Source organism: Lissotriton vulgaris, unplaced genomic scaffold (assembly GCF_964263255.1).
Source record: "Lissotriton vulgaris unplaced genomic scaffold, aLisVul1.2 SCAFFOLD_423, whole genome shotgun sequence".
In the NCBI taxonomy this organism is placed as follows: Eukaryota; Metazoa; Chordata; class Amphibia; order Caudata; family Salamandridae; genus Lissotriton; species Lissotriton vulgaris.
The window spans coordinates 30,313-549,274 of NW_028247221.1; the positions used below are offsets into that span (position 1 = coordinate 30,313).

Consider the following 518,962-nt stretch of genomic DNA (forward strand, 5'->3'; position numbering starts at 1 on the left):
TTTCTCGGTCTCTTATAAAAAAGATAGAAAAAAAAATAAAGTGTATTGTGGACTGCATAGACTATCAAAAGGACAAGAACACAATTTCACATTCCAAGCCCCTTTTATGGAAAAGGTATTAAGAATTGAACAATGTTAAATCGAAATGTTCTCAATAAAATATGTGGTAAACATTAGATACACAACTGATATAAGGGCCAATCAGATTTGTTGTGATATGAGGGACAAATTCACCAACAGTGAATCACCATCAGTTACTATCTGGTATAGTTCTTCACATGTTTCTACAGTGATTTCTATAGATTTCAAGGCTTCTTGAGGCTGATGGACAACGTGTGCCTTTCCTTGACTTAAATTCGCAGGTGGAAGCAGAGTATATGGTAAGTTTGATTGTCTCAGTTTTCATTTCATCTCTTCAAATGTCTTTCTTTTCTTCTATGTCGCAACCCCATAATCGGGACCTATAGACATTCAGATCATATTGTAGTCCATGCGTCCTTGCTGCCTGGCAAGTGCGAGGAAACAGGTTTTATCCTGGTACCGCTACACTGCTGCTGCCAAAATCATCCTAGGTGGAGCTGCAGGTGGTGGTTCACGTTCTGGTGTTCTATGTGCCCTTTCAATTTGTATCTTCTCTGTTTGTTTTAAAGCCTTTGAGGACCATGTGCAGCAGGTTCTACATTTTTTTTTCATTGGCTCTTTTAATGGGTCCTCCAGTAGCCCCAGGATTCATGCATTATTCCAGAGGAACCAGTTTTAAAAAGTTGGCCAATTTTCTGCGTGCCATTTTAGGCTCACTCCAAAGCCTGCGTTCAGCTGCCAAATCCTCAGAAGTGCTTCAACTTCTTGTCTGTGTTTCTGCAACCTTTCCCATGTCCTGTCGCAGTAGGGCCAATGTGATGGTGACACTTTCAATTTTCTCTATAATTGCCATATATCCCTCTAAGATCAGTTGCTTTAAGTTCATGTTGAAATATGGAGCTGCCTCTGATGTGTTGTCCTGGGCTTAATCCCTAGCTGAGTAGCTCTGCACCATCATGGCCAGCCCCTCCTCTATTGGTTGCTTGCTCTGCGCCTTTAGCTCATCTCAACATTCAGCTTTGCTTATTTCCATGGGGTGGTCCCATGCAGGTGTCTCCCCAACATGTTCCATTATTGGAAACGCTTCAGCCAGGGCGGGAGAGCCGCTCTTGCCTTTTTATTCCCTTTCGGCAGTTTATGTCTGCGTGATTCTTAGGGAACCTGCCATTTGGAACTGTTTACAGTATCCGTCAGGTACATCATTGTGGTACTGATGCTTGCACTGGTGCTTGCATAGCATTTCCTTTCAAATAGAAATGCAGTGTCCTGGGGGGAGGATCAATGGCAGGAATGTGGCATCTTCAATGTGCAGCAGGAGGACAGGTACCCAAAATGAACAAGGCTCAATATGTAACAATTGCTGTCTGGGTGTGTTTAATATTTAGTTTTCTTTTCTCTTGGACCCATTCATTGATCTGAGCTCGGTCACAATTGCCCCCGGCATCCCACTGCTGTTGAGCATCTCGGGGGGGGCCCAGGAGCTTCTTCTCACCTCACCCAGCAGGACTGTTATGTGCACGTACTACTCCCTGCATGCCCGATCCTGCTCTAACCCCCAGTGGCCTGGGTCCTGCGTAACGGCCCTAATATCTGCAGGCCCCATAGAGTGGTAAGTGCTTCCCAGCTAAGCTGGTCGGTGGAGATACATGACCTCACCCCCTCCTCTATTGGTTGGTTGCTTGCTCGCTCTGCGCCTTTAGCCCATTTCAACATTCAGCTTTGCCTAATTCCATGGGGTGGTCCCATGCAGGTGTCTCCCCAACATGTTCCATTATTGGAAACGCTTCAGCCGGGGCGGTAGAGCCGCTCTTGCCTCTTTATTCCCTTTTGGCAGTTTATGTCTCTATGATTCTTAGGGAACCTGCCATTTGGAACTGTTTACAGTATCTGTCAGGATACTGTAGGTGTCTCATCTGACCTACTGCGAATTATCCATCACTCCACCCATTAACACTGGTCCTCGCCGTAGAGCCATTCCACTCGTGGGACACAACAAACCTATTCCTCTGTACCTAAGTAAGTTGGCTCGTGCTCCTGGAAATTACCACACTTCAGGGAGCTAGCTCTCCATTTACCACCGCTTATGAGCCCGAATTGTGAGCCTTAATTGTGCAGAAGGGGGTGAATATTTGGTGGCGCCACTACGAGCTACACAGGGCTGTGTCTGCCCAGGCGCCCATCTTGGGTTCTACCACATATGTATCTAATATTTAAACTTGTTACATGCCAATGAAGTAGGACTTTTTTTGTTTAAAAGCACCTCATTATTACCTGAAGGGATATATTTTGGGGAAACTAAAACATTCCCTTAAACGCCTCTGGTGAGTTGACAGTGCCAGCAGTGTTGAGTTTGGCTTGATTGTGCTTTGTATAAACAAAGTGATTTTCATGATGATCTATGTAGAAAGAAGTGAAGTAATTTATTTGTACCTTGTTGGTTTAGACACTTGAAGAAATTCAGGTCATCCTTGCCTTCACACATTGTGGTCCTTTCTTGTGGAAATTCCCCATTCCATTTTTTTCATAGATCAGCGATGTTCGGAGATTCATTTTCAGCATGCATCACATAATAAAAACTAGTAGTTATACAAGTCTTTTTCTACGTTTCATCATTCTCAGAGGTCAGTGTGACAGTGACCAGGGGTTTGACATATAGCTAAGATTATACATGTATCCCTTTAACGATCACATATTGATAAGAGTGAGTATTGATTAAGCCAAATTTATCATCTAATTAAGTTTTACCGTATCCCCTGTTTTTAATACCCATTCACTTGCACTCTAATTTGGAAAACCCACCGCTCTTTGCGGGTCCTTTTCCTTTTCCTTGCCTTCCTGATTCCGACTTCGGCGGCCATATTGGGGGTAAGCGGCACGCCATTCCTCACACAGTCTAGTCGTCACAAGGACGCTAGACCTCCTACAAAAGGCGGCCATGCAAACGTGCAGCGGGTCCGCCGTCATTCCGCCGGAGCTACCCCAGAGTTCAGCCCGTCTGTGCCCGTCCGGGCCCAGACGGGCTTAGGGCTGGACACGCTGGCTTCTTCCCCTAAGGTCGGTATAACATATACTAGAAATGATTTGATATCATTACGACTTTCGGATGAGGTGCCCTGCAATGTTATCCATGAAAGTGATTTACCTTTTATTACGATGCAGGCGACTCATCAAGGGCCAGAGAGCCAAGGGAAATAAGCCACTACTAATGGTTCTGCTGAATTGTAGGTCCCTTCCTAGTCATTCAATGGAAATCAATTCCCTCGTACAAGATCATGAGTTGGATATCTTGTTTTTATCAGAAACCTGGACCACGTCTAGTTCTGGGCCAGATATGGTGCAAGCACTCCCCCCTGGCTATCTAATATACCATCTAGATAGGCCTATTGGACGAGGAGGTGGTATTGCTATCATTTATAGGGATACGCTGGTCTGCAGAGCCCAAGACGGGGGGTGCGCGATTGTGAGAGCTGTCAATTCTCACTACGGATGTCATCCACGACCTCCATATCAGGCCTCCTAGTGTATCGTCCACCGGGGTGTGTAGGAAATTTCGCTAGTTCATTTATGGAAACTGTTACGCTATTGGCATCGTCGACTACCAATTTTGTGGCACTCGGAGATTTTAACCTTCATTTTGACAACCCTGCTGATACACTTGCTGTTGACCTGCAGGGCGATTTGAAAGCCTTTGATATGAGGCTAATCAACTCAGGGGCCACGCATTGTAAAGGTCACCTACTGGATCCAGGTTTCTCGAATATGGACCGTATTGAAGCCTTGACTCCCTTGGCTTTAACGTGGTCAGACCATTTTTTGGTTCCCTTCAATTGGCAGTACGATTTAATGGATGTAACTACTCCTAGGACCTACTTGGTTGACAGGGCTTGGTCCAGGTTACCGGTAGAGCGCTGGACTGCTAACCTGGATGCTACCTGTCCACGCCCGGTGTCGGATCCACTAATTGCTGATGTGAACCTGGAAAATTGGCTAACCAGGTCCCTGGACGCCATTCTCCCTAAAAAGAGAATGCCGAAGAGGGAGAAGAGAGTGGGTTCAGCCCCTTGGTACACTCAGATGTTAAGAACTCTTAGGAAAGGCTGCAAGAGGCTAGAGAGGATTTGGAGAAAGGATTGGGGAGAGGCAACCCGGAAAGAGTATCGTACGGCAATCAGAGGATATAAAGCCGCTCTCCGGGGCGCCAAAGCCAAGTTCTATGAGGAGAGAATTGGCAACTCGGCTAACTCCTCCAGAGAGTCCTTCAAGGTCTTTAGAGACCTCTTAAAAACTCCTGAACCGCCAGTGAGCCATGAGAGTCCTCAAAAGAAATGTAAGGAACTGGCCAACTACTTTCACATGAAAGTAGAAAACATCGTAAGTTCCTTACCACGACCAGCCCAGGAATTAGATATAGGCCAACAGCAAGGCGATGTTCAAATCAAGCTTGACGTCTTCAGTCCAGTGACCACTAACGAAGTTCTCAAGGTTCTAGGGGCCATGAAGAGTGGTTCGCCTAGGGATCCTGTCCCGATGAGATACCTCAAGCAGATAGCAACTACTATTGCCGCACCAGTAACAGATCTTATCAACGGATCTTTTGCGCAGGGAGTGGTTCCACCTAGTTGGAAAAAAGCGGTAGTAAAGGCCCTTCTGAAAAAGCCTGGTCTAGATCCATCGGACCTGGCTAACTTCAGACCGATTTCCTTGCTGCCCGGGTTCGGTAAGATCGCGGAGAGACTGGTGAACAGGCGACTGTCACAGTTCCTGGAGTCCAATGGCTTGTTGCGGAATTCCCAAACGGGATTCAGGCCGGGCCAAGGCACTAATACTGCCCTTCTGGCAGTCGTGGAAGAAGCCAGGAGCATTTTGGACTCAGAAGGATCGGTGGCAGTGATCCTCCTGGACCTTAGTGCGGCTTTTGACACCGTAAACCATCAGGTGTTGCTCCAACGACTGTCAGAGGTAGGCCTGTCTGGAAATGCCTTAAAGTGGCTCGCGTCTTTTCTGAACCAACAAACCTACCAAGTCTGGGAAGGTAGTGCACAATCAGCCCCCATCCCCCTTCAATGTGGTGTGCCTCAGGGCTCCTCCCTGAGCCCCACATTGTTTAATGTCTATATGGCACCGTTGGAGGATGTGGTGGCACCACTGGGTATCAAAATTATCAGCTACGCTGATGATACCCAGTTGGTGGTGGCCCTCTCCCAATTGGTGAATCATCCGGACCTGCTGCACTCCTGCTTGTCCAAGGTGTATACATGGATGGGCAATTCAGCATTAAAACTGAACAGCTCTAAAACAGAGATGATGTTGCTGGGACATGCGGGGCTTTCTCTGCCGCCAGGCAGCTGGCCGAGTTGTCTTGGCGATCCTCCAAGCCCCAAAAAGGAGATCAAAAGCCTGGGTATGTGGCTGGAACAAGACCTGTCTTTTAAGACCCATGCAAAAAAAAAACGCCGGAGTCTGTTTTGCTCTGCTCCGAACAGCCCGTAAGATCTTACCCCTTCTCCCTCCGACCTCTAGGAAACTTCTTATCCAGGGGCTGATTGTCTCGAGGTTGGATTATAGCAATGCAATTTTTTGGGGCGCGCCGGAAGCAACGCTCAATAAACTCCAACAAGTGCAGAACGCAGCAGCAAGGCTGCTGATGAATATTCCAAGGAGACAGTCAGCAAAACCGGCATTAAAAGCGTTGCATTGGCTTCCGGTACGGGAGAGGATAACATTTAAATCTCTCTGTACGGCTCATAAAATCCTGCGGGGGAAGGGACCTCCCATCTTGGGTAATATGGTGCTCCCTTACAAGGCTGCTAGAGCCCTGCGCTCTGACCACAGATTTTTGTTACAAGTGGCCAGAGTGAAAAGAGCCCAGACGGGTGGTAGAAGATTCTCGGTGAACGCAGCCAAGTTATGGAATGCGCTGCCTTTGAATCTACGGATAGAGACTGGTACTATTCGGTTCCGAAAGCTACTCAAGACCTACTTGTTTCCCGCTTAATGCTGTCTTCTTAGCTCCACACCCTTGAGTCCTGAACGAGCGCTGGGATGCCCGAGGGTAACCGCCTGCTATACAAGATTCCAAATAATAATAATAATAATAAATATTTGACTTTAAAATACCCTGGGTCTGATGTGACATGCAAGTTTATCAAATCCATACATCGGGATTAATTCATAATTTCCTTAGAGTGCCAAATGGAGGTAGATTTTATAAAATTTCAAGGGGTTTCAATAAATGTCCTATTTTTAAATACTTAATTTGGTGTTTTATATTGTGTCACTGTCTCATTTCCTTTGAGGAATTGAGGATTTGACGGTACTCAATTTTCTGAGAGAAAAAAGTTTAACTAATGCCTCTTCCATAATTTGACAATGCAATTTCTCATCTTTTGATTGGAATTAAAACCACAGCTGTTACAGTTTCAGTACAAAAGCATCAGTCAGGACCAATTTCGGTTTTTAGTTCAGATAGTGATATTGTCTCTTTGTAATTGTTCTATAAGAACGTCGTCAACAAACAGTACACATTTCCATGTGCTTTGCGAGGAATAGCAGCTTGGAACATAGATAACTCGTGTAATACTAAAGGCAAGCCCAATCTTTTTTATCATGTCAACACATGCCACCTTAACATATTTAGCAAATCTCAAAGTATCTGTCCTAAATGTTGAGGTTTCTGCAATACCCTTCCAGTCTTACAGTAATGTTCAAGGTATGCTTTCTGCTGAAAGCAAATACATTAAATATTCTAAATTACGGAGATACTCGGGTTGGATGATAAAGATGATTGGATCTTCTTCTGTGCAAGCTCGGCTCGTAATGCTCGTAAATCTGATGCCGCCTGCCTTCTCATCTGTAAATAAACACATCCAAATATTAGTACTGGAGTCCACTCTTCAACCCGAACAGCACACATTTTGTCAACGTGGTCCTTTTTGTCTGGCACGTACATGTATTGTTGATAGTGGTGTTTTTAGAAGCATCATAAATATTACATGTATACAATCACAGTTCACATTATGTGCTCATTTTACACACCTGTAATGCTTGTTATTTTGACAGTTTGTCTGTATTTATCTTCCAGCTGTGAAGGTCTCCAATCCCCCATGAACGTCTAAATACCCATGCGATTGTCATACTGAACTATTGGCAACTACACCCCCATTTATAACATGCACATCCAAAACGAACGAATGGAAATAACCATCTTTTACATGGGTTTCCCCCCAGATTTTTTCCATCTGTAGCTGAACATGTTATTGTTACTCATAGGACTCTGTGCACTTACATCAAAGTACTTGTGCTCTCCCCTCTAAACCTGATAAAATGATCAAATACCTAATTGGCACATGTAATATATTTGTAAGTAGAACATGTACCCAGGGCCTGTAAATTAAAAGCTACTAGTGGACTACATCACTCACTGTTTCAGCTGCTAAAGGACCACCGTGAAACATGTCTACAGGTCTGAAATTGCATCCTTGGTGGGCAGTTTACAACTGCCATGCAACCTTGCAAAAGAAACCTTTTGCCAGCTTGAACCTTCCTTTTTAATACTTATAAGTCACCCTTATGGTAGGCCCTAAATTCTCTTAGCGCAGAGTGCAGGGTGTTTGACGTGTTAATTATGTATATTATGTTTTATGTGTCCTAACAGTGAAAAACCTCAAAAGTCGTTTTTCACTGTAGCAAGGCTAGCTCTCCCATAGGGAAACACACGGTCACATTATAACAACTTCAGGAGCAGCTAGAACCATGATTCAAATATGCATTTTAATAATAATTTAAAATCCAACTTAATGATCAGGTCAGATTTTCTATTACTATTTTGAAAATGACACTTTTAAAAAGTTGAAATTTTTCTGGCAATCTATAACCCTTTTGTTAGGAATATCCAGGAGTTTTCCCCGCCCACAGACTGCCACAGGGCATAAAAGATGCCTCCACAGTACCTCTTTCAGACTACTACTGGACCTGTAATAGCGATGGTTCAGCACTCAAAATGTAACAGTTATAAAAGCATTTGTATTTCAACATGTATCTTTGGCCTTTGCACAGCATAAGTATTCTTATACACTGAATATCATGCATATAACACACGTGGACATCGGTGGTTCTTCAAAATGTTATTGCATAACAAAGAACAAGGATTTTGTCATCCAGTAAAAAGTATCAATGTTGGAGTATATATGCTCCATGATGAGAGGTATGTGTGACATCTGCTTTATTCTGAAGCTCCAGAAAGCGGAATATGTCTGAAGGTAGAAACTTGAACAGGCGAAGGCCCGAAGATTTTCTAGCCAGTGAGGGACCTTTTCTAACAGTGAAATGCTAATTTCTTTCGTTCTGACCTATTCCGCCAAAAGTCCACCATGGCCTTGTCCAGCAGCTATCCAACAACATGGAACCCTCTTTGGCACTTACCCTGTTGCCTCCCCCCCCTGAGGATTTTTTACTTCCATTCCAGAGACTAAGTCGGATTAACGTGGTTGGCGCTTACCACTTTTTGGCACTAACTGGAGCCTTAAACTTTAAAAATTCATTAACTCAAGTTCTTCCTATTGGATTTTTGTAGTTTTTTGTGTCATTTTATTTACTAAAATATTCTCTATTTTATTTTTCTAAATTGGTTTGGGATTGTGCTTGTGTTATCTTTCCATGCTATTACTGTTTGAGCGCTGCTGAAGTAATTTAGATATTGCCTCTAAGTTAAGCCTGACTGCTTTGTGCCAGGCTACCAGAGGACCAAGCACAGGTTTAATTAGTGATGGTAGTGTTTCCCAGTGATAAGGATTGTGAATATTCTTTAAAGTGGTTACGCAACCCTTTCATCAAATAATCCAATTTCTTAACATGCATCAATGAAGAAAGAGAGTTATAGCATCACAATTATGCTGCTAAATTAAATTTCAACTGCACAATGTGTTTTCCATATTTTTCTTACATTTTTATTTTTCCAATTTTGTTTTACTTTTGTTGTGGTCTGGGGTATATGGACCACAGCCACAGCTACTCTGCTGAAATTGCATGCAGTTTGTCTGACGGTCAAATCAATGCCACAGTAGAACTGCCTAATGCCTGACAGAGCATCAGTCTGATATTGGTAAATGCTAAAATATTCATAACAGTAACCATACATTTCATCCTGCCTATTTAGTTTGGGTCAATTATAGAACTGTGACACAATACTTTTCCCCACAATTCAAAATGGCATGCCCTGCAACTTAGAAAGCTTTACTTAGCCTTATTGGCTTGGAAGTATGAATATAAATTGAACCTTAATTAAGCCTGGGCGGGAAAGTTCGCTCCGTTCATGGAGTTTGCTGAGATTTCGCGCTCGCGAACATTAAGTTGGCGAGCACGAGTGAGGAAAATCCAATGCTAAACCACCTCCCAGTGAGATTTCTCAACTCGGAGTTGGGGATGGTCACGACAGCTCTTGTTGAGAAACCATCCGTTCGGGTTGAGGAAGCTGCCGCTTGAGTATAAAATATACTCGAGCAGCAGAAAAAAGCTGCGCCCTCTGGTGCTGCAGATGGTGTCGTTCTCTCTGAATTTCTAGCGTGAAACAAAAACCTGTCGATAAAAATCATCGCAAGCAGCGCAACCTAAAACATTACACTGTTTGCGGAACCCAGCGCAGCAGATTTTTTGGGTCACTACGCGGAGCTCCGCGAACTCCCCTCAGTTCTAACCTTAATATAAACCTCAGGAATCGCAGCAGCAGATCTTATCCATGTATATCCTGCAGGTAATGTATCTAAAAAAGATAAACTTTAAAGCTACCCGTTTAGTACTTATGAGAAGTAGACGGGTAAAGTGAATTAATAAGGTAATTATTCATATCACTGGAAAAGGTCTCATTGCTCAATTACTGAGCCTAAAATCTAAAACACCAGAGCTTCATAACCTACACACAAGAGCCAGGCATGAGTAAGTGATTGATCCAGCCTTACTAAATAGCTCTATATTCACCTTGCTCTTTTAGTAATCATGTTTCACAAAGAGTGAGAACCCAAATATACCCTTGAGGGCTTGGGTAATTAAATGAAAAGGTAGGGGGGGCCTTCAAGGGATTTGATTTAGAGTAAAAGTTTGTGGTTAAGTTGACTCTGAGGTTAAAATTAAATAACCCAATGTATGAATCGTGTAATTAAATACATTCAATAAATTCATAAAACACATAAAAACATATAAACATATAAACAACAGAACACAAAGGTGTATCAAAAAAGAACTTTATCCAAAATTCATTAAGTCAGCAAAAAATTAAAGAAGCAGGTAAGGAAATGCTGGTATGAAGAGCTTGATAGCAAATAATCAATAATGCAGCAAAACCAAGAAAAAACATCTATCTCAACCAAGGAAGTGAATAAAACACTGTGGAGATAAGATGAAAGTCGACGTTTCGGTCTCTCTACAACAGAATTATCGAGACCATCTTCAGGACTGTTGTCATTCAAACACTGCTATATAATGTGCTGAGATCAAAATATGGAACCACACGGTTGGTCTTGCGGCAAAAGTCACGCTTGGGAAGCCTGGAAAGGAGTCCTATGTGAGAGAGCGCAGTTATCCCACAGAAGGAGGTGTCTCAAATGCCTAGCTTAGTTAGTCTGGAAATGAATGGCTCAAACCTTGATGGAGCTTATACAATCTCTTAATAACGTGGCTTGGTAGAATAAGGACCGTAGGTTAACACACGGTATTTAGGTCAATAAATGCGAAATCTTAGGGGTTGGAACTGTGGTCCAAACGAGGGTAGATAGCGCACTTGTCAGCTTCACTTCAATTTTAACTTTAAACAAGAAAAGTCGGGTCGAAATCAATCAGACTGCATACACGGTGAGGGAAAAACCGAGTAGCGTGAATGCAGTTATCCTCGCTATTTGAGGATTTGTTTGGAACGCGAGATAGGACTAAGCGCGCGCGTCATAGAGAGTCCGAATGCGGCGCCCATTTTTTCGGACTCTCTATGACGCGCGCGCTTAGTCCTATCTCGCGTTCCAAACAAATCCTCAAATAGCGAGGATAACTGCATTCACGCTACTCGGTTTTTCCCTCACCGTGTATGCAGTCTGATTGATTTCGACCCGACTTTTCTTGTTTAAAGTTAAAATTGAAGTGAAGCTGACAAGTGCGCTATCTACCCTCGTTTGGACCACAGTTCCAACCCCTAAGATTTCGCATTTATTGACCTAAATACCGTGTGTTAACCTACGGTCCTTATTCTACCAAGCCACGTTATTAAGAGATTGTATAAGCTCCATCAAGGTTTGAGCCATTCATTTCCAGACTAACTAAGCTAGGCATTTGAGACACCTCCTTCTGTGGGATAACTGCGCTCTCTCACATAGGACTCCTTTCCAGGCTTCCCAAGCGTGACTTTTGCCGCAAGACCAACCGTGTGGTTCCATATTTTGATCTCAGCACATTATATAGCAGTGTTTGAATGACAACAGTCCTGAAGATGGTCTCGATAATTCTGTTGTAGAGAGACCGAAACGTCGACTTTCATCTTATCTCCACAGTGTTTTATTCACTTCCTTGGTTGAGATAGATGTTTTTTCTTGGTTTTGCTGCATTATTGATTATTTGCTATCAAGCTCTTCATACCAGCATTTCCTTACCTGCTTCTTTAATTTTTTGCTGACTTAATGAATTTTGGATAAAGTTCTTTTTTGATACACCTTTGTGTTCTGTTGTTTATATGTTTATATGTTTTTATGTGTTTTATGAATTTATTGAATGTATTTAATTACACGATTCATACATTGGGTTATTTAATTTTAACCTCAGAGTCAACTTAACCACAAACTTTTACTCTAAATCAAATCCCTTGAAGGCCCCCCCTACCTTTTCTTTTAGTAATCAGGCTGCTCCAGACCCATTTATGTCTCAGCTTTTTTGGACATTCTAACGGAGTGTTAGTAAAAGGTACAGAAATGCTTTTAAAATAGACTCGTCTAAAGTGGCCGATTTGGAAGAGATGTTAGGGCACAATAGTAATAAGGCTATTCTCAGTCATGTAGGATTCAAATGCAGACAATTCTGTGATATTTTATCACTAAGTACTCTCCCAAAACAGGGACTACATCATACTTTCGTGAAATGAGAGAATAGAGAAGAATTTCAGGATTGATTTAGAACTGCCAGCCAGTGGCATGCCTGTTCTCGTTTTAAAAATCCATGCTTGGCCCATAGGCATTTAAAGAAAAAAGCTAAAATAAACTTTGCATGCCTGCCAGTGGAATAATATGTGTTTCTACACTTATCGTACTGTTTGTTCTTTAAGAAAGGCTTCCAAGAATTGGGAGGGACAGTTTCATGACCGGTTCCACAATTAATTTGGACCAAACGTGTTGGTGACAACTGCTTGTGATCTAGGGAAATTTGCCTCTAAAAATATTGAAGTTCTTGAAGACTAAAAAGGTCATGAATCTAACGAGGTTGCTGATAATTTCTCAGCCTTCTAGATCAATGGAGTCAGAAGAACATCTGTAATAGATGTAGAGGCACATCTTGCCTTAGGGGAATGGGGACCCCGAGACAAATTTTTTTTAAAGTTATTCAGACAGTCCATTTTCCATGGAGAAAGTAATTTTCGACAACTTAAGGTTGGTTTTGAGGACACAAACATCATTAATGATAATTTTAAGAGACCCTAAATTTAGTTTGCACCTTCATCCTATTTACATCTTACCCGTATGTTGAGAGTTTGTGGCTCAAACGACCCACATATTTTCTGGGTAGAATTACTGGTTACTCAACCGAGGCTCCCAAAGGTCAGACAATGGGCTTGTTGTGTGAACTCTGCAAAATCTTCTGTTTAGGCAATGTGGGAGCTCAGTAAGAGCTTGCATCAACACTGTGGTGTCTCTACCCTATACAGTCTAAAATGTACTGATAGAGTTTTAATAACTTATATAGACAGATCTTTTTATATTACTCAATTAAGACAATTTATTAGACTTATGGCTTGCAGTTGGCTGACCTAAGAAAGGGACTCCTACAGTAGAGAGCCTATCAGCTCATAGCTTGCGGTGTCTGTTTGAATGCACAACCCAAAGCCTTTTAGCAATTAAATCAGAATCACTTTATTGCACTGTTACTCATATACTCAGCATTGCATGGTGTGCGGCTCATTACATGATATATTATGCTAGGATGTCAAGTACCAGGAAACAGCAACAGTGCTACGTTCCTCATCAGAAGGCAAACTGATCATCCCAGAATGAAGACTAACATGACTTGGGAAGGAAAATCCTGAAAATGGCTCCAGGAAAACAATGAAACGACCTTCTCATATAAATCAGGTCGCTCTATGTCTTCACATTATTCAAAAACTCCCTGAAACAGCTGCCAGTCACAAGACCATAATTACACATTGTCTTCTTTAGAAAGCCGAATAACTCTAACTAGATATCCTGCATCATTTCTTACACTCTTGTATCCATGAGATCTCTATTGCATGACCATGCGTTAGCTCCAACTTCCCACTACAAAATGTCTTTTGGTAGATCAAGATCTTGTACTCCTCCGAGAATGGAAAGCGGGGATGGACATGTATATTTCAGTCGAAAGGGTCACTTATAAGGCGAGGGGGTGCCCAAAGAAATTCCACAGGGTGTGGAGAAAATATTATGGCTTTGATGTTGTAGTGGGAGATGATTAATTGGATCCCAGAGGAATGTTCCTCTCAGGCTCAATGACAGGTAAAGGGCCCCTTGCATCTAAGGGAAAGAGAAGCCCTGCGGAATTACAATAAAATTATGTGGGCTTTTTAATGTCAATCTCTCAAAAGCCCCGCCGTGGCTATAAAGATGTACAGTCTGATGTATGGATTGCTAATGTATGACACTGCATGACTGTAACCGATCTTGTTATGGTTTGTTTTTCTTTTGTTTGCAAAAATGTAATACATTTTTTTTTAAAGATTCTCTTGTATTCACCTCTCTACTCTGCATATCCAAATGCCGCTTTAATTCTCTATCTGAATTCCCCACTTACCTCCTCTGCCCACGTACTCCCCTCTTTTACACAGATCACGAATCTGATAGGTTTTCCTATTTATCCATGCTCTCCTCTTCTTTAAACCGACTGCTGCTATGATACTTGTATTGTTTACTGTTGTCAATTTTCAACTTGCTGTCATACAAAACTGATCTGCCTGTCCGATCTATGTGCTGCATCTGGAACTGCACACCTGGCATTTGCGGCACATTTAAAATGTTAGTAAATGAAGTGTTATACACTCTTTCAGTAAAGGTATCGGTCATTTAATGCAACGATTTTGCAAAGATTTATTTTTTAGTCACTAAGCAGTGTTGTTTCTGCCTTTAAATAGGTGAAGGTACATTCTGAAAATTGACACTTGGTGTTTGTGAAAATAAGACAAATAGGGCGGGGCAGTGTTGGGGGGCACTTAAGGAATCAACCACATGACGTGAAGATTGTGCGTCCTCCTCAGAGTACCAAACATTGCCAACCCTTCAGTCTGGAAAGAAATCATTTCAATTTGAACCTTCTACTAACCTTCAGGAGGCTACTTAAGACATGGCTATTTGAGCAGTAGCAGCACCTAAAGCGCCTTGAGACCCTCACGGGTAAGTAGTGCGCTTTACAAATTCTCTGATTGATTGATTGAGTTGAAGCTTGGAGCATCTAGTTGTTGTAATACATGCAAGAAATGTAGTTATGTGCTTCCTTCTACATTATGACACATTCATATTCTCTGAAATATCCAATACAGATAGACGCCACACTCCTTTCACTCATTACTTCTCTCGCTCATTTGATGAGACATTATATCTGTGCTACTTAACCCTCCTAAAAAACTCTTCTCACTTGCTCACTTTCAGCAGGCCTCAGCCATATGAGACATTAATGTCCAGAAAAAAGGCAGGTCTAATCAAGCAGATGTAAAGTTCCTTTATGTTCATGGCCTGTTCCTTTATGTTTATGTCCTGTTGCCTTTTTAGCAATACGGAATAACTGGATCAAACTTAAAAGTTAATGTAAAGTACAGGCATATATAAATAAAGTCTTCCACAAGGGGAGAAGATGCAGTGTAGTGCCTAAGCTGCTGACATTGGAGCTTGTGGAAGTGGTTTCTCATCCTTGCTTTCAAACATGAATGAAAATCATCTGATTCTGGGCATATCACTTAGGGCATCATTTAGAGTTTGTTAAAGTGAGAGCCCCTCCATATACCTTCTACTCTGCAAAAGGTGTGCCCTCCCCACTCTTTTAGGGCTGGGGAAGTACCATGGGTACCCCATTAAAGCCTCAGCACAGGCCAGTAGAGCCAAATCTTCCTCTGCCATTGTAACCCTCTTGACCTTGCGGCCCATCACACACTGGCCACCGTGCCATGACAAGAACTGCCCCAACACCGGCATATGCCAATATCTTTATGGGAGAATATGATGAACGGTACATTTTTTCATGCGAAACTTGGCAACAGAACATCAAAATGCTGGTAAGATTTATAGATGACATTTTCATCGTATGGAAAGGCACAGAGCAACAATTACAAGGGGCACTAACCATATTGAACACACAAGACGATCGTATTCAATTGACGTGGGAAATCTCCAAACAGAAAGTCACCTTCTTGGATGTGGAAGTGACACAAGGACCAGATGGTTTTACAACAGACATATACCGGAAACCCACAGACCGAAACAATATGTTACATCATTCAAGTTTTCATCAAATATCACTGAAAGATCACCTTCCATTTTCCCAAATGGCCAGAGTGAAACGCATCACCTCGGATCCTCGAAAAGCAGAATTAAGGATAAAGGAAGTGGGGGAACGATTCAAAGATAGAGGATATCCACATAAGACAATAGAGAAGGCTGAGGAACGCATAAAAATGAAAACTAGAGAAGAACTACTAATCTCAATGGTGAAAACAGACAAACAAAGAATTGTAGCGGTATCGAGATTCTCTACCTCAAGCACACGGTTCAAAAGAATCATAGTTCTCTCACAATTCACTCACATTTCCCACTCACGTCTACACTACAAGGCCCCTTACCCACGCTGCACTTTACAGCTTGGGAATAAAAGATCTCCAAGAAAGAGACCCTCATAGGGTGCCCGTCTGACAAGAAGCATGCCCTATGATGAAGCATGACACCCAGCCGGATGTGTGAGGGTCCTAATTCCCAAAGTGGGAGACACATTGTCTCCACCCCTGGGAAAATTTGCAATACCAACCAGGCCTCTATCTCTACTTTTCCTCAAGTAACTGAATACTGAGATTGATAGTGTGATTACTCTGGGGAGTGTATGCTGGACCTACAAGCGCCCCTAATCTCTCCCTTTTTTTTATATATGTTGACAGTCACCCAGCCTTTTTAGGGAGAGGTGACTGTCATTAGATTCACTGCCAGGGTCCACCTTAAGAGGCATGGTGGTCCAGCAAAAAGAAATCAAACAATGATACTAACGTACATGAAGGAAACTCGATGGTCATCTGGGTCAATATATTTTTTTGTTTTATGGAGCAAACTTGTGCTTTGGAAGTTGTTTTTTCTTGGAAGAAAAGCTTCTGCATAGAGGGCACCACAGACATAGTGGACACTTATCAAAAGAACAGTGCCTTCAATGCATCTGCTGCCCTGGTGCAGAGACCGAGATCCCCACCTGCCTTGTGGAGATATTCAATTTTGACAGGTGGTCCTCCTTCACATTAGTGGAAACCGAAGCCTCCTCTGACCCAGCAGGCTTACCATTAGGGTCTAATTGACCCTGTTTTTCTCCCTGTCTCTAAAATTTCAAACAATATGTGGATTGTAATGTTTTTGACCATTTCCAATGTATAGATCCACAATTGAATTACATGATCTTATATCTTCTTCCAGTCACCCTACTGTGTCCCCATTAATGTGCCTCACTCTTTTGATACCTGGCTAGGTTAGATAGCAGGTGGGCGGGGGAAAAGAGGCAACCAAGCCTTTGATGAGAAAACTAAATCTCCCAAATGCGGAGCCACTGCGGCTGACATAGTGTTCTGACCGGGTTTTTTGTTCTATTTCTGAGTAATGGTGACTTTAGCCTACTATCATTCTAATAGAGGGATTAGAGCCTTAGATTTGGCCTATTTGCAAGATGAATCCATTGATCTTGACATAATTTCCTATTCTTTTCTCTATTTTAGGGCCTATAAGCTTATGTTAGTGGATAGATTCCTTAGTATTGGTATTATATCATCCTTTTGTAAGGTTATTAGTATATTTCTGATAGAGTTATTCATCTTTCTGCTTACTTCGGGCCTTGTAGGCCTCGAACGGGAGAGACTCCATCTTTCTTTCAGCCTCGGCTGCTTGAGATGCTTGTAGGTCAAATGTGATGTTTTAGTTATAAGGTGTTGTTCGCTTGGAGAGAACCGGCTTGAGCTGGCCCTTATCGAATGACTGTATTTTTCTTCGTGTTGAAGACGCAACATCAGGCCATCCGGCTGAGAACGTGTCCTTGGCACGGGGTGGTACAAGAATTTGGTGGGCGGCAGGTTACTGGCTGGAAATTTCCATGCATGAAGAGGGTTCTATATTAGCGAAAGTACAGAGAGGAGGAGCAGTCATTGAGTCAGTTAGTAGACGGCAGCTAGTCGTTAGCATTATGCAGTTAATCAACTTGGAGCAGACAGTCGCCATTTTGAAGTCTGAATAGACCGAAGGCTGATGATCTCTCAGAAAGATTGAATTTACTTTAATTGGAGCAATTGGTGAGCTTTGATACTGAGATCAGAGCATGCAGAGTGAAGAAGTTAGTGGAGCGGACGAATACTAGAGCGGCAGAAACTGAATTATAAGATCGAAGTTGGAAGGTGAAGATGGTCCGTGACAGAGAGGAGAGCGGAGTAGTGCAGAACGACGAGAGTGAATCAGACGAAACAGAGAACAAGAGAGAGGTTCCAGTGACTTGGAAGGGAGCAGAGGAGACAGAGCATAGCGGTGCAGACGTGTGTCCGTGATTGCAGGGGTGATCCTAAGATGAGCCAAGGCACAGACGAGAGGGGAACCCAGATGACAACTGAGTCCAGACTTCGTACTCATAAGGTGACGTCGACCCTTTCTTATTAGCGCGCACATACATATCTTATTTCTTTCCTTTGCTTTTCAGGCTATATGTTATATTGCAGTGTTATATCGTTATTATAATGTGCTATTGTGTAATAAAAGGACCCCAGTTCTTAGTGAACCACTGTGCAGGTGTTGTTTTTCATGATAAGACTAACCTTTCTTCTAGCCAGATGCTGTTATGTGGACTGATGTGTTTCCCGTCCGGGTAAGTGGTAACTGATCAAGGGAGCAAGGAGCGCCTAAATCAGAGAATAACCTTTGCATGTTGTAATTTGGCCATTCTTGTGTGAGAGGATTGAACTGCCTATCTGCCACATAAAGGATAATATTGTGTATGAGACATACCCAGTAGATATTCGATATATAGAGAAATTTCCCAACAGAGAGAGAGAGAGGGAGTTGAAGGTATCAATAGGACAGTGATCGCCGTTGTGTAGCGGCGTTAGTGAGAGCACCGGAGGGATATGGTGTGTATCGTCACACGATTGTGGCGGCAGCGCGAGCACCGGGAGGATACGGTGTTTAACGCCACCTGATTGTGGCAGTAGTGAGAGCATCGGGAGGAAACGATGTGTATACCCGCAGGATTGCGGCTTGCGTGAGCACTGATTGAGGTCGGTGTGTAATGGTAAGTGATCAGAACTGCCCCTTCACTATGAGGAGGAGGGTAGCATAGTCTGGGCCTGAGTTGCCGCGAGACTATAAGGTATGAGTGTGGTGTAGAATTTGGAATTCTATAGCCATTAGTGATTGTTTCTAGTAATCCCTATAGATTTAGGGGTGTTGTTAATAGTATAAGCTTGTATATTGCTAATTCCACATCCCCAGAGAAGGTATCTAGGTACCGAGGTAAGTAGGTCCTGAGGAGAGATGGTGGTTACGTTTCGGCCGGGTTGGTGGTGTCTTGGTGAGGTGATCCTATCTGGTCCGAAAATCCGGTCGTTACATCTGGCGTCACGAACCGCTTACGTAAGCCTGGTAGCGCGGTTTTGTTTTTATCTTGTTGGTTTGCGCTCGGCGCGTGCGGAGTACATTCTGTATATTATTTGTTTATAGTTGTACATATCTTATTGTTTTTGGCACAATGTCAAAATCTACTTTTAAATTGCCCGTTGAAATTCCAGGATGGGAATCAACGCCGTACGAGGCATTGGCTCATATGTGGGCTGATTGTACTGGTTTGAGTGAGAATTGGAGTTCTTGTTAGGAAGCGGCGGATCCGGCTCATGTGATTGCTTGCTTGCAGAAGGCATCGATTGTGAAGGGTGAGGAGCTTCCTTTATTAGGACGCAGAAGTTGGATTGGATTGTATGCGTACAGGATTGTACATGAGAAATTTCTGAAAGTGCAACGTCAATGTACTGATCTTGAAGAAAAGTTTGTTGAAGTGCAAAATGCTCACACTCTTTTGAGATGTCAAAACAAATTGCTTGCCGACAAACTGGAAACTTATCAAACTATTGCTGAAAGAGCTGCTGTTCGTATTTCTAAATACAAATATAAGAATCGTCGTGGTCGAGATTCGCAAACGAAAAGTGCGTCTGGTAGTGGCGAAAGCCGGACTGGACTGGAACCCTGATGAGTGCGACAGTAATATCTGGGACTCGAATGATTCTGGCTCCTCGGCTGAGGAGTCTGACAGACGCGAGTGTTCTCGCAATGGACGTGACTGTAAAATTAATACTTCTGACAAATGTGATGATTCCGGCGAGCGTGGTCGGTATTATAAATCTGACGACCTTTCTCGATTTGACTATATCTCTAAATCTGTTGATCGAGTTCCTTGTGATCCTCGTACTGAGGTTTCGGCGCATCCGTTTTTTCGACGAAAGTTACAGCAGGTCCTGGTAATCCAAATGGTATTCCTTTGGATAACTTAGAAGACTTTACACAACAAGAAGTTAGTGATATTTTGGAACGATTTCGACAACGGCCCGGTGAGGCTTTGCTTATGTGGATGGTGCGCCTCTTTGAATTGGGTGCTGCTGGCATCATGTTGGATATGGGAGATCGTTGAAGTTTTGTTCTTTGAGTTCTGATTCTACTGTACAGGATCACTTCCGAAACTATAATGGCAATGGTCAAATTAGTTTGCTTCAATTAGCGACTGATGGCTGTAATCACAAGTACCCTACTGAATCTGACTGGCCTCTGAATGACCAGCTATGGTATACTTTGCGAGATGCGGCACAAAGACTGAAAGAGGAGGTGATGAAGACTGCGATTTTTCGGAGTACATCTGACAGATTATTGGATGGTTTGTTGACGTCTTCTGTGCGGAACCGCATTATCCGTTCTTCCCCTGTTGCATATAAACAAGTTATGATGACATTGTTGATCAATCAAACTGGTAACCCTTTGTCTTTAGTGCTTGAATCTGTACGGCAGCTTGGTGAATTGGGCGAATGGCTTAAACATGAAAGACCATCCAGACCTGAGGGTCGTACTGGTGGGAATTATCAGTTTACTAGACGCGATATGTTTCTTGCCCTGTTGGATGATGGCGTGAAGAGAGAAGAGATTGATGGTGAACCTAATAATCGTTTGTGGGCTATGTTTCGCAAACGTGGTTTGGACAGAAAGGAGGGTGCTAGACGTGTACGAAAGAATGACTGTGATCGTGAATATTCTGACAGTGGGGATGACAGACGTCGTGATGATTCAGATCGGCGTGATAGACGACGGAATGAGAGAGATGTGTCCCCTCGCCGTGAGAGAGAGCGGGGGAGAGAGGGAAAGAGAGAGAGGGGGAGAGATGAGCGTGTTGAAAACAGATACAGGGATGAAAGGGATCAGTCCCCCGAAATAAGGAGAAGAGAGGAACAACACAGGTTTACTGAATGTAATTCACAATACAATGTAGATGACAAAAACCCGTTTCGTGACGGGAAAGGGTACGAACAAGAAGTTACATTGTCTAAAAAATTTGAGAGTCTTTACCCTGATCAGTCTTGGTTGTCAGAACGCAATAAAAATGACTAGGAAATAGGTCAAGCTCCAGTACGCAGTTGGGCTCACAAAGACAATAGACCCTATGTAGATATTGAAATTTTTTGGAGACATCGTAACATACGGAGGGCCCGAGCATTGGTAGATACAGGAGCGGAGGCCACTTTAATTTATGGAAACCCAAAGAAATTCAAAGGACAATTTTTCACAATTACTGGTTTAGGTGGAAAGGAAACCCCTGCAGTACAAACAAATGTTGAAATGAAAATAGGTAGAATTCCCCGAAAAGAATACTCTGTTTTGGTTGTACCACTCTTAGAATACATAACTGGAATTGATATCTTAAAAGGTATGACTCTATATTTAGATGATGGATGTTATCAATTTGGAAATAGAAGTTATATATCATCCAGACCTGTACGAGTTGGCCGTTTGAGAATGCCTCCTATAAAAATTCCCCAGGCTACAAAAGTTATTTCCCAAAAATAGTATCGTATTCCAAGTGGGCCTGAAGAAATTAGTGCTACTATTCAGGGCCTAGTGAATGCAGGAGTTAAAAAATCCGGTTACTTCTGCTTGGAATAATCCAGTTTGGCCGGTACGTAAAAGTGACAATTCTTGGCGCATGACTGTTAATTACCGCGAATTGAATAAACATACACCCCCTTTGACTGTTGCAGTACCGGACATTATTACCTTAATTGAAAGAATTCAAAAACACCCAGGAATGTGGTATGCTTCTATTGACATTGCCAATGCTTTCTTTTCAATTCCAATTGCCCCTGAGTGTCAGGAACAGTTCAGTTTTACATGGAATGGACGTCAAATTACATTCAGAAGTCTTCCCCAAGGCTATGTACACAGTCCTACAATCTGTCACCGGCTGGTGGTGGAACATTTAGCTGAAATACCCATAAATCCACAGATACAGATGTGTCATAATATTGATGACATTTTGATTCAAGGTGAAACACAGGATCAAGTTCAGACTCAGTTAGACCAGGTTATCAATCATTTGCGAGATAAAGGTTGGGAGATTAATCCGGACAAATTACAAGGTCCGGCACAAAGTGTAAAATTTTTGGGCATTAATTGGCATAAAGGAAACAGAGAAGTAATTCCACAAGTAAAACAGAAAATTATCGATTTTGCAGTTCCCCGGAACAGAAAAGAAGCCCAGAGATTCATTGGTTTATTTGGTTTTTGGCATCAACATATTCCACATTTGAGTCAGATATTAGCCCCTCTGTACAGAGTCACTCGTAAAAAGAATGCGTTTGAATGGAATAAACCGCAGCAAGATGCGTTTGATTTGGCGAAAGAAGCGATCCAGTATGCTTTGGATCTGTGGCCTGTACGTGATGGTGATGTGGATCTGAATGTGTCTGTGCAAGGTCCTTACGCGAATTGGAGTTTGTGGCAAAAACAAGGCAGAAATAAAGTACCGCAAGGTTTCTGGACTAAAAAGTTACCCGACGCTGGTGAGTGTTACACACCCTTTGAAAAACAGTTACTTGCATGTTATTGGGCTCTGGTGGATACCGAGCAATTGACTTTGGGACATGATGTGATTTTGAGACCTGAAATTTCTATTATGCAATGGGTTCTGAGTTCGCCGAAAACTCATCGAATTGGACATGCTCAAGAGGCGAGTGTGATTAAGTGGAAATGGTACATACAAGACAGAGCACGTGTGGGACCGAAAGGTGTTGCGACGTTACATGAGCAAGTGGCGCTGGCGCCATCGAAAGAGACCAAGAGTGATTGCTCCGTACCTATAGTACAGGAATCCCCTGTTAAGTGGGGTAAGCCATTTAATGATTTGTCCGCGGAGGACAGAAACCATGTGTGGTTTACGGATGGTTCAGCGAGGTACATAAGAGAGAAGAGGCATTGGAAGACAGTGTCCTATAATCCTGTCACACAAAAATTGCTGAGTACAACTGGTGAAGGAAAAAGTAGTCAATTTGCTGAATTGTATGCTGTTTACCAAGTTTTAAAACTGGAACTGCCTGGTACGTGTCACATTTTTACTGACTCCTGGTCCACTGCTAATGGATTGGCAGTCTGGTTACCCACATGGTATGCTTGCAATTGGGAATTACATTCTAAAGAACTTTGGGGTAAAGAATTATGGCAAGAAATTTGGGAATTGCTTCCGCAAAGTACAGTTACCATCTTTCATGTGGATGCCCATACACCAATAGACTCCCTTGACAAATTCTTTCACAATATTGCAGATGAGAAATCTAAAATTGCTGAGGCAGTGGTGGACATGCAGAATTCTGATTTGGCGGGATTGGCGAAATGGGCCCATCAGAAAGCAGGACATTTTGGAGAAAGAGCCACTAGCAGGTGGGCTGCTGACCGAGGAATTTATATTCCTCTAAATTTAATTAAAGATACTATAATGCATTGTCCTGTCTGTCAACATTTTAGACAACGAAAAGTACCCCAAATTGTTAGAGGACAATTATATCGAGGTAAATTACCCGCCCAAATTTGGCAGATTGATTATATCGGTCCACTTCCCATGAGTAAAAATTGTCAATACATATGCACCATTGTAGACACTTATAGTGGTCTTTTAGTGGCCTTTCCCTGTAAACGAACTACTCAAGTAAATACCATCAAAACATTGGAATTAATTATGCTGTATTATGGTGTCCCATTTCAAATACAATCTGACAATGCATCCCATTTTAAAGGAAGATTGGTACAGGAATTTTGTGTGGAAAACAACATTGAATGGGTGTTTCACATACCGTACTACCTTGTGGAGAGAATGAATGGTTTGCTAAAAGATCAATTGCGTAAATTATCTGATGACAAATCTAAGAATTGGAGAGATCCTTTGTTACATGCACTGTTGATTTTGAATAATCGCCCCTATTTAAATGCTGACTCCCCATTAATGCGTTTATTTCCTCCAGCTGTTGATGCTAGACCAAACACAGTTAAGAACATTGTAATGTATTGGGAAATTTCCCCTGGAGCCCTAGCTCCATGCAGAGCAACCCCAGGTTCCGCAGGCTTAGACATGCATGCCATGAATGACATTGCTTTAAAAGGAAGAGATCGATCTGCCATTGAAACTGGCATTGGTGTCAGAATACCGACAGGAAGTTTTGGAATAATTGCCCCGAGATCGGGCCTGGCCTTAAAAGGCATCCAAGTGCTTGGAGGTGTAATTGACAGTGATTATCAGGGAGAGATTAAGGTACTCTTGCTGAATAGCAGTGATTTTGATTTACCAATTCATAAGACAGACCGAGTTGCTCAATTGCTAATCATGCCTGTTTTCAGTGGCGAGATTCAGAAAGGCACCGCCCCAACTCTATTAACTGTTCGAGGACAAAAAGGTTTTGGCTCCACCGATAATCCAGGAGCGAGAGTATGGCTGCAGTTGCCTAAAAATCCCCCTGAGAAAGCTGAAATTATTGCAACCGGTCATGATAATACGGTACTTGTCATGAGACCAGGGAAAGATAGCTGGGAAGCAATCCCAGCTGATAAATGTTACTTACGAGAATGAATAATGCCTGTATTTGATTTTATTTTCAGATCATTTTCTGGACTGCTGTTGTAGGATGTGCCGGCGCTGGACTCCTTTTGGCCTGCTACGCCGGGAGAGGAAAGAACCCCCGACTCTTGGGTTGATTTACTAACCAGGAGACATCGTTCCTTTGCTGCGTGGGATTCATCATCTAACTTTTGGACAACCCTAGCACGGAGAGTGACAAACTCCCCACATTTCTTTTTGACACTGATGCGTTCGGTAACGGACATATTAGCGACCTGTTTGGTTGCCGTTCCAGCTTCCTTGGAGACCCTTGCCCATATTTTCAATATATCAAATGCCCGTCCTAACATTATTCTAGGTGACTTTGCAACCCATGAGTACTGTCCTTTATGTACGGTGCTGTCTGACCCAGTACCACCAATTCATTCCCAGATAACTACATATAATATCACATAGGGTGATCTATGTTTCTTCCTCACATGTGATCCAAGTGCCATAACTGAAGGTGTTCGTCTAAAATTGAAAGGTGCCACTTTATTTACAGATCACGAAAAAACGTTATGTTCTCAAAGACTACCCAAATTCTGTACTTCAGTCAAGAATAATATGACCTGCAAAAGTCTTGTAGTCACCCCTAGCCACTATTGTACAATGTTATTACTTTCTGGATGGCTTTTCTCTTGTGGCAATACATCTTGGCCCTATATTCCTGCAAATATTACTGGAGGACCCTGTGCTATTACTAGATTAAGCTTGCTAATGTTTTCTTCACATCCTAATGCGAATTCCCGAATAGCCCATGATGCTGTGATATTGGACGACAATTGTCACTCTTCACTACATTTATTTTCTGAATCTGAATATCTTAGTTTGGCTTTCTCTATTGTAGGTGTTCCTGCCTTGTCAGTGTATAATGCTAAATCTATTGGAAAAATGGCCTGCTGGATGGTTAAATCCATCAATCACACTTCCATGGTTCTATCTGACTTGCTATTAGATGCCCAAGGTGAGCGTAGGGCAATTCTACAAAATAGAGTTGCTATAGATTACCTTTTACTCAAACATGGTCATGACTGTTCTGACTTTGAGGGCCTTTGCTGTTTCAATCTATCAGACCACACTAGGTCGATTCAAGTTCACATTGACAAACTCCACGATTTGACCAAAGAAGTTAGAAAACACATAGACCAAGGTTGGTTTGACTGGCTTTTTAGTTGGTTACCAGATTTACATTCTTTACGTCAAATATTAGGGGGTACCCTACTTGCTATTTGTATCTTAGTTGCTATTTGTTGTTGCATTCAGTGTATTCCTTCTTTAATTCAAACTTGCAGATTGCGAACTAGATCCAGATCTGTCAGCTTTGTTTCATATTATTCTTAAACAGACGTTAGTTCCATTTAGCGAATATTAGTAGCCTAAAGTCAAGAGTGAAATGTTCTGACCGGGTTTTTTGTTCTATTTTTGAGTGATGGTGACTTTAGCCTACTAATAGAGGGATTAGAGCCTTAGATTTGGCCTATTTACAAGATAAATCCATTGATCTTGACATAATTTCCTATTCTTTTCTCTATTTTAGGGCCTATAAGCTTATGTTAGGGGATAGATTCCTTAGTATTGGTATTATATCGTCCTTTTGTAAAGTTATTAGTATATTTCTGATAGAGTTATTCATCTTTCAGCTTACTTCGGGCCTTGTAGGCCTCGAACGGGAGAGACTCCATCTTTCTTTCTGCCTCGGCTGCTTGAGATGCTTGTAGGTCAAATGTGATGTTTTAGTTATAAGGTGTTGTTCGCTTGGAGAAAACCGGCTTGAGCTGGCCCTTATCGAATGACTGTATTTTTCTTCGTGTCGAAGACGCAACATCAGGCCGGCCGGCTGAGAACGTGTCCTTGGCATGGGGTGGTACAAGAATTTGGTGGGCGGCAGGTTACTGGCTGGAAATTTCCATGCATGAAGAGGGTTATATATTAGCGAAAGTACAGAGAGGAGGAGCAGTCATTCAGTCAGTTAGTAGACGGCAGCTAGTCGTTAGCATTTTGCAGTTAATCAACTTGGAGCAGACAGTCGCCATTTTGAAGTCTGAAAAGACCGAAGGCTGATGATCTCTCAGAAAGATTGAAGTTACTTTAATTGGAGCAGTTGGTGAGCTTTAATACTGAGATCAGAGCATGCAGAGTGAAGAAGTTAGTGGAGCGGACGAATACTAGAGCGGCAGAAACTGAATTATAAGATCGAAGTTGGAAGGTGAAGATGGTCTGTGACAGAGAGGAGAGCGGAGTAGTGCAGAACGACGAGAGTGAAACAGACGAAACAGAGAACAAGAGAGAGGTTCCAGTGACTTGGAAGGGAGCAGAGGAGACAGAGCATAGCGGTGCAGACGTGTGTCCGTGATTGCAGGGGTGATCCTAAGATGAGCCAAGGCACAGACGAGAGGGGAACCCAGATGACAACTGAGTCCAGACTTCGTACTCATAAGGTGACGTCGACCCTTTCTTATTAGCGCGCACATACATATCTTATTTCTTTCCTTTGCTTTTCAGGCTATATGTTATATTGCAGTGTTATATCGTTATTTTAATTTGCTATTGTGTAATAAAGGGACCCCAGTTCTTAGTGAACCACTGTGCAGGTGTTGTTTTTCACGATAAGACTAACCTTTCTTCTAGCCAGATGCTGTTATGTGGATGGATGTGTTTCCCGTCCGGGTAAGTGGTAACTGATCAAGGGAGCAAGGAGCGCCTAAATCAGAGAATAACCTTTGCATGTTGTAATTTGGCCATTCTTGTGTGAGAGGATTGAACTGCCTATCTGCCACATAAAGGATATTATTGTGTATGAGACATCCCCAGTAGATATTAGATATATAGAGAAACTTCCCAACAGAGAGAGAGAGAGTTGAAGGTATCAATAGGACAGTGATCGCCGTTGTGTTGCGGCGTTAGTGAAAGCACCGGAGGGATACGGTGTGTATCGTCACACGATTGTGGCAGCAGCGCGAGCACCGGGAGGATACGGTGTTTAACGCCACCTGATTGTGGCAGTAGTGAGAGCATCGGGAGGAAACGATGTGTATACCCGCAGGATTGGGGCTTGCGTGAGCACTGATTGAGGTCAGTGTGTAATGGTAAGTGATCAGAACTGCCCCCTTCACTATGAGGAGGAGGGTAGCATAGTCTGGGCCTGAATTGCCGTGAGACTATAAGGTATGAGTGTGGTGTAGAATTTGGAATTCCATAGCCATTAGTGATTGTTTCTAGTAATCCTTATGGATTTAGGGATGTTGTTATTAGTATAAGTTTATTGCAATTCCCCATCCCCAGAGAAGGTATCTAGGTACCGAGGTAAGTAGGTCCTGAGGAGGGAGGTGGTTACGTTTCGGCCGGGTTGTTGGTGTCTTGGTGAGCTGATCCTATCTGGTCCGAAAATCCGGTTGTTACACATAGTACACATGTTCACTACTTGCCTGTCGATCTGGGCATTCTGGGAGGATATTAGCCACGTTTGTGGAGACAGACTGGGTCTAAAATTAAGATTCACTATACAGGAGATAATGATGGGTTTTAAGATCGATCCTAGCCCTGCAAGGCTCACCATAGCCAGGGCTTGGATATCCTCCAAACCCAGTAGCTCGGTAGAATGGTGGATCATGTTGGTTGAAATCTGTGAAAGGAAAAGAGCTCTGGCAAAAACAGAGGTATACGTGTTAATTGGAAATGTCAAACTCTTTGGCATAAGGTACTTAAGGATTGATAATCTAAATATGATTTTCCAGTTTTATATGTCCTTGATGTACTAATTTGGTTTATGAACATTATGCAATTTGGTTGCCACCCTTTTTTTCGGGGTTTTTCCTTTTATTTGTATATACTGTGATGTTCTCCCTTTGCATCAATAATGAAAAAATAAAAAACAAACATACCAAAAAAAAGATACCTTGCTAGGTCTGTGCTAGGCAAATAAAAAGATATATAAATGCATGCTGAATAATGCAGCTGTCTAAAGCAGGATTATAAAGAGGACAGTAGGATAGGATTCATGCTCATGATGTTGTGCTCTAAGGATTAATAGGTTGAGATTGTCATTTTTTATGAGAGTTTCCAATATTATTAACCAGCACAGATCTCTACAGAACCTATGCATTTGTGGGTTTTCTAGATCTCAGAACACCTTTCTCTTCCTCTATGGGCCAAGCTCCACTCCTAGTCTAGCCAACCTCACTTTTAACTTGGCAAAACCAGCATGGGGCAGGACTTGGTAGGGAAAGGTCAGAGATTGCTCATCTCTGCCTGTTGAAAGTAGGAAATTGCTTAGTTTCTTGAAGCAATTAAAACTGGAAGTTTAGCCTTCCAAGCACAGACCCATTTTTAGATAGGAAAACTAAGACCCATCCTTAACCCTTTTAGAAGGGCAGCCTGAAATTAACCCAATTCGACCATGTCCATGAATCAGAAAGCATTCTATCTTCCAAACAAACCTCTGGCCTACTCAACAACAGCCTAAGGAATAGGTGTCTGCTATGTCTCAAGGTGACAACTAGAAGTTTCAGGACCAACAAAATCAAATAATTGGTCTGGAAATTCTATATAGGCACATTTTTCCCTCTAGTCTAACTCAAGTAACCAGAGAGTACCTATAGTGCTCGCTTCCATACAGTTCCTAAACTATTGTTGAAACATTTCCTGCTCCCATCTCTTCCCCAGGAGGTTATGGCACAATTTCTTCCTAACAGTACCAATCCAATCTCCTCCCATTGCTTCTAACCTCCCAGCACTACTCAGTTTCTCCCTTCTCTCTGCATTCTACAGCTGCCCATGGCTTCTGCACCTTACACTCTCATTTTTCTCAGCACCACATGCTTTCTCCTATTGGCATTCCTTTTGTAGTCCATGCCCACTGGCTTGCTCTCATTTCCTCTTTTATTGATGTGTTGTCTTCAGCTTTACTCCCGCTTTCCTAGAATCATTCTGTGCATGGAAAAAACACACATACTCTCAATAGGACCCAAAAGATAGAACATAGCACACACATGCAGCACACTATAGATTGCCAAATAAGGCTTCATTAATGTGTGGGTGCTATTTCGGCACCCAGAGTTAATGATACAGGGGGTTTATTTAACTCTGAGTGTGCAGCATTACCCCCAGGTCCCTCCATCCTCAACACCTTCATAAACATAGTGAGATAATCCATCTCACTGACAGAAAAAAAGACGAAGGAATGCTGGACCTACCCTCCCCCTCCCGCCGGGAGTACATAAGCGTACAGGTCCCAGCATTCCCTCTGTTCTTTTTTTCTGTCATTCTGACAGCGTTCTTGACGTGGCAGGAGCATGTGAGCTCCTGTGGAATACAGACTTACGTTTGGGGCTGATGTTCGGTCCCTTGACGTTTCGCCTCTCCCTCCCTGCCGGGCTTGGGGGGAGTGGCACGGGCCGCCTGGAGGATTCCCTGAGCCGCGCAGCGGTTGCAATACCGCGTGGGCCCCATATGTGCCTGTTGGCCGCCCCTCCTGATCTGCCGGGCTTACTGGGGGGCGCGGCCTCTCCCTGTGTTCCCGGATTGGCTGCTGGTGATGACGCCTTCTGGATTTTCGGGTGCCTGGCGTCCGTCCTGGGAGTGTGTCAGGTCCCTCGGTCCCGGCGGTTTTTCCTGCATTTAAAAACCGGGCTGGTGGGGTGAGTACCGGATAGCGTTTTTTTCACTGACTGCTTGCTGGGGAGTTTGTTGCATTGATGTTTAATTCTCCAGCTGTTATTTTAGATGGGGAAATGTTCGAGGAAACGGCGTCATCGTGACCGGTCTTCCTCTTCCTCGTCTGAGTGTTCCCGGTCTCCATCTCCTGCCCGGTCCAGGTGCCGTGGTGGGGGAAGGATGCGCATCTTAAGCGCTTGATCAGGGAGAATTTGTCGGAGTTGGGTGATGTTGGGGCCAGACGCAGGGGCCCGGCTCCATTGTCCACCTGGTCCGACCCACTGAGGCGTCGGAAGACCCCATTATTGGAAGGCAGGCGGGAACTCTTCACAAGGTATTTACCCGTCCTTATATTGACACGCTGCAGTCCCTCTGCCCCCGCGTTATGCCGCCCGCACCGAGGCTTCATCCCTTTAATGCCCTGTCCAATACCTTTGGCTCTTAGATCATCACAATATGGATACCTCCCTGGATGCACCATGCCGATAGAAGTACCCGACCTACAGACCCCACCATAGAAACACTCGACGGATTGCTCTAACAGATATCCTTACTTTTTAACCTGCAACCTCGCCCTACGAAACCCCTATCATTGATAATTGCGGCGGACCATTGGTACAGAAACACTCCAAAACGAATCGTTTTTTGGACCATCGTGATCTGAGTTTCTAAAAGACATCGCACCTCCCAGAACAAGGTTCACTTGGAAATTTCATGGCTTCCTGATGAAGGCCCTCAGCCGAAACGCGCGTAGTTGTTACATTTAGCCATGTTTTTAGATTGCAACTATCAGCTTTTTTAGCACCTTAAATACAGTCTCCAAATAATGAAATGTTATGAAATGTACTGAACATTGTAATGAGCGAAATTGTACAGCATATTGTATATGTAGATTGACCATCACATGTACAGAGGAGACACACACACAAAAAAACGTTTGCTTTTTAACTGTAAAGAACACTTTCAATAAAATAAAATCTATATTTTTGTACCATGCACGTTGTTTAAACATAGTCATTACTGTCTGATGTCAGGTCTTGTCCACTAGTTAAAATTGTTCCTAATTACCTGTTTTTTCATCCATTGTCTTCTGAGTCTTCTGGCGATGAGTCTGCCTGGGCTGGGGACGCTGATCTGAAGGGCAAATATATTGATAAGGACGCACTGCCTAGCATTTTGAAGCATGTGAAGGAGAACATGGGGTTCCCGGATGAGGCTGTTCCAAGTACCTTTAAGGGACCTTTGTTGCGTCAGTTCCAAAGTTCGGTCACAGTCGATGTGCCGGTGCATCCCTTCATCAAGGATGTCCTGAAGAGGGAGTGGTCTGATCCTGATCGCATTTTGGTTCCTAGGTTTATGGCTCTCTGTATCCTCTGCAAGATATGGCTACTGAACTCCCGGATTCCATCCCTATTGACTCCTTTGTGGCTAGTTTGGTGGGTCGCACTTCCTTGGCTGAGGACGCTGTGCTGAAGGATCCGGTATATAAGAAAGCGGATGTTGCCCTCCGGAAGGTTTATTCCGGTTCCCACCTGGCCTTGCGGCTGGTGTTTATGGCACTTATATTTCGCAGTCTCTGCTGTCTGACATTAAGTCTCTCCATCAGTCGATGGACGATGCCACTGACTGTTCCAGTCTTCTTGAGCACATTGAGCATCAGGTAGAGCTTCTGTCGGATGACTCTTTTGATGTTGTGCGTGCGGCTGCACTGTCCGGTGGGGCTTGTGTGGCGGATCGTCGCAGTCTTGTCCTCAAGGACTGGAAAACGGACTCTGCTCAGAAGGCTTGTGCTTTGCGTTTGCACTTCCAGGGTTTTATGCTGTTTGGGGGGGAGTTGGAGTCCAAATTGCATAAACTCTTGAACGGAAAAGAAACACTTTTCTTCTTTTAAGGGTTCTTCTGCTGCTCCTGCCCCTTCTAAGCCTTTCTTTCGTCCTTCCTATCGTAGGGAGTTTGGGAAGGGCCAGGGGAAGTTTGCTTCTGACCGGGGTCGGGATCGTAAGGCTAGGTCACATCCTCCTGCTAAGCCGCATTCCTGACTCTTTGGCTGTGGTTCCTGGGTTGCTGGTAGGAGGGCGGCTGCACTTCTTCCTGGATGCGTGGGTTCAGTCATGTTCCGACGAATGGGTGCTAGATGTCCTTCGAGTGGGTTATGTGGTGGAGTTCCCTGTTCCCCCTCCGGATTCCGGCATTCGCCCGACTCCCTGGCCTGATTGCTGGTCCAAAAAGGCTCATCTCTCTCAGGGGGTGGAGGCTCTTCTTCTGAAGGGTGCCGTTCAGGAGGTTCCTCCTTCGGAGGTGGGGTCAGGCTTCTATTCCCTGATCTTTCTGGTGCCCAAAGTTACGGGGTGTTTCCGCCTGGTTCTGGATTTAAAGGTGATGAACCGGTGGGTGTTGCGGGTTCCCTTTCGTATGGAGACTTTGCAGAGGGTGATTCCTTTGGTGCTTCCGGGTCACTTCATGTATACCCTGGATCTTCAGGACGCATACTACCTTGTCCCGGTGAATCCTCGGTCCCGTTGCTTCCTTCAGTTTTGTGTTCAGGGGCGTCACTTCCAGATCCGGGTTTTACCCATCGGCCTTCGGTCTGACCCAAGGGTCTTTACGAAGGTGGTGACTCCCTTGGTCGCCTGGCTTCATCTTCAGGGGGTGATGGTGAATTCATACCTAGACGACTAGTTGATCCATGCTCCATCTCGGGTCCTGTTGTTGGAGGCCAGGGAGTTGGTGTGTTCTGCGTTGAGTCAGCACAGGTTTCTGATCAACTTGCCCAAGTGCCAGCTGACTCCGTCTCAGGACCTGGTGTTCATTGGGGCTCAGTTTCATACAGATCTCAACCGTGTGTTCCTGCCTGATCCTCAGGTTGTGACTCTGGTGTCCCTTGCTCAGCGATTCTGGGCGTGGGGTTCCTTTCCGGTGCGCCTCTGGTTGCGTCTTATGGGTCTGATGGCAGCAACTGTCTTTACGGTGGCCTGGGCTAGTTTTTGCCTGCGCCCCCTGTGGGAGTATCTTCTGTCCCACTGGAATCCGTTGTCCCGCGATTTGGAGTTTCTTCTACCGGTGTCTCCTGTGGTTCTCCAGACTCTTCTTTGGTGGTCGGCGCGGTTCCATCTGTCTCGAGGTCTCCCTTTGCAGCCTTCTCCTTCACTGGTCTTGTCAACGGATACCAGCTCCTTGGGGTGGGGGGCGACCTTGGGGTCCCGGTCCCTTCAGGGTCGTTGGTCCGTCCTGGAAAGTCACCGGTCTTCCAACTGGAGGGAGTTGTCGGCTGTGTCCCGTGCTGTGATGGGGTTTCGGGCCGGTTGCTCAGACGGAACGTTCTGGTGAGGTCAGACAATATGGTGGCTGTGGCCTATCTCTATCATCAGGGGGGGGGGTCAGTTCGGCCTCTCTGAACGCGGTGGTAATTCTCCTGTTCTGTTGGGCGTAGGGTAGGGTCATCTGCTGTCTCTGACTGCGATTCATATCAGGGGAGTGGACAACTGTGTGGCGGATGTCCTGAGTCGTTGCTTTCCGGGTACTCTGGAGTTGTCTCTCACCCGGGTTGCGTTTCGGCTTGTGTGCGGGAGGTTTGGGCGTCCCTTTCTAGACCTCTTTGCCTCCCGGCACAATGCACAGCTTCCCCGCTTCTGCTCCCGGTTTCTGCATGAGGGTTATTGGGGGGTGGATGCCCTGTTGAATCCTTGGCCATCCCACCTGCTTTATGCCTTTCCTCCTCTGGCGTTGATTCCCCGGTTTCTGTCCCGCCTGTGTCTGGAAGATCGGGAGGTGGTTGTGGTCCTGCCATTTTGGCCTCGGAGGTCTTGGTTTCTGACAGTTCGTCTTTTGGCGGTGCGGGCCCTTGGTTTCTCCCCTTATCCCCGTCTCCCCTGAGGTCATCCCCGTCCCTGTCTCTTCTCTGGTTGCGGCTGTCGGTGTGGAGGTTGAGAGGCAGGGATGGTGGCGGCGACGTTTCCTGGAACATTTAGCGGTGGCTCTTCAGGGCTCGAGTCGGCCTTCTACCCTCAGGTCTTAGGATCGGCATTGGGGTAATTTCAGTCGTTGGTGTTCGGCGTTGGGCCTTTCCCCTTTGCACTGTTCTTTGCAGGCTTTGCTTAAGTTTTTGTGGGAAGGTTTTGAAAAGGGTTGGGCTGTGTCCACTTTGCTTGCTCAGTGGGCGGCTGTTCGGGAGTTTTGTTCCCCGTGGGGTAACCTTTCTGATGGTGAGGACTTGGTTTCTCGTCTGCTCCGCAGCTTTTTACTTTCTCGTCCCGTGTCCCGGACTTCCTTTCCCCTGTGGGATTTGCCCTTGGTCCTTCCGGCTTTGATTGGCCCTCCTTTTGAACCCTTGTCGGAGGTGGACTTGAAGTTCGTTACTTTCAAGGTTGTATTTCTGGTGGCCATCACCTCTGCTCGTCGCCTTGGCGAGTTGGGGGCTTTGATGGCGCGTGAGCCTTTCTTGTCCTTTTTGATGGGTGGGGTGGTGCTTCGCCTTGATTCTTCTTTTGTGCCGAAGGTGTCTTCTCAGTTTCACAGGTGCCAGGAGTTGGTCTTGCCGGCGTTGGGTTCTGTTCTGGATTCCCCTGGTGGTCCCTGTTGGTCCTTATTGGATGTGTGTCGGGCTTTGCGCCTTTATCTTGAGCGCATGACGGCCTTTCGTGTGGCTGATTCCCTTTTTGTCTCCTTTGGGGCTGCTTCCCGTGGGCATAAGGCTTCCTCTGTGTCTATCGGTCGTTGGCTGAAGCAGGTTATTTCCTTGACCTACTCTCTGTCTGGGTTCCCTCCTCCCGTGGGTGTTCAGGGTCGTTCTACGAGGGGGGTGGCGGCCTCTTGGGCTAAGGTCCGGGGTGTTCCTCTCTCTGAGATTTGTAGGGCGGCCACTTGGGCTTCTTCCAATACTTTCATCAGACATTACCGCCTTCTCAACTTGTTGGGTGATGAGGGCGGTTTTGCTTTGGGGGTGTTGGGTTGTGTTCGCCCATGATTCTTCTGTTTCTCAATAAACCTCGGGGTTTCTGTTTGCTGTCATGATGGTTTGTTGTGTTTTTTTCTGGATGAATGCCGGGGTCTGCTTAGGTATTTCTCACTATGTTTATGAAGGTGTCGAGGATGGAAGGACCTGGGGGTAATGTCCTATTACTTACCGGTAATCTTCATTACTCCGGGTCCCGTAGTCCTCGACACCTTCATGGATTCCTTCCCTCCCTCCCAATCTGCCGGCCTTTATCCTTGGCTTGGTATTTCAGAGGGAATGCTGGGACCTGTACGCTTATGTACTCCCGGCGGGAGGGGGAGGGTAGGTCCAGCATTCCTTCGTCTTTTTTTCTGTCAGTGAGATGGATTATCTCACTATGTTTATGAAGGTGTCGAGGACTACGAGACCAGGAGTAATGAAAATTACCGGTAAGTAATAGGACATTACCAGGCATTCAGGGTTGAACTCTGGGAATCACCTTTGGAATCTGGAAATACTGATTCCTCCGGTATTTTCTCAATTCTATTATTTCAGACAATGCCTCATGCTATTTTTTAAGCCTGGAATAATCGGTTCAAGATTTCCCACATCCAGTAAAACTGGTCATAATCAAGCAGAATGAAATTAACACATAAGCGCCCATTAATTTCTCTGCCTAACTTGCAATCAGGGTCTAAGGGCTCAATTCACAAAGATTTTTTCTTTAAGGATTTATTACTCCTAGAAATTCATGAGATAAGGCACACTTGCATCTAGAATAAGACAAGACAACAGCTTCGAGAAAAAGCTATACATTAGATCCTCTCACACCCTAAATACACCACATAAACTACAAACTATAACATTAAATAAAAGGTTATTTGCAAACCATCAGGAAGCTGCTTGGAAACTTTCAATATTTCGATGGAATGATCTATGTGAATAGTGAAGTGTCAATCATTTACCTACTGAGCTGACAATAACTACAGTACATACCATGCTCTAACAGTCTAACAATGCTGCCACCTTCAGAGTACTGCATCGACAGTACAACTAAGGGGGGGAACAGGATTAGCTCAGCAGACATATCATTTCTATCAATATCATTACTAGCTAACATTATGTGAACAGTAAGATCCCTTTGGAATAAGAATGGATATATATCTAATTGTGGTTTTGCTTTTAATCAGATTAGTTACCTCATTGTCAACACAATGTCCAAACCATTGACAGGGAAGAGGGGTATTCCCTGTCCTGCTTCATTCAATTCCATCTGCTTTGATCTCCAGTAAGCTTTAAGAAGCACTATTTGGGACAGCATTTGCTAGAAATGTATTAGAGAGCACCACTAAAACCCAAAGGAATATGGTCTTTAACTCTGATCCAGTTGCATCCTCAGTAATGGAGCCAGTATGCTTAACAAACCAACACTTGCCAAAAGGTTTCATCGAAATTCCTTTGAGGGAAAGCCTAAGCAAAGGTAGTCTGACCCCTTTTTGCTTTAATAGATTCTCTTTGCCACATTAATTAGGAATTAATGGAAGGAAAGAAAGGCAAATGAGCAATGTTCTAAGTATCTGAAATATTCTGTAAACATCATAAACAATTGGAACAGACAAACACGAAGTAATTCAAATCATTAATGGCAGTCTGTAATTCAGACGCCAATTAAAAAGGTGCTTCTCATAGACCATATCAAAGTTTTCATTTGACTTCATATTGCATTCAAATCTTGCAAAATGTTGTGAACTGCAGAGAGAAATCCTAATTGATATGTACCTCTTAGGACTCATTAGAGACAGCACCATTTTGGGATTGTTGAGGAATGCCACTCCTACCAATATGAAACCAGTTAATCCTTTAAATTCTGTAGTAAAAGGGAAACATTTGCATGTTTAGATCAGTTGATTGAACCGTTTTGTGTTATTTGCACATTTTGTGCGGTGGAAAAGCACACATGTTGATAGTCTAATGTCTCTTCCTCAGAGGTTTTTACTCTGTGGTAAAAATGTAATCTTTCTTTAAGTACGAAATTGTAATTTAAACAAATTAATACACTTTTGAATTTCAAATAAAGACGATCCAAATTAACCTTTATTACAATATATTTCCTGGCGAGTTATAGAATTAATATAATCATTACAAAATCCTTAGTGCAGAATTATGGTTGAAGGAAATGATAAATTTTGTTTTCCATTCGACCCACAGTTGTCTATAAAAAATTGTATAATGTAACAATACTGTTAAAATAACCTGAAACAACATCTCCACAGGCAGTTATGACACATAATAACAAGGAAGAATGTATGTACTTTTCCTTCCCTTGTTCTCATAATTAATCTATCAATACATGATACAAATTATGCTGTGTATTCAATAAAGAGGCCACATGTACTCCACTATGTAAGATTAACAAGAATTAAAGCAAAAATAGAACAAACACAAATCCGATATAAGAAATTTAACTATTTCATTTCTTGTAGAGCTATTAAGATCCAGACAAAGGTGAAGTGAACTGTAAAACACGTGCCCTAACATAAAGATATTTCACCAATGCCTATCAAATAACTAAGTAATAGCACGGCAGTTCACTCTGTATTTGGTAGATTTAAAACATTAATTGCTAGCGAGTGGTCATTAGGAAGCCCAGGATTGCAAGCAGGAGCATGTGGATAGCAATTGCCACCGTTCGCAGTCACTAATTAACATCCATGAACATGTATCTTAGATAAAGGTGATCTCTTCTTGAAGCACAACTAAACCAATTGTTTTTTTTTTAAACACCGAAAAACAGTCACCTTGAGAAACCCGCCTACATCTGTGAAACAACAGTCATATTGGACTTATGTTTTACCTAACTCCCAACTGACACCAGCTGTTCTCTAATCGTGGGTGTACACGTTTCTTCTTCACATGTAAACCACTAAAATCACTCAGTAAATTAAGGTCTGGACTTTATTTGCCATAACCTGATTTCTATGGCAGTGGCTGCTCATCTATATGTCTGTCCTAAAATAATAAACATTAAATGAATACATGGCAAAGGTAAATCAGCATTACCTTAATTTCTACAACTAGCCTCATTTTGGTATTGTCCAGTTTTCTTCTCAGTTGGTCAATTTCCTGTTGTTTTGTGGTGACTTGGATAATCAACGTATTCTAGAAAGGAAGAAAAGGAAGATGGCTGCTTTATACGGTGTACACAACTACGTTTTCAATTTTAAATCAGATATTAAAGACATGTTTTAATTCCCTTACAAGGTGTTTTGGATAATTAAATATATTAGATTAATTTATCTTTATAACACACATTCCCTTTTTTGATATATATGAGGTTGGTGACAGATGTTTACGATATTTCAAGACCATTATTTCAGACTTCCCTTTTCACACTATTTTATGAGCAATTTTGTGACCCAACGTCCCCATGTCTTCCATCACATTTGCTCTGCCCTTGTGGCAGAGCTTCTTCCTATTGTCTTCCATTGGCTTCAGCGAAGTCTGCACACAGGCTTTTCACTGTGTGCATTACAGCTATCCAATGACAATAATGTTTAGATATTGGAGATCTATTTCTACTTATTTGCAGTGAAGACAGGCAGCTTGGTGCTCAGCGCTGGGCCCCTACTTCCAACTGTCTTCCTTTGAGGAGAGCTTCCTGTATGCCATCAATGAAGGCCCGCCATGTAACCATCACAATTTATGATGGCCAGTCTTTGAAACTCCCAAATAAATTCTTGAATTACTAGTATTTTTTAATCACCTGTGTAAAATATGTGCCATTTTCACTCTGCTGCTTGCATATTGGGTCGCACATGCCCTTCTAGGGGTTAACTAGCCTTGCTAATTGCATTGAACTATGATACTCAAGTGAAGCTGCAAAAACTGGTTTATTACCTCTGCAGGCTAAAGGTGTAGTGTAGTTCCTATATTCCCAATAGGCTCTGCGCATTGGAATAGTATATCCTATAGATATGACGTAGGACTTAAGTCATCAGGTCTTTATTGAATATACTAAACTTAATTGTGAGTGCCAGCTAGCACAGAGATCACTAGAAACTTTCTCGAATTCACAAGAAGGGATTCGTTTCGACAATCGCATAAACATGACAACTTTGTTTCCCTAGGACTGGAATAACTATCTTCAGCGTCGTGGAAAAAATAGATAAGTATTTCACTCTGTGAATCGTGCATGCTTCAATATACAGAGTTGCAATATGAAATAATACTGTAAGAGCATTGTATGGTTTCTAAGCCATATAAAAATACATACATAAATAACACAGGCTAAAATACTCAACTGGTGTTTCTAAAATACGCCTACCCCAATGTACCTAACCTAAGTCTAGTACGAGAGAAGAAGTAAGTATGGTCTTTAGCATAAGTTTAGTTTTGCCAAGAATTTGCCAAAGGTTTCTCTGGGTTCTAATCAGCTCCATACCTTAGAATGAAGGAGGTCTGGTATCTCTGTCTCGGGCTCGATTTCCCAATACCCCGTAAGGGGAGTTAGAAACACTAGAGCTGGATTTCTCGGCAGAGGAGGGCAGCTTCCTGATCAGTGCGTCAGCCGGAGAGTCGGCTTCCTTCTGCACTTGCTGTGGCGAGCTGCGTCGGGCAAGTAGGTCATCGAACTGCACCGAACCGCCATGCCTTGCTATAGCAAGTGAAGGTAGATTTATACCTTGAAGGAGTTTAGGAATGCATGTTTGACATGGAGTTTGGCATATGAACGTCATGAATGAACCCCTAGGGAATAGTTGTTCATTGTAAAGTAACTGAGTTCTCGGAGAAATCAATATTCAAGCAAGAGGAAGTCCCTAACGGTTTAAGCTGGTTTTCCAAGAAATCTTTGTGATGTTTGGTGAATGGATGGAAGTAGCCATGCCTGTATTTGGGTAGCATGGGTTATGCCTAAATAAGGGCTTGATTTCTATGCCTATATAAGGGCAACGTGAATTGTACCTATATAAGGGAATGAATCGAGAAAATTCATTCTGAATCTAAAACGCCATACAACACCCACTCCACTTTCTCATGTACAACTTCTATTAAATACTAAGTTCTAAACATGTATAAACGTATCTAAAAAACTATCTTTACTACAAGTGTTAAAAACCCACCCAAAATGCATAAAAAATGCTTCGGTAGTGGTTGTACACAAACGAGCATTGGTGCTGTACGCATTCAAAGCAATGTTTCATTCAAAGCAAATAGTTGACATTCGAAAATGCTATCTGAATGAATCACGAAATTGCATTTATGAAATAGTTCGGAAATACAGAAAAGAGAAGGTGCTTAAACCATTTTAGGTCATATTACATTTAACTGTTGGTATGAGGACAAGGTCAAATATTGTCCCTGGAAGTTTTTCAAAGAATTCTTGTTCTCTATGAATAGTTCTACTTTAAGCAGATTACTTGTGCCAAAAAAGGAAATACAAATTTGAAAGAAAAAAAATCCATCATAGGAAAAAGAGTCCCAAAGTTAAAACTTTGTTTTGAAAAAAGGAAGGTCAAATTTAAAGTCTCTCAGAACACTGTGTGCTAAATCAAAAGTCAGTGTTATTGTTTGGAGAAAACATTAAGGGCAATATGTATGAAGGAACCGATTTGCGATTCTTTATTTGCGATTTTTACCAAATCGCAAAATCAGAATCACAAATCGGTATGTATGAAACAAATTGCAAATTAATAGCGATTTCTTAAAAATCGCGATATATTTGCGAAACCCCCAAATGCGATTCCTTAACCTCAAGAAATCGGAATTTTCGCGATTTCTGAACGGAAAAAATCGCAATTTTGCGAATTTCGCAAAACTGCTAATCAGGAACTCAGGTGCAGCATGATGACATCACAACCAGGAAATGACTGACTACCCATGCTGCACCTGAGTTGCTGAGTCAGAGGCAGAGTGAAGGTGTGTTTGAGAGAGTGAACTGTGCTCCTGAAACAACATGGCAGAAAGTGGAGACACGCCCAGGCAGGAATCCCAGCAGCAGGAGAGATAATGCTCCAGGAAAAGGAAGCAACATTTTTCAGAGGCTGAACTGGAGGCTTTGATAGAACAAATGGTGACAAACAATGAAATATTGTTTGGGAAAAAATCTCTAAAGGTGCCAGAGAGCCGTAAAAGGCGAATTTGGGAGGACATCCAGCGTAAGGTGAATGCTGTGGGGGTGACAGTCCGGAGTGTGGAGGACCTCAGAAAGCGCTGGTATGACCTGCGCCAGCGCTCAAAAGAGAAGCTAGCTGCCAGGCTGGAGCGGTCTAAGCAGACCGGTGGTGGGACCTCTTCTGTGTCGGACTCTACACCTCTTGAGGAACTGGTGGAGGAGACCCTGCAACCAGAGAGTGTGGGAGGAGTGGTTGATCTGGACAGCTCTGATCAACCAGCATCTGGATAAGGTAAAAAGCATGCCCTCACACCCCTTACACCCCCCAACACCCCCAGCAGTGACCTAGGTGCAGGAAAAAAGATATGTAGTCCACAGCAGGTACACAGGCAGACACAGAAATGCATTATGGGAGATGTAGTCACATGAAATTCAAAGTTGTGCATTTTCAGTCAAACAAGTCAAATATAGAATCTGGAGGTCAGGAAAGGGAAACAATTAGCCAATGTAATCCCAAACGGTGAAATTATTTTTATTTACACAGTGCTAGTGAGTACAGTTAATTAATTTGTGCTGTTCTGTCCACAGCACCATCTTCAGCACAGCCTACAGGCAGTGGACCAGTCAATGAAGGTGCCGACTCAGGAGATGCCGGGCATGATGAGCACACTGATGGGGAGGACAGCCCTGTGACCACTCACAAGAAAAAGAGGAGACACATAGTGAGACCACTACCACCAATGGAGGATGAGACAGATGATAGTGGTGAAAATTTGCTAACTGATACCACACAGCCACGGCAAGAGGTCCGTGCACCAGACCATCCATTGCCACAAAGTACAGCCAGGAGCAGACGTCGCACGACTAACAATGATGAAGGTCGAGGGGAAGAATCAGTGTTTGACGGCCTGGAACTCAACATGTTGCAGGTGCAGCGCCTGCAAGCCGAAAACATGAAACTGGTACAAAGAGAGGTGAGGGCAGGCTTCAGGGGATTGAGGAGTGACCTGAGGGATGCCATGAATTGCAAGCAGAGCGTTCTGCTAGACGCAGAGCTGCAGCGCCAAGATCGTTATACAGGGGCCATTAACCGCTTGGCCTCTGCCACAAGCATCCAGGGCAGGCGCAGCATAGAGATGCAGCGTCAGTTTACACATGCTAGCCAGGATATTGCAAATGTACTTTTGCAAGTTACCACTGCTGTTGACGAGCTGCGGGCAGTACGCACTACAGGGCCTGGAGTACTAACTCCCAGTGAAGAGGACGTGCAGTCAGGTTGGAGCAGCACCACCTCACCACCCATCCTGGATAGGCACCGTAGTGGCAGGAACAATAGGCCTACACCATCCAATTAGCATCACGCTGTGCAACATCTAACTTTACACTCACTCCTGCTTTCTTAATAGCACGGTGACTAAAACATGTGCTTGACAAATGGAGTGTGAATAGTTTGCATGAAGGTTGTGTGTCAATATTTTTCCTGCAAGTAAGGAATAAATACACATTCACACACACAAGATTTGGCATTGTGTCGTTTTTTCTTGCCTAAAAATAGTTGCGCCCAATTTCATCACGCCTCTGGCGCCCAGCTGTTGCAACAGCTACAGAAGCTAGCATGTGTCCTTGTCCAGGCCCCTCCACGTCAGAGGATCCTGAGTCACTCAGCTCCACTGGTGTGCCTTTTCTTGTGGCAATGTTGTGCAGCATGGCACATGCTATCACTATTTTGCAACACGTATTGGGGCTGTATTGGAGTGCACGTCCACTTTTGTGGAGGCACCTGAATCTGCTTTTCAGGATCCCAAAGGTCCGTTCGATGGTGCCTCTGGTTGCGATGTGTGCCCTGTTGTATCTGCATTCTCTAGCATTGGTTGGATTAAGGTAGGGAGTCAAGATGAAATCCCGGACTGCATATGCAGTGCCACCTGTGGGTTGAAATGTAAATGTTTAGTCAGTGAAATGCACATGGTAGTTAGTACAAATGTACCCTATGTTTAAATGTATTTACCAAGTAGGTATCCCTCGCCAAACTCCCCTCTTGAGAGTCTACGGTATAGCCCACTGTGACGGAAGATGAATGTGTATTGTGAGCTGCCAGGATACTTTGCCACAATGTCAGTTATGATGTGTTTGGCATCACACACCACCTGGATGTTTAGTGAGTGTTAGCATTTCCGGTTCCTGAAGATGTACTCATTGCTTGAGGGGGGGGATATAGCAACATGTGTGCCATCTATGCATCCTATCACGTGTGGGAACTGAGAGATTTGGTAAAAGTCCTGCTTTGTCTGGGCTAGTGCCTGTGGGGTGCTGGGGAAGTAAATGTGATGTTGCATCCTCTGAACCATGGCATCTAGAAAGGCATGGAAGAATCGCGACAGGGCACTTTGTGAAACCCCTCCTACTGAGGCAATCACCCCCTGAAAACTTCCTGAGGCCAACAGGTGTATTGAACACAGGACCTGGTCCTGCGTGTGGGGTGTTCAAGTTAGGGTCTGAGTTCTTCAATTAAACCATTAATGCTGTCTTCATCCAGCCTGTATTGGGTGTAGAGGTCCTCCTCAAGGCGCTGGGAGATGGTGACGCGCAAACGGAATATCCTCTCCTGGCGTCTCCTCCTCTGTGCAGCAGCTCTCAGTCGCATCCTCCTGGCTATCAGGTAAAGCCCCGCCATTGTGGAAAAAAGTCTGTTGAATTATGTTGCTGCTTATATAGTTTGCACCTGGTGACCACCTGCTCCTACTTGGTAGTAATTGCGATTCTGTAAATTGCGAATTTCCGAAATTCGCTAATTGCGATTTTCTTCATACATACCATTGCGATTCCTTAATTTGCGAGAATGGCCAATCTGCGATTTTTCTGCGATTACCTACTTTTGCGATTTTCCGTTTGCGAAATTTGCAAACTGTGAACTCGCAAAAGTAGGTAATCACAGGAAAATCGCAGATTGGCCATTCTCGCAAATTAAGGAATCGCATTTTTTGCGAATCCTTGCTTTGCTCTAATTTTGCATACATACATATCATTTTGCAAATTCGCATTCTCAAAGGCCGGAATTCTGCGAATTTCGGCCTTTGCGAATACAAATTTCAATGATACATATGGCCCCAAATCTTCTAAGTCTGTAAAAAATGTGTCTAGCATTCTAGGTGAAAGTTGGATTACCTCGTTACAAAGATCAACCGCACATAGATGTGAAGCATCGCCGTCAGCATTGGTCGCATTAGCAATGTTCAAATCAGAAGGTACCTGTGTGCTTGTCGTTTCTCGTACCTCAACAGTAGCATTTTGCGTCTGTGAGATCTCAACGAATGCCGTCATCAGAATTGGTAGCCGCTGAGGACAACACAGTGCATGGGCCGTTACTGGTTCAAGCAAAGTATCATAATGCGTTGGCATGACTGATGGGAGTGTAGACATGAGTACAACGCGCATTCTTCTCCGCATAGCATGCAGCGTAGAACAGGTAAGATGCAATCTTGACAATTGGTCTGAATGACAGAAACCATGTGGTATTTAATTCTCTTAAACGAGTTAGTCCCATAGTTTAGAGGATGCGCTCACAACACTTCATCGCCAGTAGAGTGGTCTCCACAGTGAACTGGGTGTCGCTGGTGAATTGCCTTGCCATATTGCAGCAATAGGAGCAAAAATAGTATCCCTGCAGCGAGTCCCAAAATGAGAGGCAATCCGCCAAACACAGAGTGCACAAAGTTTGGAAATATTCCTAGGGCTGCTTCAAAAGGTGCTAACAGTCTAGAAAATACTGTCTTAAATACATGTACAATACCACTCCTATCAGACATGTTTACGATACGACTTAACATTTCCGAGAAATGTATAGGGCAATTTGTAGTTAAGAGGGGATGTATCTTTGCAGAAGTCCTTGAGACTTGCAAATCATTGATTTCTTTGGCCAAGGTCAGTGGCACAGTTTTTTTGCTAAAGAATGGCTTGCATTCTGCTTAAAGTATCAATTCGTATAGAAGAGATGTTCAGTGAAGACCATAAAGGCGACCCCCGGTCTGTCTTCGTTTTAGGAAATAATACTTGCATACAGCAAGTGACCCTGGCTGACACAGTTACTAGATATGGTATTTCTGGCAACATGCCACAGCAGCTGTGATCGTTCAACATAATGTAACTTCCATTTGAAAGTTGTCCAAAAAGTGGATCAATCACCGCAGCTGGAGAACCTTGCAGGTGGCAGGATAAGTTGTTAGAGGAACCATTGCAGGCCCCGTGTAGGCTTATACCCTGACAAAGGAGGGAACCGCTTAGTGCGTTTTCACAGTTCTTCCTGCTAAGAAACACTTCACGACCCCACTAAGTCTATGGTGATTCCCAGGGTGTCTTGATGTATTCTTTACCCAACCTTTCATATGTGCCTGCTGGTATGTGTTTTAGGCAATAATGAAAATTGAAAATTGTAACAGGCAGAGTGATTGTTCCGTGTATAATCCATTCTGTAGTTGGCTTTTCAGCGACAGTAAATGGCAATCTTTCCAGTTTTCCAATGCTGAGCACCGTATTGTCTGCTCCCCTGTGTGCCAATTTGATCTGTTTCTCAGTGAGAATAAATTCTGAAAACAGTGACTTAGTATTGATTAAACGCCAAGGCACATAGCCTGAATGAAGATTTTGCAACGTTCAGCCTAATAGCATGATAGAACGTAATTGTGACTGACCATGTTGCAACATGACCAAGTCCTGTTCCATGATGTCTATGGCAGAAGATACTATGCTGTCCAAAGAATATATCCTGGACGACAGAGTTGTTAAGCCTTTGTCAACTACAGAGAGAGTTTTCTCTAAATTAATACAATCAATTTCTCGTATTCGTTCTGCAGTCTCTGCTTGCATAATCTTCCATGCTTCATTATAAGCAGCATGAATACCGGCATATATAAAACGTTTATGACGCAGTGTTCTTGGTCCTAGCAAGAATTCCCTAACATCAGCCCCATCTTTAAGTAAAGATAAGTGTTGTTTTACATACTTAAGTGTAGATCTATGTAGCCATTCAAGGCACAGTTTTCCTACACTGTATGTTGTTACTATTCCTGGATGCTGTCTCTGAACATATCTTGGATCTGACATAGTGAATGTGAACCCATGTGTCTTATTTAGGAATCTATCTTGACAGATGTTTGTGTCTGTGGGCCAGATGAACAATTTTTTCCAATCTGGATCTGTTCTGTTGTGAATCAAAATAGTATGTACGTCGACCTCCCCCTCTGAAGTGTCATCACTATCAGGTGCAGGTGTAGGTAGGGACGGATTGTTCAGGTCTTTTATCTTGGCTAACCCTAGACAAGACGTCTGTTGAACAGTGTCATTCAAAAACATAATTTGTTCAGGGATGATGCAGGCTCTAAATAAAGCTTCTATCCCCTGCACTTGCCAATCTTGTGTGCCCCAGAGAGTTTTTGTCTCAATGTTGTCTTTCTGAAAGTCGAAACCTAGTGTAGACAGCTGAGCATAAAAGGCTGCAGAATAAATTTGTTTGGTATTTGTCAACATACTTTTCAATCCTGTCTTGTTAACATTTTTAAAGTAAAATGATTCTGGATTGGATACATTAAAACCTAAAAAGTATGGACATTTTCCATTGAATGTTTTTGAGCTACCCTTTGGTGACGTAGGACAGTGTTCCCATTGGGTATGCATAAATACATTTCTAGGGTTTGCAGATTTGTGCTAGGAATGATGACCATAGTGATTATAACAATACATTTATTCATAATCTGATGAACCTTCTAAGTATTCATGCTTTGTTAAAACAGCAATAGTGGGTTGTGCAGGTGCACACCTAAGTGAAAATATTTTTATTCTAAATTTCTGATGGTGTATAAGGTATTTTTAGAGTGTATAAGGAGGTTGCGTGCTATTCCCTGTGTGGTAAACGACCCTAGTTTCCCATTTATAAGTGCAAAGAGGACTGTGGGAGAACCCACAGTTAAGGGAGTGCACAGCTTAAGGACTTAATGTCTCAAGACAGGTTTATCATAAATCAACTCAAACAATAATGAGGAATGCTCAAAGGCACCAAAGTTCATTTGAAATCATCAGATTTAGTTAGTATTTCATCAAACAAATTATATACAAAAACGTCATTGGCATCATTTGTAAGACATTTTTCATGAATATAAATAAAACAGTCTGTTTTAGAATGCTCCTAAATAAACACAGAAATATATACGTAAACATGTAGCTCCATGTTGATATAATTCTTTTTCAAAAGTCCCAATGCATTTCGGGTTTATTTAAAAACCCATCGTCAGGGGGATCAGGCTTCTGGTAAGCCTGCCTCAGCAATTGTTTACTTTCTCATACGTACTTTTTAAACATGCATTTCTCACTAGAGCAACTTTATTTTTGGCAGATTGGCATAAAACTTAACTCTGAGCTGGAAGTTACTTATTGCTGTACACGACGATTCTGTGGAGTGTTCAGGCAAGCTTCTTCTCTTGTGTTTAACCTTGCTCCTTTGGGCTTTTCGGGACCTCAATCACTCATCTCTATACATCACTTAAACGCGCTTTTTTTCAGTATTACTATGGGTCTTGGTTGTTACCTTGAAGTTGAGCACATTCTTTTCTACTTCTCCTAAAACATAGCACATCTCGGGGTGCAAATCCTACATGTATAGCAGTATTGCAGCAAGCTGCCAGCGCCATCCTAAAATAGTTACAAAGTTAGCTTCAACAGGAAGCACAGGAAGCACAGGAAGCACTAATAGATAAAATAAAGCAGGTGCTCGGGCACCTGCTTCATTTTATCTATTAGTGAAGCTAATTTAGTAACTATTATAGGATGGCGCTGGCAGCTTGCCGGGGCCATCCTAAAATAGTTACAGGAAGATGATGGATGGACAGGTCACTCAAGGGACCCCTGCGTACATCGGTGCGATTGCATAGTAATACACACATGGTCGCTGGAACTAGTTGAAGCTCAAATTCAGTGACTCATTCATCAGCCCAAAAACAATTGTGAGCGTCGTCGAGGCTGGGCAGGTGTGCCTTCTTCCCAAATCTACCGTCGAAAATCAGCTGTGATGCTGGATAGAGGCCTTTGCATCCTTGACTTTCACGAGCGCAATCCTCGTGCTGTTCCTGTGACCAGGAGCTTCTTTCTCTTGATCTGCTGCTCTGATCGGTCTCTGACCTTTTATACAAACAAGAGGCATGTGAACTCGCATGGAAGCCCCGCCCGTTTGGCCCCGCTCACACACTCGCGGTGTGCACCGTCTTCCCGCCATTTTCCACTATGATGGACAGCTCACTCAAGGGACCCCTGCGCCCTTCGGGGCGATTGCATAGTAACACACACATGGTCGCTGGAACAGGTTGAAGCTCAAATTCAGTGACTCATTCATCAGCCCAAAAACAATCGTGAGCGTCGTCGAGGCTGGGCAGTTGTGCCTTCTTCCCAAATCTACAGTCGAAAATCAGCTGTGATGCTGGATAGAGGCCTTTGTATCCTTGACATTCACGAGCGCAATCCTCGTGCTGTTCCTGTGACCAGGAGCTTCTTTCCCTTCATCTGCTGCTCTGATTGGTCTCTGACCATTTATACACACAAGAGGCACTTGAACTCACACAGAAGACCCCCCCCCCCATTAAAAAAATCCGCCGAATCCGCAAATTCGCGGACTTGGCGGATCCGCGAATCCGCAATACCGCAAATTCCCGGATCGTGGATCCGCGAAATCCGCCCATGCTAATTGTTTACCCCCCCCCCCCCCGTAGCGGGTTGACCTGATCCGTCAGTATAAAGTATACATTCATACTGTTCTAGAGGCAGAATTTCAGTTGGCAGAGGACATTCTTGTTCGTATTGTAGAAATGCTTGTGTTTTCAAATATGGGTCAAAAACGTATTCAAAGTCTGTTGCAGCAAGAGAATTAACCCATTATTTTCATCTTAGATGTAAAGCTTTAGAATTAGGAATGCTCGCTTTTGTGACTGCCTCTAAAGTGGGTACAGGTGTAACGACCATAATGCACTTAGCCTGTGCGAGGGCTCTCTCTTTTGCTACTGCATTTTGAACCGCTGTCAGAATTGTTTTTTCTTAAAGTGAATTTCATTTCTGCTTGTGTGTACAAGTGTGATTTGTAAGCTGTTGGTACTTTCTCACCTTCGTTAAAAGTTAAGTACGTGAATCTGTATTGTCCTGCAATGATTCGGATCACTAAGTTGCGTATGTTTACGTGTGTTTGCAAATGCTTTGTTGCTAACATGTCTGTTTGGAATGAACGCAAAATTTCAGTGTGTTTTTGGGTCCAATTAACTGTTTTAACTGTTGAGAGGTTTAACCTTTTCTCCGTCATTTAGAATGCATGTTCTTTCGAAATTTAGAAAACCTAGAATCTACTGTGAGTTTTTCAGTGTTTTTGGAGGTTGGAGCAGCGCACACTTTTCTAGAAAGTTTGCTGCCTGGCTTTTGCCTTCACTTGATAATTCATATCCTAGGAAAAGGACATTGAGGTGGGCAATTCTCAATTTCTTATAATTGAATTCATACCCTTCGGCTGTGAATCCCAATATAATTGTATTCACCCGGTTCAAGTGTCTATCCAAGTCATCGTCTGTCAGATAGATGTCATCGACATATGACAATGCTTCATCATCATAAATTCGTAGTAACTCTGTTACCCTTGCTGAAAATAACCCAGAACTATTCTTGAATCCCTGAGGGAGACGACAGTAGTGACTCTGTGTCCCCATAATTCAGAAAGCGATTAAATACCTACTTTCTGGTGCAATGTTATGACAGAAGAAACCATTAGAAATATCTAATGTGGTTTTATATTTTTTATGCACAATGTTATTCATCAATGCTGCACGATGTGCATTTTGTTCTGCAAAAGTTTTGCAGTAAGAATTTAAGTGTCTGTAATCCAATACTAGACAATATATATTGTCTGGTTTTGGACACAGGAAACAAAGGATTGTTCATGGACGAGGTGCATGTTTCAATCACCCCTTGATATTCAAGCTGATCTAATGTCTCCCTGACCAGTTTTTTAGCTCCTTGCTTAACTGGATACTGCCTTTGTGCAGTTGGTTGATTTTTTAACTGGATCTTATGGTGAGGAGAATTCTCATCCCATCCTACCTGATTTTTATATAATGCAGGAGCTTGGGCAACTGCCCATTTCCTGGCATAGGTGTATTTTTTTTTTTTTTAAATTCTTTATTGTCAGGAATTCAGAAGAGATAGCAGTACGTCATCATGGTTTTACAGTAACACATCAGTAGCTCGGTCCCCAAGTGGGGACAGTACGTAACATAGAATACAATAACAGTTACCGTATATATGCAGGGCCTAGTAGGTGAGGTTAAGAAACAAATATATGTAGCACAAGGCCCAGTGTTTCCCCTTCCTCGAGACCCCATCCCGCCCACATGATTCCAGGGCAGAAGGCTGAGTATTCTCTTACAGCGCAGGAGCGGGGACTCATAAGTATAAAGAAAACCAAACAAAAAACCCAAACAATCGTCATCTTGATATCAGAGTCTGTGTACAATCTTCTATACCTTCTCACATGCTTACAAAATCAGTATTGCGTTTAGAGTGTTGGGGCGTGCATTACTCCTCCCGGCCCCTCCCCTGTGCACAGTGGTCCTCCATGGCCACTAATCATCCTCCTCCTCCGAGTCTGAGTCCTCACCCTCCGGCAAAGCTTCACAAGGGTCACCTCTATATGCGTTCCATTTCATCCACACCCGGTTCCATTTGCGGGGACAGGCCCTCAATACATACACTGCTCTTTCCTTAACCATAAGAAGGTCCATATTTCTTGTCCACCCCGCCACCGTTGGTAGCTCCGGAGCCCCCCATCTCTGTGCAATGTCGCGTTTGGCCACCGTCACTGCTAGGGTGACCCACAATTGTTCATACCTGTTTAGGTCCGTTGGTTCCCAAATGTTCAGCAGGCACCTGCGAGGTTCCGGGAGCACAGACACATTCATGGCTTGAGAGACTGTTCGCATAATTTGTCGCCATAGTTCCCTTATTTGTGGACATTCCCAAAATGTGTGTAGGAGAGTCCCCTCCTCCCCGCATCCCCTAAGGCAGTACGGGTGCTGCGCCCTATGTATTCTGTGGAGTAGTGTGCGTGTGTAGTAGGTGCGGTGTAGCACCTTGAGCTGTATCAGGCGGAACCTGGCTGAAATGCCCACCTCCCTTGGGGAGGCTAATGCCTCATTCCACTCCGTTTCATCCATATCGTTTAGCTCGGCCACCCATTTCTCTTTCAGCTTGTGTGTGGGATCTGGCATGTTATTAATTAATTTCTTATATGTGAGCGAGGTTGCTTTTTGCTCCATGTATTCGGTAAGCAGTCTATCCTCAAGGGGCGAGGACTCTGGGAGTGTCGTGTCTGGTGGGATGGCGCGCAGAAGTGCATGTCGAATCTGTACATAGCGGTATGTTTCATTGGGCCCTAGGCCGTATTGTTGCTGAAGGTGTTGGAAGGGAACGATCGTGTCCTTGTCCCAGAGGTCCCCAACCACCGAGATCCCTATGTCGTCCCATCTCGCAAAGCCTTTACAGGCCCTAAGGGAGCCCAGTGCCTTGGTATCCCAAAGGGGCGTCAGCCTAGTGATCTTCCCCTTCCATCCCAGGCGTGCCTGCGCCGTCTGCCAGAGTGTTGCTGTGTGGAATGTTGGGCCTAGCAGGGTCTTGACCTCCGCGTAATTATACAGTACTGAGAGCATGCCCTCAGTCCCCAGTTGCGACCAGTCTGCCTTGTATGCGGGGTCTTCTCTGGAAACGTGAATCCAGTGATTAATTACCTTAAGCTGTGACGCCCAGTAATACAACTGGAGGTTGGGTAGTGCGATACCTCCCTCGTACCAACTCTTCACCAGTTTTGCCTGTGCTATACGTGCCGGTCCGTTACTCCACAACAGGTTGGAGACCAACGCTGCCACTCGTCGGAAATACTGCGGGCTAACCAAATAGGGGGAGTTCTCCAGGACATACAGAAACCTCGGGAGAGCCATCATTTTGTAAAGAGCTGCGCGCCCTAGGAGGGTCAGTGGCAGCGAGGCCCAGTATTGGACATCTGCACGCAATCGCTGCAGAGGCGGCTGCAAGTTTTCGTCATAGAACTGTTTAGCATCTCTTGTTACATAAATACCCAAGTACTTGAAAGAGGAGGCGGTCACTTTAAGAGGGCAGGTAGCCGGCAATACCGGATCCGGGCCGGCAAGTACATATAGCGTCGACTTGGTCCAGTTCAGGGTATACCCGGACGCTTTACCATGTTCATCGCAGATCGCCAATAGGGCAGGTACCCCTTCAGTCGGGTCAGTCATGTACACCAGCATGTCGTCGGCGTAGAGGGAGACCTTGTCTTCCCACCCGTCGTTCCATGCGATTCCTCTAAATAACGGCGTCTCACGTAGCAGGATTGCCAGCGGCTCCAGCACTATCGCAAACAACAGGGGCGATAGCGGGCACCCTTGTCTCGTTCCCCTCCCTAGTGGAAAGGTTGAGGATATACGCCCGTTCGCAACCACCTGCGCCATCGGCCTGGTGTAGAGCAGCCGCACCCATGCCAAATACAGGGGCCCGAAGCCCATGCGGGTTAGTACAGCAAAGAGGTATTCCCACTCAACCAAATCAAATGCCATTTTAGCATCTAAGGAAAGTATCACAGCCTGTTCCTGTAGTAGATGCGCCTTTGCCAACACCCCGTGGACCCTCCTCAGATTAAGTGCTGTGCTTCTATGTGGCATAAAGCCCGATTGGTCAGGGTGGATTAGGGTAGTGAGATGTTTGGTGAGGCGGCTGGCCAGTAATTTCGCCAAGACCTTCGCTTCTGTGTTAAGCAGTGATATGGGTCGGTACGAGGTACAGTCGGTTGGTGGCTTAGACGGTTTCGGGATAGCCACAATGGTGGCCGTGCGTTGATCAAGTGGGAGCAGCGCCTTTTGTAGGCTATCATTGAACATGTCAAGGAGGGGTTTGGCCAGGATTGAGTCCATCGCCTTGTACCACTCCACAGGAATCCCGTTCGGGCCTAAGGCTTTGCCGGACTGTAACGCCTGTATAGCCAACTGTACCTCTCCCACCGTGAGGTCTGCCTCAAGTTCCAGCTGCGCTTCTGGTGAGAGCACAGGGACATGGATGTTGCTAAGGGAGGCTATGGCTTCCCGCTCAGTGACTGGTCGTGTCGGCGTGTAGATGTTCTGGAAGTGGCAAGCTAGAGTTTGAATTATGTGTTCTGGGTGAGTTTGCAGTGTGCCGTTCGTATCGTAGAGGCCATGAATCCCTTTGTTGCTGCCACCCCGCTTGTCGAGCCACGCTAGCATCTTCCCGGCCTTATCGCCCACATCATAGATTCTGTGTGCTGTACTCGCAAGGTGCCCTTTAGTGATCACGGTAAGGTGTGCCTGATGTTGCTGCTGGCGGAGCTGCAGTTCATGGAGCGTCTCAGGAGTGGGGTCTGTCATATGTGCAGTGTTTGCCGTGTGCAAGGCTACTTCCAAATTGGCCAGTGTGGCCCTCGATTCTCTCTTATGCCCAGTAATGGCTGATATGGAAGCCCCTCTGAGGACCGTCTTATACGCCTCCCACAGAGTTGAGGGTGAGGCGACCGACCCCGTGTTCTCCGTGAAGTAGTGTGTTGTGGTTAATTTGAGCTTCTTCTTGACGCCAGGGACCTGCAAATAGTTGGGATAGATCGGGTATAGCCTACCCCGCTTGCAATCCTTGGTGGAAATATGAAGGGAGACCGGGGAGTGATCAGAAATTCCTCGCGGCAGAATGTCAATACTATCTACTGAGCTCAGTCCAACCCCCAGAGTGAAAAAGTAGTCGATTCGGGAGAGGGTGTTATGGGGTGCGGAGTAGTGCGTGTATTGCTGCGCAGCAGGGTGTAGGAGACGCCAAATATCCGTGAGGCCCATAGCAGATAAAAAGCCCGGGAGTGCTGCGGCTCCTCTCGGGCGAGCTCGCTGGGGAAAAGTATCCAGTAATGGGTCAGTGATGGCATTGAAATCGCCCCCCATGATTACATCTCCTTCGGGGAGATCAATAAGGAATCGGCTAAGCGCCGGTAGGGCTATAGCGTGTAGTGCGGGGGGGATGTAGACAGACACCACATTCACGGCCCTCCCCTCCCACTGGCCTGAGAGTGCTGCAAACCGGCCCTGGTCATCAGTTTTGTGGCTAGTGACCAGGAAGGGGGAGTTGTTTCTGAGGAGTATCCCTGTGCCCCTGGAGCCCGAGGTAAATTCGGAGTGTACTGCCATGGTGTACCCACGCCTGTTCAGGGCCTTACAGGTGGTCCCCGCCAAATGCGTTTCCTGCAGCAGTACTAGGTCAGACCGAGCACGCTTAACAGTTTGCAGCACCAAACCCCTTTTTATTTTATCTCCCAACCCTCTGACATTCCAGGTGAGGAGCTTCAGTGGGGGCACTATCGTCGTTACAGGGGTACCCATCGCTGGTGTAGTTTGATCATGCTGTGCCATGTGTTGTTACGAATCGTGTTCCCCATTATCAAGCGGAGAAGGGTGTCGGGTTGTGGAGGCGGTGCACGCCGCCCACAGAGTGCAGTGCATTCATGCCCTGTGAGATTGCAATAAAGATGACGATGACCATGAAACTTAACTTTAACTTGAACTTCGTAACTCCCATCCCTCCACCCCCTCCCTGCTCCCCTGCTCCACGGACGAGTTCCCGCCCGCATCCCCAACTTGGCAGAGTGCTTGTTTCCCCCCCCTATCTGGTCTTACTTGCTTGTGGGGTTGGTGAGTCCCCTACAGGCACCGGCCATAACCCGCCCTACTCAGTTCCATCGGCCCAAGGTCCCAAGTGTAGAGTTCAGCGTTCGATGCGTCCAGCGTTATCATTCACCCCCTGCTAGGTTGACCTGAATCAAGGGGATCCCTTTCAAGATCGGAGTCCAGGCCCCCGGCCGCGCCCTGTTCAGTGGCCGGGCTGGGCTCGCGGCGCTCCGGCGTTTTCTCCTTGCGGTGATCCTGGCGGTCCTTGCGCGGGCGTTGAGGCTTGCCTGCCGGTCTCCAGCCATCCAGCCATTCTCGTGCTACTTCAGGATTGTCGAAGAACCACGTCCTTCCCTCGGCCACAATCCGCAGTTTGGCGGGGAAGAGCATCGAGTAGGGTAGTTCCCTGTCTCGCAAAGTCTTTTTGACCGCATTGAAGGATTTTCGACGCCTTGCTACCTCGGCCGTATAGTCCGGGAAGAACGCCAGCGTGGAGTTCAGGATCTTCACCGGCGGCGCCACCCTGGCCGCCTGCAAAATGGCGTCCCTGTCTCTATAGTTAAAGAGTCTGGCCAGCACTGGTCGCGGTGCGGCCCCTGGTTGGGGCGTACCCCCGGGGACTCGATGAGCCCTTTCAACGGAGAAGAAGGTTGAAAGTCCCTTAGGTTGCAATTTTGTCTTGATAAGATCCTCTATGTACAGGTCCATGGCACCTTTTCCCTCCGATTCCGGTAGGCCCAGAATACGGACGTTATTCCTTCTCGAGCGTCCTTCCTGGTCGTCCAGCTTTTCTTGCAGTAGTTTGGTTGTCTTTTCTAGCCGTTCCATCGCCACCTGAAGGTCAGAAGTGTCCTCGATAAGGGATTTCGTGACCACCTCTACTTGCGACACCCTCTCCGACATTTTTTTGAAATCTGCTCGCATCAGGTTCACCTCCGTGGAGATTGTGCCAACCGTTGCCTGGACGTCTGTGAGAGTTCTCATGATGGCCTCCAGTGTGACTTTCCCAGTCCCGTTGGTGTCAGAGGAAGCTCCGGTTGAGTGCCGACCTGGACCTTGTGAGTGGTTGTTATGGGCATAAGCAAACTTATCAAGTTTTGATTGCGTCGCCGTCATGCTCCTCGTGTTCTTGCCCGTCATGATGGCGTGCTTGTATTCAGCAGAGAGGTCGTCGCTGTGTCGATGGCGGCGTGCACAGGTCCCGGACTCCGTACAAGTTGTCTCCTCCACGTGGGCCGTAGCGCCGCGCGTTATGGTCGCCGTAGCCGCCGGGCCGCCGGGGACCGGTGCCACCACGGTGAAGGCTGCCTGCCTCTCCAACGGCAGTTCGGAGTAATGGTCAGTGCTGTGGTGGGACCGCGCCAAACCAGGCGTCGTCTGTCTAGTTGCGCCGTAGTGGAGCTCAGCGCCAGGCAAGGAGGAGCAATGCCGATTCCTCCCGGCCGGAGAAGGTGCGCTTCCGGTCGGTACGCCCCCGAACTCAGGGCCGGGGCTGCCGAGTCGTTGTAGGCCTCGTCTCACTATCGATGGATGGAGCACTTCCCGGCGTCGGATTTTCGCTGGAAGCGGCTCGTTATGTGCCGCTCGGTCCCCGGGGCCGATTTCACCCCTTCAGGCAGGTTAGTATACGGATGTGCATGCGGATTATTGTGCGGGCCGGATTGCCTCGCGGAGCTCCCGGGTTAAGCTGCCGCCATGTTCGGCAGTTGGCCACGCCCCCGGCATAGGTGTATTTTAAAGGAATTGGAATGTGTTTGGAGAAGGCTGGCATAATGATGTCTTCACCATGTGGGCACTCGGCGACAAATTCTGGTGGCCAGTCTTGTTCAGCTAGAAGAATGTCATAACCCTTAGAAAGTCGCTCCCAAAAGAGTGCTCTCACTTTTCTTGGTATGTATCCCTCCATCCTGAGTGTTACTTCATATAACTAATGTGGAGAACTAACCCTGGTATCTGCAGTTTCAACTTGAATGAATTCATTCAAGTCCACTGTCTCCAAATGATCCTTCAAGTTCTTGCGAGCAATGGTGACTTCTGCTGCACTGTCCAACATTGTCTGAGCCCATTCCCCGTTCTTGAGTTGTGTCCTCAAGATCCTCGGCATGTCTGATTTTTAGACCTGCTACCTTCTTCTTGGTGAATTGAGGTTTCTTGCTTTTTTGAACGTGTTGATCGTCTTCGGACTTCACACGTTCTTCCTTGTGTTCTGACCGTCCTCTTCTTTCGGATTTCAGTGACGAAGTCTGAAAGGTACGAGAGGAAGGTGTATCAGTATCTTGATATCTATCAGGTTTTTTCAAATTATCCCTATTCCTGAGTTTATACCTCCTTTCAGAGGGCTCCTTTTGAGGAGACCTACCTCTGGAATGAGAACGTTGTCTTTAGAAGTTTGTTTAGTGTTTTCTCACTTCTTTGTAGAAGGAGTAGGAGCGTTTTTAGTAATGACCTTTTCAGGACTTTCCGATAGTTGTGGTTTCACTGGTTTCCCACCCAAACTGTCTCTGCCTAATTCTTCATAGTATTTCAATTATTCTGGACAGTTCTTATGGTTGCTCAGTTACATCAAATTCTCTTAACTTTTGGCAGATCGCCACGGATGCTGATTCACCTGTAATATTAGCTAATATTGTTGTTGAGACCTGTTTGAAACCTTTCAGTAATTTCATACCTAGATTTAAAGCAGTCTCTGCCCCGTATTAATTTTTAATCTGTTTCAGAACATCTGGTATTACCGCCATAGACAGAACACTGTGTGTTTTAGTGTAGATTGCAGCAAAGACTGTACCCCAAGTGTCACAGTCCTCCAGATGTGGTGTGATCCCCATTGGTAAACAGATTGTTAAAATTCTGTGTTTCTCATGAGGCGTAGTATTAGGAAATACTACTTTTGAGTGATTTTTTTGAGCTATCCAGAATGGAATTTGTTCCCGTTTTGCGGGTAATTTACCAACGACTGAATGTAAAGTCTGTGGTGTAATTTTATTTGTATTCCACTGGTGAGGGGGAAGATGTGGAATCATTCTTGCAGGTTGGACTGTACAAGTCTGCATGGCATATTGAACCAATTTTCTATAGATTTGTATTAGCTCTTTCAGTTGAGCTAATAGTGCCACATCTGTCATTTCAGGATGTGGTGTATAGCTTGCTAAGACTGGCCATATTGCTCCTGGTCTACCTAGTGGACCGAGCCTGGTAATGTGATTTATATGTTTTAGGGCGCCTTTAAACCAGAGCGCATGCTCCTGGTATGTTAGTGGAATTTCAATGTCCTCGAAGGGAATGTAATCCGTTGGTGGTTCATCTTCCTTGTAGAAGTGAAACCCATTTGTTCTTGGATCTGCTTCAGGGAAGATTATCCATGAGTAAAATACCTCTGTCTGGGGATATTCATGTGCCTCTATCACAAAAACTCCCCCAGCACCTGTTGATGTTAGGCCATTTTTTATACGTTTTATAGTCTATAAAACGTATATAATTTAAAGCCTTATGCTATATGTTCAGAATAAAGATTGGCTCTGCCCCCAAATATTTACGAGAACTGGTTCATGAGTATCACCCCTGTCGCCTGCTGCGTTTGTCATCAGGAGAACTGTTTGAAATCCCAAGGTTTAAACTGTTGAGAATGGGAGGTCGCTCCTTTTCTCTTCTTGGGCCAACCTTATGGATTTCCTTACCTGATGCGATGAGGAGGGAGAAGCTGTTTCCTGTCTTTCGGAAACAATTAAAAACCTGTTTTTTTAACCTACATTGCTAATTCCGACATTCTTCTAGCTTCTGTTATGGCCTGCCCTGGGAAACCCTTGTTGGGTAGCTGTGCGCATTACAAAATAAAATAACATAACATAACATAACATATAGTGATGGCTCTCCTTAAATTTTGAGGAATGATTATAGCATCATTGTCGGTTTCTTGGAAACCTGAATAGTCTAAAGCTTGAACGGCTGGATCAGCCGCAGCTCCACTGGCCCGGGAAGTACATCTTTGGCCATTTTGTTGACTGAAATAGTGAGATTGACATTTTCAATAAAAGGTTTATTGAACAGTCTTCTTTCTCATGCAAGAGAGGTGAACTGCTACAATAGTTAGGCAGAATGCAAAGTATAATGTGTACAAAGTAAACAGTAATATGAAATATTACTGTAAGAGCATTGTATGGTTTCTAAGCCATATAAAAATACATACATAAATAACACAAACTAAAATACTCAACTGGTGCTTCTAAAATAGGCCTACCCCAACGTACCTAACCTAGGTCTAGTACGAGGGAAGAAGTAAGTATGGTCTTTAGCATAAGTTTAGTTTTGCCATTCATTTGCCAAAGATTTCTCTAGGTTCTAATCAGCTCCATACCTTAGAATGAAGGAGGTCTGGCATCTCTGTCTCGGGACTAGATTTCCCAACACCCCGCAAGGGGAGTAAGAAACACTGGAGCTTGATTTCTCGGCAGAGGAAGGCAGCTTCCTGATCAGTGAGTCAGCTGGAGAGTTGGCCTTCTTCGGCACTTGCTGTAGCGAGCTGCGTTAGTCAAGTAGGTCAACGAACTGCACCGAACAACCGTGCTTGCTATAGCATGTGAAGGTATATTTATACCTTGAAGGTGTTTAGGAATGCCATGTTTGGCGTAGAGTCGGGCATATGAATATCATGAATGAACCCCTAGGGAATAGTTGTTCATTGTAAAGTAACTGAGTTCTTGCAGAAATCAATATTCAAGCAAGGGGCAGTCCCTAACCGCTTAAGCTGGTTTTCCAAGAAATCGTTGCGACGTTTGGTGAACGGATGGAAGTAACCATGCCTGTATTTGGGTAGCATGGGCTATGCCTAAATAAGGGCTTGATTTCTATGCCTCTATAAGGGCAACGTGAATTGTACCTATATAAGGGCATGAATCAGGAAAATTCATTTGGAATCTAAAACGCCATACAACAAAGGGACACACAGTCACAGGGGTGACAGTTCCAGAACAAAGGCACTTTGAAACTGTTGCACCTCTCAATTATGGTTCCGCTCTACTGACTTTTGCATTCTGACTATGCAATCCTTGAGAATCCTTTTTCAGCTTAGTGTACGAATCTTGCAGAATACAAGGTGCATTATTTATATTCCAACAGTGACTTCTCGTTGCCTCTTATAACAAAACAAACCGGACATCACAATGAACGAGATGTAGATCTGCAACTGCAATACCAGAGACAAAATTGTTATTATTAGAAGATTTATAAAGCACACTCTTACCCAGAAAAGGACTTTGTGGCTTTAAGGGATTTAGGACACCACTGACCAGAAGATTAGGTCAACTGAATGAGCCACATTTTATCTTTTTCCTGAAGGCAGTTAAGAATGTTGTCTGTCTGATACTGGTAGATAAAGTTACCACAATTTGGTAGATAAAAAAAGAGAAGGATTGGCTGCCCATCCTAGTTCTGTTAACCAAAGGAAATTGCTGGAAGTTTGCATTACTCAATCGTAGAACCCGGGTGGGAAGATATTTTACCACTATATGTGTGAGATAGGTGGTTCTTCACTTGTAACAAGCTGTGTGTGATATACATAATGCTTTGAACATAGAACACTTTCAGACAGGGAGCCAGTGCAGCTCTTAGAGTCGGAGGACATAGAGTGGCAGTTTTAAGATTTCCTGAGCCATGACATTTTAGAACACTTGTAGGCAGCTAGTAAAACTTTCTGGGAGACCTAGATTAAAGGAGTTTCTATAGTTTAAGCAAGAGATAACGAGAGACCGCATAATCCTTTTACGAGTGGATTCCCACAGCAGGGAAATAACCTTCCTTAACGTGTTGAGCAGCACAATGCATCAGATTGATCTGAGTGTCAATGGAAAAATTGCAGTTGAAGAATACACTGAGGATTTTAGCATGGTTGGTCTGGAGGGACTAGTGGCTAGTTTCGTGGGCCACAACACATTCAACAATGTTGAAGATTGCCTGCAAATAGGAGAACATCTGTTTTATCACTATTGAGTTTTAGACATTTGGCTTTCATCCAGGATGCTATTGCTGGTCTAAAGGCACAAAATTGTGCATGGCTTAAGTTTAGTTGTCCGCAAAGGTGATCACAATTTGAGTATCATCTTCTTAGAGCATGATATTGAAACAAAAGGATCTTATTAGTGCTAAGAGGGTGGCAATATAAATGTTAAATTACATGGAACTCAATGAGGACCCCTGTAGAACTCTGCATTTATTGGGTGTCTCAGTTGAGTAAAAGGCATTAAACAGGTTAGATTGAGACTAAGTGCATAGGTAAGACATTAGCCTGCTAAGGGCATAGAGTCAAAATCCATTTTCAAACACAATTAAAAAGGAAGGCATATGAGACTATGTCAAACGAAGCAGAGAGATTAACTAATACCAGGACAGCAGAGCCACCTTGGTCGAATAACCTATTTCTTAGTCTACATCACATAAGAAGCATTTGCTCCATGGATACTCGTCCATCAGATGCCTTGATCTGTATTTCCGCCCATGCTCTCCCAATGTTTATTGCTATTTACAAAGCCCTTGGTAGTTCCTAATTTGCAGTTCCAGTGCAATACATAAAAGTATAGAGGTCAAGACTCAGATCAGTTACTTCAGTTGACAGTCCGACACCTGGAAGTCTAGAACTAATACTCTAACAAAAAAGAATAAAAGAAAGGAAATGTCCTGTTTCATGCCCTAGCATCCAAAATAAATGTGTGGTGTTGTAGCTTTTCCCTTAAGGTGCTCTTAGCTCAGTTTTATTCGGCTGACAGCCTGATTTTGAAATGATCTCCCTTTATTCAGAAATGTGAAGAATCTACCCAACATGTCCAGCCATTGACAGGTGTCTAAACCAAAGAAGTTTAGGTCTCTCTTGGAGCTGCTAAATAGGAATGTTGCTCTTCTTATCCATACAGTCACTTTTCAATCTATTTTTGTAGAGTAGACGAACCTCAAGTTTAATGCAATTGATCTAAAGGTGAAGGAGTTTTTAGATGCTCTCATGATTGGGTTTTAAGGTTTACCCATTTTCACACTGATCTAGCAAAGGCAGGCTACTTCATGAATAATTTGGCCAATATTGGCTCGCAATGGTCTATGTAATGAGGTACAAATAATTATTCAAGTTTTGATAACTTTGCTACATTTTTAGATTAATTTGGCCAATTTTAATGAATGCCTTATTGTTCTGAAGCTGATGCCTCTGGAGAAGACAGGTAGTGCCATCTCTAAGCGGCACTAATGGATGGCCTGCCTTACTTAACTTGACTAAAATATCTAGCCAACAAGACTGTTTGGATTGAGATAACACTAATGTATACTGATTCCCCAAATTGACCCTGAAAACAGACAGTACTAGTGAGAATTGTTCTGAGGCAAGAAGTGCTCATACAATCTCTATCAAGTTGTGCATAGAATGCACTAGCAGGGACATAATGTCCCGAGGAGAGCTAGAGCGAACTTTTTTGAGGATGGAGAAGAAAACCTCCTGAGTGATCAAAGGGAAGTGAGCGATGAGGGAGGGGTTGGAGGGAGCGTAACCAGGAACAGATTAAGAGGCGACCTTGGGGATTTTATCGATAAAGTAAGTGTTAAGAGAATAACAGAGGGATTGTGATGGCAAGGGTTTGACAGTGACACGGTTGGGTTTCACAAGTTCGTCCACAATGGAGAAGATGTCTTTGACTTTACTTGTAGATTCCAAGATCTTTGAGGAGAAGTATTCAGTTTTAGCTGTAAGAATGGCAGTTTTGTAGTTTTTTAAGGCTAAGATAAAAATGGATTTTTTAAGGGGACAATAATTGAGTCTCCAATTGTGCTCGGTTTGGCGCAAGGCAAGTTTCCTATCCTTGAGGTCCTTATAGAACCAATGCTGGGCGTCGTGGGGCCTCTTCTTTTTGAGTTTTTTCAGGGGAGCGAACCTGTCTCTTGCCAGGACCAACCAGTCGTTGAGGTCTTCAGCCTGAGTGTGTGGTGAGACCCGGGGTTCGGTGGGCTGAGAAGTGCAAGGCATAGAGGTGGATAGAAATGTACAAAGAGTTGGTATATTGACCTGACTCCAGTTCCTGGTCAAGGGAGGATCAGGGGTGGGGGCTTTAGTGATAGAGGAGATAGGAATGGAGAAGGCAATAAAAAAGTGGTCAGACCAGGTACAGGGTGAGATCTGGAAGTCGGTGATGTCGAGGTTAGAAGTCCAGACCTAGTCAAGGGTTTGTCCCTTTATATGGGGGGCTACTTTGATATGCTGGGTGAAGTTCATGCCATTTAGTAAATCAGAGAAATCTTTCGAACAGGGGCTTTCACGCGGGTCGTGTGGCCAGTAATTAAATTCCCCTATGATCAAGATTCTGGCATGATTGATCGCCAGCTCTGCTGCCAGGGTGTCGAATAGTTGGAGGAAATTAGGCATGTGGGAAGGAGGTCTGTATAATAGGACACATGTAAAAGGAGAACCTTTGGATTCAAGCTTAAACAAAAGGATATCAACAGAGGGGATTTTTGAGGTGGTAAGGGAAGTGAATTCATGAGATTGGGAAATAATGGCCGCAACCCACCCCCCCCCTCCTTGCCCTCAGGCCCATTGGCCTGGAGTACATAGTAGTTGTCTGGGATAGCGGCCAGAATGTCCGGAGTGGATTCGGTTGTTAGCCATGTTTCCACAAAGAGCAGTATGTCTGGCTTGATGGAGTCAAGAAAATAGAAGAACTCTAGTTGGTTCTTGATCATAGAGCGAGGGTTGAGATACCATATAGACAGATGGTCTTGAGTGAGCCTCGTGGAGGGAGGTGAAGTTTTAGGGAGGGTAACCCTTAGGCTAGTGGGTAGCGTGGCGTGCGGGCAGGAAGGTGGGGGTGGTGCAGTAAGTAGTATTTTTTGGGGACAGAATCTCAAGAGTATTTAGTGTTCTGCCGGTATCTGGGTAGATGGGCCATACTCTCTGAAGGGATTTAAGCTCCATTGAAGAGTAGCAAAGAGAAGCACGGACATGGTGCATGCCCCCTGGCCCTGGTCGGCCGCGGACGGGCTCAGACGGGCTTGCCTTTTGTCCGCCTTTGGCGGCCAGCAGCGCCCCCGCTGCGCGTGTCCGCTGCGCGATGGGAAGCACATTGACAGATGTTATGTTATGTTAATAAGCACTTGTAAAGCGCGCGTACACCCTTCGGTTTCATGGCGCTGGATACTGGAGACTATTGCAGCCGAGTTACTAGGCATAGGCTTGCTCGAATAGCCATGTTTTTAAAGCCTTTCTGAAACTGTATAGGTTATTACAGCTTCTGAGTGCCAAGGGAAGGGAGTTCAAGAGTCTGGGGGCCAGGTGAGAGAAGCGGCAGCCTCCCTGACATTTCCGTCTGAAGGACGAATTGGTGAGCAGGAAGTGATGGGCTGAGCGGACACTAGGCCGTGGAGTATATTTGGTGATCATGCTGCTGATGAATCTGGGGCATTTGCCGTGTAGAGCCTTGAAGGCTAAGCAGCCGGTCTTGAAGGCTACTCGTTGGGCTATCGGGAGCCAGTGGAGTTGTGCCAGACCAGGTCTGGCTGATAACCAATTGCGTTGTTTATGAATCAGTCTTGCTGCCTGATTCGGGATCATTTGAAGTCTTTTTTGCAGACGGATAGGTAGACCAAGGTAGATAGAATTTGAAAAGTCGAGCAGTGAGGGTATTAGTGCATGCACTACCTGAATTAAAGCTGAATAAGTCAGCAGGTGTGCGATTTTCCTAATTTTCCGTAGTTGGTGGACACTGGAGGAAATCCCGGCGCCCACCTGTCCACGAAGCGAGAGGCCAGCATTGATGGTGACCCCTAGGCTTTTCACGGAGGGAGAAGTGGTGGGGGGAGGCCCGAGTTCTGTCGGCCAGAAATGTGTGCCCCAGCTATTCTTGCTATTCCCAGGCAGGACCAGCTCTGTCTTGCCCGGGTTGAGTTTCAGGTGGTTCACGTCCATCCAACGTTGATTGGAACTCGTTTACAGCATTGGGGGAGCCAAGAGGGAATACGATCTTCAGATCGTCTCCGTAGTTGAAGACAGTGATGTTTCTGTTTTTTAGTGAGTGAATCAGCGGTCTCAAAATATAGATTGAAGAGCAGCGGGGACAGAGAGGAACCCTGTGGGACCCCACAAGTGGAGGTAAGCTTGGGGGCAGTGAAATTCCCAAGCCTGACTGCTTGAGTGCGGTAGTCAAGGAAGGATTCGATCCATACAAGTGTGGGGCAGCGCAGGCCTGCTTGCTCGACACGGTTCAACAAGATGGTATGGTCGACCGTGTCGAACGCTGCTGACAAATCCAGGAGCACCAGAGCTTGATGGTCTTCCCCTTCTACATTTGCTCTAAGGGTGTCCAGGACTGCGAGGATCACCGCCTCCGTAGAATGCCCCGGACGGAAACCAGCTTGGTTTGGCTCTAAATAGCCAGAGCATTCAATGAATCTAGACACACAGCTGCTGGCTACATGGGCCTCTAGTATTTTTGCCAGAATGGGGAGAAAGGAGATAAAGCGGTAGTTGACAGGGTTGCTGGGGTCCGCCCCTGGTTTTTTTTATAAGGGGACTACCGTTGCATGCTTGAAGGCGCTAGGGACCTTGCCTTGGGCGAGGGATTCATTGAGAAAAGGAGGCACGCTCTGAGGCAGGGCGGTTAATATCTCTTTTGAAACGTGCGGAGGACAGCAGTCATCAGGTGATCCTGATTTGACACAGATCATAAGTTCTGATAGTGTTTTAGGAAAGATGGGTTGGAGGGTGTCCAGTATGCTATGATTTCTTGAGATATCTTCAAGTGTTTCCCAGTTGGTAGTATTGGGGAGGCTAGCTATAATGGCAGAGATTTTATCCAGAAAGAAACAGTTCAAGGAATTGCAGAGTTCTTGAGTGGGGTCTGAATTGGCTAGGTTCTAATGTCGTTACATAAATCATTCACGATTTTGAAAATTTCTTTGGATTTGTTGTGAGCATTAAGTAATTTTGTGGAGAAATAAGACGTTTTAGTGGTCAGGATGGCTTTTTTGTATTCTCTACGGGAGGTGAGAAATTGTTCCCTGTCTTCGATTGAGTATCTTAATCTCCATTTTCTCTACATTTGGCGCAGCTCGAGTCTTTGTTTTTTAAGGTCAATGGTACACCATTTATGCGCCTCAGAGTGGCGGGCACAGGAAAATTTGACGATAGGGGTGTGAGTATTGCTGGCTGATAATAGCCACTCTGTGACTTTTCTCTCCATGGAGTTCACATCCAGACAGAAGGTGGGTGCAGAGTTCTCCAGAGTTTAATGAAATCCGATTTGTTTAAGGAATTCCACTTTCTAGTTGCACCCCCCACCAATGGAGTGGGCTTTTTGAAGCCACTGGAAGTAGTTGTGAATTGTATCAGGTGGTGATCTGACCAAATACAAGGGGAGATTTGTGGTATGGAGAGTGAGATTTTATGGGTCTAGATGTGATCCAAAATATGTCCCTTTTCGTGAGTGGGATTGTGTACATGTTGGACTAACTTCAGATTGGATAGGAGTTCGGATAGTTCGGCTACATGAAGACCCCTTGAGACGTCGTTGAACCAATAATTCAGGTCCCCAACCAGGAGCACCTTTGCACAGTTTATCACTAGCGTGGCCATTTGTTCACTTAAGGACGTGGGAAAGGTAGGCATTGCCTCAGGGGAGCGGTAGATCAGGACCAACACCAAGGAACCTGTATCCGTGTCTAGTTTTATGACCATGTTCTCTGCCTCCGGAAGTGTGAGAGGGGTCATGGTGGTAAATTTGAAGTTTTTGTTGATTATGGCAGCGACTCCTCCTCCCGCCTTCCCAGATACCCGATTTACCGGGTATAGGCAGAGAAACGGCACTAATCGGGGTGCTCCGCCCCCAACTGCCAGCGAGAAAAGACTGCCTGCATGCGTGAGCCTGCACCCTCCACAACAATCGGGAGAGCCCCGTGGTGGACCGGAGTACAGGCGGAAAGTGCAGGAAGAGGCAAAGTAAGTGGGAAGATGGTTTAAAAATAGGCTGTGTGCAAATGAGCAATTGTAGTTAAAAATGAGTATACAGCGAGGTGCAAGCAGTATTCTATTGTGACTGCTGGGCATATTAACCACCGAGCCTTACATTCCAAACAACGTTCCCACTGCATTCAGTCAGTGCGTGTCCACAGCGCGAAGGAAAAGCATATTGACAGATATAGGCAGAGAAACAGCGCTAATCGCGGTGCTCCGCCCCCAACTGCCAGCGAGGAAAGACTGCCTGCATGCGTGAGCCTGCACCCTCCACAACAATCGGGAGAGCCCCATGGTGGACCGGAGTGCAGGCGGAAAGTGCAGGAAGAGGCAAAGTAAGTGGGGAGATGGTTTAAAAATAGGCAGTGTGCAAATGAGCAATTGCAGTTAAACAAGACAGAGTATACAGCGAGGTGCGAGCGGTATTCTATTGTGACTGCTGGACATATTAATCACTGAGCCTTACATTCCAAACAACGTTCCCACTGCATTCAGTCAGTGCGTATCCACCGCGCTGGGGAGGAGGTTGAGGGGGGAGTGCAGGTCCAGGATGTTCAAGGAGATCTGTCAAAGAGCCAGTTCTTGAGGTCCTACGTGAATTTGGAGAGTTTTGGTGTTTGGCTGAGGTGGAGCAGGAGGGTGTTCCATGCCTGGGCCACGAGGAAGGAGAAGGAACGTCCTCCTGTTCTTGTCTCCTTGAAGCGAGGCACTGTAGCAAGGGAGAGCTGGGCTGTTCAGAGGGATCTTTGGGGTGCGTGAAATGTGAGGCAGTGATATATGTATGCAGGTCCGGTGCTGTGGAGGGCTTTGTGGGCGTGGGTGATAAGCTTGAAGTTGATTCTCTGCTCGATGGGGAACCAATGTAGTGTACGCAGGTATTGGGTGATATGGCAGTGGCGCGGTAGTTTGAGGACTAGTCTGACGGAGGTGTTCTGAACATTCTGGAGTTTACGGGTGAGGTTCTTGTTGATTCCGGCGTAGAGAATGTTGCTGTAGTCATGTATGCTGCTGATGATGGCATGGGTGACGGTCTTTCTGTGTTCGAGGGAGATCCATTTAAAGGTCTTTGGTAGGAGTCGAATGGAGTGGAAACAGGAGGATAAGACAGTGTTGATTTGGCGGACCATCTTGAGTTCGGAGTCCGGGATGATTTTGAGGTTGCGTGTGTGGTCCGTGTGGGTGGTTGGGTTCCTGGGGGCAGGGGGGTCACCAGGTGTCAGTCCAGGCATTGGGGTGTGGGCCCATGATGAGTACTTTGGTTTTATCTTTGTTGAGTTGTAGGCAACTGTTCTTCATCCACTTGGCAACTGCTTCCATTCCTTCTTGAAAGTTATGTTTAGATATGTTGGGTTTGTTGGATAGGAAGAGGATGAGTTGAGTGTCGTCTGCGTAGGATACAATTTTGAGTCTGTGGGATGTGACGATGGGACGAGCGCGGCCATGTAGATGTTGAACAGGGTGGGGCTGATAGAGGATCCTTGTGGAACTCCACAGGTGATCGATGTGGGATCCAAGAGGGAGGGTGCGTTCTACCGGAGAAGGAGTGGATCCAGTCGAGGGCCTCGTCCTTGATTCCTGCATTGTAGAGTCTGCTTGATAGGGTGCTGTGCGGGACTGTGTCGAAGGCTGTGAAGAGGTCCTGCACAATGGGCTGCCATACGCCAACGCAGGCACCTTTGCACCATGGAGCAAGCGTGTCTGCGTTGTAGGACACCTTCCTGCACAAAAACAATCATGAGAGGTGTTTCCTCTTTCTATGTGTGCTGAAGAACACATCACACATAGAAAGAGGAACAAGCATTGGAAATGCAATAGGGCTCGCATTTGTTGGAGTTGGAGCTATTGTCAAGAACAAAAAAGATGCCCAGACCCTCCTATCTTGATATAGAGCTCAATCAATAGAAACCAAGTGCAACTTTATGAAACCTGGTAAGGTACTTTTATTTATGTAAATGTAATGTAAATGTATTTGAGCTTATATAGCGCACAGCTACCCGCAGTGGGTTTCCCGGCGCTTGCTTAGGGAACCCGTCCTGGTATACCCCTGTGAGATAACCCCGGCAGGGTATCCACAAGGTGAAAGTCAGGCATCCCGCCGCAAGGGGCCGTTGTGGAGATTAAGCAAGCTATTGCCCAGAGTCGCAGAGTGTGAACCCGTGAGTCGAAAAGGCACCGGAGCGAGAATTATCGAGTCAGTGGAATTTTTGAGCCCAAGACCCGCCGAGGCGGGGAATTGAACCCTGGTCCAGGGCCGATCTTAGCTTCCGGGTCTGCCGCCTCTAACCCCTGAGCCACACTTCTCCACTTATACCTATTACTCCCGTCTTTTTGAATTATTTTTTTATAAGAACTTTTATTTTTTGGCAAAAATAGATACACATTAACACACTGTTCTACAATTAAACAATTTTTCAAAGGGAAAACAAATTTAAAACGATATCGCAGTAACACAGAACAATAGACATTACAAACAAACAATTCATAAGTTTTTTCAAAATGAATTCATACTTGTAGACAAAACAAAGCAAAGTGCAAACAAGAGCAAAGACAAAGTGTATAAATCTCAGTAAATCACTCAATGATACTACTAGCTCTTGTGGGTGTGCCGACGCGTTTCAGGTTCGAATGGCACGTTTTCGAACCCTCATCAGGGCTTTGTTATTTGTCTGTGTGGGACACAAAAATAATAAAGTTTTATTGGGAATCTGATTGCCTCAGTTTATACCATCTCATATTCGTGAAAATGATAGGGAAAGTACCTGTATCTTTCAGGCAGTGCGTATTTAGTTACGTAAACCTGGGGGACGATGCTTCAAACTTCAGATCTAAAATGGATGAAGCATAAGTTATGTCAAAACTTTACACTCGTTTTGCTGGAAGAATGTAAAGTGATTTGGGTAAAAATCCCTTGAATCCACCTACCTCACTGCGCATCATCAGACGCCTTGTGAAGGGAGGAGGTTGTGGTCATAAAATGAATCGACCTAGTCAAACAGAAATTAAAATTGTTGCACGGCCATATAGATGTGGCACAAGCGTTATGAATGAGCCCCATACCCTGTTTCTCTATTTCTGAAGAAATACGATCTCCTGCTGGTGCTGGCGCTAAGTTTCAGTGGGAAGACCTATTTGAAAGAATAATAACACAACCTAATCATCAGACAAACGGCCGGGTGAGTCCAGCGCTTGTTGTCGGTATATGTGACCAAGTCATGTGGTAGGCTAGAACGTAACTGTGATCCGAACTGGATTCAGGTACACGTTTGTACAACCCACGAGATGTCCGTATATTTCTTTAAATTCACGGCACACTGCAAGTTAAAAACGGGTACCTGTGAGTTTACGAGGAATTATGTGTACTAACACCGTGATAACACTGGCTGGTTTTAAACGAACTAACCTGAATGTGTGTACCTCCAGGGATCACTTGCTGTCTTCATTCAAAAGGCTCCCACTCACATGAATAGCAGAGAGCGGTTGCCATCTTGGTCATTAAAAAGGGGTAGTGACTTCCTTGTCCCTAGGCATTGTGGGACATGTAGTCCCAAATCATTATTATGCACGGATGGACCCTATTAGTTCAAACCCGATATTTATTCCTCTCACTATGTCATCTCTGGTGAAGAAATAATTACCAAGCACCTTTATTGATATTAGAACCCGGGGCAAAGAATCATCTTACACATCATGCTTTATATTGCCACTGCAAATTACAAGACCATCACAGTCTAGATAGTTCAGACATGGTATTCAAACCTGTCAATGTACTATTAAATTTCAAGATTAAGTAGGCTTCTTTTTGAAGTAACACCCTGTCGACCTCCGTCGGGCGCTGCATTGTGCTTATTGTGAAGAGTACTGTCCATTTGAACTCATGTTCAGAGTGAGATTTTTCCATAAAGTGCTCTACCATAGGCGCAGTTTGAATCTTCTTCTTGATCCGGGACCTATGCTGGCTGATGCGTAGATTTACTTGTTGATTTGTTTTGCCAATGTAAATTTTATGGCACGGGCACATTATCACGTATACAACGTTCTTGGTCTTACAGTTGGAAAACCCTGTATGTTTCCACTTGACTCCCTGGTGTTCAAATTCTTTCCCCTCAATTGTGCTAGAGCACGCCACACAATTGCCGCATCTATGATGGCCTTCGATCGGCTTCATATTCCAGCAGCTCAGAATGTCATGTTTAGGTTTGGGCTGTGTCAGATTCGCTCTCACGATTTGCTGTCCAATGCTTCTATTCTTTTTGTAACCAAGATCGGTCGAGGAAACGGGCATTCCAATCCTTCTAACACATGCCAATTCTTCAAGATCGTTTGTCTCATTCTGTGTGTGTCAGGGCTGAAGGTGGTCACACACACCAGACGGTCGAGTTCTTTCTTTTCCTTTGCCTCTAGTAAGCATTCACGTGGAGTGTATCATGCTCTTTTGTAGGAGTGTTTTAGGAGTTTCTTTGGGTACCCTCTATGGATCATCTCCTGACAAAATGTCTCTGCATGATGGTCATAGTCGCTAATTTCAGTGCAGTTTCTGCGTATCCGCAGTAGTTGCCCGTAAGGTAAGTTGGCTTTTAAGTTCCTGGGGTGGTAGCTCCTGTGGTGCAAGATGGTATTCTTATCAGTCTTTTTCTTGTACAATGAGGTTTTAAGAACCCCATCCTTACAAGTTACCTCCACAATGCCTAGGGACAAGGAAGTCTCTACCCCTTTTTAATGACCATATGTGCGTGGGAGCCTTTTGAATGAAGACAGCAAGTGATCCCTGGAGGTACACACATTCAGGTTAGTTCGTTTAAAACCAGCCAGTGTTATCACGGTGTTAGTACACATAATTCCTCGTAAACTCACAGGTACCCGTTTTTAACTTGCAGTGTGCCGTGAATGTAAAGAAATATACGGACATCTCGTGGGTTGTACAAACGTGTACCTGAATCCAGTTCGGATCACAGGTACGTTCTAGCCTACCACATGACTTGGAAAAATTGTTTAATTGTAGGACAGTGTGTTAATGTGTATCTATTTTTGCCAAAAAACAAAAGTTCTTATAAAAAAATAATTCAAAAAGACGAGAGTAATAGGTATAAATAAAAGTACCTTACCAGGTTTCATAAAGTTGCACTTGGTTTCTATTGATTGAGCTCCATATCAAGATAAGAGGGTGTGGGCATCTTTATTGTTCTTGACAGTTTACATGGTCTAGCCCCATCCCTCAGTCCCATCAAGGACCTAACTCCTTTGCTTCCACACGGAGTTGGAGCTATTGGCGTTATAAATGCAACAGATATTCCCTTTCTACCTTAATAAAAAAAGAACACCATTTGTTTTTATGTAGTGCACCTGCAATGGTGCAGTAGCGCAGGAAATGAACATGGCAGTTCCGATGCCACGTTAAAACGAGAAGTGTTGTGAGGGTGCAGTACCATAGGCTGTCACTAGGTGCCCATTGGGACCACTTTTAGGCATGTCTGTTGTCAGGCTCAAAATCCTGTGATAATGGGTTGATTGTTTGATTTTCCTCCAGCCCATGGCTAGGTGTGCTATGTAAATAAAAGCAGTTTGTATAGTAACAAAAAAAACAAGCACAACAGCAGTGGCCTCATGGAGGCCTGCCAGCAGTGTTGTAGGAGTGGTGTGAGGGAGGCACGGGGAGATTAAGGGATATGATTTAAATAGAAGCAGCGTTGTTGGAGGGGCGAGGGGGAGGCCCAGGAGATAAAGCAGGGCAAGGTAATGATGAGATAGTAGTTTCACTACACAAGTAAACAAAACAATTAATAGTAAAGAGGCAGGGAAACACGGAGCAGCTGCTTCAAAACTGCACTGTATTTCACTTGAATGCGCTGCCCCGGGGCAGCACGACTTCACGGCTGCCCTGAAAGCAGCACATTCAATATAATTTGAGGCGCTCTCCTTGTTAGAGCCGGGCGCAGCTTTTGAAAAGTGCGCCCGGTGTTAACAAGGAAAATGCAGCGCATTGCATAATACGGCTCCTGATGTTTGTTGTGATTAAGGGAGCATTAGGTGTCTAATGACAGTCATGCAAAGAAGGGAATACCTTGCATTGGTAGTGATATACAGGAATGGCAGGGACCTTAAAGCACACCCTCAACATAGCTACATGTTGAACATCACAGAGCTCAGCTCCCTCTGGGATGGTTATCCTCTGGTTGGAGTTTTTTACTGCAGAAGGTCAGTCTCATATACATAAAGGTGTCTGGAAGTGTAACTAACACCAGGCAATAAACTTCAACAAGAAGGGCAATGATATATTGGAGTGGCAATGAGTACTGCAGGCAAAGGTACACCTCACAGTCTCCACATTGTAAAACTGTGGTCTGTCAATTAACTAAGGTCCTCATTTATGAAACCTAGCAGCCCTTTTGCACCGCCATAGCATCACTTTTGTGACGCTCCAGAGGTGCAATGTGTCGCAGCATATTTACAAGGCCACACAAGGCCAAAGCCACTTTATGTGGCTTTACATGGCCTTGTAAATATGTGCCCCTTTCATGCAGAGCACTGCGTGAAAGGGACGTTCCATGGGTGTTGCTGTGGGTGTTCCCACACAACTCCCATGGAATCTGAAGTATTTCCAGATTTACGAGGAATCATAAACCTGGCAATGTGTCAGATTATAACGCTACCCCACGGGTGGCGTTAGGAAGGCGCAACATGGAGAAATATCCTTATTTCTAGTAGTTTTTTAGGTCTTGCCTAAGCAGTGCTTGCACTGTCTCTTCGAGATATGCTGTAGCTAGGCTATGGGCTTGAAAAACATAAATTTTGTCATTGGTTCCTGATGCTGTCCTTTAAAAATGCTGGCATTTCATTGGTGAATACACTTAGTAGTCCCTTCTTTTGTAATTTTGCATCCTCCCGTGAGGACTGCCCCTTTTACATGTGTTCTTACTATTCAGGTTGAGATAGAACTCTTTTTTAGTTGGCCTGCCTCTTTACTATTAATTGTTCTGTTTACTTGTGTAGTGAAACTTCTATCTCATCATTACCGTGCACTGCTTTATCTCCCGGGCCTCCCCATTGTCCCTCCCACAACAATGCTTTCATTTGCTTCATATCCCTTAATCTCCCCATGCCTCCCTCACACCCCTTCTACAACACTGCTGGCAGGCCGCCACCACTCATGAGGCCACTGCTGGTTTGCTAATTTTTTTGTTCCTTTACAAACTGCTTTTATTTACATAGCACACCTAGCCATGGGCTGGAGGAAAAAAATACAATCAGCCCATTATCACACGATGTTTTGCCTGACAACATATGTGCCTAAAAGAGGTCCCAAGGGGCACCTAGTGACAGCCTATGGTACTGCACCCTCACAACACTTCTCGTTTTAATGTGGCGTCGGAACTTCCATTTTCACTCCCTGCGCTACTGCACCATTGCAGGTGTACTACATAAAAACAAATGGTGTTCTTTTTTTTATTAAGGTAGAGAGGGCATATCTATTGCATTTATAACGCCAACAGCTCCAACTCCAACAAATGCGAGCCCTATTGCATTTCCAATGCTTGTTCCGCTTTCTATGTGTCCTGTGTTCTTCAGCACACATAGAAAGAGGAAACACCTCCTATGATTGTTTTTGTGCAAGAAGGTGTCCTACAACGCAGACACACTTGCTCCTTGTGCAAAGGTGCCCATTGTGCAGGATCTCTTCACAGCCTTCGACACAGTCTCGCACCGCACCCTATCAAGCAGACTCTACTATGCAGGGATCAAGGACAAAGCCCTCAACTGGATCCACTCCTTCTTCTCCGGTATAACGCACTGCACCCTCCCTCTTGGATCCCACACCGATCACCTGCGGAGTTCCCCAAGGATCCTCCATCAGCCCCACCCTGTTCAACATCTACATGGTCCCGCTCGCCCCAATCGTCACATCCCACAGATTCAACATTGTATCCTACGCAGACAACACTCAACTCATCCTCTTCCTATCCAATGAACCCAACTTATCCAAACATAGCTTTCAAGAAGGAATGGAAGCAGTTGCCAAGTGGATAAAGACCAGTTGCCTACAACTCAACACAGATAAAACCAAAGTACTCATCATGGGCCCACACCCCAATGCCTGGAACGACACCTGGTGGCCCCCCTGCCCCCAGGAACCCACCCACCCACACGGACCTCGCACGCAACCTCAAAATCATCCCGGACTCCGAACTCAAGATGGACCGCCAAATCAACACTGTCTCATCCTCCTGTTTCCACACCCTCCGACTCCTACGAAAGACCTTTAAATGGATCTCCCTCGAACACAGAAAGACCGTCACCCATGCCATCATCAGCAGCATACATGACTACGGCAACATTCTCTACGCCAGAATCAACAAGAACCTCACCCGAAAACTCCAGAATTTTCAGACCACCTCCGTCAGACTAGTCCTCAACCTACCGCGCCACTGCCATATAACCCAACACCTGCGTACACTACATTGGCTCCCCATCGAGCAGAGAATCAACTTCAAGCTTCTCACCCACGCCCACAAAGCCCTCCTCAGCACCGGACCTGCATACATAAATCATTGCCTCACATTTCAAGCACCCCAAAGATCCCTCTGAACAGCCCAGCTCTCCCTTGCTACAGTGCCTCGCGTCAAGGAGACAAGAACAGGAGGACGTTTCTTCTCCTTCCTCGTGGCCCAGGCATGGAACACCCTCCCGCTCCACCTCAGCCAAACACCAAAACTCTCCAAGTTCACGTAGGACCTCAAGAACTGGCTCTTTGACGGATCTCCTTGAACATCCTGGACCTGCACTCCCCCCTCAACCTCCTCCCCAGCGCCTTGAAACCCACCCGGGTGAATAGCTGCGCTTTACAAACCCATGATTGACTGACTGATTGTGCACCAGCGCTGGGGGAAAAGACAGGAATGCACAGTATCTCATGGATACAGTGCCTTCCTGCCCTTTTCTTTTGACGCAGGCAACGCAGTAAGATTCCTTGTTCCAAGGTACCTTTCTTAATAAATGTGTAACACACATTTATCCGATTAAACTGTCAGGTTTCATATTTTTTTTGCTTGTGTTCTTTATTAGTGTGCAGGCATTTATTCGTGCTATTCAATGCGTGACAGCGCTACGAGGAACGAGGCCTGGGTGATTTTAACACAGTGTGCTCAGGGCAACCTGCTAAATGCAATTTAAAAAAAATAACTATGTTGTAACCAATACATTCGGTTTGAGCTTGTTATTTATTTATTTAACAAATCGGAGGCCTCAAAAATTGGCAGACTTCCTTTGGGTTACTCTGGCGCCTCAAACAAACTGAAAAACAAAAACAAATGAAGCAAGGTCGGAAAATCGGCTGCTATGAATCAGCAACCACAGGAAACCACATGCTCATTCTCAACACAGAAGTTGTTCATCCTGGGCGTGTGTTTGGAAATCGTGGCCTTTGCACATAGGGAGTAAAGGGCAAGCTCTAGAGGCAGGAAGACAGCGTACCTTGGATTTCAGAGCCAGGGTCGGGTGCTTTGACCGCTCTCTGGTATCTCTGGCTTCCAGCTGCGTCAGCAGTTTCTGGTAGTACAGTTCCAGTTCTTGCCGCAGTTTGTTTACCTTTTCTTCCAGGAATGCGGTCATTTTCTTTGTTTCAAAGTATTTCTTTTTCCAAGCGTCACGAGCTAAGAGGGAAAAAAACACATCTTTGCTACTGATAAAGGGGAGGATGTCTTAGTAAATACATTAGTCCATTTAAAAAGTGTACAGAATAAGTAAAACATGTTTCAGTGATAGAATGCGAGCTACACCCCCCGAATGGCAATAGGAAATAATTATCAATCTATCCAAATGCTAATCCGAGTGGTCCCTGATATATCGGCATTTCTCCATGTGCGACCTGCCTAATCTCCTCAAAATGAGAGCAATTAGAAACGACTTGCAACCCACAGTATTTAGTAACATAAAAGACCCTCACATTTACTTAAAATATTAGGGGGAGTATTACATGCTGCAACAGAAGTGGCCTTAAAAAAGAATCATAGCTTCTGTGCACGTTACCATCTGGAATAGTGAACCTACTGTGATTAAAACATATAGTGCCCCTAAAGCTAAGTTGGTGCAATGAATATTTTATTTCAAAAGGTGAAAAGCCCAAAGGGCTGCCTTCAAGCAGTTGTGAATGCTGCAGAACAAGTGGCAGCACCACATCACAGCAGACAAACCACCTTGCATACACCAAATATAGCACAGATATGCAGTAGTTTTCCAGCACTGAGCTCACAATAGTACTTGCCACTTGAGAAACCACACACCAACATTCCAAAAAGACATTGAGGCGTATTTACAAGGAAATGAGGGAGCGCAGCGCTGCACCAAATTTAGCAGGGCCACGCTTTGCCATCTACGAAATGCGGGGATGCACCATATTTACAACAATATGGTGCACCACTGTGCTTTCACTAGCGCTGGCGCTAAAAATAGCAGCATAGTGCTAACGCAGGCACCCTTGCCTGCGTTGTAGTTAATGATTGTATATGTGCAGGAAGGTGTCCCTACCTTCACATAAAAAAACATTAATGGCAGAATGCAGCACACATAGAAAAAGCAAAAACAAGGTGGAATAAGTATTGCTCTTCCTTGCACCATTCTAGCACCTGTTATTGCTTGGCATTCGTTTTTGGCTGTACCTCATATTAGCACATCCTTGTAAATCTGGGGCAACATAAAAAAGCAATGGGTGTTGCAGTGGAACGCCCACAGAAAGACCGATTGCATGCCCCTTTCACCCAAAGTGATGCATGCAAAGGGGCTGTATTTACAAGGCTGAGTTAAGCCACTCAAAGTGCCTTAGTGCCGCTTTGTAAACATGAAGAAGGGCATAGCTCCACCAGAACATCGCTAAAAGTGATGTTCTGGTGTCACTATCCCCTTGTAAATATACCCCATTGTATGCATGGAATGTGGCCTTGTACTCCATACATCCAAAAGAGCACATTGCTTGCATTGATAAGCTCTATGTAGACAAGCGTTGCTGTACCTACCAGCCTTCATCCCTTTCACCCAGCAACAGTTTTCAAATCACACTCATAATTCTCCTTTGGCAAATAGAACTCTTGACAGTTTCATGAGTACACTACAGCAACAGCACCACCCCCTTTCCAAATTCTAGATGTATTCACATCTAATATTCATGGATAGTGATGTTTTTTCAATATTGTAGCACAGCACCAGCCCACTAATATTTCTACAAATAATCTCTGTGACACCTCCCATTTCTCATATGTAAGGTCCTGTTTTGATCTAGAAGAAGCGTTTTTTATGGAAGTTGCAGGAGACAAACACAAGGCCCTGATTAACATAGTTAAACTAAGAAGTTTGGTTTACGACTTTGGGAATTTACAAAGGGCATTTACGAATACTATCTTTATGTCCACACTCAGGGGGAGATCTGCCCTGAGTGTGGACATAAATAAACCACTTGTGAATGCCATTTGGGAAGAAACTACTTGTAAATGCCATTTGTGAATTCCCAAACTCATAAATTTTGACGTTTGGTCTTAGATTACCTTTGTGATTCGGGCCCAACATTTGTCTGGAAAATGTCTATAATAGAGTTTCTCACATTACCTACTTTAAAAATAAATTAAAGGAAAACGATATTTACAACAATCAGTTTAGGAACTATTCAAAGTCATCAGGGCGAGGCACTCTGCAGAAAAAAGCTGTCTCTATCACACAACCCTCCTCAGCCTCCCCCACAAGGCTGGGGCCCACGGCCAGAGCCCTTGTTGCCCATGCCTTAAAACATCTCTATTAATGATACGCAGCTAAGCACAGCCAAAGACCGTTGCACACAACCAATGAATGGAAATTCCACACCGCACAAAAAGGTGGCCCAGATTAAGAAAGCTTGTGTTTCCGTCACTGTCCTGAATTTCCATAAAGTGCTTCTCAGAAATATGTTTCTATTGACCAAACCAGCTCTTCTAGCTCCAAGTATTCTGTTTGTTTAGTTTGTGCTGTGCAATGTAAAAGAGACACAATGGAAGAGACCCACAAATGCAAATACCAGAGAGAGAACGAGGAAGTCAATACAAAAGCAACATCCTGCAAATGTCGTTCACTTACACAAGCTCATGACTTTAAAAGCAAAGCGCATCCTCTGGTGAGGAACAAGTAAATATAGTGATAATGGAAGGAATGTTTAAATAGGTAAATATATGAAAAGATGTGTCTAATTCAAATGATTCAACATGGTAAGTGTGTGTGTTCGCAAATAGCACATCCTTGTACAATACAGAAAGGGTACAGAACTGACCAATGCACATGGATTGAAGGTGTGTGCTGAATGTATGTGTGTTTGTAGTGGCACAATAAATGGGGATAACAGTACTAGGGAGCATGTGTGCGGTGAAAGTACTCTGGAAGTAAAGTGTGCCTGCAATGGTACGTTACATGGAGGACTCTGGGTTCCACTTTGGGAAGCCCAGGCTTACCTGGTGAAGATATGAGGAGTAGACTAATCTCCCCAGACAGATTTGTGGAGTGATGTATTCCAGTGAGCTGGCTGGGGCACACACTATAGGAAGGGAGGAATAGACTTTCCCTTTACACTAAAAAAGGTTGCTCTTTGATTCAGTGATTGATCACAAGGAATGGCCTGGACACATCTCAGTAGGGAGATGGGGCTGATAAAGGAATCATAAAGAGAAGGGATGAGAGTCCAGGATTAACCTACTGATGCACGTATCACTGTGGTCGGATGAAAGTTTGTGCTGTGACTGGGGGGTTGTGGGGAGCGCAGGGTCCGGTCTGAACATCAAGGTTTGCCCCTGAATGAACCCCCGAGGACCACAAAGGACACCACATGAGTCATCACACCCTCAATGGGCTCCAGTCAGAAGCCAGAGGATTGAATCTACCGATCCTCCCGGGAGGGGAAGAGTGACGTACCATATCTTTGAGAAGCAGGAGTAGCTCTGATCGCTGTGGAAAGCCAGCAGTGCAGCTCGAAGGAGAGAGCCTGTGCCTGCCAGTTGCTGCAGCGGTTATCCCCGGTCAGCGGACTTTGCTGAACAGGATCCAGATGTGTCAGCACCCACGGAGAGGGCACTGACTGCACCGCTTAAAGTTTCCATACAGACGGAATGGGTAAGACTAGATATGGGCCTATGGAGCCCTAGTGGACTCTCTGCAAACAGTGCTGTGGCACCATAGGCATTTTGACTAATTCCTGAAGAGTAGAAGGGCAAATCTTGAGTACAGCCTATTAGTGAGCATCCCCTGGATACAGTTATTAGTAAATGGGGAATAACCCTGACCACATTATAAGGTAGAAGGTGGGACACAGAATTGCCTTACAACTACTAGAGCCTCGACTACAAGGGAATTGAATTATTGCTCTTGGATGTTATTTTTCCTTTGCATGTGTAACGTTAGAAATGGAATGCTTCTTTTTCTTATACTTATGAGTTGTGTTTACTTAACTTTATCTACACTTCCCGCCCCGAGGGAGCAGCCAAGTGCAGAAGGGGTACATGGCCCAGTTGCAGGATCCATAGTAGGTCGGGCCATGGGACATCAGGAGTAAAAGCCCTCAACAACCACGGTTGGGTCCCTTGCGTAACCCGTGGCCTTTGAAAGAGCGCCTGACCCCTCCACTCCACAAGATGGAGTAATTTGTACCCATCAGTGACATTCCAGATGAAAAGCAGGAAGAGGGTAATCATGCAATCACCAATGATGTGTTTTCGTCCTGCGAGCCTGGGCAGTTGTTTTCAGATTCCCTATTGTGCTGTTTTTCTACAAGCATATCGTCTTGCACTACCGTAATATCATGTGCTTTGGATTGTAGCTCATCCAGTATACAGAGCTAAACGAATTCCATTATATAAACTACATTTCGCCATACCAGGATTCCAAAATAGAGGGCACTTTTAATTCTGAATTTGAACACAATTGGAAAAAAAACATAAATCGGCACCATATCATGGTGACACCTTTCTCTAACACAGGATACATACAACAGTGATGTCCTTTAAGTAGACCTAGCCACATGCTCAGAGCTCCGCTTTTACGCCAAACTACAGTTCAGTCTCCTGTACCCTAAATTTTTATACATCTGCAATCGGAATACCTACATATCACAGTGCGCAGTCTGAAATGACATCCTCTAATGGGTGTTACAGTACACTAAGACGGTGACCTGATGAAGGCGACCTCGCCGAAACACGCGTAGTCTCACTACCGCCTTGCCATCATCATTTGTGTCTCATGTTTTTACTCTGTACTGTCTATAATGATCATCATGACCATGAATTAATACATGTCTATATTACATTGTTAAAAGTATTTTCCATTTTTGATATATCTAATAACAACAATAATACATTTTCTAAAAAATAATGGAAATTATGATTCATTATAAATATATTTTTTAGGCCATATCCTTGTAAAGAAATATAACCTTAGGTTTCACAGCCTTGACTAAGCTATAGACCTTTTTCAACTAATCACCAATGATGTGCCCTGGTCTAGCATCCCGAAATCCAATAAAGAGCTGACCTCTAGCCCTAGTGAAATGCCAACTGCAGGTCTAGACAGATGGTGATTGGGGCTTTAGGGGTCATGGTAGCTCACTGCTTCAGTGATTTTCCTAGATGAAAAAAAACGGAGGAATCATTTTCTCTCTACAGAAATCCGTCGGAAGCCGTTATAAGATAGTATGAGTGAGTCAGCCTTGGATGTCGATATTCAGACCTAGCATCCTTGGTGTGGTTTTATCCCTGATGTTCAGCCCTCCTGTTTGCTGACTTCGTATTTTCTGTCTTTAGGACTGCTCAGCAGTTTAAAGTGCTTGTGCTCTCTTCCTAAGAAAAAACATTGTGGAATTGGCTTACACCCAATTGGTATATTGAATTTACTTGTAAGTCCCTAGTAAAGTAGCACTACCTGTACCAGGACCGGTAAATAAAATGCTACTAGTGGGGCTGTAGCACTGATTGTGCCACCCAGTTAAGTGGTATGTTAAAACATCTCTCAAGTCTGCCGTTGCAGCCTGGCTGTGCAGTTTTAAACTACCATTGAGACCTGGCAAAGGAAACTTTTTGCCAGGCCCAGAGCTTACTTTCTAATGCATATGAGTTAAGAGGGGCCTGTCACCAGCCACAAAAGCTGGTCAGGGGACTGCGTGGTGGTAAATTTTTAATAATCCTGGGATCGTGGCACTATCTTCTTTGGCGTTTTATGATCTTGCAGTGGCTGATTGTATCTGCCCCAGGAGTGTCTCCTATTCTGTTGGTAACATTTATAATACTAGAAGAGGATCTGATGGGGCCTCTAGTCTTCAATGCTTGAGCTCCTCTCTGATCTCATGGAGCGAATTGGCTGGAGGGGCGGGTAAAGAGGTGATAGTGATAGCAGGGGATTTTAATTGTAATCTCTGTGAGTGTCCTTAATTGACTGATGCCACCAAGCCCAGATGTATGGTGACAGAGGGGCTCCACTTTGTTCATTCCAAGGAAGGCTCTGAGCTCAGAATGTTTTTGGAAGCTCATAATTTGATCCTTGATCTTGAGAAGTTGGTGGACTCACCTAACCCTAGTATTGTCCCAACCCTCTAATATTAATGTTATCTTTGTTTCTGCACCCCTGTTTTGTGTATCGCTGACTTTAATATTATCCTCAGCCCACTTAGTGACCATAACCCCTAGTCCATGGAACATGAAGGATTCATTGGCATCACTTGCTCATGTGGGGGTGACCCTAGTGGGCTCCTCTTTGGTGACCAAGGTAGGCAACTAAACTGGACCCAGGTAGACCCAGTGGCCTTTAAAGCTACTCTTTGATGCAGAGGCCCTCGAGAAGGTTATTGTGCTAGCTTTCGAGGGTATCACGAGTAAAGCAAAGGAATTATTGACTTCACCCTTAATCCATGTGGGCAGTCAACATCTGAAATGATTTGATAGGGCCTGTTCGAAGTGCCTTCAGCAGCAGAAGATAGACATAAAACGGGACCCTAGAGACAAGAGACTTGTGGCAGCCAAAGGCAGGCTTACAAGCAGACAGTAGTCAAATGCAAATATTCCCTTCAAGAACTAGCCTGGGATGAGTTAGTCCATGCAAGCAAAACAGGAGATAGTTCTCTTTTCTGAAGAGTAGTGAATAGACCCTTTTTAGGTCTCGCCTAGACGAAAGCAAAAGCGAAGCTTTTGCTGTCTATGCGAGACAACTTATGTTGCCACTTTTCTGGGAATATTGTGGACATCAGACTGTTACGAGCTTTTTCTGCTGTAGTCAGGCTGTCACGAGCTTCTCCTTTGGAGATTTGACCTCGTGAGCGCGCCTTGACTGCATCTAATGGGCCGTGTGCTTCCTTTAGTCAGTTTCACTTTGTTTCATTTCACTTTGAAAGTGCAGGCGTCAATGTGTCTGGTAGTTGTTCATGTGGAGTGCCTTCTGACCTCGTGAGCGCGCCTTGACTGCATCTAATGTGTGTGGCTTTTTTTTTCAACGTGGCCCTGGTGCTTGCTTCAGTCAGTTTCACTTTTAAGGTGCAGGCGTCAATGGGTCTGGTACTTGTTTTATTTCCATTTAATGCTCTTTGGAACAACAATTTTATATTACTTGTGTGTATTACCACTGGCCAGAATTTCAAAGACTTATATTCACGCAGGTGAAATAATACTATTGTGATTAGGGCCGATTTTTGGAGTCTGACCGTTCAGAGTGCAGAGTGGAGCTTCAGAGTGGAGCTTCAGAGTGGAGCTTCAGAGTGGAGCTTCAGAGTGCAGAGTGGAGCTTCAGAGTGGAGCTTCAGAGTGGAGCTTCAGAGTGGAGCTTCAGAGTGGAGCTTCAGAGTGGAGCTTCAGAGTGCAGAGTGGAGCTTCAGAGTGGAGCTTCAGAGTGGAGCTTCAGAGTGGAGCTTCAGAGTGGAGAGTGGAGCTTCAGAGTGCAGAGTGGAGCTTCAGAGTGGAGCTTCAGAGTGGAGCTTCAGAGTGGAGCTTCAGAGTGCAGAGTGGAGCTTCAGAGTGCAGAGTGGAGCTCCAGAGTGGAGCTTCAGAGTGCAGAGTGGAGCTTCAGAGTGCAGAGTGGAGCTTCAGAGTGGAGCTTCAGAGTGCAGAGTGGAGCTTCAGAGTGGAGCTTCACAGTGCAGAGTGGAGCTTCCGAGTGGAGCTTCAGAGTGCAGAGTGGAGCTTCAGAGTGCAGAGTGGAGCTTCCGAGTGGAGCTTCAGAGTGGAGCTTCAGAGTGGAGCTTCAGAGTGCAGAGTGGAGCTTCAGAGTAGAGCTTCAGAGTGCAGAGTGGAGCTTCAGAGTAGAGCTTCAGAGTGGAGCTTCAGAGTGCAGAGTGGACCTTCAGAGTGGAGCTTCAGAGTGCAGAGTGGAGCTTCAGAGTAGAGCTTCAGAGTGCAGAGTGGAGCTTCAGAGTGGAGCTTCAGAGTGGAGCTTCAGAGTGCAGAGTGGAGCTTCAGAGTGGAGCTTCAGAGTGCAGAGTAGAGCTTCAGAGTGGAGCTTCAGAGTGGAGCTTCCGAGTGGAGCTTCCGAGTGGAGCTTCCGAGTGGAGCTTCCGAGTGGAGCTTCCGAGTGGAGCTTCAGAGTGCAGAGTGGAGCTTCAGAGTGGAGCTTCAGAGTGGAGCTTCAGAGTGGAGCTTCAGAGTGCAGAGTAGAGCTTCAGAGTAGAGCTTCAGAGTGGAGCTTCAGAGTGGAGCTTCAGAGTGGAGCTTCAGAGTGCAGAGTAGAGCTTCAGAGTGGAGCTTCAGAGTGCAGAGTGGAGCTTCAGAGTGGAGCTTCAGAGTGGAGCTTCAGAGTGGAGCTTCAGAGTGGAGCTTCAGAGTGGAGCTTCAGAGTGCAGCTTCAGAGTGCAGCTTCAGAGTGGAGCTTCAGAGTGCAGCTTCAGAGTGGAGCTTCAGAGTGCAGAGTGGCGCTTCAGAGTGGAGCTTCAGAGTGCAGAGTGGAGCTTCAGAGTAGAGCTTCAGAGTGGAGCTTCAGAGTGCAGAGTGGAGCTTCAGAGTGGAGCTTCAGAGTGCAGAGTGGAGCTTCAGAGTAGAGCTTCAGAGTGCAGAGTGGAGCTTCAGAGTGGAGCTTCAGAGTGGAGCTTCAGAGTGGAGCTTCAGAGTGGAGCTTCAGAGTGCAGAGTGGAGCTTCAGAGTGGAGCTTCAGAGTGGAGCTTCAGAGTGGAGCTTCAGAGTAGAGCTTCAGAGTAGAGCTTCAGAGTAGAGCTTCAGAGTGGAGCTTCAGAGTGGAGCTTCAGAGTGGAGCTTCAGAGTGGAGCTTCAGAGTGGAGCTTCAGAGTGGAGCTTCAGAGTGGAGCTTCAGAGTGCAGAGTAGAGCTTCAGAGTGGAGCTTCAGAGTGGAGCTTCAGAGTGGAGCTTCAGAGTGCAGAGTGGAGCTTCAGAGTGGAGCTTCAGAGTGGAGCTTCAGAGTGGAGCTTCAGAGTGCAGCTTCAGAGTGCAGCTTCAGAGTGCAGCTTCAGAGTGGAGCTTCAGAGTGGAGCTTCAGAGTGGAGCTTCAGAGTGGAGCTTCAGAGTGGAGCTTCAGAGTGGAGCTTCAGAGTGCAGAGTGGAGCTTCAGAGTGGAGCTTCAGAGTGGAGCTTCAGAGTGGAGCTTCAGAGTGGAGCTTCAGAGTGCAGATTCAGAGTGGAGCTTCAGAGTGGAGCTTCAGAGTGCAGAGTGGAGCTTCAGAGTGGAGCTTCAGAGTGCAGAGTGGAGCTTCAGAGTGGAGCTTCAGAGTGCAGAGTGGAGCTTCAGAGTGGAGCTTCAGAGTGGAGCTTCAGAGTGGAGCTTCAGAGTGGAGCTTCAGAGTGCAGAGTGGAGCTTCAGAGTGGAGCTTCAGAGTGGAGCTTCAGAGTGCAGAGTGGAGCTTCAGAGTGCAGAGTGGAGCTTCAGATTTGAGCTTCAGAGTAGAGCTTCAGAGTGCAGAGTGGAGCTTCAGAGTAGAGCTTCAGAGTGGAGCTTCAGAGTGCAGAGTGGACCTTCAGAGTGGAGCTTCAGAGTGCAGAGTGGAGCTTCAGAGTAGAGCTTCAGAGTGCAGAGTGGAGCTTCAGAGTGGAGCTTCAGAGTGGAGCTTCAGAGTGGAGCTTCAGAGTGCAGAGTGGAGCTTCAGAGTGGAACTTCAGAGTGGAACTTCAGAGTGGAGCTTCAGAGTGGAGCTTCAGAGTGGAGCTTCAGAGTGCAGAGTAGAGCTTCAGAGTGGAGCTTCAGAGTGGAGCTTCAGAGTGGAGCTTCAGAGTGGAGCTTCAGAGTGCAGAGTGGAGCTTCCGAGTGGAGCTTCCGAGTGGAGCTTCCGAGTGGAGCTTCCGAGTGGAGCTTCAGAGTGGAGCTTCAGAGTGCAGAGTGGAGCTTCAGAGTGGAGCTTCAGAGTGGAGCTTCAGAGTGGAGCTTCAGAGTGGAGCTTCAGAGTGCAGAGTGGAGCTTCAGAGTGGAGCTTCAGAGTGGAGCTTCAGAGTGCAGAGTAGAGCTTCAGAGTGGAGCTTCAGAGTGGAGCTTCAGAGTGGAGCTTCAGAGTGGAGCTTCAGAGTGGAGCTTCAGAGTGGAGAGTGGAGCTTCAGAGTGGAGCTTCAGAGTGCAGCTTCAGAGTGCAGCTTCAGAGTGCAGCTTCAGAGTGCAGCTTCAGAGTGCAGCTTCAGAGTGCAGCTTCAGAGTGGAGCTTCAGAGTGGAGCTTCAGAGTGGAGCTTCAGAGTGCAGAGTGGCGCTTCAGAGTGGAGCTTCAGAGTGCAGAGTGGAGCTTCAGAGTAGAGCTTCAGAGTGGAGCTTCAGAGTGCAGAGTGGATCTTCAGAGTGGAGCTTCAGAGTGCAGAGTGGAGCTTCAGAGTAGAGCTTCAGAGTGCAGAGTGGAGCTTCAGAGTGGAGCTTCAGAGTGGAGCTTCAGAGTGGAGCTTCAGAGTGGAGCTTCAGAGTGCAGAGTGGAGCTTCAGAGTGGAGCTTCAGAGTGGAGCTTCAGAGTGGAGCTTCAGAGTGCAGAGTAGAGCTTCAGAGTGGAGCTTCAGAGTGGAGCTTCAGAGTGGAGCTTCAGAGTGGAGCTTCAGAGTGGAGCTTCAGAGTGGAGCTTCAGAGTGGAGCTTCAGAATGGAGCTTCAGAATGGAGCTTCAGAATGGAGCTTCAGAGTGCAGAGTGGAGCTTCAGAGTGGAGCTTCAGAGTGGAGCTTCAGAGTGGAGCTTCAGAGTGCAGAGTGGAGCTTCAGAATGGAGCTTCAGAGTGGAGCTTCAGAGTGGAGCTTCAGAGTGGAGCTTCAGAGTGGAGCTTCAGAGTTCAGAGTGGAGCTTCAGAGTGGAGCTTCAGAGTGCAGCTTCAGAGTGGAGCTTCAGAGTGGAGCTTCAGAGTGGAGCTTCAGAGTGCAGAGTGGAGCTTCAGAGTGGAGCTTCAGAGTGGAGCTTCAGAGTGCAGAGTGGAGCTTCAGAGTGCAGAGTGGAGCTTCAGAGTGCAGAGTGGAGCTTCAGAGTGCAGAGTGGAGCTTCAGAGTGGAGCTTCAGAGTGGAGCTTCAGAGTGCAGCTTCAGAGTGGAGCTTCAGAGTGCAGCTTCAGAGTGGAGCTTCAGAGTGGAGCTTCAGAGTGGAGCTTCAGAGTGGAGCTTCAGAGTGGAGCTTCAGAGTGCAGAGTGGAGCTTCCGAGTGGAGCTTCCGAGTGGAGCTTCAGAGTGGAGCTTCAGAGTGCAGAGTGGAGCTTCAGAGTGGAGCTTCAGAGTGGAGCTTCAGAGTGGAGCTTCAGAGTGGAGCTTCAGAGTGGAGCTTCAGAGTGCAGAGTAGAGCTTCAGAGTGGAGCTTCAGAGTGGAGCTTCAGAGTGGAGCTTCAGAGTGCAGAGTGGAGCTTCAGAGTGGAGCTTCAGAGTGGAGCTTCAGAGTGGAGCTTCAGAGTGCAGCTTCCGAGTGGAGCTTCCGAGTGGAGCTTCCGAGTGGAGCTTCCGAGTGGAGCTTCAGAATGGAGCTTCAGAATGGAGCTTCAGAATGGAGCTTCAGAATGGAGCTTCAGAGAGCAGAGTGGAGCTTCAGAGTGGAGCTTCAGAGTGGAGCTTCAGAGTGGAGCTTCAGAGTGCAGAGTGGAGCTTCAGAGTGGAGCTTCAGAGTGGAGCTTCAGAGTGGAGCTTCAGAGTGGAGCTTCAGAGTGGAGCTTCAGAGTGCAGAGTGGAGCTTCAGAGTGGAGCTTCAGAGTGGAGCTTCAGAGTGCAGCTTCAGAGTGCAGCTTCAGAGTGCAGCTTCAGAGTGCAGCTTCAGAGTGGAGCTTCAGAGTGGAGCTTCAGAGTGCAGAGTGGAGCTTCAGAGTGGAGCTTCAGAGTGGAGCTTCAGAGTGGAGCTTCAGAGTGCAGAGTGGAGCTTCAGAGTGCAGAGTGGAGCTTCAGAGTGGAGCTTCAGAGTGCAGAGTGGAGCTTCAGAGTGGAGCTTCAGAGTGGAGCTTCAGAGTGGAGCTTCAGAGTGCAGCTTCAGAGTGCAGCTTCAGAGTGGAGCTTCAGAGTGGAGCTTCAGAGTGAAGCTTCAGAGTGGAGCTTCAGAGTGGAGCTTCAGAGTGGAGCTTCAGAGTGCAGAGTGGAGCTTCCGAGTGGAGCTTCCGAGTGGAGCTTCCGAGTGGAGCTTCAGAGTGGAGCTTCAGAGTGCAGAGTGGAGCTTCAGAGTGGAGCTTCAGAGTGGAGCTTCAGAGTGGAGCTTCAGAGTGGAGCTTCAGAGTGGAGCTTCAGAGTGGAGCTTCAGAGTGCAGAGTAGAGCTTCAGAGTGGAGCTTCAGAGTGGAGCTTCAGAGTGGAGCTTCAGAGTGGAGCTTCAGAGTGGAGCTTCAGAGTGGAGCTTCAGAGTGGAGCTTCAGAATGGAGCTTCAGAATGGAGCTTCAGAATGGAGCTTCAGAATGGAGCTTCAGAGTGCAGCTTCAGAGTGGAGCTTCAGAGTGGAGCTTCAGAGTGGGGCTTCAGAGTGGAGCTTCAGAGTGCAGAGTGGAGCTTCAGAGTGGAGCTTCAGAGTGGAGCTTCAGAGTGGAGCTTCAGAGTGGAGCTTCAGAGTGGAGCTTCAGAGTGGAGCTTCAGAGTGCAGAGTGGAGCTTCAGAGTGGAGCTTCAGAGTGCAGCTTCAGAGTGGAGCTTCAGAGTGGAGCTTCAGAGTGGAGCTTCAGAGTGGAGCTTCAGAGTGGAGCTTCAGAGTGCAGAGTGGAGCTTCAGAGTGGAGCTTCAGAGTGGAGCTTCAGAGTGCAGAGTGGAGCTTCAGAGTGCAGAGTGGAGCTTCAGAGTGGAGCTTCAGAGTGCAGAGTGGAGCTTCAGAGTGGAGCTTCAGAGTGGAGCTTCAGAGTGGAGCTTCAGAGTGGAGCTTCAGAGTGCAGCTTCAGAGTGGAGCTTCAGAGTGGAGCTTCAGAGTGGAGCTTCAGAGTGGAGCTTCAGAGTGCAGAGTGGAGCTTCCGAGTGGAGCTTCCGAGTGGAGCTTCAGAGTGGAGCTTCAGAGTGCAGAGTGGAGCTTCAGAGTGGAGCTTCAGAGTGGAGCTTCAGAGTGGAGCTTCAGAGTGGAGCTTCAGAGTGGAGCTTCAGAATGCAGAGTAGAGCTTCAGAGTGGAGCTTCAGAGTGGAGCTTCAGAGTGGAGCTTCAGAGTGCAGAGTGGAGCTTCAGAGTGGAGCTTCAGAGTGGAGCTTCAGAGTGGAGCTTCAGAGTGCAGCTTCCGAGTGGAGCTTCCGAGTGGAGCTTCCGAGTGGAGCTTCAGAATGGAGCTTCAGAATGGAGCTTCAGAATGGAGCTTCAGAATGGAGCTTCAGAGTGCAGAGTGGAGCTTCAGAGTGGAGCTTCAGAGTGGAGCTTCAGAGTGGAGCTTCAGAGTGCAGAGTGGAGCTTCAGAGTGGAGCTTCAGAGTGGAGCTTCAGAGTGGAGCTTCAGAGTGGAGCTTCAGAGTGCAGAGTGGAGCTTCAGAGTGGAGCTTCAGAGTGGAGCTTCAGAGTGCAGCTTCAGAGTGCAGCTTCAGAGTGCAGCTTCAGAGTTCAGCTTCAGAGTGGAGCTTCAGAGTGGAGCTTCAGAGTGGAGCTTCAGAGTGCAGAGTGGAGCTTCAGAGTGGAGCTTCAGAGTGGAGCTTCAGAGTGCAGAGTGGAGCTTCAGAGTGCAGAGTGGAGCTTCAGAGTGGAGCTTCAGAGTGCAGAGTGGAGCTTCAGAGTGGAGCTTCAGAGTGGAGCTTCAGAGTGGAGCTTCAGAGTGCAGCTTCAGAGTGCAGCTTCAGAGTGGAGCTTCAGAGTGGAGCTTCAGAGTGGAGCTTCAGAGTGGAGCTTCAGAGTGCAGAGTGGAGCTTCCGAGTGGAGCTTCCGAGTGGAGCTTCCGAGTGGAGCTTCCGAGTGGAGCTTCAGAGTGCAGAGGGGAGCTTCAGAGTGGAGCTTCAGAGTGGAGCTTCAGAGTGGAGCTTCAGAGTGGAGCTTCAGAGTGGAGCTTCAGAGTGGAGCTTCAGAGTGGAGCTTCAGAGTGGAGCTTCAGAGTGGAGCTTCAGAGTAGAGCTTCAGAGTAGAGCTTCAGAGTGGAGTTTCAGAGTGCAGAGTAGAGCTTCAGAGTGGAGCTTCAGAGTGGAGCTTCAGAGTGGAGCTTCAGAGTGCAGAGTGGAGCTTCAGAGTGCAGAGTGGAGCTTCAGAGTGGAGCTTCAGAGTGCAGCTTCAGAGTGCAGCTTCAGAGTGCAGCTTCAGAGTGCAGCTTCAGAGTGCAGCTTCAGAGTGCAGCTTCAGAGTGGAGCTTCAGAGTGGAGCTTCAGAGTGGAGCTTCAGAGTGGAGCTTCAGAGTGCAGAGTGGAGCTTCAGAGTGGAGCTTCAGAGTGGAGCTTCAGAGTGGAGCTTCAGGGTGGAGCTTCAGAGTGGAGCTTCAGAGTGGAGCTTCAGAGTGGAGCTTCAGAGTGGAGCTTCAGAGTGCAGAGTGGAGCTTCAGAGTGGAGCTTCAGAGTGCAGAGTGAGCTTCAGAGTGGAGCTTCAGAGTGGAGCTTCAGAGTGGAGCTTCAGAGTGGAGCTTCAGAGTGGAGCTTCAGAGTGCAGAGTGGAGCTTCAGAGTGGAGCTTCAGAGTGGAGCTTCAGAGTGGAGCTTCAGAGTGGAGCTTCAGAGTGCAGAGTGGAGCTTCAGAGTGGAGCTTCAGAGTGGAGCTTCAGAGTGGAGCTTCAGAGTGGAGCTTCAGAGTGGAGCTTCAGAGTGGAGCTTCAGAGTGGAGCTTCAGAGTGGAGCTTCATAGTGCAGAGTGGAGCTTCAGAGTGGAGCTTCAGAGTGGAGCTTCAGAGTGGAGCTTCAGAGTGGAGCTTCAGAGTGGAGCTTCAGAGTGGAGCTTCAGAGTGCAGAGTAGAGCTTCAGAGTGGAGCTTCAGAGTGGAGCTTCAGAGTGGAGCTTCAGAGTGGAGCTTCAGAGTGCAGCTTCAGAGTGCAGCTTCAGAGTGCAGCTTCAGAGTGCAGCTTCAGAGTGCAGCTTCAGAGTGCAGCTTCAGAGTGCAGCTTCAGAGTGCAGCTTCAGAGTGCAGCTTCAGAGTGGAGCTTCAGAGTGGAGCTTCAGAGTGGAGCTTCAGAGTGGAGCTTCAGAGTGGAGCTTCAGAGTGGAGCTTCAGAGTGCAGAGTGGAGCTTCAGAGTGGAGCTTCAGAGTGCAGAGTGGAGCTTCAGAGTGGAGCTTCAGAGTGGAGCTTCAGAGTGGAGCTTCAGAGTGCAGATTCAGAGTGGAGCTTCAGAGTGCAGATTCAGAGTGGAGCTTCAGAGTGCAGAGTGGAGCTTCAGAGTGGAGCTTCAGAGTGGAGCTTCAGAGTGGAGCTTTAGAGTGCAGAGTGGAGCTTCAGAGTGGAGCTTCAGAGTGCAGAGTGGAGCTTCAGAGTGGAGAGTGGAGCTTCAGAGTGGAGCTTCAGAGTGGAGCTTCAGAGTGGAGCTTCAGAGTGCAGAGTGGAGCTTCAGAGTGGAGCTTCAGAGTGGAGCTTCAGAGTGGAGCTTCAGAGTGCAGCTTCAGAGTGCAGCTTCAGAGTGCAGCTTCAGATTGCAGCTTCAGAGTGGAGCTTCAGAGTGGAGCTTCAGAGTGGAGCTTCAGAGTGGAGCTTCAGAGTGGAGCTTCAGAGTGGAGCTTCAGAATGCAGAGTGGAGCTTCAGAGTGCAGATTCAGAGTGGAGCTTCAGAGTGCAGAGTGGAGCTTCAGAGTGCAGATTCAAAGTGGAGCTTCAGAGTGCAGAGTGGAGCTTCAGAGTGCAGATTCAGAGTGGAGCTTTAGAGCTTCAGAGTGGAGCTTCAGAGTGCAGAGTGGAGCTTCAGAGTGCAGAGTGGAGCTTCAGAGTGCAGAGTGGAGCTTCAGAGTGCAGAGTGGAGCTTCAGAATGCAGAGTGGAGCTTCAGAATGCAGAGTGGAGCTTCAGAGTGTCAAGAGCAATGCCAATAGCTCTAACTTTAACAAAGGCAAAACCATTGCATTGTAAATGCTTGTTATTTTACCGAATCACATGCTCATGCTGCTGCCTGGTTTGTCTACATGCACACAGGCAGAATCACTCGGTACAAAATGGCTCCTGTTCACTCGTCAGTACGGTCTTGCGCCGCCCCACCTTCCCCCTGCCAAATACATTCATTCCAAATACTGCTTATTTTCATATCAGACTGACTTCTCACATCTGGGATAGCAGGGGCACCTTCCACAGTGATTAGTGCTTCACAAAAAATAATTCTCGGCTAGCGCTCAGAAGCCTTGAAGCTTTGATTGAATGACACTGCAGTTTGATGCCCCGCTCGTTTTTTGATGCTATGCGTTCCAGACACTGATTTTATTAAGACTCACTTGGAGCTCTAAACTGTCACTTGATCTTTCTTTGGGTCATTTCGTTTGCCCGGAAGGACTAACATATCTGTGAAACCCTCTTCTTTTATAGTTTGAGCATCGTCTTCGTTTAGCAGGATAACATTATACATTTGAAAATACAAATATCCGGGAAGAGCAGAGAGCAAATCTCCGCGATGTTGGGCATTCTCCTATCATAAAGGAAGCGTGTTGGTGGGACCTGTGGCATCTAACGCATCATTTAACCCTATATGCGTGGGCACCTACCACAATAATGTATAGGATGAGTTTGTTCCGTTCCCGTTTTTAATTTGATGTAAAACTCAAATCACTGCACACTCTCTACTACACACTCTCTACTACACACTCTCTACTACAGTCACTACTCTCTACTACACACTCCCTACTACAGTCACTACTCTCTACTACACATTCTGCTACACACTCTCTACTACAGTCACTACTCTCTGCTACGCACTCTACTCTCTACTACACACTCTACTACACACTCTCTACTACACACTCTACTACACACTCTCTACTACAGTCGCTACTCTCTACTACACACTGTACTACACACTCTACTACAGTCACTACTCTCTACTACACACTACTACACACTCTCTACTACAGTCACTACTCTCTACTACACACTCACTACACACTCTCTACTACAGTCACTACTCTCTGCTACGCACTCTACTCTCTACTACACACTCTCTACTACACACTCTACTACACACTCTACTACACACTCTACTACACACTCTACTACACACTCTCTACTACAGTCGCTACTCTCTACTACACACTGTACTACACACTCTACTACAGTCACTACTCTCTACTACACACTACTACACACTCTCTACTACAGTCACTACTCTCTACTACACACTCACTACACACTCACTACTACAGCCACTACTCTCTTCGACACACTCTATACTAGACACTCTCTACTACACACTATCTACTACAGTCACTACTCTCTACTACACACTGTACTACACACTCTACTACAGTCACTACTCTCTATTACACACTACTACACACTCTCTACTACAGTCACTACTCTCTACTACACACTCTACTACACACTCACTACACACTCACTACTACAGCCACTACTCTCTTCGACACACTCTATACTAGACACTCTCTACTACACACTATCTACTACAGTCACTACTTACTACACTCTCTACTACACACTCTACATAACACACTCTACATTACACACTCTACATTACACACTCTACATTACACACTCTACATTACACACTCTACATTACACACTCTACATTACACACTCTACATTACACACTCTACATTACACACTCTCTACTACACACTCTCTACTACACACTCTCTACTACACACTCTACACTACACACTCTACTACACTCTACTATACACTCTGCTACACACACGCTCTACTACACACTCTACTACACACCCTCTACTACTCTACTACACATTCTCTACTACTCTACTACACACTCACTACTTTCTACTACACTCTACTACAGACTCTCCACTCTCTACTTCAATCTCTCTACTTCAATCTCTCTACCTCAATCTCTCTAATTCAATCTCTCTACCTCAATCTCTCTACCTCAATCTCTCTACTTCAATCTCTCTACCTCAATCTCTCTACTTCAATCTCTCTACTTCAATCTCTCTACTTCAATCTCTCTACTTCACATTCTGTATTACACATTCTCTACTACACACTCACTACTCTCTACTACACACTCTCTACTACACACTCTACTACACTCCCTCCTACACACTCTACTACACACTCTACTACACACTCACCACTCTACTACACACTTACCACTCTACTACACACTCACTAGTCTCTACTGCTCACTCTCTACTACACACTCTCTACTACACACTCTCTACTACACACTCTCTACTACACACTCTCTACTACACACTCTACTACACACTCTCTACTACACACTCACTACTCTCTACTACACACTCACTACTCTCTACTACACACTCACTACTCTCTACTACACACTCTACTACTCACGTACTACTCTCTACTCACTCTCTACTACTCACTACTACTCTCTCTACTACTCACTACTACTCTCTCTACTACTCTCTCTACTACTCACTCTCTACTACTCACTCTCTACTGCTCATGACAATGCCATTTATTTATCTGTTTCCAAAACCAACACATAAATAAAACATTTGTCATTTACAATGCCAAAAGCGCTAACTTTTGCAAAGGCGAGACCGTTGCATTGTAAATGCTTGTTTTCAGATGAGACAGGCCCACATTTTGTACCCAAGTACCTGAGCAACAGTGCGTAGATAATTTTGAAGGAGTTTACAATTTTGGTGAGGTGGTAGAAGACAAGGTTGAGAAAGTCCTTCCCCTGGAGGTAGTAACCAGGAGTATAAATGATTTCACTAGGAAGAAGGCCCTAGGTCCTAATGGAATTATGCCAGATTTTTTAAGGATGGATATTGAGTTATGGGGCCCTTTCTGACAAGGTTTTGAAGGCAGCTGGATGCTGTGGGGTCCCGACTTTGTGGTCAATGGTGTTGATTGTACCAGTGTTCAAGAAGGGAGACAAGGACAAACCCCAATGCTTCCGACCCACTTCATTGATCAATGCTTTAGTTAAGGTCCTTGGGAGAGTAATACTAAACAGGCTGTTGGCCTGGTCTGACCCCAGTGATATTCTCATAGACGTCTAATACAGCTTTAGGCTAGGGAGGTCTACATCAGACCAATGCTTGAACACCTATCTAATTACAAATAAGTACACTGTTGCCCAGCTTGAATCCCTCCACTTGTCTTTTATGGACCTTAAGTATGCATTCAATAGGGTAAATCGTGACAAGTTGTGCGCTCTGTTGCTTGACCTAGGGGTAGAGACTAACGTGATGGCTTTTTTGGCACACCTGCATTCGCACACCTCTGCATCTGTGTAATATTCACATGGCGATGCTTGAACTCGGTCTTTTCCAACTAGAAGGGGAGTGAGGCAGGGGTGCATCCTTGCACAGTTTTTGTTCACCCTATATGTTAATAAGCTTGAGCAGGCCCTTCTCTCGGCTCAGGCCGACTGCCCCAGGGAGTGTCTGAGGTTGCTCCCTATATTTGTATATGCCTATGACGCTGTTCTAATGGCCCGCACAGTGAGAGGGATGCAGCTTTTTCTTGATAAATTTGTTGCCTTTATGGATAGCCTTGACCTAGCAGTGAATTTTACGAAATCAAATCCCATGTTATGGTCATAGGTCCATGGTCTACCAGTTCTAAAACCTTCAAGGTGGGCCAGGTAAGCTCAGTCTCGTACTTTCCAGATCTAGGGCTGCTATATGACGTCAAGAATAATTGGCAGACCTTGTTGGAGAGTAAAAGAGTGGAATTCATTATAATCATAGGGGCTGTAGCCTGTTTTGCTTGTAAGTTGGGCTCATGGTCTCCTTAAGCATTGCATGTATAATGCAAAGTGTGTGTCCCAGGTCTATAACAGCAGTGAAATTTGGGGGTATGTGAAGACTGATATAATACAAACAGCAGAAAACAAATTCGTAAGGCGAATGGTTCAGGTCCGACAATCTACAGCTGCCTTGGTAGTACACGCTGAACTTGGAATTAGTTTTCTTGCCGACTTACTGGCCTTTAGTCCTCTGCTTTGCTGGGTAACAGTCTGGATATGGGAGGATCTTAAGCTTATTAGATTGATCCTCTCTGATTGCTTGTCCCTAGACTGTGCACACAGAATTCCCTGGTTAGCCTACATTAAGACTGAATTTAGGGCACTAGGGAAAGCAGATTCTTATTTGACACCGCAATCTCTGTTGCACTTCAGTAGGCATCATCAATAAGAGAAGGGGATGAAATGATGAAACCCCTAGTGAGGGAACATATGCCATTAAAGTCTGCTTAGGGAATTATTTAGTGCATATTCCTAACAGGCAAGACATGTTTCTTTTGGCCAGGTTCGATTTCACCAGTTACATCACATACTGACCACACCCCGTGGTTGGGCCTTCGTCTGCAACAGGTCACCCTACGGCTGCAACAGTAAGTTTCCTCAGGGAACCTTACACTTCATCATGCTTTGTGAGTAATATAGTTGGCCCAGAAACAGGTTCCTACTACCCCTGTTGAGGACATTGAATTTAACGCAAGAATGCCCTACTCCTATCCATATACAATTACTGCCTAACTAACATGTTTTATTTCCCTTTGTGAGTTTTCTATGTGCAATTCTGGCATTTAAGCGCTCTCGATCTGACCAAATTTTATCTGTATGACTATAGCGCCCTGTCTTTTATCTTGTTTTACCGCATTTTTATGATGTTTTCAATGTATATGTGTCTTAACCACATGATTTTATATTCCCACGATCCGGATATTGCTGCTGTGGGATCGACCCTCTGCATCTTCATCCTGTCTGTCAGTTTGGTGAGTTTTTTCTCCAGCACCTTTATACAGGCGGTGGTGTATGTTACCGTGGGTCTAATCTGCTCCAGGGTGGATTCCACGTTTAAGACTGTTCTTTTTGGTGGTCCTCCCTTTCCAGAAAGGGGTCTGGCAGGTTTGGACTGGACCTTGGGCACTCCTCTGCAGTCTTCCTCCACTGTTCCCACCCTATTGTCTGGCCCCGGCGTGCTGTGGTAGTAAGTCCATCTCCTTAGTGGTCTGCAGCACCCTGAACCGCCATGGTTTTCCTATCAAGGGCTGCCACTGACACTTCGCTCCAGTCCTTGGGTAGGGAGATCCTCTCACCTGCTGCTTGGGTTACTTCTACCACTATACCTTGGGCACAAGCACCCTCTGTGGTACCTTCCCTTCCCCTAGTAAGGCCGGGCAGGAGTTCCCACTTAGTCAGGAGGGATCTGTGATACTATGCCACCTTCACCAGAGTGTGGCCTCCTCCAGGGTTTCCCCCGCAGCTATGTATAGTTGTGGGTACTGTGTGTATAATATAGGCCTTCTTGATTACAGGGCATCACAGCAGCTTACAACTCACACTGCCATTGGTCCCCATGAGTACACTCAGAAAGGGTGGCGAAAATGCTTACTTAAGGGTAAGTTCCACATGCTCTGCTCCTGTATGGTTCCACCTGTACCCTCAGCCCCCACCCTCATCAGTTGTGACCTAGAGTAGTGTCGTCCCAATGTGGCCACCAAAAATCTATAGAGAGCGGGGGAGGGGTGCATTTGATGCTCCCTTCTGATGGCCCTACCCCATCCCCAAGCATCTGCTCACAGTTTCTTTATGTAGAGTTTTAAGTGGGGAGGCCAAGGGTTGGTGTACCCCCTCTCTTGGCTCCATGGAGACCGAAAATGTCCCGGCCTCTCCACCGCAGTCCATGCAGCCCTTCTGGGCAATGTGTGACCTCCGTAGATGGCGGGCGTTATTCCTTTCCCTCCTGGCGGCTGGTCGCCAGTCCCTGATTGTCAAATATTTGTTGGAGGGGGATTGATGTGGTGTTCCCCATTCCTGTGGGTCCAGGCAACGTCGTCTGGTTCCACTCTCTTGGTCTTGGCCGGCACGTCGATCCGGGGCTCAGCACACCTTCGCAAGATGGAGGGCGCTTCTATTTACTGTGGCTTGGCACTCGCGGCTCCACACTCCAGCAGCTGTTCTGGCAGTCTTCCCAGCTGGCCTGCACCACCATGGTTCCCTAAATGCCTGGCCCCCATTCAATGACGGCTGGGACCTCTGGCAGGGGTAGGATATTAAACTCTCATGGGCCTTCCAGCGTAGTTCGGCAATCAAACAGCCGTCTTCATACCACTCAAGTCACTCCCCCAAATAAAGTAGGGGTTGGTTCTCATTTATCAAGTGTTAGACCTGGCATCCTTGGCGTGGTTTCCCCCAATCTTTACACCTCTACCTCCTGTATTTTTGATGCTGTGCTGGATTTCGTTTTTGCTGGTTTAGATGCTTAGGACACTCTGCCACCGCTGATCAGTGTCAGAGTGTAAGTGCTCCCTGTGTAAATTGCTATTGTGATTGGATATAAATGATTGGCATATTTGTCACACAAAGAAGTCCTAGTAAAGTGCACTGGGTATGCCAGGGCTGGTGATAACAAATGCTACTAGTGGGCCTGCAGCACTGATTGTGCAACCCACATGAGTAGCCCTAAAATGGTGTCTCAGGCCTGCCACCGCAGTGCCTGTGTGCAGTCTGTGATCTGCCATGTCCTCCTGGTCAGTGTCCCCACTGACCAGGCCTAACCCTTCCCGTTCTGTGCACATTGGTCACCCCTATGGAAGGCCCAGGGTACGCCCCCTGGGCAGGGTGCAATGTATGTGAAAGGTAGAGCATGTACTAGTGCAGGTGACATGCTCTGGTAGTGAATGGCAGCCATTTTCGTGTTTCACTATAGTAAGGCTACCTTGCCCATAGGCTATCATGGGGAATGCTGGCTACCAGCATATATTCCCATAGGAGCAAGGTAGGACATAAGTCTGGTATCCCTGAACTCAGAATTTAATAACACATATTTTAGGAAAAGTGGTTTTTAACTCCTGTGTTTGAGAACAGCACTTTTAGAAAGTTGCTGTTCTCTTGTCTGACCTTTCTGTGTGCCTTGGCCTGTTTGTGAATTGACTGTCTTGTTTGAGAGTGACAGAGGCTGGTGAGCCCCTAGGAGGCTGGCTGGGTCAGCCCCGGGCTGAATGACTGCATTTGCAACTTGAGTGTTGGGAGGAGATAGCGCCTGGGCCTGAAAAGGCTGTGCCTGCCTTCCGCAATGCTGGCTCCACCTCCTGCTGGGCGGCTGACAACCCTGCCCCTCACTCTGAAAGGAAAGGAGAAGCAAGGAAAACAAAGTGTTCAAGGAACACCCAGAACTGCTTCAGACCGGGCTCAGGGCCCACTTGCACAAAGAAAACAAAGACTTTTAGGGTTATAAGTACTGGACCCCTGACAACAGAAAATTAGATCATCCCGGAATCAAGAAGGAACCTCTGCCAAGGAGAAAGCTGAAACTGAAGAAGGAAGCCTGTCCTGCTTTTGCTCTGCTGGACTGACCTGCTGTTGCTTTACTGCCAAGGAGTGGGGAATGACTTTGCTTTGTGCTGTGTCCCCTTGCTTGAAGGAATCTCCAAGGACCTGAGAAGAGCTGGCTCCCTGGTATGAAGCCCCAGGAACAAAAGGACTTTAGCCCCAGCTTTCCTGAACTCTATTGAGAGAGTTCTGTCCTTCCTGGAGTGCGTGGCCCATGTGTGGTGCCTCTGGAAGTTGTATCTGTGCTGGGAAGCTGGAAACCAAGCTTTTAAAGACTTTCTGCAAGTTTTGTTGCATCGCTCGCTTGAGGAGCGCATCCCTGACAGTGCGAGGAAATTCCTGCCGCTACATAGGTCGGGATCTTCGCAGCGCCTGTTGACGAGCCAGAGTGTCGCATCCTTCGTTTGCGGGATGCACCAGACTGGTGCGGGAAGATTACCATCGCTGTGATTGTTGTCGCAGAGCCTGTCGTCGCTGGGTGAGATCGCCGTACCGCTTGCTTGCGGAACGCATCACGTCGCTGCGAGTGTCATCGCAGAAGCCATCGCATCGAGGAGCTGCGAGAGAGAGATCACTGCTGGTTTGTGCATCGTCGCCCCGGAGATCGTCGCAACTCCAAAGATCATCGCATCATGCCTGTGCGAGAGAAAACTTCCTACGGAACCTACGCACCGGAATCCATACAAGTCCGCCTCCCTCCCCATACAGACCGGATTCGTCGCAACACGCCCGCTGCTGCAGCGGGGTTGTCGCATCGCCTCCCCAGGGTCTCAGGAGCAACGCATCGCTTGTTTTCCACCGCACCAGCTTCTGCTTTGGAACTTTGTCGCTTTTAAAAGGTACTGTTGGCAAAACGTGACGCAACTGTGAACTTTTCACGCAACCGTGGATTCTTTTATCGCAACATTAAGAACTCTTTTGCAACCATATTTTTGAATTGTGTATGTTGGATTTTTGTCATTTTGGTCTTGTTTAGTTTAGATTAAATACCTTTTTTTTCTAAACTGTTGTGGAGTCAGTTTGTGGTCTTTTCACTGTGTTACTGTGATTGTTGGTACAAATACTTTACACATTGCTTTTGGATAAGCCTGACTGCTTGTGCCAAGCTACCAAGGGGGTGAGCAGAGGTTATCTAAAGAGTATTTCCTCCTTACCCTGACTAGAAGCAAGGGTCCCTATTTGGACAGTGGTCCAACTAGAGACCCCCAGTTCTAACATTAAGGAAAATCAAAACAACGCAAGGCCTAAAGCAGGGATACTTTTTGGACCCATCCTTATTTAATCTGTTTCTGACTGATCGTACACCTTTACTAAATGTAGTAAACTCTCACTCGCCCAAATTGGGGGATTTCCAGCTATTGAATGTATTGTGTGTGGATGACCTAGTTCTTATAAGTAGAACCAAGGTCAGCTTACAGCGTCTCCTTGATGCAACTCTTGCCTAATCAGCAAGAGATGGGCTGACTATTAATAGGGAAAGAACAAAAATACTAATAGTGCAAGAAAAAAGGGCACAGAAGCACACTTGGTCTATTGTACGTGAAGAAATTGAATCAGTAGAAAGTACCTTGGAATTTACTTAAATGGGAATGGAGATTATATTGACCAACTCGAAGAAATAAGGAAGAAAGTTAATGCATTGGCTTTTGGCCTGAAGTCTCTATACAGCAAACTAAATGGCCCTACGCTCACATCTATTTTGCAAGTGGCTCAAGCTAAGACCCTCCCCACACTGACCTATTGGAGCAAGGCAGTCAGTGGTCAGGATTGTGCCAAATGATACCTAAAATATACAAGACAATCTTCCAACTACCACCGAACAAATCGCATGTATAAATTAGGCTGGTGTTTCCACAGTCCACCAAAAGACCCTTCACCTGCCGACACTGCCACTTCTGCGACGCAACATATGAAAGATTACGCATCCCTCCTGCTACAAGAGCAAGAATACCCTGTGTTAGATCTGGGGGTCTCTAGTTGGCAATGGTTATCACCTTTGTCCAAATAGGGACCCTTACTTCTAAGTCAGGAATAGGGGATTACACTCCTTAATAACCCCTGCTCACCCCCTTGGTAGCGTGGCACGAGCAGACAGGCTTATCTCAGAGGCAGTGTGTTAAGCATTTGTGCATATACACAGTAATACAGTGAAAACACTACAGATGGACACAACACAGGTTTTATAAAAATAAGTATTCTTTATATAGACTTAAACACAAGACCACAAACGACAAAAATCCACAATTCTACACTGAAGATTGTTAAAAGATGATTCAGGTTGCTTAGTTCAAGTTGATGATAAATGCAGCAAAGTTCTCAACAGAGTACCTGAATGCGTGAAGCAAAGTAAACAAAAGGCTTGCAAAAGGGGAGATGCGTCGGTTCCGTGATCCGGGGGAGATGATGCGTCGTGCCTCAATGCTTGCGCAGAGTAGGGGATGCATCGAGCTTCTTACCTGTGCAGAGGTGATGCATAGATTCTCGGCCTGCGGGTCCGTTGCGGTGCGCAAGATTGCGCCTTGATGCGATGCGACGATCCAGTTGCGATGTGAGAAGTGCTCCCTTGATGCTGCGATGCGATGACGATGCGATGATGCACTGGCAGCCTTGCGACGACTCTGTATTTGGAGCCGCGACAGGCCCTGCGACGCGCTTCTCCGGTGATGCGATGACGGCTCTCTCGATGCGTCGCGCTTCTCCGGCGATGCGACAGCAGACAGCTTCGATGGACACACGATTCCAGGGAGAAGCGACGAAATCTTGCTTCTCTGGCGTTGCGAAGATTTCAGCTGCGGCGGTGACAAGCTTCTTCTGGATGCGTCGAGCTTCCAGCTCCCAGCGGCACGAAAGTGACTGGAGTCAGAATTCCCAGCAAGAAAATTCAGGAGGGAGCTGGAGGTGAAGTCTTTTGGCCTTGAGACTTCAGCAGAAGGCAAGCACAATTCAAGCCATTGGAGAATTTTCTGTAGATAAATGAAAGTCCTTAAAAGTTTCTTCTCCTTTCCCTTGGTAATGAAGCAACCACTGCAGACCAACCCAGCAAACAACACACTGGCAGAGGGGCAGTCCAAACTCCTGCAGCTTCCTTGGTTCTTCTCCTTCGCAAAAAGGTTTCTTGTTCCAGAAGTGATCTGAAGTCTGTGGGACTGGGTCCCAATATTTATACCCCAAAATCCTTTGCTCTCTGAAGGCAGAGAGGCCTCTGCATAGTTCAAACCAGTTCCTGAGCACTTTGTTTACAGGACTCTTCTCTTCCTTTCACTGTGCAGGGCAGAAACATCAGACGCCCCACAGGAGGTGGAGCCAACACAGGGGAGGGAAGATACAGCTCTGGAGCACTCTGTTGACATGATTCCCCTTCTCCTTTCCCAGTGCAGGGCAGAGACATCAGACAAGCCACAGGAGGTGGAGTCAGCATTGTGGAGGGAAGGTCTAGCCCTATTCAGGTCCCAGGTGCACACCTCCCTCACATCTAGGTGCTGATCTCTCTATTCACCACTGGGCTGCCCCAGCCTGTCTCCTGGAATTTCTCCAGCCCTGTCACACACAAACCCAGACAAGGAATACACAAGTCAGCAGAGGCGGGCTCAAATGGTTAGGCAAGCAAATACTAACTTTCTAAAAGTGGTATTTGCAAACACAGGATATTAAAATAAACTTTACTAAAAGATGTATTTTATTATTCTGAGTTCAGGCATACTAAATTCGAATGTCTACCATGTTCCCTGAGTCAGTTAGGATTGTAGGAATGTAACAATCTTAACTGCCCATTCTGGCCTATGAGAACAGGTAGCTTCAATAGTGAAAAACGAAAATGGCTGTAATTCACTATTAGGACATGCTACACACATCAGAGCATGTCCTACCTTATACTTACAATGCACCCTGCCCTTGGGCCTACCATAGGGGTGTCTAATATGAAGCAAAGGGAAGGTTTAGGGAGTCGAAAGGGGGTGCCCTTGGCCAAGTCGACATGGTAGTCACAGACTACCCATAGGCCTTGCAATGGCAGGCCTGAGACACAGTTTACAAGCTGCTTCTGTGGGTGGCACAACCAGTGCTGCAAGACCACCAGCTAGTACAAAATGCAGGAGTGTGACCCATATACCTAATCAGGACTGGGTAAGGAAGATGCAGTCAAAAACAATGTCCCAATAGGTAGGAATAAACAGTCAATTAAGTATGCATGCACATCGCATTGCTAGCAAGGAAAAAGGAGAACACTCTTTAAGTTTAAGACAAGGTAGTAAATCATCTTGTTTTATAATATAAACTCATGGTCGGTATTATACAGTTATAACCAGCACTGCATAAACTCAATTAGATGACAAGCATTGAAAAACTTGGTGCTCTACAAAAGTGACTGTCGTGAAAGTGGCGACGCAAGTGAGGGAGTGAACAGCAAGGACGGCGCACTGTGAACAAGGTGCAAGTAATCTACAGTGGGTGGCTCAGATCATGTGACAGAGTGATACATATCACAGATAAAAGAAGCTGACCAGTTATACTTAATCAATGCCCTCATTTGTAATTACAGTACCCTCGTGCAGGTTGAAATTCATTTTCTGACAATCACCTCTGATCGCCCCAATCCAAGCTCCTTTCCAGGTAAACATTACCCCTTAATTTCATGGCCCCCACCTCCCTAATCTCCAGTACACCGCCCCTGATACATTCTCTTTCCCTTGCAGCACGCCCTAAGCAAGACACCCCAGTCCTGATGACGATCCTTACTAACGTGGATCGAAACGCCGTCGACTTTACAGCTTATTAATAGGCGTACTTTTCTAATGTGGTTCAAATAATGGAAAGAAAATCTTTTATTGAGTTTATGCAGTTCTGCTTATAACTGTATAATACAGACCATGAGTTTATATTATAAAACAAGAGGATTTACTACCTTGTCTTACACTTAAAGAGTGTTCTCCTTTTTCCTTGCTAGCAATGCGATGTGCATGCATACTTAATTGACTGTTTATTCTTACCTATCGGGACATTGTTTTTTGACTGCAGCAAGCCCACCAGCAGCATCTGATCCACAAGCCCTGGGCACACATGGTGGACTGTACTAGGGGCTGACAGTAGCTCAAATAAGCCAATCATGGAATAACCAATTAGTACATCAATTACTTGCACTGTAGCACTTGATTAGCAGTGGCACAGTGCCCAAAGCATAAATCCAGCAAAAACATATCAAAACAGAGGAGGCAATATGTCAAAAATGGAAGGGAACCTCACACCAATGATGTCAGGTCTAACACCCTGCAACCACTCTACTGTTTCCTGCCCAATACTTGCTCCCTCTGCAAACATGCCACGGAAATCTTGGACACCATCAGCACCCGCTCTAAGGAGGTTGCCTTCATCACTGAAATGTGGCTCAACCTCTCCTCGAACCCCAACATCACCACCAACACTCCAGAAGGCTACAAGATGATCACACCAAAAAACAAGGTGGAGGCATCAACATCATCTTCAAGGAAATCATCAGATGCACCATCACTAATGAAAACCCCATGCCTCTCATGGAACATCTCAACTTTCTACTACAAACTGATGTGAAGACCACTATAAGAGGCACCCTCACCTACAGACCCCGGGGACCCAACTAACATTTTGTGATGCCATGCCCAACTTCATCGCCCCCCCTAGCAATTGACTCTCACCACTATGACCTTCTCGGTGACCTCAACTTCCACATCAACGACTCCAACAACGCCGTCTCCATCACCCTCCTGGAGAACGTGAACAACATCGGCATCACCCAACTGGTCACTGAATCCACGCACAAAGCCGAACAAAAACTTTTCATCTCCAGCGACAGAATAAAATTTAGCCACACCACAGAACTCACCTGGACTGACCACACCATTGTACACTTCACCATCACCGACACCCAGCACACCATCACCAGGCGTCAGATCCCCCCCCCCCCCCCGCTGGAGCAAGGTCACCGAAACTCAGTAGTCACAGGCCCTCACCACCTCCCAACCTGAGGCTTCAGCAGACCTCGACCAGGCCGTCTAGAACTTTGTTGCCTGGATCACTGACAACACCAACAGTCGCCCTCACTGAAACCTAAAAAATCAAACAAGACCTCCATACATGCCAGCTGGTACACCCCCTGAACTCAGGACCAATCAGGCGCAACTGCCACTAAGATCCCCGCCGACAGAGCAGCTAAAAAAACAGCCCTCAGGAAATATCACCAACACATCAAGGAGGGGAGGAAAGCATCCATCATGACCCGCATCAACTCTCACGACCAACCACACAAAGGAACTCTTTAAAATAGTCAAAGCAAGATCACCAACACCTACAACAATTTCAATCTCCAACCCGCCACCCTCAACCAACCAGCAAACATCAGCTTAACCATAAGCACCATCACCACCTGGGCTCCACTCACAGGCCTGACCACCTTAGCCATCATGTCATCCATCCTTTCTAGGGAGCCCATCGGCACCTGCCCCCGCCACCTCTACAACTTCACAACAAAACAAATGAGCACACAACTCACCAGCAACCTTAACACCTCCATCTTCACAGAAACCTCTGCGAACAGATGGAAAAACGCAGAGGTCAGTCCCCTCCTAAAAAAAGCCACTGCCAACCCCAGCGATCTAAACAATTATCGCCCCATCTCCCTGCTCCCCTACCCGGAAAGCCCACAACCAGCAGCTCGCTTAATTCCTGGAACAAAACCGCCTACTGGACACCTCACAATCAGGTTTCCGTGCCAACCACCGCACTGAGACTGCACTGATTGCTGCCACGAATGACATCAGAGGACTCCCTGACCATGGAGAAACTGTGGCCTTGATCCTCCTTGATCTCTCTGCGGTGTTCGACACCATCTCCAACAACACCCTCATCAACAGATTCTACAACATAGGCATATAGCAAGACCCCTTAAGTGGATCGCCTTCTTCCTTATAGGACGCACACAGAGCATCTGACTGCCTCCCTTCACCTCTGCACCCAAAGACATCATATGTGGCATACCACAAGGATCATCCCTCAGCTCCATCCTGTTCAACATTTACACAGCACTAAAATGATCCTCTCGCTCACAGAGGACCCCTCCAATGCCAAAATCAACTTCTGCAATGCCATAATCAATGTAAATAGATGCATGAGAGACAACTGCTTCCAACTCAGCTCTGACAAAACTGAAGTACTGATCTTTGGGAAGATCACCTCCACATGGGGTGGCAGCTGGTGGACTGCAGTACTTGAACCTACACCCACATCGACCGACCATGCCCTCAACCTCAGCATCATCCTCGTCACCCAGCTGACCATGAAATGACAAGTCAAAGCAGTCACCTCCTCCTACTTCCACACACTTTGCATGCTCTGCAGAATCTTCAGAAAGATCCCAACCCACACCAGAAAGATCGCCACTCAGGCCCTAATCCCCAGCCGCCTTGACTACAGCAACGCCTTCTATGCCAGCATCTGCACCCAGCTCCTCAGAAGACTCCAGATAACACAGAACGCTGCAGCCAGACTCGTCCTGGACCTCCTCAAACAAACCCACATCGCCCCCCACCTGAGAGACCTCCATTGGCTCCCCACCCAGAAGAGATGCCAGTTCAAGATCCTTTCACATGCCTACAAAGCCCTCCACGACTTAGGACCTGCCTACATCAACCATCGATTGAACTTCCACCAACCCTCTAGACACCTGCACTCCTCTCCTCTCACACACATCCCCTGCATCCGTCACATTGGTGGCCGCTCCTTCTCCTACATCGCTGTCAACACCTGGAATGACCTTCCTCTCCAGTTCCGTTCAGCCCCTTCATTAGCAGACTTCAGAAATAGACTCAAGACCTGGCTATTCGACAGAGACACAGCGCCCAGATACCCCTAGGGGTGACAGTGTTGCACTTTACAAATGCTGCTTCTTTGATTAAAAGTCTCTGGCTCTGAAGGCAGCTGTCCCAATTTGTTGTCCAAGACTAAGGATGGCACCGGTGGGGTCCTTGAGCTGTTATCTTTGGCATAAACTGGAATTTAGTCCCAGCTCCCCGGCACAGGCAAACTTATATCAGGCCTTGTGTTCTCTCAGCCAAATCAGTGCTTAGGACTCATTTTTAGGCCACATGGAGTCAGTGGTGTCTCGCCGAGGGAGTGCTGGGCGGGGCAGGGTGGGGGGTAGTAAACTCTGGCATATGGCATAACTCTGCGATGCAGCGCGTGCAATGTAAATTGTTTTATTTATTTACTTAACTCCACTACACCGTATGCCGGAGTTTACTACCCCCCACCCTGCCCCTCCCCCTACCATGCCCCGCCCACCATCCACAGTACTCACTCGGCACACCGCCACTGCCTGGAGTTTTAAAAAGTAACCAAATCCAGCACAGAGTTGCTACCAATGCTTGAGGATAAAGACAGACTGTCCAAGCTCAGTCATCAGTAGATGACACCTCAAAATTACACCATGCTGAAAGCATATGGCTAGCTAAGCAAAACATAAAGCAAACAGGCCAAGGCACACTTCCAGAAATATAGGCTGGGACTTTTACCCCTATTAAGATATCATACCCCATGGAAAAGGACGCCAGGGCACGACACCTGTCGGCTATGCAAACAAAAGCTGGAGATCATTGTTCATGTCTTATGCCTGTGCTGCTCTGTCCAGGAAGTGGAGAGATTGGGCATTAGTCATGTAGGAAGGCAGTGTTGGCCTGTTTTGAACCAATGGACATTGGTCTGAACTACAAAGTGGTCAAGTTCTTATAGAGATTTTTTTTTCCGTAAATCTTTTTATTCGTTTCAAAATAAAGAAAAAAATAGACATATCGGGTGCCTTACATTCAGACATAATAAGAAGGCGGACAGATGTTGATACAGGATGGATACTAAGCAGTAAAGAAACGGCTGAGATGCCTACGCCAATGTATGAGAAACAGGATGTGCCACAGTACAATATACAATTCACATTAAGCGCAACTCTCAGAGTCCGCCCACCCATAAAATCAGGATAATAGGAGAAGCATGAGCACCAGATACTGGAATACCAACAAAGTCAGGATGGTCCACCAACTATACTTGTAAAAGGAAAGTGAAAGAGAGTGTGAAGAAAAGAAACCATAAAAACAAAAATGAAGACAAAACAATAAACCCATCCCCCCACCCTGCACCCCTGCATATGGCTATCGCCTAACCCCAACTACCAGTGTGCCTGTCGCCCCAACTAACTAAATACTAAAAGTAGAAAAAGGAGGAGGGCATCTTCATACATGCCCCTGGTCTCCGCTCCCCCCGCAAAGCCAAGAATCCCAAGACTAAGGTCTCGAAATCTATTAAGCTGCAAATACGTAGCGCAACAGGGGAAACTCCAAACACCGCCCAACCTCCAGAACGCATCGTGGTTGCAAACCCTGTGTCCAGTAATACCCGATGGCAAACTCAATCACACAGCCTCATCCTTGACCCTTCTGATCAAACATGTGCGCCCCTTCCGGACAACTGTCGCTTCCGCAGGATAATCAATGCACAAAAAAGCTGTAGCAAAGTTCAATCCGAGACAAAGCAGAGATGAAAGTGTTGAGAACTACGCTAAGTTCAAAGACTCCCCACACCGTCATGGATTCCCAAAGTTGTTTCGTCCGCCATTTTAGCGGTGCCGATGTATAGGGGAGTGACGCAGTTTCAAACCAACAACAGTTCCCATCAAAAGTTTCTGGAAAGGGGGCATCAGGTAGTCCATCAGGTATTCCATCCATAGTCGGCAATGATCTTAGGCCTGACAATCCAATTGCGGCATTGAGCTTGCTCTCAGCACCCAAAACACTGGTCAAATGCTCCAACCTCTCCCATAGTACGGGGTCTGCTTCCTCCATCGAAGTGGCCATCTCGGGTCGTTTTGTTTCTTGTAGTGGACCAGGGTCCGGTCCCATCCGCCCAGTTCCAGACAGAAACACTATCATTTTATGGATGCGGGCTTCAATGCAAACATGAAGTGACCCTATGGCTGCCAACACCGTTCGTAGTGACGGATCACTCTCAGTCCGCTCCACAACATCTTGCTCAGTTTCGGTCATATTCGTGTCCCTAGAGAGCCCGGTCTCCCCGGGGGGAATGGGTGGATGCGGAACAAACGATTTCAGAGGGGGACTTATCATTGGGGACAATAACAATCCGAATTCAGCCACCGCCGGCGGAGATCCCAACCCAGCGAACACCGGTGGGGCCCTAACCGGGCCACCGGGCCAGGGACTCCCGTCCGCGCTCCAATTGTGCGTTGTCACCCCTCCTTTAATATTCACCAATTTAGCCAACCATCGTCAACTTCGGTCAAAGAAAAAAGTTTTCCACCTCGGTAGACCGGACCCTGTTACACAATTACAGCCGATGTTGTTCAACTGAAACCCGGCAGGGCCAGTACTCGAGACCCCGGCTTCCAGGCTGGTCTAGGCCGCAAACTGTCACACGACGTATCTTTGTCTACTAAACTGGTAGAAATCTCGGGATTGCACCGCTAAGTTCCAGTCCGGTTCACACACACGGAGGCAGGGCGCAAAAACAGGATAAATAACAGGATCTTCTGGCAGGAGTCGGAGGTCGGCGGAGCCGGGAGCTTACACGGCCATCTTGTTTGCTGGCATGGCTCCTCCCTTATTGAGATTTTTGTAACAAGTATGCAATCAAGGATATGCGGGTAGGCGGGAATTGTTTTGAGAAGATAGCATTGTTCCTGATTTTCTTATGTGCATCCACACCTCAAATCTCCTCAAACCTCCTCAATTGCTCACTGCACCCAATTGCCACACTCATGTCTAAATTCCATAATGTCCATCGTGCAGGTTCCTAAGGAGGAAGCACTCACACTTTAACTTTAAGAATTCACCGTCTCAGACCTCTTAACAAGCACTTTGGACTTTCTTTTCTATAATGGTTGCTTCTCCCAAACCCAGCACTCCCCCTAGATTTTACGATAAGTATCTGCACACTAAATTTTATAAAACTAGATTTTATAAATTAACACTAGCATCTTAAGTCTCATAATAAGCTCAAATAAGTATTTGTTCTTTCACCGTAAAATGGACTCTGCTTTTATTGTCGCACTGCTTTCTTAAAATGTATCTTTCTTTGATCTTAAAATAAGCACTCGCATTTTTTTCAACTAAGCAGGGTACTGATCCCTTAAGGCTTACTCTATCTGTCCCTGCACCTGCCCTCTAAAATAAACATCCACACTTTTACCCTTACTATGCAGCACTTTTTTACGCAGTAATAAGTGCCAGCCTCAGCTGCTGCAGGTTAGAGTGTGAGGCTGAGGGGCAGGTGAGGGGGGATTTTGAGAGACGACCACTAGAGAAAATGAATTATTTATTTAATTTTTTTCTCGTGGTCATCTTTTGAAATCCCCCCTCACCTGGCCCACCGCTCTTACATGCAGTGGCCACGGCTGGTAGGTGCATTGGGAAAGAGCTCCCTAGGCCAGAGGCTCGGGTTTTGATTGATTTTATTGGCAAAAAATCAAAAGGGGGGAATGGATCACATGTACCCGAATAACCAGGGTTCAGTATGAGCCAAAACCGCACCAACCTCGGCTGTAACAATACCCAGCCTTTACTTTACTTTTTTAGGTCCTGAAGAAAGCCCCCTGACCTATTTGGGCAATTCCATGGGGTTGAAACATGTCGACCGTTTATCTGGACATACCTGTGCGTTAGACTAGTAATCGTCTTCCTACGCACAACACAGACTTTGTTTCCCTCCATTCTGACCTGAATGAAAGTATGGTTCAGGTAATGCGAGGTCCTTTCAACTCACTTCACCAGAGTACTTTCCACTTTTTAATCACTGATCACTACTGAAATAACCAGTGGTTTCTCCTCCGGGTGGAGGATGGCATAAAAGAAACCCAATGATGATGCTGTCACGTTATCAAAAAGGCGGAGAATCAAGATATACCACCTAACGGCTTGTATACATGAATGAGGGTTTTTTAATACGGCAAAGATACTGAACACTGGTTACTCGGGTACAAGTGATCCCCCCCTTTTTATTTTTGTATTAAAACAAGGAAACTGAATGGATGATAGTTTCTTCTTTCTCCCTCCTTCTTGATTAGATATATGATTTTGTAGCCACACATTTATGATGACGGTTTGACTGTATATGTTACTGTGTTGGTGTTTATCATGGATTACATTGCAACGGTTTTTATTCATCAATCAATTAAGAGTTACTTACTCACTTCCTCGAATCATCACAATTTCGCTCCGGAAACTGAAATGATCAAATTCTACTGAGCCATTCAGTGTCAGTACCTCTCAGAAGGAAACAGACAGTCAGAGGCCACACACCATCGCAGCCGAGAAGTTGAACACGTTTTAGCAACACAATGGTACCATGTCCATGGTTATGGCAGCAACAGCTACAAGGCATTGTGCACTTGCCATTTGGATTCACATAGGCCCATATCGCTAAGGAACAACATTAAAAACAGTACACATATGTTTCATACAACCAAAATGGTTGTCTGAGTGCTCTGAGATCCTCCCATAATATTCTTGACATTCATATTTCTCCATTCTGATACCAAATGTCATAGCAGACCAGAATAGCTCTGATCCAATACTTTTTATTTTATATATTCTTAATTCTCGCATTATTTAACTAAATCAAGGCAATGCAAATGTACTAATGCACGTTCTACACACGGTAGCCCTGATGCGAAGGTAGGTTTCACTTTACGCTGTTCACATATGCACACACCTATAACCTACTAAACATACACAGTCCATATTCTACTGCACATGGGGTGAAGGCTGAAGCAAGGTCAAGGCAGTGATATGTCAGGAAGTACACGAATCCGCTGCATGTAACAAGTCATTTTATCTCTCTCTCTGCCAAGTCAAGCAATCACAATAATTTATTTGTGCTCTGCAGATGTGCTGTTGGTTGGACACAGGAACAGTTCTGCATGATACAAAATCGCATTCAGCAATTCCTCACTCAACCTGTAATTAAAATTGCCTGCTTGTGGCTTGTGTTTTTTCTGTTAAAATATCAGCGACACCATTTCACAGCCCAGGCACCTCACAAATTACAATCTTAAATCTACAAACATATGTTACTGATTAAGTTCAATGGGCGCTGCACTTAGGATAAAGTCGTATTCCATCAATAAACAATCAGCGCACTAAGATGGATGACAAAGAGCATACATTTAACCTGAAGTAGGCCAAAGTTGAGCAACCCAATCCCGAATCTCCAATAAAAAACAAATCAGACATCAATAGTATGATGGAAACTATACTCAAATAGCTCTCAGACATCGTGAATTTAACTCAAATCTTAAAAGTCAACAGCAACATCATGTTTAACTTTCTAGCAAACTGGATACCAAAAACAGCTGGTCTCATCTTTGCTGAAGAACTTGAACTGAGGAGAGTGCATCATGCCCCAACATTTAAAAAGGCAAACATGGCAAGCAACATGCCTCCTATACCAATTGTATGCAAACGTCTGAGATATCAACAGGTGGAGATGATTATAGATTTCATCCAATGTCGCAGATTCATCATATGGGAAGGAGAAAAAAATCAGCATCTCACAGGATCACTCAAAAGGCACAGTTATTACAAGACAAGGTTCTCTTGCACTAAGACTGTTAGTACATAGCATGAGCATCCTCCTTTGCAAGCCGTGCCAAATTCTGGATCACGAACAAAGGGAAAATTCAAGTCATTCAAGATCATAATGTTCTAGCGTCCTTCTTTAAAAAGACAAAGGACCATCAAATGGACATGTTAGCACCTAAACCCCCATGTTATATTAGTTGGCCAGCTGTCAGCTGGCTGGATACTCAACAGGTCCGCTTTTTTATCTATCACTTATGTTATGTTCTGTTATGTTATGATGACCTTGTTTGTAAAGCACACCATCACTTGGGAGGGTAGCCTGGTGCTGAGCAGATGTGAGACTTGCCGCAGTTGAAAGGAACTAACTAGAAAGCTAGCATTTCAGCATCATGAAGAACTCAAGAAGAGAGGTGGAGGCTTTGATGTATAAAGGCAGGTGATTCCACACTTTGGTAGTGAAGTGGAAGAAAGTCCAACCAACAGATTAAGTTCTGTGTATGTGAGGGATATGTGCAAGAAGTAATCCGACCGAGTGGAGATGTCTTGAGGGATTGTGAAACGAGATACAGATATTAAGATAGACTGGGCCAGTGTTCTGTATTTCCTTGAAGGTGTAAGTGAGGAGTTTGAACTTTGCAATTTTGTGCACAGTGAGCCAATGGAGCTCCTTGAGATGGAGTGTGATGTGAGTGCGGAGAGTCAAACTGATACAAGCTGCCAATTTCTGAACAGTTTGTAGGCGTCTGATGGTTTTTTCCTGCCCCCGGCATAGAGGATATTCTTGTAGTCTAACTTTCTAGTGATGAATGTTTGAGTAGTGGTTTTTCGGGGACTGGCCAGGTGCCATTTGAAGATTTTCCTCAGCATATTCACGGTGTGGAAGAAGAGTCTGTGATGGCGTTGACTTGGATAGTCATGTAGAGTTTGTTGTCGATGATGATCTCGAGGTTCCTGGCGTGGGTGGTGGGTGTTTGGTAGTTCTTACTTAATGTTCGTTACACGGACTGCTACCAATATATTTGCCAGTTTTTGCACCTACTTTTGTCCTTAATCTGCCTAACGTTACTGTGTATGCTCCTTCCAACTAACCGTACCATAATATACTCAAGAGTTACTAAGTCACACTACCCTTAACTATTGTAATCAGAGTAGTTCTTGAGTATTTTATATTATAGTTAGTTCATATCACATATATTTGTATCAGAAAAAAACAGAATAAAGAACCAAGCAATTAATTGAATAAGCTAGAAGATGAAATCATAATCTTAGAAATAAAGCACATAAACTCCAATACTTTAACAGAGCTTCTCAATAAAAAAGACAAATGAGTACAATGAGATTATAAACTCTATAGCAAAGCAATGGATTGCCAAACAACACTCATCACCTAAATGATGGCAACAAACCTGGATACATTCTTGGCAGATACCTAAAATACAGCCAAAGCAACATAGTATCCTAGGAATCAAGGACAGATCAGTCAAAACACACACAAACTGACAAACATCATCAAAATATGTTAATCCTACTACAAAGACAATCCATTCATTAGTATAGACTGCATAAACATAATTCCAAATGTATTGGCAAAACCTACTGAGAACTAAATGAACAAGAAGTTGGCGAACCAATCGAAAATCTCAACGCTGGGAAGGCTCAGGGGCCAAACAGGTTGATAGCTCAATTTTACAAGATATTTTAGTAAAACCTCAAAAACTCCAACCTGATCTACATCTCTTACATGAGGGATCAGGCAAAATAAAGGGTTCCACTGCTCAAGCCATTAATACTGTGACCCCTAAAGAAGGGAAGGACTCAAGCCTACCATAATATTATACACCAATATCTCTGATACATCTGAAATGTAAGGTCTGTGCTAAGATCCTAACAAGAAGACTAGAGAGCCTCCTACTATCCATGACTGGACCACACCAGGAAGGTTTTATGAAAGGGATATTTTCAAAAGACAACATTATACTTTTCTGCCAAGTTGTAGAAGCTGCAAAACTGAAGCACTCTCCAGTAGTAGCAGTGGTCTGGGCTGCCAAAAAAGCCATTGATAAAGTAACATGGCCCTTTCTCAAGTTAGTCCCATCGAAGTTGAATATAGGCACTAACATTAAAATGACTATGGCATTATACTCTAATTCATCTGCTAGAGTTAATGCTGCTGGTCTGTCTCTGTCACATTCCCTTTGAAACAGAGGACAAGACAGGATTTTCCACTTTTACCAGCACTCTTCCTTTTTGCTATAGACCCACTTTTTAAATCACTCATAATGCATCTCAATATCGCAGTTGTCACTTTCAATAATTTAAATTTCAAAACTGCTGTATATGTGGATGACATACTCATCTTCACTGACAATATGAAATCATCCATTCAATCACTAATGGAAAGCATAGACCAATTCATCAAAGTCTCAGGCTACTCAATAGAAATAAATCGATAGTAAGACCCCTCAACATCCTCTGTAACAATGGCATGATAAAGGACTTTGGCCTAAGCTGGCAACCAAACGTCTTAAAATTCTTGGTTTTGAAGATCAATGATGAACTAGCAGAATCCATGGCACATAATACAATTTTAACCATCAACAAAATATCCGTCATTTCAGATAGTTGGTCCACAAAGTTCTTAACATGTTGGGGAAGGTTATAAGCTTTAAAAATGATCATTACTCCTATTGTCAACTGTCTCACTAGTGCGGAACTCATCACACTGTCAGAAGATTTCTTTAGGAGAGTGGACAATATACTAAACAAATTCCTCTGGAATGTGAAAATCTGTGAATATCTCTAAAAGAACTGAGACTTCCAAAGGGCTGGGGTCAGTAAATAGGACTAATTTTAAACATTACCAATCTTCTTATTCAATCAAGGAACATTTTGGTTAAGAGACAGGAATACCCAGCAACCTCCTTGGATATGTCTAGAAAAGGACTTACTGGGCAACCTCTCCTTATGCTCAATCCTCACCACTTCGAAACTATAGGTTGTCCACTCCATTGTGATATTCTGAAACTCCAAAGAGGCAAAAGGTTAATGAGTAAACATAAAAATGTCAATAGATGCTCTCTGAGGCTAAATAACAAATTCAAAATAAAAGGAATCTCTTTGCTGACTTAGGCGCAAGAGATCATGTTCTCTCCTTTGCCACACCATAAAACACATTCAAACTGAACAACACAGAATATTATAATTTCTTTAAATAAAAGTGGGCTTCTCAAAAACTGGGATTTGCAACACTCTGCTGCCTCATTTTGTCAAATTCCCCGAAAATGGACAAATAGTTTCCAAATGTCATTCACTACTAAAACCAGTAGAATCTAGTCTACTGACTACCACACAAAAGAAATGGCCATCTGAATGGTCCAATATCCACCCCACACAGACCTCACAGATTATATGCTAAACGTTTGGAAATTCTCATTCACCAAAACAATTATGCCAAACCTTTCCCATACAAAACTGTTCATTTGCCATAGAAGCTTTTTCACATCTAACAGTCTTTACAAACATGTGATCAAAGACAATAACAAAGGAAGAAGCTGTCGCTCTTGGATTACGACCATGCCCATATGTGCATTGACTGCTCCTCCCAGAAAGTAGATATTTCTCTGCACTTACTGCTCTGTGTGCTTTAAAGCCTGTCTTCAATACAAGTCTGTGGTGGGTGACAGCTACACTTTGTGCATTTCCCCCAGACAGTCACAACACAGGAAGGATAGGTTTGTCTGAGTACCTATCTCCATATATCTTCATTCTTATGGTCATGCCTGAGCAGGCGGGAAGGGAGGGGCTAACACTTTACTTGAATAGGCAGTGTCCTGTCCCCACACAATGGGCTGATTATCCCCCACAGGTACTGTGACAGACAGGACTGGGTTGAACAGGATACTTGTGCACTTCAGAGAGCTGCTTTGAAGTCACCCCCACATCAAAGGCACTTTTGGTATATGTACTGGGTCTCTGAAGCCCTAAAATCAAACACTACTAGACTTGTAACTGAAGGTCTGCCAGAAGAACTGCTGTGCTGCTTAAAGAACTCATCAACTGGATGGCTGATCGGGAAGGCCTGCTTTTCTGTGTGTTGCCCTGCTGCTCTCTAACTCTGCTGAAGGAGAGCTAGACTCTGCCTTCACTCCAAATGATCTCCAAGGGCTTGCTGGCTTGCCTACTGTTGCTTGAGACTCAAGGAAATCAAAGTCTCTACCCCTGCTCCTGTGCCTAACTCACTGAAAGTGGCCCAGATCCTTGCAAAATGGATTTCAATGCATCTCCTGTCTGTCTGTAGCAGAAACAGCAGATCGACTCGGTTGCTTGAGAACAAGAGGTGCATCCCATCGGAACCAGCATGTTGTCTGCCGAGACTGATGCATTGGTCAACGTATCGTCACCACCCCAGATTGGTGAGCTTGACGCATCTCCTCGACTGCGTGTCAGAATCTGGCACATTGCATGACGCCTCTCGACTTCTTTACCTGTCTTCGGATCTGAAGCATCGCCTTCACTGGTTGGAGAAGTTTAACAAATCTCACTGTTTGCAACCAGGGCTTGAGGGGGTCCTGCACCCGGCTGGTACTCCATAACAGCCGGGTGAACTTTGATTTTGTCGTGGTCCAGCGTGACCTAAAGTAACCTTTTGAGCACTACCTGCTTCCAACCGCTTTACTGCAATTATTCTTTTAAAATTCAATATTTCAACTTCTGTGCATTGGATTTTTTTCTTTTGTTTTGTTTATAAGATAGCAACATATACTTATGAACCTGTGTCGAGTCTTTTTGTGGTGTATTCATTTTTTTACTGAGTGTGTGTGTTGCACAAATACTTTACACACTGCCTCTTTAGATAAGCCTGACTGGTTTGTACCAAGCTACCAGGTGATGAGTCCAGTTTCTTTTATTTATTTATTTTTGAGTTTTATATAGCACTAGTTAGACCCAAAATATATCACAGGGCTTTAGAGGTTAGGAGAATAAAGTTTACTAGAAATACATGTGGGGATATGTATGGATCAAAAAGAGTTGGGGGAGTAAAAGTTCTAGAACAATACAATAGGAGGTGGCTAAAATAGTCACAAAAGTATATAACAATTCAGCATTAAGGTAATGGCATTGGAGACTGATTAGAGTGTGAAAGAGTCAAGCAACCGTCTTGATGGATCCTATTGATGTGGTTTGGATTTGTGGGAGATTTAGATCAGCTTGTGCGTTTGTTGAAGTAATGATTGAGCTGTAGAGTTCTGAGGTCACGTTTGAAGTAAAAAAGGGGTTGCAGCGGAGGTCCTTAGGGAGTGAGTTCTGAAACTTAGGAGCTTTTCCTGAGTAGGAGTGTGCCAGGGTTGATTTCTTATTGTGATTAGGAGGTATGAAAAGAAGAGAGTTGGGGCTTCTCAGTGTCAGGACTCTTCCTGCTCTCGAAGGTTTGGTTTCAAGGTATTTGGTGTTGTTGGTATGAAGGACTTTGTGGGTGATACAAGCTGTAACGCTACCATTAATGTCACCACTTTCATAATACACAATAGAATACAGTACTAAAAGTGATCATTCGCATAAACTGCATTCAATTTAAAGTAACTTTTCCAAGACACTAAGAAATAGCTATAATGGCTGGTAGCACAAACACAGTCAACTTAAGGCGGCATAAACGGACAAATGATTCCCTAGAAGAATTGCATCATATAGTAAAAGAACAAATATTGGCGACCCGCACTAAGCCACAAAATAAAATGGATGATAGATGAAATTCACCTCAAATCTAATAACTTTGATGCCAACTGTACAAAACAAAACTAAAAAAAACCCAGATAAAATAATGCCCGTCCCCTTAAGTCCCTGGAACAAGAACTAAAGAAAGTGGTAAGGAAGTTAAAACCTATAACTCGTGATGAACTGGCATGGGAAAATGTCAGGCTATTGTGAAAATAATACACAACAAATTATGGGCTGAAAAAGAAAGAAAGGAGAAATATTTTGGCTCAATCTACTGTATAGTGCAAAGCAAGTCATTTCAAGTAAATTTTGGAATACAATAAACAAGCTGAATAGACCAAAGAATGTGCTGTCCTCTAACGTCCAGGAACATTATTGGGTAAATTTTCTGACTAAGAGGTTTATGGGGGAAGCCTTATCCATCTGCCATGTGGCCAGCACAACAGTTTACAAGCAGGGGACAGGATTGGATACAATCATTATTTCAAGTGATGGACAAGATGCTGTGGGTTTAATTTCACCACATGTCATAAACTGTCAAACATCCAGGTCAATGTTATAACCAATAAAAAAGGGAAGGGCAGAAAGGAAGGAGAGCCAGGACCTAATGGCATCCCACAGGTGATCTTCACACACGACCTGGCGTTTTGGCGTAACCAACTATTCGCTCTGTATAAAGAAATAGAGCTATTAAACTAAATACCACCAAGCTGGCAAGGCTCAATCATCTACCCAATCTATAAAGGAGGCGAAAGAACAAACCCAGCCAACTATAGGCTTATACCACTTCAAGACGTGGAAGCAAAGTACTATGCCTCACTGATCCTGGTCCGAGTCTAACAATATGATCCCGGCTAACCAAACAGGATTCAGAAAAGGGATCAAAACTATCACAAACATCCTAGCACTATCGCTAGTCACAGAAAAAAGCAAATGTAATAAGCAAAAACGATATCCTTGCTTTATCAACCTGAATAGCATGGATCGTAGTAGTCTCTGGAGAAAACCCAGAACATCCCAGACACAATTCTGAAAGGAATATTGTTATTTTACTCAAACACATGCATTAGAGTTAAGCTGGAATATGGCTCCAGACTGTCAAGAGAACCGATCACAAACGAAGACCTCAAACAGGAATGCATCTATCAATCAATCAATCAATCACAGACATTTATATAGCGCACTACTTACCCGGAGGGTCTCAAGGCGCTAGGGGGGGGGGAGTGCTGCTACTGCTCGAACAGCCAGGTCTTGAGCTTCTTCCTGAAGGAGAGGTGGCCTTGGGTCAGGCGCAGGTTGGTCGGAAGGGAGTTCCAAGTCTTGGCGGCCAGGTAGGAGAAGGACCTTCCTCCTGCTGTCGTTCTCCGGATGCGGGGGACGGCGGCGAGGGCGTGGCTGGCTGATCGGAGACGTCGTTTGGGAACGTGGAAGTTGATGCGGTTGTTGAGGTAGCTGGGGCCTTGATCGTGTAGGGCTTTGTGTGCGTGGGTGAGGAGGCGGGAGGTGATTCTTTTGTTGACGGGGAGCCAGTGCAGGTCTCTCAGATGTCCGGAGATGTGGCTGTGTCGTGGGATGTCGAGGATGAGTCTGGCTGAGGCGTTCTGGATTCGCTGGAGTCTCTTCTGGAGCTTGGCGGTGATTCCGGCGTAGAGAGCGTTGCCGTAGTCCAGTCGGCTGGTGACGAGGGCCTGGGTGGCCGTCTTCCTTGTCTCGGTGGGGATCCACCGGAAGATCTTCCGTAGCATGCGCAGGATGTTGAAGCATGACGAGGAGACGGCGTTGACTTGTCTGGTCATGGTGAGGGAGGAGTCCAGGATGAAGCCCAGGTTGCGTGCGTGGTCTGTCGGTTTGGGTGCGCTGCCCAGGGCGGGGGGCCACCAGGAGTCGTCCCAGGCGGAGGGCGAGGAACCCAGGATGAGGACTTCCGTCTTGTCTGAGTTCAGTTTCAGGCGGCTGGTCGTCATCCACTCGGCTACGTCTTTCATCCCTTCGTGAAGGTTGGCTCTGGCGGCGGCGGGGTCGTTGGTCAGGGAGAGGATCAGCTGGGTGTCGTCAGCGTAGGAGATGATGTTGAGGTTGTGTTGGCGTGCGATGGCCGCGAGGGGGCTCATGTAGACGTTGAAGAGGGTGGGGCTCAGGGAGGATCCTTGAGGGACGCCGCAGATGACTTCGGTGGCCTCTGACTTGTACGGTGGTAGGCGGACTCTCTGTGTTCTTCCGTCGAGGAAGGAGATGATCCATTCCAGTGCTTTCTCCTGGATTCCGACATTGCTGAGGCGTCGCACTAGGGTGCGGTGGCAGACAGTGTCGAAAGCCGCGGAGAGGTCTAGGAGGATGAGGGCCGCTGTTTCTCCGTTGTCCATCAGGGCCCGGATGTCATCGGTGCCAGCGATGAGGGCGGTCTCGGTGCTGTGGTTGGCTCGGAAGCCAGACTGTGAGGGGTCCAGGGATCCATTTGTCTCGAGGAAGGCGGCCAGCTGCTTGTTGACGGTCTTCTCGATGACTTTGGCTGGGAACGGGAGGAGCGAGATGGGGCGGTAATTCTTGAGTTCGGTGGGGTCCGCCGTAGGTTTCTTTAGTAGGGCGCTGAGTTCGGTGTGCTTCCAGCTTTCCGGGAAGGTGGCGGTGTCGAAGGAGGTGTTGATGATGTCCCGCAGGTGGGGTGCGATGACCGCGTCGGCCTTGTTGAAGACGTGGTGAGGGCAGGGGTCGGTCGGAGATCCGGAGTGGATGGAGTTCATCATGTGGATGGTGTCTTCGGTGCTGATCGGTGTCCAGGTGCGGAGGGTGGTGGTGGGGGGCGGTGGTTCGGTTGTGGCGTGCGTCGGTTGAGTGCTGAAGCTGTTGTGTATGTCCGCGATCTTGTTGTGGAAGTAGGAGGCGAGGGAGTTGCAGAGGTCTTGCGATGGGGTGATGTCGTTGTTTCCGGCGTTGGGGTTGGAGAGCTCTTTCACGATGTTGAAGAGTTCCTTGCTGTTGTGTGCGTTGTTGTCCAGCCGGTCCTTGAATGCAGTTTTCTTAGTGGCGCAGATGAGTTGGTGGTGCTTCCGGGTGGCAAGCTTGAGGGCGGTCATGTTGTCCGGTGTTGGTTCCCTTCTCCAGGCTTTCTTGAGGGCTCGGCAGTTCTTCTTGGAGCTCTTGAGTTCGTCGGTGAACCAAGGGGCCTTCTTGCTGCCGGGTCTGCTAGGCGGGGTCCTCAGTGGGGCGAGTTCGTCCGCGCAGTTGATGATCCACTTCGTGAGGTTGTCGGCGGCCTGGCTGGGGTTCGCTGAGCTGGCGGGGGGGTGCTGGCTCAGGGACGCAGCGAGCTGGTCGGCTGTGATCTTGTTCCACCTTCTTCGAGCAACCGGTTGCTGGTGGTGGTGGTTCGTCGTTCTTCTGAAGGTGAAGTGGACGCAGCTGTGGTCCGTCCAGTGGAGTCCAGTGACCTGACACCTCGACTTGCCCAGATTAACTCCCACTTGTCGCACTTGGGAAATCTAACATTATCCCATTTGTTGTATGCAGATGACATAGTATTGATGAGCCAAACAAAAGTTGGACTTCAGTGGTCGCTGAATAAACTGCACATGTATGTCACAGCCTATAGCCTAGAAATTAACACATCAAAAACGAAAACTATGAAGATTTGTAATTGTCCAACAACCCCCCCCCTCCCACATACACACACACTGATTATCTGGCTAAACAGGAAGGCATTGTAAGAAGTGACCAGTTACAAGTACTTAGGAGCTTACATCTACAGAAGACACACATCAAGTTAAAAAAAATTACATGTCGCAAAAATCAAGGACACTATGGTTCACATTTACCTCACTTGCAAAAAAAAACTAAATGGCCCATCATACAAACCACTGCGTGTGGTTTTAGCGGCAACATTGTTACCTATATTATCCTATGCGAGTGTCATCCAGTATGGAAAAGATTCAGCACTAATAAAAAAACTGCTGGTTACAACGTATAAATGTATTTTCCAACTGCCTAAGTCTGCTTCACCATCGCAGGTACGTCTAGAATTCAGCCTGACTAATGAAGCTGTAGGTAGATTGTACTGAACAATAAAGTGCTGGTATAAAATAAAACAAAATTTGTTCCATAGTCTAATCAACGAGGATCTATGGGAAGAGTTAGAAAAAAGTTAAAAATCGACATATAATCAGAATCTGTTTAAAGCATTAGCATTAACCAACTCTTTACAGCTCTGGGATAAGAACCTTTCCTTTCATATTTTTAAATGTATGCTAAATAAAGTTGTGAAACTTTATTTGCTACTACTTGATAAGAATACTTTCAGTTCTAGATCACATAGTTGGATGGTGATTAAATATTATAAAACTTTTCCACCGGCAGCATATCTAGGTCTCAGCTTTTCAACAAGAATAAAAAAAAATCTCATGGCAATCAGCGTTGGTCAACTACCATCACTTGCCAAGAAACCAACTTAATACAATAGCAGGCCCATAGTATGTAGACTCTGTGGTGGAACCAAAGAGGACTTTATTTATCTAATCTGCAATTGCCCATACTTACAGAAAGCAGGTCACTTTATCGATAAAAGTTTTTTAGCAAAAGGGCCAGCTCTTGTGAAGCAGAAATTATCCAAGCTTTGGACCTGTCAGATTCGCAGCTGAATTGCAAACTGAGTAAAAATTTAAAATGTAATGATCTCATGGTAAGAACAACACACCAGAAAACACATCAAGAAAGAAAGGCGAAGACCCACTCCAGAACGAAGAAACACAACAAAAGCATTCTGGACTATAAGAACATTTAATATTTCAGTGATATAGTAGGAGGATGTTCGAGGACACTTGCTAAAAAAAAAGGTCTGCCCCTAGGTACAAAAATGTTAACCCGACCACCTATATATAAAGCTTATTTGCACCTTTATTATCGATCTTAGAAGATAAATTGATTCATTATATCTTTTTTTTGTTGATAATTTAAAAAAAAGTGTTTTATTCAGAGGTGTTATTAATTGTACTATAGGGTAACAGTGCTTAAATTGTTACGTTTTTATATAACTAAACAATAAAATGCATTTACTTACTTAATGCTTACTTCCAGTAAGGAGCCTAGCAGCCACGTTGAGAACTGCTCTTAGGGGCACTGGGTAACATTTTGGAGTTTCTTTGAGGTTGGCATTGTCACTGTCTAGTTTTGGAGGACTAGTGATTGCACTACCATTTTAAGATCATTAATGGAAATAAAATGTTTGATTCTCTTGAGATGCTTTTATTTTAATTTCTTAATTTATTATATCGTGCTGGACTCAATCCCGTAAGGGTATCTCCGCGCTTTGCCAGCCAGAACATTAACAGAGTCAATGAGATAGATTAGTGGGACTGAGATGCTTCCTGGAAGAGGAGAGTTTTTAATGCCTTTCTAAAGGACAGATGGTTGGTGGTCATTCTCACATCTGTTGGAAGTTTATTCCATAAAGCAGGGCCAACAGAGGAGAATGCTCGGTCTCCCTGTCTGGATTTTTTTGTTGCAGGGGGTTTTAGGAGAGCTTGGTTACTTGAGCGGAGTGACCGGCTGGGTTGATACAGCTCAAGTGATTGAGAAAGGTATTTAGGACTATCCCCATATAAGCATTTGTGGACCGTACAGCATATCTTGAAACTGATGCGCTGCCGTATAGGGAGCCAATGCAGCTCATTCAACAAGGGATTAGAGGGAGTCCTAGCCGGTACACTCATGACCAGTCTGGCCGCAGTATTCTGGACCACCTGCAAGCGGCCTACTGCATCTGCATTTGCTAACATTAGCAGGCCGTTGCAGTAGTCCAGGCGGCTAGTAACCAGGGCCTGTACGAGTGTCTTCCTATAGGTGTCAGGAAGATACGGGAAGACTCGTCTTAGAAGGCCAATGGTGTGGAAGCACAATCCTGCGATGTGGTTGGTGTGTTCCTTAAGGGTCAATTTTTGATCAATTTTTACCCCTAGATATTTAACGTGTGGCTTTGATGTTGGAACTGGACCCAGATCCAGCGGCCACTAATCTGGAGACCAGAGAAGACTTGCTTTGCCGAAGAGCATAACCTCTGTTTTTGCAACGTTACATCGGAGGCAGTTTGCGGCCATCCAATGTGACACTGCCCTCATACCTTCAGCAAAGTTTTCCTTGACTTTAGGGCCAAGGGAGCTGAAAGGGTAGAGGAGCTGGGTGTCATCAGCGTAGGAAACCGGTGTGAACCCATACTTCCGCACAATCTCAGCAAGGGGGGCCACATATACATTAAACAATGTAGGGCTAAGGCATGAGCCCTGTGGCACCCCCTTCGTGAGCACCTTCCAGGTGGAACGGTAGGGGCCCAGGCTAATAGATTGCGGCCTCCCGGAAAGGAAGCTCTCCAGCCAGGATAATGCTAAGCCTCCGATCCCCACTCCCTGCAAACGGCTGAGGAGGATGTTATGAGACACGGTATCAAAGGCCGCGGACAGGTCCAACAGCACTAGAATCATGGAGCCCCCTCTATCCTGTGACATTTTGATCTTATCAGTCACCGAGAGGAGGGCCGATTCAGTGCTGTGGTTGGGCCTGAACCTAGATTGTGATTGGTCCAGGCCCCCTGTCGCCTCGATGAAGCTGGAAATGATGGTGTTGACGTGTTTCTCAGCCAGTTTGCTAAAAAAAGGGAGGAGGGAAATAGGGCGGAGGTTGGAGAGCTCTGACCAAGGTAGGGGGGTGTTTTTGCGTATGGGGTTCACTACCGCTTCTTTCCAGGGTTGTGGGAGTTGTCCTTCGGCAAAGGAGAGATTCAATAGTTTTTGAATAGTGGGGCCTAGAGATTCCGTCAGGGGGGAAATCATTTTAGCAGGAATCAAATCAGTGGGGGAGCCGGTCTTCATTTTGCTAATAGTGTGGTCAGATCTTTTAGAGTTATTTCTGGGATTACATGAAGGGTATTCCCAAGGGTCACCTTTGGGGAAATTTCAGAGGCCTCAGTGTCTAAGGGACCTGAGACTTTCATGATTTTCTTATATATCCCCTCAATTTTATCTTCGAAAAACTGGGAAATTTTATTGCAGAGATCTTGGGTAAAGATATCCGGGCTCTTACAAATTACTGGGTTAGTGAAGGCCTGTATGATTTTAAATAGCTCTCGGGTAGAATTGCCTGCCTCTGTTATTTGGGAGGTGAGACTGATTTTCCTCGCTTTTTTAATGTTTTTATAATAAGTGGTCATAGCTACCAAATATCGGTCCTTGTCTTCCCCCTTACGTGTCCGTCTCCAACGTTTCTCCAACTTCCTACACCCCTGATTTTCTGCTTTGAGGGCCTCAGTGTACCATGTTTCCCTCTTAGCTATGGATGGCTGTTTAATAGTTTTCTGAGGAGCCAGTGTGTTAATGGCTGTCATCAGTGTGGAGTTAAATTTGGAGAGGGATGTCTCGATGTCATCCGAGTTTAAAAGTACTGGCTGCTTCCAGACTTGTGTGAACCTGGCAGGAGTGACTTTATGCCATGGTCTGCGTTTGATGGGCTGCGTGATAGGGTGATTAGTAGGTTCGGGTAGATGCAGAAAAGAAAAGTCTAGCATTTTATGATCAGACCAGTAGATGTATTTAGGGGGATGACAATAAACGTTAGGGAGGGTAGTAAAAATTAAGTCCAAGGTGTGGCCACTTGTATGGGTGGGACCATTATTACGAAGGTGAAGGCCTAGCAGAGCAAGATCTGTCAGAAGTGCTTTTGTATCAGGGTGGTCTGCAGCATCAATATGAAAGTTAAAATCTCCAAGTAGGATAAAGTTTTCGTTAGTTTTCATGTAAGGAGCTAAAAGTTCAGTCAAGGCTAGGGAGAACCCAGCATTAGGTCCGGGTGGGCGGTATGCTAGTGCCCCTTTCCAGTGTACCTTAGGGCTAGCTTGTAGGTGAAAGATCACTACTTCCATGGTGGGTAGCATTACTTGTTCTAGAACCCTAATATTCAGAGTGTCTTTATATATAATGGCGATCCCGCCTCCTACTTTCTCAGGCCGGTTCTGGCGAAGAATTTTATACCCCATAGGTATTCCTAAGGTGATAGTGGGGATAGTGTGGGGTTTAAGCCAGGTTTCAGTTATGAAACAAATCTCAGGTTTGATGCTGTGTATAGAGTCCCAAAGTTATATATGATGTTTTGGGAGGGACCTTACATTTAATAGAAAACTTTTCCGGCCTTTTGGAATGTCTGAATTATCGCTGGGGCACCCAACTATAATGTTGGAGTGGGTAGCTTGAAACCCGCATGAAATGCAGGAAAATGGCCCTTCGGGGCATACTGACAGTCTGTTGGTGCATCTGTGTTTGCCCTGGGGTTGTAGGGCAAGGAGGGCATGTGATGAGTACCTGATACAAGGGGCGGTTGTGGAACCGTCCATGATACGAAGGGGCAGAGTGGCGGGCCCCTGGCCCCTTCCTGTCGCGGACGGGCGCAGACGGGCAGCTCTTTGGTGGGTCTTCGGCGGGGCTGCGCGCGATCGCTGCGCGCTCAAAGAGGTGCGAGGGCTAAATAGCCCTGCGTGCAGCCACTACAGCGCTAACCGCTCCTAGTGGGACCGGAAGTGGTGTGAATGCCTACCACCCCCTTGCTAGAACGGGAGGTGGGAGGCAGCTACCAGCGCTTCTACCACGAAAAGGAGTGTGTTCTGAAGCGAGTGTTGTTGCGGTGAGGTGCGGGGAAATGCGGACTTTCGATTTCAATTTTAAAAATAAGGCACAATGTTAAATCACACACAATTTTAAAATAGTTGTAAAACGAACTATCGCAATGTCATCTAGTCACATTAGACTAGGAGCAAGTCTGACCAGCAAGCGGTATGGAGACACTGCCACCGTCTCCTCCCGCAGCGTGCTCCTCCGGTGCTCCGCCTAAATAGCCCTGCGTGCAGCCACTAGACCGCTAACCGCTCCTAGTGGGACCGGAAGTGGTGTGAATGCCTACCACCCCCTTGCTAGAATGGGAGGTGGGAGGCAGCTACCAGCGCTTCTACCACGAAAAGGAGTGTGTTCTGAAGCGAGTGTTGTTGCGGTGTGTAGAGAGCTCCTTTAGTGTGTTTCTAGCTTGCCCTCACTTGGAATGTGGCTTCTGCTTGAACAGGGTGCATACCTTTGCCAACCAGAAGCCCAATTTCTAACAGTTATAATTCTGTTTCAAATTATCTTCTCCTAAACTGCTTGTATTTGGCCAGAAGAATGTCACCAGGCTCAACAAAGTAAACCTTATGCGATAGTGTATACATTACCAAATATATACAAAAAAATAACCCTTTTACTCACCCATCAACTTCAAAAGTCACTGTTTTTACCAAGGGGTATCTTTCTATGTAGATGGAATTGGTGATACCTACCTTTGGAAATCGAGTAAATGTGCCCAAAACATTTGAAATACATATTTCACTACCCTCTAAAGCATACAGAGTATAGAGATGAAAACAATACATCATCTCTGAATGAACCTCAAGTTTAGTGCTAATCTACATGGTTAAATGCTAGCTCACAAATGTAGCCCTTCAGCTTTGGCGCTCTATTTATAAAAACACATTTGCTACCAATGCACGGTAACTATGCATATGCACTGTCAGTCTGTCAAATCTGCTCTGAGTGAAAAATAGTTATGCAGTTACAAAAGCTGCCCATAAACCCATGAGGCCTGGGAGTAAGCGCTCAATTTAAGCAATTGCAATCATAGGTATCATTCAAACATCAATGCAATGTGAAAAACAACTACCGCTAATGCTATTTGCATATATGTTTATTTCGGACTACCATACTGATTTTAGCAAAACTTGTATCATCCTGATTCAGAAGGGTATTAAATACAGAACATTTTTCACCATATTGATTTCAATAAAAATATGTGCACAGTGGCCCCAGTGAATAAAGAACCTCAAAACAAATCAATAAAGAAAGAAAATGCAGTCTGGTTGCTGTTGGCCGCATCTTCTAGAATGGAACCGCCAGAAGCGATCCCTTTCAGCTCGTTTAACCTTCATACACATATTCTCAAGGGGTTTACCTCAAACTTCTATACCATTGAGATATTCTATATAAACTGCGGTGGTCTGATATCTCACAGTGATAGGTCACTTTTTTAAACAATCCACGTTAGTCGTTTACGTTCTGGGTGCAAGATGGCTACTCCATCCTTTTTGTTCTGATGAGACCTGGCAATCCTTCTAAGTTGAAACATCATTGACGCATATAACAAACAAACAAAAACAACTGATAGCCCTGATAGGGCAAATGGACTACTTTTAGGATTCAATGTTGCCGGTTAAAAGTAACATACATGCATTTTTCTTTCTTTAGGTCTCGCCTAGCATTGTAGCGGATGCGCTGCTTGCTCAGCAAGATTTATTGTTAAGGAGGACTTTCAGAAGAGGGCTTGAAGCCCGCCCCTCATTTCCATTGGTTGGCGTCACTTTTTATGCAAAACGGTGGCCTGCCATTGGAAATTAGAGTTTTTGGTTCACGCCCTTTCGCCTCCGATCCGGACTCGGTGGCCTGCTTTGCTGTTATCGCAGAGCACTTTCTTATCTTTATGGGGCTATGTGTTTCTAATTAGAAACACATGGCCCCATAAAGACAAGAGATCCCCAATGGTCCAGCTGCAGCACGGTCCTCTTTCACTTTCCGCGCTGCGCTTGTTTGTCTGGCAGTTGGACTCATAGTGTTTGTGTGTGTTTTTTGCGTTTACACTTTCTCTTCTCTAGCCACAATAACTTTTTATGGTGTAAGAAAGTAATGAAGCCGCTTTTCCCGAAGACCAGGGATTCCTAGGGACTTCTAATGTAAGCACGTGGAGACACAAACAGCTGCTCTACCAGACCTGGAGGTGATTCCTCCTTGCTTCCGGAGCAGCACTGCCCTCGCCGAGCTCCTACAGAGGCACAGGCCAAGCCCAACTGCATTCGCTGCGGTGTGCACAGAGGCCCATGGGTGGATGACTCAGAGGCGAGGGCTGCCGCCTGGTTTTACTTTCAGATGAGTATTAAAGCAACTGAAGAGTGTCCTTCCAGTGTGATCACGTGGTGCTGTGTAGCGCCAAAGCGACTGTCGTCACTGTTAGCAGGAGTATGACCGGTAATGCAATCCTTCGAGGTTTCAGTGAACAGCAACATGAGCCTTCACTGTTTGTCATGGAGTGCACAATAAGCAAGTGTGTTATTTGTGCAAGGCCTGCATATGGAAACCAGCAGCTGATCTCGTGATAGGTACTGGTGCGTACCTGTATATTTGTGCGTGCAAGTGTGTGTATGTGTGCAAGTGTGTGTGTGCCCATGTGTGTGTGCATCTGTGTGGGTGTGTATGTTTGTTTGTATCTATGTATGGGTGCCCATGTGTGTCTGTGTGCGTGTGTGTGTGTATGTATGTATGTTTGTTTGTCTGTGTGTTACAGTACAGACCTGTGAAATGTTTCTCTCTGCCAACGAGGGACCCAGGCAGGACATCTGCCAATTGGGGAGCGCATTTTGCATCCTATTGCAGCTTCCATCATTCAAGTAAAACACCAAACACAGAAATAGGCAATGAAATTGATAACCTCGAAGTTTGGGGATGTCATGATATCAATTGTAGCCCTCTGTTTTGTCGATGCCTACTTTTACGGTCAAAAACAGAAGCTCTTTTTATGTTTTAGAGAAAAAATCCACCCACAATGGGAGAGATTTCAAACTCCTGCTGGGGTGCGTTCCTGGTTACACGGCTACACACTGTGTCTAAAAGGTCAAAAGGAAAGCAGTGAACTTCATATTCTGCTTTTAAGAGCCGCCTCTCCCTTCAAACTTTGGAGCTCTCCAATCCAGTATCCCGCCGCTACCTTTCTTCACCGTGTGATCTTGGCAAAACGCTTGGCTCCCACGTGCCGGCTGCACTCCAGACAAACGTGGACGCGGTTAGAACGGTCCGAAGGCTAGTATTCACCTTAATTGTGATATATTTGGTAATGCTGAAGAGGTAATTGATCGGTCAAGAGTTCCAATAGGCGCCACATCAGCCTTTCATCTTTCCAAAACGGCACACTGGCCACCATCACCGCGTGTCAACCTGACTCAGGGGTTAGAATCGGTATAGCTCTTCTTTAAACTATTTATTGGCAAAAAATCGAGTTATTCATGGCCACCGATATTTGAGAAATTAAGTCGATTGTTTTTGAAAATAATAAATACAAAAATCACTTATCCAGCTAATCTCCAGATTTGGAGTACACAAGTGAAATTAGGCAAAGGAGGTAAATGTCGTCTTTTACTCTGGATGAATATTTATAAAGGAACTCTAATGTGTGCTTCGCTCCAAAAGGCTTTTTGAAGCATTTTTTGATATATGAAGCTTGCTTGATCTGTTTTCAGGCCTTGTTTTGCGAAGCAAGGGCAGAACTGATAATTTAATCTTGGCACCCCTGCGAGATCCACTATGTAGCTCTTCATAAGTTATGTTCCTCCGGGCCATGTGAAAGTAATGTCTTGGGTTATCTTGCAAGTAAAAAAGAAATGAACTGCAAAATATTTTCTCATGCTATAACATTGCACGTTGACTTCTCTGTGGCCCTTTGTCCTCAGAATTCATCAGTTTTTGGTTTTCCAAGGTAGGCAGGAAAGATGCGTCGGCTGCGATTTACTCCTGATGACCGGGAAGTCGTGCAAATTCCAGTGGGTCGTGTACCGACTATCCCTTCAACATGGGTGGCTTCCCTTCTTCAGACTGCACCTCGGTGCCGACGCCACTCTGCTGAAGAAAGTCTCAAGTGATTGCTTGGCAAAGCTGAGTGGGTTGTGTTCTGGCCTCAATCAACAAGGAGAAACAAGCATTTGCAATGCAATAGGTCTCGCAGTTTCGCTAGTTTAAGCTATTGGCATTGTAAATGACAATGCGTTTTAATTCTGTTTAAAATAACAAAACATAAATAAAAGGCATTGTCATTTAGAATGCCAATAGCTCAAACTCGCGTAAATGTGAGACCTGTTGCATTGCAAATGCTTGTTATTGATTTGTTATGTGGTTCTTTAGTCACTGGGGTCACTGTGCAAATTTTTATTGAAATCGATACTCTAAAAAAATTTCTGTATAATTACCCTTTGGCAGGGTTTTCAGTGGGGGAAAAAACCTGGGGGTGCTCTCAAAGGGGCGTGGCAAATTTCGTAAAGGGGTGTGGCCTATCCGAGTAGGGGCGTGGTCTAAATCAAGATAACTAGCATTGTGTGCTTAAGAAAATCATGAAGTCCCATCCAGTCACAGAATCACCCAAAGTAGTTTTTTCTCATATATCACAACTGTAAAACACTTCTTATTCACTACAAGGGATTAGTTGGGGCAACTAATGTGTAACTAGAAATGGGGTCAGCACAACGTACTTAGGTCTCATCAGAGAGGTATAGCTTGGTTCCTATGACAATTGAGCGTGGTACCCACAACTGGGCGTAACCGCTGCATTTAGAAAGTCAGCCACAAAACCAACAAGGTGATGGGAATAATTCTAACATGAATTGCTGTCAAGTTTCGGACTCATGAATCCACTGAAAGCCTGTGCCATCCCTCAATCTCTGCACTAATGCACAGGATGGAAAGTGCCAACAGGCCCAGTAATCAGGTGAGAAAGAGAATCCCTCTGTCTTTAGAGAACTGTATAGATAATACTGGGCATATAACAAGGAATAGATTCCTTATGAAACAAGCGGAACTGGTTTCAGCAGTGAGTGGTACAACAGTGACCCGGGGGCATGCCAGGAATCTGACTGAAGGACCTGGCGGGCGCACTGCTGCAAACATACTTGTAAGACCCACCAAACAAAGAAGGCAAGAATCAGCACTACAAAGGGGCATGGCAGGAGAGGTGCTAACGGTGACCCAAGAAATAGAGAGGGCGACAATGAGCAACTGCGAGGGCTGCCAACCAGATGTGAACTGAATTATAAACTGGAAAAAGAAGGCAGCTTTTGGGCTAAAATCCAGAAGTCTTGAATATGAATCTCCCCCCAGTGATGTAACAGAGGCCCCCCGCAGCCCCCACGATGCGGGGATCTCCAGAATCCTGAGTGTGGTCAGAGGGGGCCCCCTCCAGGTACTTTGCAAGGGGGCCCCCTCAAGTTTCGTTACGCCACTGACACGTAAGTAGCAACAGGGCGACCTGTAAAGAGAAGGCAGGCCCGCCGGTAGCGCGTGTGATCATAATCTCCCCCCCTGTGCCAACTACGGTTACCGGTTACCTTAGGATGTGAAGGGGGCTCTGCGGTCCGCGCTGATCTCCGGTGAAGCCGCTTTCGCCGGTGGGATGCGCCTCGGCCTCAGGTTCAGGTAGCTCCTTTCCTGAAGGGCAAGGTAACCATTGTTGCAAGGGGACGGCTCACGCCTCTCAAGACGCAACGTAGCTCCACCTGACGAACCTCCACGTTGCTGGGGGAAATCCTCGTTGCTGTGACCAATCCGAGCGCGGCTTGAAAATGACGATCCCGGGCCGGTGGTGGTGAATACTGGCAGGGTGTTTTCAAGGCTCCTTCTCAGAGCGGCGAACCCGGCCTGGAGGAAACAACACAGCTCAAGGGGCGGCGGTGGAGTCAATGCGCACACAGCGATCGGGGGCAAAGCAGGCGCTCCAAAGTTCCTCAGCGGTGCATTAATCTTCACACACAGAGCACGAGGGACTCGATCCTGGGGCAGATCACGTTTGAGGCAGAGCAGGCCTCATGACCATACGCCCCAGCTGTGTGCCGATGAGCACACCGAGACAGATTTCACAGGGGGGCAGCTTCACAAAGGCACAGCGCAGGGACCCACACAGCAGGTGGAAGGATGGGTGCTGGAGAACCTTTGTATCCCTGAGTTCCCAGCTCTTCTTAGGCCCTTGGAGAAAGGCAGGCTTCAGAGGGGCAAAGCACATAGCACAGCTCCTCTTCAAGTTAGGGGGACACAGCACACAGCAGACAGTCCCTTCCTCAGCAATCACAGCAACTGTAGGTAAACATGTCACACAGCATTCCCCAGGTTATCCTATGGGCAAGATAGCCTTTCAACAGTGAAAAACGAAATTGGCAGTATTTCACTATCAAGACATGTTACCCACACTGGTAACACAAACAAAAATCGGGACGTCTGCTCACCCTACCTTTGACCTTTGAGGCCCGAAAATAGAGCCCCTAGAGCCCCCTTTTGAGGCCCCCCCACTTAAAGCCCTGCCCTTTGGAATTAACACGATTAAGGTTTTGCTGAAATCAATATTGTAGTCTGAAATATGAATGTATGCTAATAGCATTAGACGCTGTTGGTTCTTTTACCATGTATATCCTGTATTCATGTTTGAATGATATCTACAAGTCCCATTGTTCAGATCGAGAAATTAATCGGAAACCAGAGCAACTAAAATTTCAAGTATCAAAAGACAAGACAGTAGTACCAAGAAAGTTTTTACTATGACACTTTCTTCTCATGAGGCAGATCACTTTCTGTTTTGCTTCCATAAAACCTTGCTCTCACCAAGAAATGTGCTTTCTGCAGCCTGCACAATTCAAGCCAAGTCTACTTTCAGTCTTTTCAACGATTATCTTGTTCCAAAAACCCCCACTGCTTACTTTACAATATCCAGGTTCTGTCTCTCTCACTCCTGGTCCTTGCGCTGCCATTCTCTCAGAGTATGTTTGCTTTGTGTCTCCCTTTCTGAGTCTTTTTACCACCCCTATGTATGTGCAGATCTGCTTACAGATCTATCAGATGCAATCTCACCTGCAGCACAGATGAAAAGTGAAGGTGTAGTAGTACCTTCAGAGGGCCATGGAAAGTGTATTGAAGGGGGACACAGGAGCTAACTTCAGTTTTCGTTTTGTGGAGGGGGAGCCCGCTCGGCCCGCTGCAAGCTGTGAACCTCGTCAGCGAGCTCCGAGCCTGCCCACAAGCCTGCCATTGAGACTGCCATCGGGTTTTGAGACTGCAGACTGCAGAGCCAGCGCCGGTCCATCAGGAGTGCCTGAGGCGCAAAAATGGCGCAAAACCGGCAGCTGGGACCAGAGCTGAGAGCGGAGCAGAGCAGAACTGCACAGTTTGAGCAAGGTGAGGGGAGGGGAAGCGGGAAAGCAGGAAGCACTGTGGTGTGGTGTGCGAGCGGAGCAATTCAGACATGGTGGTGTTCCCTTGCGCTCCCGCTCCCACCCCCACCCCCACCAATACCCCTGGCCCTACCCCCTAGCTTGCTGTGTTTTTCTATTGCAGACTGTGCAATTCTGACACACACAGTATCTCTGCACCAGCCCCTACCCTCTAGCTGGCTGTGTTGTTCTACCAGGCTGGGTCTGTGTCTGTGTCTGTGGCAATATCTGTGCCACTGGTGTGCCGCTGGAAAGTTTTTACTAGGAAGACGCATTGGCGAGACTGACCTGAGAAATCACAGCCTGTCTTCTCGCTGTGGCCAAAGCTGCTGTCCTATCCTATGCTCACCCCGCAATAGTTGTGACCAGGGCAGATAAACCCAGTCAGTAGTGTCGCAGGGTTTCCGTTCTCTCACAGAACTGTGCACAGAGATCTAGAACCTGGGTGAGTTAGGGTGACCCACAACTCACCTTTGTTTCAGAAATCCCCTTACCTAGCTAGCTACAGTGTCGCATCGGTAGTAAATACTTCCCAATGTCTTAGACAATCCAGAACATGAACTTAGATTACCTCAGGTATCGTGGAACACATGAACACTCTTTCGTTATATTATCATTCCAAACCGAAACTGGGAGGCAAAGAAAACACGTGCTAGTTTGAAATGTTTATTTTTCAATGCAGCATTCTCAAACGCAGTATCTTGTATAATATCAACATACATAATATAAAAATCAGAGTCAGCAGCATATTCACTAATCCATAGTAAGCAAAAGGTGATAACATGTTATGATGCAAAATCTATAGAATTCTGTATCACCTATATTTCGCGCACCCTAATTAGCATACTATATTATATCTAAGAAGGTCTCATCTGGGTTCTTAGCAGGGCGGACCCATACCTCTAATTCTCAGTAGGAGGAGATCACATCAACAGCTACCAGCTCTCAGCATGCTCAGCATCAAGTGTGTTGATTCATTCCCTGTAACTGTATCTTAAACCCACGTAGAGCCAAATGTTGGCACAAACATTATTTGTGTTATGACTAACGTGGTGCGAGGATCAGGCCTACAGCAACCTTGTGTTAGGTTATTCTGAGAGTGTGCAGTTCTCAGTGTGCAGACAGTTTTACCAAGTGTACCAAGCACGACTGATATCAGTGCAATAACATATTATTCTCAAATAAATCACATCTTTCGTCTAGGTTAAAAGCTGCAATAACAATTAGGTGTCGTGTGCAAACCGAAGCAGAAAGAAAATACGGCGTTTAAACATTTAATAAGCACATGCTAACTTAACACAATATATAGAAACGTAGTAACCATATGACACCCCCCCAATGATCCGAGGACGGTTAAAAGAGAAAAATATAAGCCAATACTCTATGAGAGGCAAGACATGAAAGCAGAGTTCAATGATATTGAGCCAAGCTAAATGTATGTAAATGTATGTAAAATTTAAAAACACAAAAATGTATGTATGAATGCCTATAGTGGCCACACAAAATATAAAAAGTCGAACTTGAGGCCTAATTTCAATTAACAGGCCTAGAACATATGAAAAAATCGAATGTTTGTATTGAAAAAGGCACCATTCAGAATTACTAAAAAGTCACGTGCCATAATGATGGAAGTATTCAGAGTCATTCCTCGTTGAATGAATATGCAAAATAGGTAGCTACAGCTTCCAACAAGAAATCACTGCCATCATCCGAAAACAGTTCAGCCATCCAATTAAGCAATGGGAAAGAACATACGTGCTCCTCCAACACTGATTCCTCTAGCAACATCAGAGGACAACTCAGTGGGTTCTCGAGAACGCTCTGTGCCAGAAAGTCATGCGCCGCTGCGAATATGTCCCACTGACCTATTAGTCCATGCATCGCTGCCACAGCCATAACCCTTTCGCCAGAACAGACCAACTCGTGAGCCACTACGGGGTACATCAGCTGATCAAAGTTGACATCAGGAGAAGTCGGTAAACAGAGACACAAATCAATGGCCCAGTCGAAATCACAGCTCAGGCAATGAAACACAGGCTGGACACATGTGAAATAGGAAAATCTGAAGAATAATCCAAAAGCCGTGCTTAAGGTCGCAAGCGGCAAGGAGCCATAGTATTCAAGCATCCGGTTGCGAAACTGCATCAGTAGGGGCTGAGCGTTTCCTTGCGCAGGATGGGCATCCATGTTTTACAAAAGTAAAATATCACCAGAACGCCTGCAGCCAAAGCCAGCAAAACAGGAAATCCGCCAAACAAGCTAGCGAAAATAGAATGAAAGAACGCAGGGATAATACCAAATACTTTTTCAAATGTAGTCACGAGACCACTGCTAACCATTTTAAAAAAATGAGCCAGGCTCGTTGTGGAGGAGGCATTGAAGATTTGATGAACCAGCTCGCAGAAATGAAACGGCAAATCAGTACTTAAAAGTTCCTGTACTTCTGTGCGTGTGTTTGCTTAGTGAAGTGAGGTAGTGTATGCGGAGGGCCGCTAATACATCCCCAAAGAGGCACACCGGTATAGATCACACGAAGTGGTTCAAAGTTCATTTGAAAATGATATTTATTTTCTTCAATTCATTTTTCTCATGTTGTGTTGGTTCTTAATTTGATATCAACAGCATATCAGAAGACAACGTATATTCGTCTGAAGTTATCATATGAACATTTAGCTCCAATGCATTTCGGGCTTAAGAGCCCTTGATCACGGAGAGCTGCAGAGGAAGAGCAAAAACGGGTGTCAGGGAACGGGTAGACTGGGAAGGGATGGGGACGTTTACTCGGGCTAATGGTGTGTGGGCTGGGTAGTTCACAAACATCAATAAACGTGCACGAAGCTAAAGTGAGGTTCTGGGATAGGTGCAAGAAATATTACCGTGTGTGCCACTTTAAACGAGCGTTTTGAAAAGAACATGCGAGCGCTTTTAAACAAGCGCTTTTGGGCTAAATAATAGTGGGAAAGCAAGACTTACTTCATAGTGACTGGTAGCGCAATGCTCCGCTATCCGCCGGTATTCCGCTCATTGTCAACAGTGCTCGTGTGAACGGCTACAGTATATGCAGGCAAACAAGTGACGACGGACTAACGTTAGAGATTGACTCATGTGGATGGGGGTGGTTAGTAAAGGAAATACGGCGGCCATTACAGAGAGGAGGATTAATGGGAGATTGTGTGTGAGGGAAAAGCAAAAGAGTGTAAAGCAAGTGAAAATAAGTAAAAATAGAAATCCATTCCAGTTCTCTCTGTTAGATTTTTCCAATTTCAATCTGATGTTAGATTTATGCTCGTTTAGGCGAGTTTTTATTTTCCGTTCACTCTTACCAACGTAAAGTTTGCCACAAGGACATTTCAGGGCATAAATTAAGTTGGAGGAGTCACAGGTTGCATCGACTTGAAGTTTGATGTTGTGTCCTTTCATCGGATGCTGTATGGTATTACCTTTGATGACGTTATGGCAGTGATTACAGTTCAAACAAGGTTGGGTGCCACGGTGGGGTTTGGGTTCATCGGTGGGCCTGGCAAGGATCTCTTTAATCTAACATTGCCATGCACTTTATTGATGCACGCCACACCATCGCCCAACTAAAATTCATAGTCTTAGAAACTGTATCTAGGAAAGAAGGCATTGACAATACCAAACTGCTATTAAGGAGAGAACTGGAATGGATTTATCTATTGCATACTCTCAAGCCCCATGGGCTCAATGATCGCACTGAATTTGGCTGTTTTCTTTGATAAATTGTTCAGATGTATTCATGACATAGCATAATTATCTGTTTCACCATTCTCCGATTTCTACTTTTACTTATTTTCACTTGCTTTACACTCTTTTGCTTTTCCCTCACACACAATCTCCCATTATTCCTCCTGTCTGTAATGGCCGCCGTATTTCCTTTACTAACCACCCCCATCCACATGAGTCAATCTCTAACGTTAGTCCGTCGTCACTTGTTTGCCTGCATATACTGTAGCCGTTCACACGAGCACTGTTGACAACGAGCGGAATACCGGCGGATAGCGGAGCATTGCGCTACCAGTCACTATGAAGTAAGTCTTGCTTTCCCACTATTATTTAGCCCAAAAGTGCTTGTTTAAAAGCGCTCGCATGTTCTTTTCAAAACGCTCGTTTAAAGTGGCACACGCGGTAATATTTCTTGCACCTATCCCAGAACCTCACTTTAGCTTCGTGCACGTTTATTGATGTTTGTGAACTACCCAGCCCACACACCATTAGCACGAGTAAACGTCCCCATCCCTTCCCAGTCTACCCGTTCCCTGACACCCGTTTTTGCTCTTCCTCTGCAGCTCTCCGTGATCAAGGGCTCTTAAGCCCGAAATGCATTGGAGCTAAATGTTCATATGATAACTTCAGACGAATATACGTTGTCTTCTGATATGCTGTTAATATCAAATTAAGAACCAACACAACATGAGAAAAATGAATTGAAGAAAATAAATATCATTTTCAAATGAACTTTGAACCACTTTGTGTGATCTATACCGGTGTGCCTCTTTGGGGATGTATTAGCGGCCCTCCGCATACACTACCTCACTGATATTCGTAGGTGTTTTGACGGATAACACCACCCATTGAGAGCACCCAGAACTTTTTGACATTTTGCCTTAACGTATCCACCTTCACAGTTGTGCACCCCCCCATCTCTTGTGATTTGCTATGTGAAGGACATAAGTTTCACGGGCAGAGCTCAGGGCCACCTGTTTTTGAGACAAAAGGGCTCTTATACGGCCTAAACCATTGAACTCAGCTCTCAAGGTTGGTATTCTTGGCCAAATTAAAACTTCTGAATTCCCATGCGTGGGCGGATACAACACATTCTTGCAGCAAACCACCCTTTCTGAAACGGTAACCACATAAGCGATACCAGCCTCTAAACCACAACAAAACTCGTTATTCAAAAGTAAATAACTACCGTTGGACAACAAAGTGAACGTGGGAACTATTGCAGGAACTGGTGTCCCTTTCAAAACACAGGCCAAATTAGGTTTGTCCTGATTACAAGAACCATGCAACTGGATGTGTCTGCATATTAGTGAGCGGTCAGGCGACTGTGTACATTCTTCACCATTCAGATTTACTTCATTTCTCTCCTTCAGGCATCTGTAAGTGTATGGTAAAGACCATGTCTCATGGAGGAAAGCGCTGCATAATGGTTCATATCGCCCAATGGCTATATATTTCATACAATTTGTAAATTTATACAAAGCAAAAGGTAATGTTATAACACCATGGATAAGCCATGTAGCAGCAGTCACTTCAGCCACAGAAAATGGCAGGGATTCTAATTTCTCAATATGTAACATAGAAAATGTTGCATCTCTCATTGATAGCATGCGCTGTTTTTCAGTCAGATTAAACGGGGCAAATAATGATGAGACGTTCATAAAAGTCCATGGTACTCGACCAGACTTAAGAGTCTGTAGTGTCCACGCAAATTGCATCACAGAACGCAATTGATTTTGACCATGATATAACACGGACACTTCATCATGTACAATGTCAACAACAGAAGACACGATATTGTTTAACGTGTAAATTCGGGAAGAAAGCGTGTTAATGCTGTTATCAACAACTGCAAGCACCTCTAAATTTGCTTGATCAATAGCTCTCAGGCGTTTAGCAGCCTCAACCTGGGTAACTTTCCAAATTTCATTGTAAATCGCATACAGCCATCGTTTAGATCTACCTTTAGCTGGGCCTTTTATAAAATCGTTCAAATCCACATTATCATTTAATAGAGACAGATGTATTTTAACTGCAGCTAAAGTGGAATGTTGTAACCAATTTTGACACAGCTTCCCCACAGAATAAGTCGTGACAGTATAGTCTTCTTCAAAACGGGGATCGAGTCTGACTTTTGTGAACCCCTTAGCCAAACCCAGAAAACGGCGTTGGCAAGAATCAGCACTCCTATGCCACATCAGCCAACCCTTCGAATCCAAACTGGATATGTTAAAGGACGAATTGTGCATAAGAGTTTGCAACTCATGAATGGACAAATCAGTAAAATTACCCCAACCTGTATATTCCTCTAAATCTGGGATGGTCGGTGTATTCAATTTTTTAGAAGTAGCCAATCCAAAGCATGTTGTTTGGAAAATGGATGAATTTAAAAACAACATGTGATTCGGGATGAGACATGCACGGTGCAAAGCCTCAGTGCCTTGTACCTGCCAATCTTTGGTACCCCAAACCGATTTAAGGTCAATTGTTCCTTTCCAAAACTCGTAGCCATCTACAGCCAACCTGTCTAGAAAGGACTTCGAATACAGCAATTTTGTATCGGTAAGTCTAACTTTGGACATGGACTTTTGTGTCATTTTAAAATAAAATGACTCGGGATTAGATTGATTAAAGTCTGTAAAATAGGTGTATTTTTTCAGAAACGTATTGGAACTGCCCCCAAATGGAGTAGGGCAATGTTCCCATTGTGTATAATTTACAGCAACCCTCCTGGAGTTTTTTTTTTTTTTTTTTTTTAAAACCTTTATTTATAAATACACAATACACAGCGTCTGCCTACAACCCCGCGGGGCCGGCCGCTATGACATAAGCAGGAGAATTAAAAAGTAGATTAGGAGACAGTACGTTGTTAAAGCAATCTCTCGAGTCTACATTATCGGATAGAACATAGCACCATATAAATAGGATAAGAAAGGTTTAATTTTATGTTTTTGTCGAAAAGAACAACAACACACAAACACATGGTATCATAGTGGCAAGGGTTGCTGGCGGTGGGGGGGGAAGGCGAACAAGTAAAGAAGGACGTATGGCGAGGGGGGGGGCGAGTACGAGAGGAGAACAAAGCGTGTGGTGGAAATTGGAGAAGGAACGTAAATCATGGGGAAGAGGGGAGAGGAACCTCATAGTCCAGTGGAGGAGAGCAAATCTCTCCACGATACGAATTCCACTGAGCCCAGACCCGGGACCATTTCTTTGGACGCCCCCGCGCCTCATACACAGTTTTTACCCTAAACATGCACCAGTCCATGTTCTCTTTCCAGGCACTGAGCAATGGTAGTCTAGGGGAGCCCCAAAGCTGCGCTATATCTCTCTTTGCGACCATGTTGCCCAGGGTAACCCAAAGTGTCTGGGCAGCATTACAATCAGACGGTTCCCACACATTTAACAGACAACGTCGTGCTTCAGGAAGGAGTGGGATCCCGGTGACACGACCCATAACATCATGCACTCTAGACCAAAAAGCTGCAATCATCGGGCATTCCCACAGAACATGAAGGAAGGTACCATCCATCCCACACCCCCGCCTACATCGTCCATCCGAAACCAAACCCATTCGCACCAGACGCATTCCAGCCAGATACACACGGTGGAGGATCTTCAACTGGACAAAGCGAAGCCGAGCCGGAATAGCCACCTCCTTAGGGGAGGATACAGCTGACTGCCAGTCCTCGTCGTCTAGTTCAAGTCCGTCAGCCGTCCAGGAAGCGCGAAGCTTCTCAAGTTGGTCAGCCCTGTTGTTGACAAGCTTTTTGTATATCAAGGAGATAGTGCTATCGGGGACATGGCCGTCTAGAACCCGATCCTCCAAAGGGGAGGACTGCGGTATGTCGGTACCAGATGGAAAGACGAAGGACAAGGCATGCCGCACCTGCATGTACCGGAAGTGCTCTCTATCGTCAAGCCGGTATTCCAGTTTCAATAACTCGAAGGATTTGACCGCGCCCCGTGCCCATAGATCCTCCACCGTACTGATCCCAATCATGTCCCACTTCTCAAATCCTTTCGTCTTCCACAGATTGCCCAACCGATCCGAATCATACAATGGCGTCATACGCGTCAGCCTACCACCCCAGCCCGTGGCCACAGTGGCATCCCTCCATGCCCGCACCGCACATTTCGTCGGGCCCGTGAGGAGTCGGAAGGGTGCCTTAGAATACAGAGCCCTCTGAAAGTTGCCTCCGGGTAACAATAATTTATCCAGGGCAAAAGCAGGAGCAGGTTCCGGGGCGTACGTCGCATGGTTGATGGCGCTCAGGTGAGAGGCCCAGTAGTACCGTCGAATATCCGGCAACGCGATACCACCATCATACCATGAGAGAGTGAGCTTGGACAGAGCAATGCGGGCACGGCCATCCCAGATCAATTGCCGCTGCAAACTCTCAACCTCACGGAAGTAGCGAGCAGGGACAGGGTCGAAAAAATTCTGCAGGGCGTAGAGAAATCGGGGAAGCGACATCATTTTGAAGAGTGCTGCTCGGCCCAGTGGGGATAAGGGCAATTCACGCCACCGTCGAACGTCTTGCTTGAGTCTACGGAGCGGAGCATACAAGTTCCGCTCATAGCGGACAGAAGAGGACATGGAGACGTAAATCCCCAAATACTTAAAGCCGTCGGTCGCTACCAGTATGGGAAACCTGCGAGGTAGAGGCGGCAGAGTCCCGGCTATGACGTATACACAGGACTTAGTCCAGTTGATGACTAGTCCCGAGTTCTTTCCGAAAGACGTGAGAACGTCGAAGAGAACGTTAAGCGACTTTTGAGGGGATGTAAGATAAAGAAGGATATCATCCGCGTATAAGGAGACACGATCCTCGAGGTCTGGAGACCATCTGATCCCCTTAATGGAGGGTTCCCACCGAAGCCAGGCGGCAAGGGGCTCGAGCGCCAACGCGAATAGAAGCGGGGAAAGTGGACAGCCCTGGCGCGTACCACGGCCTAAAGGGAAGGGATCAGAGCATCTACCATTTACCACGACCTGAGCCAACGGCTGTTCGTAAAGGAGCTTGACCCACGCAATGAAATTAGGGCCAAAGCCAAATTTAGCGAGGGCCGCCCAAAGATAGGGCCATTCGATAGTGTCAAAAGCCATTGTGGCGTCCAAGGAGGCAACCACAGCCGGCTCGGCGAGAATTGGAGCTCTCGCGAGAACACTGTGGAGCCTACGCAGATTAAGGGCAGTGTTCCTGTGCGGGATGAAACCGGATTGATCCGGGTGGATCAGGTCGCAAATCACCTTAAGCAGCCGATTGGCCAGAACCTTAGCAAGGATTTTGGGTTCCGCGTTAAGGAGAGAGATGGGGCGGTATGAGGCGCAACGGTCACGAGGCTTGCCGTCCTTATAGATGACCACTATGGTGGCAAGGCGCTGCTCGAGGGGGAGGCTGCCAGCCTCAACCGCCTCGAGAAACATGTGGCGCAGGTGGGCGGCCATCTTGTCCGGACAAAGTTTGTAGAATTCAATGGGCAGTCCATTTGGGCCCATAGCCTTTCCCGAGCGCAAGGATCGGATAGCAAGGGCAATCTCATCAACGGTGAAAGGGGCCTCCAAGACAAGGCCATCCTCATCCGAAACAGTAGGCAGGGCAATGTCTCGCAGTAGTAGTCTGGAATCGGCCTCATCCCGATCACTAACGGGCGTATACACCTTCCGGAAGTGGTCCACAAAGCAATCCACAATTTCACCCGGATCAGAGACACTCTCACCAGACTCGCGAACAATGACAGGCACAACACGACTCGCTCGCTCAGCCTTATCCAGCCACGCCAGGAGCTTGCTAGCCTTGTCGCCCACATCATACAGTCGGCCTAATTGATTCGATCGCATCAGTTTAGCAGCATCCGTGACACAAGCTTTATAGTCAGCTTGTTTTAATTCCAGAGTGTGCAACAATGCAGGCATGTCATTCCCACCCAACTCACTTTCAAGCGCAGTAATCTCAGTTTCAAGAGCCAGAACAGCCTCCCTCTTTACCCTACGCTCTGCAGCAATGAGTGATAGGGCAGAACCCCTGATAACCGTCTTGAAGGCCTCCCAAAGGACAGTGGGGGAAGTGACCGAGCCCACATTCTCGTCGAAGTAGCAATCAATTGCCTTAACCAAATCTGAACGGAGCCGGGGGCTTCGGAAATGCCAGGGAGGAATCGGGGGGACCCTGTTACCAAGTAGACCACCCACAGTAATCCTAAGCAGCAAGGGGGAATGGTCCGAAATACCCCGGGGAAGATGTCGTACCTCCCGAACGGTGGACAGAGTGGAGGCTAACATAAAGAAATAATCGATACGGGAGAGGCTGCCATGCGCGCCAGAGTGAAAAGTGTAGTGCTGGAGTGCGGGGTGTAATGAGCGCCAAACATCCACTAAGCCAAAAGTGTCAGCCATATCACTGAGCCACATCTGGGACGGAAGCAGGACCCTAGGGGGAAGTCGATCACATTCACCAGACATTACAGAATTGAAGTCCCCGCCCAGGATTAACAGTCCATCCGGAAGACCAAGGAGAGTCCTGCCAAGATCGGCATAGGTGGTAGCCTGCAGTCCTGGGGGAATATAGACAACAACAAGCACAATCTGTTTACCCTCCCACCTCCCGGAAACAGCAGCGTACCGCCCACGGTCGTCAAGGATAATCTCGTCAATAGCGAGAGCAAGGGAAGACTTCACCATGATACCCACGCCCCGGGACCCAGAAGTGAAACCAGCATGTGCAACCAGGCGATAGCCCCGGCGGTCGAGGGCTTTACAAGCATTTCCAATTAAGTGGGTCTCCTGTAAGAACACAACATCAGGGGCATGGCGCCTCATAAACTGTAGTACAATGCCCCGCTTGATCCTATCACCCAACCCGTTCACGTTCCAAGAAAGAACCTGCAATTCACCCCCCCCATTACGACAACTACATTCCACCCCCCTCCCCCTCCACAACCCCAAGTTCGGAGTGATTGCAGACTGTGAAATACCATGAAAACAGATACATAACAAACTAAACAAAACACAACCAAGTCCCCAAGAACCAACCCCCCAACAGAAACCCGTTGCAACACCCCCCTCCCTGCACCCCTGCTGACTAAAAAGCCACCCCCAACTGCAGTGTGCCTGTCGCCCCATCTTATCTACACAAAGAACCCCCCGAGGAGGAAGGGAGAAATCACCCGTTCCCGCACCGCCACGGGCAGAACCATAAAGCACACAGTTAATTTACTCAGTACAATACGTAGTCTCAGTCCGGACCTCCGGGGCCCCATATTACTCCTGGGCCGTTGCACCACCTTCCGCACCACCAGGGCCTCCGCTCCCAGAGTCATCAGTCGGCAACGAGTCCAACCAGTCGGCAGCACGCTCCGGTTGATCAAAAAAGTATGCACGTTCTCTAAATTCAATCCGTAGTCGGGCTGGAAACAACATGGCGTACTTCAGTCCCCGTTCTCTCAGGCGACGCTTAACCCCAAGGAACCCTGATCGTTGTCGCTGCACTTGGGGAGTGAAATCAGGATAGATGGAGACAGAGTTGTTGTCATACTTCAACGGGCCGTGTTTACGGGCGGCCTGGAGGATAGCGTCTCTGTCTCGATAGTGAAACAGTCTTGCAATGATAGGCCTCGGCGGGCCTCCTGGTTTCACTTGTCCTCCTGGAAAACGATAGGCGCGCTCCACGGCAAAGAACTTACTGAGTCCAACCGGAGCAAGTTTGGCAACGATAAGTTCCTCGACCAATAAGTCGATCGAGGCAGCGCCGTCACATTCCGGCACTCCGACTAGGCGTATGTTGTTCCGCCTGGCCCTGTTGTCATAGTCCTCCATACGCTTGAGCAGCAGATCGTGAGAGGCACGCAGATTCCCAATCTCAGACTGTGCCTCCGCCATGTCCGTCACCAGACTCGACGCCTTAAGATCTAATGCCTTCACCCGCTCATTTGTTTTGGCTAAATCGGCCCGAATAAGAGTAACATCCACCGCCACCGTGTCTATTTTGGACACGATGGCCTCGTATTGCTGACTCATATCGGCCTTAAGTCCAGAGATGGCAGCCAACAGATCCTGAAGCGATACTTCCGACGAAGACGGCATATCCGTTTGAGGTCCTTCAGCGCCCACGCTTGTAACACCGGGGGAGCCTCTCGGCTGGGTGTAGCGTTCGATCATATTGGACTGGATCGACCCCCCCCAGGTTGCAGCCTTCCTGCGTTTTTCGGCCTCAGCTTTTGTCGCCATGTCGCATCCGATGTGGGCCAAGTGGCCAGGCGAAGCTGTGAGACGGAGGAAAAATCCAGAAACTCCGATGTGCAATTCAAAAGGGAGTATCGCGGCTTCCTTGCCAGTCTAATGATGGAAAGTGTGGACCGTGAGGCTGCAGGCGAGGGCAGAGTAGGTGGAGACAAAGACAATGAGGCAGGAAACCGAAAGCGAAAGTAGTACACCTCCGGTGGGCCAGATGCCAGGCAGCCGTTGTTGTTGAGTTGCGAGTCGGCCACAGTGGGTAGCCGAGTCCTCGGTCGCGCCCGTGGGCAGGCCAGAAAGTTGAAGACGACGGAAAAATGGTCCTCAAGGTCCGATTTCGACCAAAAAAGGATATCGTCAGCATCAGTAAGGATAGTGCTTCAAAAGCCCGTCGAAATGATCAGGATAGGTGTAGGATAGATGAAGAAGGGCGGCGCGGGTCTCGGGAGCTCTCTGCTCACGCGACCATCTTGGATGCCCGCGTAGCTCCTCCCTCCTGGAGTTTGTTTTATGTAAAAAATGATTACCATAGTGTTGAAAACAAAACAAATCACCATACTTAATAGAATCTGTGTACAGATCCTCAGCATCGAAGGCAGCATAATACTTTAAATCAGAGAATAATGCTTCTACGGCCTGAATATCCCAATCATCAGAGCGTATATTCTGTTTAATTACATCTCCCATGTTTACTCTAAGCACATTTGGAACATTAATCACTTCAGTAGGCCCATGTATCTGAAACCTAACCGCATCCCACACAATCCCATCAAGGACAGGCCAAGCAGTAATGTTAACTGTATTTAAGTTTCGTTTCAGTCTGTGCGCAGAATGTGAAGAGGAAAGAGGGGCCAATGTTCCATTAAGGTACCGAATTCCTGTTCTTTCTTTAACGTAGTGACCATCAATCAGGCGGAAAAAATAAAACACAAAACCAATTGACATAAAAAGATAGAATGAATATAGGATCAACCAAATGTATGTCCAAGGCGGAATTAAAAAATGCTTTTTGAACAACGTGGCATATCTTGCAATGTTTGTGGGTTTCTTTGAAGTTTCCGAAACAGAGTCAAAAGAGAATCTGGACTGGCCTGCCAAGCGGGTATGTAAATCAGGCATCGATAAATCAGCAGGATAAGTGTAGTTCAGCTCATCAATGTTAGTATCAGGAATAGTATTTAATAAAGGACTGGATATGGCAGGCATCTCGAGGGGCACCTCCTGTTCTGCACCAGATGTAATAGCCAGCACAGAGTGCCTCACCATGGAAGGACAGGATACAGCCGGTGTCATGCTATGAAGAATCGGCCACCCTGTGTGTCTTGACATTGTCAGTAGAAATAAATCTGTTTTCCTTACGACCTGGAAGTGGTGGTAAAATGACTGTTCTTGTGCCCTTCACTCCAAGAACTCGAACCGGTGCTCGATATGAGGGACCAAACTCTTTCTTGTTATCGATCTTCTCTCGAATCAGTTCTCCAACTTGGGGTAGCCAGCCAACTACCGGGATCTGCAGCGCATCATCCGATGTGGAGGGCAAATGTTCCTTTGCAAGACTGTCTCTGGTCTTTTGTAGATTCTGTAAAACATTGCAATGTTCATCTACGTCAAAGGCCGTGGCCTGGGCCTTGCTGTCTAGCCCATCAAGGTCAGGTACATACATCTTGATACCAAAGAGCATTTCGTATGGGGTCCGCCCACCCAGAGACCTTCTAGGGAGATTATTAAGCGCACGCTGCACGCCTATGAGGTGGGCTAACCAGTTTCTGCCAGTGCCTATAACTCGAGCTGTCAAAGATTGCTTTAAGTCGCGGTTCATTCGTTCAACTACACTATTACCCTCAGGTCTGTAGGGACTCGAAAATTTGACTTGGACCCCCATCGAAACCATAGCATCCTTATACGCCTTAGAGGCAAATGCCGGACCCTGATCCGAATGGAAGGTACCACAGGCAAAAATTCCCACAAAGACTCGCAAATCCTTAATGACAGTACGTGAATCAGCGCTCCGATGCGGCCATACCCACACAAAGCGTGTGCATGAATCAACTGCTACTAAGATGTACTTTTATGCAGTATCAGAAGAAAATGGACCGCAGTGATCCAAATAAACACATCCAAGTGGTTTATTCGAGATGTACAACTGTGTCTGAGGCGGACGCGCAGCAGTTGAAGGCTTAATCTGCTGGCAAATGTCACATTGAAGAACATATTCACGCGTCTGTTTGTACAGTCCCCGCCACCAGAATCTCTGTTGTAGCTGAGTTACAGTTGCCGAGACGCCCGCATGCGCAGACGCCACTCCTTCATGAGCCGCTGTAATCAAAGCAGCCCTGCGATCCGAGTTGGGAACTAGACGTTCGCCAACTTCAGGGATTTTCACATAAGGAACCTTATCGGGACTTAAGTGGTATGTGTATTTAGAAGGGAACCCCGCAGGATATTTACTTCCCTTCTGTGTTGCAGCAACTGCTGCCAAGATGTCATCATCTATTTTGCTTTTGGACCTCGTGACTGCTGCAACTAGGTATTTCGATACCGCTGACTTCGCTGTTTCATCAGCAAGCGAGTTGCCAACAGCGTGGACCCCCACGCGCTGATGACCGAGAGTATGAATTACAAAGACAAGTGGCAGCTTCTCTTTAAGTTCCGCCACTCGTACCCAGATCGTCTGGTGTTTTATTGTGCTACCTTTGGAGTCACGAAATTCATTCTGAATCCAAAAGAACAAGTTTTCATTGTAAGACTGGACACAGTAGTAAGAGTCACTTACGATTAAAGTTGTCACACTAGGATCTGCGTACTCTAATGCAAGCATCAGAGCACGAAGCTCTGCTAATTGTGCGGTGCAGTCCCCAAGCGTCTGCATGTGCACGACACTGGACTCGAACTCATCGTTCACCATGGCACCGACCACAATGGCGTAAGCGGAAACGTAGGCGTGTTTAGAGCCATGCGCAACCTGCGCCGAACCATCAGTGTAAATGATGCAATGGAAATCCTCCAGCGGCCGCATTGCTAATGGAGCTAGATGAACAAACTCATACTGTAAATACTCCTGCGACCGTAAAGTGGCGTAAAAAATAAACGTGACATCCTAGGACGTCAAGGATGCAGCCCATTGAATCCACCTAGGGTGCAAAGCTTTGGAATTAGGTACACTGGCTTTCGTAACCGCCTCTAAGGCAGGACACGGGGTAACAACCAACATGCGCTTTCCTTGTGACAGGGCACGTTCCTTAAGAATTGCAATCTGTACAGCCGTTAAAACCTTCTCCACAGTGGAAAATCGCAATTCAGCCGAAGTGTACAAGTGTGACTTGTAAGCAATAGGTACTGTGTCTCCTTCATTAAAAGTCAGGTACGTGAAACCCACCGCCCCAGGGATAATTCTTATCACCAGGTTGGTTTGGTTATCACGAGTCTGTAAATATTCAGAAGCGAGCAAATCAGCCTGCAAAGACTGCAGAATGGCCGAATGCTCAGGCAGCCAGCATGATTTGGAAAAAGATGGTTGTATCAAAGCATACAAAGGCTTGATACGCTGGGCATATTCCGGAATGTATGTCCTCCCGAAATTCAGAAAGCCCAGAAGAGATTGTAATTTTTTCAGTGTTGTCGGAGAGCACAATTGTGCACATTTCTCCAGGAAATGGGGTGCTAAACCCTTCCCCTCGTTGTTAAGCTCGTAACCTAGAAACAACACTGTGTACTCTGCAATGTGTGACTTTGCAAAGTTAAACTTGTAACCCATGTCAGCAAAGTTACAAATTATGCTATTTAATCGACACAGATGCTCCCAAAGATCGTCGTCTGTGAGATAAATGTCATCCACATACGAACAAGCAACTGGGTCGAAGCTCTCCAGCAGAGAGACAATGCGTGCGGAAAATACTCCAGGACTGTTCTTGTAGCCCATTGGGAGTCGTTTAAACATTTTTTGCACACCGGCGCACGTTAAACTGGTCCATTGGGAACTTAGACCGTCTAATCTATGGGCATAAAAACCATTGGAAATGTCAAGCGTGGTTTTGAACCGTTTACGCTCAAGACTATTCACTAACGCAGAGCCATGCGTATTCTGTACTGCACAGTTACGGCAATGCGAGTTCAAATGCCTATAATCCAAAACCAAACGATATGAGCCGTCCGGCTTGTTCACAGTAAAAAGGGGGTTATTCATCGGTGACACACACGTTTCAATTACACCTTGATATTCCAATTGTTCAAGGATAGCTGCGACTGAAGCTTTCGCTTCACGCCGTATGGGATATTGAGGTTGAGGCTGTGGCTGTGACCGTAAAGGAATCTCGTGGCTCAGTGACAATTTATCCCAGCCACACTGATTGCGGTACACAGCCGGCGCAAGCGCCAGAGCCCACTCCTCTGCAAAATGCAGCGCCTCCACCCTCGGCACAGTGTGCGCGAAGCTGGGTAGGATTACCTCCTCCCCTCGCGGAGCTGCGAGAACAAAAGGTGGGGGCCAGTCAGCCTCCGAAAGCAAAATGTCATACGTAGACGAGAGATTTTCCCAAAATACCCCTTTTACAGTTCGCTGCATGTCACCTTCAATTAACAGGACAATTTCAAAAAGTCTTTCAGGGGGAGCAACATGCGTATCAGCAGTTTCAATCACAACATAAGAATCAGTCGCTGTCACCTTCAACAGTGGACGGAGGGCCTCTCTCACTAGGGTAATCTCTGCTGCGCTGTCCAGCAAGGTCAGAGCCCACGTCAGATTCCGAAGCCGCGTTCTCACTATCTGGGGCATAACGATGCGCGGTCAGGGCAGCGACTTTCTTTGTGGCAAACTGTGGTCTCTTGGGCGTAGAGCCTTCCTGCTGCTCTCCACCGTTGCGTGGGCGGGGCTGACCACGTCCTTGCTGGCCACCCCGGCCCCTGCCGCCCCCTCCTCCACCGGTTGACGGAGCCGATGAGTCCTGAAAGGAACGAGGAGAGCGTTGGTCAGAAGCCTGAAATCTCTCAGGCGATTTAATCATCGCGCGGTCGCGCATATCATAAACTCGATCCGACTGCGCAGGCAACGGAGACGCAGGAGCAGAAACCTGTGTTTGTTGTTGTTGTTGCTTACCCTGATTCTGCTTTTTAGGCCAATTTTGCTTTTTGGACTTTTGTTGACCACTAGTTTCCGAAGTCTGACCCTGGGGCTGTTTCTTCTCCTTATCCGGAAAAGTTTTAACCCCCTTCGCATTGCGGCCAACCATTCTGTAAGCAGTCACAATAATCTTTGCCAACTGTCGGGGTCGGTCGGCCTCTTGAACCAACGCCAACGCGTTAGCCACCTGAAAGTTCACTGCATCTCCCTTGACATTCGCAAGGATCAGATCGCAAACCACTTCAAATGAGCCACACAGGCGCATGCCCAATTCAACAGCCGCCTCTGGTCCGTGTTCGTCTTGAACACGTTTAAGGACCCCACCTAGATCGGTCACAGACGGGGAGCCATAGCACCTCGAATAGACCGCTGCAAAAGTTTTTCCCCAGGTCTCACAGTCAGCAAGGTCAGGAGCCAGATCTTTCGGCAAACTTAGTGTAAGAATCCGGTGTTTATCACCCGGACTCGTGTTGGGAAACACAGCTTCCAGCTGGCCGAATTTCTCAGCAAGCCAGAAAGGAAAATCATCCTTCTCTTGGGGCTTCTTACCCATCACGGAATTAACCATGACCGGATTGATTTTCAGACCAGCATGTTCTGTACGAAGCTGTGCGCCCCTAGGGGCCGCGTCCTGAACATTACGGCTAGTGTAATGAACAAGTGCTCTAATCACTTCCACCGCGACTTCATGAAGCCGCCGCAGTTCTCCCACGTTACAAGTGGCACGTCGGGGGTGAGGAGTAAATCCAGCCAAAGCGGGCCACGGAGTGCCCGGAATGGACAATGGACCCAACCTCGGAGCGGTTAAAGCGTGCGGTAGGGCGCCACCAAACCAAACTCCATGCTGCCAAGCGTCAATAGGAACTTCCAGTGCTCTGTACGGAGCGTACGCAGCCGGTACATCTGAAGCAGTGTATGAGTGGAACACACCAGAATTAGCGTCCACCGGCGGAAATGTCACCCACGAATAAAACAGTTCGTACGGGTAAGCATGTTCCGCACTCACCACTAGAACCACAGCCAAGCCCTCTAGAGGAACATCATACATCCGCAAATGGTCACGCACCGCAATGCGACTATGCTGCGGGATGTCCACGGCTTGAGCCATGTCAGCACAGGAACTAGAAAAAAACAAATAATACTTTGTAGCACAACTGGGTAGTAATCCAAAGAAACCGTTTTAGATAGATTCAAGCTTGAAAAAGACCTATTTCAAAAATAGGTAGGTTTTTCCGACACTGCCGTTTTCCGGAAACGGGAATGTAGGCGTTAAGGTTTGAATGATATACTACTCGAGTGTCATGATATAAGGCCAATCAACGTATGGGCGCCATGTCGCAGGGTTTCCGTTCTCTCACAGAACTGTGCACAGAGATCTAGAACCTGGGTGAGTTAGGGTGACCCACAACTCACCTTTGTTTCAGAAATCCCCTTACCTAGCTAGCTACAGTGTCGCATTGGTAGTAAATACTTCCCAATGTCTTAGACAATCCAGAACATGAACTTAGATTACCTCAGGTATCGTGGAACACATGAACACTCTTTCGTTATATTATCATTCCAAACCGAAACTGGGAGGCAAAGAAAACACGTGCAAGTTTGAAATGTTTATTTTTCAATGCAGCATTCTCAAACGCAGTATCTTGTATAATATCAACATACATAATATAAAAATCAGAGTCAGCAGCAGAGTCACTAATCCATAGTAAGCAAAAGGTGATAACATGTTATGATGCAAAATCTATAGAATTCTGTATCACCTATATTTCGCGCACCCTAATTAGCATATTATATTATATCTAAGAAGGTCTCATCTGGGTTCTTAGCAGGGCGGACCCATACCTCTAATTCTCAGTAGGAGGAGATCACATCAACAGCTACCAGCTCTCAGCATGCTCCGCATCAAGTGTGTTGATTCATTCCCTGTACCTGTATCTTAAACCCACGTAGAGCCAAATGTTGGCACAAACATTATTTGTGTTATGACTAACGTGGTGCGAGGATCAGGCCTACAGCAACCTTGTGTTAGGTTATTCTGAGAGTGTGCAGTTCTCAGTGTGCAGACAGTTGTACCAAGTGTACCAAGCACGACTGATATCAGTGCAATAACATATTATTTTCAAATAAATCACATCTTTCGTCTAGGTTAAAAGCTGCAATAACAATTAGGTGTCGTGTGCAAACCGAAGCAGAAAGAAAATATGGCGTTTAAACATTTAATAAGCACATGCTAACTTAACACAATATATAGAAGCGTAGTAACCATATGACAGTAGCAGTTAGCGCACTGCGGGCTCATTGAGAGGACACTGGGAGCTACGACTGAAAGAAAAGTTCCCTGCACGCGGGTTATCGCAGCGCATCCTGTCTCTGGTTCTTCTGTCCGGGGATCTTGGTGAAACTGGACTGCTTTATTTGTTTGTTTGTTATCTATGGTGTATTTATGGGGTAACTTTACGGCTCTATTACCTGGCGGGGGACAAACTCACCCCTTGGTGGGGTAGTGAAGACCACTGAACAGCAGTGAGTAATACAAACACGTACTTCAAACAACACTCGACAACTGTTTCATCCAGCCGACTTCCACCTGTCCGCTTTTAACTATTCACTGCCGTCTAACATTACCTTCTACATCTAGATCATCTTTCAAGAAACCACAGTTACACATTCGAATATATAGCAAAAAATACAGTCAGTTTCCACACAGTTAAATGGCATACAAAAAACTGAGATCACGAACAATCTTTATGAAAAGACTGGGAACGGACAAGCAATAAGAAGCAGTGCCAGGAAGTTGGTCCGACTAGGGAATTCCCTGGTGACCCCTCGTAAAAGTAAATATTTTACAAACCAAAGTACAACTGAGCAGGGGGAAATACAAAGAGAACAACACAACGAGATGAAAATCGATGAGGAAAAGAAACTAGTGGACACAATCGATGTCTTTCAAAATCAAAAGCACTAGAGGTAGGGGCAAATTGTAACTCTAGAATTTTGGAACAACTAACTAGTAACCTTACAATTTTCGAACCAACAAAACCAGTAATACATCAAGTACAGCAAACTCTAGACTACGATGTCACCTGTCCATACATTAAAATCAAGGACTTGGTTTTCTACAAGGATGTACCAAAGGAGTCACTGGTAATCCAGAACAGTACCCCACAAAAAGCATTCGATCCAAAAGGATCCCTTTCTAATTCACCAGACTTTTCACTTTTAAGGACTACGGAAGTCTCAAATATAAATACCCCAGTTTCTAAAGCTCTATTTACCCGACAAAGAATTCTGGAATTAGTTCTTGCCCATCTTGGGAACATCCTGGAAAATTCTGATCAGATGCTGGATATCCAATTAGGAATGTTAAATTACCACCAGCAGAAAAAGGTGAAGAACCAAACGCGGAAAACCTCCTTAAATCAAAAGGCATCCGTTCAATAAACGATCTTACTCCACTAAAGAAAGAAGTAGCAACCCAAACAGGATGGAGTATACCCAAAGTAAAAAAGGGAACACAAGACCTCGATCAGATATATTCCCTTGAAAAACCTTTCAAGGAAAATATTAAGCTGGACACTCATCAACCGGCCATTGCATATTATCCAAATTTCACCAAACAAAAAATAAAAGTATTTCTAAATGTGAATAAAACTCCATTATCCAATCAAAAAGAAACAGAAACTTTTGCAATCCAGTCCCTAGTCTCCACTGGCCTTGAAACATTGGACAACGAAATGAGACAAAATAAAATCAATCAGAAAAGCACAAAAAGAAGGGCTATAAGAAGGTTTGCAGCTCCCAAATCCCTCGGAAAAGACGAAAGACTAGAAATAGTACAAAATCAGGCAGAAAGGGAGCAGAAAGTTCCAATAAAATAACAAAGGGTAAATTTCAATCAACTTAACCCAATGGCCCCAAGTTTCCCAGCAATAGTGTCTGGAACAAAGGTGCCAGCTCAAAAGGATATTCCACTAAGAATTCAATCCCATGAGAAGATACACACTCAGAACAAAATGACTCAACCATGTCACTTGGAAATTACAGATCTATTCCCTTCAGGCGACGTTCGGCTACATCGTGAGAGAATTACAAATTTATTCCAAAAGATACAGCCGTTACATTCTCTTTCACGAAGGGAAATACAATTTGTAACCTTCCCAGAAAAATCAAAACCACAACGATTCTAGAATTTTGGTCTCCAGTGATACCAGGAATAATTTTAAAGGAAAGAAAGATTCTCCATGAATATGGATTAGATCGGTCACCAGTAGAAATGTATTTATTTATTTAACAACTTATATGGCGCAACAAATCATACCCAGGGGGATCTCTCGGCGCTTGGCAGCACATTGCAGGACACTCACCCACTCATTCCCTCTAAAAATCTAGGTCTTTAGACATTTCTTAAAGTGCCCCAAATAGGTGCAGTATTGGATCTCTTCTGGTAGCCTGTTCCAATGAAAGGGGGCAAGATAGGAAAATGCACACCCTCCCATTCTTGATTTATTAATCTTGCACAGGCATAGTAGGTTCTGATTACCTGATCTAAGCTGGGACATGCAGTATTTATGAGACTCAAAACCGGAGAATCCTGAAGAAATCAATAAAACAAAAACTTGCCAATGGATTCAAAGCCAAAGACCAATAACCAATCCTCCAAATTACCTTAAAGAAAATATATCTGTTTCAATAACGAATGGAGAAAGGAGAAGTTGGAGTTAAAACACACCAATGAGGGAAATAACAACAAATGACGACTCATGGGCTTGGATTCCGGAGAATCTGAATAGCAACAAACAGGAAAAGGAAAATAAACGCCTTTTTAACAACGGTTTGACCTTCTTTTCCTTGAATATTGCTGGAAAAACACAGGAGAAATTAGCCCTAGTTACAGAAAATCGACCAGGGATTGTGGCCCAACAAGAAACATGGTCAACAAAAGCGTTTGACCAGCGAGACTATTTTGTATATGATATTCCCGCAGAACAGATTGAACTGGGACATGCGAAAGGTGGGATAGCAATTCTACTTAGCGAAGACTCCAACTGGGACCAAGAAATTATCCCAATAAATTCAAAGACCTTTCAATGTATTAAGGTTAAAATTGGGATTGCTCCATTAGAAACGCTGTAAATCCTCCTCAAATTTAATGTCCATATCCCACTGGGTCAAAAATTGATGTATTAGCTATGGAAATATCAGAGGGAATAGAAAAGGTAGTAGAAGACTGAGACTATCCATCAGTCTTCATAACAGGCGACTTAAATGGAAAAATATCTAATGACCTACTAGAAAAATTGGGTGATTGTGAAAAAGAAGAAACCCTGGCAATTCCAACTCCTCTATTTCCAAAAGGAAGTAAAGCAGACAAAAGAGGGAAAATCCCTCACTTCTAATGCTGAATCGAGTAATATTAAATGGTAATGTAGGAGATATTCCTGTATCATCCATAAGACAAGGTAACTGCAGTTCCTCAACCCTAGACTATATCATCTGTAGTTTGGGTCTGTTAGGTTCAGCCTCATACCTAAAAGCTAACTTCACGCCAGGAAGTGATCACACAATTCTACAATTAACAACAGAGTTGAAACCTTCACCTTCCTGCTATATTATGTATTTTCAAAGTACAGTTCTGATGAACCAGGACCAAGGGTGGCTGCTATGGAATTCAAGGACACTTAGTAAAATCATCAGTACAATTGAGATGGTCCAAACATTACAGATCATGTACTCCGAAAACCTGATAACAAACTTTGAAGAAGTCATTAAAAATTTGGTACAATCCTTACAGGAAAATCTAAAACAATGAGGGCCAATAGCGGAACAAAATAAAAGACGGAACTTTGATACAAAGGCAACGGAATTAAATAAATTAATAAGGTCACAGTTCCTTCAATTCTCTGACACAAAACAACGTAAAATTAACAAATGAAAAAAACTGCGCAGGAGAGAAAAAGAAAAGAAATCGAAAAAATAAATTCAGTACACAAACTGGATGGACATTCCGATAGCTGCTAAATAGAATAACCAACGTGCACTTCATTGACTCTACCAAACCACTAGGTATAACATTGGATAAACAACTGAATATGCAAGACCATATCAGTACAACCACTAGGGAAGCTAACTATAATCTGAGCACACTTAGGAAAACCAAACCCTTCTTGGCACCTGATGACTTTCAGTTAGCAGTCCAATGACTAGCTATTTCAAACTATAGGAGTGTTATTTTTGCAGGATTACCTAAACAAGACTGGCGCCACTTAGGACCACATTGAACTGCGCTGCCAGGCTCATCAGGAGATCCAAAAGACTTGACCCCATTACACCAGACCTAAAACTTTTAAAATGGCTATTGTTTGAAGCACAGATCGAATTGAAGATAGCCAGCAGAGTCACAAGGCCCTTCATCATAACATACCCATCTATTTTGGCTGAGAAACTCAAACTGTGTGGTGGCTGTTGTTTCTAAAGAAATACTAAGGGCCATATGTAGGTAAAACCCAAATACCGTTTCTTAAATACCGACTTTTAACGAATTTTACCAAATCAGTATTTAGAAATCGGTGTTTGGGATGTAGGTAATAATTCGGTAAAAATTACCGAATCGGTAAAATTCGGTAAATAAATACCGAATCCTCAACACTGATCAGTAAATTCTGATTCAGTAAATACCGAATCGGTAAATTCCGAATACCGAATCGGCTATTCCAATTTGGGAAAAACCCAGGATGCAGCCAATCATGTGCAACCACCCCTCCGCCCAACCAGTAAGTGGCCACACCCATGCAGGTGCAAGCAATATGAAGCTGCTGAAGAGGCTGTGAGAGCAGAGCAGAGCCCTTGAGCCACTCGAAAACTTTACTCCTGGTAAATTGAAAAAATGGCAAGCAAAGACACAGAGAGTGAAGTTGCAGAGAGGAAGAGGAAGATTAAATTCAGCACCATGGAGCTGCAGGTCCTGGTGGAGGAGGTTGTCATGGAGCACAATAAATTGTTTGGGAAGCAGTCCCTGCTGGTGGCAGAATCTGCCAGAAGGAAGATTTGGCTGGCAATGCAGTCAAAATAAATGCCATCGCAGTCACCACGCAGGATATTGACGACCTGAAGAAGAGGTGGTACGACCTCCGGAGCTTGACAAAGGGAATGTTGACTGAGCTCCACAAACAGGCAAACCTGACTGGAGGAGGGAAGTCCACCATTGAACCAGACAGCGTCTGTGGAGTGGGAGATGCAGATAGCTCAGCCCGAGCTGCCACCAGAAAGGGTAAGAAGCATGCACAGCAATCACCCCCACCCCATTCCCTTCCCTTTCCCCTTCCCCTATGTGGTAGTGTTAACCCCACTCCTGTACAGGTAGCAACATACACCAGCAATGCATTATGGGAGATGTAGTCAATGAAACATCTACCATGTCAGACAGCACACCAAAGAACAAGGCATGCAACACACATCAGTGATAAGCAAGCTGAGGCAATAGCAACAGTGTTTCAGAGATCAGAAATTAATTGTATAAGCAGGGCTGCAGGACCACAGAACTAATGTACGAATTTCTGTCCACAGGCGAGACATCTCACAGGCGTACCAAGGAGAAGGAAGGCAGTGCACCACAGAGGGAAGACACACAGGAGGCGAGTGTAAGTGCAGGGACAACCACCCAGGAAACTGCTGCACCACCAGCACAGAAAAAAGGTTTCTGTTTCCAGATACCTGAGAGCCTAGCTAGAGGAAAGGACAGCCACTGCTCAATGTGGTTGGCTGTTGGAAGTAGTGTCTAATGTGTAACAAAGGAAAAATTGTTCCTTTTTTAGGTGTCCCCTCACTCACCGGGGTTGCCCCACGGTGACATGCTTCATCATTGGGGCCATCCCAGTCCTCTACGGGCTGGGGCGTGCTACGACTTGCGGAGTTACGTAGGAGCACCTAAATGGACTATGTGTGGTGCATGTGTATTTGTGGGGAGTGGACTATGTGATGAAATTAAAAGTTACCTGCCCAGTAGGTTACTAATAAACTTTATTCTGGCCTCTAGGTGGTAGTATTAAAAACGGGGTAGGGAGATAGGCTATCCTAAACTTAATGTGTCCAGATGTTCCTATCAACTCCTAAGTCGCCATGTTTCGTGCATACCCCAAGCACTTCTTCGGGACTACACAGGGACCAGCCCTGTGTTCGCCACTCCTTACTCTATCAATGAGATATTTGTAAAAAGGTTTTAAACTGCAGCAAACTCTGTTAAGTGCATGCATTTATACCTACGTATTTTGTTCCCAAAAACACGTGGTTCCTGAAAGATAGAAAACAACTTTAAAATTCAAGGGGTGGTTGGCCCCATTAGTTATCACACACAGTTTTTTCCAGAAGTGATGTATTCTGTGAATTTTGAACGCGAACTCATTGGCCGTGTTTTCATGCACAAAAAACGTGATGGATTTCGTGCATTTTCGAACGTGGTTTTTAACATAACACCTATCATAGTGTCACACCCATACATTCAACAATCATACACACTCATACATACTTTCTTTTGAGACCTAACTGGGCCCCATGGAGTCGGAGGGGTATCGGTATCCTCGCAACTCTAATGAGAGAGAAATGGAGTTGTTAAGTTCCCCAGTACTGTTCGCTCCTTAGGCAGTGTCTCCGTTTTGAAAACGGCATTCCTTCGCGCTCTATTCTACTTACTTGTGCTCCGGTTACCTCCTGTTTTCAGGCACCTACTGTTTCTCCCTCCGGTCCGGATGTTATCGGACTGGAGGTTCCGAGTAGTTTAAATGCTGAAGGCAGTCGCGGTAGCCCCACGCTGTCGAGGGAAACGCCCTTTGCGTAAGCTAGAGCGTGTATTTCTCCGCCCGTCTGCGTGGCGGCCATCTTAGGAGTGTCGGTCTTCGTAAATAGTCGAGATTAGGTGTCCAACACGACTGTTACAGCAGTTTGACACTTCTAAATTAATTTATGGTGATCTACAAAGTGCTTGCTATATTATCAGGGTTTTGAACCGCCGATCTTAAAAAGATGGAAATAAAGTTCATAAATTGAACTGATTATTCCGGTTCGTTAACGCCACCCTTCCTAAAGGTATGGAGTGTCACCAACGTCTTATGGTCAGTTTTAGCTGGAAAAAAACAGTATTTTAGAGGGATCTTAACTTTCAGTGGTGGATCATTTATTCATTGATTGTGCAGTTATCGCCCAAAGGTGGTTGATACTATATACATGAGACTTCGTGAATTCCACATCTGCTGGGTCTGGTATTATAATGTTTACATATATTTCTTATGTAAACTGTCCCCAGGGAATGTCATCATTCAATCCCACGATATGGGAGCGAAGCTTAAACACCCAGCGTTGCTCCTTTTCCAATAGTTTCTTTTCCATGTCAGCATGGGGTGGTTGTGTTTCCAGCACCACCCAGCGCATATCGTTGGGTGTGTGTGCTTTTTCCAAAAAGTGTGTTGTCATTTTGGTGTTCGAATGTTTGCACCTAAAGTTACTGCGATGTTCAACCATTCTGGTGTTGACCTTTCTGGTTGTCATTCCAATATAATGCAAATTGCACACACATGTAATCATGTAGACAACTCCTGATGTATTGCAGTTCGAAAACACAACCACCCCATGCTGACATGGAAAAGAAACTATTGGAAAAGGAGCAACGCCCTTCCGATTCACTGCCAGAGATGTCGACAGGTATCCGGCGCTTGGTAGCAATGTTGTGTGGTATAGCACACACAGCCACAATGCGGCAGCAAACTTCAGGACTGTAGTACATGGCCCCACCTGTCTTGTGAAGTATGCGGAATCTGCTCTTCAGTAGCCCAAAAGTTCTCTCAATGCAATTCCTTGTGCGTATGTGTGCTACGTTGTAACGCCGTTGCTGTGGTGTAGCAGGGTTGAGGTATGGGGTGAGGAGGTATTCACGCAGGGCGTAGCCACTGTCACCTGAATGAGAGGAGCAGAGGGTGAGTGCCTGTGCAGCGCAGCTACTTCATCGAAGTGTGACATTGTGGGCAAAGTGTACTTACCAAGTAGGTGTCCTTCCCCGAAGTCTCCCCTGGCCAGTCGTGTGTGGAGGCCGCTGTGCCGGAATATGAATGAGTCATGTGTACTCCCCGGGTACTGTGCCACTATGTCCGTGATGTATGTCTTTGCATTGCAGACCATCTGGATGTTGAGGGAGTGGTAGGACTTGCGATTGCGGTACATGTACTCCGTTGCAGCTGGTGGGCAGATGTGGATGTGGGTACAGTCAATGCATCCTATCACGTGTGGGAAATGCGCAACATTGTAGAATTGAAGCTTGGTCTCATCCAATTCCTGTTGGCTTGTTGGAAATTTGATGTGGTGGTGTAGCTGGGTCAGCATTGCGTCAAGGAAACTCCCTAGGCAGCTGGACATGGTGGGCTGGGATATCCCCCCAGCAGCCGCAACTATCCCCTGGAAGCTCCCGGAGGCCAGGAGGTGCAGGCTACACAATACCTGGACATGTGTTGGCACGGCATTGGTCCGCCTTGTTGGGTGCTGCATCAGGGGGTCAAGGTCCTGAATTAGCTTGATGATTATTGCCCCATTCAGGCGGTACTTTGCGTAAATTTGCTCTCTGGTTTGGCCCAGCAGGGTGACCCGCTGGCAGAAGATCCTGGCCTGGATTCTGCGTCTCCTCCGTGCTGCTCGCTGTAACCTTCGCCGCCTGACCACCATGTACATTCCTGGCATTGTGACGCTCCTTATGCTGATGCTGCTTCTCCTTAAGTGTGTTTGGTCAGGCCAGCACCAGTTGCTGATAGGCCAACGGTTTTTCAAAAAAAATTTTACTATGGATTTGATGGTTACCACCTTTTGGGTTTTTTCGCAAATTGCGATTTTTCATGAATCCCGATTGCGAGGAATTTGGGAAAACGATATTATTTTCGCAGAATCCGTGATTTCTTGCTATTTCTGGATCGCAAATAGTCTACTGCCGGGATTCTGCGAATATTTTAGCGATTTCTCAATTCTGTGTTTGCGAATTCACTTTTTTCATGGTGAATTCCGATTATGGGAATTGCGCTCGCAATAGCATTTTCGCAGCTATTGCGAGCTCAATTTAGCTTCATGAATCAGGCTGATTATCACATGCGCAACAGAACCTACATCTGCAATATCTATCAGGGTGTGTCACAGTGTTTTACGTAGTAGTTAACCTTCTCCGAATTCCCCCGCTGTCAGGCGTGTGTAGATCCCACTGTTTTGAAAGATGTAGGAGTCGTGGGTGCTTCCGGGGAATTTGGCCACAATGTCTGTGATTATGCTGTTGGCATCACAGATTACCTGCACATTTATTGAGTGGGTGGAATTTCTGTTCCTGTAAACGTATTCTGTGGCTGCAGGGGGGCAGATTCGATGTGTGTGCCTACAATGCAGCCGATCACATGTGGGAAGTTTGCCATTTGGTAGAAGTCAGTCTTGGTCTTCAACAGTTCCGCATGTGTGTCAGGGAAGCTGATGTAATGATGCATTCTGTGCATCATGGCCTCCAGGAACTTCCTGAAGAAACGGGACAGGCAGCTCTGGGACACCCCACCTACCACAGCTATCACCTCCTGGTAACTGCCAGATGCAAGCAGGTGAGGCTACAGAGCTCCTGCACATGTGGTGGTATGGCGTACGCCCTTGTTGTTGGGTGCCCCAGGAGTGGGTGCAGGTCCCTTATCAAGTCCAGGATGGTGTGCGGGTGTAGCCTGTACTTTTCATGGATCTCTGCCTCAGTAATTTGAAAGAGTGTGATCCGCTGTCTGTAGACTTGCTCCTCCGGTCTCCAGATCCTCTCTCCTGCTGCCCGTAGCCGTAGCCGCCTTGCTATCAAATAGAATGCCGTCATTCTGGTCACCCTGTTGCATTTTGGGGACTATTTTATGGCCTGCACCTGGTTACCACCTGTTTTCAATCCATGGTAATTACCGACACTTAAATACCAAATTTCATGCAATTCTGTATTTTAGAAGTTACCTACATCTCAAATCTCATCTTTTCTGTTTCTTATTTGGCGAATCGGTAAATAAGTATTGGGTAATTACCGATTCGGTATTTGTGGTTCTGTAAATATGAATCAGTATTTACCGATTCATATTTACTGAATCCTTATTTTTGGTCTCCTACGTCTTGAAGGCCTAAATACCGGTCGGTAATGGCTATTTTACCGAATTTTGGCCGTTACTGACCGGTATTTAGCTACCTACATATGGCCCTAACTTCCTACTGTTGAAAACTAAAAAATTAAATGAAAAGAAAACTTACAATTGCCCCTTCTCCAGTCCAGCCCCAAGAATATGGAATGCACTACCACCTGAAATCAGATCAAACACCTCAACTATTTCCTTAAAAAAATAAGTAAAAATGCTTCTGTTGATCAGATCCCATCAATAGCTGCTTTGAACTTACTTCAGCGTGACTAGTCCATGTGAACACCTCTGGAGCCTGAACCAGCTGGTCAGCTTATTATATAACTCTGTTTTCTTGCCATTCAATCTTGCTCGCATTGTTCCCTTTTATGTTTGATTATTTGATTGTTTTACAGCTCACATTTTTCCCATTCATGTATGACTTGTTTGCTTTTATATACAGTGCTCTTACACCCTTCCAGGTCATGTTTGCCCTATATAAAACTCCTCCATCAAACAAACGGGTGACGGATGTACTCAAGAAGCCAGCAGGAGATCCTCCAATATAGCGGAGGAGCATCGCCCTGATCTGCCAGCATTTAAAAAATTTGAAAAATATAACAACAACAAAACGGGTTTCAAACCTGTTCTATCACAGTTTTATTTTTCCTTGTTCCGAGGCTTAGGGTCGGGCCAGGGTGGTGATAGGCTGGGCGTAGAGTGCTGGAAACTACCTTCACTGGGCATGTGAGTTTGGCCAGCTGTCCCAGATGGGCCAAACCCGCATGCACAGTGAAACTCTCTCTAACCGAGCTTCATTGCTGGGTTGGAGAGAGAGCAGGCACAGACACCCAGTCTGTCCTGTAGCGAATATCCTTGTCGCTCAGGCCAATCCTGAAGCTGCTCTCACATGAGAGCAGCTTCAGGACAGGTCGCAGGGCCGGCTGGGAGTCTGTGACTGCCTGTAGTAAGGAGTAGCACAAGTGTGCAACTCGATGCTGGAGGGCAGCAGGTAAGTTTTGTTTGATCCTTTTTCTGTTTGTCTCCGTCGTACCCCGTCCCCAGCCCCTCCTATTTTCCCTGATATGAGCCGCTCCTGCAAGAAGCTGAAATATTTTGACAATAAAGAGTGAGAAAATGTAAATTCAGGTAACCTCGATTGACTATTTTAGCCTACGAAGTATCAGCAGATGATATATTAGACCGAAAGGCAGTCTGGTGAACACTATTCAAATACTTCTAAGAGCAAGGAAGAGTTGTTGCGGTTCCTATGAATGGCTGAATATTATTCCAATTTTATACAAGGTTTTGCAGAAAACAGTATGAGAATGAGACATGTATTAAACAAAGATGTTGAATTTCTTTGGTATAAAGTACGTGAGCATGAATTTTAGGGACATTAAGATGAAACTTGTGACTACTAAAAAGTGAATGTGACTGCCTTAAAAGGTCCATCCAGTGAATGATGTCACAAACTGTGATTGTTAGAGATGCATGGCTGGGTAAAGATAACCTTTTGTCCCTACACTGGATGGCTCCTTTAATGAAATCATCATAAAAGCACCATTATATTTAAGCCTCATTTGTTTCAGCCATATACTATTAAAGTACCAAAATAGAGGCAAAGAAAAAGTAGCATAAACAATGTAGATAAAAGGAAATTAAGATAATATGATAATGCACAAGCTTAACCTTTAACACAAGCTTTGTCTGGCACGCCCCACTATACCGGTTGACTGCACTGGGATTCAGCATTTTAGGTGACTCACATAGCTCTCAGTGCCCTTTCCATATTCATCGATGTCTGTGAAGATGACTGGCTTAGTTCAGATTATGTGAATGGATTTCTTAATGCAGGTATGCATTGCATCACCCCAAGTATATATAAATAGTATATCATCAGGACTAACATAGAAAAAGCAAAACACAAGTAAATTATACTTTGCTTGCGGCTACGCATGCGGTTGATGCACAGCCTTCCAATAGGTACTGTACACCCAACTAAACATCTTTAAAATGCTTCTTAAAAGAGGCGCGCGGCAGTGGCGCTTCAAGATGGCCGCTTCGTGAGGTGCGCCGCGGCACCGAGATCGGCTCTGAATTGAAGAGTTCCTTTCCAGTATGCGGTTCAGTTTCTTCTACATGGCTCCTTGCTCCAGAAGACACATGGCGCGCTGAGGCAAGTTTTCGGACCAGTTTATGGTCTTCTTGGGTGCCTTTTTTCCTCTGTTAGCCTCACCTCGCTGAGCCCGATTTATATGGCTGCCATCTTGTGCATTTTTGATGATGGAAAATCTTTTCATCTTTTTGTCCACTTCAACAAAGCTTCAACGCGCATATTTTTGAACTTTTTTGCCCAATGCCTTCCATTAAATTATGCGCTTAATAAATAATGACAGAAGACTTTTGAGCATGCCGTCTATCTTCTGGATTGTCTAACCATTAACTGCTGCATAGCTTTACACTACCTTTGCTTTGCTGAGTTATGCGCTTCCATGTCTCCTCTTTCGCTGCAGTACCATTGCAGTCACTTTGCTCCCTCTGTTGACAACCTTGGGGTCTATTGTGAGTTGCTGTGGAACTTCTTTCATCTTTTCTACGTTGGAATTATTTCTCCTCAGAGTCTATATCATATGCGGCAGCCATTTTGTGTGGTTTGGATCCTGAACAAAGGAGAATCATTTTTGGCCTTGTGGAGTACTGTTTATAAACATCTGTCTTTACTTGCTACTGGCTCCTCATCTAGCCATGTTGTTGCCTCACACCTGTTAGGATGTCTAATTATCTCCTATTCATTGGACTGTTGTGAGGCACTTTATATTATTCTCTTTTTCTCTCTACTGAAGAACTGAAGCTACACTACATCTTTATTATAAATTCTGCTAGTGGTTTGTTGACGTTCTCTAAACTTGTGGATACTCGCTGTGACCTTGGCCTTTACTCTTTGACAACATGATTTACTGCTGCGTTGTGCAATCCTCACTGTCACAGATTCCCCACCCTGAGTATTGCCTCAACTGTCTGCACGGAACCCCATTTACGGCTCCAAACTATCGAAGTACACGATCGGGAATTGCCGCCGCTCTACCAGTAAGCATCACTCGCTTCATTCTTTAGAGTTTGTATCCTTTCCTTATCCTAGCTGGAGAGTTCAATATTGGAACCCCAGCTCGTACCGTATGCGAATATAGTCACTGGGTGTACTATCACCCTCGTAGCTTCACCGAGAGACCACGGCTCCTGCCATACTCCTTCAAGCCGTGGTCAATAATGCAATTTTATACAGGCATGAATTAAATGTTCTGAAGATGATCCCTTTATTCTTAAACGGGGATCGAAATGCCTTCAACACTGTACACACTATATGCCAATGATTGTACTATAAAATATGGCGCAATAGTGTGCTTCTACTTTATCAGTCTGCAAGATTTTATTTTACGCAGACCCTACGTGGCCCTTGCCTGAACCCCTCCTCTGTATTTCACTCAGGCAATGTTTTGTTTGATCCCTAAAAAAGACAAAGATCCCCCCCTTTGTAAAAATTATAGGCCCATTTCCCTTATTAACACAGACACGCTAAAATACTTGCCCTCCGCATCAACAAAGTTATCCCTGACCTCATCAATATTTAACAATCAGGGTGTGTCAAAGGTAGATCAATTACTGACAATTCGAGACCTTTCCTTAATATTATTCATTTTGCTTCCAAGAAGGATTCACCAGTGGCTGCCATTACATTGGATGATGAGAAAGAATTTGATAGGGTCAATTGGGATTTTATTTTTGGTGCATTGAGATGGCATGGATCACTGACACAACATCGACGGAAAAAATATCGACCTACACAAAAATCAACGTTGGAATATCGGAAGCAAGAATATCGACAGCCTATCTACAACATGACAAGTACAAAAATATCAAAATAAAAATATCGAAGTTAAAAATATCGTAATTAAAAATATTGTTTTTTTTTAAATAAACAAAAGTGTAAAATAAAGTAAATAATACTTATAAACCAAATAAACAGAGTTAATAATGTTTAAAATTAATAAATAATACACATACAATAATATAACATTAATATATACATAAAAAATATAACATGTACTTACCTAATATGTTTTAATAATTATTGTAATAACTTATAAATTATTAAAAACGAATATAAATTACACATACATCTACACAAATCAAACAATAACATAAATACAAAGTTAATAGTTATATTTAATTAATATAATAAATTAAAAAAATATATATACTTTCAATATTTTTACAAAATATTAATATACTACATTACCCACAATAATATTAAAAATATTAAATAGCTAAATAAATAAAACTACTATTCAAAGTCCCAAAAAAACTACAGTAATGATAACATTAGATAGCGTAACACTTAAAATTACTATTCCAACTTCAGAAAATGCAACAGTGGGGAAAGCGTTGGATAGCGTAGGGATAAAAATTACTATTCCAACTCCAGAGGGTGCTACAGTAGGGAAAGCGTTGGATAGCGTAGGGGTAAAAATTAATATTCCAACTCCAGAGGGCGCTACAGTAGGGAAAGTGTTGGATAGCGTAGGGTAAAAATTACTAATCCAACTCCAGAGGGTGAACAGTAGGGAAAACGTTGGGTAGCGTAGGGGTAAAAATTACTATTCCAACTTCAGAAAATGCAACAGCGGGGAAAGCGTTGGATAGCGTAGGGATAAAAATGGCTATTCCAACTCCAGAGGGGTCAACAGTAGGGAAAGTGATGGATAGCGTAGCGGTAAAAATTACTATTCCAACTCCAGAGGGTGCTACAGTAGGGGAAGCGTTGGATAGCGTACGGGAAACAATTAATATTCCAACTCCAGAGGGCGCTACAGTAGGGAAAGCTTTGGATAGCGTAGGGGTAAAAATTACTATTCCAACTCCAGAGGGGGAAACAGTAGGGAAAGCGTTGGATAGCGTAGGGGTAAAAATTACTATTCCAACTCCAAAGGAGGCAACAGTAGGGAAAGCGTTGGATAGCGTAGAGGTAGAAATTACTATTCCAACTCCAGAGGGTGCAACAGTAGGGAAAGCGTTGGATAGCATAGGGGTAAAAATTAATATTCCAACTCCAGAGGGCGCTACAGTAGGGAAAGCGTTGGATAGCGTAGGGGTAAAAATTACTATTCCAACTCCAGAAGAAGCAACAGTAGGGAAAGCGTTGGATAGCGTAGGGGTAAAAATTTCTATTGCAACTCCAGAGGGTGCTACAGTAGGGGAAGCGTTGGATAGAGTAAGGGTAACAATTAATATTCCAACTCCAGAGGGTGCTAAAGTAGGGAAAGCGTTGGATAGCGTAGGGGTAAAAAATAATATTCCAATTCCAGAGGGCGCTACAGTAGGGAAAGCTTTGGATAACGTAGGGGTAAAAATTACTATTCCAACTCCTGAGGGGGCAATAGTAGGGAAAGTGTTGAATAGCGTAGGGGTAAAAAAAACTATCCCAACTCTAGAGGGTGCAACAGTAGGGAAAATGTTGGATAGCGTAGGGGTAAAAATTACTATTCCAACTCCAAAGGGTGCTACAGTAGGGAAAGCGTTGGATAGCGTAGGGGTAAAAAATAATATTCCAATTCCAGAGGGCGCTACAGTAGGGAAAGCTTTGGATAACGTAGGGGTAAAAATTACTATTCCAACTCCTGAGGGGGCAATAGCAGGGAAAGTGTTGAATAGCGTAGGGGTAAAAAAAACTATCCCAACTCTAGAGGGTGCAACAGTGGGGAAAGCGTTGGATAGCGTAGGGATAAAAATTACTATTCCAACTCCAGAGGGTGCTACAGTAGGGAAAGCGTTGGATAGCGTAGGGGTAAAAATTAATATTCCAACTCCAGAGGGCGCTACAGTAGGGAAAGTGTTGGATAGCGTAGGGTAAAAATTACTAATCCAACTCCAGAGGGTGAACAGTAGGGAAAACGTTGGGTAGCGTAGGGGTAAAAATTACTATTCCAACTTCAGAAAATGCAACAGCGGGGAAAGCGTTGGATAGCGTAGGGATAAAAATGACTATTCCAACTCCAGAGGGGTCAACAGTAGGGAAAGTGATGGATAGCGTAGCGGTAAAAATTACTATTCCAACTCCAGAGGGTGCTACAGTAGGGGAAGCGTTGGATAGCGTACGGGAAACAATTAATATTCCAACTCCAGAGGGCGCTACAGTAGGGAAAGCTTTGGATAGTGTAGGGGTAAAAATTACTATTCCAACTCCAGAGGGGGAAACAGTAGGGAAAGCGTTGGATAGCGTAGGGGTAAAAATTACTATTCCAACTCCAGAGGAGGCAACAGAAGGGAAAGCGTTGGATAGCATAGGGGTAAAAATTAATATTCCAACTCCAGAGGGCGCTACAGTAGGGAAAGCGTTGGATAGCGTAGGGGTAAAAATTACTATTCCAACTCCAGAAGAAGCAACAGTAGGGAAAGCGTTGGATAGCGTAGGGGTAAAAATTTCTATTGCAACTCCAGAGGGTGCTACAGTAGGGGAAGCGTTGGATAGAGTAAGGGTAACAATTAATATTCCAACTCCAGAGGGTGCTAAAGTAGGGAAAGCGTTGGATAGCGTAGGGGTAAAAAATAACATTCCAATTCCAGAGGGCGCTACAGTAGGGAAAGCTTTGGATAACGTAGGGGTAAAAATTACTATTCCATCTCCTGAGGGGGCAATAGTAGGGAAAGTGTTGAATAGCGTAGGGGTAAAAAAAACTATCCCAACTCTAGAGGGTGCAACAGTAGATAAAATGTTGGATAGCGTAGGGGTAAAAATTACTATTCCAACTCCAAAGGGTGCTACAGTAGGGAAAGCATTGCATATCGTAGGGGTTAGAAATAGTATTCCAACTCCACAGAGTGCAACAGTAGGGAAAGCGCTGGATAGCGTCGCGGTAAAAATCACTATTCCAACTCCAGAGAGTGAAACAGTAGGGAAAACATTGGATAGCGTAGAATTTAAATATAACATACTTATAAAAAAATATGTATTTAAAATAATAAATAATTTAATTTTTTAATAACTCTACATCATTTACGAATATCCATTAATAATTATTAAAAACACAATTACAATTGACCAGTGACCAGTGGCCCGGTGGCAGTGGGTTGATTGGTCGGTTACTTGGCGAGTTGCTGCTTCCCTCATCTTCCGCCCCGCTGATTGCGAGCGGAGGCGATACTCTGGTTGAGATTGTTTTTTAAATTGTTATTAACTCACCTTTAAACTTATGCAGGTACTGACATCCTTGGGCTTTTAGGGGTGAGCTGCCGGCTGGGGCTGATCGTATCTTTCACGGGCTCCCAGCGGCAGCGGGCGCCATCTTGGCTTGGGCTTAGCTCTCCACCACAGCCCTGCCACTGCCCCGCCGCTCCGCCCCTATTTAGCGGCGCGTTTCCGTTCTCCCCTCGTGTCTGACCAGTGGCCCGGTGGCAGTGGGTTGATTGGTCGGTTACTTGGCGAGTTGCTGCTTCCCTCATCTTCCGCCCCGCTGATTGCGAGCGGAAGCGATACTCTGGCTGAGATTGTTTTTTAAATTGTTATTAACTCACCTTTAAACTTATGCAGGTACTGACATCCTTGGGCTTTTAGGGGTGAGCTGCCGGCTGGGGCTGATCGTGTCTTTCGCGGGCTCCCAGCGGCAGCGGGCGCCATCTTGGCTTGGGCTTAGCTCTCCACCACAGCCCTGCCACTCCCCCGCCGCTCCACCCCTATTTAGCGGCGCGTTTCCGTTCTCCCCTCGTGTCTGACCAGTGGCCCGGTGGCAGTGGGTTGATTGGTCGGTTACTTGGTGAGTTGCTGCTTCCCTCATCTTCCGCCCCGCTGAATGCGAGCGGAGGCGATACTCTGGCTGAGATTGTTTTTTAAATTGTTATTAACTCACCTTTAAACTTATGCAGGTACTGACATCCTTGGGCTTTTAGGGGTGAGCTGCCGGCTGGGGCTGATCGTGTCTTTCGCGGGCTCCCAGCCGCAGCGGGCGCCATCTTGGCTTGGGCTTAGCTCTCCACCACAGCCCTGCCACTCCCCCGCTGCTCCGCCCCTATTTAGCGGCGCGTTTCCGTTCTCCCCTCGTGTCTGACCAGTGGCCCGGTGGCAGTGGGTTGATTGGTCGGTTACTTGGCGAGTTGCTGCTTCCCTCATCTTCCGCCCCGCTAATTGCGAGCGGAGGCGATACTCTGGCTGAGATTGTTTTTTAAATTGTTATTAACTCACCTTTAAACTTATGCAGGTACTGACATACTTGGGCTTTTAGGGGTGAGCTGCCGGCTGGGGCTGATCGTGTCTTTCGCGGGCTCCCAGCGGCAGCGGGCGCCATCTTGGCTTGGGCTTAGCTCTCCACCACAGCCCTGCCACTCCCCCGCCGCTCCGCCCCTATTTAAACAGGCAACATGAGGCAGCGCAGCGGGCGCGACGGAGGCGCGCCGGAGTTGCGCCTGAGTTAAGCCCGTCTGCGCCCGTCGGCGGCCGGTCGGGGCTAGGGGCACGAGCCGCTGTTGGTTTTATTTCCTATTCTCCGTCTCAGTTATGCCTCTATTGGGCCCCCGGCAGTATTAACCCCTCTATCACTACCTATTTACAACACCTTGGCCTATACAGTCCCCCACCATCTTCCCCCCCTGGGTTAGTATCTCATCTTGCCTCACCAGCCCCCACACCTTCCTCTGTTCTCCCTTCACTCCCAGCTCCCTCTGCCCAGTTGTTTTCTACCACGGTTACCCTCCTAAACACTAGGTCTGCTGTAAACCATCAATACGAGCTATTTTATTATCTCGACTCTAATGAACCAGATCTCCTTTTCTTAACCGAGACCTGGTTCAAGACCGACTCCCTGCCCAATGTGCTTGCCGCCTTACCATCGACATATTCCGCCATTCGTGCGGATCGTCCTGAAGGCAAGCGGGGTGGCGGAGTGGCTTTGATAGCTCGCACCGATTTCAACTTTCAAATCCTTCCCTCCCCTCTTATTACCGATGTTGATCTCCTTGTAGCTCGCTCTACTTCCCACCAAGCCCCCCTCACTTTTGTCCTTATCTACTGTCCTCCCCAGTCCACCCCTTCGTTTCTCCCCGATATTCAGATCCTTCCGGCCACGTTGGTAGTTAACAATTCTTCTGTATTGGTCTTAGGGGATCTCAATTTCTGGCCCAATGACCCAGCCGAAAGCCCCCAATCTAAGGAATTCACCTGCCTCATGAAAAGTTTGAACTTTGTACCGCTCATCCACAGTCCCACCCACTTACATGGCCACATGCTAGATCAAATTTGGACCTTGAATGTTCCATCCACTCCCCCAATCATATCCCCTTGCCCATGGTCAGATCACTCCACCATCACGCTCTCCCTTGCCCTAGCACCCCTGGTCAAACCCCCCATTCCCAAAAACGCCTGGGTTCGGAAATGGGGTAAGGTAGACATGCCCTCGTTCTGTTCAGCCCTGGCCAAGACCTGTCCTGATCTTACCGGTCTGACAGCCGCCCCACAGCTGGCCGCAATTCACAACTGGCTCATGGTGGCAGGTGACGAATTCACCCCCCTCAAGCGGCTCTCAGTTAAACGGGCCCATGCAGCCAATCGTTGGTTTACTTCCGACCTTAAAGAGAAAAAACTTGCTGCTAGGAGGGCCGAACGAGTCTGGAGAAGAACTTACGACCCTGCCCAAAAAACAATCTACTTGGCCGCTCTGCAAACCTACAAAAAGAGCATCCTGGAAGCAAAAACTGAATGTTACACCAACAGGATTATGGTCGCTGAGTCACAATCAAAAGAAATCTTCTCCACTGTCCATGAACTTGCCTCATCCACCAGAGCCACGGCAACCATCCCCCCATCCCAATCCCTCTGTGACTCGCTCAACGAGTTTTTTATAGACAAAGTCGTTAAAATTAAACACAACATCCCTCCGCCCTCCTCCACCTTTGTTGACCCATCCCCTCCCCCCACTACTGTTAAACTGACTAACTTTCCACTCCTAACCATTGACACCCTCCTCCCTCTGCTCCAACGGGTCAAATCTGGCTCTCCCCTGGATTTTGCTCCTGCCTGTACACTCAGGGAAGCTTACTCAGCCTGCCCTATCCCCCCTTTGACCCTCCTTAACGACTCACTTATTCATGGTCATGTTCCCAGTTCACACAAATCGGCGGCTGTCATCCCAATCTTAAAAAAATTGGACGCCGATCCTTCCTCCCCCTCCAATTACCGCCCCATCTCACTCCTCCCTTACCTTGCAAAGGTTCTTGAAACCCACATCACTTCTACCCTGAGTACTCACATTGAGGCAAACCATTGCCTCTCCCCTTGCCAAGCTGGCTTCCGCCCCCTGCATTCTACAGAAAAAGTTGTCATCTCTGTCATGGACAAGCTGCGTGAAGGCATTGACATCAACCTTCCGCAAGCCTTGATTCTCCTAGACCTATCCGCCGCTTTTGACACGGTGGACCATACCATCCTCCTTAACCGTGTCAAGGCGGCGGGCATAGAGGGCTTAGCCTTCTCTTGGCTGGAGTCCTTTCTCGCTGGGAGAACACAAGGAGTCCGTTTGGCTGGCTTTGCGGCGGCCTCTCGCAAGATAGAATGCGGGGTCCCCCAGGGTTCATCACTTTCCCCTCTTTTGTTTAATCTTTATATTTTTCCCCTCATTTTTATGTTACAGCAACTGGAGGTCACCGTGTTCAATTACGCGGATGACCTCCAGTTAATCTTCAACCTGTCCCATTCATCCTCATCCGCTCTGAACGTCCAAACAACCATGACTCTCATTCAAGATTGGATGAACTGCAGCCACCTCAAACTTAATCCGGACAAGACCGAGCTGGTCCTGACCGGAGGTGGCTGCAGCCCTTGGTCCCCTTCCTTCTGGCCCCCCTCCCTTGGTGCCCCTCCACTTCCGGTGTCCAAAGTGAAAACTTTGGGAATCCTTCTTAATCCCCAGCTCACTGTCCACTCGCAAGTCAGTTCCGTGGTTTCCTCATGTTTCTTTTCCCTCAGAGTAATTAGGAAAGTTTCTCGTTTCTTTTCCCCCTCAGCTTTAAAAATCATTATGTTGGCCATGGTACTGTCCCGTATAGACTATGGAAACATAGTCTATAATGGAGCCCCTGCATACATGATCCATCGACTACAACTGGTGCAGAACCAGGCGGCCCGCCTGATCCATGGCCTACCCAGATATCATCGGGTCACTCCATTACTCAAATCACTGCATTGGCTCCCTGTGAGAGAGCGTGCCCTGTTTAAACTCGGCTGCCTCACGTATCAGGCCAGATCGGGCACTGCTCCCGAGTTCATCTGCTCTCTCATTAAGCCATACTGCCCAGGCAGAGAACTTCGCTCGGCCCATTTGGCCCTCCTTACAATCCCCCGCTTTAAAAAGCAGAGGGCGGGCGAAGCGAGATTTGCTGTCCTGGCTCCAACTTTTTGGAATTCCCTCCCGGTTACTCTACGCACCTCACCTTCCTACCTTCTGTTCCGGAAAAATCTTAAAACTTTTCTGTTTACACAAGCCTACCCTTAATCTCTTTGCTGCTGCCATCCACTGATCACCACTAGCGCCATGAAACCGCTGGGTATGCGAGCGCTGTACAAATGTTTTTAAATTAAAAAAAAAAAAAAATCAACTCAATATTAATTAACAATAAATTCTTAATAAATACCAATAAATATTAATTAATAAATATTAGTCCCCAAATAATGAATATTTAACAATAACATATTTTTCATTACAAAAAAAATGTATTTGAAATGAATTCACAATAAGAAAATATTAAACAATACAATTATTTTTCATACCAAATAATACTTTTTATGAAACATTGATTACCAATTAATAAAAAATAATTTCCAATTATTAAAAAATAATTACCAATTAAAAACATTGATTGCCAATTAACAAAATTAATTACCAATTTAAAAAAATGATTACCAATTAAAACAATTATTTACCAATTAAAAACATTAATTACCAATTAAAAATTAATTATCAATTAAAATAATTTATTGCCAAATAATAATAATTAAAATCAAAATATTTACCCTTTCCATTAAATAAAAATAAATCATTAATTAATTATAATTAAATTACTTCCCACCCAATTTCTCTATAAACCCACAACCCGCTACAGAAATAAACACAAACATTAATTAAAATGAATTTATAATGCCTAAAAATGTATAATTAATGTAGTATATTTAAATTACTTTCCACCCTATTCCCCTATAAACCCACAACCCACTCCGGTACTAAAACATAAAATTTAGTTAACAATAACATTATTAATATATCAAAATAATACACATATAATTTAAAACAAGTAAAATACTTAACAAAAAAATATTACACATACATAATAAAATACATAACACTAATACAAATATCGATATTAGTAACTTCGCTATTACTTACATCGATATAAAAAGAAAATCGATATTACTTACCTTAGAGTCGATAATCTGTCCAACGATATTCTAGACCTCAATATTATGTACCTTCGATATTTCCAACACAATATTTTTGTAGGTCGATATTTCAAACTTTAGACTGTGCACCAGATGGCATGGCTTCAGTCCCTCTATTATTAAATACATTCAACTGTTATATTCTGCCCCCCTCTACTTCCATTTGGGTAAACGGCTGCCAATCTAAATACTTTCCACTCCTTAGAGGTACTAGGCAAGGTTGTCCTCTTTCCCTACTTTTATTTATTCTTGCTTTAGAACCCTTCCTACAGAAAATTAGATGTTCTACACATTGTATAGGTCTCCAATTTCAAAAAGTTGACATTACATGAACTGCTTACACAGATGATATTTTATTATATATCTCTAATCCGTCCACTTCCCTGCCTACTCTTTTTTCTTTATTACAAGAATACTCGTTAGTTTCTGGCTACAGATTGAACATTGATAAGTCTGAAGTTTTACCTTTAACACCTTGAATGCTCATGACGAGCTGAGTTTGTCATGAGCCACGGCGCTCCGGTGCTCATGACGAGCTCAGCTCGTCATGACCCGTGGAACGCTCAGGTGCGGGGAGAATTCCCCCGCTGTGCTGAGCGTTCCACGGGAGGCAACACACCTGTGACGAGCTGAGCTTGTCATGAGCACAGGAGCGCCGTAGCTCATGACGAGCTCAGCTCGTCATGAGCATGGGGGCGCTGTGTGCGCCCCCCTCCCCCCAGCACAGTGGGGGATTAACCCCCGCAGCGAAGGGGTTAAGCAAACTCTGTCTTTCTCATATTTTTCACTGTTCTGCTTTTGAACGGAATCCCAAGAGTATCAAATGTTTAGGCATTCTATATGCCAACACCATCAGGGAAACTATTAAAATTAACCTTGTGGAAATACTAAAAAACGTTCTGTCCTTATTGAGAGCTGGTCCCCTCTTTTCTTATGCTGGCGGGGGAGATTTGCCACAATTAAAATGATGCTCCTTCCAAATATACATTTTTATCTCTTAATGCTCCCAGTTTCCCTTTCGCTTACCTTTTTTAGCACCATCAATCACTCCCTAACCAAATTTCTATGGAACAATTGTAAAGCTAGGATCTCACTTTCTCGTCTTCAACAACCCAAAGATTTGGGTGGAGTCAATTTTCCCAATCTCAAACGTTATCATTCTGCTTTCACTTTGAAACAAATATGGACTTTTTTAACCAAATCCCCTCATACTCCTACAACGGCTTGGAGTTCGTTCGAAAAAGCTTAATTTACCCCCTTTTCATTTCTTACACCTACTCTAGACCATTTGTTGAAGGATAAGACCCCTGGGGACTTTTTGGACATTAGTGAATCTTTTGGGATTTCCACCACACATGCTCTGCAGTATCCTTTATTGAAGGCTTCCCTGACTCATCTCCTTTCCCAGGATTGTTCCCCTAATACACCTCACCAGGTTTCCTCCTCCCCTCTTGACTTTTCTACCCCTCTTAAAGCAGCTGTTATTTATAAAATGCTGTCCTGTTCTTTTGATGTTAGAACTAAATCTGAATTGGAACTCTTATGGGAGAAAGATATGGCCCAAGATTTCTCATTTCAAAAATGGGACGCTATCTGGTCCAAAATACAAACTTCTTCATGTTCAGCTAGCACTACAAAGACTATTTTTTTTATAAAATACTTTTTGCACTCCTGATCTGCACACATGTAAGTTACTAGAATCCAAATGATGCTGGTCTTGCTCCTATGAGAACAGTGATTTCCTTCATATGTTTTTCCATTGCCCGCTGGTTAAGTCCTTTTGGTTTTGTATCTGGCCGCAACTAAATGACATTTCATCTACAAATTTTTCTTTTGAAATTGTACATGTATTTTCGGGTAGTTCTTCACCTTTATGGGATGTCCAAAGTAATGTTAGCAAATGTATAAACTTGTATTTGGCCATTTCCTTTCAGATCATCACCACCAACTTGGAAGGACACTTCAACAATTTTGTATCAAGCCTGGTGGAACTTGTTATGTCATTATCACAGGCTTGATCATGCCTTCGCCACTTCATTACCTTTATTAATCAAAAAAGATTTGTTGTGGTCACCATTAACCTCTTTTCTCTCTAGAATTGCTTCCTGATTCCACTTGTTTTTTATTTTCATTGATTTTATAGAAGTTTTTAATATTGTTTACATTTTTGATGTTTTCCCCCTCCCTCTCTCTCTTCCCCCTTCTCTTTTCTTCTCTTCTCTCCCCTCCTTCATTTAAAATGGTAAAATGCATTTCTTCTTATGAACAGTTTTTCCCTCTTAAGGGATTTGATTGCATCGGCGTCATTTATGCAGTTTTTTTTTTTTTACTATTTTCCTTTTTTATGCTATATGACCTTGTAATGATGTTTTACTATGTTTATTATCTCAATAAAGCATTCTAAACTAAAAAGAAAAAAGCTTCTCATAAAACGCCAGTCGCTGCGGCAAAAGGTTTGAATAAGGAATATAAAAAAGAAATTAAATTGAGGCAAATCAATTATTAATTGTCTAGAGTACAGGTAAAATACTATTTGAAAAATGGTGCATTTAGATACAGTTCTTTTAATTCATTCAAGCATTATACACTCCATCTCCAGATCCCACTAGAGCCCTCCCCTGCAGTGCTCGGAAGAACTAAAGCTCACAACCAATGACATGCACTGCTCCTGCTGCTTTCAGATACGCCCCCATTCTGACTCAATAAAGCAACTTTGCATTACCGCCTCGTCAGCCCTCCCCGTCCCAGTCCTAACTACATGAGCATAGCTCCTCCCACCAGAAACTCCCCAGCAACTCAAAACTCATCCCTTCCCTCCAGGCCACACCCTGAGGCATATAGCCATGTGACCCGCCTGCCCACATCCTGTTTGTTTTTTCTGGTGATTACTACCCGAAGCAAGACTTCTTCGTGAGAGGTGCTGATTGAAAATTCCTCTTTTTGGGTAAGTGTGTTACGGTCTGCTGGGCAGCCGTATTGTTCTCCTGTGTGCCTGTCTCTTGACCATGGGTACGTTGGAGTCCCTGCTTTAGCAGGACCATGGGATTGGGGGTACGGACTGCCTGCTGTTTGGTGGTGACTCCCTGCTGTCGCTTCCCCTCTTCCGGGTCCATTCCCTGCTTTAGCGGGAACACCCGGGGAGAGAGGGGAGGTGTTGGGTGCGGCTGGCTTTTTATGCGCGCCTAGGGTGTGGCAGATTAGCTCCTCCTCGGAGGTCTTCTCCGCTGTGGTAGCCTCGGTTGCTTCGGTGTCCGTGCTTCCCCGCTATTACTTTATGGTGTCTCCTACCTCATTGGACCATCAGGGCATTAGAGTGTTGCTGTGGGCTGAGAGAGGAGTCCGGTGTGGGCCCTCTTGTTGGCAGCGGTTCCCCTCTTGATAGGGGAGTTGCGGTAGGTTTGTGTGTACTGCGGGGGTTTCCCGGTTTTCCGGGCTGCGTGCTGCCTATGGCCTTGGGTTTACGATCTCTGTCCCGGGGGGTGGTGTGTTCAGAGCCTGGGGTGTTGGTCAGTCATGTGTTTGTTCCTGAAGTGGTTGGTGTGCCTTACCTGGTGGTGCTCGGTTCAGGTTGTACCGCAGTCATTACGGCTGGGGCCTGCTTCAGTCCGGGGTTTTAAGGCTTGCTACGGGGTCTCTGGTTGGCCAGATTTTGGGGCCGGCCTTCGTTGCAGGATTGGCTATGGGTCATTTGGTTGCCCTGTTATGTTATGTTAAAAGTTTATTTGTAGAGCGCACAGCTACTCAATTGATTGTCCCGGCCCTGATGTGCCCTTGAGGGCTTGGTTGATTGGTCAGTACATTTAATGAGGTTGGAGCTCTGCTTTACTGTGTTCATCATGGAGGTTCGAGGTTCTGGTGTCAGTGGACTCAGATGTGATGAGGAGGGGTGGTGGTTGTGTGGTCCAGTGGCTCCTTCCCTGCCTGAGGTGCAGAAGATGATTGAGTCTGCAGTGGCTGCGGCTTTTTTGGCTTGTGATCCCATGGGGCCTATGAGGCGGAAATTAGGGGCCTCAGCAAACATTAATCCAGATGAGGAGGTGAAGGGGTGTTTTGTCCAGGGAGATGACCTTCACGGTGTTCTGCAACATGCTCAGGACAATTTGGGGTTCCCCTATCATTTGGAGGGTGGAAAGTCGGAAGACTTTTTTGGCAATTACCAGAAGAAGGAGCTTGAAAGCCTCCCTCTTCATAAGTCTGTGAGAAATGTGCTGGAGGGGGAGTGGAAGGATTTTGACAGACATACCTTTCCTCGGGTTTCAGGCAAAGAGGTATCCTTTGCAGGTGTTTCCTGAGGAATTCCCGGCTGTGGTGAAGGTGGATTGCCTGCTGGCTGGTATGGAGTCCCAGAGCCTGGTGGTGTCTGAGGATGCGGGGGACAAGAGGATTGAGGGGGCATTGAAGCGGTCTTTTGCTGCCTCTAATCTTGCTGTTTGGTCTGCGGCTTACACCAGCTACCTGGTTTGGTCGCTTCTCAAGGATTTTAAGGGTATTTCTAGGCAGCTCTTGCAGTATGAGGACCTCTCAGACTGTTTGCCCATGTTGGAGCAGCAGTTGCGTTTCCTGGCTGATTTTTCCTTTGATTCTCTTAGTGCTGCGGCGGCAGCGTCTGGGGCCTCTGTGGCTGCTCGGAGGCAGTTGTGGCTTAAAAGTTGGAAGGCGGAGGGGCCGCATAAGGCTGCAGTGATGAAGCTTCCCTTCATGCGCTCTAAGCTATTTGGGGAGCCATTAGATGCGTTGATTAAAAAACTGTGGAGGACAAGAAATTGTTGGATCCTGTCTGCTCTCAGAAGGGGAAGTTTGCCGGTTATAAGAGGGCCTTTAGGCAGGCTTTACAGTATAAAATGTCTGCCCAGCCATTTTGGGGTAGGGGACGGGGCCAGAGTGTCTCTTCCTTTCACAAATCCCGGGTCAATAGGGTGCTTTCTCTTCTTCCGGTCCCTCCAAGTCGTTACTATGTGAGGAGTTCATTGGGAGTGCCAGTTGGGGGTCGCCTCACGTCTTTTTTTCCTGTTTAGGAGAATTTGTTCGGAATCAGTGGGGCCTGCAGGAGGTCCGGCTGGGCTACAGGTTCGAATTTGGGGTACATCCGGTGGCTGTGTTTAGAACTATCCCTGTTCCCAGATCTTGGGCGAAGTGTCTGGCTCTGTTGGACGGAGTTCAAGACCTGGTTTCCAAAGGGGCTGTAGTGAGGGTGTGTCAGCAGGGTCAGGGGGTTTACTTGATCCTGTTTCTGATCCAAAAGCCGAACGGGGACTACAGTCATGTCCTGGATCTAAAGGATGTGAACTTGTGTATTCCTCATCGGTCTATCAAGATGGTGACTCTACAGTTGATTCTTCCCTTCCTGTCGGTGGGGGATTTCCTGGCTTCTCTGGATCTCCGGGACGCCTACTTTCATGTACTGGCGCACACGGCTTTGCAGAGGTTCCTGCATTTCTTTGTGGGGGTGGATCAATACCAGTTCCAGGTATTGCCGGTGGACTCTCTGCCTCTCCGAGGGTGTTTACTAAAGTGTTGGCACCTTTGGTGGGTTTGTTGCATGGACAATTGGTTGACTTCTTCCTCTTCATTCCTTCACTCTCAGGCCCATACCCAGGAGGTTTGCAGGCTCCTTCAGCAGTTCGGGTGGTTGCTGAACATGGAGAAATCCCATTTTTGCCCCACTCAGTAACAGCTGTTCATTTGGGGGTTTTCAACACCAGGATGGGGAAGGTCTTCCTGTCGGAGCTCCGCAGACTGATGCATGAACTGAGGAAGGTGTTGGAGGCCCCGTCTTCCACGGTTCGCCTGTGGTTGCCTGTTCAGGGGCTGATGTCGGCCACTGTGATGATTGTTCCTTAGGCCCGTTTGCACTTATACACCCTAGTGAATCATGTTCTGGAACATTGGGATCCGGCCTATTTGGTTTACGAGATGTTGATTACGGGGGGAGCATTGCCCGGGAATTGTCCTGGTGGCTGATGGTTTGGAACCTCTTACAGGGCTTGCCCTTTGTGTCCCAGGAGAGGTTGGTCCTGACGACCAATGCTAGCGTACTTGGTTGGGGAGCGGTGTTGGCTCAGAAGTCGGTACAGGGGCTTTAGTCCATGGTGGAGGCAGGAATGTCTTTGAATTGGAGGGAGTTGAAGGTGGTTCAATTGGTCTTGTCTCACTTTCTGCCTTTGGTCCTCCAGAGGGATATGAAGGTGCGGTCGGACAACACTGTGGTGGTGTGTTATGTCAACCGCCAGGGGAGTGTGAGGGTGCCTTCCCTCAACTTGTTGGCTCAGCAATTCTGCCAGTGGGCGGAGTCGCACTTGTTATCTCTCAGGGCTTCACATCTACCGGGGTTTAGAATTTGGAGGCAGATTGCCTGTGCAGGGTGTTTCCCTCCCTGTCTGACATGTGTCTGACGCGAGAGGTGTTTGAATGTCTAATGACTCGGTTTGGGGTCCCGGGGGTGGACCTGTTTGTGGCCCCGGAGAACACCTTGAGGGAGCGATTTTGTTCTCTGGTTCGGTCGGACGTGGTTTGGAGGGTGGATGCCCTGTCCTTCCAGTGGGAGGGGGCCTGATGTATGCTTTCCCCCTTATTGCTCTAATTCCGTGGGTCCTTCTGAAGGTCACGCTGGATCGGGCCTCTGTGATCCTGGTGGCTCCAGTTTGGTCCAGGAGGCCTTGGTTCCCTCTGTTATTGAGTTTGGCGGTGGGACCTTGCTGGATGTTGCCGCTGGTCCCTTGTCCCTTGTCCCCTGTAGTTTCCCTCTCTGTCTTGGGAGTGTCTGGTCTGCCTGCGACAGGCAGGTTGGCTGTTGAGAGGATGAACCTTGTGGCTTTAGGGTGTTCTCCTTCTGTGGCTGAGTTTATTTAGCGGTCCAGGCGCCCTTCGCCTCTTAGGTCCTGTGCCAGGCACTGGGAGTCTTTTCTGTCTTGGTGTACGGCGCGCGGGTGGTCTACTTTGGAGGTGGATCCTGTGCATGTTTTAGACTTTTTGAAGGATGGGTTCGACTTGGGTCTGGCTGTGTCCTCCCTGAGGGCTCAGTGGGCGGCTATTCGGGCCTTTAGTGGTTCGGACTGTGAGCCGGTGGTTCCCCTGGCTGTTGAGTTGTTTCCTCCAGAAGCTTGTTGTTAAGTCCTTTGCACCTAGTTAGGATCTTCCTCTGTTCTTGGGGGCCTTACAGGGGGCTCCCTTGAACCTCTATATGAGGTTTCTTCGCGGTTTTTAATGATCAAGGTGTTTTTTCTTGTCGCTAATACCTCGACTCGGTTGATTAAGTAGTTGGGCGCCTTGCTTGGTTCTGTGCCATTTTTTCCTTTTTTCCTGATAGGGTTGTTCTGTGGCCTGATCCTTCCTTTGCTCCCAAAGTCCCTTCCTCGTTTCATTGCTCAGAGGATCTGGTTTTGTCTGTATTCTGTCCGGGTCCTCTTTCGAAGGTTGAGGTGCGGCTGCACTGTTTGGACGTTCAGCGGGTTCTGGAAGTGTCTGGAAGTGTACTTGCTGCGAACTAAGCCTTTTCGTAAGGTGGATTCCCTCTTTCTGATCTTTGGGCTGGCTTGTCAAGGTCTGAAGCCTTCTGGGGCTCCCCTTACTTGTTGGCAGGGGTGGACTGTGGGGGCTGCGTATGAGGCTTGTGGTGTGTTGGCCCCTGGGTCGGTTTAGAGGAGGTCGACTTGGGGGATGGCTGCTTCCTGAGCTTGTTTTCAAGGGGCTTTCATGGCGAGATCAGCAGGGCTGCTACCTGGAGTTCTCCTTACACCTTTATGTCCCCTTATCATTTGGTAGTGGGTGGGACAGAGTCTGCTGGATTTGGGGTCCCTGTGTTGCTTTCTCCTCCGGTGGTATGACTTTCATTGTATTTTAATAAAGCCTGTTTTTGCTACTGAGTTAAGCCGATTCTTGCATTGGTATCTGCTCATGTAGTTAGGACTGGGATGGGGAGGGCTGATGAGGAGGTAATGTCCGGTTACTTATCGGTAATATTTATTACTCCAAGTCGTAGCCCTCCCTGTCCCAGTACAGGTTCCCATCCCTCCTTCCCAGAATGTGGGCAGGTCGATCACGTGGCTATATGTCTCAGGGTGTGGGTGTGGTCTGGAGGGAAGGGATGGGTTTTGAGTTGCTTGGGAGTTTCTGGTGGGAGGAGCTATGCTCATATAGGTAGGACTGGGACGGAGATGGCTAAGACTCGGAGAAATGAATATTACCGGTAAGTAAATGGAAAGTAACTAACTCCGCCCCCATGCATGGTAAATTTGAAGCCCCATAGCCAATGTACATCTTCTTTTTAAGATGTTACATACAGTTGCTGCAGCTTAACTGCAGACTCAGCTTAAATCTAACTACATTATGAACGATTGCCAGTTCGCATTAGATTTCAGAGGGAGCCAGAAACAGCCATAGCAGATATACATTCATTCATCTTTTCTACAGATGTCGATGGAGGTAGAAATGCTCCGCTGATGTTATCTTAACAAGCAACAGTATTTAACATCCTTAACCGCCCCTCTTCCTGCCCAGACCTGGACATGAAATTTCCGTCCTTTCAGACTCAGTTAACTTGAGGCGTCTTCCAGGGCTCATGGCTCTCCTCTGTCCTATTTAACGTCAATTTGAGCCATTATATCCTGAAATGGAACCTTATTCCATTCAGTATACTGAAACTGATGAATAATACTGGATGAACTTAGATTTTAAGCGATGACTAATGTCAGGTGAAGGCTGTTGGAAAACAGTTCATTAAAGGTGCAAAATATACCCGCAATAATTGTTCTATGCACTGGTTATTTGATTACACACCAGTAAATCTAGTGGTAATGCCCCAATTTGCTAATGATATTAGTGCTGCTGCAGGGCTTGAACATGGTAGTTGCTGGCATAAGTGTGGCTGAATGCTGTTTCGTGGATCTATGATCTCTTTCCTACAGATATCACTGTAAATATTGTTTTTTTCAAATTTTCTTTGCTGTGCTGCAGTTATGTGTTGATTTTATATTGTAAATTATCGGTAATATTGTTAGCATACACTGTTAATTTGCCATTTTTCCACAGTTTATGGATTACTTAAATAAGGAACTGGAGAAATGGCTGTACCGTGATTACGCTTCAGCTTGTTTTGTTCGAGTAATCCTTTGGCTTTTTTTACCAAATCTTCTCTCGTCTTCTCAAGGTGTGTTCTTTCTTTCTTCATTTGTTTCAGCTGCTCAATAAATTCTTCTCCTGTGATTTTAACAGAGAAAATGCATATTATTATGAAGCTTTCTCACATTAGCAGCTTGTATTGTGTCAGATGGGGTGCAGGACTCAGGATATAATGCTAATGAATTTACTGATGCAAATGCACAGTTCATCATTAAATGTACAAAAAAGTAACAAAACAAAATTTGCATTACTCTGATTAATGTATTTAGCAATTCCGTACAAAATATGGCCAGGAATGTATGTTTTCTAAACACTACAGCCAGGAAGCCTGGTGGAATGTATGCCATGAACCACCCAAGCTTTACCGGAGTGTTGGAAAATATCCCTCTGTGAGGGGACTCCCAAACGTTGTGCCTTCATACTTCTCTTTTTCTGTTTGCTTTAGGACTCTGAGCACTTTACCACTGTTAACCAGCGCTAAAGTGCATGCGCTCTCTCCCTAAAACATGGTAACATTGGCTTAACCACAACTTTCCCCACCACTGGCTTGAACAAACTCCTCCCCAAGCGCTACACTAGCCAGCCCCATAGACTGCCCACCTGTAGGTGGGTTGCCCACTTGGGACACTTAGCATCCCCCTTGTAGTGTCCTTTCTGTTGAGACTCATAACACATGGGGTGGGCAGGGGGAGGGGCGTCTTCCAGATTTATTGTCAGGGAACCATTTCTTTTTATTCTGAACAGGGAGATTGGAATCCTGACCCATGGACCTAGTTTGGGGCCCTTTAGAGAACTACTTGATTTGTTTTTGTTCCTTCCCCTTTTCTTTTGGTGAGGACCCTGCCCACCGTTGTGGTGATCCTCCCCAGATACATTCTTACAGACTCGGGTGCTGACCGAGCAGTCTGTCTCCTTAGCAAGCTCCCTTGGGCCAGAGAGCTTACTATCAATCAGTTGCTGGCACAGATCTGTAAAGCAGAGACTAAACATGTGCTTTTTTTGCAATCAAGTTACGCATCCCTTTATCCATATATCCAGTGCCTTGCAAAAAGAATCAACACAATCCACACAGGTCTGCGGGGATAGTTTCTCACTGTCCTTAAACGTCTGCCTATACTTCTCTGGGGTCAAATCTTGTTTCATGATTAGGGCGTCCTTCTTGGAGGGATACATCATCTTGTCACTCCCCTTGGGGGCCATTAGTACGTTTCTCCCCTCAGTAGGGATATGCTTTCACAGACTAGCCCCTCTAGCCTCCGCAGGGAACTTGTGAATCTGCAAAGCAATTTTATAAGCCAAAAACCATCTGTCTATGTCATCTCCCACTCCATAATCAGACACCTGACCCATCGGTTTGTGTACTCTCTTGTCAGAGGATACTGATTAAATGCTGCCACCATCTTGGCTGGACTCAGCCATCCTGGCCTTCATGTCCAGCTCCATCAAGCTCAGCTTCTGAGCCAACACATTTTTCCTTTCCTCTGTGGCCAATCTTTTTTCTTCCAAAGCTTGCTCCTTTTCCAGCTTCAGGTTAGCTAGATCCAATATCAAATTAATTTACTCTCTCCTGGCCTCCAGCTCCTTTGGGGACAGGCCTCTAGAGGATATATTGCTCCCTGCCCTGGGGGATCGGGGGAGCACGGTCCTTGCAGGCTGTTGGACCCCTGCCCCACATGTAGTACCAGATTCTATAGTGAATCCTGGGTCAGCTCCACACCATCCTCAATCTCCTGACCATCCTCTTCTGGGGTCGCACGCCTCCCATTGCGAGCTTCTGCCCAGGCCCTCAGCACCTTTTGAAGTTCCACATTCCTTGTGAAAGCCTTTAGTAGACAGTTCAACCCCTTGCAAAAAGCCTTGAACTGGACCATAGTGTAGGTCTCCAGATTGCCCAGCTCAAAATCCATTTTCGCAGGAGGAGCTGCTGCTTTTCCAGACAGAGACATGATTTGGAGAAAAGAATTGCCAATCAGGGGACATTGAAACAGGCTCAAATGTATCTGAGATATGGATAGTAGTGTACACCAATCACTATATGCACCGCACAATACAAGTCCTATCCTCACCGCTGATCACCAATGTACAAATTGGGTTTGTGGTTGGCAGAGATATGCACCCAGTCCAAGCAAGAATGGCAATCCTAGTCTGGGTAAGTCTGTAACACACTCTCAATTAACCTGTGCTCACCCTCTGGTAGCTTGGCACAGAGCCATCAGGCGATGTGTAAAGTATTTGTGCACACAACATACAGTAACAGAGCGAAAACACTGTAAAAGTACTCCACACCAGCTTAGAAAAATAACCAATATTTCTATGAATAAAACAAGATCAAAAGGACAGAAATCTAATAAGCAGAAGTACAGATATGCATTTTTAAAGAATGATCTGGTTTGTAGTGCTTAGAAACAAATAGCCTCAACCTGGGTCTATCTGGTTATGCTTGACCAGGGCCATATCCAAAAGTTCAGGCTGACAGCGAAGGAGCACGGGTAGGATACAGACACCAGCCTTGGCATGCTGAACAGTAGCTTGGATGTGTCAACATTGAGGATGATGCGAGGAGCAAAGGAGGCAATGCATCACTGTCGATCTTGCAGAGGGAGCAATGCGTAGGTTGCGTTGAGAGTCTAGAAGCGATGAGCATCGAAGGGCTACGTAGTCATTGAACCACTGGCCTGTAGGCTGTGCATGCAGCGCAAAGTGATGCATTGGTGCCAAGCCGCACAAAGTCGAAGATGCATGGGAAATGGGACGATGCATCATGCTGTTGGTTCATGCAGTAGTTGTGATGTGCTGATTTCAAAGAAAAATGCACCAGTTCTGATTGGCGCAATGTCATTGGTGCGTGGAGTTTCTGGGTTGCAGCACTGAAAACTATTTTCCAAGGGCCCAGGACTGGATTGGCACTGCAAGGCAGAGCAGGACTCACAGCAGACAGAGCCCAGGTGCTGTTTGCAGATTGCAGGGTGAGGTCTTTGATATCTCTGAGACTTGAGAAACAGGAGACAAGCTAACAAACCCTTGGAGATACTTTGGCTCTGAGATGTAGAGATGCAGGTCCAGTCATTCTCACTCCCAGGAAAGATGCAGAAGGCAGCAGGATAATACAGTAAAACCTTCAGCAAAGTCGCAATCCCTCCAGCAGCACAGCAGTCCTTCTTCCTGGTAGAATGTCCTCAGCTCCAGAAGAGTTCTGATTTGGTGGTGTCAGAGACCCAGTGTTTAAAGCCAGTTGGGCCTTTGAAGTGCACAAGGCCCTGTCATTCCTGCCCTGGCTCCAGTTTCTATACAGGGGGTATGTAACCCTTTGCGTGACGACAGGGCACAGCCCTTTCAAGTATAAGTGTCAGTTCCACCCTCCCATCCTGCTCAGGATGACCCATCAGCATGTATTTGGCCACTCAGTCACACCTACCCTTCCAGCTGTCACCCACCCCAGGTGGGTGTTCCAGAGGCAGTCCAAAGGCACCAAATGGTTACAGTAAGAAAATGCCAACTTTTTAAAAACAGAAAGAACAGCTGATGGACAATGAAAACATTCACCCCCAGTCAAAGATTTGGGTATAATCCATCAGTTTTTGCTCACCACGCCACCCCAGTATAGACATAGTCATATGCAAATTAGTCTTGGCCGTGCTCCTCACGGGAAAAGTTCAGCCTAAACTGCCAGGCCAGGTCCTCCCTGGACTGGAAACGTTGGTCCCCTGCTCACTGTTCCACGGGATTCATGCTAACCTGGCTGATGAGGTCTGATACCATAAAATCAGTTCCAGAATGCTTGTTTCTAGCCCAGGGAGGACTTGGCTTGGCAGCTCGGGATGGACAGTTTCCACGAGGAGCATGGTCAATACTGATTTGCATATAGCTAGGTTCAAACTGGCGGGGCGTGGTGAGCAAAGAAACAATGGATTAAACCCAGATCCTTGTGACTGGGGGTTAATGTTTGCATTGTTCAGCATTCCGTCAAGCATTTGTTCTTTTTGCCTTTGTCACCCAATTTGGGAAGGGTATGCCTAGACATGGGTCCAATGCTCACTGTCCCACTAGATTCAATCTAGCCTGGCTGATGAGGGGTGTTACCCCAAAAATAGGTCCCAGGATGCCTGTTTTGGATCCAGGAAGGACCTGGTTTGGCAGCTTGGGCTCGACTGTTTCCATGAGGAATAGGGGGAAGACTCCTATGCACATGGCTGGGTCCAAACTGGGGTTGGTTGGTGAGCAAAAAAACAATAGATTAAACCCAGATCCTTATGACTTGGGGTGAGTGTTTGCATTGTCCAGCATTCTGTCCATCATTTGTTCTTTTTGCCTTTGTCGCCATCATTGGTAAGGGTATGCCAAGACGTAGGTCTCATGCTCACTGTGCCCTGGATTCAAGCTAGCCTGACTGATGAGGGGTGATGCCCCCAAAATTGGTCCCAGAATGCTTGTTTCTGGTTCAGGGAGGACCTGGTTGGCAGTTCAGGCTGGACTTATCCCACTTTGGGCAGGGTCAAGACTGATTTGCATATGGCTGGATCCTAAGTCGAGAAGTGTGGCTCACTGGTTAGAGCGGCATACTCTGAAGCAGAGATCAGGCCCGGGACCAGGGTTCAAGTCCCGACGCGGCAGGGTCTTGGGCTCAATGTCCGTGGACTTGATAATTCTCGCCTCAGAGCCTACTTTAATCATGGATCCCACGCTGCAACTCTGGGCAATAGCTTGCTTAATCTCTACAACGGCCCCAACAACACTGGGATGCCTGGCTTCACCTTGGGGGTGCCCAGGAGGGGCATCTCACAGGGAGAGCGAGGAAGGGTTCCACAGCGTCATACAGCGCCGGGACGCCCCATTGCTGGGGCAGCTGTGCGCTTTACAAGTATACTACATTTACATTTACATTCACAGGGGGTGCTTGGTGAGCAAAAAAAGGATGAATTAAGCTCCTTGTGACTGGAGGTGAATCTTTGCATTGTTCAGCATTCCATCTATCATTTGTTCTTTTACCTTTCTAAAAGAAGCATTTTCAGAATCGAAATTTAAAAAACATTTTCACTATAAGTTGTGTTTTTAATTGTGATTCCAGAGTCACCAAATATGGGAGTCCCATATTTTCCCAATTGGAAATTGCACTTATAAATTGTAATAAGGCAATGTCAATGTTATCCTATGCGAGAGATAGAACTTGCAGTAGTGAAAAACAAATGTAAGAGTATTTTGTTGCCAGGGCATGTAAAACTTAAAAGTACATGCCCTACTTTTTATATACACTGCACATCCCATGGGCTTTCCCGTGCCCACCTTAGGGGTGACCTATATGTAATAAAAAGGAAGGTTTGGACCTGAGAAGTAGGTTAACTTGGCAGGTTGACATGGCAATTTAAAACTGAACATACAGGCTCTGCAGAGGCATACCTAAGACATGTGTAAAGAGCTTTTAAAATGGGTGGCACATTCGGTGCTGCAGGTCCGCATTTGATTTACAGGACCTGGGTACATGTAGTGTACTTCACTAGGGACTTAAAAGTAAATCGAATAGACAAATGGTGGATAAACCAATGTTACCATGTTTCAAGTAAAATGCACATTCACTTTAGCTATGGTTAGCAGTAGTAAAGTACCCAGATTCCTAAAGCCAGCAAAACTAGGAGTTCAGAGGGAAAAAAATGGGGAACCACACCAAGGATGCCAGGTCTAACACCACCACTTCAAAGACACTGGGTATAAGTACTGAGTCTCTAACCCTACCACTTCAGTACACTACTGGACCTGTTAAAAACCCTGCCTCCCTGCTGGTCTGCTGCTCCAGAAGAACTGCTGCTCTGCTCCGCTGCCCTGCCCACCTGCTACCCTCTGCCCTGGTAAGGAAGGTCTGGACCCATCTCACTTGAACCCAGAGTAATTCCAAAGCAAAGCTGGCTTGCCCCCTGTTCTAAGTCCCAAAGACATCAAAGACTTTTCAAAAACCTGCAACAGCATCTGGACTTTGTTTGCTGCAAGTGTTGCCCTGCCAAGTGGTGCTAATCTAGTCCTGGGCCTATAAAGTGCTGCTGCTGCTAAGATCCACGCATCAAAGACGTTGCACCGATTGGAACTGGCACATTACCCTCGATGATGACGCATTGCCGCTGCTGCATGGACCGCAGACATTGCATCGCCGACTGCACGACATATTGTCTCCAGTTTCCGATGCATCTCCGACTTTGTGTGGCTCAGCGCGGACGCATCGCCTTCAACTCAGCTGTTTGACAATGATGCTTCACCTCCTTGCTTCCCGTACCTCAGCTCCAGTTCCGATTCATTTCCAACTTTGTGTGGCTCAGCCCCGATACATCACCTTCAATCATACGGTTCATTGATGACCCGTCACCTCTTTGCTTCCCACATCTAGGCTCTGTCGACAACATATCTAAGGTACTTTTTAGTGGGCAAGGATGGTCCCTGTATCTGGCCCGCACTCAATTGCGGTCGGCCTTAACTTTTGCATGTACCCTGGTCTAGAGTGACCAGGTATCACTGGTTGGGGCTTTAAGCTTTTAAGTACTGCATTTTCATGTATTCTTAAAAAAATCATACCTCTGGTTATACTTCTATTTTGGTCGCTTTGGTTTTGTTTTGTTGATAAAAATTACTCTATTTTTCTGACTTGGTGTGGAGCCTTTTTGTGGTGTTTTCACTGTATTACTGTTTGAAGTGTTGCATTAATACTTTACACATTGCCTCTTAAGTTTAGCCTGACTGCTCTGTGCCAAGCTACCAGAGGGTGAGCACAGGTTAATTTAGGGTGTGTATCTGTCTTACTGTGACTAGGATTGGGGTTTCTGCTTGGACAGGGTTAATACCTCTGCCAACCAGAAACCCAATTTCTAATACTGAATATGCTGCGTTCTGCTGGGTATTGACCAGTTATGTGAGACTTCACAGGATTATTTGCTGTTAGTGAGTTTAGAATCTTTTTCACCAAGAATTGACACACACAAGAGTGCAGACTAAGGGTAGGTTTTATGATTTTATTAAAATCAACATTCTATCCTTGTGAATAAAATGTGCATAGTTGTAACAATAAAAAAGAACAAAACAGTGGCAAAGAAAATTAATAATAAACAGGATATCAAATTGAACTGAAATACAGTAATAGTAGTTCAGAATTCAAAATACTCTTGCATGAAACTATTGGATCTATCTCTATTTTCTAACCCCTCCCTCCTTGCCTCTACCAAAACTGTCTTAGTCCATAATGGGCTAATGCGAGTTTCTAAGGTGACGACTCACCTTCATATCTCAGTTGAGTAATAGAAAGTGTTGTCTGTGTGAAATAAGGTAAATGTCTATTTCTGCTCAAAAGCTATGGTGTTCTAGCAAACTGATATGGCAGGGCTGGCCCCAAGATGCCAGCCTATGGCTTTCACAAAGGGTATTAACAGGTTCTGCTTGCTCAATCTGATCTCCTAAGAAGTTGAAGATTTCCTTTCTGCCTTCTACATTTCTGAACCCAGCTTAAAAAACTTTTCTCGTTGTGTTGAATAAGGCACACTCACAGCAAATGATGTCAGATGAAAGAATTAATATATTATTATTGTTGCACCTTCGCTTAAGTTCATAAGACATTTTGATACACGTGAATACATATATGAACGCAGATGGTTGCTATTGTGGCATGAAGAGCCAGTTGTCGTCGGAGCTTTGCAATGGAGGTAGACACAGACTGTTGCTGCTGACACAGACTCTCATGGCTGACATGAAGGCCAGTTAGCACTGGAGATTTGCTATAGTATGCATCGTGGATTCTCATTCATGCAAAGACTCTTTTTCGCGGTCAAGAGGAGCCCAAAACTTCTGGATTTTCACCTTTCATGTAGGAGGAGCTCACTCTGATGCCTGCCAAGGGTCAAGGATCTCAGGGCACCTCTTGCACATCAGTACTCACTCCAGCAGAGGACCGTATCAGGGCTCATGCAGGCCCAGGGAGGTCCAGTAGGTGCTGGTTGGCTGCAGGGAGGCCCCTGAAACTTGTTGTGTCCCTGTAGCTCAAACAGTAGATCGGACAACTGGCTCTTGGAGCCACTTATGGGGATCCTGGGTTCAAGGCAAGCACATCCAGACTTCCTTCTTCAGACAGCAGTGCAGTCCTTCATATGACACTTCCACATGTCCACAAGTGTTTTTATGACAGAATGTGAAGGGGCCACTTTAATCCCCAGTGCACGTCCTTGGATGGGGGATGCCCTTTTCCTGGGTTTGGCTCCAACCCATCTGAAGTAACAAAGGGCAGGCAGGCCGAGGTGGTAGGGCAGGCAGCCCTCAGACTTCCAGAATGGGGTGGGCATAGCTTCGAGGCTAAAGTTTGAAGCTCAGGAAGTCCGAGTACAATGCAAGGACATTCTACTCAGGAGGGGAAAACCCTGACCCACAGCAAGACCCTTTTGTTCTGATGTATGGAGGGAATACAAATAAAACCCACAAAAGAACCTTTCACAGTCATGTGACCCTGGAAACAGGCAAAAAGGCACATTCGATCCATCCTAAAAAAAAACGTTGGCACACCCCTTTGAGCCTAGAAATTACCTACCAATACCTCGTCTTCCTTACCTAGGAAAAACTGGAATCCCTGGTGAACAAACAATTAACAACATATCTGGAAAGCCATCAAATGTTAAACACTTCTCAGTCAGGTTTTAGGACTGGCTTCAGTATGGAAACTTCCTTAGTAGAAGTAGTTGACAAACATAAGACTTGCCCAGGACATTGGGCAATTAGCAATGATGGTCTTACTAGATTTCTCAGCTGCCTTCAACACCATCTCCCACAGAATATTAGAACAACGATCACAGGAGATGGGAGCCGGAGGAATAGCCCTAAACTAGCTAAAAGACCGTACCACCGCCGCACAACTAGGCACTCTAGTCTCTTGTAGTCAGTTGGTAGGAAAGGGAGTCCCCCAAGGATCAATACTTAGTCCCTTGCTTTTCAATCTTTACATGGCTCCTCTGGTTTAAGTAATTAGATCCTATGCGCTGCGGGGGGAAGCTGCCACCAGGGAAGCTAACGCTCTGGGGAGGACCTGCCACACGATCCTGGTGCCGTGAGGGAAACGGCTGTAAACTTACTTGTGCCAGCAACCCAACCGCCGCGAGGGCAAGGGACTACATCCCCCAGATGCCCCGGCGGTCGGGTGACGCCAGCGGAGCGCCCGGAGGCGCGGGACAAAGGCAGGAGAGCCGAGCGCTGTTGGCGAGCGCTGCGGGGGGAAGCTGCCACCAGGGAAGCTAACGCTCTCGGGAGGACCTGCCACACGATCCTGGTGCCGTGAGGGGAACGGCTGTAAACTTACTTGTGCCAGCAACCTGACCGCCGCGAGGGCAAGGGACTAGGGCAAGGGACTACATCCCCCAGGTGCCCTGGCGGGTGACGTCAGCGGAGCGCCCGGAGGCGCGGGACAAAGGCAGGAGAACCTCTCGCACCGGGCTAAGGCTGGGACAAGGGCGGGACCATCTAAGGCCATCATAGGCCAGAGGAGGCCGGGACGGGCCACCCCCCTGGCCATGCAATTAAAATAGGTAAGACATCTTGTGCTAAGTCATTCCCAGTCCCTGTAGGTGCCTGCTGCTACTTACAACATGTCTTCTAAGGGGGCCCCGAAAATTCCTACTGTGACTAGGGACCTGGCCAAGGGGACGATGGTTCACTACTTAATCAAGACAACACCGTCTACTGCCCAACAACCTGTAAGAATAGCACGAGAACGATTGTCTACCGACTGTTCCTATAGTGATATCACTTCCCCTCAGTCTGCCGTCGCATCACCAAATCTATCATTTCTGGAGGAACTTAATAGTTTATGCAAATCCAAGTATGCGGCCGTTAAGTCGACATCAGAGCACATTAATGCCTCCTTTTGTCCTACAGTCATCACAAGCCCCCATCCCATTACATCATCCCCACCCTATGGAAACCTCCTGGGTACTTCCCTCTGCCAACCTGAAACAGGTAACACGAACCCTATAATGTTTTTCCAGGACCTTTCTGGTGAAAGAAAACGATCAGCCGACAAACAAACAGGCACCCAAGCTAAGGAGAATACATTGCTTGCACCCCCAATTTCACCAACCCTCTTGGCCCAGATACAAACTATGTTTAACACCGCAATACACCCTTTAATAGAAAGAATGAACGATCTTGGGGATAGGATCGCGGCAATAGAGGAAATGACCAAGACAAACTCGCTACTCCTAAAAAACATGGCAGACCCCAATCAATTACAGCCTTTACACAATATTGTAAAGCCTTTAACAACTCCACAAAGTAGTGTTCTTCAACTTCGACGGGCAAAACCAGGCATGCTAACTCAATCCAGCGAGAAAGTTCCCACCAAAATAAAAACAACACACAGCTGTTCCTTTAAAACGGGGCTGAACAAAGTAACCACACCACCTAAAGGGCCACTTCCCAAGATAAGGAACATGCAAAGAAAAACAAATCACATCCATTTACCACCGGAGGCTGCCCCGTTCGGGGTGTCCTTTCTGGGGTGCCTGAACTCACAAAGGGAGAAACTGAAAGTGAACAGGAGCTGAGAAATAAGGCACTATTTTGGCTAACAAAGAATAGACCCCTACCCCCTGACATCGACGGTAGAATACAATGTGTTAGAAGGGTGGGATGGTTAGGTCCGCTTCGAAAAGAGAGATCCGGTGATCTGGTGCTGATAAAGTTTATAAACAGCAATGTTGTCCCTTACCTCCAGTCTTGGAAACCACAGATAGGAGATGGACCTATACACACCTGGGGCTATCTGATTTTTATCCCAGAGAATCACTTCACCCCCATACAAGATCATCGAAGAGACTAACTTTTGCTTGGGCCAAAACGGCTCCGGGGTGAGGGGCATTTAATACCCAGACTCTGACTTGATATACTATTGATTTGGTACCTGACCTTTCTTAAAGATTTTATGCTATAATGTTATTTACTGTGATATGATTTGAAATGTAATTGTGTATATATTTTGCAATGTGCTTTTATGATTTTATACCTAAAAATCAAATAAAGCTAAAGTTACTTACTCACTTACTAGATCCTATGGGTTTGATGTGGTGTCTTATGCTGATGACTCTCCGCTGTCAATCACCCTAGGTCCTAATCCAACTGACACCATAATCAGATTAAAAAATCCACTCGTATAAATACCTGGATGCAAACCAACCATCTTCAGCTTAATGTAAAGAAGACAGAGGTGATTTTATTTGTAAAAACACAAGAACTCTGGTATAATGATTGGTGGCCTCTGAGTCTCGGGTCTTGTCCATCTCCCAAGCCCATGGTACACAATCTCAGAGTAAAAATCGACAACAAGTTGTCCATAAAAGACCATCTTAATCATATTCTGATCATCTGCTATGGCACTATGCAAAGTCTACGTAAAATCTTTCAATGGACTCCAGTGGAATCAAGGAAACCACTTGTTTAGGGTCTAATAATTAGTCGTCAGGACTATGAGAACGCTCTGCTGGCCTCCATCGATGAAGAGCTATTTTCCAGACTCCAGGTACTGTTGCACATTGCTGCAAGACTGGTGCTAAATCTACCATCACTGTCTCCATCGGCAACCAGTTTAAAAGCTCTACACTGGCTCCCAGTTAGGAAATTAGTTTGTTTCAAGACCCTCTGCCTGGCACATAAGACCATGTATGGAAACGGGCCAAGCTTAGGTCAGGAACTAAATACCTGCTCACCCTTCTTAGGGTCCGCACTGCCAGAAACTGTGGCAGATCATTTTCTCATTTAGCGCACCTCCACTGGAATCAGCTTCCAATGCAGCTTCATATGATCGCCGATCACAAACAGTTCCTAAAGAAGTTTAAAACCTGGCTCTTTTGATTGTCTTCCTTCCTCTTGGCTGCAGTTAAACCTTAACTTCAGGTGCCTCCGCTATAGCATTTTCATACCCTTTTGGGTGATATGTGCACCTAATAAAACTTTATAACATAACATTTAGGCAGAAAAATGCCTACATTCTAAAAGTTAAAATAAAGGTGGGTGACCCAATAAACCCATGCGAGCTTGGGCTGAAATATGTTTTAGAAAAAGGTGCTAGCAAGGGAATTGTGTTTTATTTAAATTCTTAAACAGGAGGTTGGTCTACGAAAAATGTAGTACCACCTTAATTGATTTTAAACCTGTTTGTGTCTAAATAAGAACTTGCAATTTACAAAAGAGGTAATCACTCATAATAACAATAATCAATATAGAAAATGGAAATCACTCAAAATAGAACAAGCTACACGGGAAGTAGAGTTTATAGAATATCTCTTTATATCAAAATATCATTTCAAAGGGTATCATTTCTTTAAAAACTGTGCAAATACATCAACAGATTACAAGTGGACAAGACATAGATTAGTTGATTCTTGAGAACCACTTGCGTTGCAGACCACTCTTAACTAATCAATCACAGCTAATCTTGATATTTATACAGTGATGATGCTGTGACGACTTGATCAAAAAAAGTGAAAGATGTGGGCTCATGTGTCGACGTTTCGGCCTTATACTAGACAAATCCTCAAGGCCATCCTCAGGACTTACAATCTTATGTAAAAAGTAAACCCTTCCTTGGTCTCCACTTGATCGTTGCCGACCGCGTAGTTCATGTGGGACCCTTGGTTCAAGATTATTCCTGTTATATTGGAATAATTTCTTGACAGGATTGTGGTGGCGTAATTAGTCTGCATCCAAAATCGAAGCTTCCTGATTCAGCAGTGGCTTCAACAGAGTATCGTTCGTCGTGGCGTAGTCTCACGAAATCGTTTAGACCAATCTCCTGTTTAAGCATTTAAATAAAACACAATTCCCTTGCTAGCACCTTTTTCTAAAACATTCTAAAAGTGGCATTTTCAGAATAGTTACTTACAATCTGACATTGCAATTATAAAAGGATTTTAAATTACAAATATTTTTTGTTGAAGAAGCACTTTTCCATATATTCCCAAACTGAAGTTTTCACTTGTTAAGGCTAATAAAATAATCCATTGTTATGCTATAGGCGATGTAGTCTTATAACAGTAAAAAATTACTTCAGTAGGCTTTTACTGTCAGAACATATCAAACATAAGTAGACATGTCCTACCTTTTAAATTATTTGTATCCTGTCCTAGAAGCCTTTAGGGCCTACCTTACGGGTGACTCATGAGTATTACAAAGGAAGGTTTAGGCCTGGAAAAAGGTTTATTTTTCCACTTTTAATTGCAGTTTAAAACAGCACTACAAACTGTAGTGGTAGGCGTGACAATTGTTTTAGAAGTGCTAATTTACTGGTAGTGCAAAGAGAGCACAAACCCATTAGTAGCATTACATTTGGTTTACAGCACATGTAGTACTATTTACCAGAGTCCTAATGCCAACAAAATAAAGTTCAGCAAAAACAGGTGAGTGAAGGCAAACGGTCTGAGGGAATACCCCACTAAGGATTTCAGGTCTAACATGATAACTTTCTGCTTGAGCAGGGGGCTCAATGTTTGAACACGGATAACCTATTACCCTGTATGTATATGTACGTATTTTTAAGTATCTTTCTTTAAGAAAAGAAAAGGTCTTGACATTCGGCGCACATAAAAAAACAAAAAGAATTATAGTGAGAGAGAGAGGCAGAGGTCTTTGTGTTCACCACACCACATAAAGCCATTGCCTTTCCTATATTTTTCTGCCTTGCCATTGCTTTGGCCAACTGTACGTCAAGCCCACGGCTTTCCACTGATGTTTATATTGTCCCACTGAGTTTCCATTAAGGATTTAGGTTTAGGGCATGAACTAGTTCTTGCAGTTGGACATTGGTTGATGAGACAAGCTCCCTCCCCCTTATGCTGCTCTGCTAATGATTCCCTTCCTTCCACAGAATGGCCTCCCTGCTGCATCCAACCTGATGTTGATGCTGCTGGGTGCAGTGACACATGGTTGCTAGGAATACAGATGCTTTTTTCTCTAATGGTAGCTTTAGTTTCCATAGAGGCTGAAAAGAGGCTGCCCTCTGGAATTTAAACAGATATAAGAACAGATAGGTAAGGAAGTACAGGATGTAAATGCATTTGACATGGGTGAAACTGAAGAATAGGCAGAAAGGCTAAAAAGGAGTGATGGGCAGCAACGAAGAGGGAGAAAATATGCTTTTTGTTTCACTGCAGATACTATAACTTCCCAGAAGTCTTCTGTTAGTTAGTGAATTGTCATTTGTTCTGTATTAGATAACTGATAGTGAGGTTCTGAACAGGAGGAGAGGAGGCAACAGAAAGGATGATTCATGGGAAAAACTGCCTAAACCGCAAAATGTGGACAAGGTATCTTTTCAAGGAATTTTGCCTGTGACTCATTGTGAAAATGTGAGAAACTGTGGAGGTTATCTCTTCCAAAGGGCTTATTGAAATCCTATAGGATGCTGTAAATGAAGAAAGTGATACTTGTTTCCATCTACAATATGTTGTGCTTATATTCGTGCGTGTTTTTAGAGTAAGGAGGGTTTCTCTCAATCACATTTTCCGGAGAAACATTCCAAGGCATCTTGAGACCATATTTCACTTCCTGAGAGATCACTTTTATTAGATGTCTGTTGATTTAAAGCTGCCTATGTTGTCAAGCTTGACCCTTTCTTTTATTCGAACTGCAAAGGCTTTATGCTTATACATTTATTCTCTCATCAGAACCTTTTTGAAATTCTTATCTGACACCTTATTCTATTCCAGTCTAATTAAATTTAGAATAGCAAAATTCCCTTATGGAACCTCCTTGATGTATTATTTCCATGTTTTACTGTTATTCATATTAATTTAGCATTTTTCCTTATATTGAAATATTGATTAATAGATTATATTTATTTCTAACGATGATGCTTAAAAGACTGATTCTTATTACATAAAGAATGAAACTAAAGAATTCATGGATAAAACCCCTTAACTCGCACAAATTCTCTCTACTGACTGTACTAAAAGCATATACCAAATATCCACATTCGCCTGCATTTCCTGAACTGCTGATTAACCAGGGAATTCAAGTACTATTGAAGATTAATGTTTCCTACAGTCTCTGCTTCATGTTGTAAGACAATCAGGCGGAGATGCCTCTGAAAAAAGAGAATCAATGTTATCATCATGAAAGTCTTATCTTTGCTTAGTCAGGGTGCTTTGAACAGAATCTACTCAAGTGGTAGACTGCAAAAAAGAAACTTTTTTGTCTATGATTCACAAAAGGCGAACTGCGATCAAATAGATACTAAGGGTCAGAGGGGTACAGCACACTCAATAGCAGATGGGCTGAAGGGTCCTAGCAGCATTTTCAGCCATCAGCTCCTTTAAATATACATGTGCATACTAATTATGAATGCCTAACACAGAAATGGAGACACTCTGGTGCAGGACTTTTTAAAGTTGGCTATTGCCCTTTGCGTGGCATATTTGTTTTTGTCAAGCTGTTGCTACCTTAGCATTTCCTTGAACTCACTCCCTCGTCATTTCAGTCACCCACCCTTTCACTCCCTCACCCATGTCCCCATCAGTCCCCTCGTTAACTCATACATCCATTCGTAGATACATTCATCATCCATTTATCAGTCAATTCATGCACCCAATCAAGTCATGCACCCACCCATTCACCAATCCATGTCAGTGGCGCAGCAAATTTGTCATGGGCCCTGGTTTAAGGAAAGAAATAAACTATGAAATACAGCACTATTCAGGGTGCAGTGGGCCACTCAGGCCTTTGGCTCCAGTGCCACTGCATGTTCTGCACTAATAGAATCTAGGTCCCTGAACCATGCACTCCTTCATTCACCCATTCACCAACCTAAGAACTAATTCTCTTATCAATCCATGCACTCTTTAGTCATTCCATCATCCATGCACCTTTCACTCATTATTGTATTCTCCTGCTCTCCACACACACAAACGCATACACACACTCACACACACACACACAGCTGACCGTAAAGAAGTGTGCATTTAGTATTCTAACTCTACGCATGCTGTGATAGTAGGTTAGGGTATAAAGCAGACTGAGGCAAATATAACTGCACTTTTAGTTTTTTGATACACTCACTCGAAAGTACCTAAACATACTACCTGGAATGGTCCTCCTAGCGCCCCGGTCTTCACAAAGATTGTGTTTCTCTGGGTTTGTCAGGATTTACCCAGGCTATGACGGCCAATACGGTCCTCACAGCATAGGTTATACAAACACACACACACACACACTCTTTCCAACACGCCGTTAATAAAGGAGAACTTCCAATTTAAAAAAACGCAAGTTTAATTGGCTTTGTCAATGTGTGCCAAGGCATGTATGTGGATCAGTTTTAGCCCACTTTGGTTGGTCTTCTCACGTTGTAGTGATTTTTGTAATTTCTTAAATACCTTGGGGACCGTCTCCCTGTGGTTCTTCAATGCATTTTAGAGAATACGAAAATTAAACCTTGACAAGAAAATCTGAAAAAGTAATCATACAACAGCCAATATTGCATGATTTATAATACTATTGTTTGAAGCATTTCCGATTCAAAGCCGGAAATTGGCATATTTTAATCAATGGATACTTACTCTCTGTCTGAAAAGTAGGAACTTGAATTTTAGTTGTAGAAAGTGCCAACAACGGTGGAGTTGGGGGTCCGACATATTGATCTGGGCGTGGTAAAATGTTTGTGTCTTTTCCATACAACTGCAAATTAATAACAAAAACCCTTTGTAAACATTTATTCTTTCAGGAGCAAACTTACGACACCACATGTATGCGCTTTTTATACATTAATAATGTTCCTAAGTTACATTAATTCATTAAACAAAATCAATGCATAATTGTTAAAATGGAAGTTTCTGTTCTAAAGTCTTGTGAAATGAATAAGAATCTCAAAAGAGGCAAACAACCTCAAGAGATCGCATACATAAAGTCAAGTAATTAAAGAGCATCCCTGTTTGTCCTTTCTTTTTGACAATAACCTGTAGCACACAGAATAGACCCTAGAGACACTGGCGTTCTGCTTTTCTCTTTTAAACTGTGTGGGACAAACGCTTTAATACAGGAAAAATAATAACAAATTATAAAGATTGAAACAACAGTGAAATGAGTCCTCCTCTCTGGTACATAATCTGCAAGTTCAAGATTCATGAAGTTGGTGTAGCTTGTGGCTTTTTTCTCAAAAAGAAAACTGGAATATGTATCTCTCGAGAATTACAATTCTATGAACCTTTTAAAACATTCAAGACCCACGTTTCCACTCCAGGACCGCAGCATACTGAATCAATACAAGATTGCCTTTTTAAATCGGATGGTCACCTTTCATGCTCCAGGGCTAATGCATCGGATTCCCTACAATTCTGGCACCCCAAATGCATAGACATCAGGAATTCTCTACCCAGTAGAGGCAGTGTCCAGACAACCACGGCTCTTGAAGATTAATAAACTTTCATCTCTCCTCAGATTTTACTCTAAAATGGTATTAACCACAGAAAACAATTCAAAATTTGCGAACATACGTGACAAGAATTTTCAATTCTATTAAGGACACGGAGGAGAAGATTATGCTTCTCATTTTTTTACTAAAGAAAAACTCAGCAACCAATCAGATTACAGAAAAGAAAATAAACACTACAATACCCATGAACACACTGGGTAACACCTGACAACCATAGAGAATCGGCTATAAAAAGTCTACAAGAGAATACCACATTCTCTTTCTTTGGTGAGTAGAACAGTTAAAGTGAAGAACACAGTCCAACGTCTGTGAAGAACTTGACAACACAAAGCAGCTCGATCATTGAAACAGCAGACCAACTGGCTCGAAACAGAAGACCTGATGAGTGCATCGTTGGAAAAACTGGAACCTGCCGGTATCCACAAGACAGTTCATGGAGACAGGGCAATGCGCCTCACTTAGAATCCGAACCTGAAAGGAGATAGAGTCGTAATATACCATTCCCTCATGGCAGAACAAATTACAGTAACAAGGGGGGAGGGAAAATAAGGAACATATCCATAATACAAATATCCATATGCAGTAAAAGCAGATAATATAAACAGCCATATGAAAACATCCATTTGAGAATAGAAAAAACATGGGTGGGATTATCCTGGCCACCGTGTCCTTAATAGAATTGAACATTCTTTTCACATATCTTCGCAAATTTTGAATTCTATGTCAGGACTGGAGGCTTCGATTATGCTTTTTCAAAGCTGCACCACCATCACAGACGCAATATCCACAATCGGGGTATAATAAAAAGTCTTAAACATAGAATCAGTTGACCAATCAGCTACTTTCATAATTTCTATTAAACTAACTCCCATAGACAATGCTTTGGAACCCAAAGCTCCAAATTTGTAACATCAATTCCTGCCTCACCCGTGAGCCATCTCACCCGTCTTGTCAATGTAGCCAGGGGCAGATTAGTATTTGAAGGCCAAGCCTCCAGGAATCGTAAAACAGTAGAAACATCCCATAACCCAACATATTTAGGGCAAGGCAGTTTTACCAACCTAATACCCTGAGTAACTTGCACACCAAAGGATGTTCACCAGCAGGTTTGTCATTGATTGTAATATGACCAGCAGAAATGGCAGAGCAAAAATTATTAACCGCTCCATAAGCAAGACCGGAAGAAGCAATTGATGCATGAAAATTCACGATTAAAGAGATATCTGCCGGATCCACCTCCCGTTGATCGCACCAACTACGTCATTGTTTTCAGGCTGTGGAATAACGCTTGCGTGTGTTGGGAGACCAAGCCTCACTGATAAACCTGGTAGCGTCTCGCGAAAGGCCTGAGATTTTCCAGCAATCCCCGAAACCCGCCATGCCACTAGAAGGAGTTGACCCGATTGTATCAGTGGATGCGGTTTGTTGAGAGGGTCCAGCAAAGGATTCCAATGATGGGGAAGAAGGAGCAGCACTGCACAAATCATCTCCAGAAGAACCGGGAACCAAGCCTGAGCCCTCTAAAGAGGAGTGATCAGAATCAATTCCGACTGATAATGTTTTGTGCGAGCCAAGACCCTGGGGATCTTCACAAATGAGGGAAAGGCATAGCACAGGTGAGACGGCCAGTCCTGCAGGAATGCATCCATGGCCAGAGCTTCCGGATTCGGACACCAACTGAAAAACATGGGAAGTTGCCTGTTGAGTCGCGAGGCAAACAGATCGATCTGGCACTGACCCCAAACTCGAGTTAGGAACCTGAAAACGCAAGGATGAAGCCTCCAATCGCTGAAATCTCGAAGATGCTGCAATCAGATTGTTGCACCCCAGAAGATATTCTGCAATCACTGTGATGTTCTTCTGAAGACAAAAGTGACAGAAATCCTTGGCGATTTCTGCTAGAATCTTGGACTTCATCCCCCGTAATGTGTTGACATACCGAACCGCTGACACATTGTCCACGCGGAGAAGAATGCAACAATTCGTCATGCGCAGAGAAAGACAATGAATCACAAATGACCCTGCACGGAGCTCCAGACAATTGATATGGAGAGACAACTCCTCCTGGGATCACCGGCCCCCGTAGTAACCTGACTGCAACGGGCTCCCCATCCCCATCAACTGGCGTCGGACTCTATCACCACCTCCGGAGACACTCTGAACAGGGCTTGACCATTCCGAGACTCCATGTGCTCCAACTACCACAACATCTCCCACCTCGCCTCCTCGGAAAGAGGAATGTGATCCGAATATCTGAGGCCTTTCTGGAGATGGCAGATTTTAAATCGCTGAAGTGCTCGGTAGTGGAGAGGGCCTGGGAAAATAGCTTGGATTGAGGAGGCCAGAAGACCGACTATCCGAGCTCCACAGCTCAATAATACAATCTGTTTGTGTAAAATCAATCTCAATTCCCTCTTGATAGATCTGATCTTCTGATTCGGTAAGAGGAGCTGGCAAGTGAGGGAGTTGACCAGAAAACCCAGGAATTCCATCGATTGAGACGGGATGAAAACTAACTTCTGTGGATTCACTAGAAATACGAGTGATTGTAAAAGATCTATTGACCACTCCCAATGAGTCATTAACAGGAGAGCGAAAAGAGCCATTATGAGAATGTCGTCCAAATAAATTATCAGACGAACACCCCGGACTCGGAGATTCTACGACAGGCTTGAGGAGTTTCGTGAAGCACCAAGGTGCTAACGAGAGGCCGAAAGGAAGAACTTTGTACTCGAACCAGACTTCCTGCCACTGGAATTGCAGAAACCGACGATGAGGACCGTAAATGGGAATTGACAGATACGCATCCTTCAGATCTAGACGGACCATCCAGTCGCCTTCCTAAAGAAGATCCCGAAGAAGACCGATGCCCTCCATCTTGAAGTGTTCATAAACAACTCAGCCATTGAAGTCTTTGTGGTTTAGAACTAGCCTGGAACCACCCCCTTTCTTTTGAACCAGAAAGATGTTGCTGGAGAAACCCTGAGGATGACGGGTGGTCCGAACTATGGCCCCTTTTTTCAGAAGAGAGTCTATTTCCGTGGAAATGACAGCTTGATCTTGAAGGGAAAAAACTAGGGGCAAAGGAGGAAGAGTCTGCACGGGAAAACTGAAGAAATCTATCTTGTAACCCTTGACAGTGTCCAACACCCAAGCATCGTTTGTGATCTGTTGCCAATTGGGGAGAAAAAACTGAATCCTGCCCCCCAACAACACTTCTGAAGCTGAGATCAAGCTAACATGCAGCTGAGGAATCATGATGTCCTCCTTGATTTCCATCATAACGTCCCTTCCTGAACTTGTTGCGGGCTCTGCGAGTGGGATAGAAGGAGGAATTAGTGTTATAGCCGGAGTCTTGATAACCTCCACGATGGGACTAAGAACCACGCTGGGTGCCCTGGTTATCTCCGCAGCCGAACGATCATCCCCTATAATGTCCGGCCCGTCCAAATACCAGGCAAAATGCTCGTCGAAGAGAGGACTGAGCTTTATCTAGACCACTGAAAGTGGCAACAAATTTGGTCAATTCTTTGAGAAAAGGTTGCTCCAATATTAACCCCTGAGCCAATGGCCCAGACTCAGAAGAGGACAATTCCGCCAATTTTGGATCCAATTTCAAAAGAATAGAATGCCTGCATTCGCAAGACTTGGCACGATTGGCGTTTCCCAGATGACAAATGGCTCTCTGAGCCCAACCAATCAACTCATTAGTGTCAATGGTGGATGCGTACTCTTTAGCCCGGAAACCCAGTTCCAAGATCTTTGTGAGGGGACCAAGCAAGTCCAACAACTTGTCTTGACAAGAACGCCACGCAATATCAATTCCCGTTTTGGGATCTTTGACGTATTTCTTGAGATAAATTTACAAGGAAAGGTCTCTGTCAGGCGTGTCCGCCAATTTATCAGCAAGTTCAGGCCGAGGACATTCAGAACGCAGACGTGTACGTATCTCCTTGTCTAGAGGCTGGCGAATAATGGACTGGATATAATCCGCTACCACTGCAGAAGTGAGCCAGGAAGATGAATTAGGTTGCACAATATCATTAGGATCAAATGTAAGGAGTTGTGGGTGAGTAGGTGCATCAGCAAAATGCTCTTTACAAGCCTTTTTAGTCGGGGGAGGAGAAACGTCATGATCTGAAGACGTATTAGAAGTAGTGTCCCCATCGTCATGCTGGCGAAAACGTGAGTCTGGAATATCCTTGTAAGAATGACCAAAGGAATGATCACTGGAAAGAGCTTTGGCCAATTTAACAACATCAGATTTATGAGGATTCGCCGTTTTTGCAGAGGATGAGGAAGAACGCCCAGAAGAAGAAGGCAGCCAGCCCTGTTTTACAGCATATGAACACAGATGGCGTTTTAATGGCTCAATAGCGTGGACCAGAGCTTTATTAATAGAGTGTTGGACACCCACATCCAGTGCCTCAACCAACTCCTGTTCCATGGACCCCGAGCCCCTTTATCATAGTAATATCCTTCCTCCTCATAAAAGTCATCCATGATAACACTGAAAGTGTAATTATTGCCCACTGTAGGACGTGAACACTGCAAACCAGTGAATTGCCACAGGCAAAAATAATGGGGGAGTGGAATTACCCCAGGCAAGCCATCAATACAGATACAATGTAACTGTAAAACTACAAATAATTACATGTGGAGGGAGGGCTTGCCAATGACCACTCTAGGCAAAGCCTATGCACAATTGTACAGCTCAAAGCCGTAATTAGGACTTTTGGGGGTAGGGTAGGGCTGTGACAGGCTTGTGGGCAACAGAGCAATAACCAGCGCTGCTCCCGCGCTAAACAAAACCTGCAAAACCGGCAAATACGCAGGATAAACAAAGAAAATGGCTGCCGCGCTTGTGCAGAACAGCCGCCTGTCAACAATAGAAAGAGGACAGGGCGGTAAACATACACACGTCCTCTAGCCCCGTTCTCCCGCTCCACAGTATCAGGAAACAATGCGGGCGCAAAGCGCCAGAGTCAGGGAAGGTGACTACACGCTCCCAACACGAAAGAAACAGCGGAGATGCTGGAGCACCGAGTCAAAGAAGCGCAAAGCGCCGCAGATGCCACGTGGTGAGAAGAATGCTCGAAAGCACGCAAAGCACACCAAAAAGCCACAGCAATAAATCAAATACACATTAGAAAATGTAAGTAAATATGGGAAAGCACTTAACTGGCTGCGGAGCAGCAAAGCAAGAGGATGTGGTATTCTCTTGTGGAATTTTTATAGGGGATTCTTTATGGTTGTCAGGTGATACCTAGTGTGTTCATGGGTATTGTAGTGTTTATTTTCTTTTCTGTAATCTGATTGGCTGCTGAGTTTTTCTTTAGTAAATAAATGAAAAGAATAATCAGAGCCTCTGGTCCTGTCATAGAACTTCAACCTTCTTTTTCTATAAATAATATCTCTCCAGATTCCCCGGCCCCTTGTTGCCCAGAGATGATGGGTGCGAATCACTCCAAGAGAGTTAGGGGGATATGTACTAGGAAGAAGAGGAAAGAGACATTAATCTTCCTGGCTCAACGCCTCTCTCCTCCACTTCTGAAACACAAGGCTGCACCATATTTACAATAATGTGGTACAGCCTTGCGTTTCCCACTGCCATGGCGCTACGTTTAGCAACTTAGCACCAAAATAGGCACCCTTGCACCAGAGTGCAAGGGTGGCTGTGTGAAGTGGAGGATTGTTTATGTGTAGGAAGGTGTCCCTTACTGCACATAAACAATCCTAGAAATGCTATTCTGTTACTTTCATGCGTGCTGCTTCATGCAGCACACATGAAAGTGACAAAATTGCATTTAAAAAAAAGTTTGTTTATGTACAGGAAGGGACACCTGCCGTGACCTTCGATGCTGTTTCCAAAATCAGAATTATCAACAACCAAATGACAACATTGAAAAACAACCCCACCCTCTCCCAACTCCCCCACCACCCTGCACCCCTGCTCGTGGCTTTCGCCCATCCCAAACTGGCAGAGTGCCCGTCGCCCTACACACTCAACTAAGATTAACTAAAGGTAGTTGAGAGGAGGATGCCAACCCCCCACCCCCAGAGCCCGCATCATCTCAAACAGTTTGTCCTTCGGAGTCCCTATTTACTCAGAACAAAGTCATTATAACCCAGAAGAGTGTCTGATGCTATATCTTGGGGCCAATGCCCCTGTACCTGACAATGTTCGGGTAGACCGTGCATGTGAGTGTCCAGTCTTAATCTTGTTCCTGTGCCGCTTGTTCTTCACTTCTGTCCCGTGATCGGGTCCTCCCAGGCCCGCTATCGATCCAGTCAGATGCCACTTCAGGATTGTCGAAGAACCATGTTTTTCCCTCCACTCCCACTCGCAACCGCGTCGTGAAGATCATAGCCTACCGCCAACCTTTGTTCCTGAGTTTCTTCTTAACTGCCAGGAAGTTCCTCCGCTGCTTCTCTACAAACTGTGTGAAGTCAGGAAAGAGAGAGTGGCATTTTCATAACGTAAGGGGGAGTCCTGACGGGCAGCCTGCAGGATAGTGTCTATGGGCCCGATTCACAGATTGAACTTAAGACTCAATCCTAAACTTACTACTATTTTGGTATTCACAGAATGCACTTACTACTTTTGGTATTCACAGAAGTTAGGATTTTGTCTTAAGTCTATCTTAAGTCTGTCTTAAGTCTGTCTTAAGACAAACTTAAGACAAACTTAAGACCAGATCCTAACTTCTGTGAATACCAAAAGTAGTAAGTTCATTCTGTGAATACCAAAATAGTAGTAAGTTTAGGATTGAGTCTTAAGATCATTCTGTGAATCGGGCCCTCTGTCCCTAAAATTCAGAACAGGGTGCACTGGGCCCGGCCGCCCGCCCGGAACTCTGTGTGCCTGTTCAATGGTGAAGAAGTTGCTAAGACCTTTGGGTTTAAGGTGCTTTAGGACCAGTTCTCCACAAACAGATCGAGGGCCGGGCCTTCCGATTTCTCAGGCACTCCCAATATACGGCTATTATTGCGTCTAGCACTCTCTTCATAATTGTCCAGCTTACGCTCAGTTATTTTGTGGGAAGTTTTAAGCGTGCGCACTTCCTGCTGAAGCTGCGCCTCGTCGTCGGTCAGACTGGTCGCCTTAATGTCCAAAGGCTTGACCTTTTTGTTGACTTTGGTGAGGTCCGTACGTATAAGATTCACCTCAATGGAGACCGTATCAATCTTATGTTCCAGTGCCTCCATTTTCTGTCCCAAGGATGACTTGACCCCGTCTATAGCTGCCATGATGTCATGCAGGGTCAGATCCAACGTGGGGCTCACAGATTCTCTCCCCCCCCCCCCCAACCATAGTAGCGTGCCTCGAGTCCCCAGGCGATCCCTTGGGGAGAGTGTATCGATCCAGTTTGTTTGTTTGGACTTGCTGCGAGCTCTTGGATGTCCTGGGCTGGTGTCTCTCAGAGTCCGGTTTAGTTGCTATTTAGGGAACAGCGCAGTACTCAAGCGGGCGGCGCCACCGCGGAAATACTATCGGAGTGGGCAGAGAGCATCGGGAACAATGTGAGCCCCCAGCGCGTCCACGCAGCAGCCGCGGAGATAGAGTCAGCAGCCTCTGGGGGGGCACCACTGAGGCCTCAGTGCTGGCACAGGGGGATTGTATGCCCCATGACCTGTCCAGCGTGTCCGTTACAGACCTGGATATACTGCCGCTGTTGCCTCCCGATTGACCCGCAATAGTCTTCCTCCACAGTTGCGGAAAGGCTCAGATCCAGGGAGGGCAACTCCTCTCCAGGACAGTCCCACAATCCTTCACCAGCAACCCTCCCTTCCGTCCTCCCCCACTCCACTCATTATCGATTCCTCCTAGTCTGCCCGGCGCCGTTCCAGCACGCCACAATCCACACGCAATGCCTGGCCAGGCAGTCAATAACCCCTTTGCTGGAGTCTCACTATTGTGGCAAGTTCTGTTTCTAAATATGAGTCTTAGACTATGATATCGTCAATTTGCCACATCTGAAGCGGTAGAGTAAGTGTGGCAAGTGCACTCCGTTCGATTACCTGATAGTAAACCTATTTAAATCTTTTTAACTTATTGTGCGTGCCCTGTGTGACTCATGTTAGCCTAACATGTAAACAGTAATGAAAGTGGTCAAACCCCGTAAGGCGGTTTGAACTCACACAGGCACAGCTTAAGGGGTTAATACTCACAATTGACCATAGATTCACAATTTCAAATTCTTTTCAAACCAAAATGTTCATTCATATAATTTTAATTTTCTTTACAATTCAATCTAGTGTATTTAAACCCCAATTTTTTTTTTTAAAGCATAACTTTCGTTGAATACAGCATTCGTTATACAATCAATTGTAGTTCAAATGGACATAGTTTGTGACTCAAACATGTAACATAACATTGTAAACAAAGCATAAGAACCATCCGAAATTAAAAGTGCAGCCCGCCCGATGCATTTCGGGACTCCCGTCCCTTTGTCAGGGGACTCAATCTTTTAGTTCATGCTTCCTTTTCTAGGAACAGATTAGCAAAATCCTCTCTTTTCTCAACAATGCTGTTATGAAGGGACACTTGTCAGTCAATAAAGTTCTCCATGAAATACAAAAGGCTTCTGTGTTGACCACCTCTAATGACAGTAGCAGTACATCTCGTGTTTGTGCTTTAATTCAATCGATCGATTCCGCTTACATTCACTGTCGTGGCTAGCCTTTGTAGAGCCTCGAAAACAAACAACCTATTCGGAGCGGATTCTGTCCCCTAACATCCAAACCGCGGATCGCTTCCAATCTGAAGCGGGCCACACCAGTAAACCCTCATGTTTTTCCCCTGAAAGGTAGTAGAAACAATGTCACTTGCTGCCTCACTTCTAAATTCTTGCCGTCTGATTCCCAGCCTGTATATTATTGCTAAAGTAGCTATGTACCCTCCGCCAGTCTTATTGTAGGCTCCAGCATGCAGCCAGGAAGCTGGCTCCAAGCGGCTGAGTTTTGATTCCAGGCTCCCCAGACCCCGCACTCCCCAGCGCGTGACAGTGTAGGGCCGCGTGTCCACCGAGGATGGAACCTCCAGTTGTGACGATGCCAGTCGCGGACTTTAAACAAACTGGCCTCCCCTGAGTATTGTGAGGGGGAGAGTCCCTGGGGGGCAAAGAAGCCGGCAAACACTCACCCCTCACTACGAGGGAACGTCCATTTGCCGACTCAGCTCGAGCCCCGCCGCACTCTTTGCCGCAGTCGCGGCTCCAAGCTCCCGTCTCCGCTCGATACTGCCAGGGAGGGGAAGAGGGGCCCACTGTTGATGGCCACCACCTGTCCGGATCGCCGCCAAACTAAGCCACCAGATCTAGCACGTCGTCCCCCACTATCTGCGGCGGGACCGGCGACTTCCGGTCCCACCCTGCCGCTGTTTTCCAATTCGGGACTGGCCACCCAATCACTCCAGCTCCTGGTCTTGACACCCCGCCAGGCCTCAAAGCACGGAGCTCAGCGCTCCAGTTCACGTCGTCACCAGAGGGCTGGGATGGAATCCGGCAGCTCCGCTTCTATTTCACTTCCTTTTCCCAGGTTCCTGGAGCAGGATAATTGACAGGATGACAGGCTCAGGGGATAGTGGCGGCGGAGCCAAGGTCGCACGCGGCCATCTTGCAACAGCGTTTGGCTCCTCCCTTTCACGCTAACTATAGTGTGAAAGGGGGCAGCGTTAAGCCACATTAAGTGACTTAACGCAGCCTTGTACATAAGGCTCAGCTCCTACCGCCACCACAATGTCACTTTAGGTGATGTTGTGGTGACGATAGGGGCTTGTACATATGCCCCCTAGTTTCATAGAGTACACAGTTCTCACTCTGTTCACTGTCTCTATTCGTCACTTATTGTAGGTAACGGAAGTGATATGTTCTTATCAGATTGTGGGGATACATTAAACTGAAGGTCCTTATCAAGAGACATGGATCCGATAACAGAAACAGAGAAGACCGAAACACCATTGAACCAGTTTATGGGTGATGTATCCATATGTGTATGGATGTCTTTTGTCAGCTTTCCAGTATGAGATTTGCTTGTTCCACCAGGTTAAATCAGCCTTCAAAGGGAATTTATTACCCCAGATTGTGGTTTGATAACCCTTTCTGATGCACTGTACATACAGGGCAAACTGACAAAGATGATCAAGTGTCAAATACAACCGTAGCCAAGGATGACACAGCAAATATTTAGCAACCATTAGCAAAGCCAACAGGTCTTGCCTATACTTGAGCTATTGGCGTTGGCAATGTGTTTTTGCCATGTTGTATACCAGTGTGGCTGTTGTTTAGCATGGCTAAAAGTTAGTGGTGGGGAGTGTCCTAGATTGGAGTGGTGAGAGTAGAGTGTCGTAAACTTGATTTGTTGGAGGAGAGAGTCATAGAGTAGAGTTAGGAGAGTAGAGTGTTGTAGAGCTGAGTAGAGTTCAGTGACAGGGGATACCTTGTTTGCCTGGACTTTGCTGTGGGCTGTTCCCTGCACCCGTGGTGTTTTTCTTCTGCCGCAGTTCCTCGCCGGACCCGCTCCGCGGGTCCCACTTCGCGGTGTGGAGAGAGGCGCCTTGAGTATAGAGGGGCTCTGATCGTGGACACCGGACTCTGGGCTTTGGCAGGCAAGTACAGGGCTGCGAGCGGACCCGCAGGGACTCCAACTTCCAGGAGCCCCTGCGTGAGGTCAACTCACAACACCTGGTCGCTCTCCCTGACTGCCACGCCCCCGCCCTAGCACTTGAAAGCAGCCTCCTTCCTGATCGACGTGGGATACCTTGTTTGCCTGGACTTTGCCGTGGGCTGTTCCCTGCACCCGTGGTGTTTTTCTTCTGCCGCAGCTCCTCGCCGGACCCGCTCCGCGGGTCCCGCTTCGCGGTGTGGAGAGAGGCGCCTTGAGCATAGAGGGGCTCTGATCTTGGACACCGGACTCTGGGCTTTGGCAGGCAAGTACAGGGCTGTGAGCGGACCCGCAGGGACTCCAACTTCCTGGAGCCCCTGCGTGAGGTCAACCCACAACACCTGGGTCGCTCTCCCTGACTGCCACGCCCCCCGCCCTAGCACTTGAAAGCAGCCTCCTTCCTGATCGACGTGGGATACCTTGTTTGCCTGGACTTTGCCGTGGGCTGTTCCCTGCACCCGTGGTGTTTTTCTTCTGCCGCAGTTCCTCGCCGGACCCGCTCCGCGGGTCCCACTTCGCGGTGTGGAGAGAGGCGCCTTGAGTATAGAGGGGCTCTGATCGTGGACACCGGACTCTGGGCTTTGGCAGGCAAGTACAGGGCTGCGAGCGGACCCGCAGGGACTCCAACTTCCAGGAGCCCCTGCGTGAGGTCAACTCACAACACCTGGTCGCTCTCCCTGACTGCCACGCCCCCGCCCTAGCACTTGAAAGCAGCCTCCTTCCTGATCGACGTGGGATACCTTGTTTGCCTGGACTTTGCCGTGGGCTGTTCCCTGCACCCGTGGTGTTTTTCTTCTGCCGCAGCTCCTCGCCGGACCCGCTCCGCGGGCCCCGCTTCGCGGTGTGGAGAGAGGCGCCTTGAGCATAGAGGGGCTCTGATCTTGGACACCGGACTCTGGGCTTTGGCAGGCAAGTACAGGGCTGCGAGCGGACCCGCAGGGACTCCAACTTCCTGGAGCCCCTGCGTGAGGTCAACCCACAACACCTGGGTCGCTCTCCCTGACTGCCACGCCCCCCGCCCTAGCACTTGAAAGCAGCCTCCTTCCTGATCGACGTGGGATACCTTGTTTGCCTGGACTTTGCCGTGGGCTGTTCCCTGCACCGTGGTGTTTTTCTTCTGCCGCAGCTCCTCGCCGGACCCGCTCCGCGGGTCCCGCTTCGCGGTGTGGAGAGAGGCGCCTTGAGCATAGAGGGGCTCTGATCTTGGACACCGGACTCTGGGCTTTGGCAGGCAAATACAGGGCTGCGAGCGGACCCGCAGGGACTCCAACTTCCAGGAGCTCCTGCGTGAGGTCAACCCACAACACCTGGATCGCTCTCCCTGACTGCCACGCCCCCCGCCCTAGCACTTGAAAGCAGCCTCCTTCCTGATCGACGTGGGATACCTTGTTTGCCTGGACTTTGCCGTGGGCTGTTCCCTGCACCCGTGGTGTTTTTCTTCTGCCACAGCTCCTCGCCGGACCCGCTCCGCGGGTCCCGCATCGCGGTGTGGAGAGAAGCGCCTTGAGCATAGAGGGGCTCTGATCTTGGACACCGGACTCTGGGCTTTGGCAGGCAAGTACAGGGCTGCGAGCGGACCCGCAGGGACTCCAACTTCCAGGAGCCCCTGCGTGAGGTCAACCCACAACACCTGGGTCGCTCTCCCTGACTGCCACGCCCCCCGCCCTAGCACTTGAAAGCAGCCTCCTTCCTGATCGACGTGGGATACCTTGTTTGCCTGGACTTTGCCGTGGGCTGTTCCCTGCACCCGTGGTTTTTTTCTTCTGCCGCAGCTCCTCGCCGGACCCGCTCCGCGGGTCCCGCTTCGCGGTGTGGAGAGAGGCGCCTTCAGCATAGAGGGGCTCTGATCTTGGACACCGGACTCTGGGCTTTGGCAGGCAAGTACAGGGCTGCGAGCGGACCCGCAGGGACTCCAACTTCCAGGAGCCCCTGCGTGAGGTCAACCCACAACACCTGGGTCGCTCTCCCTGACTGCCACGCCCCCCGCCCTAGCACTTGAAAGCAGCCTCCTTCCTGATCGACGTGGGATACCTTGTTTGCCTGGACTTTGCCGTGGGCTGTTCCCTGCACCCGTGGTTTTTTTCTTCTGCCGCAGCTCCTCGCCGGACCCGCTCCGCGGGTCCCGCTTCGCGGTGTGGAGGGAGGCGCCTTCAGCATAGAGGGGCTCTGATCTTGGACACCGGACTCTGGGCTTTGGCAGGCAAGTAGGGCTGCGAGCGGACCCGCAGGGACTCCAACTTCCAGGAGCCCCTGCGTGAGGTCAACCCACAACACCTGGGTCGCTCTCCCTGACTGCCACGCCCCCCGCCCTAGCACTTGAAAGCAGCCTCCTTCCTGATCGACGTGGGATACCTTGTTTGCCTGGACTTTGCCGTGGGCTGTTCCCTGCACCCGTGGTGTTTTTCTTCTGCCGCAGCTCCTCGCCGGACCCGCTCCGCGGGTCCCGCTTCGCGGTGTGGAGAGAGGCGCCTTGAGCATAGAGGGGCTCTGATCTTGGACACCGGACTCTGGGCTTTGGCAGGCAAGTACAGGGCTGCGAGCGGACCCGCAGGGACTCCAACTTCCAGGAGCCCCTGCGTGAGGTCAACCCACAACACCTGGGTCGCTCTCCCTGACTGCCACGCCCCCCGCCCCACCTCCTCCTCTTTTATTTTTGCACTAGGATCCCGCTGCGCGGGAGTACGCGGGAGGGCACCCGGAGAAGCCCGGGACAAGGGCGGGACCGTCTAAGGCCGTCATAGGCCGGAGTTGGCCGGGCTGGGCCTACCCTCTTGGGTCGTTCATTCGAACCCTGGCCCTATTTACTGTTACAGCCCCCTGCCGAATATAACCCATCACTTATCATTATGCCGTCCCCGGCAAGGGAGAGTACCCCATTGAAGCCGGGAGGAGTTAAAAACAGGACCCTAGAGAATTATTTCTCCCTGGCGGTGGGGGAGGGGGACAAAGAGTGCAACCTGTCCCGGTTAGGGGCAGAACGGAGACGCTCAATAGATAACTTGAAAAACACCCCCCTTGGAGATCAACCCACCATGCCCAGGGAGGAGTTGTCCCTAATAGATGATGTACCACTCCTGCTGAGGGATTGTACGAACACTTCACCAGTTGCAGCCATGAGTATAGCTCCAGGTACCAGTCCAAGCCCTACTAGGGTGACCATTGATTTAGTCTCCCAACCCCCCCCAGCCCCTAAGGCTAGGAAAGCTAAACCCAAGCCAGCCACCACGCAAGGAGTATTTGGGCCCCCTCCTAATAAACGTAGGAGGAAATCGAAGGGAGCCCAGGGAAGGAGCAAACCCAAATTCTCTCACTCGGATTTTGGGAAGTCTTCAAAACCCCCCGTATTAGCAGCGAAATTACCGGCTGAATCACACCCCAAACCTATTGCCCAGGAGGATCTAGCTCCCGCCCCGATAAAAGATACAGGAACTAATATCGCTAATGTCCCCCTCTCTGTTGTCCCGCTTGGAAACCTGGAATTCTTGCTAAGGTCTCTATTACTACCGATTAGCGAGAGTATAAAAAAGATTGAGATCAGACTAACCATTCTAGAGGCCACACTAGGTAGTCTGAAAATTCCAGCTGGTCATCAGGGAAGGCATCTAGAACCTACTCCCATCACATTAGCCCCTCAACAGCCTGTAAATAGTGCAGCAAACACAGTCCCTTTACAAGCCGCTAACGCGGCGGTCTCGCAACAACCCTTAAGGACCAAGCCTGCACCAACTAAGTCCCTTAACTCCAACACGCCCATTCCTCCTTCAGGCCCTGTTCTTCCGGCACAGCCGGTAGATAGTACCACACTGGCCCCTCTAATGAAGCTTCCCCCGAGACCACGTAGGCCTAACCTACCCCCAGAGACTAATGATTTCACTGTAGTCATGGCGGGTGTCCCCCCACTCGAAGTAGGTGAAACTGAGGATTTTTGTGCCCTGAAAAGTAGGGTAATTAAGTGGTTAAACATAAATAGACCCCTCCCGATACACCTTAATAATGAAATCATAATGGTAAGAAGGGTGCCATGGGTGGGGAGAACACACAAATCCATTATAGGGGACTGCATATTGGTGAGTTTTAGGGACACAGGAACGGTGTCCTACATATGCCAAGGGAAGAACAGATCCAGGGAATCCACTATCCAAACCCTTCGTGTGTCTTTCTTTTTTCCCATTACTCCAGTCCCATTGCAGCCGCCCCAAATTCATGACAACTGGGAGAGGGTTGGCAGGAGGGGGAGACACCAGGACTTTAACCCTAGGCCACTATTTGGCCGACCAGAACCACCCTTTTATACCTATAACCGGTTTAATTGCCTGAACGGTCTAGAGGGGGTAGATTGACAAACGGATAATGCCCCCCAGGGTTATATGGAAAAGGGAGTTTTGGTAGAGGTGCTGGAGGAGCAAAGCTCTCAGGCTTAGCAAACTCTACCGAGTGGTGTTGGGAAATCCGTGTATGCTGAACCGAAGGCTACAGCCATAGAATGTATAGGAGGGGACATGGGCTGGCCATGCAAGGGTCAATACAGGAGATACCATCAAGGCCCCAGGGGGGTTCAGAACGGAGAGGGGAGGGAGTGAGATTGATCTCCTGGAATGTAGGAGGCATAGCGGGCAAATTTAACAATAAGGAATGGGTTGATTTTATTAGAAAATTTCATGTTATATGTGTACAGGAGACATGGGCCTCGGTGAATAATTATCACCTACAGGGGTACAAGTGTTTTTTCGTTCCCGCCCGAAAATCCAGATCAGGGAGAGCAATGGGCGGTTTGTCCATTTACGTAGATTTAGACCTCCCAGGCACCTGGTCTTCCCCAGATTGGAATTCCCATGGGATCCAGGTAGTTCGGTTCCGCGGAAAGGGGTTAAGATTTTCTGTTTTTAACATCTATAACACTGAGATAGCAAACAACCATATCCCGCTACTAGCTGAACTAGACCATAGGCTGGGACAAGAAACAACATTCCAAAATAAGGGGCAGTCTCACGGGCTGCTTATAATGGGAGACTTTAACTGCCATCTCTGTCCGGCACTGCTCAAGGTAAACACAGACTGGTCACAATGCTCAATGGAGAAGGGGCCGCATTTTTCTCATACGCCTACTGGGTCGGCACTCAGTTTGCTTCGGCTTAAGTATGACTTAGAGCATACCATTAATATGATAGACCCACAGTCGGATGGCACACTTCCACCAACTTTCAAGGGCAGGGGTTGCTCATCTATTATAGATTATATTCTGGCTTCGAGATCCCTGATATATAAAATAATCAGTGTAGGGATAGAATGGAGCAGTTTCAGCGACCACAACCCTCTTGTTTTGGTGCTCTCGTATAGGGTGGGTGCTGGAACCAGAGTCCATCGTACAATCGAGGAGAGGGTCACAGACCAAGGCAGGAGACTGAAATGGTCCAAAATAGACGGGGTAAAGTTTTATAAAACTTTGGGTGACAAGGGCCTACCGGCCGTTAACGACTGTCTAGACCTAGAAGTCCAGGGATCAAGGTTACTGGAAGCATTTGACCAGATCGCTAACCTGATCGATGGCCTACTTAAGACCAGTGCTCCCACACGTAACCTGGTAAATCCCCGGTGGTTTGATAAAGACTGTTCTAAAGCACTGAGGGAGTTGAAATGCTGCCTTAAGCTAAAACCAAGGGACCCTCAAAAAATCAAGGTGTGCAGAGAAAAATATAAAAAAGAGACCAAAAGGAGGAAGCTTGCCCTGCAGGTAGAAGCATGGGCAGATTTAAGAGAGGCAGGGGAAAGAAAGGATCTAGCGGGTTTTTGGAGAATCATTAATAAACCGACCTTTCAAGAAAATGATTCCCCGGAGATAGGGGCTAACATCCTCCCGGAGCAGTGGGTCACACACTTTAGGGGTTTATATAACCATGAGCCCGGCAAAACTTAATGCGGATAAAACGGAGGTTATGACCTTTGGTAACATCTCTCCAGAATGGTCCCCGATTTGGTGGCCTACTCAGATGGGTCCTCCTCCGGTCCCAGTGGCAAAGGTCAGGAATCTTGGAGTGATCTTTGATAAACATCTGTCCTTTAAACATCATGTAAATAAGGTTGTTTCAGTTGCCTTTTTTACGTTGAAAAAGATTAAAAAACTGTTACCGTACTTACCAGCATCAGCTGGAAAAACACTAATTACCACCTTGGTGTTTTCCAAGCTTGACTACGGAAATGCCCTCTTTCTCAACACTCATAAATATATTCTGAACAAGCTCCAATCTGTTCAAAATATGGCAGCCAGAATCCTTCTCAACATTTCAAGGCGCCAGTCCATCTCGGCAGCTATACGCCATCTTCATTGGCTAAGAGTGGAGAGCAGGATCAAATTTAAGGCCTTATGTATTGCCTATAAGGCCATTCATCATACTGGCCCGAAGTTTTTAAGAGAGGCATTTCAGCTATACACCCCTACAAGGAACCTAAGATCAGCAGCTAGTTGCCTACTATCTGTTCCCCGAACAAGAACCGCCACCTGGGGAGACAGACGATTCTTGGTAGCAACTCCTAGACTGTGGAACTCTCTCCCCTCACATATCAAAACTGCTCCTACTCTCATTTGTTTTCGTAAGGCATTGAAGACTTGGCTCTTTAACCAATAAGTTCATGTGCTGACCACTGTATCCTAGAGTATCATACTGTGCCTAGACACCCTTGGGTAGTAGCTGCGCATTAAAAATTCCATAAAATAAAAAATAAAAAAATCCCTGTAGAGTCACCAGTAACCCCAAGTCAGGTTCCCCCGGTAGTATTCACTCTTAAGGAGATTACTGCAGGGATGGAGGGTCTGACTAAAAATAAAGCCCCGGGTCCGGATGGAATTCCCCCTGACCTGTTTCTTAGCAATATAGAACTATGGGCCCTCTGATGACCAGGGTCATAAATACTGCTATCACCTGTGGCCTGCCACCATCCTGGTCTAAAGCGATTATTGTGCCAATTTTCAAAAAGGGCAATAGGGACGACCCCAAGTGCTATCGGCCTATTTCCCTGATTGACGTATCGGCCAAACTTTTGGGTAGGGCAATCCTTAACAGACTGTCCGAGTGGACCAAAGAGAATAACACCTTCTCGGACACTCAATACGGGTTCAGGACAGGGAGGTCCACCAGTGACCAATGCCTGAACCTTTCTATGCTGACTGCCAAATATACTCTGGCCAGTGATGAACCCATTTACATGGGATTCATGGATTTGGCAGCAGCATTTGACCACGTCAATAGAGGAAAGCTGTGGGATATGATGTCAAGCATGGGGATTGAGAGTGGTTTAATTACCATATTAAGGGAATTGCACAGCGACACCACGGCCAAGGTCCGATTTAATAGGGAGGGAGGATTGTCTGACTCTTTCCCATGTAAGAGCGGAGTCAGACAAGGCTGCATTCTTGCCCCTTTTCTGTTTTCCCTTTATATTAACAACTTGGAGCAGTTTCTTTTGGGTTTAAAGGCAGGTTCCCCAAGGGTCGGGCCGCGGCATATTCCTGTTCTGCTCTACGCAGATGACGCGGTCTTGCTTGCACGTACACCCCGAAGTTTACAAATCCTGATAGACGGGTTTGTTAAGTTCATGAGGACCCTGGATCTATCTGTCAACCTGGGTAAATCATATGTGCTCCTGGCCGGCAAAAAACCTTCCTCTAAATTTACATATACAATAGGCACCCATATTTTAGAGGAGGTCAAAACGTTCTCTTATCTTGGAGTAACCTTTGACGGCACTCTGCAGTTTAACTCCTTGGTGGCGGAACGTTGTAGCAAAATGATTGCCTCCAATGGGGCAATAGCTGGATATGGCAGGAGGCTAGGTAGATGGAGTCCGGAACAGGTGATGAACTTGTATTGCTCCGTATCATGCTCCAAAGTAATCTATGGGGCAGAAGTATGGGGCTTTGTGAACACCACTAGAATCCAACAGGAAGAAAACAAATATCTGAAATCTATCCTGAGGGCACCACCGAGTACCGCTGGAATCATAGCTCATAGGGAGCTAGGGAGGCCATACTTGGATGACCTGTTAAAACTCAGGCCAATTGTGGCCTGGCTAAAAATATGGGTTAATCCAGATGCGCACCTAAGCAGAGAAATTTTATTGGACTGTTTAGATAGGACCAATTGTATGCGCATCCCCTGGCTTAAATACGTAAAAAACACCCTTGAAGATTTAGGTTTTGGAAACCTCTTCACGAACCCTACAACAATTTCAGCCCAGCACAAGAAACAAGTAGGGGAAATTTTCCTAGAGCGGAAAATCCAATGCAGAGCTGAGGCTGAAGGAGTTAAAAAGACTGTGAGGGCTCATAAGCTGGTGAAGAGTGTGGAGGGTATGGAGCCTTATCTGTACCTCGTGCATAATGCACAGGATAGATTTCTTATGTGCCATTTTAGACTGAATTTACTTCCTTTTATGTTGGCTTCACCAGCAGGTTTCACCACGTCAATTGAGCAGAAGGGACCCTGCGGCTGCGACAACAGGTCTCCGCAGGATTCCCTCCATTTTGTTTTGCTTTGTCCCTATTTTTCTATGCCCAGGCGCAGATTTCTTGTAAATATTTTAAAAAAAGCCCAACAGGAACATGCCAGGGATGCATTAGTCTTTTTGCAAAAAGCCTCTGATCCCCTAACCTTGTGCTGTATTATGAATTTTATCAAGGTTGCGGTCCGATTAAGGATGACTAGGGGAGAGGAATGAAAGATTTTGGATTTTCTATTTTAAATTTATGGACCTGTATGTCAGTATTTCAATTTGTATTAACTTTGTGTATAAGGATCTTGATTAATGGTTAATGACTTTTTATCTATGTATATATACATGTGCTTTTATGGTGTTTTTTAATCACCGAATAAAGATTCTTGAATTGAATTGAGTTCAGTGACAGAGAGAGCTGTAGAGTGCACTGTCATACAGTGCAGTGTCGTAGAGTGGAGTGGTGAAGAGTGGATTGGAGTGGGGTAGAGTGGGGTGAAATAGAGTGGATTGGAGTGGACTGAGGTGGTGGAGTGGATTGGAGTAGATTGTGGTGGATTGGATTGGGGTAGCATGTGGTGTATTGGATTGGGGTAGAGTGTGGTGGATTACATTGGTGTAGTGGAGTGGGAGGAATTGAGTGGGGTGGAATGGATTGGGATGGTATGGAGTGGGGTGGAATGGAGTGGGGAGAATTGGAGTGTGGTGAATTGTATTGACGTGGGTTGGGGTGGACTGGAGTGGAGTAGATTAGATTGCAATGGGGTGGATTGGAGAGAGGTGGATTCTATTGAATGGGGTTGGGCAGATTGTTTTGGATTAGAGTGGGGCAGATTGTTTTAGATCAGGGTGAATTGGATTGGATTGAAGTGGTTTGGCTTGGGGTGGGGTGCACTGGAATAGGGTGGGGTAGGGCGAGTTGGATTGAGGTGGATTGGAGTGGAGTGGGGTAGAGTGAAGTGGGGCAGACTGGATTTGAGTGGGCTTGCTAGGATTTGGCTGGATTGGGTGCATTGGATTGGTGTTGGGTGGTTGGATTGGAGTGGGGTGGATTGGATTGGGGTGAGGTGGGTTAGATTGGGGTGAGGTGGACAGGATTGGAGTAGGGTGGATTGTTTTGGATTGGAGTGGGACAGATGGTTTTGCATTGGAGTGAGACTGATTGGAATGGGGCAAATGGCTTTGAATTCAAGTGGGGTTGATTGGATTGGGGTTCATTGTTTCAGATTGCAGTGGGTCAGATTGTATTGGATTGGACTGGAGCAGATTTTTTTGGATTGGAGTGGGGCAGATTGTTATGGTATGGAGTGGGCCAGATTGTTTTGGATTGAGTGGGGAAGATTGTTTTTGAATGACTGGGCCAGTTTGTTTTGGATTGGAGTGGGGCAGATTGTTTTGGATTGGAGTGGGACCGATTGTGTTGGATTCAGTGGGGCATATTGATTTTGATTGACTGGGGTAGATTGTTTTGTATTGCAGTGGGATGTATTGGGTTGGAGAGGGGAAGATTGTTTGGATTTTTTGGATTAGAGTGGGCTCATTGGAGTAGAGAAATTTGTTTTGGCTTGGAGTGGGACAGATTGTTTTGGGTTAGAGTGGGGCAGATTGGAGTGGGGCGGATTAGATTTTCAGAAATTACATAGAAGAATGAAACAATGTCCCTTTGCAATAAAAGAATCCTCATCTTTTTAGAACAGCCCCATGGGCAAAAAAAAAGAAAACATGAGTGCAAAGTGGTAAATAAAGACTTAGTAAAATGAAAGAAAGTTAACTATAGAAAATAAATCTTTACAATTTTGTTTATCCTGCTGGGCACGATTTTGCCACTCACACACCTTCCGTTTGCAGGGCACTAAAAGTTAAACAGAACAAAATAGCTGCTCAATCAAGTTTGGCGCACCAGACGGGCACCGATTACGTTGAATCAATCAGTGCTTGGTCCCCACTCCACAGAGAAGATCAGAAATTATTTTAGGCCTGCCCTAACAAATTACGAGACTGTAAAGAAGAGCACCACGCCATCAGACAAATGGCGCTCCAAGCCCTTTTTTCATACAAGAGTGTCCCACAACTGTGACGCATGCTCCCCAGGCTCGACCCTAAAAATTATGCTGGTCTAACAATGAACGCAGCGCTTGGGACACAGAACTTTTTCTTTATTGAAGAGTTGGAAACCTGTCTCAAGGAACTCTATTTAAAATTAGACTGAATAACGCATCACACCAAATGTGATTAACCTACCAGATTTATTTGTAAATATATTGCCTAAAAACATAGGCCAGACCCCTATTCATGGGATATGGCCAGCAGCATTTGTTTCAGAGAACACTGGCTGCAATCTTTTTAACCATACTCGCTTCTCTGCACATGAGTTATTAAAGCTTTTTGATAGGCTTTTAGTTGCTGAGAAATTAGCATATTCGTGATCTTGAAATTTAACAAAATGTATCAAATGATATATCTTAGGCGCAAAAGCGCAAACCACATTTTTCAGATTGCAGAACATTTGACTTATTGCTGTATCTCAAGAAAGGGGAATGACGTGCTCTTCTGCATTACACAGGTAGATAAGAATTGAACAAATACGTCCTCCTTTGACAGACAGATAATAAAATGGACTAGTGGCCAATTACACCTCCAGCATTTCACTACAATTCACCACTGCTGGTTCTTTGCTCCAACTTAGCAATGCAAGCCTAATATTACTTAGATGAGAACATACACATTGCCTTGGATTAAAACTATACCCTTATTCATTTCTCAAAATTATTTTGTGGGCCCTTAGGGGTGTGGCTCACCCATAGGTTCAGTCCTTTAGAGATCACAGAGAGCCCTGTCCAGGAGACACAGACACCTAGCATCACTACCCCTACTCTCAGAGCCTTGGCTTAAGTCTATGAGAGACTCAGAAAGCCCTGTTCCTGCCTAAAGACCATCTGGTTTTATTAATCAGAGCATTGATAAAGGGCTGGATCAGTGAACAGAATGTGCCTGGTACACTGAAGAAAATTAGCTTCTATGCCATCGGCTTCCTTTTCATTAAATTCACACTAGGACAATTTCTCAACATACTACAGCACAGTTTGCACCGTTTCTTCAAATTTTGTATGTATTTTTTGCTTTCAAGGAGGTAGGCTCTTTCAGTATTGGTGCTGCTCACTCTGCCTCTTAATCTAAACACTTTGGTGGATATTCTCAAGAAAGTGTGATAATGACCGCAAAATTAGCTTAACGCAACTCTTCACATCGCAGTCTATTGCGGGAAAATAACGCTGTGTTAAGGTTGTTTTCTCAACACAGTGGTACCATGCTTTAGGCTCACGATAACGCGTCAAATGTCAGTGTTAAAGTCAACGCGGTGCTGTAAAAATGTAAAACATGAATGAAAAAAGATGCGATGAGGCCAATCGTGATTCAAAAATCCGCAAAAACCAGCGACAGGCCTGCAATTCACACAGAGGTGGTCGAAACCCATCAAGGACTGTTCTTCACCGTCACTGTCATTGGCAACAAAAAATGGAATATGGCAGTCTATCGTGGACAAGGTGAATGCAGTCGGAGTGCTGAGGAGGACAATGGAAGAGGTCAAGAGGTGCAGGAATGATGTGAAGCGCAAAACCAAGCAAAAACTCACCAACAACCGGAAGGCAGTATTGTAGACTGGAGGTGGGAGTCCTGCGCCACAGGAGAAGCTGGATGATATGGAGGAAATAGTGTCCACAGTTCATCAGTGGGGAGACGGTGTCAGGAGTTGGGGGAGCGGACACTGCTCAACATGACCTGACACAACAGCACCAGGGTGAGTAACGACTGGGGACTGGGGGGACGGGGGACATGGACACAGTAGCACACATGCACAATTAAGTAGAGCATATCTGCAGACAAACCATGCCACAGACCCCCAACTCCCACCAAGAGACCAATGTACCCAAGTATGCAACACCACAGCACTGCATAAGCACAGAAGTCAAAGGCACACCAAATGAAAGGGAGAAGGGGCAGCAAAGTCAGAGCTGCAAGGGCGACTCCCCAAAATGCAGTACACGCACATAACATGCAGAGCGCATCAACATTGACAACGATGTGGTACAAACCGCAACACGTCCACAACAGAACAGAGGACACAACTTGTGCCGCTTGTGTGTAGAAACTGGCCAATCACATTTGGCATTGCAGGGAAATGTGAGTCGACAATTTACAAGTACAAGCACACATCCGTGATGTTGTTGAAATGTCCACTGTCCCACATCAAATAGGCAGCTCCTCCCAAACAGCCACAATGTAGGGTGTCATGCAGTCTGTATATAAACACGTACAATGTGACAACATACATGTGAACACAATGTTAAACTGCATCTCCCCTTCACATTGTAGAGGGAAACCCAACACTTCCTGCAGAGCAGGCCGAACCTCACTTCTCTGATGACAAAGAGGAACACCACATCTACGACGCCGACATCCTCCAAGAGTTCATTGACAGCCTCCGCACCACACCTCCAGGAACAGGGCATCCCAGCTGCCTCGAGGAGAACCCACTCCCTGCACAGACCACACAGCAGGCAGCACCCACCAACACGGCTGCCACCCAGGACCCCACGAAGAACACATGGCCTTCCAACGCCGTGTGTTGGGGTGCCAGGAGAAGCTGGCTGAACAAGTTCGGGTGGGGTTCAACCTCATGGCAGCCAAACTAGATCCATAAGTGGGTGTCTAAGTCCTATCAGGGACCACTCACAGTCTCTAACGGACACCCACAGTCTGCTCCATGCTCTGCAATGGACCATGGCTGAGATCACTGGAGTCTTGACTCAGAGACTAGAACAACTGTTCAGTCAGAGGGGCTCTAGCGATGTCACACAGGAGCTGGGACACATGCAGAAGATAATGGAGACCATGGAGCGGACATAGGCGGAAAGAGCGGCTGCCACAGCTGCACACCAGCGAGAGGTAGCTGGGTTCCTCAATGACCTAAAGACCATCCCCATGGCATTGCAGCCATAAGGCCGGGCGCTGATGTATGCTGCTGCCACTCCATCCACATCACCGCCTCCTGAAGTGTCCGTGCCACACAGTGCGGCAGACATTCCACCTCTGGCCCCTGATGTGTCACTGCCACACAGTGCTGGAGACAGAACACCACCACCCACCCGTGAGGCACATGAAACAGCAGTGGATGAAGATGCAGATGAACCTGCCTTCATGGTAAGAAGGACGCAGGGGGGCGTGGCTAAGCACGCAATGGCGGAGGACGCGTTAGGGTAGAGCTCCGTGCCAAGCTCCCCTTCCCTGAGCCGTTTCTCCGCCAAATTAAATCCTAGCCGCCCGAAACTGCTGGCGGACCCTCCCGGAGCTCTCCTCGGCAATCTGGCCGACTTTCATTTCGGGGCTCCGACGAGGCTGACCCCGACCTATCCTGCGGACCTCCTGCGGGATCCGCTGACACCTGGCCGGCGGGGCAACTGCGGGAGTCCGAGGCTTGGGCCCAGCTCACAGGCCCCAACTGGTAGGCCACGCCACACTGTCCGTGGCCCCCTGGCCGGCTGCTGCCGCGCTGAGAGCAACCTCCGGTGGCCCGGCGATCACCTTGACCTGCAGCAGGACTCCAGCGGAGGGCCCGGACCAAGCGGGAAGTGGGCCCCCAGCCCCCACATCGCGGCCGTCGCGCGACTGCTGCCCTGCTCCTTGGACCTCCGGAGGGCACACCTGGGGCACATCTGGGGCAGGCGAGGCGTGGAGATCTGCCCCGGAGAGGCGCCGGTGACGTGGCGGCCCCGACCAGCGGGGGCCCCTCTACGAGACGCAGAGCAGCCATCGGAGCCACCCGGTGAGTCCCTCCTGCGCCCGCCAGCATAGAGGAGCCCACGCGGAGCGACGGCCCGGGCATTGCGGCCCCAAGACCCGCAGCACAGCAGACCGTCCCTCCCCTCGCCTGGACGCCACACCACTGCCGGAGACAGGCTGACCGCCCCCCCCTGAGGTGGAGACACGCGACGGTGTGCCTCACGCCGGGCCCGCCTGCGGGGCCCCCCCACGGGGACACTCACTGCCTGAGGGTCGGCGAGGCACACGAGAGGCTGTGACCCGGGCCGGAACCGGTGGTCAGACCCGTTCGCGACGCCTGGACCCCTCGGACTCACGCACAGTGCCGGCCCCCCCGGCCCCCACTACAACTGGGGCGGAGTGACTGGGCCACGACCCGCTAGCAATCCGGGGGGCAGTCGGCGCGGCCGCGGACCGCCAGGGACGAGCACGGGCGAAGGAGGGGACAGGGCACCCCCGCCTGCGCCGAGGCCCCGCGCAAGGCCGCCCGCTGGAGGACCCCCCCCCCTAGGGGACAACAATGACGGCCTAACCAAAGGGACCTGCCAGCACTCGCGGGGCCCCAACCCAGGGACGTAGCGCCTCAGGGGACACCGTCACTGGAGCAGCGCCAGGGGCCGACCCCGCAGGACAGGCGCCACCCGCACATGTCCGGGGGAGTGCGGACCCGCACCGGGACCGGAGGGGCCCTGCCGAAGGGGAAGACGGACAAGCGGGCACACAAAATGGCCGCCGAGCAACTGGCTGCGAGGCTTGACAGCGTGCTGGCAGCGGTGGAACGGATGGAGCAGTCACTCCAGCAAACTAGAACCTCCCTGGAGTCCAAAATTGATGGGGTCGCAGTGGACCTGACCCTCCTGCGTGACGACCATAGGAAATTGTCCGACCGAACCAAGACCCTGGAAGGCGCAGTGAAGGAGATCGAGCCCAAGGTCACCCAGACTGACAGACACGTACAGGACCTCCTGAACAGAGTGGAGTTCCTGGAGGACAGGGCTGAGGACGCGGAAGGGAGGGCGAGACGCAACAACATTAGACTTGTGGGGGTTCCGGAGAAATGGGAAGGGAACCGCCCGGCCGAACATGTGGAAGAATGGCTACGGACACTTCTGCCCGAAGGCTCGCTGTCACCGCACTTCGTCGTGGAGCGCGCACATCGGGTGCCAACGAGACCCTACACCACCGGCACCAACCCGAGGCCGCTGCTCTTCAGGATACTGAACTATAGGGACAGAGACACGGTGCTGCGTGAGGCACGGCGACTGGGCGAGGTGCGCATTGATAACGCGTCGATCATGTTCTTCCCCGACTACACCATCCAGGTGCAGCGCCAGAGGCACGACTTCATGGCAGTGAAGAGGAGACTGCGCACCGCGGGCCTCAAGTACTCCCTACTATTCCCTGCCAAGCTGAGAGTGGTGGCGGGAGCTAGCACTTACTTCTTCAACACACCCGAGGAGGCCGACGAGTGGCTGGACGGAGGCACGGACACGGCACCGAAACACTCTCACGGAGGCGAGACGAGGACCAGGCCACGAGCACCACGACGACGCCGCAGGCACAGGACCCAACAGTCCCAACGCGCGGAGGAGGGGGCGGGACTCTCCCCCACACTGGACCAGATGCTCCGAGAACAACGCGATGCACTGCAGAAGGTCTCCCAAATAAGTAACTCATCCTCCCATGAGACGGCCCAGGAGGACGGCCGACAGCCGGTACCCAGCGACGACGACGAGGCCATATACGGGATCCCGAACTCACAGATCTCGATGGAACTGCCCATCGTCACGCCGCAAACCTCAGACCTGATCCACTGACCCTACGGGGGATGTCTGCATTGGCCTTGCCATGACGAGGGAGGGGTTGGCAGTGGTCGCCTGGACGATGGTGCGCAATCGGCGCCCGCCACTGCTGGGGCCGCCCCCCCCCCCCCCCCCCCCCCTGCCAGCTGATCGAACTGTGGACACCTGGAACAGTGAGTAATGCCCTTATGGCACTAGTGGTAGGCTGGGAGGGCGTTGAAGGGGTGGTCCTTTAGCGCGCATCTGCGCCTGGTCGCATACAGGATGGGCGATTTGGAGCATTGGACCGCAGTGGGCGGCCACTATTGTCCTGCATTGTATGGCTCAGGGAAGCGGCCTGCTTCCCCTAAAACTGACTATACATACATCCTGCCGAACTTGTGCTTAGCACACACTGCCCCTTGAACGAAGCGAGACTGTTCCTCTCTCTTGAGAGTATGGACGGTGGCCCGTTCCGCCACTGCCCTTTTGGTATTTTAGTGGGGTTAGCCCGCTGTTGGTTGTTGTTCTTTACTGTTTTTTTTCCCTGTCCTTATGTTTACCCAAACTTTGCTGAGTGTAATGTGGGGGGTGGGAACGGAAGAGCTGGGGGAGCCACTGCTGGGGCCTTTGGTGATGCCGCTGCTATTGGGAGGGTCAGGGGGGAATGTATATTGCTGCACTGTCTGCCATAAAAATATGCACGTGGAACATTAGAGGTATGCACACACCCGCGCGCAGGTACCAAATCTACTCCTACTTGAAGAGGCAGAACGTGCAGGTCGCGCTATTGCAGGAAACACACCTGAGTGGGGCGGAGGTGACAGCGCTGAGGCGGAGATGGAGGGGACAACTGTATGCCACTGAATACTCCTCGTACGCCCGCGGGGCGCTGCTATGGGTAAAGCCGGGAACCCCCTTCGTGATGTCGGACGTACACATAGACGCGGAGGGGAGGTATGTCCTGGTGAAGGGTCGCATAGACGGGCAACCAGTGGTCCTGGCGTCCATTTACGCCCCCAACACGGATCAGGGCACCTTCCTGGCGCATATCTCAGGGAAATTGGCGCCCTGGCACGGCGTCCCATGGATCCTGGGGGGCGACTATAACGCGGTACTAGACCCAGTGCTGGACCGTTCGGTCCCGCCGAGGCCAGAGGCGACACCCCAGGGGGCCACGAGGGCACTCACACAGTGGGCGACCCAGTGGGGTCTGAAAGATGCATGGCGTGCGCACAATCCGAACACTAGGGTGTACTCGTACTTCTCAGGAGCACATGCATTACATGTCCGCCTCGACAGATACATGGTGTCAGCGGACATGTTGCCCCATATCACTGACTCACAATACCTGGGTAGGACACACTCCGACCACAACCCCCATACACTGCACATGGCCTGGGAACGCCCGCGCCCGCCAATCCCCACGTGGCGACTGCAACCTGCATTACTGCTAGACGCCCCCTTCAGAGATTCCCTACAGGCCAGCGTAGCGCAATACTTCGAAGATAACTCAGATACAGCATCCTCCCCGAGAGTAGAGTGGGACGCATTCAAGGTGGTGGTACGGGGACACTGCCTGAGCACTCAGGGGAGCATACGGTGGAAGTTGGAGGAGGACTTGCGCAGGGTGGAGGCGGACCTACTCGGCGGGGAGCAGGAGGCGGTGGAGGGTGCAGGTGACCGGCTGCAGGCGGCCCGGGCGGAGCACGAAACGCTACTGGAACGGCTGCGGCACGTCAACTTTGCGGCCCATTCGGCGCGGGTACACCAGCACGGTGATAAGCCCGGCAGGCTATTGGCCTGGTTAGTCAGGCAGGAGGAACGCACGGAGCCGGTCTCCGTCATCCGCACAGCTGAGGGAGACCTAGTGTACACCCAAAATAGGATACACCAAGCGTTTGTGGGACACTACCGGGCCCTATACAAGTCGCAACTGAGAGTAACTGCGGCCTACATAGCAGAATACCTGTCGGACATCCCGCTGCCCTCCCTTATAGGCTCACAACAGGACGCCCTGGGAGCGCCATTCTCCGCGGATGAAATACGCGAGGCCATCTTCGCACTGTCCAACGGCAAATCACCTGGCCCGGATGGACTGCCCGCCGAATTTTTTAAGGCGTGTTCAGACACGCTGGTTCCGGAGTTGCTCAAGTTGTACAACACAGCAATGGAAGAATCAACACTCCCAGACTCGCTTAACGAGGCAAACTTGGTCTCGCTGCTGAAGCCAGGCAGGGATGGCGCACTCATGGGGTCCTACAGACCGTTGGCCATGCTAAATACCGATTATAAAATTTTCACCTCACTCCTGGCCCGCCGCCTGGCCCTGGAGGCACCTACTCTGATACACGCCGATCAAAATGGCTTCATGCCGGCGCGGAGCACGTCTCGTAATCTACGCCGCCTCTTCCGGATTCAGGAAGCGGCTCTGACGCATTGGCCTAGATCGGGGTGCCTGGTCCTGGACCTGGAGAAGGCCTTCGATTCGGTAGAGTGGCCATACCTGGGAGCCGTGCTGGACAGATTTGAGGTGGGAGATGCATTTGCCGACATGGTCGGTCTGCTCTACCAGAGACCCAGTGTCCGAGTGCGGACGGGAAGGCTGCTGTCGGAGAAGATCGAGGTGCGCAGAGGCACCAGGCAAGGCTGCCCCCTGTCCCCCCTCCTCTTCTCCTTAGCCATCGAACCACTAGCAGCTCTGCTACGGGACAGAGGAGCGGAATGGGGGATCCCATTGGCTGACGGAACGCACATAGTCTCACTCTACGCAGACGACCTGCTGCTTTATGTGCGGGACCTCACCGCGGTGCCAGCCGAGCTATCGGACGTCTTCCAGAACTTCGCAGAGGTCTCGGGCCTCAGGGTCAACTGGGCCAAGTCCGGGGCATACTCGTTTAACCGTGATCAGGAGGAATGCGATGTGCATCTTGGAGGGGCCAGGCTCGCTTGGTACCCGACCACGTTTAAATACCTAGGACTGCACATCTACAGAGACCCACAGGATTTACTAGAGGGCAACCTGGTGCGCGCCATTTCTTCTCTGCGAGCCCAGATGTCCTTCTGGAAAACCCTTCCGCTGAACGTGCCCAGCCGCATCGCTCTTACTAAAATGATAGCGCTCCCTAGGCTGCTATACTACTTCGCGAATATCCCCACGTATGTCCCCACGCGGATATTCCGCGATCTGGAATCAATGCTCCGTGGCTTGATCTGGAACACGGGGCGACCTCGAGTGGCGCTGGCTAAACTGTACTCCCCGACCGCGGAGGGCGGACTGGCTGTCCCCAACATGGAACTGTATTACCTGGCCGCGCAGCTCCAATGGGTGACGTACTGGCTCAGCGATGCACATCTGGACGATACGGCCACTGCGGACTACCAGTGGACACATCCCCAGACCTGCGCCCTGTTTCACCCATTGACCAAGGGACCCCGTCCCCTGCCCATGCATGTGGCCGTGGCCCGCAAATGCTTTCTCCGCAGCCTGAAGCTGACGCACAATACCAGGCCATATGCTCCTGCCCTCCCCCTGCTGGGCACCCCCAGGAGGAGCGGGATGGTTACGCAGCGCAAACTGGACCACTGGGTCACGGCTGGAGTAGAGACCATGGGTGACCTGTATTCTGACGGAGTCCTGCTCTCATTTGCGGAGTTATCTGACACCACGGGACTCCCGGCCGGGCAGTTCCTACTCCATGCATCGGTACTGCGGGCATACACTGACTCCTGGGGTGACATCCAGGATGAACCGCCAATGCACCACCTGGTCCAATATCTACATGTAATGGGCAGAGGCTCGCACATCACGCATTGGTTGGCGCAGGCGCTTCTTATCCACACGCAGAAACCCACGCAGCAGATTAGGGCTAAATGGGCGGCGCACCGTGGGAGGGACTGGACGGACAAGGAGTGGAACCTAGTACTGGCTAGCCCCGTGAACATCCCCCGCAATTCCCGCTTCCGTGTCATCCAACTATACATCTTGCACCAGGCATACCTAACGCCAGACAGAATAAACAGATACTTCGCAGTCGACACTGCTGCTTGTCCCAGATGTGACCTGTTAGGCGCAGACATCCTGCACATGCTTTGGCACTGCCCAACCCTGACCGCGTACTGGGGGGAGGTGACCTCACTCCTGAATCACAGCACGGGCCCGGGCCTGCCGGACACGTGGGAGGCGTGCATCCTCGGCCTCTATAAAAGAACCAAGCTAAACAAAACGCAGGCACGGTTCTGGGATCTGGGCCTCGTTACGGCCAAACGGCTGATTACGCGACACTGGAAGCGACGGGAACCACCCACCCCAAAACACTGGTTCGCATCCTTTACCAACTGGGCCGGGGCGGAAGGCACGGCGCTCCGCCGGGAAGAAATAGCGGGCCTGCGGCAGTTCCCGATAGCTCAGCTCTGGGATGGCATCCTGGGGTCCCTGAAGGGGGAGGGCACTGTCAGAGGGCTCACGTAGACTAGGTGAAGCCGGAGGTGGGTCACAGGGGCTAATGCTGTATCGCAGGAATCATCGCAAGCGGCGCCACCCCCCCCCCACCCTACCCCCCCCCCCTGACGCAGACAAGAAACAGCCAGCGCGTAAACCTCGGATACGACCCAACGCCCACGCAGGCGCCCGTCAGCGGCCATTGCCCAGCAGCGCGCCCCAAGCATAAAACTGCTGACATCGCCCCCGCAAGCACACTCCACCCCCCCCCCACCCACTATCACATATATGTTTACATGTTTGTAGTATCGGACCCCTGCTCACGGACGGTGGCCTCTCTGCCCCCTCGTGTTGAAGTGGGCAGGAGCCGCTGACGGTACTACGGATGGCGACTGCAGGCGTGGACGCTGATAGCCACACCGGCAGCGAGGCTCCTCCACTTGAATGCCACATGCTCCACTAACAAGGCCGGCGACCGATGGCACATCATGGCCCGCAGGGGCTATCCCACTCCAAGTTCAGGCACACTTGCGCGCGCACACCTCTGACCTCCAGTTGCACTGTAACAGCATCGGCAAACAACACACCGTACAGAGGTGGCACCTACTAACACCGTGCCTGTGGGACAGACTTCGAGTGGGGAAGCCGCGATAGGAACATTGGGACGCACCGATACGAACTGTTTTGTTTAGTTTGCCAATTTTATGGCTCAGTTCTAGGAAAAATGAAAAATGAGGCGTCATTTATGGACTTTCCCTTTCTTGACCTAAGAAATTGTGATTATCTTCTCCATGTCCTAGCACACCGGGGACACAAGGGACGCAATGACATGCCCTTTTTGTGATGGCCCACACACCCACGATTTACCGTTCATTTGCAGCCGGCCCGCAGGGTTGTAGGCTTTGCTATGTGTACTGTACCCTTGAACATTAATAAACGTCTTCAAAAAAAAAAAAAAAAAAAAAAAAAAAAAAAAAAAAAATGGTAAGAAGGACGCAGTAGCATTCATCTCCGCCATATGGCCTGTTTCTGCTTGGTTCTGCCCTCTGCATTATCACCTTCCACTGTCCCCCGATAGATTCTGCGACACTCTCCTTGGACCTCGACATAGACTGCCATATTCTGTTTGATCGCCATTGACACAGCATTCAGATTACGCACTGAACGCTTCCTCTTCTTTGGTCTTGTCATTCCCTGAAGGACTCTGGCTGGCCCTCCACAGGCCAACAATGTAAAGTGGGGATTGCATGGCCATGTACTGCTCCAGCCGCAACACTCAACTGAATGAGCATTAAACATTCATATTCACACAGAAGTGTCATGCCTATGATCTTTCAAGTGTGGAAGTATGTATGAATGTAGGGTCAGTGATTACCCCTTACTTCCACTTTGCTCATGTTGTGGGACGTGAGTCACAGTGTGACACATTGACGAATGTGGTCTGGGTGGCGCCAACACTACAACAGAGATACACGCATTAGTTACTTCCTTTTCTAGCTCAGTACCGAACCACGCCCAGATCCCCGGGGTCTTCGTTCACACCCTTACACTGGAGTGGCATATGCCAGGCCAGCCCACTCTGCTTACGCTCACAGGGGGGACGACAACGTTACATGTCCCAGGTCTTCCCTGTAGTGGTCTGCTTCTCACAGGTTAGTTGCAGCATGCCACAGCAACTCCCTCACAGCTAGTTTAGCCCAACACCACATCCATCCAGAACACGCGTCACAGGACATGTGACCCTGCCAATAAAAAGGGCCGGGCGCAGGTGCTCAACGCCATTTTCACTGTCTCTCTGGGTGCATCTGTGTGGTTATTATTTATGCATGAGGGCCTAGTGCCCTGCAACATCACAATCCCCAGGGCTGGAGGTGACATGATGGCGTCCGCACCACGATACTCAATCATAGAGGGGCCATGTCTTGTGGGGCACAGACTTGGTGGCACTGGATACACTGCACCCAACAGAGGCACACCGCCACGGGTCAGTGACTTTCGGTGCACTGAGGTAGGGGCACCTTAAGTGCTGAGCGGGTGTGCAGCCTGTGATGATGCCCTGTCCTGGCGGTCCGGACTGGTGAGGATCATTGTGAGCCCTGCTGGACCGCAATGTAGGCCTGAGCCAGGGGGCAGTGCTGACCTACCGTCATGTGGTGTTGCCTCGTAGGTCACAGAGTCAGTGGCACCTAAAGGTCTGAGTAGTGTGCAGCCTGCGATGATGCTGTGTGCACTGATATAATCTCTGCCATTGTGAAATCAAGACCCAGAATCAAGTGTGAGACCTGGTGGCCCACGGAGCGAGGCTGCATGATGTGGAGGGTGCCATGTACTCAGGCTCAGGGCTTGCACTGGCACATAGTGGGTCCTCTTGGAGACACGCCGGTGGCGGAAGGTGGCCATTATGAAAAATGGGATGACCCAATATGGTCGTGGACCTGGATTAAGTATAGTATCAAAAACAGTGGTCCAAACCTAACAATCAAGGCTCAATTCAATGCGTACTTGTAATCATTATTTATACAACTTAATGAGCCTTCAAACTATTCGGCTCTGTGGTCTCAATCCACTCGGTAGTTTCTCAGAAAAGGAGATAGTGTAACAAACTGACAGGAAACAATAGATGATCAGAAGGAGTTTAATGAATCACTCCATCATTTGTCTCAATTGTATACATTTTTCATCACACATTTTCGGTACAAAGGAGCGTGGTACTTCTAAGAATGTGCAAAGAAGGAAAGCCTGGACCGCGCACAGCGCCAGGACCCCTGGCCCCCACCGACGATGCAAGTCGTCCCGACAGACCTACGAAGCCACCGCCCTCAACGCACTCAATGCCGGCCGGAACCCCGCCTGCTGCCGAGCCGCCCCGAAACGCTTCCACAGACCCTTCACCTGCACAACCTGCAAGTTCACCTGCCTCCGAACATGCACCACGCCCGCAAAGCCAAACCCCAGCAGCGACCTCAAGTGCATCCTGCTCAACACCCGCTCCATCCACAGACACGCCGTCGAACTCTGGAACCTGCTCGACACAACATCACCAGACGTCGCGTTCCTCACTGAAACCTGGATGAATGCCTCCTCAGCCCTCGACATCGCCATCGCCATCCCGGATGGATACAAGATCATCAGGAGGGACCGCGTCAACCAGACCGGAGGAGGCATCGCCATCGTCCACAAGAACACCATCCGCATCATGACCGACTCCAACAACACCTTCGCCGCCGCTGAGCACCTCCACTTCCAGATTCACACCGGCCCAAAGATGACCCTCAGAGGCACCCTCCTCTACAGACCCCCGGGACCATGCACACAATACAGCTAAGACATCACAGACTTCATCAGCCCACACGCCCTCCCCTTCGACGACTACATCCTCCTAGGGGACCTCAACTTCCACCAGGAGAACAACAAGGACCGCAACACCGCCGCCCTGCTGGACAACCTCGCAAACCTCGGACTCAAGCAACTGGTCAACACCCCCACCCACTACGCCGGCCACACGCTTGATCCCGTCTTCTCATCCAGCAAGCACATCGCCTTCAGCCACTCCACCGGACTTCACTGGACCGACCACAGCTGCGTCCACTTCAGATTCAGAAAAACCACAACCCACCACCACCCGCAACAGGTTCCTCACAGAAGCTGGAGCAAGATCACCGCCGACCAGCTCACCACCTCCCTCAGCCAGAATCCACCTGCCAGCACACCGGACCCCAACGAAGCAGCCCGCAACTTCACGCAGTGACTGACAGCCTGCGCCGACGACCTTGTACCACTGAAGAACCCTCCCAGCAAACCCAGAAGCAAGAAGGCCCCCTGGTTCACCGACGAACTCAAGGACTCCAAAAAGACCTGCCCCACCCTCGAGAAAGCCTGGCTCCTCGACCGGACCGCTGACAACATGACCGCCCTCAAACACGCGACCCACAAGCACCACCAGCTCATCCGCACCACCAAGAAGAAATCACTGAAGGATCGACTGGACAACAGCGCCCATGACAGCAAGGAACTCTTCAGCATCGTCAAGGAGTTCTCCAACCCCAGCACCGGCAACAACGACATCACCCCTTCACAAGATCTCTGCGACTCCCTCGCCTCGTTCTTCCACCGCAAGATTGCTGACATCCACAACAGCTTCGGCACACCATCCTTGCACCCAACCGCCGAACCAGCGCACCCCACCACGACCCTCCACACCTGGACCGCAGTGACCACCGAAGACACAGCCCGCACGATGAGCACCATCCACTCCGGATCTCCGACTGACCCCTGCCCCCACCACGTCTTCAACAAAGCCGACTCCACCATCGCACCTCAACTCCGAGACGTCATCAACACCTCCTTCGACACCGCCACCTTCCAGGAGAGTTGGAAGCATGCCGAGCTCAGCGCCCTGCTGAAGAAACCAACAGCGGACCCCACCGACCTCAAAAACTTCCGTCCCATCTCGCTCCTCCCTTTTCCTGCCAAAGTCATCGAGAAGATCACCAACAGACAGCTTGCCACCTTCCTCGAGACAAATGGATCCCTCGACCCCTCGTAGTCCGGTTTCAGAGCCAACCACAGCACCGAGACCGCCCTCATCGCAGCCACCGACGACATCCGAGCCCTTCTCGACAACGGGGACACAGCGGCCCTCATCCTCCTGGACCTCTCCGCAGCATTCAACACCGTCTGCCACCGCACCCTAGTCCAACGCCTCAGCAACACTGGCATCCAAAAGAAGGCATTGAAGTGGATCATCTCGTTCCTTGCGGGAAGAACACAAAGAGTCCGCCTCCCCCCGTTTCGTTCCGAGGCCACCGAAGTCATCTGCGGCGTCCGCAAGGATCATCACTCAGCCCCACCCTCTTCAACGTCTACATGAGACCTCTCGCAGCCATAGCACGCCAACACAACCTCAACATCATCTCATACGCCGACGACACCCAGCTGATCCTCTCCCTCACCAGAGACCCCGACACCGCCAGAACCAGCCTTCACGAAGGGATGAAAGACGTCGCCGAGTGGATGAAGAACAGCCGCTTGAAACTGAACTCAGATAAGACGGAAGTCCTCATCCTTGGACCATCACCCTCTGCCTGGTACGACTACTGGTGGCCCCCAGCCCTGGGCGCCGCCCCCAAGCCGAAAGACCACGCATGCAACCTGGGCTTCATCCTGGACTTCTCCCTCTCCATGACCAGACAAGTCAATGCCGTCTCCTCTTCATGCTTTCACACCCTCCGCATGCTCCGCAAGATCTTCCGGCTGGACTACGGAAACACCCTCTACGGCGGAACCACAGCCAAGCTACAGAAAAGACTTCAGCGCGACCAGAACGCCTCCGCCCGACTTATCCTGGACATCCCTCGACGCAGCCACATCTCCGGCCACCTGAGGAACCTGCACTGGCTCCCCGTCAACAAGAAGATCACGTTCAGGCTCCTCACCCACGCACACAAGTCTCACCACAACCTGGGCCCCAAGTACCTCAACGACCGCCTGACCTTCCACACGCCCACCCGCCAGCTACGGTCTGCCAGCCTCTCCCTCGCCACAGTACCACGCATCCATAGAGCCACTGCCGGAGGCAGATCCTTCCCTACCTGGCGGCCAAGACATGGAACTCCCTCCCCATCCACCTTCGGCTGACCCAGGACCACCTCGCCTTCAGGAGACAGCTCAAGACCTGGCTGTTCGAGCAGTAGCGGCCCCCTTCCCCCAAGCGCCTTGAGACCCTTCCGGGTGAGTAGCGCGCTATACAAGTGTTTTGATTGATTGATTGATTGATTGAATGTGCAGTGAGTAAAGGAAGGGGTGTAAAGCTAATAGAGCTAGGACACAGAAATGTAACAATAAAATTTGAGATAATTATGAAACAGCTGGCTTAAGAGTCCCAGCCCTATGGGCAAAAGGCCACTCCTTGCTGTGTTAATACTTTGGTATTATTGATTTCCATTTATATAGTCCAAAACATGAATTCCAAGATGACATGTATAATGAGATTAGGTAGAAGGTGGTCCAATTGCAAATTTGAGCGACGTCAACGTTTTGACCCGACTAAGGTCTCATGGGTTAGGGGGGCCTCAGCCTGCGGGTCTTCTTCAGGACGAAGGGGGCAGCCTTAGTACCGTGGGTGTGACAGGGTCACATACCCATGAGCGTTCGTGGGCGGCCTGGTTCTGTAAGTGGTGCCTTTTGGGTAAATGCTCTCTCTGGAGTGGAGTCCTTATCCGTGTGTAAAGGGTAGCGCGTTTCTAGATGGTCTTCAAATGACGTTTTCCGATGTGCATAACATGCCGCTGCTCAATATCATTGTAACCGCTGTCAATGGATCGCGCGGCTGGGAATGGTGGCGGAAGGTGAGCAGTTAGACCTGGGTGTGCAGGGGCGGGCAGCCAACGCTGGGCGGCAGGAAGGGCTGGGGTGCAGCCTGGGTGCGCAGGGGCGGGCATGCACTGCTGGGCGGGGGGAGGGACTGGGGTGCAGCAGCCTGGGTACGCAGGGGCGGGCATGGACCGCTGGGTGGTGGGAGGGGCTTGGCTGCAGCAGCCTGGGTGCGCAGGGGCGGACAAGCAATGATGGCATGTGCAATTGTATGTACTCTGCCATTCATAACTGGGGACTCTGTTTCAGATGAGGGACCTGCTGAACTGCAGTGCATACTGGCACGTGGTTGGAGACACACTGGTGCCAGCAGGTGAGTAGTGAGGCCTGGGTGCGCAGTGTCGGCACTCTCTCGCCCTATCCCTCTCTTCTTTTCACTGTCTCTCCCTCTCTCTCTCTCTCTCTCTCTCCCTCTCCCTCTCTTTCTGTCTTTCTCTATCTTTCTCTCTCTCCCTCTCTTTCTCTCTCTCTCTCTCTCTCTTTCTCTCTCCCTCTCTTTCCGTCTCTCTCTCTCCTACTCTTTATCTCTCTCTCTTTCTCTCTCTGTCCCTTGATGGACGCATGTCACACCTTCTTATCTGGATTTTTGTCTTGCAGGCTGTGCCCTACAGATTGTCCTGAGGAGACCCGCCATGAGTCTTCAAAATTGTTGTTTTTTGTTTATTTGAATAAAATGTTTTGCTTGGTAATTCGAAGGTGAATGAGTTATTCTCCTTTTTGTGACAACACATGCATGTTACTTGTTGTAATTGTGCGACATCAGGCAAATTGGTATGTTCATGATTTTGTGAAGTTCATATAACATATCTTTTTCTGGGGGGGTGCTGGGGGGGTCCTGGGGGTGATGGTGGTGGGTTGCTGTGGCCCTGTTGGGGCTCGAGCTGCATGATCAGTAGCTCCATGGCATCTGTTGATCTTCAGGTGTGGCTCTATGCTGGTCTCTTATTTCTGGTGCAGGTTGGCGGCCGACTTTACAGCAGTTCAGATCAGGTGTTAATTTCCTGCTGCTAGCGCGCCTCATTGCCTGTTTTATGATCTTATTGCTGATCTGCCTGGTTGTTGACAATGTTGCGGTGTGGTGTTGTTGTGGCTTTTTGAACGGGAACCTGCTACTCTACATCTCATTTGCCAAAGTTGCCGGGGTCATCTGTGGTGATGGTTTTTGCGGCTGCTATCGCAGGTAAACTGGTGATTTGAGCTGTTAGCACCAGCTTGTGAATGAGGCGATACATTTATCGCCACTTTGGCTGCGATAAAGTGCTGATAACTTGGCGATAAATCATTGAGAATATGCTCCCTTCTGTTCTGATCTCGCTTGAGGAGGCCTATCTCGTGTACAGACACCTCTCTCCTTCCAAAAAGCTGCGTTATTCTGCATTTCACCCAATCCTCAGCCTGCCCTTTTCCACCACATTTCCCCTAGCAGTATTCCCTACTTTCTAACATTTTCACATTGAGATGTCAACTCAAATCAGCTAATAAATGTAGCTTCTATCTGAACTATCGAAGAAGGACAAAATGGCATCTGTCTTACACATCAGTAATTAAGAAATCCGTACTCCATTCTCTCTGTCTATTTTTTTCTCTCTCCCTCCCACTGATAGGAGAAGTGATGGTCAGTGGCCTCTTAATGTACTTTGATATAGTGTTTTTAAAATAGGCCTTTTCCTACACTGGTGCAGCACTGGGGAAGTCCTGATAAATACACGGATGTAGTTCCAAATCCTGGATGCATAGATGGAAAAGGCCTGCTAGCTATTACTCTTTCTCTCCCTCTATTGCTCTCTTTCTCTGTCATTTGCACACTTTCTCTTCCTGTCCTCCCTCCATCTCTGCTTTTCCATATCTCTCTCTCTCTCTCTCTCTCACTCACACAGTTTCTCTCTCTTTATGCTTCTCTGTCTCTGTACAGTAGACACAGCATTGCCCCGTACAGCAAAGCTTTCAGGCCATATGTAGGGGCCTGTGTGTGCAAACTGGCTCTCTATTTTTATTTTGGGCTGTGAATGACTGCCTCTCCCAGCCCATGTCTTCTATCTGTAGAGAACCACGTGTAATTCGCTAAAAACTGGCTGGGAATGACACATATGATATAGGTCCACTTAGCAACATGATGGCTAAATGTCTAAGAGGATCCCTGCTCCTTCTGTTGCATGTTGGGCTATCGTGCGGGCTCTAATGGGTCCAAATATTCCATGCTGTCTCTGACGCCTGTCATGGGTTTCCTGCTCACTAATGTTTAACTAGATTAAGATATTGCTTCTCTATGTATCTTTCAGAATAAGTGAGTTCCCAGAGCTTGAGTCGAGCATATATGCGGGTAGACACTGTCTATGGTAAACTTGCTCTCTTCTGCACATTTTTTACCTCAGATAACTTGTCATTCACAACGTCACTCTTAAGGTAGTAAATTAGCATTCATAAGCACACCGACAACTTGAATTTTACACATAAGGAACCTTAAAACCTGACAACTATGCTACTATATAATGGTGCTGAAGTCTACTGAGTCTCAGTTGTTGTTCCATTGGTTGTTTGGATGTGCAGAAGATAGGGCTGCAAATGTCAGAAGAGGTGTTTTGGCAATTCAGCATTCCAAAATACTGAGAAAAGTTTAAATGCATCACTGATATCCTTTTAAGCCTAATATTCCATAAAGGATTTCGCCCTAGAACCTTGGATTATCTGTTAGTTTTCAGAAGGCATTAGCTCTGAAACTTCAATGAGCAGCAATCCTGCTAATTAGGCTACTGCGTCATGGCTTTGATAGGCTGGAAAATCTGGCAGAAAGAGTACTAAAGGACTTCATGTAGGTCAATTTCCCCATGCAGAGCAGATCTCCATGGCTAGAATTTGTTCTTGTTGAAAAGGACTCATCAGGCTTACCCGTGTGAAATTATTGTAATTATAGCATACATGCAAACTCCATAAAGAGTCAAATTCAGGCTTTTAATCCAGTTCAACAGGCATACATACTACACTAGACAGCGGCATGGATTACAAGCATTAAAAATGCCATAGGTCTCGCCTTTCATTATGTTAAAGCTATTTTCTTTGCTATACAATACCATTAGCAAAGCAAATGGCTTTAATGTAATCAAAGGCGAACTCTAATTAGGCTACTGCGTCATGGCTTTGATAGGCTAGAAAATCTGGCGGAAAGAGTACTAAAGGACTTCATGTAGGTCCATTTCCGCATGCAGAGCAGATCTCCATGGCTAGAATTTGTTCTTGTTGAAGAGGACTCATCAGGCTTACCCGTGTGAAATTATTGTAATTATAGCATACATGCAAATTCCATAAAGAGTCAAATTCAGGCTTTTAATCCAGTTCAACAGCCATACATACTACACTAGACAGCATCATGGATTACAAGCATTAAAAATGACATAGGTCTCGCCTTTCATTATGTTAAAGCTATTTTCTTTGCTATACAATGCCATTAGCAAAGCAAATGGCTTTCATGTAATCAAAGGCGAACCCTATTGCATTTTCAATGCTTGATGGTGGGGGAGAGGTACTCGTGTCAGCATTTCAAGTTGGAAAGAGTGCAGGGTGGAACCGTTTCGCTGGAGGTTAGGGGTGGGGATCAGAGCATTTCAGACCCAAGGGTGGAGTGTTATTACAGCCGGCCCCGCTCTTCACAGTCGGGGCTATTACCTTTTCACTTGGGGCATTGGCGTAGTTGTGGTTGGTACACTCCTGCTCTTTAGGGTGGCAACATCGAAGCACAGAGAATCGGAGGAGTGGCATGGCACGAGGCATCACCGGGAATGCAGGAATGTTACTGCCCAGTACTTAGAGCAGGCGGGTAGTGGGTTGCCAGCCCAGGAATCAAGCATGGGGTGGAGGGTTCGTTGCTGTTGATCTGGTCTTTACCACTGGTGGGACCCGCCGAGTGCTGCCAATGCACTGGTACTATGACATAGCACTTGTTAGCATAGTACACAAGCTGTTACTACAACCCCACATGGCTGGTGATGACCGCTGCCTGACACGGCACCACAGCACAAGAGCCGTCTGCTTCTTCGCTGGTGAATTACCCTGAAATCAGCACCCCACAATGATTCCTACATTTTGTGCTGCCCCCTTAAACAGATGCCTCCTCACCCTGAAACAGTCTCTCAACAGCCCCCCCAAAATATTAGCCCCCCCTTCTAACTTTTCACCTACTCTTCCAAGATTCACCAATCACACAAAGAATTTGCTGCAGCCCTAATAGCAGCCACAAAGGGAAGTACTTCGGGCACCCCCATATTCCATCGAGCTGAGCACCACAGCCCCCTTTTCATAAACACATTCACCTAAGGATAGAATACACCCTGCCACCACCCCCTTTCCAAAGGAACACCCCAGAAATCACACAGGAATCTACAATAAAAACACATCAAGCAGAATAGGAAGGTTCTGTAGGGGCGGAACCAGTTTTTTGAATGATGCTTTTCTGGCCATGCAGCCCTTTAAAGATCGAGGTGGGGAACCACTTTTTGAAAGATGTCTAAGCATTCCTGGGCAGCAGTCCTTAACATATTTTTGGCAAGGTGGGTGCAATAAAAGTATATTTTAATCAGCCCACACTAAAAGAATCAAGCGATGTGGAACTGCAACACAGTATGTCAAATAGAAAACAACAAAAGCTGTACCAAACTGTAGGATCAGCTGTGCCCACTGTTAGTTAAAAAAAAATACAGCAAGTGTACGAGCACTAACCACCATTACACAGAGAAGCCCACAATTAAATGCCTAAGAGAGACTGACCCCGATGGGAGACCTGCGAACACAAGGCACACCCAGTCTCGCGGAAGGGGCAGAGAGCACTTTCTGGGTGTTGCCTCAAGGAGGAACAAGTGAATGTAAATAATATGGTTTACCGGTGCGACGGAGGCTAACGTCTTATTAATATTAAACAGCCGTAGAGGAAAAGAAAACATACGCAAAGATGATCAATTTGTTCTCACAAATATATTTCACACTGGACACGATTGCGATGTTTTAAATATGCACAATAACAACAAGAATGTCACGTTCGTCCTCAAAATACTATCACTGCATGCCTCTGATTTCGATAGGAATTACAATCCGATAAAAAGAATAAACAAGCAGCGCCAGAGAAATGAAACGCACATAAGCCATTGTTGCAGATAAACGAGGCAATAACAAAAAAAAGTGCTTAGCGGCTAATAGGAGACACTGTCTCCCGCCGCAAGTAAAAGATCCAATCGCGGTGGGCGGGGCCAAAAGCAGACAGGGTGGCAACCAGGAGGGATTAAAATGCCTCTGATGGAATCTTTACACTGTGTTTTGCATAATACATGACGCAAAATGACATGCACAAATAAAAAGCGCAGGCGGAGCAGAGACACACCTTCTGGAACCGTATTGATTCCAAGAAGCCCTTGCATGGTGAGAGCAGCACATGCGCGCCGCTAACGCCAGGCGAGACCTAAAAAGAACATATGGGAAACTTTAGAAAGCAATTTGTTGATCCTATAATAGGAAAGGCCTTTCAGAAGCAAAGTAATAACATTTTCGGAAATACACATAAATCTAAAGTTTCAAAATACATGATAAAAGTTGTCCTCACAATCTGGAAGATGGAATAACTTAAAATACACCATAGTTATGTGTTCTGATGTATTAATTATACTTCATAAGAGATATCAAATTGTCCCAGGTCATTTTTAAGCACTTGGTATCCTTTGGCATCATACCTGATCATTGTGTATTTTCGAGTGATCGCTTGTTACAGGCTGTGTTCGTCCTTCCTTCTCTTTACTAATGAGAAAAATAAAACAGTTTGTTGTTAAAAACAAAATGGAATATTTGAAAGGATTTTTAGTGTTGTCTATAAACAGTGTTTTTGATGCAGTCTCTCCAGTGCCACCAAAGAGACAGTCATTAAGGGAAATGGGATTGAACAAGACAAGCTGAAAGATACTTGAAGCAAGATGTATCATAGTATTGCATTGCCCTTGCATCAAGCATGGTGATGCAAGGCCAGCGCAATACTAAAGTCAGAGTTACCAAGTAACGCAAGGGCACCTTGCTTGGCCCTGTGTTGCTTGGTAAATTTAGAATGACATAATGCAGGGCAAGTCCCTGCATTGCTTTATTCTGCCTTCGGAAGGCATTCCATGGGTGGAGCTTGGGTATTCCCACACATCCACACCTCGGTTGTGGCACATTCCCAGATTTAGCACGACTGGTAAACCTGGGAATGCGTCAAAATGCTATGCCTTCCAAGAGGAGATGTAACAAGGATATCTTAATTTCTCCTTGTTGTTACCCCTTTCTAGCTGTGATACATTCTGCAGCACACTTAGAAAGAGGAAAAAGCCTCACCGGATAGTTTTTGTACAGGAAGGTATCCTTTCTTGCACAAAACAATCCTGTCTGCAATGCAGGCACCCTTGCACCATGATTCAAAGGTTCCTGCATTGGCACTAGTTAGCAAACTGTGCACCAGCACAGACAGAGAGCAGGAATGCACCATATATTGGTAAATATGGTGCATTCCTGCCCTCTCCCTTTCATACAGCAAAGCAAGTTGTCTTGCTGTGCTACATTGCGTGAAAGATTGATAGATCTCTTCCTTGGTCCACAAGGCAAAAGGCAACTTCCTCTGTGACTGAAATTCAACGAATCAGAATTTCATTATCACTTTAAGTTATTTTCAACACCACACTATAACATCCACATCCATTTAACAAATTGTCATTATGTTCAATTTGGTATTGACATGAAGCTTTAGGCTAATTTTAGTGCTAGGTGATGTGGGGGGGGGGTGTAAATATATACACGTGTCTAAGAGAACAAGATCACATTATTCATCAACCTGCAACACAGTTAATCAAAGGCAGGTGGATGGTGTCCAATATAAAGCAGATAACCAGGCGGATGGTAACTTCTAAAATGCATGAAAAAGCGAGTATTTGTAAGAGAAAGAAATGGATTGTTGGGACAACTAGAGTATTGATGCTGTAGCCCAAAGCTAATAGCAGGCTCTACCACACAGAGGCAGGACCACACGTCAAACATATATAAGAACCAGAAGTGCATATTAATGCTCCATCACTAATTTGAGGTGGTATACTCTAAAGTACCCCCTAACGGCAACAGTGATAGCCAGGCTGGCGGTGGCTACTGCCAGCCTGGCGGGGTCAATCCGCTTGCCATCCTAATGGGCCCCCTAGTCTCTGAGTGAAAAAAGGAAGCTCTCTGATAAAGGGCTACCTGACTAATATAAGGAACGCACACTATTAGAATTCTACCAAAACTTCGCTAACAACAAAACTTGCATTCACTGTTCACATCAACCAATCATTTTCCAGCAAATTCTGGGAGTAGATATATTCTCTAGTTTCTCACATCTTTACAATGAAGTACAGAAAAATGTCCTTGAATTGTTACATTTATCACATCCTGTGGTTCAGGCAGTACTGCCCAGAGTCACGTTTCCTGCCATCTCCCTTCTACTCCCGGTGAGAACTTCACGATCGGTTGTCTAATTAATAACAAATGTCTATTCAGTAGATAACAGAAGGCTTTCGGGAAATTACAGCATCTGGAGTAGAGAGGGAAAAACATATTGTGCAAACCAACAGTTTAATGTAAAAACAGGCCTCTTGTCCAAAACGCGTAAAGTCAATATTTAATATGGCATCATTAGCTAGGTTAACTTAAGTCATTACATTATGTTATTTCACGTGTGCGCATACAATGCCTAAATGTGATTAGCTACTTCAAAAGTTTTCGTTTATTATGCACGTTTTGCTCAACTTTTAATTAACACTTTTTACTTACACGTGTTTGGTTTATAAAATGAGGAAATTGGCTCCATCCCTTCCAATTTACTTTAAAGCTCCTCCAAGCCTCCCAATTTTTTTAGAAGGCCACGCTGTAACTAACAGACATCAGATACCAGACACACACCACCCAAAACCTCTGTCCAGCACTTCCAAACATTACCTGCTATCCCCTCGACTGAGCCTGAATTCATACCGACCGCTCCAGACTAATAGTGGTGACCAGTTTGCATTATGGAATCCCAATGAAGGCATCAAATCATGCCTACTTTTTTTAACATTCACAGTGGACAATGTGCTGCTCATTTGCCTTCTCTGTTACTAGACATTAAAGACAAATGCAGACGTTGACTCATCTCCAATGGTATTTAAGATTTGAAATCATGCATGATTTGAAATCCACTCAGCAGATCGTCCCAGAGGCCATAACGCTCACGATGGAAGTCCGTAAAACAAGGCAGGGCATGACACTGGCATGCCTCCTCCTCAGTCCCATTATGCTGTCACTTGTGATGCAAATTCAGCTGCACCACAACCGTGATGTACATAGGCAGAGCAAAATGGCCTATCAGAAAGCATCCAAGCGTACAGCAATTTCATGGCATTTCAAATGTTACATGCTGTTATTGCCTTCATTAATTCATGAAAGATCCACACATCTACAAGCATCTCATGCACACACAGGGAAGCGTGTTTAATGCAACGTCATCGATAATGTGTCAAACGCGCACACTTTTCTACTGCTGATGCTAAATAAAGAGCTACATTTAAAACTGCTGTCCCATATTATCGTACAACAAGGACCCACGTAGAACACACCCACCATGAGAGTTGCTAGACAGCTGTGATTATGACCCCGTGCACATAGCGAGCTACTCCACTCGCCTTGCCTCTTGGCACAGCCTACACAAAACATCAGAATCACCATTTCTTCCAAAACTCTACCAACATATTTTGAAACACAACCCTCCTGCCCGTCTCCTTACTCTTAACAACTGCCACCAAAGACGTTTCGACTATTTCTGGTTCCTTAGATATGCCATGGATAAGGTACATTAAGACCTCTTGAGAGCTTGTGGAGCCCCGTGGTGCAGTTAGGCCTACACCTAAGGAATCGCTTAAATCAGTGTATTGGCAAGCCACAGATTTTGCTCAGCTCACTAGGCAGAGCCAAAGTTCTTTGACGGAAACTTTCCACTCTGTTAAAATCTTCTTCAGGAAGGAGAACTTTCTGGACAACATCCAACCGCCACTAGCCAGGTGTCTTTATCTGCAGCTTTGGCATGGATCTTTGCCTATCGGCTCGTTTATAGCTAGTTGGTCCCAAGCAAAGGAAACTAACATCGCCCAGTGCTCAATGGGTGGTGTTTCCACAGAAACGGTTGAATAGGTCTTACTTTTTTGTCCCCTTTATACCCCATGCATGAAAAGAAGGATTATTTCACTGTGTCAAAGACTGTAAGAAAATACAGGCAGGCCATTAGGATGTTCAAATATGATGATAATAATTTAATTTGTTTCGGTGTTAGTAGGTTCATGTTGGGAATGTGGAGACTAAGACAAAGGATGCGTTCCGATTTGGTAGAAAGGGGCATGCAAATCATTAAGTGTATTTTTAATTCTGTATATATGTAAGAGTGATGCATGACTTAGAGGGAATGTTACCATTATTGTATTCAGTTACTCATCCTTGTTAAATCATATGCGCCAGAGACTTGTAGTAATAGTCTATTTTGCACTAGCCGTTTTAAGTGGTAATGTGAATGTATAATTGTTTTACTATTTATTGAAGTAAAGTGTCTTTATATGAGAGAGAGAACATATTTTATCCTAGGATTCAGTGGAAGTAGTATTTAGACTAATGGACTGACTCCTTTATTGTATATCTTGCTGATGATGTTTTACTGTACTATATGTATATTCTGCTTTTATGGCTCTATGCCGAAATAAAGCTATTTTGATTGAACTGCCACCAATGCACTCCACTAAATGCACCCCTCTATATGCCCCCCTCTATCTCCGACTGTCAAAAGCAAGCCCCTTATTCTTTTGAAGGATAGATTAACACATGAACCTGCTCATTATTTTGCCATTGTTTATTTTTAAATGCGAAGCCACAATCAGCAAAGAGATTGAGTAGGTTTTCTGACTGTCACCAATGATTCTATTTGAAAGCTATACATAAGAACATCACGCACTGAAGATTCTACGTTGACATGTAAGAAATGTCATGACCACTCATACTGAATACATGATAGGAGAATATAAAACATATGTTGCCCATAAGTAATTAACAAAAATTACAAACTGATATTCATAAACTAGTAATAAATAAAAGATAAGAAAAATATGAATATGGAACAAAAATAACAATTAAGGAATTCACATATTCTAAACATAAAGACTTAAAAATGCAAGCAAAATAACTGCATGCATGCACATCACCTAAAAATCCTTGAGCTTTACAGATGGCGTGCCAGTCCAAGCTATCAATCTGACACGTTCTGAAACAAAATCATAAGGGCTCTGGTTCTAAGTTATTGGGACCACATCATTACCAAACTCCACTCCAACAGAAGAGTCAGCGTGATTCCCATTGTACTCTCCAATTTCTGTGCTTCTTACCCTCATAAAGAAGTCACAATTGAAGCAATTTGATTCACAGGAGCAGATTTCACCACTCTAAGCACTTTCCATACTTTCCATCCTGGGTCGGCGTACCTGCTGTTGACTGTGAGGAGGGCGAAGCTGTGCTGGAAGAGGCAAGCACCACTGGGGAACAATATTACCCACCTACCCCTGCTGTGAGCCCGAGTGCTCAAAAACGCAGCATGACCTTCGGGAAGACCCTCAAGACCTGACTCTTCGGTTGAACGGAGCAGCATACCACCCCCCCCCCCCCCCCCACGGGTGAGTAGCGCACTTACAGTTCCCTGATTGACTGACTGATTGATTGAGGACTGTGGAGGACTACATTCCCCACCTACTCCTATGGTGTCTTAATAGTCGAGGATGATCCGGATGTCGCTGGAGGCCCCATTGAGGGTGGTTTCTGTGCTATGGTTGCTGCAGAAAACTGTGTGCTGTTGATTAGTTGGTGATGTTCCCGGTCCCCAGACATTTGTTTCTTGATCGCCTTCTTCATGACTTTGGTGGGGAAAGGTAGTTGTGAGATGGGTCAGTAATTGCTGAGTTTGCTCGGGTAGGCTGATGGTTTCTTTAGGAGGGCATTGACTTTTGGTTCATTCCAGTTGACCAGAAAGGCTATTTGATTAACGTTTTGATGATTGATGTGAGCGCGAAGGTGATCGTGAATCCTTCTAAGTTGTATATGTGTTGGGGGCATGGGTCTGTGGGGGCTCCTGAGTGCATGGATTCCGTAACTGTGGTAGTGTCCTCGCAGGTGAGTGGTGTCCAGTCAGTTAGATGATTGTAATCCCTTTTGGTGGTAGGTAGTTGGTCGATAAGGTCTTCTGGATTGGTTAGGGGATTAAATTGCTGTATATCGTTGTGGAAGAAGATGGAGAGGTTGTTGCAGAGTCTGATGGTGTTGGTAGTGGATGCAAGGGTGGAGAATTCTTTGACGATGGTGAAAATCTCTTTGCAGTTGCTGAAGCTGGTTTCTGTCCTCAGTGCCAGGGCTTTTTTTTGTTTTTTTTGTTTCTCTGATTTGGTGGTGGTAGCAAGAGCCCTGCCTTGTAAGAGTTTCTGATACTGGGGTCCCGCCTGGTTCTCCATTACCTTACCGGTTGTTTGCAGTAGTAGTTGGACTCTCTAATGTCGCCAGTGTAGCAGCTGGCTTGCTTGTTGTGTCGCCTCTGAGGAGCTTGAGGAATGCTAGGGCTAGAGATAAGTGAAGAAACGAATACCTGAATCATGCAGAATAACCACCAGCAGAGTGAAGAGGCTTGTAAAAACTTGCATGACAGAAGTCATGCAAAGAGGGGGACTAAAAACTGGTAGTACTGATTTTCCACGGAAAATCTTAGGAACTACTGATGTGGCTGAAGAATCAGAACATCAAGATGTGCATGCCTGGCACATTGCCTGGAAAAAGTGTCAGTGTGGATGGATGGCTCTTTTTTCAAATTAAATGCTGCTAAAACGGAACTGATGTTTCTGGGCAAGTCCTCTACCCTGAAGTTCAGTACATTCTGGCCGAATTGCCTAGGCTCTAAGCCACCCCCCAAAGATCATATTAAAAGTCTTGGAGTATAGTTGGACCACAATCTGAACTTTGGGGAACAGGCGCGCAGGGTGACATGTACCTGCTATGGCATCCTTAAAATGATTAGAAAGATTCTACCCCTCCTGCCCTTCAGCGATAGGAAACTGCTGGTACAAGCCTGCATCCTCTTGCAGCTTGATTACGCCAATGCCATCTATCTAGGTGCCCCTGGCTCTACTATCAAAAAACTTCAAACGGTCCAAAATTGCGCGGCACGACTGCTGATGCAGGCTCATAATCGTGAATCTGCTAAGCCTCACATCACCTTTTTGCATTGGTTGCCAGTGGCCGAAAGAATCCAATTTAAGGTATTGTGTATGGCCCACAAGTCGCTTTCGGATAGCGCTCCACCGATTCTCCGTGCCATCATCCCCCAGTATCTTCCAAAAAGTTCACTACGCTCTGAGAAGAAACATCTCGCAATTGTTCCCAGAGTTAACCGGGTACGGAGTGGTGGCGGCGTTTTTCCGCTATTACAGCGAAATGTTGGAATCAATTACCAGATCTTATTCGGCTTGAACCCAACCACCTATTGTTCCGCAAACAACTGAAGACTCTGCTGTTCCCTTGAATCTGCTGGCATGTCTCAAGTTGGGCTCTGTCTCTAGCGCTGGGAGGCCTTTGGTAGCCATGCGCTTTACACGTGTATATTCATTCATTCATTCATTCATTCATTCATTCATTCATTCATTCATTCAGGGGCCCACTGCAGACTTTTCTGTACATAAAGTAACAAGCTGAGGCTGAGATTTTATGGCAAGACAGGATGCTAGAATTAGGAATTAACATTTTATTCACCACTTCTGAGCAGCAACTATTCAAAGAATCTTAAATGGAGCACTAAATCACAAACAATTAAAAATGGAACTCCACAGTTCAATATAATCCCCATGCCCTCCATCTTCGACCTCTTTTGTTTGCTGCTTCTGAGCAGATAAGTACCAAATTTCCTTAATTTCCATATTGCTTTACTTAAATACTATTAGGCATGGCTGTGTTTGAAAATCTGATCATGACCCAATTTTCAGGTCCACAGAGTAGGTTTAATAATGTATTACCTTAAGCTAAAAATAATAAGGGTTATGATTTAAGTAAATATGAATTCAGTTTCCGCAAAATTGGGTTAAAAGTAAGGAAAAGAGGCTAATAGGCCTTTGAATTTTAGGCGAGAAGTGTTATTTTCTTTGTCACAATTGTGTCATTTTAAAATTAAGGGTAGCACTTATTGTTATTGGGCTCGCGCAGAAAGCAATATTCAAAGAGGGTTCGGTCTGAAGTCTCGCAGGGCCATTATAGGCCAGTCACTCTTGCTTATAAGTCAGCAGACATGTACGTCAGATGCGAAGACATGTGCGTCAGCACCATTTTGAATGGGCTCTAAGCACATTAACCTCTTCGATGCTCATGACAAGGTCAACTCGTCATGGGTTTTACCTGCGCTGTGCTTATGACGAGTTGACCTTGTCATGAAGACTAGGATTTTAGGACTTTCAGCACCCAGCGGGAAAACCCCCTAGCAGCCAAGGTGTTAAACCCATTTTTATTAGCTGACGTGTCAGTCAAACGTGTTGACATGTAAGTAAGCGCCATTTTAAAATGGGCATGAAGTGCATTGAACGCACATTTTATTTACAGAAGATAGGTCATGTTTATAAGCACAATGCAGCTGGCCATGCCCTCTTTCTGTAACTCACTACAGGTGCACCTCCTGGGTCTGCAAAAAGGGACTGCCAAAAAAGGAAGGCCCTTGTAAGGCTGAGGACCGTAGGGGCCACAGAAGCCCTTTTTTAGTTGTAAGAGATCCCACGCTGCTGGGCTGCAGGAAGCGCCATAAGCGCGATGTGGCTGGCCAAACCCTGTATCTCTAAATCACTGCAGGTGTGCCTCGGGGAACAGGGAGTATCAAAAACGGAAGACCTTTGTGATGCTGAGGGTCTGTAGGGGCCACAGAAGCCCATTCGTAATTGTAAAGGATCCCTTGGGGCTGCAGTGAGCGCTATAAGCATAAGATAAATCATTTGGATGGTGTTCCTGAAGAGAGAGGAGTCCCAAGTGGCTCACAAAGAGGTGGTGTCTACAGCAGCACAATTGATGGGCAGGATATCCCTGCATATGATAATGATATGGATGAATACATATTTGATTTAAATTACAAGGATAATGAGTTTGGAGGAAGTATAGCCAATTGAGATGTTGGCAGGATATCGGTAGCTGACCCATTAGAGCAAAGATTATTTGATCCAAAGGATATAGGGCATCCACAAGGATCAGATTGGTGGCCCTTAACTTGCGTAGCAGATTATATTAAGAATTGGTTTAGAAGGTCTTTAGAGAAAGAGGAGCATTACGAGGGCAGTATGTTCCAGCCCAGTCATTGGTGAAAAAGAAACATTGGCCCCAAATTTAGATCTGGAGTTGATTACATATCCATCTCTTCAAATTAGGAATGTATCCTAGAAAACGTTTGCAAAGGTCTTTAAAGCCATGTGAAGACATACTTTTAGACACTTTGGGTCCTCTAGAGAGGATGATTGATGTGATGAAGGAGGCATATTTAAAAGGTGTGGATTTAGACATACATTTGTTGAGAGTTTGGTGTCAACGGATAATGTATTTTTGGGGAAATGAGAAAGCAGGATTGATTGCAGAAAGATGGAAGGCAGTCCTCCTGCATATCAGTCCAACGTTGGGGGAATTAGTCAAAAAGGAATCAAGTGAGTGGTTTGCTGTTTAATGAAGGGATGATTAAATCAATAAGGAAAATATTCTCAAACATTCACAGCTTTGGATAAAGCGCAGTTTTCAATGTCTGAAGTATTTGCAGGTGCAAATAGTTTTTCTGGCAAGTATGGGTGGAGAGGGCAACCACTCGGCTGCAGTTTCTATAAGTCCCATGGATCAGGAAGATGGACCCAGGGAATTTAGTTTTTTACTCATGTCATGTCCCAGGCTACCAGCTCCCTGACCACAATCAAATCTGTCTAAGGCGATTGTGGTTAGGAACTATGTCTTTCCCGAAAACACTTACTTGAGCCTTGCTCTTTTCTTTCTTTATCCTTATAAGTGTTGCCTGGCTGAATTTTACATATCTTTTAATTGATTGCCATATGTTGTGATTGAGGTGTTCCGGGAATTTAACTAAGTGCCAGAGAGACGCGCATAGCGTCATCACGTAACCAAGCACATCGGGGCTGAAGGCGGGGACTATTTAGATACCGCGCTTTGTGACCCTTTCACTTGGTTTTGTTTCCGGATCATGTAACCGGAAAAATTCCTTGCCGCCAGTGTTTTCCAGCTGGTGTACTGAAGCTCTCTCCCAGAGGGGATGATCTACTGCCAGCGTTTCAAGGCTGGTGTTATTCATCTCCCTCCCAGAGACGAATTAACGCCAGTGTTTCCCGGCTGGTGTTCCTTGTCTCTCTCTAGGAGGTCATCTACTGCCAGCATTTCCCGGTTGGTGTTTTCAAGTGTCTCTTGCTCTAGAAAGCGATCCACTGCCAGCAATTCCCTGCTGAAGTTCTGCGTTTCTCTCTCTCTCTCTCCCAGAGTCAATTCCTGTGGATATTGGTGTTGTTCTGCGTTCTCCTCTTTAGTTCATCAAATTCCTAGCGGCATTGGTTCTACGCTCTCTACTCCTCATTCAGATTGTCCCGTTTGGATGGACTTGTGCAATTACTTGGAACCTTGCAACAAGTCTGTTCTCAGATAAGTCAAGAAGACGGATGATATTTTTTTTTGCCACTTTTTGTGTTACCCTGCAACTAAAAGGCTGAGTCACCACAAATCCCTCATATATGAAAAACCATTTAGTGTGTTACGGGATTATGCATGATATGTATTAATTGTATAATTCACTAACCCTTCTTTTTCTTTTCCTTCAAGATATCCACCTCGATATTTCTCCTTTTCTGGCCTCTAAAACGAGGAGTTGCAGATGCATCCATTCCTCTTCACAACACAAATACACTACAGAACAGAATACTTTCCTTGTTTCCCTGTTTCCCTCCTTCCTCTCGGTTCTTTTCCACCCAAAGCTGCTCTTCCCATCAGCGTGGAGGGTTAAGCACTAGGAAGGAGGTTTGACCCTCTCTGCTTACGCAGTACCTAGTATTCAGGTTAGTGGACTTTGAACACACAAGGGAAGAGGGTCCAGAGCGTGACCATCTAGGGGTCGAGGACAAATTAAAATCTCAAGAACAGGTGAGTATGAGGATTACTTCTTGTTCTATCCACAGAAAGGTGGAAGGAAAGTTGAATTTTCATATAGAGTAATGGAATCATATTACAAATGATCATTGGATACTGGATCCTGTATGACGTTACTAAATAGAGTTCAATTCAAACCCTCAAAGTCTGAAGAGCAGAAGGGACTTTTCTTCAACGGAGCATTAGAAAAAGTATTAATGAAATGAAACAGAGTCAATGATAGACAAAGGTGCAGTTGTAAAAGTTAACAACAATCATGCTGGTTATGTAAGCACTCTTTTTCTTATAGATAAGAAAGACAAGGGTAGGTGTCCAGACATAAACTTACGAGAAATGAACTTCTATGTGGTTTACAGACATTTCAAAAAGGAGGGAATATGTCTTGTTACAGATTTATTACTGGAGAAGAATTGGATGTGAAAGATGGATCTAAAAGAAGCATGTTTCACAATTTCAATTGCAGTAGAATGTCAGCAGTTATGGGGATTTATTTTAGACACCATAAAGGTACAGTTTTTGCTTCCAGAGAAGAAGCTAGAGGAAATAAGACAAGAGATGAATTTAGCTCTGAAGAGAGAGGGAAAGTTGAACAACTTAGCTGTGTTATAGGTCTTTTATCATCTTCAATTCAAGCACTGTTCCCAGGTCCATTACATTACAGGGCATTGCAGCATATGAAAACTTCAGGACTTGCAAATGGACTGTGATATGGAGATACTGTTACATGTCAAAGGAGGCAAGGGGGGAATTGGAATGGTGGTTGGAGAACATGGAGGAATGAAATGGTTGAGTTATTTTTTAAACAAAGCCAGAGTTTGTTTTGGAGAAAGATGTACGGGAATAATGGATGGGAAGCAGTGTGTCCGGATCAAGAGACAGGTGGTGTTTGGAGTTTGATGGAGATGGGAGATTGTATACATTGTTTAGAGATTAGAGCAGGAATATTTGCATTGAGCAGTTTCAAATCACAGTTCCAGGGAAATCCAGTCCTCTTGAAGATGGACAATGTCACAGCTGCCATTTACATAAACACGTTAGGAGCCAGAAGATCAAAGAAGTTGGTGGATCTAGAAAAGGAAATTTGGGAGTTTTGCTTGGAACACAAGATTGGGTTGAGGGTCTTGTACTTAACAGGGAAGCAAAATTTAGTGGCAGACTGGAATTCGAGGAATATGATAAATTTCAGCGACTGAAATTTAGAAGAGGACATTTTTCAGTAGATTCAGAATTTTCTAAGACCGTTGAATTTAGCTCTGTTTTCTTCCAGGTTGAGTCATCAGTTACAGGATTACATCAGTTGGAAATGCAGGGGTCATACAGTGGATGTTTTTACACAAGATTGAGCAGAGAGGAGTAGTTATGTGTTCTCGTGTTTTGTAATGATACAGAGAGTGTTGATTCAAGGAAGAAGACACGGTTGTCATTTAGTATTAGTAATTAAGTTCAAAATACTATGATCTGGGAATTTAAGCAAAGTTCCAAAGCCCTGAGGGGGTAGAGAGAGTGTTGTAAATATGTTACGTAGGCAGCAGGACACGTCTTTGGGATATTAAGGTAGGTTTATTAAGTTACACAAGATAAGACAGCAGAGTAGTAAAACCTCACAGCTGACCAGACCAACTGCCAAGGCTGGAATCAACACACACCAGATAGAACACTCTTAGGTTAGAAGATAGAAACACTAAGAAAGGACTACAGACACCAAGTAGCCATATTGAACCAAGTAAGAATATACAACAGAGAGCCTTTGGCCAAGGATGGAGGAATATGTCCTATCTACGTGACTATAAATGACCTGAAAATTTTCCCCTCTGAATTGTCTGAAACCTGTGTCAAACGCCCCACTCATAAGGAGTAGGAAAAGGAAATAATCCTACTTTTTTATATAACCTCACCCACTCTAGTAGTGGTATGCTTCATCATCGGGTTCACCATGGCTCCTATAGGCCAGGGTGGGTTCACCCTTATTCCAAGGAGCTCTTATGTAGAGTTGTAAAAAATGCAGTGTCTTCTGGCTGGTGCCTGGGAACTACAAGACCCCTCAGCCCCTGTTGCTCCATTGCCACAGTCAGGGGAGCCATGCTGAGTAGGTTATTAAGAGGTTTGGGACTCTTGACACAGTAAGTACCCGGTGCTCTTAGAACATAATTATGATTGATGTTGGCATCTTTGTGAAAGATCTCCGAATGATCAAGGTCCCAGTGGACATTTGATTGCACTCTACCTTATCTTGTACAATTTTGTTTTCTCTTTGAGCCTTTTCAGGGTTTGCCTACATTGACCACTCAAGTCCCTGTCCTACACTGACCACTCATGCCACTGTGGAGGTAATTCACTCCACAACCTTGGGTGAATTGGTACTTAACAAGTTTGTTAGCATCTATGGTATGTCGATATGTGCATTTTGCTTCCTTTTTACCTGCAATCGAGTACATAGTATGGTTTTAAAAGGTACTGCTGTATGAACAATTATCTTGGAACTGCACTAATTTGTGTAGTATGTTTGGGTGCCAATTTTGATACTTTTCAGATGTGGGACAGGGATGTCTGTGGAGGTCATATAAGCACAAACCTACACTGAAGAAAGCCCAGGACCATTGAGGTCATTAGTATGGAGCTGAAACATGTCGGTGTTTTAGTGTCAAAGGGCCATATTATCCTTACCATCCCTAAAATAGACTTTTACCGTTCATGTCCACCCTGAGAGAGGATTAGGAAGCTTTAAAGTTTTACTCCCAACTTTCTTTACAAACCTACATAAGAGCTCCCAGAAATAAGGTTGAGCCTACCCTGGCCTTTTATGAGCCAGGATGAACCCAATGATAAAGCATGCCACTACTAGAGTGGGTGAGGGTTATATGCAAAAAATGTTTTTTTTTCCTTTTTCCACACCTTCTGGGTGGAGTGGAGGTTTGACACGGGTTACAGACAATTCAGAGGGGATACATTTCAGGTCATTCATTGTTAGTAAATAAGTACCTTGGTTTGAACGAGTTGACAACTTTATTGTGTGTGATTTATTTTAAAAGAGTTTCAGATGTTAGAGCTCTAGATATTAGTAGTAGATTCTTTCAACCGCAAGGAGTTCTCCCTGAAATTTGGAGGAGAAAAAACTATGTCAGAGACTACTTTTTATCCTAGATTTGACAGTAGTCCGAAATTATGTACAGCCAGATGTTTAACCCCCTGGCTGCGGCCGGAATTCTGCGCCTGTGCAGCACATTCCGATCGCGGGTGTGGTCATGACGGCTCCCGGCTGTCATCAGCACACGCCCACCGTAACTGATGATGAATGGGAGCCGTCATCAGCACCAAAGGGGTTAAAAGAGCATGAATCTAGAGCAGAGGTCTTCAAGCTGAGGGGTAGTGATCTGGGGGGGGGGTCTCTGGCCAAAAGAAATATTATGCTTATAGCTTTCTTTTAAGCTTAAAAAAATTATTGCAGTCAGCCGCTCTGTAATGGGCCATTACGAACATCTTGTGTCATTTAAAACCGGACTGGGAGAAAGTGTCAAAAGGGAAGGGACTCCAAATATTCTTCAAAACACCCAGCCCCATTTCTAATAATCACACTATGGATACTTTACACGGTAGTAAGGCCTGTCTGACCAGAATAGTATGTGTGACAACCATGTATTTGATTGCATTTTTAAAACGATAACAAAACTTAACTGCAATGTTTAAATTGCCAGTTTAAAGGAACAATTGTGTAAGAATTTGAGGGGGGCCCGGTGGTTTTCTTTTTCCACGGGGGGGGGGGGGGGGGGGGGGGGGCGCGGGATTTAATAGTTTGATGACCACTGATCTAGAGTAAAGGCGAATCGGAGAGATGAAGTGGACCAATTGTTGTTAACAGCTAGCAAGATGGGTGAAGCCGGTGATGAAATAAGGCATGAGTAAATGAACCTCAGTTTACAGCACACTCAGTTAGGGGTGCTATGGATAGCAAGGCATACTTTCATGGGGGGAAGACTGGAAGAACTTTTAGAGGCAGTAGACTGAAATAATGTAGAGGTGTTTAGGAAGTTTTGTTTCAAACCAGAAGAACATGTTTCAAACAAGGTGTTGGAAGGCTTTAAACATGAATAATTTTAACCCCCTGTCTTGCAATAAAATTTTGATTGGTTTCACGGCATAGAGGATCGTGTTTTTATTAAAGACAAAGAAGCTAGCATTGTCCCTCCCTCCCTCCCCTCCTCCCTGGGGACACGAAAAAGTAGCAAAGAATTATTTTTTCTTACGAGAGGTTTTATATTAATGTAAACACATAATAACATATGCTAAAGAGGTTTCTGAAAACCCAAAGAAGTAGATGTATGAACAATATTTGTTTTAATTCTCCAGAGAATGAATAACCGAATTTGGTCAAGAATATAAGGAGGATGATGTTTTTGAAAGAAGTGCAACAAAAGACGATGACGATGATGGACAGGGGTCTTATATTGGACTGTGGAGTTCCATTTTCAATTTGTTTGTGGTTTAATGTTCTATATAAGATTCTTTAAAGTGTTGCTGCTCAGAAGTGGCGAATAAAAGGTTAATGCATAATGCTAGATTCCTTGTCTTTAATAAAATCACGAATCTATATGCAGTGAAACCTATGAGAATCGACATTCCCCATGCAGTTCAAAGAAAACATTTAAAACAGGACTAACTTACAAATATACAACAATTAGCCTCGCAGCATTGAAAACCTCAAAACTTTAGATTCAAAGACTAGTACACCAATCAAATATTTCCTTTCTTATTGAGTTTTAAATGTTTGAACAGGTGAACACACGTAGAGGTAAATTCTTAATCGCAACCATCTCTGAAGAAAACAATATTGAGATTAGCAGCAAAGGACTAGAGGGCAGTAGGAAGAAAGGGGAAGTGGTTATTCAGATCAGTTCAGAAGCTGAAAATAAAAGATGTTCTAGCAAGAAGATTTTGGTGCAGGAAGGCTAGGAAGGGGATCAGAGATGCGTGTAGGTAAAAGTGGGGTGAGAAAATTAACATGTTTGGACTTGGCAGAAGGTAAAAGTCCCAATAAAGTTCGAAATACATTTTTTTAATGATTTCACATTTTAAAATGTATTCCGGCCGAATCTGGTTCTGAATCGAAAAGCAGTCAGTAACTGCATTGCAAGGTACGAAACACCAGAATATGGTTTTCCTCCAAAAGAGCACAGGTTTGGTAACATGGAAACCAGAAACGGCCAATTTGGAATTGCAATAACGATTCACAAATACTGATTCAGTAATTATGTTTATGAAGCATTGGCAAGTAGCAAACAAAAAATAACAAAGATATGCAAACTGGAACAAGTGCAGAGAAGGTATCGGGACAATGAAATTAGATCCCATGGAAGGAAGTCCATGATAAGGTTCCCGCTAGAGGATCGAAAGACGATCCAACAGAGTTTCTCAAAATTCGGAACCACAATCGTGTTGGAACTTTAAAATGGGTTTCCATGTAACTTACTTTCAGTTCTCCAGTATTTACTCTGCACTTATACCAGTCTGCTTACCTTTAAATAAAAGGCACTTTTGCAATGGATGCTGATTTTTGTTGTACTGTGCCAATGATATGCTGCAAATCGCCCTGGAAGTACGATTTGTTAACTGAACAAATACACTGTATGCAAATGGTTATCTTCAAGGTCGTGAAAGTATTAACATGAATGCATTTTTCACTGGCATGACGCAAACAAGTTTTAAATAGAATACGTTTTCTGCTGAACAAAGAAACACAAAATAGAACGTGACTTGGTAAAATAAGTAATTCATATTAACAATCATCTGATATAATTCAGGACCAACAAGCTGGCCTATGTAAATGGTACGTTTAATGTTACTCGACTGTTGATTAGGCTGCCCATCAGCAGGTCCCTGAAAGCAGCTACCAATTGCATTGTGCTTAAGTGTTGATTGACTGTGAAACAGCAGCGAACAATGCTAATTGCACTTTGCTCTCAATGAGCCCACATCTTTGGTTCAGGACTATCATGACTGGGTGGCAAATTTATGGCAGTGAACTATTAGGTGTTTGAAGTTTTAGGGTCTGTTGGAAATGGCCCTTTTTGCGGGGTCACCCCAAACGTCCTTCTTTCCTTCTCCTCTTTTTCCTGAAATCTTTTGGTTGACTTTAGAACTCTGAGCACTTTACCTCTGATACCCAGTGCTAAAGCGCATGTGCTTCTCTCCTAAACATGCTGACACTGGTGTATACCAGATTGGCATATTTAGTTTACCTGTAAGTCCCATGTAAACTGGTATACAATATACCCGGGGCCTATAATCTAAATGCTACTAGTAGGCCTGCAACACTTGTTGTGCCACGCACACAAGTAGCCTTTCATACCTGTCTCAGGCCTGCCATTGCAGGGCCTGTGCGCACAGTTTATTGCCACTGAGACTTTGCATTTAAAACCACTTGCCAACCGTCAAATCCCCCTTTTGGTACCCATCAGTCATCCCTTCAGTAGGCCCTAATTGAACCTAAGGGTAGGGTGCTGTGTAACAAAAAGTTAGTACATGTACATTTATGCTTTACATGTTCTGGCACAGACAAACGGCTAATTTCACTTGTCACTGCTGTGAGGCCTACTCCTCTTATTGGCAAGCATTGGGACTTCCTTTATATACTTTTAAATGCCAATTCCTAAACACACAGGAGTGGCTTTATCATATTTATCTTGGTTGAAATAGTAACAATGAATCCTCTTTAATGGTAAAGTTGGATTTAACACTACTATTTTAGAAATGACACTTTTAAAACCAGGACATTTCTCTGGTCTGAACTTCACTCTGGGAGCCTGTAGCCTGCCTCCAATCCACTTCTGGCCTGGGTGACAGCTACACTTTTGTGCATACGCTCTAGACAGCCTCAATACAGGAAGGGCTAGGTGTTACAGGGGAGACACCTGCATTCATATACATACTGATAGCTGGGAGAGGGAGAGGTGGCTCACACTTACATCTGAATAGGTTGTGTCCTGCATTCACACAAAGGGTTGATTCACCTCATACTGTTAGTCTAGAGCCAGTGCTGGGCTGAAAGGGATCCTTGTGCACTCATGAAGGCTCCTTGGAAGTCACCCCTACATCAAAGACGTATTGGGTTATAAGTATTAGGGCTCTGGCACTAACAAACCAGTACATACTAGACCTGGTAGAAACAACACTGCTGTGCTGAAGGATTACTATCTTGCTGTGATTGACTGATCCAAGGGACTGTTACTCTGCCTGATTGAGCTGCCCTGCTCCCTGCTGACCTCTGCCCTGCTGCAAAGAACCAAGAACACCCCAAGAGTTACTCCAAGGGCTTACTGGCTTGACCTCTGTTCTTCCCAAGATCTCAGGGACAGCAAAGATTTCCATCCCCAAAGTTCTGCATTTTTCCTAAACTTCTGCGCTGCCAGATTGCCATTGGATCCGCTCACTGTGGGTTTCCCCCACCAGACCTCGAGGTATTCCCGAAATTGAGACCGTTTTGCACCCCGGGCTCACTGATAACCCAAAGCCGCACTCAATGCAACTGTGGCGACAGAGTGTCGATTTTGCCCCAGCACTCTAGTGCAGAAACCCCTCCCCTACTGGTTGCAAGGATGACGAAATTACAAAGGGCAGCGCTGATGTCATCTTCAACCAAGCTCAGCCGAACGACTGATTGGAATTCCTTTCCCATGGAAGGCGCACCATACTGGAGACTACTCTCCCTGCGGCCATGAGGAAAATTAATGTTATGGGCGATCAGCCCCCACTGTGGTGTGCTCCCTGTGGCTTGGTGCCGGGGATTATCTGGGAGTTCAGTCAGACCCGATCAGTCTTCGTGACCTCATTGTTTTGCAATCACAGCTGATTACACCGGCCCTTTGTAAAAGTGGACCTAAGATGTCTTGAGGAATTTGCTGCACTCCTAGTAGTTGCTTACAACTCTACTTTATCATCGCCATTAACTGGGCCTGGGCGATCCCTATATCTCAGTGCTGAGTTCCATGCAGCCATTTTGCACATACCCTGTTTGCGTTAATTGGACGGAACCCTGAGCGGTACCGATAGTTCTATTCGGTGCTCTTCGTGGTTGGAAGCTACAGACTTTTCAGTGTTTACAACGCAATCCGCAGTGAACCTTATCTGCCCTTAGAGAAGCGCATCATGTTCGGGGCTACAATAGTTAACCTCATGCGCGCTAGCGGAATTCCGCTCGTACGCTGAGATTTTTAAAAGCGCATGTTACGTGACGAGCTGGGCTCGTCATCAGCGTGCGAGGAGGCTACGCCATGACGAGCCCAGCTCGTCATCAGTGTGGAAGGAGTTAATGTATCTTCCAAAATACAGTATAAGCTTTAATAGGAGCCCAGTCGATTTTCTAAAGCACTGCTTTGATATATGTCAACTTGAATAACTCATGACCTACTGATTGGAATTTTGTTGTTTTGGTCTTATTCTATTCCTATACATATCTACTATTTTTCTAAACATGTGTGGAGTCCTTTTGTGGTGTTTTCATTATGTTACTGTGTGTGTGTGTGTTAATATGTGTGTGTTTTTACACTTTGCATCTTAGGATAAGCCTGCCTGTTCTGCGCCAAGCTACCAGAGGGTGAGCACAGGTTATCTTTAGCGTGTATTTGACTTACCCTGAATAGCCAACCAGAAGCCCCACATCTAACAGGGTCCGATTTATTTTGGGGCAGTTGGCCCATCATGCACCAGGAGGATGGAGTATTTCACTACATCACTCTGGTGGCGGTCCTGACTGCTTAATTGTATATGTCTGTTGGTCCAGTGGACATTTAATGCTTTGACGGGTACTTTGACTGTTATCCCATGGGTTTTCATGGTGGAGTGCGGACATACAGGTTAACCTTCGACACTCTTTAACCTGTTGGGCCATTGAAGGGGTCTAACCATGGCAGAGACAGAGTAGTCTCTGCTGCGGGTACACAACCCTTATGGTGGCCGGAACAGTTGTGATGGAGTACCCTTTCTGCCAACATATAAATCGGGCCCTTAATTACGACTGCTTATTTAGACAAATCTGGGAAATGTCTTACTTTATGAAAATTTATGAAATTCTCAAAAGCTTCCCATGACATATGTAGTTTAACTTTACCCATTTCTGTAGTCAGATGTCCCACCCCAACATTAACTGGACATCCCCACTGGTAGAAGAGAAAAGCAATGACCGCTGATTGGCCGTCTCCTCTCCTTTTTCCTCTGCTGGAAGTCCCAAACTAAGGCGACTGCGAGTGGAGAAAGACAACAGAGTGAGGCACTGAAGACATAAAATAAAATCAACTGCTGTTGCTTGCCCTGAGTGGCAGCAGAAACATTCCTGCTGCAGTGCACCGTGTGGTTGAACCCCCAAATTGGTTTTACTATAAATTTCTTCAGATTTGTGAAGCTAGGACTTTTCCAACTTTGTAACTTCTATACCTGCGAAAGAGGGCAGCAGAGAGAATGCCTCTTTTCTATGAAATTCTGATTAAATTCATACAAGTAAAATGTACAATTACCGTTTCCTGTTCTGTGCATAGTCCATATCCCTATCGGCTAATGATTCTGGAATTCCAGAATCCCTGGTACTGTTACGTCCCACGAGCTTCCTGGCATGTTTCCTTTCACCTTGATTTTCTGAAACATTTTCAATGAGGACTTCATCTATGGAGGTACCATACAAAACATAATTTGAAAAATATCAGTAAATGAGATTGAAAAAATACATTTTATTTAGAATTTTAACTTTAAAAAAAACTAGCATCTATCCGAAAACATTTTCATTGTATAATGGTGCATTTTATTTCTCAAAATATGACCCTCTCACCTTCTTTATTCTATATTTACAACTATAACAATTCAGTTATTCTGGTTTAGCGACACAGCTGTGAAACCTTGGTTTCCAATATTGCTTGTAGCAAACAGCACATCAACATTATTGCATACAAGATTACCATGTTCAAACCTTTCGTTAACCTTATTATTTGAACCTTGTGTATTCAGTTTTATTTAGTGAGAAATATCATCAGTTCGTTTTTAACCCAAGATATAAGAAACAAGAGCGACCGAGGTTTCATTTTAAAAATGTATTTGTCGCAACAAAATGCCTCGTCCAGGTAAACTGCAACAAATATAAAGCACGAAGTACTAAAAAGTACACAAACTCAATGGAGTAAGGACCGTTGGAGGTTTTGCTATTTGTCCATCCACTCGAATTAGGGCAGATTACGATGAAGTTAGAAAATGTTCCCGACCGAATCGGTTTGGAAACGGTTTCCGACCCACTTGGATTGGGTGAGTCCGACTAAATACGATGCATCCGGATTCTTCTAGATACGATTTGGTTGGACTCCCATTTACTACAATGGGAGCCTATGTTTCAACCGCATCGTAATCAGGCCCTCGGTTGGAAAGACACGCTCCCGTTCCAATTCGGAAGGAGCGAATGCTGTTAGGAGGCATTCCTAACCGCATTGTAATCGGCCCTTAGAGTCGGCAGACAAATGGCAAGTTTTTGCTATCACCTACCGCCAGGGCATTAAGTAGGCCGGTCTCACCGGTGCTGAGCGCCAGCAGTTTTTTAAAGGGGGCCTCGAAATGGGTCTCTGTCAGGCTGTGTTTTGTGCCCTGGCAGAGGCGGTCCCTATTTTTGGACTGAAATTACATCAGGCACATGGATGTGTGCGTGTTCACACGGCTCACTTCTCACTAGTGGAGAAGTTACGGCATGACATCATGCCAGGTGAGCATTGTAGGGGGAAGGGAAATACCTTCTCTTTTTGAAACTCAGGAGCAGCAACATTGTCGTGGTGTCACCAGGGCTTTATTGTGGAAGCATTTTAATATTATATACAAGCCATAGTTGTTGCTTATATATCTTATGCATCTAACAACCATTGACTAAGCCAATATTCCTGACTTGTTGTAGGTATGATGTTACTTGTTGTATCATATATCTGGATGCAATGATAGAAAGAGCAAAATACAAGAAAGGCGGCACACTATGCTAAGCACATATTTTTAGCTTACGTGTTTTTAAGCCATGCCCTTAATTAATTTGGCCATGCCCGTTTGAGGGACCCCCCAGTTTTTTCATTCAACTTCAAGCCCTGCCTTCCGCTATTCAAAGTGTTTGGGTAAGTGAAAGTAAAAAATCCTGTTTTGCGGTTTTGTTTTTGAAAATAGAAAAAGAACTTGAAAGTGTGCCGTGCAGCGCTGTTGTGTTGATGGAGCTGCAAGGGACACTTTCAATGAATGATGGCGGTTCCTGTAGATGCAGGAGATGTCTTCCCACTCAGAAGCCATCTATTAATTTGGTAAGCAGGTACACCTTCAGGATGCTGGAGTACTTTACTCCTTCGACCGGATGGAGTAAATCCTGTCCACCAAACTCAAAATCAGGCCCAAAGTCTGAGCTGGGTAAAGTAGTTGATGTGCAATCGATGCCCTGGTCTCTTCAAGATGGAAGTCATCTAGTTGAAGCCTATGTCAAAGGAAAATACAGGACCGACTGCTGAGACGAATTGAAGTGAAAGCGAACTATTAAAATATATATTTTCGAACTCACAGGGGGGAAGACAAGCCGTCCTTGTAAGAAACGTTTAAAGAATCCAAACGGTGTCGAAATAGAATATCATAAAGGCCCAAGGATATAGTTCCAGAAGCTAGTTAAACTGGCATCATCATGAGGACACATGTAGGTAGTCTAAACAGTAAAAGAAATTACCCAGAACTACACAACAATGAAAAAGTGCTGGAGGGGGAAAAACTGTGGTTCCAACAAGCAGGAGTGATTCTAATCACATACATGAAAATGCATCCAGCTCATTTGAAACAGATGAAGGTTGCATGCAGACTATAGGATGTAGCCAAGAAGCTTTGCTCACTCCTGCAATCGTGGGCATAGCGAACACCTTTTATTATATTGACACTGCTTCTTTTAAGCTTGGAAAGTACCCCTCCATTACGGTTATTTTTTTAACTAGGGCTTAGTTGGCTCTGGTTATTGTCGCTTGATCTACAAAGAAAAGCCAGTTAAAAAAAAACAGTTTGCGGAAGCAGTTAGGGTCGGGACCAAGGCCCATAATAAAGCTCTTACAAACCAAAGGTACATAATGTGAACTTTAAAATTTCCATCATGCTGTGCAAGGGGGATTGGCCAGCCAGTGACCACGCCTAGAAAGTGTCTGTCAGGGGTAGAAGGTTGGTGAAGCAGCACTCGAGTGGGCAGAGAAGCCCACCTCTAGAACTCGCAAAATCCACTTTTAAATCTCTGGAAAACAGACACACTGAAAGAAGAGGTGGCAGGTCCGACTACTGGTGGACCAACATCTGTCTGGAGTGTAGGGGCACTCTGGACATGCATTTTGCAAGGCCCTGTGGACAAAGTCTTTATGATCACTAGCCTCCCCACTCCTCCTGGCATACAGAGTACGTAGGGACCCTGAAGGAGAGACTTCCCTTGATCTTGATATGGACTGGTCTTGTGGTGAGTACCCGTGGAGGGGAACTCCATGATTTCTGCTAGCTTCACGTGCCCCCTGCAAGTGGCTAGGGGGTGCAGGCAAACAGTGTAATGTGCCAAGAGGGCCACAGCGTGTTTCTGAAAGAAACCTCTTTGCCGAGGATATCATCAGGGGCTCAGACTCAAGAGCAGGACCTGGGGCCTTAGCATCTCCCTACTGCTGGAACAAATCATCTGTATTCTGGAGCTGGAAAATAGCATTTCAAAATCAAGCTACCAGGACCTAAAAGGGTAAGAAGGTAGGTCTCTGATCACTTTCTAACTGGAGGGAAAGCAATTAAAAATAAGGTCCCAGAAATTGCCAAACTTTTAGAAACCAAGAGGAACTAAACTAATACTGGTAGCGAGAGTGTGCCACCAGGAGTAAAACACCCTATAGGCCATGTGAAAAGGCCCAATTGGGCCACAGAAATATATGTTTGTTGAGATAAGGCTGCTTGTGTGTGATCTGCTCGGCAGGTTGCCAAGGCCGTTGGCCTGACCAACGCCTCATCATATCCAGTGGTTCCTTCAGAAACATAACCTACGTAGGGGGAGTGCCCTTGGAACAACCGTTCACAATGAGCACATCAATCTCTACTTTTCCAACACCCCGAGGGTCTTGAGGGATTGACTATACCCACTTCCTGCAACCCTTCTGTGGGATGGGAGTGCAGGATGGCAGCAACTGTCGGGCAGGTGAGAGAAAAAGTAGAGCCATATCTTTTGCTGGCATGAAGAAGCAGTGCCAAGTTGGACCAAAAGGACAATGAGGCCCCCTCATCAATCATTCAGGGTTTATGAAGCGCAGCTACTCATCCGTTAGGGCCTAAAGGTCCTGGGGGGGAGGGGGATGCTGGTACGTCTGAGTGCTGGGGTTCAATTGAAGAGCCAGGTCTTGAGGTCCTTCTGGAAACGGCCAGCGACAGGGATTGTCTGAGGTAGAGAGGAAGGGTGTTCCAGGTCTTGGCGGTGAGGTAGGAGAAGGACCTTCTTCCGGTTCTAGTTTTGTGGATCCGAGGGACGGTGGCTAGGGCCAGCTGGGTGGAGAGGAAGCGTCTGGTGAGTACATGGAATGTGAGGGGCGGTGGTTCAGGTATGCTGGTCCTGCGCCGTGGAGAGCTTCGTCGGCATGTGTGAAGATCTTGAAAGTAATTATTTTGTTGACCCGGAGCCAGTGGAGTTCTCGGAGGTGTTCGGTGATATGGCTGTGGATGTCGAGAACCAGTCTAGCTGCAGCATTTGGATGTTCTGTAGTTTCCTGAGGACCTCATGGCCCCCAGCACCAGTGTGTGTATGCCCTACATGGGCAGGGGCCACCCCCTTGGGCCCAAAAAGAAAAGAATGACAGCAGGCGCTAGTAAAAAAATTGTTTATGAAAAACTGATAGGAAATATTGCCAGTCTCATTGGCACAAACAAAATACCAGTTGAGGAAGTCGTGTCACTGAATCTTCGAGGAGGCCAAGTAAAATTTGTATATTTGGCTTGCGGTGTCCAGGTGCACCATAGGAGCCTTACAGTTGTGTTAGATGTCCACCCAGCAGCAGCAGTGGGAGTGAGCCCCATAAATTCATAAGGAAGTCCATCATATTTTGGTTTGGTTACCCTTAGTCTCCTGGGGTCTTAAAAGAATGATCTGATGAGAGTTTTTTAATTCAGATGAAGCACTCCAGGTTATGGGAATGTTATCAAGAGGAACTGGGGTGCATGGCCGTTTTTTAATAGATACTGTAATTAGTTGGTAATCCTTTGAAAAGTAGAAAAAAGTCTCTGTTGAAAATATCATTAACATGCCCTTTCTATGGTTTAAACCACTGCATATATTTTCTTATGCTAATGAAAGTTGGTGCTACCCTGAGAAGTTTTGAATGTTAGAGTTTGTTCTACATTTGAGTAAGCGGAAACATCTTGACAAAGCCAGTAAGCCTTACCTTTATTTAAAGCTCCTCTCATGCTGGGTTGGGCACATATGAGGAGGCACTGCATTTCAATGAATTCGATCTTGCTGGTGCACAGACTATTAATTGTGCTCTCCTGTGCATGGGATCCGAGGTACATTTAGAGGATTACAAGACGTGTGTGACCTTTAATTAGTGCCTCCCCTGTTGGTTGTGAGACACCTTTAGAGGGTTCCACCACCTGCCATTTTGCAAACATTTGTTATATTGTGTGTAGCATTTTATAGTGTGTTCAATAAAATATTTTTTCTTCTCATAAGAAAAAGCACTGATTAGGCAGCAATTTCTTAAGTGTTGTCATTGTGTTACTACGTTCTAAATATCTAGTCCACAGCACTTGCCCTGAGTAAGCCTGGGAGAGCTCTGCTTTGCTACCCTCAGAGTTAAGTGCTAATAAGAAGTTTGAGGGTCCGCAGTACAGGAGCCCAAGGACACCAATGCTAAAACCCCCTGGTTGTTAAAATGGGGTCCCGGTACCTTCTTACTACTCTGGGACTTTCTGGCCCAGATTTCTTACACTTATCATACACATCTTACAGAACGTCCAGCGCACCAGACTCACAGCAATAAAAGTGCAGAATGGAAGATTATACCCATAACATCAGTGAGCAGTGCACAGCTGAGCACCAGCTTTTTAGGGTAACTTTGTGTATTGAGTTTTAAAAACAACAAACAAAAAAGCATATCTGCCACCATCATACATCATTTCATCTTGGGGAGATAAATACAGCTTAATAAGATACAGTTCCAGGATTCAGTCAAGAAGCAACCTTTCCCCTTGTGAGTAAAATCAAGAAGCAGATAAAGGGTGTGGCCAAATATAACTAAATATTCCTTACCCCCACGTATCCCCTGCCGCGACTAAAGGGCAAAAAATGCAACCCCCCCCCAACCTCCTCCCTACTGCTGGACCCAGAAAATATGAAAATTCAAAATCAGACCACTCAACCTATAGATGTTCCCTTAGATATTTCAAGGTTCAATACAAATAAAAAAGAGGAGTTAGCTTCGATCAAACTTGCCTTCAAGGAGCACCACTGTGGCAGACAAACAGTGCAGTCTATAATATAGAAAGGGCTGTCACTTAGCTTCAAAAAGCAAAATGAGCGACATTCAAATTGGTGGAACGTTGCTCCATGGCGAGGAGGGGTCAAAGTCTTTGGAGCCACTGAGAAAGTAGAGGGGTTTGTGGGTTTTTTCCAGTTGCGTGTTCCATGGCTAGTGTATCCACTCCCAGGCACTGTAAGACCATATAACATTCACTTTTTGACATTGAATCCAGTACCAGGGGCTTTCATCCTAATAGTAACAGAGAATGGCAGTGGGAACTCCAAAACCGCTTACAAAGTGCCTGCCACCTTCTTCCAAAAGAGGCACATATTGGAGCAGTGTCCACTGGATATGAAGCGCATCTCTAAGTGCCCCACACTCCTTCCAACAGCTGGTACTTGTGCTGGGATATGTGTGATTTAGACCTGTAGGAGTATAATGCCACCCAAACCACATTTTGTAATGTAGCTCTGTGCCCTGAATAGACATGGAGGTAGAGTGAATGTTCCTTCCCAACCTTTCCCACTGCTTCTGGGTTGTCTGCACTCCCAGCACATGCTGCCATGTCTGATCATGCTTCCAATACAGCGAGGCCTTTTGAGAAAGAAGACTGCAGTAGAGGTTAGAAATGTTGAGCTGATGTCTGACATTTTCGACTTTGTGGATAGTAGATCTGATATTATTGTGCATCTGGTGTCTCTGTATAAATACACACTGATCTGGATGGACTAGGCAGTAGAGAACCACATTCAGTCAGCTAGCTAATATCTCACTGTAGAGCTTGCCATTAATATTTAGTAAGGCTTAGGCCAATACCATGTGCAAAATCGGGGGTCTTTGCCAGGTTTTCGAAGGAACGTTATGATCACCTCACCTATCAAAGCTGATGTGGCTCAGCTGCTTGCACATGAGTTAAATAAGGATGTATGTTTGGGTGCCAGTTTAGAGGAAAACGTGTTATAAAACTGTATTGTGTAACAGTCTGGGCCTGGGGCTTTATTGGCTTTCATGATCCTAACAGTGTGATTAACCTTTTCTACTTGGATCTATTTGTGAAGCTTGTAAGTTTAGAAAGGTGATAATTATCAAGAAATTCCTGTTGCCTAGCCTGCGGGCTGGGATTTTTAGCATGAAGGTTGGCATATATATTCCCTCTAGATGAGATCAATATACACGTAAGTTGTCGGGTTTCCTGTTAGAATTTGCGCTGGTGATGCCGTTCCGCAGCAACAGCAATAAACCTATCTCATATGTTTGCCTTAAAGGTGTCCCAGGCCCCACGGACCAAAACCTCCCCTCCCTCATTGATTTCAAAATATTCATCAATGTGAATAACTGGTTCTTGCCGCAGGGAGGAAGGAAGCCTCTAGAACATAATACTGGCCCTAATTCAAGGAACATTAGTGTGTGGTCCGAAACTAAAATGACACAAATATCCAATGAGTGCACCGCTGCCATAAGGCTGTTGCTAACCTAGGCATAGCAGAGATGTTTTAAGGCATGGGCAAAGTGGGCTCTGGTAGGGGACCCCACCTTTATAGGGGCCCCATCATTAAGTTTCAAGTTTTCGTTTATTTGATTTAGTTTTCTGCAGAGGACAAATTTCATACAGAACAATTGCTATTAATATTCACATAAAACAATCAATACATATTTAAAAAATACAAATTCATCTGGAGGAGAGTTAAAAAGTGTGATCAGGTTCTGCATAGATACGCTGTTGTATCTAATATGTATTGGTTTTATATAGCGCCTTCTTGCCTCAACCATTATCGGGTTTGGGCATACCGACAATACATGCTTCATATCTTTCACACCACCATTGCAAAGATCACAGTTGCTGGTATCATGTTCTTTGTGAGTCCATTTAGAAGTCAGTGAATTAAAAGAGAGTAGCCCAAACCTCAATAAAAGTATACACTGCCGAATTCCATGCCTTAAGGAAAAACAAATATATTGTTGAGCCTGTTTGTATGTAATGGCTTCTGCATAATGTACGTAGTGGTGTAGTTTGGAACAGTGCGAGATGTCGAGATCGTAACTAATTCATGGCGTCAGATGTTTCAGGAAGAGTTTCATTTGGACAGCAGACCATCATTTCAAAAGTGTGAGTGTGCAATTAGATAATTTAAAAGCAATACTCAAGTTCTGGTTTAGAGTATATTTTGTAGATTTGGTCTCAAATGTCTCTTTTTTTAGTATAATTCTTAAGGTGCCTTGATCTGTGTGTAGAAGATTGTACGCCCATCTTAGTAGATTCGTAATCACACCATCATTAAGGTTTCAGAACAGTTTTAGACAGGGCATAACACAAAAATCGTGGGGCTCCCTGCACAATAGGAAAAGGGGCTCCCAGCTATGGAAGATCTCATACATATTCAAAGGCTTTGCACTGATTGGAGGCCCCTTGAACGACTGGGGTCCCCTTAAAGGTTTAGGGACCAGCAAAGAGTGTTGTGAATGAGTTCAAAATGGATACTAAATTCAGAGTGAATCCGAGCAGGGGGCCACAAATTATGTTTTCCCTGGGGCCCCTAAAATTCTTAAGATGTCCCTGAGGCATAGTCTATACAAAACTGTGTCTAGTGGACAATGGTGTAAAAGGGATACTTGCGGGTGCTTGGCCAAGCTCCCTACAAGCATCTCAAAGGCCTAATTTTCACAGGGATCTCCTTAAGGATTTGGAAATAGCTCTGGCCTCTCCCTTTCAAGAACCTTTTCTATACTTCTGGGGACACCGCATTGCATTAAAGTCCCCAGTAAGCACAATTTCCTCCTGAGCTGACTCCCCTAGACTTTCCATGCATTGGATAAGGAAAGTGTGTTGTGCAGTATTAAGATCATAAACCATAGCTGTAGTAAAAGATCAGCCGTGAGATGTACCTACTAAGATATTATCGGTATCTACTATCTCTATCCCTGAAATGTACCTACTAAGAAACAGCTGCAACACTAAAGGGAAGGTTTTGTAATAAGGATTGCAACACAGTGCTGTTTAGAGGCTGCATAACAGTGGTGAATCATGTGGTAATTGCGGTGATGCAATTTTCCTTGATATTTCTGTAGCAGATGCGTTTCTTGTAGGCATATCCCATCCGGTGTGTCTAATCTAAGACTTTTCCAAATAGACACTCGCTTATGCTGTGAATTCAGATTCAGGGCTCTGGCATTAAAGGTGATGAAACCAACCATAAGCCCACAAGAAAAGATGTGAGCTTACATATAGGGGACAGAAAAGCATGAAAGGGTGTCCAGTGGCAAAACCCGCCCCCAACAAAATCAAGAAGGGGCATGGAATCTCCCTTCCACTGTCTGCCTCTACCATACTGCGGGTGGGTGCTGGCTCCGGGTCCATCCCCAGAACCTGGAAAGCCACCACGGGTTCTCACAGCTTGATTTAGCTGTGAGAGATAAAATGTATATACTATAAGAAAATATCAGCCCCACCGCCAGAGTCAACAATGTCTGAAGGGGCCCTTGCTGCCTACAAACGGGGTCCACAGCCCGACCATGAGCCAACTACTATCAGCAGCAAGACCCGGTGGCTGTTAATCAAGGCAAAGCTGAAATCCAACCATAGGAGTAGCCAAACTTATCTATTCCATCAAGCCGGCTTGTCTCTGGCTGGAGTCATTCTTGATACCCTAGATTCACCCAGGTCTTGGTGCAATCTCTTGGGTGGCTCAAGCTCCAACCATGCTGTCACTTGTTAGGTCCATAAGCCACACTAGTCCAGTCCAGGGTCACTCATTCATGCCAACAGTAAGCACAGGACCCCCCAGGGACTCCAGGCAGAGCAAAGCCAAAGATTGTATGGCCAGGTTGGGAGCTCCAGCAGAAAGCAACAAGCTAGGCCACCATCTTGGTCACACCCCTGGGAACCTGCTTTGCACTTTCTAGTTTTTACACTTAAGTCAGAATTAATCTAAGTTAGCTAGTGCTTATGCTGTAGATGGCAACATCTTTACATCTCCTAAACCCGATGTTTAATCACCCAACAACTCACTTCAAGTCCTAGGAAGCCAATGTTCAAACCCTGTTTTCATAACAGGGGAGGTGGCATTTGGTACTTTCTGGGTTAGGTGCGGATCCTTATTAATTGCTGTGTACCTTGGCTGGCTTGAGAAGTTTTCAATTCAATAAAATTAGTACAGATACGCAATAGAGGTGAGAACTGTGCACAAAGTGATTGTTTAGGCAAAAGAAATATGAATTAAAGCATCCATTATATGTGTTCATTTAAAGAAGTGAACTTGATGTAATTTAAATAATGAGGGCTGTACACTCACACAAACATCACATACATCTTTTTTCAGGGTGCAAAAAGACAGGAACTCCCCATAGGACAGAGTTGAATTCAACAGTCAAAGGCCTAGATGCGTTCAGTAAACAGCTGCAGAGATTCCTTCAACTAAAGGCTGAAGAGATCCATCCAATAGATGGCTGCAGAAATTCCCCGTATAATCAATTTGAGGGGGGAGAGAGAGATCGGATTCTTTCAGACTCCATTTAGTTATTCATAATCACAAAGGGGAAAGGATCACTTGTCCTGCGTAAACCAAGGTCTGCAGGTAGGTAAGTAGGTGCCACCCAATAAAAGACCCTCATACACGCGTTTTTTTTTATATCTCGTAGCGGTATATGATGTGTCCCCACTTTTTTTAAAACATGTGAGTACGTAATCCTTGGGTCGATTTTTTGTGTGCACCCTCCGCCAGGAGGCTTTACCTTTGGTTGAGGCAGTAGTGATCGTGAATTGGTGAGTGAGAAAGTGGTGATATCTTAAAAATTGTCCAAAACAACCAGTGAATCGATTTTTAATAAATCTGGAGTTGGACAAATATAAAATTTAATTTGTGCGGCTAATGAATCGATTATGAATTCTAGCGCACTCCATTAGTGAAATATAAAGGTCGACATGTTTCAGACTTAATTGCCAAATGGGTAGTAGGTTTTCTTCAGGACCAAAAAAAAGGGTGCAGTGAATAAAGGTGAAAAGAATAGGTAAATTTATGACCTGATTCTTCGGGTAGTAGAAGGTCGCATTGTACCTGTAAATAGAAGAGAGACATGCACACGACAACGTATAGGGAAAAGGGGATAGGAGGAGACAACACAGTTGTGTACAAATGTACAGTTTTTTTCTGATTTGTACAAGAAACTAAAAAATGGCAATACTTTTTTGCAGAATCACAGTCATTTCAGGCGTCAACTTAATCATTCTCATGCCATAATGAATAAGAGTGATTTCGCTATAGTGTAGTGCAGTGCCCATAGCTGTAATATTATCGGTGTCAGATAAGACTTCATGGTGCTGACAACTGTGGTGATGACTTTACGTATCTCTTATCAGGTGATGATATAGTGCTCTTTAATTTGGCTTTAAATAAAACACTATTGTGGTTCGAACGGTCTCTCTTTTTAGTTTAACGAGACCTAGTGGAATAACTATGAGGGAAATATGGCTTTAATACTGTATGCAACTGGTTTAAATAATTACGCGCTATGTTGTAATGGTGGAACTAAAGGGCGCATAATGGTCATTATCGAAGCCTACCTCTACGTTTTGCAGAAATAGCTTCTTCGGGTAGAGGGGCATTCAGAGGGAGGTTATACTGTGGGGATAGAGCAATCGTTTGTTTCATTATGAATGCAGAAATTCCCCATCAGACGGCTGCAGAGATCCATCCAGTAGACGATTTCAGAGATTCATCTAGTAGACAACTGCAGAGATTCCACCAATAGACAGCTGTAGACATTTACGCATCAGACAGCTGCAGCAATTCCTCCAACAGACAGCAGCAGAAATCCATTCAATAACGGGCTGCAGTTATTCATCGAGTATACAGCTCCAGACAGCAGCGGCCCATGCAGCTAAAAGCGGTGGGGCCAGGTTGGACAGATAACCATGAGGGAAAATGAAATAAACAATTAATTTTCCCTCGTCGTCGTCTGTCAAAATAACCCCCCACCAAGCTTCACCGCCCCACCTCTCTTACCTGCAGGGGCTGCTACTGGCTGCAGATATTCATCCAAAATGAGCAATGCAGAGCTGTAGATTAATCCAATAGACAGCTGCATTCATTTACCCAACAGACAGCCGCAGAGGTTCATCCAATATATGACTGCAGATATTCAGCTGCAGACTTTCATCTAGTACATGGCTGCAGAGATTTATCTAATAAACAGCTGCATAGATTCATCCAATAGACAGCTGCGAAGATTCATCCAATAGACACCTGCATAGATTCGACCAATAGACAACTGCATAGATTAATCCAACGGACATTTGTGGAGATTTATCCAATAGACAGCTGCAGAGCTTCATCTAATAGACATCTGCAGAAATTCAACCAGTAGATGATGTCATAGAGTCATCCAGTAGATGGCTGCAGAATTTCATCAATTAGACAGCTGGAGAGATTCATGCAGTTGAGAGCTGAGAAGATTCCTCAAATAGCTGGAGAGTTTAGTCCTGCAGAAATGCATTCAATAGGTAGGGCAGAGATAAATGCAAGAGAAAGCTTAAAGGATCAAATTATACTTTCCGCGCCAACACTTTCTTTGACGTCATTGCAATCCAATAATTCATATCTTTCCAGGCCTTTGCAGGAGTCCACCTAGGGAAAAGCGGAGAGCACTACAAACAAAAGATGGTGGGGCGGGTGGGGTCACGGGGTGGGGTTAGAAATACAATATGAAAAGGAAAAAGCCTTACCTTTTGCCGCCGGCCACCTCCAGCGTGGCATCTCGCCACGCCGCCTCTCCTCTGCCTGCCTTGTCCCATTAGCCCCTGAGACAGACTCCCTGTCCAATCCCCATGCTGCAGAGCAGCGCGGGGATTGGTCTGAGCGGGCAGGAAAGACACTCCGCTCAGACCAGGGAGTCTGTGGGGTTTCTCCAGCCCTGCTGCTCAATGCAGCTGGGCTGGAGAAAACCTAAGTGTGCATGTGTGTTTTGGTCAGCCTGAGACGGCCAGCTAAACACACATGAGCATTAATGAGTGGAGTGCATGTAGCACTCCTCCTCCCCACTCCCATGCCTCGGCCCCGCCCCTCCCAACAGCACTGGCTAAGAGCAAAATAAAATGATGCAAGAACATTGTTTTATTTTACATTTGCTGGCTCTGAGTCAGGCAGTGGGGCGACCCTTCTCTGCCATTACAGAGGAGCCGCCACTGATATGGAACATATAACCAGCCACCACTCTTCGAAGCAAGGGCGCATAAAAATGCCTCATAGATTTAATTCTTTCAACAGCATTTGTAAAACATCTGCATTGCACTATTTAACACAGAAGAAAAGCAATGTAACTGGTACCTTTTCTTGCGTGGAGAAAGTCCTTTCTCTCTTTCTTCTTCATGTGCTTTTCTTCTTCATGGATAGTTTTGATTGCTACTGGAATGCTTTCTACTTCGTTGCCAGTCCATTTAAAGGTTTTTTCATCTCTTACATCTGGGAGAATTAATGTTTTCTTATGACTTTCATCTGGTATTGGGGAGTGCACTTTCGCCTTCATCGCAGCATTAAAACCTACTGGTGTCTGGGGAGAGTTTATGGAACCTTCCTTCTGTAGCTGTAGCTCTGGAAACACAGAATTATTTTGTTTATCCCGCACAGGGGCCTCGTGGCGCTTTGCATTCGATGTAACTGAACCCAAGAGATGTATGTCTGGAACAACTTTATCCCGCACAGGAGTCTCGTAGACCCGTGCCGCTGATGGGACTGCATTGTAGAGCTGTATCTCAGGAAACCCTGTGTGGAAGCGCTGACTATCTGAAGGGTAGTGGTGTGTGTCTGTAACCCCTGCATGGGAGCGCTGACTATCCGCAGGGTGGAGCCGTGTGTCTGTAACAACAGGGAGATAGTTCTGGGAATATGGCGTAAGAACACTATCAAGTTGTGGGTGTGGAGACAATGCTGGGATACTGTCCACGTGGTCAACTCCAGGGAGTAGATATAGCTCTGGCTGTGGAGCCTGAAAAATGAAGAAAGGAAACTAAACAACCTGGAAAACATGAACATTCTTATATTTTTGTTTCTTACTGTCTCGTGGAGGTAAATTGCCTCTTCAGTACAGCACATACCTTTTGAAACAAATAACACATTTTTAGGTCCTAGCTAAAAGACAAAGGGCCAGATATAGGTAATCCCAGATTACAGATTCTTAAATACGGAATCATACCGATTCGGTATTTAAGAACTGGCAATCGGGATTTAGGTAAATTTACCGATTTCATTACCGAATCGGTATGATTCAGTAATTACCGAATCAGTATTTACCGATTCGGTAATTGCCATTCATTCCCATGGGCCTGGAGGCCCAAAGGAATGGGAGGCTCGTGACGGAACGGTTCCGTTACGAGCATGGGAAGGGTTAAAAAGCAAAAAAATTGCTTTTTAAAGGGTTTTCATTATTTCCCACCAACTTCTAGTTGGTGGTAAATAACGAATTCTTAAACCCCTGTAGCACTGATTGCAGTGCTACCTACATGTCAAAATACAAAATCGGTAATTTTATCAATTCGGTATTTTACAGAATCGGTAAAATTACAGATTCGGTAAAATCACCGAATCTGTATTTTAACATGCCCCTACATCTCCATCTTCAAATACCGGTCGGTAACGGCCGAAATCGGCCGTTACCGACCGGTATTTGCCTTCCTACGTCTGGCCCAAAGTCCTTAAACCTAGATCGTATTGAGAAGAAATGCAAAGATCCGTATTAGCAGAACTTTTCACAATTTAGAGCTCCCTGTGCTGTCACTAGACGGTTACCTTAAAGGGGAACTTGTCCACCCAATCAAGGTCTAAGCAGGGTCTCTCCTCACACACAAACGTCTTAGGTTTAAGAGCGTTCTCCTTTGCCGATTACCAAAAAAAGTTAACTCACAAACCACTTCTAAGCTCTGAGCTTCATCTTGATATTTTATGAGGTTTACAGCAAAATGACAAACAAGGACACCAATGCATACTATAAACAAGCATTGGCAAAGCCAATATGACTCATCCTTGGGGCCTATTGGTGTTTCCGCTAGTTTTATCAAAAGGTTACTGTATTTGCATTGCATATTCCACGTACGTGAAGACTTTGAATTTGTTAACATCTGTAAACTCTCTTTGCTTTAGTGCAATTTGGCATTGTAATTGGAATTTACTAAGTATTGGTAAAACAAAATGTTCAACACTAAAAGGGTGAGTTATTGGATTTGCCAATTCCGGTATACTACAAGTGAGCCGGGTTGCATTTAGGTATCCAGGTGAGTTCTAGTTGTGAGAGGGTTTTCATAATGGGACATGATTGAGATCTCAGGAGCTGAGGCTGAAGCAATGTGAGTCAGCAGCACATAATGGTGTTCGGATTACCTGGCCATCCAATCCTTGGCCTCCCTCCAGTATGCACCTAGTGATGGTCACATACGTAACATTTGTAATTACCAATTCTAATTATTTACAACTAAATCATTGTTGTTACTCATTTATATCAAATGGCTAACAAGCAATCACAAAGCCAATAGGTCTGTTTTTTAGGCATATGTTTGTTGTTGTCTGACATGGCTGAATGCAATAGCAGAAAACCTACAAGAAGCGCAAAAATGGTGTGAAGCGCAAACATGGTGGTGAGGGAGCATGCTGTGTAGAGCACATGATTGCAGTTTACATGTTTGAAGCCATGCGCTCAATTACTTAGGCCACACTCTTTTTAGAGACCCAGTCCTTCACCTTTTTCATCTCACTTAAAGCACTGTGTTCATACTAAGCTTTTGCTTACAGGAAGAGAAGAACTGTTTCATAGGTGAGACCTACAAATTGTGATATTGTAAAACTATGGAGTCCTTGGAGTGAAATATAAAACTTGTGGCACAGAAATAAACGAACGCTTTGCTCCTCTGCGGCACTCACTCTGCAGCAGCACTTCAGTGAAAGAAAGCAATGGCCTAATCTTCTCCACTGTAACACCCCAGCCTGTTACCACGCCCCTTTAGAAGTTAAGCCGCAGTCTTTGATCATATTTCATCATTTCTAGCACCAGTTACTCTTCCTGGTCGCCAATGAAACAGAAAGGTAGTAAACAGGAACCTAGACTGAAAAGTAACTCTATGGGTGTGTATTCCTATATTTGCAAAGGCCTTTCTATGGACTGCATATTGATTAACTGTCCAGATCCTAAATGACCTGAAGACCCCAGCAGCAGTGCACTTTAAAGGAGCTTATCATATGGGAAAGTTCAATTATTGAATCCTTCACATAGTCCTCATCATGTCAACCTTTAAAGAGTGAGGGTCATATTTATGAGAAGCTTGGTACATGGGTGATGCAAACCTCTAAGTCAGATTTTTGAGGCCACACAAAGCCACTTTGTGTGGCCCTGAATGACTTCAAAATCCTGGAGTAACGCAACGCAGCACAAAACGCTGCCTTGCGTTACTCTACTCTGGGAAGGAGTTTCATCGGTGTTGCATGGGTGATCCCATGCATTCCCATGTATTCTGATGCAACATCAGATTTAAGAACTTGCAAACCTGGGAATGTGGCAACATCTTACACCTTCCCAGGGGAGGCATAACGAGGAGAAATATCTCTGTTTCTCCTTGTTTCTTCCTCTAGAAAGAGGAATGTGCCTCCCAGGATTGTTTTTGTGCAGGAAGGTGCTCTTTCCTGCACAAAAACAATCCTGCATGCAACACAGGCAATCTTGCACCATAGATCAAGAGTGCCTGCATTGGCGCTAGGCTGCAATAAGGGATCCAGCACAAGGGCAAAGACAGAAATTCACTGTATTGCCTTAAATACGACACATTCCTGCCCTTCTCCTGTCACGCAGCGCAGTAAAGTGACTTGCTGCGCTGCACTGGGTCACAATTTCATGAACGAGCCCCTGAATACTAACTTTGCAGAATACAGATTTCTGCAGCAGGAGTATTGCACAAAGGGCCATTTTACCAGTATTGATGGTTAAGGGAAAGAATGTGGCGGATTTGTGGTTTGGCAGATAAGCTTAGAGCTAAAAAGAGGACACGGCCAACACAGGAAATTGCAGTTTCCTGTGTTGGGCATGTGGTATGTGCCTGGACACAATGGGCAAACCACTCGCTGCAGAGACCTCGCCTGCATGATTTAGAGAAGAGGAGGCTGGGTTCAAGGGCAGAAAGGAAGTTCCGCCTCAATGTCTTCCATGAAGGAGCGTGAGAAGACTAATTCCAACTCGTTTGTCTGTCTCATGCCTGCATGCTCCGCCCATCCTACCCTTCGGTACGAGCTCTCACGCTAGCCTGGTGGACAGTGCCTGCCTGGACTCTATCTCAGTGCCTTGCATGTGGGTGTCTCTCTGGCAGGCGGGTGCTGGTCAACTCAAATATGTTGTAGGCTCTTCATGACGGCTTTAGTTGATTGTGGTGTTGCCAGTCTAAGTACATTTAGATCAGAAGGGGCAGTTACGTACAGCAGTACCACCACGCTTGGTAAATCATTGACACTGTCCCAACTTCTTCCTCTCTCAGCCTGAAAGGACAGCCCGCCAGATGAAGAGTTTTTCTAATTCCCAAAGTGTGGTGTCCAGGTCGATCCGCGCACCACTGGCGGGCTCCCAGATCGTCCCAGCACCTCTTCAAGTAGACCATAGCAGGCAGGTCTGCCTCAGTCTGTGTTGCATGGATGGCGTCTTGCTCCCCGGGCTCTGCTTGTTGTTCCAAAACGAACATTTGAAGCTTCAGGACGCCATATATAAACAGCAGAAGACAAGTGTGCAGAGTGAACCAGGATCTGAAGTATACGTTTACGGGCAAAGGCCGATCAAAGCCTGGGAACCAAGCATCATGGCAAGGCTTCAAATGATGTGAAAGACGTAAAGAATCCATGCCTTTACTCCAGCAAAGACGTATTCTACAGTGGAGTACACCACATGCATGCTAAACCTTAGCCAAGCCACAAGCCTCGCACGTGGCCCCACATTAGACCAATAGAAGTATGTTTTAGAACATAATGCTTGAAGGCATGAGTCCGTTCAAAGGGTTACACTATATTTTCACAATCTGGGCGAATCAAACAGCTGTCCTCTAACTTGCACTGTTTTCAAAAAGTGCAAATATTGATCACATGTGATAAGCTCACACTCTTGATTTTCCACCATACTTGGTGTACGTTCATACCTTTTTTGTACTTAAAATGTATGTGCTGCATAACTTATTTTGAACTTAGTATGTGGAAACATGGCTATTCCAATATCGTGTCAAGGACACACATATCTTGAAGTTTTAATCATGGACTAATCTTTAAGCAAGTTTAGACGTTTTGGGGAAACTTCGGGTTTCCTTTAGATCAAGTGAGATTGTAGCAATATTTTAGCAGAGTATTAGGATATGTGCCCTTCCAGGAGATTTATTTGTTGACAGGTTTATCTATTTTATTGATTTCTTTTCCAGAGAAGTCACTTCAATGAAGCCAAAGAGGATAATGTGCCATGTGATGTCAGTTCATGTGATGTCAGTTCCTGTGATGACGGTTCCTGTGATGGTAGGCCATATACAAATTAGTGGGGACTCTCAATTTACCATTGCTGTCCAGAGATGAAGAAAGTCTAGAACTGGCCCCGGTTGCAATTATATCAACTCTGTGTGACCAGGGAAGTGGCACAGGGCTCAGTATAAACTAAGACATTGCTTTACCCAACTTATCAGCATAAACATATCCACTCTTCTGCATATTAGTGGCCAGTTTTCCGCTGTGTATTTAAACTCCAGTTCTGTTATTTTTTTCCCTTCTCACACAGACACTCTTAATTGTTACATTGTGAGGCAGGCGTTCAGAGCCATTTTGGAAATATTTAGGTATTTGCAGATAGCATATTAATAATAAATCTTTATTGCACATTTACTTCACATTGCAATCCTAATAACTAGGGGGCATATTACCAACAACTAGCGATAATTATCGCTATGTTGGTTTAGCGGCGATATTTTTCTCGGTGAGCTGCGGCGATTTTTATCACTTAGGAACCTTGCTATTATCAAGGTTTATCTCCTAAGCGATAAAAATCGGCCGAAATGCATGAATATCACAGAAAAGTCAGCGATATTCATGCATTACCGAGCTAATGCTCTTAGCCATGTTATCCACCTACCATTGGATAACATGGCTAAGAACTGCTATGGGGCAGGTGTTAGCTTTTGGAGATATTCGCGCTTAGCGCGAATATCTTCAAAAGTTGGTAATAGGAGATAGCGATGTTAGCGACTGTTTCCAGTCGCTAACATCTTGGCACGCCCACTTTGCATGTCATTAGTGATAAAGATCACTAACATGCAAAGCGGGGCCCAAGATGGTCGCTATCTCCTATTAGCTGTCGCTAACTGGTGTTAGCGACAGCTAGGTAATAGGGAGATAAGTTTATCACCGCTTTCTTGGCTTTTAAAGCCAAAAAAGCGGAGATAAACCCCCTTGATAATATGCCCCTCGATTATTTGCAGATAGTATTTTCGTTCGGCTGTGGATATCCAGAAGAACAGTGCTTGTGCTGAGCATGAATTAAAATGAGCTCTGTTGGATGTTCTTGGCTTTCTCTACGCCCCCCTCCCCTCTCCTCCAGTGGGGGTCAGTTGCAGCCTGTCCCCGTTTCTCTCTCCTTCTCTATGTGAATATTTTAGACTCTGTGCGTTGTAGGCCTGCAATGAAGCGGTCTCCGCATCATCACAATGCAGTTTTTGGCACACGTGCATCATTAGTCTGCCAAGCTAATGGTGGAGATAGGGTGGAACTGACAATGACAGGAGGGACGCAATGGCAGCTGCTGAGGGGCAGGTTACTTTTGAAGGATTCCGGTACATTATCATTATCATTAGAATCTCCGAGAGAGAATTTAGTATTATTATTATTATTATTATTATTATTATTATTATTATTATTATTATTATTATTAGTAATATTATCCATACTATTATCCTTGTTCTTAATTTCTTCTAAAGCATTCAATGCTATTAAATTCTCTGTGAGCCCTTGTCTTGCCAGGAAAGACTCCGAACAGTATATTTTTTAGTTTGCCTTTGAATCTGTAAAAGTCTTTCTTTTATTGTAGATTCGGTGAAACACCTACTCCATGCCTTAGCTTCAGCAGATTGTTCTTTCATCGTACAATAAACTGGAACAGCACTAGTTTGTGAGGCTTGTTCATTATTGTTTGCTAATACAGCCACGACAGGCTCAGCAAGTCCTTGTTGTCACGGAACAAACTTGCTCGTCGATTATATATTACATCTGTATTTGTTTACTATGGACCAGAATAGCTGCCTCATAAAACAAGTGACTTCAAGGCACAGTTGACTCGACAAGAACATTTCCTAATGATACAAATTGCCCATTATTTCACATAGTATGTATGTGTGTGCCTGTGTGTGAGGGGGGGGAGGGGGTTAGCCAAGCAGGGTGCTTGCCTCCAGGTTGCAGACACATCTCAAAGGGAAAGTTAGGGCTGTGATGAGTAAGTGTATAACTCAGATAAATTAAGATTATTGGCAAGTAACTAGATGACTGAAAGTGCTCTTAATGGCTCACTCCATATTCTGTCAGATCTGATTTGGTGCACTGAACGCTATATCCCTGTCAGGGCACTACAATCTAAGACAGCATCTTGGTAAAGATGAAATTCCTTTATTTTATTTTGTTATTTCTATTCTTCAGTGCTCTTTCACAAGAGTTATAAGTAGCTTCCCTGCAGAGAAGTCCACTGTTGCCCACACAATGTTAGCAACTTCCCTGCAGGGACATATCACAGAAGCGTTCCTCACAGGACTCTCACACCCAGGATGGCTCCCCTTTATTTCCCCTCTCCACGCTAAATACTTTTTTCATTCCCTCTGCTGCCATTTTGACGTCCTTTTTAGGTCGAGAATTCAAGACCTTTGTATATACTTTAGTATATACTTATTATTATATACTTATATGTGTATGTACTTTTGCGGGCTCTGGAGATTAGCCCTAGGAGTTGTCTGCTCCAGTTTAGGAACTTTTTTTCTGTTCACCTGCCTCAATTTAACTGTCTTGATAGAAAACGACCTGCAGAGGAAAGTAAAATATCAGAATTATTTCTGCTGACTGACGATTTTGAAAAAAATGCTCTGTCAACTGCCTCTATTTAACTTTCTTGATAGAAAACTACCAGCAGAGGTCAGTAAAATACCAGAATCACTTTAGCATTCTCTAGATTGCAGTCCATAGAAATTGTCTTCCAAGAGCACCCGTAGACAATAATATTGTTTTCAAATCTTGTATTTTCAGTGATATGGCCACCGAAGGCCCGGATTTTATATTAAAATCAGAGCTTTGGACTATACCATTTCCCACTGGAAGGCACTATTTCTCTCCATGTGTTCCCATACCTATCGTGTCACGCTGTTGGGGCTTACTTTCCCTCCATGTTAAAGAACAGTAGATGTTTCAGCACCCAGGCTAATGTGCTGCATAGCTATATACATATAAGGTCCCAAAGGCGAGACCGATTGCATTGCAAATGCTTGTTTGGTCAAGCAAGGAAAATGGATGTATGCTATAGTCAGAGAGGTAGGCTGTGAGTGACCCATAAACTATGCTGCGATTTGTTCTGGTGGCAGACTGTGCTTTTCCCCCTGCTCAAGTTTTATTTTTCTGATCATATTTCTTTCTTTTTAACAGATCGTGCACCTCATATCCTTAAATTCACCATCTTGCTCTGTATTTTTTTTAGGTCTCGCCTATGCAACGCACATGCGTTGCATAGGACAGAGACCTGTAGCCATCACCACAGCTTTGGGGGCAAAAACGTGCACGCGTTGCACTGCTTGTAATGCAACGCATGCACATCTTGGCGATTTTCCTTTTGGGAGCGCACAGTGCCATATGGTGGCGCCATATGGTCGCACGCTCCCGAAAGGGAATCGCTCATGCCCCATCCCCCTGCTGCCACTTTCACTGCCACGCGGCTGTACTGCCGCGCGGCCAATGCTTGTTAGTTCCAGTTAGAAGAATATAGCTAAGCAACGGCGCACCCTCAAGTGACGGTGTGTCACTCCGTATCCCTGTGCGTCATGCAGGTGATTACTTCTGGTCGTAGGTGACAGGTGCTTGTGATTCCGGGTGGGACTAAAGTAAACACCTGCCGTAGTGTGAGGGGACTTTGAGGGGGTGGGAGGGTAGTGGGGGCAGGTGGACACTGGGTCTATAGTCCAGGACCCCTACCCGCAGCAGCTCCAATGGCCGACTCCAGCACGGAGGACGAGGAACTCTGCCCCGAGCTCATCCCCATACCTGAGGCGCAACCTCAAGGTGCCAGGATCCCCGTCATCACGGGCTACCTGGGCGCGGGCAAGAGCACGCTGCTGCAGCACATCCTGACGGAGCAGCACCACAAGCGCATCGCCGTCATCCTGAATGAGTTCAGCAAGGGCAGCGCTCTGGAGAAGGCGCTGGCCATCAGCCAATCCGGGGAGCTGTACAAGAAGTGGCTGGAGCTGCTCAGCGGCTGCCTCTGCTGTTCCATCAAGGACAGCAGCGTCCAGGCCATCGAGAACCTCATGTGCAAGAAGGGCTGCTTCGACTACATTATGCTGGAGACCACCGGCCTGGCCTTCGTCTTCTGGGTGGACGCCGAGCTGGGAAGCGAGCTGTACCTGGATGGCATCGTGTCTGTCGTGGACGCCAAGTATGGGCTGCGGCAGCGGACCGAGGAGAAGGGCGAAGGCTTGATCAACGAGGCGGCCAGGCAGGTGGCCCTGACCGACCTCCTCCCCATCAATAAAACAGACCTGGTGCTGCAGGAAGAACTGGACTCGTTGAAAGTCGCAGTCAGGTCAATCAATGGGTGTGTCAAGCTCCTGGAGACGCAGAGGTCGAGGGTGGATCTCTCGGATGTACTGGATCTACATTCGTTCCACAAGTTATCAAGCACAAGTTTACAGGAAAAACCTCGGCAGTTGGAGACCACTCATCCGCACTTAGACCTGAACGTTGTCACAGTCACGTTTGAGGTTCCAGGAAGCATCAGTGAAGAACACCTCAATATATTCATTCAGAACCTTATGTGGGAAAAGACCACAAGAGACAGGACGGGTAACCTTTTGGAAGTCATACGATTAAAAGGGCTAGTGTGTTTGAAGGGCAAGATGCTGTAAGTAATAGTCCAAGGTGTACATGAGCTTTACGACCTCAAGGAGACATTGGTGAATTGGGATAAGGATGATGAAAGAACAAAACGAATGCTCTTCATAGATAGAAATTTGGATAAGAACTCTTTACCAGTTCAGTGTCTGAAGGAACAAACAGTTGATGTACACGGATAAAGTTAAAAGTTTGAGTTTACTGTAAATATCTACATTGCCACCAGCCTGACTGTAACTAGAACTTTTTAAAATATTGCCTTTAAAGGCAAATATGTTTCTCCAGTAGTGGTTGTTTCAATAAAGACATCCATATTTTGCAGTCTTTCTTCTAGTATTACAATTAAACGCTTTGTAGAGAGTGAGAACTTACGGGATGTAACATGAAGTTCTATATGTAAGGTTAATTAAGAAAGTAAAATCAAGACTAGTGTCACGAAAGTAGACAACCAGTCCTAAATCTCACTACGTAAACATTACTCCACTTGTCTTGATTTCACTTTCGTCTAATAAAGTTATTTAACTGCCTAGTAGACACAAGGAGAATCGTCAAAAACAATCCTGCTTCATAGGAAATCATGCAGTCCCGGAAAAACAATGCAGTCAAAGCGCCCCCTGTTGTGGTTTTATAACCTCCTGTAATGTACACTATATGTTGATGCTGTTTTGGATACACCATATATTAGTCATGTGAAAGCGTGAAATGAACAGACTATTCCAGAGTAGCTGCATTTCATTGGAGCCAGTGCTCTCCTAATGAAAGTATTCACCACACAGAGAAGTGCTGACACACTCTCCCTTTTAATGAAAGGAAGCCCTGGTATGCAAATACTGAGAGTATATACAGATTTAAATTGCTATCCACGTGTTCTGCCAAACTTGAGAAACAGATGCACTTTTTCCTCTATGATCCATTGGGATGTGCATGGGCACAATAAGCAGTGCTAAGCTGAAATCCACATTGCAGCTCACCACGTCATGGCAGGCAATTGTAAGATGGGTGGGTATTTGATCGCTTTCCAATACACATTCACCAAGTTACTTAGGGGCTCATTTATGACCCCTTGCGTCACTTTTGCATCACTGGTGCGTCACTTTTTGTGACGTACCAGCAGTGTAAAAAATGTGCCTCGTTGCGCCATGTTTACAAAGTGACGCATCTAGGTAGATGCGTCACTTTGTAAACCTCTGCGCTACATTATACCTGCACCAGGTATAATGTATGCAGGGGGGGTGTTCCCACGCAAGAAAGGGTCATAGAAGTGATGCAGGGAAATCTACCACTTCTAGGACTCAAATGCGTCAAAATCTTACGCCTGCCTCACAGCAGGCATAAGACTGACGCAAGCCCTTTCACATGGTGCTTGCCCCATGTGAAAGGACATATTGCTGGAGTTGCGTCACTTTAGTGACACACTCCAGCAATGCGTCACTTTTGCGCCATACAGATACGTCAGAAATACTGTAACTCCTTGCGACATGATGCATCATACAGTAAATATGACGCATCAATCATGTCGCAAGGAGGGCGCACTGGGAAGAGAAGCATCGCTGCTTTCACGCAGCGATGCGTCACTTCTCATAAATGAGGCCCTTAATGCCTCCGCTGAAAAGCGCGATCACTCCCAATTCACTGAAAATAAATACAGTCTCCAGGGTTAAAAGGAAAAGATGTGTCCTCTAATGAAGTTCTTATGTCATGGTGATTAACTTGTTTCTCAGTGCCGAGGCTTTCTACTGATAGACATTTCTACTATTCTGATCCTTTGAAATTGTTGGAGGAGGAAATGTATATATTTTTTCTTATTAAGTGCACTTCAGCCTAAGGTGAAAGAGCATTCCACAAGGCTGGGCTGTGGACAACAAAATAACTATTCCTCTTACATTGCCTGAGTAAATGATGGGAGCATGGGGAAGGGGGGCACTAGTGTGTTTAGAAATATCTATGGTTAAAGAGCTGCTGTCTGAGTTGTGAAGTTAATGGGTGGAAATAACACACTGACATATCTCCTCCGAATTCTAAAAACGGCACAGGTGCAGGTATTGATGAAAAACGTTCTGAAACTTGCCTAAGCATTTTGCTTCGCATTTTTAATTTAAGGCAGAGGTGCTAAAAGTAAGATACTCTGGAAAAGACATGTCCATGTATACTTACACGGTCCCCCAGGCGAGACCTATTGGCTATGCCAATGCTTGTTACTGCTGGTGAGGAAAGTGGAGTTGTGTGGTGGTTTTAATCAATACACATCACAGGGAGGATAATACAAAGCTCTAAACATGCCGCATCCCTTTCAAAAGCACATCAAGTGAAAGACTACATAAAGAATTGTAATCATTTTTAAAACAAACTTTTTCCAATGCTATTTTGCTGTAGTTAAATCATGGCCCCCATCACAGTTTAATGCTATTTTCCTTTTAAATTGTCCAGAACTGTGTTTGAACCCTCCGGACATGTTTGGCGTGACAGAACCATTTTATGCACTAAAATGACACATATAATACTTACATATGGAGGAGCAAATGACTTCAGTTTCAATTCTTTCTCTTGCTTTCTTTTCACCTAAGGAAAACAATGACAGGGGCAGTTTTAAAAAAAATGTATTCATAGACGTCGGTGCACAAATATACACCCTTTGAAGGGTTCAGACAACCATAGCAGGACATGTTATAGCTGGCTGTGGTCTAGCCTATCATTAAGTACACTGGGCTTAGCAAAGTGTTTCTTTAGAAACTTGATGCCGGCTATTAGAGGTAATAGCACAAGGATAAAGTCTGCTCACTAAAGCTAAAGGACGTGTAATTTAAGAACTTGACCATTTGCCATGCAACTCATGGTAACCAGGCAATGAAGTGAAAGTCATACACTGCTGCTTTGTTTTCCTTTGTTTTGGACCATTCCATATTGTGTTTAGATGGGAAAAAAATTATGTAAAGCGCTGTCACAGGTAAATCGATACCATCTATGAAAAGATTCATGCCTCCATAGCATCCATTGGACATGTTATCTTTCCCACTGTGGTCCCAGCGAGTAAAAAGGTCCTCGCCCCCACCTTCACTAATTTTCCTAACATCACTGTGGATGAAGTGGAGGGACTCATTACAACTATAAAAAGTGGGAGCCCCATGGATCAGCTTCCACCGAGAGTGATGATCTCAGTGAGGAGCATATTGGCACCAGAAATCCAAAGTTTGGTCAACCTCTCTTTGGACACAGGATGTGTCCCTTTAGAGTGGAAGAGAGCCCAAGTGCGACCCATCCGCAAGAATACCGCCACTGCATGGGCTGACATGACCAATTTGAGACCTATTTCCCTCTTGCCATTCTTGGGAAAGCTCATAGAAAAGCATGTCAACAAGCACTTGTCCAATCACCTGGAACATACTGGTGCACTTGATCCATCTCAGTCGGGCTTTAGACCAAAATACAGCACGGAAACAGCATTGCTGTCAATTACCGATGATCTACGCATGCTCCAGGACAAAGGAACATCAGCTGTCCTGGTGCTGCTAGATCTATCGGCAGCTTTTGATACCATCTCTCATGAAATTTTGGTTGAGCGCCTGACTGAGACAGGACTAGGGGGCACGGCACTGGCTTGGCTAAAGAGCTTTCTTCTGGATCGAACCCAATGTGTCACCATGGGAGATTTTCGATCCAAGGAGACCAGGATTACTAAGGGGGTGCCACAGGGCTCTTGTTTGAGCCCCACATTATTCAACATCTATGTGGCCCCCCTGGCGAACATCCTGAGAGCCTTTGGCTTTTGCCCAGTGTCATATGCTGATGATACTCAGCTGCTCTTTCCCTTTGACCATCTAACTCCAGAGGTATTACACTCTTTCTCTGAGGGGATGAGAGCAGTTTCCCAATGGATGTCTTTGAACAAGTTGCAGTGCAACGTCTCAAAGACAGAGGTTATGCTCTTTGGTGAGGCTAAAATCTGCTGGGCTCCTGACTGGTGGCCTTTAGACCTAGGCCCAGTCCCTGAGCCTAAGCAGATAGTTAAGAACTTAGGGGTCCGTCTGGAACCAGAACTCAGCCTGAAGCAGCATGTTACCAACATTGTAGGGTCCTGCTTTCGAACTATAGGGCTACTACGCCGAGTTTTTCCTCTGCTTCTAGACACTATTAGAAAGACCCTGGTCCAGGCGCTGGTTATCAGTCGTCTCGACTATTGTAATGGCCTCCTGTTGTCAGCCAATGAGGAGGATTTGGACAGGTTGCAGGTTGTGCAGAACACTGCAGCTAGGCTGGTGGTAAATGCTCCTCCCAGAACACCATCAAAACCTCTTCTTGCCAGGCTTCATTGGCTCTCCATCCGGCAGAGAGTCACCTTTAAGATCTGTTGCACGGTACATAAAGGTCTTCATGGTTTGGGTCCCTCTTATCTCGCAGACAAGTTTGTGCCGTATGTCCCTTCCCGTGCTCTACGGTCCAGTGATCAATTGCTTCTTGTGGTTCCTAGGATCAAGCGGGCAAGGCAAGGGGGTAAGGCTCTGTCGGTAAGGGGACCAAAGATTTGGAACGGCCTCCCCCTCCAGCTTAGGCAGCTTGAAAATCATCTGGCCTTCAGGAAAAAGTTGAAGACGTTTCTGTTTCAGGTCTAGCTTTACAGGTTTCAGAATTGGATTACAGTTATATAACTTGTTCCCTGGTAGGTTTGGCAGTCATAAAGCGCGGAGATACTCCCCTGGGAGTCTATTCAAGCGCTCTATAAACACGCAAAATAAAAATAAAATAAATATCTCCCCCCTTGTGGGCCTTGATTTCAAGGGGCTTGTTACATTCTGGTCCTTGAGCAAACCTTGTTTGTTCAGGGATCGGAATTCTGCGAGTTGTGACTATTACTGCACCCCAACAATTTCTTCCTGGTGAATGTCAGCAGGTCACACCTCGGGTAAACCTGAACTCCAGAGCTATCGCATTTCACGAAGAGTGAAATACAAGCTCGGCAATAATGCTGATGCGATACTTCTGTCCCCTGGCAGCACTGATCCTTCCTCTCCAGGCGCCTGGTCCTATAAAGTGATTTCCACATGGAACTGTAAACAGGGCTCCTCGCTGGAGGGTTCCACCTCTGAATGAGAAATTTCATGTAATCTGCTGAAATGCCAGAAGTACAACCTCGGTGTGGGGGCAAGATATGCGTGGTGAAAGATTTCCTCACAGGTAAATTATGTTTGAGAATAAGTGACTGAACAAATGCACTTTTTTTTAAGCTCATAATCATTAAATGTCATTGTCATTTCATTTTCCATGGAAACCTCGTGCAGAAAAATATGTATTCTTTATGTCGTCAATACGTCATTGGCAGTTTAAAACTGAACTCACAATCTTCAAAGGCAAGCCTGAGATATGTTTAAAAGTTACTTAAGTAGGTGACACAATAAGTGTTGCAGGCCCACTAGTACAATTTAATATACAGGCCTTGAGTACAGGTTGTACCACTTTACTAGTGACTTACAAGTAAATTAAATGTACCAGTTGGGTGTAAGCCAGCTGTACCATTCAGTCGCAGTTGGTATTGCACGCGGGTGGCAGGTCGCGCATATATTTTTTTTTTTAAATGTTGAAAAATAAAATCAGTTTACTGTTGCGCAGGGTCCTATGTCTTTGCTGCTACTCTTCACCGGACGGAAGCACAGCTAGGCCCCACTAACCAATCACAACTCTGCATTGCAGCACTGTGATTGGTTTTAAGCGTCCTGGTTAGACGCCCAACCAGGGAATGGGATCCTGGGCTTGTTCTCCATGCAGGCTTTAATGCCGCCTACATGGAGAATGGGGAAAGTGCGCATGACTGCTTTGGGCGGCCCGCGAGGGCCGGCCAAACAGGCATTGCGCACTTAGGAGTTGGCAAACCACTCCTCTCCTCCCCTGCCCTGCTTCGCGAGCAGAGCAGCCCTGCCCACCCACCGGCCCACAAAGCAGCAGAACACGACTCGAAGCATAAAATGATAATAACTTCAAGTTATTATCATTTTATGCTTCTTCTTTGCACTGCTTAAAAGCAGTGGGGGGGGGGGGGAGCTCCTCTGCCATAGCGGAGGATCCAACACTGGTACCATGTTTAAAGGAGAGAGAACAGGAAACTTTAGCTCTGCTTAACAGCAGTAAAATGCGCAGCGTCTTAAGGCCAAAAAAAGCGAACTCAGCAAAACAGGAGGGAAGGCAAAAGATTTGGGGGCAGACCGCCCTAAGACTGAAAGGCTAACATGGTGCCTAAGTGTGCATGAGCATTAGCTCAGCAGTTGATGTGTAAGGTGGTGTGGGAATGTGGCACTATCATGCTCTTAAAAAAGGAGAACCATAATTCTCATTGATGTAAGGAGATCTTGGAAAGAATTAGAAACTAAAAATATCCACTTATACAAAAGTGACAAAGAATGTAGAGGTGACACAAAGTCATATGAAATCAGAGTTGATAATGTACAATGGTTAACCGATTTATAAATAAAGGGGCCAATTCTCGAAAGGATTTAAAATTAGTACTACAGGGGTACTCTTATGTACAATAACATGCCTTTGTTAGTCAGCTGTAAAGCGTCTATCTCCTAAGTAGTAAATGTATGTAGTTAGCATCGTCCTTTCCAATCGTGCTCATTATTTTGGTTGCATGCGCTATTGTCACTAATTCGTCAAAATTTACCCCAACTAGGCTACACCTCTACACACAGGAGTATTTCTCTCTCACCTCATGTTATAGGCAGTTTAGAGAATAATTCTGCCTTCAATGGGGTGAATGCATAGCGATGATTGATAAAACATTTTACATCTCAAAAGTACTCTGAATCATCATGCAATACATTCTTTATTACATAGATGCATTGTATACAGAACTTATTTTTTTTTATTACTGGAGCAGGATTTTCAAAGGTTTTATTCAGGACTGAAAATGCAAGCCAGACCAAGCATTTGCAATGCAATAGGTCTTGCATTTACAAAAGTTTGAGCTATTGGCATTGTAAATGATAATGCCTTTTACTTACGTGTTGTTTTTAAAACAGATAAATAAAAGGCATTGTCATTGACAATGCCAATAGCTTAAACTCTCGCAAATGCGAGACCTATTGTATTGCAAATGCTTTTTTATGTAAAAGCGCCCCATTCCACGCTTTCACTTTAATGGCGGCTGCACTGCTTTCTTTAGATATGGCTCGTCTAAAGAAGGAGTAGCGGCTGCTATTAAAGTGAATGCGTGGTATGAGTTGCTTTTCCTAAAAAAGCATTTGTTTGTCAAGTTGACAAATAAATGCTTTTTTTTTTGTAAAAGCGCCCCATGCCATGGTTTCACTTTAAAAGTGGCCGCACACCTTTCTTTAGACAAGCTGCATCTAAAGAAATGGATACGCCCATCATTAACATAAAAGCGCAGCACGGGCTTGTCAACAACAAAAAAGTGAACAAATAGTAAAAAAAACATGCACCCACATTCGGCACTTGAAACAAGGGAGACCGTGTCCTGGAGGAGAAAATCATTTAAGCAAATAGTGCTCGGAGGCTGTAATTAAAGCCTACCGAGTAGGAACACATGTAACATTAGTTGTCCTCATGGGAGGTTACTAAATGAGGCCAGGCCGTACTAAGGAGGAACTACTAAGCCTATTGGCCAATGAAAAGCCACAGTTTGCAAAGGACAATGACACAAGGCAATGAAAAATACGGGCAGAGAGTGGGGAGCTTCAATTCCATATCTGAATACAGCATGCCTCGCAGAGCAGCGCATGTGCTGCTCAAGCTGGACCTAACCAGAGGCATTGTCAACCCACTACTTTAGAAGCTACAGTGGGGGTGGAGTTATTGATGGGCTTTTTGTCCCTGCAGCTCAGCAGACAAACTTCATAATTAATGTGAAAGGGTGGGAGGGTGAATGAGTTAATGAATGGATGGATGAGAAAAAAGGTGAATGGATAGATGAGTGACAGAATGGATTGATAGGTGTTGAAAGAATGGATGGATGAATTAATGGAAGGGTGGATTTATGGGAGATGTGAGAAAGGGTGATGGACAGAGTGAAAGGTGGATGGATGGATGAGCAATAGGATGGATGGGTGGATGGATGAATGAATGGATGGATGGATGGATGGGTGGATGGATGGATGATTGAGAGGGTGAATGAATGAGTGAAAGGGTAAAGGGATTGATGAGAGGATGGATGATGAGTGAATGGATGGATTGCTGAGTGAAATGTTGGATGGGTGAATGGATCGTTAAGTGAAAGGGAGCATGGATGGATGCAGTGAAAGTGTGGATGGATGAGCGAAAGGATGAACGGATGGTTAGATGAATGAATGAATAAAAAGGAGATGGATAAGTGAAAGAGTGGATGGTTGAATAGATGGATAGATAGGTTTGATGGATAGGTTTGAAGATGGATGGATAGGTTAGGATATGGATGGACAGACAGATGAAATGGTGACAGACTGAATGTTGGATGAAGGACTGGATGACAGAAAGTAAAGGTGAAATTGTGGATATCAGCGGGTGGATGGAAAGATGAAAGGATGAATGGATAGATGCTTGGATGGAATAGACAAGCAAACACTTCTGGAGAGGGCCACAATGACTTGCTTCGTTTTCTTGGTACCACAAGAACTTTGGTTCAAAGTGTGGAGTATTTTAATGTATTTGATGTATGGGTGTAACAATACTCCCATCTTGTTACATCTGTCTATTAGAAGCCCAAGGATAGAAATTTGCTGTTGCACTATACTTTATTTCATTAACAAGCACTAAGGGATAATCTCCCAGTGGGCCAATTCTTCCATATCTGTTGTAACTGTACAGAGGTAAGTACTTTCATGGAACAGTCTCTGGCCATACAAGAACGTTTGGATCGACTAGCTTATCCTAGGAAGTTTGTGAACAAGACAAAGCTAGGGGCATTGAATACTTCAAGAGATGCCTTGATATACAAAGTGTCAACACCAAAAAATGTGTCACAGTGGTTGTACGGTAGTAGGATCTGCTTCTTATGGTTAGCCCCACTTTTTGCTTCATGTGATGCTATTTTTGACTAGTCTGGCTCGAATCCTTCTCAACAGGACCCCAGTCTATCTGATTTCTCCTTAAACTGTTATGTTATGTACTTAGGTACACCTCAGATTGGATACTGGGTTACCATTGTCAGTCCCTAGAATATGGTACCCCTAAACCCAGGGCATAGGTACACCAGAGGTCTCCCATGGGCCACAGCATGTATTATGCCACCCATGAGGGACCATTAAAAGTGGACCTACAGGCCTGTTATTGCATCTTGTGTACGTTGATGCATGCACCACTTACTAAACATAAAGGTTTACTATATCTAAGGGTCACTGCTCTTAAAACCTATAAGTCACCCCTAATGCAGGCCTTTGCAATCCTGAGGGCAGGGTGCTTGGTTCTAAGTGAGAGGGTGACCCTGCATGACCAGGACACCCCTGCAGCCTACCAAGTCCATTCTTCTGGTGTGTCAGTCAAGCAGCCATGTACTATATAGAGGGGCATCGCGTAATCGAGCAAAGATCATCTCCAAAATGGCTGCAATGAATCCTATCATGTTTGGTATCAAACATGTTGGAATCATACCCCCACACCATAAACAGTGTGGGAGGTATGATTCCAAGCACTAGAAGAGCCATCCATTAGTCTCTCAGTGTTCCCGGTACCAGCCTTCTAGTCCCGGACAGCACAAAATGGTTTCTTCCGACCAGAGACACATTTTTGCCCTCCTGCTGAAGAGCCAAGCTTGAGCAGGGGAAGGCAAAACAATAGGCATCCTGTCACAGGGAGCTGTGACCACCTCCCCGACAGGATTGCGTGTATTAGAGCAGGGTGGGTGCATTTGCCAGCGCCTGAAAGTCTGCATGAGGGGCATATTTGATGTCCCTATGCATAGTCCAGTTCAAACCAGTCCTGGGAGGCGCTGGCTTCTGCTCTGGTGCGAAACTGGACAAAGGACATGGGAGTAACCTCCCCCCTGTCAGACCCTCCCCTGGGAGGGTCCCCTGAATCTTCCCAACAGTTTCCTTAGGGTAGTTAAGGGCTTACCTGGGTGTAGTTCACTAGATTAATCATGGGATAAGATGAAGGACTGAAACCACTGCACTTCTACCATCTGGGCACTCTGGACTTCGTTTGGACCTGACTTTGTCTCACTTCCAGTCTGCTGCATCGTCTGTGCCTGTGCATCATACAGGAACCTTTCAAGGCCTGTGAAGCATCAAGGACAACCTAAGTAATTTCCCTTGGAGTGAAGGAGTTACTCCCCTGCATTTGCAGGCACCGCAACGAAGATGACCGGTCTGCAGATCCCGAGCTCCTCCAGACTCCGTGGAATCTGCAACATAGGTGGTGGTTTTCATGAACTCCTGAGGCCTGCTCTCCCCTCTTATTAAGTTGAAGGACAGTAGTCCTTGTGAGGGTTGCAATAACTAAACCCCTGGGTACCGCTTCCCCTTTGCAGTTGCAAATGCGTGTTGACATCTTTGCAAGGACATCTTCGGGCTCCAACTAGCCCCAACCTCGAGCCCCTCCAGTGAGCAGAATCCATCTTTTGATGAGCTGCTTGAGGTTCTCTCACGACTCCTGTGCCTTTAGCCTGTGAGTCAATTTAAGGGTCACATTTTTTTTCTTGGGGTCCCCTGATTGTTTGGGGCCTGCCCTGACATCTCTGCTTGTGGTGAGTCTCCTGGACCTTGCTGGTTCCAACTGTGCACCTTCTTGATTTTCTGCCGTGGTTGTATTTGCCAAGGCTTGTTGGTGCTCCAGCAGGACACCGACCCCTCAACACTCAACATCCTTTGTTGGCAGCTCGTATCCGGGTCCTGGTTGTCTTCAGCATTGCCTGGTCCTCGGAGCTGCAGAGTCAAGGCCACTGTCATCTTACCTGAAGCACCCGATATCAAAGGGCATCCGTCTTCCAAGTCTCCTGGTCCCCCCGAGTGACATAGATACTGTCCCCTCTACTTTCAGGTACTCCCCTTCCAGAATCCACATTTGTATTACTCTGGGCACTCTCTCTTCTTCCAGCAGCGGCACTTTCCTGAAGTCCTCCATTGGGTTCGACTGCGGTTTCCGACGCCATTTCACACCTATGCACCCGGCTCCCCTGGGATAGGTAACTTGGGTACCATGGTATCCACAGGTGTGGTTGCTCTCCAACCTTCTGTCTTCCATGGTAAAGGTAAAGGTAAAGTTTATTATGCATAGTTAATTAAAACCAGTGCAAGCATGTTACAAAAAGATCATAAAATATCATGCTATAAAACCGTTAAAAAGTGAACATACAATAAAAAGTTCAGTATGGCTGACTGTACGCCTTTTCTTTCTTTTTTTTTTTTTACGGAGACGGCACAGAGGGGTCATCCTACTTTCTTCTATCAGTCTGCTTATTGGCCTGTTTTTATATTGTTCGTCCCCGATTTTGGTAGTTTTAGAAATCTTTTCTCGGCCATCGCAGGAAATTTCACATATCTGCAGTTCAGTTTAGTATTTGCAGGATTCAGGCAGGCCAGCACCGCTTGTCTTCTGGTACTGATCCCTTGTTGCTTAAAGTGAGTCTTGAGGAGCTGTTGACGGGCTTGTTGTAGTTCTTCACAAAGACAGGTGAAATGGAGAATGTCCCCCTTCTTTGAGTTGCAGAGCGGGCAGGCCTCGTTGCCATCTGTTCTGAGCCAAGGTGGAAGCTGCTCTGTACTTGGCAGAATGCCTAATCTATGTTTCATGAACCTCATTTTTGTGGCATCTGGGTATCCCTGACTAAAGTATGTTTGCCGTGTCAAAGATTTATATTAGTTAACGGTCATCCATGCGTGGGATCTCTTAGAAAAAACAGCCTTGTCCTCTAGTAAGGAGAGTAATTTGACGTTTTTCCAGACTAGTCTCTAAAGGTGGTATTCCCTAGTTGCATGTCCCAAAGCGCCGTGAGTTTGGTTGGTCCTAGCGCTCCTGCAAGTAAGATCTTGCTTGAGATACTTCCCTGCCTTGTATGTCCTGCCAGAGCAAGGAGTTTAGAGTGCCTGTAGTGGCGGGTCTAGGTTTGTGGCAGTAGATAATATATGCTCCGTGTCTGGCTAGATTTTGTTTTTGCAAGCCGAACTCCAGTCTTATTTGAGCTGGCGAAGTATAATGCGGGAGTGAAAACATTGATCTGTAGGCTTTGACCTGTATAGTGTCCAGGTTTTTTAGTCTCTGCCCCGTAAAGCCTCGCTGCCATAAGTAATCGAGGGGAGTACCTTCGCCTCGAGGATTTTCAAATAGGGGGTCAGAGTCGGTCCCATTAGTTGGGTTGCTAGATTTTTCAACGTCACGGCAATCAGTGCTCCTCTCCTTTTTGATTCCTGCTTCTGCTGCACAAATGAGCCTTCTCTATCGAAGATGACTCCCAAGTATTTATATTCACGGATTGGCTCGATTTTTATGCCGCCAAGAGACCACGTCTTCTGTTGTTTTTTGTTGGTGTTAATTGACATGGTGCGAGTCTTACTCAGGTTTATTTTTAAGTTGTTTTCTGTTGCATAATTGTGCATTTCCATCAGAAGCTGCCAGAGACCGATGTAGGTATGGCTAATCAATACAACGTCATCAGCGTACAGGAGGTTACTCAAAGTTTTCCCACCCAACCTCGGGGAGTGAGAGTTGCATGTGTCAAGCAATCTTGGTAGGTCCGCCATAAAGAGGTTGAACAAAATTGGGGCAAGCACGCACCCCTGTTTAAGTCCTTTGGTGGTGCGAACTTTTGAGGAGATGTGGGTGCTGCTTCCTAATTTCACCTGCACCCAGGTGTCAGTGTGAAGAAACTTCAGCATGTTTACAGTCGTCTGTGATATGCCCCATTGTGCCAGTTTCCCCCAAAGTCTGCCTCTTTCGATGTTATTGAATGCAGCGCTAAAATCGATATAGCACAGGTGTAACAGGAGTTTTTTGGATTTTGCTGCATCGATAAGTGATGAGATGGCAAGAATGTTAGTTACTGTGCCGTTCTTTTTCCGAAAGCCGGTCTGGTTTAGAGGTATGATCAGGTTTGACTCAAGCCCAGAGTGCGATCTCCTCTAAGATGGTGCCCGCAAAGTATTTTGCCTCGTTGTCAAAGAGGGCTACTAGGCGATAGTTGTTTGGGTCCATCTTATCGCCTTTTATGTAAATTGGGACGATCGTCGACCCCCCTCCGGGATTCTGGAATTCTATTTAGAAGCCTGACTTCCACGAATAGGGTTTGCATGATGTCCGCCCACTCATTGTTTTTTGCTTTATAGAGAGGAGGAGGTATGCTGTTTGGTCCTGGAGGGCCTTCTGTCCTGCCTTTCGTTATCTGCTTTATAATTAAGGCTGTCTGTTGGATGTATGACATCACAACGCATGCTTTTACCACGCATGCTTTTACATCGCAACTTTTACAACGCATGTCTTTACAACGCATAGTGTTGAGGGGTGCTGGATAGTGAATAGTTTAATTTACTATTCCAACTCCAGTCCCCGTGGATAGTAGGGAAGGTGTTGGATAGTAAATTAAATCTATTCCCTATCCTAGAGCAACCCCCAGCGCAATGCGTTGTAATGGTTTGCATTGTAAAAGTTGCGATGTAAAAGCACTGCGTGGTAAAAGTTGCGTTGTAAAGGATGTTTCCCCTGTCTGTTGGGTTTTAGAGGTATCTTGGCTGTTGGTGAGTGAGCCTTGATCATCCTGACCCAATATCACGGACTTGTGTATTGTGTGGTCTGAGGCTCTACTCTTGTTGGATCTTTTTTTGTACTCCTTCGTGCTCTGAATGGTCGTTGAAATGACTAGAGAGGTAATTAATCCAGGTCTCTTCCGTGATGTGAGACCCCAAGTCTTTGTGCTGTGGGCGCAAAATCCTATTCACTGATTGCCAGAAGCGGGCGCAGTTATTAGTTTTGGTATCATATAGTAATTTTGCCCAAACCTCATTTTCTGCCTCTCTTTCAGAGTTCCATTTGGTACGTTTGAGCGCAGCCCTGTGGTATTTCAGCTCTGCTCGTAGATAGATGTTGTTGGGGGCTAATCTCAGCTTTCGTAGTGTCTGGTTGTGGGCATGGGAGTAGGGACGACCGTGACACCAAGTAGAGGGGTTAAAGAAGGTTTTATTTTTATAGGTCTAGGGGATTTTGACATCAACGTCTTTCTGTTCCGTAGGGTCAGTCTCTCTCGGGCGAACACGCTGGGGTCCGTGGCGGTGGTCTTCTCCTTCACGAGTTGGGGGTTGATTGGTTGTTATAACAGCTGTCTCCGGTTCCGGTTCATGCAAGAGACCAACAGAGAGGGAAGCCGTTAATTCGCAGTCCTCAATGGGTGTTGCACCAAGAGGGTCCAGGGGAGGTGAGGGCAACCCAGTGATACGTGATTACTCAATGTACAGTGCTCGGTGAACAGGGGGGGGGGATGTGAGGAACCGGGAAGGAAAAGGGTTATGGAAGGGAAGGAAAACAACAAAGGGCAGGAACAAACCAGGACTAAGTTACACTATTTACACGCGATCACTCCGCCTCCCCACCCAGGCTGCCCAACGCCGCCGTACCTGTGACAGCCACACTCCTCCCTCGGGAGTGTGAAACGGCAGTCCACGGGGTCGTTGGCCTCCTGGCTTTCCTCAGTCCTCCGTCTCTTCGTCTCCTCCGTGATGTTCCTTCGGGCTGCCACTCTCCTCGTCTCCTCCGCTTTCACCTCTTTCCTCCGGTACGCTCGCTTCCGCCTGTCTCTCCTCCGGGGGCTCACACACCCGGTGTACATCACTTCCTGACTTTTGACCAATCCGGTCACTCTGACGTCCTTCGGGGGCGTGTCAATCTCCTCCGTGGAAAACGCCCATTTAAAGGAGCCACTGTTGTTGTCCTCGTCGTCTGGCTCGCTCCGACCTTCCTTCCACCATTCAGACTGAAAAGAAGGAGTCGGAGCATGGTCAGCAGGGTAAGGGTTCCACCAGTCACGCGAGGCATGTATCCCTACCTCGTTACACTCCTCCCCCCTGGGTTCACCCGCTCGGAGAGAACGGGCATCCTGGAAAGGAAGTTTGCATTCCCGTTGTCCCTTCCTTTCCTGTGTATCACCTTGAAGGAAAAAAGTTGCAGGAAGAGAAACCAATGTTGGATTCTCGAATTCTGGGATCGGTTTCTCTGCATCCATTGCAGTGGGGCATGATCCGAGAAGAGAACGCAGGCCTTACCCTCCAAGTAGTACCGCAATTTATCTACAGCCCAGCGGATTGCCAGGCACTCTTTTTCCACGGTGGGATACTTACGTTCCCTCGGGTGGAGTTTCCTGCTCACGTAGAGTATAGGATGTTCGGCACCGTCATCCCCTTCCTGGGATAATACCGCTCCAATGTCAGTGTCAGAGGCATCAGTAGCCAAGGAAAAAGGTTTCTCAAAGTTTGGAGGTATGAGGACCGGGCTCGTAGTGAGAGCCGTCTTCAGAGCCTGGAAGGCAGTATGGGCCTTTTCGGAGGGAGGCTTCGGAAGGGTGTTTTTGATGTTTTTATTTATTTTATTTTATTTTAATTTCTTCTATAGCGCAGGAATCAATCCCGTAAGGGTATCTCCGCGCTTTGCCAGCTATAGAACGACAGGTAGTGTATTATAGAAGTTAACTAGACAGGAATGCTTCTTGATACAGGATGGTCTTTAGTGTCTTTCTAAAAGACAGGTGGTTGGTAGTCATTCTTACATCAGTGGGAAGTTTTTTCCATAAAGCAGGTCCAACTGCGGAGAAAGCACGATCTCCTTGTCTGTATTTCTTAGTTGCAGGGGGCTTTAGAAGGGCTTGGTTGCTAGAGCGGAGAGACCTGCTGGGCTGATACAGCTCAAGGGATTGAGACAGATATTTAGGGCTTGCTCCGTAGAGACATTTGTGAACCGTGCAGCATATCTTAAAATTGATACGCTGCCGTATGGGAAGCCACTGCAGTTCCTTCAGCAGTGGTTTAGAGGGAGTCCTGGCTGGTGCACTCATGACCAGTCTCGCTGCTGTGTTCTGGACTACCTGCAAACGACCTACAGCATCTGCGTTTGCTAATGTCAGCAGGCCGTTACAGTAGTCCAGACGACTGGTCACCAGGGCCTGTACAAGTGTCTTCCTATAGATGGCAGGGAGATACGGGAAGACACGTCTAAGTAGGCCGATGGTGTGGAAACACAACCCTGCGATGTAGTTGGTGTGTTCCTTCATGGTCAGCTTTTGGTCTAACTTTACCCCTAGATTTTTTACGTGGGGTTTGGATGTAGGTACTGGGCCCAGATCTGTTGGCCACCAGTCTGGGGACCAAAGAAGACTCGCCTTGCCAAAGAGCATGACCTCTGTTTTGGTCACGTTACATTGGAGGCAGTTCACAGCCATCCAATGTGACACTGCCCTCATACCCTCAGCAAAGTTCTCCTTGACTTTAGTTTAGGCTAAAGACTTTTCTGTAGTAGGTCGGTAAGGGGACTGGAAAAATCAGCAAAATTCTTAACGAAGCGCCTGTAATAACCAATGAGGCCTAGGAAAGCCCTCAGTTCCCTTTTAGTCGATGGAAATGGAGTCTGGGTTATGGCTCTGATTTTCTCCTCTTGTGGGGCTATCACACCCTCCCCTAGCATGAACCCCAGGTACTTTACTTTTGGGAAAGCAGCTCTTGATTTCTTCGCGTTCACATGCAATCCTGCTTCCTGTAAGGCGGTTAAGACATTGGCCAAGTGTCCCATGTGTTCCTCCCAGGTGGTACTAAAGATGACTATATCGTCCAGATACACCGAACTGTATTGGTTATGGGGAGCTAACACTGTGTTCATTAATCTTTGGAAAGTGGCCGGGGTTCCGTGGAGTCCAAAAGGAAGAACATGAAACTCAAAGAGCCCATCTTCTGTTGCGAAAGCGGTTTTGTGTCGGTCCCCCTCCCTCAGGGGTACCTGCCAATAACCTTGGTTAGGTCGAGGGTAGTAATGTAACGAGCCTCCCCGATCCGTTCTATCAATTCATCCACCCGGGGTATGGGGAAAGCGTCAAAGGATGAAATAGCATTCAGGGCACGGAAGTCCATACAAAAACGGGTAGACCCGTCGGGTTTCGGAACCATGACTATGGGAGATGCCCAGTCACTCTTGGAAGGTCTTACCACCCCTAGCCTCAATCAATCAATCAATCAGTGGCACTTATAAAGCGCGCTACATACCCACAGGGTCTCAAGGCGCTGGGGGTAGGGGGGTGCCGCTACTGCTCGAACAGCCAGGTCTTCAGCTTCTTCCTGAAGGAGAGGTGGTCTTGGGTCAGGCGCGGGTCGGTCGGGAGGGAGTTCCAGGTCTTGGCGGCCAGGTAGGAGAAGGACCTTCCTCCTGTAGTCGCTCTTCGGATGCGGGGGATGGCGGCGAGGGCGTGGTTGGCTGATCGGAGGTGGCGTTTGGGAGCGTAGAAGTTGATTCGGCTGTTGAGGTAGCTCGGGCCTTGGTCGTGTAGGGCTTTGTGTGCGTGGGTGAGGAGGCGGAAGGTGATTCTTTTGTTGACGGGGAGCCAGTGAAGGTCTCTCAGATGTCCGGAGATGTGGCTGGTTCGTGGGATGTCGAGGATGAGTCTGGCTGAGGCGTTCTGGATCCGCTGGAGTCTCTTCTGGAGCTTGGCGGTGGTACCGGCGTAGAGGGCGTTGCCGTAGTCCAGTCGGCTGGTGACGAGGGCCTGGGTGACGGTCTTCCTGGTCTCGTGGGGATCCACCAGAAGATCTTCCGTAGCATGCGTAGGATGTTGAAGCACGCCGAGGAGACGTTATTGACTTGCCTGGTCATGGAGAGGGAGGAGTCCAGGATGAAGCCCAGGTTTCGTGCATGGTCTGTCGGTTTGGGTGCGGTGCCCAGGGCGGGAGGCCACCAGGAGTCGTCCCAGGCGGAGGGTGAGGAGCCCAGGATGAGGACTTCCGTCTTGTCCGAGTTCAGTTTCAGGCGGCTGGTCGTCATCCACTCGGCTACCTCTTTCATCCCTTCGTGCAGGTTGGCTCTGGCGGCGGCGGGGTCGTTGGTCAGGGAGAGGATCAGCTGGGTGTCGTCGGCGTAGGAGATTATGCTGAGGTTGTGTTTGCGTACGATGGCCGCGAGGGGGCTCATGTAGACGTTGAAGAGGGTGGGGCTCAGAGATGATCTTTGGGGGACGCCGCAGATGACTTCGGAGGCCTCTGACTTGTACGGTGGTAGGCGGACTCTCTGTGTTCTTCCGTCGAGGAAGGAGACGATCCATTCCAGCGCCTTGTCCTGGATTCCGATGTTGCTGAGGCGCCGTACTAGGGTGCGGTGGCAGACCGTGTCGAATGCCGCGGAGAGGTCTAGGAGGATGAGGTCCGCTGTTTCTCCATTGTCCATCAGGGCTCGGATGTCATCGGTGGCGGCGATGAGGGCGGTCTCGGTGCTGTGGTTGGCTCGGAAGCCGGACTGTGAGGGGTCGAGGGATCCGTTTGTCTCGAGAAAGGCGGCCAGCTGCTTGTTGACGGTCTTCTCGATGACTTTGGCTGGAAACGGGAGGAGCGAGATGGGGCGGTAGTTCTTGAGTTCGGTGGGGTCCGCTGTGGGTTTCTTGAGTAGAGCGCTGAGTTCGGCGTGCTTCCAGCTCTCCGGGAAGGTGAAGCCTGAGCATTTCCTGTATCTCCTTCCTCACATCGGCCCTTTTTGCAGCTGGAATGCGATAGGCCCTCTGTTTCACCACCTGTCCTTCCTTTGTTTTAATCTGGTGCTCCGCCAAATGGGTACACCCCGGGGTGTCCGAAAATATCGGGGAGAAAGGGTGTAGTGTCTTTAACAACTCCTTTCTTTCGGTGTCAGTCAACTCGGTATTCACTGGAAGGTCCTCCAGGGTGGAGGCGGTGCTGCGGGATGGTAACACTAGATTGGCTGAGCGTGGGGGCTGTCCTATCCACCGTCTGAGGAGATTAATTTGGAAGGTTTGTCTCCGGGTAGGAGACATTTCTAACCGGTATGTTGTTCGCCCAAAGGACTCTATAACCTTGTAGGGCCCCTTCCACTCACTCTTGAACTTTTGGGAAGAAGATGGTAGGAGCACCAGGGCCCAATCCCCTTTTTTTCAAGGGTCCTCCACTTCTTGCCCTTATCGTAGTATTGTCTTTGGGTACGTTGAGTTTTTTCCAAGTTCGAGTATGCCAAGTCCCTTAGCTTTCCCAGTCTAGATCGTAACTGTTGGGTGTATTCAAGTAGGTTTCTCTGTTCTGCTGCCTCCTTCCTCTCCCAGGCTTCCCTTGTGATCTCCAGAAGAGATCTTGGTTGCCGGCCGTACAGGAGCTTGAACGGTGAAAACCCCAAACTGCTCTGTACTTGGGCTCTCACTTCATATAGGGCCAGGGGTAACATCCTGTCCCAGTCCTTATTTTCAGAGCTCAACAATTTTTTTAGGGTTGTTTTTAACTTCTGGTTGTACCTCTCTACGAGGCCATCCGTTTGTGGATGGTAGGCGGACGTTCGGATGTGGCGGAGGTCCAGCAACTTACATACCTCTACCATCATCCGGGAAATAAAGGGAGTTCCCTGATCCGTTAGGATCTCCCGCGGAAACCCCACCCGTGAAAACAGCTCCACCAGTTTCTCCGCTACATTCTTCGTAGTCGGGGCGCTGAGGGCGAAGGCCTCCGGGAACCTTATGTTGTAATCAACCACCACTAGGGCGTAGGTATGTCCTCGTGAGGTACGTGGTAGGGGACCGATAAGGTCCATCCCCACCCTATCCCATGGGTTGCCTATGATTGGTAGCAGTTGTAGGGGAACTGCAGGGGGTCGTGTCAAGTTCTTTTTTTGGCACACCTCGCATTGTCGACAATATGTCTCTGCCTCCTTGTAAATACCAGGCCAAAAAAATAGCCGCAATATCTTTTGAGTCGTTTTCTCGGTCCCACTATGCCCAGCAGTAAGGTGGGTGTGGGCGTAGAAAAGTATCTGCTCCCTGAATTCTTTCGGTACCACTAGTTGGGTTGGATCCCCTGCTTTCCCTTCCCTATACAGTAATTCGTTTACAATACTGAATCTGGGGTACCCCTGTGCAGGTGAGGTTTGCGCAAGGTGAGCCGCTTCCCAAGCATTCATGAGGGACGGGTCATTGGATTGAGCAAATTTAAAACCCCTATCAAAAACCCAGGGTTCGACGGACAGGTATGCCCATGCAGGGAGGTACTTTAGTTCTCTTTTAAACAGGGATAGAAAATCAGGCTTATCTACTCCTATTATTAGCTCCTCTGGTAAGGACCCCACCACTCCCACTTTCACCAAACATGGCTCCCTACCTATTGGGTGCAGGGTTATGCGGGCCATGGGGTAGGGTTTGACGTCGCCGTGAACGCATCTAATGTGAACGGTGCCATCATGACCTATCTGGGAGTGGTGCAACAGTCTTTCCTGGATGACTGATTGCCTGCATCCGGAATCTAAGAGGGCTTTTACAGGTTTACGATTTACCCGTACCCTTACATAGAATGAAGGGCCCATTTCTGCAGTGTACATCATGGCTTTGGGGATGTAGCCAACCTCCATGGGTTCCTCGGTGGGTCTTCGGTGGGGGCACATTCTGGCTATGTGTCCCCACTCTCCGCATTCAAAGCATTGGGGCCCCTTCATGATGGGGGGTACTTCCGGTCGATAGGGTCGGGGTTTGTGAGGTTCGGTGACCGGTTTCTTTTTATCAGGTTTTGGTGTGAGTCGGGTTGGGCTTGCCACTCCTGTCTGTATCCCAAGGGAATGTTCTGGGAGCCGCTCTGTTATAGTTAGAGGCCATCTCGATGGCTTGTGCCGCCGTTAGTCCGGGATGTTGCCTCAACCATCTCTGGGTGCCATATGGTAAGACCTCCATGAACTGTTCCAAGATGATGCTGGACATGATGTCCTCTTTGCTTCGTATGTCAGGTCTTAGCCATTTTTCGGCGGCCATCTTGACTCTTAGGTAAATGGTTTTGGAGTTCTCACCCGTGATACCCTTCTCCTTTCGGAAACGAAGTCTATATGCCTCTGCATCCATTCCCAGGTGGTCCAGAATCACAGCTTTTATGTCTGAGTAGGAGGACGTGCCGGAATGGTTGGCCACCTGATAGGCAGCCTGGGCTTCTCCAGTCAATAAGGGAGCTAGGAAGAAGGGCCATTTGTCCTCGGGCCATCCACAAGCCCTTGCCGCCCGTTCAAAGTTCAATAGAAATGCTTCGGGATCTTCCCCTACCACATATTTCTGCAGGGCCACTCCCGAGGGGTGTGGACCAGCTGGTCTTGGGGTTGTTGTGCCTGGTGTCTGCACGACTTTGTGGAGATTGTCCATCTGCTGATTCATGGAGGTTCGGAATAGTTCCCTGTCGGCATCCGCAGTGTTGATCTGCTGGCTGATCGCCCATTCTAGCTTTTGTTGCCCTTCTATGAGTGTCTGGATCACTTGTTCCATTGCCATGGTCGTTTCCGAAGGGGTGAATCCCACTTCTGACACCAGTGTGGGCGTGGGAGTAGGGACGACCGTGACACCAAGTAGAGGGGTTAAAGAAGGTTTTATTTTTATAGGTCTAGGGGATTTTGACATCACCGTCTTTCTGTTCCGTAGGGTCAGTCTCTCTTGGGCGAACACGCTGGGGTCCGTGGCGGTGGTCTTCTCCTTCACGAGTTGGGGGTTGATTGGTTGTTATAACAGCTGTCTCCGGTTCCGGTACATGCAAGAGATCAACAGAGAGGGAAGCCGTTAATTCGCAGTCCTCAATGGGTGTTGCACCAAGAGAGTCCAGGGGAGGTGTGGGCAACCCAGTGATACGTGATTACTCAATGTACAGTGCTCGGTGAACAGGGGGGGGGGATGTGAGGAACCGGGTTATGGAAGGGAAGGAAAACAACAAAGGGCAGGAACAAACCAGGACTAAGTTACACTATTTACACGCGATCACTCCGCCTCCCCACCCAGGCTGCCCAACGCCGCCGTACCTGTGACAGCCACACTCCTCCCTCTGCAGTGTGGCACGGCGGTCCACAGGGTCGTTGGCCTCCTGGCTTTCCTCCGTCCTCCGTCTCTCCGTCTCCTCCGTGATGTTCCTTCGGGCTGCCACTCTCCTCGTCTCCTCCGCTTTCACGTCTTTCCTCTGGTCCGCTCGCTTCCGCCTGTCTCTCCTCCGGGGTGCTCACATACCCGGTGTACATCACTTCCCGACTTTTGACCAATCCGGTCACTCTGACGTCCTTCGGGGGCGTGTCCTCCTCCTCCGTGGAAAACGCCCATTTAAAGGAGCCACTGTTGTTGTCCTCGTTGTCTGGCTCGCTCCGACCTTCCTTCCACCGTTCAGACTGAAAAGAAGGAGTTGGAGCATGGTCAGCAGGGCAAGGGTTCCACCAGTCATGCGAGGCATGTATCCCTACCTCGTTACACTGGTTTACTAATTTTTTTTGTGTGTTCAACTGTACTCTCTGTTCTTTCTTTAAGTTATTTATGCTGGGCTCCTTGTGGGGAATGCTTTTTGGGGCAACCTTGGTTGCCAGTTCTTTGAGCAGTGTTCCCGTGTAATCCTCCCAATAAGTAATGTGCCCAGCTGCACTTGATTTTTGGATGTTGTATAGTTGAAGTGCAGCTTCAGCCAGAGTGGTTGAATTGAGTGACGTGCATTTGATCCTTTTTTGGTTCGTAGAATAAATCGACCCAAGCGTTGTATCTGGTCTTCTGGCAGTTGGGGTCTTTGATATCATGTTGCATTCCTGAGGGCGGTGATCACTTTCGCCCTTGTCCCCCATTCTAAACCCCAGGATGTACGGGAAAACCTCTAGGCTGACAAAAGTATAGTCAAGAGTGGAGCTTGCTGTGGTTGAGTAAAATGTTTCTACTGGGGGAGAGTCTGTCGGAAATCTTCAGTTTAAAGCCCTGAGGTTTTGATGTTAAAGGTCTTCGAGAAGGCGGTTGTTTTGTTGTTTTCTCCTGTTTGGTTGGGCAATTTGCATTGGTATGGTGTAAATTCTATTTAGAGCCAATGCCTCTTCTCCTGCTGACGAGCCGAGTAGGTCTTGGTTTAAGTCCCCTGTCAGAAGTAAGAGTGGTTTTTCCATCTGGGTGACATACTCAGCCAGTAACGATTTTGGAGGAGTCTTTAGCTCTGTTTTTGGGATGGACATAAGCATTGATTATGCATACATCTTCTTCTTTGTTCCCCAGGGCTAGGCATGGGCGGAAAATCCGTTCCGCTCGCGGATTTTGCGGATTTTCGGGAAATCCGCAATCCGCGAGATTTGCGAATTTCCCGCAAAATCCGCAAATCCGAGAGCAGCGGATTTTGCTCGCACTGCTCGCACTGTTAGCGTGAGTTCGCGCCCCGCGAATAAGTGCAAAATTGCAGAAATACGATCTTAGCAAAACTGAAAGTAACTACTTACCAGGTTCAAAAGTTCAGGCTCATCATTAGTAGCCATTTCCTGTAGTGCTTCCTGAGGGGCCCCTCCAGAGTTCAGTTGCCAGTTGAAACTATTATGTGACCCTGCTCTGAACCTCAGAATAGTTACACATATGCCACAAAGGTCCTGAATTACAGCTAAGGGAGACAAGCAGGAGCCAGGCTGGAAGTTAAAATCCATTAATCAGCCCCTAATTCATTATTGTCAGTTGGGGCAGGGCAGGTGTTGTAACTAATTTTGCAACAATGAAAGCACTTAGCAAGTGCAAAAGATCACTAATCAGGGCGCACTAAGGAAGCAGGTGCCAGCGAAAAAAATATTCTGTGACACATTAATCAGCCCCAAATTAATTCAGGTCACTTGAGGCAGGGAAGGTGTGCTTTGCTTTGCCGAAAATAATGTACACTGGACAACCAGAGGGTGTGGTGATGAAACAGAGGGTGGCATGGGTGGGCCAGAGGGTGGCATGAGTAGTCAGAGAGTGGCAGTGGTGACAGAGAGTGGCAGTGATGAAGAAGAGTGTCCCAAACAGGCTGGACATGTAGAAACAACAAGTTCGCGAAACTTGCGACCCGACAGGTAAGTTCGCAATTTGCGAAAGTGTACAAAACCCTCGCGAACTGGCAGAAACACGGGCGAACACAAAAAAAAAAAAAATCCGCAAATTCGCGGGAATTCGCGGATTTTGCGGATTGCGAATCCGCAAATCCGCAAAATTCGCGAACGCGAGATCCGCAAAATTCGCTCATGCTTACCCAGGGCTAGTTTTATCCTGACTGCTAGCGTTGTAGATGAAGATGGATCCATAAGGATGGCCGAGGATATGGATGTAGTGGAAACGTAGGTGGCCAGGCCTCCTGAGTGGTGGCCAAATCTTTTAGTCCTTGCTGCTGCTGTGGCAAAACAGGTGTATCCCATGATATGGTAAGGAGTTGTAAGCCAGGTTTCTTGCAGCGTTATTATGTCGAAGGAGGTAATGTAACGCTGAAAGTCTGGATCACTCATTTTTGAATTTAGACCGTTAATATTCCAGGAGTAAATACCTATAGCAGGTGCTTTTCCCCTGCTGCCTTCGCTGTTGTATTGGAGGCGTCAGGCCTCTTCAGGGCGTACAAAGATGGTTCGGGACAATATTTCCTTTGTTGGAACCTGATTTTGCCCTGACCAGCCCCGGAGGCTACATATGCTTCCTTTTGGTGAAATTCCTCGTGTGGTCCTGATTGCCCTAAAAGTACGAGTCGGATGTTTCTTTGTCACTGGGCTCAACCGGCATGTGGATGGTGCTGAGTGGATGCCTACTGCCGCCGTCGGACGGGCTGCTGGTCGCAGCCAGGGGCTGCTCTTACTTCTTTTAGGTGAGCTTCCCAGTGCGTCCCTAAGGCTGCTAAAGGTGTGAGCCTGATGGGTCTCTGGCATCAGGCTTGGCCTACTCAAAAGTGGGGAAGGATAAGCTGGTCTTTGTAGGGGGACCAGCTTAATGCCCCAGTTTTTAAATATCTCTGTTTCTGCTAGAATCAAGTCAGCAACGTTGCTAGAGGACCAGATCGTCTTGGTTGCCTCTGGACTTTGTGGATTTGTAGCAGATAGGAATTCTACAGAGATTAAGTCCTTTGTGCTTATAGCCTCCAGGTTAGGGATGCATTCCATTAGCCTTAATATGTTGCCGCGGTTGAGGAGGTCCAGCTGCCCCTTTGACGTGTATTCAGGGTGTAAAACCAAGATCTCTGTCGACTGTTGGGTGCTTCCCTCTCCCTGCGGTTTTATTGGTGGGTGTTGTGCTTTAACTCTTGATCCGTAGCCTTGTTGTACTTCATGAGTTGCCGGGTATTCACATTAGCCAGATGTTGTGGAGGAGTGTATCGTTGGTTTGCTTAGGGGATTTAGGTTTAGTATTGCACCCGTGTCAAGTGGCCCTTTTGCCTGAAGATGCACTTTATGGCTGGGAAGTGAGTCAACAGTAGTGATTGCCATGTTCCTGGATAAATCTTCATGGATTGGGCTTGGCGTTGAGCCAGAGAATCTTTTTCTAGCCCCTTCGTGGGGGATTAACTTAGGTGATCGCTTCCTTACGTCTTGTGATGGTGCCTCTTGGTTAGTCGTCACGTCGGGGGCTTGCCCTAGGGTAGCAGACTCCTTTTTTGAAAGCACTGATTTTTTAACTTGACCTTGAGTTTCGTCTTTTCGGTTGAATATGTTGTCGCCAGTTTGTGTTGGCAGTTGGGCGTTCAGTCTCTTTTTGGAGGGTCCGTTTCCCGTCTTGATCCATTAAACTGCTGTTTAGTTTTGGCTGTTGGTTAAAGCTGTTTACGGGTTGGTTTGCCCGATCTGTTGGATATGCATTAATTGAGTTGACCGAGTGTTTTTCCTTTATATCGGTGAAGATTGAGAAGTATTTTATTGTATCTGTTTGTGGTTTTTGGTTGCGTCCTTTCCTTTTTTGTTGTCGACGTTGCTTTGCATTGAGTTTTTGCGGGATCACCAGTCCCGCCTGTATTGTCTCTTCTTTTTCAGAGGTAAGCTGGTCATTTGGCCTTTTAACGGATATTTCCCTTCTGAGGGCTCCTTCCTCGGTTTTGTTGGAGCCAAGATCTTTTGCTGTTTTTTGTGTGTGTAAGTTCCTTATGTCGCCTATAAGGACAGATAGCATTGAGGGCAGTGTCAATAAATCTGACTTCCATGGGGTTTCTTTAGGGTCCAAAGGGAAGGGTCCTTAATCTTTACAATTCCAACCATGACTTGCACATAGAATTGTACAGAGCACACAATCGTGTTCACATGCTGCACATGCTCTCTGTGGGGTCCCTATCTACTTAACTCGAGTTTTTCTGTGGGTCCCCAGCAATTCTACATTATCTCGAAATTGTTCTGACTTGAGTCGTGGTTCTTATACCACTTTCTTAGTATATGGTTTGGTCACCCCCTGGGGCCCACTGTGTATTAGTGCTATCTTTTGTGGTTTCTTTGCTAAAGTATTTTGTGCATTGTGTCTATCTCCATGTAGGAGATACTGTAACGTACTAGATAGAGTTATATATTAAATACATATTTTCATAAATACTGTATGTAGTTCCTCTTCATTTAATCTATACTATAAGATTGCATTCTGGTAAAACAAGCTGCTTTACTCTCCTTCAAGACTATGCCTGAAGGCTACTCTACACAGCTACCACTTGGATAGCTTTATAAGGATGTCTAAGACTTCTTAAATCACCATAAGGGTTGTCTGGACGGGTGCATGGTGCCGACTTACATTAGTGGACATCATACACCAGGCCAGATTCTCACAGTGGTGTTGCCGTATGATTGATTGTCTACTCAAAAAAAGGAATATAATTCAGAAATACTGGCAAACGTGGGCTCTAACCCTATTCTGAGACCATGTTTTGCCTTCCTTCAGTTAGCTAATTTGAGGGATAAGCTGGTCCATACTGGGTAATGGGTCTCAACCAGGAAACCTGATAAGGCTAAGTTAAAGTTAGTTAAAGTTTTATTAATTTAGCACAGTTACTTAAAACCATTGCTATACAGAATCTACTTTAGCACAGTTATAAAATTGAGCTTTTAGCACATTTATCATATTAAAACAGGGCTAAAAAACAATTGTCCAGGCTTAGAGACCGGTATGCTTATTGAAAGAACAGCGTTATAGTTGCCTGTGTGAGCGTTTTGCTGTGCTTGGCCTGATAAAAATAATTAAGACAACGGGTACTGGGCCAAAGGACGGAAAAAGTCTGTAATGAGTCTTTGAGGGGGAGGGGGAAGAAGCATGGCGGCCAAGGGAGGCAATAGAAGATTGTCCAAAAGTCTTACAAATTTACCAAACCTTGCGAGCACTTGGATGTCAGTAGATGTAAAGCACAAGGCCGAGGCCTCCCAGCACGTCCTAGCACCCCATTTTAAAAACAAGGGTTTCAAGAGGGACCTTCTGGGGGGCTGCTAGTGCATAAACATTATATTCTTCCGAGCCACTGCGCTTACATTTTCCTGGAAATATGCTTGTGGGATCCCAGGAAGATACGAAGAGTTCAAGGGGAGCAGAATGGTTGATGACTTTACAGCCTGCAGATCCATAGACTGAGAGATAAGTTTGACTTGCTTGTTGATGGCGCTTTTCCAGGCCGAGTATGGAATAGTGACTGAGAGGAGAGATGACTTGTCAATCTCTAACACTCTTATGGCCTTTACAATCTGGGTGTTCCAGGGATTGCCAGGACTGGACAGGATTCCTTTTAGCTGGAATTTAAGAGTGTTATCACCTGCTTTTAGGGTCCTTATAAAATATTTCAGGGTGTCGGCCTCGCAGTAAAGAGGTTGTCTTTGTAGACCCAGCTCCATTCGTAGTCTTGCCCGCTGAATGAAACTTGGCCGATGGAATTTTTTTTTGTAGGTGGAGATTTGGGCGAGCTCAAGACTGGGGGAGCATGCGCCAGGAAAGGCCTGGTGTCCATAGGTTAACACAGGAAGTAGAATACCTTTAGTCACCTTCAGGATGGCTTCTGCAGAAGGGCTGCTCAGGGTTTGGTTCAGCCGGGTCAGGGAGTATGTAATTGCGCCTGCTCTCTTTTGCAAGGCAGCTAGGTGAGATGTAGGCCTGGACGTCTCATTGAACCAGACTCCCAAGTAATTATATTTTACTATTGTGTTAATCCTGGCGGCCCGATGTTCCATACCAGCCTTTTCTTATTCTTGCATCTGCCGAATACCAGTACCTTCGTCTTTGCCTGGTTAATTTTCAGAGCATTGGCGGTGTTATATATATGGAGCGTACTTAGTGCCTGTTGGAGACCCGATTTTGTTTGGTCCATTATTACGATGTCGTCTGCGTATTGTAATATGTAAAGAGGCTTTTTGGCGGGTCCTAGTTTTGGCGGGAGAAGATTACTATTCTCCAGGAATGTACCGAGATAAGCTGTGTAGAGATTGAACAACAGCGGGGCAAAAACACAGCCTTGCTTTAGCCCTTCTTCGACGGAAATTCTTGAAGAAAGTGTCTTTGGGCCGGTTTTAATTTGCACCCACGTGTTCTTATGCAGGGAAATTAGTGCTCCTAATAGGTCGTGCAGAATCCCCCATTTGTTCAGCTTCCTCCACAAGATGTTCCGAGAAACTTTGTCAAAAGCTGCGCTGTAGTCTATGAAGCAGCAATAGAGTGGAAGATGATTTTTTTGTACTGCTTTTTGACTCAGAACGGCTAGAGTAGTAATGTTGTCTATTGTGGAGGCCGATGCCCGGAACCCAGTTTGGTAGTATGGAATTATGTTATTTTCTACGACCCATTTTTCAAGCAACTGAAGAAGACATCGGGCATATGCCTTTGCCTCCAGATCTAATAGGGCAATGAGGCAGTAGTTAGCCGGTGACCAGGGTCTCCTTTCTTGAATATGGGGCATAGAGTCGAACCTAACCAAGAGTCTGGTAGCTGGCCTGTCGTGAACACGTTGTTAAATAGGGGAGTCAAAAGGTCCGCCCACTCTTCTGGGGCACTTTTGAATATCCCGGCAGGGAGTCCGTTGGGCCCTGGAGCTCTGTCTTTTTTCATGGCTCGCAGATACTTGGCGACCTCGACTGCAGTGGTCAGTTCGAGAGTTTCTATTTGAATTGAAACAGCGCAATCTCTTAATTCAATCACTGCGGGGTCCCCAGAGTCACTGCGATAAAGATCGGACACATGCAGGGCCCAGGCTTCTTCACAGACTGCGTTTTCTCTCGTCTTGTTGGTGGAGCGGAGTTTGTTCATATGATTCCTGTTGGACCTAGTTTACCCAAGTCTACATAAGGTAGCTTGGCACAGTAGTGGCTACAGCTAACTCAAGGCGTTGGTTAAGTACTTACAAGTCTCACTAACAGTAACTCAGTGATGAACCACTAAAACAAAAGACACAACACCAATGTTTGGAAAAAAAATACCGTTACCTTTATAAAAATAATATGACTCTTTGGATTCAATTTATACAGGATACGACATCAGTTACTCTTAGAAATAATCATTACACTTTTGTCTGCGAAAAACAATACATGTCACTCCTCTTTGCTGTGGAGAAATTACAGTATAACACATCTATTGTCAAGGATTCCGTAATGAGTAAAGGAAACTCTTTTAGAATTAACAGGATCCTATAAGGTTCACACTAAGCAGGGTTACTTTACATTAATACACAATGTCAGCAATACTTCACCAATTGAACCTGCCAATTCACTGGTTATTCTATCACATACAGGGCTATGATCTCTATCCCCTTATCTACTATGTCATAGTTTAGAATTAAAGATGACAAAAAATGATCAGGGCCCCCCTGTTTGTCGCTAGAACTGGTAAGGTTTCTTTTAACTTTACTCACTAGTGCCCAGCACTTTCCTTCCTCACCCCCACTCTCCTTACTGTCTTAGTGGCAGGTACGCCACAGTCCACAGGTCTCTAGATGGTACCCGACTCCTGGGCTTCCCCAACCAGCTGCTTTCCTGTTGCTGGCGTGGGGGGAAAAACTTGTTGACTTCCTCAGCCCCAAGCGCGCTTCCACTTAACAGCGCTGGGCAATGGGGCCTTGTTACAGATCAGCGCGATGACTCGTTTATTAGCAGGGCGCTAGGGGAAGGGGGCCGGTCAGTCTTCTTCTCCTCAGGCGCTGGCTCCACAGTTAGCGCTCGAGCACAGGGGATTAATGCAGCCGAGGCGGCGCTCCGGGAATCCTTCCGGTGCCTCCTCAGACAAGCCGATGATCGCGCTGAACCTCTGGGCATGCGCGTTGCTCCTCGATGGCTCCGCCTTCGCTCCCGCCTCCTCTAGCGGCCGCTGCTCACCTTAGGGTCGCTACTCTCCTGGGCCTGCCTCCGCAGCAGTGAACTCGCGGGGGACATGCGCGGAAGCGCTTTCTTCGTCAATTACCGCGGCCGGTGCCCCCGGGGTCCCACAGCCGATCGTAGCAGCGCCGCTGCTCCTCCTCAGTCACTTCCCACTCCGGCTTCTCAGGAAGGATGTGCACACACGGCGCCCTCGCTCCTCAGGTCACAACAGGCTCCACGGTTCCCCGACCTCACCAGGGCACGTCAAGGGGTCCACAGCTGTTTCGTCACACTGGTAGGTGCAGCGCTGGGCAGGGGATGTGGGAATGATCTTCAGACAGAGTGTCCTGTCAGCTTCCACTGGGGTGCAGGTTGAGAAGGGTCTCCCTTCACACTCAGGTGGCTGTTCTTCTCAGCAATTGTTGTATGGGGAGGGATTGGTCAGAGGCTGAAGGGGGAACAACCCTCTGAAGAAACTGTCAGCCTCAGAGACAAACTAGCTGCTCTCAGTGTGTCCACCTCCTCTCACCACTGCCTCACTCCTCCACTCTTGGGTCAGCACAAAATGGCTGCTGGTCACTGGCCTTATATAGGGTGGCCTGAGACCTGCAGAAGTCTCTAGTCAATTCTAGAAAGTTCCCTAATGTTATCCTATGGACCTGTCCTCCAGTAGTGTCCGTTATGGCAGTTGGTGGACACCATCTTAGGTTTCTGGAGATCCCTAGATTTTCAAGGGGGCTGACTAGGCCTCACAGGTTATGAGGGAAAAATGGCGTCATCGCCAAGGAACACCTAGCCCCCTGACAGCATTAAAAAATTCCTGATGGACATATGTAAAAATAAAAATAGAAACTCTGGGAGGCTAAGGGGGACAAAAATAAATAATAATGGTTAGAGTCTCTCCAGAAGCAGACAGGTCTAACAATTCCAAAACTGGGACTGGCTTTTGCCCTTGAGTAGGGCGAACATTTTTACCCACTCAGACTGTTCTTTGAGTCTCTTGGTCTCCCATAAGGATTTCTTGTAGGTCGTTCGCAGCAATGCAAAGCATTTGGTTCCAGTGAGAAGGCATTTCCCTTGTGAAGAATGCAATGTTTGTAAACTTACCAAGCAAATGAAAGAAATACCTCTACGTGACGGTAACATTTGGTATAAGAAATAAATGACTAAGTGTACCTCCTCATTTATCATTTACAGGTTGAAATGCTCAGGCACCCTCGTCTATATTGGTCTGACCATGAGACGGTCACAAGGAAGGTCAAGGTGCGAATGCCGGAACATATCGGCACCTTCACCTCCACCCACACATCACCAAAGTGGCTCAACATTTCAGAGATATGGAACATGAACCAATGGATTTTGAAAGGACAATTCTGGGAAAATTAGACCAGGGCATAGCGGAGTGAAGCGGCTCAGGCAAAAAGAGAGGCTTGTTGGATTGTTTCTCAAAGTATTGATAAATATGGTCTGAATTACCTTATTGAGTGGCATAGGATCAGACAGTGATTAGAGAACCATTTAATACATTGGGAGTACAGCTATCGTTAGATTTTACAGGGACTCCTGGTTTGTTAATGTTTTTTTTGCTATTGAGTTCTAATGTTTCTTTTGCTATTGAGGGCATCATTTATTAAGTTGCGGCCCATTGTCTCTTCATCCCTCTCTTTTTTTTTTACCTCAATCTACATTCCTGTTTCACTTTCTGTCTATGGACTATTACTATTATTTTTTTTTGTAACTGGTTTCAGTTTAGACGATTTTGCTCTGGGGGCTGGTTTCCCTGCACGTCATAGTAGCGACTGACTCAAATCTCATACAACATTTGAATGTGGATGATCACTATATCCCCTTCGCTGCTGGTGGGGAGGGGGCCTCGCGCAAGGCCCGCCAGCTAGTGACGAGCTCAGCTCGTCATGGAGTACAGCAGAGCTGTCCGTCACGGCCGCACCCATTTTTGGAACGTTCAGCACAGCGGGGAAATTAGTCCCGCGTGCGAACGTTCCAACAGCCGTGACGAGCTGAGCTCGTCAGCAGCACCCATGAGGTTAAACAATTTGATTTACCCATTTTAAGGCATCGCGTGTTCCGCTCTTCTTATAACTATGATGATGGTTTGTCATAATGGTGCCCGATAATTACGAAGTTCTTCATTCTAAGATGACACCCTGCGGGAGCTGCTCTAGTTGCCTGTGGAGAATCTTGCGATGCAGAAAGCGTGACGCTTCCATTTAAGAAGTGACGTTCCCAGGCAGCAGCAGGGATTCATCTTTACAGCGAAGTCGCCGGCACCACAGGTTAGTTGCATGGGAAGAGGGAGGTATTATGAATCACAGTTTATTGATCAACCGAAACAGAATTACAAAATTAATTAGTGTGAATAGTTAGCTCTTTGGGACTTTCTGGACCATTGCCCTTTGTTTATTTCTTACTTTTAAATGAAACTATGCGTCACTTCGATAAGAAGCGTTGTTAGAAATTAGGTTTCTGGTTGGCAGAGATAGGCACCCTGTTCAAGTGGGACCCACAATCCTAGTCAGGGTAAGTAAGATACTCACTAAAATTTTACCCGTGCTCACCCTCTGGTAGCTTGGCACAGAGCAGTCAGGTCGATCTAAAGTGGCAATGTGTAAAGTATTTGTGCATCACTCACACACACACACACACACACACACACACACACACACAGTAACACAAGGAGGGTTAGAAAAATAAATAAATTAGGACCAAAATGACAAAAATCCAATGAGTAGAAGGCAAGATATTCATTTTTAAATAATAAAGAGTTCTAGCGCTTTGAAACAATCAGAGCCTATGGGGAATACCTGGTTGTGCTGGACCGGGACAAAGGCAAGAATTCAGGCCGCCCAAAATTGAGCACAGGCTGGCCACAGGACCCACGCAGTGCCCTGTGAGCAAAGTACCTTAATCCTTGTCACAGCACAAGATGTGTTGATGATCCCCACACAGTAGGGGTGTTGCGCAGGGTTTCTCCACACAGATGCGGTGATTCATCTGGTCCATTGAGTGAAGCGACAGTTTCGAGTGCAGCAGTTCAGAATGCTATGCACTGGGTTAGTTCACGCTGGAGGGGCGATGTGTCCATCTTCTCCATGCAGTGGCGACAATGTGTTAAATCTGATGCAGTGGTTCCCTATGCAATGCGGTGGTTCAGAGTGCAATTTGCCAATTTTACTCCTACAGCAGGGTTGATGCGCCGGTTCTGCTCTAAGCAGACTGGAGATGCATTGATTTCTTTGTTGCAAGTATCAGGATCTACCCAGGCACAGGAGCAGGGGTATAGACTTTGATATCCTAGAGTTACAAGCAACAGGACACAATACAACAAGTCCTTGGAGATTCCTTCAGTTGCAAGGCAAAGTCCAGCTCTCCTCAGCAAGCTCAGAGATCAGCAGTGCAGCACAACTGGAAAGCAAGCATTCCAGGCCAGTTGTCCAGCAGAGTGAAAGTGTTTGATGCAGCACAGCTGTTCTTCTGAAAGAGTCTAGTTGTAGATCCAGAAGTGTCTGATTTGGTGGGGTCAGAGACCCAGTACTTATACCCAGCAGTGCCTTTGAAGTGCTGGTGACTTCAAAGAAGGGACTTTGAAGTGCACAAAGGCCCTTTCCTCCCAGCCCTGACTCCAGATTATTAGTAGGGTGTAAACAGACCTTTGTGTGGGAACAGGGAATTGCCTCTTGTCCTCATGGTAGTGAAATACTAATTTAGGTGTCTTCCAATACCAGAACATGCCTACCTTTTACTTACACAGCACCCTGCCCTATGGGCAACCAAGGGCCTACCTTAGGGGTGACGTCATTGTAACAAAAGAGAAGCTGAAGGTTTTGCAAAAGTTTTTAAATGGCAAGTAGAAGTGCCAGTAAAACTGCACCCACAGGCTCTGCAGTGGCAGGCGTGTGACATGTTTAAAGGGCTACTTGTGCAAGTAGCACAATCAGTGCTGCAGCCCTAGTAGCATGTCATTTACCGCTCCTGTGTATAAGGTATACACCTTTACAAGGTACTTACAAGTGGATTAAATATACCTATTGTGTATACACCAATGTTACCATGTTTAGGGGAGAAGCACTTGCACTTTACCACTGGTTAGCAGTGGTACAGTGCTCAGATTCCCAAGGCCCACAAACAGAATAAGCAAAAAGAGGAGGTAAGCAAGTAAAAAGCTTGAGGGAAGACCACCCTAAGGCTCACAGGTCTAACAAGTGTGTTTGGAACACAGCAAGAAGAAGTTCCCTCCTATGCCCATTTTCGCAACAGGACATTAACTCCACATAATGTCCCATGGTAGAAAACAGTTTTGGAATAGCATTTCATAGGTGCCTTGGTGAATTGAAGGGCTCTTTTATCATGTGAAATGAGATGTGCACTCTGTGATGTCTGTTGAGCTAATTAACAAATTTGAGGTGGATTATCTGTCCTCCTAGCATGCTTCTAATGACAAAAAACATTTCTTTTCTTAAAGAAGTGTGTTGCAGGTGGCAGCAATATATAAATGCAAACCTGTTTACCTCTTCTATCCCTCTGCTATCCTTCTCAATCCAAATAACAGACTAATATCTACTTCTCAAATTACTTTAATATTTCACTATACTAATCACCACTAATCCTTTATGAGTTCAGGAGTAGTGGGCTACTCGCCAGAAAGCACTTCAACACCCCATCAGGGGTAACAAGCACTATATAAATGCAAACCTTTTTCCACTCTTCTATCCCTCCACTATCCTTCTGAATCCAAATAACCATTCCATCACTCAAATTACTTTCATATTCCACTACACTAATTCAACACTAATCCTTTATGGGTTCCCGAGTAGTGTGCTACTCGCCGAAAAAGTGCTTTGGTGCCTCATCAGGGGTAGTAAGCCCTATATAAATGCAATTACAATACAATACAATAAATCCAATGTATCCTCTGGTAGTATACTCCTGGGGAACGTTTGGTAAATATACATTTTGCCAAAAAATCTTTTTGGTGACACCATGTTCCATATATTGTGTGTACTATTTATTGACCACCCTAACTGGCCTTTGTTTCGTTTTTATTCTCTCTCTCTTTTTTGTTTCTAGATGCAGTGAAAAATGGGTGTTTTCCTGGCCCTCTGGCCATGATGAAGTTGCCTTAAGATATAGTGGCAATGAAACATGTTGGCCTTTCATAATTATCGGTCAGAACATGAGTTTGTGTTTTTAACTATGTGCCAGAGTCTGGTCTATTATGTAAATGATTGACACAGTTCCCAGTTCCCTGTACACATTTTTAGTTTGATAGTGAGTGGAAGGTGTGCACTCTATGTACGTTTATCAGATGGCCTCTCTTACACACCACTAGCAGGGTGTTTTTTCCAGGGATATTGCAGATGATGTATTACCTTTCTCCAAGGTAGGATGAAGATACTGACTGAGAGTCAGAGTGTTGTTTTTGGTGTGATTTGCGAGTGCCTTCCCCGCAAATAGGAGCTGTCAATGATGAGAAGCAGGAGCTAGCTCGATTGTTAACCAATGGATCCTGGTGGAAGCTTACGTGAGGCGACTACTATTTTATTTTATTTCATATAGCTGAGAAAGTATGCCCCAACTTTGACATCAATTGTTGTGGGTCGTAACACCCTCAAACTCTTTAGAACCGGATGGTTACACTTTTTAGGCCCCATACAGTGAAGTTCAATTTCTGGAGCATCCGTTCACTTGTGAAAAGAAAATGTCTTGAAGGGTGTGGGGAAACTGGGGTCTTTAGTATTATTGTACTCCCTTGGTCAGACCTGTTGGCTTTGCAATGCTTGCAGAATTTTAGTGGTCAATTCACAAAGGCATGTAAGAGGGCATAATAGAGGATTATAGAAATACTGTTAGTATTCCAAAACGTCTCTGAGGGATTTTGCTGTTGTTAGAGCACAAGTACGTTTTATGAATATGATAGTAGGTACTGTGAATGATTGAAACACAACATTAAAGGAGTCAAAGGTGCAGATGCCAGAATTTAAAACAAAACATTAAAAATAGGGGAGGCACCTAGTCATAGCTAATAATGTTTTGCTAGCTGTGCGCAGCATAAACTTTATTGATCAGATTTCTAAAAAGCAACATACCCTTACACCACGTGGGTAAAATAAAATAAAGCAAAGAAATAAATAAAGTTAAAAAACTAAAATAATAAACTGTGTACAAACAAGGAAAGGTGCTTATAATGGGAATGTGCTGAAATGCTTTAGCACCTCTTTGGTTTCTCCTATATGTACTCTTCTGGCTATGTTTAGCACTCTACTGCCAAATCAGAGCAAACAGAGCGCCTATCTCTAAACCAGAGCTGGTGTATCAGCAAGTGCAAAAATACAATATTTGTTCTGGGATGCCCCTAAATGAGGCACGCAGTCGCACACTGCACCAGGAGTATTAAGGGCCTCCTGGCCCCACCGGCATACTGAGATCCCCGTGAACACCGCAGATCTGACCTGGTTCACCTTGAATCTCTAGCTGCTGGAAGCATTCAGATATCCAGGTGAAACTCTGTGGCAATATGAGAAATTAACAACGGTCACTGTCTACTGTTTCTCTTTCACTTCCTCTCTTCTTTTCTCTTTTTCTTTTACTCTCTCTTACTCTTCCTTTGCTTATACAAAACTACGTACTTTCTCTTTTTTCCCTACTTATGTCCTTCCATTCTTTGCTTCTAAACTTTCTCATTCCTTTGCTTTTCTCTCATCTAATGGTTTTTCTTTATATTTTTTTGCTGATTCAAGTTCCGGGTTGTTACATGGAACGTTAAAGGGATGAATAACCCTATTAAAAGACAACGGATTTTATACCATTTAGCTAGACTCAAAGGGAATATAGCTCTGCTTCAAGAGTCCCACCTTTCTGACTCTGAAGCTTTAAAACTTAAACGTTGCTGGGTGGGTCATGTTTTTCCATCACCTGCTTTGGGTAAGAAAAATGGAGTTGTGTTATTATGTCACAAAAAGTTAAACGTTTCTCTTATTTCTCAGGAATGTGATGTTGAAGGTTGATGGGTACTAGTTACATTAACTATCGATAAAATTCCTGTGGTTATATATAATAATTATGCTCCTACTGGTGTTGATAAATTGTTTTGGCCTGCCGTATCAGAGAAATTAGCTACGATTACTGAAAAGTGTGTTATTTTTGGTGGTGATTGCAATCAAATCTTAGATCCTACTTTAGATAGAAATTCTAAAGTCAAGTTTTCCGCCTCTAAAATGCATTCCCAATTCTCTGCTTCCATACACAACAATGCTCCTTTTGATATTTGGAGACTGTGTAATACTGACCTCAGAGAATATCGTTTTTATTCTCCACTCACCACTCCCAATCCCGCATTGATTATTTATTTTTGAGTAAGTCCCTAGCCCAACTCACTCTTCACTCAGATATTGAATCCATTTTAATTTCAGATCACGCCCCCGTTTTTGTTGATATTGATCTCATTCCTTTTTCCCCTCGTCCTGGACGTTGGAGATTTAATTATTCTCTTCTCCTTGATACTTCCTTTTGTACTAAATTCACTACTTTTGCTACTGAATTTTTTTAACTCAATCAACTCCCTGATTCTCCGTTTGTGATGATTTGGGACTCTTTTAAAGCGACTGCTAGAGGTTTTATTATTAATTTTGTGTCCCAGAAGAAGAAACAAGCTCAAGCTAAATCTACTCAGCTTTTGGATAACATTAAAAAACTTGAATATACCTATTATCAATCCACCACCGAATTGTCCCTTAAGGAACTCATTGATGCTAAATTCGCTTTCAATAAATGTACTACTAACGCTGCTTCAAATTCTTTATTGAAGTGTAATTCTCGTTATTATGGCGGTCAAAATAAAATGGGTAAGTTGTTGGCTAATTACCTCAAAATACGGAAGGAAAAGCAGAAGATTGAGTCTATTCAGAGTACCAATGGTTTTTCTCTGTTTAAGGATAAAGTTTGTTTCTTTCTATAAAACATTATATATCCCTGAAACATGTCCTGACTCAGCAGACCTTCTTTCTTATTTCCAGGATATTCCGTCGCCTCCTTCTTCCCATATAGATTTTCACTCTTTAGACTCTGATATTTCCCTTGAGGAACTCTCCCGTGCAGTCTCATCCTTGGGACATGGCAGGGCCCCAGGCCCTGATGGTTTTACAATTGAATTTTATAATTCCTTTGCCTCTCTTCTTCTCCCAGAATTACTCACGCTATTCCAGTCTTTTTCTGTTTCAGGTTCCTCTGGTGGGTCATTTCAGGAGGCAATGATTTGTTTGATCCCTAAAGAAGATAAAGATCACACCTTATGCAAGAACTACCGTCCTATTTCATTAGTAAACACTGAATCTTGGCCTTTAGAATGGATCCTCTTCTCCCTGACTTAATTGGCCCAGAACAGTCAGCCTTTGTTAAGGGTCACCTCTCCTCTGATAATTCGCGTGTATTTTTTAATATCTTAAGTAAAGCTCCCTCACTTTCTCACCCTTTAGCTGCCATTTCTCTAGATGCGGAGAAGGCTTTTGATAGGCTGGGACTTTATGTTTCAGGACCTTAAGTGGGCAGGTTTTCCCTCCAAATGTATTTCCCTTATTTCCCTCCTCTATTCTAGTCCTCAAGCTTCAATATTTGCAAACGGTATGGTTTCAGATAACTTCCCATTGCAGAGAGGAGTGAGACAAGGTTGTCCTTTATCCCCTTTATTGTTCGTATTAGCATTAGAACCTTTCTCACTAAAATCAGAAATGATGTCCATATCACTGGCTTTCAATTTGGCTCTCAACAAGTTAAACTCTCGGTCTACGCCGATGACAGTCTTCTGTATTGTTCTGACCCTCAATCTTCACTCCCTTTCTTTTTACAGCAGGTCTCCTCTTTCTCCAAAGTTTCTGGATATCGTCTTAATGTAGATACATGTGAGATTCTACCTTTGAATACTCTCTGTCAAAAACATCTTTTTGAACACACTGGGTTTTCGTGGCAGCCGTCGAAAATTAAATATTTGGGGATTTGGTTTGCTCCTCTTTTATCTGATACTCTTAAAATTAACTTTGAATCCATTTCTAAAAAGTTGAATGCTGCCATTACACGTTGGAACCCTCTTTTTCTTTCTTGGTGGGGTCGGATCGACTCCATTAAAATGATGTTAGCGCCAATTATATTATATACCATATCTATGATCCCTGTTCATATTCACTCTCATTATTTTAAAACAATAGACTCCATTCTTGTGAAATTTTTGTGGAAGGGTAAGCGCTTCCGTATTGTTATTGCTACCTTGAAGAAGGAGAAATCTATTGGAAGACTTAAATCTCCTGATTTTCAATCTTATCACAGAGCTTTCTCTTTGAAACACGCTGCTAGGTGGCTTTCTTCTGACCTTCCCTTCTATCCTCCATTGTGGCTTCAAATGGAATCTTCCTTCCTTACTCCCTTTCACTTCCATGAAATCCTGGCTTTTAAGTCAAACGTAACCTCATTGCGTAACCCCATCATCTCTCACTCTCGTAAACTTCTTATTCCATACTTATCCTCCTTGTATCCATCTGCTATCTCTACTCATCTACAACCAATTTGGCATAATAAACATATACAAGTTCGTAACCGATCCATTTTCTGGAAGTCTTAGCATTCTCGTGGTTTAATATGGGTTTCCCAACTTCTCTCTTCTAATCTCCCTCTTTCTTTTGCTGATCTACAAACACATTTTTCTCTTCCCTCCTCTTCTCGCTCTCAATATATTTCACTATGTCCTGCTCTTGTTCAGTACCTTCAATCACTCCCCCCTACTAATGACATTCCGAGTCCTCTTCGTTCTATTTCTTCTGCATGGGATAACCTTCCATCTGCCTCCTTTCTTTATAAAACATTTCAATATTTAGGGGATAGGGCCAAATCCAAGGTTGAGTTGGCTTGGGAAAAAGATTTCTTGCAGGATTGGTCCATTCCTCTTTGGGACAAGATTGGGATGAAATTACATAAGACCTCTAGAGCTGCTAATACTACCCAAACTTTATATTTTATTTATAATCGCACTTTATTTACCCCATTTGCCTTATCGACTTTTTCCTTGGATACCCCTTCCACTTGCTGGTCCTGTTCTTGACCTTGTGCAGATTTGAAACATATGTTGTTTGATTGTCCGCCCATCTCCCGTTTTTGGAACCTGGTATGGGCTCAATCCAGAAGATTTTTAAATTCCAATTCCCCTTCTCCAGTGTCAATGTTTTTCTAGGTTCCCTTTCCCCTATTTTCTCTCAATCCTCACACCAACACACTTTATTAGACCTTTTGGTAGCTATTTCTTTTCATCTCATCACCTCCAATTGGAAACAAGCTACTGAAGTTTCTTTTCGTGCTGGGTGGAATGCGGTTTGCTTCCACCACAGACTTGACACTTACTTTGTTACTCCCGTTTCCCTAGCAATTAAACGTGATCTTTCATGGCTGCCTTTACCACTTACTTATCCCTAGTTGCTACCTCGACACCTTCTTCCAATATTGAAAATGCTGAGGTTCGGAAACCACCATGATTTTTTTTTCCATTGCCTTTTGATATTCCTATTGAATGTGCATTTCATATCATTTCAATTATTTTACATCTTTATTTACAGTGTTTTTTCCTTACAGTATTACTTTACCCTGTATTTATTCTTGCTGTTTCATGACATTTTTATTATGTTCTTATTCACATTAGATCTTTTTGCTTGGTTGTAATTTTTGATTGTTTCTTCATTTTCTGTCTTTGCTTCTTTATCTTTCAATAAACTCAAACTTAAAAAAAAAAAAAATTAACTACGGTGTAAATGGACTGGACATTACTGATTCCTAAATCATTCTTAATCTTTAAGTGAACACTCAGGATCCCACTTGTAATCCCTCGGTAAGTTCAACTCCTAGAGTTACCAGTACTCCAGTGGGGAGGAGTTACCAGCAGGATTACCGGGACACTCAAGCAAGTTCTGAAGCAAGTTACCCATCATCCTAAGTGGTACAGATCCCTGCAGTCACACTGCGCTGGTGATAAAAGTCAACCTGCCTCATTACTGAAATGACTCTTTAAACCTTGGCAGGCCTTACCCTTTTTTGTTTGAATTGTATTCAATAGAATAACAAAGTTTGAATTGGATCCACTATGCTGACAGATGCCATTAGCCGTGTTATCTCTCCTGAAAGGGAGCTGGACAGGCCCGAGCCTGCCTGGCTGATGAGTCCCTGTTTGTACTGTCTGAATACAATGGCGCTCAGCATCAAAACATTCTTGTACGATTACGCTGTAAAGACTTAAAAACAAATTAAACATTTGCATTTGTATTTTGTACTTTAAGAATGAACATGTTAATTAACTAAAAATGCCACTTACACAAGTCTGTATCCCCATTTGACAATGCACCAAACAGAAAGCTAACACATTTCTTAGATAATGTATCTTTATGGAAAACAAAATATGCTTCTCCAGGTACATGTTAGTTAATTTCATTTCGTGAGGTGTGATAAAGTGAAGATAATTAACACTATACATTAAATGTATGAAATATATTGTCAGGGTCATTGCACCATAATAAAGAATGGATTTTGCAGGTTAAGATCATTAATTTGCCGATTGAGTGGAGTTCTAATCTTTATTTTCTCAAATGTTTCGTACTCTAAATACTTATGCTTCTTTACATTTCCCATTCTTTGGGGGTACCATCCTAACCAGGAAATTCTTACAGTTCACCTTTTCTAGCAGAGAAGTGTTTTGAATGGTCAGTGGTGTTAGTGCGCAATAAGAGGATTTGGGGCCGCATTTACAAGTCTTTTATGCAAGGCAGCAGTAAGACCCTCATTGTGAGTTTGGCAGTCGTGGGACTGCCGTCGCAATTTGGCGGTCTGACCGCATGCATACCTGGCGATCTGACTGCAAGATCAAGATGTAAGCGCTCAGACCACCTTCAGACCACTGCATGACATGGTGCATGGCAACAGTGCGCCCGACGTGCAAGAGGCACTATATTGTGGTGGCATTTGCTTCAGTCTCTGCATCAAAAGGAAAGGGCAGGGATGCATTGTATCTATGATATACAGCGCATTTCTGCCCTTTCCCACTACGCTGGTACCGTTTTGGCTGCCTTGCACCAACGCAGGCACCCTTGCACCATGATGCATTGTAGGAATGATTGTTTTTATGCAGAAAGGGATTCCTTCCTGCACAAAAACAATAAATGTAGGTGTTTTCCTCCTTCTATGTGTGCTGCAGAATGCAGCACTCAAAGAAAGAGGAAAAAACAAGGAGAAATAAAGTTATTTCTCCTCAATATGCCTCCCCTAGGGAGGTGCATGCTTTTGACGCATTCCCAGGTTTTTAAGGGGCATATGTATCAAGTTATTTTGAGGTTGCAAACACTGCAAATCGCAAAAAAGCAGTGTTTGCGATCGCAAAATAGCCATCTCCAATGTATAACTGAAAATCGCAGTGAAAAATAGGTATTTGCAAAAATAGCGAATACCTATTTTGCAAGAAGGAAAATCTGCAAATAATTTAGCGAAATCGCAAATATCGACATGCTATTTGCGATAATTGCAATATGCGTAATCGCAAATTGTGAATTTGCAAACATGTATGAAAAATTCGCTAGTTGCGAATTCACGAAAATCGCAATTTTGCACATGCTGTTTTCCACCAACTCAAGGCAGGTGGTAACCAGGTGCAACCTATATAAACAGGCCCACAATGCAACATTAACTTCCACAATGGCAGCGCTGTATGTGATTGCCAGGAGGATACGAATTCAAGCTACAGCACAGAGAAGGAGGCGTCAGGAATTGATTTTCAGAGTACGCATCACTCTGTTCCAGCAGACAGACAAAGAGATCCATCAGAAGTATAGGCTGGACTCTGCAACCATTATGGACTTGATTGCTGAGCTGAAACCCATGCTTGAACACCCAACACGTAGGATGCAAACCATCCCACCACATGTGCAGGTCCTGTGTTCACTGCACTTACTGGCATCAGGGAGTTTCCAGGGGTGATAGCAGCAGCAGGAGGGGTCTCCCAGAGTTGCCTGTCCTGCTTCTTCCATGCATTCTTGGATGCAATGGTACAGAGGCTACATCATCACGTCCAAGTCCCCAACACACTTCTATCAGAATGCCCAATTTCCCCATGTCATTGGCTGCATAGATGGTACCCATGTACCCCCTCTCACTCCCCTCAAACAATGAGTATGTATTCAGGAACCGCAAATCATATCATTTTATCAATATACAGGTCATCTGAAATATTATAACGGATATAGTTGCAAAATACCCTGGCAGTACACAGACATAGTGGAATATGCATGCGTCGTACTGGTGGCGAATTTGGAGAGGGCTACTTGCTAGTTAAATGCATGTCTAACACTCTAACATACAGCTAAGGCCAGAAGTGAGAGGACAGTGATTAACTGAATGTCTTTCATCCTGTAGGTGACAGTGCATGTGCTGTAAGAGATTTCATCCTCATACCGTACCTCAATCCAGCAAATCAAAGGGAGCGAAGATACAATTGCAAACACAAATCAATGCGCTATGTAATTGAGCAGACATTTGGGATACTGAAGAGCAGGTTCCACTGCCTGCATAAAAGCGGAGGAGCACTACAACAAAGCCCATAGACCTGCTGCAAGATTGTGGCTACTTGTGCCATGCTCCACAACGTTGCAACTAGAAAAGGCATACAAGTTGAACTCACTGATACAGATTCAGATTCAGATGAGAACCCAGGTCCACATTGCAGACCAGCAGGCGGTGTAGGGGCAGCTGGGGGCCGACAGAGACATGATGAGATAACACAAAACTATTTCTAGGTGGGTAATGATGACACAATGCAAATGTTGATTTGTGCATGACTGCATTTTATTTTTTATTTAGCTGCAGGATAAAAATTTGTCACACAGCCCAAAACACACTGTGGCACAATGGTTGAAGGCTACACAATAGACCACATGCCATAGGTTACTTCACCCGTTGGCACTCTGCTGTGGTAACAGTTTATTTTTTGGGAGCACGTCCTGCTGCTGCACGTCAGGGTGCTGACTGCTCTCCCTTGAGGCAACCAATGGTGTTCTCTGCCTCACACTGCGCTGTCAGTGTTCGGGAATTGGTGGGGTGATGCTGCTTGTGCTTGACAGCTCTTCACTATCCCCTGAGCCCAGTAGACCTGTGCAACCCATGGTAGCTGTCTGCAGCTGGTCGCCTGCATTTATCACGTCCACCAACCCTTTGGCCACATCCTGGCTGCAGTGTGCCATTTCAACCTGTATGCTAACTGACCAGCGTGACAGCACGGAAATGGCAAAAGACAGGTGGTTGGCCGCCTTGCTATAATTGAACAGACGGGTGTAGAGACGTTGTTTACCCCTGCTTTTGGGTGCCTGGTCTCTTTTCATGGTGGCACATAGTTTTTTAATTGTGCCTGTCATTTCTTTGATGCTGCCCGCACAGGCCTTGTTTCCCTCATCCATTTTGTTATTCATCTCTCGGATGCCCTCATATGAGTCAGGTTGACGTTCACACACACCAGCTGCCTGTGTATTGACCTCACTGATTTTGATTGCAGGCGCTGTACCTTGACCATGGTGCTCTCCAGGCCAGAAAACACCTTGGGATCCTCTGCAGCATCTGCACTGGTGGTTGCCCTTGGCCTGCATGTTACTTCCCTACAGTACACAGGGGGCTGATCGTAGGCCTGCTGTGCATGCTGTATCTGGCTGCCCCTCATCCCCTATGAACTCTGGTTCACCCTCTAACAGTAGAAGTGGAGGCACAATCTGGCGGTGTCTCCGTGGGACAGGTGGTGGCAGTGTCGACTGCTCTGTGTCCTCTTGCCCTGCCTGGTCCTCTGTGTGTGCTGCCGCCTCAGCTCCTGAATTGTCATCCTGTGTTTCAGGTTGAACTGTAAATGAGAAGACACATTTTAATTGTGTGTTCTGCTTCGCATTCTTCACTAAATAAAGTTTTCTGAATTTAGCTTAGCTAAGTACTGTCTGTCGTTTTTTTCCGTTATTAATTCACTTCTACTGATTCTACATTACTGTGTATTATTTGCGTGAATACATCTCCCATGATACATTGCTGGGTGTGCTGTAAGAAGTGGAATGAAGTTGCATTGTTGCTTTGTAGGTAGTGCATTCCTGAGTGTGTGAGTGAGTTAGTAATAAGTCAGGGCAGATTTGGCATGCATCTTACCTTTTCTGGTGTTTGGAGTGTCGAAGCTGTCGATGTCAGCCACACCACTGATACTCTCAGGCTGTAGGATGAAATCCACCAACTCCTCTAGGGGCGTGGATTCATTCTTAATGGCTGTTCCCCTACCAGTCTTCTTTGCCTCCACAAGCCTGATTGGATGTGTGTCGTTACTACGTATGCTTTTACAACACATGCCTTTACCACGCAGGTTTTACAACGCAAGTCGTTACAACAACTTGCGTTAGGGGGCACTGGATAGTGAATAGTTTAATTTACTATTCCAACTCCAGTCCCCGTGGATAGTAAGGAAGGTTTTGGATAGTAAATTAAACTATTCCCTATCCTACAGCGCCCCCAGTGCAAGTCGTTGTAACGACTTGCGTTGTAAAAGTTGTGTGGTAAAGGTACTGCGTGGTAAAAGTTGCATTGTAAACACTGTTCCCCGCCTGTTTGCTATCTTGTCCTTCGACTAGGAGCGCATATCGTACCAGCGCTTGCGTAGGTCAGCAACGGTGCGCTGGGTAACACCGATGGCATTGACCTTTGCTTGGATGTCCAGCCATATTTTTCTTTTTTGAGATTCTGGCACACGCAGGGATTTTTTTGACCGAAAAGTGACTTGTGGCTATGTACCCTTTCTTCTATTAGGACCTCCTGCTCCCTCTCACTGAACTTATGCTTCCTTTTCCTCACAGCCTCCTCCTTCTCCTTCTCCTGGGGATCCATTTGGTTTGAGTGGTGTTGCAGTCCCAGGTGGTTTGCCTATGCTCCCAGCCTCTCACAATGCCTCAGGCAATCAGGAACAGCATGGGCAGTCACACTTCCTGGGTGTGATGTCATCAAGCTGCACCTGAATTGCAGATTCGCTAAATTTGTGATTCCTTATTTGCGAATTTGCAAATAAGGAATCACAACTATGGAGTTCGCAAACATATTATGGGAATTTTAAGGAATCGCCAACATTTAGAGATTTTTTTTTGATATCGCATTTTGCGATTCTCAAAATGCGATTTGCTAATAATCGCATTTAGAGAATCGCAAATTGCTTTTTTGATACATATGCCCCATAGTCCTTAAAAATCTGGGAATGCGTAACAATTCATGGGTGTTGAGTGGGAACACCCTTTGCAATGCCGATGGAACCCCTTTCTGATGCCGTGTAAGGCAACACAGCAACGTGAGCTGCTTTACCCTACTTCCTAACTATGGGGTCATGAAAAGCCAACCAAAGTGGTGTTGTGTGGCCCCGTAGATGTGGGTCTGCACTCTGCATCAAAAAAATAATGCATCAGCAGAGCAATGGGCTAGTAAATAAGCCCCTTCATTTTTTATGAGGGTGGGTAAGCCTTTTAAAAGCACAAATGTCCTAGCCCATTTATCAACAGGTGATGGAGGCATAGCACTAAAAAAGGCGACGGGTACTCCTCGACATACATATACAATTAAATCAACAGTGCATTTAACAAGTGCGAAATGTCAAGTGGAATTGCCAGTAACGAGGGATACAAGCAATGCCGATGCTATAGGTCTCGCCAGTATTTTGAGTTCAGACAATTTTTTTTAAAAAGCCTGCTTCTGTAAAAACTGAGATGTAACATAGTCCCGCATACAGATCAAAGGATGTAAAATACTCCTCTGGAAGTAGCCAAAATCCACTATACAGGGCTTATTTATGAGAGGCTTGTGCCACCGGAGAGTCACTTTTTTTACGCTCTAGTACCGCATGGACTCCCCCAAGACATCCCCTTGGAGGTGGGTGCAGTCACTCACTGCACCTGCCTACAAGGGGATCTTCTACAAAGTGCAGTCGGGTTGCCGCCAACATAGTGAAACATGGAGCAGCTTTTAAAGCAGACGCTCCAATTTTTTTTTAAATACGGTACCTTCAGGGCTGCATGGTAATACGGTGTACCTTCCCTGTTTGCACCCGGCACACCTATTTAAAGATACACCATGGCGCAAACAGGGACAGTGCACCATATATATAATATAGCCCCAGCTATCTTAAAATGTAATCAGTCTTATTTGCAGGAATATTTTCCCCAGATCACTCCATGTTTTGATAATGAGTTTGTGTTTTTTTAAACCATATGATGTTATGAGCCACAAAGGGTATCCCTAGTAATATTTCCTCTAAATTTCACTTTTGAGGTCATAAAGTCAAAAGATTTTAGATACTATTGCATGCCTGCCTTATCGGTTTTTACAGACACTTAATTTGGGGGCACAAAGTAGGTGCCTATGCCAAGAATTCTCAGATCTTTCACAGACCCAAATTAACATGGGCAAGCTAATCAGCTGCCATAAAGCATTAGCTCCCTGTGAATGAAAGAAATATGCTCAAGAAAGTACTGCTGATACAGCAATATCTCTTAGGCCCGCATTATGATGTTGAGTGGACGGTCACCGACAAGCCATCGGTGGTGATCCGCTCGACATCCAGGGCAAAGGCCCGGCGGTTGGAGCGCACCGCCTCTGACATGATCCAGGATCCTGTCGTGGCAGTAGGAATGCTATACCTAAAATGGAGACAGTGCCTGGGCAGTCACGCCTTAGGGATTAGGATGTCCCTTTCTGATTGCCTTTTCATGGCAGTCTCACTGCCATGGAAAGGCAGATGGACACTGAATTTGGGGGCCCCAAGCAGGGCCTCTGTCTCTGTGGACCACTGGAAAATGGCCCTGAGGGCAAATTTAGTGCCCCCAATGCACACTCATGCCTGGCCCACAGAGCATGAATGTGCATAAAGTGCTCAAGAACTCTGCGTCTTGTTCTGCGGCCCTTTTCCAGGGGCAAAGCACAAGTAGCAGTAATAGTGAGCACATTCCAACAGCTGTGCTGGTGGTCCTATCGTAATACAGTGGGTGGGACCTCCGACTCTTTGTAAGCCATGATAAGCCCCTAAGTCTTTTATCCATAATTTTTGAGAATTCAGATGCAGGGTTGTGAAGTCTTGTCTTCATGAGGTATCAGATCAAATAAAATATGGCTGAATGCATAAGTAATGGATGGAGGGTAAGATCACCTTCTTTCATTTCATATTCTGTGATCAATATTTTAAGTGCAAAGATAATTTTTCTTCAACAGAACTAATCCACAGCCAATCTTCTGTGAGACACAGCTGATCTGCTATAATTGCTAAAGCAACTATAGTATTTTTATTGCTGGCAACTGATAAATGGAAAAATAACAGTTGATGGACAGAATGCAGAGCAATGTCATACATTCACCCCAGGACAGAGATTTGGGACTAAATCCATCGTTTTTTTGTACTCCACACCACAACAGTTCAGACATGGCCATATGCAAATCCGCCTTGACCCTGTACCTCATGGTAACAGTCCAGCCTAAACTACCAAGCCATGTCTTCCCTGGACTGGAATCAAGCATCCTAGGACCGGTTTCTGGCTATCAGTCATCATTAGCCAGGATAGCTTGACTCCAGTAGTGTGGAGAGCACGGGACTCACGTTTGAGCATACCCATCCCACTCGGGGTGACAAATGCAAAAATAACAGTTGATGGACAGAATGCAGAACAATGTCATACTATTGTGTTTTTATCTAGGAACCTAAATTGATATTTCTATTTTATGCCCTTGTATGGTTCTAATCAATAATATCCCTATAATGCCATAGGAATCATATCCATATTTAGTTGTAGCCCATGCAGTCACATTAAGCAATGCTACTTCCCCGGACTCCTAGAAAGCACAACGAGTTCTCTAAACAAACCAAACCTCCAGCAACCTGGGAAATCCCCAGGTGCTTTTGTTTTGATTTCGTCCTAGAACTCCTGTGAAGCACTGTAAGAACGGCCAGTTCTTAGTGACATCTTTATTGACGTCTTATGTCCAACCTTACGTCAAACCCGGCACTTTTCATGTATAAATATACCAATGTTGCCTTAATCAAACACACTGTGGTGGTTTTGGAGCCGAGCAGCTATCTACTTGCCCAAGAGCCCAGCTGATGCGAGAGCCCACGGACGCTGCCCCTCCCTTTTGACGCACTGAGAGAGACGCTGTCTTTTCTCCTGCCGAGAAATCCAGCTCCGGTGTTCTCAGCCGCCTTCGCGGGCTGCTGGGATATCGAGTCCTGAAAGAGAGATACTAGACCTCCTGCATTCTATTACCCAGGTACGGAGCTGACTAAACCCTTAAAGAGAATTCTTGAGTCAGATTCTTGGCAAAACCAACTTAACTTAAACTGCTACTTACTTACTCCTTCCCACGTATTAGGCTTAAGACAGGTACACCGGGGTAGGCGTATTTAGAAGCACCAGTTGAGTACGTTAGTCAATGTATATATGTATGTATATATTTTATCCATTTTAAAGTATCTTATGGCTAAGAAACCATATCAATGCTTTTACAGTATTATTTCATAATACTCCTTTTAATGTACGCACTTCACTTTACATTAGGTATTGCAATTATGGCAATTCATTTCTCTTGCATGAGAAAGAAGACTACTCAATAAATTACACCTTTTATTGAAAACGCCCGTCTCTCTTTTCTCTGCACTCTGGTGAAACTAAGTACGCACGATTGACTGAGTGAAATAGCTGTCTATTGTTTTCACACGACTCTAGAGATACACTCTATTCTGAGGGAGCAAGTTGTCATGTTATATGTTTGTCAGAAGCTAATCCCTTCTTGTCTATCCAGGGAGGTTAAACTCCTCCTCGTTTATTCGAGAAAGTTTCTAGTGACCTCTGAGCTAGCTGGCAAACCTTAAGTCTAATATAGTCAGTAGAGACCTAGTCAACCTCAGTCCTAAGTCTACACTGCTGAATATATTATTCCAATGCGCAGAGCCTATTGGGAATATAGGAACTACACTACAATACATTCACCCTAGTACAGAGATCTGGGCCTAAATCCATCGTTTTTTTGCACTCCACACCACCCCAGTTCAGACATGGCCATATGCAAATCAGCCTTGACCCTGTACCTCATGGGAACAGTCCAGCCCGAACTGCCAAGCCATGTCTTCCCTGGACCAGAATCAAGCAGCCTAGGAGCGGTTTCTGGCTAACAGCCGTCATCAGCCATGATAGCTTGACTCCAGTGGTGTGGAGAGCACAGGTCTTACGTCTGAGCATACCCGTCCCACTCTGGGTGACAAATGCAAAAACCACAGGTGATGGACAGAATGCAGAATAATGTCATACATTCACCCCAGTACAGGGATATGGGCCTACATCCATCGTTCTTTTGCACTCCACACCACCCCAGTTCAGACATGGCCATATGCAAATCAGCCTTGACCCTGTACCTCATGGGAACAGTCCAGCCCGAACTGCCAAGCGATGTCTTCCTTGGACCGAATAAAGCATCCTAGGGCCGGTTTCTGGCTATCAGCCATCATCAGCCAGGATAGCTTGACTCCAGTGGTGTGGAGAGCAAGGGACTCACGTCTGAGCATACCCTGCTCACTACACCACTGGAGACAAGCTGTCCTGGCTGAAGACGGCTAGGATGCTTGATTCCAGTCCAGGGGAGACATGGCTTGGCAGTTCAGGCTGGACTGTTCCCATGAGGCACAGGTTCAAGACTGATTTGCATACGGCCATGTCTGAACTGGGGTGGCTTGGTGAGCAAAATAACGATGGATTATACCCAGATCTGTGACGTGGTGAATGTTTTGCCATTGTGCAACATTCCGTCCATCATCTTGTGTGTTTTGCTGGCAACTGATTAAGTCAATCATTTCAAAACACTGTACAACTGACTGAGTTGTGGTCTCACAAAATATATGATAAGAAGTATATTTGTTCTGCTGTACAAGAGCTAAAGTTTGAGGTTTTCATGTGTTGTCCCTATGTTTGATTCAACATGCTACCACGCAAAATATGTGAAACAAGTTTCCTTGAATCCAGAAACTAATCAAATCACCTGCTTTCCTGCTGTGGATTTCCTCAAGCTAGAAAGCTGTTGATCTATAGGAATACCTACATTACAGACAATATAAAATTTCACTTACCACAGCAAGACTTCTTCCCACACATTTTAGAAAGAGAAAGGTATCTGCCAATACATCTTCCCAAAGAAACTCTCCCAGTCGCTGTCTCAGTTCTCGTAGCCTCATATCAGGAGATGCCCTAAAACACCAGGATTAAATATTCAACTTGGAATACCATACCACAAATTGTAATAGGCATTATACTGGCAGTACATATTGTATTTAAAGTAATTACTTTGCTTTTAATGCCTATCTGCAGGCGCATCTGCCTCTGTATACCTACAAATGGACAGGGAAACATAGGTCTCAGGGCATGGACCACATAAGTCTCACATCGAGAAGATGATGCACCGGCAGTGAAGGGGTTCTCCATGTGACAGCAGAGGAGTACGGAAGAAGGTAGTCTTGTCCCGTGAAGGAATCCATATTTGGGATTAGATCTTTGTGAATCATAAGGGAAGTAGCAAATGGTATGTTCCCACGTTGAGGAGTCATGTCTGCAGGGATGGTGCTTTTCTATGCATGCACTAGGGCAGGGTTCTCCAAACCGGTCCTGGAGGGCCGGATCCATGCCAGATTTTTAAAATAACTACATGTATCTCAATGGGGATATCCAAAAATCTGGCATGGATCCGGCCCTCCAGGACCGGTTTGGAGACCCCTGCACTAGGGCATAGCAGTGAGTTTGTTTCCTAACAAAGAAACATCAGCAAGAAAATATATTCCACCTTAGAATGCAGGGTTCAAGACCAAAATAACATGGGAGCCATAGTAGGAAGTCTTAAAACAATTCTCTTTATTGTTTTTCAAAACATTAACGAAACTCGTTTCGTTCACTGTAGGGACTTCATCAGGGTGTATGTATTTCTTTGCAGCAATTTCACACCGAAGTCCAAATGTGAGGGAATCAGTTCTCCCAGAGATTCATGGAACACTCATATCAGTGCTATATTATTGTAGTACAATAAATAAAGGTCATATATTAATAATGCAGCTTAATATCCACACCCCATTAGGCTCTGTAAGCTCAGATCGGGTAGCACAACATGTCACCACTGTCAAAAAGTGCACGGTGTCTTAAGGCCAACAAAAATTAGATCAGCAAGAAAGGAGAAGTAAGGCAAAAAGTTTGGGGGGTAAGACTGTCCTAAGGGTCCCAGGTTAAACATCAGTTATCAATGTTCTGTGCAAATAATTATTGTGATCTGGTGACCTGTTCTGTACAGAATAAGGTCCAGAGCTACTAGGTTCTAGGCACCTCCGATGAGTACCCTGGGTTTACTGAACTCCATAAGTAGATGGTCAGTGGCTGTAAGAGTGGGTTGTAAGAATTTGTGTGCCTATACTGATCTAATGATCAATAATTTATTTTGATTCTCACTTTGACCAAAACATAGTGACCATGCTTAATATGTAAGCACTAGGCATTTGATTAACAGAATCTTATGGCCTGTGGATTTTGACCAGTTGGAAGTGGGTGGTTAAGTTGTTTCTTCCTGATCCTTGGAAGTACTGCAGAAAGAACATACCCAGCCTTTGTTTAACTTATCAGTTTCCTTTGATGTCAGTTAAATTTCTTGCAAGAAGGTGATATCCGCATGTAACCTGTAGCCACTTACACTAGCATATCCTCTTTCTTTCCTAAGTGTCGCCTCGTCAGCAGATTTTACAATCATCACAGGTGATTCAGGAGCATCCGCTGCATATAGAGTCATTTGGTAATGGAAGTGTAATGCAGTATGACAAGTAACAAATAGCAACAAGTAACAAAAAGTAAAGAATGTTGGGTGATTAGCTATGGTTAATGGGTTTTTTACTGGGGTTGTGTAGTACATGGCGTCGACCTATATTTAGCAGGATTATGTTTTCGTATTGTGTGCAAAAATGTGGTGGAGGCATCTGTGTTTCATATAATGATGTTGTCCCAACTGTCGTCACCTCTCATTTCTAGTATCAGTATTTTCAAAGAAAAAATCCTGCTCCATTGCAGCAGAACTTAAATGTGTGTAATCTTGAAAGGCATGTTATTTATACCAATTTTAAGAGAACAAAAGGGGGTTTGCAGTTGAGAAGTGAGAAAAATCTGCCACCTGTAACTGGCCATCTCAGATGTACACAATGCAAAGCATGCTGTAACTCCATTCAGACCAAGGTCTTTGAATACAAACAGCACAGGATACCCTTGAAGTCACACACCAACTGTAATTCTTCCAACGTAATTTACGCCATCATCTGTGATTGCAACCTAATCTATATAGGGCAAACTCCACAAAAAGCCAAAATGAGAATTTTACAACACTCTAGCAGGATCAGATGTGAAGTAGCAGGAGCCCCTCTAGTCGACCACTTCAAAACTGCCCAGCATCCACCAGATGGTTTCAAGTGGGTGGTTTTAGAAAAAATCACATTGGGACCCAGGGATGGTAATATTGCAAACATTCTGAATATACGAGAATCCAAATGGATGTTCCTGTTTGACTCTGTAAGATTTGGGTTGAATGAAAACGAGAGTACATTTGTACAAATCGCCAATCTGAACTAATACTTTTGCTGTGATTAGTAGATTCCATTATGATTGGACACTGTAATCTCTCAATACTCATATGAACTTTATTGCCATGTGTCCCTAATCAAGAATGTTCCGTTGTATAATATGATCATTGTCATATGTTTATAGTTAAGAATGTTTTTTATGTATTGATATTATTAACAATCCGCCTAGTATGTGGCCTTTACCATCCTGTGTGAGTGGTACACCAGACATACTGGAGGACTGCAAGTGGATATGCATTTACTTGGTCAATCATCCACTCCTTATTTTATCAATATGGCTAAAATCATGCCATTTAATTGCCTACCCTTTTTCTCTTCCCCCCCCCCCTCTCGATCGAAGTCTATATGTGCTGAATTGGAGCATAATTATATACGCCCGACGCCAGATGGTGGCTGCGTATTGAATAAGAGATGGCACGAACCGTGAGCTGACTTTGGAACTCGTGGCTCGTGTACGGTCTGGATTTTCAATACAACTACAATGCGCTTTTGGTGATATAACAAAAGTTTTTGATTTACTAATTATGGTCCCGCCATGGACTAACTATCAGAAGTCTGTTTTCGTATTTTTCCTTACTCTGTGTATCAAGTCTGTTTTCGTTGTCCTCTATGCAGTGGACACGTGACCTTACGAGCGATAACACCGGAACTGAATCCCCACGACTCCATACATTTGTGTATACCGAGTAGGCGTCCCGCTCTGGCCCCCCACTTACGACTAAAAGAATTTATTCACGAAGGTACGTAGGGTTGCACTACCGAATATTCTCGACACCTCTTACCATCTTGACACGCAAATTCTATACCCACTTTTTGAACATTCATTTGTTGCAGGATCAGGACTTCTCTGCCCGATCCCGCTAATACCACCGTCTCTGCGACCCCCAGCTGAGATTCCGTGAGGCTTTTGATTAAGGTATGTTCAGTTCGGATCATTTCAGGAACGGATTACCGGTGTTTTGGTAGCCATCACTACAGTGAAAATGAAGCACTGAATGGCTCCTCCCTCTGTTGTTTTTTAGGTTCTCCATACACGCGAGGGACCCAATTAACATCCAACAATATCCACCACAGGTACCTTTTTACAACAATGGGTATCCATGCGGTATATTTCTCTATTGCTGTGTTATCACCAAAAGTAATTTAACCTTTTTGACTTCCCAGATATACCTATTGCTGGCGCAGTCACCTGAAACCCTCGCACAAACATCTGTGAGTGCTTCCCCCTTTTTTACACGATTTTCAGTACACCGGAAAATTTACAATCATTTCTGATGGTAGTGTGCTCTGTATATCTCTCTTTTTTAGGACTGATCTGCCCCCGCCATTCAGACGTACCACTGCCCTGTCATTCTTTGGTTCTTACAAACGTGAGTTCTTTGTCTTATTGAACACTCCCAACCAAGCGATGTTCTGACATTTTTGGCTAACTTCCATTTTTGTCATTTTTTACTGCAGTTTCATACTCTTCCCTGATATCCCCTGACTCTGAGCAGCCCTGCTTTGACAATAGCCTGATGTAATACGATCTATTGGTAATCACCCTTTCAACCATCTATAACCCTGTATAAGACATACATGGATCTTCATGACCAATTTGATTAATTTATTATTATTTTCTGGTCAGATTGTCCGCCCCACTTGATTTCCCACCGTCCTGATGAAGACCCTCTAGCAAGGTCGTAGCCAGTACCTGCAACTACTTTGGGTCGAAATGTCGACACACTCTCCCTCCCCTCAGCTTCTGTCATTTGCCAGTTTTGCCTTGTCCATTGAAGCATGAGATTGTTTTGATTTATTTGTGAACTGCTGGTCATTTGCCATTTTATGTACTAAGGCACAAACTGACTATTAATTTGTCACGTATTCAGTTTCAAAACACTTTCCATCACCACCCTGACCCTTCCTTTCCTTTAGGGGCACTAAGGGCCAGATGTAGGTAATTTTTATTTTCCGACCTCTTAAATACCGAGTCATACCGACTCGGTATTTCAGAGGTCGGAAAATAAAAATACCGAGATGTAGGTAATTGCAGATGTGCAATTACCGAATCGGAAACAGTCGGTAATTTCCGATGCGGTAAATACCGACCAGTTGATGCCCATGCATTCCTATGGGCTTTGAAGCCCATAGGAATGAACGGGCATTTACCGGTCGGTATTTACCACATCGGTAAATACCGATAGCCACAAGGGTGCAGGGGGTGTCACTTTGACACCCTCTGGCACCCCCAAAAGAGGCTCGGGTGCCATGTGGCAGGCATACCTGCCCTAAGGGCAGGTCTGCCTGTCATATGGCATAGGTGTGCATGCACACATGTGCATGCACACCTGAAACGGTATTTTACCATCAAGTATTATTTGATGGTAAAATACCGATTTTGTACTGCTTGTGGGACTCAGAAGAGTCCCACCTACATACCAATTTACCGGTATCCATAATGTTACCGACTCGGTATTTTACATACTCGGTAAATTTACCTATCGGTAAATTTACCGAGTCTGTAAATTACAGGGACCTACATGTCAAATTGCTTTTACCGGGTGGTAACGGCCGAATTCGGCCGTTACCACCCGGTAAAAGCCTACCTACATCTGGCCCTCAGTGTGTGTATATATATTTATGTATTTTATGAATTATTTGCAATTTATTGCACTTGCTGGTTGTGATTAAAAACAATGCTGCAAACTTTCCTTGGATTTAAATTATAATCAATTGATATTGCTATTGCTTTATATTGCTCTTTCTTTGTTCTGGGACCACTTTGTTTGTATCATCACCGCTACTTCAAGCTGGCAATGACTCTTGCTCTATCTCCACATCTCCTGTCATGTAAGTGGAGTAATAATGCAATTTTCTGAACAATCTTTCAATTTCCTGTATTTTTTCACCTCACGTTTCATTATACTACAAGGGTTCTCTTGCAGAACATGTTTTTCTGCTGCTTTTTTCCACATGCTTTCCTCCATAAGATGCCTTTTTTACCAAGCAGTACTCTAATATGAACAGCTATTTATCTTTAACCCTTTGAGACATTCCTGGTGTTTGCAACTTTCCTCTCAGCTCCACAGTAATTTATATGTCATCACTTTGGGAAGCTGTGTCTCCGTACTTTTTTTGGTTTACCTGCTCTATAGGCACCAATTGTTTTTTTGGTGTTATAGCCCTTTTTCTGTCATTTGACTTCTCCTACCTTGTGTACTTCACCTCAAACAAGATATATTTTTCTATATATGGGCAAATTGCGTAAACCTCAATTTGTTTTTGTCTCTACTAAGTCTCCTCAAGAGGCACCTTCTTCAACTATTTCAGGTATCTCTACAACTGTGGCGCAAATGGCTGGTCTTGCTCCAAATCGGTCTTCCTCAGCACAGTCGACGTCCACTAAGGCTTCTCCTTCTAATGTTTCTTCTAAAGGCCTGAAACAAGAGCCTCCATCTCCGGATAAACAACCCTCTGCCATTTCTATGGAGTTAATTCTAGAGGAGATACGCGCCCTTCGCCCTTTTGTGAAGGAAACCAACAAAGACATGCAAATTTCAAAAGACAATTGGGCGTCTATGGATGCCAGGATTTCTTCTGTGGAACAACAAGTCTCGACGGTACAATCCAATTTTCAACTCATTTCCTCTCTGGAGAAATATTGTCCTTCTAAAAGAGACTCACCTTAATGAACTTGAATCCCTTAAATTAAAACGGAACTGGGTCGGTACAGTTCTTTTCTCCCCCTCTAATAACAATAAGAATGGAGTTGCCATCCTATTTCATAAAAAGTTGAAATGTAAAGTTTTGTCGGAAGAAAGGGACACTGATGGTAGATGGATCCTTGCTAATCTACTAATTAATGCAATTCCTTTAACTGTTTTTAATGTCTATGGTCCTACCCAACCTGATTGTATATTTTGGCCTTCTGTTACGAGTAAATGTATTCAACATAAAAATGATTTATTCCAGTTAGGTGGAGATTGTAATGAAATTATGGACCCATTTCTTGATCGCAAGTCCACAGTACGATTTACACAAGCCTCATATAAAATTCCTTAATACCATTTCGCAAACACATCTCACAGATTCTTGGAGACTCTTACATCCAGACACTTTGGACTACTCTTTCTTTTCTCCTCCTCACACGTCTTTTTCTCGACTGGACTATATTTTTCTCTCTCAATCCTTATCTCAGAATTTACTCTCTTCCTCAATTGAACCTATTGTTATTTCTAACCATGCCCCCATTGTGACACACCTTGATTTACTCTCGCCTCATCCCAAATTATCTAGTTGGCGTTTCAATTGTGCTCTTCTTTTGGAACCTAACTTCTCCTCCTCATTTCGCTCCTTTACTATTGATTTCTTTCAACTGAATTCTGACCCTACTACACCTCCTTATATCCTTTGGGATTCCTATAATCTACTGCAAGGGGTTTTATTATTGATTTTGTTTCCAGGAAGAAGAAACAGTTTCTTCAGAAATGTAAACTTTCCCTAACACATATAAAACAACTAGAACATCAATTTTACACCTCGTCAGATAAATGTATGTCACCAGATCTTCTCCGTACTAAAATTGACTAATAAACTCACGACTGATAATGCATCTTCTATTCTTCTCCTCCCGTTATTATGGTGGACGTAATAAATCTGGTAAACCTTTGGCTAACTACCTTAAATCCCGTAAAGAACGCACTCTCGTAGACTCCATTTACTCTTCTGACAATATTCTTCCTAATAAAGATAAAGACATACTTGACCAATTACAATTGTTTTATCAACGGCTCTCCTCCTTACTCCTCCCTTATTAAATCTTACATTGAGAAACTCCCCAAACTTTCTACTTCCCATCTCAATGTTCCTGCTCTTGAACTTGATCTCTCATTACAAGAACTTTCTACTGCTTTATCTTACCTTACTAAAGGTAAAACACCGGGCCCTGATGGTTTTCCTGTGGAGTTTTATTTACATTTCACTGATCTTTTATTACCCAAACTTCTGTCACTTTTCCAATCATTCTATTCTTCTGGCAAAGCTGAAGGTTCTTTTCAAGGTGCTACCATTTGCTTGATTCCGAAAGATAATCGTGACCCTAAATATTGTAAGAATTACCGTCCAATCTCATTAGTTAACTTTGATTATAAACTTTTTGTTAAATTACTTGCCTTGCGTTTAGATCTCTTTATGCCTCATCTTATTGGTAAGGAACAATGCGGTTTTGTTAAGGGTAGATTTACCTTTGACAATTCCCGGCTCTTTCTCAATGTTTTGAATAAAGCTTCTTCCTTTTCAATTCCCTTAGCTGCTATTTCTGTTGATACAGAGAAGACTTTTGATAGAGTAGATTGGTCCTTTTTTTTGCTTCGTTACGTTGGCACTGTTTCGGTCCAAAATTTATTTCTCTTATTTCTTTGTTATATTCTGCCCCCAAAGCTTCAGTCCTTGTGAATGGTCAGCTTTCTTCCTCCCTCACCCTCCAAAGAGGTGTTTGTCAGGGTTGTCCTCTCTCAGTCAGTCAGTCAGTCAGATTAGCTTTATTCGATTTTGGTTCAAAATCATAAAAGCAGCAACAATACATAAATAAAGACCTTAACATTTCATTACAAAGTTAATATCAACTATTAAAACAGGATTAAATAAGTATGACGGATCAGCGAATCAATATAAAACATTTCATTATCAAGTAGGACAACTCTAAAAACAAAAAGGGTCATGCATACAGTGCCACAAAATAGCTTAAGGTTCAGGGGAAGAACATCAGGCAACCTATGTCAGCAATTTACTTATTAATTGCATACTACCGTGTCAATTAAGCTAGTACTCATGAGTGGCCTCTTTGTAGTTGGTTCTCAGAAAATACAATTTTTAAACAGTGGTTCAAATCTATTAGAGGCTAGAAGGTTAGTGGTGCTAGGTGCACAAGATCCCCTTCCCCAGGAGTTGTATTTCTTTGCAGTTGATCTTTGTAACGGGATGTGTAGGAAGCTCGGGTAGAAGTCTTGCAAGTCCCAAATACAAATGGGGCCATCTCCTTCTTTGGGCTGGCAAAATCGTAAGTAGGGGACGATGTTCCTATTCTTAAATTTAATTAACACCAGGTCCTCAAAGATGTCTTTGGGCAGCGTACCTAACCACCCCACCCTCCTGACGCTCAGGATTCCACCATCTAGATCAGGTGGCAAAGGTCTGTTGTTCTGTAGCCAAAAAATAACCTTATTTAGCAGGTCCTGATGTGTTTCGTGTTTTCCCTGGCTAAGTGCAGGGACCCCAGAGAGGACAGTCACATATAGGGCGGCTTCAGGAGGTAGGTTAATACGTGGCATTCTTTCTGGATTGGCTCTGGACACTGTAATTTATTAACGCGGGTTTTAATGCTACTTTAGGGCCTGTTGCGGTAGGTGTATTAAGAGGTAGTAATTTAGTTTGAGCATTCTTACGTTTAATTGACTTAAACTTTTCGGGGGTAATGGGAGGATTAGGGCAAATGGGAATTGCCATCTTATTGGTTGGTGGAGAATTCCTTTTAATTATTTTCTCAATGCTGGACAGGGCATTGAGCTCCTCCCAGAAGGACATGTTTTATATACAATACGCCAAAAAGCGTCAATAAGCAGTACAGTGTAAGTCAATAAGAAAAGTGCGTCTCTATACCTCCTCCAATGGAAAAGTCAAGTGGGGTGGCCCGTCCCGTCCTCTTCTGGCCTCTGAGGGCCGTAGAGGGCCCGCCCTTTGCCCGGGCTTAGCCCGGCTGGTCCCGCGCGCGTCCCGCGACGCGGAAGGTGTCTCACCCTTATCAGCGTCTCCGGGCGCGAAAGTCCGTGCAGGTGGGCGTGTCTGCTCTGGTGATCCTGGGAGCTGTAGTCTCCCCCTACGGCGGCCGCGGGATGGGGTGACCGGCGGCAGGGGAGAATAACAGCAAGAGTGGCAGCAAGTTGCAGCAAGTGCGGGTAGGTGCTTGACGCGGTCCCCGCTCCACCCAAGGTGTCTCTCCCTTATCAGCGCCTCCGGGCGCGAAAGTCCGCGCAGGTGGGCGTGTCTGCTCTGGTGATCCTGGGAGCTGTAGTCTTCCCCTACGGTGGCCGCGGGATGGGGTGAGCCGCAGCAGGGGAGACTAACACCAAGAGTGGCAGCAAGTGCGGGTAGGTGCTTGACGCGGTCCCCGCTCCACCCAAGGTGTCTCTCCCTTATCAGCGCCTCCGGGCGAGAAAGTCTGTGCAGGTGGGCGTGTCTGCTCTGGTGATCCTGGGAGCTGTAGTCTCCCCCTACGGCGGCCGCGGGATGCGGTGAGCGGTGGCAGGGGAGACTAACAGCAAGAGTGGCAGCAAGTGCGGGTAGGTGCTTGATGCGGTCCCCGCTCCACCCAAGGTGTATCTCCCTTATCAGCGCCTCCGGGCGCGAAAGTCCATGCAGGTGGGCGTGTCTGCTCTGGTGATCCTGGGAGCTGTAGTCTCCCCCTACGGCGGCCGCGGGATGGGGTGAGCGGCGGCAGGGGAGACTAACAGCAAGAGTTGCAGCAAGTGGCAGCAAGTGCGGGTAGGTGCTTGACGCGGTCCCCGCTCCACCCATGGTGTCTCTCCCTTATTAGCGCCACCGGGCGCGAAAGTCCATGCAGGTGGGCGTGTCTGCTCTGGTGATCCTGGGAGCTGTAGTCTCCCCCTACGGCGGCCGTGGGATGGGGTGAGTGGCGGCAGGGGAGATTAACAGCAAGAGTGGCAGCAAGTGGCAGCAAGTGCGGGTAGGTGCTTGGCGCGGTCCCCGCTCCACCCAAGGTGTCTCTCCCTTATCAGCGCCTCCGGGCGCAAAAGTCCGTGCAGGTGGGCGTGTCTGCTCTGGTGATCCTGGGAGCTGTAGTCTCCCCCTACGGCAGCCGCGGGATGGGGTGAGCGGCGGCAGGGGAGACTAACAGCAAGAGTGGCAGCAAGTGGCAGCAAGTGCGGGTAGGTGCTTGACGCGGTCCCTCTCTCTCCATTTCTTTTTATTTTAGCCCTTGAACCGTTTCTCACTTCCATTCGTAATAATAAGTCTATTTCTGGCTTCCCCTACGGTGCTGATCAATTAAAGCTCTCGGCATATGCATATGATATCCTTCTGTTTATCTCCAACCCAGAATCGTCTCTCCCTCCCTCCCTTACTATCTGAATTTGATGACTTTTCCTCCGTCTCGGGCTATAAGATTAATTCCGACAAAACCGAAATTCCTCCTCTGACAAATAGTTGTCTCCCACATATGTTTTCCTTGACTGGCTTTGCTTGGAGTAGCACAAAGATCAAATATCTTGGAATTTTGTTTTCCAAATCTATTTCTTCCCCTATCACAATAAATATGTCTGCAGTTTTATCCCAAATTGAGAAATTATTTTCCTCATGGAACCCCCTTTTCCTTTCTTGGTGGGGTCGACTCGACTCTATAAAAATGATGATTGACCCTATTCTTATTTATATTCTTTCTATGTTACCTATTCATATCCCGGCTCTTTATTTTAAACGCATTGATTTTTCTCTTTCCAGATTTCTCTGGAAAGGTAAAAAATCTAGAATTTCTTTGGTTACCCTTCGTAGATCCAAATTGAATGGTGGTGTTAATTTTCCAGGTTTTCGTCTCTATCATAAATCTTTTTCTCTAAGACAAGCTTCCCATTGGCTTTCTCCTGACACTTCCTCCTTTTCTCCTCTTTGGCTCGATATTGAACGTACTTTGTTGCTACCCTTTTCTTTCAAAGAAATATTGGGATTCTCTACCAAAACTCCTTCCACCTCACTCCCTCTGTTTAAACATACTTCTTCTCTCTTAAAACCTTGCTCTTTTCGCATGACATTTCGCGGGAATCCTTTCTAAATACTCCAATTTGGTATAACTCTCTCATCCTCTTTCGCAACAGACCCATTTGTTGGACATCTCGGAGATTAAAAGGTATTATGTGGGTCAATCATCTTTTTGACGGTATTTCACCCCGTTCTTTCCCTCAATTTCAACTTTTGTTCCGCTGTCCTCATTCTTTCTTACATAAATTTACTATTCGCATGGAGATAATTCTAGATCGTTATTACTCCCTTCCTTCTGTGGCTTCAGTACCTCCTCAATCTCCTCTTCTTGTTATTCTTTCTACCCTTCCTAAAGCATCTTTAATTTATAAGTTCTTTTCCTCTCCCAACCCTGAACGTACTAAAACCAAGGTGGAACTTTCTTGGGAACATGATTTTGATTGTACTTGGTCTGTCACTCTCTGGGACAAACTTTGATCTAGATCTTTGAAGATTTCTCGCTCTGCTTCTCTCACTCAATCCTTATTTTTTCTATACCATAGACTTTATCTCTCCCCTCTCTCTCTATCTCGGTTCTCTTACTCTTCTGATTCTAAATGCTGGACCTGTGGTTCTTTAAATGCTGATCTCTTCCATCTATTTATTCTCTGTCCTCCTGTATCTTCCTTTTGGAATAAAATATGGTCTTATCTTTCTCGCATTTTCACACTCTCTCTTCCTTGTTCAAACATTCATCTCTTTCTGGGCAGTCTATCAGACTCTTTAGATCTTCCTCCACATTCACATGGACTTTATGATCTCATGCTAGCAGTCGCGTTCCAACACAATTCTTCCAACTGGAAATCCCTCTCAAACATTTCAATACAACACTGGTGGAACTCCTTATGTCATTTTCATAGACTTGATGTTGCCTTTACTTCTTCTTGTAAACCACGATGTAATGTGGACCTTTATTGGTTACCCCTTACCACAAACCTAGATCAATTAGCTCGTACCTTATCCGACCATACCACCTCAGAGAATTTCTAACCTCCTTGAAGGACTTTTACTCTCTCCTTCTTCGTTTACTTGTTGTTTCTTTGAAATTTTCCTATTTCATACCACCTTTTACATATGTATTCTGTTTTTTTTCTTTTTGATCGAATATTTCTTCTCATAGTTGGAATTGCCGCTACTCTTTATAGTACTATTATTCTACTGAAGCATTCCTTTTTCGTCCCCCCTTCCCTCCTCCTCCCTTCTAACCTTAACATCCCATAAAATGCCTTTATTTTTCTGTTATGATATTAGCAATGGCATTGCTTCAGATTTTGTTTTGCATTATTTACTTCTTGCTGATGTCTATTGTTGTTTACTATTTTATGCTCTTAATAAAGCTTTCAAACATGAAAAATAATTCAATTAAATTCTTTTTTTTAGTGCAGTTCCTACCAAAAGGTATGGGAGTTGTCACAGCTCCCCATACAGGTATGTAAACAAAAGATGAAGGCCACAAGGAGAGAAGACAAGGCACTGCAGCCATTTTGAATCGGGTGAGCTATCTCTTCAGTTTTTTCTGCTTTGCGGTGAACAGTCACAGCATTAAAGCAATCAGGAAAGCAGTATTCTTGAATGGTCTGTGAAAATGAAGTTAAATTTGCATAAGATATTTGACCATGGTTATCAGACATTAGATTTGCTTTCCTGGTTTCGCCTTTAAGTGAATGCGTACCCAACTGAGTGTAGGAGATGAGCCTCCTTCTGCTGGCATGGTGCTAACACGTTTTGTAATGTGTTTTGCATTGGGCGCTTAACACCATCGATGCTACCATATATTCCCCCTCCTGCGCTGCATTTTTCAAAATCCCATGTTATGTGATAAGGTCAACTCGTCATAAGCACAGGGCAGGTAAAACCCATGACGAGTTGACCTTGTCACAAGCATGGAAGTGGTTAACAAAGCATTCTTGTCCTAGAGGAGAATAGAAGTGCATTTGTCATCCTTTAAGTTTTACCCCTTCGTTTTCAAAGCTTCTTTTGGCCGTGTTGCCAATAGAGGGGAATTCACCACTGGGAAGAGAAACTTAGCTGTTCAGACAACACCTGAAATTACTTTAGACTTGCTGCACATTTAGGGTGTTCCGCCCACCACCATTTGTGGTGGGACCATGTCCATGCAAGGCCTTGTGTAAACTTTGGTCTTGTATCAAAACCAGTGACACACTTTGATAGCACATCAGGAATATTTGAAATGTGAGTACTGGAAATTTCGCCACAGTTTCTGAGTACAGTTCCAGTTCCCACATTCATGTCACTGACTCCACCATAGCAGACTATTACAATGCAATTGGCATCACAGTCTTTTTCCTGTGAGGTTGCTCGCATTACTGGAGAAAAAAAGCTTGGCTGCTGTGGAGGCGCAGTCAATATCATGCAACTATCATCCATCTGTTTAGAAGAGGAACTTTCTCTGCCACACCAGCAACCTTTCAGTCCACATGGAATGTACATAATCAAATCCTTAATGTAAAAACAGCTATTAAAAATAAGTTGTTTGTGATCTTGAGGAAAGAGCAGCAAAGTCCCTCATATCTGTTCTACTAATAAAATTCAATAGTATGGGGATATTGAGGAGTATTCTTTTCTGTGATTAGCCATTTGGTAGCACTGCATTGCACGCTATGAAGAGAAGCTTATAGTACACTCAGACTGGCCCAAGGACGACGCATATTGCAGAGCAGAGTAATGGAATCCATTTACATAACTAAACACATATTTCTAGATAATTTAACTTCATGGAGTCTACTTAAATAAAAACATTTCGTGTTTAAATTGCCAAATTGTCATTAGTTTTATGTTGCTATAAACACTTAGAAGTATATTTATGTCCAAAAACATACAACATGACACTTTTCATCAACATTATTTCAGAAACTACAGCTCACCTTATAAATCCTGCAGAAATGAATTGACTGATAACATCACTAGAAACTGTGTTTAATTTTGAATTCCAAAGATCTTCAGGTACATATAAAACATGAAGCTCCAACTAAGAGAAGGAGAGAGTGGCACTAGTTAAATCAAACATACAGTATCGAAACCTATAGGTTTTTAAATGCAAACATGTGCAAACTATGACAGAGTATTTTCTATTTCTAAATAGAAGGATTATTTTAATGTAATAATTTTGATTGAGATATTGACATGTAAAAAATGGCTCATAAATATGCATATATGAATATACTTATATATACAGAGAGCGATAATTACAAAGTGCCATATCATAAATGCATATATTTGTTACAGTAATGCTAAACATAAATAGTACAAGATACAATATTGACTGCATACGTGAAGATTTTGAAATTTTCAAATATAGAAATAAATGTTTAAGAAAATAAGAAAAAAAATCAATATAATTTAAAGCAATGATGTGGAAATGTGTCTTTGAATCTGTATTAAGAGACAGGTAGTCATATAGGGAGAAAAAAGAAATAGAACAGAATAAGAATGAAATGAATGACAGAAAGAAAGAATATGATTAAGGAGAAGTTCTAAATACTGAAGGTCTGTGATAAATAGAATATACAGTTTATAATAATGTGGCAAGAAGGCAAAAAAGCATAAATAAGGCAATAAGCCTTTCATAAAGGGAAAACCAATATATTAAAACATGTGTTCAATAAGAATGGTATTATTGAGGTTATGGGTAGCTATAAATATAGTATCTCATTTAGTTGACACCAAACCAGTTCCCAAAATGTATTACATGAGCAACACAGAGTATTATGAGAATTTGAGAATGAATTCTGAGTAAAAAGTAGTATGTTAAAGATGAAATACAAAGTATGAGTCATATTAGATGTTACAGAAGTATTAAACAATTTAGACAAATACTATTCCCTAAATGTGTTGACTATATAATATGCAGATCTAGTTCCTATCAAGAATCTGCAATCAATTTCAGTTTGAGATATTGAGTTGTTTGCAATTCTCTATAAGGAAAGCAACTGGAATTATGTGGTAGGTAAGGACCAACCAATGCAGCAGGTTTGGTTTATCTGTACAGCAAAAAAAGGCAAAGTATGCAGTTTTATGTGGCACATTCTGGGCTTACTTTATCATTTTGATATTTATGCACATAGTAATGCTATCTAGGCAAAGATTGCATCTTATTAGAACCCGTTTAATACAAGAATACTGCAACAGGCAATTGAAAGATGACCAGTCAACTTTTGCTAAGGGCCTTCCACTGAGCGAAATCAAGTGTTACCACGATTTAGAAATTTTAGCTCAGTTTCAGCTAAAAACTACTTTTTGTTACAATCTGCCGATTAAACAGCAGATGATGAATTATGAGGCAAATGTGGCAAACCTTTAACTATACAGAACATGCTGCAGCTGCAGAAACATATAATTCCAGTGGCACTGTCTATAAGTAACTACAGTTCTTAATCTTAGTGATTCATAAACAATAGTAGCATTATTGTGATTATTATATACATTAGTTCCTAAAGCCTCTGAGGAGATTAGTGTATCAGATATACTATTAGTTAAAGCTGGATATCAATAATAAAAATAATTTAGTAAAATAAAACGGATTTGTAACTCAGAAAAAGTTAAGATAGTATTATCATAAAACAGGTGGGATACTATGAATATACTTCTGTCATTCCAGATCACAAGAAAATCCCCTTTCAATTTATATTCATGCAATTATTGTACCATACAGATGGAAGGATTTTAAAATTTAGCTAACAACTTGTCCAAAACATTAAATACATAAACATAGAAGAAGGATAATTTACCAGGCAAGGTAAGTTAGCTAATGTGTTAGATCAAACATATTTTTATTGAACACAACTGAATTGAATACAACCTCACACAACAATATAGATAGACTGGAGAACAAGCGTTCATAGGAAATTTATTTTTTTCTTCAAGGACTGATAATTTAATATTTGCAGCAGATTTAATATCCGTGGCAAACCATGCACCAAAGTGTTTTATTTTATTTGAACGTCATAATAATTCAGAATCTTACATACGTTTCAAACTATACTTAAAATGGGAGACCTCCAGACTTGTTTGAGATGAGTTTATAACCAGTTTATACCCAGAAACATTGAAATATAAATTACTCTCATTAAGAAGAGATTGTAAAGATGATTGTGGACTGGACATATGGTAGTGCATCATTGGAGTAAGCTGAACATTTTACCACTTCACTACCAACCTTCAGACCGTAGATGAAATGATTAATTTTAATGTGTTCCAAATGTAAAATAAGTATGAAAGGAGACAGTTGGTATCCATGCCCCCTTCCATGCTGCAAAATAGGATGATAACATACCATTTATAAAAACACAAGCTTTAGGATAAGAATGTAATAGTTTAATCTTGTTTGTAAATTTTGAACTAAACCAAGTAAAGATATGACTATACATCGTTAGCTATGCCTATTAAAAGCTCCTTTGATATCTAACGGCACGGCTCATAAAGCAATATCAAGATAAGATGTTTCCATTTCACATTCATAAATATTCTAGAATTAGCTGAGGAGTACACTTTTAACACATCCAAACTTGTCTAATTTGACAAGGGTAGGAATAAAAGTGTCTAACATATTTTCTAAAATGTTTGTGCAAATGTTAAGGCACTAATCATTAAACAAGTGGGTGCATAATCTTTACAGATATATGGTACTTCTCAAGTTTAAGAATTAGTGTGATTAAACCTCACAAAAGGGTCACAGACTTTTGAACTACATAGAAAAAAAGTTACATTCTTCTAACAATTTGAGAGCTAAGACAAAAAATGATAGATAAACTGTCTGGCTCAAGTGCTTTGCATTTCTTTAAGGAGGTTATTGATTTTTTAACCTCTTCCAAACATATGTTTTTTCAATTCTTCAAAGTCTATATTATCATTATCCTTTCTGAAAACATTACTAAAGTACTGATCAAGATTTGAATGTGAAGGAAGCACCTCCTCAATATGTAAGGTTTTATAATAATGCTAGAAAGCACTCAATATTTCTTGCTGGATATCGAGACACACCTATAATCTTAAGACTTTTAATTAGGAGAAGCTGGCTGTGGAGACACAGGCATCCTTTTCCAGCCCAGACGGCGGAGCTTCTGATAAAGATACAAGGGCATTACATAACGCCATGCAAGACATCCACCTACCAGAGGAACTGCGAGGTGGACCCCTTTCACACCAATGACTGCACACTTATTGTAGAGTGCCTGAGGGCAGAACATATATCTCCTCAGGTGATGTTTCTTTTATGTCTGGGGCCTCTTGAGGGGTTGGGAAGAGATTGAGAAGTGGGAAATGTAATACTGCAATAAGGGAGGAAAAGGGTATTCTTTCTTTTGCACTGTCAAAGGGATACCAGATTGTGATACTCAGTGATGACTGTAAAGGACCCCCTGACCATCGAGTAGACTTTGTACTAGTTGCCCAATCATCGATGGCCGTATCTGGATGTAACTGATTGAGGGCAAGGCCTGGGTTCTGGGGTTTGTTGGGGATTGTTATTAATGTTTTTTCTTCTTTATTGATTGGTACGTTTCTCTCTTTGTCCGACCTGCTTGCTTCGGTACCCCCTCCTCACTATATAGATTACAGAAGGGATTTCTTACCACACACATAATACATGCCACACATGAATATAACCTACTCACATGGAATAGGAGGGGCAAGGGGAACCAATAGAAAATGACAAGATCCAGTCTTACTTGAGATGGCATTACATTCAATGTGCCTGCCTTCAGGAGACACACTTAACGGAAGGAGGGCTCCCGAAATCGCATAAACGCTGGCGGGGCCTCGTACTGGGCATCACTTACTCTGCCTATGCTGGGGGGGGTTCTATTATCGAAAGACCTAGATGTCCCGTTTGTCCCCGACTGCACCTTAATTGACCTAAAGTTCCAGTAGGCTATTAATGAGGGAACGCTGGATGGAGGCCCTCTCACCATTGTAGGGCTCTCTGTTCCTAATGTGGGCCAACTCCTTTTTTTAGTCTCATTGACACCTGCTCTTTTTCACTAGGCATATTTCCCCATGTTCTGGTGTGGAGATTTTAATTGTGTTCCAGACTTAGAAGAGCTGTACAAACCCCTCCCTCCTCTCCTGGTTGCACAATCACACTACGCCACTAAACAACTGCAGTAATAGGCTCATAATATACTGGTGATAGATGTTTGGCACATGCTCTATCTGCGTCAGCGGGAATATTCCCATTATTCTGCACTACATGCCCTCCACACGAGGATAGACGTGGTGTACAATAATGGGGCACTAGTGAATAAATGCAGACAAGTGGAATACTTGGGATGAACACTGTGTGACCACTGTCCCCTGATAGTGACCTTTCATTGGGGAAGACCATACCCAGCCGTTCCCACCTGGTGCCCACAACCACAGGAGCTAGCAGACATGGCATTCTGGACAACCAAAGGGGAACACATAGATAGATATTTTAGAGAGAGTGGGGGCTCTGCATTGGATGGAATGATTGAATAAGACGCTTTCAAGTGGTGTTGAAGGGCATGTGTTTGACCACACAGCACAGCATAAGGAGGGCCCTAAAGGATAGATTGAGATCAGCCTAGAGGGATTGGATGTCCATACCGGCCACATATCTAGTGTTGGAGGGTATTAGGACTGACTACAGGGAAGTGTCGGGGCGCTTGGCAAACTTCGATTTCAAGGAATCTATCAAATGACAGCATGGATTGCGAGACAAGGCCATCATTTTGCTGGCATGGCTGCTGAAATCAGAATGTCCATGCACTCCTATCAAATATATCCAATAAAGCGCAGGCACCATAGTGAACTCTCAGTTAGACATCAATAAGTCATTTGGAAGTTACTACAAGTAATTATACTTGGCTCCGCCGGGTGTGACCCAGGAGGCGATAGTCGGTTATCTGCGGCCTCGTGGGACATTGCTTTTCAATCCACTATTTGTGCAAGAATTTGAAGCTCCTCTTACTCTTGAGGAGGTTTCATTAGCCATTAAGGACACCTGGTAGTGATGGCCTCCCCATCGAGTTCTATGCCTCATACCATGGTAGCTTAGCCCAACAGTTATTGGCTTTATATGAACCGGCCAGTGAGAATGATAACCTATCAAAAAGCATGTGAATAGCCCTGATCACTGTTCTTCCGAATTCCGGAAGGGACCCAATCGAGGTGGCATCCTATTGTCCACTCTCTCTACTCAACCTTGACTACAAGGTGTTGGGGAAGAATCTGGCAAATAAACCGTGATCCACACAGACCAGAATGAGTTTATTCTGGGTAGGAACATTTTCCTAAATATCCATCATTTATATAGTATCATGGACTAGGCACGCAGAACATATACTCTATGCTGGGTGGCCTCCTTAGACATAGAGAAGGAGTTCAGTACCCTGGTATGGAATTACGTACAGGTTGTCCTGCAGAGACTGGGATTTGGCCAAGGGTTTAGCAAGTTGATTTAGGTCCTTTATGACTTCCTAATGACCAGGGTACGCATGGTGATATATTTTCAGAGAGATTTCCAGCTGAGAGAAGGACTAGACAGGGTTTTCCCTGTTTCCCCTGTTGTTTGCACTGGTAATGGAACTGTTAGCTTGTCTACTGCGGGAGCAAGCGATTGTATGGGTATACGGGTCGCAGATCACTCACAAAAAGTTTCTATGGATGCAATTATTTCCTGATTTATTTGAAGGTAGACCCATCAATTTTGCCAGCTGTCATGTCAGCTTTGAACGACTTTGGCCAGGTGTCTGGACTCCAGATCATTTGGGGGAAATCGTGCCTTCTACTGCTGCTGCAAAGACCTGAGCCACAGCATTCTCCAGGTGTAAACTCACTCTGGCTGTGAGCATATGATACCTTCAAATTCCTAGGCGTTCATAATTACCACCTGGAATGATATCCTATAGATGGTAACCTCCTGAAGGTGCTCCCTTCAATCCGGCAATTACTGCCCTTTTGGACACAGTCACCACTGTCGCCTATGAGTAGAGTGTCCATAGCAAAGATGTTGATTCTTCTCCGACTCCTTTATTTCTTTGCAGTACTTCCGGTGATACTAAAGAAACCATTGTTTCTAAAGCTATGGGAACTGCTTGCCTTACTTATTTGGGGTGTTAAGAGACATAGGATAGATATCAGGATGATTAATTCAGCATTGGAAGGGCGAGGCTTGAGCACTCCCTATTATGAGCTTTATTACGCTGCAGCTCAAATTCGATGGCCATTACGCTGGCGGCATGACATATTGTGTCCTGAAAGAGATATCCTCAGTCTTGATCTCAGTTATGACTCACTATTGGGGTCGTTCCTGAGATGTTCTTCCCATCATGTAATGCCAAATGTTCTGTTGAAGGTTGCAGTATGGTGTTGGAGAAAATATATACACTGTTGACACAGGAAAGTGCCTTAAGCAGCCAGTTTGCACTTGTGGGAACCCCCGCCATGTAGGACCCTGATGGTGCTACATGGCTGGATGGCGGCAGTGTATACGAAGAGGGGTGATGTGGTGGTGGAAGGTAGGCTATGCATGTTTGAAGACCTGATAGAAGGGGGTGGCCTGGGTCTGAGACAGTTTCTGTTATATTTGTCTCTCTGTGAGGTGGCTGGTAGAATATGGGACTCCGAAAAAAGTCTGTCATGGGTGACTGGACCACTAGGACTGATGCTGACTACAACAAGCTTGAGGTGAGGGATATCAATTATGTATGGAACTTTGAGTCGGAATCCTTCCAATCCCTGCATTCAGACACCTGGGGACTGGTGGGAAGACAGATTTTCTATGGAACTAACGGACGCTGTCTGGCAGAGATGTCTGAAGTGCATGAAATTGATTACACAGAAGGTTCGGTTCTGCTTTACACAAATCAACTGTCTGCATCACACGTACCTCTCACCAGATATAATAGGCAAAATGTACCCAGGGCCGGGAACACAATGTCCCAGGTGCCAAAAGGTAGGGGGGACTTTGTTCATATGGTGTGGGTGTGCCTAGTGATCTTGGATTAACTGCACATGGTGATCTCTTGTATTTCTGAGCTACATCCTACCCCGTGTGCCCACTTGTTGCATCCTTAACACAGGGATGGTAACAATATAGAAAAAATAATGGATGAGCTTCCTGGTTCTGGCACTTTATGAAGTATCGCATTGCCATCTCATGGAAAGCAGGGATTGCCCCCTTAATCGCAGCATGGCAGACGGATGTGGTTCGTTGGGCCTCGGCGGAGCTCTCAATACTGGCTGGCACACGAGTCAGAGATGGGAGGTTTAACCTCATGGAGAAGTGGGATCACTATTTGTCTAAGTTGAAGGACCCATTGGCACTGGCTGAGTGACACCCTGATGACTGGATGAGAAACCCCTGGAGGTTATGAATCCCCTTTTGAATACAACATTACATATTCATGTTAGTCAGGGAGGAGGGATGGCGTAAGATAGGAGGCAATGTTGGGCCTGGTTCTTTTGAAAAGGTTGATATTTTGCCTGCCTACACTTGTTCCCCATTTTATTCCCTCAAGCATAAAAGCAATCACTTTTACATAATAATGTGCTTGCTTGTATCCTTTATTTATATCCGGATTATTGCTCGTGCCCCTCAGCACTGAATGTGTTGCATACTTACCTTGACTCTGCCTACTGATTCTTAAAGCTGTATATCAATGTGCACAGACTTTTGGTCTAAGTAAAATCAATAAAAATATATTTTTTAAGACTTTAAAATAGTTTCTGCACTTTTAACCTTCAAATAATTAGTCAATACTTTACCTGCTTTTTTCTAAAGACCATAGTATTTTGATTTAACTTTCAATAATAAAATACATGCATTATTATAATTTTATGAAGCTTTTTTTTATCTCTGTCTAATTGAGGCAACATGGCTATAGGCATACTAGTATAATGAGCACATTTTAATTAATTAATTTGATGTAATAAATTAATATATTTATATTAGTGAAAATATTAGTGGAATATTTGCATTTTGGTGTGGAAGAAATAAAAAAGAACTAAGAGAAATGTTATGTGTGTCTCAATTATTTAACAAAGAGGTATGATAAGGAGTACTCAATGAAAAAGAAAGGAATTCCAAATAGAAAGTTATATCTGTTAGCAATTAATTAATAAATCCCCATCTATTATTTAGTTTCAAACAACAAAAGAATTAAAGGAGCTAACTACAGATCTTGGTCTAATATACCTATGCCACCAATTTTAGATCGGAGTATGTTAGAAATAGAAGGTTGTTAAGAAAAATTATAATAACTTCCACTTGGATATTGATTGAGAGGAGAAAAAAAGAACATTCCTTACAATCTGCATTGTATATTCTCTATATATCATTTAAAGATCAAGAATGAATTGCTGATTTGAAGGTTTTATAGGTTTTATCTGGAATAAATTTACATTTAGAATTTCGGTCAAGCAAGTAGTCATGGGGCTGAATTTGAATTTGGTGGATAGGATACTCATTGCCAAACGTGAGAGCTGTACTGTTTGCCATGTGAGAAGTGTCATAGGATATGATGCACTTGTAATATCGCGAACCAGATATCCATCACATTTGAGATGGAGTATCCCATCCATCAAACTCTAAATCTAGACCCATGAGTTTTGTTATAACCTCAAGCTGCTATAAAATGCCATTATTACAAGCAGTTATTTTTTAAATTATTTTTTATAAAAAAAATATGAGTTATGATAGGGCCTTAACATTTCTGTGGTGTTAAAAGTAAATTTTTAACATGAATTTTCAAAAGTGTCAATCAACCATTATTATGTTGCTTGGAGGCACTAACTTAACATTAACAGCTTTATGGCAAAGTACTGAAATGCCTATGTGACCAGGAAAAAGCAGAAGAAATGTTAACAGTACTAACCCATTCTTTCTCGGCTTAAAGATTAATCAATATTACAACCAGTTCTTTGTAGTAAAGTAATGAATATATTTAATTTGGCAAGAGTAGGGACTTTTTGTCTTTTTATGAGACTGCCCAATCCCTTTCTGCAATTTGAGGTAATATTAAGCATTAGGAAGGATCAGAGAAATTTAAACATGGAATATAGCAGTAAACTAAAATATTAGTAGATCTTTGTGTAAGACAACCAGCAGTATTAAATAAACTTTTCAAAGAGATGATCAGTAGTAGAAGAAAAGATAAAAAATAAAACATTGGAAGTTAAAAGTACAGAAGGACAGCAAAGAAAAGCAACTCTGAACATAGATGCCTGAATTGAGACCAGAATATGAATTATGTGGATAATTCATAAAATATCATCATAAATACACAATCAGGTGCTCTTTGCCTGCAGTGTTTCCCTCATGCTTCCACATGTAGATGACTTAGATATTCTCTTAGCTTTGCTGGATCTTCAAACGATAAGTTGCTTTCATTATTTGCAAGCATGAAAGTACTTAGGTGAAGAAGGCCATAATCACCTCAAACTCAATCAAGGAAAAACAAAGATCCTCCTCATCTCCAACAAGGACGATAACCCTCAAATCACCGAATGGGTGAAAGCTATTGACGCTCTCATAGGAAATCTCACCCTGACTAACTCAGTAAAATCACTTGGAATCACCCTTGATCACAAACTATCAATGACGAGCCACATCAAGAACTCCGCAAGGAGCGCCTTCCTCAATCTGAAGCTCCTCAACAAAATCAAACCACACATCCCGCAGAGGGATCTCCAACAAGCCACCCAAGCACTGGTGCTGTCCAGACTAGACTATGGGATCGCAACCCTATCCGGCACAGCCCTATCCCACCTAGCGCCACTGAAAACCACCCTCAATGCAGCAGCCAGAATGGTCTCAGGTGCAAGGACATTCAACCACATATCCCCAGCACTCAAAGATTTAAAATGGCTCCCAGTGGAAATGCGCGCCAACTTCAGAACGGCCTGTCTTACACACAAAGCCCTACACACAGGGTAACCGGAATACCTAGCCTCCAAGCTCAAGAAAGTGGGTCAATCCAGAAATCTCAGAAGTTTAAACTCCCTACTACTCATCCAGCTGAAAACCCGGAAACAAAAAAATGCTAGCCGCTCTTTTGCTGGCAACGCACCCAAAAATTTGGAACTGCATCCCAGTGGACATCAGAACTACCCCTTCCTTTCCCGAATTCAAGAGCCGTCTAAAAATCCTCTACCTCAACCGTGCATTCCCGAACTCTACCTCAACAGCTCACCCTGGAACTCTGACTACCTCAAAGACACTACCTCAAAGTCGCCCCTCAGGCGGCAGACAACTCTGCTAATCTTTGAACTTGTATGCATCTTGCTTATTTTTGCTGTATTGCTTCGCACCTGTTTCCTCCAGACCGACGGTAAAGCGCTCCGATACCCTAGGGTCTGGCCAGCGCTATAGAAAACTCCATAAATAAAATAAATAAAAAATAAATAAATGACCAGACCACTTAAGTTGTTTTTTTCTTTCTTTTGCTGCTTTAAGGGTTTCTAACAAGGAAGTATATTCCATAAATAGCATTATTTTGCTCTGGGTTGTTTTTCTTAGAAGCTATGATATTCTATTTGCCCAGTCTGTGAGCTCTCTGACTATGTAACTCAGGTGAAGAAGGTAGACCCACCAAATTAGGAATTCATTTTTCAAGAAAAAGCCAGAATATGTGTTCGTGCCGTACCCTCAGGAAGAACATATGGTTTGAGGTTCTTATATCTTTTTCTATTTTACAAATCCATTGTGCAGTTTTGCAGTAACAGAATAGCATTCTCCATTTTGGGTCTATTGATAGCCATATCCTGAATATAGCTAAACCATTATCAGCTTCAACAGTCTTGCTTTCCATAGCAATCCATCTATAATCTATTTGGTTACACTTCACATTTCTTTAATTCATAAAAGGTTGAGGAACTCTAAATTCATTTCAGATTTTGTCGAGAATAATATTTGATGAGTACACTACTGGAAAGGGGATTCTTCTTGGTCTTTTAGTTTTCGCCCTAGGATTCTGCTGCATTTTTAACACTAATGGAGGACTTAAACGTTGTGGTGCACTGAGAGATTAACTTCCTTCTCTGCAAGGCACAATGTAATCTCTCAGCAAATCTAAGTAAAAGAAAACACTACTGAAAGCACTCAAGTCAAATGCCCTTTTTAGGTTTCATGCTAGGAATCTGCTGTGTTTGTAACAGTAATGGAGGACTTTAAAGTTGTTGTACATCGAAATATTAACTTCCTGCTCTGCAAGGCACAGTGTAACCTGTCAGCAAATCTGAGAAAAAGAAAACACTACTGAAAGACACTCAAGGTCAGAGGCATTCTGTATAATGCATTGTGCAGTTTGGGAGGCTGAAAGGCAGTGCAAATATTTGAAAATATTGCTTGCTGATGCAGTTTCCTGAACTTGTGACCATTTTCGGTGTTGGCTAGCTACTACTTACTGCCCTGCATTATTTGGTGACTACAGTATATGTGACTGTGTGTTTTCAAAATCGATACTATATCAGGTCACAAGCCTGATTTGGGCACAAGTGACAAGTAACTTGGAGGAGATGGCCGACATGACAGTAGATTATACACACTAGCACTCGAAAGACCACATTTCCCAGATTTGCATGCACAGCCCTAGTCAAGGTCAGCTCAATCAGGCACACTCACAGGTCAATAGCGGCAGCATTTCAAAACAACCTATACAGAGTTCCCTTTTCTTGCATCAGCGTTTTTTGTGACTCTTCACTTTTCTCTGTAGTTCCCACTTGGCCAGTTTGACCCTTTGTGTTTGTTGTTTTCTCCCTTATTCGTTTCCCCTCATTTTCTATGGCCATTACCCTTTGTGGATGATTCCTGCTTGTTACCTTCTCGTCAGTTTGTCTACTTGTCTCGGCCTCCTCTACCCCCGGTGCAGTGGGGATGTTCATCTTCAGCTCCTTCACGAGGTGGACAATGGCTATTTACATTATCCCCTCTGCTTGCACAAGGTAAGTCCTGCTCCTTGTTACAATTATCTCTAATGTCCATTACATATTGTCTTCTCTTTAGTAATTGTGCTCTTACACCCTTTGGTGGAAACCTTCATATCCTCAATTTGCTCCTGAGATGCTGTGCCTCCGAAATTTATTCTAGTGCCTTCGAATGCCAGCCTGCAGGTGTATATGTGTGTCTCTCTCCCTCCTTATCTCCTTTTCCCCTTAGCATAGGTCGGCTTTAGCATTTAGCAATGTCACATGCAATTCATAAGATCCAAGATAATTCATAGCTGAAGTCGCTTATCAAGAATGCTCATTTCTACTAGAGAAATGAAATCAGGCAGTCAGCCTTCCCAGTATATCCAGGAGAGGAGAATTGAATCATGTTACTTTTCCTATTGTTAATACAACCTTAGATACAGGGGGAAGGAATTCATTAACAGCACAGAGCATTTCCAAGCCCTGGAACAGATTCACACCAAGTAAGGCTCTCGTATTACATTGGATCTCATCGACTGTCGTGCTACTGGGTGCTTTATCGTTGAAAAGTTCCATGAAAGACATGATCTCCTGAAATGGGAAAAAGCAAATCCAGACCTCATTGTAGGAATAGATGAGAAATCGATACTAGCCGGAGAGGTATGCTGGTAAACTGTCTTTAGGAATGGTTCTGTAGAATTGACATTTTGAGATCATTCTTTATTCGATTAGATAAAATCATACAAAGTACATAAAAACAGTATTATTTACAATTAAAAAGGAATTAAACAATTTCATTTGTAAACAAGTTAATTTGGCAAAATGGATGCATTAAAATATTTAAAAAAAACGCATTATGTACATCAGTTTTCCAAATTCATGCTCCTTCTGGCTCTGGTTGCTGCCACAAGGAAATTGGCCATGGCGAAAGTGATACAAATGTTGCCCAATGATTTTAAATATAGCATGGCTGGTCTCACCTGGGAGAAGCCCGCTTCTCTTAGGACAGGTAGCAGGTATTTTTTCCTTTGGGCAGAGAAGAAATCACAAAACATAACAAAATGTAAACTGTCTTGAACAGAAAAATTGTCACAGGTGCAAGGGGGTGCTAACTCAGGTTTAGTCCAGGTTTGGAAATTGCCCAAATAGTTTAGTTTAGTTTAGTTTATGGCATTTATTAAGCGCTTGGTTGCACAGAGAACAGTGCGTCCCCGCGCTGACAACCCTACCTACAACTCTTCGGCCGGGCATCAAGAGGCTGGACACAGGGGCAAGAATACACTATGCTGAGTTTAACCTGGGAAAGAGATGGGTTTTCAACCTCTGTCTGAACCTGGTTTCAAATAAAAATGAATAATGTTAAATCTGAACCTTGTTAACAAAAATCTGTGGAAGGGATTTGTGACAAAACATAAATAAGGCTCAATTGCAAGTGACTGGAGTGACAAGTAATGCATTCGGACAGATGGTTTTGATAATTCAACTTCTTCTCGCAACATGTAAGCCCTAGACATAAACTGTTTTTTTATGAAACTCACACCCTGCTTTGTGATACACGAGGGAGAGGTGAATAAATCTGGGCGACCTAGTTCATTAAAAGATTTGTGCAAATACGCCAGCCATGGTATCGTGTGACTGTATTCCAAACTCATCACATCCCTCATGATCATGTGGTTTAACGATAATTCAGGGTTTAGCCAGGTCTTAAGCCAATATGTTAATGGAGCCAGTCTAAGTTTGTCCTGAATATGATCAATGCCAAGTTCTGTATGAATGGAAAAAACCGGGGCGGATTGGGGGAGGGACAGGACTGAGCGTAAAAAACTGTTCTCGGCTACCTGGATTTTGTCTAGGCGTACATAACCCCATAGGGAGGCACCATACAAAGCCACGGGAAGGGATTTGCTATTATAAACCTGGATGATGGCCTTCATAGGTCTATGGCCCAGCCTTTTAGCGAAACCTAAGATGGCCATAGATGCTCTTGTGACCGCTAGGCTTTTTGCACGTATCTGTGGGCCCCAGGAGCCCCTGCTGTCAAAAAGGACTCCCAGGTAGGGGAACACGGGAACTCCCGAAACTATCTCCCCTTTACAAAAAAAGGCTTTTATTCCTCTCTTGACCCTTTTCCCTTGTGTACCTACGACCATAGTGTGCGATTTAGAGGCATTAACCCTCAGGTCCAGCCGGTCCATAAAGGTCCCGAAAGCATCTAGCAGTTTTTGGAGGCATACCCCTGTGCGTGCGATGAGTACGGCATCGTTCGCGTATAGGAGAGCAGGGATCTTAACTTCTCCTACACGCGGTACGTCACTTGCTGCCCCAAGTAAATGCTTGCCTAGGTCATTTATATAAATGGTAAACAACAAGGGGGCCAGTATGCATCCTTGCCTAACGCCACGTAGGGATCTAAAACGTGACGTGCATCTTCCCTCTTTGGTTACTCTTACAGCAGCAAATAAATCCTGATGCATAGATGCTATGAACGCCACCAGGTCTGCATCAATTCCCATGTTGATTAGGATTTCCCAAAGCTTCGATCTGTTGACCAGGTCGAAGGCCGAGGAGAGGTCCATAAATGCTAAATACAAGGACCCCTCCTTGGCCACTGTGTACTTGGCAATCAGAAGGTGCAGGTTTGAGCACTGTTCTATCGTGCCTCTTTTTTCCCTAAAGCCATACTGTATGTCAGCCAAGCCCCCACACTCCTCCACACTATCTCTTAACCTGGCTAAAAGGACTCTGCCCAGGATCTTAATAGCAGAGTCCAGGAGGGAGATAGGCCGGTAGCACCCTGGGTCGTCCCTTCGGCCCTTTTTAAATATAGGCACTATGGTGGAAGTAGCCCATGTGTTTGGAGGGGGCGAGGTATTTGCGGCTGTGAACACGTTGGCCAGGATACCAGCCCAGAGTTTGGGGGAATGTAAATAAAAGTCAGCTGGAACCCCGTCTGGGCCGGGGGCTTTATTCTTTGTTGTGGCGCAGATTGCTTTTTCCACTTCCCCGCTGTTAAACTGTATAGGTGTAGCCACCAAACTTGCACAGTTTTGTAAATGCGGACGGTCTCCCGACTCACCATAAACAGAACTGAAATGGGCCAGCCACTTCTCATCGGGTATTACGCAGTCAGTGTCTGCATTGGGAGAGTCTGAGAAATAAGGGTGGTTTACTACAGCCCAGAATTGCCTGCTGTCCCGCAAGATGTTAGTATCGATTAATTGATCCCATGCCTCCTGCTTGATGCTATCCCTTCTAGACTTAGTGGCAATCCTGTACTCTTTTCTCAACACTGAGACCAGAGCCCTGTCCCTAGGTTGTGCTTTAAGGGCAGTTTTTAGAGCTCTAAGAGCCCTGGTACATGCAGAATCAAACCATTTATGCGGCTTTGGTTCTCCCCTACCCCTTGGTGCCGTAAGATTCTCTGCCACTATGCGGCATATTGATTGAAATGCGGCCATGGTGTCATTGCCTGGCAAGGTCGGATCTTGGCAGATCTTAATCTGCTCTTCAATCTCTTGGCCGATGATGCTGTAAAAATCGTCTGCCACCACATTCCCCCACTTCAAACGCCTGCCTTGATCTGTCGGGCGAAGGGTAAGTCCCTGTTTGAACTGCCCTGGCATGGGACCCAAAGCGCCCCCCCCAACGGGTGAACAGAAGGACAGGGTTATGGTCGCTAAAAGGGGAAAACACAGTGCAATAAGAAATACTACAATCAAGAATGGCAGAGGTCACGAAAATATAGTCAATAACAGATCCCTGATTGACATTCCAGCGCACAACACTGTACTGGATATGCCTTGGTTATGAAAGCATAATTCATTGATAGGCAACAAAACAGTATTCAAGTTTCATCTGCACAGTGCCATAACACTGTTTTCCCTGGAGGAGGTTACAGTGCACCCTGCTTAATTTGTTGTACAGCACAGGAAGAGAAGGAAGAACCCTAGATACCTGAGGTATATTTGGATTTCCAAGATGTTTTCCGTTTCTTGGAGACTTAGCATTACCCATGGAATTAATGACAGATTGCAAAATAGTAAAACATTGTGAGTCAAATCCATGCTACAAAGTTGGTAAAACCCCAGCTCCCCAATGTTACTATATGGATATGTCATTAAAATAGATGCTAATAAATGAGGACTAGCACTACAGAGGATGTCCCTGCATCCGTTTAGGTAAGAACAGTAGCCTTTCACTTATTTGTGAGGTACTATGATTTAATCAACGGATAAAGGTTAATTACATTTTATTTGAATTTACATTAATGATTGGGTTTAGTTATTTGTGTAACTAAATTTAATGGGCTTCTATTCAAATTAAGTATGGGTTATGGCATTTTATATAATGTCATTGTATGTATTTTAATTTCATATAAATAGGGTAGGATGTTCTTTTATCTCATTCATTTGAAAAAACTTGAACTAAATTAAAGAGTTGGTTTAATAAATTAATTTACTTAGAATTAAATTAATTGCATTTATTTCAGTGTTAGCATTACTAATTAAATTTCATTTAAAGTCATCTCAATTACGTATGGTCACGGTTAAATATTTACATTAATTTCATTTACCTAAATTATTAATGATTAGAATTCGGGTTAGCATTATGGTGAGGTTAGGGCTACTTTCCTGGCCCAGGTCCTGAGCTGAACATGACCTACTTACCCCCTCAAGGCCTCCATGATCTTGGGATACCCCTTTGGTGACTTGCCCCCCCCTTTCCAGTCTCGCTCCTTCCTGCCCCCGCCTTTTCCTGCCTTGCCTGCCCTGTCTGGAAACTGTGGTCAGGCCTAATGATACGACACCTCCCCCCTTTGTATTTTAAGTGTTCACCGTACTTCAGAGTTCTTCAATGAGCCGAACAGTCCTCCGAATTGTTCTTCGTGGTTGGCTGGCTTGTATCTGGTCAGGCGGGCTCTTGTCTATCATGTCGTCAGACTCCAGTGCCCGATGATATTCACGGTCACTGTTCCTTTCTTTGCTTGACGAGTCTGTGTCACGGTCAGGCTCTCGAACTCAAGTATAGGCAGAGGGGTTGCATCTTTTGAAGTGTGATATGTTTCTGGTTGTCCGCTTGCCCTCCGACTCTGAAGTGACCATGGTCCCTTTTCTTCTTGTGACTTGCAGGGGGTGTGTAAGGTAGCGACTGTCTGCTTTACTTCTCTTGTCCTGCTTCACCAACACCCAGTCTCCATCACGGATGTCGGACATATTTGCATGTCTGCGGTGATCAGCATATTCCTTCATTTTGGCTTTCTTTGTGTGATAAAGTTTTATGTGATCAAGTTCTACTAGACTGGACCACATCCTTCCTCTCCGGCAGAACCCAGAGCGTCCGCCTTCCACCCTTCTACTCCGAAGCTACCAACATCATCTGCGGCGTAACCCAGGGATCATTCCTCAGCCTGATGCTGTTCAACGTCTGCATGGCCCCCCTCGCACACGTCGCTCACCAGCATGACCTCAACATCATCTCCTATGCCGACGACACCCAGGTGATCATCTCCCTCACCAAAGACCCGTACACCGCCAAAACCAACCTCCATGAGGGAATGAAGGCCGTCGCGGAATGGATGATGAACAGCCAGCTGAAGCTGATCTCGGACAAGACGGAGGTCCTCATCCTTGGAACCATCCCAGCAGCCTGGGACGACTCCTGGCGGCCGTCCACGCTGGGAACATCACTGACCACACACCCAACCTGGGACTCATCCTCAACTCCTACCTCTCCATGTCAAAGCAGGTCAATGTCATCTCCTCCTCCTGCTACAACACCCTCTGCATGCTTCACAGGATCTACAAGTGGATCCCCTCCGAAACAAGAAGAACGGTGACCCAGGCCCTCGTCAGCAGCAGACTGGACTACGGCAACGCACTCTACGCAGGCATTCTGGCCAAGCACCTACGACGACTGCAACCCATTCAAAACGCCTGCCCCCGACTGATCCTCAACGTCCCTCGCCACAGCCACATCACCCCTCACCTGAGAGACCTACACTTGCTCCCCGTCGAAAAGAGGATCACCTTTAAGCTACTAACCTACGCAGACAAAACCCTCCATAACACCAGACCAGCCTACCTCAACGGCCGACTAAGCCTCTACACCCCAACCTGCCAGATCCGCTCTGCTAGCCTTGCCCTCGCTGCGGTCCCCTGCATCCAACGAACTACCTCCGGCGGCAGATCTTTCTCCTTCCTCGCAGCTAAGACCTGGAACACACTCCCTATCCACCTTCGGTAGACCCAAGACCTACTCACCTTCAGAAGACTCCTCAAGACCTGGCTCTTCGACCTGTAGCGGCACACCTTTCCCCTCAGAGCCTTGAGACCCTCATGGGTAGGTAGTGCGCTTTATAAGTACATTGATTGATTGATTGTTGGTTTGTGGTTACGACTCAAAATTGCGTGACAGCATCTGAAGTTGGGAACAGGGTACGTGGAATTCGTCCAAGCATTAGAGTGGCAGGGCATTGGTTCGTGGTGCCTCGTGGCGTGGTCCGATAGGTTTGCAGCACTTCATTTAGTGCCGGTTGAATTACACGGCGAGCCAGTTCAGCTTGCTGTATGCTCTTTTTGATTGTTCCCATAAAGCGTTCTACCATCCCGTTGGCCTGGGGCCACAAAGGAGTGATCTTCCGATGTTTGAAATTCAGGTGTTTTGCAAATTCTACAAATTCTTGTCCATTCAATGGTGGCCCTTGTCTGTCTTTACCACCGCAGGTGTTCCCCATGCTGCAAATGCTTTGTCGATGACAGGTATGACGGCCGTCGCTTTGGTGGAAGAGATTTGATGAGCAATGGGAAAACGAGAGTACTCGTCCATGACGACGATGTATTTCCCCGATTTCAACGGGCTGAAGAAGTCAATGGCTACTTGTTGCCATACACTGTCTGAGAGGTCCGACATCTGCAGTGGCACTGGTGGTTCATCTCGTCCCACTAGTTGGCAGGATGTGCAGTCTCAGAGCGTAGTTTCCAATATCTGGTCAAGGGACGGGAACCAGATGCATTCTCGTAACGCTTTCTTCGTGACCACCACTCCTCTGTGTCCTTCGTGTGCCAGGTTGGCAATTCCTTGTCTTAACCTTTGAGGGATCACGATTCTTCTGTCTCTCAGTAGAAGTCTGTCAGTACTGATTGGCAGTTCTTCTTGGACGTGTTTGAACGCTGCAAGTTCTTGAGTGTTGACAGCTTCATTTCTGTGGGCGTCGTCTACGTGTCTCCACGAGTTGATTCGGATTCGGTGCATGATGTTTTGAATTGTGGCATCTTGGGCGGACGCTTCTTGGATGGCTTCTAACGGCACCACCAGTGATAAGGTGTGGTCGATGACGAAATGGAGGTATTACTCCGCCACAGAGCGTCGCACTTGTGTTCGGGTTTGTGGATGTCACGACATGTAGTCCACTGGGTTTTCTGCCTTCCCCGGTTTGTGGATAATAGTGTAGGTGTAGTCTTGTAGGCGAATTCCCCACTGTTCAATCCGTGGGGGCATCTTGGCCCGCGGGTTACCGAAGATGGTTGTCAGCGCCTGGTGATCGGTGATGAGCGTGAAGTGTTTCCCGTAGATGAAAAGATGAAAATGTTCAAATGCCCATACAACCGCAAGGCTTTCTTTTTCCGGTTCAGAGTAAGCTTTTTCAGTGTCGGTGAGGCTGTGATTGGCGTATGCGACAATGTGACGTTGGTCAGCTTCATCATCATACTGCGCCAGGATTGCACCTAATGCCACTGGGCTGGCTGGCATCCAAAGTGATTTTGGTCTTTCGTTTGGTGTTGAAGTAGGCTAGGTTGATCGCAGTACTCACCGCCTCTTTGATCTTGTTGAAAGCGTGTTCACAATTAGTTGGCCATAGTAATTGCTGTCCTTGACGTGTCAGTTCTCTGAGTGGATAGCTGATGGTGGCATAGTCTTTGATGTTGCGCGCGCAGTAACTGGCCATCCCTAGAAATGAACGGAGGTCAATGACGTCACATGGTTGTGGAGTGTCCGAAAGGGCAGATACTTTCTACGGGTCAGGTGTCATGCCGTCCTTGGAGAAGACCTAGTCGTAGAATTTGAGTGTTGTCTTATGAAACTCGCACTTGTCTTGGTTGAGTGTGAGGTTGGCATTAAGGAGGACATGACATGCACGATCAAGTGCTTTGTCATGTTCCTTCTGATTCTCCCCAAAGACCAGGATGTCGTTGCGGTAGATAAATGTGTTTGGGATGTCTTGAATTACCCGCCAGACGGCCTCCTGAAAGATCTCGGCTGCCGAGGAAATTCCAAAATTGAGACGTTTGTATCGGAAGAGGCCTTGGTGAGTGGTGAATGTGGTGATGTATCTCGACTTCTCATGTAATTCTAGTTGGTGATAGCCTTTGTTAAGGTCCTATTTCGAGAAGACTGTTGCTCTGTTTAGGCGTGTGATCATGTCGCTGATGTGGGGTCCGGGTGCCGCTCTCTCTCTCTGATCATTATAGATAATAGGGTAACCCAAAAGTAAACCGGACCTGGGTGCAGTACGGAAATGAAAATATGGCCCGTGACCAATGCTTTTCAAAGAACTCAATTCAATTTTGCAATGTGTGTTGTGTACAAATTAACAACACTGGTATCTAGTACCCTCACAAATTTCTTCATGCATGCATTAAATATCTCGTTATGTATGCACATTTCAAGAGAACACACAGACAAAAAGAAAGATTTTATTGCCCAATTATTTAAAAAAATATATCAACATTTATTTTGAATATGTATTAAATTCTTTTCAATAGACATAGGTTGCGCGCAGAAAGAGAAAAGGGGTAGTGGTGGTGGGTAGTGAAAGTGCAAATCATAGGATTAAGAAGGAACAGTTAGATACTTTGAAAATCACTGGTAAGTAAATACCAGACAATGTTAACCTGTTCAATGTTAGACTTTCATTTACATGTACTCTGTAAATTACGGTATGCACTCAAAGCATTTTAAAGTTATAGCAGATGGATAATTGGTACAGGTCTGGTTGGGAAGAGCGTCGACGTTTCGACTCGGCTGATGCAATGAGGGGGGTTTTGTAGCCTCAGCTGCGAGTCTTCATCAGGACTGTACATGGCAACCTCAAACTGGTGCCAGGCCTGGCTACACAGATGATAGATCCATCAGTGAATAAACTGGCCCAAGATCGCCAAAGGTTATGTCTGTACAGGTGTGCAGTAATTACGACACCCTGTCTCCTAGTCATCTGCGACAGGTGATGAAAAGGAGGCCCACTTCCTTGGTTGTGGGTTACGGCTCATTCCAAGCTGCTCTGACAGCCATCATGCCGAGCATGATGAGGTATTTTTTTTTTTTTTTGCGTAAGACCTTTATTAACATAAAGTAGAATACACCGCATGAGCCCACAACCCTGAGGCCGGCTCGCTATTGCATCATGTTAGATCAGTACAATCAAAAAATGAATATGCAGAGTAATCTGTTAACGGTAAATAGAACCAACCGGTATTTTCCAGTCAGGGCACGCATTGTACAATCGACATGAGTCTTACATTTTGTGATTTTGTCAACCAAACTCTAACTTCCCCAACTTAAGACCTGCCATCGCCTCCAGTTACATCCTATACAGTGAGCTAAGCAGTGTTACATAATTCTCTTTAAGTAGTCTTCAGGGGCCATATCCACACGACATTCACTCATCTCACGGCGTCACCCGTACATCAACTAATCCTCCCCAGTCTCCTGCAAGGAGTTCAAATAGTCCGTCAAAAAGCACCACACATCCTTGGGCCTAGATTTAGCAGGCAAGTCCTCTTCATACGTTTGTAGTTTATCCCTACAAGTAGACATGCTATGCATCCACATCTTCACAGTCGGTACCTTACGGCTGTGCCAACATTGTGCCACCTGTCTTTTGGCTAACAGCAGTGCGATAGCACAGAACTTGCGCTTCAGCGCTCTGAATTGGGGTATAATACCGAGCAGACAGACCTGTGGTGTGCAGTGCACCTCGTCATCCAACATGCTCGACAACGCGGTTGTGACCTCCTCCCAGTAGGTCGCCACACGCTCGCACTTCCATGCCAAATGTACAAAGTCTGCCCCATCTCTGTTGCAGCGCTTACATTTGTCTTCCTCTTGAAGCCCGTATCTGCGCATTTTCACCGGTGTGTAATAGCTTTGGTGTATGAACTTGAAATGAATAATCCTCAGATTCCCGTTTGGTGTAAGTATCTGAGTCAGTGCGCATGAACTATACCATTCCACCTCTGTCAGTGGAGCCTCCAGTAGCGTATCCCACCTTTCCTTGGCTTTAAGTGTGTGACCTGCTATGTCCGACTGTGCAGCAGCGTAAAGTCTGGATACCAAATGAGACAGATCGCTCGTGGTGATCAGCATCTGTAATGGCGCTAGTGTTTCCGGCTCCTCTGGGAATGTAGGGTAATGTCCCTTCAATGCCCTAGTCAATCTGTAGTACGAGAAGCGGAACATAAGAGTCTGATTTTGTATGTAATCTAGTTTATCAAGTTCTATGAATGTGCCCCCCTGAAATACGTCGCACATTTTGTCGATCCCTGCTCTGGACAGTAGTGACATCCCCACTTTCTCGCTAGTGACTGATAAGGCCTGATGGTGCTGTAATGGCATGTTCGGTGCATACAATGGGGTCTTGTGGGCCAATTGTCCTAGTTTATTCCATGCCTTGATCGTGGTGTCTACCGTGTTGATGTCTTTTGAATGAAGCGGGGGCCTAGTGTGTGACAATATCGCCGATAGTGGGACCGGATGGGCATCCCCTTCTTCAATGGCCACGTGTGTAACGTAGGGGACTTCGTGATACCAGTATGCGGCGTACTGAGCCTGGGCACAGAGATAATATAGGAGAAAATCGGGAACCCCGAACCCACCCTTTGCCACCGGGAGCGTCAGGGTCTGTAGTTCAATGCGAGCCTGCTTACCCGCCCAGATCAAGGTTAGGACTAGTGATTTGATGCGCCGAAAGACCTCCCGTGTAGGTGTGATAGGGATGTTGTTGAAGAGATACAACAACTTAGGCAGGATGTTCATTTTGACGATCGCTATTCGATCAGCTATGGACAATGGCAAGTGTATCCAGCGATTGACCTTCTCTTCCAGTTTGGCTATGACCACTCCGTAATTCGCACGTAGGACTTCGTCGGGGTCCCTGTGAAACATGACACCTAGATAGCGTATCGGGTCGCGCTGCCACTCTAGTGGATAATCTATTGCAAAGGAATCAGTGGAGTCGGTGAGGGGTATTAGCGAGGATTTGGACCAGTTTATCGCCAACCCAGAATGACCCCCAAAGCGGATGTACTCCCTAAGGAGCGGGTTCAAATGCGTTTCTGGATCGCGAACATAAAGCAACATGTCGTCCGCATAGAGCGATATGTGCAGTGGTCTGGACACAAATTGCAACGCCGATTCCCTGTAATTTTGACGCACGATGCACGCCAGTGGTTCCAACGCTAGCGCGAAGAGCAGGGGTGACAGGGGGCAGCCTTGTCTCGTACCCCGACCAATGTCGAATGGCGCCGAAACGTACCCATTTATCCGGACCCTCGCACACGGTTTGGTATACAACAAGGAGATCCACTGAACAAATCTTTTAGGAAAACCCATCCTATTGAGGACAGTCAACATGTATCTCCATTCGATTGAATCAAACGCTTTGGCGGCGTCGAGTAGTACAGCCACTGCTTTAACCGAGGGTTTTAGATAGTGCGCCAGGGCAAACAGGGACCTCGTGTTATGTGAGGTGGATCTCGTGGGGACAAACCCTGCCTGGTCCGGGAGCACTAGGCGAGTCATCAGGGGGGACAATCTGGCAGCTAGCAACTTTGCAAGTATTTTTGAGTCCACATTTATTAGGGATAGGGGCCTGTAGGAGTCACAGTAGTCCGGGTCTTTAGCCGGTTTGAGGAGCGCAATAATCATAGCTTCACGCAGAGTGGGGGGGAGCAGTGAACCTTCAAAGGAGGTGCCGTACATGTCCACCAAATATGGGGCTATGATATCGACAAATTTCTTGTAAAATTCGGACGTGTATCCATCCGGGCCCGGCGCTTTACCGTTTGGGAGCGATGCAATCACTTCAGTGACCTCCTCTACCGTGATCGGCCGAGCCAGATATTCTCTATGGGCATCTGACAACCAGCCAATCGCCACATCATGGAGGTATTCGTAAGTTTCTTCCGCTGTAGCCGTTGGTTGAGATTGGTATAATGTGCAGTAGGAGTCCGCGAAACATTTGACTATGTCCTCCGAATGTGTGTGAACTACACCCGCCTCAGATTTGACCCGAAGGATCGCCGAAGGCCCCCTCCCTTCACAAATTTTCCGCGCCAGTACTCTCCCTGGCCTGCCCCCTTCACCAAAAGCCCTGGCGGAGTGTTTGCGATCTAGATATTTGATTTCTGACGCTAGGAAGTCGGCATGTTCTGTGTGTAAGTCTCGCAGTTGGGACAATAGCTGTATGTCACGTGTATTTTCATATTGCAGTTCCAAATCCCTCATCTGATTTTCGCAGCGGCGGATCTGGCTCCTAATGTCTTTGAGTACACCTATAGTGGTGCTAATGCAGACGCCCCTTATCGTGGGCTTAAAGGCTTCCCAGAGTAGACATGGGTCGTCCGTAGTGTGAGAGTTGTTAGCGAAGTAGTCCTTGATCGCCTTAGTCAGGGTGTCAACATATACGGGGTCTGTGAGGGCCTGGGAGTTAAAACGCCAGTGAAAGGGGGGAGGCGTGTAGTGCGGAATGTCTAGTTGCAGTACTACCGGATTGTGGTCCGATAAAGTGCGTGGAAGCACCTTTACCGTACGAGCCCATAGTGCAATATCCCTGGATCCTAACCAATAGTCTAGTCTGGACCAACTATTGTGTGATGCTGTAATGTGAGTAGCGCCTGGATCGTCGGTATGTTGTAGTCTCCAGATATCCGCTAATGCTAAATCGCTCATCATGTGGTCTATCATAAGCCTCGCCTGCTTGTGTTGTTCCACTGATTGGGAAGATCGATCTAGCCCGTCCCGTAGTGTTACGTTCCAGTCCCCCCCACATAAAATGTGTGTGCCAGTGTGGTCTTGTAAGTGTCCCCAGATTTCCCGATAAAAGTCGGGTGCGTCGATGTTCGGGCCATATATGTTGAGGAGTGTAATGTGTTGCCCCCTGAGCTTGCCGGACACTAGCACGTATCTACCAGCTGGGTCGTGAGTCACATGTCTCTCTTCGAAGTGTACCCCTTTCTTGACCAAGATGATCACCCCCCGGGAATAGGAGGAATATGAGGCTCTGTAGGACGATCCCGCCCATCTCGACCCCAATGTAGCGTGTGTATGCGGAGCCAAATGTGTTTCCTGCAGGAATGCAATGTCAATATTCCACCTGGTGAGACTGGCAAACACTTGTCTAATTTTCTGTGGGCGTGAGAACCCTCGTATATTCCACGTAAGGACGTTCAGTTCGTGCCTGCTACCAGTATTGGAACCTGGCGTACCCATTTAACACAGTACCATTCAATCCTAAGCATGCAAGCAGCCCGCCCCCATCCCAACCCCATCCAGCTCTCCGAACACCACCTGCAGACACAAGCCCCAGCAGGGCTAACCCGTAACATGCACTGGTTTGCAATACCTTCGGTCTTATTAAACAGTTAAACATCCTTCCTCCCCAGATCCCTCCCACTCCAGCAACCCCAACCTGCCGAAGCCTCACCCTTTCAGAGCACAACTCCCTCAACAGTGTAACTAGTAACTTGGTGCTCATAGTAAAACTCGAGTAGGGTTGTACCCTCATGGAGGACCGCTAGTGGCGCAGCACGTCACCCGACAGACAGGTGCGGGCGACATTAACATGAAACTAATTGAAACGCGAAGTATGTGTCCATTAATCCACATGCCCACATTCCCAGTACCACCCCTGCGTCTGATGTAGGCAATGATGCCGCCCTAGAGGATGCACATCTCTCGACGTTGGATGAAGCATAAAGTCCATTAGTTAGCTACGTTATAGGCTATCCCCCTTCCAGTTCTGAGGGCTCGTGAGCACAGAGTGCACATAAGGACCTGATCCAGTGCCCCAACGTGTCCCAGGCGCAGGCGCTTCACGGCTGTTGGCTCTGAGCTCCCAAAAGGGAGGCCTGTTAGTTCAGTCCGAACATGAGTGTCTGCGACAGATCAGGGCAGGCTAGGGCTATAGCCACAGTTAGTTCAGCCGCCTCCCACCTCTTCACCGCCCAATGCACAAACCAATAATAAAGCGCCTGCAGCTCACCTCAATCAGACGTACACCAACGAACCTTACATAGACAGCCTAAAATAACAGTTTGGCAGAACCTCGTGGCAGTCAGTGCAGCATTTTCCACCGCTCTGCAAAGTTCGAGTGGTCTAGGCGCCTCAGTCCGATTCTCTGTTCTGGTCTCGTCGGGCTTCCGCTCTCGCCTCTTGTTGTATTTTCTTGACAAGTTCGAGGGCCGCCTTAGGTGTCGGTAGCACTAACGTCTGTTCCTTCCACACCACTCGCAGCCGGGCAGGATACAACATGGAATATCCAACGTTTAATTCTCGCAATTTGGCCTTGACCGCTGTGTATTCCCTGCGTGCTTGCTGCACAGCGACCGTATGATCGGGGTAAAATTCCAGAGTGTTGCCCTGGTGAACGATTTTGCCTTTCTCCCTTGCAAGCCTTAGGATCACGTCTCTGTCTCTGTAATTCAGGATCCTCGCAACTATCGGCCGGGGCGTGGCACCTGGTGGCGGTTTGGGGCCTAGCGATCTATGGGCCCGTTCCACAATGAAGATCTGCGATAAGGCTTCCGGTCCAAAGATATCCCTGCAGAGCCCTTCTACATACTGTTCCATGCGGCCCGTGTTGGTGGATTCTGGCAGGCCCGCTATTCGCACGTTATTGCGCCTCGAGCGCGCTTCCAAATCCTCCTCCTTTGCTTTTATTACCTCCAGGATACGCTCCATTCCCGCGCATTTTGTGGTGGATGTGCGCGCCTCATCCTCGACCGCAGATATCCTAGTTTCGGCCTCATCCAGTCGTTCTCCGTGCTGTTCTTGTCGGGCAGCCATGCCATCCATCCTGCACGTTAGATTGTCCAACTTTCCGTTGATGTCCTGAAGATTTGTTTGGATCGCTAGTAGTATCTTCTCCATGTTGGTAGACAGTGGCGAGGCCGAAGACCCGCCGGCCTCCGCTGCGTCATCCACTGGCTTAGACCCCTTCCTATTTTCAAAGGACAGTTTTGGTTGCTGTTTGTCTGGCTTGCCCATGGCGGCGGGTGGTGATGGCGCCTTATTCAGCTGGGGTCTAGCCGCCCTCGTCACTCTGGTCGACGTCGCCGTGTTTCCGTCTTGTTGGCAGGCAGTAGACGTATTCAATGGCTAGGTCGTTCCCAAGGTGGCCTCCTCCTGTTGTAGCAGCCCTGCAGCGTTAGGAAAGCGAGGTATACCTGCCAGTACTGCAACGTCGAGGGTCAAGAGTGAGGGTTGCGCACGTGCTTTTGTAGACAGGGCGCCCTGTTGTGAACCCCACCGGGGCCACCGCCCCCTGTGCGTGTGGTTCGCTGCCCCCAATGTCTGACCTTCCTCCAGACACCTGCTCCTTGATCCACGAGTCGGCGGACGCCAGCAGGCCCCCAATGTGATGCTATGCTCGCTGCAGTGTGCCCAGAACCGCTATGAGCCGGACCTCCGTTGGGGCGCCTCGTTATAAGAGCAGGGGCCCGTTGGCGTTAGGCCGCCGACATCGCTATTGCTGGAAGGGGTGCCGCCATCTTGTCAGGCAAAACATGCGGAGTGGTGGCGGACTTCGCCGCTATCGCTCAGTTTGGCAGCGAGTTGCTCGTGCTCTCCGGCCCTGGTGGTCCGTGTGAGAGGATGGGCGCTGATGCTGGGGTTAGGCGGCTCTCTCGCTCCCGCTCGCGTCTTGCTCGCAACGTACCTCCAGGCGGCCGCCGGCCATGTTGTCAGGCAGTCCGATGCAGGTCACCGCGATCTCGGTGTTTCTCCGCGATGAAGGGGAAGCGGCCGCCTCCGCACACATCCAGCTGTGCTCCACATTATCCCACACTAGTACGTGGTCTTGCAGGGTGGATTGGTGGGGTTTTAATGGCAATGGATCACATCGTGTGATATCGCCCGGCGGAGCTGCAGTTCAGGCAGCCATTCCGCTGTGCGCCCCCTAGCGCCTCTATGATGAGGTATTTAACCCCTTGCCCACAGCCGGAATTCCGCTCCTGTGCTGGACATTCCAATCGTGGGCGTGGTCATGACGGCTCCCGGCCGTCATCAGCACAGGAGCACTGTGATGCATGACGGCCGGGAGCCGTCATCAGCACACAAGGGGTTAGTGCATGCATGAAGAAATTTGTGAGGGTACTAGATACCAGTGTTGTTAATTTGTACACAACACACATTGCAAAATTGAATTGAGTTCTTTGAAAAGCATTGGTCACGGACAATTTTTTCATTCCTGCTCTCTCTTGATGGCCGTATTCGGGGCTCGCATGTCCACACACAGGCGTACCTTGTTGTCTTGAACTCTCTTGGGCACAACCATGACTGGCAACACCCATGGGGTGGGTCCTGTTGATCCCTCTATGATGTCCGCTCCCAGTAGGGCTTGTAGCTCGTCATCTACTGCCTGTTGCAAGTGGAATGGTACCTTCCTGTAATGTTGCGCTATCGGTGTTATTTGTTCGTTGATATGATATATGATATATGATATATTCAGTGGGCTAGTTTTCCTAGTCCACTGAATAGTTTCAGGAATTTGTTGACAATGTCCGGCGAGTCATCCACTTTGCATAGGATCTCGACCAGCTTCAGACGTTCTGCTGTTGGCAGGCTGAGGAAGTAGTCTGCTGCTTCAGGGCCTTCAATCACATGAATATATGCTTGGATTTGTCGGTCTTTGTACGTCAGTGTAGTGCGGAACTGCCCCAAACATGGAAGTGGTTTTCTGGACATCCACGTGTAGACTTGCACTGCTGCTGGTTCTAGTTTCGGTTTGGGATTCATGCTCTGATATTCTGTGGTGCAGAAGTAGTTAAGTGATGCGCCCCTGTCTAGTACAAACTTGGTGGAGTGGCTTCCTATTTGGATATCTAGCCGTGAATATTTCTTCAGTCTATCTGGGTCTGCCTCCATGCACACGTATTCATCACTGTCCTGTGATATGGGTGTGAGAGAAGATGATTCTCTAGATGATGACCGCTGGGATTTGTAGGAGTTTACTGATTGAGCGCTTGACCTTGATGAGCTGGAGGAGCGGTTTCTCCGTCCCTGTACAGCTCTGGCATGGTGACGTGATTCCGTGCTCTGTCTGGTCTGTTTCACCTCCGAGCGGAGGGTTTGGCAGACAGCTTCAAAGTGGTTCTCTCTTCTGCATCGATGGCACTGTTGACAAACTGCAGGGTATGTCCCTGTTTGAGGGTAGTCTTGGCCACACTGATAGCATTGCAATGATTTTCTCCTAGGTTGGCTGTTTCGAGTTCTGTTGCGAGGAGATTTTGCGCGATGGGTTCTCGCGAGCCTACCAGATTTGTGACGGTCAGGGCAACGCCTCGAGTTGGTGTGGGACTGTACTCGAAGAGCTTGTTCTCTTTTTTCAGTTTTGCTAGCCTCCATCTTTTTTGCGTGTTCTTCCGCTAGGTCATTGATGCAGGTGGTTCTTCTATCTCCTCAAGAGTGTAGTATTTTTTTAGTAGTCGATGACGTATTGATTCTGATTTGCATCACTCAATGATGCACAGGCGAAGGGCATCTTCAGTGTTGAATTTGTCGAATTCGAGTATCGGGCGAGACGCCTGATGCGGGCGATGAAATCACTCATTCAGTCCTATTTTTCTTGCGAGGTTGAACGTATAGCGTTCATAGTCTAGGTTCCGTTTGTGGAGGAACTTCCTATCTAGAGCTTCTTTCACATCTTCGTAGGATGCAGTATTAGCGGCCGGTAGTTCCTTGATTATTTGCGCAATGTCTTTCCCACACTAGATTCCGCAGGGCTAAGAGTTTCTGGTTGGGATCACGAACCTGCGACCCCGACATGAAATCTTCAAAATCTTCAGCCCAAGCTGTTCCCCAACGTCAGCGTTAGGGGTTCATGAGGGCACAGGAAAGGTACTCGCATGAGCACCAGTGTAAGTTGCAGGGCATTTTGAGAGGACCCAGTGGCTGTTGGCTGCGTGGAATCAGCCTCTACTGACATGGTAGGTGAAAATGTGACTCCGGTGGACCGTGGAGGCTTCTAATCCACAGAATTTGTAGATTTTTGATGGTTTTTTTGGAGGTCGCCTGACCCCAAGATGGCTGCTGTGATAGGGTCCAATGTTGTCCTATGCACAGTGCCTGGCTTCAAGATGGTCGCCGGAAGAAACGTGGGTACTTCACTCCCACTGAGTAAATTAGATGTGCATTTTTTTGCAGGGTAGCTATTGTGCTAGACTCACCCTGATTTTCTCTGAGCCGCATCTGGGGTCGCGCTCTGTAGGTTGCAGGCTGCCTCGTAGAGTCAGCCCGATGTTCGCGCTCGTTTTTCACTGTCGGGCGCTCCGCAGCGCGTCTTCAGCAGCGCGCTCTTCTCGCGCCGCGGCGGTCGTGGGGAGCAGGTGTAGTGGGTCAGGTAATCCCACCCTCAACGCCAGTTTGGTGACTTGGCTCCCCCCCCCCCCCCCCCCCCAAAGAAGACGCGGGACACTGGTGCTTTTCTACCAGCTTCTTTATTCACTCGCAACTGCTCTTACTCCCCCCTTTCCGGTCCCGCCCCTTCCTGCCCGCGCTTTTTCCTGCCTTGCCTGCCCTGTCTGGAAACCAGGGTCAGGCATAACGATACAACAACCCCTACATTCCCCCCTACATCTACTTCCCCTTTTCCTCTCCCCCTCTTAGCTTCCACTTTTACCTTTGCTCTTTTCTCCACACAGTGGGTACACTAGCAAAGGCACAGAAGCTAACCATGGCGCCTTTATCTACAAACGGGATTCATGGAATCGATCCTCAATGCATTCTAATGCAATAGATCAATATTTGCTGCACATGTGACATGATGAATCATCACTACTGCAATGTTATTCTGTAATGCTTTCTTATTGAAAATGCTCAATAAAATGTTATTAATAAGGGCTACTTATTTTGCCATGTATGTACTTAAGCATGTTCAAATTGAAAGTACGATCAGCTCAAACATACTTATTTGATTTAATTTAATTTAATTTATACTTAGCGGTATGGGTTAGTTACTGCATTTAATTTACTTTAAATTGATTTCCATGAATTTAATTTAGAGCATGAGCTTAATGTAAGGTTAGGATTCGGTTGATTATATAATATGATTAATTATGAAATAATTCAATGAATGTGGTTTAATTTGAACAGGTTTATGTAGGTGCAATATCGGGGGTAGGGGTAGAGTAATTGTCAATTGTTAAATACTTTCAAAACTTACCTTAACAGTATACCTTGCTGTTGTGGTAGTGGCATCAGTGTACGAGTAACTTAATGTAGTGGATTTCAAGGTACCATGCCACCACAAAGTACAATTATATGACTTCTCCTAACTGAATGGGTGGTTGTGATATCCCAGCCTGCTAACAACAATCAAAATCTCTGGGAACGAGTTCTCATCAGAACACACCAGATCCCATCTCCCACAACCCTTCATAAAATATTCATGAATAAATGTTCAAGCTCCTTAATTGATAAAAAACAGTAATGAACAGTAAAACTAAAGAGAAGGAACAGCACATTTGTGTTGCCTTTGTAGCTTAACTACTCTCTGAGATACCTTAACATACTATAAATACTCTTCAGATTGGGCCTTTGTTGCCCAGTGAAAGCCTGCGTGTTACCTGAATTAAATGAATGAATGATTGTGTTGTTTGGTAAAGCTATAATTGATTGTGTTTCAACTAAAAATCATTCAGTACCATAAAGAAGAGAAAGAGAGGGTAGGGTCACCCGAGAGGTGCTTCCTTCAAAGTATGAGTATCAACCTTGGTGGCGTGCTTCATAAAAGAATGTGAGTAGCCCTGGAGGCACCGCACACCTTAAGTGCTATTGATTTGGTCCTCTGCTGTAATTTTGTGTAAAAGTGTGCAACTCTTGTGCTCATTTTAAAACTTGTGAAATATTTTAACTGCTACGATTTTAGGCTGCGAGCTGGGGTACTGCGCTATGTAATTAGTGTGCAACTCTTGTGCTCATTTAAAACCTGTGAATATTTTATTTGATACGATTTTAGGCTGTGAGTTGGGGCACTGTGATTTACACTGTTGGGGGCATTTTAAACATTTACCTTCGCTGCCGACCCCGTTCCGCCGCGGCTGGTGTGCGAAGGGCGGCAACCACTAGTCCTATCCCTACTTCCGGCAGGACGTGGTCTAGTCGTCCGCCTGAAGGAATGGTATTTAGCCACTCATGCACCGGACACGTAGCGGACGAGCGCAGCGGGAGCACAGGATGCGCGCCAAAGGCGCGCCCAAGGCAAGCCCGTCTGCGGCCGTCCGCGGCTGACCGGGGCCCGGGCCAGAACCCCTGTTGGATCGGGGTTAAACCTTTCTTACACTCGGCAACAGCTGATTGATCTACGCCTGACGGTCAGCCCACAGTGTATCTATGGACTGGATCCCAGTAGGGGAGATGTAGTGAGTGCCTGCAAAAACTGTGGTATTAAGCTGAAGGGTAAATTCGAGTGGGAGGTACCACTAAAGAAGTTATCTGTGCGCTGCTTAACTGTAGGTCCTTAAAAAAAACACAACATGGAAGTGCGGGACCTATTGCTGGATAACAATCTAGACATTCTCTTTGTAACAGAGACCTGGCTTGATGGCGAGTCAGACCCTGAAATACTAGAGGCCCTGCCCCAGGGATATGGCATTTGTGGGCAGGATAGACCCCGAGGAAGGGGAGGTGGGATTGCATTGATCCACAGGGACAATATTATCTGCACTATGGAGCCTGCCAGTATAGCGGGCAGTGAGACAGGGTCTTTCTCCATAATAGTGACTAGTAATACTATTATTAAAGGCCTTCTAATTTATAGACCCCCGGGCGGCAGCAGCAAGTTTGCGGAGAGCTTAATATGCAATCTGGTATCCCCTGCTATGTGATATGACAAATTCCTTGTACTTGGCGACCTCAATATGCATTTCGATGATGGCTCCAACATGGCGGCCCAAGAGGTACACCAAGAGCTGTCAACCATGCAATTGACACTGCAGTCAACACTTCCCACTCATCAATTCGGTCACCAATTGGATCCTCTCTTTTGCAATTGGGAGGGCGTCAAGGCCGGGTGCCCTGTCCCGATGGTCTGGACAGACCATTATTTAGTTCCATTCTGCTTTAAATCTATGGAGGGCAGCAACCCGAAGAATGGTAGTGACACTAAAAGAAACAGAGGAAGTGGGCTAAATTCTCTTTCGACAACTTTTATGCCAGCATAAAACAGGGGGGTGCCCCGGATGGGTTAGGTGTCACCATTGAGGGAGCCTGTGTGGCGCTTGATAAATGCATCGAGACGGCCTTAGATCTGACTGCCCCCTGGTCGATGAACGGCCCAGTGCGCCAAACTAAATCAGCTGCATGGTTTAATGCGAAGTTGAAAGAAGCTAAGACAGCATGCAAACGCATGGAGAGAGCCTGGAGAAAGGGCTACCTCCCGCTATCACGCCTTGATTAGGCAAACTCGTTCCATTCATTATACTGATCGCATTGATAAGGCTGAGTGTTCGACTAAGGAACTCTTTATAGTCTATAAGGAGATATCAGTGCTGGCTTCAAGAAGCGAACAAGTTGATTCCTCTGTACAACAATGCAACCAAATTGCTGCTTTCTTCCATAAGAAAGTACAAGATATTTATACCACATTTCCTAATGAGGCCAGGACTGGCCTCAGCGTTGATTCGCCAATGGAAGGTGCTATCTTGGAGGAAGACAGCATCAGTGTCTTCTCGGTCCCGGATGAGGCTACGCTTATAGCAGTAGCGAGGGGGATCAAATCTGGCTCCCCAGGGATCCAGCCCATGCCAAGATTCTGAGTGGTGGCATGGAGGTACTAGCACCTTATGTTAAGCATCTCTTAGCCCTGTCATTTGGATCTGGCAGGGTGCCGAACACATGGAAGCAGGCTGTTGTGCTCCCACTTAAGAAAAAGCCACAAATCAGTATTACTCAACTAAATAATCTTCGCCCGATCTCCCTTCACCCCTATTTTTCTAAAATAGCCGAAAAGCCGGCTAATCAACAACCGACAGCTCATATTGAGGTGCACCGACTCTACCACCCTACCCAGGCTGGCTATCGGGCCTATCACTCCACTGAATCTGCCCTTCTCTTTTCCACAGAGGCTCTGAGGAAACATGTTGATGAGGGTCAGACAGCAGCGCTGATTCTTCTTGATCTCAGCGCTGCGTTCGACACTGTAGCTCATCACACTCTGCTACAGTGTCTGAGGAAAAGTGGAGTGACTAGGAGAGCCTGGTCATGGTTGGAATCTTTCCTCCATGACGGCAACTTTTATGTGGAACAGGGTGCTCATAGGTCAGAGGTTCTGGACCTAAGGCAGAGTGTTCCCCAGGGATCCAGCCTCAGCCCTACCCTGTTCAATTTGTATGTAGCACCGGTGGAGACTATTACTGAGCAGTATGGGGTAGAGGTGGTAACCTATGCTGATGATACTCAGTTGGTTGTGGCTTTGTCGCAGCCCGCTGAGCATGCAGCCAACAGATTCGCATCCTGCCTTCAAGATCTGGCAGGATGGATGGCCAAAAATTGTCTCAGATTGAACGGGGACAAAACCGAGGTGCTCATTGTTGGCAAGTCCCCCTCGGTGTGGACCTCTGCCTGGTGGCCTCAGACTCTGGGCCCATTACCTGTCCCCAAAGAACATGTGAAGAACTTGGGTTTGTGGCTGGACTCTAGAATGTCCTATGATTACCATACTCAGCGCGTCGCAGGGCGGTGCTTTGGAATACTCCGCATTCTAAGAAACACACTTGACCTTCTTCCAACGTCTGCCAGAGGTGCCCTGGTCCATGCCTTGGTTACATCTAGGGTGGATTATGGGAATGTCCTCTACCTGGGAGCTAACGCGAGCTGCACTTTAAGATTACAGCGTATCCAGAATGCAGCTGCGCGACTAGTGCTACAGCTTCCCAGGAGATCTACCTCCAAAAGAGCCTTGAAGATGCTGCATTAGCTCCCTGTCAGGGAACGTATAGAATTTAAAGCACTCTGTATCAGTCACAGGATTGCTCACGGAAAGGGGCCAGGCTTTCTGCGCAACCTGCTTCTTCCATACAAGCCTATCCGGCTCCTGCGCTCTATGAGCACAGGCCTGTTCTTGGTCCCTAGAATTAATAGGGTTAGAATGGGAGGGTGTTCCATTCGCTTTTTAGCCGCACAAAGATGGAACTCCCTTCCACAGGAACTTCGTTTGGAACCCTCTGAGGCAGTATTCCGGAAAGAACTGAAAACGTTTCTGTTTCCAAAGTCCTAACCTACTGGGGCATGCCTAGCGACACCTCTCATGGTTGCTGCTCAGTCTTGACAGCGCGGGGGCACACCGATAGGTGTAACCAGGCGCTTTAAAAATTCAGAATTATTATTATTATTATTATTATTATAAAAGGGTTTGTTTCATCTTGTTTCATCCACCTGACAATTCTTTAGGGAGATGGGTGAGTTCCTTGATGCTTAAAGCAGTACTTGTATTTGAGATGGGTGAACCTTAAATGATTTTGAGATGAGGAATCCTATGGAGGTGATTAAAGATCCCTTTCAAACAACCTATAACACTTTTTTATTTAGGGTTTCTAAATAGATATTAAAAACAAGGAAATAAAGGGCATATTGGGGATAGCTATTGTTCCGGTATCACACTGATCAACATGTTTCAACCTGGCTTTCTTCAGCACCGTGATCCCTAAACAGAAGAGTGATCTTTTACACAATGCAAACACACACATTCCAATGTAGTGCTTGTAAATAGTTGTGGTATTGGTCATTATCCTCTGGGGGGGGGGGGGGTTACTGTAAGGATATAGGGTATGTGAGACATACAGAACACATGAACATTATGCATGCTATGGAGTGCTCATTAGTCCAAGTATCAGCCATAATGCATACAAGTAAGAAAGTGTGCTCAGTAGACAAACGTGATAATATACTTTAAAATGTCACTACAAACATAAGCATTGAAGTGCGAAGCTTCCGTGCATGTGTGCCCTTATTACTTTTAATATTACCCAACTAGTACTAGTTCGTAGGCTCATGCAAGATTATAGTGATTTAAAACGATGTAATGAAAGTTGCTGAAAGTATGCGGGGAAGTAGAACATTTCTCCATGGGTTGGCACTTAGATCATTAAAGGAAGCTACCCTCAGGTCACCTACTCATTGAGTCTCCTCCGAATGCTGGCAGCATTGACCAGCAATGGCATATTTCAATTTGCTTCAAGAGAAGATTCCATCATGTAAGCGGGTGGTAACCAGTGTTATACCCCTTATGGCATCAGACATGCAGCGTGTTTGTGTAGTCAATGGGCGGCCGTATCCATGACAACTACCATCCTACTTATGTAAACCATAATCCTAATCCAAACTGAATGGTGCAGTTCAGGAAAAATAAACAGATTGTAATTATAGTAATTAGAGAGCTCTTGAATCAAGAGCGAATGGATAATATCCATAGCTATCATGGAAAAACCGCAAATGTTGCTAGGTGCCCTACTATATATCATGAAAGGTGATCAGGTGAATATGGATTACGGGGCGTCTACTGGGAATTCCTATTAAACTGAATGTCTCTTGCTGTCATGGAGAGGCAGGACCAGATGATGTAAAAGGATGTAAATAAACAAATAGAATCCACTCCTTGTTGTGTAGGTGGGGTCTCCGCAGTGGGGAGCACCCTACTGGTTTTTAGGTCCCCTCACACACCAACAGGCCCCTTGGTGTCATGCTTCATCATCGGGGTCATCGTACCCCTCTACGGGGTACGGCGTGCTGCGACCTACGGGTGCGTGGGAGCACTTGATGGACTATGTGTGGTGTACGTGAGGGGTTGATTATGTGAGTGTGTGGTGGGTTATTAAAACTGAGTGAAAATTTAAAAAGGACCTGGCTCGTGGGGTGACTAAAAATTATTTAATAAGCCCCCGGGCTGGTGCTATTAAAATAAAAAGTTGGAGGTTGTGCCGCAGTCAATGTGCGTTACCTCCTTTCTGTGTGTGTTGACATGTTTCGGTATAAAACACCTTCTTCAGGACGGGGTACACAAATCCCCACCTTACTCACGTTTCTATAACTCGTTTTCAGGATTTTCCTAATAAAAGTGAGAAAATTAGTTTAGGGAGAACGAATCCATTTCGATCTAATTTCTCTCTCTCCCCTTTTTGTTATTGAGATGTAAAAGGATGAACATATATGTCTCTCAGATGGGCACTACCTGCAGATCCTTCACTTCAAAATTATTAGAGGCTCAACCATTTAAAATGCAAGTACTCCTTGAATGATAAAGGAGCCAATCCGTCACCCAAAAGAACAATCAAATGAGACAAACTTTGTGATGAATAATGCCACTTAGGTTGGTGGGCAAGGGTTTGTATTTTTATGTAAATCCAACACAATATTATATAGGACACACATACAGTGATCAACAGGACCCCTCTCATTTAGGAAAATCTATGGGCAAACACCCCTGAGTCCAGATAACTTTTTTTATTCAATTGAAAGTTACACAATGATAAGCACACCTGTTCATTATAATTGATTAATTGACTCTTCACCACTGGTGGAATATTGTTGTTTGGTTTAGATGCACAGACATATTTCTGCAGTTATTTTCTACAGTTTTTTAAATGTGGATCTGTCTCCTGCATATTTACCATCTCTTGGTGCTCTAACAAATAGGTGACATCCATAATTTAGTGCTTTCATCATGTGTGTGGAAGCTATCGGTGGCGCCAGTTACATAGGGGAGAGGAGAAATTTTATTTCAGCACATAGGCTTTTAAGAGCAAGCGATTTAAAGCATCTAATCACAGCTGCAACTCGGGAAGGTAGATGAAAATAAGGAAGCTTTAAGTGTTTTAGAACACCATTTTGATATTTAGCATAGTTTAATAGAAACAAGATACACATTTGTCAATATAGTCTAACATGTGGAAGAAACAATTAATAGTTTCATTGCAGCTTTACAAATACCGGCTGCTGAATGGTAACTTGGTAGCTTCGCTATACAGATCTATTAAAGATCAGATTGTTGCGAAGTGTAGAGTCGAAAAGCACCAGCAAATTAACATTTAAATTTGTATCTGTTAGGCCTGTCATCCTTAGGATGGTCTTCCCCCAAACCTTTTGCCTACTTACCTCCTCTTTTTGCTGATTATTTTTGTTGGCCTCAGAACTCTGAGCACTTTACCATTGCTGGCCAGTGCCTAAGTGCATAGACTTCTCCCCTAAACATGGTGACATTGGTGTATACCCAATTGGCATATTTAGCTTACTTATAAGTCCCTTGAATAGTAGTATACCATATACCCAGGTCCTGTAATCTAAATGCTACTAGTGGGCCTGAAGCACTGGTGTGCCACCCATACAAGCAGCCTATCAAACCTGTCACAGGCCGCCTGCCATTGCAAGGCTTGAGTGTGCAGATTACTGCCACTTTGACTTGGCATTTAAAAACACTTACCAAGCCATACATGCTCTTTTATTACACATAAGTTGCCCCTAAAGCAGGCCTTAGGTAGCCCAAAGGGCAGGGCTCTGTGCCAGTGAAATGTAGGACATGTACTTTTAAGTTTAAAATATACTTTTAAGTTTTACATGTCCTAGTAGTGACAAACAGCTAAATTCGATTTTTGCTCCTGTGAGGCCTACTCCTCTCATAGACTAGCATTGGGAAGATGTTATTTCTGATCGAAGACGGCTGATAGCCATAAACTGATCCTAGGATGCTTGATTCTGGTACAGGGAAGACATGGCTTGGCAGTTTGGGCTGGACTGTTCCCATGAGGCACAGGGTCAAGACTGATTTGCATATGGCCATGTCTGAACTGGGGTGGCTTGGTGAGCAAAATAATGATGGATTAAACCCAGATCTGTGACTGGGGGTGAATGTTTTGCGAATGTGCAACATTCCGTCAATCATCTTGTTTGTTTTGTTGTTCACTCTATGTGGGAAGGGTATTCCCAGATGTGGGTCCCGTGCTCCCTACGCCACTGGATTCAAGCTATCCTGGCTGAAGACGGGTGATAACCAGAAACCGGCCCTAGGATGCTTGATTCTGGTCCAGGGAAGACATGGCTTGGCAGTTCAGGCTGGACTGTTCCCATGAGGCACAGGGTCAAGACTGATTCGCGCATGGCCATGTCTGAACTGGTGTGGCTTGGTGAGCAAAATAACAATGGGTTAAACCCAGATCTGTGACTGGGGGTGAATGTTTTGCCATTATGCAACATTTCGCCATCATCTTCTTTGTTTTGCTGTGCACCCTATGTGGGAAGGGTACGCCCAGACGTGGGTCCCGTGCTCACTAGTCCACTGGGTCAAGCTATCCTGGCTGAAGATGGCTAATAGCCAGAAACCGGTCCTAGGATGCTTGATTCTGGTCCAGGGAAGACATGGCTTGGCAGCTCGGGTTGGACTGTTCCCATGAGGCACAAGGTCAAGACTGATTTGCACATGGCCATGTCTGAACTGGGGTGGCTTGGTGAGCAAAATGACGATGGAATAAACCAAGATTTGTGACTGGGGTGAATGTTTTGCCAGTGTGCAATATTCCGTCCATCATCTTGTTTGTTTTGCTGCATCGTAAAGGGGTGCGTTGACGGAGTCTTCATCACCTGCGTTTTTCAGAACCAATATATCGGGACTTTGACAATGACGCTTGCTTCATCCAAGGTACTTTTTCAGCGGAACCTGCATGAGTCCTATAGCCACAGTATTCCATTCGGAGAGATCAACTAAACAGATAAGGTTTTAATGAATAAACTTATCCTAATTACTTCTCAATTACCCCAAGCCATATAACAAAAAAATGTGGGTAAGTACTATTTCTGCCAATTAAAGAGAGTTTGTTATATTGTTATAAACTTAACATAACACACAAGGAAAAAACATTTAAATGTATTTTGAAAAGCACCAAATATAAATACACTATACACATATATGGTTGCTCCAAAGAAATTCATGAAATGATGCTCAGGGTAGAAGTGTGTGAAGTGTTTAAGTTGAAAAACGCAAGAAGAATTAGACATATTACATATATCATCTTTTTTATACAATAGCCTCTTCGTATATACTTATTATCCAGCATAGGTACAGTCTCATCTAAACAGAGGTAATGGTATCATTCATAATTGCCCCTTTGTGGGACTAATTTACAATACAGGTTGTAGGAAATGTCAACGTTTCGACCCGGCAGGATATGGGGGGCAGCAATTGTAGCCTCAAAAGCGGGTTCTTCATCAGGACTGGATACCCATTTAGAATGAGGAGCAACCTGGAAAAACATCAGATTAAAAGACTGCATAATTAATATTTTAATTAATGAGGGTCAGCCAGGTCCTAGACAGTAGTGGATTTATTTTAACCCTTAAAAGAATGCTGCCAGCCTTGAAGAAAGAGTAACATGTATACTACTGAAGCCGCTTCGAGCCGTGACAGTGGCAGTTTGACTTGATACTTTGTTACAGAAGGAGACCCTTAATGACTAAATAAATAGGAGGCCTCTTTTTACACAACAAAATAATCCAACTCTACTGCATTGCTTCACAAGGACATCAACTGACTCTTAATTCAAGATTATACACATAAGTCTTACTTCTTTTCATTAAGGGTTGGATTAAATTCACTATCGTCTAGGAGCCAGCTGACCCTGGTTAAGTAAATTAATATTCATGCAGTTTTGACATTGGATTATTTTTTCAGGTTGCTCCCTATTCTAAATTGGTATCCAGTCCTGTTGAAGACCTGCTTTTGAGGCTGCGAATGCTTCAGCCCCCCTCCACCATCCCACATCCTGCTGGGTTGAAATGTTGACATTTCCTACAGCCTGTTTTATAAATTGGAGACTACAAAATGCTTTCACAAGTAAGAACATTCGTAACAGGGTTGTGATGGATAACCTTAAAAAATGACGTGGGGGAACAGCAAAGAGTCTCCAAAATTTAGGGTAAACCAAGTGTGTCCTGATGCAGCATCTGATTAGGAGAGTCGCTTTAGAACAGAGTATTTTCAATCAAAGTCAGAAAAGGAAAAATATATTTTATCTTTTTTAGTTCATAGAAGGCTACCTTTGCACAGAGTAGTCCTCTAATTTCAAATGTATTTCCAGTCTCTCTGGTCTCTATTCAACCACTGTCCCCATGATGACCTATTAGGGTTGATCCACCATTGGCTTTTACTCATGTGATCCAATGCCATTGAGTTTGTTAAAACATTAGACAGCTGTGGCACTTTAATTTGTAATTAGCAGTGAATTTCAACCCTCAGATCATATATTTAATATTTACACTAAATTTTGTACAGTGTGTTTTGTTTACAAGTGCAATAGACTGAACTTGACAATAAATATTGATTTTGAATACGTTCAAACAAGCAATCTAAAGTCATGAATACAATAAATCAGGAACAGAATAACTCACAGATTCTCAAGACACAGAGTACAATTATAAAGACACCGTCCATCTCCATTTTTTGTGGATAATGCCAGATTTCAGATGGCACTGATTGCTCCTCGAGGACGCTGATGTGTACCAGGCTAGCCAAACAAATGATGCTAAACTTTTGAGCTCAGTAAAACCATACATTGTCTCACTTTGAGAAAATGTCACTGTGAAGTTTAAGGAAAATTCTATACTACTTATCTATTCGAGGTCCTTGCCCCTCGATAAAACTACATCAAGGTCTTTATGTGGACCTAAGATCAATAAGCATAGGAAAAGCCAGTAGGCTTGGCTTTGGCACGTTTTTGAAATGGTTATTTTTTCAAAAATGGTATTGAAACCATATGACACAAAAAAAATGGAAAAACCAAAATATGCTGTCACCCTATAATGAGTTATAAAATAATGGGGTTGACCCAGACGTGTCACTAGACTTGGGTAAAACATGGTACAATAGATAGGGCTGGTCCCAGTGGAAACACAGTGGTATATAGATATCAACATCACCTGATCAATCAATTTCAGAAAATATTGATTCATGTAGAAAATATTTATTCAAGTTGAACATATATTGCATCATGTTCAAAGCACAGCACATTTATCAATACATTTGTGCATAGGTGTCCCGTAAAAGGGAGAAGGGAGGAATTGGTTCAACAATGTTGAAACATGAGGGCTAGTGATGGAGGGAGGGCAGTGAACAGTGTGTACGTACAAAGCATAAAAGAGGCCTGTCCAGCCTTAACCAAGGCTACAATATTTATAGACACAGAATGGCAGAGAGGACACTGTAAATCTATCACTGTTGTCCGCATTCAATACACAGTAATATAGATCTGTCATCGTTTCGACCCAGCGTTAGCGCAGGAAATTCTACTCCTTATAGAAGGGTCTTCATCAAGACCATGGGGGGCACCCTTAGTCCACCTAGGAATGTGGTAGGCAAGAACACAAATGGGCCCGGAGGCTCCAGGGTCAGAGAGGGACGAGTTCTTGGTGAGGCGTGTAAATATATGTGGCTTATTCCTTTGGTTGGGTTCGAAGAGGCAAGAATAATCAAGGTGCTCCATCCGTCTCCACGCTGTTTTGACATCCGTCTGCTGGTCATTCAGAATAATTGGGCCATTTGCAACTAGTAAAAGGCATTTTGGTATGTTGGGATTCGGTAACATGCTAATGAATCGCAATTTGGAATTGTGAATAAATACCAATTCGGTATTAGGAAAAGGCGTGTTTAGGGTGTCCCTTCCTAATACCGAATTGCAACGGTATGTAAGAATGTTTTATGACCAAAATATGGTTACAAAACATTCACATGTTCCCACCTACTTCAACTAGGTGGTAACCCATTTGTAAATGGGAAAGGGTCCCCAAGGGACACCTTCCCCTTTGGGAATGGTAGCGAAAACGGACCACTGCCTGCTCTTAAAACAAAGAAAAGAAAACTTTTCATTTTTCTTTTTTAAGGAAAATGGTCTGAATCCAAAAACAAATAATTGCTTTATTTAAAAGCCATCACTGACATGGTGGTCTGTTGACCCCTGCAGGCTACAAATCCTGTGATTGTAGCGAATCCTAATGGGTCGCAAATTGCGACCTACCTCATTAATATTCATATGGTAGGTTGATTTGCAACCCACTAGGATTCACTAAATGGAACTGTTGCATCGTGCTCCAGAGCCTTCCACATTCTGACATTCCATGGAATGGTTTCGGGCTGGAAGGCTCTGGAGGTGACAGTTATTCTACGGGCGGTTTCCTGGCGGGCTGCTCCCTCCTGGCAGAGTTCCCAAAAGGAGAATAAAACAAGTAACGTACATGCTTCCCTGGATCTTTCTTCCATTGGCGACGAGCGATGGAACTGCCAGCTGAAAACTTTTCTTTATAGGCCTGATACCTGTTGTGCTCAAGCCTGCTGTGTTTGACGGCATGTGCAGTGCAGCGAGTCTCACCCCGCCAGCTTAAAGGCATTGCTGAGCTCCTTATTGTGGCAACCAGGAGGAGTTGTATAACAGTACAGGTGAGTCAACTTAAAGGGATAGCTGAGGGCCATATCTAAGCAACAGAAAGGAGCTTGGTTATAGTGCAAGTGTATCTGTCTGAATTGGAAGCTAATTCGTTTTTTAATTTTACCATGTACTGATTGGCACATCTTGACTCAGACTGTTGGTGTTTCTCTGTGGTGCGAGTGCTGACAACCACTGCTTGTGTTCAACTGTCTCACGTTTTCAGTCCATGTGCGGGTGAGCACAACTTGCAATTTTAGTACTTCAAATGTGGGGGGGAGTAGAGAAGTAAATAACAAGATGATATAAAAAAGAAAAAACTGACCTCCTAAAGTGCAAACTCTCAGGATTTGTGCAAGGTGTTTATCTGGTGACAGCAATGACTACTCTCTTTATTTTAATTTGTTTTGTAGGGACCAGAGCAGGAGATCGGTGACTACCCTCTGTATTTTGATTTTTTTGTTTTCTTCCTGGTTGTCAGAGCTGATGCTTTTCTTCCAAATGCACAGGAGCAGAATGTCACAAGTTCCCAATGCCTCTCCAAGACCTCTCGGCAACATACATTAATAGCATGAATGCCAGGGAGGCCTCAGGGGGAAAGGAGAAAAGAAAGAGAAGAGACTGTCACACTTCGACTTATTCTTTCTTCAGCTTCAGATGTCGTCTTTTTCTTGTCTTCTTATGCTAGACTGGCTTGTATTCAACTGTAAAATAATTTACTCAGTAATACATTAATCACCTTTTTCTTTATTCTATATTATTGCGTCACCTCTATTTACCTACCCAGTCTTGTTGTGACCTGTGCTTCTCTTCTTTTTTTGTTTGTTAGCTTCTAGTGCTGTAAACTAAAGGTATATGTTTATTAGTCCTTATGTTATGTGTTTCTTCCTAATCCAATCTTTCTCTTTAATGTATTACACGTTTTCTCATCTACTTACTGCACTGCTGCTGGAACAAATGGGTTCTGGTATGGTAAGTATTCCCTATTAACATTCAACTCTCTTGCTTCACCTAAACCTTTCTCTCTTGTTTCCTTTTCTCACTATTAATTCTTGTCATTAACTATATATACATATACCTAGGATTACTTCTCTCCTGACTAATACAGTACAACTAACAAGGCTTTGGCTGGCCTGACTTTGTTTTGCTTCATGAATAATCTTAAACTTGGGTTTCCTATGCTCCTCAAATGACTTGTGCTGCCTCTGAATATTTGCATACAGTTCGCACCAAGTACCGCTAGAGAGCAGGCCCAGAAATTAGTTTTCTACCTCCAATGCGTGTGACTAGGAGCGAGACTTCTCCTCCTAAACAAATATGCGCACGCTCCAACCCTGCTATATCGGAACAGTCTTACTTCATTTCAGGCGTCTTTGGAATCCGGTGCACCAAGGGAAAAAACCTTTATTAAAACGCGACACAACTTTCTCTGTCTAAACTTCGCAGCGGCTTTCAGGAACGTCTGTTTCTCCTCTGGATTCAAGTGAAGTGCGCAACAGCGCGGGCTCAACACCTGGATCCCCATGATTGCGATCAAGAACTAGAGCGCTCACTTGCTGCTCGAACAATCCTCTCTTGACGGCCATCTTTGATTCCTGACTTGCCCAAGGTTTGCTTTGCCTATGCAATTTCTTTTTGTAAAATTGTGTCTTGAAGGCTACAGCGTTGATCCTGTGCTTCTTGCCATTTCGTGACCTGATAGTCCTGACATTGGTGAACCATGGACGGTATAGTGGCTCCCACTCAATTTCTGGAAAAACCTGGTGAGCCTGTGGTGTTTTGGGAAGAGTGGAAAGAAGGATTCGCATTGAGAGGAGAGCCGGTTACTAGATTTTGTAAATTACGTGTGGAAATAATAAGGGATAGACTAGAGCAGAGACCGCGATCTATACGCAACCCAGAATGTTTATTACACTGGTGCAGCGTTCTTTGAATTATAAGATACGAGTGGGAAGCTAAGCATTGGCATTGAAAGAGGAAAACACGGGAGAAAATGAAATATATACCATATGTCAAATTAATATAAGGTACCCAGTTTGTTACCCCAGTCCTGAAGAGGCCTTAGATATGTCAGGCCGAAACACTTCGACCTTGTGTGGAGAAGCCCTAAGAAATACAAAATAATTATGTGAATAAAAGTGAGAGTACAAAAAAATAAGAGAGGGACTAAAATAACTGTGGTCCTTGGTTGTACTCCTTTATGAAAAAATAGGGTGATCTCCTGACAGAATGCAGTGGATTACATATCAATAGCATCTGTATAAATGATTAGGGTAATTCAGGAATATAGTTTGATTTTTCTTGTTTGTTAATAGCCTGTGTTGATATATCTCATTGGCGATATTGATTGTATGTATGTTTTTTCAATTGTTTGCAACTATAAAAAATCTATAAGAAGAACTACATTTTGAGTTAGTGACCTTTATTCATATAAAGTATTGATGAGGAGTTAATGCTGTGGAAGGAATAATTCATGTTTTTCTTCCAAATAATAGTAATTGAAATATTAATTCCGACACATTTTCTTTCGTATTGACAAGAAAAGAAGGATTCCAAGCGTAAGTAGAGGCTATCGGTAGGGACATTTACACAATTTCACGCAAGTTGCCCATGTTGATACATTGCTTAGGGGCTGAGGCTTGTAGAATTTCAAAACATTTACCTCAGTTACAAGAGGAGGAGGAGGAGATTCAGATACTGATGACTACGAGATAGCCCTAAAAAAATTGATATAAATGATGGCAAGAAGGTTAAAGTTGTGGTAGAGAGATTAACATTTTTGCAGAGGGCTCAGATGCCGGAAGAGTCTATTGACAATTATTTGGCTGATTTTCGCAGATTGCCGTCAACCCGTGATTACAAAGGATTTGTAGAGGAAGTGCTGCAAGATCAGCTTGCATAAAAGATTTCAGACAAGCGAACTTAGGAAAAGATATTGACCACTAAAAACTTGGCTCTGTCGAAAGCTATAGAAGTGGCTAAAAGAATGCAGAAGAAGAGTTTAAAGAGCTGGCATCTAACAAAACTGTAAAGGTGGAGACAGTTCAGGCTAAATCAGAATAACTTTGTTTCGTGGAAATTGGGGTGATCAGAGAGGTTTCACTTGTTCGATTGCATGGTGTAACACGTTTTAAACAACTAATCTCAGGATGCATCATTACTGAGATTGTAGCCTATTGAAATCTATTGGTCCTTCTTTGTCGAAGTTGGACCATACCCCATATTTTGATTCCTCTTCTCTTGTTCGGGATCACGTTGGTGAACTTTCAGATTACCCTCTTGCAGACTTCCTTTGTCCTTGGAATTGGGCCAGTTCATGAACCCAGAAGAAGATTGTATCCAATTCATTCTTTTTGGCTTCTACGAGGAATCCGATTTCCTTTATTTATTTTTTTCTTCATGTTTGTTACTGCTAGAGCTCGCTTCTGCCTGACTCCTCCCTTCCTGCTGTGGTGAAAGCTAGGAGTTGAAACTGACACCTGCAAGATTCTCATGTCCTTCTCCTTTATTGTTTCTGTTTGAATTCAAATCTACATGGAGATACCGTGACGGTGGCATGCTACTGTTTCTATGAAAGAATAACCCGCTTCAAGTTCATGGTCATTGCACTGCTAAGAAATTACTTTGTTTGCTGGATAAAAAGGAAGAGACTTATTTTTTTTTATTGCAACACAAAACATTTCCTGTGATGAACTATTGGCTTCTCTGATTGCTGATAGCATTGTGAGTAAACTGGCGGCTCCTCGATTGGGGCTTGGGCAGAAACATATAATGGTAAAACTACAATTTTATGTTTCTGCTTCTTGTACTGCGAAAAAGCATAAGTGCCTGGTTGGGGGCGGGCTGGCGGTCCTGCTCGAGGACAGGGGGGGAGTGGCTTGCCCACTGTTGTGGGCCCTGTCTGCTTGGTCAGCCCCAGACCGATCAAAGCAGTCATGTGCCCTCTACATTTTCTCTATGTAGGCTGCATGCAGACTACATAAAGAAAAAGGCCTCCATGCAGGCTCCGGGCTTGGGCACTGTCCGCTGCACTGCACCAATCACAACGCTGCCATTGCAGTGTTGTGATTGGCTTAGGGGAGGGGAGGGAGGCTGCCTAAAACGCACCAGGAGCAGCAGGTGCTGAGGCGGTGGCGCGTGATGCCGATGCGGGGTAAGGAAGTTTTTGTATTTTAATACAGTCCCGCTTCCCCAACCCCCTTCTCTCGTCTTGCCAGTCGCGACTGTCGATATTTGGATTTGTCAAAAAACACTTTTGTTTACGGCGAAGAACAACAATACAAGTTGTGAGGATTTTGCACACCCTTGGATTACTGAAAAAATCACAAAAGGAAAAACAAAACAACTAGAACGTTTAAAAAAAGTTTCTAAGATCCTTAGAAATATTATATTATCTGATGGTGTCTTAAGGGTATTCTACCTTTACTTCGCGGCCCCAACTATGATTTACTGTTTCTACGCATTTTTTTACTTCGCAGGTACGATTACTTAGCATGCTTTTACTACACATGCTACTAGTACGCAAATACCTTTACATCGCAGATAGGTTACTGCGCAAATACCATTACCACAATGCATGCAAGTTAAAAAAAAAATTACTTCAGTATTGTTAGAGTATTAAAATGCACAAAAAAGAAATATAAACGTTTAATATAAAAGTTATCCTAAGGTTTTAAAATTGTTTCTGTGGGCAAAAATACCCTGACTTCGCATGCTATCCACAATGTTGTTTTCATTTGGAGGTGCTTCTGATTCTAAATAAGGCTGTGCGACTGCAGGAAGCAGGGAAAGTGGAAGGTGAACCACGGGGAGGGAGCGGTAAGTGGGGCTGTGTAGTTTTTAGGGTCGTGCAGGGGGTATTCTAATAGGTTGTATGGTTGTGTTTGTGTAGTGTAGAGTAGTGTATTTAGGTGTAGGGTAGTGTCAGGTAGTGAAGGGTAGGGTTTGGGAGTGGGGACAGGACATGGGGTCGGGGGAGGGAAGTGCAGGGGGTAGTGTATTAGGGTTTAGGGTAGTGTTGTGTTTATGTGTAGTGTAGGGTAGTGTTTTAGTGTTTAGGGAAGTGCAGAGGGGCATGGAAGGTAGTGTTTGCGTGTAGGGAGTGGACTGGGTGAAGGGGGAGGGTCTTGCAGGGGGTATTGATTTAGGGTTTAGGGTAGTGCTGTGGTGTTTGTGTAGTGTAGGGCAGTGTTTTAGAGTTTAGGGATGTGTCGTGGGGTCGTGCAGGGTAGTGATTGAGTGTGGGGACAGATGGGGGAAGGGAAAAGGTCGAGCAGGGGTAGTGATTTAGGGTTTAGGGTAGTGGTGTTGTGGTTGTGTAGTGTAGGGTAGTTTTTTAGGGTTTAGCGTAGTGTGGTGGTTGTGCTGGGTAGAGTGTAGGGCACTGATTGGGGGAAGGGGGACAGTTGTGTAGGGGTAGTGTTTTAGGGTTTAGGGTAGTGTAGTGGTGTTAGAGTACTGTAGGGTAGAATAGTGTTTAAAGGTTAGTGTATTCTTGTGATTAAAATGAAAAATGTGAATGTGTATAAATAGTAGCAATTGCTACAATTAAGATTAAAAAGAAATTGTCGACATATCATAAAGCATTTTACAATTGATTGAATACTGATTTAAACGTTTAATGTTCAGTTTATGAACACACAATTAATTATTAACTTCGTCCATGCTCATGACGAGCTCAGCTCGTCATGAGGCACGGTTGAGCTGTGATCATGACGAGCTGAGCTCGTCATGACCGTTGGAATGTTCACACGCGGGGATAATTTCCCCGCTATGCTGAAAGTTCTAAAAAGGGTGTGGTTGTGACGAGCTCCGCTCGTCATGAGTGCAGCTCCACTGTGCCTCATGACGAGCCGAGCTCATCACAAGCACAGCGGCGCCGCGCGCGGCCCCCTCTTCCCCCGCACAGCAGGTGTAAACGCCCACAGCGAAGGGGTTAAACTTAGTCTTTGTAGAGTGTGTTGTTGTGATCTGCAGGAAGTGCTATGAAACCACTCAGTCTGCAGCGCCAGGAGGCAGGAGCGAGGGAGAGGAGCTGGAGAAGGGAAGCTGGGCAGGATGTGAACTTCCCAGGGAACGTACCTGACAGAGGAGATTAATCCGGTTAGAAGAGAGGGCAGCCAGGTGAGGGCGTCTGCATTAATGGGTCTGTAAAACGGTTGTGTGGGGTCACAGGAACAGTTGGGGTGCATGGCCTCAGAACACGGCATTAAACTGAGAACACATTGGTCGTGTTCCCAAACTTCCCTAAGGACTGACCCGACCCACGTCCCCTATACAAGGGTACCTTCCCTGTTTTGCACTTTGACGAGCATCTGATAGGGATGTTGTATTATTCTTTTCTCCCACAGAGACCATCTTACATCATACTAGAATATCACGCTGACATGCTGTAATACCTACCTGTGCCATGCCAGCGTAAGTACACCGAGCCCTTGGTGCTGCCTTTTGAAATCGTGCAAGGACAACTTGGCGAAAGACATGAGCAGGCTGGACCTGAGCTTCCTCAATCAGTGGCGCCTCCTCGACTGAGTGCCGCATGGCAGTGGGAGGGGTTTAGTAAACTCCAGCATACGGCCGAACAGAGTTAAGTAAATAAATAAATAAATAAAACAAATTGCATTGCCTGCGCTGCATCGCCGATTGCGATGTAGCGTGCTATAGCTAATTTGTTTTATTTATTCATTTATTTACTTAACTCTGTTCGGCCGTATGCCGGAGTTTACTAGCCCCTGCTCTGCCACCCCACAGCACTCCCTCAAGGAGCCGCCACTGTCCTCAACGAAGAAGAAGTGAGCAAGATCCTGCAGCTGCTGGAGAGAGAAGATCAGCTGAGGTGGAAAAAGCGGGACAGAGTCAGGTACCTCGCACAGGACTGGGGTAACTTGTGTGTGAAGCCTAGGGCACTAGGGTGTCTAGAGAGTGCACATATGTGTCTGTCTGTCTATTTGTCTCCAGGGGCTTGCATGCCGCCTCTGGGTTACCTCTTTCTGTCGAGCGTGCACTGACATCTGGTACTGCTAGCCTAACATTTGAAATCGCAAAAACAGAACTTTGCTTACCATACTACCAAGAATATAACAGGAATATGAAAACTACTTACACATGTATTTGGGGAAATTGAGACTTTGGACTAGGTTAGGTTGCAGTATGGTCTGATTTTATTATGGTAAAGTGTGTTTGTTATGCGGGTAAAGGGCTGGCACAGAACAGTTACAACATGTTATTGAACTAGCACCTTGTTGTTTTGCAGGATGTTGTATGTTAAGATATATTGTGTTCAGATATGTTGTGGTCTGTTATATAGAATGTTTTGCGTTACTATGTCATACCATGGTATGCTGGAGACGCCCAGTGAAGATGCCACTGGCATGCCCTCATGGATCTGTGATGCGAAGAGCACCCTGGACGTTTCCAGTTTCCAATGCATCTGTGCAATTGTTACTTTGGGTTTGCAGTAGGAAGGTGGCTAACCGTGTGTGTTTCGGGCAGTGAGTGTGTTCATGCACCTTCTCAAGTAATGTGCATGCTCGGCAACCTTTAACCGCTGCAAGCACAGACCCAAGTCTATTGTGTTGCATAATGCAAATGTTTGTAAAGTTGGGGTAAAAGCCATGCGGCCAGATTGTGTGGAGGAGACAGCAGCTGTGTTGGCAGGTTGTGTGGTAGGACTGCAGCCATGCTGTCAGATTGTGAGGTGGGGACAGCAGCCATGTTTCACAGGTTCTGTGGTGGGGACAGCACGTCTTCTTAAATGTGACGTGGTGGGGTCAGCAGCTATGCTTGACATGTTGTAAGATGGGGAGTACAGCCATGTTTACAAGTTTGTAAGGTGGGTAAAATAGTAGCCATACTTGACAAATTATTTAGTGGGGACAGTAGCGATGCTGCTGGGTTGTGTGTTGGGGAATGACAGCCATTCTGAGAGGTTGTGCGGGGGGGAGGAGGAGTCATAGGCAGCACTGGTGCTGAACATCTCTGCTGCCAGGTTTGACATGGTAAGGAGTTGCAAATTTTTAAGGTTTTAGTCCTGCTGTGGTTATGGTGTGCTCCCTACTCCCTTTGCTTTATCAGAGCAAGTGTGAAAGAGTGTGTGAAGCGGAGTTTAAAGTCTGCTTGGCAGCATCCAATATTCGATCAGCTGACAGACAGCCTTGTTGGTGGGAGGCATGAGACATGCATCTGGGGCAACCACATCAGAAACAAACAATTTAGCCATAATTTTTACTCTTTTGTGTCAGCGGGAAGCGCTGGGATCCTCTCCTGTCAATTAGTAACGGAGCACATTAGACTTGTGAATGAATAGCACACAGTGGAACAGATGGACAGAGCACGTGGTAGGCCGGCATCTGATATGCATCCGATTAAACTGAAAGTTTTGCCAGTCATTGTCTGTCTTTGTTAGAACAGATTCACAATTGCTTTATTAACCTTCCTGCTTTCTCAAATTTGCTTGGAAATGCACCATTTGCCTACTCTTTTTTCAAAATTTTCTCGGGGAAGAACCCCTTGAAACCCTCATAGGTAATTCAGGCTCACTTGCTCGCTCGCCACAATTCAGTACAATAATTGTTTTAGGCCTCACCACTTCCAAATGTCAATGGCTGCCAGCACAAGTGTGTAGGAGGTGTAAAGCCAAAGAACATTTTGCTAGGATGTACTAAAGGAAGGGAAGTGCGAGTTTCCTGAATTCAAAGATGGATGTTTGTATGGTGGGTTGTGATGACTTTGAAGATCAGGATGTGGAGGGGTTCATTTTACACATTGTTGAAGTTGGAGTTATGTCTCAAAAAGTGCATCCTTATTGTACCATAAAGGTAGACAGAGTGGAGGTGCACACCATGGCCAATTCCGTAGCAAGGTATACTTTGATTGGAGAAAAACATTTAATGAAGTTCCCCCCATTACAAACTTTTTGAGCCAGACATTAAACTGGTGGCATATGGAAATAAGCCTATAGAATTGTTGGGGGATTTAGAAGTGGTATTGGAGTTTCAGGGTGCGGAGACTAATTCCAAAGTGTACTTTGTTAAGGATGGATCATGTTTGTTGGGAACCGCAGCAAAGAGATATGTGGATCATATTGGATCCCAACCATCCTTAGCAAGTGCGGGTGCCTGATCAAGTTTGAGTGAAGTACGGGCTGAGACTGGCAGGAGAAGTTTCCTGAAGTTTTTAATAATTAGTTGGGATTACTTAAGGTATTCTCCCATAAGATTGTGTTGAAGGACGGTGTGGTTCCTACGGTGCACAAGGTTCGGACGTCGCCTATGGTGATGAGGGAGCTTTTGAAGAAAGAGTTGGAGAAATTGTGTTGTTCTGGTATAATCGAGGAGATTGAACCCACAGAATGGTTGGCCCCTGTGGTTTTGGCAAAGAAACCCAAGGGGGACTTGAGGATGTGTGTCGACTTGAGAGATCTGAATCAGGCAATTTGGGTTGACAGACATCCTCTACCTAATATTGGGGAAATGTTGGTGTATGTCCTTTGTTACCCCAGAAGAATTGTACAGGTTCAAGCCATGCCTTTTGGCTTGGCGTCACCCTCAGCTGTTTTTCAGAAGGCAATGCACCAGCTGTTTAAGGGACTACGTAATGTGACATATTTCCACAATGAAATACTTATTTTTGCTGAAAATGTATCTAATCACGAGGAGGTGTTGTCTAGAGGTGCTGAGTATTTTGCAACGCAGTGGGTTGACTATTAAACTGGAAAGATTTACATTTGGGGTCAACGGTGTTGAGTATTTAGGTCATTGGCTGGATAAGAATGGTGTAGCTCCTAAGTTACAGGTGGTGAGGGCCATTGAGGATGCTCTGTCACCTATGGATAAAGATCAATTGTGATTTTTCTTCGGGTCGGCATAATATTATTCACGATTCATTCCAAGGTTTGTGGACAAAACTGTGTGCATGCGGGTTTTGATGCTCAAGAATGCCAAGTTTGTTTGATGCCCTGAATGCAAACCAGAGTTCAAGGAAATCAAAGTGGAGATTGCGTTGGCATCTGCTCTCAAGCCGTTTGACATCCAGGACAAAAGCATACTGTGCACTGATGCCGGTGCTGTGCTTGTGCAGCAGAGACAAGGTAGAGAAGTGACGATTGCTTATGCCTCCAGGCCGTTGAAGGGTGTGGAGTGCATGTATTCCACTATTGAGAGAGAGGCCCTTGCATGTTGGTGGGGATTGAACCAATTTAAGAAATTTGTGTGGAGAACGCAATTTGTGGTCTGCCCTGATCATTGCCCTCTAGTTGAGGTGTTCACCAACAAAGGGACCAATTCAACTTCGCCTAGGATAATGCTTTGGGTTTTGCGGATGATGGAGTTTTCATATTCCATAGAGTACATGCCGGGAAGGAAGAATATAGAAGCAGATTGCTTATCTAGATTGCCAGTGGAGTGTTCGGATGGTGATGTGGTGGAGTACGATGGAGAAATGGTAATGGGTGTGTGTGCCATTTTAGGAGGACGTATTGAGCATGATTAATGGCAACAGGCAGTGAAGGAGGACAAGGTGTTGAAGGAGGTTATGAAGTACATGTCCTGTGGGTGGCCTGACAACAGAAAAATTCCAGGGAAGGTGGAGTCATTGCGTAACATAAGCACGGAGTTGTCGTTGGTGAGTGGGGTATTGTTGAGGGGAGAGTTGTTCCTGAGGTCTTAAGGTCACGTATTCTGGGATTGGCACATGATGGTCATGTGGAAATGAGTGTGTCAAAGCGGAGAATTAGAGCAGAATATTGGTGGCCCGGTTTGGATAAAGATGTGGAAAGGGAGGTCAGGGAATGTTTGGCATATGCTTGGAGTGATAAGTCACAGAAGACTGTGACTTATACTCCTGTGGACGTGGAAAAAATGGATGCTCTGTGGAAGAAAGTTGGTATGGACATTTCAGTACCTTACAATGTGTTGGTTGCTTGTCCGGTGTATGCGCTAATCATTGCACACTATTATTCAAGGTGGGCAGAAGGGGAATTTATGAATCATGTAATGACACAGGACATTATCAAGGTTTTGGAGAGAATATGGGAAAGAGAAGGTGTCTCTGAGGCAATTGTGACTGTCAATGGTGTACAGTTCGCGTCACAGACTATGAAGGCGCTTTTGCATTACAACAAACTTCATTGTTTGAAGAGTTGCACAGATCATACTGCAACTTCGTCTGACACTTGTGAACACTTTTCCTCACAAAGTTTTGAGTATCTCCTGGTTGCTGAAGCAATGAGGAAAGGCAGATTTGAAGGTGCTGGGTTGATTACCCCTAAAGAGAAATCTTGAAAGGGGATTTCTCATGGGTTATTCTCTCAAGTGCCTAATTCAGCGGGAACATTAGAGGACCAGAACAATAGCTGGAAAACAGTGCATCAGGGGCCACAAAACGGTCTTTTAAAGATAAGTGGAATGGTGGCTTAAATGAACTGTTTTTACTAGGGATTAAGTCATTAGGAAAGCAAAGATTATACGGTCAGGCCCCCAATTGACAAGTCCCTAACAGAGAGTGCTGTAATTTTTGACTTAAGGTTCCTCGACGCCAGAGGCTGGATGGATTGAAAACAAGTTTATCCGGATCACAGAGGGTAGGAAGCATACATTATCACGCATGCATCTAAAAACATCCCAGGCAATATCAAGATGCCGTTTTCTGTGCTGCGCCAGCAGATAAGTGGTCTGTGCATTAATTTTGGTGTCTTCAGAGGATACATTACCTCAAAGTGTTTCCGAGAAAATACATGTTTTGCTGACAGCAGATCTTCTAAACATCAGGAAGATTGTCTCATTGTGTTTCCGAGCTCTGCTGTTTGAATAACATGCATTAACTCATACAAATTTCGAATACATGTATGCACTCAAGTCGCCAAGACTGGTGCAGAGTTGAAAGTGACATCACTGGGCCCTAATGAACGTTCCTCTACATGCACACAAGCACAGAACACCAGTATAATCAATGTACATAACTGCAGTCATATGCACAACAACCTTGTCCAAACATCCACACATACTTCCGGTCCTTCCCACATCTAAGTCACCTTTTTCTTGTGGGTACCATGTATATCAAACATCATTCACTATCTACTCTACAGAACCACATCAATCTTTACAGATAACCAATAAACACTGCTAAATTATGAACAGTGCAGGATTCACGATAAGACAACAGTGCAGGATGTGCCTTGTGACAGCAGCCAATAAATGAATGGCTACACTTCCCATCATTTATCAGATCAGGTGGCAAGACAATGTTAATACCAAGGCAACACATAAAATAATGACCTGTCAGGATGCATATGCAGTACATACTACATTGTAGTCTGGAAGATTTCAAATCACTTGTAGCAGGTTATGTTATGCCACCAAAGTCATATGAATCACAATCATTAGCACCGGCATCACAGAAAATGTTCCAATGACTGAGGAAATTGAAAAATTCATGCAACAATGTATGGTTCACTACAGCAGAGATTGAATACACAAGCAACAAGGAAATGCTGTTTCAACTGCTGCACGTTGAATATACTGGATGTACGACAGCACCACACAAGCCATTACCACGCATTTATTTACAAAACGGTCATTACAACGGCCGCAACACTACCATGCAAATCTTTCCCACGCAAGTCTTTACAACACATATGCTTTATCATGCATGCCTTTGCAACTAAGTTATGCATATATGTGTATATACTTACATATATATGTTTTTTATATATTATTTTTTATAAATATACATTATAAAAGAAATATATATAAATATACACAAACATGCATGCACCCTTGCCACCCCAAAACCCATACCCACCCTAAACCCCAAAAATACCCTTACCACCCAAAAACCCATACCCACCCTAAACCCTAAAAATAACTTGCCACCCCAAAACTCATACCCACTCTAAACCCTAAAATCCCTTACCCTTCAAAAACCAATACCCACCCTAAACTCTAAAAATAAAATTCCCACCCAAAAACTTATACCTATTGTCAACCCTAATTCGCAAAACAAATCCGCGAATTCGCGGATTTCTTTCAGTGAAATCGCGGATTTTGTTGCAATTGCACACTATACTCAACTGGAGTACCTTCTACTGGCTAATCAGTAAGTGCTACCTCGTTGGGTAAATGTATCAGCATTTTCCTGCACTACAGCTCTGTAAAGGCCCAGAAGAGTTGTCTCCAGTGACCCCGTGTAACTTTGCCACCGCGCCCATAGGCGCCGAGGTCCCTCGAGTGAGCTGTCCATCACAGTGGGGAAAAGGGCGGGAAGAGGTTGCATAGCCTAGTGTGTGTGGGGCCGGGCTTCTGTGCGAGTTGACATGCCTCTTGTTTATAAAGGTCAGAGGCCGATCAGCGCAGCAGATGAGAAGAAAGCAGTAAGTGCTACCTCGTTGGATAAATGTATCGTGCTTTTCCTGCACTACAACTGTGTAAAGGCCCAGAAGAGTTGTCTCCAGTGACCCCGTGTGTCTGTAACTTTGCCACCGTGCCCACAGGCGCCGAGGTCCCTCGAGTGAGCTGTCCATCACAGTGGGGGAAAGGGCGGGAAGAGGTTGCATAGCCTAGTGTGTGTGGGGCCGGGCTTCTGTGCGAGTTCACATGCCTCTTGTTTATAAAGGTCAGAGGCCGATCAGCATAGCAGATGAGGAGAAAGCAGCTTCCTGGTCACTGTAAGTACAGGGGGATTGTGCTCGAGAAACTCGTGGATGCCTAGACCTCCATCACAGATTACAGCTATTTGGGGAGAAAGCACACCTGCCTAGCATCGACCGTGCTCACTAGATTCTTGGGCTGAATATAATACGTTACTGAATTTGAGCTTGAACTCGGGCACCTGATTTATATCTGTAAGTGCTTCCTGCTGAGGTTTAATTTTTGAGACAGGAGCCTCGTTGCCTAATTGTAACTATTCTCTGACCCTGATTCGAGGGTCAGAGCAGGGTCAGAGAATAGTTGCAAGTAGCCAAAGAGGCGCCGAAAGCACTTACAAGTTACAGCAGGTGCCCAAGTTGAAGTTAATTTCTTTGTAACCATTTTGTAAATGGTTACAAAGAAATTAGCTTCAACTTGGGCACCTGCTGTAACCCTGTAAGTGCTTCCTGATCAAAATTCGTCCTGCTCGCGGATCTGGCCGCAATTTCGCGCGCTTTGCGAAATCGCGGAAATTCCGGAAATTCCGGAAATTCCGCGAGCGGAACGAATTTTCCGCCCATACTTACTTGCCACCCCAAACCCACCATGAACCCTAAACACCCCTTAACACCCAAAAAGCCATACCCACCATAAACTCTGAATCCTCAAAACTTCCCTTGCCACCCACAAACCCATACCCACCCTGAGCCCTAAAAAACCCTTACCATCCATAAGCCCATACCTACCCTAAAAATAACCTTAGCACCCAAAATCCATAGCCACACTAAACCCTAAACATACCTTTGCCACCCAAAAAACCATACCCACCCTAATCCCTAAAAACTTGTTAGCACCCAAAAATGTATGCCCACTAAAAACCCTAAAAAATACCCTTACACCCAAAAACCATACCCTCTCTAAACACTAAAATTCCCTTGCTAAACAAAAATTCAAAACCAACCCAAAAACTCCTTTTCTCTTTCACACCCTAAACCCACAAAAAAAATATATATATATTTTTTTTTCTCACTGAAAAAACAAAGGTTAGTGGGAAATTATAGTTATGCTAACATTTCACTCATACAAAAACAGAGAAAGTCATCAGCTATAGTTAATAACTAAGGGGACTTCATTCCCCAACTAGTACTATGCCAGGAGAAGCGTTTGTGAGTTATGCAGAAAGGACGTCCTTGATGATTGCACAGGTAGTGCCTGCATGATTCTCTGATTGCCATTGCCAAGGACAGACTGTGAATACTGGGTATTTTTGACAAAGTGTAAAACACATACATAAACACATTTGACATAAGGTTTCAGTGTAGCTATTTAGTAAGATCCTAATGTAACTTTCCCCTTTGTATTCATTTGTCAAAATAACGACATCAAAAATGTATTTTCCTTCTTCAGAGCAACACCGGCGGTTACAATGACATCAGTGGTCACGAGTACAAATAAAAAATTGTAAAACAGATATATAGACATATTTTAAACAAAGGTTAAGTCTACCTATTTAGTAGCATATTGGTTTACCTTTATTTTAACAACATATTTGTTAAAAAAACAACAGATACAAAAAATAACTTTCAACATCTGAACTCATGAACACAATATAACTCTCAAACAAACATCAAACTATCCATTGAAAGCCAAACTCATGGGGAATCAAAAACTGCTGCAAAACTTGTGCAATGCACAATGTGTGACAGGACCCTCCCCAGAGAAAATATTAATGTGGGACGGCGTCCATCTCACATCTTAAAACTAATCATAGAAAACGTCTCCAACTGGAGAGCTATAGGAGGATAGCTGGAGGATAGCATTTATATCAGTGGCAGCAGCAAGAATACCCGGCCTGAAAGTACTTTTGGAGGTACAGACTACTACAACAGCTATGGCTCCACAGTTTTAAGGAAAGGCCACACATTGCATTGACTGTAGTGTTGTTATAACGGTGAGTAGTATGCTACAGCTATTCACAATGCTGCCAAAAATCATACATGGTATTTTTTCCTCCTTTTATATTTTTTGCACTTTTTATAATAAGAGTTCATAGTGAGCAGCAAGAAGGCAATGCAAAACTGAAGGACGCTCAACCTCAATAGCAGTACAACAACATCAAAATCAGAGAGTCCATTCAAAAGTCCAATATCAACTTCAAGATTTGGCTTTACAGTTTTCCCCGGCGGCATCATACGGCATGGATTGTGGATTTGTAGTTAGTGTTGGCGAGCAGTCCATAACGGCCCTTCACAATGCTGGAAAGAATAATAAATGTTGGTGTTTTTTAAAATGTTTGCCCTACATAGTTTTTCTACATTAGCAGGCGTTTTATTATCTTACAAAATGGGCATCTAATATCTATGTGTTGTTCATTTTACTATCTTCCAATTTTTTGTAACACTACTTACATATAACTTGCCGTATAGACAAGTCAAACCATCCCTCCACAAATAAATACACAGGTATCTTTTGCAACAACATGTACAAACATACTCTGGTTTTTTACAGAATACTGTGTTAGCAATCTCTTTTTTTAAACTATCAACTATAATATATGTGTCTTGTTCTGCAACTCTTCCTCTTAAAAAACTCTTCATTTTCCCTAGAATCCTGCTCAGGACCAAAGAAACGAAACTGCACATCACCACAAATCTTTTCTACATGTGCCACACTAACATTCAAAAGTACTCTACTTATTTCTCCTAAATATAAAGCAGGAGTTTTCACATAATACAGCCTCCTACCTAAAGTTCCCATTGTTGTGTGGTATAACTTATTTTGTGTTTTAAACTTCGCCTTAGAAAGATATGTAGGAATTCTCTTAATATTTTAATGGATTGCTGTCTAATACTAGAAACACTACTACAATTCCAGTTGTATACAGTTCCCTGACTACGCCTTACTTGTACCTCTTCTGCAATACCTTCTTCTACATATCTAGGTACCGTCACCTCTTTTGCTATAGGACTACCATTCTTCATTTCATAACATAGTCCTCTTTAATCAATAGCATGAACTAATTTGTTATCCTAGAGATAGCTTTCTTCATTAAAGACAGCCTCTGTACAAGACGTATGTATCCATTGTGTACGAAAAACTATACAACCGTTACTTCTATTCACTAAGCTTTTCTTCCGGTTTTGTCTCCTCTTGCAAAATACTATTTTTCAAGAGTCTTCATTCTATTTAGAATCAAAAACACGCAGGCAGTAAGTATGCAGATATGGATTGACCCATGGAGTTATGACATAGTCAGGGAATCGTCTAGCACTACTTGTATCATCAGCGAATCACCTAGGAACTACCTATGCACTCATTCGTAATTACATGAGTAGAGCCTGAGTGTTTCATCAGGGCACGCATGTGCCTCAGTATTTCAATGACTGCATGGGTTGTAAGTGGGTGTTTAGATGGCTGCATTGGTTCTGCACATATGTTATAATGACTGCATAGCTACAGCCTTGTTAATTACATAAGTCAATAGATAGTACCTAGGTGAATAGATGAATGTATTCTTAGTGCCTGCATACTTCAATAACTACATAATGTCTGCCTGCCTGATTGCAAAAGTACATGTCTCGTTTCTGGATAATTGAATAACTCGTGAATCTCTGATTTGATGACTGCCTGAGTAGTGACTGGGTGATTCCATATGTGCCTGAATACTGCCTGACTGACTGAGAAAGTACCTTCATTCCTGTTAGATACATCGCAATTGTCACTATATCTCTGAATCATTGGTTATCTCCTTCTGTCAGTATCAAACTACCTGTTTTACTGTATACATTCTGAGGTATGTGTGAGTGAAATCTAGGTATTACACTTGATATATAATTGCAAACATGGCACTCTAGAAACATACATTGCTTTGCTACTGAATGTGCACATGCATCAGTAAGTTTCTAAGACAGAAAACAACATTTCAAAATGTTTCTAAATCTTTTGTGAATGGCATACCTACATCATTTCTCGAATACTTAAACATGCATTCAGCATATCTCAAACAAAAGTTACACTCAAAATGAAGCTAGCACAAGAACACCCTAGCCATTCTGCACTATTAATCCTTCTCAAATGTAAAAAAACATGTTTAAAGAAAAACACCACCCCGACCATACACAAGACATTTTCATCAGCCTTACTGAAAATAAATCACCATGGAATCATATATGCGATTTCTTAATAGATTTACACCTTCAAGCCATCTTTCCCAAAATATATACCTCTCTGCATCTTTAAGCAAACTTAAAAGTCCCACCATATATTCAGCTATGTGCAAGCACAAAAACTATATCTCACCATCTAAGCATATGCAAAGTGGTCATTATAGTTAAAAAACACATTGAAAAACACTTCCCAATATATATCTAACAAGTATTACTTCTTTCTAATTCATATACTTACAGACAACATGTTCTCATCTTTTATCTCTCACTACACTATTCCTCTTTAATAATGTTACTAAAAGTACTACAACACTTTTTCACTTGGAGAAACGGCTATTTAACGACCCGTTTTTGTCCAAATTGCGGACCTCCCGACCGCAGTACACCGAAGATGTCCGCTTCACTTTTAATTTTTGCCCAATCCAAAATGGTGTATAGCTTTTGCCATGCTCCTATTGGTCCCCAGCCTCCATGTGGTGTCCACTGTTCTCCATATCGCGTTTGCATTCCTCCGAGTGCACGCCGTGCTGAATTCTCTAGCCTGCAAGGACCCCCATTGCGGACCTGCTTGTTACATTGCCAGGTAATACTATGGCGACCCCTTTCAGGATTATTTACACGATCTTCCATGTAATGCCGATACTAATGCCCCTTACTTATTTCCTGTTTCACCAGAATTCTAAACGAGGGCATCTTTCCTGCCGGTATGCCCCATTAGCAAAGCGCTTATTCTGCAACGTTTTTTCTGCTAACTGACACCACAACCATCCCTTTCCCTTCCCTCACAGATGCATTCAAGTCCAATTTTGGATTTCCCTAATGGTAAGGCTCGTTACCGATTATCACTACAACTGACCCTTTGGTCATTAGATCGGCTTCACTGACCTTATATTTCCCCTCCTTAGAACACAGTTTCATTTATATTGATTTTCGGGCTGAATCACCTTCAGCCTCACCCCACCGGTAAGCCACTTTTAGTTACCACAGATCTTGACTTTTTGCGCACCGTTGGTTATCCATTCACCCTTGTAAATACTGGTTCGCACCACCACAGCCCTCCACCTTGATCTCCATTAAGGACACAGCTCATTTGCACAAATTGCGTAATAAGCGCTTCGAAATATTTCTCCCTAGCCAGTCGGAGTTATTTCTTGTCTCTAATGGACGTTGCGCCACTCGCCTTGCTCCCCCCCTCCATCTCACTGCTTGTATCCAGCATGCATCACACTCCGTTGCCGTTGACACTCTGGCATGGTATGAGTCATGCACTGTATACTCAGTTGTACTAATGATTTACTGACATGTTTCATTCTTTTATGTTTCCCCTTTCTTCTAATATCCTTTTTGTTATGGTATGGCATACTGACTCCCATACAGTGTGGACAACTGTGAATGTTAACTCTTTAGGCAATTATTCTGTGTCCTGAGGATGAACCGTTATTGTTTATGGATCGAAACGTCGTCGACCTGAATGCACTAAATGCATAGTTGATGTGAATTTTTCATGCATATGTGTATGTTTTGGATTATCTGTTTTATGATTTACAATATCCAGATGACCTGTTATTGCCTACTACTTTCTCTTTTGTTTGTGTTCCCTTAGTGTGTTAGTCGGACATCGGCTGGTGTCCCGCTTCTATCACACTTTGTGCTTCATTGTTATGTGATCAATTTTATTAGGAAAATAAATTGTCCGGCTGGACACTTCCTTAAAAAATATAGTTCCATTTGGTCTATATACATTCTCCTCTAATCTTCCCCTGTCTAAGGACCACTGTCTTTAAAAATAAGTACCTACCCATGGTCCTTAGCATATTGCGCCCTGGGTCCCTTGTCTTGTTAAATAATGAGAATCACGCTTGGGCAGGTTTTTTACCAACCCTACTATGGGAGTTACGTGGACATTAACTACCTTTTTGAAGAGAGAGGCTGGGCTGAGATAAATAAAAGGGGGTTTGTAGAAAAAAAACTGGGAGCACATGGAAATGTAAAGAGACTCCATAGCCTGCCAGTTGCAGTCCCTTTAAAAACAGAGCCCATGCCACCTTAATGCATAATTTGGCAGACCTCATGCAGCAGTAAATTAAACAAATTCAGACAGATAAGCACCAATTTGAGGAGACATGTGTGATTGCAGAAGTGGTGAGAAATTCGAGCAATAGCAGAAAATGGTCTCGGCACAGCTCCATAAAAAAATCATGAGTACAAGAAAACTATATCACAAACATTTGACCCAAAAACATTCTAGTATAAATATTGTCTTACCATACTTATAATGGCAATGACAAACAATTTTTTAATACATTAAAAACTGTAAACAATATTTTTAAAATATCCTTACAGACTAACATAATGTAGAACACAGCAATATACATTGACACTTTTTTATCACCCTTTGTTAGAGATTTGAGCTCTTATGTTAAGGACACCCAAGATTTCCTCAGGATTATTGACGGGAACCAGTGGGAAGGTGATATGTTCCTTATAACATTGGACATCACAAGTTTGTATACTTGTATTTTTCACCAAAAAGGCCTGCATGCTATACAATTTTTTTTAACGACAGAGATCTGAAATATCAAGAGCATAATTTGAAGTTGTTAGAGCCGATATCATTTTGCCTGAATCATTTTTTTGTATTTGCAAGACTACTTTAGCAACAATGTCAGGGGACAACCATGGGCACATGCTTCGCCCCCAGCTACTCATATGTATTCATGGGCTGGTGGGAGAAGCATGTGGCCTGGGCTGAAGGGCAGGAACATTGGGCTCAGACCGTGGCCCATTAGTCCGCTATATCAATGATTTATTTATTGAGTGGAGGGGGACATAGACACCAGCTGAAGATTATATCTCTGCCTTGAATTGCAATGAACTCAATCTAGAATTTACAGGACACATTAGTGATACCAGTGTCACCTGTTTGGATTTGGAGGTCTATGTAGAAAACAATAAACTATAGACTAAACTATATTGTAAACCCACAGCTGGGAATTCAGTATTACATGTACGTGGCCACCATCCAAGAAGCCTGATAAAAAATATTCCATATGAAGAGCTCTTTTATATTAAACGGAATTGCTCAGCCAACACATAGTATGAGAAGACTACAAAATCAGCTTTGGAGAGGGTCAGAAAAAGTGGCTACACTAAAGGGATTCTTAAAGAGGCAGATAGAGAGGCAACATTTGCTCACTGCAAAAAAAACAACAGAAAAATAAATAAAGGGAGCCAGTATGGGCAGCATTTCAGGAAGATCAGAGAATTTTCTGCAAGCTCCCCCAAAGCCTTTCAGATTTTCAAGAACTGGCATATTCTAAAAAACTATAATTTAATTGGGACACAGTTAATGTCATCCCCACAGATTACGTACAGGAAGGGTTCTTTGCTGAAGGATCACTTAGTACATAGTTGTTTCAGGAGAATACTACAGGGAAAGGATCCAGTATTGGGTTTCTTCCCCTGCCTTAAATGTAAGCCGTGGAAGTATATCAGCAAAGTCCAAGATTTTGAGATTCCAGGGTGGAAAAAGCATAAGAAAATTTCCAAGTTGCTGAATTGCAACTCTAAATTCACCATTTATTGCCTGAAATCCTGAAATGCCCCTGTGAGGCCAGTTATATAGGAAGTGCAGTACACACTAATAAAAAGAGAGTACTCGAGCACATGTGAGCAATTACCAACCGAAACCTGGGACCAGAGCTATTCAGTAGCTTGCTATTTCAAATCAGATCATGAAAGCAATTGGGAGCTCCTGAAATTCTTCTGTTTAGATGAGGTTCAGGAGGATGAAAGTGGGGGGACATAATTAGAAACTTTTGAGACTTGGAGTCTATATACATAATAGATTTGTAAACCAAGACTCAATGGGGACTCAATATTGAAGAACAGCAATGGGTACATCTAGGTTGAGGGAACAGGAGAAACACACAACCAGTTGAAAGGAGAAAATACATCAACATACTAAATCTAGGAAGTGGCTTTGCCCAGCAGTCCTTTCCCGCATGCCTCTCCGTGGCGGCAATGCCTAACAGACACGCCACCATATTAAACCCTTTTCTGCCCGGTCAACTTGTGACCGGGCGGAAAAGCGGCGGACAGTCTTTCCGTCCGCCGTCGCCCCCGCTATAGTAATATGGCGGAGGGAAATGGGTGACAGGCGGGGTCAGATCACGGGCATCGCCACCGTCATGCGGGCGGTGGCGATCCGCCCGTGGTCCTAATGGGCCCCTATGTATTTAAAATATTTTCCCATAATGATGTGACAGAAATCTTAGGCAATTCCAGCCAATAGATGAAAGTCTTACCACCCTGTGCCCCTATGCATCTCATGATAGAGCGGCTGGGAAAAGGTGTGAAAATGTGTGCATGAGTCTACAGCATGAGCAATGACAAGACTGTAACCATACAAAGAGCCAATTGACACTACATTGACTTTGCACAGTCTAGGTTTTGATGAGTTCCTGTTGTGAGAGATCAGCACACCCACACAAGTGGAGAACTTTATTTGCTGGCAATATTGGGAGTGGTGCAGGTACGCTAGGAGACAAGATCGATCCCCATAGATTCCTGAACTTTCCCTCGCCGAGACTTGAGAAAATTCTGTGTGAATTTAGCCACAGTTTGATTTTTACAGGACATTTTGCGCCAGGCAAGGAAGTGGGAACCACACAAGCAACACCACGCCATCCTGGACTCCCAAAGGTGTTTAGTTTGCAGAAATATCTAGGGTTGGTAGATTTCCTTGAGTTTTGGCCGGCACTGGGCCCAAATACTGCAGCTACCCACAACTGCAGACAGATTAATATTCAATGGAACAGCTTGACATTTCCATGTTGCTTTGTGAGGCCTTCCACCCATACAAGTGGGGTCCCAATTCTAACAGGAGAAATGTGAGAGTTTGGGTTATAGGACTTTTGTGATTCCCAATAGACTTTGGAACATATCCTCACGGAAATGTAAGTTCTGTTGTTTTAGGCAAGAAAATTACTGCCCTGAAGAAATTGCCTAAAATACATAAGGCAATGAAATATGTTGGCTTGTGGTTGCATAATTAACAACCACACCCTGCTTTTTAAACAGTTAGACTGCACGAAGAAAAGGAATAAAAGTTATAAATAGGTGCATCCCTATTTTTGCATTACACTTTTTGCTTGTTTGTTTGTTTTACACTTTTTCCCACTGCACTTATATGCACTTACATATCTGTTTGATTTGGACACATTTATTTATGGCTTGATGACCGCCGATGATGAGAACAGGGCTACACTGGTGAGTACCGACCAGGTTCCCTGATGGTGGTTCGCCCGTGAGGGGTCATCTCACCTTTTCACAATTCTTTTCACAGTAGCTATACATCTTTGTGTGTTATCCATTGATCACGACTGTCATATATGGGATGGAGGCCTTTTAAAATTGGCGTGTTAGCGGTGTACTCTCTACCCCAATTGTCCTTAAGGAAGGGGAGATAGGTGCACAAATTGCAATACGATGTACACTTGTTGAGAAAATATATAACATTGCCTAATTGGACCCGGTCATTGTTGTTTGCATGACTATATGAGTGGACGGCGACCTGGGTCCTGCTTTTCCCTCTGTGCTCCTTATTGTGTTTATGTTTGTCTGGGTGCCAGCCAACTCTGGGCCCAAATACCATAACTATCCACATTCCCTGAAAGATTGAAATTCCAAGAAGAAATCTTGATATCTTGATGTTACATGTGGGGTATTTGCTGTGGTGAATGAAAGGCCAACCACACAATTGTGTTTGCAGACACAGAATAGTAGATCATTTGTTATTCTACATTGAATTTCTCTCAATGTTGGGCTTCCAAATGTGGGTCAGTGAGCAAGAAAGAACATATTTTACAAACACCCTCCGTATTATGAATAACCCCAAATTCAGATTCATACAAATAACCACTATAACTAAACTCAGATTCTTTGCCATTTCAAAAATCCATAGCTTTCCAACATGCCCATTTTTCTTTTCAAAGATTTTACCTTATGAACTGGCGAATTATCAGTACACAATGATTGAAAAATCATTGTAAGTTGCAGCTCTGTTGATGGTTCTGGAAATAACATGCTTTTGTAACAACCAATTAATACTATATATCCTTGAGACTAGAAGAGTCAGTCGGTATTGGTATGTCATTTTTGTAACTTGGCCATTGGGGCAAGATAAATGAACACTGTCATTTATTTATATTTCTTCCTACTCACTTTCACTATTTTTTCGTTTAAACTTTTAGTTTCTTTGGAAAAACCATGAGTGAGCTACAACAAAGCCCTCTGCAAATTTCAAATGCCATCTTTTTTTCGGTAATCTAAAGCTTTCTGGATTAACCCATGGGTTTTACACCTCTTTCTGCTACAAAATGTAAGTAGGTAGAAACCTAGAAAATATGAAATTTTAACGATAGCTTAGAAAATCTAAAAAATTGTGAAAAAAAAAGATTTTGCTACAACTCTGCCCATTACTAAAAGGTGGAAAGAGGGTGATAGTTTCACAACAATCCATTTGTTGATGCCATTTGTGAAAATAAATACCTTTAGCATTATCTTCTCTGTTCTCTCCATGGGAATCTACAAACCTTGGGTCAATCAATCAATCAGGGGTTTATAAACCAGGCTACTCACCCGTAAAGGTCTCCAGGCACAGGGGTGGCAACTCCGGATCAGTCAAAGAGCCAGGTCTTGAGGTCCTTCCTGAATGTGTGCAGGGTCGGGGAGCATCTGATGTTCACAGGGAGCTCGTTCCAGGTCTTGGCTGCGATGTAGGAGAAGGCTCTGCCACATGTTTTGTTTCTGCGGATGAAGGGGACCTCTGCCTGGGCGAGGTGGGTGGATCGGAGGTTCCTCTTTGGTACGTGGAATTTGTGGTATTTGGGTCTGATGTTGTTGAGGGATTTGTAGGCGTGGGTGAGGAGTTTGAAGGTGACCCTCTTATTGACGGGGAGCCAGTGGCGGTCTCGTAGGTGTTGGGTCATGTGTTTGTGACGTGATGTCCCGAGGACGAATCTGGCTGCTGCATTCTGGATGGTCTGTAGCCTGTGTAGGAGAGTTCTGTTGATTCCGGCGTATAGTGTGTTGCCGTAGTCCAGTCTTCTGGTTATGAGCGCGATGGGGACTGTCCTTCTGCAGTCGGAGGGGGATTCGTTTGAAGGTCTTGTGGAGGATGCGCAGGCAGTTGAAGCTAGTGGAAGCAACGGCGTTGATTTGGCTATTCATGGAGAGGGAGGAGTCGAGGATGATGCCCAGGTTTCGTGCGTGGTCTGTAGCAGTGGGTGGATTCCCGAGGGTGGAGGGCCACCAGGTGTTGTCCCAGGTGGAGGTACATGGTCCGAGGATGAGGACCTTGGTCTTTTCTGAGTTGATCTCAAAACAGATGTCTTTCATCTAGGCTGCCACGTTCTTCATTCCGTCCTGGAAGCTACGTCTGGTGTCGTCGGGATTCTTTGTGAGTGAGAGGATGAGCTGGGTGTCTTCGGCCTAGGACACGATGCTGAGCCCATGCTGTCTGACGATGGCGGTGAGGGGGGCCACGTAGATGTTCAAGTGCGTGGGGCTGAGCGATTATCCTTGGGGTACTCACAGTAGATATCGGAGGGTTCGGAGGAAGTCTGATCCTCTGGGTTCAGCAGGAGAAATGATTGGATCCAGTGGAGGGCAGCACCTTGTATCCCCGCGTCATGAAGTCTGCTGCGAGAGTATGATATGAAACGGTGTTGAAGGCTGCAGAGAGGTCTAGAAGTATGAGGGCCGCTATGTGTCCCTGGTCGAGTAGCATGCGAATGTCGTAAGTGGCGGCAAGGAGGACAGTCTTGGTGCTGAGGTTGCTGCAGAATCCGGACTTGGAGGCATTAAGGATGGAGTTCCCTTCGATGAAGGTGGTCAGCTGGGCATTTACGAGTTTCTCAGTTACTTTGGCTTTGAAGGGGAGGAGAGAGTTGGGCCTGTAGTTTTTCATGTCTGTAGGATCGGCCGTTGGCTTCTTGAGGAGGGGTTTTACCTCTTCCCATTTCCAGTCGTCTGGGCAGATGCCTGATCTGAGGGAGGCGTTGGCAGTGGTGGCCCTGTGGAATATGTGTGCTGGGCCGGGGTCCATCGGGGCTCCTGAGTGGACTTTCTTCATGGTCACGGTGATGTGCTCGACCATGGCGGGATTCTAGGTCATGATGGTTGGCTTATCGGTGGCGTTGGACGGGGTGGTGTCTGGCGTCTGTTCGCTGAAGTTGTCGTAGAGGACATTGATCTTCAGATGGAAGTAGGACCTTAGCTTGTCGCAGAGTTCCTGGGACGGTGTGATGTCAGGGCTTTACTGAGGGGTTTTGCGAACTGCTGTATGGCGTTGTACAGTTCCTTCACGTTGGATGCGCTGGTCTGGACTTTGTCTCTTATTAGGGTTCGTTTGGTGTCTCCTGTGCGCTGGTGGTATTCTTTCAGGGTGCTCCTGTGGTTGTTCCGTGCTTCTGTAGTTTTCTGGTTTTGACAGGTTTTCTCCAGGCATCTGCAGGAGCGTTTGGCTTCTTGCATTTCGTGGTGAACCAGGCAGCCTTCAGAGGGCGTTGTTTGGGGGGTGCGAGCTTATTGGCGCAGCGGGTGACCCAGCGGTGAAATTCCATGGCTGCGGAGTTGGTGTTGGTCGTGGCGCCAGGTGGTCTTGGAGGAGGGTGGTGTTGAGGTGTTCCTCTATAACCTTGCTCCAGTTCCATAAGTATGGGCATAAAATCCGTTCCGTTCGTGGAATTTGCGGATTTCTGGCACATTTGTGTTCCGCGAAAAGCGCACAAATTTGCCAAAAAATACGCGTTCGCAAGCTGGCTGACTTTTTTGCTTTGTCGCGCTTCAAAAATACAATATCGCGCGCGCGGCATTGACATACCATGAATCTGAGTTTGCCGAGTTGTTTTTCTCCCGGTTTGCGTGTGCTGCGCCATTTTGGATCTTGCTGTGTGATCGCACGAGAGTTTTTCGACCGCGAGTACGTCATCGCGGCCCGCCATCTTGCACAGCGAGAGTTTGACAACGCGAGTACGTCATAAGGGCCTGCGTTCACGCATCGCAGGAGTAAACAATTGCGAACAATTGCGAACACGTAGATGCGGCATGCAGCTGACTTCCGGCGGGATATTTGAACAGCTCGCTTTCCCGAACTTGCGAAAATTGCAATTCTGCACAAGAAATCCACCGCAGGCAGCATAAACCTTCTGAAAATTATAATTTTGATCAGAATAACTCCTCAGATTGACATTTGGCTGCACTTTTTTGTGCAAGGGGTCCAATTGCGGGGGGTGTGGGAGGAAGGAAGTACCCCAGAATCTCCAACTTCCTGTTCCTTTCCAGCAGGCTCCTCCCAGTGCTTTGTCCATGTCCTGGTCACTTTTCATTTGGATCTGGAGCTGGAAGGATTACTATTTGTATTTGTATTTGAGGACTTTTTGGACTTTGGAGTTTGGATCACTTTTGGATTTGAGATTTTTCAAGTAAGTTGGTGTTGTTTGTTTGGGGCATTGCAGTTGCTGCAACTACAATTTTAAAACTTTTTCACAACTTTAAAAAAAATATATTGTGGGAAGCCACAGTATCCAGTAGGCACAGGGTTAGTCATGGGTGCATGATACAACTGTTAATGTGAGTTTGGTTGAACTTAAATCTCATTTATGTCATGGAATGTTAGCTCACTGTTATATGTGGAATTTTTTTTTTACATTTTGGGGTGCCTGTAAAGCCACACTAGCCAGTAGGACCAGGGGTACTGAGTGGTGCATGGACCAAGTCTTTCCGTGGGGTGTCTTGAATTTAAACATCATTGAGAGCATGGATGGTATTGGATTGTGGTGATTTTTGTGTGTTTTTCAACTTTTTGGTGGGTTGTTGGGGACTGGCCATGTGGGTGGGGGCCATTTTGAGGCCTGGTACAGGCAGGGCCTGGCCATGTGGGTGGGGGTCAAGGGGCCATTTCGAAGCCAGGCAGTGTGCTCAGGTCTGCACCCAGTTTGCCTTGCTTTCATTCATTATGCCCAGGGGTAGTCAGAGGTGCATGGACCAAGTCGTTCTGTGGGGTGTCTTGAATTTAAACATCATTGAGGGCATGAATGGCATTTGATTGTTGTGATTTTTGTGTATTTTTCGACTTTTTGGTGAGTTGTTGGGGACTGGCCATGTGGGTGGGGGCCATTTTGAGGCCTGGTACAGGCAGGGCCTGGCCATGTGGGTGGGGGTCAAGGGGGCATTTTGAAGCCAGGCAGTGTGCTCAGGCCTGCACCCAGTTTGCCGTGCTTTCATAATTATGCCCAGGGGTACTCAGTGGTGCATGGGCTAAGTCTTTCTGTGGGGTCTCTTGAATTTAAACATCATTGAGGGCATGGATGGCATTGGATGGTGGTGATTTTTATGTGTTTTTTTTACTTTATGGGGTGTTGTTGGGGCCTGGCCATGTGGGTGGGGGCCATTTTGAGGCCAGTTCCAGGCAGGGCCTGGGCATGTGGTGGGGGTCATGGCTCAAGGGGACATTTTGAAGACAGGCAGTGTGCTCAGGCCTGCACCCAGTTTGCCTTGCTTTCATCCATTATGCCCAGGGGTACTCAGTGGTGCATGGACCAAGTCTTTCTGTGGGGTGGCATGGATGGCATTGGATTGGGGTGATGTCTTTGTGTTTTTTGACTTTTTGGGGTGTTGTTGGGGCCTGGCCATGTGGGTGGGGGCCATTTTGAGGCCTGGTACAGGCAGGGCCTCGCCATGTGGTGGGGGTCAAGCTTCAAGGGGCCATTTTGAAGCCAGGCAGTGTGCTCAGGCCTGCACACAGTTTGCCTTGCTTTCATCCATTATGCCCAGGGGTACTCAGTGGTGCATGAGCCAAGTCTTTCTGTGGGGTGTCTTGAAATTAAACATCATTGAGGGCATGGATGGCATTGGATTGGGGTGATTATTGGGTGTTTTTTTACTTTTTGGGGTGTTGTTGGGGCCTGGCCATGTGGGTGGGGGCCATTTTGAGGCCTGGGCCAGGCAGGGCCTGGCCATGTGGTGGGGGTCAAGGCTCAAGGGGCCATTTTGAAGTCAGGCAGTGTGCTCAGGCCTGCACCCAGTTTGCCTTGCTTTCATCCATTATGCCCAGGGGTACTCAGTGGTGCATGGACAAAGTCTTTCCGTGCGGTGTCTCTTCTATTAATGTAAACATCCATTTTTGATTAGAATTGCAATTTTTATTTTGGGTCTTTCCGTTTTTGGGTGTGTTGTAAAAATAAATGCCTAGTTGCAAATATTAATTGAAGCACGACATATGCAATATTTATTTAACTGAAGTTCCTCTGGCTTCCTTTGCTTTTAGGTGCACAAGAGAACCACAAGTCAGTCATTGTTCATCATCAGTGCCAGGAAGAAGTCCTGCTGCGGTGTGTGCAGCACAACGTCACGTGACGTCACGTGACGTCACGTGTGGCCACAGACAACTCTGCAACTCGTGCAACTGCGGCCTGCTGTTCTGACATCTGAAGAAGATGGGCCCACAGAAAGGTGGCCGTAGCTCCTCCATCAAGAAAGTTGCCAGTGCCACTGCCAGAAAGAAGGAGCAGAAGAAGCAAGTGGCGCCGCTTACCAAGGAGACTGGTGTGCCTACAGACACTTTTTTGGGGAAAAAAAACTACACCTGCGGCAGCGTGGTCCGCCGGGGACCAAGCTGGGAGCAGCACCTCTGCTTCATTGGGGTCAGTGCCACCACGCCAAGTTAGGTCCAAGTGCTGCAGAGGCAGCAGCTTTAATGGTTCAATCACCATCGACCAGTGATGTTGGCTCATCGCAAAAAAGTAGCATCCAATCAACGCAGGGTGTAACTCATCTGACGAGTGTTCAACAACTAAATACTTAAAATCCCTGTGCACACTCTTTCTGAACGGTGGTTGACCATGTAACTCAAAAGAAAGTTATTTGTGACGTCGAAACCTGTCACACCGTTGTCTGATGGTGCCAATTCTAAATAGTATCTGCGTGTGAAGGAAGACTCCAATCACAAAGGTTTGCGCTCCTTCAATATGAAACTAAATTGTTTCTTCTCGAAGCTCAAATGAAAATTCATTACACATTTTCAAGTTCATCTTGTAGGTTAATTCATAGTTCATTTATTTTTAATATCCATTTCTTGATGATTATAATCCATAAAAATAGTTCCTTTTTCAACACAAAAGACACATCTTTTACTCCACCCAATGCATTTCGGGTCCTTGTGAAGTGACCCTTCTTCAGGGGTCTGTAAAGAAAAATACAGGACCAGATTCAGTCTCTTAGAAAAACACTATTATGCAATCTCATAGTGACTCAGCATGTCAGCTAAATATTAACGTAACTTTGGTGAATAAAAGTGAAATCATGTGTGTTCACTTGTCTGTGCAGAGTGCATGCCAAATATTCCGATTTTAAAGTGAATGGTGCGTGATACTCTAATTGCGAAAACAGACCTCAGACATAGGGTGCTCATATGCCTCAAGAACCAAGTGACTATCACGGTCTTGCGTGCAGAGTCTATAGCGCTCTAAATGTGGCTATCTCTGAGTACTCAGTTTACGTGCCATAAATATTTAAACAGACGTGAAATGGCGTTCTTACTTGGAATGAAGCGTCTTCTTCAACACTATCTCCGGTGGCGGTTTGCACTTCCGTGAATCACCCGAAGTGCACCAATACGCAACGATCTAGTTACGGTGACGTAGGTCACATGATACGAGTAAGGTAGCTTCAAACGTTCTCCCGCTACATGTGATCAAGTCACATGATGCGGGTCTCGGAAAATACTTCTCTACGCGATCCAAATCATGCTGTGTATATTGGAGTTTAATCACAGCTCGAAATATAATATGTTGTAAAAATCCTATCAAGGATTGCGCGATTAGATTGATTTAAAACTTAATGAATGTGCGTTGTGTGAATAACTAGTGAAGTGTTAAATGAATACAAAATTATCCTATTGTGAACAAAATTAAAACCTGCGGCACTTATAAACAAAATAAGTATATGTTAATAACTAAACAGCATAACATAATCTGAGTACCTGAATTCAAAGGATTTTCTAACATTAATCATGTCACGTTAATTAAGTAAGCTTTGGGAGATCAAAGCAAAAAAAATGTAGTATAGTGAAACATTCAATGCGTGTCAAAACAAATAGATCAGTCACTTCATAAAAAACATGTATATTCAATACGATCAATCAACCCGAAGGGTTTTAAAGAATTCAGTTTTTTAATCCAGTAGAATTCCGCCTTCAAGCGAGATTTTAATGGGTCCCAATCACAGCGTTGTTGCACTGTCTCCAATATGGTAAATCTCAATTGTGCAATCTGATGTTTTACCTCTGTCCAGCGAGTTGCTATTGTGGATTTTTGATTTTTTTTTACGAATATTGCTTTTGTGCTCAGTCATTCTGATTTTTATTTTTCATTCGGTTTGTCCAACGTATATCATTCCACAATGACATTTAATTGCGTAAATAACATTTTTTGTATTGCATGTGCTTGAATGACGCAGCTGAATTTTATTTCCTTTCATAGGGTGCGTGAAAGTATTACCTACAATCACGTTGTTACAGTGAATGCAGTTTTCACCTCAGGACATGCCTTTATACGATTTTTTGTCGATTTGTTTGGAATTGAGTATTTCCTTTATATTTTTGGACCTTTGAAAAGCAAAGGTAATTCGATCATTGTATAATCCTTGCAGATCGAGTTCTTCATTAACTAAAGACCAGTGTCGGTTGATTATACTTTTAATCTTTTGTGACACAGTTGAAAATTTGAGTACACATACAGTTTTCTGCTCTGTGGTCTTGATTTTTGGTGTCAGTAAGATTTCTCTTGGAGTTGAATTCATTTTTTCAATAGCTTCATCCAAGATGTTTTTAGGATATCCTCGTTCTTGATATCTCTCTGTTTGATTCTTGATGGACACAGATAAATTATTGGAATCCGTAGTGATTCTTTTCAATCTAATGAATTGTGACATTGGGAGATGTTTTTTGAGAGTTTCTGGATGGAAACTTTGATACAATAAACAAGAATTCCCGTCTGTTTTCTTGATGTGAACTTGAGTATTTAGCCTATTTTCGTCCAATGTTATCTGTACATCCAAAAAGGATAATTGATGTTTGTCGATAGTGTGGGTGAATTTAATTCTTTCATGATGAGTGTCCATGATTTCAATATTCCTTTCCAATTTGGACTTTTCACCCTTCCAAATGATGAAAATATCATCTATGTATCTCTTGAATATTATTAGATGTTGTGTCCATTCAGGATTTTCAAAACTGTGTTCTGTTTCGAACTTCGACATGAAAATATTGGCATACGTGGGTGTTCAACAACCACAGCCGCAACGAAAACCACAGGTGCAACTAGTACAAGCGCAAGTACATGCGCAAGTACATGCGCAAGGAGAGGAGCAAGGAGAGGCACAAGGAGAGGCGTAAGGAGAGGCACAAGGAGAGGGGCAAGGAGAGGCGCATGGAGAGGCCAATGGGAGGCGCAACTAGAGGCGCATGAAGCGGCACAACTGCCCACAATGCTTGTTCCTCCAGAAGCAGGGGCACATCAGGAAATCGAGATTTAAACGGAGGTATCATCCGAGGAAGCCACTCCTCCTGATGATGATCCATTGTCTTCCAGATCCCCAGCAAAAAAAAGGTCAAGGAGGGCTACTACAAGTTCTTCTTCAAACCCCCTTCCTTCTGATGATCTTGATGTTGATTGGAACCCACCAATGCAGTCTGAGAGCGAGGCACGCCATGAGCCGACAAAGGTAGCTAAGCCTAAAAGGAAGGTTCCCGCAAGGCTTCCACTTATGGGTGATGACGACGAACAAAAAGTGGTGTATTCTGATGCTGATCAACAGTCTGACGACGACCCAGTCATCACAGTCGTCACTCCAGGCCCAGCGGGCATGCAGCAGACAGACATTTTGACCCTATCCCGAATTGCTGCTGAGCGTGATGTGGGCGGCGTGGCACTGGTACCACCACCAATGCAGTTAACTACTACACCATCATGACCTACAGCTTCCATATTTTCTCGTCAGAAGGGCCGTCAGGGACCACCATCCAGCTTGACCTCCATTACCTCAAGTAGTGGTGCTGTAAGTGCACAACAGAGTCAAATTCAGCCACGCCCATCCTCCACTTCATCTGGCATTGAAAGTAGCACCTCCACCACCAGCAGACATCTCCAGTCCCCAGTTTGGGACTTCTTTAGTGCTAGCAAAAAGGCGGAAAAAATGGTTGTTTGTTCGATTTGTAAAACTGTAGTAGTCTGGGTAAGCTTGGTACCAACTATGGTACCGGAGGCCAGAGAGGTCACATAAGGAAGATCCGGGAAGCCAAAAGTACAACAAATCCAAATGTATCCATTCATATTGCATCTGATAATGACGAGGGGCTGATCGTGCAGGGGGAAGTGAAGAAGCGACAGACATTTTTTCTGGTACACCCAGTATCCCTGGCAGCAGCACTGCAGTGGTAGCGCCCACACCCTCTACTACAGCAACATGTATGAGGTACACTAAGAGTCTGGGAGAGACACGAGTGTGAAAAAGTACATCAATGAGCCTAACTGGTTTGAAGAAGTCTGGATCATCATCATCACATATAAAAACGGTCCAGACCACCATTAAAAGCATGTTTTGGTCGGAGGCGCCATTTGAACGCAACCATCCAACGTCTGTATAACGCAAAGCTGGCTAAAATGCTAGCGCTGGACCTTCTCCCTTTTTCTTTCGTCGAAGAGGTGGGTTTTCTAGAAATTGTGGCAACAGTCTGCCCTAAATGGAAGGTTCCTAGCCGTCCTATTTTGCCAGAGTTGCGGTTCCAGCACTACATGAACATGTGCTGGAAGTAATTGGGTCAGCTTTGCAGAAGAGTGCTGTTCACACTATCCACCTGACAACAGACATGTGGACCAGTTGCCAAGCCATGGATTACATGTGCATCACTGCACACAGGGTCTCTTTTGCAGGGGTTAGAGAAAAGATGTCTACAGCTGTTGACCATGCCACAATTTTTCAAGCGAGTCGGAAGCATGCAACAGTAGCCATGTTTGCCATAGAGAAATTTCATACTGCATTAAACATTTTGTCTCTAAATGGCTGGTGCCAAGAAGTTGCTTGATTGGTAATGTTTCCACGGATAATGGCAGTAATATAGTTAAGGCCATGCATGATGGTGGCTACTTCAGAGTGCTGTGTTTGGCGCACTGCATTATATTATTGTTCAAGATTTCTTGAAAAGAGAAAATACAGCCAGCAAGTTACTGACCACCTGCCGAAGAATCTGCACACATTTCAGCCATTCTTTTAAGGCCCGGAAGGAGATGGGAATCATTCAATGTAGCCGTGGAGTGCCAATCAAAGGACTCATCTAGGAAGTGGCAACACGTTGGAACTCAACCTTCTACATGCTCAAACGTCTGTTTGAGCAGTACATGGTAATCAATGAGTTTGTCAATAGCATTAACATACGGTCTGCTGCTATGAAAGACATGAGGCTAGAGCAGGAGGAATGGGACCTAGTTAAAAGCCTGATAGACATGCTTCGTCCTTTTGTGGTCTTCACCCGTGAAGTCAGCAGGGAGGACTGTAGTTTGGGCAAAGCTATCCCATTGTTGTTCATGCTAGAGCAACAACTGAACGTGGTGTCTTCAACGTTCCGAGCTGATGTTCACAAACAAGACCCATAACTGTTGGCGGAGAGCTTATTAAGCCACCTACTTGTCAATAAAAGGCTTAATAAAATACATTCAGAACAACATTACATTTGTGCCACTATTCTGGCACTGGCCAGCAAAGTATTCATTCCTTTTGATGAAGAAGATGTTTCAAAGTACAAAAATTGGCTAGCTGTGTCAGCAACTGGGTTCGAAAAAGAGCGGCAGGAAATTGAAGGAAACACCACAAGTACTACTGAAGCAGCAGGCCATCCGGCGTCAAGGTCCACTTATGTGGCCGAAGGCGCCCTTGAGTGGATGGTGCAGGCCTATGTGGATGACCCAACAGAGGTCTATATTGATCTTGACCCATTGTGTATTGGTATGGGAAAAGGGCTTACTGGTCACTGCTCAGCAGGCTGGCTATAAATTATTTGTCTTGCCCACTGGCAAGTGTGTCTTCAGAACAAGTTTTCAGTGCTGCTCGTGCCATTGTCTCTTGAAAAAGGTCTCGCCTCTCGCCCAAAAATGTGGAGAGGTTAACAGTGATCAAGATGAATCAGCACTTCATACCACCAGATTACAAAATACGTGAATCCATGCAGGAAGAAGAGGACACCGACTTAGGTGACGGAAGCTCTTCTCTGTTAGCTAACCTACTCCATGTTTAATTCACAGAGTTTGAGGACGAGCTCTACTTCCCTGACAACTAGGCTTGAAAAACTTACTTTTTGTTTACTTCCGTCCTTTTTGACTTTTATTTCTGTGTGTCTTTCTTTGATTTGCAACTTTTAGCACACAAAACTTTGATCACAACAAATCCATCAACAGCACTGCCTTCGTCTTATTTTCCATATTGAAGGTGCCGCTGTCTGCATTCCTGAAGTTCACAACTCAGTCATGCTCCTCTATCCTCCTCCTCCAGACTCCCCGTATCCATTTCCCTCAAGGCAGATGTATATATGTATGTATATATTCACTGAAAAAAACATAGGTTTCACACCAGTTATAGTTAGCTGGACATTTTACTCATACAAAACCATTGAAATGCCCCCGTTATAGTTAGTTGTACTCACTATAACTCGCGCGCCCGCTATCCCCTGCTGATATATATATATATATATCAGACCATACCATATTCAAAGTACAGACCGTCACTCTGAGAGTTGTTGAATTCTTATGTATTTAATACTTCACACAGCAGTACATACAGCGTCAATGCCATTTCGGCTTTGACAGCCTCGGTCACTACACTTGTGCAAACAAGAATTGGCTATTTAACAGTTTATTGTCATCGACACTAAAAATGACCTGCTAGTTGTGCAGCGAACATGGCGGTCATCTTGGAATGTATTCCATTAATACAATACAAACATAAATATTCCCAAATGCATTGTGATGTTAGCATTATGGTTTCTAAATCTACATTAATAACATAATTCAAATATAAATCAATATTTTCCTATACCTTATTATATCACATATGCATACTGGACAAGTGCCCAATATAACTAACACATTATCTGACTACAGCTTACTCAGCAAGTTCCAAGATACCAGGCCAACTGCATACATAATTTAAATCCATCATATAATCTATGTGTTAAATTTCCTAATATCAATCCTGAATAGTTAAGCAAATTCAAATTAAAATGTTTAAACCTTCATAACAATATACAAGGCAAGTGCCTAATATATATACATATATTTTTATTTCACTAAAAAGGCAAAGTTTACTGGGACGTTATAGTAAGTCACAGATTACACTCTTACAAAACCACTGAAATTCAGTAGTTATAGTTACCTGAGGTAACTATAACTTACACCCCGCAATGCACTGCTTATGATCTCACATATTACATCACCCATGAAATGGCCAGTTACATCACTCATAAGATTACAGATGACATCTCAAATGACTTCACTGACGACATCCTCCAGTGAATGTTAGGTTTTCATAAAAGTTTTTGAGACTTAAAAATATATGCTAAGTGTTGGACTTGGCCCTTTTGGCAAGTTCACCCTGAAACTTTTTGCGTTCTCCTACCCTGTTTCTGTAACCTGGTGTTGATGATTTTAGGCCTCTGCGCACTTTTTCACTGTGGTTCAGTTTAAAATGTGTGCGCTCTTTGTGTATGTGTGGTGAGACTGGCCTGCCCTCCAATAGGAATGCATGGGTGTCTCTGGTAGTTCCTGAAGTGAGAGGAGCGCAGGGGTGAGTTTGGTATGTGTGGACTCGTGAGACTAACTGCTGCGCAATGGTGTGTGCAGATTGATTGTGGCTAGTGGGAAGTGCCACTTTTAGAAGTTGGCATTTGTGTGTGCAGTGTCTGCCTGCCTGATGTGAATTGTATGTCTGGCTTGTGATTGACAGGGGCTGGCTGCTGTTCTTGGCTCCAGGAGCCAGGATGGGTCTGCCCGGTGGTGAATAGGGAGATCTGCATGTAGATGGGAGGGAGGAGTTGCACCTGGGACCTGAATAGGGCTGTGCCTTCCCTCCACAATGCTGGCTCCACCCTCTGTAATGCATCTAATGTCCCTGGCCTGCCTTGTGAATAGCAGAGAGGAGCTGAGCTAAACAAAGTGCTCAAGTGCTCCTCAGCAGGTTGTATCTGGTTCTCTCCTAGCCCTGTGCTGTGTGAAAATGGGAAAATGGTGTATAAAAGAAGGGGCTGTGACCCCATGTAAATGTTCTGCTTTGGGATCCTGATTGCTGCAGGGCGTGCTGCTGCTGGGGCCCAGGAGGACCTGCCCGGAGGGCTGCCCCCCTGGGCCCAGCTATGCCCAGGAACCTTTTGCCTGTGTTTCCTGGTTTGCAGACTTCTGGGACCTTTGGCTTGGTGCTCTTTACTCCTGGGCTTTTGCTTTGACTAGCGCCTTGGGAGCGCTACATTTAATTTCATGCCAGGAGGAGCATGCCAGGAGGAGCATGCCAGGAGGAGGGCGGTGGTGCCGCAGCGCTCAGTCCATCTTTTGCCCTAGAGGGTACACCTGACATAGGGATTCCCCCAGCATGCAGTGATGGCGGGTGCCACGCCGATTATCTGAATGTTATTGCGCGGGTGCCCACCCCGTGACTTTGCCGATGTTTAAGTTCGGCAGGTGCCCACCCTGCGTCGTGGCATGGTATGTTAATTGATGCGCGGGTGCCCACCGTGCGACTTTACTTAATTAAGCGGGTGCCCACCCCGCTGCACAGTTTTAGCACGGAGGTAGCATACCCCTCATTTCCCCCGAGAGCCAAGATTGCCGCCGCCGTCCGCGGCCCGCCTGGTTGTGGGCGGGACCGCCGGACGGAAGCAGAAGTGACACCGCGGCAGGAGGGGAAGCTCAGCTGCGTCATGAGGAGGACGGGAGCCCACCTTGCCTCCTTGAGTGCCGGTAGTAAGTCCAGGGACCTGGCCTCTTTATGCTGGGTGCCCTGTAGGGACCACGGGGGAGTCTCATTACCCTCAATGTCTGATCCCCACCTACACTCACCACTACACTCACTTCTACAGAAACGTACACATACTTACTGTCTTAAACAATCACTTATATAAACAGACACTTATGTATACATGAACTCTTCCAATAACTCACTCTCACATATACTCACTTATATACACCACTACTCTCATATACTAGTTTAAAACATATGTAGTTATTCATAAAGACACTGTTGAGCCAGTCATTCATTCACTAACACACCCATACACACACTCATCCACCATACAGTCCTGCATACATGCTGTCTTCAGAACATACAAGCAGTGAGTCACTCATTCATGGAACTATGCACTACGTATGACCCCCCACTGATCCATACAGACACTCAGACATTTATACAGATACTCATAAAAACAACTAATAACCCATATAGACACTCATGTAGCTATTCACCAACCCATGCAGAAACTTATATACAAAGTGAGAGACTGATACTGATTATTATATATTTGAACATTACTCACTAACCCATATATTCATTAAAATACTCTTGATCAATGCGTTATACAATCAATTAAAAAAAAATAATCATCCATTTAGACACTTATATACCCATTTATTCTTCCTTTGACCTTTACATATACATATATAAAACATATTTAATTTTTTAAAAAAGCACACATTCACTGGATGATGTCATCAGTGATGTCATTTGAGATGTCATTAGTGATGTCATGAGTGATGTCACTGACCATGTCATGAGTGATGTGATATGTGATGTCATCAGCAGTGCATTGCGGGCGAGCGAGTTATAGTTAGGTGAACTAACTTTAACACCTTCGCTGCTGGGCACATTCCCCCTCTGTGCTGGGGGGAGAAGGGGGCGCGCACTGCGCCCCCATGCTCATGACAAGCTCAGCTCGTCATGCAGCACAGTGCTCGTGTGCTCATGACGAGCTGAGCTCGTCATGACCACACCCGTTTTCATAGAACGCTCGCACAGCAGGGGAATTAGCCCAGCATGTGAGCGTTCTAACGGTCATGACAAGCTCAGCTCGTCATGAGCACACGAGCACCGTCATGAGCATCGAAGGAGATAACAGGGGAATTTCAATGGTTTTGTATGGGAGAAATGTCCAGCTAACTATAACACCCCGGAAACCTATGCTATTTTTCAGTGAATTTCTAAGGTGTTTAAAATGCTAATTCCTAACTATAACGTGCCTAAAACCTATGGTTTTTCAGTGAATATATATATATATATATATATATATATATATATATATATATATATAATATTTATGTTATTTCAACAGTTATTTTCTTTGGTAAAACCTTGACTCCTTGCTGAACTCAGATTTCAGGAATCTATCGCTTTTTGGGATCACTAGTTGGTTTCATCTCGGTTTCCACTACATACTTGAAGTAGGTTGAAAGCACAAAAATTAGGAAAAAAGCAAAACCCAGGAAAAAAGAGCTTTTTTGATTCAGCTCTGAATTTTCCTGAAAGCCATTAAAATATGACTTGAGCACATCAAACCTTTTAGTTACGTCATTTTAGGGAAAAGAACAGACACTTTTTTGCTGACTACTTATTTTCTATTTCCCCCCCCCCCCCAAAAAAAACTAATTTTGCTATCTTGTGGCTATTTTATCAGTCCCCTTTCAAAAGAATCCACATACTCTGGGTAGCTTTGGAATCCCCAGGACGTTGGAAAAAAGACATATATTTGGTGTTGATTCCTTTTGTAGAAAAAAATGTATGCAAACTACACCAAATAGCCAAAAAAGGGCTAAGCATTCTAATGGGAAAAAGCTTAGAAGGGGTTAAAAGCAGGTGAATGGGTGCTAAGCACAATTCCTTCATGGGTTTAGGTTCGACCAATGTGTTAAAACAGCCCACCAGAATTTCACATCATAGCCTAGTTTTTAAGTTTATTTTTGGAAAGTTCTAATCTTTGACACAAATTGTCTCCTCCCCTATATACTGTCCCCCATATCGCACCCCCCCACCCCCAACAAGGGAATGCAAATTGATACTTGTATAGAGCACTACTCACCTGCAAGGGTCTCAAGGCGCTTGTACGAATACCACTGTGGAACCCGTCCTGGCTTTCCCTGTGAGGCGTCCACTCCTGGGCACCCCCAGGGTAAAGGCCAGGCATCCTTAGCATTGTTAGCATTGTGGGGGCCGTTGTGGAGATTAAGCAAGCTATGTTGGACTCCATGATTGGAATAGGCGCGAGAATTATGAGGTCCGTGGAATTTTGAGCCCAAGACCCGCCAAGGTGGGAATTGAACCCTGGTCCCAGGCTAGACTCTGCATCATTGAGCCACACTTCTCCACATCTTCTTTAAACATCTTTGAACATGAATACACACAAAATAACACTTCTTCCTGTAAATCAGCATTTTTCAGCATATTACCACAAACGCTATTTTTCTGTTAATCCCTGGTTAATACTGCCTCCAGCACAAATTATTTTTTTTTTGCAGATTTATATAGCACGAGCTCGAACCGAAGGTATTGGAGCGCTTTACATGAGCACCGGTTATATTACACAGGGACACATTCGTTTTTGGCAGGTACGGGGAGATGAAGTGATTTGCCCAGGATCACAGGATCACAGGATGCCGAGCCAACGCACAGGCTCGAACCTGGTTCCCCGGCTTCAAAGTGCAGCTCTGGCCCTAAGGTCACATCCTCTCTTACGTTTAATTGCACAAAAAATATATGTTATTTCTAAATAAAAATACCAATCGTAGTCAATACATGCAATTAACACACTAAAACATTTAAAATACTCAACTGGAATCAACTACAACTGCCCGCATAGTTTTTAATGCGTGTTCAGATTTCACATGCAGAAATCGTCGGGTCCAGCAGAAAACATTGTTACTGGTCTACTGGAATTGGCACTAGGGGTATCGTATTTGTAGCAAAGTCAAAATACCTTGAACGGATGAAAAAAATGAAGCAGTGGTCTTACCCCAGCAGTTTGCGGCCTGGTCTGACTGGCGGTCATATTCCTTCGTGCCGACTGCACAGAGCTCCCTCACAGCTCTCCTGCCTCGCCGGCCATACTTTCCGAGTATGGCAAGAATTTCGCTGAAGTCTTGGCGACGTTATCTCCTGTTCCACCTCAGGCCTTCAGGAGAAAAGAAAGCCGCTGTGCGGCGCCGAGTGTTTGGGTAAGTAACAAGCTCCAGGATACATTTCCACCGGCTTTGCTTTCAAACTGAAATCCGCCACACCTCAGTGGCTCGATTTGGCAATCTCTTTAATGTTGACCCTCCCTCCAGGCAACTCTCCGATTGTCACAGAAAGGAACTCGTCAGGGAGCTGCGCAAATATACATAGTCTTAATCAATCTATGTTGTTTTTACATGACGTCGTCCAAAGAAAATGTATATGTGCAGGCCAGCTATCGAGTTCCACTCCACAGCATTTACATTACCACCATACACACTGACTCAGTTTAAAAACTAAGAAAAAACACATTACTCGTACATGTCAAAGGGACATCTAAAACCAGACCCAGACCAGACATCTAAAACCAGACCCAGACTAGACATCTAAAACCAGACACAGACCAGACATCTAAAACCAGACCCAGACCAGACATCTAAAACCAGACCCAGACCATATCTAAAACCAGACCCAGTTGACAGTCTCAGAAATGATGCGCAAATATTTAGCAGTAGAAAAATAACGAGTTTATTATTTGTTTTATTTCTTTATTAGGGTTTTTGTATCGCTCAAACTTTAAGGTTCGTAGTGAACAAATCATTATCTTTAGATGGACCTGTACATCATCTACATATTGTGATAGTTTTTATCATCTAGGTCAGAGGCCAAGAGCTTAGTTACCTCCAGTTGCCAGTGCTCTGAAAATCATTCACAAACTTAATGTACACATTTGCTGACAGTTACACATACCATTAGTGTACACATGTGTGCCTGTTGCATGTACTGCTGGTACTTTGCACACCTCCGGGGCACAATGGTATTACAGAAGGGAGCCGCAAATGCTTGTACAGCCCGTTCTGTCATACTGATAACGGTGGCACACATGTAGCGCCAGCACTGTCTTCAGAGGGTGTTCATCATTTGGGCGAGGGTGTTTCCCTATGCAAATCTGGGAATCCCTTTGCCTCTGCACTTGTGCTGCATTATAGACACTGGCGCACCCGCAAACAGGACCTTAGGAGACGCACTCACAGTGCGCCACAAAAAGGTAAGTGCCCCTCCTGTGGCAGCTCTCTGGAGGGGGGAAATGGGGTACTATGGACACCTCAGACATACCCATGCGAGCGGTGCAGTCACTCACACACGCTCCGACTGGTTATGGAAGCTGCGTGTGGAAAATGTTCACACATAAATATTGACTTGATACAGCTGGCCTGGCTCTTCCAATTAGTAGCTTACTGGGGCCAAACTTACACAGAAACTAGAGATTGTGCTGCAATGTGAGATGGAGTTTTCCCTCTTGTGACTTTGTAAAGGGTGCTCTACCCCACTGAGGTGCTTCACAGCTATAGCCCTTGTGCTGGCGAAGTGGTCCCATTTCTAGGGTAACAAACTGGATCAGAGATACTCTGCTCTGCAATGACATCTCTGGCACACGTAAACAGCTGAAGCCTCCGCATCTAGGATTTAGGACTACAGACATATGACACATTGTCCGAGTACATGGGATCTCAGCCTAGGACGTACCCTTTAATATGCAGAATAGGCTTGAAGATGGTAAAGTGCAACATCCTCTATCAATGAAGCTATGGTTACAGATTGCGTTCGTGAAGTGCTGCCTGAAGTAACTACTACTTACTGCACTGAAGAGTGCGCTGCCTTATTGTAAGATTATATGGCCAAACAATTTTAACCAGGAAATGGTGTACTGTTTGATGCCCAAACAAAAGAAAGATGGAGTAAACACATATTGGATTAAAGCCGCATTCATTTATTGCAAACATTGTTGTAAAACTCCAAAAATTAAATAAATGGGGGGTAGAAATATGGTAAAAACTGCATGAATGGGGTCAAATTATTAGACATTTCATTTTGTGAGTTTGAACGCTTTAACTGTTTAAAAAAAAATGATTTACAATTTTATCATGTAACCACACAAAGTACAACTTTAGGCATCACAGTTTACTTGGCACTACAGGTGCCATATATCTGCATGCATGCACAATTGCCCTTCCAGCTCCTACACTTCCTGCTTGGGTTCCCCACACCCATAATTCTTAACTATAGTGCCTCTTCCAAACATCCCCAATGTATTATCCTGTGGTGGCATTAGACCGGCTGGACTACTCCAGGGGCTCCTCTCCGGCAGCGGGGCTTGAAGCTCATGCAGCATTCCCATCCAATTATAAACAGTTCTCTTCCGTTTAGTCGTCCATTCTAACCTCTGGCATTGTCATTCGTCGGCTAGCCCCCATTGTCCTGTGTTGGTGTTCCATTGTGTATATGTAGGGCCCATAGGGGATAGCTATCTTATAGCAATCTGTCTGTTTGCTAACACTAAACCCAGCAGTGCAAATGTATAATAGACCCTACTCCCACTAAGGACAGGGTTATTTATCTGTATATCCAGTGGTGGCTGGTGACATTTGAAAGTGGTGAGGCGTAAAAGTTGTGGCAGAGTGCACTGTAGCGAGCGAGCCTGAGCTACATAAGAGCGGTTCTGGAGGGTTCTCCCCAGAGAAAACTTTGGAAAGCGTGGGCAAATGGTGCATTTTCAAGCAAATTTGAGAATGGAAGAAGGTTAATAAAGCAATTGTGGTTTCAATTTAGGTAAAAAGGGGTTCTTTGGATTAGTGTTGGCAAATCAATAGTAGGCATTGGCATAAGTGCTGGGTACTATTACTCACTATGATGTAAAAAGTGAGAGGAGTTTTGGAATTTATAATGTGATCAACAGACCTTCACGCTTCACCTAACATCTGCCCATAGCCCACCCATTTCCCCATTCTGGAAGTCTTTGCCCAGGGCAACGGTAATGTGCCTGCTGCAAAGAACATGTACCAGGCAGATCACAAAAGTGCACAGAATGTAGATAGTTCAATGGGTCAGTTAATGCTTTTGTCAGAGAGATGATTTTTGTACTAGCATTTTAAAAGTTACAAGCCCAACATAGCTGAGAGAGCTATTAACTGGGTCATCAAAGAGCTGCATACCACCACGGGTCTGTTCTCAGACCCACTGCCATACCTTTAGCTTTTTTCAGCATGTACCCTTATTCCTGTACCACGTCCCTCTCTCCTTACATAAGCGCTCACATCGCTCTTCAGTATCCCACAATAATCGGTGCTGTTGTTTGATCTTTCTCTCTAAAAGGCTATAGCCCTTGCCACCGTGACCGCTACTCTGACCCCAACCCTGGCTGCCGAGCCTCTGTAATCTGACCCCCAGCCTGTTCTGCCACCCCCACTCCTTCCACAACATGGGGCCTCTGCAGGGAATCCCCATCTTCTTTTTCCTGCCTGATTGACCGCCCAGCCCCATCATACTGCCCCAGCCCTGCCTACACCTGCGTGGTTGACAGATCAAGGGGTGGCATACCGTCCCCCTCTAACGCTGCCTCTGCTGCCAAATCATCAGTTAAAGTGCCTATAGGCACACCCTGGTTTACAACTTGGGGCTGCCCCCACCCCTTGACTCGGGCCTTGAAAGGCCCTGCTCCAGAATATTCATCTGCGGACGCCGGGAGGCTGTCTCTCCTTCCAGGCACCTTTGTTTTCCACACCGCATGTGGCCTGCACCTCTCCCGGACACCTACTTTTGCTGCAGTGCAACTGCGGCCACCACTCCGCCCGACCCTGCTCCCAAGAGGCGACTCCTGCCTGTGCCTACCCAAGCCTCATCTGGGAAGCCAGGCCAGAGATCAGCATGCCCACAGCACATACCTAGAGTGCACAGGGTCTCTCGCACTGCCTCGTATATCTGCCAACCTCTGTACCTACAATCCGCCAGTCTCGGCTGGCTCACAATTCTCAGGGAGGGGGGGTGTAATGGGTCGCGCGGGTGTGAGGTGAAGGGGGTAATATTGCACAAATCCAGTCGCGGCTGGGAAGGGGGGTGATGTCGCTCGGGGGGGGGGGGGGGGGTTAAATATTAAATATTAAAAAGCCAAAACTTACCTCAGTCACTGCCGGTCCGGGTCCGCGCCACCTCTGCTCCCCGAACCCTTGGCGCCTCACGTCACAAATGGGGACTGGCAGCCCCTCACAGCCAATCCTGGCACTTGGGGCACAGGTTTCTCTTCGCCCACAGCACGCCCATTAGGTGCCCAAAGCGCTCCTAATGGGCACGCGCAAAAAAGTTCAAACGCAAGTGTGCATGAGTGGGCACGAGTAGAAAATTCACCCTCCGTCCCCACTCATGCGCACTTGTGTTGCTTGCCCTGGTGACATCATCATGTCAGTCAACATGACGCCACCACGCCCACCCCCTTCAGACTCTGAAGGGGGTGGGCGATGTGATGTCATGTTGACTGACATGATTGGAATGCCAGTTCTTCCGCTTTGGCGTCTTTGAAATGATCTTAAGTAAACTGAACTGATTCAGTTTTCTTAAGTTCAGATTTAACGCCGAGGCGGCGGCGGGCGGGCTGGGCGGGTCGGCTATGCCCCCACGCCCCAATGGACGCACCGCGCCTGTGTATATCAGTCACCTCCCAAAGTCGGCGCACAATGATATCTCTGGTGGGGCACCAACTCCTTCCACTTCCAAGTCAAAGGGGTAAAATCGCCTCCCCCTTCTCACACCTGGGCACGTATTCAACCTAGTTGGATAGATTTCATGCAATATCGTCAGTGGCAAATAAGCATGATGCAGGGCATATAAATGTGCCAGCTTAAAAAGTTAATTAGAAGAACCCCAGAGGGTCCATGAGGACTCAGTCCCAGTCATGTCTTGCCATCAGTGGTACCTTAGGCCTATCGCGTTTGGGTGCACTATATAGTTGAGATATCGATCTCTGAGGAGAACCCATGTCCAGCAGCACCTCCAATGTCTGCGATGGGTCAGGCATTTATGGAAATCCAGTCCGCACCTTGCCAGATGTTTTGGTCAGCTTGGCAAATTGTAAAGACTAATCAGGGCCTAGCTCAAATATCTCCTGTGCCTCTGTAAAGATAATGCACATCTCTCGAGGATGCAGATCCCCTAGTGTTTTGCAGATGCGGAGACTGACATATCTATTGTAATGTGTAGGATGGGTTATAGCCACCATATTGGTAAGTTTCTAGAGAACTGAGGTTTGCACAATGCAGACTTAATTGTTCGTTCCCATGTCTATGCTATCCACTTCACCACGTTGGGGCAGCCTCCATTCAAGAGAGCCCCATCCATAAGGCATCAAGGTAAATTTTCTGCACCTTTATTATTATTATTATTATTATTATTATTATTATATTTAATTGTATACAGCGCGCAGCTACCCGGAGGTTTCCCGGCGCTTACCAGAAAAGAGAGGACAGTAATTGCAGAAAAGGTCTCTAAGGAATCTACAGGGTCTAAAGATTGAATAACCAGGTCTTAAGATCTCTACGGAACCTAAGATAGCAGGATTCAGAACGTAGGGAGAGAGGTAATGCATTCCGCAGGGAAGGGGCCAAGTAAGCGAATGAGCGACCACCCATTCTGGCTCTCCTGATGCGAGGGACCTGATATCTTTCTTGGGTTGATGAACGGAGAGTACGGGAGGGACAGTATTGATGAACCAGAGTTCTTAAGTAGAAAGGGGCAATGCCTGACTTAATGCGATGCATGAAACAAAGGGCTTTGAATTTAGAACGGTTTTCAATGCGGAGCCAATGAAGGCTGCGCAGAGAGGCCGAGGTGGGAGAGGTTCTGGGAAGATTACAGAGTAATCGAACGGCCATATTTTGAACTGTCTGAAGTTTACGCGTCACCTCCTTGCATGCACCCAGAAAAAGGACATTCCCATAGTCCAGCCGAGAAGTAATTAACGCCTGGACTACGGTTCTCTGGGTGTCATGGGGAAGCATCCATATGATCTTTCTCAGCCACCTGATGATGGTAACACAGGTGGCCGAGACCTTGATCACATGTTGCCTCATTGACAGCTGATCATCAAATACGATGCCTAGGTTGCGAGCTGTCTTGGAGGGAACGGGTAGGGAGCCCAACTGCTGTGGCCAATGATGAGGACCCCAGAGTGTGGTATTGGGGCCAAACAAAAGAGGCTCGGTCTTGTCCCCATTTAATTTTAATTTGTTGTTGTGCATCCAACTAGCTATGTTATTAAGACCAGAGTGAAGAGATGAAGTGGAGGAATTTTGACCTGTAGAGAGTGAAAAGATGATCTGAGTATCATCGGCGTAGGAATAGATGACAAGTCCGGCTTGCTCTGCAATGGTGACGAGGGGTCTAACATATAGGTTAAAGAATAAAGGGCACAAAATAGAGCCCTGAGGGACACCACGGGTGGAGTGATGAGTTTTAGAGGCTGAGGAAGGGGAGAAAACTTGGAACGTACGGTCAGAAAGATAGCTGGCTACCCAACCGAGTGCTGAGCCACTGATGCCGATGGATTTTATGGCAGTAAGAAGGATGGAATGGGAAACAGTGTCGAAAGCGGCACTCAAATCCAATAGGACCTTGCACCCCAGCCAGCAACAGTTTTTCCCCGTTAGACCCAACTGTGCACCACTTCGCAGCATGCTGGAGCTGTGCCACTATATAGTATAGTTCCATGTCCGGTAAGGGAAGCCCTCCTTCTTCCATGTCTAGTTTCAGCACTTTCAGCCCAACTCTGCTGTTTTGTATCTAGGCATGTCTTTTATGACTGCCAATATCTCCTCTTTAGCAAGAGCCAACTAGATCTTCCAATCGTGAAGTCTCCACTCGCAGTAGGTTGAGACCCCCCCAAACCTCATAAACTGATGTAGTATCACAGTTGTTTCATTGCTGATATAGCGCCTTCAGATCCCTCAGGACTTCACTGTTGAGTAAGGCCTTTGTCATGAACGACCTGCCATCACCCGTCACCAGGGATATGATCAGGTTAGGTAGTCATTCTCTCTGGAGAAATCAGGCCAAAAGTCTAACAGGCCTGTCCACCTCTTTGTGTAGTGACTGCCTGTACTCTTTCAGGGTAAATCTGTCCAATCTGTTTCATGTTTCACCTATCGTATGCTTGTAGTCTACTGTCTTACCTTTCGATATGGGGTCATCCTGCTCTCTCCTTTGAAGCTGTGTCAAAGTATCTTCCTAAGACCTTAATTCCCTACATAGCTGTTTTTTAATTCTTTACACTTTAGTGAGGCACTCCGCACGCACGACAATGTTTTAACTGGCAGAATATCTCACAATCTTACGAATGCTCACTAGGAGTGCATAAAGAGCCAAGGAACATATACATCTATATGCGCAGGTGGAACATCTAAGCAAATGTTGAGAAAATAAACAGAAATTAATAGAATTATTTTTCTGATTTTGATATTTAGATAAAGACATTATTTATATAGTTTATCAAACATGTGTCTTCTGGTATGTAGCAAAATAACATAAATGTGGATCAGATACCAAAAGAACTGATATCCAGTGCAGGCCACTACCCCTCCCAGATGTGTGGACCACCTCGTGTGTATCCACATTGTCAACCAAGATCCACACATCTTCTGGTCAAGTCAAAAAGCTAGACTGATGCTTGAGCCCCACCTGCAGCTTGGCGGGAAAGAGCAACATATATGTGATGTTCATAATTGAAGTTTCTGTTTGTTGGCCAGGAAGGAGCATCTTAGGGGCTGCACCTTGCAGGTATAATCTGGGAGTATTCAGATGGTGTGGCACTCATGCTTGGGGTCACCATAACTATGGGACCTTTGGAGAAATCCATCTCTGTCATGGTAATTGAGCACTCAAAATCCTTGGAGGAGTGCCCAACTGAGGTTGGTGGGCCAATGCCCAATGAGCCTGCTCCTTCACAAAGAAGGTGGATAACTGAGTGGGAGCCATAATGTTTCAAAGTCATTGTTCCAAGAAGGATTCTAGTTTGTTTCTCTCATGTCTTTCAGGGAATCCAATAAACATTACTTGCATCTCTGTGACCTACCGTCTGAATCCTACAGGTGGCCACTGAGAATCTTTGTTTTCTCAGGTAATCTGTGGACCGTGGCCTGCAATTCTTTCAACTCTTTGGACAAGCTCTGGACCATTGCTTGCGTCTCCAAGGATCTCTTTAAACTTTACGTACATCGGCACGCAGCAGATTACCTTCTATGGAGCAGAAGCCAATCTTGCCCTCCGAGTCTAGTTTGGTGAACTCAATTGCTACCAGGTCCAAACGGCACACCACGGACCTTCGTTTCCCCGTAAATTGATCAATGCTCATTTGCTGAGTCTTAAGGCCACTGTTTCAGCCCATGTCAGCAGCTTGGCCCCAGCACCACAAACACCAAGAGAAAAATGCAGCCTTGGAAGAGAACCCTCTTCACATAGATCCTGGAGAGTGTATCCAAGTGTCTCACCCAGGATTGAGTGGGAGAACTTCCCTAATGTCTTGAGGGCCAGTTCCAGCCAAGCAGTTCTGCAATCCTGGGCTCCCAAGTGATGACATCTTTTTGAATAGTCGCCCTCCAGCAGGAGATTATTACAGTGCCACAAGTTTGCAATGCCAGGGGATGGTAGGGGATGAAAAGGGGTCAGCACACCCTCTGACCCAGCTGCTCCCACTACATTTGCCTGGGCCCCCCAAGTAACTCCTCACATGTTATGTGGAGCCCAACACACCAGTCTCCAGTCATCTCCTCAGCAGAGAGGGTGCGATTCAGTTGCTCCGCAGCAGCGCAACACATCAGCAATCCCCACTCTCCAACTCATCGCGGCCATGGTCTTTGGCCCACAAGGGCCCGCTCACCATCAAGAAGACTCATGGCCGCTCCTGTTGCAGACCAAAAGACATCTGCCGCCACAGCCTCCTCAGGTGAGCGGCTGTGGAATACTCATGCTGTACTCAGCCTGTGGGCAGCCCCATCTGGTCCATCCTTGCAGGAGCCCAAGGGCAGGGCAATAATGAAAACGCACCACCCTCAAATCCAAGGTGCCATTAACTGTGTCTCGGGCAGTCCCACAGTCAGGGTCCTCAGGCGCCACCATTTTGTTTGGGGCCATGCCAGCGGCAGACACGACAAACTGCCAATGGCTGCAGCGCTACTCACCCTGGGGCCTGCTCAACTCCTCTGAAGAATGCAGAAGGCCTCTGTGACAGCAGGGTCCCAAGCAGGCTTGCAATCACAACCTCAGGAGAGCAGGATTTCTTTGGATCACACAGGAGCCATTCAAGGCATGTGGTCAGCCATCTTCTTGGTGCTTTAACTTGAAGTCTAAGAAAGTCATTTAGAGTAGAGTATAAAAAGGGGCAGACAGGATCTCTACCAATTTTTGGAGGGTCATCCAGAAGCAACAGACTCTAATTGACCCCTTTAGGGCAGATTTCCATGGTCTGGCGCATCCCTGCAAATCAGCAGGGATGCACCACTACCTCACCAATGCTGGGTGAGCAGCAGCAATTCCATTATTCCATGCCATTTTGTCTGTCAGTCACTCACTCGGTGTGAGCTAAGTATTCACCTACTAAAACAACAATTTGGAAGGAGGATACTCTTTATACACATTCTTTGTATGAAATGTTGCCAAATCCTGTGAGTCTGCCATGGTTTCTTTTTCAGTGGGGCGCTTCTGGATGTACCCAGTGGCTTGAGGGTGGATATTCCTTACTCTTTGAGAAGGTAGGATAAGATATATATAATAATTATCATACTTACACAGACAGCTATCTTAATAAGCATCTGTGAGTTTGTTCAACCTTGAGCATATGACATAGATAATAGTCATTATTTAAATACACACAGTCAAGTATCCTTGAATTCTGACGGTGATGTGTAATCTTGAAATGTTGATATATATGTTTTTCTTTTTTTCTTTGATTTCCTAGAATGACGGTGGACCACACATTTGGGCCACCATCTCTTTGTCCATCCTAATCCTTGACTGGCCAGTAGAAATCTTTATTTCATAAACACTGCAATCAGAGTGACTAACATCTTCAGTCCTGATGAATGTCCTGGAACGCCTTCTGGGGACCACCTGTGGGCAGAAATATGTTGACCATTGAGAGGGGTATATTTGGTTCACAACACCAGTCCTCTTTTGAATCATTTTCAATCCTACCCCTGTGGACATACTAAATAAAGCTATTTGGTCCCCCTGGAGATTGTTTTAACAACCACTACGCACTGTATTTTCACTAGCACTCTGTCCCTCACTGACCTCATTTCCATTGCTCATCAAAAACCTCTGCTCCTCCCAATTAGGGGAGTTGTAGCCCACTCCAAGGACCTCACAGTCCGGGTGTGAGGGGGGGACCCAATGATAAAGCATGTCACCCTCTGGTGAGTGAGGTTTATTGTCCTAAGAAGGATCTCTTCCATCAGAGCGATTTGATTACATACACGTTTATTAATACAGACAACGGTTCCGGGCTATGAATTAGCCTCTTGTCCACTGAGTAGATACCAGGCGTACTTAAGTGTGAGTTGCTTAAACATGTACCACAAGCTGGGCAACACTGACATTCTTCAGAGTAACCCATGATTATCTCACCAACATTGCAACAACCCACAAGCACTCTTTGACTCCAAAAACCTCCAAAATACGCATTTCCAACTCCACCATACCTGACCCAATACCATTTTTTTCTACACTGCCGCCTTGGTTGCAACCCGCATTCACAACCTTCACACTTCTTGAGACTAATGAAATCCTAAGCTTGGGTGTAAAAAAAAGTGTTCAACTGTCATATAGTTCCATGCTTAGGTGCATGTCTTAATCAACTCTTCCCGGCTCTTGTGCTGAATACCTCAAATATGATAAAATACTTTCAGTACCAAATAGAGTAGGTGCCACGGAAGAACAACATACACGCTGACTGCAGGTCCAGACGACCTAAACATGGAGAGGGATTTGTTAATTGTGATAAAGATTAATGGGAAGTGGGATTCACTCTAAATGACATCAAACTGATTGGATTGGAGCTTCTGATAATCAAGGAGGACACGTGGTGGGAAGGTATGCTTTCAGATGAGGAACTGAACCGGGTGATGGAGTTCATTAAAAATGGTTGGCTTGATGAATGAGAATTTGTTAGATTTTTTTAAAGTGCAGGAAGAGTTAGCCATTGAGAATGGTATCCTTGTTATGGGTGACAAATGCATCCCTTCTTTTAGGCATAGGAAGGTTGTCATTGGCAATGCTCATGAAGGGCATCTGGGCATTTCCTGCACTAGGAGGCGGGTTAGGGAGAATTGTTGGTGGCCTGGGGTGGGCATCATGGTGGAGCATCAGGTAAGGGCGTGCCCTGTATGTGCCTCTAGTGACAAGTCTGCCAGAGCACTTGTTGCAGATTCCCATCCCGGGGAGTTTGCAAATATATCCTGGAGGAAACTTGGTATGGATATAGTTGGACCATTTGCAGTGTTGCCAAGACAAGAGACATTTGGAATAGTCAAAGTTGACTACTTTTCCAAGTGTACAGAAATAAAAATGGTGAGGGAACTCACATCTGAATATGAGATGGGGTTTCTGGATGAGGTGTTATGCAGGGAAGGTATTCCCCCTGGTATTATAACAGACAAAAGACCCCAGTTTATTAGCAATTACATACAGAATCTAGTAAGGTGTGTGGTGGTGCATAACTAAAAAACATATGTTTTGGGGGTGTGGCTTGGACACGAACAAAGATGGGCGCACATTCACAGAGCTCTGCTTTGCTTGGTGATTAACCCCGGAATCTCTCCTTTTATCTGGCATCTCAAGGAGTTTCGGAGCCAGAAAAGTTGTACGGAGTGGTGGAGGACCCTGCCGTTCCACCCCCCAGGCTCGTGCTGGCCTTTCCGGTGACTAGAGAAACAGTCGAAGGCCGGGCAGAGCCAAAGATCGCGGAAGGCCGGGAGCTGGGTGGCGGCGAAGCTGCACCGAGCGGCCAGGGGATTAGGGCTGGGTCGGTCCTGCCGCAATCCGAAGGCCCTGGACTGCGGTGAAGGTGTGGTGGATCTGGCCATCTCAGCGCGTATCGAGTTGACACAAATCCGGTGGCAGAGAAGGTGCCAGAAGCAATACGAAGGCGGCCGAGGCCCTCAAGACTTGTGGTGACCAGTGCATATTGAGAAAAACAGTGAAGGAGAATTGAGGGTCCGACTGGCCTACTGACAAAAGAGGAAGTCACGGCATACGACGTTGGTGCCCTGTGAGTTGGTGGGCCCGGGACCCAGGTGGTGAGGCGGAAGAGTTAGTCGAATCTGGCCAGCGTCGCCCGTAATGAAGATTGGGCACTGCGCCTCGTGGTGTTTAAGGACCATCAAAAGAGACAAGGCTGGGGCGTGTCCGGGTGTTGCGGGGGAATGAAGAGTTCATTGGCCTGGTGAGTGTGAATGGCAGTCTGACACAGACGTCCAGCTGAAGAGGCGGTACTGACATTAGGTGAAGTCCAGACCCACTTTGGGCTGCTGCATTTGGCACCGAGGAGGCCTAGAGGAGCCCGTACATGAGAGCAGTGATGGCGGGTTTAACTGGCAAGTGAGCGCGGGTCCGGAAAGTAAAATGAGACTTGGGTGCACCCTGAACTGCAAAAGAGAGATGGGGGATAAGGTGGTGGGCCCCCCAGTCACTAACTCTTGCCCCAAATACAATTTATAAAACCCCAAACTGCCTGAATATGGATACTATAGTGCTAACAAAGTCACTAATACATTAGAACATCACTAAGCAAGCGGAGAAACGCCCCCAAATGGATGAAATACAGCAATTAGAGAAAAATAGGTATATATATATTTTTTTCATATTTTATCAAAATTCATAAAGGTAACAAATTATATAATTTCATTGCAACGTACATAAATATCAAAGCCCGGTCCCACATTCACACATTCAATACATACTAACAAACGCAATTGCACAAATACTTATACATTCTCCACACAAAAAAAAAACTCAACTTTTGTGGTATAACGAAAAATCAAAATATGTAATATTCATAATGTAAAATACATCAGGTGGTCATTAATCATTCAGGTGTCTTCTTCTAATAGAAGGTGGATGCAAACCCAGGCATATGGTAACGCACTTTTCGGTGTCTAACCCAAAGGGGTCACACCTTCATCAGGGCAATCTGATCAGAAGTGGGACACAGGGGTGGATGTGCCTGGCTTAGGAGCATCTAGATAGGCCACCAGAAATAAAAAGCTTAGGTTGAGATGAGGCCCAACGTAAGGATCAATATATTCAACTGATAACAGGTGGAGAGTGATAGTGGGGACAGTCATCCAGATCCACTCGTGGGATAATTCAATATAAAAGGAAAGGCTCTTGGAGTTGGTCCAATCTCCAGAGAAATGGCAAGCAGAATCGCGATTTCAGCAAAATTCAGGTAACATTCAGATAGAGATATAGAACGCGGGCCATACTCATCCTGCAACATGCGGGGAACAGGGTTCCCACCAAACACTCGGTCAGATGTGCCTCACTCTTGCCCCCTCTGACAGTGGGGCACCCACGAACCAAAAAGCCCCTGACGGGGCAGGGACAGAGATAAACACCCCCAACCTAAAGAAGAGAGGAGGTCCTTGTATGCTCATGAGGGTGAACTGAACCGCAATGGTGAAGCTTAAAGGGCCAGAAGTGCCCCAGACTAACAAAATGGACAATTACTAGGTTCCAAAAGCCCCCTTAGTAGCAGAAGGGGAGGTGAAGCCCTCCCTTTGAGCAATCATGATGACAGTAAAGGATGTGAAGGGCACCCCACAGCCACAACGAAATGCTTAGAAGTGCAAGTACAAACCTTGACTCAGCAGGCCACGGCCATGGCAGTGAAGCTCAAGGATCAAGAAGGAAGGGCAGGAAGGAATAACATCAGGTTGGTGTGGGTCCGGAGGGCCCCAGCTTAGACCTCTGCCTGGAGGATTTCATACTGAACACACAGCAGCCTAAAAGACTTTCCACATTCTTTTCAATTGAGAGAGTGCATCAGGCCCCAGTGCCCCTTCTAGGCCCGGGGCTCCCCCACGAATGATAATCGCAAAAGTCTTCAACTATCGCAACCGTGATGCAATCTTCAAGCAGTGAGAGCAAAAGTAGACAAACACTTCAAGAATACCCTGGTTCGCTTCTTCCCAGACTTTACAAGTGCAATGCCAGAAGAGGAGTTTGGAGGTGGTGAAGAGGGAACTCTGGGAGCAAGAAATCAAGTACATTATGCTTTTCCCAGCAAAGCTTTGAATAATCGCAGAGGGCAGGACCTGGCACTTTATGTCCCCGGATGAGGTATGGGTGTGGCAGGACGGTTGGCGTACAGCTAATTGAAATGGAGGCAAGGGACCGATGCATGGCCGCAGAGGACCAGCTCGAAGCAAGAAGACCGGGGAGCAACCTGAGCAGCACGTTGCAGAGGAAGCCCTTGAGACACAACAGGGTGCAGGTGGGGTGTGGAACGAACTGACAGACAGGGCTGCCCTGAATATAAGAGAGATTGGGGCCCACCGTTGGTGCTGAGAGAGTTCTGCAGCCCGGGTGGCAAGGACCTGCAGTAAGCATTGCAATGTAACTGTAAGCAGAGATTCCTGATACACTGCCTCGGACAGATGCATTCTTCGATAATGGGGGACTTCAAGAAGGTGTTTGAAACAAGTGACTCTCTTTGTTGGTTATCTTGACGTAGCCAGGAACCCCTCTATTGTACTCATATGTTATTACTTGGACGAAAGGCCCTCTGCAGGTTGGGAAGTTGGGGAATGACATTGTTTTGGGTGCTATATGGCTTTACCAAAATCCTACCCCTACACAATACACCTACATGTGGCAGCACATGGGGCCTCACCTGATTATATGATATCGTTACGCAAGCTCACGGTTTGGGGATTTTAAAAGGGCCACACAAATAGCGCGTGGGGTGTCTGACCACTCCCCAGTGGAGGTCATGCTTGAGGGCCCAACTAGGGATTATACATTACCCCCTAGAATTGACCCGTGGTAGCTCAAGGATAAACAATTTAATTCTAACATGAGAAACAATGCTGAGCTATTCTTTGCAGAAAACCTAGGGTCCGTGGACTCAGAGGTGATGCTTTGGGAGGCTTTTAAAACAGTGATGAGGGGCCATGCCCAGGCCCAGGTAGGGGCATTTTAAAAGGAGGAGATATAAAATGCCTCACCCTAGAGAGTAATATATCGAGCCTGGAGACCCGGGTGGACGTGGGAGAGACAACACATTTGGAGTTGAGACACCAGTTAAGGCTGCGCAAGCGAGAGCTGCGAGAGTTACTGGAGGATAGTGCCAGGGTGCAGACACTGGCTACCCAACACAGACTATCTGAGGTATGGGATAAGGCCAATAAACTATTGGTGTGGTTAGCGAAGATGAGGGCGAGTAGTAGATGGGCCCCTGAGATAGTGGATTGTACAGGACGATGACATGAGACAGGGAGGGTAAGAGCTGAGGTTTCCGCACCGTATTACGATACACTGTACACATCCTCATCTGTGATGACAGAGTTGGACTGCAGAGACTTTTCGAAGATATAACCTTACCACAATTATCCTCAAGTGATAGAAAAATGTTGGAGGGAGATTTGACAGTAGAGGAGATTGGTATGGCGGTACGTGCTCAAATGTGAAATAAATAGATTTAGAAAAATAGAGTTAATAATTATGGACCTACACAATCAGCATGATACAACATAATCAGATACAGTGTAAATGTAACTTCTTTAATGCACAATGGACAACAACTAATTCTTTTTAGTTTTTATATATACATTTTCTTTTTATTATAAATAACCAGTAAACAGATTATCTGGCAATTACATTTATCACATTTTGTTGTCCAATACAAATTGTATTACTGTGCTTGAAATTTATTATTAATTTTCACAGTTTTTAAAGTTCAAAGGTAACTTTCTAAGTTCATTAGATCAGATAACACATTCACAATGTAAGAACAACATTCAATGATGACATGGCTTTAAATTCTGGTAGATCCTACGCGTGTTTCGGCTATCAGCCTTCATCAGAATGCCATGAATATGATTCAATAAAACCTAAACAGGGTACAAATAACCAAAATTCCATATCAGTGCTGTGTAACAGTCCTATATACATACAATAGCCTCTTTTACAGCATGAGGTCACTATCAATAGTTACAATCAACTTCCATTAAAAACTATTAGTCGTAACATACTCATTTTAAACAACCTAACCAAATGACCCAAATGGGTTTGTGCCAATTAATCTCTAACACCCACAAACCGTCACCAAGTGAACATTGTATTACAAATACACTAGATGAAACCTCTAAAACATAGTGGAAACAAATGAAAACAAGATGAGAAAGAATCAGGAAAGAAGAGAAAAGAAAAGACGAATGGTGTCTTGACAGTCATGGTTAAAATCAGATGACCTAAACGGAATAGACATCTGGCCAATACACATTACCTTGCAATGGATGCAGAATGCTCTACAACGTGATGGAACAGCCGACTGATACCTCACTTAGGGCCAGATGTAGGTAAAATAGATTTACCGATTCTCAATTACAGAAAATTACCGAATTTTACCGAATCGGTAATTGAGAATCGGTAAATCTGAGGGGTGGATATGTAGGAATTCCAGATGTGCTGGAATAACAAATCGGAAAAATTTGGTATTTACCGAAATGCCCATTCATTCCTAAGGGCTTTGAAGCTCATAGGAATGAATGGGCATTACCGATTCGGTATTTACCGAATCGGTAAATACCGATTTTCACAAGGGTGCAGGGGTGTCACTTTGACACCCTCTGGCACCCCCAAAACAGGCTCGGGTGCCATGTGGCAGGCATACATGCCCTAAGGGCAGGTCTGCCTGTCACATGGCATAGGTGTGCATGCACACATGTGCATGCACACCGGAATCGGTATTTTACTATCAAATTGGATTTGATGGTAAAATACCGATTCGGTAAGGCCTCTGGGACTCAGAAGAGTCCCACCTACATCTGGGTGCCTCAGATTCGGTAAATTTACCGAATTTTTATTTTACCGATTCGGTAAAATTACCAAATCGGTAATTTTACAGAATCGGTAAAAAAATGCCCCCTACATACCTGTCACCCATTTACCGATCGGTAACGGTCAAAATCGGCCGTTACCGGTCGGTAAATGGCCTGAAACGGCCACCTACATCTGGCCCTATGACTCTAGTGCTGCCCAACCACTATACAAGAATAAAACTAAAATTAATGGTGTTCTATTTCGGACACTAAATGTTTTTAACTAATGCTTTTCAGGGATATATTTACCTCAATGGTCTACTTAGAGCTGAGAAGATGGTCAAGGGCGAATCAAGACCCAAGAATATTTGATATATCCGCATAGATAAACGTGTTGAAATTCTGTAACAAAAAAGAAGAACACGATATGAAGGGAGCAGACTATGTGTGATGGAGACTCAATTATTTGTTGACAACTACTAATAATGTCGGGTGTCACTACTAGAGCGATATCTACATATATTGCTATTTGCGGGCCTCACAAGGGGTTCCTGATTGTAACTATCCAATTGGAATAAACGTATAGTAATCCTAATATTTGAAGCAAAACCAACTAATATGATAGCAGTATGTTCATCCATGAAGATGATTTTAAAGAGGAGAAAGCAGGCTAAATAGACCAATAACCGATGTATAGCAAAAATCTCGGAAAAGGGTATATCTTCAGTTTCAAATCCTAAAGGTCAGGAAAATTGTCGATAAATGACCTTGTGAATCGAAATACGGACCTTAATATTGTATTAAGTCAATGGCCAGGTGAAAATTTAAATAAAATTACAACTGTAGGTAACCACTCATCAATTAGGCAGTTCTTAGATGCCAATAAGGATAGTTTGAAAGGTTGAACTGGAACGTTCACACCGGTAATGTACCCGGATAATAATAGTAACCGGGATCATAAAAAGTGTACCGGAATTTATCAAGTATCCAATTTAATAGTGTATGAAGACTAAAAGCTAGCAAGAATGATGCTGGCCAGCTGGCATAAGGCACAGATCGATAATGCTTTAACTTATGGTAGCTGACCATTTAGTTCACAAGTAATGTCCACCTTTAATCAGGGGGTCTGTTAATCGGGAGTCATATCGGCACGAGAAACGTGATGAAGCTCCTGGAATATGTCCGTTGTACTCCGAAAAGAGGCAAGGATACACTCGGGTGTTTATATATGGCTAAAACGCGCGCCTCACAGCGGAAATGTGACCTAAGCGACCCAGAACCAATACATCATGAAAGGGAAAAGAAACAAATGATGGTGCACGTCTGTGGTGGCCATCTTAAATTTGGAAAGGCAGTGGGAGCTAATGGTTTGCCCGTAGAATAATTTAAATGTATGCTAAATAAAACAGCGGAGCACCTCCTCGTTATGTTTAAGGAGGCCAAAACGGAAGATGCCCTACCTCAAGATCAGAGGACGGAAGTGATAGTTGTAATTCCCAAAGTGTGCAAATCCCCATCGACTACAGACTAATCTCCCTACTTAATTACGAGGTCATGGTCTTGGCTAAGGTCCTATCCAAGTGTTTGTGTAAAGTGATTGCCCCCCTCATCCATCCAGACCAATACGGATTAATGCCTCATAGGGGCACTAGGCTAAACTTGCAAAGACTGTTCAGGATCCTCCATGTCACAGAAGCCAATTTTGTGGACCTGGCGGCCCTTCTGTCCCTAGATGCCAGGATGGCTTTCGATAGCGTGGAGTGGGGTTACCTTATTGCCGTACTGCGCCGCTTGTGCCTAAATTTATTGGGTGGGAAAAACTTCTTTATGAAGACCCATTGGCCAGAACGAGAGTTAACTCAGTGGTATTCTCTCTCCAGAAAGGAACGAGACAGGGATGCCCCTTGTACCCTATATTATTTGCTTTGGCCCTGGAGTCCCTTGCGGCATGAGCTCGGCAGAACCTCCTGATATGGGGTATTCCGGTGGGAGAGGAATGGGATGAACGCATTCCCTTGTATGAGGATGATATCCTACTGTACGTCAAAAGACCAAGGCAGTCCATCGATAGAATGCCACCGATTTTCCGCATCTTCAGGGAGTACTCAGGGTACCACATCAATTGGGCTATGTACCTGTTGTTCCCGCTGGTGGGAGGTTTTTCCAGCCTAACGCGTAGGTGTGAGGTTCCTATTGAAATGAAGGGCTTCCAATATTTAGGGATATACGTGACGAGGGACCCCCAGGCGTTTTATGAGCGGAACTTAGTGACCCAATTGGATCGATTAATTGGGGATGCCCAACGCTGGCAGACATTACCACTTACATTAATGACCCACGTGGCACTTTTCATAATTACACTTTCGCGCCTATTGTATATGCTGCAAAACTCACCCTCTCAAATTCCCCCATCCGTTTTTCAGAAGGTGGAGGGCGAGCTGCTGTGGATCGGAGATGCACCATGCATAGCACTACACAAACTGCAGAGGGGGTCTATGAGGGAGGACTTGAGGTAAATGGGAGCTGCTGGGCCTGGAGAAACTGAGCCACGTTTGGAGAGGACAGGCACATTTCACATTTGACACCCTACAGCAAGAATATGACATGGGGAAAGGAGAATGGGTGCGATACCTGCAACTAGGCCATAAGCTTTTGGGCCATATTTGCAAGAAGGAAGAGCTAGAAGTAGAGTCCCCCTTAGAGGACCAAATGCTAAAAGACACATTAGTTGAGAAAGTGATATTGTTAATATATAGTAAAGTAGTGAATAACTCCCCAGACCCCATGGATCAGCTGAGGACGCCTTGGAAGGGCGACCTGGGCCTGCTTGATGATGATGACTGGGCAGGGTCTGTACAGGGCCCGAGAGAGGTGGTGATACGCTCCCGATTCCGGCTGATCCAATTTAAGATCTTACATTGTATATATTACTCTAGATCAGTGCTATATCGATTGGGGCATGCTAATAATACACTGTGTCAAAGGGGGGTGAGCTGGAGGGGATCTTCTATCATCTGGGATGATTATGGGTGCAGTGGTGGGATCAGAGGTCCCAGTAGAGCCAAAGTGGTTCTTGTTGTTGATCCCGGGAGATGAGGCTTGCCCAAACACACAAGACTGTGGCTGACGCTAGCGTGGTAGCAATACATTGTAAAGAGTTGGGGAGTTTCTGCCCGACTGAGGTTGGCTGATTGGAAAACTGATTTCAACTGGTGTTGGCAAGCGAACTCACGATATACCAGAGAAGGGGTGCCCTCGATAGGCAGGCATACCGAGAATTGTAAGGAGGGATATGAAGTAATAAGAGAGTGTTATTACACTGTGTTGATGACTCGATCAAGGATTGTTGTAATGATGACTCTATGATGCAACCATATTGGACTGACTCCCTTACAGTGGACTAGCCCCTGGTTGTCACTACTTATCACACTTCCATTTTCCGTCTCCACATGCACACAGGTGAGAATTTTTATTTCCTATCTTTACCTTATTTTATTCTATATTTCATTTTTCTTAACCCAGCCCCCTAAATAGCACTCGCCTGCAGCGGGGCAATCACCCCTAAATTTGAATTCATCTCTATTCCACCCTCCGTTCCCTTTGCCATTAACCTACACCAGCACCCCCATTGTTCCATCACCTCCCCCCATCTCACAATCACCCCCCACCCCCCACCTTCCCAAGCCCAGCCTCCCAACACAGCACAGGCCCCCTGCATGCCTTGGTCGCCTCATGTCCTGGAGGTCTTGACTGAGGCCTGACGATCGGTCATCGGGAGGACAGATCCTCCCTGTCCCGAAGGTCCCCCGGCTCTTGTAGGAGGTCTGTGGCGGCCGACTTGCGGACTTCGGTGACACTGTCCCTTCCCCAGCGCCATTTTCCAAAGCTGGTCTCGCCGGCACCTACGGACTTGGCCGCAGCGTCACTGCTGTGTTGGAGCTGCCGAAACTGCTCCTGTTGCTGCAGTCACTACACACGGAGGACAGACCTCTGCCCCGGATAATCGACCCAGACGACTGCACACACGGTGAGTGGCGTACTCCCGCCCTGGGGAAGAGGAGGGAAGTTTCTCGGGCCTGGCCTCATTCCCAGCGTTGGGAGGGCAAGATCTCACCCTGAACTGCGGCTGGTCCTGGGACTCTACAAACGACCCCCAGACTTCACTTGAGCACACCGCTCACCCACTGGGGCTCACATCACCATTCGGGAGGCTACCGAGAACCACACAATGCCTCGAGCTCCTGCCGCCCCCCCTCAGCGTATCCTGCTGCCTGGACCCTCATGATCCACCCAGGATCTGAACCACTTATACTTGCTTGTGCTGCCTTTAATTTCTTCGGCCTCTGTAGCTGCCGCCCTGTTGCTCCTTCACTGTATCTGACACGCACTCTCGTCGCCTTAGACGCGCCAGATACACCTTTTTCAAGCCTTTTTTGACCCATTAGCGGGGCTCCCAATCTAAAATGGCAGCACCCTCTATTTATCTATCCTCAAGCCTGTCCCCCTGGTCAAATTGTTAACCCCTGAGCTGGGCTCCCAATCTAAAACGGCGGCGCCCTGCATCAACCTATTCTCTAGCTTCTCCCCTCCGCCCCCACCGATGAATCCTCACCCCCAGTGAGGCTGCGTTACACTTGCACTAATTTAAAGTACATTTCTTACCTTCTGACTTCCCTTTGGCCCTAGGATTATTTGCACCTCCCTATTTTCTAGCTTCTCCCCTCCGACCCCGCAGATGAATTCCCACCCCCAGTGAGGCTGCGTTACAATTGCACTAAATTAAAAGTGCATTTCTGCCTTCTGAATTCTCTCTGGCCCCAGGATTACTTGCACCTACCTATTCTACCTATTCCCTAGCCTCTCCCCTCCGCCTCCCGCCAATGTATCCTCACCGCCAGTGAGGCTGCATTACAATTGCACTAATTTAAAAGTGCATTTCTGCCTTCTAAATTCCTTCTGGCCCAAGGATTACTTGCACAGCTTCTCCCCTCCGCCCCTGCCGATGAATCCTCTCCCCCAGTGAGGCTGAATTACAATTGCACTAATTTAAAAGTGCATCTCTGCCTTCTGAACTCTTTGTGGTCCGAGGATTACTTGCACAGCTTGTAAACTTCGGCCCAAAACCCCATGCCTGACCCCAAATAGTGACCGCTATTGCCGCTACTGCCACCCCATCACCCCTGTAACTTACACTATTGCCCCTCCCCAAATCAACATGACACCTTCCACCTTGACTTGGACTGGGGAAAACTCCATTACCTTGGTCTACCCCCCTACTTCTCCAAAACCGCTGCTAAATCTTTCAAGCCCGCCACCTTAAAAAGCCACCCAGAGATGCTGGTAACCAACTTGCGATTCAACACGGACAGTGGTACTTGCATAAATGACCTCATCTTCTACTCCAAAAGAATTGCAGCCAGGCGCAAAACCCTAACTCACCTCCTTAACGTTCGCTCATCGAGAAACATTCCATATGGCACCAAACTCTCAATTGCCCCCTCATCTACGCTCCGAGCCGACATTACCATTACCCTATAAATAAAGGGCATAATTCTGACCCAAGCCTCATCCAATAACCTCAAGAAATTTGCAGATCTTTTCTCGCTGCTCAGAAACCATGTACACGACACGGATAAGGTATCCAACTCCTGCACCATAGGCCCTATGTCCTACCAGTCTACTTTGCCTATCCACTCGCCTACCCCCACCCCTTCGGCTTCCATCACTGTTCATCCTATCCCCCCCACCATATCCACTGAACCTGGCCTGAGATCCTCCCCTACACCTCCAATACCCCACCTAACGCCCCCCCACCAACCGCGAGGCTGGCTCTCCCCCAAAAATCCAGCTCTCAGCTCTAACTTGCCCCTCACTGGCCCCCCATACGGGTCAACCTAATCATGACAGCTCGCCTTCTAACCCCACCAACAGAGTCGCCCCCGGACCTCTGCTCACCTCCCCGCCAACCATCTTCCATAACCGTGAGCTGGTAACGCCTCCAAAGACATTTGAATCGGCTCAAGTAAACCCTTCTCCTCTGTCACCTCCATGTGCTACTGACACTGCCCCTGAACCTTCGCACCCCGCCACTCTAGCATCCCCAGCCTTTATGGATCTAGAAACTCTACACTCCAGAGCGACTAATCTAACCCAGAGCATTCATAGATCCATTCTGGATCTTATGAACCTTCTTAGCCTCGCCGACCTCACCCTTGCTAATCTCAAAAGACCCCAATCCTCCCCCACTAAGATCGCCCCTGCCAACCTCAAGTCGCCTTAATCTTCCCCCCCTAAGATCGCCGACCCTCTCATGCACCCTCTTCTGCTACCCCTAAGACATCTTCGTCCACGCAAACCTCCCTGCCTCCTATCAGAGGTAGAATCCAGAGCTCTTGCACTCACTTACAACTCCACCTCTGCCACCTCCTCTCACTCGGAAATCCTAACTATCCTCCAAGACGATAACCTTGCCCAAGACTCCCCCTGCCCTCAAGATACAAGTCATAAAAAGCACATCTGCACAGTCTTCATCAACGCCAACAGACCAGCTATGCTTCACAACAGAAGTGTGGTTAAAAGCAACCTCGCACTTGTGCTTCTATCCGCCCTGACCCCTGACACTCCCCCAGACTCCCCACTATCGGGCCTCTTAATTAATTGCTGCTCGGCAGTTAAACATGCCTCGGATATTGCTGACCTCATCCTGAATAAAAACATAGACCTAACTATACTAACAGAATCCTGGCTCAATGAATACTCTTCCCCTTGCCTTGACTTATTAGTCCCTCCTAAGTACAACATTGCTAGACTAGACAGGCTCTCCAACAAAAAAGGTGTAGCCATCACCTGCATCTACCGATCCTCCCACTTGGTCACAGAACTCCTAGCGGACTCCACTGACTCCTGCAAATACATCGCCCTCTCCATTTCCAGCAACTCACTACACCTTTGCAACTTGCACATCTTCTACCACCCCCCTGGCTAAAACGACCCTTTCACTGACCTCCTCTTGGATATCATCACAATCAAGATTCCCTCCAATACTAAAGAAATCTTCCTTGGTGACTTTAACCTGCATTGGAATGACCTTAAAGACCCCCACGTCAATGCTATCAAAGACCTCCTTACTGATCAAGCCCTGTCCCAAGCCTGCTCTCTGCCTACTCACTCAAAAGGGGCCACCCTGGACTGGATCATCTCTAAAGAATCCGCAGTCAAACTTGTCCATAGACCCATGTGACTGGTCCGACCACCACACCATCTCCTTCGTTTTACCATGACCCGCAAGTCAAAGACACCGCAATCGGTGATCCCCAAGCGCTGAATCAGAGACACTAAAAACCTTGACCTTATCAAACTGAAAGCACACTGCAATTCAGATTCCCCCCTCCCTCGCATATAACTGTGGTCAGTGACCTCAATGATCACTACTCAGCATCCATATCGAACATCCTGGACGACCTGGCCCCTCTAAAACTAAAAAGGTCACAAATCAAAGACAGAAACCCCTGGTTCTCTGATTCCCTCAACATGGAGAGGAGATCCCTAAGACAAGCTGAAAGAATCTGGAGACAGCACCCCTCCGCCAAGCACATTACATTTCTCCGCCAGGCAAGAAACTCTTACAACAAACATATCCTGAACTAAAAAAAAAAGACTTCAGATCGTAATCGGGGAATGCCAGGAACAGACCCCGCAAGCTCTTTGAGCTGATCAAACACCAATCCAATAAACTGGCTAAATCTCAGAAAGAATCCCCCAAATCTCTAATATCCTCGGAGGAATTCTCCTCTTTTTTTACTGAAAAAACCATGGCACTAGACATTGAACTCAATGACGCCGATTTCTCTCATGCCCTCCCTACCCCCCCCCCCCCTCTCTGCACTACCCACACTGGCCCCACCTAAAAAACAAGCTCACTGGACCGACTTCGAATACTATGATGAAGACTCCATCTCCAAAATCCTCTCTACTTTGAACCCCAATAACCGCTTCAATGACCCTCTACCATCTAACTACCTCACTGCGGTCACCCAAGCCAATATTCCCTGCTGGACTATAATATTCAACGCTTCACTTCAGCAGGGCTCTATCCCAGACCCCTTGAAAGCTGGTCAAGTCCTTCCTATCCTTTAAAAAGCCATCGCTGGACCCCTCTTCCCCCGACAACTTCAGAACTATCTCCCATATCCCTCTGTTAGCTAAAGTGTTAGAAAAATGTGTCCAACAGCAACTAAGTTAGCATATCAAGAATGTCCACCTACTGGACAACTTTCAATCTGGCTTCAGACCGGGGCACAGCACGGAAACCACTATGCTCCACATCGTCGATGATGGCCTTGTTGTAATTTGACAGCGATTGGATTAAGCATTAGCAGAAGACATCTTAGTTCTGGCCGTTGTCTTGACATTTAGCGGACTCCATTTTGTATTTACGGCAGCCATCTTATCTGCTACATGCTGCCTCGTGCCGACCATGTGCTTTGTCCTATCTTCCTGTCCACGGCGCTTGAAATCGCTAGCGCTCGTTTGACAGGATATGAACTGACATTGCTAGCTCCTCATATTACATTGAAGAGATGTGCAACTTTAAACCCAGCCACTTTGTTGCCATATTAGGCGACTCAGCCTCAGTCACAAGAAACACATGACTGTATATTCTTGACTGAGGAACAGACAAAGGGTCGCATAGATTTGCAAGATAGGCCCCTTCCAGATGTGTATGGTGAATTGTGGGTTGATGGGTCCTGTTTGAAATTACCAGATGGTACGACCTCAGCCGCGTATGCAATCACCACGCTTGAGACAATAGTGGAGACAGCTCGCATACCACAGAAATCGGCTCAAGTAGATGAATTGATAGCCTTGACATGAGCATGTGAGCTTAGTATTGATCTATGTGTGAATATTTATACAGACAGCCGCTATGCTTTTGGAGTGGCGCATGATTTTGGCCTACTCTGGAAGGAAAGAGGCTTTCTTACATCACACGGAATGCAGATAATGCACGGAGATTTAGTACATAATCTTTTGACTGCATTAACATATCCAAAAAAAATAGCCATAGTGAAGTGCAGTGCGCATAAGAAAGTGACAGATAAGATTGGACAAGAGAATGCCTTTGCAGATCACGTGACACGTGAGACTGCGACGCAGAGAAGCAATACTTCTATGTATGTAGTGAAGTCACAAGCTGAGCGTTGGCATGATGCTAGGCAGGAAGTACGAGAGATACAGAAATCTGCTTCTGTAAAGGAACGTGAACAATGGTCTGAAGAAGGAGAGTTGAATGATGAAGGTTGTTGGCGAAATAAACAGATGGATAGATGGAAGCTGCCTATAGCCTTTGTACAACCTATGGTTCAGATGGCACATGGGCTAGCCGTTTCATAAACTTTATTCGACAATTAAGTCATAAAAGTATACATAAAATACACAAATGTTAATTAAAAAGTAAAAAAAAAACATACAATAAATATTTAAAAAGAGTATTAAACTACAATGGACTATTGTCGAATTACAATTTAAAAAGGGCATAAAATCAATTTCATCAATATACATTTATCACGAGGAGTATTGCACAGAAATTCACGAGAATTAACCATAGTATACATAGGCAAAAACAGCTTAATCTTCACATAGTTACCACTGTATGTTTTGTGCGGATTACCCAAGCCCTTCTCAAGAATTTAGCCACGGCAACAGCAATTCTAGGCGTCGGATCTGTAGTTAGAATTCTCAGAGCCTCAGCATGCCTGTGTATCCCAAGCAGTTTGCATATAGGCTTGATCCACATCATTCTGGGGGCAGTATACAAAGGACAGAAGAATAAAAAGTGACTTAATGACTCTTGTTCCTCCCCACACTTAGGACATCTGTCGTTACCACTTTTGTCTGCACATTTTACTGTAAAAGATCTTACTGGGAGTGATCCTACCCTAAGCTGGAAATAGAGCTTGCGATCATGTTGTTTACCAATAATGACCCAATATTGTTCCAGTTTTGGTTGGGCTTTAATATCCATGAAATGACCAGTTAAGTGTGAGGAGAGACCCTGTGACCTCTCTTCTGTGATCACCATCTCCCAATACTTTTCTTTTAGGAATTTTTTAGAGGGAAATTTAGCGTTTTCCGGGTCCTCCCATAGATCCTTCATTCCTAATTTGAAGAGTATCGATCTAATGGCCTTCAGCCAATGTATTCTATGGCACGTGTCCTTAGCCATTATCTCCCTTAGACCCTGGGCATAATGCTGTAGTTCTTCTGTAGTCCATAAACGGCACCAGAAAAATACTGGCAGCAGAAAGGCAAGATCCTGGACTGCCTTTTTTCCCAGATCCCACATTAGCGGTATTAACAGGGTACTTATGGGAACGCTAGTAGCTTTTTGAAGGAATTCATTTTCAGCTAGCGTTAGCTTTCTTAGATCTTCAAAGCCCTAGAGCTCGGCTCCATATAGGGCCGAACCTAAGACCTTCATCCCGTATACTTCCAATAAGGGGCTAATGGGCTTTGTTGTTGAGGAGGTGAATTTTTTCAAAAGGAAGCCTGCCTGCTGGCGGAGTTTTAGCACCGCGATGTCCAATTGACTAGACCACCCCAGGTCTCTCTGAAGGGTAACCCCCAGGTAGGTGAAGACATCTACCCGCTCCAGCGGGGAACCATTCACATTAATCAGCCCTCTAAAAGGTCTATTTGTCCCGCACGTTTTACGACCGGTCAGGACCATATACTTATTTTTTGTCGTATTTATTTCTAGGCCCCTATTCAAACAAAAATCTTCAAACCGCTTCAGTGCTTGCTGGAGTCCACTCGGAGTCTTTGAAATGATGAGAGTGTCGTCCGCGAACATGAGGATCGGGACCCGCTCATCAGACATCGCAGGGGCATCAGTCGGGACCAGGGAGAGGAAGTCCGCAACCCCATACACGAAGAGCAAGAACAAGTATGGCGCCATAACGCAACCCTGCCTCACTCCACGCTCCACCGGAAAGGGCTCCATAACCTCCCCCTGGTGACCCCACCGAACCCGAGCGAAGGTATCCTCATGCAGGCGGACAATCAAGCTCAGCAATTCAGGTGCCATCCCCAGCTCCGCTAGAACTTTCCATAGTGTGTTACGAGGGACCAGGTCGAAAGCCGCTTTTAAGTCAACAAAAACGGCATACAAAGTACCCTTGTTCAGGACCACGGTACGCCAGTATAACATAATAAACCGGAAAACCTGGTCTATGGTGCTTGTTTTTGGGAGGAAACCAGCCTGGAGGTGACTCAAAATATTGTCATTATCTATCCAGGCCTGAATTCTGCCCAAAACCAGCCGTTTCATGATTTTTTGTAAGCAGTCAATTAGACTTATTGGTCTATAATTGGCTGCAAGCGACTTATAACCCTTTTTATATACCGGCACCATTTCTGCCCCTTTCCATGAGATAGGCACTTCCATCCCTTGGGCTATGGCGTTTGCCACATACAAAATATATAATCGCCAACGCCCTCTGTTGTTCAGAAATAGATCTGCGTGGACACAATCCATGCCGGTAGCACGACCCTCAGTGACTTGGTCCAATGCCCTATCCACAACACTCAAAGAGAAGATAGGTTCCTTATACACAGTATGGACAAAGGCTCCTTCGCTAATACCAATAGCACTAGCAGCATATTGGGGCTTAAAATAGTCAACCCAAGAATTACGGTCAACATTGTTATGAGGGCTCTCTCGATGTCCTCCCCATCCCATTTAAAGATTTCCCAGAAAAGTTTGGGGTTCTTTGCAGAACATGCCACTTTCAAATCCTGCCACAGGCCCTCTTCCCAATCCCTTTTAGCAGTGAGTTGCTTAAGCCTGTAATTTGTACGAGCTAGTCTTATTGTACCCATATCTTTAGACTTTAGGGCTAGACCCAACTCCCTTCTAGCTTGGCGACAGGAGCCATCATACCAGCTCTCTGTTTTTTTAGCTAGAATTCTTCTTTTTCCTAAGCTAGGTTTGCAGAAGTATGTTTTCAGTTTAACAAAGAGCCTACTGTGTGCCTCTAATAAAAGATAAGGGGGAGATCCTTTCAGGGTGGCTTCCTCCATAGCCTTTAAGGCCCCTTCCAGGTCTCCCTCAATAATACTAATTATTTCCTGATGCTCTGCGACTTGACACAATTTAAGGTGACGCTTGTCATTTGCCATAACTAAATCCGGGTAAAAATGCCCTTCATGAGCATCAGCCCCTATATGAATGCCCAGGTTAAACTTTGCACTCAGAGGATTATGGTCACTTTCAATACGAGGCACTACCTCCATATCAAGGAGCAAGGAGAGTGGACCCCATCTTAAGAGGGACAAGTAAGTAATCAATGTTACTTGCCCTAGCACCATTGTCGAAGGTTTCCTTTCCCATTTTATGTTTATGTTTATGTTTTGGCGATTTTTAAAGCGCGCAAATACCCAGGGGTGTCTCGGCGCTGACTGAGCAATCGATGGCTATGGCAGATTTTAAAGTGGGAACAGCCATATTTTTAATTTCTTCTTGATGCTAAGGAGAGTTGGGGCAGTTTTGATGGTGATCGGGAGTGAATTCCATAGTCTGGCTGTGGAGATCACAAAGCATCTGTCACCCCAGTTAGCTTTCCTTGTGCGCTGAACTTTGAGCAGATGAGCTGAGGATGAGCGAAGGGTTCTGGGGTTTTCGAGCAGACGGAGGGCGTCTTTGAGAAACTTCGGGCCTGAGTGTGCATGGCTTTGTAGGCGATGCACAGTGCCTTAAATTTCGTATGGCTTCTGACAGGGAGCCAGTGAAGCAGTCGGATGAAAGGGGGATTGAGGTGAACTTAGGAATGCGCAGTAAAACTCTGGCTGAGGCATTCTGCACTAGCTGAAGCTTATTAAGAACCTTTTCCTGTGCATTGAGAAGAAGGGCATTACAATAATCCGTTCTGGCAAATATGAGGGTGCTGATCAGGGTTTTTCCAGCTGATATGGGAAGATAAGGAAGAAGTTTCTTAATCTTCTTCAGAGTGAAGAAGGAGGTGGAAACTACGGAATTGACGTGATGATGGAAGAGTCGTCTGTCATCGAATATGACTCCGAGGTTACGGACCTTAGTAACAGGTACTGGTGGAGGTCCCATCTCTATGGGCCACCACAGGGGGGACCAGGCAGGTTCCAATTTCCTGAATGTCATCACCTCTGTCTTTTCAGAGTTTAATTTTAGACAGTTTGAGGACATCCAGGAACTGATGGCGAGCATTCCATCTTTCCATCTTGGAAGTTTGCTGCCACTGTCAGTCCATCATTGTGTACTGATAGGACCAGCTGGGTATCGTCGGCATAGGTTGTGAGACTGATGCCGTAAGATTTAATCACCCTCGCTAAGTCCGAAACGTAAATATTAAATAAAGTCGGACTTAGCGAGGATCCCTGTGGAACTCCACATGGAAGGGAGAATGTGTGGGAGAAATAAGGGCCCAGTTTTACTGTCTGTGATCGATCGGCCAGAAAGGAGGCAAAAAGTTCTTTGGCTTTGTTGTGAATGCCAATTGCTGAGATACGGTCGATCAGGGTGGCATGATCGACCGTGTCGAAAGCCGCAGATAGATCCAGCAGTATCAATATTGCTGCTCCTCCTTTATCTCGTGTCATTCTTATTTCGTCTGCTGCCTTTACTAAGGCTGTTTCGGTTCCGTGTTCCTGCCTAAAGCCGAATTGGGTGTCGTCCAGTAAGTCATTTTCATTGATAAATGTGGTAAGTTTTATATTCATTGCTCTTTCGAATAGTAGTGGCTTGATGATGGCCTTCTTCCAGACTGAGGGATAGGAACCGGTAGAGAACATAGAGTTACAAATGTTCGTTAAGGCGGGGGCAATGGCGTCAGGGATGAGGTTAAGGATAGAAAGCGGACAAGGGTCTAAGGGTGATCCTGATTTGGTGCTAGAGATTAGTTGGGATATTTGTTTCTCTGAGACGAGTTTGAAACTACTGAAGGAAGGGACATTGCTAGATGGAGATTGTTTAGCTATGGTAGATGAGGGAAGTTTGTGACGAAAGGCTGAGAAAATAGCGGTGACTTTGTCCTTAAGGAAATCTGCAAGGGAGTTGCAATGGGATTGGGACGTGTCGGAAGGGGGTTCGGAAAGGTTTGAGAGATGATTAACTACTTGAAACAGTTTTCTTGCGGAGTTTTGGGCCTGATTAATCTGGGAGGTGTAATAGATGTTTTTTTCAGGGGGTAATCAGGTCTTTGTATTTGGATAAGGCATTTTTATATGAGATTTTAACAGAAGGGTTGTAGTATCTTCGCCAGTGTCTTTCCAAATTTCTGCAATATTGTCTTTGAAGACGTAGGGATTCTGAGAACCACGGGGCAGAAGGAGATTTTCTATTGCGTTGAAAGGTTTTGGGGGGTGCTAATTTGGAGCATGCCGTGTCCAAGATGTTGAGATAGTTTCTGGAGGGTAGTGATGGGTCCGGTTCCATTGTGTTTATGCCCTCGGTCATCATCGCAGCAAGGTGATAGGTATCAATGTTTTTCCAATCTCTTGATGAGATAGGGGGAGATAGTCCAATTTGAGATGTAGGAGACTTGATTTTAATAGAGAAACAGACTGCTGAGTGATCTGTCCAAATGAGGGGAATAGGGGGGGGGGGAGATCTGGATGTCAGAGTTGTTGGTAAATATACCATCAAGGGTATGACCTGCCTTGTGGGTGGGTTGGGTGACAATTTGTTGAAGTCCTGCTGCTGAGAGATCACTGATTAGGGCGATGGTGTCATTATCGCTTGTTGCTTCTAAGTGAAAATTGAAGTCTCCTAATATAGTGTATTGAGGAGTTCCAGCTGTAACTTCAATAAGGTTGTTAAGGCGGTTAAGAAAGTTAGATCTAGGGCCTGGAGGGCGGTAAAGCAGAGTACCAGAGAATGATTGGTTTCCAGAGAGACTAACAGAGAAGGAGAAGGCTTCACAATCTCTGTAGATGAGATCGGTGGTTTTAACTTTAAAGTGTTTTTTATGGATGATAGCTATACCACCACCCTTTTTTTTGGTTCTGTCTAATCTGTCTGGTTCTGTGTAGTCTATCTGACAATGTGCGCCCGTTGGCAGCTCTCAGCTCGTTTTCCATACAGAGGCCCTTTAACTGGATAGCAGGCTCAGTCCATTTTTTTATGGGTTTAGTACTGAGCTGAGGAACTCCCCACCTAGCGTCCTCCTCCTCTGTCAAATGGATATCGTCCAGACCAAGGGGTTCAAAAGAGGTATTGAAGTCACCGGCAATCAATGACATTATGTTATTTGGGGTAGCCTGTAGTAATGTATCAAGTATAGCTACAACTTCCGATTTCTTACCACCTTGAAGCCCTCTAGCATAAACATTATAAATGTCGATCTCTAAATTGGCATGAAAACTAAATCTAACACCAAGAATGTCATTACATACAATAGGGAGCAACTGGGTGTTACATTTTAGGGACTGCTTGACCCATATAACTAAGCCCCCCATAGGTCGCCCTTTAGTTTTTTTTACAGCACGGACAAAAAAAATCATATTGCCAACTGTAAACATTGGTTCAACCGCCCAAACTTCTTGGAACAAACAAATGTCAAAGTGGTCAATAAAGTCTGCCCAAGCCTGTGAGTTAAGTTTCAACCCCAATCCTGCCACATTCCAAGAGACCAGCGATGTCCGGGATAGTGGTTCGTCTGATGTTGTGCCCAATTTGCCCCGTACGGGACGTCCCCCTAAGCCAGAATATGTATTATACTGCCTGTTCAAGGACTGATCTATCTCTAGTGCCTCAAAAATATTATCACATGTAGTACTTTGGCCAGCCTCAACCAACCCTTTATCTTTACAACTCTGGACGGGCACATTCCCTTTCCCAGTCTCCAACCCCTCCCTTCCCTCCCCTCCCCTACTACCCAAGATAGTCTTTTGTGGTTCATACTGTCAATCAGAGTCCCCTAACCCCGACAGGGCCACTGTCAATCAGAGTCCCCTAACCCCGACAGGGTCTCGCACATGTTGGAGCTTCAGCAATACAGAGATTGCTTACACAAGTTTGGGGGCATCCAGAAATTGCAAGCACAGCTAAGAGAGTAGTACAGTCCTGTTTGATCTGTCTACAATATAATCCTGGGAAAGGGACACAAACTCCAGCTGGAGGATTTGCTACACCAACTGCACCTTTCGAAGTCTTGCAAATGGATTATATCCAACTTGAGCATTGTAATAATATGTCCTAGTGGTGGTCTGCGCCTTCAGTAAATGGATTGAGGCGTACCCCATGAAGGACAATACTGCTATTACTACTGCAAAAGTGCTGCTGAAGGAATTCTTCCCAAGATTTGGTGGAATGATAACGGACCTCATTTTGTTGGGGAAGTTATCAAACATGTCCTGAAAGGATTAGGAATTAAGCAGAAGTTTCATGCAGTGTTCCATCCACAATCAGCAGGATTGGTGGAAAGGTATATTGCTACTCTGAAGTTGAAAATAGCGAAGATTCAGGCTTCTACATCTTGGCCGGATGCGTTGCCTCTGGCATTGTTGTCTATTAGATCAGTGCCACATTCTCGAACAGGCCTCACTCCCTATGAAGTGGTATTTGGGAGGCCAATGAATATTTGGGGAGTTCCTAAACCGAGTTCTGTGTATGATGTACCTTGTGTCTTAATGAATGAATATTTGGCACAATTAACTGACAGCTTGGTTTCTATTCATCAACAGGTTCGAGAAGCACTCCCCGACAGATCTGCAGGTGAAGGCCATGCACTCCGACCTGGTGATTTTGTGATGGTGAAAGTGTTTGACAGGTCAAGCAGCCTGCAGCCAAGGTGGCGTGGACCAGAACAAGTACTCCTTGCCACAAGAACAGCGGTTCGAGTCACCAACAAGAACAATTGGGTGCATAGTACCCATTGTCGCAAGGTATTGTCGACCTTGGTGGAACCTGCTGTGCTGACCGATCATCAAGAGATCCTGACTGCGGAGAAAGGCCACGCTGTATCACCTGACGAATCTGCAGAGTTCTTCCCGGACCAGACGATCCCCGGAACATCGCGATACAACTTGAGGCAGAGAAAAGAATCTACAGTTTTTAAAGAGACAGGTTGAGCAACCGCCCTGGGTAGTGGAAACGGAATGCCGATATGACAAGAGGGGGGGATCAGCCCTGCGTAGTGTAGTGACACCCGTCTTGATCTTCGGTGAAGAAACCAACGTCTACCCACGGGAGAAGAGCTCCTACGATTATTTTTGATTTTGTTTTTTAGAGAGAATTGGTTTTGTTGCTGAAATGAATAAACAAAGGAAAATATTAGGTGTTATAGGAGTTTTTGCTGCTTTGACAGTTATAGCAGTGATTACTTGGTCAGTTGAAGTGATTATTCCTGCTCGTGAGTTAATTGTTGTTACTACTCCAGTCCCAGAGGAGCACCAGCATTTCACTCTTCCATATCATGACCAGAAACACCGCCAGTCGTATCTCAATAACACTTTTGTTCAGATGCTTCACAATACCCATGATGCTACGAACACCACTAACTGTTGGGTATGTGGGATGATTCCAGCGCATCAAAAGAAAGGAGGAGCGCCTTTTATTCCACTTTCTTTCTCACATAATGGTTCTTGTCAAGCCTGGTATACCTTATTGTTTTCAACTAGGAAACGTGCAATAGGAGGACTTCTTTTCCGTTTGAATAAAGAGTGTTATTATGACAAAGATGAGTATCCTCAAGCCAATGGAACTATATGGGTATGGGAGGAATACCGACCGGACAATTTCTCTACGCCATATGTCTTCACCCACACAAGAGACTTTGCCAAAGGTGAAAACAATTTGTGATTACTGTCACAAAGACTAAAGCAGACTTACGTGTACAAAGCATTGGACATATTGCAGTTGGGGTCAGTGATTGTATTACTGTATTAAAAATAGATGGAATAAATAATAGTTCCTTTTTAGCTTCGCATAACACATATCTAGTATGTGGCAGTAATGGATACTATTGACTACCAGTTGGGTGGTCAGGTGTATGTTATGTATCCTTCTTGTTACCCCCTGTTTTCTTGGCACCTGCATCATATCATCAAGATTTTAAACTGTACAAAAATGTTTTATTAAATCGAAGCAAGAGGACCATAAGCACTGATGAAGTAGACCAGACAGACACTAGTCTACAGCAATATGTTGATTTTAATCGGAGTCTGTTCTCTTTTGTGGGCACTGCAATAAATAGCAGGAAAGTGCGACGGTTAACTAGGGTTGTAGAAGCAGTCACCAATCAAACTGCTATAGCATTAGGAAATATTACCGAAGAACTGCAAGTTGCTAGAATTGTAGTGCTCCAGAACAGGATGGTTCTAGATGAGATGCTAGCAGATCGAGGAGGAGCATGTAAAATTATCGGTAGTAGTTGTTGTGTGTTTATCCCTGACAATTCGCCCTCAGTATATGATGCAATTTTTAAACTAGATAAGATCGCTACAGACATTCATATAACGAATGGCACTTGGTCTTTTACTGGATGGTTTTGGGCTCTAGTCTCTGCTTGGGGTTGGAAACTACTGACTGTTCTATGTATTGTTATTGCAGTGATTTTCACCTGTTGTATGTGTATCCATTGTGGCCCAATGCTATGTTCTATGTGCATTACTGCTTGTATGCCAACCAGGAAGAATATTGTGAAAATGAAAGCACAACATGTATTAAATAAAGAAGTAGCTGACATGATGCGAATAGATATACAAGATGAAAATTTAGATTATCCTAGAAGAGCGAATGTCTTCAGCTAATGCTTAAAGGGTCGTCTATTGTAATTTGACAGCGATTGGATTAAGCATTAGCAGAAGACATCTTAGTTCTGGCCGTTGTCTTGACATTTAGCGGACTCCATTTTGTATTTACGGCAGCCATCTTGTCTGCTACATGCTGCCTCGTGCCGACCATGTGCTTTGTCCTATCTTCCTGTCCACGGCGCTTGAAATCTGCCCGGCAACAAGTTATATTTAGCATCCCTCACTTTTGCGCATATCAAGTAGGGTTCCCATCTGTTAGTGATTATTCCCAGATAGGAATGTGTTTGTCGACCCCCAAAACTGTTAGCTCCTCCCACTGATCGATTGTGCCTTTCGATATTACCTTATATGTACATAAACTGGGCTCTTGTGTTTGTACCGCCTTCTTTTGAGCTCCTGCGCGGGTATAAATAAACCATGCTTTCGTAGCTCGTGGTGCTACTTCTTGCATTACCAAAGGGTACTGTTAGAATTGTAGCACCACCTCATGAGGTGTAATAAATGTTGCTTTTTCTATTCCAGTTTCTGTGCCAACTTCTTCCTATTGGTCTGAGGACTTTGTGCTGAGAAGGGCGAACCCATTGCACTAGCAGGTCTGCCTGAGGCCTGCTCCGACAGCCTCAATGCCCTTGACCAAGGTAAAGCCTGCCTTCTAATCCTCCTAGATCTATCCTCCGCCTTCGATACGGTCAACCATGAGAAACTACTCAAACGTCTTAATCTCAGGATGGGGCTCGATGGCGTGGTCCTAGAGTGGTTTAGGTCCTTCCTACAAAACCGATCTCAGAGATTCCTCATTAACGGCAACCTATCAGCTCCCACCCCAGTTACAGTCGGTGTCTCCCAAGGTTCAACCTTATCACCCACCCTCTTTAACCTTTACTTAGAGCCACTCACTGAAGTTCTTCGCACCGCCAACATCTCCTACCACATGTACGTGGACGACACCCAAATATACATCAATATAACATCACTTGAGGAGATCATTACTCTGAACGAGACCCTGAAACTAACTATCCAATGGCTTGCCACTAACCAACTGAAACTCAATGCAATGAAAACTGAATTCCTCCTGATCGCCCCCTCTAAAGCCAACCCTGAGATGGAGTCTTGGATCAAAGCCATCACAGCCTTAAACTGCCCGCCCACCATTGTGAACTCTGCCATATCCTTGGGCATACTCCTCGACAGTAACTTGAACATGCATGACCACATACACTCAATGGCTAAATCAGCCTGATTCCACCTGAGCTACTTGTGGAAGCTAAAACCCTTCATAGATACTCTAGACTTAAAAATGGTGGTCCAAACACTAGTCATATCGAGATTGGAATATGGGTGCTCCACCCTCACTGGTTTACCCAAAATTTCTCTGGCTCCTCTAAAAGCCTGCATACAAAAAAGGAGTCTAGAGGGAAAGACAGACCTAGGACGCCCTCCACTCAAAGAGTCATTGAACGTAACAAGTCCTAGCTCTCACTGCAATACTACTTAGTGATACATAGACGTCACTGGTCGCTAATAAATCACACCAGGGAGTTCCTTAATCTAGGGATACTCATGACATCTCAATCTATTGCTTGAATAAAAAGCAGCCTCACTCTGATATTGACAATACAAGACAACACAGAACTCACGAACACTTTGAACGGATAAAAAAATGTGTGAAGAGCAAGATGGCACCTCACGGGCGCACCACCAATGGGACCCCTGGCTGGTACTCACCAGGATGGCCCTGTTATCATCATTGGTGCCATCAAGCTTTAAAGGAAACGTGTCTCAACCCCAAAGTAACAGTGCGTGATGCAGTTAAGTTGGTTTTGCCAAGGTTTGCTTCAAGAATTCTCTCTAAGGGTTTAGTCAACACCATACCTCTGAAATAGAATGTTGGAGGTCTGGTATCTCCTTCCAGGACTCGATATCCCAGTCACTCGCAAGAGTAGGCTGGAAACGCCAGAGCTCTATTACTCGGCAGGAGAAAAGACAGCATCTCTCTCAGCACGTCGATGAAGAGGGGCAGCGTCCGTGGGCAGCTTGCATCTGCTGGGCTCTGAAGGGGACAGCTGTTCTGCTCCTATGTGCACCACACCATCGTTCGCTGATGTCGTTGAGGCAGCGATAGCATCAGCGTGGCAGCGTTTGCTTAAGGCAACGTTGGTAATATTTATACCTGAAAGGTGCCTGGTTTGACGTAAGTTTTTGGACACAAGAGGTCAATAAAGATGTCACTAGGAAGTGATCGTCTCTTAGTGCTCATTAGAGTTCTATTACTAATCAAAACATAGCAAGCGGGGCTTTCCCAGGTTGCTGAGTTTTATCTTGTTGAAGAACTCGGAGTGTAATCTAGGAATCTTAGATAGTGGCTTCTGCTGTGTCATTTGCTCTAATGAGCTGCAGAGGAAGCTGCAGAGGAACTGATTCTGAAATGTGGCTCCTATCGTGTTAGGCCAGAGACGAGTTTCTGAAATATTACTCTTGATCGTTTATGCCAATATAGTGGTACAAAGGGATTATAGCCGTATAGGGGCATAAGGTCACAATATTGATTGGGGTCCTAGATCAGAACGCGACACCCACTCCACGAATTTATGTCCATCAATTTACTAAAACTATAGCAAAAGATGCATGTGTAACATTACCCACCCCAAAATACATATTTGCATATGAAATGGCGTATTTGAAATACATGGAATATACTGTACGTCATTAAGCATAGAAATCATTAAAAATTATAGCATATGTAATCAGTGAACGATTTTGCAAAAAATTACACATGAAATATCTCTTAATACAGAAAAGAAGTGCGAGATAATTTCATCACATATAAAAGCATTTGTTATAAAATGTGCTAGAGGCTGGTGTAAAGTTATTATGTCTCTAGATTTACCTAAAAATAGAAGCTTCTGTTCTTTATGAATAGGTCTACTTTAAGCAAAGAATTTCGTGCCAGAAAAAAGTAAATATTTTTTTTAAAAAGTGTTCAATTTAAAAAAATTCTTGTTGAACGGGGGAATAGAGTTCCAACGCTTTTCAGCAGTTTTTGTTGATCAAAACTGTAGGCCGAATTCAGAGTTCATGGGAACGCTGTGTGTCGGAATGCTTTCAAAATTATTGTTTCTGTTCGGGTGAGAACATCATATCAGACAGGCTCTCAAAGAATTGGTCTACAAAATCAGGTGACAGTTCGACCAAGTTCGATAATGCTGTAACTTGGCAGGTGTGAGAATGATTGCTGTCATCAAAGTCTGGATCAGCAATGCTCACAGAAGGTCGTACCTGGGTGATGTTGCTTTTATTTCTCGCTCCACTGTCACCACCTAGTCGTAGCACAGGAGTCTCAACGAATGCCGTCATCAGGATTGGTAGCCGCTGGGGACAACACAATGCGTGAGCGGTTATCGGATTTAGCAAAGTATCGATATCCATTGGTACTGCTGATGGAAGTGCAAGACAGATGTCCAACACGCACCCATCTCCGCATAGCATACATCGAAGCACAGGTAAGATGCAGGTCTGCCATATCGGTCTGAATGAAAGAAACCAGGTCATGTTCAGATCTCTCAGCCTGGCCAATCCAAGGACTCTAGTTATTCTGTCCCGGTAGCGTATTGCTAGGATTGTTTCTTCCATCCTTGTAGGAGTCATGTCTGAGTTTTGGCTTGCCATATCGGAGCAGGAGGGTCAAAAATAAAATGCCTGCTACAAGTCCCAAAAATAGGGGTATGCCGCCTAAGACTGAATGGACAAAATTAGGAATGATTCCCAGAATTGCTTGAAATGGTGTTAGCAGTCCCGTAAAAATCATCTTAAATATGCCTGGGATGCCTGTGGCACTGGACATGTTAAGGAGTTGGCTAAGCATTTCTGTGAAATGCACGGGGCAATTTGTTGATAAAAGGTCATGAATCTCAGATGTTGTCCTTGCAACTTGGAGTTCATACGTCTCTTTTAATGATGTGATGGGCACTGTTGTCTGTAAAAGCACAGACTTCATTCTGCTTAAAGTATCAATTCGTATAGAAGAGAAATTCAAACGAGGCCATATGGGAGTCTCAGTGTCTCCAGGGCCTTTGACCATGGAAGTTACGCTTACGAGATATGCTTTCCCTGGCAAAAGGCCACAACAGCTGTGATCTGTTCTTAGAATGTAACTCCCATTTGCGAGTTGCATAAAGAAAGGCTCTATCTGCGTTGCAGGTGTGACAAGTTGGTGGCATGAAAGGTTGTTTGAATTACCTTCACAGGCTCCGTGTAAATTAATACCCTGGCACAAAAGTATACCGCTTAGTGAATGTTTACAGTTTTCACCACTAAGAAATACATTTTTGTTGCTGTCACTATAGCATGTGTGTGTGTATGGTAATTTCCATGTTGACAATGTATCCTTTACTCAATCGTTCATACTGGTCAGTAGGTATGTATTCAAGGCACTTTTTAAATTGGAAAGTTGTTATCGGAATTGTGATAATCCCGTGTATTATCCATTCAATGACAGGGCTTTCTGACATTGTCAAAGGTAATCTCTCAAGTTTTTCGATGCTCAGGATTGTATAGTCTGCTCCTTTCTGTGCCAAGCTGATTTGTTTATCGGTAAGGTTAAAGATGGAAAACAATGACGTTGTGTTGATTAAACGCCAAGGCACATAGCCTGAACGAAGATTTTGCAGCGTCCAGCCTAACTGTACAATAGAACGCAATTGTGACTAGCCATGCTGTAACATTAGCAAGTCTCTGTCTATTATATCTATGGCAGATGATACAATACTGTCCAGTGAATATATTCTGGAGGACAGAGTCATTAATCCATTTTCCACTACAGAAAGTGATTTTTCCAAATTAATACGATCAATTTCTCGTATTTTTTCATCTGTTTCAATTTGTGTGACTTTCCAAGCCTCGTTGTATGCAGCATAGATACTGGTCGCTATGAAACGTTTTTGACGCGGTTTGCGCGGTCCCAGAATGAAATAGCGCAAATCAGCACCATCTTTAAGTAAAGATAAGTGTTGCTTAATTTCAGCCAGTGTGGATGATTCCAGCCATTCAAGGCACAGTTTCCCTACACTGTATGTTGTTACTATCCCTGGATGCTGTCTCTGGGAGTATCTAGGGTCTTGTCTGGACATTGTTAACCCCTGTGTTTTGTTCAGGAATCTATCTTGACAGTTGTTTGTGTCAGTAGGCCAGATTAACCACTTTTTCCAATCAGGATGTGTTCTGTTTAAATGTAAAAGTTTAGATACGTCTATTTCAATATCTGTTGTTGCATTATAAGGTATTGGCTTTGGAATAGACGGTTTGTTAAGGTCTTTAATCTTAGCTAGGCCAAGACAGGTTGTTTGGTGAATTGTTTCATTTAAACACATTATTTGTTCTGGGATCATGCAGGCTCGAAATAGTGCTTCTAGGCCTTGTACCTGCCACTCTTTTGTACCCCAGATTGTTTTTGTTTCAATGTTATTTTTCCAATAATCAAAACCAAATGTCATCATGTTTTCATAGAATGCTTCTGAATATATCAATTTAGTATTTGTCAGCATTGTTTTCAATCCTGCTTTATCTAACAGTTTGTAATAAAACGTTTCTGCATCACTGGTGTTAAACCCTGAGAAGTACTGAAATTTCTCATAGAATGTTTTAGAACTGCTTTTAGGTGGTGTAGCACAATGTTCCCATTGGTTATACTTAAAAACATTTCTAGGCTGTGCAGATTTATGCAAGTAATGATCACCATAGTGTGTGTAGCAGAACATCTGTTCATAACTAGACGAACCTTGTAAATAATCATGATCTGTGAATCTAGCTGACATTACTAAATCAGACATCATATTATTAATACTTTCAAAGTCCCAATCATCAGAGAATGTACTAGGTTTTACAAAGTCACTTAAGGAAACCTTGAATTGATGAGGATACTTCAGGATTTCGACCGGACCATATATTTCATAGTCAGTTTTGTCCCATACTACCCCGCCGGGTATTGGAATGGCTGTGACATTTACTGTTAACAGTTCTCTTTTCTTCACGTGGGATGATCTGTGTGGTTTGAGGACTAAGTTGATGTTCTGACTTGCTTTGTCCATTGTATTGTAATAAACTTTCCTAAAATTAAAACTAAAATTAGGTATAGTAGGTGTATGAATACCCCTGAAATAATCCAATGCTCAATCAATGGTGCATCCAGATATACTTCTTTGATTTGTTGAAAGAGTTCTGTTGCTTTTTCTTTAAAAGTCTTTTTTGTTTCTGGCATCACTTCAGGGTTGCTTTGATCCTCAGAAAAGTTGTCGAAGTTGATGAAGTAGCCAGAGGCAGTTCTGTCAATTGTTGGAATTGTTCTTTCAATTTGTCTTTCGGTAGCACATTCTGATGCCACATCATTGTAGACTGGTGTAATGATGAACTGTTTCAATCTGGTTCTCAAGAGGCACGAGTTCCATGGCATTATTTCATAGTCCTTCTCTGTGCACTGCAGGCTGATCGAATGTGATTAGTCTTTCAGTTTGAACCTCTTGGATTGTTGCAAGTTTGGGTATTTTGTTGTTTTTCGGGAGTCCACTGGGCCTACTGTTGATTATAGGCCACATGCTTGTGGTTTTACCAGGTCGATTGATACAACTCTGTTCTCCTTTTTACCAGCAAGGGGCGGTAGTACTACTGATCTTGTTCCGTTGATTGCCAAGACAGGTACTGCTTTTCTGTAAGAAGGCCCAAATTCCTTCTTCACCGCTATTTTTTCTCTGACTAGATCCCCAATCTTTGGAATCCAGACAGGCCTTGCTGGGGCTGGTGGTGCCTCGTCAGTGGTAGTTGGCTGTTGCTTTAACTTTATGTTGCTTAAGGATTTTCTTGTTTCGTTCAAGTCCTGTAAGACAGCCAAACGATCTTTGATGTCAAAGTCTGTTTTCTTATCTTCTACCACTGATACCTGACTATCTAAGTCCTGAATTCGCATTCTAGTTCCGAACAATAGTTCGTATGGGCTGAAACCTTTTAGAGAATTTCTTGGCAAGTTGTTTAGGCTTAACTGGACACTTATTAAATGTTTGACCCACCCAGCACCCGAACCTAATACCTTCGCTGTTATAGATTGCTTTATGTCCAGGTTTTTTCTTTCTACCACACTGTTCCCTTCGGGGTGTGACTGACAAGAATACCCCAAGCCAACGCCAATGCTAGCCATGGCCTCCTTATAAGCTCGAGAGCTAAAAGCAGGACCCTGGTCAGAATGGAACATGGAAATTGCGTATGTGCCGATAAAGACTCGCAGATCTTTTATAACCGTTCTGGCGTCAGCCGAGCGCTGGGGCCACATTTTTTAAGTGTGTTTAGCCTTAATAATTAATAGGACGCTGGATGGTAGGTAGACAGTATTATGCCTACCACGGCATTAATGCGCTTGACTCATTGCTGCGATCCCTGTCGCAGTCTGGGCAGTTCTTTACATATTTGTAGTGGTGTAGGCTCATTCCTGGCCACCAGTACACTGATTGTAATTCTTTCAGAGATACCTTCATCTGTATGTGCCTTGGACCTTCACCCATGTGTGCGTCTGCTACTAATAACTTTCTCCGGTTCATGTTTGGAATTACCCTGTCCCCCACTCCAGGGATTCGAGCAAAAGGAACGGAGTTTGCATCAATTACGTATGCATAATTGAGTGGATAGTTCACGGGTAGTGCTGCACAGTCGCCTTTTACGGACATTTTTACTGCCAGCATGGTTTCCCCGTCTATGTATTTTTCTGAACGCTTTTTTGTGGCTACGGAAGCCGGTTTAGTTGCTTCCACTGTGGCTGTATTAGCCAATGAATTCCCTGCAACGTGAACGCCATCACGTTGATGACTCAAAGTGTGTATCACGTGAGTCTTTTGTAGTTCTTTCTGTAAAAGAGCTACTTCTTTCCAAAGCATTTTATGCTTGATTGTGGCACCTGTGTCATCTTTGTAATCATTTTCAATCCAGCTCTGCAACTTATTATTGTAAGAGTTGACGCAAAAATGCGAATCGCACACGATTAGTGTCGGGAATTCACGTTCTGCATTTTCAAGCGCCATCTTTAAAGATCTGATTTCAGCTCGCTGAGCCGAACAGTACCTCACTGATGCAGTTTTTGTTATTTTCGGTCTGAATTTACCGCACAGCCAACGACCTTTAATAATCGCATAGGCTGCATCGTAGGATTTGTTCTCTATGTTGAAATGCTGTACAAATCTATCTGTATAGATTATACAGGCATACTGTGGGAGAGGCAGAAGTTCGATTGGCAGAGGATATTCTTCTTCAAAAGTCAAATCATTCAGTTTTTCGAATTGCGGGGCGAAATAGTATTTCACATCTTTCACTCCTAGAGAATCTACACACTGTATCCATTTCGGATCCAGTGACACTGTAGGCAGGTTTACTGGGCTGAATAGCGCCTTGAAGGCGGATTCCGCTGTGAGGATATTAATCCTTTTGCCATGTGCTAGTTCTCGTTCATTCACTAATGCAGTTTCTACTACTTTCACAGTATTTTCTGTGGGACTGAATGTGTTTTCTGCTTGTGTGTACAAGTGAGATTTAATTGAAATTGGTACCTTTTCTCCCTCATTAGAGGTCAGGTACGTGAATCTGCATCTTCCTGGGATGACTCGGATTACAAGATTACCTGTGTTGTCACGTGTATCTAATTATGTTTTTGCTAACATGTCTGTTTGCAGTGATCGCAAAATTTCTGTGTGTTTTTGAGTCCAAGTGATTGGTTTAAAATCAGGTTTAATTAGTTCGTAGAGAGGTTTAACCCTCTCCGCATAATTTAGAATGTAAGTTCTACCGAAATTCAGGAAACCTAGAATCGATTGTAAATTCTTCAGCGTTTTTGGTGCTTGGAGCACAGCGCACTTCTCTAAGAAGTTGTCCGCTAGGCTTTTTCCTTCACTTGATAATTTGTATCCTAAAAATAATACTGTCAGATGGGCAATTCGGGACTTTTTAAAGTTGAATTTGTAACCCTCTGCTGCGAACCCAAGTATGATGGTGTTCACTCTTTTCAAGTGAGTCTCCAAGTCATCGTCTGTGAGATAGATATCATCTACATAAGATAATGCCTCATCATCATATATTTGTAGTAACTCTGTTACTCTGGCTGAGAATAGTCCTGGGCTGTTCTTGAATCCCTGTGGGAGCCTACAGAAATTTTTCTGTGACCCCATTACTGAGAAAGCGGTCAAATATCTGCTTTCTGGTGCAATATTTTGACAAAAGAAACCATTTGATATGTCTAATGTCGTTTTATATTTTTTCCTATGTTATTCATTAGTGCAGCACTATGCGAATTTTGTACTGGAAATGTTTTGCAACATGCATTAAGGTGCCTGTAGTCCAAAACTAGACGATATGAATCGTCTGGCTTGGAGACAGGAAACAAAGGATTGTTCATTTGAGAGGTTCATGTTTCAATCACCCCCTGGTATTCAAGTTGATCTAAAATCTCCCTGACTTGTTTTTTAGCTTCTTGCTCAATTGGATACTGCCTTTGGGCAGTCGGTTGACTTTTTACCTGGACTTTGTGAGGAGGAGAGTCCTCATCCCATCCTACATGATTCTTATATAATGCTGGTGCCTGGGCTACTGCCCATTTCCTTGCATAAGTATATTTAGTGTGAATCGGAATGTGATTCGAGAAGGCAGGCATAATCATTTCTTCGCCACGAGGGCACTCCCTGACAAACTCTGGGGGCCAATCTTTTTCAGCTAACAGAATGTCATAGCCTTTTGAGAGTTTATCCCAAAATAGACCCCTTATTTTCCAAGTCTTATCACCCTCTATACGCAATGTTATTTTGTATATCTTATGGGGCTTGCTAACTCTGGTGTCTGCAGTTTCAACCTGAATGTATTAATTCGTGTCCACTGTCTTCAGATGACTCCTCAGGATCTTGCGAGCTATACTGATTTCTGCTGCACTGTCTAGCATTGTCTGTGCCCACTCCCCGTTTTTCAACTGTGTCCTCAGTATTCTTGGCACGTTCGATTACTCTAATACTGGCTACCTTCTTTTTCGGAAATTGAGATTTTTTACTTTGAGCAGGTTCCTTGTCTTTGGACTTGGTGTGCTCTCCTGGGTCTGACCGTCCTCTTCTTTCCGATATCTGCGAAAAAGATCGAGAGGGACGTGTATCAATACTTTGATATCTATCAGGCTTCTTCAAATTATCCCTATTTCTAAGGTTATATCTTTTCTCAAAGGGCTCCCTCTGGGGAGACTGGTGTTCTCGAGTCGGAGTTCTTTCCCTCCGTCGAGGAGACCTTCCTCTGGACTGGAAAACTTTTTCTTTGGGAGTGGATTGTTTATTTCCATCCCAGCTCTTTTTAGGAGTATTTGAATTATTTTTAATAAATAATTTCTCAGGATTTTCGAGCAGTTGGGGCTTTACTGGTTTTCCACCCAAGCTGTCTCTACCTAGTTCTTCATAGCATTTTTCTATGATTCTGGCAAGCTCAATTGGCTGATCTGTTATATCTCTTTCCTTCAACTTCTGGTGGATCGCCACAGATGCTGCTTCTCCTTTTATGTTGGCTAGTAATATAGCCAAGACCTGCTTGAAGTCTTTCAGTAATTTCATACCAAGAGTTAAAGCAGGTTCTGGACCGTATTCATTCTGAATCTGTTTTAGCACTTCTGGTATTACCGCCATTGACGGATGGAAGCAAAGACTGTACCCCAAGTGTCACAGTCCTCCACGTGTGGTGCGACCCCCATTGGAAGGCAGATAGTCAGAATCCTGTGTTTCTCAATAGGGGTAGTGTTCGGAAATACTGCCTCTATTTGAGTAATTTTCTGCGCTAACCAGAAAGGAATTTGTTCCCGTTTTATGGGTGTTTTATCAAGACATGACTGTATGTTCTGTGGTGTAATTTTATTGGTGTTCCCCTGATGAGGGGTCAGCTGTGGTACATTAACAGCTGATTGGACTGTAGCAGTCCGCATTACATATTGGACTAATTTCCTATGTATTTTAAATAATGTTTTTAGCTGTGCTAAAAGTTCTTCTCCAGACATTTTTGCAATGTCCGGATGTGGTGTGTAGCTGGCTAGAACCGGCCACGTTGCTCCTGGTCTACCTAGTGGACCGAGCCTGGTAATATGATCATTGTGTTTTAGGGTGCCTTTAAACCAGAGCAAATGCTCTTGGAATTTTAATGGGATTTCAATCTCCTCGAAAGGAGCGTACTCTTCCGGTGGATCCCCTACTATATAGTAGTGGAACTCGTGTGTTTCGGTGTTTGCCACTGGAAATTTTATCCAAGAATAGAATACCTCTGTCTGCCGATATTCGTGTGCCTCTATCACGAAGACGACTGTGCCACCTTGTGTGGTCAGTCCATTTTCTATAAGTTTTAACGTTATAGATTTTCTTAAATGTGCCGGGATTATTATTCTACCCGGTTCAGTAGTCCCGTCGGGACCCTGCTGAGTCGCATCTACTGCGGCATCAGTTCCGTTGTTTTCTACTGACATTTTATAAATGCAGGTTTTGCAGAGCAGGTCTCCAAGGAGACAAAGATTAGGTGCACAATATTTTGGAACACTGTATCCTTCAACGTTGAATAAACCAGAGCTTTACATAGGAATCTCTTCCTACTAAGGTCGGGCGGATTTTAACCTTTCACCCACTCCAGACGTCTATTGGAGTATTTACGGGAGAAAGGGGTCTGTGTGAAAAATGCACGACTGAGTTACTCTAACGTCTTGCGTTAGTTTTATCGCCTTACCAAACGTTGGGCGCCATGTAGTGTAGTTCCTATTTTCCCAATAGGCCCTGCGCATTGGAATAACATAAACAGTAGTATGGACGTAGAAGTGCGGATCTTTCAGGTCTCCACTGACTATGCTAAACTTAATTGGGTGTGTTACCAACTATCTCAGAGGTCACTGGAAACTTTCTTGACTGAATAGGAAGTGATCAGCTTCCCTGGTACAGACAAGGGATTCAGTTTTCCAACAACCGCATAAACATGACAACTTTGCTCCTTAGAATAAGAGTCAATCTCTAGAGTTGTGTGAAACAATAGACAGTTATTTTACTCAGTCAGTTTTGTGCAGATTACTTTCACCAATATGCAGAGAATAGAGAGACGGGCGTTTTCAATAAAAAGGTATTATTTATTGAACAGTCTTTCTTCTCATGCAAGAGAAATGAATTGCCACAATTGCAAGACTAGTTATTATAAAAAATGCGTACAGTAAAATGAGTATCGCGAAATAATACTGTAAAAGCATTGATATGGTTTCTTAGCCATTCAATGGTTTAAAATGAATAAAACATATATACATTCATATATACATTTAGCTAACATACTCAACTGGTGCTTTTAACTATGCCTACCCCAGTGTACCTGACCTAAGCCTAATACTTGGGAGGGAGTAAGTAAGTAGCAGTTTTAGTTAAGTTGGTTTTGCCAAGGTTTGCTTCAAGAATTCTCTCTAAGGGTTTAGTCAACACCATACCTCTGAAATAGAATGTTGGAGGTCTGGTATCTCCTTCCAGGACTCGATATCCCAGTCACTCGCAAGAGTAGGCTGGAAACGCCGGAGCTGGATTTCTCAGCAGGAGAAAAGACAGCGTCTCTCTCAGCGCGTCGAGGAAGAGGAGGGGCAGCGTCCGAGGGCAGCTTGCATCTGCTGGGCTCTGAAGGGGACAGCTGTTCTGCTCCTATGTAGACCACACCATCGTTCGCCGATGTCGTTGAGGCAGCGATAGCATCAGCATCAGCGTGGCAGCGTTTGCTTAAGGCAACGTTGGTAATATTTATACCTGAAAGGTGCCTGGTTTGACGTACGTTTTTGGACATAAGACGTCAATAAAGATGTCACTAGGAAGTGATCGTCTCTTAGTGCTCATTAGAGTTCTATTACTAATCAAAACATAGCAAGCGGGGCTTTCCCAGGTTGCTGAGTTTTATCTTGTTGAAGAACTCGGAGTGTAATCTAGGAATCTTAGATAGTGGCTTCTGCTGTGTCATTTGCTCTAATGAGCTGCAGAGGAAGCTGCAGAGGAAGTGATTCTGAAATGTGGCTCTGATCGTGTTAGGCCAGAGACGAGTTTCTGAAATATCACTCTTGATCGTTTATGGCAATATAGGGGTACAAAGGGATTATAGCCGTATTGGGGCATACGGTCACAATATTGATCGGGGTCCTAGATTAGAACGCGACACCACTGTGAAGAGTTTGCCTCCTTCTTCACTCTGAAGACCGAAAACATAAAGAAGGACCTACTCAACGATTTTCTCACACATACTGACACGCATATTGACTCTTCATCATACCTTCTAGGAGCCCCACACAGGAGCTCACCAAAGTTCTACCTAAAAAATATTGCATCTTGGTCATCCTTCAATACTTATAATGAAGAAACTATACTCAAAATGCTCACTGCTCTGAATCCTCTCCCAGCAAACTGCATAACAGACTTCATCCCGCTGATACTGCCTCTTTGGACCAAAATTATAAATACCTCCCTCCTCCAAGGAACCATCCCTGATATCCTCAAATCCGGGCAGGTATCCCCCATCCTAAAGAAGCCAACGGTTGACTCCGTGGTCTTAAATAACTACCGCCCAATATCCAACATCCCTAACCTGGCCATACTCTTAGAAAAATGTGTACACCTCCAGCTTGTAAGACACATAAACCATTTCAACCTGCCCAACAAATTCCAATCAGGTTTCCATGCAGGACACAGCACTGAATCAGCCATGACCCACATAATTGACGATGCGCTACAAATACTATACCAGAACAAAGCCTGCTTACTTATCCTGCTCGACCTTTCCACTGCCTTTGATACCGTCAAATCCGAAAACCTACTAGACCTTCTAAAACACAGAATAGGGTTATCTGGATCAGTTCTTCCAAAAGAGATTGCAATGATTCAAAGTTAACCATTCCCTGTCCAAACCCGTCCCAGTCACCTTAGGAGTCCCACAAGGATCATCCCTCTCTCCAACACTTTTCAATCTATTCATGGAACGCTCACTGAAATTCTTAACTCTTCTAACATACAATACCATATGTATGCAGAAGATACACAACTATACCTAAAGATCCATTCACTAGAAGACGTCAAATCTCTCAACACAACTCTCAGAAAAACTCAGACCTGGCTGGCCGCAAACCATCTAAAACTGAATACCCTCAAAACCGAATTCCTCCTAATTGCTCCTCCTGGCCATGTACCCATGATTCCAGACTGGATCAAACACTTAACAGCACTCAACTGCCAACCTCTTATTGTTGACTCCGCGAAATCATTGGGCGTAACGCTGGACAGAAATCTCAATATGCAGAAACACATAAGCACCGCAACAGAAGGAGCAAACTTTCAGATGAATACTTTGAGAAAACTTAAACCTTTCCTGCCTGAAAAGGACTTCAAAATGACAGTACAAGCTCCAGTTATCCCAAGATTGGAATATGGGAGTGTCTCTCTCTGCGGCCTTCCCAGATACTCAATGACCCATCTTAGAGCTTCAATCAATGCAGCAGCAAGACTTATTACTAGCTCCAAAGAAACTCTCACATATCCCTGGACCTAAGATCCCTTAACGGGCTACCCTTCGAAGCCAGATTTCAACTAAAAATAGCATGCATGACGCATAAAGCCATTCATCACAACACTCCCAGCTATCTGGCACAAAAACTGGTGCCTTCGTGTGGTGACAGAGCTTCCGAAAGTGCCAATAACCTCTTATTGAAACCACAAAGATAGAACAAGAAGAAAACATACAACCAAGCCTTCTCAGGGATGGCGCCCAGGATGTGGAATGCTTTGCCCCAGAAACTGGACTTAATCCCTCTACTGCATCCTTCACAAAAGAAGTGAAATCCCTTCTCATGGCTAAGTTCATTTGAACATGGGTTACTGTGATTATACGATTCTATTCTTGATCTATATGGAACTATATATCATTTACAACTTCTCTATGTATCTTCGTTACTGTGATTGTACTATGCTTGATTTGTATGGAATAACATATCATTTACCACATGCCTATGTATCTTTGATATGTCTGTTCTATTATCCTTGATTTTTATGGAACTATATGTTATTTGCCTATGTATCTGTGATATTTACCTTGCAAAGCGCTCTGATACCCGCAAGAGTCTTGTTCGCGATATATAAAACCTTCAAAATAAATAAATAAAATAGGTAGACCGTATAAATTGGAAACCCATGGTGAAATGTGTCCATGAAGTATTATTTTCTTAGCACACTGAAATAAAAAGAATTGAAAAGTAAATATATGTTTAACATCCCGAATCAAACGGTGAAGAGAAAAGGTTTAATAGAATGATCAAAGAGGCTATTCAGTTGTCTGTAAAAGATGGTTTTGATTGAAGGGAGGTGCTGTAGGCTTTGTTATTGACTTACAAGACGGATCCCAATTCTGTATTGTCTGTAAGTCCTTTTGAATTGTTGAAGGGGCGAAAGCCAGGAACTAGTTTTGTTCCGTGGTGGATGAGAGGAAAGAGAAATGATGGTGATGTAGCAGATGATGATTTTAAGGAGATCAGGAAGAAGGTGGAGGTATACAAATGAAAGATGAAGACCACTTTAGAATACAGTAGAGGTATGATTAGTAAGCAGTATGTCAAGATTGGAAATTTTGTTCAAAGGAAAAAAGGAAAGAATGTGAGCAAAGGCCTATCATGGTGGTCATATTCTATTCAGGTAACTAAGGGCTAGATGTAGGTAATTCTAAAATACCGAATCGTTATTACCGATTTTTACCAAATCGGTAATAAGGAATCTGGTTTCGCGATGTAGGTAATAATTCGGTAAAATTTACCGATTTGGTAAAAATATTACCGAAAAACCATCACCGAATCGTTAAAATACCGATTCTGTAATACCGATTCGGTGAATACCAAATCAGTAATTTAAAAAAACAGGAATTGTTGAATCAGCCAATCCAGAACAAGCACATGACTTCCAACCAGGAAGCGGCCAAACCCATGCAGGAGCACTGAATCAGTAGGTTTTGTAGAGACTGGGAGCAGCAGCAACAGCAGAGGAGCAGAACAGCCAACACCCAGTTCACAGAGACAAACTACACCATGGCCACATCTGATAAAAGCAAGGATTCAGCAGCTGGGAGAAAAATCTAACTCAAATTTAGTGAGAAGGTGTTGGAGGTCCTCATTGAGGAAGTGGTAAAAGACCATCACCAGCTCTTTGGTAAGAGGTCACTAAACGTGCCTGAGTCCCAGAAAAGGGGCATTTGGATGGCAATCCAAGAAAAAATAAATGCAATTGGGGTCACACCACGAACAATTGAGGACTTGAAAAAACGTTTGTATGACCTGAGAGCACGTGCCAAGGAAAGGAAAAACTGGTGGTAGAAGCTCCACAGAGCCTGCTGCTACTACCCTGGACTAACTGATAGAATCCACCCTCCAGCCAGAGAGTGTCCGTGGAATTGGGGATATGGATAGCTCTGCTAGACCTTCCAACACACAAGGTAAGTTTCATTACATCATACTGTTTCCCCTCCCTAACCCCAAAACCCCTGCAACAATCCCACTCCAGGCCATGTTTTATGTAAGCTGTGCAATGCATGATGGGAAATGTAGTCCCTATCAAAGGGTAGCAAAACAGCCACTCCCCAATAAGCGTAGGCAATTGTTACACATCTATAGATGAGATAGCAGAGGTCAGACAGCTAGGATGTCAGTTGTGAAATTTATTAGCACACATTTGCTGCAAGAAAAGTGAGTAATGATACATTCTGTATCCACAGGCGGAACAGCGCCACAGGCTTCAGAGGGGGAGACTGCTGATGCTCCCAGGGAGGATAGCAGAAGTGATGAGGAAGTTCTGTCACCTCCACCCATTGCAACAACTATTCCACCACCACCACCTCCAAAGTCAAAGCGCTAGACAGTTGCTCCACTTCCGGAGATTGATGCCACAGAGGAGGACGGGCAGGAAGTCCAGCATACATCACCAGGCGCAGACACACAGCCATCTGGGTCGCAGTCCCCCATGCGGGAACGCAGCACAGGTGTCCATAGACGACGCCGAAGGTCACAAAGTCCAGAATTTCAAGGCTCAAATGTCTTTGCAGGCCTGGAGGGCCAAATGCTGATAGTGCAGCCCCTGCAGGGGAAGACAATGCGGACCATTCAGAGGCAGATGGTGGATGAAATGAAGGAGGCCATATTCTGCCTCAACAATACAATGGCAGAGGGACTGAAGGAGGTATTTGAGGCAGTGAACAAATTAAGTAATAGAATGGAGGGGGAGGCGCTGCAAGGCGGAGACAGGCAGGTGAGTGCAGGCTTCACGAAGTCTGTGAACAGACTGTGTAATGCGACCCACGTGCTGAGTAGAAGATCTGTGGCCATGCAACTGGAGATGGCCAAGTGCAGCCTTGAGGTTACCCAGGGCCTGGTCACAGTCACCAGTGCCGTGGAAATCATGCAGACAACCCAGATTGCTGCCACCGGTTCCAGTGACGTTGAGGAAAGTGAGGAGGCAAGCAGTCGTAGCACTGAAACCCCCCCTTGCTAGAGAGTAGGGGGCGCGGTGTGAGGCATGGCTCTGCTGCAGGACACAGTGCTGCTGAGGACAATGTGCAAGCAGGACGCGGCACTGGTGTGCGGGGGCGCAGGAGATAGGCACGGCCCTACAATTCAAATCTGTAGTGGGTGAAGTAACCCTTTTGAACACATAGCTGGTGTCATGATGTGCTGGTAATTTACCTGATAAAAGGTCTATTAAACACCCTGACATAAATGCATTACCTGGCTTTGTCTCATCACTTACTCAAAAATAATTATTTTTGATCTCTGACGGTCTCTGTCTCCCATCTGCTGCAGCTGCGCTGCCTCCTGTGCAGTGGCTGTGTACCTTCCGCATCCTCATCCTCCTCTTCAGAATCACACATTTCAACAGGTGTACCATTCTTAGTGGCAAGGTTATGCAGCATGGCACATACAGCTATGATTTTGCAACACACCAGGGGCTGGTACTGCCGTGCACCTCCACTTTTGTGCAGGCAGCGTGGCCGGCTTTTGAGGAGTCCAAATGTTCGCTCAACCACACTGCGTGTCGATCTATGTCCAACATTGTATCTCCTTTCACTTGGGGTGGATGGGTGCAGGTACGGAGTCAGGATGAAAGAGCGCACTGCATAGGCTCTGTCACCTGTGTCTGAGATGTAAGTAAGTATTACACAGCGTACCATCTCAGCAACAGTTGAGTAATTCAGGGGGTGTCACATGTACTTACCTAGCAGGTAGCCTTCACCAAATTCTCCTGCAAGGAGACGGGTTTATATCCCACTGTTCCTGAATATGTATGAATTGTGGGTGCTCCCTGGAAACTTTGCAATAATGTTGGTGATTATGCTCTTCGGATTACATATGACATGTACATTGATGGAATGTGTGGACTTTCGATTGCGGTAGATGTACTCAGTCGCAGCAGGGGGGCAAATTGGTATATGTGTCCCGTCAATGCAACCTATGACGTGTGGGAAGTGGGCCTTCTGATAAAAGTTCAACTTGGTCTTCAGCAGTTCTGCCTGTGTGCTGGGGAATTTGATGTAGTGTGCCATCCTTTGCAACATGACATCCAGGAATTTGCGGAAAAAACGCGACAGGCAACTTTGTGAAACTCCACCTGCCACAGCTATTACCCCTTAGTAACTGCCAGATGCCAGGAGGTGCAGGCAACAGAGTACCTGTACATGAGTGGGTATTGCGTGCGCCCTTGGTGTCTGGTGCTCCAGGAGTGGGTGCAGGTCCCGTCTGAGGTCCAAGATGGTGTTTGAGTGTAGCCTGTAGCACTCATGGATTTCAGCGTCAGTCAGTTGGAACAGTGTTATTCATACTCTGTACACGCGCACCTCCCATCTCCAGATACCCAGTCTTGCTGCATGCAAACGTAGCTGCCTTGCTATCACGTACGGGGCCGCCATTGTGTTCACACTGAAGCATTTTGGGGCTGTTTTTATGCAGTGCACCTGATTACCACCTGCTTTCACTTAGTGTTAAATACCGATTCTTAATTACCGATTTTTGTCAAATTCGGTATTACCGATTTTTGGTACATCGCATTACCGAATTTTTACTGATTCCTTATTTCCGATTCAGTTTTTTTTTTTACGATTCAGTATTTTTTTTCCGATTCGGTATCTTTTTCCGATTCGGTATTTTTTTTTCTCCGAATCGGTAAATAAGGAATCGTTAACTGTTTTCCCTTATTTTTACTGATTCCTTATTACCGATGCCAATCGGTAATACCTACATAGCACATGGCTACATACCGGTCGGTAACGGTGAAATTTACTGAATTTCACTGTTACCGACCGGTATTTAGCCACCTACATCTAGCCCTAAGTGTCTGGGGATGCTGTGCAGGTGGAGAGAGTGTGTGGAACTTTAACAGAGTTTTGTTGTGTAATGACCTGTTCCTAGTTGGGTCAATAAGGATGATGAGGTCAATGTTTTTTGGGATGTGGGTAATGAGGAGTGTAGTGGTGTAGACAATGCTGCCCGGTGTGCAAGGTCTTTCCCCACTACTGACATTCCTACTGACATGGCTATGATGTCAAGACTTGCAAGGAGCGGTATGGTACGTATCTTGTCTACAAAATACCAGGACTATATTTTGAAGCAAGGTTTCACGTTAATTTCATTTTTTCTTGTATAACTTTTATTTTTCTAAAAATAAAAATGAAGAAAAAAAATGTTTTGCTATGGAGGAGATGATGGAGGAGATGTGTTTTGTGTGCAGCATGTGCACGAGCACGGTGACATCGTGTATGCTGTCACGCTCATGCCCATGCGTAATGTTACCTAGAGTTTATGCTTGAAAAGCTGATTAGGTATCTATAGGTGTGAGCGTGAAACCCTTTGTGGCATGCTTGCACAATTATTGTAAAATGCTTTCCATTGTAACTGCTAGGATGTTGTAATGATGACACAAGTAGAAAGAAGAAATATTGCTGGCCCACCTCATTATTTAGTCTCACTATAAGTTTTAAGAGACAACAAACAAATAACAACGTCTCTTTGTTTGTATGGGGAATTTTATTTAACCCTTTTGTTCATTATTTTTGGAATGATTTAACAAATCAGTAGGCGAGAAGAACACTCCATACACCTATGTACAAATACAACACATTAAGACATATTTCACAAGTGCTAACAAATATCACATAAAAAATAGATCAAACATTCATCAACAAACTCCTCGTATGAGAAATCAATAACAATTCTATGTGCGCAAATAATTATTCTTTGCGAGATAATCAACAACCGCTATTGAACCCAAAAGGTTGTAAAAGATTAGACAGACATCAGAAATTGATCCATAATTAGTCTTGACCATCAGAGCTGCACCCAAAAAGTGCAATTATTTAAAACTCTCTATCTGTCGTTTGCCTTGCCAACGCGTTTCGAATCTGTCAAGGATTACAGATTCTCCTCAGGGCTCTCTCAATGTTTTCAATCTAAACAAAAAATATAAAACGAAGTTTGTTTCAGTATTTACACCTTATTTACAAAAGAACGTTTTTACCAGGACCCCCTAGGGCTGGCTTGACTTTGCTGAACTAATTACCTCTATGGAGAATGCGGGGGGCTCTCGTGGTGGTGTTTGTTCACGAGGGGTAGCCGCAGACATCAATGATAATGGGAGGTATTCTGAAAAAATAGTAGTAGTAAAGACTTAAAAAGCCATCTGGGCCAGTGCCAAGCGACTACAACAGACCTAATGCAACACGTTCATACCTTCTTCAAATGCTGCATTGAATGCGGTATTGAATTCTCCGTGTGCTCCTTTTATACTTTCTTTGCGACCTGTAAAGTATAAAGGTCGCGCTCAGTATTGGCATAAATTGTGTTTACATAACGTTCGTTAAGTATTGCGGGAATGGTTAAAGCCACCTACCCAATTTATTGGTAGTAGACACGGGGCGTCAACGGCCGCCATTCCGTGTGTTGATTGTCTAGAACTTGCTATGTCAGTCGCGAAGTCGTGTTCCTCACCGTTCTATCGAGAAACTTTTCTCACGCGCTGAAAGACAAAACCGGGGCCTTATAGTCACTAACCCAGTATAATGTGAGGGCGCCGCAGTCTCACGCATATGGAGTATCGCGGACGCTCACCTTCCTTCGACCAGAGCAAACCAGGAAATGAAAACGCAGGAGCAGCCGGGAGGCTGTTCAGGGCTCCTACATCATTGCAAGCCCACAGCTAGGCATTGTGGATATTGTAGTTTCCGACCTAGTGGGTGCGTGGATGCATTACAGTCTCGAAATTTCAGAGAGTGAGTTCAACCCGGTTTGGGTACTGTTGAACTTCAGTATTAAATAAGCCTCTTTTTTCAAGAGGATGTGATCAATATTGATCCCCGTTTTTGGTTGATTGATACTGAAAAGTACTGTCCAAGTAAAATCATTTTCCCTGTGTTGTTTTTCGGAGAAATGTTGGACAAGGGGCGCAGTTAACACTTTCTTTTTAATGCGTGACCTGTGTTGTGTCATGCGTACATTGACCTGCTGATTGGTCTTGCCAATATACATTTTTTGGCAGGAACAGATTATGGCGTAAACGACATTTTTTGTTTTACAGTTCGTAAAACTGGTATGGGTCCAGGATATGTTAGAATGTTGAAAAATCGTGCCCTCAATAGTTGAATCGCAAGCGATGCAATTTCCACATCTGTGGTGTCCCTCAATGGGTTTGAGACCCCATGTTGATAACAGGTCACTTTTAGGTTTGGCCAATCTTACGTCCGCACGGACTAATTGTTGGCCAATATTCTGGTTTCTTTTGAAAGCGAATATAGGATGGGGAATCGGTGTCTCTAACTGTTCCAGTAGATGCCAATGTTTCAAGACCATTTGGCGTATGTTATGGGTTTCTGGGCAGAATGTCGTCACGCAGACCAAATTCTGAAGGTCACGTTTAACTTTTATTTCAAGAAGGGTCTCCCTTGGTGTACAACGTGCTCTTTTAAAAGAATGCTTTAGAAGCTTTTTAGGGTACCCGCGTTGCGTTAGTTCTTCACAAAATCTTGATCCATGTTGTTCAAATTGTGTTAGCTCTGAACAATTTCTCCTTATTCGCAGGAGTTGGCCATATGGCAAATTTGCTCTCAAATTTCTGGGATGTGAACTCCCATAATGGAGTATGGTATTCCTGTCCGTTTCTTTCTTAAAAAGTGAGGACTTTAAGGACCCGTCAATACCTCTCATTTCTACGTCAAGGAATGTCATTTTGACGTTACTTGAGTCGATAGAGAATTTTATGCCCCAGAAATGGCCGTATTATATATGGCAGAATATGAGAAAAAATATGTTGAGTCAGACAACCCTTTTGCACATCAAATTGTGCACTGGTACCGATACATCGACGATGTGTGGCTCCTGTGGGAGGGGAGCCGCACCGAGTTGGGTGACTTCCACCAGTGGCTCAATAATAGACACAGGGACATAAAATTCTCTATCGACTCAAGTAACGTCAAAATGACATTCCTTGACGTAGAAATGAGAGGTATTGACGGGTCCTTAAAGTCCTCACTTTTTAAGAAAGAAACGGACAGGAATACCATACTCCATTATGGGAGTTCACATCCCAGAAATTTGAGAGCAAATTTGCCATATGGCCAACTCCTGCGAATAAGGAGAAATTGTTCAGAGCTAACACAATTTGAACAACATGGATCAAGATTTTGTGAAGAACTAACGCAACGCGGGTACCCTAAAAAGCTTCTAAAGCATTCTTTTAAAAGAGCACGTTGTACACCAAGGGAGACCCTTCTTGAAATAAAAGTTAAACGTGACCTTCAGAATTTGGTCTGCGTGACGACATTCTGCCCAGAAACCCATAACATACGCCAAATGGTCTTGAAACATTGGCATCTACTGGAACAGTTAGAGACACCGATTCCCCGTCCTATATTCGCTTTCAAAAGAAACCAGAATATTGGCCAACAATTAGTCCGTGCGGACGTAAGATTGGCCAAACCTAAAAGTGACCTGTTATCAACATGGGGTCTCAAACCCATTGAGGGACACCACAGATGTGGAAATTGCATCGCTTGCGATTCAACTATTGAGGGCACGATTTTTCAACATTCTAACATATCCTGGACCCATACCAGTTTTACGAACTGTAAAACAAAAAATGTCGTTTACGCCATAATCTGTTCCTGCCAAAAAATTTATATTGGCAAGACCAATCAGCAGGTCAATGTACGCATGACACAACACAGGTCACGCATTAAAAAGAAAGTGTTAACTGCGCCCCTTGTCCAACATTTCTCCGAAAAACAACACGGGGAAAATGATTTTACTTGGACAGTACTTTTCAGTATCAATCAACCAAAAACGGGGATCAATATTGATCACATCCTCTTGAAAAAAGAGGCTTATTTAATACTGAAGTTCAACAGTACCCAAACCGGGTTGAACTCACTCTCTGAAATTTCGAGACTGTAATGCATCCACGCACCCACTAGGTCGGAAACTACAATATCCACAATGCCTAGCTGTGGGCTTGCAATGATGTAGGAGCCCTGAACAGCCTCCCGGCTGCTCCTGCGTTTTCATTTCCTGGTTTGCTCTGGTCGAAGGAAGGTGAGCGTCCGCGATACTTCATATGCGTGAGACTGCGGCGCCCTCACATTATACTGGGTTAGTGACTATAAGGCCCCGGTTTTGTCTTTCAGCGCGTGAGAAAAGTTTCTTGATAGAACGGTGAGGAACACGACTTCGCGACTGACATAGCAAGTTCTAGACAATCAACACACGGAATGGCGGCCGTTGACGCCCCATGTCTACTACCAATAAATTGGGTAGGTGGCTTTAACCATTCCCGCAATACTTAACGAACGTTATGTAAACACAATTTATGCCAATACTGAGCGCGACCTTTATACTTTACAGGTCGCAAAGAAAGTATAAAAGGAGCACACGGAGAATTCAATACCGCATTCAATGCAGCATTTGAAGAAGGTATGAACGTGTTGCATTAGGTCTGTTAGTCGCTTGGCACTGGCCCAGATGGCTTTTTAAGTCTTTACTACTACTATTTTTTCAGAATACCTCCCATTATCATTGATTTCTGCGGCTACCCCTCGTGAACAAACACCACCACGAGAGTCCCCCGCATTCTCCATAGAGGTAATTAGTTCAGCAAAGTCATGCCAGCCCTAGGGGGTCCTGGTAAAAACGTTCTTTTGTAAATAAGGTGTAAATACTGAAACAAACTTCGTTTTATATTTTTTGTTTAGATTGAAAACATTGAGAGAGCCCTGAGGAGAATCTGTAATCCTTGACAGATTCGAAACGCGTTGGCAAGGCAAACGACAGATAGAGAGTTTTAAATAATTGCACTTTTTGGGTGCAGCTCTGCTGGTCAAGACTAATTATGGATCAATTTCTGATGTCTGTCTAATCTTTTACAACCTTTTGGGTTCAATAGCGGTTGTTGATTATCTCGCAAAGAATAATTATTTGCGCACATAGAATTGTTATTGATTTCTCATACGAGGAGTTTGTTGTTGAATGTTTGATCTATTTTTTATGTGATATTTGTTAGCACTTGTGAAATATGTCTTAATGTGTTGTATTTGTACATAGGTGTATGGAGTGTTCTTCTCGCCTACTGATTTGTTAAATCATTCCAAAAATAATGAACAAAAGGGTTAAATAAAATTCCCCATACAAACAAAGAGACGTTGTTATTTGTTTGTTGTCTCTTAAAACTTATAGTGAGACTAAATAATGAGGTGGGCCAGCAATATTTCTTCTTTCGACTTGTAAATTGGGTCCAGCTGCCCCCTGCCCCAGGACCAAACTCCGTTGTTGTAGTAATGATGACACAGGCACAGCAAGGTTGTAATCTTCATTCAATAGGCACCAGCAAACAACGTAATTCTCCCTTCGCCAGCCACGGAGCAGATGCCGCAGATCGAATTGCGCAAACCACGATAATCCTCACCAGAACCTCAGTATGTTATACTAGTGTTTTACATCACAATACACCCCCTTCCTTTCTACACAAGGGTAGAATTATTTTTTTTCAATGACACCGTCTGCAAGAAACTGCAACAAAGTTATACAGTATTACTGGCATACATAAGAGTGCCCATACACCAGAAAAAATGGAGAACAATAATGCTTAATAGAGCGTAACATCATCCTCCAAATAACGGGAGGTCTATGAAATCTGGAAGTGCGGCTCCCTCTATTAACCTGATGTGGAACGGAACTGGTGTGCACAGGCCCACTGGCATCACCACAACAACACTCAACGCAACCACTCTCTTCCATTACCTGGTTACTGACCAACTCCTCATCAGTCATAAGCATGAAAGCATTGAGGCCACCACGCAGGGGTTCAACGGCAACCTTACATTTTTTCCTTTCCCCCAACGGTCCTTTCTGGTACATTGCCACTTTGCGTTTACTCCACTTGTTATCGTTGTCCAACACCACATATCTGTCAAATACCTGCTTGACTTTGAACCGGCCCCAAAATTTTCATAATCCCTTGCCTTACCTTCCGTGCATTATCTTGACCTAGTCACCAGCACCCTCTCTCTCTTCTCACACCACTCACTCCACCCCTCTCTTCTTGATCAGTACTACGATTTTAACCCGTTCAGACGTCGGGAAGCAGAAGACTGAGAGGAATTCCGTATCTGGACGCTAGAGTATGTATGTATGTATAAACCGTTTGTTAACGCGCTCCGTTACTTGGGAGTATCCTGGCGCGAACGAGTCTCGAGACTATCGAGGCTATCGAGTTACTCTGGGCCAGCAGGTCGGCGTGCTGCGAGAGAGCTGCTGCGGAGTGGAGAGAGGCGGCAGCCTCGGGGCACTCTGTGACTCCGGGGGCCCTGTGGGGGCTCCGTGGCAGCGACGGCAGCGGGCCTGTGTTTCACCTGCAGGACTGTGAGAGGGAGAGATTAACGAGCCGCGACGTGCTGCTGGAGAGCGGAGGTGAGCGGAGGACAGTTGTGCAAACCATGGGGCGGGGCGGTCTCGGAGCAGACCCAGCTGTGCTCCGGTGCACCACAGTGCCGGCTTGTGCTATGTCCTGAGTGAGAAGGCAGGTGAGGCGAGCCCCGGTGAGCCGGCTGCGTGCGGTGAGCTGAGAGAGAGCTAAGCGTGTGGCAGACTACGCTTTACGCCTTTTTGCTGCTGGCTGCCAGGCCGGTTCTTGTCCCTACGGCTTCCCTTTCCTCTTGCTGCTTTTGCAGCCTATTTTCCTCTGCTTCCTCCGAGCCGCAGTGCTGCAGAGTGCCAAGGAGGATCAGTGAAGTGTAGTGTGGTGCACTAGTTTCTGGCGCTGTCATCAGAGTGCTGCTATCAGAGTGCCACGAACTTTCGAATTTTTAAACATCATTGGGGGAATTTTCACGAATTTTCAAACATCATTGGAGGTGTTTAAGTTTGTGCCTTTGTGCCTCATCCCTCGCATCTCACAAACATTTGTCTGACCTCTCCTTGCTCTGCTGTGCTGAAGGGGTCGGAAGGCTGCTGCCCCCGGCCACGAGGGCAGGATAATAATCGGAGTCCTGTGGGGTCCTGCAGGAGTTGTGTGAAGAGTTTTGTGGCAAGGCAAGGGGAATTAGAGAATAAGGCACAGGGTGGTGAATTGCCCAACTGTTTATCTATTTACTGACCAAAAGATAAAGACAAAGATAAAGACATACTCAAGTCATACCATGAGGTCTGGTAAAGTGAGAAAACCACCAGGGGATAAGATACCAGCATCACGAGTCCTAAACGGAATCCACTCATCTCACCAATTGCATCTCTCTTTGAGAAGTCAATTCAAAATAAAAACTCGTCATGTTTAAGATTCCAGTTTTTGAAAGACCCGGCAGATGTATTGTTTTCCTCAACGGAGGGAGTCCTGGGCCTAACAACTCCAATTGCTCCCTCAACAATAAGGACATCCCCGGGGGAGTATATGGCGGCCATGCCATACGATGCTTTTTCACCATTACCAACGATAACTGCCCCTGAGAGGCTTAGTACTCAACCAAGTGACACTTGTGAGCCCAGCAAACATATTGAACAGTCAGAGGCTTTTGATAACATAGAAAAAAGAACAGGTCGTTGGGGGACACATGGTGAAGGTACAACAGTAGCATTAGTTCACACTACCCCAGTGGTTAAACCAATGGCATCTTCAATAAAACTGCAGCCCCCAAAAATGCTAACAACCACCAATTTAAGCCCAGCTTCAATAGATTCTACAGTCACTCGGGAAGTCAATGGTGCGGCCCTGATGGAATTGGCGCCAGAAGTGTTAGCCTGCCCCAGCCCCAAAATAAGCATATCGACAGAGAAAGGTGAATGTATGGTTGAGCATGTTGAGTTCTTCCTAGGCAATAGGGAGTTAGTGGGGGTAGGAGCAACTGAGAGTAACATTGAGAGTAACAAGGAGTACAGACACCTGGATAGTGAGCGCCTCATAGAACACTCACAGAGGCCATCGGGTCTCAGGGCGGTTCTACTGCCAGCATTGAATCCAAACCACAATGATCTGTTAAAAGAGGAACCCATGACTAAAACTCAAATGGACATGGCGTTTGTGAACCTGGTTTCCCCAATTTTAAAAGCCTTGCAAACGTCCACTAAAACTTTGATAATGCAATCTGACAAGTTGGACATTCAAATTGACTTAATGAACATTATAGCGTCCAATATTGCTGGGATAAATACAAAGTTGGACAATCTGAACAGCCTAATAATAAAAGCTCAAGCACATACGTATCAGTTACAATCCCCTTGCTCCTGTGGCCCTGTCCTGGATAAACGGAGTTCTCTTCCTATCATTCTCGAACAGATTCTAACATTAAATCAAAGACAGATGAACGCAGATCAGAAGCTGGATGGTCTGACCAGTCCCAATTCTGAAGTAATTGAACAGCATGACGATATAACTCTAACTGCGGTAAGAACAAATGAGGCAACTACGGCCATGGCCAATGACTATATTGGTGAAGGAACCAACATAACAGTTGAGAAAGACTCCAGTAATAAAGAGTCCGCAAAATGAATGTTAACCAAGAGACAAAGGAAAAAAGAGAGGAAAGCCCGAAACAAGAAAAGTGAGGTAACCTCAAAAATGGGTAACGGTTTATATCCCATTTTTTCTACTCTGGAACAAGGATCCACAAAAAATACTGGCAACTGCGGTAGACATCCAGACACATCAGTAAGTCAAGACACACCTAAAATTGGTCAACCATTGTCTACAAGTATTTCAAAAAGCCTTCAGCAATCAGGGACAGCAAATAAATTCTTACATTTCACTAAACCACTGCAAACTGAGATGGGCTGCACTAATCATCTAACCATTTCAAATCCAGATAACAAGTGTAAGAATACTGGTGATCCGAGCATTGAGCCAGCAGTAAAAGTCAATATCAAGCCAACTGAAGATAGTGACCAAGGTGTGGATAAGGATGGCAAGGAGGGGCGATTGCAAACTAGTATTTGTACAGTGAACTCAATACCATCTAAACCATAGGTAGTTGATCAACCAGCAGATAAAAATACTGCCTCAGATTGTTTAATCAGCCTTGCCCAAATGTCAGTGAATAGTCCAAAGGCAATACCAAATTCCTTGACGCAAACAATAACAGATTTGGCAAATCCAACCAGAAAGGACTCACAGTATCGTGAGCACCAAAGACTGAACGTGGAGTTGAACTCTCCGACGCAGAAAACATTAAAATTTTGTGTAAGGAACTCAGAAGTTGCTCATGTAAAGACAGAACCTGACATTCCGAAATGGCCAATCAATCAAGAATCTGGTATAGAGTTGCATAAAATAATCTGGGCACCAGAGTACAAGACATAGGGGGCCCATGACATACTGAATAGGTCCAATATTCTGAAGTTACTAGCTGAATTTGACGACCTAAAAGATATCAAAACAACGGATCTTGAGCAGGTTCAATTTCTTAAAGGCCTTAATTATATATCAACAGATCAGTCCCTGACAACTTGGAAATCAACAGAAATAGCGGAAGCAATTATGGGAAAAGAGAATATTTTTCAACCTTGGGGCATTCAAATATCTTACCAAATTTCCCCACGCTACCCGCCTCCACTGAAGAGGTCGGGCGGAGTTCAACTCATTAGGAAAATTGATGATGCATATACAAACCAACAAAAACCTATACTCAATTCTATTCAACGCAAAGGGTAGAAGTGAGCCTTTACAAGTATGTGATCAAATAGTACGGCATAACGGGGAGTCACAAAACACCACGGATAACTGGAAATGGCTCCCTGGAATGTTAAATGCAAAACGGAAGGTCTGACCGTTCAAAGAAAAACTGAAACAAGATACAAACAAGGTCATACACGTGTTATCTTGGAACATTGCAGGTGCAAAAAGATTATTAGAGGGAGGCCTACCATTGGAAGAATGGCGTGGTTGTGACATAATTGCGCTACAGGAAACTTGGCTACAAGAAGAAATTGCACTAGTGGGGTTTATACACCATAACGTAGTTGCTGAAAAATGTAAGAGCCATGGACGTGCCATTGGTGGCCTTTCAGTATATGTGTCCTCATCCCTAAAAATTAATTCAGTCCAACTACAATCACCAGATCCTAGTATTCAGCTTATCAAACTTTCAGATCAACACACAAATAATTCTAAGCCAACAATCTTGGTTAATTATTACACGCAACCCAAAATTAAGGAGAAAAAGTTAAAGAACGCGATATTGTGTAACGTCATTACTGACCTTCGATCTTCAGATTCACTAACCAATATAATAATCACTGGTGACTTTAATTCCAACCTGATCCTAACACCGGAAGAGGATGATAAATTATCAGCCGATAACATCTATTGGGGTGTCCCCCAACAGATGCAAGGTGGTCTTGGAATACAGAAGGATCGACTAGCAACCCAACTAGTGACTGAACTGGAGTTTCTTGGGTTGCTTGCACTGAATGGGAGGTTTCCTGAAGATCAACCCCCCAGTAAAACGTACTATGGTCCACATTCTCAATCCACCTTGGACTTTACAATGGTCAGTCTATCAATAATTCCCTTGGTGATCAGCTTTCAAATTGAGTTTACCCTGTTGAGTGACCATGCAATGCAACACACTATAATCAACCTCAATAAGGAAAGATTGCAACCGTCATACATGTCAGAAGGTCAGCTAAGTTCTGTTAACCTGAAACGCATAAATTGGTCTAACACCAATGATCACGAGTGGTTCACTATAAAGAAGGACACATTGAGTGAGATCGGGAATGTATCAAGAGATGCGATTCAAGCATGGTCCCATTTTCTGCTAAAACTAAAACAAAAAATGAAGTTGCCAGTTATGAAATCCGGTATAGACGGACCACAGAAAAAACATCTGAAAGAGCTACAAGACCTGCGTAGACAACTTCAGAAAACTCAAAGGAAAATAAAGCTGGCCGACCGAGGTACTAGTCAATGGGTCAGCTTCCGTACACAAAGAAAAGAATATAAAAATAAGGTCTGGGAATATAAAAGGTTAACTAATGAGAGTTTTTGGTCCAAATTAATTTTCAGTTCAAAACTTCAGAATACTAATATATTTTGGCAAACCATAAACCAGCTAACAAGACCCTGTAACGCCCTCATATCAAATGTGCAGGAATCGGAGTGGGCATCGTTTCTTGCTACAAAATTTACAGATATCTCGACAAAAACTCAGAGTAACGCTCTTTGTCTAAACAGTCAAAATAAAATGTGCCCCGCAGAAGAACAAGGGAGACAACCTTTGACTAGTAATCCTTGTAACGTATCTAGCACTGTTCCTCAGAATAAACAATATACGGCAAAAGAGATCATTAAACTGATCAAAAAAGCTAAACCCAATGGGGCGCCAGGCCCGAATGGTATCCCGCAAGCAGCCTACAAACATGCTCCGGAATTTTGGGGACCCTGTCTGGCGCAACTGTTTTTGGATGTGCAAAACTGGAACAGAATACCCGAAAGCTGGCAAGGATCCATATTTACGCCAATCTATAAAGGTGGTGAAAGATCAAACCCAAACAATTATCGCCTAATAGCATTGCAGGACGTTGAGGCAAAATATTTTGCAACGCTTCTCTTAAATGATTTGGTCACTTGGTCAAGTGAAAAGGAGCTGATACCCATTAATCAGACAGGGTTCAGGAAGGGGATAGGTACAACAGCAAATATCCTATCCATCACTATGATCGCGGAGAAGTGTATTACTAGCAAACGGGACCTGAACCTGTGTTCATCCATGCGACTAGAATTTGGCATAAAATATGAAACTCTGGGCAGACTATACTCATATATCAAGGTATGGTATCGGATCAAGCAAAAAGCAACTAATAATAACCTTAATACACACCTATGGCAAGAGCTCAAATCCCCCAAAAAATCCAAAGCAAATCAATTCCTCACGCATGCTTTGGAGGTGACTTGTTCAAAAACCCTTTGGGACAAAAATCTGTCGTTTGCAGCACTAAAACAGGCATTAAATAAAGTGGCCAAACTCCATTCATTGGTACTGGACAAAGAGATTTTGTTTCCCATCGCTCGCACTCCTGGGCGGTGATAAATGGCTATAAAACATTAACCCCAGCAGTGTACCTGGAAACAACATATTCCATTTTTATTAAAAGAAAACTGATGCTATTGAGATTTGGCAAATTTCCAACATTAGCAGAGGAACCAGCATGGAAACAGCACGTAGCTGTAACATGTTGATTGTGTGGTAGCCCCATAGAAGATCTAATACACATAATTTGCCATTGTAAGAAGCTGTCTAAGGAACGGTCATACCTTTCAAAGCATAGTTTTCGGATCAAGAGGCTACGAACATGTAGATCTGCTATTATTGGAAGCTTGGACATAACTGCCCCTCGAATGCATTGCAAGCTGGTGAAGTTCTTGCAAGCATTTGAGAAATATCTTGAACAATACGAAGATCCCAATTGTTAATAATCTGGAAAAACATTAACTCTTAATTCTTGCTCTTACAAAATGTTTTTTTTTAATCCTTTTTAAATGATAATTTATAAACTTTTATAATGTGTGTGCGAAATACATCAAATTGTTATCGTTTTAATTAACTTAACAATAAAGTTTAAATTTCAAATTTCAAATTTCAAAAATTTCAAATGATCAGTACTGATGAGCCAAGCCTGGATCATTTTAGTTCCCGCTTTCTTCCACGCATTTTCTCAAAGGGCAAAACATTGGTCACACAATGAATGGTGGGGCGATGAGCCCAAACCATATCATCCACTAGTGCCGTGACATCTTTTCCACTTTGTATAGTCATAGGAATGCTACCCTTAACCAACCGAATAGCGTGCTCAGCCATGCCATTTGCCTGGGAGTTGTACAGAGCAGTGCGATGATGTTTAATGACACATTTTTCCAGAAAGCGTTCCATCTCATGTGAAATTAGTTGAGTTTCATTATCTGAGACAAGCACACGAGGTAGCCCTTCCTCCAAAATGCAATCTTCAATGTCTCCAAAGTTGTTCTGGTGGTTATATAAGGTAGGAACTTTACCACCAACCATTTGGAATGCACATCAACCCAAACCATAGCATTTCTTATACCTTCATCCACCAATTGCATTGATCCAATAAAATCTAAGCACATAGTACCTCATGGACACCCAAGATTCTCAATATGCCCTTGGGAAGTTTGTACACCTGTCTTAAGCCTCTTCTCAATTTCTCTGAACACCGCACAGTTTTCCATCCAAGAAGTGAGTTGTTAATCCATACATGGCCAACAAACATTTTCCCACACCCGTTTTTAGATCTCGGCTTGATCCAGCGCATGCGCTGGCTGGCCGAGACATTTAGTAGGCTGCTTTGGAAAGAGCTACTTTCCCGGCGAGCAGCTTACTATCACGCGCACAAGCAAACGCGCGATACGCACAGCACCTTTTTTGTTGTGCGCACAATGTGCGTTTTTTTTTATTATTTCTTTGCGGCCCGGCCACCCGGCCAATGCTTGTTTAGTGTGGGCCTTTTTATAGTCTGGAGGCAGATGTTTACTGATAATTTCCCCGATGTGAGCACAAACATTGCCTGCAGCAAGCTTAAATCTATGTATACTTCCATACTACAAAGCACTTATGCAGCGTGTCTTTGTAAATTGAAAACTGCTCCAATCTGCAAACATGGGCCACTATTTTAGCTTCGTAATTCCCTAATGGATGTCATTTTAATTTGTTGTCGGGCGTCCGCGTCCGACTCTGCTGCGGGCTCTGAATATAAATGCAACTTCGTTTGCACTTCAGACATTAAATCGCTCTGCACCGTTGCACCTTGGATCAAATCTGGCAGTGTAAATATGAGCCCAAGGAAAACCCTGGACTGCTAGAGGCACAATTGTTGGGCCATAGGCCTTTTAAAGTTCAAAGCATAAGTTAAATCTCTACTTCTTCTGCATAAGCAAATAACATTTATTATCAATAATTTGCCTATTCATCAAAAACATGTAACATATGAATACATTACTTTGCATATGTATACTATTCATACGCGGGTGACTGAAAATGTTCAATAATCACATTCTCAAATTGCATGTTGTAAGCACCAGTGAAAAAAATTGCACATATATGATTAAACAAAATTAATGTCCAGAATCCCAATGCATTTCGGGTTTCAAGGAGAACCCTTCGTCAGGGGCTTAATGATATAAAGCTGAAGATACAAAATCCTTGGAATGTCGACGTCCTGTAGTGAAGATTCTACGGGATCTATAAAACAGCAACATAGAAAATCTGTATCCAACTAACACATTGGTTGTACAATATTCAAAGAAAAACTAGGGAGTGCCACTGAGAGAGAGCTCCATTAGAAAATAAACCTGCCCTTTGTTGTGAATGATGATGCATCCATGTGAAGAAAATGTGCAATTCACTATCAAAGTGGTGAAAAACCAAACGAAATTCTGTGAGTGTCATGCAAATTTAAAAGTGTCCCAGGTGAAGAAGAACATGTGGTGTGAATAGAGACTAAAGCCGAAAAGTAAAGACAGCGTTCTGATTAAAAAACCAAGTGTTCGATAAGAAATACTCATACTGAAACTGAAGTACGCCCAAATCGTGATTTCCAATCCAGCTCCTGGCACTGTTACTAGTACCAGTCTGGTTCCCTGAAAATAAGCAAGCGAGGATCGGTTAACCTAATATGTGAGACTTAAAGCAAACCATCGTGAAATGAGACATCGAGAGAGCTTACCGCCAACACTACCGAATAGTCAAACCGCTACGAGGAGCTTAATAAGGAAAGATCTGAAAAGATATATGTATCGCAAATACGTTAGGTGAAAACCGCAGAGTGCAACAGCTTATTTACAACGTGGTACATATCGGACGAAAAGTCCGTAAACCGACCTGCAGCCGCCAACGCCGTCACCTTAGTTGCAGCTCAAGACGCGAGTCCGCCCATCTAGTCACGTGGTGCGGAACTCGCGATGTTTAAGAAAAGGGAACAGAAACAAAGAGCGGACTCCATACTATGGAGGAAACAGAGAAAAACACTAGTTCACCCTACAAGTCACGTGGTGTGGAGCTAAAAGAAAGAGATAGAAGACAAGCAATAACCTCTCGAGGGGAATACTTAGAAAGTGAACTGTTGAATTAAATCAGAATATAAAAGCAAGAATTTCTCAAAAGAACGTGGAGATTAGCTGCAGAGATCCAAGATAATGTGTAACCTCGTTTAAAAATACATTTGTGCATGTGAGCCTGTTGACAATCTTTAGGCACGTTTTTTAAAGTTTTTTTTAGGTTATTGCTTGTCTTCTATCTCTTTCTTTTAGCTCCACACCACGTGACTTGTAGGGTGAACTGAATTGTAGATATGTTAAGTTCCTTGCAATGATCGAGCAAAAACTGCCAAAAACATAAACTTTCGATCATTGATATAGGCAACAAGCAGGCGGCCTACTGGATGCAAGGGAACACGCTGCCCCGCCAAAAGATAAATAATTTGCTCAATCAGACTGGATTTTGTAATGGAAGCTCATTATTTAAGGGAACATGTTGCCCCGCCATAAGACAAATACTTCCGGTCATTCAGACTGGGTTTAGTGCAAGCTCATTATTGATGATTACAATGTACAAATTTTATGATATTTTTAAATCTTTTTCTACTGTTTTGTATAATGTTTTTGCACTGGTTTTAATTAACTATGCATAATAATAATAAACTAAACTAAACTACTGCTGCAACCTGTTTATCCACAACTTCCTTCTTGCCCAGCTCTATCTTGCATCTCTCAGGCTCCTCAACAACTTTAGCAATTGCGATGGCATCATTCAGGGGTGGAATTTTCACCGCCCACAGGTGCTCCTGCTTTTTGAGGTTCTACATCACAACAGATGTCTTTGTATGGGGTGTTATAATGTAGATACAAGGACCCCCTTCTATTGATATAAGTTCCCAGGGCAGGGAAAATACAATTATTGGAAAAAAAATCCCTAGGCAACAGTTGGTCTATATAAACTGTAAGACCGTTTTGTTAAGAACCTGATGTTTAGAGACTAGGGGGCATATTCTCAAGGGGTTATCACAGACTTATCTGCACTTTATCTCAGCCAAAGTCGCGATAAATGTATCACCCCATTCACAAGCTGGTACTAACAGCCAACATCACCAGTTTACCTGTGATAGCCACAGATAATCCCGGCAACTATCGCTAATGAGATGCGGAATAGGCGTTCCCGTGCAAAAAGCCGCAACACCACTCTGCAACATTCTCAATATCCAGCCAGATCGGCGAGTAGATCCCAAAACAGGTGATAAGGCCCATTAGCAGTAGGAAATTAACACCTCCTCTGATCTGGTGTACTGTCGGACGATACCTGCACCAGAAAAGGGAGCCCAGCCCAGAGCCACACCTGAAGAACAACAGATTCTATGGAGGTACTGACCATGCATACCGGAGCCCCAAGAGGGCAACAACACCCACGCCACCACCCCTAGGACCCCCTCCCCTATGCTGCCTGTAATTGATTTAAGCATTGGTCTGCATGTTGTGGCCCTTGCCTTGCCCGTACGGACACGCACATGCTAATAAAGTCTATGCAACTTCACTAGTGTAGAACTGTGATAAGTGTGGATTAGAATGACAAACTGTGTGCCTCAATGAGCATTGTCCATACACAGGGAGGGACTGACTGACACTTGTACAATGGGGGTGAGTCCCTATTGGCAGCTCCACCTCTGTGACCCAGACATTGTGGTTGGGATAGTTGCTGGCAGACCTGTGCTCTTACATGTCTTCAGCAATGTGAGTATGGTTGAAACTGCTTGCCATGTAGATCAATGTTATCCAGCAAAACAGACCGTGTCCACACAGATGTGTGTGAGTGTGTATGTGAAGAGACGTTCTGTTGTCACATGTGATGGGGACACCACTTCAGGCCTGCTACCCGAAGTTGACATTTCTACACACAGCCCTATTTAATACATGGACGTGGGGCGACGTAGGGGTTGCTAGATTGTTGTTCATGTGGAATGAGGCCACAGCTAGTTCACACCATTGCAGTCATCTAATTGGCCATGTGGCTCAGGGTCAAACTTGCGCATTGATGTCATTTACCAGGGTGTACCTTTTTGTGCAATCAATGTCCCTACATTCATCTACACTTTTATACTTGGGTGAACATAGACATGACACATCTGTGTGATTTTGAATGTTCACATTCTGGGGAGTGTCAGAGCTGGAGCAGTACATGGCCATGCCAAGACCACATTACATGATTGTCCAGTGGTGGGCCAACCAGAGTCTTTGGGGGAATGAAAAGTTAATCTAAAGAGGAAGAGTTCAGTCCGCAGCCAGATTGCTGTGTCATTGGTAACCAGAGCAGATATGGCTGTCCATGTCGGGGTCCAGTTGAATGTTTCAGAGTGTTTTGGGGGACAGTGGGAGGTGTTGTTCCAGGGCATGATGTATTGAGCTAAACCAGGCAGGGACAGGCCATATGGCGCGATGGATGATAGTACCTCCTTCCTCATACAGTCATTACCCTCTGCATCTTACTCCTCTGGGATGTCTTCTGTGTCTGGTGTGTCAGGTGTGTGTGGTGGTATGGCTGCATCGCTGTGTGCCACTGACACATCAGGGTGCGAAGGTGATAGCACTGTGTGCCAATGACACATCAAGGGGGAAGAAATGTGTGTGTTGAAGTTCCTGCAGCAGTTATCTAGTACAGGCTCTGTGGCAGCAATGGCAAGATGAGGATCTGCAAGGCATGAAAGATCCCAGCTACATCTAGCTGGTGTTCAGCCGTAGCAGCCATACTTCCATCCTGCATCGGCTCCATGGTCCCCATTGTCCTCCACATCTGTGTCAACTCTGTGCTGTCATTCCTGGAGCCTGTCTGACTAGACAGTTCTTCTATCTGAGTAATGGCCCCAGCGCTGTCAGCCAAGGATTGTTGGAGAGCATGGTGCGGACAGTGGGTGTCCGTAAGGGACTGTAAGTGGTCCCTGATGGGACTCAGACACCCATGTATGGCATCGAGTTTGGCTGCCATGAGGTCGAACCCCACCTGCAGCTGATCAGCCATCTTCTCCTGGCACCCTAACCCACAGCGTTAGAGTTCCATGTGATGGTCAGGAGGGTCCTGGGAGACAGCTGTGGTGACGTGTTCTTCCTGCTGTGTGGTCTGTACAGGCGGAGGGGTCACCTCGATACAGCTGGGCTGCCCTGCTCCTGGGAGTGGGGTGCTGAGGCTGTCCATTAGCCGTTGGAGGGTATCTGAGCAAATGTGCAGGGTGTCCTCTTCATCATCACTGAAGAGATGTGTGTCTGCTCTGCATGAGGTGTTGATTGTCCCTCTGCAATGTGAAGGAGAGATGCAGGTTATTAGTGTGTCCCATGTATGTTGATGCATTGTAGTTGTTTACATACAGACTGCATGACAATGTACATTGTGACTGTTTGGGTGAAGCTGGCTATTTGATGGGAGACAGTGGACATTTCAACTACATGACAGATGTGAGGTTGTACTCGTACATTATCATCTCACAGTGTCATGCAATGCCAGATATGATTGGTCAGTTTCTACGCTCCAGCGGCACCAATTGTGTCCTCTGTACTGTGGTGTAACTGTTACACTTTTTACCACATGGTCGTCAATGTTGTTGTGCTATGATTGCTATGTGTGTGCTGCATTGTTGGGGAGTCGTCCCTGCAGCTCTGATTTAGCGGCCCCTTATCCCTTTGAGGCGGTGTGCCTTTGACTTTTGTGCTTTTCGGGTGCTAGGATGTTTGCAACTTGGGCCATTTGTGCTCTTGGACAGCTTTTGTACTCTTGTGCATTGTTTGTCTGCAGATATGTTTTTGACGTCATGGGTTGTAGGTGAGGGTGGATGTGTCAGAATGTGACCTGCTCCTTTACGGATGTGGTCCACACTCAGCCACCTCAATGTTGTGTTGTGCACCATGTCATATATTTTGACTGCAGCCATGCTATTGGTCATGCAGTGTCACTTGCATTGTCAGTGTGGCTCACAGAGCCGCTACTTTTCTGGACTTTAGCACATGTGCACGGTTAGGTTGTGGGATTGGTGAAAGGAAGGGGGGCCCCTTTGTGCACATTGTGGACGGGGGCCTACTTGGTGTTCCAGTGTATTCTGCAGTGTGCCAAAGGTATCAGGGACATGTTCCACAATCATTGTGCGTATGCAGTGTTCTACACATGATTGTGCATGTGTGCTATTGTGCCCATCTCCTTCCATCCCCCCAGTCCCCGGTCGTTACTCACCCGGTTGCTATTGGGTCTGGTCATGTCGAGCTGTGTCTGGGCTCCCAGCTCCTTGTACCGTCTCCACAATGATGACTGTGGCTACCATTTCCTCCAGCTCCTCCTGTGGCGCAGGACTTCCACCTCCAGTTGCCTTTGCTGCCTTCCTGTTGGCAGCGAGTTTCTGTTTGGTTTGGCTTTGCACATCATGCCAGAGCCTCTTTACCTCCCCCATTGACCTCCTCGACACTCCGACTGTATTCACGTTGTTGACGATAGACTGGCATATTTCCATTTGTGTTGCCAATGACGCAGTGGAGGTGACAAACAGTTGTTGGTAGTGTTCTATCACCTCCTTAACGATGATCCTGTCTTCCTGCGGACTGAACCCCGTCTTCCTCTTCTCCTTGCCCTTCCCCAAACACAGGGTCCCTGGCTGGTCCTCCGTGGGGCTTGTGGGGTTCGGGTTGTCCTCTGCACTCGGTCCGGGTGCCTCCATGGTGCTACGCAGTTTGATTTGGTTTTGGTGTTTTTTTTGTTGCTTTTATAGCGAATTTTTCCGCATGGCACGTGGGAATTGCAGGCCTGTCGCTGGTTGTCGTTGATTTTTGTATCACGATTTGGGACATCGCACCTTTTTTCGCGTTCATGTTTCGTATTATTTCAGCACCATGTTAATTTTTAGGAGGTCATTTGGCACGTTATCCTGCTACTATCGCATGGTTCCGCCGGGTTGGGAATACAACGTTAACACTGTGTTCTTTTGTCGTGATAGACGGCGATGTGAAGAGTTGTGTAGAGCTAATTTTGTGATGGTGAGCACAAGTTCTTGATAATAAGCCCCTCAATGTACAGCTGTGATCAGTCAAAATCCATTTTATTCTTACAAAATTGTTTAAAATGACCATTGTAGGTTCTGTGAACTTCTTAAAAGATAATATATAATTACATCACGACATATTCAACAATACTGAAAATTATAAATACATACAACAAAGCTGTATATCTGATACATATGGTCCATATAGAAAAATTGTTTTACAGTTAATCATAAAGTGATCTACTTATAATAAATAAAGAACAATTAAGTGTCTTTTAATGTTCCACCCATAATGTGGTTCCACCTTATGTGTGGAACCACAAAAGTGGTTCCACACATAATGTGGTTACCACCTAAATCAAAGTGTTTTTTTGTCTGCAAAAATTGTAGTATCTGCTATCTGGGAAAAGACAAAACAAAGAGCTTTTCTTATAAAGGGTCCTAGACATACAACATCGATGGTTTCATAAACTGTGGAACCACTTTTGTAATCTATATACTGGGCTGCAGCTGCGGGCTAGTATATATTGGCAGTACAAAACACAACCTTAGAACGCGCATTCAAGAACATAGGAGGGCAATTCTCAATAGGGATTTGAGATATCCCTAGACTGAGCATATCATAAAGATACATGATGGTAAACCAGAATTTTGGTTTCATGCTCTAGAACAAGTACACAACCCAATGAGGGGTGGGGACCGGGAGCTTCTACTTAGACAAAGGTAATGTAAATGGATATGCAAATTACAGGGTATCAAATACGGGTTGAACTCAGACAATGAGATGCACTATTTCCTGACATAAGATAAATATGATTGGATAATTTTGTGAAAAGCAAAACATCTATCAGCAATATCGCCGGGAATTTAACTTCAATACAAATGTGCCAATGTATAAATGTCTGAATATACTGTATTATACCATATTGTCAGACAATATTCTGTGACATGTGATATTGACTGCTACTGTTTCTATCTACTACTACAGCTTTCTTTCCCCTTAATAACTGTATATCTATTCTAAACACGTTCCCATCCAACTGCTCATTTTTGTAGACTGTGTAACTCTTATGATAACTGCAAGTGACATTTATTTGAACAAGCCAACTGTACAAAAACTAGGCACACAACTTCCTCTGCTACTTACATAATTAAGTTGTCCCACAAAGGAATGCTCTACTTTGGGGAATCTCTGACAACAACATGCCTATACGGGGTGTCCATTATTATGAGTGTGATAAAACCGGGAGACTACTCTTCCATTATTATAATCTCAATTTGCGTTACCCCCCCAAAAAATGTATTTTACTAGTCCGTTATGATTTCCTCTTACTGGGTGCAATACTTGAAAGTCTTTGGCAATCAAATGCCTCAATGGAGGTAGAATTTGCTTATTACACACCACCTTAAGATGGCGGCCATTACGATAACACGGGCCCCTCTGTTTGATCCTTATTTTTTGAGGATCCCTATTTTCAAGCATGGACTGGATAACAGGACCAGAGATAGCCTACACATTCGGTAGTTTATATAAAATAAAAAAACACTCTCTGAACGGAAGAACTTATGTTCGAAAATAAACTTCGGGTTTATTCTGACTCACTCTAATCGATCTTCTGTTTTTACTTTAGCGATCACTCCGGGTATTTTTGGCCCAATATAATAATTTCTCTGTTCTCACTTTAGTGACTAATATTAGGTGGATGGCTTTTTCTGTTTATTAATAGATCTCTAATACTCGCTTTTAGCCAATCTAATTCCAATTATCCTTCATGAATAGGCTAATTAACTAATTAGGCTTCTTAGCCGGGTCTATTTAAACCGGGCAATAAACGCTTGGGTTCTCGCACAGGACTTACACGTTACTTGCTGTCTGGCTGTTTTTGAACTAGAAACTCGGTAAGTGAGGGAGGTGGATACTATGGGCCCGCTCTCTGGCACAAACTTTTTAATCAGCTAACAGAGAGCTATTATGCTCCTTGATTTGACATATAGATTGTCTTTAAACATTTTAAATTTAGGAAGTTCCTACCAGCTTAGAGTAACCTAGTGCTTCCCGATCTGGTAACAACTTTTATCTGTGGTGCACCATGGGATTTTGAGTACCACATTTGTGTGTGTTTTTTGATGCTATACTCAGTCCAATGCAGACAATGGTAACTCGGTCTTTATTAATATATGACCGCAATATGGTATGGGACTGGTTTCTGAGGGGGGTATGATGCCCTCGTACAATGCTTCTAGTACATTACGGTATTAGTGCTCGGAATGCGGTGGTGATATATCTACAGGCATAAAACCAAACAGATTGCAACACCTTTTATATATATAATTTTTTATTTCCATATTACTATGTACTATAAATGTTCTTAAATCCCATTAGGTCCTTATATACAGGACTGGGCCAAGAAAGCACACCATATCTCGCCGACTTTAAGGAGGAAGCTCTAGCTGTCATTCCGTCGAGGATCTGTCGAAATAAAGTGAGATTTTTTGTGGACTACTGGTTTCGGAAAAATGCTTCTAGTATGCTAACAGTATTAAACCTATAAGTTGTGTATTTTCCCACATGTGACTTGAACTTTTTGTGCTTATATATAGGACTGGCCTTTTGATTACTCTACATTGTCAATACACTGTTGACGAAGGAACTATATTAAGAGGACAAAACATTCTGCTGTACACCCTTGCATGGCTATAAGATCAACTGTACATCAAAGGTGGGTCTGACCCACTATGTGGTTTTAAATTATAGAGGCGGGTCAAGGAAGTAACTAGATCTCAGTGGTGGGATGTCTGGACCGGCCCTATGATGTTACATGACACCGTGTAATTTTCCTTTATGTTATCCAATCCCTCTGCTTTTACATCTTTGAACTAGACATAACCTCTAGTGTCCCTTATCCCCTTTCCCATTTTAATAGGTCAGATGTACAAGGACTTTATGTGTGAAAACATTTATCTGATTAAATATAAAATAGCGCAAAGATACCGAGAGGGTACATATGGAACACTCCGCTTTCTGTACACACTTGGCCATGCACAATTTAAATAGTCCACGTATCTGAATCCTTTGTTTGTTTCTGAACACTGCAGCTAAGACCACGGCTGACTGACGTTACTCTCATCCCAGGTCTAAGATATACTGGACGCCATACTTCAATATACCCTACTTATCATCATCTCTTAAGAAATTTATAAATTTATATGGTAAGCTTTTCGTACTGTACAAGGATATAATGTGCTTTATTCAATCTAGAACGTTTCGACCCAGAGGGACCCTACACAGGACTGTTCATGTACGATACAAGCCATGATGGTCCCGCACATATTTAACTATTTTTTGATATTATGATAAGGGTATATTCTTGAGAGCAGGGAACTCTTAGATATTGAAAATCACTGCTGTTTTCTCTATTGGGACCTGTTTGTTGCTTCTCTCCATCGCAGAAATTATTCTTTCTCTCCCCTTCTCTCTCCTTACCTGTGATATGGGGAGGATACAGAGTTCCCTGTAACAGGTGGTAGGACAGACAACTCATGTCCCCTGCAACC

General features: G+C 45.2%; 1 protein-coding gene and 1 pseudogene across 1 annotated transcript; one reads left to right on the forward strand and one right to left on the reverse strand.

Moving 5' to 3' along the window:
- Positions 1 to 6,207: 6,207 nt before the first annotated feature.
- LOC147665210 (spermatogenesis-associated protein 1-like) lies at positions 6,208 to 355,793 on the reverse strand. The gene is made up of 12 exons (XM_086949670.1): positions 355,773 to 355,793; positions 355,390 to 355,493; positions 341,183 to 341,300; positions 292,363 to 292,416; positions 280,054 to 280,711; positions 266,741 to 266,885; positions 246,710 to 246,773; positions 202,561 to 202,678; positions 185,960 to 186,085; positions 76,569 to 76,747; positions 38,333 to 38,431; positions 6,208 to 6,931 (listed from the first exon to the last, which is right to left on the reverse strand). Exons 1-12 carry the CDS (start codon positions 355,791 to 355,793, stop codon positions 6,827 to 6,829), a joined length of 1,791 nt encoding a protein of 596 aa, XP_086805796.1. The 3' UTR covers positions 6,208 to 6,826.
- LOC147665211 (zinc-regulated GTPase metalloprotein activator 1A pseudogene) lies at positions 288,954 to 290,026 on the forward strand (annotated as a pseudogene).
- Positions 355,794 to 518,962: the final 163,169 nt, after the last annotated feature.

Excerpts from the sequence above, each read along its gene's own strand:
- LOC147665210 (XM_086949670.1), bottom strand. The coding sequence starts at position 355,793 with ATGCAGTCAATATTGTATCTT. Across the intron at positions 341,301-355,389 it reads ATTTCTGCAGGATTTATAAG|GGCATCTCCTGATATGAGGC; the intron begins GTGAGCTGTAGT and ends CTGGTGTTTTAG. Across the intron at positions 38,432-76,568 it reads CCCTGGCTCTGAAATCCAAG|AATACGTTGATTATCCAAGT; the intron begins GTACGCTGTCTT and ends CTTCCTTTCTAG.